General features: G+C 27.4%; 2 protein-coding genes across 3 annotated transcripts in view; both read right to left on the bottom strand.

The window, feature by feature from the left end:
• LOC129966629 (protein slit-like) overlaps positions 1 to 8,530 on the bottom strand; it is an 11,734-nt gene extending 3,204 nt beyond the window's left edge. Inside the window, exon 1 of the mRNA XM_056081130.1 lies at positions 7,806 to 8,530. Within this exon, the coding sequence (XP_055937105.1) occupies positions 7,806 to 8,491 (686 nt within the window). The 5' untranslated portion in view covers positions 8,492 to 8,530. The remainder of the gene's footprint in view (positions 1 to 7,805) is intronic.
• Positions 8,531 to 66,644: 58,114 nt separating this feature from the next.
• Positions 66,645 to 398,992, bottom strand: LOC129966988 (gamma-aminobutyric acid type B receptor subunit 2-like). 2 transcript variants are annotated; one of them, XM_056081613.1, is made up of 20 exons: positions 397,869 to 398,992; positions 261,382 to 261,519; positions 198,182 to 198,349; positions 196,990 to 197,091; positions 188,507 to 188,572; positions 182,764 to 182,955; positions 171,740 to 171,967; positions 158,094 to 158,154; positions 157,443 to 157,526; positions 156,139 to 156,292; positions 145,997 to 146,129; positions 143,705 to 143,812; positions 139,648 to 139,770; positions 120,790 to 120,900; positions 103,977 to 104,201; positions 95,537 to 95,701; positions 95,294 to 95,411; positions 86,900 to 86,987; positions 80,611 to 81,044; positions 66,645 to 68,689 (listed from the first exon to the last, which is right to left on the bottom strand). In XM_056081613.1, the coding sequence occupies exons 1-20, from the start codon at positions 398,142 to 398,144 to the stop codon at positions 68,391 to 68,393; spliced, it is 3,273 nt and encodes a 1,090-aa protein (XP_055937588.1). In that variant the 5' UTR covers positions 398,145 to 398,992; the 3' UTR covers positions 66,645 to 68,390. The 2 variants fall into 2 exon arrangements, with proteins under 2 accessions (XP_055937588.1, XP_055937587.1); XM_056081612.1 differs by having other exon boundaries at positions 103,968 to 104,201.
• Positions 398,993 to 528,066: the final 129,074 nt, after the last annotated feature.

Below are 528,066 nucleotides of genomic sequence, written 5' to 3' on the forward strand. Positions count from 1 at the left end.
TAAACAGTTCTCTGAAAACACACAAATATCTCCGACAGATTTGATAGAAATTTACTGTCAAATACACCGATATTCAAAGCTGAAAGAAACTGAGAAATGTAATTGGAAATTCAAATGATGTTTGCCGAAGGTTCTTTAATATCAGTTGCCAAGAAGGAATTTATCAAGAAATATTTCGAATATTTCTTTCAATGATTTTTTTCAACTTGTCGTGTTTATTGCAGTATAAATTTTTTAGTTCATAGAAACGAAAAAAAAAAAAAAAAAACTAACAGGATGCTCATTTCCATTTTCTAGACTTGGTGCAAAGATCATGTCTACTATTCATAAGAAGGTTATTAAATATATTTATTTAAACAGTTTTCAGTAATATATTTCTAAAATTTAAAATGTGAATCTGATCAGCAAGAGGTTTTCATCAATATTACATTTTTTTTTAAAACGGGAAATAAAAAATGTAATCAGTTAAGAGAAAAATCCATATACACGTTCTTAGGGGTAGTTGCTTCTGCAAAAAGTCAAGGTATAGTTTTTTTTTGGTGATCCATTTTTTTAAATTCAGTAATCACATTATGAATAATTTTATTTTGATTAGAATTGAATTAATTTTCATATAAACCTACATATGATTTGCAAAAATTTATATTCATAAAATAACAGCATGTTCCTGCTTGCACAAGTTTGCAGTTGTGAAAAATTAAATAGTTATTAGTAGCTATTCTTTAATCTTTGTTTCGTTCGTTTTATCCGAAAATTCTTATGATTAATTAAAAATTATTTCTTAACTTGGAAATAAAAAGAAAAAAGAGCAGATTTATGTATAATTTATTAACATTCATACTGTCATTATAGTTTGAGAATATTTTATAGACATCCCGTAGAAAGTAGTCCTCTTTGGAGTTGAAGGAGCTAAACTCCACAATATTACTTTACCCATCAGGGAAGCGAGAGTTTACTGTTTTTTTTTTCACGAATTCGTAATGGCACACACACACACACTCACACACACACACACGCACACGCACACACACACGCACACGCACACGCACACACACGCACACACACACACACACACACACACACACACACACACACACACACACACACACACACACACACACACACATGTAAATATATATACAACTCATTTTGAGCAGTCGATCCCCCTTTTTGAAAGAACTTGAATTTATTTTCCCATGTATAATTTCTACACGGGGACAAAGACTAAGCATGTCTGTGAGAGATGTGTTTCCTTTAGTGCTTTATTTAAAAGATTTCTTTAATATCTCTCGATTTAGAATAGATCTGTAGATATTTTTAAAAGGAATGTTGTAGACATCTGGAATTTACATATTCCTGCCATGATAATGATAAAAGTAATGTAATAATACTGGCATCAATTGCATAATCACAGATGATGATAGGAAGAGAAACAAATCGTATTGTGGGCTTGAAAGTAAGTTTTCCATGATGCGCCACATTTTGAGTTTTGTAGATTAATGGGGCGATTAAGCTTATTTCAATGCGAATTGCATAACTGCTGATCCATTTATTACTGTAGTATAAAATGTGTAATTGCTCTATCCGTGGTAGAGAAAATTCTTATTATCATCTATAAACTTAGTTCATGGATAAAAAAATTACTTTGTGATGTAGAATTTGGGTTTTACTTTTTTTGAAGAGCAAACTGATTCCATATCTGTCTTATTCTTTATAAATTTGTTAGATCTGCAGTTGTGATCAGAAACATTTTTTTTTTAAATTTCGCCCCTCGAGCGAAGAAATGATCCTGTCACCCCCATCTTTACACAAGAAGGGGGACCAATTCACATTACTTTATCCATTAAAACATGGTTTCGGAAAAACCTTTCCGGGCCAGAGAAAACTAAGCATATCATTTCAAATATCTTGACTTGCCTACTTATTTAATTCCTTGTGGATTTTAGCTGGGGATTATTTGAAGAGCAAAAGTTTGCCAAAGTGTGATTGCAAATTTAACTCTCAAAAAAGGATATCACATTTTTTTTTCAGTTATATACTTCCATAAATTGAATACGGATGTTGAAACTGTTGTGCACTTTATAAATTCGGCTGAGTGCTTTATAGTCTGTTTGTGCACAAAGTTGATGGAAGATATGTCAAACTATATATGCAATGATATTACGCTTTAAATTGAATTAAATATAATTATTGCACATGCATTTGTGGTTTGTTTTTATTTTTTCCACATGTTGTTGGAAGATAAATCTTACACTATTTATTTAATTTCTTTTCTTTTAGATTGTACAGATGAAGCTTTTAAATACTTTCCGTGTAATATGGATAGTGTACTAACAATATAATTTGGCTAGGAAACATATGAAAGAATTAAAAAAAAAATGGACTTCTTTTCAGATTTCTTTTTTTTACATACCCCGTTCAATACCTTAAAATATTATTCATGGGGATAACTTATGTAAGAAATTTTAGTGTAGGGACGTATTTTTGTAGACAGAATTTCAAAAGTACTATCCAAGAGTTCAATATCTCATTTCCTCTCTGAAAACGCATTTTGTGGTCGTTTCACAGTATCCCTAACAGAAAATATTAGTTAGCATTTTCTGTCACATAAAAATTTCACGAGATTTAAAATTACAAATTATCTAATGTTTGTACATTTTTACTAATTTTAAATTTCTAATTTTGTGTAAAAGTAAATGAGATTTCAATTGTTTACCTTTTCTCCTTTAGAGCTTGAAATTTAAAATTTTGCAACTAGCATTTTCTTGTTGATAGTATTCAATGTTTATATTTTAGAAGCTTAATTATTCGATTGAAATAAAAATAAAAGATTAATTTTATTTTCTTAAGAGTCTGCTAAAAGGAAACAGCTTTGAGGTCAGAGCCCAATAACTTATTTCGAAACCTTTGACGACATACAAAAAAAAATTACAATTTAAGAACTGTTTTAAATTATAGAAAAAAAATTATATTTTATGCTGTTGTTGTGGCAAATAAATTCATAGCCATATAATCTTAACATTCATATTAAGTAATATTGTTTTGACATAAATGTATTTTACACATGAAAATTCCTTTCATCTGCCACTAAAAGTGATTTAGTTATGAAGCTTCGAATATCATTATTTAAAACATATTCGATCTTTCTAACAAAATAAATGTGTTTTGCTATTTACGCTAAATTTTTTTAATGATATCAATGCATATTTAAACTATTTTTATTGAAAATATTACACAAATTATTTCATAATTCCCATTATGCAATAAATTAAATCCAGTTTCGACGATTGAATTTTATTTTGATAGTTCACAAAGAGAAATAATTTATTTATTCCCAGTTCGTAATTTTAATTTTCTACTTTGTTTGTACCAATCATGATTGCAAAATCTTCTAGTAATTACTTCGTCATTCGTTAATCTTTTCATTTTTATATCCAGCGTCCAAATTTTAAAATGATTTTGAAAAAAAAAATCAATAAAACTTATAATTAGTCAATAATGCTGTTTTAAAAGATCGAGTTTCCATTCGAAAATTAATGTTAGAAATATTAATTTCGAAATAAATATCTAAATTCCATTTCATTTTATGAAGTAATGTAATAGTTCATTATATAACAAAAAGAATTTCAAATATTGACAGTACATGTTTCATTAAAATCAAGTTTCAGGTTTATTTAAATTAAATATTTTAGTAAAATGTTTGCTAACATAATAGTCTCTGTTTCTTGTAAACAAGATTGCAGTTTTATTCGATGTAAAGTAAATAAATTATTTCAGAAATCTGTTAAGAATATGGAAATTTCTATCAGTTGACAAACATCGAATCTATTTATTAGTATTAAGGGCAGGTAAAAATAAATTATTGGAATCAGTTCGATGGTTTTTATTAATAGCTTGTATATTTTCTCTCAGGTAATTTTTAATGCCATCTGGATAATTATAAATTTCAAAGATATATGAATCAAGACAAGAAAAATAAAAAAAAGCAAAAGAACTGCAAAATATGAAAAAAAGTCAGTTGTCTTTTACATAATCAATTCCAATCCTATTTACCATGAGAGCTCACTGAATCGATTTCAATAGAAAAATTCATTTATTAATATATTGTATTAGTCTTTGTATTTAAATCTATTATCGTCAATGTAATAAGACTAATGACAAATTTAGTAAAAGATGCTGCAAAAATATGATTTTATTATTTTTATAAAAAGGGGAATTACTTAATTTTTTCTTCTAACAAATTATTTTTAAATAATAATATACAAATAAACAAATTAAGTGTATACACTTTTCAAACTTTAGTACATTTAGAGGGAAATATAAATACTGAATACAGAATTTGCACGAAGTGAGTCAAATTAATTAAAATTGCATAAAAACGCTCTTGAAACTCATTTTAGAGCCAGAAAAACTATAGAATAGGAGAAAAGTGAAAATTTTAAAGAAGAAAATTTTGTTTTGACTAGCATAGTTCCAACAAATTGTTTATAGCTGCATTACTACAGAGACTCTCTTTTTCAGTTCAAAACTACCACCAGAGATGGCACTGCCTGACCAACCGCTTGAGCGCAAACTGTGGTACTCTGCTTTTATTCTGATAAACTTTCTGTTTTAAATCACTTTTCTGGCGGTAAAAAAAAATTGTGATTAAGTAATTGAATAAGAAAATACAGGTTTAAATGGGGATAAGTAGTAAGATAAATTAAACAAAATAATATTACAAATGAATTTGAAAGAAATGTTTTTAAACCCCAAATACATTTTTTATATTTTTATTTATCTACAGAGTTTGAAGAATTTGAAAGACTGAGGAATTAGAATTTCTGCATACTAATCATTATTTTTCAAGAACCTGCTTTGAGTTTCGAACCCATAATATAATGCCTAAATCAGAATTAAGCACTGGCAGACTGAAAAAAAAAATTATTAAGAGAAAATAGATATTTTTTTTAACATTTAAATACATAAAAAAATCCATAATAATTGTTACATAAATCAATCGATTTATGTAACAAAGAGGAATAATATTTTCACCATTTCAAATATTTTGACTATTTCACATTCTGAATTCTGCCCTCAGTAATGAAAAAAAAAAAAAAAAATTCTTCAGAAACGCAACATTTAAATTCTTTCATCACCAATGTATGTATGGAATCAAAGCAAATGTTGTTTTAGTTTCTTGTTGGGAAATACGAAAAGTGAATTGGAAAAGTGGAATTTAAGTAATTTTTAATAATATTAATAATTTACAGTCAAAAAGAGTTATTTATATTTCAGCAATGTTTAAATTTTCTTAAAATATTTTTATCTACTTTCGCATTTATTTTACCTCTACATTTCGCCATCTTTCAATTTCTTAGTCGTTTTTGATTTAATATCTATATATGAAATTGAAGAAAAGTTGGAAAAGAACAGAAAAGAAATTTTTAATTTAAGTTTACATAAAACCAAATATACTTCAGATTTTTCATAAAAAATCTGGAATATAAATTGCTTTATAAAGTCATTAATTATCTTTTCTAAATTAATTAATAAAGAAAAATTCCCAAGTGGCATGAATATGTACTATTGCACAAGTGTAAGATAAGTGGTTCAACATTTTCGCGATCATAGTAGAAAGTGCTGCTTGAAAATATAGAAATATTTTAAATATTTTTAATGTAATTCTCACTAGATCATATTATAGAAAATTATTCCAACTTTTGAGAGTGCTTTAAGAAAAAAAAAACATTTGCTTGTTCGAAATCAAAAATCATTAAAATGTGCTACTTTAAAAATATTTGATGTTGAGCTTGAAACAACCGCATTACTGTTTTTTAAAACAATTTTAATTGAAAGAAAATCAAAAAATAATTTTTGCAAGCTAAAATAATGTCATTTTTAATTGTAGGTTTTTGAGTTATTATTTATTGTGCCACCATGTACCGTAGTACCTAAATCTATCATAATGATTTGAATACTACTTAAAATCCTCATCCGAAATTTACATTTTATAAAAGAAAAAAAAATCTAATTCTATAGAAACACTACCTAATGTTAATCAGTTTAGAATATCTAATAATTTATAAAATCTGAAAAAGAAAATTAATGCCCTTTCCAATTATGTAGCGAGTGCATCAAAATTGAAAGATGAAAGCTGTTCTTCTTTTTGGGAAATTTTTAAAACATCCTTTAAGATTTGGTTTGCCATACATATGTTGATATTAAATGCGTTTAAATGTTGCCTTCTGAACTTTTAATTTTAAATATAAAATTAATCTATTATTGAAAGATGTGTACAAGTGAAGAGTTAATATTCATTCTTAATTAAATAACATTTGAAGTAAAACTTATATATAAAAAAAGAGATTTCTATTGATAATATATACGGATATGTCATGATATAGCTAGGATGTTTACCTTTCAGTAGTTTTTAATGGCTATAAGAATTAATGCTGCACAGGTCTAGATATTAAATTTGAACTCGTTCATCATATTTTGTTTGTAAATGTCATACAAAAATTTTAATACTTTTCTCTGTGACGCTCCCTAAGACTCCTCCTTCCAGATTACCTATGGATATAATTGTTTTATACTCAATTCTTGTTCAAAATTGGAATTTAAAATAGTCTAGGTGATAAATAAATGTCAATAATGCAAATATCTGCATGCATGAATTTACGGTCAAGAATGTTCACTTACCTCAAACATTAATAAAAATAATAGAGAATCATGTTTGAAAAAAATTGTAACTTTATAATGTCATGCTCAAAAAATATCAAATGACTTTTTTTTACCTGAAACCAAAAATTGACTTTGCACATAAGCAGTATATTTTTTGCTAAAAATATCAATCATAATTTTTAAATTCATATTTTCAACACTTCAGTCTTTAAATTTAAGGTTATTAATTTTTTTTTTAAATGTAAAATTTTGGGACCATACTTAAGATATAGGCATAAATCATTTTAATTCAAATCATTAATGAATATTCTTTTATTACCTTAGACGGATAGCGATATTTGAAGTAAATTGATTTCCCATAACACAAGACACACATATTATTAAAAATCTAAATTAACCGAAAATAACTTAAATGCTGTTGAAACACTAAAAACGCGAAATGAGAGATTTGATTACCAGATCGAAATTTATTTAGATAATTCTCTTAAGTATCTTAATATCTCAATAATAATAATTAAAATTAATATACATTCACAATTAATCATGCAAAGATCAAATCATTGAAATATTAATTAATATCCATTAATCCATTATATCTATATTAATTAGTATTTATTAATATAAATAAAATCCATAATAAAATTATTTTACGCAATACAGCATCATTATTATATGCATTTTAAGCCTAAAAATTAAATATTGTTAATGTTAATTGTTAACGATTTTGAAATATTGTTAATGAGGGATTTATTAGCGTTTCTCAGTAGCAATATTTATTGTGCAATATTGCATGACATTAAACAATATTCCCAATATTACATAATATTGCTGCATATTGATTTATATAATATAATATCTCGCATTAATGGTGAATCATTAGGTGAGTCATGTTGTACTACCTAATTTATACTCTGAAACTGATTGCAACATGAATGCATTTACAATCTGTGTACAGCCTCAAATGCATTATCTATCTATTGAATGCATTCGTGTGACTCACATCAACTTTTATTCGTCAAGCAAATCTGTGCACATCCATGATAAAGAATTTTTTTTTAGTATAAAGAATTCATAAAATTATTCGTATTATTTTTTCTTTTACTCTTACATCAGATAATTATCAAAAAAATAAATATACTTACTCTAACCGCAATTGTTCCAGTTTTGACGTCTGTGGTAAAGCATCTCGCCTAAATGTCCTTAAATTATTATACGAAATGCGTAAGGCAGTTAAATTTGTTAAAAGTTTCAAACTATTTCTTTCAATTCGCGTGATATTGCTTTCAGTGACTGTTAGCGACACCAAACTTTTGCTCCCATAGCTACTAAAATTGGAAGGGATAACGTTCTGCACTGATGTATTATAAACGAAAAGTACTTGCAAATTGGTCAAATTCGAAAACTGCTTCCACTGCACTTTTTCACTGAACGTAACATTTTCCAGAGACAAATGATGCAAGTTTACTACAGGCTGATGCAAACCGGAAGAATTGTGTATTCTCTGAAAACTGCTATTACCCACAATAAGAGTATGCAGAGAACTGTTGCTCAAGTCATTTAAGGGTAAGAATTCCAAATGCATAGAATCGAGCTCTAAAACTGCAGCATTTTCTCCAACGTTCGAAAGAACTGCTTTAAAATCAGTCATTTTGCTCATGGAGTTGCATCTTATACTATAAAAAGGGCCTTTAAAAAGGCAAGTGCAATGATTGTTAGTTACTGGGCAGCTTTCTGAAGAAGCAATACTTGCTGCAAGACTGGCCGCGGGCCATAACAAAGCTATTACAAAGGTGCTGTACGACATTGATAGGTTTCTTACTGGAGCCATTTCGGATGAAGCGAGTAATAAAAAAGGACTTTATTGATATTAAATTGGTCTTATATATGCAAGCTCTTTTGCAGGGCTCGTTACTGAATCAGCAAGTTTGGTCGCGATCGAAGCGATAAAACCCCGGGAAAAAAGCGAGATAAAAATCTTTTCCTAGCAAAGTTGTTTAACAAATCTTACTCAGCATTCAATTTGTTCTCAGGCGGAAGAGTAAACATTGCGGTTAAGATCGCATTGTTTATCGCGGTTATTTGAATAAAAGCGGTTCAAATCAGCGTGATAAAATAAAGTTTGGCTAATCAGCGTAAATTGTTTCTGGTCAGTTAGGGAGGATGAGTAAAGTGCAGGGCTTTATTTTTAGATGCTGCTGACGTTAACGATGTGATGACAGCTGCGTTCGCTGCAGGTTGTGATTATGTAATTGCATTTATGAGACAAAACTGTATCGAAGATTTTTTTGCATATGCATAGAAACAGAAATTTCTAAAATTCTAATTTTCTCATTGTTTTAAATAAACACATGTTTAGATTCAATTGAAAAAAAGCTTTAATTAGTATTGATGAAATTCATTTTGTTTTCCATTTTTTAATGTTTGAGTGTTTTACTATTATGATATTTAGAAATAATAATCTCAAACTTTGCTATTTGTATATAAATCAGAATTTATATGTATAACAGAGGTGCATTTCCATTTACACAATGCATTTTTTAAAAATATTTTATTATTTTAATAGTTCGATATTTAGAAATAATAATTACAAAATATTAAAAATTTCAAAAGCTAGATGGCCGATAAAAATTAGACAAGGAGCGCATTTAATTTTGAAATGCATCTGTTTTTGCATGTTTCATTTCTGTTTTTTCCTTAATTTTATTTCTAATTTCTTTAGCTGTAATATTTAATTTCCTTGATCAATAACTTGTAAAAATATTTATTTCATAATAACAGCTCTTAAAAGATGCTAAATTGTTGATTTTAATTCAAGAATTTTGTTTTTAGTACTAAAAAAAATCACTAAAAAGCAATATTTACAAGACTTTTTTTCTTTTTCTTTTTTTTCTTGGGAACATAAAGTAACTACGAAAATAAGTAACGAAATGTTTGTAGAGTAAGCACTCGTAAATTGTTGGAAAGAAAATAACTTTTATTTGAGTTCTTTATATGCTTTATGTTTCGATGTAGCTGTTACTGTGGTTGCTTTCTGCTTGATATAAAAATGTATAATTAATTTAAAATTTAATTAATTAATTTAATATTTAATAAAAAAACACAATTAAAACTCATTGAAAGAGGCCAATATAAAATTATATGTTTAACTAATCTGTATTATATTTTTTATTTGCAAAATCTTTATCAGAAAAACTTTTGGGTTACAGTAACCAATTTTTTCCCATCGTATATGGAATTCATTTCTCCTTTTTACATTAACGAAATTTTAGACTATTCATTTTAAATTACAAGAAGATAATTGTATTTTATTTTTAATTACTGCTCTTTATGAATAATTATTTTAATTTTCCCCTACCCGCCTTTTCTGATGTACTAAATTATAATGATATTTTATAAAGCATACATAATATAGCTTTAAAAACTATTTAACTATGTTGCATACATGTATTAAGAATATGTAACTAAAATATCGTTTTGTTAAATTACTTCCTACTATTTCTTTAATAATTAATTTTATTTCATGTCTTATGCAATTATAGTCTAGTTATCTCAGAATCTTTTTCTATAGCAAAACATAAATATATTTTTTATTTTAATTTATATTACCAGTTTTATAATAATCAGTTTTTTTAGAAAGATAGATATTGTATAAGATACTTAGTAAAATTATTATATATATATATATGCTTTTTTATTCTCTTTTTCTTTATTAAATAGAGAATTCATTTGTACATTGTTATCGCCTGTGCTTTATATTATGTTTAACAATACATTTGAGCGTGATGAAATAAATATATGATGATTTTGAAAATAATTTTTGAAACTACTTAATTTTGAAAAAAAAAAAGCATTTACTTTATTTTCACCGTAAAAGTATTTCCACTTCAACTTAATGAGTCTTTCGAAACTTCGTGATGCTGTTCTCACGCATTTCAAAATCTAATTATCGTAACTTTAAAAGTTGGACAATAATATGGTCGTTTGGATGTCAAAAATTCAATGATATTAATAAAAATAAAGAAAAAAAATCGTAAATGCTGCAGGATGTTTCTTGTGATATTTTCTGCTGTGAATTCTTCGTCGTTTACTTTCGCACTATGCCTTACATAAAAGTCGGTTATGGAATGAAAAATTTAAATTTTTATCTAAGGATTCAAATTTAATTTTTAATCTCTATTATAATCAGCTGGAGGGGTCAGCCAAAAATTTTGAAATCAAGAGGTCATTAATTGTATTCTAACAGGATTATTAGCTCCCGTTTTAATATGTTATAGTTTAAATATGCTAATTTAAAATGTTCTTAAAAAAACCACAGCTCTCACATATGCAAGAATGTGAACTATAACTGGAACTATGTTTTCCTTCAAGAATTTAGAAAGATCCATCCATCAGTTATTGCTTTATGTTTTGAATTTTCTTTTGTAAAGCATAATAAGTTTCTTTTGCAGTGTTTATAAATATATATTTTCTTAATAAAAGAAAGTGCAGTTTTTTAAAGGTCTTTTCAACTTTTCTATTGAAACGTTATAAGCAAAATATAATTTCAAAAAAAGTTATTGCTTTGGATAATATCTAGTATAATTATCAGATATAGCATCTAAATTATAGTTAGCTTAAAAATTAAACAAGTAATATTAAAAATTAACTATATAATATTTAGAAAATGTTAAAGTTTTCTTTCATAATTTACATACAAATGTATTTAACAATGTTTTTTGAGGTTTGATTTGAATGTCACTGGATAGCATGTTCGATTCCCGATTCCACCAAAATTTTTTTGTCGTGTGTGTATTTTGGCTTAGTTGAAATTGTTTATATGAGTAAAAACGTTTTACAATAATGGATTTTTAATACTTTAAAATAAGTTGCTAGCTCATTCAAACAACGAAAATTTTATAACTTGAAATAGATTCAGAACATAACACCGACAATAATATGAAAAACAAGAAATAAATGAAATAATTTTACAATAAAGTATTGCAAAATTATTGTCATACAAATTGATAGGTATGACATAGGAATAAAATAATATTATAACATGAATGATTAAAAAAAAGATTAATTAAATATATGTGAATTTTCAAACATGTTGATGGCGTATCTTTCGAAAATACTATTCTTCTATAGAGAATAGTTAAAGTATCCTTCACTTTAAAAAAAAAAAAAAGTCCGCCAATTTTATGCATTTTCCACTGACAGGGCAAATACACAAATGGTACATACCGTAGAGGAATTTAAAAAGCAAAAAGTATTGTCTAAGAGACAGTCATTATTTAAAAGATTGATGAGCCATTTTCTCTCTGAAAATTTATTAGCTTGAATTAAATACAAAGGATCAATTCAGTATTAATATTTCCCTCACTTAAAAAGTAAATCTCCCAGGCGACTAAATTCGAAACAAAATGCTGCAGCATATATTTGAAAACATTTGCTCAGTTGCGATAGAATACGTAGGAAATAATCTCGAAGAGGAGGCATAAATTTTTCTTAAGAAAGAGCCGAGATAAATCGGGTAGGAAATGGAAACCCGGCGGAAATCTTAATCTGGATCACATTTCTCAACCTGTAAAAAGAAATAAATTTCATCCACTCCATCGAACCGGAAGCTAAAAATCACAGTTTCAACATTCCTCCCACAATTTCTACCAATACCGTCATTAATCTTTTTCAAGCTGACAGAGCCTACCTACGCTCCTAAGGTAGGTATTTAGTTTTATTTATTTCCTCTCGGAAGGATTTTTTTATTATATTCGATAGATGGCGCCATAAGTTTCTCCAATGCCTGAGCTTCCAGGAAACTCCAATATCAAGAAACACTTTTTTTTTTTTTTTTTTTTTTTTTTTTTTTTTTTTTTGCGTTCCACACGATTTTTTTTTATTGAAAAGTTCTAAAAGTGTTTGATCCGTCTATCGGGTCTCTGATCTCTAACGTTAAAAGAATTGCGTCAACTGTTACGCAAGTGTTCCGTGAGAGATAAAATGAAATGTAGGACAGAGATTTTTGGATACTAACGTTCTTTCTTCTTTTTAACGAGGAGAGATATTCAGAAATGCTCTCCTTCTTGTTTTAAGGTGCTTTTTATACTTTCTTCTGAAACCGGACAACCATATATTTTATCGGAAAATTATTGTATATATCTACAGAAGCAGGTTGGTAGAAAAAAAAGTTTTGATCTGAACTATAAAAAACACACTTTACGCTATCGTTTTTCCCCTTTCAAAGCATTCGTAGATTTATTGATGTTTTCTTTAAAAAGATAAAGAAAAGAGAAAGGGAATTTTCTTTTCTAAATAACGGGAATTAAACTCGATTCATAGCTTCTGTTTTGAACTTATACGACTGAAGAGTATATGATTTCGAAGCTGTATCCTAAAAATTAGAAATTGATTTAATTTTTGTTTTAAAAAGATATTTATAAAATGATTTTTATATTAAGAAACATAAAACGGAGTTTATATAACCAAAAATTTAAATTTCTAAAAATTTTTAAGATATTTTGATATATATTTCGAAATTTGTAATATAATCTATTTCATGGGAAAACTCCTTAAGAATAAATTTGATATTACTACAAGAATTTTGTATTTCATTTGTATTTATTATGAACTGCACTAAATGTATCATCATTGATTGTATTAATTTTCGTTAACATATATTTTACTCACATATATAAAATAGCGAAATTCAGTGAATAGTTTTATGATGATGTTTCCATGTTGATGGATAAATGGCTAAATAATTAAAGGCAAATCTCAAATAAATGTGTAAATGATGTAATGCATAAGTTATCATGTGAAACATTTGTAATATCAGCGTAATTGGAAATCATTTATTTAATTGTTGATATTCGATATTTATTAAGTATTTATAAGTTTCGGTTCTCTTTCTGCGTGAGTGAAATATATTTGTTGAGCGGAGAATGAAATAAATTTCAAAAAATAAAAAAAAAGTAGAAGTTCTTATCCGCATAGTTTTCGGATAAGAAATGTAAATAAAGTAGCTGATAAAAATTGATTAGACCTCTTCAGAGAAAACATAATTGAGTTGCAGATTTTTTTCAGGTAATAAAACTTTAGAAGAATGTCACAGAATAATGGAAAAATAATTAAGCTACATGAATAAAAGGCCAAAACAAATTTTCAACAAGGCAAGTTATGAAGTGAATTTAAAGCTCATTGCCCTTTAAATATGTGGCTACGATCGGGATGAATTTTTCGAAAAACGGTTTAAAATAGTTATGTTATTGAATATTTTACAAAAAAGACTGAAAAAACAATTATGAAACTAAAATAAAGTGGCAAAGTTTTTTTTTTAAATTGGAAAGACTTTTTTGGCTAGAAAAAGTATAAAACAAAAATATATTAGTTTAGAAATTTATCAAATGACTTACTGAAATAGCTTAAGAAATACGTTATCTAGTTCCTGAATTAAACTCTGAGCTGTATTTCATTTTATTCTTTAAACATTGGTGTTCGACTTATGAATAACATGGAATTTTATTTAAAACAACTATACAGTATTTTAAAGGGATAGATTACTTATTCTCTTGTTGAGAAACTAGAGAGCATACTGAAAAAATATTATTAAAAATTTAAACAAAAAGAAAATGTACATTAGATTTTAATTTATGAAGTATTTAATGTGAAAATTTTACCAAAGATTAGAATTTGAGAAAACAGAATTTGTAAAACATCGTTAAAGCGTATATAAATGCGAATATAAAAATCAATGTGATTTCACACACACACACAAAAAGGCTTCAGAAAGACAGTCTTCTTTAAAAATATTAAATACAAAAATTCATAATTCCGCAAAAAAATCAACTTTTCAGCGTAGTTACCTACTTTAAAAAGTCCAATATTTCTTAGATTTAAGGCCCATGACTGCGAAATTTATTAATTGATTGTAAACTTTAAGATAATTGTTCACATATTTGCCTTTGGCCGTAGGGTCATAAGTGACATTTCTTACTTTTTGATTGTGTATTGATTGGAAACTGTAAATTATTGATTGGAATTTATTCAATGATCTTGAGATTTAAGATAACTGTTTACATATTTGCCTTTGGCTGGAGGGTGCTAATTGACATTTCCTACTTTTGATTGTGAATTGATTGGAAATTCTAATTCATTGATTGGAATTTATTCAGTGATGGTGAGATTTAAGATAATTGTTTACATATTTGCTTTTGCTGGAGGGCCATAATTGACATTTCTTACTTTTTTATTGGTATTGATTGGAAACGGAAAATTACTGATTGAAATAAATTCAGTGATAGAGAGATTTAAGATAATTGTTTATATATTTGCCTTTCACCAGAGGATCATAAGTGACACTTACTACCTTTTGATTGTTTATTGATTTAAAAATGCAAATTATTTATTGGAATTTATTCAATGATATTGAGATTTAAGATAATAGTTTACATATTTGTCTGTACCCGGAGGGTCATAAGTATCATTTCTTACTTTTTGATTGTGTATTCATAGGAAATTATAAATTATTGATTTGAAATTATTCAGCGATAGTGAATTTAAGATAAACTGTTTATGTATTTGCCTTTACCTGGAGGATCATGAGTGACATTTCCTGCTTTTCGAGTGATTGGAAACTGCATTTCGTTATGGAATTATAGGAATTTGAAATTGGTTAGAAATATCGTATTGAACTTAAAGTCTATATTTTTATTCATCAAAATTCACCTAACAGGATTAATTCAAATGAAAAATTTTACATTAATTAAAATTATTTTGCTATTCTGTTTACTTTTTTAATCCAGTTTTTTTTTAAAATTTTTGTTATTTGTTACCACATTTTATAAAAAAGAATTAATTGCTTTGAAAAATTCGTGTTTTGGTAGGTTTAACAGTAAAAGTATAAAAATTTATTGACATATTTTAATTTTTTGACAACTTTTTCTAAAAACAGTTTGCATCTATATGGAAACTTTATATATCTCCCCTTCTTCCAAAATTTAACCGAACTTGCATCTTCTCACACAAAAGGATTCGAAAAATTCTTCTTCAACACAGCAAAGTATACCCGCCCAATCGTCCCGAAGACATTCAAATTCAAGATTAGCTTCTCCGCTTTACGACATATCATATTCTTACCTTCATATCCCTAGTAAGTGCCTGATTCTGCCTTCACCGACTGAAGATTACGACGGCGAGCAGCCAATATCGTTTGGACTCCAAGTTCAAACAGGCATTCCTGTGTGAAACCGAGACCAGTATTTATTGATTTCTTTATCCCGCTCAACTCTAGCAATGTCATAAGCTTTTGCAGCATGCCTTCGGAGCGCACAAAAGACGCTCAAATTTTTATTCAGCGCGGTGAAATAAGAAAAGATTGTCAAAAGGCACCGACGTATGTTTCCTTTTTCGGAAGGAATAATGCGCTTGCTATAAAAAAAAGTTTAATAATTTTTTTAAAAGTAGTTTTTATCCTGTTGCGATTTTTTTCTACTTAGTATGGAAGAAGGCATTAAAGATTAAATTTAAAGATAAAGACTCAATTGTGCTTTATAATTATTTTGAGGCAAATTAAAATACTGAAATTGCCTCTGAAATATAAGGCGAATATATGAATTTTTCTAGTCATTGAATAATATTTCTAGTTAGTGAATAATATTGCGTAGTGAATCATTTTCTATTTAGTGAGAAATATTGCGTAGAACTCTAACAAAAAATTTTAGTTTTCAATGGATTTCATTTACGAGCAGTTCTTTTTTTGTAATTTCTGTTTTTATCCTCTCCTCTCATTTGCCTATATTTTTTTTTCATTTTTTAAAAATTAAAATATTGAAAAGAACAGTCTTTAAATGAAAGTTTTTATAAGTTTCCTTTAAATTTTATATATTTTCTATTTTGTAAAATAAGGTACTGACTGCCGAAAATTTTGTAAGTTTTGAAAATAAGTAACCTTTCCAGTATAAAAATTCATTGCCGAATTTTAAAGACAGAGCAACGAACAAATTGAATATGCCAAAAATTTTCAGAAAGAAATTATATTCATATTTCGGAGAATAAATTTAAAAATAATAAGATAACACAAGATAACAGGATATAAAGAATAATTGGAAACATTAAGAGCAAAGCTCATAATTGAACTTTTGATAATCGAAAAACTTGCGCTTTGGTTCATACATTTTAGAAAAAGATGATAATGCTCAATGCTATCAGACGAATTTTTATCACCTTATTTACTATTCTAAAACTAAGCCAAAACCTTGAGCTACATTGTTCTCTAGTCTCGGCATATTAACGAGCTTAGAAAATAATAATCTAGTTAATTACATAATTTTTGAGTCTGTAAAATATAATATATATTAAATAAATTTAATTTTCGCTCTTTATTTTCCCTGAAATAAATTGGTGTTCATTTCCTATTTACGCCCTGGAAAATTTCATCACGATATGAATGGGTACAGGATTTTAATGAAATTTATTTTTGGTGATTTGGGAACATTTTATTTTGTTAGAAATATTTCAATATAACGTGATAAGGTTCTATTCAACAAATTTTGCTTATTTTTATACCAAATTTGTAAATATTTAAAAAAATCTCAGAATGAGAATTGAAAGTTATAAATAAGGGAATTGAGAATTGATTGTGCATTTAAAAAAATCTCAGAATGAGAAATGAATGTTATAAATAAGGGAATTGAGAATTGATTGTTAATAATAATTTGACATCATTTGTGGAATTCAACAGGAAATATGGAAGGAAGCAACTTTATCAATGACAAGGGAGGCAAAAATTTTATACTAATGGAAAAAATTGATCTTGATTCTTTTCAACAAGGAAATAGAAGAAGTGACTTATATCAAATTATTCAAGTTTGATTTTAAGATATTCAGTATTACTCAATCGCTATTTTTTTTTAAATAGGTAATGTTTCTGGCATCAAAGTTCAATTTTAATGCCAATAAAATGAACAAATTTAGCGAGGAAGGTTTTTTTTTATAAAATGATCTTTGTATTTCAAAGAATAAATTTATAACTAATAGGATGAGTCAGGATAACTGAGAATAAGGAGCATTTGGAAATGGTAACTGTGGTCATTACTCCATAAAGTCTTGGGTAATTTGATACACACCATGATTATTAGAAATTCTCATGTAGATGAAGCTGATTAATTAATAAATTATTTTAGAAATCAAGGCATTGCAGACAGACAATTATTTTAGAAATCAGTCAGGATAACTGAGAATAAGGAACATTTGGAAATGGTGACTGTAGATTACTCCATAAAGTCTTGGGTAATTTGATACACACCATGATTATTAGAAATTCTCATGTAGATGAAGCTGATTAATTAATAAATTATTTTAGAAATCAAGACATTGCTTAATGAATCTTGAAGAACATGATTATGCACTCACAAAAATATAAATTTCTTTTCAATCCCAAAGTGAAATCCTGCAAAATTGATATTCTCGGTTACCGTATGGACTTAATATTTTAATAAAAATAATTTTTGTTTTATTACTGTTGTTTAAATTAAAAGTTTATTAAACCTTTGATTTGGACAACTTTATTCGATTATTATACAAGCTACTTTTCCCTGCTATTTTGTTGCTGTTAAATTTAACTTTACGGCTTCAATTTGTCTTTGTGATAAAAGTATTAAAACCGTTATTTTACGATTTTTTATTTAATATTATAAGGATTAAAAACCAGTAAATTTTTTGATTAAATTTTTAATATTTGTGAATATTACACATTTCTAAAACTAATTTCATGAACCTCTGAAAATTTCAACCAAGGGTTGTAATTACAGATAGAGATTTTCAAACTTCACAACTCAATATATAGTGTAATTTCGTTTCACTAAAATTAGGAATTGTTTAATTTATAAACAGAGTCATCACAAGACCGTATTTCATATCATCAGAGGTTACTACAAATATGTGAGTATAAAATTTTATAAAGTTAACACAACTAAGTAAATTGTTGCCACACTTATAATTTTGTTATTTTCTTGCGTGAATTGAAAATTAGCATGATAAAAGGAGCCCACAACTTTCCGAAGTTTGGTAATAGTAAGCATTGGAGAAATAAAATGCGACACTTATAATTTTGTTATTTTCTTGCGTGAATTGAAAAATATCACTAACGGAAAAAATAATTCATTCAATGCAAAATAATTCTAAAAAGATGAAACAAAAAATAGCCCATAGCTGTCTGCAGTTTGGTAATATTAAGCATTGGAAAAATAAAATGTTGTTGGCAGAATAATTGGGTAATTGGAAATTCCATTCAATATACAATTCTTTTGCTAAATTGCTACTGCAATCGTTATTACTTTTAAGCACTAATGTACGTTCATAAAAATCTCCAGTTTGATTAATATTTTTGTCACTCCTCGAAAATCTGACTTTTCTATTTCTTTTATTTGAAGATATTTTCCTGATTAATTAATGAATTGAATTTTTTAATTAACCAATTAAAATTGACTTTTCTTCAACACTTAAATTGGTGAAAATTGCGAAGTCAAAAATAAAATTTATAAAATGCATATACTTAATATCAAGAAAAAAATTTATTGACTTCTCTCCTCATTTGTCACATTTAATAATAAAACAAACTTTTATTTCAAAAACGTAACAAACAAGTAAAATTCTTTGAAAGAAAAATATTCCAATTTAAAATTTCAAACTTCTGTCATATATCCATATGCAAATATCTTCTTCGAGTTTAGAAAGTTCCAATTTTTTTACTTTCAGATCCGAGAACACTTGAGAGCAACTGCAATTAAAACAAGTTACTTCATCATTTTCTCAGCGATCATGAAGCCAGGGTCGACGATCCCTAAGGCCCCAATTAAGTTCAGATAGTGGTACAATAACGATTCCCGTTAATTTGTTCGACAGCTAACGATCATTCGGAGACATAGATAGCAAATACGATCCCGTTTCCCTTCAAAGGTTTTTCAAGGAAGCAGTGGTATGCATTAGTGAGTTTAAGATGATGTGGTACAAATTTAACTAAATCTTAAACAATATAATTAATAATAGAGAATTTTCATTAAAAATTGAGATTTTTTGTTCGAATTTGAGGTAAATGTTATATCTTAAATTATTAATGATGTTCATTTGTTTTAAAAATGTTTTTAAAAGGTCAATGTTAATTATTTTCCATTTCAATGAAACCATTCTAAATAATAAATTTTTCATTGACACTTTTATAAAAATGTTAACGCTTTTTCATTCATTAGTTATTATATTTGTTTTCTCTTCATTAAATTTATTGCTATAAGTTATTTCAAGACAAAGAATTAATTGATTTTTCATGAAAACGAAAACATTTCTTAATCAATATAATTGAAAAAAAAATATTTTGATGTTAATCAGTAATAAAATTCTTTTCATGTCTTTTGATAATTTCAAATATTGTTCAATTGAATAAATAATGTTCTTTTGCTGTTTATTAACTTCTAAAACCTTAGTAAACATTGTTATTTATTTGAATAAAAATTTGCAATAAGATGGAATTAACAATTCATATATCGAGATATAGCAGTTTTCACAATCTATCGAAAAGAAATTTATTCTATATATTTACAAAATTGATTTTCTGTTAAAGGAAGTCTGATACATAAAAGTTTAAATTTAATTGATTTCAAACAACAAACTATTCTTATTTAAATATAGTTTTCAAAAGATGATTCAAATCTTTTACAAAAGTGTTAGATCCAAATAGAATCCTAAAGTTCATTTTTATCATTAATATTGAATACATTTAAAGACAGATTCGATTGCATTACCAATAAATAAAAAATGTGAGTGTATAAATTTTTTAAAAATATATTCAAATACGCTATTGATTATTAATATCAAAAGAAATATTCTATAAATAATCATTAACAAAATAAATAGGACAAGTAATGAAATATAAATGAAGACAAAAGTTTTTTTTTACTAAAATTAAAACTATAAAGGATAGGGCAAAATGTTAATTAAAAAGCTTTAAATCAGAATGTATATTAGCACATATTTGACGATGTTCTGGAATTTTCAAGAAACAGAAGAATGTAAGCATTTGAAATGCATTATTTTTAATCATATAGAACCATACCAAAATTTCTTTCAATTTATTTAAATTAAAGCTAAATGCAAAACAAATTAAAGTATATCACCCATAACAAGTTATTTATATTAAGTTTCCAAAATCTTTTAGGTTGAAGGACCAGCAACATTTTGAATACTTAAAATATCTCATCTCTATATAAAAATGAAATCTGTGTCTTTTTTATATATATTTTTTCTAAACAAATTTTGATTGTTTACTTTTAATTAACACACCATTTTCTCTCTATGCAATTTTAAATGTAGAGTACCAAAAATTTCGAAATATACTTATATAAATAATTTTAAACAAATTTTATTATTTTACTTTTTTTCTAATAGACATTTGACCAAACGGTTGTACTTTCGAATTGCAATTCAAGAAAACTGATAATCAATTACAATATACTACATTTTCATACTTATCACATTTAATTCCTATTTATTAAGAACCATGTCCTGAAGCCACAAATTTAATCCGTCGAATTAACTTTCACGTCATGAGCTATCCTTTATAGAACAATGAAATTTGATAATGATAGAATGTTGCTAATAACTTAAGTAAACAGCTTAGCACTGGTTGTTCAGAATTTCGTAAATTATTCAGCATATTTCAAATAAGCTGTTTCAAAACGAAAGATCTGAAACAGTAAGTAGATTATTTAAGCGATGCTTCCTATTTCGTTTCAAGTTTTCCGCAATATGAAATTAATATTTTAAGTGAACTGTATAAAATATTTTAATTTTGGACAAAGTCCTCACTTGTCAATTGGATTTGATTCACATAAAAAGTAACTGCCATGAATGGAAATGATTAAACAATCCGGACAATTTCTTTGTGAGTAGTTTTTATGAAATGCAATTAAACTTGTATTTTTTAAATGCAATTGCATTCGTATGAACTTTTGAAAACAGAAGTTCTATACATCTTAAAGTGAAAGTGAGCGAAAGGAAAAATTATATCAGAGATTTGTTTAAAAGTTTGTATTTTAAATATTCAAAATTGGCTTCAAAAATTTCATTAGCTTTTTTTATTTTCTTGATAAGATGTATATGATATGGGTTATATTGTAATAATGTCCATAAAGTGGATATAATAAAAACTTTTAAATAAATATTTAACAGAAGTAACTATGCCTAAAATACTTTTTGAATTATATTGTGAATGATGAGACATCATCGTTTGCTCTGTTTTCTTTACAGGGTATATAAAGGATAATTGCAACTGTTAGCCTGTCACTCTAATGAAGAAAATCTTTAAAATAATAGAAAAGTAAAATTATTTGCTGAAAATATTAGTTTGTCATGTGTCAGCATGACTTTTTACCCCAAATAAATTTTTACCCCCAATACCCAATATTAGTATATTTGATAAATATTTATGACAATTTTAAATATAATTTAAAATTACTAATTACGAGATTGTAATCATTAAATCCGAGATTGTAATCATTAAATCCGAGATTGTAATCATTTATCGAGTTTTTTAAAGTCTCATGGAATTCTACATTTTCTAACAGAAATAAAATTTAGAAAAGAAAAATTATGTCCATCGTTATAGAAAAATTAATTAGAGTATATATAGAAAATTAATTAATTAGATATAGAAAAACTAATTAATTAGATATAGAAAAACTAATTAATTAGATATAGAAAAATTAATTAATCAGTTATAGAAAATGTAATTAATAAAGACCGTAAAAATCAAGTCTCTCAGAATTTTTTTTTGTTGAACATGAATATATTAAAACTTTCATTTTAATGTTCTTTACTTTGGGTTTTTAATGTGAAAAAGGAAAAGAAACTGAGTATATTGATTCTTATTACAGTAATTTTTGATTCCTTCTTTCAAAAATCGGTAAATTTATCATGGCCTTTATTAAACAGACTGCCAGTAGTTAAATTTCCTGTATTTAGCCTTGATTATTCATAAAAATATTTGAATCTTTGTGAATGATTTAATAAAATGATGAAAACCAATTCTGTCATCAAACAATAAAAAAATTCATTTATTGTAAATATTTGAGATTCAGTCGATAAAACTATATTATATCAATTAAAAGAGAGAGCTTTGAATCTACATCGAACATTAAATCTACATAAAATAAACACAGAGTAAGTGGAAGAAAAGGTAAACATGGCAATTTTCACAAAACATAATACGTTATTCAAACATAAAAAGATAGCAAATATTTGCATAACAATCAGAATGCGCAAGACAAACAATTATAATTTTTTTCATCAATATTCAAACAGAAAGATTTGCTGAAATGCAGGAAGCGGAATTAATAAAAAATCCCTATGCCAGTATACAATTTTAGGGCGGTAAAAAAACCGGATTAAATACAAAATATAAATAAATAAAAGAACCTTTTGTGTAATAGTGTGAAAATGTATTAATAACCAACAATGTGCTGACAAAATGAAACCTTCACTAACTGTTCACTACAGTCTCGCAGATGAAAAATTACTTCATTTTATTTCTCGTAGAAGGATATTTACATCACGAAATAGGCTTTGTGGTGTTATATAATTGCTTGAAAATCGATCGACTTTTAATTGTTCTTGGTAAATGCAATTACTCCCTCGGGTTATTCTTCCCTAAGGAGAACAGTCATTTAGTTTTAGAAAAACGAAGCAGGGGAGAAAAAAAAAGGGGGAAAATTTTCCGAAGCTAGATGGCTCATGGCTCCATTGTTAGCTCGCTCCGAAGCGTGAAATGGCATAACAGAAAATTTGCATTGGAATGGGATTTGGTGTTTGAATTGTGCCAAAAGAGAAATTTGCGAAACAAAAATAAAAACATGTTCGATGAACCGTTCAGACATTTTTTTTCCTGGAAAAAAAGTTCTTAAGCAAAAAGTGAAAGAAGAGAGAAAGAGAGTGAGAGAAAAAAAAGATGCTAAGTTACCTAGTACGAAAATAGAATATAAAAAGGAACTCTAAAAGCTCATTTGTGCAAATGCTGATCCTCAAAGTCGCACATTCAGGAAATAGGCTGGAATTCTAAAAAGAGAATTCCGTATTGTTTTGTTTATTTGGACCTAAATAACGGTAGAAATCTCGTTTTTCTTCTGACGCTGTTTGTGCCAACAGTGAAATAAAGGATGAATTAAAATGCATTATTCATAAGAACTTGGAAACTAACTATTTATATTATCTCATTTATACATATTACATTTCAAACTATATAAAAAGAATTATTTGTTAATAAGATTATTTTTTTATTTTAATTGTAAAAAAAAAGAAAGACGTTATTGATTTTTTTGAGAAGAATAACAATTTCAATTTTGTTTCATATAACGGAATAGCATTATATGAGGGTGGTTCAATAAAGAAAGATTAATTTTTTTAAAAGTAATTTTAAAAACATCAATAAAGATTAAATATGCATTAGATGCGTAGTAAGATAAGTGAAGAACAGATGACACAAAATTCACAGTTTTGAAGTCATTAATGTGAATTTGGCATTCGGCGATGTATGCGTTATTTAATTTATGATTACGCCAAAAATGGACGTGACACTCGACAGACTTATTGAAATTTTAACAGCTTATGGGTTTTACAAGAAACGTATGGGGCTTAAATATTCCTTCCTACAGCACAATTAAATTTTTTTAAAACAATTTTTAGAAGAAAAATCTATTCCAAAGGATGAGGTGCCCATTGCTCTAGTGACTGCTCTAACGAAGTAAAACGAATAGCGAATCCTTGAATAACGTCGAATCACAGCAAGAGATTTCCTAGAAAGACTGAAAATTTCATTCAGAGCAAATTACACGCTTTTTACAAAAATTCGAAGCGAGTTGCGAAACTTATAAGGATTATCTGTAAACATATCAATGTCACATTTATTCTCCACATTTCTTGTAGACCTGAATTAGCCTCATGCGATATTTTGTTTCTCGAATTTGGAAAAAGAGTACCGAGGTAGGCATTTTTCAATATCAGACCCAATGGTAAAATATGTAGTGGCGATTTTAAAGGGTCTACAAAACAACAACAATTTCCAGCATGCATTTGAAGATAAAAGATGGAATAAATGCGCATGGAAAAAGGATGGAATAAGTGTTTTACATATAATGGAGAATAATTTCAAAAATCCCAAAAAATTTAAGGCATAAGAAAGAAACTGTATTTTCTCAATATTGAATATTCTTAGAGAAACTGGATATTCTTGTTCTCAATTTTTATCTATTTGATCTTATTTCGTTTTTATTGACTTTATTATTTTTTTTTATTTTTGATTATACATTATTTTTTTTTAATTGACTTTATTATTTTTTTTTATTTTTGATTATACATTATTTTTAACTATATGTATTATTTTTTTTAATTGACTACACATTATTTTTAATTATATATATTGTGATATCTATGCATAATCATGCTTATGTGTTGGTATAGTATTTGTTTGTGTTTTTCTTTTTGACCCTTGTTACCTGTTTGAATTTTTATTTATATAAGGTTCAGATCTTTAAAACTCTTTGTTCTTTGCTGTTCCTTTTTTATGTGTGTTTTAATTTGCTTTGTGGTTTGTGTTCCATGTGTGTTTTTGATTAATGCTCTTTCTAAATGAAGTCAATCTCAGTGGTGTGCTTATTTTAAATAAATAAATGAATGTGTATAACAATAATAATATTTTTATTAATTAATGATCATTCTTTATTGGACATTTTATTTACTGACCATATTAAAAGTTAAAACAATTGGATTGATTTTATTCCTAATTTAAAGCATTATTATTTTATCCGATTAGGGTATTAATTTCGATACACATACAACATATAGTTTATTTAAGTTTGTTGAGTAAAATATATATCCTTTTTTTATTCTACAGGAGAACTAATTTAGAATATATTCAAAACTTTAAACCTTAGTTAGTTAGAAAGATGAGCATATAAAAATGAATTCATTGCATATTTTATCCAGTATCTCAGAATTTAATTGTTCTTAATACATATAAACTGCTCATCTTTGATGGAATCAAGGCACGAAACTTCAACCTTCCAGTCTCAAAGTCAGGACTACCAACAGGCTATTATAGTCCTTGAAAATATTGACCCTACTTGATTTCAACAATAATTGAAAAGCCAGTTTCTTATGAAATAATTGAATAAACCATAAGTTCAATCAAAATTTCAGTTTACTTTCGTTATAAGATTTCGTGGAACACCTTAAGATTACTGAAAATAGAGTTAAAATTTCTAGCTTATTTGGGCTATTAAATCTTGGAATATAATTTTATTTTATATTTGTGTAAAATTCATAAAGAAGATACGTCCAATGTTTTCTTTCTGGGTTATTTAGATGCTCTTCTACGTAAGGGGTATAATGAATTCTATATCACCATACTATTAAGAACGTATTTTCATGAGAAATTACCACTGCTTTAATTATCTTGTAAAACCTTTATTCGTTGTTCAATTGCATCGCCACAGTATTTTTTTCATTTTGGAGGAAAAATATGATTCTATGGGCAAAACTTTAAGTAATTCCATGGAAGATTCAATAATTTACAAATTCTGCTTCTTTTATCCTGCTTCTTACAAATTCTGCTTCTTTTCTGAAATCTGCATTCTAAAAATTGATTTTGAAATTCATATTCATTCTTTTTTGTTACGCATCAAAGAATAATCCTGCTTTTGTACTTGGTGAACGTTATATTTAAGTAATAGCATAGACTTCACTTACTTCTGCAACATCCTCTTTCGCAGAAAGAGTGGCAATTTGTAATTGTTGATCAATATAAGCATTTTCATATCCCCCAAAGAAGCCAGAATTCTTTTACAATTTAGAGGCTTCTCATTTTCATGTTTGAAGTGCGTCCCTGTGCTTGATGGTTCAGTTTATCTTATGATCTAAAGTTAAATTCGTAAATTATATTTAAAATTCAGTGTAATCTCAGTTTCTCTCAAGGTTTGCTCAAAAAGAATTTCTTGATATTGAAAAATGCTTTTTTAACTACATTATTCTTGTAAATTTTAATAACAAAAATTAATATAATTGGTGTAGCAAACTTGTTATTCTAATTTATTTTCATATTTTTATTAAATATGTAAAATCATTCTTGCAATTGAAAAAAAAGAAACAATTTCTTACTTAAAAGACATTATTTAAAAAATTAGCCTTATGAACTTATTAATATTCTCATTATATTGCTTAAAACCCTCTGATATCAAATTGCTTGAAAAAATGCAAGAAAGTAATTTCGCCTCATTTCATTGCAGTAGAAGTTATTTCTGAAAAAGGATTGAAATATAATTGTGTCGAAAAATGTTGAGAAAATAACTTTATATAACTTTCATATAAAATTGTAGTAGTATATATTTCTAAAGAATAGATACGAATGTCTAAGCTTCTGTGCTGACTGGCGCTCATCTGTAATAAAAGTTGACAAGACAACGAGCTACAAGTGTTCCATGGACTTTGGTGGGCTCAGTCCTGTAATTGGTTGGATCACCGGAGCAGTCTACCATTGAGATCTCGTTGATGAAAAATGACGTAGCCGGTCAGACACTTTGCCCGTGTCTTACGTGGTTAATCTCAATGATGATGGGAAAAGAATAGGGTGAAGAGGTGAACAGTACTTTATTTATTAAATAAATAGTTCTGATCCGGGAGACAGCAACTTGTTAAAAGTTTTTTTCCATATCCGAGGAAGAAGGTGTGCATTCTTCAGTGTAACATATAATGAATGATGGGAAAGTACAGATCATTTATTAATAAAAGCAAACAAGAAGAAGAATGTGCAGTCAGTGATGTCAGAATAACAATTTAAATTGTGATTAAGGGTATAACTTTAGTTGATTATAGAACAATGTAACAAATAAAGTAAAAATTAACTATATTTGTTATTGAAACAAATACATCCATAAGAAAATAATAATATGTAATTTTTACATTCCCTTGACAATTCTTTATGGAAAAAAATATGAAATTTGCATTCTATGTAATGGAATATAATTCTTTTTAGAAAGAACTGGAAATGACTGCGAAAAATATTGTCAAATAATATTTCTAATGTAAAAAAATATTTTTATAAAAATTTGCAACATTTAATATTCTGCAGCTAAACAAATTAGTAAATGCTAATTATTGTTAGCAAAAATATAAATAAAGTTATGAACCAAATAGATTTTGAATGTTTAAAATGTAATTTTAACATTGATTACTTCTCAAATGTTTTAAAATTATCTCAAAATAATTATTTTAGTTAGTTGGCTTCATGTTCTGAATACTCTTCTTTCTCTCTCACTAATTTTTTTTGCAAAATACTTCATGTTACGTGTTTCTTCTGAAGGGCATTTGAAGACAATAAGGCAATCAAGGATTCTTTTCATATTATTTATCATTTTACAGTTTAACGAGAAAAATTTCCGCGCTTACAGCTATTTTTAAAATATATACAGTTGAGAACGTAAGTTATGTTATATCCGGTTTGGAGTATTCATATACTTATTCAAACATTTTTCTCCTGCTAGTGCTATGTGTAAGTATGGAGAAGTAAGTAATTATTTCCATCTTTCTCCTCCATTTTAACAACATTCAAGAATCAATAGAGAAAACATATACAGTTGAGAACGTTACTTGTGTTATATCCAGTTTGGCATATTCATATACTTATTCAAGCATTATTCTTCCGCTAGTGCTATGTGTAAGTATGGAGAAGTAAGTGATTGTTTCCATCTTTGTCCTCCATTTTAATAACATTCAAGAATCAATAGAAAGAAAAAGAGGATAAAAGTAAAGACAAATAGTGAACTTCCTGACAGATAGATTCTTTAGAGAAACATCATTCAAAGAATCTATCTGTTTCAATAGATAGATTCAATTTTCAATTAAGAGCATACATTATCTTAAACAAAGCTGAACTTTTCAAATGAATGAATAACTTCGAAGCCTATTTTTTAATACTCTTTGTTTCTTTTAAACTACATTAGTCCTCCATTTATCCTTTTCTTCTAATGTGTTTTTCATTGCTCGAATGCCTTAATGAGAACTTTAATGGAGATTCCAGTAATTTTAATTGCTCTTTTCTATTAAGTCCTCAAGGTCAAATATTTAATTATAATGTATGGTATGACTTTAATACAAATTTGAGCATTGAAGCCTTCATCCAGCAATTCTTCTTAAGATTTGATACGATTCATGTTATGTTCAATAATCAAGACACGAGGTGCAAATTTTGCAGCAATGAAATTTGTCTGTAAATGATCCAGACAAAATGCGTAAAATGTAATTTCATTGTTATGTTAGTCTTCAAAATAATCTTTGTTTGCATGATAAAAGAAAAAATCTTTATTTACGGATCTTCCTTTGCATAGACGAATAGATCTTTTATTGCACCGTCGGATACATTTACTAAAATTTATAAAAAATACTTTTATGCAAATTTTAAAAATTATTTTTATATTTGAAATTAAAATTCATTGGTATTTCAAATGATTTTGAATTTATGGCAACTTATCACCAGTTTTCAAATTGCTTAAAAATTTGCTTTACTACAGTATTCAAACATTTTGTACTGATATTGAATAATATTAATCAGATAGTTTGTGGTGAATTTATAAATAATCTATAATAATATATATAATCTCTTTTTGAATTTAGTAATAAAAGGTAAAGCTGAGAATTGAACTGAAACAAATTTGTTACTCCTTTCTTTGTTTTTTATTATTAACTATAGATCACTTGCAAAACATTTTCTTCCCTTTTTGCCATAGTAATGAAGCTTTATATTGATATTTTATAGATAGAAGTAAGCACGAATTTAGACATCTATCCAAATTTCATAATTATCCGTTGAAGTGTGTAATAATGGATAAATGTTTGGAATAAATTGTTTCTTAATTTTGATGAAAAATCAACATATTGTCAATTATTTAAGGTGCCATATTTTCCTTGTTTTCTGTCATAAATCTGGATATAGTAACACCCACAATGTTCTGATTTTTGTTTTAGCTTGCGGTGGATTTTTGTTCGAATTTTGAAACAACAATTTTAATGCAATTAATACAATATTTTTTTGTATTATAAATATTTAATGCTTGAAAATCTGAAATGTGAAATAGGAATATAAGATTATGGTTAGTTTTTATAATAGGATGATACTTTTGAAGAATTCCGTAATTTTTTAATGCGTGAATTTTTATTTTTAATAAATAAAATTCTAAATCAACCAGAAAATATATTTAGGTAATGGAAAAAATACAAAAAACCCCACATCAGAATTGTTTTTTTAATTTTCGAATCATTACCATGAATAATCAGCCTATTGAGTTCGGTTAATCTGGTAAATTTGGAACTGTCAATATTTTTTCGCTATTAATATGTACCAGAAACAACATTCCATAAATTTACCTACTCCATCAGAATATTATTATTATCAGTTTAATAAAAAATGTGTAATAAATCAAGCATGTGTTTATCAAAATTCTTCCAGCGGTTTAAAATAATAAGCAATAAAAAAAGTTAAACATCAAATTAAAATTTTTGTTTCTTATTTTGCCTGCCATCAATTTTCTTTTCAACGTTGAAACCAAAATTTTTCAATCAACACTTTCCATTTTCCCTAAATAACTTTTTTTTATCAAACTGTTGTAATATTTTAAATTCCTTTCAACGTCAAAAATGAGAACAAACATTTCTCGCCTCCAAGAATGCAGATTTCCCTCGCAGCGCTGAACAAATCAATTTTCTACTACAAACAATCAAGGGGGAAATTCACTGCCTTCGCTGTACCAATGTTTGTTCATAATGAAGGCATAAACCTGCATGCAATCCTTTGTTTCTCGTGCGGTGTATAATGGAAGTGAAAAACTTTGTTTTATATAAACTTAATTTCCTTTCTATTATTCCTTTATCTTGAAACAAAGCTTCCCTTTTTTAATTTGATACCTTCTATTTCCGTAAGGGATGCTTTGAAGGATGTTAATTATCAAGCAAAAATGTTACCTGAGAAAGTAATCTAATATTTTTGAATTAGAGTTTGGATTTATTAGACATTAGGTGATATTTATTTACGCAGTAACTAAAGGATATCTAAGATGAGGAAAAGGAAAAAAGAAAATGTTATTAAAAAAACTTGTTTGATAAAGATTATATTTGTTCATCCGAATTATAAAAAAACTGTGCGAAGCTAAAAGGATAAAGATATGAAATAAATCATTAGTTTTCTGTATATATGAAAAGATAAACAGGAATCCATAGCTTTTAAAAAGTATTATATGGACAAATTTTAATACTACCAATATATATTAGCACTAAATATAATATTAATTTAATCGTTTAAGAATGCATTCAGATGTAAAAAGAATGTTTTACCGATAAATTGCACCTTAGTGGTAATATGTCGCTGAATGTTGTACAGTTTTAAAGAAGGATCCATTCCTTAAATGATTCCTTAAATGATACACATTCCGATTTAGAACTTATGTATTATTAATCGCATATAAGAGTGATTTGATTCAACAGTAGTCATAAAGATGGTTTTAATACACCCAGAAATAATAGGAAAATCATAAATATTAATTTTTTTGTCTCCTTATTCGATATTTTTATTTTATTTTAGCAAATGACTAATGAGCTATCGAATCTACCGACGACAGCTGTCACAAAGCAATTGAATAGCAATCAATAACAGAGAACTTTTAGAAATGTTTGGCATAAAATTTTCTAAACTATTTATGGTAATTAATTTGCTAAATTCGATTATTTCAAATGCTTGTATCGTTATTCTCTTTTATTAATTTTAATTTTATTTTTAAATATAACTTGATTTAATTCCGTCACTCTTAAATTACTATCATCATTTTGGATATGATTTTGATAGCGAATAGATACAATTTAAAAACATTGTTGTGAAAAGGAGATTCGGAAGGAAAAAGAGGAAACTGTCTTTTTCCTCTTTTCAAATAAGTAGAAGGTACTTTTCGCCAATTATGCTTTAACATTTTCTAATCTTTCTTGTCCAGATGAAAGATAAATAATTTCTTCTTGGGGAGAATAGAAATTCGGCAGTTATAAGATCACGTGATTAGATATTTACGGAACAGAAAGAAAAAAAAAACCCGGCTGCATCATCTACTTTGCGTGCAAAACGTAAATTTCTCTAAGAATTGGTACTTTCTCAGTAACTTCAGAAACAAAATTATATTTTTATATCAATTTATACTACTATGTAGAGATTAAACACAATGTATTATTATGCATTATTATTTCCTTGATTGGAAAGAAAAATAATGTAAATTCAGAATTTTGAATGAACTATTTATTTTACATGCCATCGAATGCAACGTTAATGTAGCACTTCAAGTTCAAGGAGATTTGAATATTTGGCTGAAAAGGTTTCGAGCTTGATTTAGTTATCTTCGTATTAGATATCCGAAAAGAAATTCCATGCTGTTGATAGGAAAAGTAAAATTTATACTATATACAACGGTAATCATACCGAAATGAAGTCAAAATTTGATATTAAATGCTAGGTATGTCCAATCTTTGAAAACAATTCTGTAGAAGATAGAACATTCTTGAAGCAAATATGCCACTGTTAAAAAAATATTCTACGACCATGCTTGATTTATACGTAAAAAGTTTACTAGCTGGAGAGCACTGTTGTCGAAAGATACAATCGAATTAAAAATGTGATCTAAATTTGGAGAGAACCAGAGTGAAAGACTGTATAGTCGGAAACAGTTTCAGGTGATGTATATCAAAGATGAGAGCTCCAAAAAGAAACCAAAGTCTGCGTATATTTCTACTATTCATGCAATGCGATCTTTACCAAGGAGGAGAGCCTTCTCCATCAAGCATGTAAAGAGATTGCATTCCGCATGAAACGTGTAAGGAAATTGCACAGGTAAGGAATTGCATTCCGCATGAAACATATAAGGAAATTGCACAGATAAGGACATTGCATTTAGTATGAAATGTGTAAAGATACTCCAGAGGAGAGGGCGTTGCATTCCGAATGAAACGTATAATGAAACTGCAAAGGCAAGGAGATTGCATTTCGCAGGAAATTGCACAAATATTTAAATATCAAAGAAAATGTTTTGGTCGTATATGCATAATCTCAAGAAGAAATAGAAACTTCATAAATACGCCGATATATTATATAAGCCGATAAAAAAATCAGTAAATGATCTGCACTTTGTTCGTCATTAAGATGAAGAGCTAATTGCTCATTTAGGAATCAGATATTGACAGTGACGAAACATGGATGGTATACAATGGCAGCAAAAGAAACAATCATTTGAGCTAGAGAAATTAACTACAAAACAAATTCTGGGATCTGTTGGCAACTAAAAATTTACCAACAGATTATCTGTACCTGGAGATTATTTATATTATTTTCAAATAATGCAAAAATATTGTTTGAGCAACAGAGAATGGAATTATTGATTTGAATAATCTGAAAGTTTTGTGATAAAGACATTTTGATTATTTTTTTTTATAAAAGTGTAATTGAAATTTTAAATACACTTCTGTAGTTATCTTTTGTTATTCAAGGAATACCTATAACAGTGGGCTGAAGAGCAGTGTTTTTTTTTATCATACTCGTCTCATCACTCAATTTAAAGATAAAATTCAACAATAAATATTGTCAAATTTAACTTTTTTTATTATTTAATAGAAAGAAGTTAAAACTGAAAATTCATTACAGATAATGTTTTCAAAATTATCCAAATACAGAAAGGAACGAGCTGTAATTTTAAATACTCTATAAAATTGAATTGAATTGATCTAGTGATATAAAATGGAAATCTAGTGCAAAATGCTTATCTTTCTACCTGGATTGTCATCGATTCCAGGATGAATTCCAAAGCTGATGATATGTTGGTGTTTCCGCAGGCTGATACTTGTTAACGTAGTCTTGTGGTTGTATTGGCTCAAAAGCTTATTGGTCTTCTTAAATCTGTAGTGAAAGCTGATAAGCCAGTTAACAGCTACGCTATACGAGCAATTGCTTTTGTATCGTGGTCATGTTACTGGGCTGTGAACCGCAACCCAGGTTCTATCCTAGCTCATTCCAATCCGTATCCAATTTTAACAAGAAAGAGGTAAGATTTAAAGGCAGATGATAAAAAATAGCTTTATTAAGATATGAAAGCAAATGAATATAGAATATCAAAATAGAAGGAAATGAATATCAAAATGCAAAGAATCGAAAATCAAAATTTAAAAATTTCTGTATCTAAAAGGAAAGCAAGGATGATGAAATAGAAGTACAATGCGTGAACAATGATGTAAAAACATTGAATACAAAGAGAAAAGTAAGGTGAAACTCGCTAAAAACAAATCTAAAAGCGAATGGCTTTTAAAAAGTTAAAAATAGTTGGATGGCATTTGTCAAAACCTCCATACAAAGTTAATGACGGTGAATGAAAGAAACGAATCAGATGAGATTTAAAAGAAGGACGTTGAACGAAAATATTGTTACAAACCTGCAATTCTGCTTCCCAGCATAGTTGGTTCCATCATCAGAAAGATTGTTTTACAGTCATCTGTATTGGACGGCGTCTGGGTGTCGCGTCGGAGGTCCCCGAGCTTGGCGACAAACTTGGCGACCATTTGGCGACTTGGCGACGACTTTGGCTCCAAAATAGATTATACCCGAAACATCGAGAATTTTCCCGACCAATCCATTAGGAGCCGAGATACGCTTCGAACGTCCCTGATTGGTTGAAAGGCTTCTAGCCCCGCCTCCTGAGACCTATAAAAGGAGGCAGCCGCGACTGCCAGTATATATGATCGGAATCGACGAAGAAGGGTAGTCGGAATCGACGGTGAAGAACTGGTCCTCCAGGGATTAGCGGAGCAGCGAGAACAGCTTAGTTCAGCTAGTACTGAACTAAGCTGTGCGCTACTGTCTGCGGTAGAGTCTTGTTGTGTGCTGCTGTTTGCACGTCTAGCGGCTGAAGATAATTGTGTTCGTCTGTGCTGTATATAGTTGTCGTCTTTGTGCTGTCCTGTGTGTCTTCATGTAAATAAACGTCGTTGTTTTATTTTCTACTGCTGATTGAGCGTTCTCCACACCATATAACTCCCACTATCCAAACGAACCCCGGAAATTTCGTAACAATATGAAGCACAGTAAAATTCACGTGACATAGGTATACATGTGATTTATTAGTTTTCATGCTAATTTTATGCCAAATTTTGGTTTTCTACTATTATATGAAAATATTGTTATTTTTAATGTAATCCTCATCACCTGAGTTCTGTTCAAAATTGCTATAGTGAGTCGTCTGCTCGCATTTAATCAGAAATTTAATTAAATTGAATGAAGTTTGGCGACATACTTATGATTTAAGACATTTAGATAAACCATGTTAACATTATTCTATTCGTTATTTATAATTCCTTGTATAAAATCAAAATTTCTAAAATTGCCAGGTTTTGATTATAGGCTATATTTGATAACATCATAACCTCAGTTTTCTGCTAACTATTTGGAAATGGTAGAATATAAAAATTAATAAAATAAAAAATGATTAAATAGAAAATTTTGCGTCGGAACTATTAAATATAGTTTATGATATCAGTTTTAGAAAATGAGTTCAGAGATGAATAGCTGTCTACCTGTAGATGTTATCAATTAAATATTTTGACAAGAAATTATTGATCCGCAAAATGCAATATGTTAAAATAGGTAGACAATATTGTTATACACCAGTCTGCAAAATTTAAGCGACGAACCAATTTTTTATCATGCGGCTATGAAACTGTAGACAAGTGGTGTTACAATCATTAGAATAAAATGATAACTCAGCAAAAGAAATGATAAAGTGGTTCATACCCAAATATCATACATTAACGTTACAGGTAACGCAAAGAAACACAAAACGGTTTGAGACAGCTTGCAGAGTGCAAGAAAATTTAAAAAGAAGAAGGAAAGTCGCAATTTTAGACACTTCAATTGCCGCATATAAAAGTGATAGCGTTAGTTCAAAATGAAGACAAGAAACCATTAAGATACTTTCACATGATGTGTAAAGATTGAAAGGCAAGAAGGGCATAAGTTGAAAAGTGTTGCCGATAAATTTCTTATCGACAAAAGTGTCGTTTCAAACGCTCGGTGCCATTTGAGTAAAAATATAACTATAAAAACAGGTGGTGGTAGATGGTGAAGTGAAATTATACGTCGAACGGATTGATCAGTGTTGTCTCTTCATTTAAATCAGATTGAACATATTTAGAATGTTTTAGAGATTTATCTGCAGCACGATTGTATCCTTCTAAGATCACCAGACACCTCATACAAATGTTCATTGAGAAATGCGCACTCCTATCTCAAAAAAAAAAAAAAAAAAAAAATATTGAATATTATTAGTTTTAGTATGAACAGAGAACGTCACGCAGCCATTGCAGTTAAGAAAGGCCGTGTCCTTACTAAGAGACATCTATTCTATTATTTACACATCTATTCCATCTAGTTATTCTCTTTTTCTTCAGAACATTATTTTTTATCACCTCCATTCTGGCAATAAAAGTCTTCTGATTCGTTCACTAACATATGCGTGCTGTTAAGTTTTTCCTACTAACTTTTTTTTTTCGTCTTTTAAGTATTACATTATGCTTCCGCAGTATCAATCTCACTTGTTTAAGTTTACATTAGCAAAATTACAGTAAAATCAGAATAATTGCTTAAGATTTGCATACTAGTATATCATTAAGAGGAAACTTGTTTGGTTACAATTCGTGGTATTAATTGTGTTGAAAAAGTTTAAAAATAAAATTAGATGATTTCGCTTAGATTGGACTGTTTAAATAAACGGCCAATTATTTCTTATAAGAGAAATATCCCGAAAAGTAGTTTTAATGACGAAAGTTTCTCATAAATTGGAAGTGGAATAAACTAAAGCAGAAAAAAATAATAAATGATATTAAAAATATTTAATGTTGGTTCATAAAGTACATAAACTAAAGATCTATGTTTCTCTTTCATATGAGAGGAAGAAAGAAAGAATAAAGAAAGTTACAATGACACATCATACTTGCATTCACACAATGTATATTGACTTGGAATTTTAGAATACGAACTACTTTCCTTTTGATTGTTCTGAAAAAAAATTGATAGATTCATTAGAAACATTTGTTTCCCTGATGGGATAATCTTTATTGCAATATTTTGGAATTTAAAGTGTTTATTGTTTTGAAGATGAATAATTAATAAAAAATCCTAATACGTTTATTATTTAAATTACTTATTATTGTTGTGAAATAAAATGCTTTAGTTGATCGAAATTGGCCAATATTATATTATATTTAAAAATACAGAGTTGCTGTAGGAAAATCGTACATTTTGAAATGTTCATTTCAAATTAAAAATGAAAATTCATTCATTTTAAAATTTAAATATTCAAAAGCATTTCATATACAAATGTGAGTAATAAATAAAAATAACTACAGACGCACTAAGTTTATATTTGCATGAACCATCTTAATTCTATGAGAAGACATGAATTTTTCCAGCTACTTGAATATATTTCAGTTATGGCTGTTTCCGCAAATGGCTAATAATTCTAAGAATTTTTTTTCTTCCAGCAAGACGAACGCTCTCTCATTGGATCATTGAAGGACGTCATGACCTGAATGATGATCTTCCGTATCGTTGGATTGAGCGTGTTAGTGAAGAAAATATCGTTTTGTTCCCTTGGCCCTCCAGATCGTCTAATTTTACGCCTCGTGATTTCTTTCTTGGGCGCACAGATCTTTCTTATGTACTTCCACTAACAAAAACATAAGATGAAATCTGAGAACGAATCGATATTGTAATAATAACCAGTTACTTAATAACGCTATACTCAACAATCACCTGGGCATGTGTCGCATAACTCAGGAGATTCACATAGAATATATTCAGACTATATAGAAAGAGAGTTTGCAATTATTTTCATTTGACATTCATATTTGACATACATGTAATATTCTTGAACATATAATGTTTTGAAAATAAATTAATCTTTTACAGTAGCCTGCTATTTTTCGGTGAGACTCACTTAAAAAAAGAAAAAAATATTTTGAAAATGAATGATAGGGAAATTCAATTTGGAAATTTCTAAATTTCGCAAATCATCTAATTAACGCAATTTTAATAGTAGTTTTTTAAAGTGTGAAGCGGAATAATCTATTTATTAATCATACAAAATTTGGAGCTACATAAGTGCATTTGAGGTTGTTAGAAATCTTGAATTACACAGAACCGAATTCTCCTGGTTAGATACAAGATTATTTTAAATATTTTATGTTTCCTTTTTTGCTTGTAGCTTGCTTGATTTAGTACTCTCTTACTGATGTAATGAGATGTGTTTTGAAAGTTATTTATTTAATATTTTAACGTAACATTTAAAAGTAAGATTCGCATTGTGCAAAAGAACGGCATGGAAAGAATTCGTAAGATCCCAGAATAATTTCTTCAGATTTAAACTCAAAAATATTTCAGACGCATGCATTTTTAATACCCATCCAGTGAAGTTACCGGATGAAAACAAGAAAAATAATATTGTAACAAGTGAAAATACGTAATGAAATTTCTGGAATTTCCTGTGTCTTAGTCTCCTGAGTTTCAGAGTTTGAAACAGCATATTTGCATACAAAGGAATGTTTCATCTCAGAAGTAGCTTAGCACGCAAGGCTTCCTCAAAGAGAATGTATTAACAAGTTTTCTCCAACTTCCTCTGTTGAGTTCTGCCTGTGCATAACAAAGTGTATTTAACCTATGCATATCTAATATTATGCCACTAAAAGAAACAAATGCCATTAATCAAGTAAAATCAGTTTTTTTCCCTCTTCTAACACTCAAATATCGATTTATATATTTAAGCTAAAACATTATTTTAATGATACTTTAAAAGAGGAATATTATGGTATAAAGGACTTGTTTCTTAAATATACATCCATTGTCCCTTTTCAATAATTGATAATTTCTATCATCATGTCATCTATTTAAGTATTTTCTTCTTTTTATTAACTATACACAAAAGGTATATTTTGTATTTAGCTTCGTGATATGAGTTGGAAATTGCGTTTTTTTAGAAACTTTTTTTGATGAAATATGTCAAAATTTTTGCAACTACAATTTTGCCTAGCAACTCAGTATATCGTCAGTGTATCAGTGTTTCTTCATACTTAAACTAGAAAATTATATTAATGATACTTTAGAAGAGGTGTATTAAAGTGAAAAGAAACAAATTCTTAAATTTCCATCTATAGTTCCTTCTTAATAATTGATAATTTCTATCATTGTGTCATCTTTTTAAGTGTATTTTGTATTTAGCTTTATAATATGAGAAGAAATTTGAGTTTTTATCTTGAATTCATTTTTGATGAAACGTGTCAAAATTCTTGAAATTGCAATTTTAACAGCAAGTCAGGGTATCGACAGTATATTAGTGTTCCTTAATAACTTAAAGTAGGATATTACTTTAATTATGATGTTATAAAAGAAGTCTATTAAAGTGAAAAAGAACTGTTTAAATATCTATCCATTATATCTCAATAATTGATAATTTCTATAAGCGTGTCTTTTTAAGAGTTTTTTTTCTTTGCTAAGTATACACAAAAGGTGTATTTTGCATTTAGCTTTGTTATATGATAAAAAATTGAGTTGTTATTAAAATTTTTTAATGAAATTCAAAAGTTTTGCAATTGCAATTTTACAAGCAAGTCAGTAATATCGACAGTGTATAATGTTTCTTAATAATTTAAACTAGAGCATTAATAATATTTTAAAAGAGGTATTTTAAACTGAAAAGGAACTCTTAACTACCCACCAACTATTCTTTTCAATAAATGATAATTTCTTTCAACATGTCTTTTAAAGATTTTTCTTTGTAAATATACACAAAAGTTGCATTTTTTGTTAGTTTTATGAGATGAGAAGAAAATTGAACTTTTATTTTGATTTTTTTTTCTTTGATGAACTGGATTAGCAGTTTTGCAACTACAGTTTTACTAGTAAGTCAATGTTCCGATTCTTTTATACAATTTGTCAATTGTTCAGCATTTATGTGCGTAATTGATTTGAATTCACTGTTCATTCCCGAAAAGGTAACTCCGCTGGAACTCCTGTACTTACTCTAGTATAGGTTCCTTACTCTTGTATTGATTTGATTGAACGCGTTAATTTAACATTAGATTGAACGCATTCATTTAACTTTACTTACCTATTACGACTATGTCTACTAATCTTCTAACTCGGTATTGATGCTTTACGTTCGTTAGTGCACAAGTTGCAATCTGCTTGTGTGTTGTAATTGAATTACTTTCTCAATTGACTTGAGTACTGATCTGCTTTATACAATTTCCTTGGGCAACAAAATTATGAGACATGTATTTGGCCGTCCAAGACATTTACTAACAAATAAATATAACTTGTGAGAATTTATTAAGTATATGAATGTGCTGTGATATTAATTTAAAGAGAGGTTTGATATAGAAAAGCATTCCAACAACAACAGAAAAGTAAATTTTCAGTTCTTAATAATTCAGTAGGACAAAAACTAATTTTTTTTTCATAAATGATTCTTTAAGTTTCATTATAAAACTCATGAATGCTTTATATGATAACTATTGCAATCGCAGGAATTCTTAGAGCCGACAACGTTAAGCCAGACTTCAAAAAAAGGATAGATGAGTTTAAAATCCAATTAAACAAATTGTTTGATGTCAGTACATGTAAGTATGTAATGGATATTTATTACCGTTGTAAAAAGATTCCAGCATAGCGTATAGTTACTGTTTGTGTGATAAACTTAACAAGATTCTCGTCATTGAGAAAAGATTTATCTATCTGTAAAGGAAGTAGGGTTTAGGATAAATTCGTAGAGTTGCGGGAAAAAAAGGAGCCAACTTGCTTTATTCTGGCATCGTTCATCCTACAATCACAGAAAAAGTATCATTTGGAATGAATTAAGATGTAGATATTTTTTAACTAAACAATTTTAGATGATTAAACTAAACAATTTTAAATTATTAAGATATTTTTAACTAAACAATTTTAGGCATGTATATATATTGAAATAAGAACAAATTTTAAAATTTCCAATAGCTACACTAGTTTTTCGCATCAAATTGTAAAAATACATCAAAAGTTAATCCATCAAACCGAGTATCAATTATCTAAGTCTATCAATTTTGAAGTTGTGAGTTAAGAAAATTTTCACTTCCTAATTTTAAAATAAAATTTTGAACTCTTATTCATATCTTAAAAAATAACATAAACTCTTTTTTTATGAAAATATAAGGTATTCTACACATTTTACACACATATTTATTAAAAAGTAATTTCTATTAAGTGAAAAAAATTTAAATAAAAACTCACCTAAGTTTGGACATAATTCGAAGAATAAGACATGGTGCTTTCAAATTTTCAGTTCATTTTTAATATTTTTGTTGCTACATTTAGTTTACTGTATTGTCTCTGAAATGATGCATTTTGTGGCATATTCACACATTTCAATATGTCGATAGTTTTTTATTTAGCATTTAAATTATCATTTTCCACAATAATTTAATTTCCCCATTTTGAAATAATGTATTTAGTATTAATTTTTTGGATGCAGTATTTAATTTAAATTTATTTCTTGTAAACGAAGAATTTCAAATAATATCTGTCATTCACAGAATGTTAATTAATATTTGAATTTATCACTATTTTTGTCACTATAAAATTATGCATTTGTTTTTTTAATATTTAAATGGTTTGAAATGGGTCAATCGAATAAAACCGAAAGACAATTAATTTCAGGTTTTTACGAATTAAATAATTGGTTTTATATCCTTTGAAAAGAATTTCAAACTTTTAATTGCTGATGCAAAATTTGACATTATACTTTTCGATCATAATGGTGCTTACGTTTTTGAGAAATTTTAAGGAATATATATTCTCATAATTATATATGTTCTTCTAATTCTGCTACCTTTCAAATTCATATTCTCATAAGTAGCAGCAGAATATGTAATGAATAATAGTTAAAAAATTTGTTACAATATTGAAAATTAAAAGTGTCTAATTTCGTATATTTTATATAATGAAATCTTTTGCAATCAAAAAGCATTTATTTATAAATAGTTCGAAATCATCAGTAGAGAAAACCTTCGAAGATAATTGATTTGCATTTGTCAGTGAATGAAACGCATTACTCTTTTTGTGTATTTGTAAAATAGAGTGGTGTATCATTCAGGTCTATATATGAGTAGTAAGCAGTGAAGATAGGAATGATATATACTATTAAAAATGCAAAAAATAAAAACAAAAAGAATAAAAACAATCAGTTAAATTTTTGTTCTATAAATCGACAAGATAATAAATTAACATTATAATAAAAAACACATTTAATTTTCTTTCTTTAGCTCAAATAACAAAATTTTCCAGTTGTTTCCTCGCATCTTTCAGACGCTTTTAAAGTACCAGAAAAATAAAAATAAAAATACTATTATGGACTTCCAAAGAATAACTAAATCTTACACATTTAAATATAGAAATTACCCCTTAACAGAAAATGCCAAATATCTTCCGATGTAAGCATGGTAATCCAAAATTTGTATTCCAGGTAATTCTTCAGAGGAAATCTATTCATGACATCAAAAATGAGTGTTGCCATAAAAATTTCAAAGTTTATACAATTTTAAATATGTAGAAATCCCCTATGAAAATTTTAAGCATACTATCTTTTAGTATTTGTTGCTACCTTGAAAATGGTATTTTTAGTTTCCACACAGGAGGATTGAAAGCAAAATAAAGCTGGATGGCCCCTTTTTTTCCTAGATTGAAAAAAGAGAAAAGAAACCGTAAGAGAGAAATTTCTAAATCCATTCTAAGAATGAATTTGCATTTTTAGCTGAAGTGCAGCCAAGATGCCCAACCAATACAGGCACCGATGGAGAATAAAAGACAATTTACGCTGAGAAAAGTTTCCATGGCCAATGACGATAACGATAAAACCTACAGCATTAAATATTTACCATTGATGCAGCATTAAATATTAATCGCTTTAAATATTAATCGTTTGCATTTCACTGTTTTATCGTGCACATGCTTCTAGAGTATTGGATGCACTTTTGAGACATTGGCTTAGGAACTAAAACAGATGTTTACAGAGTTGCTGATAGATATAAATTTAGAATTTAAAGGAGCTGCAATTGAAATGATTTACCAAATAGCAATAATAGGATTTCAAACCATTGTATGGTATTTATTTTGATTGAAGAACAGATCACACAGTTACAGACATGACTTGATTAAAACAGTTTCATTGAACAATGTAGGAGAGGCATTGTCCAATCTATCAAACAGCCTGATTCAATTTATATTTATCAAATGTGTTTAAATAAATAAGCAAAGATTTCATTGTTCTCGATATCACTAATATTAGTGCTGCGAAGAAAATGATGCTCTTCATCAACTGGAAACATAATGCTGGACAGTCGCTGCAATGAATCATTTGTTTACTTGTTTCATTGAATTATCTTTCCATCACCTTTTGCAACAATTGTTTCTATACTATTTTTGCACTTACTGGATATTATCACAGATATATGAATTATTACTAAGGATAGATTTTCAACCAATAGATTATACAATTTCAGTAGAGGACTTAAAATGTTTGAAAAAAGGTTAAATATATGTCAAGTAAATAAACTGAATTATGTCCAAATAACTTGCGAAAATCATGAGCCTGACAGCAAGAATTGATGATGAAGTTATTTGAAATCCTTCAATGTTAATTTAAGAATCGTTACCGTGTATTCAAACTTGTTAGTAGAGAAAGAAGTCGCAGTAGTAGAGATTTGGGAAAAAGCTGGTTCCTGCATTACTAGGAATGAATGAATATCTGTAAGCATGATTTACGAAATGGGCTATATTTTTAGAAAAGAGATAAAACGTGTTGTAAATAACTGATCACTTGATAAATTTCAATTGTTTTCAAGTAAATGGCATACTTAGTTTCAACTTAGTAAATATTAAAACAAAGGAAAGAATTTTTTTTTTGAATGTAACAGTAAATCTTCCGTAGAGTAGTAAATCTGCTGTAGAAATCCCTAGGATACTTTTTAAATATTAATTCAATCAGATTACTTGAAGGCCATTATTAAGTTTATTCAGTAAATACATTTTCTTATTAAATAAATTTATTATTAAAAGACTGTGGAAAAACCATCTGAATCTGTAGGAAAGTGGAGAAGACGTTTCTTTCCTATTGAAAACCCTTAAAGTGATTTTTTCCGATTCCGAACAAAATAGATATTATTTGAAATACACCTAGTATTACTACATTTCAGTGAATCTAGAATTACTATTTAATTTCTGGAAGAAAATATACGTTTAATAAGATCTTAATTTTTAAAGAAAATACAAGGAAGTCATTCGATATCTATATTAATCAAGATTATTATTGAAATAATTCTTCCAACAAAGTAATATACACTTGATTCTGAAAACTCCAGTTAGCAAGTAATTATAAAAGACAGATTAGATTTTCTAATGAAAATCTTCATGGTGACTTTTAGATTCAAAACAAATCAAATATAATTTGAAATCATTCTGAAAGGAACACCCAACTATACAAATAAGTTATTAAATCTACTTATTAACTCCTTTCTGAGAGCACTAATGCGAAAACACGAAGAGATGAAGAGGATATATTTCTGAAAGCTAATTTACTCGTATGAGCTTAGGTTGCATTCGGAAGTTATAAAAGTAATATGTTAGTATTGCGAACAAATTAGGTTTCAAAACTAATGTTGCGTTTCTCAAGATGAATGCGCCTTCCGATTTCATTTAAAAGTTAGGAAATATTCGATATGAGTTCATAGCAGATTTTCTTAAGATAAAATTAGATTTTAATAAATTCAAAACTTTTGAAAATTCTTTCGGAAGTTTTTGAAAGTTTCGAAAGTTTAAAAAAAATGTTTCTTACAACCTTTGTCTTGGATCTATATAGAATATTTGAAATATGAAATATGCGCTTTAGTGACATTCATACGCAATTTTTATCATAATTGTACTTTTGTATTTTTTATCTTATTTCATAGGATGTTTATTTAAGATTTGTTGTTTAAAATACTTTAATATCCGATGGCACACATGAAAATAATGAAACGGAGGAGTTAGAACTAATATTTATAAAGAATAAATATTTTGAACATTTAAAAAAAGTTAACTAATTGAATGAAACCAATTTTTGTCTCCATGTTACCAGTAACGAGTGCCACATAAATTTAAATTTGCAATCCAATGCATAAATTGCAATTTTTTCTTCTCTGAAATAATTCTTTATTTTTTGTGATATAATTTTTTTAGAAAAACAACTCCAATTCTTGAATCATAATTTTAGCCAAACTTTTAGGCTTTTATTTTATTATTATTTCTAACATTTTATCTTATTAATATAATTTAACTTTCTATTTATATTAATATTATTCGGAAACGTTAGAATTTTTCAAGTTAGTGTTTCTTAAATTTCAAATAAGTTTTCTTTTTCTTTGATACCTTAGGAAGTTAGTCGCTTTTAAATAAAAAGTTAATGTTGATTAATAGTTAAATATTTTTTATTTAACTGCCGTATTTTGCAAAGTGTTAATTTGCTGCCATGTCTTTTATTTTTTCTTATTTATAATGCCAAAAAACAACAATGTCAAACTATGTATCCCCAGGAATTTTCTGTTTTTGGAAACAAGCAAAATATTTTTAATTTCAATTCTAGAGTGAATATTTTCTTTAAATAGTAAAGTGATGAGATAGCAAAAACTTTGAACAAAACAATGACATTAAATGGCTGGCATCTGTGCTTGCGCAAGGTTATTAAGAATACAGTGAAGCCAATTTTGTAAACTGATTTCATTATCATTGCTGAATCTGCGCAAATGAAACCAGGAAGTTATGTTTTCTTACTCGAGATTGACTTTTGAATTAATTATTCAAAGTGTGGGAAGGAGTTTTGTTTATAAACTATTTTTATTTATTGGAGAAGCCTGTTTATTGAATTAGTAGTGATAAAAACATTTAGATTTCTATAACAAATTTTCTACTTATCTTTGAGCGGGAGATGTCCAAAAATTTACTTATAAACTCATGCTGAAAAATATAAATCAAATAAAAAATGCAGTTCTGAGTGTGATGAAAATAATACTATAGTAGTACAGATTAAAAATAACAGGAGTTAAAGAAAAGTTAACAGTATTTCGATAATGAAATTTGATTTTGTATACAAATCATACTTAGCTTTCAAAACTAAAACTAAAACTAAAAAAAAAAAAAAAAAAAAAAAACATAAACAACTTTAACAATTTATTTTTGCTGTGAACTCGAAAATTAATTATTAATACACTTGCCGATATATCATTGATATTTTGGAATTTCTTCAAAATTTTAAAAAATGTGAATACACATTGAATACGTAAAAGTTTAGAAAATTTGAATAAAAAGTATTGAAAATTTTAATAAGCTTTAATTATTTTATCGTTCTTTTGTTAAATATTTGCCTCTTTTACATTATAAAAGATAAGACATTAAATAAAATTAAAAGTTAAATTGCATTATTCACATATTTCTAGGAAGGTAAAGAAATGAGCCGTTCTAAATTATAGCTATGAAATTTTCTATTTCATTAATAGTTGCTATGGTTATAAGTTGTAGTGTTTTAAACTCTTAATTCACTATTTAAGGTAAAAAAATAATAAATATTTATTTAATTTCTTAATATTAATATATTTTGATCAAATACTTCATGTTATTTTATAAAATAATATTTTTTTAAATACAAAAAAAAAATGGATAAAAGGAAAATATTTTTATTTTAAACGGTTAATGATGGTTATTAGGTAATTTTTCTTACGTCAATCACCGTCACCTAACTCTAAACTTTCCGTTCAGACCACATTAATCACTAATGACTGACGCTATACTTTCATTTCGTACTTCGTTAGTCACTTGTGATTAACGTTATACTTTTCATACAAATAATATCTGTCACTGTTGACTATCAATATAATTTTCATTCAAACTGCGTTCATTGTTGATAGTGATATACATTACCTGGCTATAAAATTATATTCTGCTTATAAATAGTAATATGGCGATCACAAAATAATGCACCTAAATGCTTGCAGTCTTATCTCAAATGGTCTTTACAATTTTATGCTGTCAAATCGAATATCGCGGACCGTACGGAATAGATGCTAAAATAGGTATGGGCTTAAGATATAAAATGACTTGATTTGACAATTTGCACGAAGGTAAGATATAAAATTAGTTCTTTAACTCTAAAATTTAAAATTTTAAAAGTTCAGCTGAAATGATTTATATCAGACTTAAATTTTAGAAACTTATTATCACAGTCAAATTTTAGACATTCCACATTCTGTGATGTATTTATTAGCTGTATCTTCAACGATTATATATTACCCTATCTCTTGAAAATGAATAAATCTACGTATACGTATATATTTTCCGTTTCTTAATAAAGATATACTGAAAAAATATTCTAAAATCAATGTTGTTGCAAAAAAAGAGCATCAAATAAAATCTGCTTTTTCAAACAATCTGCAAATATGGAGATTGGATAAAATGTTTTCCAAATAAAGTTGGATGCTAAAATGCAGTGAATCAATATCCGAAGCAAACAGAAATATCCCAAATTGAAGAAAAATATGTTTTCTGTTTTTCCTGTGCATGGCTGAAATATTCATTCGTACATGAATGAATTGCAGGTAATCATCACCGAAAAAGAAATCTTTGTGACTTAATGTATTTTCAATTTTCGCAAACTTGAATGTAAAAGCGATTTTAATGTAATTGAATTCTTAAAACTTTTACTTCTACATCAGATTTTGTCGACCAAAGAAATCAATGTTTTGTGACCTAAAATAGATGCTGAGAAGCATTTCTCATGTAAAGCTTTAAATCTTGTTTTTCTCCTGATTTTATTTCTAAAACGTGACTTATATCTGTCGGAATGATGTATAGTTTCCATAAAGTTAAGTTAAACGAAGACAGATGATAGTAAAATAGTTATTTCTGTTTTTTTAAGTCATAAAATCCACATAGATAGAAAAAATGAGAAATAAAATTGCATATTATAAAGAAATATACAGTATACTTCATTTATATATGTTGCTATACAGTAAAAATGGGAAGAAAATGAAAAAAGTGTCAAGAAAAGGAATGATAGTTATCATTTATAAAATTTATTTTCGTGTAAAAATAAAGTTCATGCATATCTGAGCAACAAAAAGCAATTACTGTTAATTTATTGTTTTTTAGTTTGTAATGAAAGAATTAATTTATGAGACAAGAAGAAAACAAATTGATATTTGGGTTAAATTTTCTTTGAAATTTTCTCAGATTATGAATTAAAACGATTTCACTTCTGCATAATTAATCCTATACTTAGAAGGACGAATTTCCACTTAGATTCCATTTAGAAAGCATTTTTCGTAACAATTTCTATTATCCGATTAGAAGAAGAGCACCTGAGACATTTTTATTTTTCTACCCTAAGGCGTACATTCATTTCTTCATTTCGATTATTAACTTGTCAGTTATAAATGCTTAAAAATGTCATCAGCTTCAGATATGTCTTAATCATATTTCATCACCAGCATCAAAACTTTTTTTTTATAGTGATAGAAGATTGTTTCTATCGGATTATTTTCTGCTGCAATCTAATTTAAAGAAAAGTAATTTCACGCCAATTTGAGTAATATGCTATTGATATGTCTGAAAAAAAGCAATATATATACACATTATTTTTTTAATTTTTATTATTAGGTCCTTAATACTATGTATAATAGAAATACTTCTTTTTCACAATTTGTTTCATTCACATTATCTGGAACTTTATTTTTAAGTGGAAAATTGTGTTTGGTTGTAAAGATATTTCCTATAAATAGTTTAATCCAACTAAAAGCACTTTTAAAACTTTCAACCAAGTAATTGCATTTGAATTAAATTTTTTTTGTGTGATTTAAATGCTCAAGTAAATTCAAATTTAAGAATAAAAGCAATGGTTTTAGAGCAGTATAGATGGTCAGACTCTATAAAAAATAAAGTTTAGAGAAAATATTTTTGATAAAATAATTAAGAGATTAAAAGGTAACAGTAAAAGTAAAGGTAAAGAGATGAAAAGGTAACTTGTTCCTGATCAGACAATTTACTAGATATGGTAATTATAAAATATAACAGATTTTTTTTTTTGGTAAGACTGGGAAGTTTTATTGTGGAACAGCAATAGCAGATGCTAAACATATTCTTTTGGAGTGTAGAATACGGAAACATGAAAGAGAAAAAGTTAATTGAAGGTAGATTGGAAGACTCCATTCTTAGACAAGGAATATTCTTAACAAATTTTTAATTTCAGAATTTTGGAGTGTGTGATATATTAACATATACTTTTTATTCAATTTACATATACTTTCTTAACTATTGTACATTATTATTTCCGTCTGAATTATTGTTTTTTTACATTAGTAATATATATTAATTTTTGTTGTTAGTTTAGTTATAAAAAAGTTCAGTTTTAGGGGCTACATTGGGACAGAACCCGTAATTTTGAACCGAACTTAGATGACAAGAACGGCACCAGAGCTGGCATCCCCCTCTCCAATCTCCCACACCCCAAAAGCGGGGGGCGTTTGACCCCGACGGATATAACATACACTAGGCCAACTTACATGACAGTCTTCAACCTGAACTCCTTCGGTTTCAGGCTCAAGACCGTCGTGTAAGCAATGAAGTGGCGAGGCTTAAAAAAATAAATAAAGACCACATTGGGACAATTGAATTCTGATTATATACAGTTTTTATTGATGTCATTTTAATTTAATAACGGCATATTTTGTGTGTATTATTTTTAGCTCAAAAGTTAAGATCTCTGGTGTTCGAACGTTGCCAAATGTAGCAGCAAAACATTGCTAAAATTTAAAAGGAATAAATTATTTTTACTCTGATTTAAAATGTGTCTCTTGATTTTCATTAGCATTTTTTATTAATTACCGAAAAAGTAATTATAATTATCAGTTATTATATTCAAATCTTTATTCCGTTAAAATGAGAAAATAAATCAGTTTTAATAACTACTGACGATATAAAATTTAATTAATAATTATCAACTTGAATATCCTTTAAATATCATTTTTGTTTTGTTGTGACCTATGGCATTTTAGAAGTACGCTGACAGTTATCTGTCAGCGATTTAAGCTGAGTGAGCGTCTCTTGTTTTATTCAGTATCTACAACTAGGGCCAAGAGTACGACTTAGCTACTTAATGCGTCACATTCGTTTGCACAACTCCTTTTTACAGAGGGGCACATTCACACACACCACAGATAGAACACAGAAGAGGAACAACCATGCCCGAACCGGGACTCGAGCCTGTGACGCTCAGATCACGGAGAAGACTTAAATATCATTAAATACCAAAAAGTCTATAAGAACATATTTATGAGGTAGCATAATAATGTAATTATTTATAAGAAGTTCTGGAACTAAATTATTAAAATATCTGCTCAACAAGATATAGTGAAATTTCATGAACATAGTATTTAGATTCTAGAGTTTCAATTTATGAAAGGAAACTTTATCAATTAATTGCAATATGGTGCTGTACATGCAGTTTACCATAGTCAATTAGCAAAGAATTACAAATTCGTCATTTCTATTGCAAATTTTATATTTTCATTGTGTTTAATGCGGTTAGAGGACTTTGTATCATTTATTCTCAAGAGAATAAAATTTGCATAAGGGCAACTGCATTTTAAAACGCACAAGTTGATACCATTACAAAATATTTTACAAATGTTTTTTATCTTGCGTCATCTGCAAGAGTCACATAGGGGATTTTGATACTCTAATTATCTTGACGGTTACCCATGTAAATTGGCAAGAGCAAAAAAAAAAAAAAAAAAAAAAATCAACCTGCATCTGTTGCATTCTCGTATAGAATGCAATTTTGGAAGTAACTGAGAGTCCAATTCATTAAAAATTAATTATAGTGCCAAGATATACATGACTAACCAACCTTGTGTGCAGTGTCTTATTAGTGGCAAATTGCTTTTCTTTTGCATAAATCGCAATTGCATGGTTGAAATAATGTATTAAATTTAACTAGACTTGGTTATAGAGGTCATTTTACTGTGGGGATCCACGCATCTAATATTATTATATGGTTATCCTGTAAGCAATGATGAATCGTATTAAAGCGATTTCAAACTAAAAAGTAAGCAACAATTTAGAAGCTTTGGTTCTAATTCTTTTTTTTTAAATAGACTAGTTTTCTCAGTCTGAATCTGACACTCTTACGTATATTCGATAGAGAAGAATGTTTTCCAGATAAAAAGAATATGACAATACATTCATCACTTCTTCGAAATGTAATATTTTAATTGAAATAAAATATCTTTTCTAAAATTAAGAATTACTTTATGTGTGATTTTTTTTCTTTTTATCTAATTGTTACTAATATGTTTTCAAAGCATAAAATGCATAAATAAATAAAAAAAAGTAGTAAATTTTATCAAATATGTCATTTTATGATTCAGAATACAAAATTCTTTTATTAGCAAAAGCAATTTTTATTTTCTATCATTTAAAGTATTCAAAAATTTTATTCGGAAGTATTTTCAATTTTTAACATATGATATTTTTCAATTAAATGTGTTTTAATATTTTTAGCTGAAACAAAATTGGAAAATGCTTTGTAGTTGTCAACAAATAAACAAAAGAAATCAGTTTGAAACAATTATTCTACACATTTGAATGAAGTTATTTAAATCTAGAAGGGTTCTGTTAACAATTTGTTTGAATGGCGTTGAAAAAGTATTTCTTATATATGTTACGAAAATAAAATACAAAGGTTTTCAGAACTCCAAGTAAAATCTCGATTCACAACTAAGAATCCCTATATTAGAATATATTCGAATTCGAAAAGTTTTAGTGTATTAAGAAAAATAATAGAAAAAATATTCATATAATAATAAATTTTATATTTATTAAAAATGTTTAATTTCCACCAATTTTGATTATAAATTCGCTTTGTTATAACATTAAATTGAATTAATAGTGATGATATACACGGATGAATGCTTAAATAATCGCTTGAGATATCATATATAGATAAAATCTTTAAAATATCTGAGTTTCAAGAATTCAGATACAATTTGAGATAAAATTGTAATAAAGGGTAAAATACTTCAATTGACAATTGCAATCGTATTTTGCATAATCTTATTAATATTTAAAATAACGTTACGTATTTTGAGATACAGCAGTTATACAGAATTCTTTATTAAATAATGCCTACTCATTGTCATCTAATTTTCTTAAAATCGCCGCTTTCTGGAGATGAGACCTTCATTATTTACGTCATGCACCTTCATCTTGAGAGTCGAAGGCATTCTTTAATTTAATGCATTATCCCTGTAACTCATTCGTTATGTAATATGAGCGTTTCGACAGCGTCGCAGCTTTCGGAACTTGGCGACATTTAAATCCCTGAAGGGAAAGTTACGCCAAGCAGTGTCAAATGCCCATGTTCTCATAGGAATTCGAAGGGAACCTGAGCATTAACTACATTCTTGACTCTCGCATTTGGCCGTCACTTTGGAAAATTGAATCTTTAATCATTTGTTTCTGTTAAAACACGCTTCTGCCACAATTCTTGGCAGGAGAAATTCCTTTCCAGAAGCTCTAGTGGTTTCCGCAAACATGCGTACGGCCTTTAATCAAGCAGAAAGTGCAATTTTCATAGTTACTGAACCAATACGGAAATATTTTGGGAAAGAAAATTCTTTATAGTTGTTGGTTCCAAGAGAATAGTAACTTTTGTTGATATAGAAACCAGCTATTCTGTACTATATAAGATAATTTGGATTGGTTAGAAATATGATAAAATGGTTTACTTTCTTTGAGTTATCATTAACTCCTTGGCAGTCTGCATAGTTTGTGTTACTTAATTTTATTTCTAACAGCCGTATTATGACTACTACAGTGTTATTTCCTGTTATGAGTTTAAAATAGTTGTTTTATTTTATTAATGTAATATGAAGGGTCTCGAATTCCAAGATGAGGCATTTTTGGTGAGGATAGCCATTAATTATTAATAAATATCAATTCATTGTAAAAACAGCTGAAATTCAGAAGGAGTTCTTTTAAAGTTGCAGAATAAAGATAAGTATAATTTGAAAAAGAAAATATAGAATAACTTCTTCTTGGGGCCCTTACTAATTTTGCTCATGTGATTTGCTTGGTGCGGAAAACCCTATCATGTAAAACTGTTGAAGATTTAGCTAGATTCGGTATAATTATTTCTCATGATAAAACTTGCTACTTTCAAGGATCAATGAAACGGTTTTAGAAAATAACTGCATTTTTTTTTACTAATCTCTTATTTTCTCTAATTTCTAAGCCATCATAAAATTCAGTAAAATATACTGTAGTCGGAGGTAACACAAGTTTATAGTAAGTGAGAGATATAATTTCTATCATACTCAAATTAATGATTTTGAATATGAACCATATGTAATATTTGATGCTCAGTATTTGCTCAGTGATATTTTTAGGACAATTTAAATTGTCCTTTTTCTAATTAAATTTGAATAATTTAATTATTAGATGAAATAATAACAATAAATACTGTTTGTGTTTGATGTAGAAAATTTTTAACAAACTACAATGCATCAATTATTAATTAATTTTAATTAAAATTATAAGTTTCTAACTAAACATTAGTGAAAATCTTTCTAATATTCCTAACACTTATTTCAAAAGATTATTTTAAATTCTGCTGAGGAATAAAATCAGATCATGAAACTGTAAATTAAAATAAGTGCACATGCTGAAATGTTACTTAGATTTATTTCCATAAAAGACTAATAAATATTTTTCCCAATTTTGTATATCATCCCGTTTTTTTATTTTTTTTATTTAAAAACAAATTTCAAGAAAATTTTAGCAGAAGAAAAAGATTTAAAACCTTCCCTAACCTCTTGTAGAAACTTAAAAAGTTCTATAATTTGAGAGATACCTTTATCGTTTCACAAACTAGGGAGCGGAACAAATGCACTTTGCTGCTACGCATGCGCAGCAGCAGAAATCGATACTGTTTGGAAGTTTTCTCTCTACGAAGAGAGATATACAGTTTTTAGTTTCCTTTTCTCTGAATATTTCAAACTTCAAATGAAGATTATTGGATTATAAATGGTGAAAAAATGTAAGAAAAAATAAATATATTAATGATTAATAGCAAATTAATATGAATCAATTCTTAATTTTTGGGCTGGGAAATTTTGGGATGATGATATTCTGCATTACCTATGCCCCATGTATTTAATGATCATGTTTTTCTTTAAAAATAATTATACTTATAAGCCATATATATATATCAGTAATTCATATCCCTAAGATCCATAAGAATATTTTTATCATACTTTGGATTGAAACTTCATTAAACGATTAATCTGGTAAGAAGATTAAATCATATAAGAATGGAAATATATTTTCTTTATATCATACAATTTTATGGAAGTCTTTTCATAACTTTCTTGATCATAAACATAATCCACGGAGAAAACTTACAGCAACATTAATCAGCGAAATAGATCGTCGAAGACTCCTACCTATTATAAATTCGTACTGTCTCTTGCTTTAATCTCAAAAGTATTAATCTGGGTTTTTATATAATATCTTTCATATGTTTTTAAAACATAATTTCTAAAATAAAATTAAGCCTGTAAAAAGTCTTAAAATAATTTCAATAGTCTATCCTACTATCTATACTTCTATCTTTCCATCTATTTTGTCTATTTTTGATAATAGTAAATTGTCATGTTTCTTAGAAGTTAGTTATACAATTTGTACCTTATAGATATTATTTCAAAATTGCCAAAACTTACTTTAAATGCAAACGCATTCGAAAATTCGAAATATTAACTAGTTTATAATATATATATATATATATATATATATATATATATATATATATATATATATATATATATATATATATATATATATATATATATATATATATATATATATATATATATATATATATATATATATATATATATATATATATATATATATATATATATATATATATATATATATATATATATATTATTATTATTATTTTTGAAGCATTATTTTTTTTGAAGCAGAATGCAATTGCCACAAGCAGTGAAGAGATTCGATTTATTCTTTCCTGGGACGGCTTAATGATTTAATTACAAAAAAGGCGCGGACACTCTGCGCGCTCAAAGGCAGGAGTGGGGAAGAAGCGACAAATAAATTATCCCTCGTCTTATTTAACATGAGATGTTGATAGGGAAAATATTTTTTTACAGTGCAAATATATTATTTAGATTCTAATAGGGATTTCTGACTCATGTGAATCAAAAGTAAGGGAAACACAGGGATCTTTTTTAAAAGAATGTGCTTACTGGACATTTTTCTATCCCTTCACGCTGAGCGTGTGAAAGTGTTGGCGTTTAGCCGATTCAGCAGTTTTATAAAGCTTCTCTTGAATTAATTATGTAGAGTAAGTGGAATTGGATCAGGAAATAAGAGAATATTTTTGAATGAAATTACTATAGGCTAAATTAAGATAAAGCTTCGGAAATTAATTTGGTTTAAATCTATATTTTAGAATATCATTGCATATGGGCTCATTAGATCACATTTCCCGACATGAGTTTAATATTCTGAAGTTATATTAAAGAAATAAAATTTCTTTCTAACCAACCGTTTGAAAATTAAAGAATTGAAATTTCCTGAGAGCTACTTGAAACAAATAAACCGAAACTAATGTCTTAATTATAATGCATAATTTCGAACCAATGTTGAATTTTGAAATTCCGGGAGGGCTATTTTTTTAGAGAATTTGTCATTTTGAAAAAAAAAAAAAAGATTACACGTAGAGTAGATTACACGTCCTATTCGACACAAACTTCTTTAAACATCTTCTCCATACCAATGGATAGACATTCGATTCTAATGAATTTATCATCAACAGGTTATCTGTGGAATCGAATATCAAATGCATATCTCTAACTATTCCAAGCGGATACCGTAATTAAGGAGTTTACAATTATAGAATGCATCAAATTATACTTTTATTTATGTATCTGTTTTACAAGGCAAAATCACAATGGTACTCATTTTTATTCACTTTCATTTAGTATCGTGGTGATTTGGTGATAGAATCTTCTTGGGATGGAGAATCCAGAGTTTGAATGATTCATAGAAAGATCAAACGAAGAAAACCATGTACATGAAATTGATGTATATCGAGCTTGCTGATTCATGATAAAAGTACTTATACGATGAGATATGAAATTTCGGCGAATAGATTAATGGCGTTATAAGTTTGACAAGAATCACTTATGAGGTTCAACACAAAGTGGATTTCTTATGGCTTCGATAAGGCGTGTTAACCTAAGAAAAGCGACTTTTTGTTCAAAATATACATAATGGGGAAAATAAATGGAGAAAAACTCGTTATTGAACGGACTGTAGAAGAAAGCACCCAATCTGGACAATAAACAGAAGATTAACTTGACATTCCGAGTGCTCTGAACATAGGAATTGCATTCCTTTCCCATTATTGATCTTTTCTTCTCTTAAGTGCTGTAATGACAGAATGAGTAACTTGCACGTAGCCTTTTTCAAGCTGCTATTCTTAGAGCAAAAAAGTGCTTGCACCCTAGGGAATGCTCATTCCAATGAAGGGCTCTCATTCCAATGAATAGTTCAATTTCTTTCTTTATTTCAGCAACTTAAGCAACTAAGTTTCAGAGAAAGTATGTTAAAGAATTTCTTTTCAAGCGGAGATCTTACATTTGTCGAGGGAAATTAAAGAAATTCTCATTCTGGGATTTATAAAAGGCGATAAATTTGAACTAAAATAGTAAGAGCTTAAATAAGGTATATAAATCTTTGATTCCTAATTTAGCATTTAAATGAAAAATAATTTCTTCCACTTTAAAATTTTTTTAGGGAGTTGATTTAATGCAAATAATTTAGTCTGGAAATCTCAGTAAAACACAGTTTATTTGACATTTTTTAAAATATTAATTCCAATAAATTGTTTAATATTTAGTATTAATGATAATATAATTAAGAAACTATTTTATTTGAAAAATTATTTTATTAATATGGTGCCGGAAATTAATATAATTGTTAAACATGTCAAAAACAATCAGTATAATAATTAAACGTGACGGAAATAATCTGTTTAAAATTTCAACATTAGTTTAATCATTCGATTAAATTGAAAGCATTATTTATCTAAAGAAATTAATTCAAAAATCAAATAATAAATTATATTTTTTTGTTCACAAATGACTCCAGATTAAAACGATCCTTATATAGAAGCTATATATTTACTTATAATTTTTAAGCCTTTCATTACCTTCTTTATATTTTCTCTTTAACCATAATATGGACGTATACTAAATATAGTATTTTTTAATTTATAAAGATTCAAGCATACCTAATCAAGCGTGATTGAATAAAGATATAAAAGGAAAAAATTGAGGGAAAAAAACATTTGAAAATTTTATGACTCACATTAAAAAATCGTATGATTTTGCTTTAAAATTTTGAAATAGCCTTTTAAACATATGAAATATCAAATTCACTTTTTAATTTTGATATTGAAACAAATTTTCTTTTAGGATTTACCATTTTGCAGTCAGAATACTGTGCATTGTGGATTTTTTCAGAGGGTGAAATTACTTCTAATATTCATGCACAGTTAAGAGCCCTTTAAAATATTGCATGAGTTTTACTCCTCTTTCTGCTGTATCTTTAACAACACAGAGATAGATAAATAAGAATAGAGCCTATCAAATATATTAAATAGGTATTCAGAATCCTAATGTCGATGTCCAATTTCTTTGTTAAATGAAAATCTTTCTGAGAAAATGAAGTCTCCTTTTGTCTTTACTGAAAATAGTGAACTTATTATTTGATGCTTCACCGAAATACTGAATGATTTAAATTTTCACATCAAACAAACTTGTTGAATATTTACTGCCATTTTTAATTTAAAAAAATGATATGTAATGAAAATATTCTAAATAAATAAAATAGAGAGCATCAAAATCAAAAATTTTCCAAAGAAAAAGATACTAAGTTAGGATGAATAATGGACTTTCAGCAATACATTTTCCCGTTTCAAATTCTCTAATACGTTTCTTGGATAAAAACTTGATCAAAAATTGTTAAAATGCTTAATGTTTCACTTAAGTATCAAAGAGGATCGCAAAATATCTTGAACGACATTGATGATTGATACCTATTTATGTTTCAATTTTAATTTTTTTAGAAATATTAATCATTTTTCTATTTTTAAATCATTGAAAAACTGTAAATCATTAAATGAGCTCTCAAACCCTTTTTGACCTTACGCTGATAAAAGTAAAAGGCAACTATTATACAAATCAATCCTTTCAGACAGATTTTTGATGGCAATTGGGGTATAAATAAAACAATTAATAAACTAAATTTCTTTTGTTATCTATTGAAAATGTTTGCCAGTTACTTGTGGGCCTGATTTTAATAAAGAAATATGGGTTTTTTCTAAACTAGAATTGAACCTAGAACCCTTTTCTAACAAAGAATTGAACCTAAAACCCTTTTCTAATCTACAATTTTAAAAATTAGCATCATATGGATTTCTAGTTATTTAAGATAATTGATATTCTAAATATACTTCAGAGCACTAATTCGTACATGTAGTGCCGATATGGAAAATTCATCATCTCTGGATATATATTTACTAATCGTGAAATTTAATCACACTCTTCATACGATCAGTGTTCTAACTAGTTGTGTTAAAATAGAAAATCTTATCTTCCTATACTTAATCTTTTAAGGCACTCAGTGCAGCCATAGTTTGTCCCTTAATGCAGAATTTTTTTTATTCTGACAGGCTGAGGAATTTTTTTTGCCTTAATAGATAAAATGATTCCAAATTTAACATAAAAATCAATTTATTAACCCAATGAAAGGGTAAAAAAGATTATTAATTTTCCTTTAAATAATATTTAATCTTAATAGAATCTATCTTACCAAATTCTTGCAGAAATGTTTGGCTCATATTTTGATAGATTGCCAGTTTATCTATGTTTTGGCTTAAAACGTGAGCTTGACTTTGAGAACGAATGCTGTACTTCGCTGCTTAACGGTTTCATTACAAACCCGCCCCAACCAGTTTTGAAATTCTACATTGGCTTGTCAGCTTCTGTTCCAAACGATGGTTGCTAGATGTAAAGCAATAGTATCCTTGGTTAACTCTTTTTACATTATACACCCCTTTTATACAACATAAACCAACCCACCAGTGTAGAATTTGCATAGCAGGTTAGACCAGGCTGATAGTGAATGGGCTAATGTGACATTAATTGAGTACAAACTTTAATTTTGGAACGAAAAACATTTGTTCCCATTTACATTTTCTCACCCGTAACTTACTTATTTACACATATATATTTTCCTGAAGAAATGTCTGGGTAATGTTCGATGAGTCTTTCAATTTCTTTTGGATTATAATTGACACTTTCCCCTGTGATTTCATGTTTCATAACTCTCAACAATATCGTTTCGTCTTTACATTTTGCTAGTTGCTTCATTCGTTTAAACCATCTTCTTCACTCCGATTCAACTGATGAATATTTTCAGACTTTTAGTAATTTTCAAAGCAGTAGTATGAGCAATCGCAAATAGTTTATTATACCTGATAAAATATTCATGTTTTATGCTTGTGCGAATCTACAATAGGCACTTTCTTTGAAGATTGCACTTATAACAGTATATCGTCATAACTTTCTTATAGCATGTGGTATCGCTCTTGTGTGAACTCTTGCTGTTTTCCAGAAAAACAGACATTTGTACGTTGAAATAACTTAACCTATCGTAAATTCTAAAATATCACCGATTGCTGGTTGAACTGAAGTTTATTTCGCAATTTGATAACATTCGTCGACAATTAAATAAACATTTCGCTGTAATGGACAAGCCCGCTGTTACGAAGACAGCGATTTAAGCCGGTGGGGGAGTGTCTCTTGTTTTTTAGTAGAGCTAACTAGGGCCGAGAGTACGACTTTGATACTCACGTATCACTCATTCGCTTTCACAATCCCTTTTTACAGGAGGGCCCATTCACACATCCCACAGATAGAACAACGAAAGAACTACCATGCCCGAACCGGGAATCGAATCCAGGAAGCCCAGATCACGGGGAAGACGCACCACCCCTATACCAGGACGCCAGCACTACATTTCTAGCAGGATCAGGCATGGGATCACAACCTTTGCTTTAAACGAAAGTGGTCACTAATTGCTTCATGTAATAAAAGAGAATTACTGAAGATTGTTGTGTAAGCTGAAATTACATCTTTAATAACTTCCCTTTCGACCTTAAGACCTCTGTTCTGTTGTTACATATTATGTTGAGAAATATGCGATTTGATGTGGTTAACATTTAAGAAAGAAAGGTCTTTCCTCATCCTCAAATGACTGGAATTGTTATTATTAGGGGTTTAATATATGTAACATAAGACAACATGTAGGTAGATGTTGAAAAAGGAGTCTGTTATTGCATATATCAACTGACATGACTCCAAAAAGAATGAAATGGAAACTTTATATGGAATTCAGTATCAAAAGTAACAAGATATATAGAATGATTATACATTTTTTGATGATATATGATTTTCTAACTAGCGTACCGTTCCAGGAAAATCGAAAAAATCTTACATGGACATACAGTATGGAATGCGTTCAAGATAAATGTGTAAAAATTGTGCAGGTCTCACAATTACTATAGCAGAGATTATAACTTTTCATTCTTTTTCACAGAGTTAAGATTCCTTTAATAATAAAATTGATTTAGAACAATTAGCGTTGGGACGACGCTAGATAGAGACAAAAAAAATCTAAAATCGGAACTGTGGCATTCATTAGAAAACTAATTAATTTTCCATTGGCATCAAAGTTCTGTATCGTGTCTTCTGTTTCGAACTTAACTTATTGAATCTCTTCCTTGATATTAGAGAAAGATGGATATACGGTATACAGATTTCTAAAACTGACGAAAGACATTGTCACATTTGACATAAGATCCCTACGCGTGAAAAATGTATGGGGAATTTAAAAAAGGCATTGTATCTTGCCCTTTGGCTTATATAACCTGCCTCACAAACTGAAGTAGCGCAATGAAACTGTAAAACTTTATTATTTGAATGGACAAAATGCTACAGAATCATTGCCTGCATACCGTAGAGCTATTCTCTGATATCAGCCATCTACATTAGAGGCCATGATATACCTCTGGATCCATGGGCCTGAGTTCGTGGTCTTACAGATGGATCGATGTGCGCAGAAAAGGATATAATCAATCCTTCCATGGGGACCCTTGCTCCCCTCCACCATACAGAGGTCTTCCCCCGAACAACTTCATTGATTTTTACCACAGGTTACTTATAGGACCACGTTTAATGCAATCTTCACGAGATTTGACGTACAATTTGAAGACACTTGTTGGACATGTGATAGGTTCTGACTTTACGGCCTTCATTTTTCCTGAGTTTGTTTCAGAAATGCACCATATGGTAGGCGAAAGTCGTGCGTATACGCAAGCGGAGTTTCACGAATGATGGTGTGATGAATTCTATTATTTGCAAAATTTTACATTCTGTTTTACCCATTGTTCTATATTGGTTTATACCTGCTTACATTCTACAAGCCGATGATCACTAGCTACAAGTGAAACTGCTTTGAACTTAATGAATACCGCTAATAACAGTTGGCCTTTAAGCAATATAAGAACAGTAGATGCTCTTTTTATTCACTTCAAGATGGCATTGACTAGTAATGCTAATTGTATGAACTGCTTACACTGTTTACATGTAATTGTATTTTCGTTATATGAAGAAAAATAGGACTTTATGTTACGAATTAACAAGTGGATTCATTCGCACACCTTTATTATTTCAAGAGATTACCATCCAAACACCACGACCGTGTACTGTATCTAGTGTTCTACATGAATTAGTGCCAACCAGTTACGCCATTCCCGATTTCCTGTTATGAAATATTCTACCTGACTTCCATTTGGATACACGATGCACCTTCTCTACATCTTTTCCTTCAAAATCTCTATATCTCTGAACCTTGGTCATAATATTATCTCCCTTGATATTTTGATGATAGTGTTTCATGTTCCTGGATTTCTCACTCAATGCATTATTCGCTTGCGGATATATGAAATCCAAAGTACACTCGTTATGTCAATACCTCCTGAGTACAGTTGGCCACAGCACTGAGTCTTTGCATCACAATTAGTTGAAATTTCTTGGCAAGTGAATTGTTCAAATACTGATTGTTTCCAATCAATGCATTAATACCTGTCATCACAAAAATCAATGTTATTCTACCTGATTCTATTTGTATACATACTTCCCTACATCTTTTCCTTCAAATTCTCTATATCGTTGCACCCTGGTCATAGTATTATTTACCTTGATCTTTTGATGATTTATTTCATGTTCCTGGATTTCTAATGTCTTCGATCTCCCTCCAATGCATTAATCGTTTACAGATACATGAAATCCAAAGTATACACGTTATGTCAATCCCTCCTGAGTACAGATGGCCACAGCACTGAGTTTTTACATCACAATTAGATGGACATTCATGGCGAGTGAGTTGCACAGATATTGATTATTTCCAATCAGTGCATTAATACCTGTCATCACAAAAATCAATCAAAGGGAAATAAAATCCAATTATTAAGGACATCAAAAAAGAGAACCGTGTCCTTCTATATTTTGGAGTTTTTGAGCAAGTTCACGAAGCACGTCTGATTTTTAAATATATATCATCCTTATTCTGATCATGTGTGAGGGCGAGACTTCGAGAATTCTGGAAGCATAAAAAACATTATATTTCCTATTGTTTCTTTTTGTTTCGTCTCTACTAAACGCCTCCGCTTTGCGTAATAAAGTTCACCTCCAATTTTTTAACTAATCATATGCCCCTGTAAAAAAACAAGTATTCTCAGTTAAAAATTTTGAAACCGTATAACTATAACCGTAACTGGTAGAGAAGGATTTTGTATCTCTTGTCAGTTTTGAGCATGTACTATATTGTGCACTCACTCAAATATTATTCCTTTCCCTCTAATGATATGGTTACTAGAAGATGACACATTATAAAATTTTTTTCAATATCTCCTTGTGTACCTTATTTCAGACTCCTTTCATTAGAATTTATTTATTTTGTAATTACTCATTCATTAGTTTATTTTTCCTCCTTAAGTTATCTCAAGTGACCAGTAAACTCTAGTGACTCTTGTGACTGCAAGTATATTTTATTCCATATGTTTCAATCAAGTCAATAACTTACTCAAATGCATATTTCTGTTTTGTTGTGTCAACTGATATTTCTATCAATAATTTTGTAAAAAAATTGCTGATATTTATATGAATTAAATTATAGTCAATAATTTAAAGCTGTTTGACAGCAAATGAAACAGCAAATTATCAAATAATCATTAGTGATGAAATCATAAGATCTAGCTCATATATCGTTTAAAAATATTTCAATTAATTTAAGATTTCAACTTTTATACTTTTCTTACTGAAATTCGATGAAAAATATAGATAGTAATATTTTATTAGCATTGTATCTATTTTTTTTTATAAATTCATCATCCTGACACATAAAATTAAATACAACTTTTTGTATTTAAATTATTATTGTATTAATTTATTACATGTAAGGTTATCTATTAATGTGGAGTTAGTCCATTATTCTAATAAAAAGAAATGTACTTTGGAAATACGAATTCTGTCATGTCAAATTAACAGCTTCCTAAGCAAATCATTAACATATTTCCTTTAAAAATTATAAGCATTTTAATGCATTGGAAATAATATCTAGATTGTTTATATAAAAAATTCGAGGAAAGAACATGTGGAATTTATTCGAAAATCATTAGGTATATGAAATATATAACATATAATTTGAATAATATAAATGCCTAATATATATATTAATTATAGATATGCTCATAAAAGTCCATCTATCAACAAAACTTATTTATCTCATGAAAAAATTCTTTTAAAAGATTTTTCATTATTAAAACTTAACTATTATAAAATATGTAAATATCTTATAATGTATTTTGCTTTAAATGTAAAATTATTTTGTAACTTAATAAATCTAAGCTTTCTGTTTCGAGAAACTATCTAAGCCGAAGGAGGACAAAAATCAGTGCACAGTTATTTCTAGATTTGATTGTAAGACATTAATTTTCCTTGAGTTCTATTTTAATCAATAAAGTTTATGAATGTATTTGATTGCCAGAATAAATTATTATATATATATAAAATGAAAAAATGCATAATGTTCTTTTTGAAATAAAATGTGTACAATTCAAGGAAAAAATAAAAAAAAAAAAATGAAATCTAAGATCGCAAATTTCAAGTTATCATGTGAGAACATTACTAATTTTAAATAATCATTTGTCTTAGTTAATTTAAGTCATTAAACAGTTTAAACCGATTTGAAACAATCACGAGACTTCTCTATCCTCTCTCTCTCTCTCTCTCTCTCTCTCTCTCTCTCTCTATATATATATATATATATATATATATATATATATATATAATTTTTTTAAACTTTCATTTTCAATTTTTCTAGCTGTTAAACAAAGCTATGGAGCTCGACCGATTTTGAGATGAAAAAATCGATATTTTCTAAATATCGACGCATGCGTAATCTGATAGTCTCGTGATTGTTTCAAACCGATGTAAACTGGTTAATGAATTGATTAAATGAATTCGTAAGAATTCAGAGAATTAATAATTTGGAAATCAAGTTGTAACTTTGGTAAGCGATAAATCGTCGAATGTGACAACCTTCTGCATTATTTTCTAATAACCCTAAAAGCGAAAAATTGATGCCTCAAAAGCGATAAATCGCCAATTTGTTGCCTACGCATTTTGAAGCTTCAAAACCTCAAACCAAAACAACATCATGTCATATGATAATATTTCATAGATAATTTTACTATATTATAGAAGGTTTTGTGGCTTTTAATTTATGATCTAAATATAAATGTTGTGCAAAAAAAAGTCTCTTAAAAAATGTTGAATTTGTTGTAAAACACATTCATATTTTCAACAGAAACAGATTATTATTAAATTGATTTTATTAATCCACTATTGAAAAAGATAATATATTCAATACATTTCACTTTGTTGAACAATACTGATTTCACTGTGTGCGAACAATATTCAATGAAACACTTTACTAATGTTTTCTTTAAATTTTGAAACATATAAATTTTGAATTGAAGATTAACATTTTTCATATTTTCATGGCTAAAAAAGAAATCCATGCAAAGCAGTGGAAACTTCATTAAGTTTGATAAAGAATGAGTGTAATACACCAAAAATGTATGCAAGTATACAAGGAAAAGCCAGAAACAACAGGAAAAGTAACTCTTAGTGCCATTCTCTACATATCATAAATAAACATGCGAAGTATATAAATTTGATTGTATTAAAACCGCGTTTATATTAAAACTGGAACAAGAAAGAAACATCAACGGGTATTAGTTCTTAATATTATTTTCAGCAAAAATATATTGTGGATTCTTCTATTAAGATTTATGATGTAATATGATTTTTTATGCGATTTTCAATATATGATATTTTTAAACCAGTTTTAATTATTAAAAATTATTTTTGTAGAAAGCGGTTACGATATTGAAATTTTTTTTTAACATTTAAGCATAATGAACCCACATTTCCGAACAACTTTTACCTGGTAGCCAACAGAAAAATGCGTTCAAAAAGAAATTAGAAACCTTTGATGACATTCATTTACAAGTTAGAAGATAATTTTCTTTTTAAATTATTATATGAATACCTATAATTATGAACAGCAGAATAAAATTTGGGATGACAGTAATAATTTAATAATTTTAAATAAAAAATTAATAATAAAAAGGATAATTAATAATAAAAAAGTAATTTAATAATAAAAAAAGAAATACCAGAAAATTTATTTTAAACAGTTCATATTTCTTAAAAAAATTTAAGTGAAGAAAAGTATGAATTTGCATCACTATTTTAAATTAAGAGTTTTAAGCGTCGGCTTAGTTTTACTTAAAAGGATTCGATCATTATAACTGTACCTATTAACATTTTGAAATTAAATTACATATGCAAGTAATCTAAAAATTGGAGAATTTTAATTCTAAAGATAGTAAAAATAAAATTCCATAAAATTATTAATACGAACAATTTCCAATATTAGATACTTTGATGAATGAACTAATAATGTTAATTAATTAATAAGTGTAATAATAATTACTGCTCATTTCAGTGTAGTTTTTAGCGAAATATTAGTGTATAAAAATCATTCTGTGCTGTGAAGTAGTCTTTTTCTCTTTTATTTTAATTGACCCTTGGATATAACTGACTTTTGATATACTTATTATTTCATTGAAAAGAAACTCCAATTATAATGTCTTTAATAATTTTACTTCGTAAACTTTAAGTAGTGATTTAAAATTTAAAGATTGAAGAATTAATTTATTTTCTGAAAAATTGACAAATACATTTTTTTTAAGTTAGCAGAATTGGATTTTAAAGCATATTGCATTTCATAGAATACTACATTGAACGCTATTTTGTTCAAAACATGAAAAATAAAAAATAAACTTATAACTTGTTCTGCATTATAAATAGCATTCATTTCCAGAATTACAATAAAAATAAATGAGAAACATACAATGAATAACGATTATTGAGTTTATTACAGAATAAAGAATAAAATTGAAATATTGAAAAAAAAATTATATTTGAAGTTGTAATAAAGCCATCAATTGATTAAAGAAGCATTACATTATTATAATTTCCATCATGAATTAAAATAGACAGAAATAGCAAGAGACTTAAAATATGATATAATATATTAGCATATCTTTCTGTGCTCTGATGTAGAATCACAAGAGTTGCATCTTAATTAATATTGCAGCCTTTAATGTTTTATTACTGAATTTTAAGTAAGAAAATAAAAAATGGCAGAAATTGAACAATAATTTATATAGCTATGAATGGGAAGCAGTTGCATTTTGCATGCATAAATTTCAACTTTGAATGCTCAATTATAAGAATTTTTGCGAAGTAAGATATATTTTAATGATGATTGGTTTTCACGACAAGAATAACTCTAAAATATTTTTAGAGAAAAAATTAAGTTAAATTGCAGAAACTTGGGATAATATCTGATACAAACTCTTGCAAAAGGATAAAAATAAATTACTTTTATTATTTATTTCGGTGGTCTCGATTTTTGTTACATCTCTTTAAAAATTATTCTACTGTCTACCTTTATAAAATGATGAGTAATATCTGTTATACTTTACTTTAGAATTCAGGAATCTCTACAGGAATTTTAAAGAATAAAAAGAGATGTTGAAAATATGTGAATTAACTAATATTCCTTCCTTTTCTTTTATTATGAGCTAAATGCTTGGGTTACTTCATTGGTTAAATATTTTTAATTACCCTATCAACCATATAATACTTTTTCAGAAATATATAATAAATCATATTTTACTTTATCATGAATCAACTTTGTATTTTATGAAGAATTATATTGTTCTGTAAAATAATTACACATTAAAGTCCCTTATCAAAGGCTACATATTTCCTTTCTCTATCCAAAAGAAATTAAAATACAGTATTCATAAAATGGAAAAATTTGGCAGTTGGATTGCAGTAGGGAAATAAGTTATCATTCATGAACTGATCAAGGCAAATATTCCTTCTGATAGTTATTTTACTGTTGGCATCCACAACATACTGCTGGCATATCCACAGCATTTGAAGGTATTGTTTTCTTGAACCAATGCATTTTCGTGTTGTTGCTGTAAATGTTATTTTTTCAACCAAAAGTAACAAAATACCCTTGATTTGAAGGAATTTCAAATCCCAGCTATTTCTTATTTCAAAACCAGCATCAGTTTTTAAATTTTTCACCAGTTATTAGTTGCAATTTTAAAGGTGTTGTTTAAATTTTGATTCTTTCTGAAAATAATTCCAAAGGTGCAGACAGAAACACATACTCAAATTACCATAAGACATCCAGAAAGTCCACAATGAGTTCATGCACGGAATATTGACGCCCAATCTTTTAAGTTAATGAATTTATGAGTAGATACTTTCCACTTCGGCCTCTATGCACCAAGTCCACTCCACCAATTAGCTCTGAACCAGGCTGTCAAGTCCAAGATTAACGATTGTACTTTCTTTGCAATTCGAAAAATAATCATCCCAAAACTCATTGGGAAATAAAATATGCTTGGAAATTTACCTTTGTGCCTTATTTAGAACTTCCGAAAAGACGTTTACTGTACTCTGATTGAACTTCTCCATCCCGTGTTCTGATTCTTCAATTTTTCTATTTCCATCCCGATTTCTTTACTTTGATTGAACTTCAATAATGTCCTTCTGTTCATAATTCTTGAAATTCGGCAAGAATATGTATTCCGGGTCCTGGTTCTGAGTGTGGAACAAGGTGCTAGAGTCATTAAACCGGAGAATATTAAATACACAAGAAAAGCTTTTCATAAATATTCCACAATATCACACTTGACTGAAGGATAAGAGCTGTACAAAGGAGTAGATTCGTCATCGTTGGGCGATTTCCTATTGTTCATGATGTGGCTGATGTACGGAAACAGGGGCAATAACCCCGGGTCGGTCCTTCGATTGTGTATCACTGACACCTGTCCAACACCTTGAGGCCCAGCAGTTCCATAACTCGTCCGTCTGCCGGCATCTCTCAGCGCACCTAGACTCTTAGCTCTTCTTCTGACATCCGCCCTAATAGAACCTGGCCGTATAGCATTGTTATCACTATCGGCTGCAATAGAAAAAAGAGAATTAAACAGACACAAGAAATGGAACACGTAAATTACGAAAAATGGTATTATATATCCTATCATTACACTATAAAATCTATTAATTCAGAAAATATTTAGTAATTTTATTGTTATTAAGGAATGAAATATGAGCTTGTTTTTATTTAATAATTTATTTCATAGAAAAGAAGCTTTTATGCCATTACTCCTGCAAGTAGCTAATTATTCACAACGAAATGTTTCTAAGTGCAGTCTTATTTTTAATCGGATCTTTTCTTGGAAAAAAAAATGTTACAATATTCTATAACATGTTAAAATTATTCCTAAGAATTGTCTCATGTGTTCATTTCTCAGGTGGAACATGTTTTTAGTTACTTTCGTCACTGAAAAGATCAATCGGTTTTCCTCAGATGCTTCGGTCACCAATAGAGTCTGCATTTGTAATGTTTGTCGTAAGAAATTAATGATAGCCTACCAATGTTCTTTAATGAAAATAGCTGAAACAAACAATATGAAATAGATTGAAAGAACTAATTGTCGGTATGAGAAAAAAAAACCTTGAAAGAAACAGCTCCAAAGGGATAAACTAACTCCATCGATTGGAAAGTTAGTAAAAAGTAACATAATTATTTATATATAATATATTAAGCTACATAATCCCATGTAATGCAGATCTGCTTGCTTAAATTCGAAACATTTTAAATTAAATTTGGAAATATATATATTGTTGGAATTATATATTACTCTTTTTTTTCTTTTTTCTTTTTTTGAAAAAAAAAAAACCCTCTATAAGGTAGATGGTTGGAATTTAGTATTTCCTCTTTGCATTTAAATTGAACAAATGCACAATATTTGATTTGGTTTATTATTATTTCAATAATTCAGTTTAAGTGAAGTTGCAAATTTTCAAGTCACAAACTCGGTTTCTATTATATTATTCATGTGCAAAAGCAAAGAAAATAGTTTCTAATATTTTATTGTACAATTTTGGCATCACGTTCATTGGAAATATGACATATAATTTTTCATTATTGCATTTATTGCCTTCCTACGGTCACTCACATGAAAGCAAAATATTGTAAAACTTTATAATCGCTATCTTTGATTATTTAGTTGAGCTATGTTCCACCTAATTTTTTACCTTTTATTTTGAAATAAAGGAATTTTAACTGAATGTTACTTATTTGCTACATTTGAAATCTCAGAGAAAGATAGACAGTTATAAAACTGAACTAACTACACATAATAAATACAAAAAATATAATCTTTTTCTTGAAAGCACTGATAGTAAAAGAAAATAATAAAATTTGTTGATGCAATTAAATGTGATACTAGAATTGAGTAGAATAAATAATTTGTTAAAAATAATAAGAAGAACCTTCAAAAGCAGTAATTTTAAATAAACATTCAAGCAATGGAGATGCAATAGTCTAACTACCGGTAAATAAGTATAACTAATTAAATGAAAGCGATATAAAACTAACTTTCCCAATAACATTCCAATGGAAGTGATAGTTCTAATGTAAATTTGGCATATATAGCATAAACATTTCAAGGCCAAAAAAATAAAAAAAAAGGCCTATAACTATTATATATTGAACACATGATTGATTTGAAAATTTTTCAAAACATATGAACCTTTTTAAGAATTACTCAAAATTAGATAATATGGTTGAAAAATTTTAACTGCATTGGTTAGGAATTTGCTCACATTTTTAAACATATTATATGAATTTGCCATTTTTTATAGTTGTGTCGATAACAAATGAAGTTTATTACAAATGAAATGCTCTACAGATGTCTAATTTTCTTTCTCTTACACAACACACAAAATTCATACAATTTATGCCAATTAAGTACCTGTGCTATTCAGTCTTTTTAATAAAACTAAGAAACCCTATCCGTGACAATAATTATGTTAATTACAATTAATATTTGAAAAATTTTACGATAATTTGATATAAAAAGACAGTTTTGAAAGACAGCGAATGACAATCATGTTCTCTAGACAGTCTATTATTATAAAAATTGTCATGCTCTGTATTCATGATGAGATGATAATTTTACATACAATAACATTAAGTAAGAAAACAAATTTGCCTTGCGGATCCATCAAATGAAACAAAAAAAAAATAATGTTTGAAATGCCAAATATATTCATGAATATCTTATCATAATAATAAATCAACTTCATTGTCTGAGTTAGACAATTTTTTTTTAATTCTTGCAACGAATAATCACGTTATGGATCTTGATAATCCGTAATTAACTTTCTATTGTTCATCTTCTGTTGCTGCACTTTTATTTCTAAAGAAAGATTTATTTGGGAGAATTCAGTACTATTAGATGTGTTTTCAAGTATAATTATGTCTTTCATTAAGCAAATAATTAATCATAAAAATATTCTGCCTCTTGCAAATCCGTATTTGTTAAAATTTTAACGTCGAGAAATAGAAGATTTAATTATTGTCATGTTTCAAAATTTTTAAAAATGGATTTCTTGCGAAGGTACATTTTTGATAAAGAATACTTATTTAGAATATTTAGAAATTTAATGCTCCATTGAGAAGTGCTAATTATAAGAATCTTGAAGTTCAAAATAGAAAAAATGTATTTCGATTTTTATGCTTGATTTTTTCAGCAAAATATACAAAGCAATTTATCAAAATTTAGCATTGCATCAAAAAAGTTTATACATTGCACCTTTTGGTGTCTTTATATTTGACAAGATGATCTGAAAATAAATCGTTTTATTTCTACAATGTTTCATGCAATTCACATTCATTCCTAGTAATAAAGAAAGTTCTATTGTCTTTCCTTGTACTGCCTTTCTTTACAGTATAATATATATTGCAGTAGGTAAAAAGCAGAAATTTTAATAATAAACCTTCGACAGCGATCTCTTCGAAACTTTTCTACATAAACAAACATTTCTAATTTTTTTTTCCTAACAAAGGTATAATCTCTAGATTCCGACATAAAAAAAAAATTAAATAGTTGCTTTGGTAACACCTTACAAATCATTTGCGAATAATAACTACGAAATATTGATCTTTGGCACGAATCTAACTTTTTTACTAAATCTCTTTACTAAATGTATTTTGGTTTATTTAACGATCAAATTAACCCCCCGGGGGGCACCTCGAATTGAGGATGAGATGCTTCCGGCATGGTGGTTAGATCTCGCCACCCTGGAGGGTTCACTAATAGGTGGGGGATCTGACTCCTCCCATCGATGACGAGACGTACTGCCTTAGGGGAGGGTTGTACCGTGACCGCCGACGGCCCTTAGGACTCAGCCATAGTTCCCGCCAATGTTGCTGTTGCGGCGGTCCGGTCATTCAGTTTTTATGGTTTAAATCTGTGTGCCTTCGTGGCGGGTCGGAGAGTTAGATGGTTGACTTACCGATCAAATTTGGCAGAAATTTAACACAGAGATACAGTTCTAATCACAAGTTAACATAAGGAATTTCATTGATTTGATTCATTCCGTTTATGAGTTATTGAGTTTACATCCACACGAATGTACAGAATGGCAGTCAACTATTTGATCGATTTGGTTTGAAATTTGATAAAAATATTTTAGATGTTCAATCTATGTCTATCTCATAAAATCTCTCTTCATATTTCTTATTCTTGACCACTTCTTTCTAAATCTCATCATATTTTTTTCAAACTTCACTACATGTATTACGGATTTTCTAGAATTTCGGAAAGTTACATGAAGTTTTTTGAGCTTTTCCCCAAAACTTATATAGATTATAAGGCTATATGCTTTTACTATGAAATATATTATTTGAACGACTTTCTAGTTTAAGGTTTTAGTTACTAACTAAAAAAGAAATTTTTATTTAAAATTTGGGTTTTGCTATATTTTTCGCTTTCTGTCAATTTCTGAACTGACTCTTCCTTTGAAGAATCTCGATTAATAGGTTAAAGGATACGAAGCTCAAAGAGAAATAGTGATTGTTTAATTCAACAATTCAACTCAGTTCATAAATTTTACTTTAAACTGCATCGATATGTATATTTAACTCATTTTTACTATTTTAAACCTTTATTAAAGCTGATGCTAATAATAAAATTTCGGAAATGTTAAATAAAATAAGAGAAAAGATCTTCTAGATAATGGGATAAAAATGTGCAAGATTCATGTGGAAATTAAGTTCCAAAATATAATAACTTCTGTACCCTAAATATATCTTTAATATGCTTTTGTGGTATCGAATCTGTAATGTCTAAAGAATATGTCATAATAGAAAATGCTCCTATGATGAAAAGCTGTCACATGCAAATTTTGAGCTAAATATCAGTAAGGTGCCGAATTTGTACTGGAATTCTCTAATTCTCTTTTTTGTGCATAAGGAAAATAAGATCATGGGAATACATTGGTAAATTTGTGAGATTTACGGCAATACATTTATGAGATTGGTAATGAATTAGAGACAGATTCTATAGTTCAATTCAAAAAGAACGGACGTGAATGATAAATGAGAAGCAGCCGGCCATCTGTTATGAATGATGAATTGGTTCGTAAAGTTGCCATAAAAAATCACGCGAATTGACGGTTAGGAATCTCTAATCCCTTATTATGTATCCTGAAGTTTCACACACCTTACCGTGTAAAATTATTACTGAAAACTTGGGTTACTGGGAATTGTGTATGCTTATAGAAGAATATAAAAGTAAAGATCTTGAACCCGTTTTCATTTTTTTAAGACAATACAACGCCGAGAAGAAAATGTATTGAACTATATTACCGATGAGGCTTGAATTTTCTATATCATGACGTCAATTAAAAATCAATCAATGGAATGGAAGCATTCCATGTTACCAACCAGTGGAAATTCAGATTCACAGTTTCGACACTTAAAATAATGGGCAATATTTTCTGGGAAAGAAAAGGTGTTGGTAGATTTCATGCTACCTCCCCCTCAAGACCTTTACTTATGCTGCAACCTCAAAAGACTGCAAAGTGCCTTACAGAACAAGAGATAATGTTTGATGAAGTCATTTTATTGAAAGAAAAAGCTAGATCACATTTCACGTTTGGACAGCAACTCATCTAGTAAATTTGATTTGGAACATACAAATCATTTGCCAAACAGATCTGATATAGCACCAAAAGACTTTCAACTCTTCTTGAACTCGAAGCGATTTTTAAATGAGCAGTCTTTTGATCACGATAAAGAAATAAGTACCTCTGTGTCTGAGCTTCGTTCGATATTTTTCAACCCCTTTTTTGCAAAATGGTGACTCGTTAAAAGTATTGCAAAATCGAAATGAATTTCAAACGCGGTATCGAAGATGAGAGAAATTCACGAGAGTCCGAAGCCCTAACCACTACTCCATCCCCTAAACGCTTTTGTAGATCATGTATAGCCAAATGTCCTGCTACTATAAAATTTAATTAAAATACGAGTGGTTTTTTTTTTGCATAAAATCGTTTTCTTTCAGGAAAGACACCTGTATAGATAAACTTATAAAGCAAAATCTTACCTAAACATAAAATTTGATCCAAATCGTAAAAGCCGTTTCCCAGCCGTATTATACATATTTATGTATATACAATTTATTTAAATGTCCGTTTAAAGCTATAAGATAGAATCCGTAATATTCGGACTAAATTCACATCTGGTGATCTACTTTGATGCCGGCATGCAAATCCTTATTTATCAATATATCAATAAATTCCTTAATGTGTTAAGTGATTAAATAGACAAAGGGTAACGTAAAATTTATAAATCGTTATTAGATATGCATTTATAACATGTATGTTTCTGTTTTCTTTAACAAAATAAACAAGCCTACTTTTCGAAAAAAATTTGTAGCTTTCTGAAGGATGCTCTAAAAACATGAACATGATTTCAAAGTTATGAGCAATTTTCGGAGATTATCGTTTAATACTATTTTTCATTTTATTTATAAATATTAAAATGTAATATTTATGAATAACTGAAGAAATCATGCGTTGAACTTGTTATAACCGATTTCCAACTCGAAATCTTTCCACTTTAAAACGAAAAAGAAAATATGCAGTGAAATTTAACAGAATTCTCCAGGGAAAGGTTTTTTTTATTGATCTCATGCAAAAAAATTATTGTTATATAATTTTTTTAAATATATAATTAGTATACATTCTCATTTAGTCTTATAATATAAGCTTCACAAAGTCACGTATTTAAAGTAGAAAACATGTTGCTGTGATCATATTTCTTTTATTTTAATTATTTAGTCATTTATGCATATATTTTGAATAATCTTTTCCTTCCTTTTCCATAGTATTAAAAGAAGGAATCAACTCAAAATTTTTATCCCTACTTGAAATGCATTTACACTTCTTTTCTCTGAAAGGCATAAGCCTCCAAGTAAATTACTAACATAAAACTTCTTAATGGCTGGGGTGCTTATTTTCTTGAATGGAAATGTTGGCTTCAAGAAGTGTATTAAGTTGCATTCATTCAGTTTCTCATTCAGTCAGTATCCATTCATTCAAACCTCCAGGTTCATTATCAAGATTTTACGTTCATTACATTGCCAGAAAAAAAAGAAGAGATACTGAGACAGGAAAGAGGCCTGACAATTAGTGTAGTGATAATCATCTCGCTTTTAGAACTTTGTTTTGTAGTTAGTTCTTGTTGTAATTGGATGCAAGGCCAATCTGTGCTACGAGGAGTTCAAATATAAAAGTTAAACAAGTTTTTGATACTACTTGTTGGAAATTTGAAGTATCTTTGAAAATGTATCAAGTGTCTTACTTTAAAGAGTTTTTGATTTATTTCCTTTGTATAATTGGTTAGGATTTTAGTTTTTAAATGCGATTTTTTCCTCATATAAATGACAAGCTCTAGGCTATTTTGGATCTTTTGTCATTTGTATTCTATTTTGGATTTTTTAAATTTTGAATCATAATCAAATGATGAGGTGCCGATAAGACGAAATTTAGCAAAAAATTTCACACCACTCCAATGAAAGAATAGTAGATAATTAGCTGAATATAAATATGCATGCTCAGATGAAAAATGATCTTTGAAGAAATCGTGCATTGAACTTGTGACACACGATTTCCAATCCATCACTTTAAAGCGAAAAAGGAAATAGGTAGTGAAATTTTTAAAGCGAATTCCACATGAATATATTTTTGGTTGATATCATGAAAAAAATTATCCAAGAAAAATGAGTAAAGATTGTTTTGCGACATAAATAATGGCATCCATTACGTAGATTGAAAATGCTGTAAAGAAAATAAAACAAGTAATATAAAAAAAAATTAAGTCAGTTCCTTCTTTCGCAAGAATTTAAATCGCATTCTTCACCTTCAAGTGAAAAATACTGAAATCCTTGCATTTTACCGATTGAGCTACTGCCTGTTGATTTCAATTTTCGATACAAACTGCTAAAGTCTATTTAAAGGATTAAAAATTAATTAAATTGAATAACTAATGAATCAATATTTGAAAAAAACTGTATTAACATCAAATGTCATCCACTTAAAGTTTCAAAAATGTATTTGAACTTGAGTGGATGAATAAAAAGTATTTTATTAATGATTGAATATATATATATATAGAATGTGAACTAATAGTAGGAACTGAAAAATGTTTATGTAATTCTGCGATAAAAAAAGACTACTTTCAATTTCCACACTTATTTGAACATATTCTAGTTATTTTATTTGGCTGGAAATATTTGTAATTTGCTTGTAATGTGAAAATTGTCTCATTTAGCAGAATTAATTTTGGTCAGATTTCAGTTTTAATTGGTTAATAATACAACAAATTCTTCATAAATAAAAATTTTTTAATGAAAAACCATGAAATCTCTAAATTAATAATGAAAATTTACATTTTATTTTAAATAAACAACAACAAAAATTAATTAATACTTGTTATTTGCTTGTAATGTGATAATTGCCTTCATTTAGCAGAATTAACTTTGGTCACATTTCAGTTTTAATTGGTTAATGATACAACAAATTCTTCATAAATAAATTTTTTTAATGAACTAAAACCATGAAATCTCTAAATTAATAATGGCAATTTAAATTTTATTTTAAATAAACAACAAAAAAATTAATTAATAAATAAATTTCATAAATTTATTTGTTTTTTTTTTTGGAAGAAGGAAAAGAAGATCAAAAATTTATTTGCTTAGCAATGGCAAGTATAATGCATTTAATAAAAAACATTGATTAGATACGCAAGGCAGTTTGTGCTCCATAACGAATATGATACAAGAAATACACCACCAAATAAATGGCTTAAATAAAGTTATAATAAAACGTGTACCATTAGATTTAAATGAGTTTAAAAAAGAAAGTGCTGAATAATTTTTGATGCGAATTATATGTAACAAATTAAAATAGGAATTGGCTTACTTTTCACTTGCTCAGATTTTATTTTCTTATTGTATAGGTGTAGAAAATTAAAAAAAATAATAGTAAAAATTAATAATAATCAGAATAACTCTTTTAAATATTAATATCTGATTCTATATTTTCAAACAACCCCATAAGTAAGATAAATCATTTAGAAGAAATTTTATATATTCTGAAAAAAAAAAAAAGAAAAAAGAAAGATAATGATTTGTTCTTCCTTTTTGCCATAGTTAGTATGAAAAAGATTGAAAATATTTCTCTGAATTTCTTATCAAAACCCAATTTTTCAATTTACCTATTTAACATCCACAGAATTTTAGTTGTGATTAATAATTTCATATAGTTAAAGTAAATTTGCATTTACTAAGATTTTATTGCTTAAAATTAAGTATTATTTCGTAAGACACCAAATGAAACTATGAAAATATAATAGATGATTACAATCGGATGAAAAATATATGTGTGTGAATTTTCTCTCTCCTACGAATAAATAAAATATGAAAGGCAAAAATTATATTGTAGGGGCATTTCATCATACGTGTCACAAATTTTCATATCCTTTTATTTATAATTTAAAATTATGTCATATATAAAATAGTTTCTGGTATATTTTGATTAACATTCTTCAAAATTTATTTTTCTTAATAAAGAGAAAGCGAAAAAAAAATTTGAAAAGCATAAAAACAATTCTATAAATCTCGTAAGAAATTTAATAATATTTAAAAAGAAAAATAAAAAAGATGCGTATTTAGTTTCATTAACTATGAAAAAACATAAAATTTCTCAGTAACTACTAATAATTAAAAACGTAAATTAAGCAAACTGCTTATTTCATCATATCGTATTTTTAGGTTTGTAATTTAATATTATGTTATGTATAAAATATTTTCTTGTACATTTTGATTATAATTCTTCAAAATTTAAAACGATATGATAATAAAGAGAATACGAAAATAATGTAGGAAGAGTATTAAAGCAATTCTTGTAGGAAAATTAATAATATTTAAAAAAGAACTTATAGAAGATGCGCATTTAATTTCATTAAATATGAAAATACATAAAATTTCTCAGTTATTACTAATTATTAAAAATGATAATCTAAACAAACTGCTTATTTCATCATAAGTGTAACAAATTATCGTATTTTTTTATTTATAATTTAAAATGATGTTACATATAAAATAATTTCTTGTACATTTAGATTGTAATTCTTCAAAATTTATTCTTATTAATAAAAAGAATACGAAAATAATGTAGGAAAACTATTAAATCAATTCTTTAAAACTTATAAGAAATTTAATAATACTTAAAAAGAAAAAACAAAGGAGATGCTTATTTAATTTCATTAAATATGAAAATACATTAAATTTCTCAGTTACTATTAATTATTAAAAATAATAATCTAAGCAAACTGCTTATTGAAGGGTTACTTTTCCTACATGATAAGACTGAATAAGTAAGCTTATAAAGGACAAATATTGTCTTAGAGATTTTTCCTCAGCCTCCGTCAACTCATCTAATAAAATTAAGTTACAAAGTAAAGCGCTTTAGCAAACTATTCACTTTAGCGACTTATCTTTATGAAACATCTTCTGATTAATAGAATTCTTGAGGTGGTTGTAGATTTATTTTACTCCCTTAATTAAATTTTGTTGATGAAATTCCAGAAAGGAATTCGTTGAATATCAGCTCCTTTAGCATTTTGAAAATAAGAATGGCTTGAGCATACTTAATTATAATGATCGAAAAATAACTTTGATTTTTAATTTAAATCTTTATTATAATGGATAGCAATTTAATGGAACCATCTCAAATTATTAAATGGTTTTAATGAGAGGCATAAGGAGATGAATCAAACCATTTTCACTTCAAAATTGGGCCGTCAAAGGATTTTCAAGCGATTACCAGAAACTTGAGGGTTTGAATGTTACATCATTAAAACTTTAATACATTTCGAAAATCGGTTTACTGAGTATTTACTAAAATAATATTCTTTTCTTTGCTGCTTGATTAATTTTCCTGTAACACAAAATGGTCTCTAAAGATTCATAGAATAAGTAAAGAAACAAACAAACTTATAGATCATAAAATTGAGGAATATTGGAACAATAAATCATAAAAATATAATAAAAAATTTGCCTTATTTTTATAAATCTGAAAAATCTCAAATTGAACTAAAGTTGGATTTTTAATGGAATTTGGAAAATAATATGAATAAATGGAAATAAATTCTTTAAATCATAAAATCAAAATTCGAAAAGAACATCGAATTATAAGTCTTATTTTAATTATTTCTCTTAATCTGCAGGAAATTCAGTAAAAGTCATTTCAGTTCAAGGGGTTTTCTCTGTAAATTAGTAAAAATTCTATCTTAACTAACCTTTAAATTGATGTATCCGGATTTTACAATAAAAAAAATTGCCAAATTGGCTCTAAAATATATTAATACTGTTTCCATCTTGGCATCAATATCAACGCAACGTTTTAACAAGAAAAGAAATGTCGAAATAATATACAATGTTTGAAGATATAAATTTTTCGAATGATAAATTCGAAAATAAATATGTTAAAATTTGCTTACTGAAAGCTATAAGGCATTAGTTCTTGAAACTCATTTATTTGTGAATTATGTAAACACCATGGAAATCGAAGCCTGGCATTCCTAACTACGCATCTTTGAAAAAATGAACGAAGGTGAATCTGAAAGCTGTTGTCGCTTTTGATTTCTGTGATTCCATGCTGGACTTTTTAAAGCTAAGCATATTTTAATTTTACTTTTATTGAGTGTTTATTAATTCTATTAAGTATTCATTGGTTTTAAAAATATGCATATTTTTCTACAATAGATGAATGGAAATTTAACTTCCGTATTTCTGTATACTAAAAATTTTATCTACTAATTTTTCACCTGAATCTTCTTTACATAGGGGCTTGACTGTGTTTCTAAATCTTTGAATACTCCTAGAATATATCGAGATAAGAAGGAATTTCATCTAAAACCGCCTTTCAAGTTAAATTTTTATCTATTTATTTCTCCAGGATTATTTTTTCGTAAAGTTTGACTGTGCTTAAAAATCTTTGTATCCCTCTAGAGTATATGAAGATAAAAAGAAAAAAAAACACATCTAAAATTGCCTTTCTAGTTCCATTCTTATTCCCATTTTCCATACTGCTTGAAAATTTTGTAAATTCTTATGGATAATTAAAACTTTATATGCTATAATTTTGTTATTCACGGGTAATACATATATTGAGTATTTAAAAAGTTCTTTTTCGAGATGGTATAAATAATGTATTACATAATAAGATGTCACAATCCCTGTGAAGTAGATTTGGTCCCTAATCAATTTATAGAATAGTTTAAATTATCTATTCTGTGTAATGGCAAAGTTATCATGAATGATGGGATAAAGAAATGGTAATGGAAGGCGCCACGGATTTTATATTTGAGCCTTTACAGAGTTAAAACGCCTTCCAGTTTCTACCCAGAACGGGATTTCATTTTACTGTAAATTAAAGATTAATAGATCTGAAATGGACTCGCACCTTCAGAATATGTTCCCATTTCGAACTTGTCTGTGTCCTCTTCTGCACTGGAGGACAGACCATTCATCAAACTGCGTTTCCTCTGAGTATTCTGAATGGCTTTTGCATATGACGTATCATCCGATTCTTGGTACTCGGGTTGGGTCCGAGCACTTGGACTCTTTCCAGAGCCTTCACTAGAGTCTGAATCGACGAACTTGACCGCTTGACCTGTTTCGTCCATGAGGGAGAGCGGCTGTAATTGTCTGTAGCGCACGCTGGAAGTGGATGGGGAAGGTTTGGGCTCCTCTACTCGAGGCACTGAGGGGAACTGAAATGAGGTACCTTCATCTGTGGGAGGGGGAGAACTCATCTGAACTGAAGATTCGTCGGTTCGCACGTAGCTGCTCTCTCTCTCAGACATGGTGGAGATCCGTACAGAAATCTCGGACATTCTAGAAAAGAAAAGGATTTGGTTACCAAGGCAATGAATTAACTCAAAATAAAGTTTTTATATAAACCGGGATTTTACACACCATTCAAACCTCGTAGACTCTTGTTTTGAAGTTGAAGTATTATATACTTAACGATACTATATTCTACCCTTGTGACATATCCTAATATATTTAATGATAATATCTAAAGAAGCTAGAAACGAACTATGTATTGACTCATCTATGCTTCAATTTCATCTATCTTTTAAAATTCCACATTAATCCCGAACGAACTATGTATTGACTCATCTATGCTTCGATTTCCTCTATCTTTTAAAATTCCACATTAATCCCGAACATGTTCTATTTAGACAGTGTTGCAACAGATAGAAATTTTTAATTCACGTGATATAAGGGTTGCAAGATTCACAGCATCGGACACGAAACGTTGCATTATCTTACGTTAGAAATGATGATTTATCACGAAAAGCAGATACAAGACACTCGTCTTGCATCTGCTGCATACATTAGCCTCGCTTAAAATCTAAATACATTTGAAAAATAATAACACTCCTAATTTTTTCTAATGTTCTAATTCTACTTGTATATAAAATATTTGCTATTATCTTTTTCAGTTTGCGATAAGCATTTTTAATAAGGCATCAAACATTTTTTTTATGTTTATTTAATTTCTTAGTGGAATACTCAGATGTAGTAATTCAAGTGTTTTCTTTATTTCTTGGCAGTCTGCATTTTCTACATTCAGTTTTTCAATCTACAATTTAGTCCTAAATTAGTTTCATATAATTTATGTATGCTACAGGTTTGTAAATTCTGTTGAAATAGAAAATAATTTCATATCTTTTACGAAAGTGCGATTCGATTAATAGTATTGCATAATATGTGTCAGTAAAGCTTTCGGTATCTAAAAGAAATGTGTGAATAAATCATTTTCGAACAGCCTGCAGACTCACAGGTCATTGGAAAATCAAAACTTTGACCTGAAGCTTTGATTCCAGACAAAGAAGTAAAAGAAGTGCCATAAAAATCAAAAATAGTAGTTCACAATGCTACCGTTCGATATTTCATCTTTTTCCAACGAATTTTTGAGCAGCAATGGCCAGAAGCATGCAAATGGAATTTTCTTACATTCCTTTGAAAGAAAATATGTAATAAACCTGCCCCAAAAAATATTTTTATGGCTTTAAGGAAATTAGAATTGAAAATTCAATGTTAATTCTATATAAAAATGATGGAAAAATAATATTTTTAATTGTTAATACTTTATTGGAAAATATTCGTTAAATTATTGAATTCAGAAAAATGAAATAAACCCTATTTACAACTTTTAATAACAATTTATTTGGAAATTGCAATCAATAATTTAAATGTTCATTGAAGTTTTAAACTTAACTTCCATTTATAAGTAATTTTTTTTTTTTTTTTTTTTTTTTTTTTTTTTTTTTTTTTACCATTTTTGATGCCAGATTTATTTATCGATTTTTCTTTTGCTTTCCAAAAATCCAAAATATACGCAACAATAATTTGCGAATGGTAAACAAAATGTACAAAATAATTTAAAAAAAGGAAGTATTCCTAATTTTTGATGCGGTAAAATCTTGGCTATTTAATTTTCATCATTAGTTTTATATCACATTTCATTCATAATTGTTTCAGCATTATAATGACACAAATGCCAGAAAGATAAGAAAATGCTCAGTGTAAGGTAGAGTTTTTATCAATTGAAACTGAGAGTGGTTTATTTCCATATTTTTTTTATTTTTCAAATTTATTTTAATTGAAACTTTACTTTTCAGGAAACAATGTAATACGTGTTTATATATATATATTATAACGTATATATAGTATATACGTTTATATACGTAATTGATAAATTTTATATATAAATGATGAAAATTTATCAAATTTTTTTACCGTCAAAATTTTTATGTCGAGAAATTTTTATCAATGATTTCATGTTAAATCAGATAGTATAAAATCCTGATTATTAATTTGTAAATAATTTATCGAATTCAGGATATAAAATAAATTTAGGGATATAAATTATTAACTTTAAATATCTGGCTTTTAAATCCGGATTTTACTAATTTTTTAAAGGTCTAAGGTTATAAAATTTCAAATTTGAATAAAATGCGATCATTCATTTGTAGTGAAATATAAAGAATGAAACATTCCTTATAGCTTTAGACGAATAAAATTTTCAAAGATAATTTCATTTGCCAACAAAGGTTTGATGGAAGATATTTAATCTATCTTTAAATCAGATATCTCAAAATATTTGAAATTTAAGATTATCGAGATAATTTGATACATTTCATTCGATACAGGAAATGTTAATCTTACTTATGACTGCAATGATTGATTGCGTAAGTCACTAACTTAACATATTTAAGACCATTAAACTGAATTAATGGTTGTGCCTTCTTGGGATAAATATCCTGAAGATGATAGGGTAAATCTAAGTATACGTTCTAAGGAATATTTCCAAGATAGTAGTGCAGTAGACTACTTGATTGATGCTTATGCATGGGATAGATCTGAGTTATTTACTGAGATCTATTATTCAGATCTTGGGAATCCAAAATCACCCGATGCCTAAATATGAAAATTAGTTGTTAGATTAAATGCAACTACATATGTTAAAGGATGATGCAAATAATTTTAACAAAGCACTCCTGTTATAGGTCTGTTTTCCAGTTATCATAAATATTGCTAGATATCCTTACCTATGAAGTAAAATGACATGAAGAATTGAAATAAATTCTTATAACAGTGTGCCTTTTAATCGAATCGTATCGCTTGTAAATTAACTTACTTATAGAATAGAAACAATGGCTATACAAGTGTAAATAAATTCTGTAAGTATTAAATTAATTAAAATCAATTTATATATATATATTTTTTATATTAAATTTTATTTAGCGTGCTGGATTTTTGATTGTTCATGTTCTCAAGCAGTTGGACTTATAGTGCGTTATAAATTCAGAAATGGTTTTTCTCTGACAAAAGAAAATAAAAAACTTCGCATTTTGTTATGATGTTAAAATATTTAATAGCCCGATCATTGCATAATTTATAAGGGGCAAATTTTAAAATAAGGCACTTTTGAGTACTAAAAGAAGTTTGATGAAAGATACTTTTATCATGATATTTTTTTATAATCTGAGTATTATTTGGACTGTTCAAGATCACGAGCCTATCACTTTTCGATAATTCTACTTAGTAAAGGGTGGTACGCCAAAAGATGTGCGGTTACTATTCTTCTGAATTCTGCGAATAATCTGAATTCACCAAAGCACTCCTTCTTTCCTTTCACCATTTTCATGACGATATTAACTCATATTGACGCATGCGCAAGGGCGACGTTTTTCGTATAGGAGAATCAATAATAAAATGCATGATGCGTTCATGTGATATAAAAATCAACCATGGCATCATCCAGGCTAAATCTTAGGTTCTAAAGCCATCAAAATTTGCTCGGAGTTAGTTCTTAAGATGTAAAGACTTATTAAGAAAAAGTTTTTTAAGGTTTGAACACAATTTTTAATTAAACATTAATCGAGATATTAACGATTTTTCTCAAGTATATCGCGACAATACTTCGGGGAACATTATGGCACAAATCAGTTTTAAGCCATTTTTAAATTGAAAAAGAAAAGCATTTGCACCACCACCAACTTTTTCCATACAATTATTTTTTTTTAAATTTCACTAATTTAAAAATAAGAGTATTCTAAATATGAAAAGCGACAATACTTTTTAACTGTCTTATATATTGATTTAAATATTGTGACGATATGAAGTAATTTTTATTACGTTGTGACTAAATGAAATAATTTTTTCTATCTACATTATCAGTGCTATAATAAAGAATAAATTATTAAAAATGATACATAATTAAAGCTTAAAACTTTAAACTCCTACTATGTACTTTACTTATAATTTCTGTCTTTTTTTTTAAATTAAAAAAAATCTAGAGCTGGAAACAAAAGTATAATAGAAATTTCGGCTGATATTTTGGCATTTTTATCAAATTTCTATTAAATTTATAAATCTATAGAATATGTACAATCTTTTTACCATATTTGTTGTGATTTTATTTCCATATCTATTTGCTTCAGACCCTCAAGTGTTTATATTTTCCACTCATCCTTATTGTTGAAAATTTCAAAACATTTACCACGCTGTCAGCATCCCTAATCTTATTTGAGCAAACAGATGATTTGATTCATTATTGTTATGATAATTTAATCTTGAGTATAAAAATGCGGCAATCAAATGACTAAATCTAAATTTTCGAATCAGAAAGTCGGAATTTGTAACTATTGCAATCTTTTCAAAATAAACTATGACTTTATGATTTGGAGTAGTTTCAACTGCGGTACTGGAGAGTTCTGGGTTCGAGTCCTGCTTTTACCAAAGATATGGTATGTACGGTTTCCGCCGGAAGGCATACGGAAAAACTTGAATGACCAAACCATCGCAACATCAACACTAGTAGGAGCTGTGGTTGAGTCCTAAGGGCCATCACCAGCCACGGTTCAACCCTCCACTAAAGAAGTACGTCCCATCATTGATGAGAGGCCCCACCCAGACTCCACCTTTTCGTGCACCCACAGGGGTGGCGAAAACCAATCACAATGTTGGAAACTTCTCATCCACAATTATGAGATACCCCTTCTTTTGGACTCATTATAAAGTAATTCTCAAAACTGCTTTATGCAAATTCAATATATGACAGTAATTTATCTTAATTGAGTTCCTTAAATTGACCAACAACCATCAACAATTTTTTTTTTAATTTCTTAAATTGCCTCATTGTTTTTTTTTCCTTCATTATTTGTCATTTATTTCTACTCGCTTTCAATTATTTTCTTTTTTGTAAAACAACCATTTGTAATGAATCCGCACTTTGCTTTTACCTTATTTATAATTAAAAAAAATTGGTTGAATAGATTTCTCCCGAAATGAATATTCTTCGCAAATAAGAAAAAGATTATTTAGATAAATCAGGAATATCCCGGAAAAATATTGCTACTCATTTTGTTGTTGAAAGTTTACTTCCAACTCGGGGGAAAAGGAAACAGCACATTTATATCGCAAGTATTGTCGTCGGAAAAACTACGGCCTGAGGACAATAGAAGATGCCTTTCCCATAGTTCTTTTAAAACACGAAAAATTTATTCAATTTATTGTTGCTGACATCAACATTTTTCTGTTGGTCTCTGTTCTCCAAAGAATAAATATATTTTTCTAACAATAATACAGATTGGTTTCGCAAAGTTTTCATTTAGGCGATTAATTCGCCGACGTCAATTTATTTTTCTATTTGATAAGTAAAACATAGGGACAAAGTTGTTGCTATACTATTTTTAACGAAGACATATTATTGCTATCGAGAGAAAAGTAGAATTTTTTGGAGGTCCCCGATGATTCTTTGCTCGACGTATAAATATGTTAGTAAATATATTTTTCAGGGTTTCTAACGATTTTGAAAGTAGATGGTTAGAATATTTTTATACAAAGCAATAATTTTGAAAAATCATTTGGTTACTTAATACGACATTTTGAAACGTATTTATTAAAAACATACTTTAAGACAATTTGAATATGTCTTTTTGACTTTTAAGGTATATGTTTAATAATTTTTAATTATTGTAGAGAAGACTTTGACGGTATTCTTTCTTAACATGCAAATAAGAGTGCCTTTATAAGAAAAAAAAATGGATTTGCTTCGCTTTCATTATTGAAATCTTTATCTTTCTACGTATTCTCTACGTTGAATATTGAATCAGTTAGTTTTATTATTGGAAAAAAGCTTGCAAAAATCAGGAAGCTATCAAGAGCTTATTTACCTTCGCTTTGGTAAGCTGATAGCTTGTGATCGAACAGGCATGGATGGCCTTCTGGTAAAAGTATCTTCTGCCGATTCTTCCTCACTCACTAAAAGAAAATAAAAAAAGTACTGGTAAGACAGTAATATAAGTAAAAGCAGATAATAGAACTTATCCAAGATATTAAATAGCTCTGTAGATGATATAACCCATAATTCGTATCGTAAGCAACAACCGAAAATATTTCAGAAATAAATAAGAAATGGCAAAAACAATCTGGTCATTTCGATAGGGGAAATCAATATGGTTCCGAGGCATAACGATTATTAGTCTTCTCCTAATGTCTCCACTTGACACCGGAGAAATGTTTTTCGTATAAATCATTTGTCAGAAGTTTCCTACTTTTCTTTCTAAAAGTATTTTCTTTTTACTTGTATAAATCTTTGTCATGATATCAGTGAGCATTAAATAGTTCCCTCCTTTCTTAGTTATCTTTTTTCTGATAGTTCATCGTTTATATTGAAATATTGTGCATTTATATTGATATTTTACTGTCTTGCTTTATTTAGAGGTCTGAAAGTTCTTTCTAGTTAAATTATTATTTCTCAGTCAGTTGGAAACTTAGAGGTGTTCTGCTTTCATTAAGCTTTTTCTTCAGAGCGAACTGTATTTGAAGGGAAAAAACTGTAGTTGCTGATAAAGTCAAAATTATTCAGAAGTAAAAATGATGATTTAATTCAGTATTTTTATCAATACTAATTCAATGAAATATATAAAACTCATTATGTATTGAATTTATTTTGTTCTTATTTAAAAATTAGTCAAGAAAACGAATGGTCAATATTTCCGTACACTTGATCCTATTTAAGAGTAAGACTCTAGTAGTTGGAAATTGTAATAGTTGCATAGAATTCAACCAGAGGAAGTGATCTTGATAATTTTTTTTGTGCATATTCCGGAGTAAAGTATTATTCCTTTCTTCTTCACCACCCCTTGCTTAAAAATATGGGATTTTGAATGTTGAAAATCACAAGAGAGTTTTATACATTATAGTAAAGTGAAGAAAGTCGAGAATGCTTTTTTTTTACGCCCATGTCTTCAACAATCCAAACAAAATTTGTCACTTAACTACAGTATTGTAATAATATTACATACAAAATTTCATTTATCCGAGTCTTCAGTTTTTGAATAATAGTGGTTATAAGTATGTGAATGTACAAAGTAACAGACGATTATTCTGTTGACGTATTTACATATCTGCGAATTAGATATTAAATTTTAATTATCGACCTTTTTACGATCTTTTTTTTTACCGTGTTCAAGTGTAATTGAACAAGTGCACTTTCCATGAATAGATCTCGTTTGAAATCTACAATTTTTGTATAAAGACAACACACCAAATTTTGAATTTTTTTGACTATTGTAATTCTTTCACTTCGTACACAATAAAGTAACAAGAACTGCTAGCGTCAATAAATATTAATATGTCTCAGTTGTATAATAAGTGTATTCTTTCTCTTTAAAAATTATTTTAATTTCATTACAAATGAATTAAAGTTTATTTACTACCGCTACCAGCTGCAATGTGGTAGTTTATAAGCACTTAACCTATGCAATTAGCTCAAAGAATTGTGGAGTTCGATTTCAACCACCAATTTATTTGACCTCTATTATGTATCTAGAAAAATGAGTTGACCTTTAAAAAATAACTAATATGCAGTTTTTGGCTTATTTATAGTTATTACTTTGGTATATATTGGCTCTTATTATTTGGCTTATCTATTGTTCAATATTGATATTTTCCGACTTAGAGTATTATGAGATAATAATAAATATTTATTATTTATTTATAATTAGAGTATTATGAGATTTATAAATAAATATTTTTAGATGGCTTTGCAATAAGTAATCATAAGGAATGAGATCAGAGCAGCACGATGTGCATTTGTAAAGAAATGCATGTGCAATTATCAATTTGTCTATAAAACGATATCTTAAAACTAGCTGAACATGTAATCCAATGAAGTAAGTACTTCATCTTCAATGTTTATTGTAAAGTGCATACGCCGCTGTTTCAATACTTAGAGTATAAACAGTGCAAACTCTTCAATTCTTGTATCTCGAATATGTTTGGTGGAAAATGTAATATGTATAATTCATGTTTCTTCTAGACTTGCCAACTATTTTCAAAGTTGCCTTTTTGCTGCTGATTGTGAAAAATGAGGAGTTGCAGGAAACAGATTTTGCATGAATAGAAATGGAAAAACTATTCGAATGAATTTAAATCCCATGGACGGAATAGTTTGCAAAATCGGCAATAATTTGTCTAGAAGGATATTATGCAAAGGGGCATCAAACAGTTTACGTTATCTTATATCTTTCTTAAATCCTTCTTAAAAATGAAAATTTTACTAAAAAAATGTGTTCTGTGTTACAATGATTGAAAATAAAATGGCAAAATGGATTTAGTTTTTCGAAAGAAAGGCGTAAAAAAATAGTATTCTATATTATTTCTTTTATAAGTTTTCATGGTGGATATTTTTTGGATTTCTTTGAATTCTTGCGCTTAAAATGAATAAAATCAATATATTTTCTTATTATTTCCTTTATTACAACCATGGTGGATGTTTTTTCATCTCTTTGAAATCTTGTACTTAAATATCAATAAAATCAACATATTTTTGATTTTTCTTTCATATACTTAAATCTTAAAAAAAGGGAATGTCCATGTCACATCAATAATATTAATCTCTTAAATGCACAATTCTATTAATGTCATATAAAAGAATTTATTCTTTTCTGTTTTGAAATGTAGCAATTTATCCCTTTTTTTAACCGGCATTCTTATGCCCTTGAGTCACTTTTTCGTGTCTTGTACTAAAGAAAACTGATAAAAAATTAGCAGAAATTTCTGAGATATTAATTTAAAAATCTGTAGAAAAAATAATCACTCGACAGAATCAAGACGCCTACGTCAATTCGATTCTTTCTGATTCAGAATGAAACGACTTCAGCTTCACATGTCTTCGAAAGCATCCATTTTTCAATGAAAGAGCTGAAAAAAGTTTTCTTAACAATACCAAATCTCTTCATTTGACGGTCCAATGGAATCGGATTACATGGCATTTGGCAGAAAAGAAAATCACCTAACATTCTACAGCATAATAAGACCATTACTGGAAGTCCAGTTCGATTTATCATTAAAAAAGAAAATATGAAAGTTGCTTTCTCAGAAATGTAGTTTGCTTCTAAAAACGTAACAGAAAAATAGAAGTTTCTTAAGATTCCGATTATTACCGAGAATATTTCACTTTTATTTTATTATATATTTTATCAAAGAGTTTCACAAGTGCAATGAAATTTCTTCAAACAAAATTGGCAAATAATGAAATAATATTCGAATTAATTTTAACTAATTTTAGTGAGACAGATTAAATATATTTAACCTGTAACGTGGGAATATCTGAAAGATGTTTATGAAATTTGAGAAAAAAATATTTTTGATATATTTAGAAATAAATATTTTCATAAATGCTCCACAATAAATAATTTATATGCGCAAAATTAATGAGGGAATAGCATTTCCTGAAAATGCTATGCGTGAAAATATTATATTAACTGTGCAAAATATCATAAGCTTTTCCCAATGGCATTCTGTCAATATTAATTTAACGAAACGTTATATAAATATGTTGATGTCGGAAATGTAAATTTTCTGAAGAAGTGGAATGAACCAATTTTTATAAAACTCTCAAAATTCTTAGGAAACGCATTTCTAATAATGTCATTTTACTGAAGATTTCTATATAAGATTATCTGATAAAATGTTTGCTTATATTCCGGTAAAAAAGCAACAATTATTGACCATGTCACTTCTCATTAAGTAATATTAAATAGAAACACTGAGTGGAAATATTCTATGTATATATAGATAGCGACATTTGAAGGTGTTATTTGGCAATAATCCAATAATCATATATCCATTTATTGAAGTAATTGATGATTCTTTTTCAATACCTAGTGCAGAAATTAAATTATAACAATTATTCGCAAAAGGGAGGTTTTTTTTTTTCTTTCATCCGAAAGGAAAATAAATATGTTCTTAATTATAAGTCTGAAATGAATCATTGATTTGTTTTGTGCTATGAGATATAAAGTCAATAAATTTGCAGTATTTTGAAAAGAAATTATTTGAATTTTATATGAGAGGAAATAAAGAAGCATTGAGATAGAGACGGAGGAATAAGAAATGCGTGATAAGTAATGTTTTAATGTTACTATTTGGAATTTGAAATGCTGTATAATTATGTCTTTAAGATTTTTTATTTTTTATTTTAAGATAACTTGTAATGGGAATTAATACAAAATTTAAAAAGAACAGGATCTTTTGTTTTTTAAAAGAAGTTTGTTAATAATTACTTATAAATTTCTGAATTCCTAAATAAAGTCTTTTAAAGACAATAAGTAATTATTTTTATTCTTTCGGATAGATTATATCTTCATTTTCAAAATCTAAACATAGTGTAAATCAGTTGCTATCATTTGACCAAACAATGTACGTCAAAAATATCGTATCTGTCAAATCTTATGTTAATTTAACTGATCCTTTAGAAATTATTCGAAGACAACATGACATCTTAATTTTAAACCTTATTCAAACGTTAAAGACGTCATTTGAGCTGGCATCTCCAATTTCCCCGAATTTACTCCTTAAAAGGACATTAGATTATGGTAATTTTAACGATCGTCATGCTCTTTGGGAATACGATTTAAAGGTTCACTAGGAACAGCGACCTATATCAAAGACCTATCGACCTATATCCATATCAAAGTCAAAGAAGCTACGGCAGACATCAGAGGCCCAGCAATTTCCAAGAATGTAAAATGTTAATAATCTCTTGGAAACTTTTTAATATGCAGAATATTTAAATGATTTAATCCTTATTTGAAGTTCTTCGAATCTAGTTAAAATCTAGTCTTTGAATTAATTCGTTGAATCTAGTTTTTAATAGGAAACAAAAAAGAAAAGTTGTCAAAATGTTTGTACCTTCGCATACAAATAGAATATCGTCATTCAGGCACAGTTTGCAAATTCTACAAACTTTTTTTTAAGAAAAACTTTTTTTAAGAAAAACTAATTATGTTACAGGTAGATTTAAATTAAAAAGCAGGAGATATTTAAATATCGCTGTAAAGGGAACTATCATGTCAGTTTCGTTTTAATTTGTTTCACATGCTCGCAAATATATGCAGTTCTTTTTGAGAAAAAAATAGCCTTGAAAGATAGAAGAGGAAATAGCGCAGAGAAGCAGACAAACAATAAATTAAATTACATATTAAGATGCAGAATCGTTAACGTTCTTTATGTATATATATATATATATATATTGAGAAATTCTGCTTTTTAAGACAGCTAAGTTCGAAACATTGCCTTTATAAAAGTAAGCCTTTAATTATCAGCCAAACCGAAATTTGCAAAGATTGAGATGGGCCGACCGAACTGCTCAAGATTTTGAAGCTGATCGCTAATTACTCGGTCATCTGAAAAGTCTTGCTTTAATAACATTTGAGCAGAAACGCTATGGGAAGAGCTAAATAATTTTTCATAAAGATTTTGATGTGAAAGAAGATTCTATGTTTAAACGAAATGACAAAATTTCGGAATGCTAATGTATATTAAGATCCTTTTCAAAACATATTATTCGGTCTGAAGCCTATTTCTTCAATGAAGTAAGGACCAATAAGAAAAGGTGAGGTGAAGCCGCACCATTCTGCCAATTTTCAAATTCGAAAATTGGCAGAGTGGTGAGGAAACAATTGGCAACATTTTGTCAACACTTCGAACTCGAAAATTGTTGAGAATTCTTGAGATTTCTGTTAGATCCTATACAATTAAGAAAGGGAGACTCATATCTCGATTATCACTAGCAGAACTACACTAACATCACAGATACGGCTCGATATATCCTCCAGGGTCATTCATCATTCACCGTCATCTGAGTAATGGACATCAAAGCAAATGTTTTTCTGTGGCTCATGATCTCCAGAAAGGTTTTTCTGCTGAATGTGAGAAATATTAAAAGAATAAAACATAAGGACATTTCTCATAATCCTCCACACGATCATATGTGGCATCTCCAATATCCGTGACGTGGGCTACTTCTACCATCTGGAATTGTTGCTCTCTGGTTCACTACTGCAATTGCAACTCCTACAACTTAGTTCCGAATAAGTTTATGGTCTCATTCGCTTTTAACTGCAAATGTAGTGATTCTTTAAAATGCAAGGTCATTTTTTACTTTCCCGTCGACGTAATATGAAGTATTGTACGAAAAATATATTTTTGGAAAATGTCCGCCAGTCTGTTTGGGGCAAAAATAATTAAAAGACACTTTTATTCAGACAGATGAAATTTGGTATATGGTATTTATAACAAATTTGTGGATTTTTATCAAATTTTGAACAAGGATGTGTGTCTGATTAGATAATTACAAATAAAAGTGATAGAGGGATACAATTCGGTGCAAAGATTTAACATCTATAGTATACATATTTGTCAAAATTTGTATTTAACCCTACAAGTGGTTGACCACATGACGATGTGTACTTTTAGAAATATGTAACAGTCTTAACTATATTAAAGATAACTATATTAACGATAACTGTCTTAAATATATTGAATTCGTTATGTGATTTCGCCAAATTATTATTTGAATCGTTTAGGAAAAACACGTTGAAAACACAAATTCAGTTGTTGGATACCATTTACTAAATACCAGGAATTAATCGCCGAAAAACTCGCCAAGGTTGACACAACAGATTTAGAAAAAAGGTAAATTCATGGCAAAGGTTGATATTTCGTAATTATTATACGCCAATGCCATGAATGTTATTTTCTAGGATAATGCCTTTATTAGAGAGTATGTGAGGAAATTTTGGGTTTCTCTATGTAATTTTACGTATCGAAATACTTTAAATGCAACAGAAGGATTTGCTGTTTTACTAATAAAACTGCTGTAAAAAACGTTAGTTGCAGGACGGAAATAAAATGAAATGATGTAAACAGCGAAACTAAGCTGCCGCATCCCTCGATGTGAAAAAAAAATGATTTCATGTGATAGCATTGGATTAATATAAATTGATTAAATCTTTTCTAATTAGATTTTTATTGCAGAATGAAGAATTTTTTGTTGTTGTTTGTAATATGACAGAGAAACAGGATTCTGCGAAAAAATGTTTTAACCAATGGCGTAGTTTCATTTTAATGAGAACTGTTCTGGCGTCTGAGGAATGTGAGTGAGTGAGTCTGGGTTGTGCAAACAAAGGAACACGTTCAGCGAATTAAAAGGATCCAAAATTTTTTTTTAAATTATGATTGCAATTAATTCAGAGAAAGGAGAGCTGCATGAATTTTTGATATGTTAAAATACATTGTAAATATGGTTATATGTTTGATTAGTGCTAATGGTAAAATTAGCAATTTGTAAAAATCATTTTAATACTTGGAATAGAGTTAATGCTTGGTATCTATTTGTTGTATAGTTTTCAAAACGTTTCTTAACATCTCATATAGATAGAGGATATTGGGCATGTTAAGAAATATGTAAATAGATTGGTACACAGCTCCATTACCTCCACTAGTTATCGAATATAAACTATATATATTTTTTCTGCACTCGAAACCTCTTATCCAGTAAAACAAGAATATGAAGTCTGGGCGTTATTGTTTAGGTGCCTTTCTCTACAAAGAAGTCTAACTACTTTTTAAAATAAAATACTATTCTTCTTTTCTCTACAGAAAAGTCTATTTAATTCGGATCGTCTTTTGTATATTTTTTCCTGTTTTTATATATTGCTATGCATTATTTGCAAACATCTACCAGGTTTAAGTTATATGTTGAATTTACTGGGTATATTAGTTTCATTATTGAAATAACTTCAACATTAAAACACACCATTAGTTTATGAAATAATAATAATCATCGACATCAATAATTAAGAATTGAAATCAGAATAATCATTGAAATAAGAATAATCATCATTAATTTATTAAATACGAACAATCCTCGATTAAAATATTTAGTTTAAGAAGTATAAATTTCAATAAAAGTTTAGAAAAAACCTTGAATGTTATAACTGAAGAAGATTTTAATTACATAATCAATTGTTCAATCACTGAGAAGAATTTTAAAATAAAAATAATTCTTATAAATCATTTTATTGCGTTAAGCCATTAAACCTATCATGCTCAAATTTTTTTTAGAAAGGCTTAAATTCCGATTTTATTTCCAAAAATAGAATTAAAACTTTTTACAATCTCAAGTGAATAAAGATGCAAAAATAGTTATCTAGGCTCTCACTGAGATAAATAATTTTGAAAAATTTAACTAAGCAATAGCAATTGATGAAACATACCTTCAAGAGAGGGCAACTCTACAATTGGAGAAGTCATATCGTATCCATGCGTTACCAGGATCATAGGTTCTTCAGCCTCTCGTAACCGAAGGTTTAGTTTCTGAAGCTCTATACTAACCTGAAAAAAATAAAAACAGGAATATCTTGAAATATAAAAATTATTTTTGATATTCAAAATAAATCTCATAAGTTTCGATAAAGAAAAATTGCCGCAAATAAATTAATTTTGAAAAGCGTACTTACATCTTCATATCGTTGTCTGAACCTTCTGTTTTCATCGACTAAAACTTGCATGCTGTATTGCATATCTTCTTCATCTGAACTCCGTCGGGATTTCTTGAGTGGCTTCAGGGTAGCTCTGACTCTTTTTTCTGAGGCCCTCGGATCGTCAGACCACAACTCCAATAACTATAAATGATGGACAGCAAATCATTTACGTAAAGGAACAGCTGTCGCTCATATCAAATACGCCTCAACGATGGAATGTCGCTTAGTTTATAAAAATATATCCGGTTTTAGCGCCAAATGCGCCAACTCCACTGCAGTGTTTATTCAGAAGTCAATTTTTCGTTTAAGGCGACAGTGGACTTTGAAATAAGCAAAAATTGAGAGAAATATGAAATTTTATTTTTATCGTTTCCTAGCCAAAATATATGTTCATAAAAATAGTGTTATATATATTGTTTAATAAAATGAATATTTCAAGGACAACTCTTTCAAATGCGCACTTTTCGAAAAAAAAGCACATTTTAATTACTTTTTCCAAAATGATATTGTAATTAAATTTAAATATATTTGAAATGTTTCAGGTGTCTTAGTTCTTGAAAAAATTAAATAGAATTGATAATAAAGATTTCGGTTAAACATTAAAAGGAATCAGGGAATACATTTTATATTTCGAGTTTTTTAGACAGTAAAAAGTTAAATTTAGTTTCGTAAAAGCATAAGATTCTTATGAAAATTAAGTATGTTGGCATAAAAATATTTCTAAAAAATTAGCACTTAATTAGAATTACAAAATCATACACAGATTTATAACAAATATATTTATATTGGGAATAAAGAAAAAATAATTGAAAAAAATTAAAAATTGAGTCTCCTAGAATACTTTGAAATTTTGAAACATTGTGTATCTTCAAATTTTTAAAAATAATATTTCGTTTAAAAAAATTTTGTAAAAAGAAATTCGACGCATTTATATTTTAAAACATATGCATACATTTTTTTATAACTCTAAATAAATAATTCGCAAAAGTGCCTACTAGAGTCCACCGTGTCCTTAAGGTGAAGGTGAACTTACACATAAGTATACAATTACAAAAATATGAAATTTCCTTTTTATTGTTTCATTATCGAGATATACGCTTGTATATAATTAAAATTTCATTATTAAATCTATTGTTAAATAAAATGAAAGGCTTAGAGGAATCTATCTATATCTAATTATATATATATTAATGTCTATTTCTCAAAACAATGTTTTAACCAGATTTATAAATTTTTAGAATATTCCATGTATCTTAAATTTTCAAAAAAATGGCATAAATTTAGTAATGAAGATTTAGGTTAAGCATTAAAAGAAAATTAGGTATGCATTTTATATTCCGAGTTCTTTTAGACGGTTAAATATATATTTTGTTTCAGAAATGCAATATTCGTAAGGAAGTTAAGTACGTATGAATTAACCCTTTTAGTGCCGAATAACGACATATCGTTGTTTCGCAACGCTAGCGAAAATTTCTAGCGACGATATATCATTACGTAGGTAAGGGCTATTTACTTTTAAAAAATATTGAAATGCAATTAACATTCATTTATTCTTCCCTTATTTCGTAATATGTTTCTTTTTGATTTTTGCAAACATTTTTATTTTGTATTTTTATGAGCTTCTTCCCAAACCCTAGACAATTTGTCAAATTCGTCCAGCACTAACAGGGTTAAAATAATTAAAAAATGAACTTCTAATTCGAGTTACAAAATCACACCCAGTTATATATTATATTTAAGTTATATTTAAAAAAATAATATGTTTTATTTTAAAGATCTAGGGTCGATGTCTTTTCTCAAAAAGTAACATCACATTCATGTGATGTTATTTTTTGAGAAAAGATAGGATAAAATGGAGAATCTATACTTAATAAGAAGTTGCAGTAACCTAAACGAATCCCGAGATGTTACTAGCAATTGAAATTTATTTTATTAATTTGTTAGAGGCTTATAATATCTTTGATTCTAGAAATGGATTTTTTCTAAAAGTGTATCAGACTTTTATCTACAACTTATAAAACGAAAAACAATATTTTTTATCACAAAAAGACATAAAGAGCTTTAAAATATTTCTGATTTGAAACTATAGTTAAATTCTTTTTACAGCTTTTAAATAATTTTGGTATTACAATTGCATTGCAATAAAATTTTAAATATACTGTTAATTTGTTTAACTTACCATTACTATAAATATCTGAAAAGCAAATTTTTGTTAGACAACACACATATACATTCATAACAGAAGAAAAGAAAATGTGAATGAAAAATTATGAGAAAGCTGTAATGTATGAGCTTGTGCAAGTGCCTTTCATCATGCCCATGCTTAACAGTGATGGAAAGGCGTGCAGATAGAGGGAAAAAAGTGCACTTGTATATTATTGTTTTTTCAATATTTTTAGTTACAATTTCGTATAAAATCATATTAAAGTCTGATTGAAAGGTGGCAATACAAGCAAAAGATTTATTTGATAAACAGTTGAATTTAATAGCAGATATGCAACTTTTGTTTCGAAAAATAAGTGAATTGTAATTCATTTATAAATTATTAGTGAAAAATCATTAGAAATATTTATATTCGGTAGCATTATCATGCCTTTTATTTACATAAGCACATAAAAAATAGATGGGATATTTATATCAAAAATGTGCGAATTAACATTTATTTACTTTCCATTTTGTCTTTGCGAGCAACACAATTCATGAAAATGATATATCATTTGCATTGATATTAAATATATAATATTCAGGATTTAAATTTATCAAAGACATAATGTTCTTTATATATTTTGAAATCTTATCTCTTATTTTTTTTTTTTTATCAAGACAATGTTTTTAGAATATTTAGCCTTAAAACTTTCTGTTGTCAGAAACAATGTGAATTGCTTTTGAATTGCAGCATGCATTCATTATATTTGCAAAATAAGTATGAAATGAAAAGAAACAATAGGTATAAAATGAACCATTATATTAAAAATAAGCCCAGCGATACCGAAGAAAAATTCGAAATGAGAAAATTAAATAGAACTAGTAATAAATAACTGATGGAAACAGAATAATTCCCTAAGTAGCAAACTAGAAAATTGAATTCCATAGACCTCCAAAATAAATCTCATAAACTGGAAAAAAAAATATAAAATATGAATTCAATTATCTTTCTGGCGGAATTTGTATTAGTCTTACTTAAAAAAATTATTTTGTGTAAAATTTTTTATTTAAAAGACATTTTTGATTCAGTATTGAAGAAATGCTTTTATTTAATTTAAAATAGGTATAATTATTTTGGATAAAAGTAAAAAGATAAAGAAAATAGATATTTGAATTGCATGAAGTATTTTATAATATTCTTTGTCATTATTACTTTACATTTTTCACCTTTATTGCAATTATTTGTACTTATTTGTGCAGTTTGCTTTTCATTCGCTGCTTTAAAATTACATTTTATCTTTTATTTACTTAACTTCATTATATTATACATATTGTGAATGTAATTTTTTCTTTAATATAGCTTGGAAAATCTTTTGTTTCCACATTGTTTGATTTAATAATTAAAAAATAATAAGGAAAAACGACAAAAGACTGTTTATTAACCAAGCACTATTTTTACAGCTATTATTAATTAAAAACATCATTCCTTTTAATTATTTTCATAAGAACTGCTATTTAATTTTTTCTTTCGTTATGCAAATAAATGTTCTTATTTTTCTTCTACAAATTCAAATTTCTCTTTTTTTCAAAAGCTACAGTTTTTCTTTTTAGAGACATAGTGAAAACAAGGAAACCATGAAAATTATTGTCATAAATATATTTTAAAAAATCCTAATCTCTTTCAAATTTTTATAACATGCACTTCTTCAGATAGAAATGTTGAAAAACCATATATGAAAAGAGAAAAACATGATTAGATGGAAATACATTAGATAAAAGAAATAATCCTCAATTATGTTTTTATGTCTTTATCAATTTTTTCGAAAGCGAAATTATTTATATAAGTTTTTGCTTTTATCAGTATTCACCAAATACTAATTAAGATTCTTCTTTTACCTGCATCTACAAACATGCATATTTCTTATTAGCATTAACAAAATTACAATAAAAATAAAGTTACTTATCAATATTTATAATTAAATGTATCCCTTTATCAATATTAACAAATTTACGATTATCAGTATAATACGTATATTTAAATGCTAATTATTAGAATTTCCTTTTTTAACATCTGTTAACATCTTTCATTTAACGTTCTATTCATATAACTTCACATTCACGTCCCCTTTTGAAATTATTCTAGCACTATTTGAAGCAGTGTAAGTCATTTTGATCAGATATCAGCTGATGTAGTGAAATAATCAGAGATCAAGTGATAATTTTTGAATCAAAACCCTCTTTGTAAACTTCCACTATAAATTTACTGGAGAAAAATTGTAGTAGGCAGATTTAATTAGCTTTAAAAAAAAGTGCATGACTAATAATTAACGTATCAGGTTTTGAGCTAAACATGCTTCAGATACGAAGCCAATAGTTTGAGACCTGGTCATCATGCCATTGGTTAACATAATTTTTGAACACAATATCATAATCTGAATGTCAGATTTCAACTTTTGGCAATATAATATTTAAAAATAACGAAACTATAATCACAGATATAGTCAACTGAATATTGATAGCTCTATAATTTTGAAATATTTTTAACATTTTAAAATAATTTTAATAATGTTATTTAATTTTTTACAATCAACTGTATTCAAATATCTAAAACGAAATGGCTTTAATCACTTGTTATCACAATATTTTTAAAACTTATTGATTTATCTTTAAAAAATGTTTTATATTTACGCTTTTATTAGTATTTTTCTTTAAGAAGCGCCAGGCCAATCCTATTAAACTAATGCTTGGCTGGAGTCCAACGATCTGGAATGGATCATTACCTATTAGCTTAGTTGAATGTTCCACGAGTACAAGTTGAAGATTCTAATCTCATAATGCAAATAGTTTCCATTTTAAACAAATCGAATTTCTAATTACGACGTGACCACTTCACATTCTGCTTCAAGCAGGGTTTAGAAATTTAGAGCATGTGTAATCGGACTCGGCGAACTTTAAGTGTTTGGATCTCGAATGATTGACTAGCCTTGTTGCACAATTGTGAACTTTAAATCAAGACCATGAAAAGTTCAAGTAACTTGCAAAGTAGACACGAAGTGAAATTAAAGACCATAAAGGATTCCAATAAAAATAAAATAGAAATTATTGACACTGGAAATGATAAAAATAGCAATTATACTAAAAATATGAAATATAGCATGAATAAACCAAATATCGCTTCAAACAAGAATTTTCGAAAAAAGGAAAGAAATCTAAAATTGTCTGATATATATCAAAAATAATAATCAGCCTTGAATATGAAATATAATCAAAATAATTAATCATTGGCTGTTTGTTAATTTACATTTGTACTTATATAGAATCTGTGAATGCGATTATGCAGATGTTATGTTAAGAGAATTGAAAAAATGAAATTACAGTTGCTTACAAGAAATGATACATGTATGAATTTCCCAAATTTTATACAAAACTGAAAATTTTTTCCATCATTAATGGTGACTCTGTATTTTTTTACATTCATTGTGAACGTCGAACTATATATTCATACCTAATACGATATTTCAGAAATATTCATTTGCTATTGTGAAAATTCTAGTTTTGTATTTATCTTACGGCATTTTGAAAATTGAAATAGGATACGTTGTTTTATAAATTACGATATAAAAACTTAGCTAACAAAAATTGCCTACTTTCAGAAACTTAGATTTAAAATAACATAATATATCATTTATTATTTTTGTAAGGATAAATGTGACATAATAGAGATATATAAGAAATGCAATTTAAACTCAGATAAATAACTTTGAATATGGTAACGATTAATATAAAGTTAAATGATAAACCAGAACATGAATTAGATTTGAACACCTTTAATCGTTATTCTGAATAAAGAAAGAGTATCTTTAAAGGATGATTTTTTTAAATATCATTGAATATTTTCCAAGATTTATCAAATGATCATAAAGTAATATACATCTGAGGTGGTTGCTCGGAACTCTCTACCTGTAGGTAGCTTGAGTTCTCACTCATTTAAATATTCTTATTATTGAAGAATCTTTAATATCTTTCTCGTTTGCTTAAGATTTACGTTTCTGAAATATGTAATATGATTTAATATGAAGATATTTTTTTTCTTGCTATTAATTATTATTCCTATTATAATTATTTTTCTTTTGTATTTTATACATTTTATTGATTCACAGGAATTATTGTTTGGAATCTTTCGATGCGTTTGTTTTCATTTATTCAAAATTCCTTAGAAAAAAATTATATCCTATATAAATGTGAATTATTCAGTAATTTTAATCTTTAAAAATCTGTTAATAAGTTTAAAATAAGTGATTTTCACCATATTTTCAAGGGCATAATTAGCATTCATTTTCTGATTGATTTTAGGCAAGAAGATTATAAATAATTATGATTGTGAAAAACCGCAAAATTTACCTTTTCTCCATCCACGAGAATGAATCTCTTAATTTGAAAATAAAATAAGTTTAGTAACAATTTACAAATAAATGAACGAAATACTGTGGTAGAATTGATGTATTGCTCGCAAAGACACTTGTTTTATGTAAATTTATAAAATTAATTTCGAAACTTCAATAGTGATTTTAAGACTTATTATAAAAAGCATGGGCAACTCCCATTTGCAAATTAGCCTCAATGCTGTGACGTTGCTAAAAATAAAGCCAGTGGCAAAGCAGAAAAACAGTTCTGCTTTGAGAGCATTTTAAAATGTTTAAAAATTAAAGTGTTTTTAAATAACTGTATTTTAGTATTAGTGTATTTGCTGTATTTATTTGTTGTCTTAATAATATAATTAAATATTCAGGAAGGAAAAATGCTTAAAACAATTCAATACTGCTTTGAATAGCAAGATTAGCTTAATGATTGAACAATAATAATAACTTCAAAATAACTTGATATATTCATTATGCATAAATTTTATCAATTATTTAAAATTGAGAACATATTTGAACAAATTTATTTCCATCTATTGTTGATAACTTGCAATTTTATTGGGGAATTTCGTAGTAAAAAAATATGCATTAATTGAGTAGTATAAAAAATAGGAAAGATCACATTATATATAATTGTTTGGTATTTAATTTTTCCTAAAATATGTTCTTTTGACTGACTATTTCTTTTTTATTTCAAAATTAATGTTGCTTTGAAAAAAGTTCTCATGATGTTGCATGGAATTAAGTTTGTTTAAGTACAAATAGGTTTAAAAATCTTATTTATGGTCCTAAATTTATAATACAGCATGTGTAATGAATAGTAATCGTCAGTAGTGCTAAATATTTGAATATTATGAAATCATTAGTGATACTAGCTTAATGACTAAAGTTGTTAGTAAAAAATTATAGAACTGTTTTAGTTGTTCATAACTACTATTTATTTGAAACTACATTCTTATTATATCCAAAGGAAATGGCCTATACCTTAATTGACACTACATTCTAGAGCACAATTTCGTGTCCTTCATAACTACTAGTTATTTGAAATTACATTCTTGTTATATTCAAAGGAAATGGTCTATACCTTAATTGACATTACATTCTAGAGCACAATTTCCTATTTAAACTTGAATTACTGGCTGTTGCAAAGCCAGGATGGACTACTTTCAAATGGTTCCATTAAAACTTTCTCCATACGGTTTTCTCTCGACTAGATATATGCATTATCATTGGGCTAAAAGACTCTTAAGTAATATCATCAATCTGAACTTCCTTGTATTAGACAATGTAGAAATTGCTTTTAATTATTCCATACAATTTCTCAGCTATATCATTATAGAGAGTTTTAAGTGCTTTCCATTATCATATTGCATTATATTTATACAGTGCTTTATATATCTATAGTTCACTATATTTCTAGTGTCGCGTATAAGTTAAAATTTGTATTAATGTTCAAATTATTTGCTTACAAGTATTGCATTTGAACAACTATTAAACTGAATGGTGTAGGAAGATTAATATATAGTATGAAGTATTCTAATTCTAATGCTTTATTCTCTATGTTATCAAAGTGAATCAGGCGGTGGGAAATACGAATAGGAAGAAATTATAAATTAAAGTTCTTCTGTTCTTTACTGGGTAATTATTCCTAGAAGCTCTTTATAATAAGAAGACATTCAACAAAGAAAACATTCTTTAAATTATTAAAAAGATATATTCTATTTTCGTATAGCTTCCTTCCTGCATATTTAGAAGAAGTAAAAATACAGAGAGAAGAAGAAGTTTTAAAATGGGATAGAGAGGCAACACGCACAATCAGATGTATGTATAGATTGGGGCCTCACCAGTCTCACCTTGGGAACGAACACCAAGCACAGGGTCGTCGTGGAGCAGAACATGATGAAGATGGAGATGATGATGAAGGCCGCGTCCTGCTGCTCTCGCAGCACAAAGGACAAGGCGGCCCCAATCACGCACATGATGACGACGTTATACACGCTCATGCCGATGTACTTGGAGTCGTTGAGGGCCGGGATGCTGACATGCCTAGTCTCCCAGGCGAGAAAGCAACCAAATGCCTGAAACAAAACAAATAAAGTATATGCAATCAATTCAGTAAAAACACAATTTGGCATAACTTAATATAGAAATTGTAACACACATTCTACAGCAGTGAGTTCTATAAGACATATAAATACATAATAACTCACTGTAAGCTTAGTGCATAAATAACAATATCTCCAGTAGTACACGTATGTTGTACAATATTATATGATATCAAATAATATTGTATAACATTGGTGAATATTGAATAATTGTACAATATTGTTGCACAATATTGTACAATATTGGGCAATAATATAATATAATATTGCACAACAGTGTAAAATTATATACTATAATATTGCGCATCATGCTGTGCTTTTGGTTTATGCTTTTGGTATATGAGCTAATTTTTTTGCACGCAATGAAAATAAAATAGTTCATATACCAAAATATATATCAAGGAAATATTTTTGAAATTTTCCAACATAATAGGGAGGATATACATTTTATTTGGAATGGAAAAACCACTCGATGAAATGTATTATCAGTGGAAGCTACAAGTTTATTTTTAAATAATTTTTCGACTTCAAAGTAAGCGAAGGTTATTTTGGATAGAGAATAATTGCTTAATACATTTAAGAAAAGTGTTTTCATATTTTTTGGGGAATGGATTAATTAAATAAAATTAATCCATTCTTTTGATATTTACAAAAAACGCTTAGGCGTAATAATATGATACAAGTTTATTTAAAAAAATAGAAAATATTTAAAATGTGCCGAACATAAGTCTTAATAACCCAAGTGCTTTCCTTCACTGTATTTTATCAGCAAATGAATAATTGACTAAAAAAAATAAAACTGAAATATAAATATAAATTCTAATAACTGAATACAGTGCAAATTGAATGGCGAATAATAAAAATTATTCTTCTAAAATTTGTGTATTTTTTTTTACGAAATGCCATGTTATCTGCTTTTTTTTAATTGCATTCAAAGATTAATATTGAAAAACATACCTATATGCAATGTTCTTTTTTATGTGAAATGTTCTTTTCATGAAAAACACTAATTAACGGAATTTATATATTTCATATAGATTTTGATTTCCCCATCCCCCCAAACAAAAAATCAAACAAAATATTTTCCTATTTTTTTTCTTCTTGCATCTTGAGTAAGATATAAAGATCTTTACTTTCTCAAAGCGGAATTCATGATTTTGAACTTTATTGCTTTTCAAGTTTGGTAAAAAAAAGGAAGAACAACAGATATTTGTTCAATAAAATGAATTTATTTTTAAAAACTAATCTTTACCACTAACAAAAGTGCTTCGCCGATTCGTTAGAAGTTATTATTCTTTTAAAGAATACCATGAAAGCGATATTACCTAGTAAAATTTTTTCGACCCACCAACTTAAAATATCTTTTAAAACCATTAAAAGAAATAATAATATTTTAAAGCAAACCAGCTGAACTAGTGTTCAACAAACAAGATGTGGAACTTTTCGCGTTGATAGTTGAGAAAACGTGATACCCGAATCGCTGGTTAAAAATATCGTTTTTCGATAATTACTTTAGTACTGGAGACAAAACTGATGAATCGATTTCTCGACGTTTAAATATCGTTTCTGTCGACACGAAAACTTTCTAGAAGTAATTTATGTCCTCTGTATCATTATTTGAAGAACAAGCAGTGCATCTATTGAGGAAAAAAACGCAATTAAAATATTCAGTAATAGACTTTATTTTTATGCTCTTTATTACTACTTTCCTCATAAGGTTAACTGTGCTTGTAACCCTTGCATGCAAAGCATACTGCTTAATGGAACGTTTTTTCCTTCTGTACCTAAAGCAATTGATTGAATAAACAATCGACTAGGTTAAGAAGCTTGCTACCGGGTTAAAAATTATTTTAAGAGTCATTTAATATTCAAAAGAGAAAGATAAGAAGTTTCAACCAATAGTTTGACTTTAAACTTACTTTTACTTTCTAAATGATAAAAGAAAAACTTGTTATAAATCAATATTTAAAAGGTATTTTAATCTTGTAATAAATAAAGACTAACTAATTGAATTTCCTTAAAGGGCGAGCATTAATTCTCAGATAAACCTAGAAGACATGCATGCACCTGAGCCCTCCTTCAAATGTATTTGCATAAAAAAAATAGCAAATATAATCAAAATGAATTTGTAAAGATTATACTTGACTAAAAAATTAATGATGGAAAATAAATTACTAACTATTAATCGAAAAAATATAAATTCGTCTCAGCAAGCTCGAATCTCTTCGAAAAGTTACAAAAGAAAGTATCTGTTACTTTTTTCTTAAACCTAACTTAACTATGAAATCCTTATTAGTTTAAATAATTACGTATTTAAAAATATGATTAGAGAATCATGAAGACGATCTTGCATATACAATGTGAATATTTTTTTTAATTAAAACTAATGAAAACAAGTTTTTTTTAGTTTAATCATTTTCTACTACTTATTATTGAGAGAACATGATCCTAAATTTCACTATAAAGTATCGTCAGTGATAAAGATTCGACCTTAATTTTTTTTCTGATTAAATTATACTTAAGATATGGGAATATAAAAATAGTGTATTGTCATCAAGAAAAGGCATACACATAGTTTCAGGCCTCTATAAAGTAAAAAAAAATATTGAGTGATATTCGGTAGTGAATTACAAAATATCATTTTTACAAAAATGTAAAGAAATGAACTGAAAATTTTTATTGTGAATTCAGCTGTTTATTTTTTCCTGAAAAGTGATAAAAAAAAAAAGAAAATCAAAATTAAATTTTCGATTTTCATTCTTTAAGAGATGTCATGCGGTGTTTTCTTAGAATTTAAAAACATATTATTATTTACTAACATATAATATGTCCCATTAACATGTTCACTTTTCAAATATAAATAGAACAGTATTTATTTCATTGAAACGCTCTTGCGATTTAACCATCAAAATGGTTCAATAAAGTTATTTAGTGTAACATTTTATACCCAATGCTCGGAAATTTTGGAATTAATTCCATATTGCAGAAACAGAATTAAAGTTTTTTTATTTAACAAATGCTAATACTTTTAGATTTTTAAAATCCCAAAATTAATTAAAAGCATTAAATTACAAAAAAGTTGAATTTTAAACCATTTTTCATAAAGGTAGCAGCATTGCAACTTTCAGTTTCATTAGACAAATACAAATTGACCTGTGTCGCATTTGGATAGTTAAGATTATTAACTAAATATTTATATTTGCATTTTTGTTTTGTCTTTACTGTACTAATTATCTATAGAGAATCTATAGATTATCTATTGTTCTATCAAATTTTTAAAATAGCATTGAATTCCGGTGATAAAAGATTGTCCTAACTTACTTTTTTTCCCCAAAAACGGTTCTGACTGAATCATTCAAAATTAGTAATAGTTGCATCGATTTATTTTGTGTGCCATGTCCAAACCCTTAAAATTAACAAGATATAATAATGGAAATATAACTATCAAATTCAGAGATGACCCTACAGTACTGCGTCATCATAAAAGCATATCAACATGTACTTATTTTCAAATGAATGAGTAACCAAAATTTTTATCCACAATTCTTATTAATAGAAAATCTTTCATGAAATGAATTCATTTGAATTAATATCATCACCCATTCCACGATCCTTCTATTCAATATTCAGTTAAAAAAAGAGAAGAAAAGAAAAAAACCCCTGTCAAAATGAATTTTTTGCTTAAATTTTCTCTTGGAAAAAATCCATTTCATTCTGGATAGTTTCTAAATGCCCTCCCTCATAAAAGATGGAGAAGCATTCAATGGAAAGCAACATGTGGCACGATCGTGTCTGTTGGAGGGGTGTTCGTGTTTAATGAGATGATGCGCCAGAAGAGCGTGAAAGCGCTTTGATAAGGACTACGTGCTTGAGTTTGAAGAGGCCTCGATACCCCAGATTCGAGAGAGGGCCTCAACCGTTCAGAGCAACTCTAATATTAGCTAGGTCACGACATGGAACAAGTGAATGTTTTGAAACTTATGCGGAACATGTGGAATCTTCGTAACAGATTCATGATGAAGAGAATTATGAATGAATTATGACCAAATAGGGTTCGTGTGTCATAAAATTGAACTAAAGCATGATTTTTACTGAATCTGCAATATTGCACCTTTGAATTATTTGGTAGTTGATTATTTTAACTGCAGATATTTTTAAGACTACATTTGCTCTATCCAAAATAAATTGAACATATTATGCAGAAACATTCAAAATTAAAAGCTGCTTATGAAGATGATGTGGGATTTTATTTCTTAATATAATATTGGGCACCTGAAGAATCACTCTATATTTTAAATTACGTCATCATTCCTATGTTTGGCATCATCTTTACAGCTGATCGATTTAACGTATAATCCTTTTTTTTACAATTTAACATTTATGAAAAGATTTGAAGCTGCTTGTAAGCTGCTGCTTCATTATCAGTTTTAATATGACTTTTTCTCATTGTACATTAAATGTCCCAAACATAGAAAAATATTTTTTAACTGAAAATAAATTTTTGATTTCCTCATTAGTAAAATAAATAACCTTTTTAATATTTATTTTGACTATTTTACTATTATTTATTTTGACTTTTTGACTTTAATTGTTTTAGCTTTAGAAATATAACATTTGTTTATAAATATAAATGAGATAAAAAAAATGGATGAGTTTAAATTAAATATTTTGTCTGAGATTTAGGTGGAATAGTTTTGAAATACGGATATCAAAAGAGAAGAAGGATACATTTGAATATGCGTCTTTGAAGATCAAAAGATGATGATTAAAAATAAAATGATTTTTGCTTATAGTATTTTAAGGGATCTCAAATAATTAAATAGCAGTTCTAGTAAATTTTAAGTTAATTACAGAAATTTGTGAAACTTATTTTCGAAGTTCTCATATAAAATTTTTTTCGAAAAAAAAAAGGGTTTTACAATGTTATTTTTTACACATATGGATATCAGATTATTTACAGATTTAAAGATAAATGCAAGATTTAAATTGTTTCATATTTCCTGATAATTAAATATCTGTTTTATAAAATCTAAATATTTCCGTGGCATATTAGCAGACATAGATTTAAAACTCCCCAAAGAAAGAAATTTCTATAAAATTAATTAAATCTAAGATATGTTTTTGTGCTTCAGGTATGCATAAAGGAAATAAAATCCATTATTGTTATCTCCCTTTGTCGTTGGATTAAGGAGAAGAGAATAAATAGAAGACCAAATACTACTTATGCTCTGAGAAAAAAAAAACAACCTTCTTTTTCAATGAAAATATGAAAATAATTTTAATAAGCGAATAAAATCTCGGTAATCCCAAGATTCTTTCAGTAATTATTCGTAATCTCAAAGAAGAAAAATAAAGTATAAATTCTTTGAAACCATTCCTGTTTATAATTAAAAAAATTCAAACATTCTATGTTTATTATCTTTACAAATAGCGAATTTGAACAAGATCGAATTTGAAGGATTTGGAAGGGAAGTCTCAGATTCAGACAATACGAGTGGGGTTCCTTTGCTAAGAAAGTAATTACACTGCGTTTCGCAATTTCTGTTTATTCTTTGAAATGAAAAATGAAATCATAAACGAAAAACTAACTTGAATAAATATGAGATTAATTCTTCACCGTATTTTCGCTTTAAACTAAAAGAAAAAACATTGTTGTTTATAACCAAGCTGTTTCAGCCGTAGATTTCATCTTGAAAATAATTAAAATTTTTAATTGATTGTATGTTTGATAAATTATTAAATGGAATATAATTTCCAAGTAATACATAGATTAATTATAAAATTAAAAAAAAATTAAAGAATAGCAAACGAAAATAGACTATTACATATAAAGAAAACCGTATTGTTTTAAATTTGTAGGTGAAATTTAGATAAATCATAAGCAAATATGTATCTTTATTGCATTTATGAATAAGTTGCTCTAGAGTAAAATATAATGATTGTTAATGAGAAAATTAAAACTGACACATACTCGAAAGCTTATTAATATTATGTATCAGCATTTCATCGTTCATCAAAACACATTAACCATTCCTTTATTTTTCCTTTTAAAGACCAGAACATTTATAATGAAATTTTGGCTTTTCTTTGTTTCAAAATGCTTTTCAATTAATCTTTAGGGAGAAATATTCCTCAGATTGTGAAATATTCTTGGCATGAAATAGTAATTTATTATTATTATTATTTTTTTATATATATATGGTTATTACTAATAATTTTTTCAACGAATATTTTTATGGGAAACGATTACTTATTCATTATCATTTCATTATTAGTTCTTAAATTTGTCTTTATCTCATTGTATTTAGCTAATGTAAAGTAAAAGATTATTAATTTTGATATTTCAAGGGGTCATGAATTCTCAGATTTTTTTTTAATTTTTAAGTATTATAGGAAAGAAAATTGTATTTTAATATGTCGCTTTATTGAGAAATTTATTTTTCTAGAATATTTTTTTTTAAATTCTCCTACTAATCTTTCAAATAAAAACAGTTTTTCCTTCAAATCTTATTTTTATTGAAATATATAAAACTGTGCATGGAAATTGTAATACATTCAAATTTAAATTTAAAACAAAAAATTAATATTATGCGTAGTAAAAATTTCACTTTTATTCTAATTATATAAAAACTAATCTACTAAATATTTATTGTATTCACAGTTTGAACACGTGCTGAACATTACACTTTCCTCTGTTTACTTTGCAATAAGAATGAATTTAATCTTTCAGTTTGAGTTTTTGTCAAGGTGACGGCAACGCACTGATACACTCTTAAGGCGCTCTTGCAGGTTAAATTTTACTTTCATTTTGTTCGAAAATGTGATTGCTGATTGAAATTGCTGGAAAATATGATTATAATATTTTTAAATAATTCATTAAAAATAAAAATTTAATTAAATTAAAACATTGGTTCCAATGAAAAAAAAATCATTTTTGAACTTTAACATGATTTAAAAAATAACAGTTTTGTGCTGTAATATTTTCGAAAGTTATTGTGGAGAAATGTCAAAATTCAGCTTATTTTTAAATTAATTAAAATTTCAAAAACAATCTTTCTAGGTATACTTTTTTATCCCCCAAAGTATATATATGCCAAGTTTTGTTGTTCTAGATCATATGGTTTGATGTGTAGAGTACTAAGATACACACACACACACGCACACACACACACACACACACACACACACACACACACACACACACACACACACACACACACACACACATTGAGAAGAAAAATTAAAGATTTGTCCTATTAAATTTATATGTCTATTATAGTTTCGTAAGACAAGATTTTATCAAATATTGATCCAAATTTTATCAAAAATCAAAATAGTTATTTTTTCTTTCGACAAGTTTCATTTCGTCTAGTTAAGTCATCAATTTGTCAAAACTATTGCATTTATCATTGAATGAATCTATTCTTAATTTAATATTATTTGAAATTGAATTAATTATTCTTTTTATTACATTTTTATTTATTCATATTTTGAGCTACGGTTATTGAATAAGAAATAAGAATACGGTTAAGGATAAGAAAAATAATGGCTAATAAAATAAAAATAATTGGAAGCCATGCTTTGTTTTATTGTTGACTATTTATTATTTCGCTGCTTTACTATTTAGATTAAACGATTATACATTTTAAATATTAGAAGAGAGTTTATTCTGAAGTGTCCCCTGCTCCAGTTTGTCTATCAGAACAGTAATAATACCTGGGTTTGAAAGTCAATCTAAGCTATGATAATATTACTACTGACGGTTTTGAAAAGTAAAGGTCCTTTTCTGAATGGTGACCACTTGAATGGAGAATACATTAACATTGTAAGTCATTATTCCAACCAATATATTATTTGTATGCAATAAATTGCTCCAACAGCTGTATAACTATCTTTTAGTTTAACACTAGAATGTCCGTCGGTGTCGATTGAACACCAGAGCCTGTTTAGTTTGTTCTCCTTTTCGCATTTTTGCATATAATTTGAAGATTTTTCATGACTTTGGATCATTCACCTGGGATTACACAGAAAAAGTTTTGTGGTTCTAGGTTAATTAGGAGAGATTTTACAACTAAATATACCTAAAACGTTCGCTGGCGTCGTTTCGACACGAAGGCAATTTATCATTATAAATAGCTGCCGTTCAACAAACTTTCCGAAAGTACTATCACACATGTGTTTGACCATGAATACAGTGTTATTGGGTTCACAGTGGAAATTAATCAATTATACTAAAATTGTTGCGTCCAAGTGTTTCGTTATATAACGTTTGCTTATCTGCTCACAAAAAAAAAATCATTCGATTTTCGAACTTTGTGCAGAGCAGACACCCTGAAATGATGGCTTGTAGAAAATGTCTAAGCCCTGATGAAATTGATTATTTGTTGCGAGAGCTTTCTGGGAATGAATCGGATGGTGGTGAGCTGTCTTGTTGTAATTTAGATTCCGACGAAGACATAAGATTGCATGATAGTAACTGCGAAGAATCTGAAGAAAGTTCAGATGAAATTGATAATATTCCAGTAATAAATGCTGAGTTTAAAGGAATTACAAATTATCTAAAATGCAGAGAGTGCGACATTCGAGTGTAATGGAAATGCAACTAAAAAAATGTGTGTTTCTTACATGAAAATGGTGTGCGGAAAATGTACAGGAAAAGTTGGGTATAACTGAATCCATTGCAAATGAGATATGTACAAATCATTATGCATAAAAACGATAAATAATGATTAAAAAACTTGCACTCACGAAAATCACGATTTTACAAATTACACTAATATTTATGAATAGTATTGTTTTATTTCATTTTACAAGATTAACCCTTAACTGGGGACGTGCGGTCTGTGAGACCGCTAGCGATGGATTTTCGGTCACCCCTATTCTATTTTTAGCTCAATTAAATGGATTGACACTGTAGCTTCCTCTTTTGTGACCTTCAATACACGTGCACTTTTTCAACCGATTTCACCGGATGCTTTTAAAAATAATTCAGTTATTTCTTTGAGCGCGCACTCTAAGACCGCACCTCCGTGTTAGTGTCTCAGTGATAAACAAGGCTTAGCAGATGGCGCTAAAACTTGGATCCCGAAATATCATCCAATTTACTGATACTATTATGAAGCAGTGCTCCAGACACTTTTAAATGAAGCAGAAAGGGATTTTAGTTATAAGGATAAGTGTACAGATGAGTTTTTCGATGAAAGTTCGCATTCAGATGATCCTGATATGTATGTTCAAACATAAATAATTTTTCTAATGATAATGTATTTTGAAAAATTTCTAAAATATATTAATATACCAAGAGATATATATACAGAATTTATAGGTTGATTCTTATACTAGTTCTTAACCTGTATGTTTAAAATGTCCTAGAAAACCTTCTATGAAAGTCACACAAGCCGATAAACAAAGGGCCAATTTTACCCATTGTCAATTATTTTTTTTTCATATATTGAATTTTAAATTATATTGACTTCGGTATACCTTCATATAATGTAAAAATAAATATGATTTAAAAAGTAAAAAGTAATATGTTTTTTCTAGAATATTATTTATTGTACCATGTGATTTGAGAAGAAAATGTATGTTCCAACGCATTTACTTTTTTCAATGATAATATATTTCGAAAAATTTCTAAAACATATCTATATATAAAGAAAAATATCTGGAAAAAATTGGCAGTTTTTCATATTAGTACATTCATTAGAAAATATAATAGAATAAATGAAATGCGGTCTCGTAGACCGCACCTCCCCAGTTAAGTTCTAAAATTTCACCTCCCCAGTTAAGAGTTAAGTAATTTGTTTTGTTATAGTTTTTTATGATAAAAACGGCATAATAAAAAAGGACAATTCTATGAAATGATTTTAAAAAGTCTTAAAACTAAACCTTACTGAACAGTAGTTCTGCAATTATTTAATTATTACAATTATTTTATAAATTTTATATCGCAGTGTCGAAACGACACCGGCGGATGTTCAAGGGTAATCGAAATTCCGGTCGTTCTAGTGTTGAACTTGAGATAATTTAATATTAGTAAACAAGTTTAGCTTATTTTATCCTTTTTTTTCATATGAAACCAAATAATTTTATATTCATTATTTAAATATACAGTAACTTTGAAAATTCCTTTAGATTTTTAAATAACGCTGTTTATAGGTTGTAGACCATAGAAGATCTAGATTTATTTCATGCTTTTAGAAGATCGCAATTAGTAAAAAAATCCCAATGGCCATGAAATGCTTCAAAAATAATTCCAACAAGTTACATTATATGTACTTCGAAATTAATTTTTTATGTTTCTAGAAAACTAATTCAAACGATTTGTATTATGTTCTCTTTCTAATGATTTTCGGATTACTTGGTAAATAAAGATGCTAAAATATTAAAAAGCTACCTATTTACCGAGAAAAATAATCATAGCATTTGTGCTCCGGAAGGTAAATATCCTATTACCGAAAGTACAAAAACGATTTCGATTTTCGGACGTAATCTTCTAAATTCAAAGAGTTATTCATTAATTACGTAGAAATTCCAAGAAAAAATATTTTTCGAAAATATTTCTGATGATTATAAAAGAACGAAGGAAATTACATTATTTCTTTCTAAGCATAGAATATGAACAAGAGGAATCTCCAAAAATTAATGGATGGACTAGCAAATTTAAACAATACAAGTGGACTTCTATTGTAAAGAAAGTAATTAGAAAAACGCTTTGCAATTTATGTATTTCTTTTGAAGTAAAAAAACAAATCATATGCAGGAAAGTAATGATTAAATAAAAATCGGATTAATTCTGTTCTGCAAATTAAAAATATGATTAGTTCTTCCCCCATATTGTTAACAATTCATCTATAAAATAAGCGAATCAGCCTTCTTACTATATTTCTTTTCTACTACTGTATTTTTTAAAATTTCAAAATCAGAAAATATTATGAAATACTATAAGAACTAATTACGAAATTGTAAACAATTACAATCTGAAGAACAGGATGTCGAAAGAGAAGTAGTAATTGAACATAAATTAATTCCATTCTGATGACAGATGACATGCAGGTATTAAAACGAAATTTTAAAAAATTAATATTTTAATTAGAAAACGAATGCATGAATAGTTATAAGTATTAACGCCACATTTATTATAATAATAATCTCATCACTTTCTTATTTTTGCTCTAAATATTCAAAACATTCTCAAATCTATGATTATTTTTTATTCAACTGAAATTAATCTCCTGAGTTAAGCCAAGCTGAAATAATCAAGCATGTGCTTTGAATAGAATAAATATTTTACTTAATCATTTTCAAAAGCTGCTTTCGGTTAGGGACTCAATTTACAAATATTTTATAAAAATTTATACGCTTCATCATTTAGTTGTTTTCCCTAGTTAGTAAAAATTCTTTGATTATTTAGTATTATAAATAGAAGCATTCAAAAATTTATTTAATATAAAAATAGAAATGAATTCCTTTGAAATATAAATGAAAATAATTTTTTCCTAGATTTAAAGCCAGGAATATTTTCTAGAGTATTTCAGCTTTAGTTGCATTTATTTTGCAAAGCACTTTTAAATTAATGTGTTTTTTTAAATCCCTCTATGGATTGATGCTATGAAATGAATGCTAAAAATCCAATTTATTTTTATTTTGTTTGAGAACATATTCAAAACTTTTAAACTGTGAACTTCTCTAATAAATCGCATAGTTATGAACAAAGGATTTTTTTCGCATAGAAAAGTGGTGACTTTCTTTTTCTTGCAAACAAATGCTATATATATGTCATTGTTTGAGATGATATAAGATCGTTTTTATAACGTTTTCTATCAGATAATGTAAGTTAGCTTTTCAAATTCATGGTAATTTTCGTTGTATTATAACATTTAGGAGTCACAAGAGTTCTTTATTTCAATTTGAGCCATGTGATACATGAGCTAAAAAATGCGTAAAAATTGAAAATTGTATCACAATTCAGATTTTTGGAAACCAAGAAAGTAAAGTAAAATTAATGAAGTAATAAGGATTGAAATAATTCCGGATGTGCATAGTTATTTTTTATTATATAATTAGAGAGAAATTAAATTAAATATAACACATACAATAACACCTTCTAGTATTTTGGTATTGAAATCACGGGGGAATCCACAAAAAAGATGTCGGCGTTTCAGTTTGAAGCGATTTTAGCTTTGAACATCTTGAGAGAGAACATCTTTTAGAGAACTTCATCCACTATTCGCTTATGGATAATCATCATGGAATTTTCAAAGACCTTCGTAATCTTGAAGCGATCTCGAATTCTGAACATTTTCGATTTTCAATATTATTTAAAAATGTAACGAAATATAAAGGAATAAATATTACGAATTTTATATAAATTCAGGCTGGTCCTTAGCAAGATCTCGAAACATTACCTGAAGGATTAATAAAACTTCTTGTGCAAACACAAAACTGAAAAGTATCCTACAAAAGACTGTATTCAACTGTAAAAGCATATAAAAATGCATCCTTACTTGTAGAACAATGGAATATGGCAAATCATTATAAGTGAATACGATTTAAAAATTATCTTCAATCAAAAGACCTTTCTCCTTCTCTTTCATAAGTGCATATCGCACCACATTAACGGCAGATCAACAAGTAATTTTTTAGAATCGCCCTAGCTATAGCATGAAAACCATTTAACATGACTCTACAGTGGATTTTAAATTACACTTCCGCCAAATATAACCATAATTAAATCAGAAAATATTGAGTAGAGAGTAACTAGCTGATCAATATGCCGATAGAAATTCTTTTATAGGCATATTGATCAGCTAGTTACAAAAAGTTAGATCAAAATATCGCTGATTAAAATGAAGCTGGATAATCACTATTTAAAGAATTTTATTCCGAAATCTATAAAAATAACTCAAAAACAAAATCGTGTATGTAAAAAGATATTCCATATGTTGGAAAACTGACGCAATTACAATCTAATACTAAAATAATTAACGTTAAAATAAATTCAGATACTGCTGGATAAAAATATCATATTCATTTGCACACGGATAGACAAAGAGTCAAAATATCTACAAATGAATTTCGTCATAAATTTTATGATTTATTTTCAAATTTGGTGTAAAGACAACTTATGAAATGTCATTCATTTTATTCCAAACGATTTTGAGTTACCATGTTCACAAACGGATCTAAATCCCAAATAATATTTTGTCATTATTAAGAAATCCTTTGAAATATAAAGAATAGCCGCAATCCCGAGGTTGACATTTTGACGATTGCACACACACACACACACGCAAGCACGCACGCACACACACACGCACGCACACACACACACACACACACACACACACACACACACACACACACACACACACACACACACACATTCCTCGAAAATACAACTGCAGTATTCTGATAATGGAATTTCTCCTATAACGCGTGAATAATCACACACTAAGAAAAAGTGAAATAAATATTCTACATCGCTTGATTTCCTTTAACGTATATAGATAAAAAGCGTATTATATGTATAAAAAAACTATAGAAAAAAATTAATTCATTTTATAAAGTAATTAGGCATTGCCGATTAAATAATGCCAATAAAAATAAATTTTATTATAAATTAGAAATAAAATAAACTATTGAAATAAATTAAATTCAAGCTCGCACCATTTTTAAAAGTTATTCAGCTCAAAATATTAAATTATTTTTAGAATAAAAAAACAATAAAAAAATGAAGAAAATTACATAGAGGAAAAAAAAGCGCTTTTTTGGATTTCGTTCACATATTATATAAAACATTTATTTAGATGTTGTTTCACTACTATAACATCTAGAATCGAAGACATTATTCGCTTAGAAATTCGATAATGCTTAATTAATCATCGAAAATAATCCACAAACTTTTCCATCAATTAATGGATAAATCGATGAAACTCGATATTCTGTCGCATTCAGTGTAATTGGTGTCTCAAAAACTGGAAGGTGCTTTACCAAAAATGATCGACATGCTTATGGAAAAATAACTTGGAAGGATAATCGAAATGAATAGACTTCAATAGTTATCAATTTTGAAGTAAATCCGTACCATTCGTAATAAAATGTAATAATAACAACGAAAAGAGATTTGATTTGAACGAAAGCCAGCTGATCAGGCCATTCAGAGAGGCTAATCTGATGATCAAATAGACAGATAATAGAAAATCTGGCTATTAACTGCCTAATAGAGGATTTTTCCTCTGTTTGCTTACTGCATGCCTTAAAGAAGTAACAGAAAATATGAAAATGCTGGTTACAATATCTTTGTTTACACACAGAGAGAGAGAAAGATCTTATATATATATATATATATAGAGAGAGAGACTAATTAGTTATAAAAACCAAGTTAAAAGAAAAACAAGAATAGAACAAAATTAAACCAAATAAAATAAGAATCCGCCATGAAAACTTTCTCAAGGGTCACCCTCAGACAGAGATTCAAAAAATAGGGTATACTGAGGATAACCCTTGAGAAAGTCTTCATGGCCGATTTTTATTTTATTTGGTTTAATTTTGATTCTATTATTATTTTCCTTTTAACTTGGTTTTTATTACTAATTAGTCTAGATTCATACGTGTTTTAGTAGTAGCTGCATTTGCGCTCTCTAAATACAGTTGTGCTTTTTCTACTTTTTAGTTTGATTCCGAAATAATTTTTAGTTTCGTTTCCGAAATAATTTAAATTGTTTCAAAAATAGGTTTAAATTTCATAATGCTTATATTTTTGATTACTATATATATATAATACTAGATCTAAAAAAATCGATTCGCACAATGCTATTTAAAACGTATTAATGTAACGATTTTTTTTTAAAACTGTCATCGAAAATTCGATTCGAATATTTTTTCCATTAATCTTAGAAGAAAAAATCTGTATTATTTTATCGTAGGAAAATCAGACGAAATCGATTCACTAAACATTAAAATTTCTTATTTCTTGAATATCAGACAAATTATATTTATTTTCCATCTAAGCCGATTGCCGTGTAAGGCATAAATAGAATCTCAAAATATTAGACACTTATATTTTGAAATTAAGTGTTCTTCGAAAAAAAATCAATCCTAATGCGCGTATTTGTTTTTGTCCATGTTTGTTTATTTGCTATATTTGGCTTTTAAAAGTAATTTCTGGTAGGTACATTCTTGAGTTTGATAAACCAGTATCATACCTTCTAAGATCCATTTTAATTTTGAAAAATCATTTATTTTCTTTTTGAACTAGGTCTCCGATTTAATACAACGGAAATAATCTGAAATGATGGGATAGATCAGATAAACAGTAGAAAAGAAATGAAGTTATAATCAGTTGAAACATATTTTTCTGGAATGGGTAGATCGAAATGTTCTATAGTTTTAAGTAGTTTTTCGAAAATTTTATTGAATTTAATCCTATTCGTTCATGTATCTACGTTTCGTGATGTATAGAACTTAATTAGTAGTTAATAGACTAATTTTAAATAAGTTTTGACTTTGAATAAGATATAATACATCTGACAGTGAATTTTGGAAGGAAAATCAGAGACAAATTAATTACTTAATATTAATTGTCTTAAATATTAATTTGTACATTAAAAAATTAAATATTTAAAAAACAATCTTTCATCAGTTCACTAAGGATGTAGAAAACACATTTTAATAAAAAAAAATTTCGAAATCAGAACAAAGTTCATAAGACACAACGAATAGAAGTGGAGAAATATGTAAAATGAATATGATTAAAATTCCATTATGCATGCAAAAGTTCTATCGATTCCTTTTGATTTTACAAATTTACTTTTACTTTAACAGTATTTTTGTTTAAAACAAATTATTTAGTAATTTTTTAATAACTAATTAAACTGCTTTTATTTCAAAGTTTTATTTTATTTTATAATATTATCATTATAATTTTTTAAACTGAAGTCAATATTTTTGAAAAATTCTTCATCAAAGTATTTCTTCTTGTTCAAAAGGAATGAATGATTCTTATTGAAAAATACAGAAACTGAAATGATTTCCAAATGAACTAGAATAGAACTAGAACTTTTTCTTGTGGATGCCTTCAGCAAAATTAAATACAAAATACATATGCGCACAAAACATTTCTAAATTTCTATCCAAAATTGGAAGGAATGAAACAAAAAGGTTTCCTTTCACATTTTTTGATGAAAAACTATTTTTTTTCCTGCTCACCTACTAGCTTATCTCCTGCATGGAAGGGAAAAGCAATATTGCATTTTTTTTTGTTTGTTTCTACGGATTTGTTTTCAGAGAAAAGAAACTGTAATCGAAGTGGAGAGGGGAACAAATTTCGCATTGTTTTAAGATTTTGAAGCTTCGCTGAACTTTGGAACTACAGAAAAAGTCCATTAGTTAAATTGCAAAACCAAATTAAGTCATAAACCATAATGTTATCATTATTTTTAGGTGCTTTAAAGTTCAATTGTGAAGGAATTTACAAATTTTAATTCATATAGAACTTAATTATTCACATTAAATAGAAAATATATCAAATAAAAAAACATTTTCAAGAAAAGTAACTTACCATTAAAAGACCTTTGTATGCATAAATAGAACCTAAAAATATTGTCATGTTGTTACTTTGGCAGAATTCTAATTCTGGAATGATTTCTATATCTTCATTTTCAGGTGATGGCTGCAAAAAAATGAAATTGCTATGTGTTAGTCTTTAGAATAGAAATATCTAAAAAAATAATATTCATTTTTTCAACCAGAAAGAAAAGGTGTCTGAATAATTTTCATATTTTACAGTATATGCATATATAGATTTAAAAATTATTTCTTCATTTTCTAATTAATTTTTATGTACTTAATCGAATGCATAGACGCGCTAGAGATGTGGACATGAATTAATGAAACGTTATATATTTCTTTCAGTTTACATATTTTTATATATTTTAAATATTTCTTTATATATTTTTCTTTTTTTGTATCTTATTTTTTTTTCTTTTATATATTTTCTTTTTTATATTTGATAAAACAAATTTCAATCTTATGTCCTATTTGTTGTGTACTGATTTTAAAGGTTCTTCGATTTAAAATTTAACTTTGAATTGCTATATTTATCTATCGAATACTTTAAACGAATCTATATACATATAGTAATAAATTCATTATTTTAAAGGTAACATCCTTAGAATAATCAAACGATATAAAATAAAATTTGAATATGAAAAATTTTAAAGTTACCTAGATAAAAAAGTTAATTTTATATTTTATCACAAACTAACATAAATTATTATCCTTGAATAACAGTTTCTAATATATTTTTACACTGGGTATTTATTAAAATATTATCATTGCATACGTAATTCATTTCATTAACAGAAACACTACAAATTTAAATAAGCTGAAATTTTGTATTCCTGCTTTAATTGATTTGTCCATTGAATTATGTCTTAATTTAGATATACTGACAATTAAGCATTTCAAATTCAAATTTTGAAAAAGTATATTGAAAATATATGTACAGTTTATTAACTATTTAAAACAGTACTTTTTAGTGATAAATATATGTACAAAATATTTAGAATACCTTACATTTTTATAACAAAAATGTTCAGAACAATAAATATATTCTCTTTCGAGATGAAAATAAAAATTCAAACTTTTATTTTAACATTACAGAAGTAAAATTTCGTTAATTCATTTGTCAACCATCATATGTCTGATAGATTGAACATCTGCAAATTAAACGAAGAATTCATTTTTTCGATTTTTTTCCAAATGTTTCTCAAAAGTATTGTTTCGTCCTTCAATCAGTTCGTCCTTGTTTTAAATATGAAAAAAAAATCTGATCTTTAAAGTTAAATGTTGAAATATTAAAGCAAAATACACTGTTATTTTATTCAGTTCAATAATATTTTTAAAATATTATTATAGATTATATTTGATGATTAATGATATTGCTAATAAATTGCTGAAAATATTATTCTTAAAAATTTTATTTAATACAGAAAGTGGGTACTCTTCGGTAAATTGTTAACTAAGCAATTTAACAGTAATAAATTTAAAGTGGAATCCATCCTATCATGTTTTAATTTATTTTGATGTATGAATTTAATTTCTCTATCATAATCCAGGAAATGATATCATAAAATTTGATTGAATCCAATGATTGGTTTATAATAATATAACGGCACTCTTTAAAAATATTTAATATTCTGTTAATCTGAGTAAAATATTTTTCAGAGAGCTTTATCTAAAGAAATATGTTATTGTAAAATACGTATTTCCCCTCAAAAAAATCCGTGGCATTGTATTATTTTCTGAGGTTTTCATTTATATTAAGGAATGAGTTTAATTTTCCCTTCGTAATCCTTGTAATGAAACCATTTTAAACGTAGAGGAGAAATAAAAAAGAGAATAAACAATGTATTCTTTAAAAAAAGACCTCAATTAGTTTTTAGCATGTATGCTCATAGAGGAAGAGAAGAATGAGGCAGCGAAAGTAAGTAGAACTTTCTCGATACATTCATTAAAAACCGAGTGTCTTAATTAGGATTTTCAACTAAGTGGAATATATAAGTTGGATTTAGTTTCCAAGACACCTTATTACTCCGAGAACTTCATTTCTCTTCTAGTTTTTTTTTCAATTTATATTTTTATTTTTATTTCTAAAGGAATATAAAAGAAAAGACGATTTTATTCTTCACGGCAGAGCAGATTTCTAAAGCTTCCTATTACAACTAGAAGTTTTCAGCTCGCATGTGTTGTTTCTTTTAACTTAAAAGATATGCATTATGAGCCTTTGATAAATAATATTTAAATTGTAATCAAATTTCTAAGAACTGTTACAAGAGTGGAGTGAAAATTAAAAATTTTAAAATTTTTTTCTTCATATATATATATATATATATATTAAAAATTATCAAAGCTATTAAAGGAAAAACTACAAACTATTACGGATTTTTATTTTTAATAAGATGAAAATATTTTTTCCGGAACAAAGGGCTTAGTTTAGTTATATTAACGTCCCGTTTTAAAGTAACACTAGGGCTATTTTGGGATGGACCTCGTAATTTTGAACAGAGGTCATATGACGAGGACGAGACTTGAGCTGGCAAACTTCTACACCACCGGGAGGACATTTGGCCCAGACGGATGTAACATGCAGACCCACTTACGCGACGTTTCTTACGGAGGGAATCAGGTCTAGAACCTGAAACCCTCCGGTTCCGAAGCCGAGATCTTCCACCAGACCATTGAGATCCCAGAAACAATATGCAACTGATTTTTAAACACAATAATTTATCATTTTTAGATTCCATCCAAGAAATTTTCTGAATTACATTTTCAGTAATTTGTATTGCTTTTTATGCATAGAAATCTGTAAAATCTTTTACACTAGAAAAATGTTTCCTTTGGAACAACATCGGAAGTTTTAAATTTCAAATTAAGATCTAATTTCTCCAAACATAAAGAAGGAAATTTAGATATTCCAAAAAAATTCAGATTGATAATGATAATATTTATATTTTATTATTTTATATACGCATTCCCTAAGGGGTAATAAACAATTAAAATAATTATTCGTATAAGATACGAAATTATTGAAAATCTTTAATTTTGACATATTTTAAGTATTATCAAAATTTAATCCAGAAAGAGAATTTATAAAAAATGGAATGATCAAATTTTAGTTTATTTAAATGCATTTAATAGTTTAATATGTAATCAAAATTTTTATTCTTTTATCATTGTTTCAAAACATAAAAGAAATTGTTTGTTAATGCAATGCTATAAGGAATTTATTTAGAAAAAGAAATTAGACAGAGCAAAAATTTGTTCGAAAAAATTCTTACTGCATAATATTTGGAAAGCAATAAAAAAACTCTTATACATATTTCTCTTTAAAAACTTATTTTCAGAAAAAATAATAGAAGGAGAAAAACAGGTAAATATAGAAATTATTAATACTGACATGTTGTTTTTTTGTTTGAATTCTTTAATAAAATCGGATTTTTATTTTGTTAAATTTACAGAAAATAAACATTTGAAGATTTCCCTTAAGACAAAAAGGACACAATTTCAAGCTTTCTTTTAAAAATAAATAAGAAATCATGAAAAAAAAACATTTTCCATCCTTGCCAATTACAAATGACTTACATAAAATGAAAGTCAAAATATTGAAGAAAAATAATCTTTCAGTTCAGACGAAATGCTTTTAGACTTATTTATCCCAAAATCACATTATTGAAATTTTATTTCTAGATTTTGAACTAAGCAATGAAATGTTTCTGGATTCGTTATATACTTGGCTCTTAAATATTTGAACTAAAAAGGCCAAATTGCAACTTGAGTGTATCCATATTTTAAAAATGGACTATTTAATTTTTTATATACATTCAATATTTATTTTCCAGAAGCTAAAAATTTTAAATCACATTGAAAAACATGAATAACTTAAATATTATATCATTGTAAATTTAGATAATGTTTCAAACTGATGATTTCACAAAATAATCAGTCAATTCAAATGATGTCACAGTCACATGCAAGCCATCTATTAACTAACTTTATGATTTCTTATATCTGTTGGGCTGTAATTTCATGTCCTTTCTAATCTTTCTATATCATCAAAAAGTTTTGAAGTGAAATTGTAAAATTATAACAAAAATCACTCCTTTAAATAATTTCCACTCTTTTAAAAAATATTATGATTTTTTAAATTGTGCAGATGTAAAACATGACTACATGAAGTTATCTGTTATGCATACCCTCTGAGAATCTAAAGCAAGAAAATAAAAATTTATTGGATGGTAACGAATTTTTTCAGAGTAATCACGTTTTCCTTCAACAATTATCGTGAAATTTTATTTTTTTTCTCAAAGAGCTTTTAAAAAATATACATTAATCCTTAGAAGTATTCAGAAAACTCATTCAAATTATCAGTAAGTTATTAAGTGATATACCCGATATTTCCAGACACTTCCTTTTTAACATAGAAACTACTTTTATATAAAATAATATAATATACGAATCCTTTGGAATGAATTAAAAATAAATTTAAAAAATTGTGATAAGTAGTTCAAATTTATAACTTTACCCATCAGAATAATTACCTTATCAAAAACATCGAATGAAACATCGAAACATCGAATGTAAACATCGAATGTTTTAAAGAATTAATAACACTTGAAAGAAAATTTGCATAAAAATGAAACTGCCTATGTTGAAAAGATTAAATTTTTAATTTTAAGATTGTGCAAATTTGTTATAATAATTTTACCCAATATTTCAGCTGAATAAAGGCAAAATTTTTGATAAATTTATTATAGCTTGAAACCACTGCTGACGTTAAATATCTGTTTTAATTACTTTACTTTTCTTCCCTTCATTTATTGCGACAAATTCCTTCTAGAAATCTATTAATAATCCCAGCGCTGTCCAATCATCTATAAGCATAAACCCTATAGAAAAGTGAATCCATCTAAGATCCACTCTCCCAACTAGATTAAACAAAGATGTGAAAACATAATCCTCCCTTGGGGCTCCAAAGCAGAAAGGAAAACATATCACCGGGGTAATGGGGCGACCTTCTCAAAAGAAGGGGCTTCGGGTAGGCGAGATCCGTCAACGGTGTTGGAAAAATGCCATTCATATGCGCATAAGTAAACGAGCAAAGGAAGATGGATTAAAGAAATCTTTCATCTAACTTCAATGGAGCTGGGCTTAGGATGCTTTGTTGACAGTTTTTGAAGACTCCTGTGAAATTTATCCTTTAATCTAACGAATTCAAATTCAGTAGGTGGATTCCTATGGTTATTTGCTTCTTTTCTGAGAAAGAAAAGAGGCGTGAGAGGTGCAGAGTGGATTTAAAGAAGGGTGTAATTATGATTAATTGTCTGTTGGCTCGTAATATAAAATGTCACATAACTAGTTAGGGAGTCGTGCGAAATGAGTTTATGTTATGTCGGGAGAGAAAAGAATTTTTAACGGCAACTAAACTGATACCTTAGTGGAGATTAGAATTCCGTAACAAGGAATTCAGGGTTCGCTCAGTTAAAAGTTTTGTGTGATTTGCGCAGTGAATTCTTTTTTTTTTTTTAGAATGCCTTTTAGTAATTCATCTAAAGAATCAATAATCAATTTGGCAATTTGTAAATGTAATACAAAATTGAAATATTTATTAATCATATGAAACTTTAATAACAATCCCGATTTGCATTTTTTTTATTAGATTGAATTTAAGATTTAATATTTTGGTTTATACTTTCAATGGCATTCTTCATGTACGTTTTGCTTATTTGACTGAATTTAAGAATCAAATTTCTGTCTCATATTTTCAATGTAAAAATTTTAATATTAAGGCTAATATTTTATTAGAAAACAGATATGTCTTTTCATTATTTTTACTCTATAAATGTAAACTATTATTAATATTTTAATATCGTATGAACAAAATTAATTCAAGTGGAATTGCAAATTGATTGAAACTTCTAATATTCTTATATATCATAATTTTTAGTAATAACTTTAAAATCAAAATTTTTAAGAAAATGTCAAATACAGAATTTTTTAATCTTCAAACATTTATCGATTGTATGATATAGACCTTAACTGTTATAATAACATTTAATGTGTGAAATCCATTAAAATTTTATCGCCGGTATTTAATCGCTAATAGGAGGCTAATAACTACATATGAAGTTTCGTATATCCTTCTTTCTAATAGTGATAGAAGAATCAAAATTTGTATTTCCAGCATTTTTTCGTGGATTTTATATGAAAAGTCAAAACGGAGTATTGATACTAGAGATTCTGAACAATTTTAAATACGTAAATACCTCTTTATGCTTTTCAGTTTTACTATTTTTTTAGTAAACATTGTTTCCTATGAATTAATAACATTTGTTTCAATATCCAATGAAGAAGGGCTGAAAAAAATTAAAGAATATCGGTTCTCCTAACGACTTCACTTTCTAAAGCGTATAAACTACTTCTAAAAGTATAAATAATGTTTTATATGAATGTTAATTGACAGAAGAATTTGTTTAAATAAAATTTCGTTACATAAAATTTGTCATTAATTTATGTTGCATAAAATCACTAATTGGATCGAATGACTTATTTTTTAATTAAATGACGTTCATTGTGTAACATCCAAGTTAAGATCTGGACTGGAAATTATTACAGAAAGCTACTGAGTAAAATTTGAAACATTCTAAAATTTATTGAAAATAAAAACACATAAGAATCTTTGAAAAATAATAGAGTCCCTGATGAATTTTGAAATGAAGTTTGTGGTAGTATATACTCAGAAAACATGTACCTCAAATCAAACTCATAAAATGTTATTGAAAATATATATTAATAAGAACGAGAATTAATATCTACTCAGAAATCTTGTGCACCAAAAATGAAAAATCGTAAAATCTTATTGCAAATACATATTAATAAGAACGAGAATTAATAACTTCTCAGAAAGTTTGTACCCCAAACATTAAAAATCTTAAAATTTTACTGTAAACACGTATTAATAAGAACGAGAATTCATATCCACTCAGAACGCCTGTACCCCAAATATCAAAAAAATCTTATTGTAAATACGTATTAATAATAATATTTATGACAATAAATGACATTCCAGTAAGAAAGAGTATGAAAATAATCCGACAAATGTCCGAATTCTCAAAATGCGATATTTATAATAAAATAGCAACATAATTATGAAACAAAAGGATACTATTCTCACTCTGAACTTAAACAAAAAAAATTCTTCCAAACATTGGATTTTCATCTCTGCAGCGAATAACGGAATTATCAAGCTAATGATTAAATAATTAAATTCCTCAGTGTCGATTCAACATTTACACAGTCTTCACCGCACAGCTTGCTCGTCTTTTAATTGATTTAATTTTCAGGAGAGAAGACATGATTTTTTTCAGTGCGCTTACGCTCTGCTTCTTATTCATGATTCATTACATGTTTATTTACTTAGCTTAATCCAGTCTTACATTGTTGGATGAATGCTTACAATATTAATGAATTTTTTTCGCAGTTTTGTCTCTTCTTCGCTTGCTCACTTGTCATCAATTTAGTATGCAATGTTTGGTTTGGTAATTATATTCCGTTAGAATGGTTAAAAAGATAATTAGAATAGTTATGAATTTAGTTAATTTGATTTACTATTTGCGAGTACACAATAACAGATTAAGTAGCACTGATTATCGCTTCTAGAAGTTTTAATCAAGAAATTTCAATCAATATGGAAGAAAATATTTTAATTACAATTAATTAAACTAGATATTTAATCCTATAATGAATTTTTTCTTGAAATGGTATTTCTAAATGAATAGTTTAATGCTTCAAAAGATAAATTTGGTCATATTCTGCCACCAATATTGTTAAAGAGAAAAAAAAAAGTTATAAAATTCCTTCAATAAATACAATCAAGTACAATCAAAATTCCTTCAAAAAATACAATCATGTACAATTAAAATTCCTTCACAAATTCAATGAATTAAATGAAAATGAAGTACAAAAGCTATATTTGGTCGTATTTTGTAAAGTATTGTTAAAGAATATATCGTTGCATTGTTAAAGAGAAAAAAATGATAAAATTCCTACATCATGTACAATCATGTACAATTAAAATTCCTTCAAGAATTAACTCAATTAAATGAAAATTAAATACAAAAATTTCATTCGGCCATATTTTGCCACACAAATAATTACAGAAAAAAAATTGATAAAATTCTTTCAAAAAATACAATAATGTACAATCAAAATTCCTTCAAGAATTAATTTTATTAAATCAAAAGGAATTACAAAAACTATGTTTGATTATATTCTAACACGCATCTAGTTGAAGGAGAAAATTGACGAAATTCCTTCAAGAAGTACAACCATGCAGACAAATAAAAATATCAAAATTCAACTTCAAATGATGGTATCAAAAGTCGATGACAGACATCATCTAGATACACACATGAAATCCAATAACAGAGTTTTATATTATTTGATCTAAAAAATAATTTACTTGAACAAAAGAAATTATATTTTTATGATAAACATTCATATAAAGTGGAATAAATTAGAAGTACAGACTCGTTCGATTTTTAAAGAAACGAACAAGAAAAAAAAAGCAGGAAATAATCCAACGGGGTTTTAGGATTAATGATTTTTCAATTAAAATCATCATATACCTTATGACTTGAAAATATAAATTCCGATTTTCGAAGAATATCAAATGTAATCATAAAAATGTACATAAGTCAAAGAAAAAAAACAGATTAATCATTTTTAATCAAGATTTTGAAATACTCTAAAAAATATGAAAATTTCTATCACTACAAAATATTATAAAATGAACTATTTTACTCTCAAAAATATTTTGTGAAACAAATAAAAATGTCATTATTAAAAATAAGATAAACCACATTCATTACAGTACGAAAGAACTTAGAGAAAAGAGACATGGTCTTTATGTTTGCAAGATAGGAAGTGCAAATTCTCTTGACTGCAACATTCATATTAACGCAGTCTGAGGGTAATTGCACAAACCTTCAACTTCAATTCCTCTGAGCTGCTATCTGCTGAACATTTTCTCTTCTTCAGAAACTTTCAACATCATTTATTTTAGTAAAATAAATGAGAAACGCAGTTCTTTCTCGAGTAGAAGAAAAAGTTCCTCTCTATTTATCCTTCGGGGAGATATATTCAGAATTATCACGCACCAAAATTGATTTTTTCGAAGGTAACATTTTATTTATCTTATGAGTGAAAAAGACCATATATTTCTTTTAGAGGTAATTACTGAAAAGTAAGAGACGAAGAAAAAGGAAAAAGTTTTATTAAAAATAAATTGTCAAAAAGTGAAAATTACTGATTATTGATCCTAAAAAAGAAAGAGGGGGTGGGGAGGTCAAGAAGCATTTCTCGCATCTATTGCAGGGGAAATATCTTGAGAAAATATTTTGAATAAAAGAAGAAATGTTGCAGTTAAATTGAAAGAAAAAAATAATGATGATGTGAAAGATGATTGCTTAAATTGGAAAGCAAGTTCTTGTGCAGATGATATTGCCTTTTATTAAGGAAATTCAATGGAGATATTTTCCTTTCAAATGAGAAGAAATTTTTCTTTCTTTCTTTTTTTTAAACTAAAGATTAGTTTTTTTTGTGATTTCTTTCACAAGTAATTACACATTAATGAAATTCATAGAAATACTGAAAAGAGTTACTTAAGTTAAAAGTTAAATTTATCCTCGAATGATTCAAATATTTTGTTTATAATGTTATTTTTTCAGACCCTTTTTAAAGTAACCATTTGGGCATTTTTTGAGCGACATTTCAATGATTCATATTTATTTCGAAATGTTCATTATCCTTTTTTGAGTTTTTGTTTATGCACTTTATAGCGCTCAAATATTTAGTTAATTAATTTTATTATTTTTATTCTGAAGCTATATGAATAAGATTCAGAAATGGAAATGAAAAAAGATATCTAATTAATTTTCTTTGTTTTAAATACTGCTTTAGTTTTACTGTAAATTACTGATTTTTACAATTTATATTTATTTTTCAATTGTTATAAGGATCTTTTCGAGCGTTTGCATAGCACATATTTACATTATATATTTATAGTTCACAAAAGAAAATAAATAGAATATGTGCAGCATTCATGATTTTTATTAGAAGCTGTAAAATTAGTTCTTGGAAAAACATTTATCTTTATTTCCTTATGTAAATATTTCCTTTCTCTAAATTTAATAATTCGTTTTTATTTTTATTTTCTCATTCAACAGAAATGCTTTGAGTTTAACTGTGCCCGTTTAATTAAGAGTATTATTTGTTTTATTTAATTAAATTGCAATTAATATAATTCAAGCCACCTAAAGAACTATGATATTGTTTTTGTAATCATACAAGAAACATCTTTATAAAATAAGGCTTTCTTTTCTAGCCACAGAATTAGACATTAAAAAAAACTCATAATTACTGGATGGAATATTTTTTGGAGGCAATAGCTATTATCGTATAAGAATTAACATTTTGCTGATCTCAGATTTCAACTTTTATGTAAAAATGTATATTTTGAAATTTGTAAAAATGTATATTTTGAAATTTGTAAAAATGTATATTTTGAAATTTGTAAATAAACAAATTTCTATCCTTTATATATCAGATGACCCATAATGGAAAATGGAATAGCGATGAATAAATTTTTGGTAGAACAGTTATATCAAAATACGTATTATCGAGTTGGTTCTCTAATAATAACTGTCCCGATTTGGAATTCAAATGATTAATCTTTCTCAATATATTAGCATTTATTTATTATAATAAATTAGAATTCCACTTTAATATTTGTACGAATTCTCTCTGCTTTAAAAATAATACAGAATCATCAAGCAACATTCATGATTTTTTATGAAAATAGATAAAGCAAAGTCATTTATAATGAATTTTTTTAATACTCAGACGCAAAACTATACTACAAATATTAAAATATTACTGCATTAATAAAATTAAAGGTAAAATATTTAAGATATCACATTAGCTGAATAGATGTTGACCAATAAAGTTAAATTTTCTGAAAAGGCATTTTAGTCTCTGAAAAATTGCTAAAATTAAATACTGAAGAGACTGATTAAGAAGTTTTTTAAATTTGATTGCATATTTTTTGCTCATAGTTAAGCTATAGTTAATGGTTAATTTGTTAATTTAGACTAGCTAATTTATAGATGATGACTATTTTTCTGTAATTCATTCTGATTGCTATGTTTCGCATATTTTGAAATTATATATTTTTTTGAAAAGAAAAGAAAATCTTAGATAATAATGGAACATTTGATAAAACATTTTTATATTAAATATAGTTACTAAATTGATAAGATTTTTGGATATATGGCGTATCTGCTTTTCATCATTCTGAAAGATTAATCTAATGATTATAGAAATATAAAGAAAAGCGCGCGAATGATTTAAAGAGAGCACACAAATCTGTGAGAGAAAAAAGTTTTAAAAATTCTTAAAACTAATAAATAATAATTTTTGACATCGTCTGCTGTCAAAATATAGTACATTTCATACTGTATAACGGTTCCGTTTAAATGAAGTTTAACAACCTAATTGCTAAATTGTATTATAGAAATAATTCTCTAAGATGAAACATTCATTTGGAGTAATATAATTTTTATTTATCAATAAGCTAGTGTTCTTTATCAGTTTTATTCGATCAGTATCTAATTTTAAAGTTTTCAAGGTCTTCTTACCTAACAAACCGTCCATGATCATAAAATAATATTCTTAATGACTTATCAAATAGAAATAAAAGCATTGTATAGAATTTTGTTTAAAAATGTGGTGACCAGCAAGAAACAGAAATCGTCTAGATAGTCCTATATTACTAAATCAATTGCGGTAGAATGGGATCAACTGGTGATTTCTTTGGGCGATTTCTGTATCAGACAGCAAGCTGTGGATCCTGAAATTCTTCAGAGCTCTGGGATTTGGCCTAGCTTAGGGATGGCATTAAATAGTTTTTCAAAATAAAGCAGATTATATATATGTTCTCGATTTCTTAAAATTGTATTCTTTCAACAGTTACTTCTAAGAAAAATTCTGGAAATGGAAAATTCTCCTAAATACAATATTTTTATTTCATATTACTTAGTAATTTTTTTTAATTTTCATCATTCTTGTAGATGTTTTAATTTAATTATTATGTTAGTAGAGTTACTAATATAGTTTGCATTCTAAATGTTATTTGCTAAAAATAGAAAGCTGCTTTTATTTTACCTGAGACGTGTAAACTCACATTTCATGGATGAATAATTTTTTTGGTATTGATGTTAGATCCCTTGAATATATTTTACACATAATAACTGACACAGTGAGTGAACCTTTTTCCCCCTAATTAATAGCGTTTTAGAATATTTTACTTTATATATTAAACTTTTGAAACAAAATTGATTACATAAACACACAATCAATTTTATTATAAATAAAAAAATAACTCATAATATTTGGATATTTTGCTAGTGTATTCATACCGACATCATTCACTACTTTAAAAAAAAATGACAGTCTCGCAGCCTCAACAACTAGACTAATTTCGGCACTTCTCAAACATAGTTAATACATTACAATGTTTCACATTCATTGTGCAAGATTATTATAGAATCACATTTTTTTTGGTTATAAAAAGATACAGCACAAATTTTTTGATTTAATTAAATACTACGTTTTTAAAGTTTAAGTAATTCCTTATGTGTGATCTTCAAGTTTGCTGATCGAATAACCGCATTTTTTATATAAAAAGAAAATCATATATAAATCGAATAGAAAATCATATATATATATATATATATATATAGATAGATAGATAGATAGATATAAAAATTCGTAGATCTATAAGTACATATACTAAATATTAATTATGACATAAATTATATGGAATTCATAGACATCATAACAGTTCTATAAATTCTTGGTTGAATCAAAATAACAACACTTTCCCAATCTTCAAATTATATAATGAAGAAAACTACACAATCTAGGGCTTGAAAATAATGTTGGAGGATTTTTTTATTCTTTATTGTCAATATTTGTTTAGACTGATCCACGTCCGTTTTGAGAAATTTAAACATTTAAATCAGTAGGACATAATGTTAAACGTCAGGATTAATCTAAACGCAGTTATAATCACAAGAATCTTCAGAAATTGAAACTGGAATAGGTCAAAGAAAGAAAAAATAAAAGTCAGTTAAAAACATCAAATATTGGCTTAGAAAAAATATAAACTTAAAAAAAAAGCATTTTGATACAAAGCATAAGATAACTTAATTCTGCTCATATATTAAGTGGTGGAATGAATTTAAAAATTAAACTATTTTTTTAATTGTGTTTGCAGAAATTCATGATATTATTTCGGAAAAAAAGTTTGTTTAATATAAATTATCTCTATTAGCACAAGATATTATGTATCACAATCCTATTGCAACACTATTGTTAGGCAATAAGTACAAACATGAATGACAAACAAATATTTTTATTCTTATGGGCTTCTTAAAACATTAAATGTATTTTAAATAAACGTAAAACCTCAACTATTTTATTAGTCAAAACGACATTAAAAACGATCACATTAAAAAATTTCAAGATAATCCAAATTCCGCGACTTTTCCCGTGTTTTCAATAGTAGAAACATGCAGTTAAAAGAACATTTCCAAATTCAAAAAGCAAGATTCCTCAAGCACCTGATTAAAAATAACTAAGGCCATTATCACTAAACCTAGAAAAAACACGGGGAATCCATCCAATAAACATAAATATTTCCTTGAGACAGTTTTATGACTTTAAAAACTGGTGCTCAATCAGGGAATAGTGCTTAGAACAAACTTAGCGTTATTTATCACATAAGCTCTGAATCTCTAGATTTTAGTTGTAAAAGATATTGTGGCTTTCAAAATTCACATTAATGTTATCACTAAGCATTATAAATTCAAGTGATAAAAGTACTTAGGTAAGCTGTAAATTATTGTTACATGAATGATTTAGTCGCTACACCATTTGGGAGAAAAAATTTCTGGACCAGTTATTCGCTACTTTTAATGACTAGTAAAAGACAAATATGTGATTTCGTAATATTTGAGACAAGAAATAATTTTTCTATTTTTTTGTGTTGTCATAAAATGAAAAAGGGCTGCAAAAATGTAGATTTAAATCATACATTTTCTGAAAATTCTTCAATTTAATTCTTTAAAATGCATCTTTTCAAGTATCTTAAAGGCATATATTTAATCTTGAGAAATATGAAGGAAGAAACTATCAGTATTATTTTAAGGAAACATCAACTTGAGTAATAAAAAGTATTTAAGTAGATTGCAAATTGTATACTAATTATTTAATCTCAAAATTATTTTCGAAAAATTATTGAGAGTTTATTGTTGTTAGTTTAGCTGCAAGTAAATATGATTAACAAATATACCATACCATTACGTGTGAGCAAAACAACGATATTTTTTAGTTAACTGGTAAAAACTATGATAAAATATATTATTCAAAAATGTAAATTTAACTCTCGTATTTTTTCTAAAAGTGCTCTTAGATTAAATTCTGTTAAACGGATTAGGTAATCCAAAAATATTATTTTATAATCCGAATGTGTATTATTAAAAATTTAAATTCATTATTATTTAAAATAATTTAAAAATTTATAAAATAAATTTCATTATAATTTTAAAATTATAATAACATTTATTTTTCAATTGATAATTTTATATAATTTTTAAAGGAAGATATATTATTGGTCTTCTTTTCTTGGTGAGATAGTAATGAAAATTGTATTAATTTTATTAGAAAGTTTTCTAATTAAATTATTTGTGCTTTTAATCTATCTAACTTTCAGATAAGGGACTTACTGTTTTACTTCCGTGGTCGACTTGAATAATATTAAACAATTTTTAAAATAAAAAAAAATGTGAATACAAATCTAGCATACTTGTGATAAGTATTTAAAAAGTCACTTTTGCATTTAATTCATTTTCTGTTTGTTGAAATAAATACTATTTCTAATAATTAAGAAGCCTGTTGTGGATTATCTTTATAGAATCGGTTTCTAAGTTCGATTAAAATTTTCTAAGCCCTACCATCATAGAATAGAAAATATTAGATTTAGTTTCACATCTAAATAATGAAAAAATTGTTGATAAAATTTCGAATGATTTATGAAAATTGAAGCAGAATTACAGATATTATCTTAATAATTTAATTAGCAATTTAAGTATCATTGCTGTAATGAAAATAAAGCACATAATGTCTATTGAATCGCACCATAATGTTGCAGAAATTTTTTAAAAGAAGTCGAATGTAATTTTCTAGGTTTGTAATTTATACATTTGCCGATTTCTTTTTATGTCTACTCATTTCGTTTGGAGTCCCATTCATTTTTGAAATCAATTTTAATTAAAATCAATTAAATTTAATGAAGTGGCAAAATGAGTTTGAAAGTTTAATAGCTTAGTGTAATTTAGTTATATTAATATACAGTTTTAAAACAACATTAGGGCTATTAAGAGACCGGTTCCATAATTTTGGGCCGCAGTTGGATCACCAGAACGACACCTGAGCTGGCATCTCTTCTCCAAACTTTCACATCATATTAGCGAGATGACATTTGATCCCGTCGGATTTAACATGCATTAGACCAGATTACACGACGGTATTTCAGTGGAATCGGGACTCGAACGAAGACGAGATCTTATTGCCAGGCCACAATGGCCTGAAGGGTGGATTGCATGTGCATCCATAACAGTAAGTTGTGAAGAAAATTGTAAAATCGCATCAGCTTTCTCCGTATACAGGAAAACATTTTCTGATGTATGTGGAGATTATTTTTAAGCCATAATTCATAATCGAAAATATAATTGCATGACTTCAATAACATAATTCCCATAGACATTTCAGACAATTGATTCTGTTTCCAAAATAAAATTCAATTTCTGCCATTTCATCTCCTAACACTAATCAACTTCAGAACTGATTTGCCGAAAATAGTTTTAAAAAAATACAAGACCTTTCAGCCCTGAAATGCTCTTTCCATTTTTACCGACTTCCTGTTCCATTTCCTTCAAAAAATAGGAGATAGAACAATAGCGGGTCCACAGAACGATCTAGATTTCTCGGGAAAACGGAAATCAAAAACTCACGGATGACTCAGAAGTCAATCGGTCAGTGGAAAACTTCGGACATAAACTTCTTCCATAACTTCATTTCGTCCACGGCGTCTACGACGGGTATCGATTGTTTTTGTCAATATAATGAAGGAGAAACGGCAAGGGGAGGAAGGAGAAGAGGTGAGACGACAGGCTGAAGAAATGAAACGCCCGGTATTTTCTGTTGGACATTCTGTTTCCGCGAAATGGGTTTATTATTTTCTGCTTTCTTTTATTGTCCTTTTTTGTGTTAGACGAATGCTGAGAAGAAATTTGGCGCTGTTTCAGAAGCCGGGTTCAATTGTTGCTTTTTATATGTATTGTTATGGAACTGTGAAACAAAGTCGAGGAATAAAGGATTTATAGAGGAAATATACGAATTCGAACTGGAAGAAAAGAAAATATGAAACATACAATGATATAAATTTTTACAAAAAGAATGTAGTTTAAATATTTGTAGATTAAAAGTAACGCACAATACAGAATTTTATTTGCTTAATCGACTCGTGAGATATTGATAAGACAGGTCAATTTTTAATAAACAAATGCGCCCAGAAATTTTTCTTTTTTTAAAAGAAGATGCTGTTTCATAAAGATTTCGTAATAACATTAATACGGTATGTTTCCAATTGAGCTCTATACAGTGGTTAAAAACCACAGAAATGCGTTTTATAACAATCATAATATTCTTATAAACATTATACCAATTGTCATTGGTAAGCTAAGATGAGAAGTTTGATCGATTTATTTGCAAAATAATGTGATTTTTGAAAAGCAGAGAATCACAGGAATGTAATTAGAAAATCCCAACAATAATATAGCACAATAATTAAAGGAAAAAAAATACTTATTGTCTTTAAAAAATTTCGTCACTAAAAGAAAAATAAGGGCAGTTAATAAGCACAATGCAGTCTCAAAATTTTTTAAATCTGATATATCTGATTTTTATTAAAACAGCAAAATAGTTTAAGTTAAAAGTATAGCCTAAATTTATCAATTTGCATTAGATTGAAAATATACCAATTTTAAATGCGTTAGCATCCTAAAATTTATTAAAAGTTTTTCATAAATAACATTTGTAAATAAGACTGGTGCTAACTACCCTTTTTGAAATTATGGGAAACATTTTGATTTGAATTAATAGCTGAAAGGCACTTCTATAACCTGATAATGCTTATAAGTCGGATACTATCTATGAACTGTGTCATTCAAGAAATATGAGATTAAATTAGTCCATAACACTTTACAAAATGCATAGTTGGTCTTGGAACTACCAAGGAACGTATCGGTCGTAAGGGCTTGACAAATTTGCTTTTAAAACTTCATTAAATTTTTAATTTAAAATTCAAAGAAAAGATTTTTTTCAACTTTGGCTGTATTGATAGACGTGAACTAACATTTAGGACTTTAAATCTGAAAACGAAAAATAACTTTTCCTTTATACCTATTCATACAATTTTTTTCTAAATGTAAGTAAACATTCAGAAATATTTATGATATATTAAAACATAGATTTCTCTTGTTTATACAGCGATTTTTTCGTTTTATTCGTTGATACCACATAAATATACTAATTTGTAAAGGAGATCGTTGCTTTAAGTAAGAATAAATTTCAAAATAATATGAATAGAAAATAATATGAAAAGATTTCATAAAATTATAAATCTAAATTTAACATTAGAAATGGATGCAAGACGATGATTGATTGAATATTGAAGAAAACGAGGAAGCGCAGAATATGGCTTATCAATAATGATCTGAAATATGACGCAATACAAAAATTCTTGTTAAAAGAATTCAATGTATAGCTATGTATTTATTTTATGGTTGTTGACATTCTAAAAATTGCAATTACTAGAATTTACATTACTAGAAACGTTTACTAGAAGTCTCTTAAAAAGGATATAGAAATTTGTAAATGTAATTAAATAATATTCCCAAGAAATATTTTCTTTGAAATCTTTTCCTAGCTATATAATAGAAGGTATTGCAAATATTCTAACAATAGATTCTCAAATCTCGTTGAAAATACGATACGCCCACCTATTTTAGACATACTCCCACATGCGGTATTTTTTCAGAAACCGGATTATAACTTTGTTCTTTTTATCTAAAGAAATTATTTTACCTAACCTTGTTACTTTATCCTGAAGCTTTAAAAATATTGCTCTAAGAAAAAAAAACTGTACCATAAGAAAATGCCTTTTAATTTTATTAAATTCTGACGTTAATATTTATTTTTGGATACACCTTTTAAAACAAGGTTTATTTTATATATTTTTTTTCCTTTTAGTTTCAGACGATTTTATTTTTTCCCTCTGAAATCAACTTCTAGAAAAATAAAATTATAAAATATCTATTTAAAATTCTGGAATGAAGTTTCAAACGACTGGTTTTTTTTCTCCTAAACATTTATACATTCAATATAAATCTAATTCGAAAACATTAATATATTTCAAGAAATACGTTGAGGTTGCAAAATATACTTCTGATTGAAATATTTGCACATAATTTTCAATATTTAAATGAAGTATACCGAAATGTTACTCAGTATTATTTTATTTAAATATTTGTAATTAGATAAATCCAAAAATTATTTTTCTTTTAAACGGCTTCATAATAAAATATGGAATTACTTAAATAGGTATAAATTATAAGACAAAATATAACAGATCAAATTATCTAATTCATAAATATAACCATATAAATAGGATTCCTACCAGTGGAGCACCTGTTGTTGTTTTTCTGTAAAATGGATCTATAATTTGCCACGTTGTGAGTATGATGACGTCGATCATGACCAGTACACCAACTACCATAAACAGCTTGTAATCTTTGATTATCTGTAAAAAACGAAAAAGGAAAGCAAACAAACGATAATTAAAGCAAAAATGTAATATTAGATAAATACATAAATTCTTATTAATCTGAAGTTAATTCTAATACTGATACTTTAAGACAGCTGAAGGTCAACAGCAACATTTCAAGAATAAAAAATCAATGCTCATCTGATACGTGGTGTGCTTTTCTATTAAGCATTTTTTCATAACAATAAATCCTCAAGATCATTAGCCTCTATCTGCTTAAAAAATCTTATATGAAGTTAATAATTTTTTTTTAGTATTTTGAATAGCTTATATTTTTAATTCTTTCTAGAAAATCTTAAAACTAGTTTTTGCAATATAAATATAACTTTCACGAAAATAATGATGGGTCTGTGAAGATTTATTTTTAATATAAACTTAAATGTTAACATGTTTATGCTTGCCTTATAGATTTTGTCTCTATGAAATTTTATCTTTTCTATTGATTGTTTAGCTGTGCCTAAGAAAATCTAATTACTTTTTTAGATGCAAATTGATCCAAAATAATAACAAATTTCTTTTTTCTTGAAAAATTGTTTTCGTTTAAGGAAGAAAAAACATGACGTTAAAAATTAAAATTATCTTTTCATGAAATACAAAGATGCTGTATCAAGAAAAGACATTCTACATCGAATTAAGTAAAAAAGAAGAAAAAGGAAATTTGCTTCAAAAAGGATGAGCCTCTATGAATTGATTTCTTTTTTCGCACAAAAATAATCTTAGATAAACTACCATTTATCCATTACTGGTAAACGAGAAAGAAAATTTATTAATGGTAGAAGTTAACGAATTAAAAAGTACCCATAATCAAAATCAATTGTCTGACCAAGGGTAGTTTTGCGGTCAAACCAAAATTTACGACTTGAACTTTCAGTTCCGTATAAAAACTTGGATCAAGAAAGCCTCGTCGGAGAAAAAAGAAAATTCCTTTACAGAAGCTGAGGGAATCAATTCCTGCTTATTGATTTCCACTTAGGCCTATGGCAGCTGAAAAAGAGCGATCCTATACATTCTTCTGCTGCAGAAAGGGAAAAAAGAGAATATTCTAAAAAAAAAAAATCTTAATATTTTTTTTTCTAACTGTAGAAAATCATAAAGAATAAATTTATTCTGCTTTTCCCCCTAAATTCAAAGAGTGTCTTTCTTTAGCCAGGTTACTCAATAAGAAAAAGACGAGGATAATGATCCGTATCCTTTGTGGACTATCCTTTCAATTGCAATCGGGTTTGGGCATCTTTTGTGCAAAGCAATAAATGTCACTTTGAACGGAGTGAAGATGCATATTTTCCTTTCGAAGCTAAACTGCTCAGTTTGTGATGCTCGAGGACAAAATTGGCCTCGTTCAGATATTTGCATCGATTGAAGAAGACATGACATTTGACTCGAAACATTTTATAAAGAGGAATTTAGTTTATTAAATGTTTTATTGGAACAACTGTAATAAAAGGAAAAGCTTTCACACATCGGAGGATAAAATTACATTTTTCACTATATATTTCTTTAGAAAATAATCGAACTTTGAGTTTTTTACATCTTTTTATTTACTTTGTACAGACCCCAACCTTTTCGTAAACAATAACTCTTCACACCTTAAAACTTCAAAAAGAATTAAAAAACAGTTATTCTAAAACAGTGCATCATAGTTTTTGAAAGGGCAGTGAAAGAAAGATTTTATTTCACTTATATTAAAATAAATAATTTTATAATCCTTGGTGTTAAATCAAAAGAGAAATACTTATGAATTATTATTTGTCATCAGTATCATAGCATTTTTCATATCTTCAGCTGGATTAATGCGTTGTATGGGATATAAATAATTTATATAAATTATTTATATCCCATGCCACATAACTGAAAAACTTTGCCTCAAATCAGTTGGTAATTTTGGTGATTACGTATTTAATTCATGCATATAAGACTATGTATTTATTTTAATTAAACTAACTCTATTAAAAATATAAGAACATATGGATGCTGAAGATGGGTTTGTTAACTCAAATATTGTTCTCCTTAATTGCCTAAGTTGCTGCCTTAATTAATGCAGGTGTACTGAAGTCTTTTTATCTATTTCCACTTCATTAACTAGAGAATAGTGAAAACTATTGCCACAAACTTGGTATTTAAGAATAGCAACTTGGTTAGGCGCTGCATGATTACATCGAAACCTGGTGGAAAATATCGGAATTAGCATTCACCGAAAATCATATAGGATTAAAAAAAAATAATAACAAGTTAGTCACAAAATTGCATAGCTTCTTCGATTAAGTTTAAAATAAACCCTTGTGCGCAGTAATGCTAAAAACCAAACGTCTCCAGAAATTCTTTCCAGAAGTATACTGCTTTTGGCACCGCAAGTCCAAATCGTCCAAAACTGAAATTAAACGGGTTTTTTTTATAGCTGAATTTAAGGAAGTGAAATGATTTTAAAGTGCCGTATTAGTCTTCCGATTATAATTTAAGATTATAATATTAGTAATAAAGCAATCTTCTTGTAACTTAAAAATAAACGCCGGACAAAAATCAAATTCACATTATTTTAACAATATATTGATTTCATTCATCAGTTCAAAATTACCTATCTAAATTATATCGTGTAACTGAAAATATCCATTCCTTGAATAGTAAACACTCAGTTCACATAAAACCTTTATTGTTAAAGACATTTTATATTACTGCCTGACATATTCAATATAACAGGCATGAAATTGCTTGAAAAAGTTTTTAAGTAAAAAAAAAATGAACAGTTTAATTTAATCGTTTGAATTTCATAAGTAAGACAAATCTGATCTTTTAAATTTCAAAATTTTAAACTTCATTAAAACTTTGCTTCTATTTCAGTATTTTTGTCAAAAATTTTAAGTATGCTTGAGATGTGACATAGAAATCTATTTAATAGTAGAGTTTGACCGAATCCTAAAGCATTTGTAAGCAATGCTTTTTAAATACCTAATTCTCAACGGAAAAGCTAAATTTATAAAAAATATTATGATGCATAAACTCTTTCTATCGTTTGAAATTCATTTTTACTTAATTTAAAAAAATCTTTATAACCTAATAGTTTTAGTATCTCATAGTTTCAAAAAAAATTGCAGATTATCCTGAATGCATTTTAAAATCATAAAATGTTGCTAAAAATTTTTAAAAAATAATTGTACTAAATTTTAAAAAAATATTGCGAGTGGCAATTTGATTATACGTTTACAATAGAGAATATGATTGCTTTCATTTTCAATAATGAATTGCCATCTCTATTTGCTATTAAAAGTAAGCTGTAAAACTTTGAATCCATATTTAAAACCTCAAATTCATGTTCACGTTAAAAACATCTTTGACAGAATAGAATAGCAATTTTATATATATATATCTCACTTTCTCACACTTGTTTCTTTTAATTCTATTCCCTAAACAAGTCTTTACCACTACCACGTTTCTGTTAGCCCATTATAAGCTTGCCTAAAAGAAGTATATTTTTGCAACTAAAAATGTAATTAATTAATTAATTACAACAGCGTTTTCTGTAAAATTGTTTTCATGCTAGTAAAATTGTTTTACTGGATTAATTTGAAGAAAATTTGTTCTGTAGGTTATTCCTACCGCAAGCAAAAGCATTTAGATTATAAATACAACAGACAAAATAATAAGAATTTTTTAAAGAAACGTTTATATTTAAAATTTTAAGATTATTAAGATTTTTAAAATTTTAAAGTTATGTAACTTTTATATTGGATATTTTAAAATAGAAAACAATACACAATAATAATAAAATAGAAAACAATACACCATAATAATAAAATAGAAAACAATACACAATAAGTAAAATAGAAAACAATACACAATAATAATAAAATAGAAAACAATACACAATAAGTAAATAGAAAACAATACACAATAAGAAAATAAAGTTTATTCTTACTTTTTTGTTGAGTTTAATGTTTGTGAAAATGGCATGTACTCTCCATGTTTTGCTAAACATGGAGCCGAATGCCAATGTAAACCCAGACATTAAAACCCACGCTCTTGCCTGTAAGAAAAAAAAAACATTTGTTAAAAAAACATATTTAAAAATACAAGTATAAGTACAATACAAGTACAATATTCTTAGTTATAATTTTCGAATTTATTTTTTTGAAAATTTCCTCAGATAGGAATTTAAAATTATTCGATTATTTTAAATATATGGAAAAATATTTCTTAGATATGAATTAATTTTTTTTTATTGTTCCATAAAAGAGCTTCTATCGTAGAGATTGATTAATCATCATGCTTTTGTGAAAAGAACTGAAAATAATAGACTGAATTTAAATCTGTTATTTTCTATTAATTATTGATTTAATTAATTTAATATTTGCTGAAAAAATTAGAAAAGTTGAATAAAAAAATATAATTTTAGGAAATATATGAAAACTGTCTAGAATAACAAAATATTATTTTAAAAAGCAATATCATCTTAATCCTCTTAATTTGTGTTTATAAGTATCTTGTATTTAAAAAAAAATGTAACTTATTTATTTAAAATAGGCGTTGTATTGCTCAAAGAGTGTAAGACGTGATGAATAAGACATGCCATTGTATCGCTCTCAGAAATGTTTGAAATAGTTTCCAAAAAGTATGTATAATTAAATGATCAAAGTAAATATGTTTGTTGATAGAAAATATATCATATCAGAAAGCAATTAATAATAATTTGCTTTAACAGACAAAGTGATATGAACTATTTAAAAATATTGATAGTTGATGAAAATAAACATCAGAGTAAATTATTTTGCTTAGCAATATAAAGAGATTTCATTATTCGTATAGCTACGAATTTGCATTAACGGTTTAAAAATCTTTTAGTAATATGCTCCTATCTCAAGAAATTCTTAATAAATAGCATTTAAATTTCAACTGGAAATGTAATCGGTTGTTTTTACTTTCAGATACAAAAATACTGTGATAATTTATTCATTTATGCGTTCTTCATAATCATATTTTATTTAATAATTTCAAAAATTAATTTAATTAAGTAATTAATTTATGTCAGAATATATTAGCTTAAAATTTTCTAACACCAACAATTATGGAACTATCGAATAAAAACTTAAAATTGGAAGATAAATTCAAGGCTTTAATAAAAAAGTAATATTAGTAAAAAATTGGAAAAAAACAATATATTCTTCATATTAAATTTCTTATTGATCTGACACTATTTCGTAAAGCAATATCTATTGGTGTCACTTGATATTATAACCCATATTTGTTACTGACTTGAATAAGCATTATATTCAATAATATTTTTACTAAAAATAATTTGATTGTATATGTATGTTTATGTTCCAATTTAATTCCAATTCTACTTAATCTTATTGTTTAATATCATTGTCAGACTGTTTGATAATGAAATATTTTTACTGAAACAACATACTTAAAAAATGATATAATTAAAAAAATTAAAAATGAAAATTAATTTAAAAGTACGACATTTGTTTTTTGGAAAAATAAAAGCTGCTCCAGTTCTCAAAGAAATACGAATGTTTATCAAAGGAAGTATAATTTAATAAACCTTCATATAGTTTGAATAAATTCTTTTATTTTAAACTAAATAAAAAAAGTAAATACAAAACTGTGCAGGGTTTTAGTTGACTCATTGAAACTTTTATCTAAAATTAAATAAAAATCTAGTTATTCTTTAAGCTCTGATTGTATTATCGAATAATTATAATTATGTTTATCTCAAAATGAAAAACATTCCCTGATTCTGACCTATATATAAATGATTTCAGTAATTTTCTTTATTAATTTCAAGTTTGAAAATAAAGGTATTAACAGATTTTCTTTTTGCGCATTAAAATTAAACAGGATTTAAATTATTTATTTCATATTTGTTTCCTCTCAAAAAATTCTTCATGACTGTTTTGGATATATTAGTATTCTATCCTTTTTCATTAAATTAAGAACTGTGTTGCCCTAAGCATGATTTTTCTATGAAATTATTTTTTTTCATCATTTTTATTAGTTAAATTTTTTATTCATTTTTGAATTTCGAAGAAAAGCAAAGAGAAAGAAACAACGATAAAAATCTTTACATTTATTTAAGAAATTTTCAGAGCTCTCATAAATGCTTACCAATGATATTGTAAATGATGTTTTCATTAATTCAATATAGGAACTAAATTAATTGTTATAACGAAAGGCATATAAGGATACATAAATGCATAATACTTACTGTACAAACATATGGGAAGTTGGTTTCACTGCTCAGACCACTGTCCATTCCAAGAAGTATGACACTAGTGTACGTCAGCATACACCCAACTACTATGATGTTATTTAAATAAGGACTTGACATTTTAATGTACCTGGAATTAAAAAAAAATATTTCGCATATTTAGATTGTGAAATGAACATCAAGAGATAATATTCAAAAATATTATTAAATTTAATGCGCTTGTCTTACTAGAACTCGTTCATTTAAAATTATTCGTTTTGTTACTTTTGACACAGTCAGTGAAAAATGAATGAAAAGTAAATTTTAAAATTATTTGAAAAATTAAATAAATCTCTTTGTGAATGGGAAAATATCAGGTTTCAATTTAATACGTAGGCTGTAAATTTCGGATCATATTTCATTAAATCGTTAAATTAATTAGATTTTTATAAAAGAGAGTTGGGATGATGTTACGCGTCTGTCTAAATCTATTTTTAACTTAAAATTAAATCTTAAATCTATTTTTAACTTAAAATTATTCGTTTTGTTACATTTGATAGAGTTAGTGAGAAATGAAAGAAAAATAGACTTCAAAATGATTTGAAAAATTAAATAAATTTCTAGTGAATGGGAAAATATCAGGTTTCAATTAATTCTTAAATATGTGGACTGGAAATTTCAGATCTTATTTCATTAAATCGTCAAATTAATTAGATTTTCATAAAAGGGCATTGAGATAATATTACGCGACTGTTAAATTTAGATAAATCTTTTTCAAACATCCTTTGAGGGAAATTTGTTTAATTTTTAGAATTGTTTTGAAATTCATTTTTCTATGGGAAAGTAAAATTAAAAATTTTAATGATCTTATATATTTTACTAAAATAAATTATTTCGAATGAAATTTTTTTGTTTCCGACGAAAAAAAAACATTTACTAATTTTGTGGATTTTTAAATGATTAATTTTGTCAAAGAGCAATATTTGAAAAGTATAAATAAGATATAAGATATTATGATATATTTAAATTAATCTTTTTATGTACAAAACACGTAGTAGAATGAAATATCTTTTAAGACGATAGAATAAATTATGGTTCACAGATAATAATTTTTATTTTACTTATGCTCTAAACTAAAACCAGAGAAAAAGTGAGATGCATTATCTGCTTTTTATGGATAATAAAAATGCCCTACCAGTTCATTTTGTTTACTTCTTCTTATGGGTTGTTTGTTCACTGTAAAAGCCATTATGATTTTATATCCCCCAAGTAGCTAATCTGTTCGCTCTATAATCACCCTGTCGATGGCTTTACTATCTTTTTTATCGCATCCTGACGGACCACAGTATTTTAATGAAAAGATCTCAGCTTCGGTGCAGTGGGCTCTGATTCTATTAAAGATTCATAGTATATGCGAGCTCGGCGCACGTTAAATCTGACGTCGTTGCCGAATGTCTTCCCACCGATGTAGTGCAGATGTTGGGAAGGAGGGGGTGATCGTTCGGATTTACACTTGTCATCTGACTAGGCTCAAAATTGCCCCTCCCAAAAGAGGCCTTGTGTTGCTTCCAAACGGTATATTAATATATCTGAACTAAACTAAACGCATTTTGACCCTCGTGATCGACACGTATATTATCAAGGACATAAATGGGAAGTGAAAAAGCGCTAATATATACATAATTCTGCAATTTTATTTTCCAACGACTTGAAAAGAAAGAAAAATAATTCTTTCAAAGCTATTAATCTTACTAAGAATCACAAATTACAGTTTGTGTTCACCCATTTCGATTAGTTGTTAAATAATTTTATTAAATATTTTTTAAATACTTTTACATAACACTGCATAATTTTTTAATAATGTGTGGCGTATTATTTTTTATGATGTATATTGCTATAGCTGATTTTATTTAGTTGTTATCTTGTTTATTAAGCTAGAAATATTCTACTTAGTTCGACGAAAAAAATGCAAGAAAATGACTTTTTTTTTCAAATTTTTAATAAACATTGTTTAAAAAGTTATTACTCCGATGGAGGAAGCTTTATGCAAAACAGGTTAGGGGAAACGTTTGCAGTCGTTGTCATGTTTTATGTCGATGTTTCCGGCTGTAATGGTGATTGTATCTTGTTGCGACGTTGAATGACTTAAAGAACTCCATAACGCTTCATGTGCGAAGCCTCACAACAGATTAGTTACGATCTGCTGTTGAACACACAGTCCATCGACTTGAAATTTTGCAGGTGAATGAGGGTGGTCACATGGAGCACTTTTCCCTGCGTCATCCTATACACGATACAACAACTGCTCCCCTTGCACATTTTCGTCCTAATCTGTTCTTGTTTCTGTAAATTGAACTTTTTTTTTCTCAAATAGCATTGCTAATAATATTGTCGTATTTTTAATAATTAATAGTATTGTCGTATTAATAGTATAATAATTAATAGTATTGTCGTATTAATAGTATAATAATTAATAGTATTGTCGTATTGTTATTTTTTCCTTATCTTTATTTAATGTGGTTCGATGAAAAGATGATTAGAAACTGCACAATAAATGTAAATATTGTTTCTGTATTCGCATTGGTTGTTTATTGTGTTAAAATTAATGTGTTTACGGAAAAGGTGCCCTCTGGTGGATATTTTAGAACTAAATTTTTTTTGGGGTGTGTGTGGAATTCCGCGAACGCATACCAAATTTTTATATACCAAATTTTGCTGCAATATGCCGTTGTAGGATGCCGTTTATAGGGAAAGTTTGATTATAACCACCCTGTATTATTATAATAAAAATACCAAATAATTCCGTTCGAAAGTTCGCAGCACGCGCACTAACTAAAGGAAAAAAAAAAAAAAAGGAAAATTATTTTTAGTTGGAATATTTAAGGATAATTTGAAGGATATTTAGAGTCTCATCAGTCTTTAAAGAATCAACAGTTGCAAAAGGAGGGAAATGAAATCAAATTTTTTCATAAGACTAAATTTTTTGCTTCATTATTTACAAACTAAACTAATTAGCGATTTTCAATTGAGGAAATGATACATTTAATGGGATAAGATAGTAAACAGTTTAATGGCTATCAAATTTTTAATGTACCTTCCTCATGCCAGGAAAAATCATTCAGATAAATAAATATGTTCATTTTCAGCATAAAGTACAATTTAGCTTATACATGCTTATACGCAAAAACATCTTGGTAGAACTTTAAAGAGAATTCATCTTTTTTTTATATATGACAGTTGGATACTGAATGGTGGAGGATACATTAAATTTTATTTCATTTCTTCCCTCATTTTCTGATCTTATGTAATATAAAATGTCTTACCCCATAAATGCATAATTTCAAAAATTATAGAAATGCTTTTATAGTTTAACTCTAAACCTGTTTACCAGTTAATTCATTTTTCATAATAAAAGAACATGTTTCCATTTTCATTATTTCTGAGCTACCGGACTTTCAAGCTTAAACTTTTTGAAATTAATTAGTTTAAGAATTGCTGAATTTAAATCTACTTTTGGCTTATCACCCACCCTGCCTACATCAGGATATAAACGCAATTTTTTGAAAATATTATTTTTTTAAATATTAATTTTATTCATTAAAGTCTTATAAAAAACGATTTTCAAATTAATTGTTTAAAACTGTGTCGTTTTACAACCGAATTTTAATTAAAAATATCATAAATCTAATTTTTAACGACAAGATAATATAAAATGATTTAATAAATTCACGAAAGACTAAGCTTCTTTGAAAATGATTCATATTCACATAGATAAAATGGAAGGATTAATATAAAATTTTCTTCTAAAAAATAAAAAAGGTTCTGCTAGTGCGAATTTTCTAATAATTCCTCTAAAATGATTTTGTTGCATCTTAAAACACTAAGTGGAGTCATTTCCTTAGTTCTTGAATATCAAAAATACAAGAACATCAACTATAACCTCGCAGAATAAAAAAAAAGAGAATAAATGAAATCTCATTAATATTTTTTAATCAAGGTTTTAAAAAGACACTTCTCTCAAAGAAGTTTCGTTACGTTTTTTTTCCGTCTTTTCGTTATAAAAAATCGGAAATTACATATTTAGATTTTGCTGAACATGAGATTTTTATCGCCTTTCGGGTATTAATTTCCTCTTTTAGTGAATAAATATTTACATTTGGGACAGCAGCGTTGGCAGTAAAAGTTCCCAGAAAGATTTATTACTGATACATGGTTTTAATTAAAATTTTCCTTATCTTGTTTTATTCTTAAAAGGATCAAATTCTAGGTGAGATGAAGAGTGGTATATTGCCTTTTTTTTGTTTCGCGCCTATATTGGCCGAATATTCAGTCGATGAATTTTTGTTGTTCTTGTCTGAAGTTTCAAATTGACAATATTTTGATTTAAAAAATTAAAATGTAGACAAATATTGATAATATATGTTTTTTTATTCTTCATTACAGTTTGATTTCATAAAACTTTGTCACAATAATGAAATTGTGTATTTAAATACAGAGGGACTCAGAAGTTGAAAATTTTTAAAGTCTAGAGGTACTGAGTAGTTCTAAAATCGGAAGAGTTGGAAACTGAAGATTTGGAAAGAGTTGCATTGAAAAAAACTGCACTGGAAAAAATCTATTAGTTTTGGCCCTGAAAACAATTTAATTAGAAGCCTAATTTATAACTTAAATTATCACTTTTTTTCTGTATCTTTCGGATTTCTATGTAGAATCTATCTCTATCTCTACATAGAATAAGACAATGGTTTTAATATTGAATTACTAGAATTAATATTGAATTACAAGAAGACAATATGTCATTATTTAATCAAGAGCAAAACTGTCAAAATGAAAATGAAAAACATATATTTAGCAGCATGAAATACCATTACAAATGGTTTAATGGAACATAAAGTGGTGTGAACAGAAATATTATTTGGTGGTTTAAATATAACATCTGGAATCAATTTACTGTTTTCATTATCAAAAGCTTCTTTTTCTTGTCAAATCTTTCTGGATAAATGACATGCTGTATTATTTATGCATTAATAATTTTTTTGAAGTTAAAGGAAGATTTGATTTATTTAAATAAAAATAATTGCAATTTTAGATATGTTAAGAGACAATTAACTTTCTTCACAATTTTTAATTGGTAGAATATATAAAAAATGTCTCTTTCAGACTAAAATTCTGAAGATCAAAAAGGTAATGGCTCCTTTCCCTTTATTTTCCGAACTAGTGAAGTAAAGTGTCTAATTTTCAATTTCACATTCCTATATTATGATTCCTTAACCTTTGCCTTTCAAACTACTAAAATATAAGTGCTTAATTTAAAATTAAACATCCCTAAATTATAATAAAGATACAATATGCAATAACAGTAAAAGCTACTAAAAAGGTTTTTTTATAAAATTCGTGTTCGTTTGAATATATCCTTCTTTCGGGCAAAAAATACGAAATCTTTTACATTGTACGTAAACCAGATTTTACGTTCAACTGATATTGAATTTGAATAGCCCCAGTCTTCCACGCTATATGATCATGATTGTTCCTTAACGCAACATTAATCTAGTAAATCAATCTTCAAAAAATTATTTTGTTATTTAATGAGACTCAAACCTATGTTAAGAGAGTTACGTAGCAAAAAATAGTAAAACTAATAATTTTTATGCTTTAGCTAAATTTTAATGAACTTTATTTATTGTTACAATGAATGTTGTTTAAATGAAACACGATGAGATAGAGCAAAAATCCTTGTAATTTTACACATTTATTTTACCAAAATTATAATAAAAATTTAAGCATTTTTCTGAGCACCAGTAAAGTGATCATCAAAGCTTCTCAACATAAAATAGTCCAACTTATACCTCTATATCTTAATAATAAAACTGATTGTTGATTTTTAATCTTTTTAAAAGAATTTCATGCAGTTTCCTCGAAGAAAAAAAAAAGATACACCGTAAATAATAGACTATTTTAATCAGGTGTTCCCTTTTGAATTATAGATTTTTGTAACGTAAATTGAATCCAAATGTTCCCATTAGTTTCTTCATTATGCTTGTTCTCATTACAGAGATATGTTGATTAACATTTGGAAACAAAATAATTAATTGTTTCTATGAAAACAAAGACCAGTTTCCTCATCCTAATCTCATAGGAATAGAATAAACCATTTCCTATTTCCTGAAGCTTTCGAATCATTGTTTTAATTAACGACCGTAGGTATCATCAAAAAACCATTAGGCAATTCTAAAACAAGCGAACAAGTTCAACAAGACTATTCGTGTAGAGATTCAATGAAAATGTAAAGTTAAATGAAATCACCAGTTAAGGTATTTAGGCAGAAAGAATATGATATCTTTTGCTCATATATTATTAATAAGAAGAAATCTGAATGCATATTTTTCAACGGCCAGATTTAACATTTTACTAATCTTTTCAAAGAGACGTATTATTCTAAAGGAATAATAATTGGTATTTTCTTTTATCTCACTTCAATAAATAATAGACCTGTTAAAACTTTTGAAGATTTCGTATTTTGTAAGATTTACTATTGTAACAACAATTTAATTATTTACTGAACCTCACTTAAATCTGATGGTTAGTATAAATCTGAATTTGATAGGAAAAAAGTTTAAAAAAATTCAGACTAACTTTTTAAAAATTTCATTTTAATAAAAGGAATTTTTGCAATGTATTTATATTTGTAATAAAAATTATATTTTCCAAAATAAAACTTTGATTAAAGATAATAATAATTTTACAAAAATTTTAAAGCGGTACAAAATCTAATTAAATTTTAAATCAAATGACTCTAAAAAGTTGAAAAAAAATTTATTTCTTACCAGGTGGATACTTTCTAACAATACATTGTTAATGAAATTCATCAAATGATCATGCTAACGAACGGACTACGGGATCAAAATCATAGCTACTAATTATGATTTATCTGCAGTACTCGGAAACATTAATATTTTCTTTGAGTACGAATGCCGAACGAAATTATCCATTTTCGTAATGGCTTTGCACAAATGTGCAGCCTTGGAAACATTAGCATTTCATTTCTTTCGAGCAATTTATTTTGTGGATAATTCTGAAACTGAAGCTAAAAGAACGAAAATGCTTTTTCTTTTGTAATCGAAAGACAAGCATTTGCTTCTTTTAATTCTTCCTCAAAATCAAGACATGCATCTATCATGCAGCTTTTCATAGATCCTCACATTCAATCGATTATAAGTTGGCCTGAGAAGTTTAAATATCACGTATATTTGAATATTTCACAACTTTTATCGTTTGCTTTAATTGTGAAATATGAAAACTTTAGAAAATTTAGAAGATTACGGCAAAATTAAATGTAAATATTTCTCCTTAAATGCATAAATTAGCAAGCAAGAAGAAGTGCTCTCCTATTCCTTAATTCATGGAGAGATAATATTTATGCTTCATTTCGATCCCTTTTAAGTTACTTATTCATATAATTCCTCATTGGCGATGAACAAAATAAGAATCATAACTAAAAATCAATATCGTAACTTATTTGGTTACCATATCTAATATAGTAATAACTATGTCCGAATTTGCGTGTTATTGCAAACTTATATTATTAACCGGGTCTTCGTGTTATGGAATGAAAAATGTTACTGATTCGATTTTAATATATTGTATTTACTATATATCGTTCTCACAAAAGAATGAAACAAAAATATGATGTTACTACTCTAAGAACTCCAGATTTTATAGAAATCAATTTTGAAGAATATATTTCTAGTTTACATTTTTTTAAATTTATATTGTTGTTCACCATTATAAAACGATTTTTCAAACTTTTTCAACCTTAACTTTGATATATAGTTTATTAGAGTATGATTTTTACGGAATAACTTTTTTCAAAGTTTTCTTGCAATTTTTGATATTTCAAGCAAATTATACAATGCGGTAATTGGAATTTTTTATATGATGGATGGAATGTAATAATGCTATCAATGAAATGTTATTTATAAAATATTTTTAAAAAATAGACCAACATTTCATTCAATTTCTCAATTTTTCGTATTAAAAAAAGGGCTTTTTTTTATCAGAATTTGAGAAACATTAATTCTGAAAGGTAAAATTCCATTACTTTTAACAGGTGGTTAAGGCATTCTCAAATTGAGTTCATTAATTGAGAAAATTCATTAAAACGAGGAACAAATCGAGCAAGTTCCAAATGAGTTTACGTCCATACATTTGCTTTCTAAAACTCTTATCAAGTAGACAGTTTTTATGGCAAAAATATGAGTAATACAACAAAATAATGCCGATTTATAAAAAAAAAATGTTTAAATTCTCAAATTTTAACGGATGAAAAAGTCTCAAAAATTTAATTAAATTAAAATTTAGGAGGAAAAGTAATTTATATTGGAAGATAAAATTTCCTAATGTATATCTCCTATTAGTATATTTATTTACTTTATACAATAGACATCGGAAAATAAAATCATATTAGAAATATTATCATATTTGTCATTAATATTGAAGATAGAGCATTCCATATTCACGCCATTTTAATCAAATAACAGTTAATTATTCTTGACTCGCTTCTTTACAGTCAATATTCCAATCGCATTAGTATTGTAATACAGCAAGGGTATAAGATGATCAGCTGCAGGTTTAGGATTTCTTACAGATCAGTTTTGTCGGGAGGGTGTGTGATTTTATTTAGTGGAATATTTTGCTTTTGCACATTATGAGCCGCTGAGGAAAACATTTTGTGGGACGAGAAATAAATCTCAAGCGCGAAAAGATCATAAACAACTGTTCTAACATTTCATCGAGGAAATTTTATGATTAATAATATGATATAACGGGTTCGAGGACTTACAAGTCAAAAGCCTTTTTAATACAAAAAAATACTGTAAAATCGAAACACACACACACACACACACACACACACACACACACACACACACACACACACACACACTTATCGACCAGCCCCTTAGGGTCACCATACTCGACCTTCAAATGCTGTTTCATTTTACTTAGAAGAATATCAGACATATTTGTCACTTACCACGATATTAAAGTCTGTTACTTGATATTTTAACTTACAGAAATTTGCATTTTTTTTTTCAAATATCTTCACTGACTGCTTTTAATCTTCACATATGTAAATTTAAATTTGTATCAGAAGATCTTAGAACTGTTTGCCCGTAACACAAATTTATAAACATTTTTTTGGAAAGTTATATATTATTAGGAGACAATTCTGATTTTATTAGAATTTATATCCAAACGAAAAAAATTGTTTCATTTAACTACTTAGAAAGATATATTAATTTTAATTTAAATATTGTCGATATTTTGATAATAGTTTTTTTCTACGATATTTTCTGATTGCTTTGCTGGGCAATAATTTCGTTCCAATTTGTTAATATTTTTCACAAATTTATTTTTCTTTAATTGCATAATAAAACCATATGTTACTCTTTCAAAATCAAGAATAAGAGTTTAGATTAAATCTGAAAATTTACAGAAAGTGTATTTCAGATAAAGGTTGAAATAAAATGAATAAGACAGACGGTAGATAAGGTTCCTGCAGAATTTAAAAAAAGAAATTCTTAAAAATTTATTGAGATAAAATTTTGTAATTTATAGAATTCTAAAAACTCATTAGATGACATAATGCATCTAGATGTTTTTCAACCTGAAACAGTTTATTTTCAGAAATATTACATTCAAGCTACTTATTTGTTGGTTTGGCTAATGGTTTTTATTACTTCAAAAGACCAATGGAATTGTATTCTTAGATTGGTTGAGCTAACTGTAATGTGGTTTTACAAATATTACAACCGGATTTTACAAATTTTACAAATATTACAATATTACAACCGTAAATAAACACTACCCTTGAAATAATAATTGAAGTGTTTAATAAAAATAAATCAATATCAACAAACCAACGCAGTTTGAATTTTTATTTAGCAAAGCAAAAATTTTCATAGTGATTTTGAAAACTATGGGATTTTTAAATCAAATGTCTAATAACTATTTTTAGAAAAAATAATGAAAATGCTGAACAAATCAAACTTTCTAATACTTTTTAGAGAGTTTTCCCTCCATTTAAAAAAGGTAAAATGCAATTATTTATGTTATTCTTGAACTTCAAACCATTATATGTTTGCAATAATAAAAGTACTTACCTTTGATTTCTATATTTAATATTAACTATTAAAAATACTGTGGCTATGATGATTCCAAAAATGGCGAACGTAACCAAAATGGAATAAACTGTAATGCTTATTCTTTTCTTTGTTATTTTCTTGTGAGTTCGATCTGCAGGAGGTCCACCGCCAGCTGTAATTTAGGAGATAAAAGAAAATTATTAGTAAGCTAATTGAATCAAAGAAATCAGAGAATGAAGGTAATTACAAAATAATTCAATAATGCCAAGAAAATTGAATAAAAGATTTTTTTTTCATTTGATTCTTTTTTATCTTATTGGAAAAGTAGTGAGTTGGGAACTCGGAAATTATGAATAATAATTAAAAAGATCAAAGCCTCTCTAAATAACAGAATTTTGCTTATTTTTTCTGACTGTACAAATGCATACAAATTTTGATTATTTAATAGAAATAGAAAATGCTTTTCAAGTGTTTTAAAATCTTCAAGTTAAGTTATTTATTATTTTGTGATGCACTTTTCTGACTTTTATGAGCAAGTCCATAGAGTCATTTTATATGCAATTTATACATAAGCGTTATTCATTTCTCGTTAATACAATTAATATCGAATTTTCTATAACAGAAATCGAAGTCAATTTGAATGTATTTAAAATGATCAATTAATGTAGTATGCATTTTATGAGATCGCATTCTCTTCTAAAAATATGGTTAGTGATACATTTATACTTAGTATATTTAGAATCAAAGAAAGAAAAAAAATCATTCTTCTCAAACGGTAAGAATAAAGGAAAAAATTACGAAATATAATTCTATGAAAATTTCTCATTGCATAATTCCACCCGTATTGCACCTGTTGCAAATATTTTACAAGTTTATTTGTGGTTTTGAAAATATTAAATTTCTGCAAAATATTATTTATCGTTTTTGAATAGTTAAAAAAATGAATTAAGTATCAATTAGAAATGAATATATTGAAATTAATACTTAAATTTTTCATGTGTGTAATTAGGGACAAAATCACAGTTTAACTTTATTTTTCATATAATTCAAGGTTTTTTATAGTTTTTATCCATAGCTAAATGCAATAGAATTTTTTTTGATTAATTGCCGTTATATATCTCGATTTTTTTTATTAAAGGTCTTAACTACATATAAAAGGAGATACAAAATAAAATTTCTATTTTCATGGCTTTATTTTTTTATAGTATTAAAGCTGAACTATGATTATGAATTTTGTATATAAATTGAATTATTGTAATTAATAGCTTCATTTCATTGGGAAATTAATATTTACAGTAATCAATATTTAAATATGAACTTACCACTCCATATGATGGGAACTCCTTTACTGAAGTCTATTTCATCAAAGATCGGATCGTATTCCCCTACTTTGACTTCAGAACCATCTAAAAATAAAATTGTGGTTTAAATTACTCAAAACGTATCTGAAGTGTTCAAAAATTATTTTATTTAATATATATACATGTATGCTAAATCTTATAAGACATTATGCATCTTTCTTTTGTTCAACTATAAAAAAGATTAATAATCATAAATAAATTGAGAAGTATGAATATTGTATAACAGAGAGAGAAATATTAAATATATTCATAGAATATAAATATAATAATTATAATTCTATTAATAAAAAATTAAAAAAAATAAATTTTAAAGAGAATATTAAAATCATATTTACAAAGAATTTAAGCATATTTTTTCATATTTCTTTATTTTTTTAAAGAAAATTTATATTAATTTAAAAAATATATTTAAAAAATGATATTTATTTTAATGCCTTTTAATTTTTAATATGAATATCAAAAAAATAAAAATTTAAAATTTAAGGACGTCTAAAAATCTTTATAAAATATTAGGAAACGTAAGAACAATTAAATTTAAACAACTAAATAATAATTAAATTCCTTTTTTATATATATATTAATTTTCATAAAACAAAACAAATAAATACTTACTTTGAAATTGCTTCAAAAGAATTTGGCTGCGTCTTTCATTCTTGATAAAATGCACCGGACCCTGTGGTAATAAAAAACACTTAGTTAAATAAAGGAAAAGTAAAAACAAAAGACATAGATTATTATTAATATTATGTCCTAAATTCATTTTATGAAAATTAATATATTAATTATAATTAATTAATATATTTTTATATGTTTTAAGAATCCAATGAAAAGTTTGTAAAACCTAAAACCATTTTAAAGAATTTCTTATAATTGAAAATCTAAATAAAAGCCTTATTAGCATCAAAGTTTCGTGAAAATGTCTGACAGAAAATCATCATTTTTAACTCAAAGCGCTTAAAAATGTTTTAAGCTTTCATCCATCTTTGCAACTTATGTGGTATTTGCATAATATGACAGTATGTATAACTAAGCAGATTTCATTTAAGTTCCAAACAATATGCTGCACTGCATTACAGAATGCTTTCTAGGGAAACTTAATTTTAATCCAGCGTTCCTATTCTCATTCCCGGAGCGTCACCATAAACAGACGGAAAAGAGTTTCATATCCAGTGGTTATTAAATGGTGGCAAGGGTTTAAGAACTTTCTGCTGTAGTAATGCGTGGAGTTGAATGCAGGGATTGTACATTGTGTTTCATGAGTAGTAAATCCACAACGATACTCTTAATAATTGGGATTATCGGTATCAAGTAAAGAAGTGAGTAAATTTTAATAAAAATATGAATGTCAATTGGAATGATCAACTATCTTTCCTTAATTTACTAGTCAAAGCTTAGATTGATGTATTCAATGATTTCTGAGGAAACTTAATTTTAATCCAGGTTTATATTTTCATTATAAACACACGGGAAAGAGTTTCATATCCAGTGGTTATTAAAAGATGGCAAGGGTTTAAGAACTTTCTGCTGTAGTAATGCGTGGAGTTGAATGCAGGGATTGTACATTGTGTTTCATGAGTAGTAAATCCACAACGATACTCTTAATAATTGGGATTATCGTTATCAAGTAAAGAAGTGAGTAAATTTTAATAAAAATATGAATGTCAATTGGAATGATCAACTATCTTTCCTTAATTTACTAGTCAAAGCTTAGATGGATGTATTCAATGATTTCTGAGGAAACTTAATTTTAATCCAGGTTTATATTTTCATTATAAACACACGGGAAAGAGTTTCATATCCAGTGGTTATTAAAAGATGGCAAGGGTTTAAGAACTTTCTGCTGTTGTAATGCGTGCAGTTGAATGCAGGGATTGTACATTGTGTTTGATGAATAGTAAATCCGGAATCATACTCTTTGTAACTGGTATTATCTTTATCAAGTAAAGAAGTAAGTAAATTTGTTAATCTGAGTAAAAATATGAATGTCAATTGGAAGGAGCAATTATCTTTCTTTAATATATTAGTCAACAATTAGATTGATGCATGCGGAATGATATCTGAAGAAATTTAATTTTAATCCAGGGTTTCTATTCTAATTATAAACAGAGGAAAAGATTTTGATATCCAGAGGTTATTAAATGGCGACAATGGTTTAAGAGCTTTCTGCTGTATTAATACTTGCATTGGAATGCAGGTATAATACATTGTGTTACGTAAGTAGTAAAATCCACAATCATACTCTTTGTAACTGGGATTATCTTTATTAAGTAAATAAATGAGTAAATTATTTCATCTGAAATAAATTATGAATGCCGAATGGAAGGATCAATTATTTTTCCTTAATTTATTAGTCAAAATTTAGCTCGATGTAAGGACTGATTTCTGAGGAAACTTAATATTAATTCAGCAATTTAACAGATGGAAAGGAGTTTCATATCCATTCGTTATTAAATGATGACAAGGGTTTAAATACTTCCTGCTGTAATAATGCAGGCAGTCGAATGCAGGGATAGTAAAGTGTATTTCGGGAGTAGTAAGTCCACAATCTCACTCTTTGTAATTTGTATTTTATTAAGTATTGAAAAAAGCAAATTAATGAAACTGAATTAAAATATGAATGCTCAATAAAAGTGTCAAACATTTTTCTTTAACTTATTCGTTAACATTTAACACTTTGTTTCTTCTGAACGCTAAAGAGTTGAAAAAAATCAAATTTTATTCTGAAGCAAAATATTTTTCAAATAATTTGAACCAAAGCTTTAACTTATTAGAATAATATCATAGATCACGAGAATTTGTCGTTAGTTAAATAAGCAAATTCTAGATAAAATGTTGAATAAAAACGTTTCTAGTGCTTAGTGTATAAGTTTGCTGAAATTTAGTGTCAGAAAATTTGACAAACACACTCAATAATTTTCAAAATTTTAGCTAAAAATGCATAAAAAAATGTATCTAATACCTAATTAACTGAAACTCTAATATAACACAACTTCAGTTAAAGACCTTCCAATGAGCGCAAATTTGGTACGGGCTATCATATACAAAAAGCAACAAAATTTCATTCTTTTTAATTGGTTCTTAGCAATGGGCTCAATCATGAAACGTCACAGTCAGGAGGAAAATGTCACAGTGGATTTTATCTTAGCAATGGCGTTATACCTTCTCACTTACGCATTTTATTTGAAATTGGCATGGTTTCTGCAAATACATATGAGTGATAGCATATTCATTATTATTATCTAAACAATGTAGTTTTCTCTTAGAGAATGTGTGAAAATTCTTTTCAGTTAGTATATAAAAAAGAAATAATTTTTTTTCAATTTTTGAGAAGATTTAAATGCATTTTTTTTTTCAAAATTTCAAATTACCAAAAGGTTAATCACACACATACAGGATAAAAAGAAATCTGCACTCAACTGTTCATAGATGAAGTTAACCAAGATAATTTGGTAAAAAAAGCTAGATTTATGCATTTACCTATTGAAAGGATTTTTATTTAATATAGGAGAAAAAATTAACATGGCCGTAAGCGATAAAAAAAGGGAAGCGAAAGAAATAATTTTTTTCTCATCTGCTATCCCCTGAGATTAACATGAAAAATGACACTCATCCAAAAAAAATGAATAAAATGTTCTTGTGTAAAATTGGAAGATGCAGAGGATCTGGATACGAAGCATTTAGTATGTTACCTAGAGACCACATTGACCTTCAAGGCAATTTTTTAATTTTTTCTTCTTTTTTTGCAATTTTTATCTCTGTCTAGAAGAAAATTTATGATGCTTTTTTTTTCTTTTGCAATTTTCAATCATCTTTCTGACTAAAACGAAAAAGTTTTCTTCAGTGTGTGTTCTTAAATTAATTTAAACTTACATTTATTTTTGAAAAAAAGTCTGTTTTGTCTTATAGTGGTATTTAATAGTGATGGAATAATTATCTTTGACTTTTTTTAAAAAGAACTTATGAATTCGCTCTTAAGGCAATACATAGACTGTAAATATACATTTATGCTCTAATGCTTGTATACGAATGAGTTCGTATATCAGTAAGTTTGGTTGAGTTTTTGCAGAATTATTCAATACAAATTATTTATTCATTTTTAATTTGATGCAATTAATTAAAACAGATATAACTCCCAAATACACGATATGGAACATATTTTTTTATAAAATGTTGTCTTTAATTCAATGTATTTATTTAAAATGAAAATAAATTCCAAACATACGATATGCGACATATTTTTTCTTGTAAAATGTTGTGTCTTTAATTCTATATAATAATCTAAAATGGAAATAACCCCACAAATGCACGGTATGAGACGTATTTTTTTTTCTTGTAAAATGTGATAGAAAAATCTAATGCTAGGCTTTCCCAAATGTGTTATTTGTAAACATAATACTGCCACAGTCTTATTAATATTTGACAATTATCACTTCTTAGAAATTACGTTTTATTTCTGCTTGATGCATGCTATTTTCATTTAATTAACAGGGGATTGATTTTTGAAATTACTATAATAGATATTTTAATACATATGTGTTTATGGGATTTTATTATTTATAATATTTTGTTTTTATTTAATTATTTTATTAGTATTTTTTATTCTTTGTATATTTATTCATACAGTAAAGATTAATACTGAACATAGATGGCGCAGTATGCGCTAACCCATATGTATGTTTGGAATGTGGGGGAGGCGCACTTAAGCTTGTTTTTTTGTAAACACTTCTCTCTGAAAGTTGGTGTGAAACTGGTGCAAGCAGGCACCGCTCGCTCTTTTGTTAGCGGCAAAAAAGAAGTATTCGTTCCTTCTTTGTTAGCGGCATTTTCTACTTTAAATGTATATAGTATTATGTGTTACCTTATATATGTGTAGTCATCGTCCAAGTGTTGTTATATGTGTGTGTGTGCAAAATAAATAAGAAAAGAGACAAGAAAGCATCATTCCTTGGCTTAAATACACACACCCAGTTACAATATGATTTAAAGAATACATTTATGCAGTGCATATTTTGTAATTTTTGAGACTTAATATCACAAACTTTATACTATTTATTACGTGTTAACAAGAATAATTTTTTACATTTTAGAAGATGCCGGCAATTATTTCAACAGATATTGAATGCTTTCCGAAAATTCTGAATGTGTAAAATGCAATTAAAGTGGCAATTGCCTTTCTTTATTTAATCATAAATGATGATAATTTTCAAACTTTTAATAATGCTTCTGAATATGTACTTCCAACCAATTTCATTTGTTTTCTTATTTCTTTTTACTTTAACTAAAACTATCATTTATGATTATTCTAAAATTAAATGTGAAATTTTACCTTCATATTATAGTTGTGAAAATAAAATTATTCTGATAAATTACATAAGAAAATAAAAATGCAAAACAATTTATTTGCTAATCAATTTTATTATAACATTTTTATTTTAAAATTTTCACGACTTAAGTTAAAATTACCTTGATATCAATGGCGTGTTTGGTACATCTACAGACAAGGTTGGGACAAAGTTTTTGGTATAGAGGAATTTTATCAATCAATCTTTGCACTCTTAAATAACCTTGAAGATTCCTACAGGGTTCATCATGGCAATAAGAAAGATTTTCCAATTGAGAAAAATTCAGAAAGCTACTTCTAATTTGCAGCAACTATTAATAAATCATTTTATGACTTTAAAAGAATATTTCTTGTACAGTATAATTTATGCTTCATCATCTGTTATGAAAATGAAATTCATATTCTCTGTCATGCATGAAAAAAATCATAAACATTCAAAAGTGAACAGCACATCGATTGATGCAATTCTACACAGAGCCAGTATGCAACATTGTATATAAGGTCTCCACAAAGATAATCTGAAAATTTTATGGATAGTTCAATCATTTAGAAAACGTCTAATTTTACTATAGAATATTGAATCACTAATACAAAGTGCTACTGCTATTTGGATATCTTTGTTGAAGAATGAAGTGGCAAAAAAGAATATATTAGGAACAATGCAGACTTGTAAAATACAATTAAAAGAAATGCAAATTCTCAATAGCATCGCAAACAAATTGTAGAAATCAAAGCACTACAAGCGAAAATCTTTGGACTGAAAATCTTTTGTTGTTGAAAATTCCTCCTATTTGTCAATACAACACTCATGCTGCCCGCAACTTGAATTTATTATTATCGAACTGTGTTTTTAAGCTGTTGCGAATTTGTATTCCATTATATCTTTATTGTGAACCTCACCTGGTATACCATTTTTCTTTTAATTCACTAAGAAAGTGCACATTTTATTGACTGTTATTTAAGATTCGATTCTTTGTTCTTCTTTAAAAATAATTTGCTGTACTAAATCTAGTAATTTCTTAAAATTTCGTAATTACATTTTAGGATATCTATTGGAGGGTGGAAAATTTATTTCCCATCTTGCTACATTTTGAAAAAAAAATAAGAATAAATTTTAATGACATATTTTATTTATCTCGTTACGTACTATATTACTATTTTGAAAGTTGCATCAATATGTCTTTAAAAATTTTATTTTATTATTTATGACTTTGATTAAAGGATCAAAAAGACAAAATTCTTTTAAAAGCAAAGATAATTGTGTTAAAACGCCATTTGATCCCCTTTTCGTTAAATAAACAATAAATATCTAATTATAATTAAACCGGAATAGCCAATTACGTCAAAGACGCGTAAAACAAATCAAGATTTTGATATTTCTTGGTTAATGCTCCTCTGAGCCCTGAAGCTAGTTAAAGGTTATCTCATTGCCATTGAGGTGGATCTAATTGTTAAATTAATTCTGAAGATACATATAAAAGCCTCCATGGAATAATTAAATTATGTTAAGATGAATAACCTTGTTATTATATCAAATGAATATGAGCAAGTCTTGCTCAATTCTTCTGTGAAAGAAAGTGTTTTGTTAGGTCTTGAAATTTAATAAAGAGTGATTAATTTTACCGAACATCTGGTGATTATTTTAGGGTATTAATACCGTGTAGCCATTTATGTTACCAATTAAGTTTGTATGGAAGATGAATGAAAATGTTGTGTTTTTATCAAAGATCATTTCAAAAAGCTCAGTGACTAGATGAATAACTGATATCCACTATATATAATTATTAATAATATTATTTCTACATTAATAGTAATTTTATATAAATATTAATGTAATATAAATATTAATTTTTAAGTAAATATTAATATTATTATATAATAATGAATATTTTCAGTAAATATTAATTCTTGATTCTGAATTTAAATTTAGCCTTTATCGGTTCTAAAGAATTTTGGTTTATATTGAATATTGTGAATATGTACAATTTGTTAATTAAATTTGAAACAAAAATTGAATACTTCTTTAAAAGTGATTTTAACAAAAACTTAGCTAGAAAAGAAAAAAAAATCAAATGTAAGTACAATTTTTCATCACATAATTTAATTTTTTTCTGTTCTTTTATTTAAGAGTTGTATCAAATTTGTTTATGGTATATTTCGAAAGCATTCGGATTTCTTCACTACGAAAATAATAGACTCAGTTTTTGCTCACAATTTGCATGATTTTTAATAAATTATTTTCGTTTGCATTTTTTGTCTTATACATGGAATGGAACTGTATTTCAACTGTATAGATCATCCACCTAGCAATTTTGTAATTGCAATTTTTTGGAAAAATTTAAACAGATTTTAAATAATTTTAATTACTTTTACTTAGCATTTACTAAGCCATTTCTATGAACACAATGTCAGTATGAATTTCATCGGTTTCAAAACAACAATCGAATTTTAACTACGTATTTTAACTATTTGTCTATAAAAGTTTAATCTTTACTCTTTATCAAACATTGAGATAAATTTGTAAACAAAAAAATCAAAAATAATAAAGCGTTACAAATTGAATAAACTATTATGATTCAAAAATAAAACTTCAACCCTGAGAATGATTCAAGATTAAAATCTTATCACAGATGAAATATATTATATCCAATATTTTTTACAAATAAAGAAAATTAATATTTTCCATTACATTTTTAATATTGATAGTTGAGTGAGATTTACTATCGCAGTGATTTGCATTATTTTTCCCTGAGAAAATATACAAATATCGGAATGGGAACTAAATTTCACAATCATGTAACCAAAAAAATGCCAAAGTTAGGGTGCAGTTAATGTAAATAAATCTAGGCATACTAATTACAACAGAACGAGAGTTAATTATGATTATCTTTTCTTTTACTTAATTACAGATGCCTATGGGATTGTCCACAAGTAATTAGTCAACCAATGTTATTTGCAGTAAAATTGTTTTCATATACACTCTGTTGCTTCTTTAAATGTAGTTACAAACTTTTTCCAACAAACATAATTTTCCTTTTAATTTCTTCTTGATGAACATAATCATTCACATTTCTCCTGCAAAAAGACTTTTCAAAGTTTCAAAGAAATCTAGGAGTAGAGGTAATTGCTCCTTTCGGTTACCGCAACACATGCTAGGCGAACTCTTCGGACCACTTTTTCGACTTGGGTCAGCTTTTCTTCTTATCTGCGTCTCATTTCTGCCTTTTTAATCTCCTATAGTTTTTTTTTAAATCAACAGTGAATGTCCATCTTAGCATTCGACGTCAGTTTACGTTCTTACTCTTCTACAGTTTCTCAGTGTTTTTGATCTGTCTGTCCAAATTTAACTTTTCACTTGAATAATCATGGATACTTTAGAGTCGTTCTTCATGATTATCTTACTTTTATGCATTGAGACACAGGATGAAATGACGAAAGATCACAGAGGGTAGTTTATCTAATTAGATATATATATTTAATATTTTCCAATTGCTTTTAAGATATGGTTCTGTATCCTAAACAGTAACTGCATTGCTCTTTTTAGGACACATACTTCTTGTGAGAAATGATATACTGAAAATAAAGCATGATATTTTAAATATGTACATCATTACTAATAAATTGTCTTTTGCTGCTACTTTATCTCTAAGCCTTTATTTTTTCTTCTTAGAAACCTCTACTTAGTTCTGTCAGGTCATTGTAAGTTTCGTTGAAATATTTTCAAGGATCAAGCATTGATTAAAAGCAGAAATTTTATAGCGACATTTTTTGCGAGCATCAAAAGTTTGTTTTTAAAGAACAAGAATGGAAATTGCGTCTGCCACTCAGGAGAGAGAGAGAGAGAATTTCATTGCATTTGACGTATTTTATTTTATCTTTTGAACAATTTTCACATCCCGCAAATTTAAAATAATATACGACTTTGAAAAAAACTGTCTATAAATAAGTCGTGAAGGGTCAGTTATTGAATTCATTGATGTTCCTTGCAATATTAGTTAAAATAATGTAAATACTTTTTATTTAAATCAGATGCATAAATTTTTGACTTTTGTTTTGAAAAATTAATCTATATGTCATGATTCATTATATACTTTAAGAAATATTTTCTATGATTGTTAACATCATACATTTTATAATGACTTCTTCTTCTAGGAGTCATTATTAAGTGAATATCAACTTGTAATTTTCTACTGAGTTAGTTGCTTCAACGAAAAGATCATTCTAATGATTTTATGAGAATATAAAGCGTTGCTAACTCCAGTAAATATCAATAACAACGATCACAAATATATATATAAAAAAAGCAGTCAATTTTTACTGGATTACAGGATGAGGATATACTTACTTGGGGTTTTGTTGGTATCAAAATTTTGTAAGAAAAATTTATTTTATTTAAGGACCAATTTTATTCCAATAAAACAACTGGTATAAATAAAGTTCCACCGACAAAGTTTTCTGGATCAGAAATGATTGAATAAGATATAAAATTATAGATATGAAAACTGAATATTTTACAATTATCTGATGTGCTTGTGCTATTTTTCAATATCTAGAATATATATAGGAAACATAAAATATTTTCTTAGATTTCTTAGATTCTTTTAAAGAGTGTACTTTACTTTTCATTGATTTTGTTAAAAAATGTTATCGCATTTTTAATGCTTCTGTAAGTTTTAATTATTTCTCAAACTCTAAGTCAACTAGAAGTCTTGGTTTAAAACTAGTTTAAGAATGAAATGGTTTTCTTAATTTTCCTAGAAATATATTTAATTATATTTCGCTGAATAGTAAATAAAGATCAAAATAAAAAATACATTGAAAAGAAAATCATTAAAAAATATTTAATGAAGCTGAGGTAAAAAATGTTTCAAGGACATTTTTAATAAAGTTGGAGTTCAACTCATCCGTGAATTTCGGTGGTCTGTACTTTTCTTAGCAACAAGGCTAGAAAATTACTAAAAAGAAACGAAGCAGTATTTTCACTTAATTGGAATTTGAAATCGCTCACGAAGAAATGATTACTAGACCACTGGAAATACTTTAAAATGTTCTTTGCCTTCCGTTTATTAAATTAAAGAATTCTTTCACTTTTTGGGATACTGGTGATGAAGCGAAAAAACGAAAACGGTCGCGAACAATACTCAATTTTCGGTACTTTCATTCGTATTGTATTTTTATTTATCTCACTTTAAAAGAAAAAAAAAATAACCGAATAGTGTGCCAATAATTCAAAAAATATTTTTTTCTTCTCTTTTTTTCTTTTTACATTTTTATCTTCTTTTGAGATAAAAAAAAAAAAACTTTGGCAACTTTTAGAAAATCAATAGAAATGTAGAATAAAAATGGAACGGAAGGTTTCCAAGAATTGTATAACCATCATAAATTTATAAATGTTAAAACGAATGAAAGGTTCGAAAGTTTCGATTAAATTTAGTTAATGATTGTGTTGAAATTTTATAAGTATTACTGCAATTGATTGTTAAGAAATATTTTTATTGACAGAAGAATACAAATCGAATAATAAAAGTTTCACACGTTTTGTAACAAAATTAATATGCTTAACTTTTTTCTCTTATCTCTATCCCCCAAAAATATAACGCAAGCGATTTTTTTCCTAACATGTGTTTAAATATCTTAATCTTCACAAATAATTTTTATTATAACAATTTTTGCCTTTAATATATTTTGTAATAGTTAATGTATATTAATTATTAAAATTATAAATTAACTACTGAACCTTTTTTGTAAAAAGTGTTAAAAGACGATATATTAATTTTCATAAAGAAATTAAACAAAATTCAGTTAGATATAGTGTGAATTGTTTCTCCAATAACTATCTACATTAAAGTTGGATAAAATAAAATGATAAATTGGTGTTTGGAACTTTCTTGTAAATATTTATTTGGGGAGCTACATACTATTTAGTTCCTGTAATTTCGATATATAACATCGGGGAAAAAATAATGATTTCAATCAATAAATCTAATTGCAATATAGTATTTTACTTACTCAAAATAAGAAGCTGAAAGAAGTACCCAAATCTTAATTTTCACTAGAAATTTTATCTTTCCATTTTCGATTCTGATTGATCAATGTGTGCACTAATTTATGACGCACAATCGCCTGCAATCTACCATATACATGGATTATCGCGCATGCCCTCGCTTTGAATTATATTTTCAACAAATACTATCATAAAAATTTTTAGACGAACATAATTTATAGGTCACTTTTCACTTTCCTAGGATCGCAATACCAGTTCTTTTTCTTACATATGATTTGAAATTTCACAATGAAGGATTTGAATGAAATTTACAATGAAAGATTGCACAACATTGCCTCTCCACAAATAAAAGTAGGAGGGCTGCATTCTACGGTAGATCATGGATTATAATGGGACAATTTTTTAGAAGATTCGAGGAGTTGATTCGCTGAACAATATTTATGAACAGTTTTTTAATAAAATTTTTGATTGAAATCGTGTATTTATCGAGGGTTTTATAATTAAAGTATAGGTTAAAAAAATATTTTTATCCTTGAGCTGAATTTCCTCATGCTATTCAATGATCATTTAACATATATCAGAAATTGAAATATTTCAAAATGTTTTTTAAAAAAAATCTTACCTATAAGAATTTAAAAGTAATTTTATATTTCTTTTGAATCCAATCAATTTTGACTCTGCTGTCATTAATTTGCAAATAATATGCAGCCTCCAGGTTTCTACTGTACTTTCCCTATATTTATATTTTAACTCTTTTCTATTTTCCTTTTTTCAAAAGTGATGATTTATGATAATACAATGGAATAAATTCATACAGTCGCAGTATGTTTGCAAATATAGTCGAGAAAATATAGTAACTAATAACAAGATGTCTGAAGCTGTGATATAACCTAATATCTGGTTTCATCCTTCGGAAGAGCAGTATATTGCACAACTGAAATTCATCTGTAAACCTACATGATATCCATTAGTTCGATTTCTGTATTTAAAACTGAAAACAAACTATACAAATAAGCACCTATTGTCTAAAATCTCGAGAAACCAACCAATCATATTTCACACAGATGGCCTTGATCATTTATTTTCATTAATTCCTCCGATTTCAAATGTTTTAACAGTATAACGTAGTCCTGAATGAAGACATTGAAATTATCGTATTAGAATTATAAGCAAAAATTACTTTTCTATATGAAATCATGAGTTACTCTTCCTCATTCTGATGAATTCCTTTTGCATTTACCAAAGTTTCAATGTCTTGTCTAAATAAACTGATACAATGATTTGAATAAAAATTAGTTAATGAAATTTCTAATTTTTATAAAAAAAAACTCCATTATTATAAATATTCAACTTTCAATACATATTGGAATAATATTTTTATATTTTAGATATCATCACAGACACGCATACTACGTGGTATACCATATATCGTGGTATACAATAAGTGAAATTGAAATAAGATTAAGTGGGAAAAAATTAAGTGGAAACGCCTACTACGTGGTATACCATAAGTGGAATTTATATTTTAGATATCATCACATACAAGCATACAACGTGGTATATACCATATATCGTGGTATACCTCAAGTGCAATTGAAATAAGATTAAGTGGTATACTACATGTTATACCATATACCGTGGTGGTGGAATAATAAGCCAATACCAATAAGTAATAACAATCAGTTCAATTGAAATCTCATATATGTAGTTTTGAGTAAAAGAAAAGCTTTGCCCTCATTCTAAATAAATGTAGAATTTATTTTCCATGGGAGGGCTATCAAATGTCTGGATAACTTTTTAGTCATATGAGCATATATTTATATGCAAAATATTAATTATGCTTTAGTGGGTAATTAAAAAATAGAAGCCGGAAAATCGAAATTAAATATTTAATAATTTATTCAGAAAATCAATATAACTTGATTCCTAAGTCCTTTCTTCATCGCAAATTTTCAATTTTCACTTTTCCTTCACTAAAGGAATAGCGTTTGAGTTTCGTCATAATTTAATGCCATTCTGCGCTGAGAGAAGATAGAAAGATACAACAAAGTTGAATCTCGAAAGCAGACTTGACATAGAAATAACAAATTTTATGATTAATCGGGCTTGGAATTCGTTTTTTTTCGGTTGTCAAGTAAAAAGTTAATGTTTGGTAAAATTGTTCCTTAACACAGAATATCTTGGCTGAAATCGCCCCCTATCTCTGTCATGTTTTTGAAATCAATGGTTATTATACAAACTTTACAACTAGGTAACTGAGTGTTTTTAAATTCAGAGAGAAATCTTCTTTCAATTTTCATTCCGTTGTAGTTAAATCACAATATTTTCAGCTACCATACATCGAAATATTGATATTATAAGGAATAAGTGAACAAATAGCGGCATTATCTTAAACAAGTTGTGTTGACTTAATGGCTTTGCCTTTTATTGAAGCAGTCCAGTTGGTTGGAGACTGATTGCACCCTGATTCCGCATTTATGCCAGTCTAATGCATATTAAATAAATCTAAGTGAAATACTTTTGAGTTTGATTTTTTTCTAGAAGGTGATTTCTGGTGGTGTGTCTTAAGGATGGCCGTTTTTGAAAATTAGTACGATCATTCAAAAACAAACTTAACATAATTTTCAATGCAAATCTATTTTTCTCAATCAGCCAATTCAATTATATCAATGCCCCGTTTTAAAACAACACAATGACTATTTAGGGGACTGGTAATCTTGAACTTGAAAAGGTTGAGGTCTGAAACATTCGGCTTCCAATGCTGAGACCTTCATTACCATCAGGCATCTGCAGCCCATCATCAATCAGCCACAATTTAGTTTAATGTGTTTGTTTTAATCTATATTACTGCAAAGCGGAAATAACAATGGATTTAAAACCAACTTCTACAAAAGTAATTGGTAATGTACGTACCGTTACTCCGGTGAAAGATGTTTCGTTAAAGGCATCCCTAAATAATTGACCCCAAAACGGGTCTCTGTATTGGAATTCCTTCAGGTTCTTTCCTTTGGTCTTCAGTTTTTGTGCTACGCTTTGTATGGCGAGCGCAATTGCCCAGATGCCGTCGTACGCGTACCCGTGGAAACGACTGTATTCGCTTTCTCTTCTCTTGTCGTACTGCCCTGCATACTCAGCAGGTGTCTGCAAAGAAAACATAAAAAAAAAAATTACAACTTATCGTCATTTCTATGCTTGAAAGAGATACAATAATTCATAGACATTTTTTTTTAAATTAACAGTTAACTATTTTATAAACATATCAACAAATTAGATCACATCTTTGTGATAGGATATAGCTAAAATATAATCTATTATTCTAGTTTTAATTGTGTATTATTCTAAATGGAAAAAATATGGCATTTATATGGAAAAAATATGCGTAATGAGATTTGTTTTATTATAATGATTCAATTGTATTCAGTAAATCGATATTGTATTGGAAAATTATGACGTAATTAAAGATTTCATTTATTGCTATGCTAATGAAAATGAAGTGTAATAGGAATTATGTTGCAAAAAGTTAAAAAAAAAACAATGTTTTCGTCGCTTTATGCAGCTTTATTAGATATATCTTAGTCATAGAAAAAAAAATTAGTTTAAATTCTCCACATTTATTTGCCAATGCGCTATTGGAAAATCATATATTAACATGTGATAATGATGTTTAAATCAGAAGAAAATTATATGTTTTATTATTAAGTGATTTTCAAGGAATTGATGAGTTAAAATTTAGCAGCAATAATTACTAAAAATTTTAAAAGATAAAATTAAAAATAAATTGGACGAAACAGTGAAGTTTTTAATGATAAGAGAAACCTACCAACAGAAAGATTTAAATCATAAGTATTTCAAATCGAAAATTGACTGTTTTAAATTTTACAGAATTTTTAAAAAAAATTCAAGAAATAAATAAAGTTTAATAATATTCCAGGTTATAACTATATAAATCAGATAAAATTCGTTTCTTGTTTTTGTGAAAATATACAGCAGAATACGAAACAGAAAGACTAAAACAAATGTTTAAAAGACAATTTTATATCTAAAATTATGTATTACATATAATTATTCGATGAAATAACATTTTACAAAAAAGTAATTTTCTGAAAATACAGATACCCATTAGCTTCGAATGCATTATGTAAAGGGGAACATTATTCAGAATAGAAGAAAAAGAAATAAAAAAAAGAAATATAACAAAACACATGCACAAGCCGGAAAAGGAAACGGACTTTCCGTATTTACCTCCCATATTTATTTTTCCACCTTCTTCACAAAGGATTGAGTTTGAATAAGTTTGAAAGTGAAATTTAAATAAAAAATAAACTGTAACTGTGCCTTTGGGAACTAAACTAAACCAAACTAAATGTCCTTTTTATGGTAGTCGTTTCGCCATGATACTGCTTTAAAAAAACTGTATTTTTATTTGCATTTTGAAGGCGATTTTCTTATTTTTTCAATTATATTTTAGAATAAACTAATTATTTCCTCATAAATATAAAAACGCCATTTTCAGAAGGCCACAAATTTATGAGTTTGGTTCAATTATATTTCATAGTATCCGATTCAAAGCAATATAAGAGTTAGCAACAGATCTCGTAATTTTGAATTGAAATCAAATGATGAGGATGATATCGTTGAAATAGATTGATGCGACTCCTAAAGATCCTTGATTTCTTGATGCTTGAAATAGACTGAGCAAAGTTCTTATAGACACAGAGTCTTCGATAGATTCAAATTTTAGAATTTTATTATCTTTAGTCTCGAAACCCAGATTGCTAGAAGACAATCACACTCCAAAGACAGATGTCGAAAATAATTTCTCAAAAATAAGTAATCTAACTTTAATTTTGTTCACCTTTATAAGGTAGGTTCTAAAAATGTACTGAAGTGGCGCATTTCTCTTGCATCAAACGCACATCAGTTGTTTGCAATTATTATTTTGATTTTCCACACTGAAATTAAAATATATAATGCGGCATATGGCAATCTATTTTTATCGATTTCGTTTCCTGAAACCATGCTCATCTTTAAAATAGGACTGTAAACTGTTAAGTGAAAAACTGAAGTGGCGCATTTCGCTTGCCATCAAACGCACATCAATTGTTTGCAATTAGTATTTTGATTTTCAACACTGAAATTAAAATATATAATGCGACATATGGCAATCTATTTTTATCTATTTCGTTCTCTGAAACCATGCTCATCTTTAAAATAGGATTGAAAACTCTCATTCATTGTCATATAGTGTCTTGATAATTTGCAATCAAATATTTTATGATCTATATGATCTGCTTTATTAAATGAAAATGTGATCACAGAAAGAAAATTCACTAAAATCATGCGATTTAAAACACAACATTCATCTGAGAAGTCATCAACTTTAAGCATTTTATTAATTCTTCATTAAATTGTAATCATACCCATGACTCAGTTTGCCCAAGAATGGTTCTTGCACCATGAAAAAACCAAACCATAGAAAAAAAAGAAGTCACTGAGGATACAAGAATAAGAAGCTGCTGAAATGAACATGCGATTTCTCGCTGTTATTTTCTTTCAATGGAAATGAGGAAGCAATTGAACAGATTTTGTGCCAATTTCATTTATATTATTTCGAATATATAAGATATTAGCACTGGAATGAGCTTGTGAAATACACAGTTCTTATCTTATTTCATGATTAAAGTACCCCGAATATTGAATTAGAATTATGTGGGTTGCATTCTCATAGTGAGCTGCCACGGCATTTTAGTTTCCCCTAATGCATTTTTCGTTATACCATTCTCTAGAATATCGGTAAAGAATGGGACCTTAATATGAACAAAGCAAACTTTTTATATCAATCCTAGACCTGCAAAGCGCATTTCACTAAATAATGGAAAACCAGAGGAAATGGCTCCTCAGAACTATCTCCATTCTATGTAACAAAAGATATTATCCTAAAGAATAAATTTCGTGGTATTCGCATACAGTAGTCACGAGATATTAACATTTGGGTGAATTTAGAATTTTTATTGTATCAATCAAATGATTCTTGGAGAGTTTCTTTCATTTAATTCCTGGCATGAGGTAAATAGTATACAAAAATTAAATTTGCGTTTTAGACATGTTTTAGCTATTCGATTGAAACCAAAATTTGACACGGAATTACAATTGTTAGAAAATCACATGCCAAATTTGATAGTTTAAGTCTTTTTTTCTGAACTATCAGTTTTGCATGTTTTTGAAAGTGCCGATCCGCATACTGTGAACCTTTTGTTGAATTTGCACAAAATTTGCAAAATGGCAACATTATAGATATTAAACGTGTGTACCGAATTTTATCCATTTAGCACTCTTAGTTTTGTAGTTATCGCATTAATTTATATTCAAACATTCGGACAGACAGACTTCCACTGAATGACTTACTCAAAACTGGATAGAAATCAAATTTGGTAGTATGCGAAATTTCATCTGTTTAGCGCAAAGCGTTTTTGTGTTATCCTGTGCTCCGGTGCATATAACTCTAAGTTATCTAAACAGTTGGATGAGCATAAGATAAAAGTAAAAAAAAAATGAAAAAAATGTTTAAAAAAAGAAAGAGACGACAAACCATCCAGGGATCACCAGAGAGAATCTCATCGGTGTCAAATCCTACACGACTGTATTCAATTTTTGGTGAAATAGTAACTAAATAGAGGGGACAAGAATATCTAAACAAATGGTGACTATGGGGTGAACTTACAGGGAAATGAAATTACTAACTGAAAAAGAAAAAAAATTATAAATTACATTGTGAACATCTGTATGACAAGTATAAACAGACATTGTAGAGTCAGAAATCTGTAGCGTCTATCTGTATATCTTTCTCACAGATAGACAGACGGACAAGCAGACATAATGTCAAAAATTTGTTTTCCGAGCTCAAGGTGTTCTGAAACGTGGAAATTCAACAAAAATTCGAGCTCGAATTGCTTGAAGATTACAATACTTACTTTATACTTCGTATACTAGGAAATAAAAATACCTACGAATTCATGTATGAAAGAGTACGCTTATCTAAAAATTGAAAGAAATAGTTAAAAGAAAACAAAGTATCGGAATACTAAAGCCAAGTGAACATTCCTCGTGCATTTGCATTAAAAGCACGCTAAGGCCCAAAAAAAGAGCAATCTCTGGTTATTGAACTAAATCAAATTTATTTAAATACATTCTGCAGCAATTTGGAGTTTCTGACGTTACAAGCAATAAGAGAAACTTTATTCCATCCCAGACGGATTTATGTTTGGAAGAAAACCAATAAGATACTCCCTTCCCTTCACCTTTATTCACTTTATTCCGGAATCAGATTTATGCTACGTTTGCCCTTCCTTTTTTTTTCAACCGTAAAAAATATTTCACCAAATCTTATTACATTGGGAAGCATTATATTCGCTTCCAAAGAGCGGAACGCATAAATCTGTTGTGTTCCAAACCAGCCCTGCAAACGTTTATCACATTTTCACTCCACTGGTACACGGTTACCAATACGGATATCTATTTTTCATAAACCTATTATGCATCCTACATTGTCTAGGGTAATGCTAAAAAGAAGTATTTTTTCTAGTTCTTTGTAGAAAATAGTTCCATTTTTCGCTGCTAACTTTGATGAAATTTCACTCACAGATAAATTATCACGACATATTGTTATGACAGTTCGCTGTTTCCATCGTTGGAATGAGCAAAAATTGCGACTGAATTATTTATGGGGAAAAGGTTTATTGGTGACGTCTGCTGGGGATGCTTTTTTTACTTGTTGTACTCCTCGCTTAAAATGATGATCTCAATTTATTTTGGCTAGTACTTTAACAGGTTGTGGGAATTTGGATTTATATTTTAAAATTTCCTGTGGCTGGAATTGTATCAAATCTCAGAATTCTTAAATTTATATGCAGGGAATTTGAGCTTTAGCCGTTTCACTATTAATTCATTATTTAGTAATTTATGATATTTTTTAAAAGAAAGCAAATATAAGGGACTTAATTACTGTTTAAATAATTAGTTAACGTTTTTATCATAAGTGATAAGAAATTGTTTAGAGGAAAACTAAAATTGCATTAAGATATTTTACCAAAAATGTTATCATCTCTACAAGCATTTAGTACTAAACATTTACTAAACCAGATTAAATAAAAAGAGTTGCATGTAATTTTTAAGAATTCTTAGCACAGAACATAATCTTTAAAGATTATTTAACCAAAAATGGGTTGAAAGTATTATAAAATAATTAAATATTATTGCCGCACAAATCAGAATAACTAGCAGTCGTCGTGGCTTAATTGGAAGAGCATCTCATTTCTGATTGGTTCGAATTCGAGCCATGATATTTTATCCAAAGATTAGAATTCTCTTGTTTAAAATGTTATCTATTGTTTATCTAAGCTATCGAAGGTTCTATATCTTTCTTAAAAATACAAATTGTTTATTCTCTAACATTCTATATATGTATAAAAACTGAACTCCATCAGTGATGAGTAAATTCTAATCTTATTCTGTTGATTCTAATTGTCTTTTAAACTAATGATTTAGTTCTTTGCATCTTCAGGGCTTTAATAAAAGATCAAAAAAGTATATTCAGAACTAAATTGCTGAAAGTATCTAAAAATCTCACTATTTATTAGCAAAATGGGTACTTCTAAAATATAAATTAAAATTATTAATTTAAATTTTAAACCTGTTTCTACTTAATACATCATAAAAATTTTTCATTTTTTAAAAATATTTAATGATAAATCTTATAGAAATCTCATTTGTGAAAATTCAGTAGAAAAATCTAAATAGATCACAAAATCATAATATCTTCGTGTTGTACAAAAATTCATACAACTTTAAGATATCATATTAAGTAGATTTACTCATTTTTTACACTTACGGAAAATAATACTTTTTATATTTGATAATGCATGAGCATTCAAAGTCAAAATTCACTATTGCATTTTTAGATGAATGATAGATCCCAATACTCTAGAGACATCCCCCAAGAAAAAAATTCAGTGGTGAAAACAGTCATGAAAATTCTTTCATAGATGGAAATAAATATACGAATATTCTGAAAGTTTTTTTCTCTTTTGTGACCTAAATATTTGACCCTAAATAAAGCGAAAGAAAGTATCCAATTCTGGTGCCCTACTCGATTACGTGCTAACCTTTTCTTCGCTTAGAGCATTGTTTCTTCTCAGAAACGATAAATGAGCTCATAATGCGAACGTGATATTTTCCAATTCTTATTAGTAAATGAATGTCTTGAATGTCATACGAAGAGCGTAACCATCAGGTCTGTATTAATTCTTTGAAAATATGAAATCTGAACTTAACCCCTCTTTGCATGATTGTTTCTTTTGTGTGTGTGTGAAATAAATCAGCGTGATATAATTTATGCTCTTGATTAAAGAAAAAATGTTAAAAAAATCCTAGTACAAATATATAACATAAAAAAATTTTAAAAAAGTATTATGGAATCCATTGTCACGCAAATTTACATGTTAAGCTCGGTACAAAATCTTCAGCGTCCCTCTCTTCTTAACTTCTCCACTCATTATCGCTTTTATTAGCAAAAAAAAAGAAAAGAATCTCAGATTAGTTATAAAAAATAGTCAAGAAATTGCACGTTTTTTCCAACCACAACAAACACAAGAATGACAAATTCAAATCCGCTATAGTGATTGTGACATTGGAATTTTTGCTTTACGCCTGCGTTCTTTATTACGAAAAAGTTGCCAGCAATAACCAATTTCCAGTATTCCTGTTTAGAATACAATTTTTTGTTCACTTAAGGTTATGATGGAAATTTCCATAACCACGCAAAGAAGGGTTAAATTATTTTGTACAAAAATTCAGGTATTAGATTAAAATCCGGAATACTTTTCAAACTGTACTTTACAACGTAATTTGAGAGATAAATATTTTCTTGAATATTTTACATTCCATTAAAAATATATTCCAGAGGACATGTAGCCGTTTTTAAAATGTAACAAATTTCATATTTTCATTTACAGCAGTAGTAAGCATTTAAGTTATTAATTAAATTTTTAATGATGCAGCATCGTTAATGATGTCATCGTTTTACATATACAGCTAACTGGATGAATATCTAAGTTCATTTTGCAAATTGTGATACAACTTATTTTTTCAAGGATATATCAAGAAACAGTTCAACAGAAAAAACAAGGCGAAAATTCCCTCACAGAACAAAAGTAATAAATGGAAAAACATTGTGAGTGTTTTTTCTTTTGTGTGACCTAGATTACTCGACCTCAAATAAAACAAAAGAAAGTAAGAGATTCTGGTGACACAATCGATTATGTGCTAGGCTTTTCTTTGCTTAGCGGATTGTATCTTTTCAGAAATGTTGAATGCGCTGTTAATAAGAACGTGATTATTTTCAGCGACAGATTGTATGATTTTTGGCATCACTATACTTTATTTTATCTCGCTGCTTACTCTTGGAAATGTATCATTTGACTGATCATTGCTCTAAGCAATGATCTGAATAGTTGAACATCTGTACCGGAAATTGCAGAATTCTTTTAAATTTGTTCTTTATTTGCATATAAAATTTAAAACAAAAATCCATAATTTACTGTCTCAGAAGTAAGTGTTCTAGTATGAAAAAAAGACTCCGTGAAGGAATACAAATTATGTTACAACTATAACCTACAGGTTCTGCAAATTTCTCATGCTCTGGTTATTGGAATAAAATATGTACATTTAAGTTAAAAATCATTTTATTAATACAAAGCACAGCACAGAGACACACCAACTCATGAAAGGAACACGACCAGAATTATGTAGTAGGTTCTTTAACATTCGATCATATTGAAGAAGTAAGTGATGTGCGCTAGGATAGAACCTGGGACCTTGTGGTTAGTAGTCCAGTAACTAAACCATTATACCTAAACGATCGTTCGGGCAGAAAGGTTGTTAACTCGCTTATATGCTATTCACCACAATATGCTAAAACTCTGACATCATACAGTGATGTAATGAAAGACCTATCAGAGATCGCCTCATCACAACTCTTCAAGTTCCCTCTTACGAACGGCTGTGATGTCACAGTTGCTACCAAGAACAAATTCGTGAATGAGGAATAATGCAATGGCGTCGCAACAAATTATTTCAATGATTTAGTTCTCATGACAAGGTGACATATGAAAATTTTTATATTTCTTCTCCGATCACAGTCTTATATCTAGGGCGAGTTCGGAGACAGGTTAATCAGATCAAGTTCAATAGAAATTGCATCAAATGAAATTTCTTATCTCCGCGAATTCATGGGATTTAGGAAAAATACATAATTATTCAAATCAGGAATTATCATCTCATCCTACCCAAATTTTTTTGAAATGAAAGCTTTTTAATAGCCGGAAATACTTTAAAATCAGGAGCTAAAAAAATAGGGTTTAAACCCTAATTTTGATCGCTTTTTAGACAATAGTAAAAATAATTTATCGTAAAGCTCTCATCAGTCGAAAATTCATTCATTATCATAGATCCACCTCTTATTAATGAGCGGAATAAAGGTGGACAGGGTTTGAATTTTCTTTTTCTTATATCTCTGAACAAATGAAATTAAGTTCGTTACATTCCTGTTGAGAGCAATATTTTTCTTACTGAACAAATAAACCTTTAAGATATTCTGAAGCACATTAAAGTATTTCTGTGTTTCTCTATTTAATTCTGTTTTTGTTAGAGTTACTGACACAATGGTTGATTTAAACTGTCAAGGTTAAAAGAAACTTTTACATAACCAGGAAATTCCTTGAAAAATTGCATTTCTGAATTTATAAAGCTATATATATATATATATATATATATATATATATATATATAAACTGAAATCCATTCTTTGTTTTTCATGCTACTTGTTGTTCTAAAGTTTCCTTAATCGGCAATAGTTTTATATTAAAGTTAACTGATTTCCCAAATAAAATGATTTATTTAAAAGAAACTTCTATATAATAAGGAAATTCATAGAAAAAGCTGAATTCCTATCTATCCTTATCTCTATTCTTTACTGCAGAAAATTAAATACAAAAATCTGAAAGCCGATCTCTGTCTTTCATGTTATCTTGTTGTTTCAAAATTTCATTACATTATGTTAAAGTTAACTTATTATTCAGTTTAACATTATAATGTTAAAGTTAACTGAATTCCTACATATAAATGGTTTATTTTCTGCATCTATATTCAATTATATTTCATAAGATCTTTTTTATTGGTTTTTAAAGGATAGGTAATACATATATTTTCATAATATATATAGCAAACTCTTTTTATCTTTTATACATGTATGTGAAAGGCTTTGAATTATTATCGTATTTAGCTTAAATATAAGCTCAATTATAATTATTTATTTTTTACAAACATTTATACTTTACAAATATTTTCCCTGATACGTTAACTGTAAAAACTCATTTGACACAACTTTAAAAGATCAAATGACTTATTCCGATTTCAGTCTTGATACTTAGGAAATCCTCTATTTTATGTTAATCCCCTACTTCAGTGCTAATCTTCTGTTTTTATGTTAATCTCCTGGTTCACTTTTAAACTTCTTTTTCATATTACATAAAAACTTAATAGTAATGTTCATTATGCTTGCTTTAAAATGTGATGCTCACAGAGTATTACAAAAAGACTTCAGGAAAAAAAGTCAACAATATATTTTTCTCTAAAAGGAAAAAAATCCTCTATGCGCTATTTTTTCCGTGTATCCTTTAAATTACTCGACCTCAGACAAAACTAAAGAGACTTCAGTGACACACTCGATTTCTTATTGACCTTCTGTTTGCTCAGTGAATTTTCGTTCTTTAGGAAACTGTGAATGAATTATTAAGGAGTTTAATTGTTTACTGTGAGAAATTGTCTGAGTATCCACCAATTTTCTTCATTCTACTGTTAATTTTTAGGACAACGCATTTCCCAATTCACATATTATTTGTCTGTGAACAGCTTTTTCTTTGCATATTGGTTTAATGAATGTGACCAACACATAATTTTTGACTTGAATAACAGCATCATCAGAGTCTAAATGTAGGATCGTTAACAAAGTCAGGAAGATAAATTTAATTATATTTATTGAAAGGATAGTTATAAATTCGGCAGCTTACATTAAAACTTACGCGGGAACAGAAGACATTCATCCTTGATCTTAAAAGGACAAATTCACATTTATATTTAACGTAATATCGATGTGTCGAGTGGATAAATAACTTATATGAATTTAGTAATTTCTAAATGTTCTGGTTTTATCAGATTGTATATTTCTTAATAAAACAGCTCTCTTTCATAATATTTATTTCCATTGTGACACCAGAGTATCAAATATATGTACATATAAATAAGCACATAAAGAAACGCTATTTAGCTGGAGTCCTGGGGTAGCACGTCTTCCCCGTGAACTGGGCGTCCTGGTTCGGGAATTGTTGTTCTTTACCCTGTGTTATATCTGTGAGGTGTGTAAAAGAACCCCCCTGTAAAAAGGAGCAGTGCAAGCGAGCATGTGAGTGTTATCTTCATATAAGCTAGAAGTCAGACTTCTGCCCTTGGTTGCTCAGGGGATCTTTACCCTCAGAAACTTTTGCTCCGAACTCGGCTTAAATCGTTGTCTTCGTCAGTGGGCTTGTCTATGTCAAGTGATAAATAACAATAACAGTAATTTCTAAGTGCTCTAGTTCTATCGAATTACAGATTTCTTAGAAAAACCGTTCTCTTCCATAATGTGTATCTCTATTGTGACACCAGAGCACCAAATATATGCTATAAAGTACATAAACAAATACGGCGTAGCTATTTTTTTTCCCTTCTCACATATTTCAGTATTAGTAATACAGAAAAATGTTTTGATCACAAGAAATTAGTTGTTCATCATCTCACGATTCGCTTGAAAAAAAAAAGTGTAGCAAAAAATGTAGAAAACTCACCAGTCCTGAGACTGTGATGTTCTCCGAACTGCTGAGAGGCAGAACATCTGTCGCGATGTGGCCTTCCATCGCCTGCGTAAGCTCCCACGGGGTGCAAGAACTGTTCTGATCTCTCACCTCCCACCACCGCTCCTGGTACATCCCTACAATTATCCATTGGTACTTTCGGCCGTACATTTTCAGCCTATAGGCCTGCAAAGAAGAGAAACAAATTATGTAAATGAAACAACTATTCTTCAAATATAGAAATAGCAAATTCAGAAAATGCCCTTTTACGTTTCTGTTTACATGATTATGTTCATTTTTACTTGTTTTATGGTTTTAATAACGGAATGTTGTCGTAAATATTTATCTCATACTCTTTTGTCTAAAACCTGGATATGAATTCTCAAAAAGAAAAAATTAAGTCGGATGTTCGTTTTTTAGGGGTCGTATACAAATTAACAAAGAAAGTAATGATTGAATAAATAAATAATAATTTTGCTATTTATTGGTTCAAAAGTATTAAAAATTTGTAGAAATAATAACTTAAAGGAAATATTACATAAAGGAAAGATTACTTAAAGGAAAGATTACATAAGTTTTTTTGCAAGTTCATTGACTGTGCTATTTTAAAGTTATATTCTGTAATTCATGATCTAAAATTTCGAAGTATTTTTCAGGAAGCATAGATTTTAAAATTTGTATTTAAAACTAAAGATATAAAGCGTATTTAATTCCTTAGGGTGCATTCCTGAGTCGCGTCATCTGCACCGAAGCTGTAAACGTTTGCATTTTAATTTGTGATTGACCCTTCACCAACTTTGTTTTAATATATCTTTGGGAGTTTTCATGATAAAATTCTGAAATTTTTTACAAGATTTTATTAAAAGATGGGGCACATTTTACTCATTGGGGAATTTTTTTGTTCCAGGTCCGTATAAAAATTTAAATTTGGTATTTTTTTAACTTTAATCCCCTGAAAATTTTAATTGATTTTATAACATTGTGCATTTTTCACGCAACTTTGTAATTTACAGTATATGTCTATAATCAATATTTAAGGAATAAAAGCTCGGTCAAGGTTTTTAAGACTTGCATATAGGAATGTTTCAAATAATTCTTCTTTTTATTTAATTTCTGATTCAATTTTCAAAAAAAATGTATATTTTCATGCTTCTGATGCCAATCTAATTTCTTTAGGAAATATAATTGTAGAAATATTTCTTCACAAAAAAAAAAAAAAAGAAAGAAAAGAAAACATTCGTTACGGATTTCTGTTCAAGATATTTTAGAAATATTATTTCTGGCTGTACTGATATGCTTACCATCATTTTTTATACACCATTTAACTCACACGCACAATAATTTGATGTTTAAATAGTTAGGATAAATAATGAAACATTTCTAAGAAAATGCTTCAGAAAAATTTTCTACATCTTAATAATGATCTGAATTGAAATGAAAAATATTAAAAAAAATTATGCCTGCATCTAAAACTTGTATACTTAACAAATACACTTAAAGTAAATGCATACTTTCTTTGTATGATATTTAAATAGAACAAGAAATTGTAGAACAAGAAATGAGATATTCTACTGATATTATTAAATTAATATTTTACATTCATTTTAATTTTAGATTTAAAATACAAACTTTTACTAAAAATAAATATCTATTTTATTTTAGGTGGAAGGGTTAGACATTTAGGAACAGATAATGATATAGGAATATAATCACGCTCACGAAAAAAGAACATTCTACTTCTCTGAAAACGATTCAATGCAAACGTGCATTTTAAGTAAAGTTAATCTGCGTTTTTCGACGTTAAAATCCGATAAAAGTTCCAGTTAATGAAGATAATGATGTCGGATTGTAAATTACGCTTAATATTCGATATCGATTTAACCATTTTAAAGTTAAAAAAAGTTATAAAAATCCCATTCATTACTCATATTGGACGCAGAAATCTCCGAAATGACGACTCCACATTTTGCAAATGAAAGAACGTAATCCTTTGTTTTAATCTTTGTTTTCTCATTAATGTCATTGGTGCGAAACCTACTTGTCTGAACGTAATGAAGTATTAATCCATATCGCTTTAAGCTTGAATAAATTTAAAAATTCCTCCGAGTAATGAGACTAAGAGCTTTTGGAATATTTTTTATAATAATGTCCTTAGTGCTTTTCTGACAATAAGATTAATTTTTTTCTGCAATTAAATGTGATTGGTAAAATCATGACAAAATGTATTTAAAAACTGAAATACTTGTTATTTATAATGAACTTTAAATATTCATGATTTAATAGGGTTTAATTCAGATTTAAAAATGATGTTATATAATAATGGTTATGAAATCTTTTATTTAATTCTGCTTAGTTTTTTTTTTTAATATTTCTGGGAATATATTGCGATAGCTAGATTTAACATCTTTTTACAAGTTTCGCATTACGAATAAATGACGTAAAGTTTGGCAAATAATTAACTATTATCAGACAAAAAGAATATTATTTTAAAGATTTTTCATTGAAAATTTTCTGCTTATTTGCATATTGTTTAAAAGTAACTACTGATTAAACTCATTCTTTCATATCTTATTTCCAATTATGTTAATTTACCTTTTTATTTACGTTCATTTGCGGGGTTGTGTCATCATTAAAGAAAATGGAATACAGAAAAAAATCCAATGTTTGTGTTTGGCATTAAATTTTTACTTAGAGATAAGATTATGATTGTATTAGAATAAACGACTTTTATTTTGTCATTTGTAAAGAAAAATTTCACCAAAATTTATTTGATGCCTTTCGCTTGGTGAATGTTGCTTTGTGAATACTATGAATGTTGCATTATATATGCAGTTAATTGATTTGCTTTGAGATCCGTTGAATTAAAAAAACCAAAGATGGAATAATGGTAACGGTGCAATGTAATAAATGTATTGCAACAAAATTAATATGCTAATCTTTATAATATCATATTGATCAATAATAAATTATCGATTATTTTTTCCACTCTTCGTTTTGCTCTATGAAAACTAAGAAATCTCAGTTAATATAGAAATACTTCTTGAAAACTGTTCATTACAAATAAGCTGTTTTACATAATCATAAACAGTTATAACTTTGAGATCAAAATAATAGTTACAGGCCGTTGTAAGAAAAATAATGATTTTGATTAAAATAAAAAACATATGGAAGTCAATAATTTTAAATAAATTGCTGACATCACATACATTATGCGAAACGAAATTAAGCAAAATACCAGAGATGCGTAATTAATTTATCAAGTTTTACGAAATATAAAAAAAAGCAAAATTTTAACAAAAGTTTCGACATAATTTTAATCAACGCATTTATTTTATTAAGGAAATCCAAAAAATATTCGAAAGGTAATTTCCAAAGGCCATTGAAATTTCACATATATTATAAGAAACGTATTGGCATTATTACTATTGCAATAAATCGAATCATAAATGTTTGAAAAAGAAGCACGATCACCAATTAGAGCAATTTGGGTCATAGAACCACAAACGAATACCACAAATTTGTGTAGACAGCCAATTGATTACTTCGATCAATATATTAGAATTGCAAAATAAAAAGACGGCAGAGACATCTTTCATGCACTGCATTTTCTATAGTAACTGTCACCACTGATATCGATTCACGTGCGTTTCATTCAGTGGCCTGCGGGGTGAATAGCTCGCCTGCCAAATGGACAAAAGATATGGTGCAATGTGTTTGTGGCAGCCGAGCACTTGAGCTTGATATTTAATTCAAATGCATTTGTGCTAAAGTATGGATAATGCCAGTGCTGCTACTCAGACTCATATGTTGATTATTAAGGGGAGGCGAAAACGTTGGTTGTCTAGGCTTCTTAATTAATTCAGAATTCTTTAACCCTTTAGAATTCGAGACACAAATTTCCATATTAAATGATATATATCTCTGTGTGTGATTACTTCTTTCAATTTTGTTTGAATGCAATGTCGTCTGGAATTATAAATAATCTAGATAGAAATTCTTTTAATTCTTCATTTTATAAGAATTCCCTGTTATTTCAACATCAGTCGCTTGACGATTCGTGCATTGAATTGTATCATTTTTAATATCCTATACCAGAAGTTTAATATCATTAACAAAAATTTATCACTTATTGAAGAAAATAATTCCCGAAATTAAGAGGGACTGACAAATATCTTAAATATTCTAGGGATATACAACAATCTTTAGGTGAACCAAAATTTATTTCAATTTTTTATTATACAGGATACGTAATAGAATCCCTTAACCAAGGTACCAGCGCCTTAGCTAAATTTAGCTAACATAAAATTTGTTTTTAGCTAAATTAGGTTCGTTTAAAAATTAAAATTAAATCCTCTATAAACGCTATACTCATGTACCAAATTTGTAGGTAATTCACAAACACCCCGGTTGTTCTATTCATTTTTCAGTTCAAAAAGATAAGATATTCTCAAGACAAAAATTTCCACCTAATTATATAATAGAGGGGGAAAACGGAAGAACGAAAGAGGTGTAGATTAAAAAAAAATTTCTATAACATGAAAGAATTAATATTTAAATTAGCAATAATTCTAATTAATTAAATTTGTTTTTTTAATACCCAATAATTAAGACTCAACTGGGGGCCACTCAGAAATGAGAATGAGAAACTTCCGGTGTGGTGGTTGGTTCTCGCTACTCGGATGGGCACAGAAATGATGGGGGCTGGTTAAATCCTATCGATGAATGGGCGTACTTCTCACGGTAGGAGTTGTTCCGTGGTTAGTGATGGCCATTGGGACGCAATAATAGTTCCCGTTTGTGTTGTTTTCGCGGTGGTCCGGTCATTCAGGTTTTCCATGTGGCTTAGGGAAGGTTGGAGTTGTCAATTTATGATACTGAATAAATAACATTAATTCCATATATGTTCTGATGCTCTTTCGCATCAGAACATATATGGTTTATTGATTAATTTCTAATGAAAGAGAGCTAGAATAGATAATTAAACAGGCTAAATATGTTGTATATTATATCTTTAAACGAACTGAAAAGGACTGAGTAGTTTATTTACATTAGTACCAATTTCGGATTTGACCCTATAATTCATAAACGGGATCAGATAAAAATACGAACCTAGGTCGGTATATATCTCTTTTAAACTTAGAATCTCACCAATAAAAAAAGCGTATGATCTTCAAATTTCCATTTAGCATACACCGAGATTGATTGCGTATACGAAGAATTTATAGTAGAATAAGGTTTTGAAACTAAATCTTGAAGCAGGTCAGCAGATCTCGGATCCGGATGCTTCCATCCGGATCCGAGATCTGCTAACCTGCTTCTCAATCTAACTTTTTATATTGAAAGCTGGGTAGATTTCAAAAATCCTGATTTAAAATTTCTTCACTAAAACTTATTTGCGCCAAATAGCAAAGAAATGGGATTAACATTTTTTTTAATTGTTAAAGCATAACTTTTATACCTTTCGTTCACTAATTAATTCAAATTTCCCACAACATAAAACAAAATAGTGCAAAAGTATTACTTAAGTTAAGCCTGTGAATGTTATAATGAAAAGATAAGTAACAAAAGTAATATATGATAACCAGAACAAATAAAGCAGTTATTTTAGTACTATAATATTTTACCAAATAAACTAATAAGTGTGTGTGCTACCTTAGTTGAATTGAGACGAATTTCAATAAGGTTCACTAACGTAAGATATTCAAAATACACTAGAAAATTTAATAAAGTTACTTACCTCGCAAAAAATTCTCCTTGCCCATTCTTCATCGAAGTTTCCTAATATTATTCTAACATCTTTATTCTAGAAAAAAAGGAGAATACACGGTATAAGCAGAGGAACTATTATTGGCACAAAAACAGCAAGAACTTCAAAATTAAGTTACCGTAATTAAAATTTGAAGAATTGAGACTTTCGAATTCTAATTTGTCTTAATATCTTAAGCTGCATCTATTAAATTAGTTATTCAGGTTCACTTAAAAAAGGAGCTAGGTTGTTTCCCAGTGATTTTTTTTTTCTGATTTTTAATGAAAAATTGTCACATAATATTCATAAAATTAATTCTAGTTTTATTTGTTAGTAATTTCAAATTCCGATAATTTTTCCTTTCTTTTTTTGTCTTGAATTCATTTAGAACCCAAACTCATTAATTCTTAACCAATTAAAGATATTTCGAAGAGATTCTGAAAAAAAACTCATTAAAATTCAGCAAAAGTTTGAATGGTGGTAAATTATGGATTAAATTAGTTTTTGCTTTCGTACATATATCGAAGCTTTTTAACCACCTGAGGATATATTTAATTTACCTGCAGCTATTATTTTGAAATATCTTTCTAAAACCAACCTTTTTTTATTAAAATGATTTCATATAAAGTAGGTTTTTTTCATAATTAATTTTTCAATATATTTAGTCACTATTTTATTCAAATTTTGGAAAACTAATTTTTTTACAGAAAAGTTGCATAAATGTTAAGATATTTCTATAGCAAAATTGCATGGAAAAGAATAACGGTTACCATTTTTTTTTAGAAATCTTTTTAAAAAATAAATTATGGAAGAATATCAATATTTCGTACATCAAACATTTCGAAAGCATTTTAAGGTATTGAAAATAGTTTTTTTTAGAATTGAATTTATTAATCTCTGCACATGGCAATTTAATTCTCCGTGCTCTTGATGATGATGCTTTATTTTGTTTTGAAGAATTTAAAATTTAGAAACTCAAAATAATTAATTTTTATTCTTAAAGAAAAATGCAATACTTTTATTCTAAGTATTACATTATTGCCATTACAACAGCTGCGTATATTACAGTGCACTCTCGAATGTCTGGCCTAATGTGGCGGAAGGGCAGATTGGATAACACGAACGCCGGATAGACCAGAATTCTACTAATTCTTTGCCCACCAGTACTAGAAAACAAAAGTTTTCATACCAAAACTCACTGTTATAATTCGTATTTTCTCATTTCTTATTGAGTACTAAGCCTTCCATTTATTTCAAGTCACGTAGAATGTGAACGCGGCCTGGTGAATCTTAGAAGCAACCTAAGCTTGTGATTATTGGTTGCATTGCTGCAAGCCAAAATGGTGACGAATCCTTAAGAATTTGTGGATATTGTACGTACTGTTCAGCTATAATCAGGAAGAGCAGCAATATTTGAGCTCCGTTACACACTGATGAAACAATGAACAACAATCAGAACGCTGCTCTTTTTCTTTCATAATTTATATTTTGCACGCGACACGTAGGAGAATCATAGCAGACGGCCACTTCCAAAGATTGAAAATTGAAGCATCGAAAGATATCTGATTATCGTTTTGTTAAGGCCTTCTATTATGATCCGTTTCCGTGACCACTGAAAGCGCATTGAAATGACAATTACCGTTATATTAACAATGTAAAGACGTAATTATTAAAAAGTGCTACAGGTTAACAATATTTTTCTTCTCTGCATCATAGTGTAGACAGTCAAAATGTATAAGAGCATTATTCGGTTTTCTGAATTTAATTGTTACATAATAAACCTATAAATACTGTTGCTGTTGAAGTGTATTGTCTAAAAGTGTATGAAATATTTTTTTAAAGAAAGAATCTATTTACATATTTAAATTTATACAAATTCAATTTTTTCAGATAGCAACAGCCAGTTTCAAATACTAATCCAAATTATACAGATTAATTTAGCTTGAAACAGCATTTTGAAATTTTGAGTAATCATTTTATGAATTATAAACAATTGAAGTTTTAAAATTTTAATATTAAAAGAAAATCCTTGTTTTTACAGTTTATTAATGGATAAAATGAGTCTTTGGCAGTACGTTTTATTTTGAATTAAATTACACAATAAACAGTACAAAAGTTATACATTTTCACAAATATAAAAAAAAAATATTTTATAATATTTTAGTACTTTATAGACTAAAGTTCTTATAAAATATTAATTCATTTTAAATTTTTATAAAAACTCACAAAATTGTTTTAATTTATCGACCTAAAGCTTCATCATTCCAAATTTCATGCGTTTCTGTTAAAAATATTTTGAGATGCGTAGCAATAACCAAACGTTTTCGGAATAACATGATTTTCCCTTTCTTCTGTAGGCGCATTTTAATTTTTCAAAAGGATTCTCTGGTAGAAATGAAAAGGAATCTCTAAAATTAACCGAAAACAAAGTATATATAAGTATATATTTCAACATTATTTTCAAGTAAGATAATTGGCTATTTTATTTCTTTTTAAAATAGTTCGAAGGTGAGATGCATGTGCAAATTCTTTACTTACATTTCAAGCTGGTAAGAAAAATATTTTATGTAATATCGCAAATTGAGACTGAAATTATCTGCCGTTGCTTATCACAAAATTTTATCAAAACGATTGAATAGCAAATAAAAATAAGTGTCTACTTTTTAAAATTATTAAAAAAAATTAAACAAATTATTACTATTTTGATAAAAGAGTGAATGTTCAAATAATAAGAATACAAATATTTCATTTATTCATCATAATTTACTGCTTAGATCCTCACAATAAATAAAAACTGCTTTAAAGTTTTTTTTACTGTAAATTGGTATTTTTTCCCACAATAAAATAAGTTACCAGCAGTTTTTATCTCTCCTAAGTCCGTGTATAATTCGAGTGCAAATTATTATTAAATGTAAACATTTCCTTCTTTCGTCTTTCCTCTTCATCGCTATTTTGACTACATAAACAAATCCAGCGAATATATGCGGAGGGCTTTTGAATTAGAGAATGAACAGTACTTCTATATCGAAAAGCTTGAACATTTTCTTCAATTTCATTTTTGTGGAATCCGGGCAATAAAAAGTATTCTGAAATTTTTTGGCGCTCTGTATTTTCTTATCTTAAGAAATTCAACATTTTCGCTCATCATCTCCGTGCAATCATATGGCATTACTAAAATTTAAACGTTCATGCTTGAGAAACATTTACCGGTAATTCAGCAATAGAAGTAAATCAAAATTGATATATTGCAAAATTCAGTTGGATTTTTATGCAGCATTATGTAGCAGAAATAACAATAGAACTTAATAACATCAGATGAAAGCAGAAGTATTTTCATCGGCAAGAACATTTCTATTCCGAATCAATATCATTAATTTTCTTCGTCATAAACACTCTCATTTTAGCAATTAGGCAAATTCGCAGCTCCTATAAAACCAAATAATGTACAGAAATAAGAAAATATTTACTCTTGGACCTTTGGTTAATTATGCTCTCTGCTAATGAACTGCACAAAATAAAGAAATAAACCGACGGTCGTATTCCAATTTGGTAACTCGCTTTCAGCTAGCTACTTAACCTCACTCCTGGCTGGGTCCTCACTTTTGTTGCCTAATTGCATGGACAATACCTTTCTTTCTCAGCCTCGACCTTATTTCCAGCCATATAATCCGAAACTTCATTGATTTTTACCTAACAGTTAGTCCCTTGAGGGTTTGAGGATTGATTGCCATTGCTGATCATTATCCAGTCACTTGCCGTCTTTATGGCCAATTTAGAGACTATCTGAACGAAAACTTCGTTTATGATGATGTGTTGCATTTAGGAAGATTTTGAACCTTGAGCTTCAGTAACAAAAAAGTATTAAAGATGTTTGTTATCTTGTATGGATAGTTCTTTATTTAAAAATGTTATAACTGTAACGCACACACACACACACACACACACACAGACACACACACACACACACACACACACACACACACACATATATATATATATATATATATATATATATATATATATATATATATACATGCAATAGGAAAACATCAGCAAAAATCATATTGCAATCAGAAGTTATGTCAGTTTAATTGCAATCAAAATGAAGTACTTCTATAATAATCCTATACTGATAAAATAGTTACGTAATTGAATATCTATTTTAACATTATGATGTCTACAAAATCCTTATATAAAAATATAAAAAAAAGTGATGTTGAAGGGTTTATAAGCATGACTTTAATTTCACTGTTTTCTAAAATTATACACAACATTTTTAAAAATGTTGTTGTGATCTTATAGGAATGAGCTAATATCATTAAAATTTTCTTCCTTAAGGTTTGATGTTAAATGCTGTTGAAATTCATAAAACTTATTTATTAATTTGTAGATCAAGTGTTTGGTTATTCCTTTTTTTCTGGGATAATTACTGTCAATATAAAACCTCACAAACTAAATCACTCGACTAGCAACAATTTGTATAGAAGGGGTGAATATAGGTGACGACTTTCTTAGTTTAAACTCTCCTGGTTTACTTTCAACTTTAGTAATAATATAGTTAGTTAATCTTAGGTCAATTCTATTTTTATATTCGGTTTGAAGTACGATAGCTACGTATAGTTGGTTTCAAAAAATCACTTAAAACGTATTTTATCAAGGTAGAATAAAAAAAAGTAAAATCATTGGGTATTTTTGGGTATTTGGGAAAAATCTTAAAACTTAATTCTATGCGAAAGTTAACAGATTGCAAAAAAATGATGTAAAGCAATAAAATTATGGAAATTGATTTTATGAAAAAACTCTAATAATATGGACATGACAAAGAGTGTTGATTGCAGGAGATTTAGATAGAAATAATACATTAATTCAAATCACTCAACATAGATATCGTCTTTTATAACGAAATCATGTTAAAAAGCATACATGAAAGAGCTATTGGCAATACTGCTATTCATTTTTATTGTACTATTAAATTTAAATGTTACAGATTTTTTTTGAAGTATTCATTTCAGGAAATAAATCATAAGTTTAAGCAAATGGAGTTTGTTGTATTAGAATTTTATTTTCCTCATTTTTCATAAATTGTTCTAAAATAAGAAAACCGATTTTCAACAATAATCCTCTATACAAATTAAAAGAAACCTGTTTAGATTGTACTTTATAATTATCTGGAGTTCCGGACTGAATAAAAGCTGTATAATGAATACGGTTATCGCGAATATTTGTTTAAACCTCATTTCTTTTTAACGAGAAAATGTTCTTTATCCTTATAATACTGATTTTTCAGTTCAAAACTTTTATAAGATTTTTACATCTCATTAGTTGATCTATCTAGAAATACAAAAAAATGTTCAACTTCAGTTATGAAATACACACACACACACACACACACAAACACAAATATATATATATATATATATATATATATATATATATATATATATATATATATATATATATATATATATATATATATATATATATATATATATATATATATATAATTAGATAAATGTATCGAAAGTATCAAAATTCAATATTTAAAAAAATAATCTTTTTTAAAAAAAATTTGATATAAAATGGTATGTATGATGTAACTACACATTTATTAGGGTATTCAATTATTATTATTACATTTTAATTAATTAAAAATGCGACAAAAGTTTTGAAAACCTATTGGAAATCGGTGTTTTATTCCAAAGAAATAAGATACTAAATTTGTAAACTGAAGTTTAAACAATCTGCCACATAAAGCACTTTGAATTATTTTTGCACATTTTATGACTGTTATAAAAATTAAAAATATTACGTCAGCAAAGTCAGTAATCATCCCAATATGGTTGCGTATAATGCTATAGGAATGACTGATGAATTGACTGTCAAAACGGAAATTAATTTAGTACTCTTTTTATAAAATGGATTAGAGATTTCTTTGATATGAGATCGATAAATAGAATACATGAAATAAGAAATTGTTATTTAGTTGCATTTCGAAGAAGCGCACAACAAAAATCATCTCAGCGAACATTTATTTAATAAAAGATTTAGAATATTTGAATTTTTTTTAAATCAAAAAAGGACTTTGAGATGATTTGCATCATTGAGTTATTTTTTTCTAAGTATTTTTTATAAGTAAAAGAATATTTCTTCATCTGAAGAAGTCTCTAGAGAGTCAGACATTTAATAATTTTGATTATTTATTTTTGGCAAAAAAACTTTATTATTTGAGTATTTTATTTCTGATGATGCTTCATTTTTTCATGACAAGCCATCACAAATCTAAAAAATTTATATCTTGCTTATATTTATTTTTCAAACAAGCGTTGAGCGAAATTGTATTTTCAGAATTGTAAATTAGATTTACGTATGAATGATATATTAACTGCATGGATTTTTTTGATTTCACTTCATTTATTTCTGACTATATAAAGGGATGAAAACAACATTTGCCATATTTTTGCTTTTATTTATCAATGCACCAAGTAAAAAATATTTGAGCCAATGAAAGATATTAAGAATTGAATTTCATGCGCATTTTTGTTCATTTCAAATTTAATATTAGAAATACATCAGATGCTAAATTTTAACTGTAAATTATATTAGTAAAAATACAAAAACTCAAACATATTCAGATTCCGTATGTAATCATGCAAATTTTGGAATTAAATAACTAATACTAGTTTGTTAAACATGTAACACGAACATAGAAATCAATTTGCATCCATGTACTGCGAACCCCAATTTTCGGCACTGTGAAATAATTGGGAGAAAAAATAAGATATCAAAAATATGAAATTAAAAAAATAACAGTGATAGTAGCAGTGAATAACAAGTGACCTTCATGTATCTTTTCGCAACTGAAGATGGTAATTGTTGGCAATTAAAATAGGAATATGCATACCATTTTCATTACATTTAATTTTAAAACAAAAAGCATATACTCAATGTGATTCATTTGCGTTTTTTTTTGTTTCATTAGTATTATGTTTACTATTTTCTGTGATCATGTATTTTAATTTTAATTTAATAAATCGTCTTTTTTCATATCTGAAGTTTTTTTTTTAATGTAATGTCTGGGTTTTATATATTTATCCTGAATTTCCACATATCCGAATCAAACCGACTTCTCTTGTTTCGAATAATTTGACTTTTTTTAGATATCATATATCTTTAGCATAAAACGATGGAAATAAAATAACTTAATTTCTCACAATTCGTGTGACATCGTAGTCCAAGTATGCAAGTATTTCGTCTTTTTAAGTCATACAAAATTTATTTTAGGAAGATATCACGATTTCGCTGTTTTATCAGAAAATGAGAATGAAACCTGATCTAGCAACCCTCTTCAAACGTCCAGGCCACATTAACAGGATGGCGTTTCACGCACGGCAAATTTATTGTTTAATGCAATGCAATTATGAATCAGTATAAATAACATGTTAAAAGCATCACTAATTTGGATTAGAATGATGCAGATTTCTCGGAATTTCAGTTACGGGTAAGAAACAAAATCTCAAATTATAGTAATGAAAGTTTAATGATGATTCCTACGTCATCCTTTGTTAATATGACATTTCACTGTTAAACTCAATGAATTGCCGCATTTTTATATTGTAGAATGTGTGAAAGATTCACCAATAATAATAGCCTATTATTTTTATTATTTCATTCCTCAGGTGCCTTTTATTAATTTGCTTCCTTTCCTTAAGATAAAATGCCATCTTCAAATTTGACTCCATATTTCAAATTTGGAAACATTGTGAAGTTACTTTTTTATTTTTAAATTTAAATCCCCTGATAATTTTATAATTTTTACTTTTACTGACATAAAAGTTAAAATTATATTGAAGTTTTAAATTGAATATGTGTTGAGATATTGAAGTTTTAAATTGAATATGTGTTGAGATATTATTCTATATTAACAATTTACTTCGTTTTTAAAATTTCAAACTAAATTTAACTACGGTATCATTTATCATACCAGGCTTGATCAGCTTTTTTAAAAAAATAAGTGAGAAAAGTTATAAGCATATATAACCATTTCGTTTCTATTCTCCTTATTTGTACATAAATTTTAAATATAATCCAAAACTGAGTTTATAATATTTTCTGAGAATTAAACTATTTTGAATGATTTTAGTTTTGGTTTAGAAAGAATTTTCAAATGGACTGTTAAAATCCAACTTGAATTTTGAACAGATTCAAATTTTCTTCTTACTTATCCAAATATGTACGTTTCTATGCACAATTAATGCAAGATCAGGTGCTTTAATTGTGCAAATAATTAAAATTTTGCCATCAAAGTGGATGAAAAAATAAGTAATAATTAAATAGTAATAATGTAAGTTCAAATAAGTATATTTTTTTTGAATAATTTTTTTTTCCATTAAGCTATTTATATTCCGGAAATGATCTAATCAATTTTTTGAAATTGACATTAGAAAAAATTCAATTAGACAGTATTTTTTACTTACTTTCAATTTTATAAGTTCATACTGTAGTTCTTCTACAAGGCCTTGCGTTTCTGCTATCATTATTTGAGCGCTATCCAAATCTGTCAGTAGCTTACTATGTGGCTGTAAAGAGAGAAGAGTTTCAGTCAGAAATTACCAAGCAAAAATAACCTCAGATAAAATCTGTGTAATAACATGGATTTTGTATAATAAAATACAAAAGATAATTAATGAAATCTGATTTTATTAGACGAATTTATTGATTGCATGGAATTAACTTAATTTTAACTCGCTACAATATTTTTACGCATTTCCGTCATTTTAGAATTTTTCAAACATTTTTTAAGGCGTACGTATACACTTGAAGATTTTTTTTTAAATTTTAACTTTAAAAATCCAATTTTTTCACAGTAGATCATTAATATATGTGTAAGCCCGTTTCAGTGAGAAAAATCATATTACACAAATTATTAATTAATTAATTAATATTTAATGAGCTAATTAGCATATTTTTTGAACATGATATCTTAAATTCTAATTTGTACAAACACACAATTCTAATTGGAAATTATGCCTAATATTTGTCTTCATGTTGTTTGCCTCAATCAAGTTATAAAAATATATAATTTTTTTTTACAATTTTTTCATCAACGATGAATAGAAAAAACGAGATTTTTTCTGTCATTTTAACTTTTAAACAGCTATTAAAAATTTATTTCTATAAATATAACTTTGATTGAGGCACAAAACATCCACTGTTTCATGCAGATTATTTTGATATATGAATAATTGTATTTGGTTAATTTCTTATTGAGTAATGATTTTTTGAATGAAGCAACATAGTGGAAAAATATCATTCTTCATAAAATGAGTATAAATAAATTATTTAATACAACATTTTCCTTCACAGGTAAGTAATCCATCCGTTATTTTATTTATCAAGATAATATTTTTGGTAATATTGGTTCGCAAAGTAGCTAACAAATTGCTCTAACAATTTCAAAAATATTTCTTATCCTTTTTATTCAGTTTTTATATATAATATCACTGGTGCGCTACAAATATCTCATGATATTTCTGCGCTAATAAGGACTGGTGATCCACAAATTATTTTTCCAGTGAAATGAAATTATTAAAAAATATCCAACTAATGTCAAAATGTGGTGTAACGTTGGGTTATTTTGTTTGAATGGAATGCATACAATGCACTTACCAAGTCGTAACGAGGTGAGTTCTGATAGAGTGTCCCAACCCTGGTCCAATTATAATACTTTAGGAGAGCCACTCTTGCGGGGTTGAAAGCAGTTTCGCTAGGCACAGCACGAAAGAAATTGGGATAATTTTCTTTAGTGTACATCGGATGGGTATCGGCGTAGGTTATCTGAAAAGAAAAAGAAAGTCATTTTAACTATTAAATATATTCTTTTTTGTCACATCTATTTTTTAATAAGTAAAACTTAAATACATGATTTAAGTCCTTAAAAAAGCTACATAAATATTATTGCTATCCAATCGATGAATCTTAATTCAATAAAAATGATGAAATAAAATATTTTTAACTTGCGTCTTAAAGGATAATATCCTTATTCTAATTAATTTATTTGGATAAGTATATCAATTAATGGACAATTTAGAGACAGCTATATAATATATCAAAAATTCTAAATCAGATATTAAAACGTATTTAACAGAAATGTAAGTGTTCGATGACTAAATTTAATTCGAAAAAATTAATAACTAAAATAAACCAAATAATTCGAAATTATGGTGATATTTGAAATAACTGATAATGGTATTTTTCCACTAAATTCCTCGGGGCCAAATTAGTACTTTGGTCCAATGCATTTCAAATTAAAAGATGCGATTTACTACCATCCAGACTGAAGTATCCATTTAGAGAGAGGCTATTTAAATTATTTTCTGAGAGATGGTACTGCTACGAGTTCTTACATGTAAAATTGTCTAATAGATAAAATGTAATTATCCAGATAGAAGGCCGCATTTTGTATAAGGGGCATAAAATATGTGTTATTTAAAATATGTATTACTAAATTATGTGTCTGCTTATTATGTTATTTAAAATTTCTTATTATTTAAACATTTCTAATGTGTTCCAATTACAAATGTATGATAATTTTATTAGCTGACATAAGCAATTGATTAATATTTTATTAGAGCAATTAAAATTTTTAAAAAATATGTTTTTTAATTATGACATGTAAGAAAAAATTATTAAAAATTGCTATTTGTTTTTTCTAGGGTCCTAAGAGGTTAAATCTGAAGCTTATAATTTGTATTCATTATAGTTTTGTATGCCAAACTTTTCCGATAGACATTTATGAAATTTTTCTTGAAATGCATTATTTCATGTAAAATTACATTCCAGATATAAGTAAAATGATACTTACTACTGGTTTTAAAATATTAAAAGAAGTATTCATAAAGAAGCAAATACCTAATTGTTTCGCAAAATTATTTCTTGAACAGTTTACAGACATAGAAAATTAATTAATTAAATCAATAAATGTTATATATATTAATTGCTTTCTTACTCAGTTGTATTTCGTAAGAATTGAATTTGGCTCTTTAAATGTTTTCAGTTGTAAATGGGAATTCCTGAGAATTAATTTAGAAAGACTTTTCAATACAAAACGCTTGAAAGAAATTTATGTTAATAACTATGAGTAGAAATTAAGAATTCCTTAACATTATGTATACTTATTCGTTACCAATTTAAATCATTTTCAGATAGAAATACACTTTATACTGTGTTTGGATTTAAAAAGTATAAAGCATTTAGATTAAGACTTGAGAACAAATAGAAAACTTTTTTAATTTACTTTAACTGAATTTTTATCTATAAAAATAAGATAATTATGTCTAACAATAAGTCTGAAACTAAGGAAGAATTTTGTGTAAAATATAAATCTTCATTTGACTAGAATGTTATAGAAAATTTAATTAGCTAAAATTAGTTATCTAAAAATTAATTAGTTATCAATTATTAGTTATCTTAAAAATTGAATTATTCAATTTTCTCGTCTGTATTATGAACACTTTGCGTTTATGCTTATTACTATCCCTGAAAATAGTTGTATTTACTGTATTCTTATTTCAGAAACTAATGAATAGAAATATAAAATACTTTGGCATCTTTTGAGATTTTATAATTATCGTTTTATTACCTATTAATGGCTGTGCTATGCAAAAAAAATCTGTAAAAATAACTTTGAAATCTTCCTGACAAATTGAACAAAATTTACTTGACAATTCGCAAATTGACTATGTACTCTTATTTAAGTAAAATTTTTATTTTAAGGTAAATTTTTACGTACATTAAAAAAATTGTTAACGTAAAAATTTTGTAATGTGAATTTTAAAAACAAAAATGAAACTATTTTTGCAAAAAATATTTATTTTCCTGTTGATCTAAAAATAAAACTCTTTTAGCTTTCAGGTTTTATATCCTTCGATCTCTAATAAGAATATTTCAATTACCAAAAATCAAATTTTATCACATAATTTTCATCATCTAATCTTGTGTAATAAATATCAAGAAGTAATTTTGAAATAAAAATTCCTAATCAAATTAATAACAAAGAAGCGAGTAGTAAATTTATGTACATGAAAATCATAACCATAGCTTTTTATTCTTCGTGAATATCTTTACAACGTTAACCGCTGACGTCAAAAATAATGAAAGAAACGTGTAACGACTTTATATTTTCCAACAAACAAAGACTTAAATCCTTTTGTCTTTCAGCTTTATATCCCCCCATCCACTTTCAACAATAGGGCTTCAAATATCAATGTATGGCAACTTTTCATCCCTCTCTCCTATCATTCATCAAGTCCATCGAGGTAACCGTCTTGATATCCAAACACATTTCATAATAGAATGCCTCAACACCCAGAAGGGCTGGAGTCGATCTCATTAGTTGTATAGCAGGAAGGAACCTGACATGCCTTGTCCTTAATTTATCTTCATCAGACAGTCTGGGGAAATGTACCACTGTAGCTTTGCCACTCCTCAGCGAGACGCCAATGAAAGATACTGCTGCTGCGAGATCTGAGAGATTTTCTCGTAATTTGAAAATTCCCCAATCCTCCCATCTCCTCAACTGGAGGAGGTATCTTCTCCACGTTCTCCAACCACCCTTTGGGAATGCATTGGGGGGTTGAGGGGTGGGAAGAGTGGGAGTTTGCTTTGAAGAGATGCTGCTGCTTTCTCTAGGTTGTTTCTTAGAGAATGTCTTAAAGGTCGCTTCTGCACAAAAGGGAACGGTATCGATCTAGACCTCCAAGTCTTCTGGAAAGATGCACCAAATTCATCTGGAGTTCTCGTCTTTTGAAGCAGTTTCGAATGGATCAGTAACGCGCGGAAAAATTCCTTATGTGTTTGGGAAGAGGAAGATGGAATTTTGAGAACTGTAGCAATAAATCGAATCATGTAGGGATTTGTGTTTTGTACAATTTCTTCTGAGAAACTTTAGAGACAATATTTCTTTGTGTTGGCTCATGAAACTTCAATTTTTCATTAGTTAAGACAGAAAATGAAGAATAAATAAAAAGTTTCCCAATATATAATATTGTGAAATTCTCCGTCAAAATGGATAATTTAGACGTTTCACTAAAAAAGGAATATAGGCTTAAAAGACTTTACAAAAATATAAAATAAAGCCATAATAAATGCAAAACTGTTAATTGTATTAGAAAGAATTACAAATTCTTGCTCCGAATCATATCCAGTCATTCATTCATAAAGGGACTGTTAATAAAAAATTGTTCTGTTCTCCGTTGTTTGTATTAGATAATTTTTACATTTATAAAGTGATGCAAAAATAGTTTTTGCATGGTAATGTTTTATGGCAATTATCGCGGGAAAAAAGACCAAAATTTCGTTTATTTTTTTATTAAAATTCTAACTAAAATTTCAGGAAACTCGCTCCAAAGAGGACGCTCCCATCCTCCAAAGTAAATATGTATAGAATTTGGTAGTGGTCTTTAATCTCTAAGTCAAAGCTTTTGGACAAATGGGAGCTCTAGGTAAAATGGTCTAATTTGTAGAGTGCCTCAATATATATGCATTCATCTTGGTTCTCGATTAGTTTTTTTCGAAGATATTTATTTAAAATAATTTGATCCTTACATGTATTATTAATATTGTTACGGATTTCCCTCTATCATTATCAATCCAAAGGATTCGTTTACTTGTGTGTATTTAGTGGTTGTGTATGATATGAAGATAGCACAACACAATGATCAGTCCTTTCAGTAGACGAACACACAACACGTTTATTGACACTACGACACACAGGACAGCACAAAGACGCCAACTATATACAGCATAGAGAAGGCAATTACCTTCAGCCGAGACGTGCACACAGCAGCACACAACAAGACTCTACTGCAGACAGTAGCGCACAGCTTAGTTCAGGACTAGCTTGATACCATCGCTGCTCTGCTAATCTCTGAAAGACCCATTTTTTACAATCGATTCCGACTACAACCCCGGCAGCTGCAGATTGCCTCCTTTTATAGGTCTCAGTGGGCGGGGCTAAAACCTCTCAACCAATCAGGAACTTTCGAGGCGTATCTCAGTTCCTAATGGACGGATCGGGAAAATTCTCGATGTTTCGGGTATAATCTATTTTGGGGCCAAAGTCGCCAAGTCGCCAAATGGTCGCCAAGTTTGTCGCCACGCTTGGGATCTCCGACGCTACACCCGGACTCCGTCCAATACAGATGACTGTAAAACACTCTTTCTGATGATGGAACCAACTATGCTGGGAAGCAGCATCACAGATTCTTAACAATATAAAACGAAAAACATAATAAATACTCAACAATATTTATTATTTTTATGAATTGCCATGGCGAATATAGGGGTATTCACCAATGTTTGACTTCACTAAATCTGGCTATTTAACATTTCAAAAGTAGCGTTTAGTATTCTTTATAGAATTACTTACATTTATTTTCCTAGCACGAATTTCTATTAATAGCCTATCAAATTAACCCATTTGTCACAGTAGAGTTCATATATTTAATAAACAAAATTATGAAACAAATAAAATTAAACATTTCGTCTAATTCAATGTCGGTTCATATACTGTGTATTCTTTTCCATTGACTTTATTGAATTCCATGCATTGAATATTCCATGCATTATTTAACAATTAATACTAGAACTTCGGATAATTTTCACAATATAAGTTTGCTAAATAATTTGGATTTTTCTTCATAAATTATTCATTGTTTGATTGTGACATTGGCAATCTGATCATGAGATACAACTAATATAGTTGATTCGGATGTTGGATATGTGTTTTGCGGAATAATTTCTTTCTGAAAAATTAAAAATGCGTTTCATATTCAAGCAGTAGTGAAAAGGCTTAAAAAATACAGGAAGAATTTAATCTATCCGGTTTCGTTTTGTACTTTTTACCTTTTTTTTTATTTATACTAAAAAATAGATGGAGGGAAATATTTTCTATAATGATATATTAATGAAAATAAAGATTAAAAATGACGGAAAATACTTTTTTATACTTTTTTTTCTATTAAATAGAAAAAAAATCGTTATGAAATTTTAATGGAATAATTAATACATAGATTGATTGACTAATCCAAATATATTACTAAATACAATTTTTTTTATATTGTTTACATTCATTTACAGAAATTCGCATGGATATTTAAAAAAAAAAAAAAATTGACGACGATGATTCAGAATATACTTATAATATTATTCTGAAACTATAAATAATAATACTTTAACGGAGACAAATAAGGTAAAATATCTTTTTCACAATTTCACATACGCAAGAAATAACCATTTTAGTAAAATTGCAGTAAGAATATTTTGTTTTATTTAGCTTCATGTTGCAATATCTTAAAAGCAACAGAACCTTATTTGTCTGTGTTTCCTCATTCCTATTTCATCCTACTCAGTTTTGTAGGAATTCATGTTCTCTCAATTTATTCTCTTGCCAAATATTTACATTCACAGAATGATGCCAAGAACCTTATTTCTAAAACTGTCTACACACGAATAACTTGGTAAATATATTCATATATTTTTATAGTATACTCATGCTAAAATTTCCAGGGAGCAAATACTTTTAAAAATTTAGAAGAAAAATAGATTTTATATACAAAAGATTATGTGAAATTCCATGAATGTTTTTGATTATCAAAAATATAATACTTCTTTCATAGTGGGATGAAACTTTTAATTTTGGGAAAATATTTGGTGATAATATATAAATGAATATGAAAGAAGAAATATATATATATGAATATTATGTTATCATTATGTTTGTTATTTACCATAACAAAAAGAATAAAAGAGAATATTGATGTTTGGCTTACAAAAGTCCTTGTCGTAATATTAGATATTTTAGGTAAATCACAAACATATCTTAGGAATCACACCAAGAAATAGATGTTACAAACTAATGATAAATAAAATACCTCAAAACTTATAAATTTTGGTGAAGTCCCGTAAACTGAACAAATAGATTTCGCCAATTTCATCAGCAATTAATTTCGCCACATTGCAAGTCTTTCAATTAGAATATTTTATCATTATTATGCAATGACGCTTTCTTTGATGAGATGTATTTTATCAAAGTTCGTTGGCATGGCTACACCATAGACAAAGTAGCCGAAATCGACTAGAACTGTTTTGAATAATTTAGTCTTTCCAGTTAAATTTGATGAGTTGCATATTATTACAGTAAAACTATAATAGAAACGTATTACAATAAGTTAAAATTGTACAGTAATGATGGAAATATTGATTGTTTAAATATACTTTAAATTGGCGAAAATGTCAGACTGGCAACGAAAATAAGCGAAACCTGTACAGTTGTTTAAGTTGAAAACTGAGAAAGTTTTATTTTGCAGTATGCCTAGAAATGAAAAGAATTGAGTGGCCCTTAATGGCATACTTTGGACTCATGATCTTTCGTATAAAATAAAACTTTTGAAAAAATCAGTCCAGTAATTGGTCTGAAGAATTGAGAAGCAAGATTGAGAATATACAGTGAAGTTTCTTCGGATTTCACATTAAAAAGGATATGTATGGAAAGTAGGTGACCTTTAATGATATATATATATATATATATATATATATATATATATATATATATATATATATATATATATATATATATATATAGTGGGAGTTATATGGTGTAGAGAACGCTCAATCACCAGGCGGCAGTAGAAAATAAAACAACGACGTTTATTTACACGAAGACACTCAGGACAGCACAAAGACGACAACTATATACAGCACAGAAGACGATTATCTTCAGCCGAGACGTGCAGCATACAACCGTATACACAGCAGCTCTACTCCGTCGCTGCTCCGCTAGTCCCTGGAAGACGATTTCTTCACCTTCGCTTCCGACTATTCTTCGACTCCACTGGTCCACGACTCGACTCACCACTCCTCTCTCCGATCAGGTTCACGACTCTATTCACCACGACGACTCTGGTTCACTCTACTCTGCTCTGCTCTGTCGCTTCCGACTTCTCCTCAATTCACCGCTGCTCGGCAGCTGCGTCTGCTTCCTTTTATATGTCTCAGGAGGCAGGGTTAGAAGCCTCTCAGCCAATCAGGAACGTTCGAAGCGTAACTCCGTTCCTACTGGACGGATCGGGAAAATGTTTCGGGTATAATCTATTTTGGCATCAAAGTCGCCAAATTCTTCGCCAAGTCACCAAATGGTCGCCAGGTTTGTCGCCAAGCTCTGGGACCTCCTATGGAACCGACTATGCTGGGAAGCCGCCTCACAGATTCGTAACAATATATATATATATATATGCAGAGAAAGAGAGAGATAGTTCCTAAGGTTTTATGTGAAATCAAACCACTGAAATTTTTTTCGGTTTTATTTATTTATTTATTTTTGTTGTTGTTGTTGTTAGCGAAATCTACCAACAGAATACTACACAAAGAATGTATTATGAAGTTTTGTTTTTCGAATATGGAGGTTGGAGGTGGACTGGCGGCCATTGATAGCAAGTCTAGAGCTCTTCAGTTTTAAAAGGAAACCTAACTTATCGAAATCGGTTCAGTCGTTTTTGAAGGGTAATTCTGTCGCAAGATTTCACATAGAAAATATATTATGAATTTGTATTTTTCAAATTTTTCCGAAAAGTCTGATTGAAGGAGAGCAGAACTTCGTGACATATTCAGAGATCTTAAGCGTTAATATGGACCCTAAACTATCAAAATCGGTCCAGTAGTTGCAGTTGGCGAAATACGTCTGAAGATTACTCTATTAAATGTTAAAAAGTTGTGTTTTATTGCTTTCCATTTAAAATGGTAAGAAGTGCAGGTGATAATTGATGGCATATTTAGCGTTTTTAACTTTCCATATGAAACAAAAATTGGCAAAATCGATCCTGTAGTTGGGGTAGGTTGACTGGTTTATTGGTTTGTCTTATTATTAAAAGAGTCGAATTCTATTCTAAAAAGCATATATATATATTAAATATATGCTAAAATATTTTACACATTTGTTAAACAAATTTAGATGAAATGAATGTTCATTGAAAAAGTAAAGCTTTTTCATATGAAGTTATTAAATATTGATTTTGTATCGTTTGACGTTCATACTTCTTGCATTCATCTCCAATATCGAAATAAAAAATATTAAAGAAAATGTGCCAAATCACAATTTATTTATTGTTCAAGGAGTTTGGTGAAGCATTTTGCCATTGTGTTGAATCATTCATACGATTTATTTTCATTCCTATTTATGCGATTTTATTTTTAAAACTTAAGATGAATTGAAAGGAGGTTATTTATATGTTATATATTTTGACCATTCAAAACTGTTGGAATATATGTATTGTGCAGAAAATTTCAAAAAGTAAACAGAAACAGTGTTGGGAATCATTCACTATAATGGTCCACATACTCTCACTCTGCGACTTTATCCTGGAAACTTAAGGATAGATTCTTAAATTAAGAAGGATTCCTTCTTAAACTTATTTCATGGTTGCAATTTAGATGATATTTTTTCCAAGCAAATTGTTACTGCCTTTGGTGCATTTAATACAAAGATTGACATAAATATATAATTTTGTTGGTAAAATCATATTCTAAATTTCTCTCACTCAACTTGTTAATCATCTTGAAGTTTTCACATTCACATATGCATGAATAGACAGACCAAACGAGCAATGAACAGGCAAACAGTTTTATTCATAAATTTGATTTAGAATTATAATTAGCTTTAGAGAGCATTAAAAAAGCAACGATAAGAAAGCTTTATGTTTCGATTATGTGTTTCTGTACTCGTACATGATTGGCTTAATACCTGGACGGCAATGTCTTTCAAAAGTTTTTAGCAGTCAATAATTGTGATGTAAAAACATGCATAAATTTAGTCAATATACAAAGCTCAATGTTTAAACTTTATATGCTGCGATTTTGTGTTTTTATGCTTTTACTCTATTGGGTAGTTTCCTACAGACGTATTTCTGTCAAAATATTTTAATAGTCTATAATTTGGTGTTAAGAATAAAATAGAGATAAACAAACCTAAATTTAAAGAAACTTTTGAAATTAGGAAAATAAATCGGCTACAATGATGAAAGACTGAAGAAATTGCACTTAATCTGCATGTATCTAGTGTAAGATGAAACAAAATATTTGTTTCAAGAAATAACAAAATATCTGTAAAAACAGAGAATTAATTCGAATCGAATTTTTTCCAATCGGTAATAATAATAAAAGCAAAAGAGACAATTTTAACAGACAATTATTTTAAAGACAATTTATCAAACCTAAAAAAATAAATTATTAATAAAAATGAAACCAATAAATACACATTTTTATATTTACCTCTACATAACAATTAATATTATAAGTGGAAAAAATATTAATTGACCTGATAAAAGTAATATCTTTAGAAAAATCAACTTAGCTATGAATGTTGTGTTAATATTACAAAAGGAAAAAAAAAATCCACTACTTTTTGAAAGATACATTTTTAACCCTCCACAAATTAAATGTTCCAAATATAGACACTGATGCAAACTGTCATGAAAAATTTAGAAATAAAACACATGACAGAATTCATGATGAACTGTTTCCTTCTCAACGGGAAAGTTAGAAAATAATACGGACAGGTAGTTTATCATTTGAGCTTAAAACATTATCTGCAGAAAGCAGGAAGCTATTTTCAGTTAAGTCTGGCTGATTGCTTCGAGGCAGATAAGATAATGAATAAAGTAAAAATTTTTCGATGGAGTTAATTATATCCACATTCTTCTAGACTAAAATGCAATTTTCTAGAACTTAGCATGACATGTTTCGTGAGAATTAATCATTTTCACTGGCATTTTTTAAAGTCGGGGGTGTGTGTTGTATCACTTCAACAAAAGAAAACGCTGAACAATATTTATACAATGTAAAATTCCAGAGTATACCGAGGATGAATTCTTGATTCCCCATACTCAGGTTTTTTGATACTCATTTATTGAAACATATTAAAGAATTCAATAATGATGATCATACATAATGCGAAATGTTTAATAAGTTTATTTTTAATTTCAATAAAAATATCAGGAATCATCAACGCGCAATAAATTGATCTTTCGAACTGACATTTTTTTTATGTCAGTCATGAATATTTTACAGCGAGAAAAAGAATTTTTGTTAAGATATAGTTTGTAAACCAGTATATAGAAAAAATTGTTATTTATTTCTAGTTTTTTTTTATTTACTATAATCCTAAAAATAAGACTACTTTTTCATTCTGAAAACTTAAAAATTCCTTCAAGAATTTCGAAGATACTTCACAACAAATTAATGTACCTAATTTTATTTGTAAATATTAATTATTACTTGCTTAATTAATTTTCCAAGTCAAATTCATCAAAGATGTGAAAAGGAAGATAAGAATCAAGTTTTATATTAGATCAAATACAAGTAGATGTTTTAATAATTATTAAAATTTTAATAATCATACAAATTAAAAAAATATTATGTTTTAATACAATATATAATTATATGATACATATAAATAATAATAATATGTAAATAACTTACTTTGCCTAATTTTACAATTTAATTTATTTTCATTGAAAAAGATTTCTTGGTATTAATTCGTAAATGATTATAATATTTAATAGAAACATAAAGAAAAAAAAAGATTTGGGAGAGTGAAAAAAAAGAAAAAAAAAATCTAAAACACTTATATTTTTATAGTTTTTATGAATTCTAAATATTATTTTCTAACTAGCATTTAGCCATAATGTTCCTAACCATAAATTAAACGTAACATTTCCATGATTTGAAACCAGAATGTAAATCGGTATGAGTTAAAATAGATAGTTATTATATTTCAAATGCTTTATAACATGATGGAGAATTACATGCTAAATTTTATTTTCAAATGGTATGCTGAAACTGGCATGATTCCACAATTTGCATAAGTACTCTACATACTGTTTACTCTACATTGATGTTTAAATAATATTCAAATTTCTATTAATATTTAATAATATTTAAATGATGTAATAAATAACTTCGGGCTACCAAATTTGGCATACAGTTAATTCTTGTTTAGTATACTTTCTCAGTATTTTTTAAAATTCTAAGATGTATTTAATTTAAAAACTAAAATACATTTTGAAATTGCTTTCAAACATTTTAAAGTGTTTTATTATTTTATTATAAAGTATTTTATTAAAGTGTTTTATTATTTTATTATAAAGTATTTTATTAAAGTGTTTTATTATTTTATTATAAAGTATTTTATTAAAGTGTTTTATTATTTTATTACAAAAATCATTTTTAAAACCAGAAATATTTAAAACATTAAAAAGCAAATTCTATCTCTCCATAAATATCACATTTATTGTGGTAAAAGTTTTTAAAAAGTTATTATAAAAATATTTTACAATTTTTTTCTTTAATATTTTATTTGTAACCTTTACATAAACATTCGTTCCGATGATTTTAAATATATTTCTCGTATATTTTATCATTGACAGAATTAGAAGCAATTTCTAAAACGATTTTAAAGCAGAGGAAAGAAGCCAAAATATTATAATGTTACAATATTTTAAACTAAAAGGTTGAATCTCCTTTATAACTTTCTTCTAATAGAAATAAAAATGTTTGCCTTGCATACTGATATGAAGAAAAAGTAACAGTTGATGTTTATAATATTATCAATAAAATCCCCATAGGTAAAATAAACAATATTTTTATGATGATCTTGTTGAACGGCTTATGAAATATATTTAGTAATGCAGTTTCAGTTGTAACTTCAACCATCTGCAGAAAAACAATAAATTCCTCATATTCGAAAGATATCACGTCCGTAGATCGTGAAAGCGAACGAAGTAAAATTCACGGCATTCTTGAATTTTCTCATTTTTACTGCTGCATATGACATATAGGTGCATTGGAAAGCTTCACGGCTCAGAGAAACATCAAAACTCAACGACTGCCCATTTCCAAAGCTGTAAAATCATATTTTTAGGAATAATATAATTCTCCTGTGGTCATAAAATATATGTTCCATTTGAAGAATTGCAATAAATATAGCTGAGAAACTTCATGGGCTCCCTCAGTAGGAAAGCTAATTTATCAAATTTGTTTATTCATCTTTGAATTTATAGATAATTTGTTCATGAATGATGGTTTTATTGATGCTTAAATTTGAAAATAACTGTACATTAAGCGACTGGCTGAAGTTTTAGGAAAGATGTAGAATTAATGTCAGCCATTAAATTTTCATTCAGCTATGACTAAATTTATCATTTTAAATGCTTATTTGTTTAGTAAAAATTAGTTTCTTGTTTTCTGCAACGAGCTCATAATGCTGTCAATATGAATTTAATTTAATTTCTAATGCATATCTTTATTTTGTATTGTATCTGAAATGTTTATTTGAATAAAGTAATAATTGAAGCATTATTTACTAAACATTGAAAAAAAATAATTTATTTATTTAGATTTCGAAACAAATAATAGATAATTTATTGATATTTCCTCCAAAGCTTTCTTATTAAGTGGATTTAATTTTAAATTGGAATCTTCATTTCAATAGCTTCAGTAATACTTAAAAGAATTGCGAAAACAATGAGAACTATGTCTTTCGCTACATAATTTTAAAAAGGCTTATTCTTCTGTTACAATGTCAGTTTTATTAATACAAATTAAATGCATGCGATTTAATTTCCAAATTGCTACTTTCATATGAATTTCAATTTCTTCAGCAAGTTCAAGGTTAATGATACGAATTTCCATTTTCTGATTAATGTTTGTTAATTTTAAGTGTTAAGTCTTAAAAAAATTCGCTACTAATGTTATATTTTTAATTCATGTATAAACTATTTTAAGAAGTAAATTTAATAATTGGACATAGACTGGAAAAGCTAATAAGAAAGTTTTCATTTTCATGCATATCTCATATTTACCACACTATATTTAGAATATTCTAAGTATTATTTCTGATATTTTATTTTTAAGATTTGGAGAAGGCTTATTTATTCAATATCTCAATAAATAAATAAAAACTCAATAAGTAAATAGATTTTCTTTCAAGACACATAATATATTTGGTAGTAATAAAATAAATTTTAAGATTTATATTTCATATATTTATTTATTTGCATTTTTTAATAATGTTTTCTGATCTGAATTACACAAAAAGGAGATTTTCGAAATATTAAAAGGAAAAAAAAATATTAAATATATTTAAAATATTAAAAGATAAATTATTGTATTCGTCTCAAAAATTTGGCCTTAAGCATTTGAAAATCCTCCATATTTCATATGTATTTTTAGATTCATGCTTATCAGCTTATATAAGAACACGATAACTATAATAAAACATAATGATTACAGGCATAAATTTCTTTATGTATCTTCTTCAACAAACTATAACGTTATGCTAAATTCCTATCAAAATTTGTTAATAGGAAATCTGTCTTTCAGTCACCAACACCCATGTGAAAACTATAATTCAGCCAATTATTGATGGATGAACTCGAGCATATATTTTTGCCATTAGAAATGTGAATCTAAATCGAATTTTGGATCAATATGACGGGAGAGTTAATAGATTCTCAATTTCCATATTAGAATTTGAGAATGCAGTGACTCAAAATGCGACGACTCAGACAAATGATATTTTATCTGTGATCAAGTCGTCATCATGGTAATTTGAGATTGAATCTTTGGGAAAAAAAAACACTCAAATATAAACATTTCCCCCATCGTCTTTTTTGCTATGAAGGTAGAACACACCGTAGTAAAATAAATATATTTTGAAATTCGATCATAAAAATCATTACAGCTATTTTATTCTATTTCATGACTATTTATGAATTTTGATTTTTAAAATCCCTCAAACCTATGCTAAAAATTGTATTTGCTAAAATGAAGGCACATTTCTAGCACGCAAGCAGTAGATGAATCAAATGTCAATACATAATCTTTAAACATGAAAGAAAACTCTATCTTACTGGGAAAATTAAACGAAGAAAGCGTCCACACGCCTAAAAAATTATAGGCATGAAATTATCATCATTATATTTCACAAATATTTCTCTAGAAAACCCAAAATAATTTTTTTATAAACATTTATGATATCATCAAATTAGAATCAAATGATATCATCAAATTAGAATCAAATGATATCATCAAATTAGAATCAAATGATATCATCAAATTAGAATCAAATGATATCATCAAATTAGAATCAAATGATATCATCAAATTAGAATCATATGATATCATCAAATTAGAATCATATGATATCATCAAATTAGAATCAAATGATATCATCAAATTAGAATCATATGATATCATCAAATTAGAATCAAATAATATCAGCAAATTAGAATCAAATGATATCATCAAATTTGAAAAGTAAAATATATTTTATCTTCTCATATTATTATCGATGTGAAAAAAACAGTAATAAAATATCCAAAAAACCGAAATATCGAAATAAAAAAAAAAAAAAAAACTCTACAAATTTGTTTGAAAAATGTTACTACAAATTTATACTAACATCTCTACTTGCCATGCATTCATAAGTTATATTATTTCAGAAACAATTTTAACGATGCCATCATAAATCAAGAAAAAAAAATATCTATAAGATGAGAAAGTTTGTACCAAAATTGCCTTTTTATCTTTCTCCGGATATCAAAATTTATGAGCATTAATCACATTAATATTCAACAGCTGGAATCTGGCATCATCTTATATATTTTTAATCTAAAAATTTCCGCGTGAAATCTCAGGAAATGATTCAACTTGAAAGTCTTGATCACCGCAATCTATGAGGCTGCTGATGGTGGTTTCGCGTGCCAGAGTACGATTTCCTAAAGTGTGACCGCATGTTTATATTCGTGTAAAAATAAACCACATAATGTTATCGGTGCTCGATAAACTTTGTACTCGCAACTGACTTTTGACTTAAATTGGAATGAAGTCGAGAAGGCATATCGCCTGGGTTTCTAGAATGATTTCTTTCTTTTTTTTTTCTATAATGTTTCTAAAATGTCTAAAGTATTTGAATATAAGTGAATAAAAATATAATATTGTTTATTATTTAAATACTATCCAGGAGAATATAAACTAAATTTCTTGACGTTTATTGAACATAACTTGAATCTTTAGTGCTGTAATTTTCTTTACGATGTTATACATATATATATATATATATATATATATATATATATATATATATATATATATATATATATATATATATATATATATATATATATATATATATATATATATATATATATATATATGTAACATTATTTGTTGTGAAGCATGATGCCGTTTGAAGACAATGAAGATACTTTTAATTTTGTGACGTCGTTTTATTTCATTATGAAGAAGCAAGCATATGTACAAGCGACGAGCACACAGAACGACACAGAAATTTTTTTTTTCAATAAACAAATCGAGCTCCATCATAGAGATTAAATATGTCTAATAAGCAAGCATTGCTTATCTGTCATTTGAAGAAGCATAGTTTTCTATAACTACATACAAATCTTAACAAATTGCATTCATTGAAAAATATTCATTATGTTAATTGAAAATTTATAATGTTTTCCAGTTTGAATGAAAATCCATTACATTTATTTTTAAAACTACATCTAATGCTCGGTAACATACTCCACTAGTCCCATTCCACCCGAAAAGAGAAGAAATATGAAAAGAATGATCTGCAAGGGTCTGCAAGGGTGATTTTACAACAACATTCTAACTGTAACTTTTCATATCTATATATTAACAGTAACCGATAATTTGTATCTGAGCATATTATGTTAGAACTAATATTGGTAACAATACTATTGGTACATAATAGAGAATTGCAAAGAGTAGCTGCAGTTTGTAACAAATATAATAGTTTTCTTCAAATAGAGCTGAAACAGTAGGAATTAAAGGTTGATATTCAGGCTAGTGCTGAAGCTTTGATTTAAAGTTTTAAAACTTATGTTTTCTGAAATAGACAAAATATGTTTATTATAATTTTCTTGATGACTTCAATAAATGATTAATTACTAATCTTTACCCCACAATGGATATCAAATTGTGAAGAATGATTTCATTTTCATCATTCAAAAGACTGGAAAGAAAAAATATGCAAGTTATATATTAAAAATATGTTTATCTGTTTATAATCTTATATTGAAAGATTTATTGATAACTACTATGATGCTGTTTGATTCATATCAGTGTAGTTTATAATTGACCAGTGATTGATTTCATTGTTTCGAATTTAATATTGATGGCTTCAGTCAACTTTTTAAACCTCTTCAACGTCCAGACTTTCAATCCAAGGTAGGTGGGTAGCTGATAGTTTAGGAAATACAAAATGAATATTTTTTGTTTGGAATATTTTAGCTATTTATTAAAAGAAATTCGAGCGGAACTGACGCAATTAAAGCTTTGATGTCATTTTATGGTAATTTATCAAATAACATAAGGAATAAGCATAGTGGATGCGAGTATAAAGCTGTGATACTTTTAATAATTTATGAATATTAATTTTTCATCCATTAAAAGGACCAAAAGCACTATCAGTTTAAGTGGAGCATTAATTTTTTGCCTTTCACTAATTATAAAAAGGTGTATTATTACTTGTATTAATGATGTTTATTTAAAGATTTCTAAAGAAGTAGATATCCGGAAAACCATCTGTCTTTACATTACAAAATAAATTGAATGCATGATTATTAGATATTTTTTTATTATTATAAACTGGTCACCTTCAAATAAAATGTAATATTTTTATGAGCTTCCATGATAAAAATAAATTAGGTCAGTATTTTTATTTTGAATGGATTTACAGATTCGAACCTAGGATTTGAATCTCATCAGTGGTTATACAACAACATTATAACTGTAACTTTTCATATCTATGTATTAAAAGAAACCGAGAGTTTGAATATGAGCATAATAATAAATAATATTGGTAACAATAATATTGGTACATAATAGAGATGATATTGGTCTATATGGAATAAAAGTGTTTGTTTTAGTTCTAAAATGGTTCGCCTTTAATCATCTCATACAACACAATTTAAATAAAAAGAACTGTTTCCAAAGTGAATTTAATCCAGTAAGCTATCAAATTAAAGTAATGGTGCAAGATGAGATTCGAGTATCTAGTAAAATAATAAAAAAGTAATTCTAAACCTTTTATATTATTTGAAACTTCTAAATCTATGCAAATAAAAATAATAGGTGCAAAATTTAGGTATTAAAATAAACGACATTTTTTTCTGATCTATTGGAATTCAAAGTGGAAAAAATCCTTTCATGCAATTCAATAAAATTTGCTTTTGTCCAATGCAATTTTATTTTAAATAAAGCTCCTTTTGGCGCCATGGGAAAAAAAACAGTGCAAATATTTATTGCCAAATAAAAAAAAATATATATGAAACACTTTTTTTCCAATTGTCAAAAATTCTTAACACAAAATATATTAGATTATGTTTCAAAACTGCCATTTTATAACCATAAAACAAGTGCCCTTAAACTCGAAGAAATTGTCCAAAAAGTTACAGTTAAATTTTTATTGCCTTTCTGTATGTATGCATTGCCATTTCAACAACAGTTATTTTATATGTCATGGACATATACATAAGAATGGCAGTGGAAGCATGATATCCATCGCTGCAATGCCGTGAAAAAGACTATTCTGCTAAGAAAGGACACTTATGAGGCTTATTTATAGCTGTTATATGGACCTTTAAACTTAGAGCAGTGTTAGATGTACCATGAGTATCATCCTTGTTTGATGGGCAAAAGAATAATATCTTTCAAAGTTTTTATGTACCGTTTCTGTTTTTCCTTGACTTCAATGGGAACGTCTTGGAAGTAGAATTATTTGGAGGTTTCGCGGTAAAGTTTATCACTCTCAGACATATGTGAATGAAATTTTGCGTGAAATGAGTAGAATTTTAGTATGAAAATAATGGTGCATGCACTTAAACAATTAATGCTACTTTTCAAATTTTTTTAGGCAAATAAATTTAAATAACAGATTTAAAAATATTTTTATAAAGAGTTTTACAGTTAGGATTATTTTGCCATGTATAAAATAAAATTTAATTTTATGTGAATATAATATGTCTTTAAAACAATACATTTCAAAAACTTAGATTGTTTCAAGAAATTAGAAATGGAACATGCAGAATCGTGGCGAGCAAATTTGCTTCAAAAATAATTGAAATATTACCTTTTAAATTCCATTAATAAAACTGTCAGATTTTAAAAATATTTGAATCGTAAGAATATTAAATAATAAGATTTTATTGTCTGTTCTATCTGCTTCCTTAAAAAAATGATGCATGAAGGATGAATTAATTTTTCTTTCCACATTTAAGAGTATTTTTTCTCGGTAGAGAAACTCGTCGTTTATTTAAGTAATTAATGTTTACTGAAGGAAATAAAAAAGAATTTAAAAAGCATGTCTAATACAAAGAAATGAAAAAAAAAATGATTGAGAAATACAACGAAAAATATTGTTTATCTCCGTTATTAACTATTTACATTGCCATTCAAACATGTGCTATTAACATTTTTTTATTTCTGAGATCTATTATATTAATGAAACTTAATAATTCTTATTCAAAGTATATGAATTTTATCAAATTTTCTTGTAACATTTTGAGTAAGTTAGACATAATTTGTCTCAAAATATTAGGCTTATTTTTTTAATCTTTTTTTTTATTTGAAGACGTTAAAATTAATTTGAAAAGTTAATATGTCCGTCAATTTCATTAAAAAAATATTGTAATCTGGAATGCTACTTTGATTTGCCAGTGCATCATTAACTTTCTATTTTTACACAGTTCCTATCTTGTTTTGGAAAAAAATTTGGACAAAGGACAACTTGCAAATTCCATGAATTCCTGCCAAATATGCTTATTTTAATCCATTTGCATTAAAATTACTTTTGCAAATTACAATGACATTACTTTTCGTTATATACCTCATTATTTGCACATAGTAGGAAATCACAATGAAATATATAGTCATAAAAATAAATTAACGAAATGCGCGTTCTATTCTAATAATCACACAAACTACAATAGCTCGATTAAGAAATTAAAAATTATTTGAACATTTATTGATATTATTTAAATTATTATAATGCTATTAAATTATATTTCAGAATATACAATAAGTTGTCAATTACGTTTAATGGTAACTTAATTATAACAAAATAAGAATCAGAAAAATTTCAAAGGTATTGTGATCATGATTAACGTGATAAATATTAATTAATTTCGATTTTTTACTATAGCGCCATCTGGTGATAAGTCAGAGCAAAAATAATTTCAAGATTGCATTATATCTATAATAATGAATTACATATTAAACTATAGTTTACTTTTTGCCATGCTTATCTTGTCACGATCTTGACATGATTGCATCTTTCATTTTGATGCACAATGTGCGTTAATTTAAAGGCAAACAAAATCTCTCTTTTAGACACCATAATTTATTTTCCAAGGCAGTATTCTAACCAGAATATATGAAAGATAATAAATCATCAAAAATTTCCGTTTTCAAATCATAGTTGATAATTTATAAAAAGCAGAATAGGAGCAGAAGAAGGGATTACAGAAATATATTAAATGTTATATCAGCAACGAGACTAAAAAGACTTTAGGTAATCCTTGATCATTAGTTATGAACAGAAAATCATATAACATTTACAGTGGAATTTTCGTAATGTAAAGCAAACGCAAAAAGTCAACATTCCTATAATAAATAAAAATAAAATAGGTAAAAGGCTTGTCTCTTGCCACGCGCGTAAAAATAATTTTAGCGTTAGCTATTTTACTTAGTTTTTCGTTACAAAAATATCTAAAATTATCTCAAAAATAAATTTCTTATAAAAAAAATACAGAATTAAGAACGGTAGAAGAGCAGTAAAAAAGGGAACTAAAGAAAACTAATAGATGATATATCAAAAATGATATTCAAAAGTCTTTAGACCATTCTAGAGCATTAGTGATGGACAGAGAATCATGTAACATTTAAACTAGAATTTCGGCAATGTAAATAAATAATGATATAACAATTAAAACGAAAACCGTTAAAAAGCTTGTAACTTGTAAAGCATGTAAAAATAATTTTACACGAATATATTTCACATAGTCTTTTCATCTCCAAAATTATCTAACGTTATCTCATGAAAATAAGTCTCATCTGAACTGATACAAAATTATTTGTATCGAATTATAAATTACCTGTTTTGCAATAAATAAACATTATCGTGAGTATTCAAGATATAAAAAAAATATACAGATAATAAACGTTAAGTTTAACAGGTACATCAGGAAATCAGCTAAAGCAACAATTTCTTCAGGAATGTCGATGCTTTCACATCACTTTCTTTTACTGGTTGTGTCATTAGAGGCGCATATTTATGCCCCCTAATATTTCAAAGCGACACGCATCGACGCATACGTCACTTTGGCAGACAGCACTATATATCTTTGGCTATCTGGAAGGCCAACAAGGAGAACAAATGGGAAGCTTATCTGATAGTTCTTCCATTTACGGTGAGATGAAATGGGATTTACGGAAGCAGAAATGAAGTCATTGACGGTTAGAGAAGCCAAGAGACTTCCGCAGATGATGCTTTAGGTAGTCATAATCAAATATACAGATAAAAGAAGGAAATATGATAGTCATTGATAAAACTAAGCATGATTTATTTTGATTCTCTTTTATTTCAGTTTACTGACATCAATTAATAATGAAATCAAAGAAAAATTCTTCTAATATTGAATGCATTGAATTATAAAGGTATGACTTTAAACTCATCTGAAAACGAGGCAATCTAATTTCCGTCATGAAATGAAGTATTATGTTTTGATTTAAGGGTATTTGTAGCTGAATATAAAAGTATGTACTATGATTGCATATTATTAAGAATGCTATTTCAAGGCCATGCAATAATATGATTACATGCTATAATTTGCAACATTATATATATATATATATATATATATATATATATATATATATATATATATATATATATATATATATATTAATATCTAATTTAATCCGAATTAATTTCCTAAATTTTTGAATAATTCAACCCATGTCATTCTAAAATGTTCTCTTATTTCCTGATCTCATTTCACTTTTATTTCAACTGAAATTGTATAAAAATTACTGCGCCATCAGTTGCCCTTTCCAAGGTGAACACGAGCATTCAATTGACACGTGGCCGGAAATACCATATTGTGTAAGACAAGTGATCATTTGTTTTGTCCCTTCATTACTTCTGCTTTTGTTCAGCGCTATTGTGGACGGGTTCTGTCGGCGCCTGCTTGCAAATAAATTTCTTTCCCGGGATGGATTAAAAAAATGAATATAAAAAGTCTCTTCAATGTTTTCGAACCTGCAATATGCGCTTCACTTTAATATATATATATAAAATATACATTAATATATATATATAAAATATGCATTTATATATATATATATATATATGAAATCATCTAGCATATGCTTTGGTATCAGTAAATTTGACATGCTGATCTATTTTTATTTATATGGAATTATACAAGTTAAAACTTATTTCATGAACAGTAAGAACTGACTACTTAAACTAAAATTACAGCAAAAATTAATTTTCTTCATGTCTAATCCTTACCATGACGAAGATGAATCCTCGCTGTACCCTAAGGCAATTAAAAGAATTCCTGAACATGAAGTTAATATACGTATATATGAACCAGAAATGAACGAAGAAACATTTTTAAAAGAGAGGTAAGCATTTTAATTAAATTAAACGCAAAAAACTTAAAGGCAACTCGAAAAATCAAAATTAATTTGCATTTGAATGAGGCAACAGCATTCTTTCAACAATTACTTTCTTTCTCTATACGTCTTCTTCGTCGTCGTCCTTACTTTATTTTTTTTGTTGCCAAAATGACTCTTTCACGTTTCCTTATCAAGCAAGTTTGTCGAAGAATTTCCATTGATTCCATAAACTAGAAGCTGCAGGAAATTCGATTTCGGCTGAGAAGCCGCTGTCCGGCTTTTGAATGAGTTAGGTAAATTCCTCGCGGGAATTTCCTTCATTAGGCGAGGGAATGCGCGGAATCTTCCCTTACCCTCCAAGAATAGGGAGAGCCCGACTCTCAGTTGTTTTAAGAAGGTGATTCTTGGGGGAAACAAGAATACTCTTATTCATCACAGAGATGTACTGCAGCGTATTTACTTGGTGAAGTCGCAATTTATTCCAACTTTTTGTTTATTGAGCTTCAATGAAGTAGCTTGTGGAGACATATTAATATAAATAAAAACGTGTTTTTTGCTGCAACGCAGTTTACAATGAAAATGTACCAGCTCGCAACTTAAACCGCGAGTCATATTAATGAAAGGATCACCGCAACACCATCTCAGTGGTTACTATTTGAATTGAATAGTTTAACTATCTTTTTCCACTATCTCTATTTTTTTCGATAATTTTAGAATTATTTTGTTCATACCGTCTTTCTTATTGATTTTATTCTCATTTTTAAACTAAATTAAATTTTTTTCACGAATATTTATATATCCATATATCGAGATCGATGGCATATTTGATAATTATTGAAATAGCTCGTTTCAAAATGACAATCGTCAATAATAATTTTTTGTTTGTTAGTTAATATGTATCAAATACATATAAATCTTGTGAGCACAGAAAATGAATACAGTTGGCTCGCAGATCGCATGATTAATCTGCTGACACGAGCTCGCAGCTTAAACCGCGATTCATTTTGATGGAAGGATCACCGCAACACCATCTCAGTTGTTACTATTTGAATTGAATAGTTTAACTACTTTTTCCACTATCTCTATTTCTTTCGATAATTTTAGAATTATTTTGTTCATACCGTCTTTTTTATTAATTTTATTCTTATTTTTAAATTAAATTAAATTTTTTTCACGAATATTTATATATCCATATATCGAGATCGATGGCACATTTGATAATTATTGAAATAGCTCGTTTCAAAATGACAATCGTCAATAATAATTTTTTGTTTGTTAGTTAATATGTATCAAATACATATAAATCTTGTGAGCACAGAAAATGAATACAGTTGGCTCGCAGATCGCATGATTAATCTGCTGACACGAGCTCGCAGCTTAAACCGCGATTCATTTTGATGGAAGGATCACCGCAACACCATCTCAGTTGTTACTATTTGAATTGAATAGTTTAACTACTTTTTCCACTATCTCTATTTCTTTCGATAATTTTAGAATTATTTTGTTCATACAGTCTTTCTTATTGATTTTATTCTCATTTTTAAACTAAATTAATTTTTTTCACTAATATTTATATATCCATATATCGAGATCGATGGCACATTTGATAATTATTGAAATAGCTCGTTTCAAAATGACAATCGTCAATAATAATTAGCCATTAATAATGTTCATATATACTTGCACATATTTTATGAACCAATTTCCTAAATTTTCCTGTTTATCTAAAATTGGATACAATTGTTTAAGAATTATCATATTACACTTGCGCATATGTATTTGTTGTTGAAGGAGTTTCCCCTCGATGCACAGAATGCCTAATAACAGCTCAGAACATTCTTATAGAGTGTCCGCGTTTCAGTTCTAACGAATTTCATGTTTTCATTCTTCTCACATTATTTAAAAAGACATCCTTCGTAAAGTGCCACATCCTCATCTTTTTACCTTGTCAAAAATTATTGGTTTCTTCTATCTTATATGATATTGCTCATTTTTTAATGTTTCGTAATCAATATAACAGTTTTTTAAACAGATCAGCAAATAGAATATTTGTAACATTGAACATAATTTTTAATTAACCTTTTAAAATATGACCATACGCCTTTTTATGAACCACCTTTGCATATACCTTATGGTTGAGGCTGCATAATCAGAAACGTTATTTAGCGCCAATAAATTGCATTGAACCCATTTCCAAATTTCGCAATATTTTTTTATTTATTTATTAGGTATTTATTGATAATTATTTTAGAAATGACAATAGAAAAATTATTCGCTGCTATTTCGCTGTTGTACGACATTACTATAAATCCTACATTATAGAATAAATAACCAGTTTATTATAGGCTATTGATATTTTTGTTAGTATAATATAAAACTATTCTACTATAGTATACAATTATTGAAGTTGTGCCGACAATCCATCAAGATTGACAAAAAAATAATACACAATTTGTGAGGTTTTATACCCTAATCCCACATCTTTTTACAATACTATCAAAACAAATTCTTAACTTTTAAAGCCTTCAATCACCAGATCTGTCTCCTCATCTTAGATGACACAACATCGTGTAACTCTTATCGCATCGTTTGCAGAACAAATGACAAGTTCTTCCATTACACAAGCAGTGGGAAGAAGAAGCAAAGAGAAACGCAACTAAACACGCCTTGGGAAGTGAAGCGTACTCTACAGACAACCTTAGTGGCTTGTAGAAAAGCGCCGAAGCGTTTTCTCTAGAGCTAGCCTCCGGCAGAGCTAGCCCCTCCAAACAGCAGCACTTTCACTAGGGTAAGAAGAATTCCGCATGGTATTGATCCTGAAGAGGTTTCTCTTCAGTAGAAAGTTTCTCAGACCGGACGGATGTTTTCCGGAGTTTCACTTTTCCAAGCTGCTAAACAGAATTCTACGGTCGAAGATGGTGAACGAGAGATTACCTTGTTTTTGAAAGATGGGAATCTCACAGTAATCTTGTTACCACATAAATAATGTATGTTCATATATTATATACATACTGCTAAAAGAATTCCATATATGTGAGATACATTTTCTGTATACAATATAGCTAAATTTCTCGGTACAATTTTATTTATATGTATATTTTTTTTTCATTTTTTTTTATTTTAGATTTAATCTATCTATTTTGAAATAATTTATTAAAAATGACTTCCTCATTATTGAATTGCTTATGGCTAATTAATGGTATTGACAATAATAAAATGTTTATGGCTAAACATTATGGCAGTGCTGAAATATTTATGGCAAATCATTGGCAATGGCAGTACTGACATATTTATGGCAAATCAATGACAATGACAGTACTGAAATATTTATGGCTAATCAATGGCAATGGCAGTACTGAAATATTTATAGCAAATCAGATAGATTAAACGAATTCCGTTTATGGGTATACATTCAGCAAAGAAGTTCCCTAGATTAGGTCTCGCCCGACCGTGTTTTAGAATAAATAATAATGCGAGCTTTACACTTTTTTACAAAAAGCATATGTACCAACTTATTCCGTAGGAGATACGAATCAACATTGAAAATGATAGGACCATAATTACTACATCATGAGAGAAAACGAGAACTGGTTTACATTCCGGCGTATTTTACACCTGTCGATTATAGTACATCCTAGTAGATGAAAGAAAAGTTAAATAAAGGAAGCATTGTATCAAACATGGGCTGATAATTTTATGATGTAAATAAAAGCAATGATTTATGTATTTGCTTTATATTCATCATTTCTTGTGATGGTTAAGCTTTTTGCTTTTGCTTAGAGTTTGGTCAAACTGTTGTTCAACAATACTAATGGATTTTCTCACCCTTTGTGTAGCTAAACTTTGATAAATTGAATTAGCCTAGCGATAATTATTATTTCTTATTATGTTGTTTCATTCCGTTGGTCATGGCTAGATTGGTTGCTAAAGAAGAATCTAGAAAGACGATAAATTTTATTTTTCCGTTAACTAAATAAAAAAAGGGAGGAATGCATTTAAATATTTAAGTCTTCAAAATAATCATTATAAAAGAATATATAAAGTCTTGTTTTACCTTAATATCTATGTCAATTTTCAATAAAAATAAAAACGAATGTTTTCGTACTTGTATGCGTGTTGGTACTCTGCAGGACAGGCCGTTTGTCCTCTAACTTCCATATATGGCACATATACTTCGAAAGTGTAAAAATACACCCTGAGAGGGATTTTTTAAAATTTCAGTTAGTAAAAAATTGACTAAAAATTAAATTAAAATATTAGTTTTGGGATATTTTAGCGATAGCCTCCAAAAGTATTATAGCACAAAATTGAATTCTACATCATTTTAAAACTCAATAAATAGCCTTATTAAAAATACCAGTTTTCGCAACATATTTTTTACTATTTTTAATTAGTTTTAGAAAGATATTTTACAACTCTATATCTATTTGTTAAAACTTAAATCCTTTTCATTGTAGTTACTAATATTTCTGCCATATCCTTTCCATTGCTGATTATCAAGGTACGAAGAATCTATTTTTTTCATATTGAGAAAGTTTTATAAGGCAAACTTTTGATATAATTTTTAATATTTGCTTCACTTATAATTAAGATTTTGCTTCAAAGTCAAACAACGAAATACATTTAAAAGCAAATTTACTTTCTTCAGATATAATTGGATAAGTAAAATACAGACAAAAGTTTTGAAAGATGTATAGAAAAAGGAACTGAAGGGATTTAAACGTCTAAAACAGTATGTCTATCAAAATTTGAACTACAAGTACCTTTCAGAGAAAGCCTTTAAAACTAAGTTTCCCAAAATATTTAATGGGAATTTTTAGCGACCATTAATTCCCGATGAATCAAGTGGTTGCCAAAAATAGTTAATTAAATAATTAAAATAAATAAGTAAGCGTCATCATTTCGTAAATTCTATCCTGAAATAAAATTATTTATTGAAATTTTATGTCCAAAATAGGGCAACGTATTATTATAAGGCTGTATAAAACAATGAATATGATATTGCTAAAAATGAATATAATTTTGCTGCTTAAAATGTGAGGTTTTATAATGAACGATAAAATTTCCATCTCTGCTTTCTGGAAACGAAAAGAACAGGAATGGACATTGATACTTAAAAAGTAGAAAGCCTGGTATTCAATTAAATTTCTTAAAACATAATTTTCTGTAATTATGTTGTTATAAAATATTTTGAGTCTGAATTAATAAAGAAAGTTTCAAGAACCTCATAAGAAACTATAAGATATTATTAAAAATCAAAATTAATCTTGGTTTTATATTCTTTCGCTTAAGTACTATGTTGAACTTTCAATATTTTTTTACGCTTTTTAAGTCTATTAATTTATTTTTATTTGCAAATACTCGTTTTCTCAACAAATTCAATTTTTTTCAAGAAATCATGAATACAAATAGCGCTTCATTGAATTAAATTAATCTAATCGCAGTGTTGTTATTTGAAGAAAAGTATTGTTATAAAGTATTAGAAAAACGAATTATTTTCGAGTAGTGTTTTGTTGAGATACCGTTTCATGAAAATAGATTCAGATAGAAAATTCAAAAACATATTTCCATCCCTGAAGTTTAGTCGAAGAAAAATAACGTTGAATAAATCGTTTTCGAATCAGGTAAACACGGTGTGCTTGACCGGAGGAAAGCCGATTCTAGTTTCATGAAAAAAAATTTCGAAATGTGAAATTTCCAATTCTAATATCATTTTCATTTTAGATTCCTCACATCAGACCGTTCTGATTTTAAATATATATATATATATATTCTTTCTTACTCAGTTCCGTAGGACGGTATGGATATCATATGCAAGTTTTGTTTATGGTTAGAAAAAAGTTCGAGATTTCGAATAATTCAATTTAAAGTTTTGTTACGAACTGTGCAGAGTATTTACTTGGAGTAGGCAAGTAAATATGAAGATTTGATTTTCAGTTCCCAATTTTGTATTTCGAATTCCCTTATCAAAATTATTTTAAGTGTAAATGTAAATAATTGTTTTTAGGTCTGATATTACGCACAGTTAGTAAACTGTTTTGACAAAATAAGAGGAATGAAATCATCTACAAGATAAACAAAATGTATCAGAATCATTAGCATCAAGAATAAATCAAAGATATTATTACATTCTGATTATCAAAATAGAGAAAATTTAGATGTCCAAGTTGAAATTTCGATACTGAAAATAAAGGAATTTAGCTAATTCATAAATTTTATATTTAGCTTCTCAACGTTTTTTCCAAGGCAGTCGGTCAAACTTTGGCTTTAGATGATGTACAGTTATTTGCTTTTTCTTCCAAAGTTTGGCGAAATGTATTTAACTTTGCTCAAGATACATGAGCATATTGCTGAAAGCCCAAAATACCTCGCCAGCATATTGGGTTTTTTAAGGTAAATTCTATTTATTGTGACATTATTTTAAATTTGGGTTTCAAATGCTATGCTGGAAGTAAAACGTATTATTAAAGTGTGCTTCCCATTGCTCTTAGATTGCCCACTGTTGCTCTTCTCTCATAATGTTTTCTTTTTCTTTTTTCTTAGCAAATTCTACTTGAGTCTATTAGGTCATTAAGTTTTTCTTAACGATTCCTTTTCCGTAATCATTGAAATATGCATTTGTGCAACAATGGTACAATTAAAATGTATTATATTATATTTAGAAAATGCTTCGATCATTATTACTTGTTATTGCTGATTCTACTTTGTGGTCCCGATTCTTTTTTTTTTTCTTTTGAAATCTCTCTTTGATCCGGCAGGCCAAAAAAAGTTTATTATTAAACCGCCTTTGGCGATCAGCGCCACCTTGAGAGTCACTTTGAATCACTCGTTTATGTGATAATTTGCGCAAAACGGAGCATCTCATAGCGCAGATTGTCGTTGTTGTAGAAGACTTCAAATGCATACATGAAATCTTCGAGAGAATTTTTGTGGTTGTGTAAATTGTGCAATAACGTCAACGGCTGCCACTTTGTAGCTCTTATAATAATTAATTAAATAAATATATTTGGTTATTATCGCACTTTTTGTTGTTTCAAAATGAAGTTTAAACATTCATGAGTATTTCGCAAGTTTCACCTTCTTTTTTTGTCTCTTTCTGAATGTTTTGACTCACATCTTGCTTCTGGTACCGCCCTAAATGAGATGCATGCATATAATATTGGATGTCTGGATCCTGCACTAAATTTTAATTATGCAGCTTATCTCAATTTTTTGAGATATCTTGTTCAAATACACAAAATCTGCTGTTGAAAATATCGCCCAATAGCTCAAACAGAGATCTACAGTTCAAAATCAGACAGCTAATATAAATAGCATTTAATTACTTCTATAGGTGGCGTCATTGCATAGGGGTAGCGCATCTTCTCCGTGGTCTAGGCATCCCTGGTTAGAATCCCGGTTTGGGAATGGTTGTTCTTCATCTGTGTCCTATCTGGGAGTTGTGTGAATGTGCCCCCCTGTAAAAAGGGGTTGTGCAAGCGAATGTGTGAGTTTCATCTTCATATGAGCTAGAAGTCAGACTTCTGCCCTCGGGTGCTCATGGGTCTTTACCCTCAGAAGCTACTGCCCCCTTTCCGTGGTAACGCGGACACGACACCATTATCATTACCTCTATATATTTTTGTTTATTATATTTCGTTTAAGTGATTATAAATCTAACATTTTAAAACTGAAACTTTATATCTATGTTGTGTTTTTGAGTTACCGCGTTCACATACAAAAGAACTTATTCAATTAATGAATTTTCTGCAGGTCTAAAGTGTAAAGATTTATTGAATTATCGAGCTCGAATTATTTGATTATTACTTACTATAGATTTACTTCATAAAATTCAAACTTATTTATTGTATTCTTCTTATCTGAAACTGCAAATCTAAATTCTATTGCAGTCGCAACAGTTAATTACATTCTTTCATTTATTCTGAGAAGATATATTTTAATTACAGCCGCCTCTAATGTTGTAAAGCCTACTACATATATTCAGTATTGTTTGATGCATCTTTAATCAATATTCTGAATCAAGAAAGAGAATATAATATTGATGACAATGATTGTGAAAACTTCTGACATTTAAAATTCAGAGGTATCAGATGTCCAACATCAAGTCTCATTAAGTCTCTTATAAGAAAATCAATTTCTAAATAATTAGATGCACCTTAATGAGGGTTTTGCTAATTATGCTTAAGAGAAGGTAATTAGACGCTTTTGGGTTTTTTCGGCTTTAGGTTATTAAGCATAATTATATTTCAAAGCATATTTAAGTGACTAACTACATTTGTAGTAAATTTCTCGGGAAGCTGGGCAACTCAAGTATAATGAACAACTGAAGAGGAAATTAATTTGTAGAATAAATTTTAAATTATTTCTAGTGTTTTCCCCCCTATTTAGCAAATTTAATAATGATCGAGTTAGATAGATGCTGCTTGGATGTGATGGTAAATGGGGTGATGTAATGGTACATGAAATACTTGAAATCTCAAATGGAAGTCTGTAATACAATTTAATGATGTAGCCAAAATTTTCCAAGAAATGTGACGCTGAAGAAATTGGTGATTTTTTTTTTCATGAAAACAGGTTTTTTTAATGGCCTTGATAAATTCTACTATTTGAATTTTTTTTGAAAATAGTTAATATGTTACAAAATATAGAATTATATATGCACTATCAAACTAATGCTAATCAACACTGGCGGCCAGCGTGTTCACCACTTGTTCTATTCATTGTACGCATGAACTGCTGTAACGGAATCAAGTCAGGTCTCATATCGATTCGCGATGGATTCCAACTTTATAATGGTGTTGCTTATTTCACTTTTTATATCATGTTAGCTAAATGAAAACGTACTAATAAAAAGAACTAAAAATTTCAGCAACTGTATTCCTTCAATTTCCAGAAATATTTTTTAATATAATTAATGTCTTTAACGAGTTTATTCTTTTGTTTCCAAAAAATGATCAAATAACCAATATTTCTCGCATTATGTTTTCACCAAAAAACATAAAAACATAAGCAAATTCTTCTTGCGATAGTTTTAAACAAATGGTGAAAGCATATAATTGAATATCTGTACTAGCAATAAAGAAGATTTGAATTTTTTTTGCAGGAGTAAAAATAGTTTTTTTTTTTTTTTCAAATTTTGTATTAAGAATTTAAAGAAAAATATTGAAAGTAGGGAAAATTTGAGAAGCATCTAAATTGTTATAATTGGAAAAATAATATTTTGATTTTTAAGGCACAGTAAAAATGAGTTTTGTGTAATAGCATCTTCGAATATTAAAATCATCAAAATTATATTTAATATTTAATTAACAGATATTTCGAACAATCGGTGAGACCTATATATTACATCGAATTAAATGTGTTCCAAATTTAATAAATCTTGATCAAATAGTTTCCCCTATCTATTCCGCTGACATGTATACATTATAATTAGAAATTATAAGAAATGTACTGGCACTTACGATACTCGGACTAGTTGACTAACCAACTTTAACAGCGTTATAAATTTTTGATGAAAAGGAAAACGTCTTCTTCTTTCTTCAGAATAACCGTAAAATATTTAGGTAACATTTAAATTAGTTGTATAATTTTAGTCCAATATATGGTAATGTAATCTCATCCTAAACATATTTCAGGGGCAAATGATTATAATCCGTATTCTATGTGGAGGGTGAGGGACAGAAAAAAACTCTAGCAGTTAATCCAAGATCAATAAGAAATAAGTTACTATAGTCCACAAAAGCTAAAAATGACAGTATGTTTGCCCAATGGTGCACTTCTCTTTGAAAAATTTAAAAAGAAATAGTACGCTATAAGTCTACTATGAGTTATAAAAATTATAACACATTATTATATTTAATTAATAATAATATTGTTAATACAGTATTGGTAACAGCCACGAAATATTTTTTGGTGACACATACATTCATTATCTTTTAAATTCTAAGTAAATTAATCCATGAACAAATTATTCATTTCTGAAAATATAAAAATAAATTATTATTATTGTGAATATAAGTACATCAAAAAATGTATGTAGATAAAATACAAAAAGATTTCAAAACTCGATCAAATCCGGAAATCAGTTATAATTGTTCTTGTTTACAAAGTGATAAGTCAAAAAAGTTAAATATATCAAATTAAATAAATATGTTCAAAAATAAAAAATAAAAATCTTCAAATATTTAATAAATGAATTCAGTTCGAACATTTTTTACGAAGTGAAATTTTTTCCTCTAAATTAATTTATTTTCTTACAAATAATATTAAATTGATTTTTCATATCTTCAAGAAAATATGAAAAGAACTTTGAAATATTCTTTTGAGGTGAAAAACTTTTGAAATGTAAAACACTTAAAAATGGAACTTGAAAATATGCTTTTTGAAATGGGAGAACTTTGAAAATGTGCTTTCAGTAACCGAAATGAAATTGATTTACTTGACACCACAATCATATGATAAATGAAATTTCACATGTATTTTACCAACCAAACTGCACTTTGTCTTATGTTAAATTATGGCATCATATAACTCTCTCTGCTTATTCATAATAAAATTAGCATAATTATTTCATATAATTAGCATAATTAAATTATCCCAAAACGTTTTATATATATATATATTACATCAGCATAAATTGTCTCCATAAACTATACATTTGACATGATACATTCCCCAACAAAAAGAGAACAAATTGTCTGTTATACTTTGAAAAAAATTGCAATTATTTTGCTGTTTCATTTATAATTAGTCTAGCTCATTTTTTTTTTTTTACTTAGAATATTTTTAGTGGCAAAGTTTTTTTAAAATTAATTTCAAAGATGCGTTATTCAAGAACTCCATGTTTCAAATTAATTACACTCGCTTTGTAAACACACGATTTAAAAATACAGGTAATATTATCAATCTGCTTAAAAGAAAATAAATGCTTTTCAGTTACTTTCAGATTAACTAAATATATTGCTTAAAGTGAAGATAATACTTTTTTTTTCAATCGTGTAACTCGCTTGAGGAATATTGCATTACTTAAGGTTGTCATTGCAAGCAAAACATTGGATTGAATAATTTTTTAAAAAGTAATTAGACATTTTTTTTTCTTTGCAAACAATTTATTTTATAAGCTGAAGGATTTAAACATGCTTCGTTAAGACTTAGATTTTTGAAATAGAAATTTTTTTGCAACGAAGATGAAAGATTTTTTCCTCTTAAAGTAACAAATTGTTGCTGACAATGTTCTCTGACAATGCATGCTTGAATTAATTTTATTTAAGAGACTAAGATAGGAAAGACCTCTGGTGTGTGAAGAATGTAGAAAAAAGAGCTGTTAAAACTACATGTGCACTTTAAATATAGTTTTTTTTATATAGAGAAAACTCTTTAATTTTAAGATGAAAGCTTTGTAAACAGATTTAAACTTCATCAACCGAAGCCTCCCCCGTCCCTCTCTAGAATATCAGATGTCGACGAAGATACAGTAGAAATATTTTTTTTAATCCAATTTCTTTGGAAGACTCATTTCATCATTTTCTTCTTCAATATTCTTTCTTTGTAATCTGTGTGGGATTAAGACAGGCAAAATTCAGAAGGTTATGAAATCATAGTTTAATTAAAAATTTTATATTGCTACATCGTTTATTAGAAATTAGTTTTATGGGTTTAAAAAAACTTTTTTTTAAAACATTGCTGTTCAAAATTTCCTTTATTTTTATAGTGGATTTAAAATTTTGTATAAGCCGTGGGGAAATTTCTGACAATTTCTTTTATATTCATTATTGGGGATATAAATTCTTAACATATCAAAATATATTTTGATATTATTTATTTGAATATTTAATGCATTCCTTTCATTGAGAAAATGATAAATTTTTTCATAGATTAAACGCATGTCAATCGGAAATGACATAATTTTTTGAATATAAATTGAGATACTCTCGTTTTAATAATAGAACATTTCCTTAATCCAAAGGCAAGAATTGTCTTCATTGACCTAAATTTAAATGTAGATATAAAAATATTTTTTTAATCTTTATATCTATATTTAAAGATATAAAAATACGTAATTTCTCTAGAATATATTTACCTGTCCAATTCACGGAAGCACTCATTCAGAGCAATAAAAGTAAATTTTAAAATAAAAAATAAAAACTGTAGGAAACACAATATAACATTGTATGCTAGAAATATAGTGATGGAATAATATAAGACAAATACATTTTCTGTATTTGTAAATAAAAAATATTGTAATATTTTATGCCTGCTATAAATTGAAATTTGAATAACTGAATTCATATAAGTATGTCTAAATCAATCAAATTTCAAATATTTTTCTTTTATGTTATATAATTAATAACAAATATAATAATAACAAATATATATAATAATAATAATAATAATAATATAATAATAATAATAATATATAATAATAATAACAATATATAACATATAACAATATATATAATAAATATATAATAATAACAAATATTTTATGCCTTCTATAAATTGAAATTTGAATAATTGAATTCATATAAGTATGTCTAATTCAATCAAATTTCAAATATTTTGAAGAAAAATTGATATGAAGAACAAGAGCCATAATTTAGATAATCAGTGAATAAAGCGATAATCTATAAATAAGGTAGCATTTTTTTAAATAAATGAAATAATACAATTTAATGTCATTACTATAAAAATATACTATTGAATAATAACTCACAATATTGCTGACTTTCTATTAGCAAATTTCTATTGCTATCAAAATTTGTGTGGAATATATATATATATATTTATCATTATAAGTTTTTCAGTTTTCACATATTCAATTTTAGAAAAGGTTATCAAATTCTACTAATAAAATGCATAATTGCCATAATTTTTTTAAAAAGTGCTAATGATCTAATACGTTATTCTTTGGGAAAATAAGCACGCATAAGCCTTATAAACAGTTCTAAACCGCCATCCTCTGATATAGTAATCATAAGCTATACCTTATAAATATGCCATAAGACTTATAAACAGGTACAGATGTGATCAATGAAAACGTGTTAAGATCGGTTTTGCAATATTTAACACACGAAGCTGACGCAAATTATTAAAGGCCGACGAAATATAAATATGTAGATGAAATCATCCAAATTTATTACAAACGTATAAAAATCATAAAATCAAAACTTATAAAAATAGAACTTATAATTTCAATTAAACTATTTTATTTGCTCCGTTTACGAATATAATGTCACTTTCATAAAAATGCAACCGCGAATTTTTATCGGCTATTACTGTTTCTTCCAATTTTTATCCTTGCATTAAAAATGTTACTTAAAAAGATTTAAATCATGATGTTAAATAATTCTTAAATTATTATAGTAATCTACAGTTAACATAAATACTGAAGGAATTATATTTTGTTCTTTAAGGATATAAAAGTATTTTACTAATTTCACGAATTATAATCTTGCAACAGATAATGATTCATGAATATGAGATATAATTATGAATAATTAATTTTATAATATGAAAAATAATGATTACTGTGTACAGATTGTATGAACTAAAAAGCAAAGTTAACAAAAACAATAAACTGATTGCTGTTTTAAAAATCAGTTGTATGAACTCACCCTTCTAAAACAAATATTTTGCTTTGATAATTTACGTAGTTCAATTAAAGTATATTTGGAGGTAAAAATTTAAGAAAGACTTCAGCTTTCAGCAACTGTTCAGCTTTTTGGAGATTTATGATACAATGAAAAAGGACTATAACAAATACAATGGTACGAAATTAAAACAAGTATAATGTAGCGGTTTATGACTGAATGATACAGTGAAAGAAATTCATAAACAAATTATACAAATTGCAATATTGATTAAATGTATTGGAATATTGATTGAAAGCAATCGAAAAACTGATACATATTCAGGAGACAGCAGTCATTCATTTGTAGTAATGGGTGTGGCTTTTGGTAATTGGCTGTCCTACTGAATGAGGGCGTTCAGCGATTTTTCTATTTTAAACATGACTAGCATGTCGGATGAACAAAGTCGTGTCTGCGGTTATGAGCAAGAAGTCTTTAATATCTAAAAGAGCCCCTTCCAGACAGAAATTCCTGTGCCTGGTTGATGAAAGGGACAAAGGACCGCCTTTTTCATGTCCAGCCTCGTTAGCCAATGACACCCGTTGACAAGAAAATGATTTCATCGCCTGTCTGAAGCTGATGGCGGCAGAATGCTGTTTTGCAGAAAAGAATGCGACAAAAACGAGGATTAGAAATAAAACAAAGTCTGTCCTGACTCTGATGCGGAACTTATTTTTAACAAAGTGATGTAAGAAATCAAACTGGACTACTCTTATATTTTTTTTAATTTAATTTTTGTGTAATTTCCGTTAAACTTATGTTATTGCAAAAATATTTATTGTAAATGTGCTCACAAAATAAATAATATTCTAAATGTTCAAACATCATTTTAAATTTAAAGATTCTAATTGATTAAAAGTCATAGATTACTAAAAGAAATTAAAAAGCAATTGAACGCTTTTTAACAAGGTATCACGAAAAGAGGAAATAAATTTTCGTTTTCGAGATAACAATTGAACAAACAATATTGAAAATGCAGTAATATTACTCCTTGTCTGTACTTTTTGTTTCTTGCTGAAAAAGAATATAACAAGAAAAAAAAATGCTAATAAAACAGAATTAAAATTTTGTTGGATGATAAATTTGTATTTTTCAAAGTGATATAAAGAAACAAACCTGCTTTTTATTACAATATTTTTTCAATTAGAGCACAATTTTTTAAAATTTATAGCATGGAAAATTTTTTCATTATGACATTGTAAGAGGAAATTAACTCTTAATATAGAATTTTTTAAGATTGTCATACAGATTATTATATTTATAATGACCCAAAAATATTTAATCCTGAAAGATGGAAATATGATTTCATTGCGCTCATAACATTTCTAGATGTAGGATACCGCCTTGGGAAAGAAAGTTTGAATAAACATAGATATTGTATTGAAGCAAAACATGGTTGCCAAGTTTATAGTAATTTCAATTCATGATCGAAAGACATTTTATTTTGATGTTATTTATCAACAAATATGCACATATTTTCATATAAAAAGGAATTTATAGAGATGGATCTGGATAAATTAATGTAACAAAAAGAAGAAATTGTATCTTTACAAAGTTTAGAGTTCTGTTAAGATTAAGAGTATTGTTTAATATAAAAGGATGCAAACAGACTAAAACATCTTTTCTTCTTTTGTAAATGGGCTTTGTGCTTTTCTGACAAAAAAAAAGATTTCAAAAATAGGCAAATAATGTTTGATAAAAAAAAATTAAAAATGGATAAGATTTCCATGTAAGATAAAATTTCAAATTTAAAAGATATCATACTTTTCTTGATCACTGTCGAATTAATTTTATCTAGAATTTTAACAGCATAATGCATCGCAAAATGGAGATATTAGAATGAACATAAATATAAAATTAAAAAAAACTGATGAAACATGGTGTAAAGAAATATTATTTAATTATTTTTGAAATACGATTTCGAATAGAAACAGTTTTGTTAATAAGTGCAGAAGGGATATAATAAAGTAATTAAACAAAGCATACATTTTATAAGTGCGAAGCATACATTTTAAAACGCGTTATTTAGAATGATTGTAAGATAACTATGTCGAATAAATTTTATTAGCTGATATTTAGACTTTTTATACATTCATTAAAAAAGACTTCTTAATGAATGAAAATACTCTGTATTAATGTCGGTGAAGTTAAGTGTGTAGTTGAAAACAAGGCCTAACTAATATATTTTCAGTGGAAAGATGTAGGGAAAAAATGGAATGATCTTCTAAGAGACTGCCTATAAACTTTAACAAAATTAATAAATGGTGTTTAATGAAATTTTCTAATGAACGATACCATAAAGCGAGTAGAGGGAACAGTGTTTGAAAGAAAAAAAACACTTCACGTTTAATGATATTTACTAAATACGGAATCGATCTAAGATATTCAAAACACCCATAGTTAAAAAGTAAGGGATATTATTAAGAATTTAATGATCATAAATGTCACGAGATAAATAAAAATCTTGAAAAATAAAAATGTTTGAAGATTATAGAAATCCTTGTATTAAAAAGAACTAAGATCCTTTAATACGATTACTGCTATTTCAAACGTTATGTGAAGAAATCTGCTTTATAAGTTGTTTTTTTTAAAAAGGAACTTAAAGAAAGCTTTTATATATTTGGTTTATAAATAGATAGTAATTAACATATTGCAATACTTCTAGGACTTTGAATTTTAGCCAACGTGCTTTGAAATTTCAGAGCGCCTGTAACATCATCCCTTTAAAAATATTTGAATTCCATTTTTTTTTTTCAAATAAAGTTTATATTTCGGTTTAGAACTAGAAAACATTGTGAATATAAATGGGTGCTAGTCTCTGAAATGTCATAGACGTAATAATATTCATTTAAGCATTATTATATTCCATTCATTAAAAAATAATACTACTTTTTATAAATTAATTAACATTTAGAAATATTTAATTTCAATTAAACTGACTAAAACATTATGCTTTATTTGAGACTGATAAAACTTTATATTTTATCTTTATAAAATTCTAAAGAATTTCAAATGGTAATTATCATCAATAAAATATTTCATTTTTTTTATTCCAACTTAATTCTTATTTTTAACAGAAATTTCTGTTTATAATTTTCAAAAAAGATTAAACATTTGATTGTATAAAACTATTGTATAAAAACGCACAAAAGAAAAATTCTATTTATCAGAAAAAAAGATTTTATTAATTTCTTTATTCAGAAATAATTCCTTTATTTTTTACAAATATGTAATGAGGGAATGTATTATTTGTGCTGAGTTTATGCCGAATGTTTTACCTTTACAGAATATTTCTAAAATTTTTAATCAATATTTTGAAAACTAATTAATTTCTTGAATAAATTGTATTTTTTATAATTGGAAAATAATCGTTTTCATGCCTTTCTAAATATTATGGTCAGGTAATTAAATGGAAAGCTTGAAAATAATTTAAAATAAAATAATTGCGATGAAATTTTATTGAAAGACCTTCTCGAAAACAGTCAAATAAATAAAATTGTAATTTCGACATTTGTAATAATAAAGAAATGCAAAAATTGCTTAATAAATGTGCTTTTTTCTAATACATTAAATTATTAATCATCATATTTTTTAACATAAAAATGCTAATATTTTTCTTTTATAAATTATTTAAAACACAAATTGCATCATGCAATGAATTGCAAATCAATGTTTTTAAAATCATTGAATAAATGTCCATTAATTTTTATGAATTAAACGATTTTTTTCAGAAAAAAATTGAAATAGTAAGAAATACTTTTATACAGTTTATCGAAAGAAAAACAATTTTTGTTATCAAGACTTTTTTAAAAAAAGAAATTACATCATTCAGGAGGATAATAAACACTCTGATTTTTAAAATTTATAAATTATATTTCAGTTATACGTGCAACTTATATCTTGACATTCAAACACCATTAACGAAAATAATTTGTTTTTGTGGATTTCAAGCAATTATGATATACTTTCCAGAATTTACTTTAAAAAGTGATATTATTATTATTTTATAAAACTAATACCTTTCATTGGAAAAAAAAAATGTCAGCCTTTTATTTAATATTTAAAATTCCCAATAAATTAAACAATTGGTTTTAAAAAAAGACAAAATTTAGAGATATATTTTGCCTTAATATTAATTATAATTTTATAATAAGGCAATTAAGTTCTCTTTGTAGAAACTCAGAACAAGTATATACAGTTTAGGAACTGCATTGAAATAGATTTAGGCAAAATAATTTTTCAGAAATCCTATAAACAAAGAAAGATTGGAAGAGATAGTTTGATGCAAGAAAATTTCCACTAGATTGCGGTTTCTTTTCTACGCTTTTAGGAATTATATAAAATGTAATTCCCTAATTTAATTCCTAAATTCATGGCAAATAATATTTCTGAAATAACATCACAACGCATAATAAAGTAAAGTGGGATTAAATCATTATGACTTCAAAGAAGTGAAAATGATAATACTTGCGATATGCTTACTGATAATACTTGTGACATACTTAATGTACTTGTGGCATGCCTTAAATCAACTCTTTAATGAAATGTGTATGCTATTCTACTTAAGAACTTATTCAGCTTTTTAATTGAAGTAAAATAAATGGAAATAAATCCATTTTAATGATTTATGAAACCTCAAAAATTCTTTTTGAAATAAATTAATGTAATGGCACATTCTTTATCAAAATAAAAAAAAGTATCTTGGACATAATATATATTTTAAGTGGATTTTGAGAACTTAACTTCAGATTCCATCTTGTATAAAAATCTGTAGATACTATCATATATTTGATTTATTACTTCTTCTTAGAAGTTGAAATTTTTATGTGCGGAAGATAATATTCATAGAGTTCAGTTCTTTCAAATGGATGTATTCTTACCCAATAGATTTTTGAGCCATTTTCTTCGACTTACAGCCAAAATGTCAGGAAGACAAATTCATGGAATTCCATTTACAGTCTCCAAAGGACACGAAGAAAAAAAATCGAACGTATATCTCAAAAGAATCATTTATCTCTGAACCGTACATTTGTGTGATAGTTTGGTAGGGAATTTGAGAAGAAAGGAACGTTTTTGTTTAGGTTCATTCTTTTTTTGTAATTTTTCTTTCCTTTGAAGCAGTCTGCGAATATTACACTTGGTTACCTTTGAAAGCACTGGATTTTTTTGTGTCTTCGTTTCAACAAGTCAGCACAACAATAATTTATGTAACTTTTTAAAAAGTGAGAGTTAGTAATTGTTAGATACTCTTCTTTCATGTTGCAGATATGACTTCAAAGAGGCTAGAATTTTTAGTATTCAAGTTTTTGTAAAGAATTTGAAAGTTTTCATTGTATTTTAGAGTCGATATTCATGAAATATAATTATAAAATTTTTCTTAAAATGTTATTAACTTTTTAAATATTTGAATTATGCTATTCTAACCATAGATTTTAAATATATTTAATATATTCTAATAAGATATATTTATAATATATTTATGATATTCTAATAAGATATATTTATAATATATTTATGATATTCTAATAAGATATATTTATAATATATTTATGATATTCTAAAGACGTATTTTCTTGAACTTGAATTTTGGATTTGCAAAACGCATTATATTCTTGATAAATTATTTATATGGTGCAGAAATTAAAAATACACAAAATAGCTTAGAAAAAATAAAAATAAATTCAATGACAGAAAAGAAAAAAAAACAGACAGAAAAGAATGTTGCGCTAAAAATTAAGTATCAGTTTTATTCTTTCAATGCACATCTACAAGTATATACAAAAGAAATATTTTAAATAATTTAAATTACATGTTTTAAACAGTGGGATGTGTGACAAATCTGCATAAATTATTTAATTTAAAAAAATAAAACCAAAATGTATTAATGCAAGAATCACATTCGCTGAAACATTACTTTTCATTATTTATAATTTTATTTATTGTCGTGTAGTGATATATAAATAATATTATCCAAACAATATATACAAATCCATAATAATGTTACATGCCTGGATTTTTAAAATAATAATAAACAGCATATTTTTCTATTTAATAATATATCAGCTAAATTGCATCCACGAAAACTATTTTAGTACTGACACTGCCTAATTTGTTGACATTACTTAACATATAAAAATATTCATTTCATTAAATAGAATGTCACTGCATCTAGAAAATTAAAAACTGTGGAAGGATAGTTGCCGATTTATAGATCTCTCAGTCTACGTGATCAGTGTTACAGAATAACAGAATTTTTAAACATATTGTATAAACAGAAGAATTAAGAATATGAAAGTCATTAAATTAATGAATTTTAAGCCAAAGAATAGCCGATTCTCCTTATATTTAACACGAAATTGCATTAATTTTCCTTAAATCATGAAAATATAATTAACTTGGTATTATTTTATAAGATGATAATATTATCCCAATTTGCATTCAATTCACATGTTTACGGGCAAAACAAGGTAGTTAATTATTATACAAATTAATAAAAATGATGTCACTTTGCATTAAAATGCCATTTGCATGCATTTACTGGAATTAAGTTGTTTACGAAAACTGAGAACGAGAAATATTCTTTGTTTACGTTCGCTAAATTCCTTGTGTTGTGTAATCCAGAAAATATTTTAATTTGATGCAACACGCTTGCACACCAAAAGTAAAATTAATTGATGCCTATAATTAAAATATCTGAACATTATCAGAGCGCTTGATAATTCAGTTTTCTATCTATTTATTTCTCTTTTTTCGGAAAATGTGTAACTATATAGCCTTAATTTCTATATCTTCTTTATTTTCAATATTTAAATGTTTTTGCTTCCTACTGTAATACCATGTTCTTTTTTTTTTTTTTTTTTTTTTTTTGTCTTACGAAGTAGGCTCAGAATGCTAAAACTGACAATTTTTGCCTAAATATAAAATTTACTATTTGAAAAATATATCGACAGAAAATCTTTTATTAATTCACTTTAGTTTATTTTGTTTTACAAATTCTATTCGATTCTTTGATTATTTTCCCATTTATTTAGTTGTGCTTTATATATATCCTTTTTTACTATGTTACTCACTTTAACTGTATTTCCTTTAAGCTACAATCTAATGGCATCCAAATTTCAAAATACTCATCGGTCAGAAATTAGAGTAAATTTTAATTGCAAGTGAATAAATGTTTTGGAATCTCAAAAATTTACTTCTTGTATTTTCTGTCGTCATTTTTGCATGGTATGTGATTCATGTGAATAAATGTTTTTTTTTCTTTTGGAAGAATAAATATCTCAAATAAAATTTACATTTCTTTGAAATTATATATTATAATATTTCATCGTACAGTTCATGAGTATTTTTGAAACGCATATCAATAAATTTGCTTGATTTTCTTCCCTTTCAACGTAAAATTCTTATGAGTTTTGGCATTTTGTTACAATAAGAGTCATAAATACACAATTTTAAAACAATGCCTTTGTTTTCCGCTGATAATAACCATTCTCCACTGCACTAGGTTAGTTAGTCAGTTGATGATGATCCACAAATAACTTCTACCGTCAAATATAATGTCAAATAATGGCAATCACTGTAAATAATGGATTGCTCTTAAGATCCCGGAAAGGAAATCACTATTTTAATAATAGATGCTAGCTTCAGATGAATGTTGTCAACTTCCATTTTTAAAACCATTTCAACCTTAATGGCCTGCTGTTATGACAGTAATTTAAGGTCTTTGAACAGAATCGATAACAGTTTCATCCACCAAAATGGCAGCACTTATTTTCGAGTTTTTGAGTACGTTCAAAATTGTTGAGAGAGCATTTACTCAGTTTTATGTTCGTGTTAGAAAAAAAAACCATAACAAAAGATATTATTTAGCTTTATATAGCCATGTTTTAATATTTGTGGTTATAGTTTAAAATAAGTGCTAATTTAAAGGCAAAAGTTTCAAAAAACGAAATTTCTTAACGACAAATTTATTCAGAAATACAAATTATTATGTATAAGTATTATATTTCTAAGGTTAAGGAACATCAGAATATTTAAAATATATTTTTTTTGCACATAAACCTTTACTAATTATCGAATAATTCAATTCAAAAATTCAATATTTCTAAGGAATTCATAACTATATTGATATTGAAAAAAGTTGGCTCCTAATTTTTCGTTTTCGGAGGAAGAAAATTTTTGGTTTAGGATTATTTGATGCATATAACAAAATGTACTTATAAATAATATTTTGATTTTATGGAAAAATGCCCAAAATGCCAAATATCATGACACATTTTTCTTTCATCTCGGGTTAGCTTGATTTAAATGTGAAATTCGAATTTATTTCTGGTCTCTTGAATTGAATAATTGAATTGAATTGAAATATCTTTTATATGTATTGCGTTTGACTTGATTACACCGTTTCGTTTTAGCTGATTATATTAATTGTATTTTAATTTGATAGAAATCAAAACTAAAAACTGTTTTGTTCCTTAATACTTTTACATTCTGTTTGCTTTTTCTGCTTAAATCAGTCGATTGAAAATGCAATAAAAATATTTAATCTTTCTGCTTAAATCAGTCGATTGAAAATGCAATAAAAATATTTTATCTTTCAAAAATCTTTAAAGTAAAAATTTGATATTTTAAAGTGTTATTGCGGAATTGTTGTAATTGAAAATCTGATAAATTTATTCAAATAATTTACAGCTTATTAAAATCATAATTTTTGCTCTTATTTTTTTATTTCTTATCATTTTAATTTAAAAAATATCTTGCAGTTTGAGTGTCTGTTTTTTTATAAAATATTAAGCAGAAAAATAAACACTCACTTTTCATTTCATTTTAAAATTTTTTTCGCTCATAATTAGGTCAAGAATTTCTGAACGAACATTTAATTTCAATCAAATAAAATAAAATAAAACATTTTTCTGAAATTTCAGGCTTCAGACAGGTTTAATTTCAATTTATTAATATTCACAAAAAACGTAGAATATCATATGACACATGAAAATAAATATAATTAAGCAATCAATATAACATTATACATTTATAACTAAAACAACTCATTACTTGTTATTTTTATTAATATTTTTTTATTTCAAAATGTTCCCACAATGTACATCGATAATTGTAGAGATTCTTATTATATATCTCTATATTTTTTACAAGCAAAACTATCCTTCCAATTCAACTGACCTCTTGGTCAGATCCTACTCCTAAACAATATGGTTCTGAAGAGTTTTCCAACGAACGAAACCTAACAACTGTGATTTTCATTCACGTCACGGTTCTGAGAGACCCCTGTCTCACCGATCTGAGCTTCTAAGAGAATAGTGATGAAGCGATGCATCACCATTACTAAGGACCAGAAGTCCAGAAAAGCTGATGACGGGGGCAAGAAATATGGGGCCACTAAATCATGCCCCTTTGCCCAGCACAAGGAGAAGATAAAGTTGCTGCAGTTAGAAATGGAGTCAGTTAGCTTCACGAAAGAAAGAAAAGAAGCTGGGTATTTTGAAGATGACAAATTCTTCAGAAATCTGTTATTGGAGGAACATATGCTTTAGTTTGCTTAGATTTATTAGGGTAGGCATTAAAAGAAAGAAATATCTTTTCTGTCACCTTTTTTTGAAAAAAAAATATTTGAAATGTATTTTGAACTATGTATTGTAATAAAATAAATGCAAAGCTTCGTTTTATTAATATTTAATAATGTATAAAAATATTATTCCTACTGTATATTGTAATTATGAAATCTAATGTCTTTATGTCTTATTTAATTTTTTTTATTTTTAAATTTTAACCACATTTATAGTCGTTTAGTATATGTTAAATTCACGAACGAAATGGACATAACAGTTACCTAATCCCTTTGTCTTGTTAATTTAAATCCAATTCTATCGTAAATTTTTTACATAAGAAAAGTTAAGGAAATTGTCTTAAGATTTTTTTTTTAATTATTTAAGTATGTAGCAATTTTTATAACATCTTATCACAATTGACAACCTTTTGTTTACTAATCTTCAATTTGTATTTTCTGTATACAAGGTAAATGTTTCTAATGCTCAATAACAACTAATTTTTCTAGCTTTCACGATCGTAAGATATTTTTATTACCTTGATGCATAAAGCGCATTCTTTCTGTATATGAATTTACAAAATTACAACTACAATTTCAAATGTTTTTTTCTGTGAACAAAGTAAATATTTCTAATGCTCAGAAAAAACTAGTTTTTCTAGCTTTCAAAATCGTAAGATTTATTTTATTATCTTGGAGCATAAAGAGCATTCTTTCTGTATATGAATTTATAAAATCATGAGGCAGATTTTAGAATCCTCTTGAATTATCACAGTTCAGGCTCAAACTCATATACGAGCGACGAAATCGTATATTTTTAAATTTCTGCTGAAAATAACAATAGTCTTCCTGGAATTTCATTTTGAAATCTAGTGGGTCTAGATGAAAATTCGTCGCATATTATCTTTAATGGAGACAAACGCACATGCAATATTTTTATATATATTTTCCAATACAGTACTTCTGCATTGACGGCTCATGCATCGCACCAACAAGCTCATCCACTTCAGTCAACTCTCTCCTCTTGTTAACATTCGATCCCCAAACAATACTGTCTGTGGAGTCACTTGCGACGAAGCGAAGCAGTCTCGTCCTAACGACTATGATTTCCATTCATGTCACGGCTCTCCAAGACCCTGTCTAGTTGCTCTCCACCCCTAAGAGAATGGTGATGAAGTGATGCATCACCATTACTAAAGGACCACGAGTCCAGAAAAGCTGATGACGGGGGCACGAAAAACGGAGTCACTAAATCATGCCCATCGTCCAATACGAGCTTAGGGATGTACTATATAACAGTTACGGTTAGGATTGGAATCAATTCTTCACAAAGAAGGAGAGGAAGATGGAGATTTTGAGGATACTCAGTTGCTACGTATATTATTCAAGAACTCAATATTTAACTTTGTTTTAAGATTTCCGGGCCTCTATAAGAAAAATGGATATGACTCTCACTGATGTTATTATGACTGAGATTTTAAATGTATAGTGGGTTTTACAGTTAAATGAGGTTTTACAGAGAAGTGAAAAGAAATTTCATTTTAGAATTCAGTGAATTTCGATAAATCACTTAAAGTGATACACTGTAAAGACCAGTAAAAGTGACGCACTAAGAATTGTATCATTTTTACATTCAATTATATGTATTCAAACAGTTGGTTCTGAATGTTTTTGAATTTAAAAAAGATTAATAATTATTAAATTTTTTTAAGCTCATACTTGAATGTATTTTGAATGCTGCTTGGTTTACATATGTATAAAAATCAATATAAAATTACTCTTTGGAAACAGAATTCCAAAAGAATCTTTTGAACTCTGTTTTTGAATGTTAACATTATCAATTTGTTGTGATACTAATAGAAAAAATAAAACATCTCTGTCATGAAATGAATTGACTGAAAAAAATACGAAATGAACTGTTTTTGAAAATATATATCATAACAAGAATGACTAATTTACATATTCCACTTGCGATTGCATAATCTATTTAATATTAAAATCAGTTTTTACTGATCAATCATTTATTAAAAATTATTTTAGGACACAATATTTACATTCTATTTTATATATTACTAACTGTTTTTAAATCTTTTATTTAACATAATAAAATCTTCTTACAAACAAGCAAGCACTCAATTTACTAATGCCTAGGCATATGGTGTATAGAATCGCTGCATAATTATTACTAATTTGGAGAAAATTATTCCATGAAATTTATAACCACAATATAAATACGCATCCATATTCCTAAAATTTATTTTTAGTATTTTATATATAAAGTGAGAGAGAAAGAGAGTGCCCTTAGAAAGTGAAGCAAATGTTTATTCAATTAAATACTTTAAGAATACACTAAAAATTTTAATTGCAGTTACAAAACTTTATTACACTGCTAAAAATTATTGGAAACTGCATGAAAATTATTTGGCGTCTGTGTATATTTATGAAAAAAGTTAAAAACATTAAATTTTTTTGTATCCCCTATACTGTAACAATATTAATTAGCAAAATATTTCATTTATATTCATATAAGCATGCAGATTCTATCTTTTTTATCTACAAACTTGTAAATATATTTTCTTCTATTTTTTATATCACAAATGTAGATGGAAACATGTATTTAAGAATTTCAAAGTTATGTATTAATGAGATACTCTCATATACAAAGTTTCTCATAGTATATCATTCAATTATCATGAACTGGAATAAATATGCTTATCACGCATACGGGTATTCACTTCGATTGATCAATAGTTGCAGTTTCGAATTTAATAAGAATGGAAGAGATAGTAAAAAAAAAATCTTTACTTATCATTTCTCCAAGGAGTATTGCATTTCATACAAGAAAATAAAATTCTTGCTAAGATTTCTGTGCTTGATATTTAACTTTCCTATGAAGTTATCCAGTAACGAGGGAGGTTTCGAAATGTTATTGACATAAGTGTATATAATTATAATGCAGCTGCATATATATAGGCACATGCGCCTACAGTAAGAGTCAAAAGAAAATAAGGATAAATGCACATTCGTATTGAATGAAGCATATCCTTAACTTCTAGGCTCCTTATTTTTTCATACAAATTTTTATTTGGTAATGCAATATTTTCTGTTACAATATTTTTCTTTGCATCATGAAGGAATTGAAAGAGTTCCTCAAATATTAAAGCGTACACAATGGAATTTTGTCTTGTATCTCTAAACGTATGTTTCAAGTAATTTGTTTAATTAAAAAAATATATTTTACCATTATTGTGGCCGAAATCTATAATTCATTATCCATACCTGATTTTTTATTGTCTGTGAAAGCTTTATAAAACTATAAAGGATTTCTTAGATCCGTCAGAAATCAAGAATACTTTTAAATCAGGCTGGATTCTTTCGATTTATAACAAATTTACTCATTTATAATTATACAATTCAAAATGTTAGCACATTTTAGAAATTTCAGATATGCAAAGCATTCGAACATTTTTCGAAATCAAATAACATTGAAAAGACGAACCTTACAGCAACAACATAAAATTTATATTTTGAATAACTAAACAATTAAACTACATAATTTTGAATGAAAATTATAAATGTCGGAAGACGTTAATGCATTTCAAATAGCAGAATGAGTAAAATAATAATAATAAAAAACATTATCGCTATTTTTCGAATTACCATCTAAAAATGTCTTGGCAGATTATCTTTCTAATTATCCTTTATTATCATCAATAAATGACTTGTAAACCAAGCATTCCAAAAAAAAAAAAAAACCTTCAGAATAATTACTTTAAGTTTTACGACACTTTCAGCAAATGTCCGACAATCTAGAACACGTCCGTCAGATATCTGTCTTCTCAAAAGAAATAACAGCACACAACCGCCACCCCCCTGACCACATTCGAAATAATCATTACATCAATCCCGTTTTTCCGAAGAGAGGATGCTCGAATGAAGAAGAGCAAAAACAGAAAATTTCGAACGAACGCTGTGAAACAGAACGCATCAAGATCGATCTTTTGGAGGAAGTTGATGGCCACTGTCCACTTTATTGATGGTCGATTGGATAAATTATAGGGTCGAGGGCAAGTGAAAGAGGTCCTGGGCAAAAACGCTCGCGGATTGGTTGGTGGCCATCGACCTTACAAGAGGCAGATGTAAAGCAAATTGAATTTAGGAGGTGTATTTCATGTCATGGTCTAAGACACTGTGAAATATTGTAGTCGAAAAGTCACTTTTTTGAGCATTTATTTACTCTGGAGTTGAGTTTCAAATACGTGGAGTGGTGACGGTCTCTTAAAGTAAAACGGTTAATGATTAATATAAATATTTGTCTAAAATATATTAATTTTGTCAATATATCAAGAAATCCTTAATATTATTAGACATTAAGAAATTTTAGAAAACTTTTAAATTTTTCAAAAATAGTACAATTTTTTTATCAAAAATCTGGAGAAATCTGTAAGAATTGTAAAACAATGAATCGTAAAGTTGTGGGCTGATAGATATAATTTAAATCGATTAGAAGAATAGGTTTTTATCATACTTATAACATATATTTAAATTTTAAGTAATCTATACTTATAATAAAGCTCAATGTGTGTGTGTGTGTGTGTGTGTGTGTGTTGGCGCTCTACAGACCAGACCGTTTGACATACAGCTACCAAATTTGGTACATGTATACCTTGGAGGTTGGGAATGTGCACCTGGGGTTCCCTTTTTCGAATTTGTAATTAGAATTTTAATTATTAATTAAAAACTAACTTTCCCGCCAAAAAAATCTTCCATTTTCCCCACCGCCAACTTTTTCGCCAAAAAATTCTTCCATTTTCCCCACCGCCAAACGAGAAAAGCTTCAGTTTTTTTTTTCTCCCAACAGTAATGAGGCTAGGGTTAAAATTTTTCGGCAGATTATTTCAATTGGTTCTGTTTATTTTCTTAATGTTTGATGCATTTAAAATTAAACATTGTTAATGAATCGATCTTTCAGATTCATTCTGAAGTACTTTTGAATTAAAATAAAACAGAATAAAGGAAATGAAAAATTTCTAATCCGCATAGCGTTACCCCAACTGGCGTAGAAAAAATCACGTATTTGCGTTACGTAACCGGCGAAGAAAATTCGCGCATGCGCATTCTGTTCTGATTGTTGCCATGACAACGTTATCAATGGATGATTTAAATTATTTTTGGGTTAGTTGCATGCTTTTGTAAGTAAATTGTATTTATGTTAGTTATATATTTTTTGCATATGCTTATAGTTTTAAGTACATCGTTTTTTAAGTAGTTTTTTTAAAACCTGTTTTCAACCGTTTATTTTAAACGATTCGTTTTATTTTCTTAGTGTTTGATGCATTTAAATTTAAACATTGTTAATGAATCGATCTGCTCATAATGAATCTAAGAAAATTTTGTTGACCAACTCTTGAGATATTACATAAATTAAAAAAGATATTCTTTAGTGCCCATAAAGTTTAAACGCTGAGTGACTCTATTTTCAGTAATCAGATTATAAAAAAATGCTTTGTTTCAGTAAAAAATATTATTATACTAATTGAAGATTAATTCTTTCCACTTTAATTTAAAGCATAAATTCTACGGGTGCTAACAGAAAATGAGAGAGATACATATTACGTTATGACTGAAGGCCTTTATAATATTATGAATGAATTATATGATAATCAAAATTTGAAGTTTTAAAATATTTTGATGAAGAAGCTATTAAAGTAGAAATTGCATAAAGTATTTAATTATTAAAATTTTAAAGAACATTAAGATTGGCGAACCGGCTGGTCGCCAAAGGCGGCTAGTATTTAATAATTTCCTTCTCATGATACTTTTTTTAACTTGGTGTTTTATTCTTTATACATGGTTGGTATCCTTTTTTAGTGAATAATATTTTTACAATTATGTTTTAAACTACAGAAGTTTGATTAAAAAATGCTTTTCTAACTTTTAGTAAGTTAATAAGAAGATACTTCATCTTTTAGCTTAATTATTATTAAAATATTTTACTTTTTAGCCCTTAGTGTTAAAAAATTAATTATTATAAATATTATAGAGTACTATAGTCATTTATTATAATTATTTTGTCTCTTATAATAAAATTTCGTTCAAAATATTATAACTCTCTTTCATCAAAAAGTCATTGAAAAATTTAATGCCGAATTAAATCACTGTAAGCACAAGGAATACGAAAATAAATTAAATATTTAAAAGTGCGAGAAATATTTTTTCTCGTTTTTTAAATATGGAGAAATATAATTTATATATATTCATTTAGTAATACTAAGCCAAATAAAAATGTTAAAGAATATTTTTTCGCAGTTAATTTTTTTCTCATACATAAATGATATGTGTGGAGATTAAATAAGTGATTAGTTATGAATGAATTTTCTCTAAAGATGTTACATAATTTTTACATTTTCTTTTGAATGAAGTTGTTATGAATATATTTATTCTTCACCATTTCAAAACAATATATATTTGAAATTTAATTCTAATGTTATTCTTATTTTTATATTCAGTTCATAATATGAAATATATTATGAATATTTAACAGGTAAGTATCATTTGATATCAAAATTCTGAGATTTTAATATAATAATTTCTGATCAGTAATTTTTAAGACACCTTTTAGTAGCCACAAACCTGAAAACCGCATAAACTTATAAATGGAATTTGAAGATTAACAACATTTTAGACGTAGACTTCTGACGTTTATAATAAAATTCAGCACATCAATTGTTGAAAATTTCCATCAAATTAGAGGGAACAATTCATTGGAACAAATCATCAATATTTTAGAACGAAATTATATTAGTTATTACCAGAAAGAGACTATTAACGTTAAAGTATTCGATTAATCTTTCGGAATATAACTGTATGAAATTGTTATGAAGCGATTTATTAACATTTGCTCTATTTCAGAAGAAACGACAAAATATAAATAATAAAATTTCAAGAAAAACATTTACAATTTATATGAAGCGTAAAGTTTTTGAATAATAAGTCACTGGTGAATATAAACAAATCATGCCAAAGATTAAATATATATTCGTCAAGGAAAAAAAAAGGAAGAAAGAGAGAAAAAAAAAACGGTAATGGCTAACAAGATGATAGAATTTTATTCAAAAGGCTGACAAAAAAGTTTAAAGACAATTTTAGTTTTAAAACACATATTTTAGAAAAGAAGAATAGTTAAAAAAACGAGTTTTGAAATCATTAAAATCTGTGTTTAATTGCCACAATAAAATTGGAATTAACTTAAAATTTACAAGGCACCAAACTAAATTGCATTATGATTGTTTGTGTAATAAGTATTAACAATATCCTTGAATAGAAGTTTCAATTTACCTAAGACACTTCATAAAAAAAGATGGTTGAAGAATAAAAGTAAGAATTTAATCTGAAAAGAAATTAAAATTCGGAAAATAATTAAACTTTATCTAAAGGAAACTCGCCTGTAATGCCAAAAATTCAATTTCGTCTTGTCTTAGCAAAGACTGATAGTTCATTAAAACGACGAAAAATGCCTCAGTGTAGTGGATAACAGGTAGCTTTATTTAGAAAGCATGTTAAATAATTTTATATGTGGTTATTATCAACACATTTTATAAAAATTCACACTTTTGATTTACAATATACTTTTAGAAAAATTTATAGGGAGAAAATTTATATAGAGAAACATTTATAAGGATAATATGTTCACAAATCGAATGAAATAATATTAAGCGATTTCAGATATGGGGGGGGAGAAGAAATATTTAAAATAAACTGAAATTTTTGATAATTTTAAAGGTGGATTAATTCATTCAAATTAAAACTAGAGAGGAAAAATTAACTTTTTTCCCCGAAATTTATGGTTAATTTCATGAACTGCTATTTTTTTAATTTAAGTATTCTCCTAGCATAAAAGCATTATCCTAGATATTTTTATGAATTAAAAATCAACACTTTTCGAATTTGAATTGTAATGATTCAATTTGATTTCCTCATCTTAGAAAATCCGTTACGTTCTCTTTCTCATTCTGTGAAAGATTTTTTTTTGATATTCGAGTGTGAATATATATATATATATATATATATATATATATATATATACACACAGGCTTTGAAAAGATTAAACATTACCCAGATTTCTAAGGATACTTACTATACAGGGCATCAAAAGTCAAATCGTCAAAGTACGATATTAATTTCCAATACAAAAAATATATAAATAAATAAAAATACGCTTACTGAAAAGAAAATGAGTTTATGTTCGATTCGGAATTCATTCAACATGATAATAATATGTTTACCGAAAACATTTCCATTTCTGTTACTTGGTTTGCCTATTTAAAGGAAACCAATAATGCACAAAGTGTCGTCAAAAACTTCACATCTTATACCTTCATACTTCTATTTCTGTGTGCCACTTATTTCATCTGATACATTAGAATAACTTCACACTAATTTAAAAGCTGCATCTTTATTTCTATTAAATAAAAATTTTGACTGTTGAATGATCAAATACTTCCCGAAAATTCTCGGCGGCATGGAATAATTTTTTTGAAGCTCCACAGATTTGATATACAACAACCCATAACAGAAAATAAATTTACAAAGGGGAAAAAGAAAATACAAACGAAAATACGAAATTTGCATTAATCCAAGACAATGTCCTAGCACCCTCTTTATATATTTATTGCCTTTTTTAAAGTGAAAATGTACTTATATTTATTTACATGCTATTATATTTATATTCACTTAATGGTTCCACTTAGATTATATTAGACTTGTAGATTGATCACATAAAATTTTAGGTTTTCTGTTATTTAAAAAGAATCGCAATTACCATTTTGAGAATTAGAATTGTGACGTTTTAGTTGAGCCAATGTAAATAAAAATTCTTGTAATACTTCTGAATTTTAAATATTTTTTTTTCTATTTATAAAGTCAATTAAGAATTATAAATAATAATTTTAAATTATAAATAATGAGTTCATTGAATCGATGCCCGCGTGACAAAAAAAAAAATCATCTAAATTAAACTGTGATCCTCAACAGTGCTTCCCTTTTATCCAGAAAATAAAACTCTTGCAACTCTGCCACTGTTATTTAATGCAATCTTTTTCAAAAATTGAAGGAATTGCAAAGTAAATTCTTACTGAATTCATTTAAAATTTAAATAACTTGTATTTTTCTACTGTACAATTTTGGAGAAAACTTCTAAGAATATATTCAAATTATTAATTAATTCTTATGCATATGAAATCTGAAGGTGTCGAAACAAATAATCATTGCTAATTTTAGCTTCCATTAGTGCTAGAAATTAATCTCGCTTGAATAACAAGATATTCATCTTGGAAGTACTTTTATTTATATTAGAAGAAAGAATAAAAATAATGTCAGCTCCCGCTGTCAAGTAAGTTGAAGGAAATATAAAGTCGAAAACTATTTATCAGCATTTAAGTAGAGCTGACTGCCGGAATTAATGAAAGCGAGAATGCTATGTGACATGTTTCCATTAAAACGCGAGGCGTCTTTTGATAGGTCTTATTTCTGCAATAGAGTGTATGTGGGCTATTTTGCATTAATGGATTTGTTAAATATTCACTTTCTTGGAGCATATTTGTGCTTTTATTGCTCAGTCTGTGATGTAGTGTCGAAAGCATTAATTTTGTCAAAAACTGTTAGGTTAGAAACATCTTATTTCTAGTGACAGACAGCTGTTAGACAAGAAAATTGAATTCAGTATAAAAAGTAAAACATGTATTGACAGAAAAATCATTAAACTAACAGAAACGTTTTATATGTGTTGACGTAAATGAATATGGAGAATATATCACTCTCCTACTTTCATGTATAGAAAAGTATCATTAATAAACATGTAGAATAAATAGTTTCTTTTTGTTAAAGTGTTACATGTCGTAAGCCACAAGAATTAATATGCGTGCCAAGATAGAATTCAATAAAAAATCCTAAATACTTTTAAATATCTACGAATCTGTATCCAATATCTATGAATTTTAAACATTTATTCTTCAATTGTAAAGTTATAATAATCGATAATGTACTTAATAATTTTTATTCCATTTCAATTCTGGAAATTATTATTATGATATAAAATAGAATCGAAACTGATGGGTAATCGAATCTAGGCATTTGGCGATAAATTGCGTTTGGCATTCAGCGACTGATAATTAGATATTAAGGGTTTATATTACATTTTGAGAAAAAGAAAACGACACCGAAGTGTCAGTATTATACACCGAAGTCCAGAAGCTTAAATGGCATTTCTTAAGATTTCCTACCCATCTCAAATCATGCTATTGTTACCATAAGGAAAAATAAAGATATTATAAATTTCAAATCGAAAGTATTTTTACTAAATGGATGCCTGAAGAGAGGAATTAAATCAATTATCAATCAGATCTTAAGTTTGGAAATTCTGACTATAAATTGCTTATTTTTTGGGGGTTCCTCCTGGCTGCCAGATAGTAATCAACTAAAACATTTTTAGATATTTTAAAAGGTTTCTGAAAAATATGGATTAATGATGTTTTGGCTTCCACTATCTATCAATAGGGAGTGGCAATTGCAATTGTGATCCTTCAGAACTCAGCTTACAAATTCGCTAGATTTTCCGTTATATCTTTAAATGGTTAACAATAATGATTATACAATAAATTATGCAATATATAAATTGTTTGAAATAAAATGTTGGCTTCACGATTTTTATATAGAAAAATTTGTCAAAATAGAAATATTTGTCAAAAGTCTCTAAACAAATCCAACGATGCAATGAAAATTATTCGTAAGAATTCTAGAGAATGATTATGAAACATTGGGGAAATAAAATTATATATACAAAAATAAGCATGTGTATATATGAGTATATATAAATATAAAATTTGATATCCTATCTGCATTGTTCGGGTTTCACTATCTTGGATATAAAAATGTAATAAATACATGTATATAAAGTGAATATAAAATATCAGAATATAAAATCTTATATATTAATAAAATAGCCTGAGATCTAAGATATATATGTACCTAATTTGATAACTACAACAATGCTTATAATAGCCAATGCGATTGCTTTGAGAAAAATTAAATATATATCAGAAAAGTCTCGCTAAAACACCCTGGACCAGTCTGAAATGGCTGAAAATAGATGCGAAATGAATAGTTATTTTAAGTGGAAAATTATGAAATACAAAGCATTGAAGATTAATACGATTATTATTATTTGATTAAAAATTTAATTCTTTTTGAATAATATTTAAATATTTATAAATCATTTACTAAACTGTATATGATTTTCTTACAAATAAAACAATCTTCTACTGTTTATAACTGAAGTTTTCAAATAAGACAAAAAAAGTGAAAATCTCGTTTCATTATATTAAATATTACTGAAGCATACGTGGTTTTAGGCATAAAATACAGAATCACTTTGGTAAATTTTTACATTTCTGATCAGGAAAGAAAAACAATAAGTACAGATAACTAACAAAGCTAAAAATATTTTTTTTTTCAAATTAGCTTTATTTGCTACATTTTTCTTGACTAAAAAAAATTAACCTAAATATTTCGTGAAAAATCAGAACTATCTTATTTTTATAATAATTAAATTTACAATGTATTTCATGACTGTCATCAGCAAATACCATTTAAAGAAATTGAAGGAAATAATTATTTTCAAAATTTAAATTTTATTTTGCACTCCAAATTATTAACTGCTCAACTTTAACCTTTAAAATCAACATTTTACTTACTTATTTGTATAAGTTGCCCCAAAAGTTAAAGGATTTACTGGTACTACTGTAATTGTAAATCATTATAATTTCGGTTCTGTTCAAATTAAATCACATGCCACTAAATGCCATTAGTTTCATCATCCCATGTGAATTAACTTTTTATTTTAAGAAGAGTAATAAACTATAAGCAAGGTCAAAGAAAACGACAAATCTTGTCATTCAATTATTTATAAAAAAGAAAAAAACTACTCTTCTTCGCCACGAAATGGATATTATTAAGAGGCAGCTGATCGATATTTTAGTATTGTAGTTCAAAGACTAAACCTACCTCCTTTGATTTGAGAAAAAAGAAATGATTGTTATTTATAGAATTTCCCAGCTACATTATTGATACTTTTTGGTATTAATTTGGTTTTTATGCATGCTTATATTCAAAATTCTAAATGCTGCATGTAAAACGGAATCGGAAAAAGTGTGCTTATATTAATTAATAATTCTTTCGGAATAAAAATAACAATTAAAGAGGAAATAATTCCAATTTTCAAGTTCTCCTCTTAAAACACTAATCTTCAGTGAAAGAATTCTGTAATCCTCTTTATGAAATGGCTAATCTGTGTTCATCTCTTTCAGCACCTGAGGCTTTATATTTAATGTGTGTTAAGTACATCATACATGGCAGCTGTAAATTAGAAAAAAATTATACTTTAATTCAATTTTCTAAATGTTCGACATTTTAAAATATCTTTTACAAGACGACCTTTCTTGCTGGAAATTTCTGAAAAGAGATTACGATCGTTCTACTTTTAGCATCCTTGGATATCGGCGTCGCAGAAATTGTGATCTTGTTAAGTTTAAAGCTCAAAAACATTTTCATTTACTTCTAAAGCTAGTAGTTACGCTATGAAGAATAACACGCCTCATGGGATTCCTTCCATAATCCTCTAAAATATAAGCTTCTTATCTTTTGTAAAGCTCATCTTGAAGATTATGAAATTCGATGACAGATGTTCTCTTGCTAGATCTATAATAAAGTAACTAATAGTTATTGAGCTATTGGTCTTTGTATAAATATAGAAAAATTCTCAAAATTGTTTTGTTCTTGCATAATGGTCATAGTGATAAAGGGAGTGATCTTCTCGCATATTCTCTTATAAAGTTGTTATATGCCTTGCTTGGCATTGGCATTCAATAGTTACGAAATACAAATCTTTGGCGCGAATTTGGTATTTTAAAAATTAATCTAACGTGCAATCCTTAAAAAGTTCTTTTTTTTTTTTTGCGATTAATTCCTGTCACGTGGTTAATAGTATCCGAAAATCGAATTTGTGTTTTCAGACGCATTTTCCTCAATCGATTGGAACAAAAATTTGACACAAAGCTATTCATGTAGTGACAAAATTACATACCAAATTTGATATATTAAAAGTGTTACATTTCTCTGTTTTCATGTGTATATGTTTTTAAAAGTACAGGCAATCAGGCTGTCAATCCCTTGTTGGATTTGCCTCAAAATTTGACAGTTGTCTGCACCACAAATGTTAATTCTCTATACCGAATTTCATTTATCTAGTTCTCTCCACTTCGTAGCTATCGTATTAACTTATTTTCGAATAGTAAGGACAGATAGATTTCCTTTGGATAGAATTTGTTCAAATTTTGTTAGAATTCCATAAATTTGGTGCAAAGACAGTATACCTAATTTCACCCTTCAAGTTCAAAGTGTTTTTGAATTATCTTTGTCACAGTCTAACAGACAGTCTGGTATCTTTCAAAGAAATATTTTTTGGATTCTGGTCTAAAGCGTGGGGATCCGATAAGTGCGAATTTTTTGGCAACTACTGTACTTTCTCTATACCACGTATGCAAGAAAGTAAAAAGGGCTGAAATACGCTAAGAAATTTGCATCTTAAAATTTTTAAATAAGTGTAATTGAATGTAACAACATATTCCTCCCACTAACTTTAAATTAGAAATCGACCCATTTGACGTTCGTTAAAATATCGCCATTTTTAAAAAATAGAAATTCATTTTTTTAACCGATAAACCAGATATATTTAGATTGCTCACAAGACCAAGTAATAATTTAAATAAAACTGGTTTTTATCCAGATAAAATACCCTTATTACTTGTCCATAGGGAATATTTAAAGTTAAAATACGGCTAATGAGATTAGATATGCTTCATTATCTACCAATTAAGCATACTTACTCTAAAATATGCAAATAATGCGAGTTTACGCATGAAACGTCCCTTTAAATTTCTGTAGAATTTTAGTATTCCTAATGAACGAAAGATGCAGCAGATTGCTTCTGTATTTTGTTATTCAAATTTTTTTTAAAACGTATACAGACAGCAAAATTAAGCATTCTACTTCTTCACATATGGTAAAAGTTATTATATGTGATACAATCATGCATTAATTAAAAAGTAAAATTACTGTTATATTTTCAGAATAATAATTAAACTAGAATTTCAGAATAAACTAATTTAATTAAAAGCATGGATTTATGTGTAAATACGTAGTAAATATAATACTTGAAAATTGTTGGAATCTCGAATCTTAGTGAAACAATTGCATTCCATGTTTGTGAATTGAGTAATTTTATTTAAGGTTTACAAACGAGTCAAGCAGTCTTAAAAATAAGCTTTTGTAATTTTATTTCGCAATTTTCCAACTTTGCTTTCGCCGTTTTTCGTTAAAAGTCTGCAGTTGTAAGTGTTTTTAAAAACATGCAAATCAAAATTGTAGCAACTGTCACATATTTGGCATCTGTCAATATAACGACAGCACTACATCAGTGAATTTGTGTTCGCATCATAAATTTATTTGTGATCATAGATGTCAGTTTTCGAGTAAAATTTTTATCATTTCTTAGAAGTTTCGTATTTTATGCTTCTATTTGAAGAAAACCGTGATGTGCATCAAATGCTCGTAAATGCTTACGGTGAGTTTGTTCTTAGTGACAGAACAGTTCGAGAATAATTTCAACGCTTCAGATCGAATGTTGTGCTCTGCATTTGGTGGGTCTAACTTGGTATGACATATTATATGAACATATGAACTGTTAATACCTATGAAACCGTCGCAGGGAGTCGCTGACGAACACAGCATATGTGTTTGACCAAAAATTGAAGGAGAAACGGTCACAATACCAAGAGAGACACGAGATAATTGCCCTCCAGCATGACAAGGTTAGCCAAATGTCTCAAGATTGGTAAAGACGTACTGGAAGATCTTACTCCACCCCAGTACTCTATAGACAGTTTTCTTTTGGACAATTAACTATTTCGCTCGATAACCGACGACCTTATGGTCAGAATTTTCGCTCTTATAAAAAACATCAAAATGGATAGATTCGTGAATCACCTCAAACGACGCAGAGGTTTTTCAAGATAGGAACCGACAAATACCATAAAGATGTAAAAAGGAGTTGCTAGTGATTGATGGACAGTACTTTGAATCATTAATATGTTATTACATTTTAAAAATAAGCCCTCAAATTAAAAAAAATAACTGAAGTAAAGTTATAATCGTATATATTTTTATCTAATAGTATATATTTTTAAAATTCTCTAATGTGTTTTGTATCATTCTAAATGAAAAAAAGTAAGATGCTCCACTTTAATACATTATAAATTATTATAAAGCTAAAATTTTGAAATAGAATAGTTTATGAAAACTCTCAATACACAGTACTTTGCTACGTGTAGTAAATATGATAGTTAACATTAATGGAATCTCTACTTTTATTCATATATAATACGGTCAAAGGGATTAATAGGTTATTGTAAATAATAAGCTCTATTAGCATCAATAAAAACCGATCACTGTGATAAATGAATTGGCCACTTTGATCGGTAATTATTAAAACTATTAATAAATACCGATTAATTACATTAACAGTAACACATATATTGCTTAGAATCTTAATTTTACAAATCAAAGGATGTTCACAGCCGTTTTGATGAATACAGTATAATTTTATAAATTTAATAATTAATTGATATTTTTTTTCATTTTTTAAAATTTTAAATACTTTTTGCATTATTTTGGTAAGCAAAATGCATTAGAAATTTAGTTAATTGAATCATGCATTATTTATTTTTTGGTGGCTAAATGGAGTAGCCATTTATATTCTTTTACGATAAATAACTCGATTTTGAAAATTATTTTTTTTACAAATTGGAGTTACGGAAAACTCATCATGAAATTTATCTCAGGAAATGAATATTCCTTACAGTTGCATATATATAAATAATAATTTACATCTAGAGTGCATTTTCTCATCCATGATTTTCTTCTTTTATAAAATATAAATTGATTTATAGTCTTAATATAAAACTTTTAACTCAATCTTTAAGCATTATTGTAATCATCGAATATTAATCACTTTTCAAAAGGTTCTAGGGATTAAATCATGAAGTCTCAATTTCTTCTAACACACTCCAAAGAAATACAGATTTGAACGTAGTATATGTCTGAGTGGAATCAGTTCTTCTGAGAATGGAATGACATGCATAAATCACAGCTTTCTTTTGAGCCATGAAGAGAAAAAATTGAAAATCACCCTACTGGCGCATACACTTATATGTAAAATTATTTTTATAAAATTTACATACAGGGCGTATTTCCAGGGTATCTTTCAATAGATAATTTGTTCCCAAAGTACATATTAGTAAAAAAAAAAACAAAAAACAATCAAGTATATTATTATATTCGTTAAAAAGTTTTCAGTTTTTTTAAAAAACTATTTGCTTTTTAAACTTTAATTAAATAATTATTTTTGTTATTTTATTCCTTATTAATAGTGATAAATGTAAATATAAGTTTTTGGAAACCATATTTTTGAGATTGCTTATTTTGTAAACACCATATAATTTGACAGAAATTAATATTAATGTTAATAATCATGCAGATAAATCTGATTAATTACAGTTTTATTTTTTTTTCTTGCAGTCATGAATAAATAATGAAGAAATATATTGGACAATCTCGCTGATCATAACGTATGTGTAGATAATAATGTAATCCAATTAGCGCCATCACAAAACTGTCTCGCATAATTTTCTTTTAATAATTTTCTAATAATAAATCAATAAAGGATTTCTAATCTAATAACAATTTTTTCGCATTATACTCCATCCTCCTGCCTTACCGCTCAGAAAAGATAATTTGGGTCATGTCTTGAAAGCTGTGAGTTCATAGATTTCTACTTTCAGTGTTTGAACGCTTCTTGTTTTAAAGTGTAGTGAAGAAAGCTGACAATGTATTCTGAGCATCTTTTTTGGTACTATTCCTTTAGCCGGGTGAGAGCGAAAAATCGCCAAATAATGTAGAATTCCGCCAAATTCCTTATGCCAAATTCGTGTTTGGTTTACAATCCGTTAGCCGGGCGCAAGCAAAAAATCGCCAAATAAAGTAGAATTCCGCCAAATTTCTTATGACAAATTCGCGTGTGGTTCACATTTGGCGACATTTGCGCGTGGCTAACGGAAAATTACCTCTTTTTTTAAACCGATGTAAACCAAAATTTGACTCAGAACTACATTTTTGATCAAATAATTACTGACTATCAAATTCATTTGTCTAAGTTTTTGAGTTATTTCAGATATAGTGTTTACGTGCAAGCTGAAGCCCATATAGACACAACACTTTGTCAATTTTGGCATAAAATATGATGCGAATCAATAATATATGTTATAACTTTTAACTAAATTTTATTTATCTAGTTCTTTACGTTTTATTGTCATTTGTATTTTACGTTTTTTGTGTTCATTTGTATTCGGACATCCAAATAAGTATATTCAGAGCTTTCTGAATATATTTCGCTTATAAACGACAGAAATCTACAAATTGGGAATGAAGATCACATACCAAATTTCATCATTATAGCTTAAAGCGTCTTTGAGCTATCCCGCTTATTAACAAAGACATTTGTAACAAAATGTTTATGAGAGTCAAAAAGGACTGAAATGTGAAATTTTGTAAAAATCTCGATTTCTAACATTTTGATGGATATAATACTTTCTTTATGTATACTCACTACAAAAAAGCCAATATATAGACTGTATGTGAGCAGATTTAATCATAATAAGACTTCTTTAAGTAGGAATCTACCTTATATTTCTTAAGTATGACGAACATGATTACTTATTGAATCAAAATTGCTTGATTTAACTCACCTGAGCTAACTGGAAGAACTGTGAGGACTTGGCAATAGGATCCGTAACTCCTGTACATGCTGCACCAAAAAGGATTAATTTGTGAGGCTTTTGGTGAAGCATATCGAAAAATGCTTTCATTCCTACAGCTGCATCGCACTAGAAAGATAAAAAGGATAATATTAGTTAGTATGCCAATATTTAACCAAACCATATAAATAAATTTGATAGGATTAAATATAAATAAATAATATCAATCATATAAATATTTAGACAAAATTAATTGTATTATAATTAAATAAATATCCAAACGAAGTACATAGATTTCGCTAAATTAATGCATATTCTCGATTACAAAAGAAAGTACTTGAATTTTTGTGATGGAAATAACTCAAGGCAGAATTTGGCGCCTCTAAAATGATGGCATCATTCAAAAAATACAAAATTCTATTAGATTGAATGCAATTATTTTAACACGATCAATCCTCAAAAAATTAGTGTAAGGACAGAAAGCAAATATATATATTTATCCCCTAAAAGGATTACAATCTTATAAAAAAAGCTTTAGAAAATATTCTTCACGAATTAGATCTAATATCCAATCGTCTTTTAAAGGAAATACATCAGATATGTCAGGAAAGTTTAAGTTAAAATTTTTAAATATCAATCAAAGTTATCAACATATTTGTTAATGAATCAATCAGAATTATTAATGTTAATCAAACATAAAATGCATAATTTCCGCTTGTAATGTTTATAAAGACGCATTTATATTGAGATATAAGATGCATCTCTTAACTTGCTTGTTTAACATATGTAAAAAATAATATTATATTTATTTGATGTTTCACTATACCAGAGTCTTATGTGCTAGAGTATTAAAATTTTAAAGGCTTTTATTCTTGATGATAAGCAATGTTTTAAAATTTTCCAAAATAAATTATACCTTAATCATTTATTAATTATACATTAATCATTTATTAAATTCATTTTGACTATTCATTAGCAGCTTTATCTCATAATGAGTTTACGAAATAAGATTTAATATTTAAAGATACAATAATACAACACAGAGTTCTGTTACATAATATACTAAAGAAATATAAGAGATTTTAAAAAAATTTATTATAATGAATATTCTAAAATAAAGAAAGAAAAAGATAAAGCAAATTTTTAGTTTACAAAAGTGAATTTCGTGTATTAAAATTGAGAATATGCATTACATTTTTAAGACTAAAATTGTAACGCACAATCCTAAGAAAATTCGCTTTTAAGTACCTGGAAATGCGGAAATCTCCGAGTTGCGACAAATTCCCTACTCTTCAAATACCAAAATGACATCCCATGTTTTTAAGGGATTATTTTACATAGATAGATTCACTTAATTGATGACTGTTAAGAAAATGTATCTTTGGATATCCTTGATAGTTCTTAGAAAATCTCCTTGTACTCGAAAGCTATCTTGATGAGAATCTCTAATGAGCAAATCACACGTTGCATGTATTCAAATCAATCACTCTTAATAAAAGGAGAAGAAAATTTCATTATGGCCAGGCATCTTTGGTACACAAATTAATTTCGTTGAATAGACGTTTAAGATCCTTCAGTAGTGATAGTGTAAAAACAATCGAAACAGTTAGATCTCTGTATTATTGTATAAAATATTATTTTAAGATCAACTGATTCTCTCACTTGTGATCTAAGTTGGTCAAAGTTGATTACTTAGAAAGTTGATTTATCTAATTGTGGGCTTCTTTCATAGTGGAGTAACTATTTTATAGGGAGGGGAGGGGGTATTTTTTTATAGTGGATTAACAATTTAAGGATAAATTTAAGACCTATAAGAATTACTTAATAAAGAAAACATATTTTTTATTAACCAAATTGGCTTCTCGAAGTAGCTGCCTTAAATGTTACATCACATTAAATTAGGATAAGATCAGAAAACAAATAACGTTCATATTCACTTAGTAATTAAAATAATACGTTTCATGAAAAAGAAAGTGTATAGAGTTAGATTTAGCTTTTTTTTTTAAATGAAATGTTTATGTAGCTCCTTATCCCGGAAAAAAATAAATAATGAAAGAAACCCAAAAGGAGAAAGTAAAAAAAAGGAATGAAATGAAAACAATAATTATGACTTGGATATGCATAAGAAAAACGCAGATATTGACTGTTTAATATTAATGTTTATTATTGATTAAAAGACTATTCCATTTTAAAACAAATTGCATCAAGAGCGAAATTGTTACAAACAAAAACTAAAATATGTGTAAAATGTAATGTAAAAAATCTAAAATCAAAATGTTAAAAACCCAAATTTTGGAAGATTTCCAAAGAAACGTTTCACATTATCGGATCAATGCTCAGGTAGTTTCCTTTTTATGTGCTTTATTAAATTACTTACACGACTGAAAACATTTTTTACGGTTGATATATTTAAAAGTTTTGAGCAACTTTCAATAGTATTTGAATTTTTGAAAAATTTCAATCAAATCCTTTTCAAAAGAACAAGATGGTGCAATGAATTATCCTACTAAAAACAAATTAACCTAGTCATTATTTTTTCAATCAAACTGTTATTTTTACAGAGAAACAAAAAGTATTTTGAATATTTATATTTGCAATTTTTTAATGGGCATCGAATTTAAAGGTTAAAACAGAGTTTCATTAACTTTTGACGATAGTGATGTCAAATGCATATAAATAGAATAATTAAATTCAATACAATGAGTTTCGTAAAAAATGACAGATTTTGTTTCATTTTTCATATTTATAGAATAAAATATAACTTATTTATAAATTTATTCTTCAATATTTTCTAATTTTTAAAGTTTGTCTTCAATTAATTGTTCAGCAACATTTTCTATAACACATTAACAAATAATCTTACACAAATATAAATTAAATAATTTCATATTAATTTATAGATCTGTAAATCTATGTTATAACCTATAACTGCGTAGATTAGATTGTAAAATATCTCAAAGCGTCTCTTTCTTAAGGACAGGAATTGCCATGCTTATTATATTACTACTTTTAATATGAAAAAAAAAGCCTTATGATTTTGATGCTGACATGTAAGATTTTCAGATATTCAAGACCTAAGTTATCATAATTTTCATAAATATAATTTGAAGCGTGTTCTATTAGGCCTAAGTATTCAGTTGCGATTGCAATAATCGTTCTAAGAACAACTCAGTTTGGAATCTATAGAAAATCGGCAGAATGTAGACCTTGTCATCTCCTATTCAGTAGGTAGTACTTCAAGTATCATAAATAAATTTGACTCAATTAAATAAGTAATGAATTATTAAAAAAAGCTTACGAAATACATTGACCCCCAAATGATACATCAACAAAATTTTTGATAATGGGCTGAATGAAGAAACAAAGATGTATAATGAACCTGTTAAAGGTGAGAGTTATGGATAAAAGATACTATATAGTTACTATAAATAGTATTCTATAGTTACTATATAGTTACGATACATTACTATAAGTTAAGAAAATTTAAGAAATTGTTTTTATTTAATTAAAAACAAGCTGATTTATTTTCTATTTTCATATTATGTTCCAATGCTTTTGGTATTTCTGAAGCAGAGGCCAAACAATCCATTAGAAAATTATTTTACAGATGTATGAAAATCAGATTAGATCCGTGTGTCTGTTTAAAAAAAAGTCAGTTTATGTTTTCTTGCAATCTTTCATTAGTGAAATAGTTTTATCATCGCATATAAAATAATATAACTCAACGACAACAGAGAGGATATTTTTTATCTATCTCACAATGAATAATTAAAATTTATAAGAAAGTGATACTACATAATGTGTAACACAGATAGGTAACTTGGACATAAGTGACCTTAACAAACTGTAATTTTCACCATATTGCACAAAATTCTATATATCTCTTGATTAGAAAGTTGATATGAAAATTTAAAAGAATAGGAGATGAAACTTTATTCATTTTAGGGTTGAGCATTTGTGCCTTCCTTCAGTAGACGAAAACATGAAATGGCACGGCACTTCCATCGTCACAAAAATAAAATGACCAAGAAAAGTATTTGATGTTACACTTTCATCAGAAACATTCGTCTGAGACAGAAACCATGACATAATTTAATCCGAGTTTCTAAAGGAAAGGATATTGAGAGACTTTGAACTAACTTGGTACTTACGTTAAAGAATCTGTAACATGATTTAATTGCTTTCAAACTATTAAGGATTTCCCTAAACTAAATAAAATTACGTTAAACAATATCCCTCACCGTCAGAGCCGGGCAAATCAAACATCTCTAACTATATCCTATAGATTTACCTTTACCTTCACTAATCAGAATTTAGTAGATTCCAGGAAACAAGGGATTTCAATTCATTAAACTAATTCATAATGCACCTTTTAGGCCTTCAGCAGGGGACCTTGGATGTAAATCAGCCTTCTATGGAACAAGTGGAAGGAAACGTGTTAATCTGGGATTGGAGGAAGCTCCATCTACTGCCGTAACAAATCAGTGTCTGACTCCCTCTGAGCTCGAATCCATCCTGGGCGGGAGATTAAATTAAGCTAAAACAAATCGTTAATACACCCTCATTCTCTCATATGAAATGCATCAAAGGTTGCTAGAGGAAAACGACTGTTTTATTATGTGTTCCACGCAAAGCGCCTTTGTAAAAGTCGATTAATCTCTGCTTACATAATGTTTGTAGCTTAATTGGAAATCTTAAAATAGTGGCTTGTTTTAGCAATTGAAATTGCATTTGAATTCGAAAGCTGCTGTGATCTTAGATGTAAAGTTGTTTGGAAGATTTAGGTGTTCTTGAATTAGGGGATTAATTAAGTGAGTTGTTAAAGCTTTCTTTATAAACACATGAAGTATTATAAATGTTTGTTACTGTTTCATGTGCATTTTTGAATGGTTTAAATGAATGCATATAAGCCAAATTTAATCAAATAAATAGATAAACTTGCGAACTCGGAGAATAAAATATATCAAAATCAGATATTTGAATAATTTATAGACAAATATGATTTTATTTCAAATTTTTCTACTTAATGAATGGGCTTTACAATATTATAAGCCACTGATTCAAAAAAGTTTATCAAATAAGTTAATAAAAATATTGTAAGACTTTAATTACTCTACCATTATTGTTTTCAATGAAATTAAGTAAAAACACACAAAAAAGAAACATTTCATGAAAATGTAGTATATAAACTTAACTTGTAAAAAATAATAAAAAAGGCATTTCAAATTAGAAAATTATGCAAATAATCTGAAAAATACATTTCAGAAACTGCTTATTCTTGTTTTTATGCACAGATGAAAGTTATTTAAACAATTTCAATGGTTTTTATAGCTGATAATTTAATAATATAGATAGCTGATAATTTAATAATATAAATAGTTGGTAATTTCTCATGCTGCAGTTTTCGTGCTTTCTTTGCAATTTTTTTCCTGTTTTTAATTTAAATCTAGTAATAATGATTATTTCATCGCATTTTAACTGATTCAGTGCTACCCTAAATTGTTTTAAGGTTGAAAATAATAAAAATAAATTACAAATTCATTCACAGCTTAAAAAAAATACTGAGGAAATTATACATATATGCAACAATTTAATCATCTAAAATAGTTCTGAAACAGATTATGTTGTTAATAAAGTATGGAATTTCAATCTCAGAATAATTAGAGAATTTTTAAAATGCTTTCGTTTCAAAGCGAAACATAGATTACGTTTTTCATTTTATTCCTAGCAGATTTTTTTACTTGTAGCTCTTAAATTTATATTGTGAAGTACATTTTTCTTAAGGGTAAAATAGAAACTCTGAGATTCAAGTAAAGATGATACTTGCAAATTACTTACATATAGTTTATATAGAGATAATATTTCTCTTATTGAAAGCATTTCAACATTCAAACTATTTTATATCTAAGAATGAGAGGTTATAAATATGTTTTTATACATATGTTTAAATCACTTTGGATTGTTACACAGTGCCATATGTGTCTCCTTCTAATTGTTATTCACCGATAATAAAATATTTAAAACATTACCAAAAACATCATGTAATAGAAACTGAATAAATACCAAACATTTTGAAAAAAATAAGAAAAATACATTTAGAAATAGTATGAAAAGAAGTCGATACTTTGGATCAATTTGGATAATCATCCATTTAAAATGATATAAAAACTTTCTAAATCCCGAAATTCATCTTCCATTGCGTAAAATATTTTAAGCGTCGTGCAGTTTTTTCTACTAAATGAGTGATTTTATGTATTTTAAATACAATAGAAAGACCATAGTTTATGTAGTTGAATTTTAAATTAATATCAACAGCTTATACGTTTTAATCAAAATTCCAAGGTAAATACTGATAAGAAATGATATTAATTCCATGAAAAATTATTATATTACTTACTTTATATTAATTAATTTCATCATGACAGTCATATGATCCTAACAAAATTATTAAAGAATGAAAATTTCAAAATATTTATAATAATTACTTTTACAAAAATATGGAATAATAATTTGTTTAGTTAAATTTAATCTGAAAGAATAAATAACAAAAATTTGCAAAATTTACTTTTATTCTCCCTTTGTAAATTTTTCTTCTTTAAAAGTAATTAATAAAAGATGAAAAAAATCTAGAGAAGATTGATATAGTATTAATGTTCCTTCATTTTAGTATTCAAAATATTATTATTCACAGTATGGAGAAAAAGGAAAACTGCAAACAGTCAAGCTATCATATTAATAGTTTTTGAAATGTAATCAATGCTCCCATTTTTACGATAAATGAGAACCTATTACTTAGAAACCAATTAATGAAAATACCATTAATCAAGTATTATAATCTGTATGTTACAGATTGTAAATATGAAATCACGTTCGAAAACATTATTGAAAGATATTTTTAAAGTGCAATTTGATTTTTTTATAAAGACACCATATTTTTATGTTTATTCTTTTTGGTTTATTCCAAGTTATGAAAATTGCGGATTTTAAAATGGCATTTTTCATGAAAATTGAAAATATATTTTAGAAATTCAAAAGAAAAACATGAAAAAAGACCTTTAACTGATTATTATTACCGTGACTTTAATGACGAAATTTAGGAATTTTCAAAAAAAAAAAAATCTTTTTTTTTAACTTTTAACTTTTTGAATAGACTTTTATAAAGAAGAAGAAAAATCTATGCTTAAAAAGATTTTCAATAAAAAGTTTGTACTTCGACCGAAGGAGTGAAATAAAATAAAATATGCTTCATTAATAACTCTTAGAGTTTTGAATGAATGTCATGAAAGAATGATGAAAATTTAATTTTAAAAAACAAAACAATTAAATTATCCACTCTTATAAAAGCATACAATTTAAAAGAAACTATCCATTTCGCTTTCGCTTTTATAAGGAAGCAAATCATAACAAAACGTTTTTATTGACGATTATGCTTGTCATCTTTTGCAAAGATGTGTTTTTACAATTTATACCGTCTCGTGAAGAAAATATTCGAATTAAATTTGTATGAAAAGTAAAAGCAGATCAATAACAGCATTCATTATTATTATTTTTTGTTTTTCTTATACATTTATCACAAATACCTGATTATCTTTCAGCTAACCAAGTTCTTCATCTATACAATGTTATATTATTACATATACATATTACATATTATATATAATACAATATATATTAATGAAAGAGGTTTTTAAATATATTTTTATTAGTGTGCTCAACCGTAAAAGTTTTGTTTATTAATTATGTTCCATTTTTTATTTATTGTCCACCTTTAATTCATTGTAATAAATATTAAAGAATAATAGGAAGTATATTTTTTTCAAACCCAAGTAATTCTTCTAGTACATAATTAAAATATAATTACGTTAACTTTTTATTAAGCTTTGAAAATACTAAAATAGTGACTTTTTATGAAAACTGTGCATGTTTGCCAAATATTAAACAAAATTCCATCATTAAACAACATTCCATTTTACAAAATTCCATCATTAAACATCTTCATGAAACAAGACAAGTTTTTAGAAAATATGATTTGATTTGCACGCTCTCGCCTCATATAAGAAATGTGTGGAAATTTTATTTTTAATGAAATGATGTTTTGCATAATGCAGAAAAATCATCATCCATCAATGGCATTTATCAATTTCGGAATTAATATCCACTTACGCTGTTTATCGACATCATATAATATCATAAATTTATTCAACAACATTTTATGTTGAATACTTAATTCATCACAACAAACATTTCTTCGAAATTATTGTTTATGAATACAAAATAAGATATGCATTCTTCTAAAATATTCTTAATGTAACATGGAATATAAAACATCATCCTTACAACATCCTTAATATTACATCAAATTGATTTGATCAAACATTACGAAATATATATCCTTTCATTAAACATAGACATGACGTTCAGTATTTTTTGATATCACATAATCTAGAAGAATTACTGTGCAATATCTCAAGCAACACTAATAATATCCTTTGTGCAACATCTTATGCAACACAAATAATATTCTTTGTATAACATCTTATTCAACACAAATAATATTTTTTTGTACATATATTATCGGAAATCGAAATAATATTTAGATAGGAGGGAAAGTAATTGCGAACTATTCTAGAGGCATTTACGAAAGAACAAGTTTTCTCGAATATACTTTTCAAATTTAAGCAGCAACAACAAAATAATGATATACGAGATTTTATATTACCTCGGGCTGCATAGAAAATATTTTTCGCACAGAATCAAATTGGAAATTGATTTAAAATAAAGTTTCGTCGACTTATTTTTACTCTCGATGAAGAGAAAACTTTTCACTTTCTATTAATTTATTTTTTTAATTAAGAAAATAAACACTAAGCAAGTATAGATAAATGGTTCAGTTTAAAAGCTACAGTTATACGGCAGTTTTAAAAGAATTCTTCAGAAGATGGATTTCAAACGAACAATTTTTAGTAATAATTTAGAAATACAGACAAGTTTCAAGGAAATGTTTTCCTTCAGTTGATCTTACAGTGCCACGATTCGCAATTTTCGAGCAATATAATTAACATTATTTATTCAGAGAACAGCAGCCTCGTGATAGCAAAAGTGCATTTTAAACCTCAAAGTTACATTCAGAAGATTACTTCAATATTTTTAATACACAATCAGTTTTCTCTTTTAAATTAACAAACACTAAAATCCCTATTAACGCTTATTATACATAGGTCGGGAATTAAAATTTTCATTAGTCCATAAACCAATTAAATTTGTTCTACAATGTTTAACTTAATTTGAATACCTCAAAGACAACACTTTTAAGTAATCATAAACGCTTCATTACAATCTTGAGCGGAGAAAATTGAAAAACCACAAATTTCATATAAGCCTCAGGTTTGATATACGCCTGGATAGATTTTCTGATTAAATGCTTTTAAACAGAAATTCTGTTATCCCTTTATCGATGAAATTCTCTTGATAGTCATTTATTTTAACCATAAATATAAACGATTGTTGAGTAGTTATCACGTGATAAGTTCCTTTACTTCGATCCAAACGCCGTCTTATCTCAGATAGTACATAATTGAATTAATCTACATAAAATGGGATGATGCACGGAAAGTGTACAAGCGGCGGAAGGCCACGAGTTCTAATCAAAGACTTAATTAAAGGAATAACGTTTCTTAATTAGAATCTGGATTCTATCAATAAAGCCATAAAAAGCAATTCAGCGGAGGTAAGATTACCTCCTAGCATCGCTGGCTGAAAAGGATTGGGGGTATTGTGTGATTAAAATATCCTCAGGTTTATTTAAAAAGTGAAATAAGCTGCTTCGAGATATTCCTCCTGATTGAAACTGCAGATAAATTTTTAAAAAAATAATTCAATAAGATACTAAGCAGTAAATATAATTTAGTTCTAAAGAGGTGAAGACGTTTACGCGATCTGTAGCAAAATTAATGAAAATAATTATAAAAGTGAAGTACTTTAGTAAATTTGAAAAATATTCTCAATTTAAATAATTATTAATATTAATTTGAATTCTCATTTCATCATAATTATTAATTAATTAAAAACACATAAACATACATTATTAATTTAAATACTCATGTCATTATCACTATTAATAATTTGAAAACTCATGTCATTATCACTATTAATAATTTAAAAACTCATGTCATTATCACTATTAATAATTTAAAAACTCATGTCATTATCACTATTAATAATTTAAATATTCGTAAACACTCATTATTAATTTAAATGTTCAATATTAAATATATCCAATCAAAATTTTATTTCAAATTGTGAAGTGTCGGTATGTGGGGGTTTGAAATAATGCTCTTTCTAGGTTAAATTATTGATTAATCATTAAAAAAATAAATGAGATTGCATGTATTATTTAATATATATTTATTTTTTAAAATTTTCAACAAATTTGTATGAGGATTAAAATAGATTTAAATTAATTGTGTATTGCATTATTTCTTTTATTAAATGCATTTTATTATCTTGTTAGTGAGAAAAACAATATTTCTGTATATAGATTTAAAAGGGTGAGATTTACCAGAAAATATTTTTAAAAATTGAATTTTAAATTAATATTTGGGTGGATCCTAGCACAGCCCGCCTCTTGGCGTATTTTTGAATTCTCGCCAAACAAGTGGCTATAACGTCGTCAATGTGGCAACCTAGACGGATTTTTTTTATTTATTTTTATTTTATTTTATTTTTTATTATATTATATTTTATTTATTTATTTTTATTTTATTTTATTTTTTATTATATTATATTTTATTTATTTATTTTTATTTTATTTTATTTTTATTATATTATATTTTATTTATTTATTTTTATTTTATTTTATTTTTTATTATATTATATTTTATTTATTTATTTTTTTATTATCATTATTTATTTATTTATTACTTTATTTTTTTATTATTTATCTATTATATTTATTTTTTATTATATTTATTTTATTTTATTTATTATTATTTCTGGCCTTCAAGTATCTTTTTTAAATGAATAATAATAATAACAACAAATATTCAATTAGTAATCAACTTGGCGAGATTTCAAATAAGTCGCCAAGAGGTGGGCCCATCTAGGATTTTACCTCAATATTTAATTGAGATTAGTTAATTAATCATTAACTGCAATATTAAACCAAACGAATGGTGATACGCCTTAATGTTTGAGCTTCTGTATATGATACGTTTATTGGTAAACTTGTTGATCTTTTAAAATAATTTACATGAAATCTTTAGCATATTAGTCGAGTGGTCGCTTTTATTTATGATCTCAAGCTCATCTTTATTCTTAGCATTATTGAATATGAAGTCTAATAATTTCTGTGAATAGTACTTTGAATATTTCTTTTCGTTTTGACAAGCTTTATTATCGCAGTCAAATTTTGAAAAATAATAATAAAAAAGAAACATTGCAAATTGTGAAAATAATATTGAACAACAAAGAAAGACGTATAGAATTTTAAAATATAAGAAATAAAAAAAATCAAGATATTTGCTTTTAAATTTAAATTTATCTTGAATCGTCAGATTAATCAATACGATGATATATTTAATTATAACAAATGAATTCAAAAACATTAACACTGATCCCATATAACATTTTTTTCATGTAAATATACTTCAATAACGGGTTCAGAATTGATTATTGAAATACAAATGATTCTCATTTTGTGCTGAGATCTTAGCAATTATTAATTAGATTATTAGAGAATATAATAATTTTCGGGGTAATATATTTATTATTAATTTCTATTACAGGATGCTATTTTTCTCAAAGAGTGCTTGAAAAATTCAACTTTATTTAAAGATAGCCTCTACCGAAAGGACTATTCAGAAATTCGTGTGAAGTATTATAGTGATTATAACATCAAAATCTCTTAAAGTGCACTAGAAAAGTTTTACCATTTTAATTTCAAAAAAAAATATCCTTGCCATTAAATGCTTAAGTGCCATTAAAAATCTAACTTAAAAAATCTAATTTGCATTTCAGAATAAAAGAAACACCAAAATTGGAATTGGAAAGGTATTTTTAAAACATATTTTATTTTCTGCATTAAGCAGTTTTGGCTAGTAATATTTTAAATATTTTTATCTGAATATGTCTTAATATCTCAAATCTAATGAGCCCGATTCATTGATATTTTAAACATTTGCTATTCAGTAATATTTGATGTTTCATCGCGCAGTTAATGCATTTGTAATCCTTTATGAATTGACGAATTCGCGTGGACATCGTTAATCACTTCCTTAATTGCTTCGATATCGGGAGAGAGGCGAAGATCAGTCGACTAATTAACTTGTCTTCAGATGATGATGGAAAGCACGTCACCGGAGGAATTGAACCCGCGAAGATCGATGCATGCCCTACAAAGATAAGCTTCGAACAGGCGTCAAGTATTAAAGAATTCACAAATGGACTAAGGCATTCTGCTTCAGTGCCTGGTCTACATAGGTGTGAGAAAGAAGAAAGCAATTGGAAATTCAATTTTCAGAATATGTTACAAATTTGACTTATAGAGAGATAAATGCATAACTATTTTTATATTGATCAAATTAGCAATTTCTTTGGGATAATATGCTTTATTTAATAAAAAAATGTTGAAATAATATTCAAACAAATGAATACATCTATAAAACAATACGTATAAATATTTATGTTTAGATGAGCCGGCGTCCTCGCATAGGGGTAGCGCATCTTCCCCGTCATCTGGGCGTCCCGGTTTGGGCATGGTTGTTCTTCCTTTTTGTCTGTGAGATGTGTGAATGTGCCCTCCAGTAAAAAGTGGTTGTGCAAGCGAATGAGTGATGCATGAGTAGTCAAGTCGTACTCTTGACCCAAGTTGGCTCTACGATAAAAAGAAGAGGTGCTCCGCTCCCCCTTAGGCTTAAATCAGCTGTCTTTGAACAGCGGGTTTGTCCGTGGCAAGTGCCATAAGAAACAACAACATATTTAGATGAAACCAGGGTTTGCTATAAAAAGGTACATTCTTACGCACGTGGAGGTTGATTTGCCGTGGTATAGGCATTTGTATCGTGGTTTCTTGCAATGCTAATCACATCCTAGAAAGGAAGCATCACTGGGGGAAAACATAAAGAAGCTTTAACTGAACAGGTTTATCCTATTGTGAAAATTTTGTTTTTTGCATGAGATGGGATGTTCCAGGAAGATAATATTTCTATTCGGGCAGATGAGCTTGTAACATCAAGGTTTGACGAACACAATGACGAAGTGAAATATCAGCCTCGACGTGCATAGTCCCCCAGCCACAATATTACGGCGTAATTTAGCGCATTCAATCCAGAATCTATAGCCACCACTAGCATCTTTCAAGGAGCTTTTAAAATATCTCCATGAAAAATGTCACAATATTTCTCTAAAAACTATTCAACATTCTTTTGATTCGAATCCCTGGAGAATCCAAGTTGTATTACACACAAAGGATGACCGCATACCTTATTAATGAAGATTCTTATATTTGTTTGTGGTGCTTTATTTATATTCATAACCATTTTTAATAGAATGCTGCAAAATGAATACCCACCCTCCCCAGTTTTTTCACTCATATCATGGCAATGGATCATAGGTTATAATTTTACTTTTTCGCCTTCACTTTTCACCAATGACACACAAAATGCTGATGGCATCCAGGACCTCGCATTATATCCCCTTCCCTCCAAATCTTATGTGAATTTAAAAAGTGGCAAAAGCGAACTGTGTATTTTGTCTTCATGACACCACTTTGACATTGGCTTGAGATTATATAAATCTCTTTTACATCTCAGTCGTTGCGCTACTGTCTCATAGTTGAAGAACAAAAATCCCCAAGCAGCAAGAGAAGTCGCTAAACGATTGGCCAAGCATCGCAGCCATCTGATATACGCCGCCCGTATTTTGCCAATGTCACCTTTGCATTGGCGCGACATCGGATTTTGACCATATTTTTTTCTGTCGCCTCTGAAGATCGCTTTTTCATCGGGGCGAACTCCTACGGCGACTTAGTGAAAAAGACCGGCTCAAAGCAATCGGCCCATAGTCGCCTCGATGTCGGGAAAGTTGCTTTTCCTAGGTGGCGCTATGCGAACATATTTTAGAAATTTCCCATGAATCACCTGGCGTGTATTGGATTTTGAAATTCAACCAGCAACGCATGCTGTCATTTCAAGAAACTTGGTAAGTGTAAAGTTTTTATTATTATATATTTGTAAATAATATATTATTTATTCTAAATAGTGAATAAAAAAGATTATTTTTGTTGAAGCCGTTCGAACTCGTTGCTTAACATGGAGTTGCACGTGATATTATTAGCGTTAGGCGTAAGCTACGATTATCATTTCTTTTCTTGTTTGTATTCTTTTCAAGTGATTTTATTTCCTATCTTTTTTTGTGTGTGTGTGTCTGTTCATAAATTATTGCAGATATTTTTCCATTTCATTTACAATGCCTTTCCTTTTGTTAACAACAATTTCTAATGAAAAAAGTTTAAAAAAAATATTAAATTACGTTCTTATGTTTTGGTTTTGCAATAACATTTGTGTTATTATTTTTATTTCGACATAAAGCTAAAAAAATAGATTAGCAGAATATATTTATTGTAAATTTCAAAAAAAAAAAAAATCTTTAAAACTTGCAATTATGTAGTTATATTTGAATACTCTTATGTGAATAGTTTATAATTATTTCACCTTTCATAAAATAGTAACATAAATTTTACACCCATTAGTTTATATTATTCTTCTCTATTGTCCTAAACATTATTATAATATTTGCCTATATAGTTTTATCAGATTGAAAACATTATCAAGCTTATGAAGTTCTATATATCTATTTTACTCCTTAATTACATATCTCCAATTGTCAACAAATATTTTATTTGTACTTTTAAAAGAAGTGAAAGCTCAATCATTATTCTAATTAAGGAATATGTTTTTTAGGTTCATCAAATCTGCAAAAAGAAGAGTGAACTTGAAGAAAAGTATATGTATAATTCTTTATATGTATTACCAGCAAAATATGAAATCCAGTATTCTATAGAATGGCCAAGCATTGTATATAATGCCTAAAACAAGCCAGTAATGTATGAAACAATTTGTATTTCATACATTTTCTAAGCATTCTATAGAATGCCAAATGACAACCTGGCAAAGTATGAAATACATCTCTCATTCAATGAAATAAAAATTTTGTGCAACCTTTGTTTCAAAACTGAAAATGCAATTAAAGATAAAATAAATTTTAAAATTGATCTATAAATATAAACAAAAAAAAATTTCTCACTATTTTTTTGGAAACTACAGTGCAAGTTTCTATTCCTGACTTCAAGAAAGAGCAAAATATTGGAAGTTATAATTAATGTGACGGAGTATGGTTTCTACCTACTTGGAACATCAGAAGGAAATTTAAAACAATTATATGTCCCAATTCACTTTATATCATAAGAACTTGTTTAGAATTGAAGATATTCCAAATCAGAAAATTTCTCTCTGGTCAGTTGCAATTACTCAGAGCAGTGGAAGCAATCAAGGATTTATCAGATGTATGTGTTTAAGTGCCAAAATATGTAATGTCTTTTCGTGAAAAATGTAGTAAAACTTCAAAATGTTGCAATGTGACAGGCTTGAATGACAAGTAGGTAAATTTTAATTTCTGATTTTTTTATCTGAAATTTTATTTGCCTTAATTAGAAAGGCATAAATTTTGTTTTGTACAAATTTTATTTTTCTATATAATTTGAATAAATTTTTTTAATGGCAACCTCATTATTTTTTCAGACTGACAATTCAAGTGATTTTAATTCTATTTAGCTTAGTTAATTTTCCTTTTCATTTACAATTTTTCTATGAAAGAAGTTTAATAAAGTATTAAATAACATTTTTATATTTTGGTATTGAAATAACATTTGTGTAATTATTTTTATTTTGACATGAGGCTAAAAAAAAGTTTAGCAGAATGTATTTATTTTAAACTTAAAAAAAAAAAACAACTTTAAAACTTGAGATTATGCAGGCACTTTTGAGTTCTCTTATATGAATAGTTTCAAAGTATTTCGCATTTCATATAACAGTAACATAAATTTTACTCCCATTAGTTTGAGTTTTTTTTTTCTTTATTATCCTAAACATTATTATAAAGTTTGCTTACACAGTCCAGTATCAGAACAAAAATATTATGCTTATGAAGTTCTATAAGACTTTTGCTTGTTAATTACTCATCTCCACTTGTCAACAAATGTTTTATTTGTACTTTTAAATGAAGCGAAATCTCAATTACTATTATAATTGTTTTCTAGGTTCAGCAAAAAGGAAAAATGAAATGTATAAATAAATGTATAATTTTTTATATGTAGCTGAAGATTCAGTTATACATATATAGAATATTTATATAAATGTGTGTGGATTTTTAGAAATTTCAAACTCTTCAAGTATTACATAATAAATAAAGTTTAAATAAATTTTTTATAAATTACTTTGTGTCAATATTATTTATTCTTCTAAATTATAAGTCATAGTTTCAGGATTTTGCTTGGGTGTATAAGTCATTACAGAAAATTCAGTAAAAAATTTCAAGTAAATTATTATTTTACTTTGTATTTCTAAAATATTATTTAATGAAGGTCTTTGTAAATAAATTGTTTTGCATAGTTGTTTTTCTTTTCTCCTAAAAATAAAGAGGGGAAAATAATAATTAAAAAATATTTGTCTAAAGAAATTTTGTATAATTGAAAGTAGTGTTTACATTTTTAGGTATGGAGTTTTTGTAAAATATTCAGAGTTAATCATAGATCAAATTTGGTTCTTGTGCCATGAAACAAAACCAAACTAATCATAGATTTTTAAAAAAATTAGAAATTTGAAGTAAATTGTTAATTTGTGCTTGTAAAATGTTATCAATTGGACATTAGCTAACACTAACATTTGTAATAAGGTATAAAATTTCTACGCCATAAAGTAACTTTGTAAGTTAATAATAATAAAGTAACTTTGTAAGTTAATAATAATAAAGTAACTTTGTAAGTTAATAATAAGATTTCGTATAAGTGAAAGAAGTGTTGTATTTTTGTGCATGGAATTTTTGTGAAACATATTTTTCAAATATTCAGAGTTAATCATAGATCAAATTTGGTTATTTTGCCACAAATCTAAACCTCACAAAACATAAATTATGAAAATATTAGAAATTTGAAGTAAGTTATTAAATAAGAAGTAAGTTTGTGCTTGTAAATTGTTGTTTACTGAATATTAGCTAACACTAACATTTATAATGAGTTTTAAAATTAATGCAATATGAAGTAACTCTGTAAATTAATAGTAAATAAAATTTCCTATAATGGGAAGAAGTGTTCCATGTTTGGGTATGAAATTTTTGTGAAATATTCAGTGTTAATCATTAATTAAATTTGATTCTTGTGCTACAAAACCAAACAACTAAATATAGATCAAGAAAATATTAGAAATTTGAAGTAAATTATTAATTTGTGCATGTAAAATGTTGTATGTTGGACATCAACCGACACTAACATTTATAATGTGTAAAATTTCTACAACTTGAAGAAACTTTACATGTTAATAGTAAATATAAGGAATTTTGTAGAATTGAAAGAAGTGCTGCATTTTTGTGTATGGAATTTTTGAGAAATATTCAGTGTTAATCAAAGATCAAATTTAATTCTTGTGCCATAAAACCAAACTAATCATAGATAATAAAAAAAATATTAGAAATTTGAAGTAAATTATTATTTTGTGCTTGTAAAATGTTATCTATTGGACATTAGCTAACACTAAAATTTATAATGAGGTATAAAATTTCTTCATGAAGTAATTTTGTAAAATCAATAGTAAATGGAATCAGTAAAATTGAAAGAAGCGTTACATTTTTGTATATGGAATTTTTATGAAACATATTTTTGAAATATTCGGGGTTTAACATTGATCAAATTTTGTTATTTTGCTACGAATCTAAACCTCACTAAACATAAATTATGAAAATATTAGAAATTTGAAGTAACTTATTAATTTGTGCTTGTAAAATATTTTCTATTGAAGAAACATATAATAGGAATTATATAATTTAGTGTTTGAAACTATTTTTAACCAATGCATTAAATTTTAGGGTGTTAAAATAGGAATTTGTGTTTTATTCATTATTCTTTAGGAATTATTTGTTTATTGCTCACATTAAGCAATATAAAAGTGTGTATAGTAAAAAAAAATATATATATATATATATATTTTAATAGGAATTATATATTTTTCTGTTTCGAATTTTTATAAAATAGCTTTTAAAAACAAATGATATAGGCAATATATATAATACATCTACTTTTAAATTTCTAATATCAGTTAAAATCATACTGATTAATTATATAATTGAAACTATGATTATGTTAACATTTCTTCCCATGCATTAAACAATGAAAATAAATAGGAAATATCAATGAAGGAAATAAATCTTATATGTAGATAGATGTTCAGGGGATCAAATTTAAAATTATTTCAGATAATTTTAACATTTGTTTATTTTTTTTAAAGAACAGTAAAAAAATGTCATTTAAACATTTTATAGGGTAAAATTGTGGTAAAATCTATGCTATAATAATAGTTAAAAAAAAGTTGGAAGAATTGTTAGAATGACATTTTCCATGAATTTTTATCGAAAACAAGTATTTTATGGAATTTTAAATTTATCAAAATAAATAACAAACACTATTATTAATAGGTAAAAAAGAAAAGTAAACTATTCAAAATATCTCGTATTTTCAGGCTTTTGACAAAATTTTGAAAGTATGATAGTTTTAAATATTATGACACTAGTTTCTAGAGTTTGAGAAAATTGAATAACCATTAAACTAATATTTCAATTTGACACCAGCAAGTGTTCAGAAATAAATTGCCTATTGATTGGCATTTGGTTGCCCATTGCTAAAATACATGGGGAAATGATTGGTATTGGGTCGCCCATTGCTAAAACACATGGGGAAATGATTGGTATTGGGTCGCCGATTGTTAAAACACATCGGGAAATGATTGGTATTGGGTCGCCGATTGTTAAAACACATCGGGAAATGATTGGTATTGGGTCGCCGATTGTTAAAACACATCGGGAAATGATTGGTATTGGGTCGCCCATTGATAAAACAGGTCGCGAAATGCTTGGTATAACGTCGCCCGTGATAATAACAAGTCTTCAAAGGATCGGCAAATTCGTCGAAAACAAATCGGGGCGACCATCGCGCAGCGAACCGCCGGGGGACATGACCAATTTCGGGGCGAGATCGCCACCGATCTCGCCCCAATCTCGCTCGTTCCGTGGGGCGATGCTTGGCCAATGGTTGGCCAATGATCTTTTGCTGCTTGGGTCGGAACGTGGATATTGTGGGTTTTTTGTTGCATAAATATTAATGTTTTTTTAATAGTATATCGGCATGCTTTTGCTTCTCATCAGCAGTATTTTCACTGCATTTAGGTTGCCTATTGAAGGTTTTGTTGTAGTCTTTGAAATTCTATTCAAATGCATTTCAAGAGTGGGTTCTAGGAGGACAGCTCATCATCTCATAATGGAATTATTTCAGATATTAAATTTTAACAGGAGACCACAACTCTGGTGAGTTTGTTTATATAGGCTTCAGTCAGGTGGGATCGCAGCAACTACAAACGATTAAAATGCAAAATTCTTTATATCTTAATGCTTGATTAATATAAGCATTATAATATAATAATAATCATAGTGTATTATAATCAATATCATATTATTAATTAATAATATAATATAATATGTGTCATATTTTTTTTAATCGATTCGTTTAGTAATGACTTCCCATTTTACCCAAATTACCAGTATAATTTTCAATCATTTTGACGTATCTTAAATATCTTCTCTGTTTGGGCTCATATGTTTCATATAAATCCCATACTGTTTCAATATAAGTCATAAAATTGTAGCATATTTATATATCTCGTTTTGAGTAATTTTGGCAGTAATAGCATTAAAAATTTTATAACAGACCTATTTTTTTATACAATCCCTTGTTTAGGACCAAAAATCTGAAATCGAAATCTGTTCTTAAAAACTGCATAAAAATAATAATTAAAAAAAAACGAATGTGACACAAAGATTTCAATATGGTTCAACTTACATTGGAAAGATAATCTGATCCGTTCTAAGACTTTCTATTTGATATAAAGTAAATTTTTATTATATCATTTCGAAAGGGAACAATTTTCCATAAGCGAAATATGCATCTTTTATTTTGAAAACAAAACTTTTGAACGACACAAGTCTTGCTGGATTGAGTTTTTTATTAATTTATTTCAAATTTATCTTCATTTATTAATTTTAATCTTTTTCAAATTTAAAGCTAAGGTAAAATATTTAAAATTTCTTTTTTTTTGTTATATTATTCAGTTGAGAGTAAATTATATGCAAATCTATATGAGTAAAGAGAAGAAAGTGAAATATCTGTAAATTAAACAAGACATGATATCACAATCTCATGTCGTACATTTACATTTGATTTTAGAGGGATTATAAGTAAAACTAATCATTCTTATATTACTATTTAGTTCAGAACTAACATAATGCTAGCATTTGTAATAAAATAATGTGTACCAGAATCATAAAAAGTCGCTCACACAGTCTCTGTGTATAGGAAAAGTCTATACAATATATTAATACTTTTATTGAGCTTAAATAATGAAAGTGAAATGTAAATATTTTAACTTGAAATTTCTTCTATATATATATATATATAAATAAATCTCCCCAATAAAATTACCTTGTAATTTTAATTCAAAATGACTGTTTAAATTATTCAGATAAAAAAGTGTGACTAATTTCCCAAGGTTAGGAAAAAAAATTAAGAATTCACTAATGGAATTGTTCAGTAACTAAATAAAATGCTGTATATAGAAGCTATAAACTTTTAGTGGACGTTTTTCAGAACGCTTTAATTTAATCTCTATATAAATACATGTATCGGAAGCATTAGATTTATGTCGGAAGGCATCATTGTGGATGGTAAAGGAACTCTTATCCTTAAAAAAGTAATGTAAGGAGAACAATACTGTATCTTCTGGCACTATTTTTTTAAAAATAATTCCAATATTAAAACTATTGAAAATAATTATTTTCTGCAATTTATAACTCCTATCCTTTCTTCAATTATCACATGAGTCAGTTTTCCTAAATTCTAAAAGATAAATTTTTCAGAATTATCTCCATGAAAAAAATAATGGTGTATTCCATCATTTTATATAAAAAAAAATATTTATATTTTTACTAGACAAAAATAAATAAGAACTACAGTACGATGTTATTACAGTTTTTTTCATTGTTATGGAAATACCTTTAAGATCAGTTTTCAGGTTTAGACAGCTTTTGAACTAATTATATAAAAAATTAAATATATTGCAAATGTTATTTACTATGGAGATTTTTTTTGAAATAATTAATTTGATTTTTATTGATGAATTTTGACAATATTCTTTTGGCTTATAATGATATTCTAAACCGCACTTTGTCACCATAGCTTTTGAACTTTTACCAATATGAAAGAAAGAATTTAGAAATTGGTAACAGAGTTCTGTTCATAAAGATAATAATAATGAATAATTGAATGATTTTAAAACTAATCCATATAAGGTTTCTAAATACCATAATTGAAATCACTTTCTTGAACTGGAGAGATATGAGACAAAATCTCAGCCATTTAGACGAGAATCTGAGGTTGAAACAATGGCACAGTCATAAATTTACCGACCTTGAAATGCGGTAAAAATGCTTCCGTTTTTCCCAATCTTATTTATTTTAAGTCGCTTACATTTCAGCTGTAAAGAACCTCACTATCGGTAAACTGATTGATGTAACAAAGCATCAAATACTTTAAAAGGATTTGGAATTCGACATAATCCTATCTCTAGCTGAATGGGAACGATTCGCTTTATGTGCACTTCCATTTTCCATTTCCTTGCATTTCCGTTTTCAATGCGATGGCTTTCATAGATACTTTTTCTCTTCTGTTCCTGCCATTATTTTATTTACTTATTTTATCATCTTATTCCTATTTTTCAGATATTTTCTTTGGCTTTGATTCCTCTATTTTGATGCATAGAGCACAAAAAGGAATTTTATCTGTGTTCGGACTGAAAAAAGGAATACGGTGTTTTCCCCTGAAAGTATAAAAAAAAGCAACGAAAGCAGGGAACGGAAAAAAAAGGAAACTATTTATATTCCTTGAATTCATGATATAATGATACTTTATGCTGAAAAATCAAATTTTTTATCTTGCAATGCATGAATAGTGGTTTGAAATAATTTTTGACGGGAAAAGAGCTGAAAATTTTATTTTATAATATCTCATACTAATGTATTCAGAAACATAGCTGACGTTAAGCACACACAAAAACTACTAAATAGAATATTTTAGCGGGGAACTTTTTTATTATTACTCTGAAAAATATTTAGAGGTTTTAAAAATTGTTTCTATTTCAAATGCATAATGATACTTAGATAAATACATTTATCACTGTTTTTACAAAAACAGCTACTTACCTTATACTTTCACAATCACTTAATTTTATAACCGCATCAGCAAAAGCTGTTTTATTTCTGTATAAAAAAATGAATTCTGTTTTTTTTTCTGAATTCGATAAATATTGAATGAATTGAGATTTGAATGATGATGTTTTTGAAAGTGTTTCAAATTTTCGTTTCTCTTTATGAAATAATCTACCTTTCAACAGCAATATTTGACATATAAAATAAATTTAGTTTATATGACTCTTGAGGAATAATGCTGAATATGTAAAAACCCAAAGCAGATTGAATAATTAAATCACAATAAAATATTTCTAATTTAAAACAATATAAGACGAAAATTAGTTTTCTCTGCATATTTCGTGCAAACATTTTAAATTATATCTGATATTTTAAAATTTTATTAATACATTTTAAAATGTTTGTAAAAAAGAAGTAATTAGTTTATTTAAAAAATTTCAAACACTATGTATTTTATATTATAATGTGTACTTTATTTAAAAATATATCTGATGTTATGCAAAATGAAATACGTTTTTTTTTGGAGGGAGGGACTTTTGTACCCATAGCATGACTTGTTTTGAACGAAGATACGAAATTTCTTCGGAATTTCAATATTCGGATACTACTCTATTCTGGTTTGCAAAATCCAATTATTACTTCGTATTTCCACTTTCATTTAGTGCTATGTTTGAAAATACAATTTCAGAACTTATCTTTTTGCATTTGATTAAATTATTTTATATAGCATTATTTTAAAAATATTTCCTCTATAAATTACGGCATGCATGATAGAAATCTGCCTTTCTGAAATTGCATAGATAAAAAAAATGATAATTTTATGCGTTCGTAAAAAGTAAAACTTTTTCTGACCTAAGGCTTAGTAATATTATGATGCAAAGTAGTTTAAGAGTTTATTCTTAGCTATATTTGAGAAAAAAAATCCGAACAAAAAAAAAATGAGACATACATTGAAGCAGTGATTCCCATTATTAAATTTATTAACGTAAACTGAATTAGGGATCTTAATTTCCTCTCCTTCCTTTATTATGGAAGGTTACCTAATAAGAAATTGTAACAAACTAATATATTTTGTACCGAAACCTATCTCTTTAAGACATTTTGATGTTTAATATAGTGATCTTAAATAAGGAATATTTCTGAAACACGGAATAATCGAAAGTATATTGATAATTATCTTTCAATTGTTGGAAGAGTTGCTGACATTAATAAGAATAAACTATGGAAATTCAAAGTTTCCAACTTTTAAGAAGAAAAGAAGCAGATACAAAAGGTTTGCAAAACTTAAACTTTTGATGCCCGAAATAAATTCCCAAATTAAAGTAATATAGCACACTTTTCAAAAATAACTTACTTAGAATCCCTTACAAAAGACACCGTCTTACGGGGGGGGTGGGCACCTCGTAATTGAAGATGAGAAGCTTCAGGCATGGTGGTTGGTTCTCGCCACCCTGATGGGTGATGGCACTTAGGACTCAACCACAGTTTCCACCAGTGTTGAGATTGCCGTGTTTAGGTCATTCATATTTTTTCGTGTGCCTTCCGGTGGGTCGGAGCAGCCAGTTTGTGGTTTCCAAACGGCACCTTTGCTTTATAGTGCAATTTATGAATTTTTTTTTCATCGTATGCTATATTAGTTTATGCAAAATTAATTGGAATTGCCTCAATATTTCAAAAGTACAAGGATCAATTATCTGTTTTTTTCCCGTTAGTTTTAATCTATTTCTTTCTACTATTTCGGCTACAATCTTTATAATATGTTTCGAAATCCATTGATCAGTAAATCCAGCGACTGCTGTTAGATATATATTTTACAATACAATTAATACAGTTGGCTAAGTTGGCTATTTATATAAGTTACTTAAAATAATGAAAAATATGGTTTAAAATCAGAAACCTTATATAAATAAAATAATATTGATAATTATCTGATATGAAATATATCATATATAATAAAAATCCTTGAATAATATCATTGTGGCTATGTATATAGGTTTGTATGTATAAACATAACCTCACCATTTTCTTCTAAAGAAATTAATCATATTATAACAACATATGCGCCTTAAATATTTAAAATAAAATTAATACTGTCATCTTTTTCACGTGCAAAAGTTAATTAAATATTTCATTCATAAGAAATTAACTTTTTTCCACAATAATTTAGGAAAACATTATACTACAACATATATTTTAAAACCACTTTAAAATTAAGATAAATTGTACTAATTTCACTTCCATGAAATTTTTCTGCCAATTTTCGTTACATTTTCAAAATTTATCATTTTTCGATTTCTAAAATCCATCTGTCTAAATTGATAATTTCGCCTTATTTAAAAAGCGTTTCAGACATTAATCAAGTATTATTTATTAAAACATTGTATATAAAAGGAGTTATTTTTATAGGAAGAAGGTTATAGGATACATATTAAAGATTAATTACATGTAAATATTTTAATTCCCGATATATTAGCTAATAAAAAATAACTAATTCTTTTATAAATGTAAGTTGTTTCTCGTCACGCATATATATGGAATGAAATTTTATTGGGAAACTGTCGTGAATTATTTATGATAATAATTTATTATCTCTTGAAATATTTTTCTATTACTTTCCCTACTATAAGAATTAATAGCATATTTAAAAGTAAATTAAATTTAATTTTTTGCCTCTAAATTTGCCCAATAGTTGCCTCCTAATTTTAAATTTTGTTTGAAAGTTTATTTATAACCATAATTATAAGAAATTAATAATTACTTCAGAACAAAATAAAAATAATTTAAATAATATCAAAATAATTTCTTTTTTTTATTGAAATGATATTCCGTGCATTTTGATAATATATATAAAAATTAAATATGTAACTACGATTATTTAATAATCAATTTAGAATTTTTATTTATAGTAACTCTAACTAAATTGTACTGAATGTTGATTGAACACTGAACAAATTTCAGTTGTTGATTGTACATGAACCGAATCACAATTTCGTTTAATAAAAGGAAACATCTATATGCATTCCAATTTCATTTTGGCGTTTTAATTCATATAATTCTTTAACTTTTATTCATAATTCAAACATAACCTGTCAATTCATGAGAAAGTAAATAATCATTTGAATTATTCATTTATAGATATTTGAAATTTTAATTAAAATTCTATCCCTCGGATTTTAGCAGTGCTAAATGCTGTTCACAGTTAAGTGAATATTGTATACATAAACACAATTCATAACTAATGAAGCAATTTCCAATCAGTTCTTATCATCATCATTTGTTTAAAATATTTTCAGCAGATTTTGATAGTTATAAAATGCTTAACTTATGTTTTTCACTTTAAAGCAATTTTATTTATTGGTTCATAAATATTAATATATAGCATTACAAAATAATGATAAGACTTTTTAATACCTAAAATAGCATTTTCTAAGATATTAGCAAATTATTATTATTTCGGCAATAGAAAATAAAAAGAGTTTCTTTTTTATACGAATGAAAATGATGAATTTTTAAATAACAAAGAACATTAAAATTTTTGTTATACAAATTATTATTTACAATTTCATTTAAACAAGTAACGACAGAATTTCACTCAATAATTGAATTCAATATTAATAAATTTTGCAGTATGCGAATCTGTACATGACATGAGAATTTTTCATTTTTTACTAAATTTTTTATACGTGTTAATAACAGTAAATTATATTAACTATATTTCTGCAACCTTCAACATATGTTTTACAATTTTATATATTCCAAAATAAAATTTCTTACAAGAGAAAAATCATGCACCAAACTACCTTGGAAAAAGAATTTTTCTTTAAACTTATTTTCTTTTTCATTCTACCAGACATAAACTAAATGATGCGCAAAAACTAAAGTCCTGTGCCTTGTCCCAAATTTGTTCACAAAGAACTCGTGTTAAAGTCGTTTCATCTCGTTGCCACAAACAGTAGCTAAGTGTATTAGTTTTATGTTTCCACCTCTTCATCACATGCTTTACTTTTTCTACACCATCAGCAATTTACTGCGTCTTTTTTGATGTTCCTCGAAAGCGGTCTTACAGATTAATGTTCATTTTCGCCAGAAGCTAGAAAATAAAAAATCAAATTTCCGTCTGAGAAGAGGATGTTAAGCGCAAGAATTTTGTAAATTAAAGTAGATTTGGTCTCTGCTTCTTGTACCACGACTTCTTTTCGGTTTTGCAAATGTTTCATCGTAGTTTGAAAAGTAAAAGAACGAAGAAGAATATGAAATTTCAGAAAATGCAATAGAAATGGAATCTTTAAGTTATTATGTAAAATTTTTTGGGGGAAACATGGGAAATATAAGCTAATTCGTTGCTGCTTTTGAGCTGAAATTTGTAATTATATTTGAATGAAAATTTCTTGACGACTAAATGTTTCAACGAATATTTCGTTTGAAACTAAGAATTTCATTTCAATTTAATTTTCGCTGTGTAAAACTGAACTTCATTTTTAATTCTTTTCGTACATTTTCATAAAATAGCATGAACTACTTTATGAAGTAAATAAAAGAGTGATTTTTTTTCTATTTAGCATATATTTGGATGAATTCAACAATGAAATGAATGGAATTCAAACTATGTTTAATGGCACAAATTCAAAATATTTATAAATCTTAGCATATCATTCGTTAAAACCTTAGACGCGTCAGGTAGTTTTTGAATACGTTTTGGTTAAAGTATAGCATATTTATAATATAAAAATAATCATTACCTAATTTTACTTTCATAATTCATCTTTTCTTAAATTTATGAATTCATAAATATTTAGAAAACATTTTAAAAATATATTTGGACAAGAAAGAGCGAATACCTAAAACATTTCAATTTCAAAACATATTCAATGAAATCTATTATATAACATGACGACAAATTTGCTTGTGGACATATTTAAGTTATATTTATATGCTATGAATGACATCTGGACAAACATATAATATGCTTTCATATTTTAAGTTCTTGTAAACATTTGCATAGTTGCATAATGTTTGTTGTACTAATGAAAAACAATAATTTTACAATTTCTAACTGTTTATTGTATGAGCATATTATTTTTAACTTTATATGTGAAAGTGTACTGTTATTAAATTGAATAATTAGTATTTGCTGATTTTCGCGCTTTTATTTTACCCTTACTTAGAAGATTTTCCAGTAGATCCGAACCATATATACATTTGATAAAATTTCATTTAAAAACGGTCAAATGAATAAATGTTTTTATCCCCATTTTGTAAACAAAGTTCAATAACCTTTTATATGAGAAATAAAAAAAATTATTTTTTATGTGTTATTCTTTAAAAACGTTTATACACGAATGAGACTTTGAACATCAGTGATTTGATCAGTGACTTTTATCTTTTTCCTCAAATAACAACGCGACCTAAGTATAGTAAAGTAATTTTATACACATTATATGCATTAGGACTTACTGCGACTTGTTGTCTTCTTGTAACTAATGATTCTTTACTCTTTTTGGCGGGTTTTTTCGATATTTTAAATTATTAATTCCTATTGGAAATATTTAGAATGGAATTGGAAACTCTGAAAAAAATTCTAAACAGGTGTCTTATAATATATTGTAAATAACCTTCTCATGTCACAAGGAAAAAAAACAAAAACAAGATAATAATTAATTAATAGACGGAATTATTTTAATAGATGTCGTGGGGCTCAACATTAATATTTATATTTTCTATTTATTAATTTTATATATTTTCTATTTTTTTTTAATTTTATATATTTTGAGATTTATTAATTTTATATATTTTCTATTTTTTAATTTTATATATTTTTAGATTTATTAATTTTATATCCGTTTCTATTTATAGAAAATAATTCCACTGCTCTACTTTATAATTTTAAAGAATATCTTGGCATGATAAAATAATTATTTATTCTTAATTCTTATTTAAGCCGCCTTTTATATTAAAAAAATATAAATTTCTATTTTTAAGACAAATCTATAAATGAAGTATGAGAGAAAAGCAGGAAACACCTGCAGTCTGTGTACCGCCTTTGATCATGAATTATTAATTAATCAGAATAGAAATTTGTGTTGATTATCGGAAAAAAAATTAGTTATAAATATGTATACATTAGCTAACATATCTGTAAAAAATAAACATAGGGATTCTTCTATTTTTTTTGATAATCTTTTATTCTAACACACAAAACACCAATTCTTAATTAGTATCGAAAATTAAGGGAAGAATGTCTAAATTGATTTAAATCAATATTGTTTAAGTCATGAAAGCGTCCCAAGGCTGATGCAAACGATCTGTAACCTTTTAAGCAAAGGAAAAGGGTACTTAAATCTAAAGAAGGGAGCTCCTTCATGGAATTTCTTCCTGGAGTTCTGGTTCCTTAATGGAAATTCCTTGGAAGGAGTCATCTGTTAATGAAATTAATCTGCAACAGGAAAACGTCTGGGAAACTGTATATCTTAAAAGGATCTTGCAATGTCACATATCCAATGAGAGTGCAAACTCTTACATTTAGAAGCAGATGCTTTAAGAAGAGGCAGAATTTACTGTCAAAAGAGCCAGATAAGTTAGTTGAATAGACACAAATACTCTAATAAGCCTGAGGATAAACCAAAAATAGCGTAAGTTAGGCATAGAATGCTGTAAAATACTGAAATTAATCTCTTGTATATTTAAATATGTAGATACCTGAGGATATGTATCAAGAATCTAAAGAAACATTTAAAGGACGCCAGTCATAGAAAAAATCATATTTACAACAGAGCATGGAAAATGTTCGCAAGAGGTTCGCAAATGGCAATCATTTACTATATAACTAAGTAAATATAAATAAATAAAACGAACATTCACTAAGTATAGACGTAAAAATATTTAGTGAAGCAATTTGAGCAGTTCGTCGTACAGTGTGTTTAGATCATCTATACGTAGTTTTTTATTTGTTCATTAAATGATAACAGCATTCTTTATTTGGCAATATTGAATCTATGTGATCGACTATCTGCTTGGAAATAAAATATCTTCATACGAAACTTATTTCACTATGTTTTTATAAATCAATATTGAAAATTGAAGTTTATATTAAACAGTTTTATAGCAAAAATTAAATGCTCGGTTTAATATAAAATTAATTAAATATGAAAATTAGAACTACAAATTAGCTTCTAAACAAATAAAAAAATAACTATTTTTAAAATAACCTTTATGGTAATAAACGGTACAAGACAATAACGACAAATACTGCTTTCAATCCAATAACAATATTGAAGTGAAATTATTTTTAAAAAATTTCATTACGGATAAGATTTAATAAATAATTTATTTCTAAGCAAATAAGTGTTTTGTGAAGCTGAAAAGTAATTTTATTGTTATTGATTGCGATAAGAAAAAATAAACTGTATTTCTTGCAAAAGATTACTTCCATATGAAATGAAATTCGTAATTTATTCGCAATTATTTCCTTAGGCGAATTGAAGAACTAGACGGCACATGTTATTAAGTATATATAGGAGAAAGATAAATTATTTATTAGGTTGAATCTAATTTCATTATGATTTAATGAAATATTCAAATTCCATTTCATTCCTCAAACACAATTTCTTCTGGGATTTCTTTGGGATAACATATCTTTCTCAAAATATATTGCTAACGCTACAGAATCAATAGCAAATATGAAAAAAAGTAATCTGGAAAGCCGTGGAATAATTATTGACTTTCTTTCGTAATATAATCAAATCAAGAAAAAGAAGTTGAATGGTATATCAAAGAAATGAAATATCAATTTCGGAACAAAGATACTTCTCTCATTTGCACATAAATTGCACAGCTACTGACAGAATTTCGGACTATTTGCCCAAAATGTCTTCAGTCCAATGTGTATTAAATATTCTAAGAATCGCTGTCCTCTCAGCTGGATTTAATTAGTTGTGTTGCTGCTGTTACGATTTCTCCCAACAAATTGAATAGATAAAGGAAATATCTTCCTGTGCAATCTGTTTTGAACCTTGATATTTCCTTTTTCGATCCATGGATTTTCGTTTGGATTTAATCGAATTAATTTGTTTTGAAAGAATGAAAGTTCCCTTTATTTAGCAAGGGTTTTCGTAAGTATTTCTGTAGATGATTTTTGTTTTGTTAAAATAGTTTTTTGAGAAGACTTTGTTATTCCGAATATAATATATCTAATGATTTATTCTCGGACACTATGAGTTTAAATCATACCTGATTTACACATTGTTAAATCATACAATAATTTCAAACAATGAAAAACATTTGCGATGATTGAGTTATTTAAAAGAATATTTTTTAAAATCTAAAATAATGATGTAACATCATATTTTTAAAGAGAAAGATATATATATTTGTGATAAAAAATACTATAAATAGAAATTAATAACAAATTTATTCTTCCAGATGCATGAACTCTAATATAAATAATCGTAGAAGAGAATGCTTGAATATATATAGATTTAACAATGAAGACAATACGGTTAAGAATAGTTTTTGAGAAAAGGTTTGAAGAGGTGTTTTTTCTCCTATAGATGTGACGGGCTTAAAGAAGTTAAATGGTAAGGTACATCAGCATCATTGCGCGGAATTATATGATTTGTTGCATTCCTGGTGTTTTTATACGCATGATTGTTATCATTTTCTTATTCTATAAAGGTAATTCCTTTAGTATTTACTTTTAGAAGCTTCCATCAAAGTTCCATAGTTGTCATTTTATTCGAATAATAAGTTTTTAGGAATAACTTCTTCGTTTCAAATCCAAGAGTTTCAGAGACAGAACAGTTAAATACTTGTGTGGTGGAATGAAGATCACTATGATCCTTGCAGTGGAAGCAACAAGACGTATGTTTTCAGGAACATATTTTAATGATCACATTTCACACAAAACAAACATAAACCAAAAAGACAAAACAAGACATTAACGTGCGCACACCTTAACAGAACAGCATCTCATCTCATTATAATTACAATCGCAGTGCACCATGGGATGTATATCTAATTAGGTATCGCTATCTATTATCTAAAAGAGAAGATAGGGTAATGCAACTGCTACACAAGCATATTATTAAGTGTCATTCTAATTTTCCATTATTTAGCAGGCATTGATTCAGTTTTGGCCTTACATAAAATACAAAAATCTATTAAATATGACCTATCATTTAATTAACAAAATTAAATCCAGTATTGAATACAAATATATGAAATATTTAATATATTTTTATATCTCATATGTGATAAAAAGCGGAAATTCTCGTTGAGAAATATCTCAATTTTAATTTCCAAATTACTTTTCTATCAATGTTATTTTGTAATCAAAACGTAAATATGACTGATTGAAATTCTGAACCTTATATTTCAATTTATACTATATTGTTTTTTATTTTACAAAAAAAAAAAAAATTGTTAACTGTTGATGAATATAGGAATTACAGGAGAAAAAATTATTTTGCGTTTAACTATTAATTATTTAGTTAGTTATTAATATTAATTTTAATAAAATTTCTTTTACGAATATCATTTGCTTGAAATACAAAGTACATTCAGTAAAAATATTATATATATATATCAATTAATAATTAATACAAGAGCAGAGATGGTAATATAAATACTTAAAACTGGCTAGTGTCATAATGAAACTTTAATCATTTGAAGCTTGTATTAAAGATTAATTTTTTTAAACTGTAAATAAATTAATAATATTATTAGAGTTTATATGACAAAAATACAATATTTATTAATAAATATATTATATTTATATTTATGCTACTGATACGAAAGTAATTTTCTGTATCTTGTTGTCAATCGCGTTTAGAAAAACACAGATTTCATTTATTTTATGTTCAAAAGAATTTGGTTAACGGAAGTTATTTTTTCTGTCGTGAGCTTCGTTTTACATGCACACAGGCAGTCGATTAAAGAACGATGCCATTTATTTCTTAACTCCATTACACAAACCCAAGCCATGCATCACAATGCTCGGTTCTTTTAGAACTTCTTCAATATATCTCACGTTTCCTTACTCTTTTTGTTTTATCACTTTCCTCAACAATTCCTTCACTGTACAATAATTTTTCTTGCCGGGACATTTAATCGATAAAATTACATTCGATAAACTAAGCCGCTCACCTTATACGAAAAATCTGGAGCAAATCCTTATTTGAAAATTCCTGCGTAGTAAAAATGATGCGTTCATAAAATGAAAATAGGTTGTTAATTATATCGAGAAAGTTTCAAATTTGGGCCACCGGTAATTATTGCTTTTCGGGATAATTATTGCTCTCCTTGGAACATCAATCTCAGTAAATGGGGCATAAACTAAATATTATGAGAAATTCTTTTATGTCTGAGAAAATGTTATCAATTATAAGATTACTTTTTTTCTCTTATAACCTAGAATTTTAGTTCTCTGTTTGAGAAAGGTTACGGTGGAGCTGTGAAATAATGGAGATAAAGTTATCTTCTTAGAAACAGTCTTTGTCTGAATAATAATATAATCAAGTTCTTTTGACAAATTATTCTTTTTTTTTTGGAAAAATTTGTTCATTTAGGCGATTACTTTTTTTTCTCCTTATGATTTATTACTTTGTTCATCTCCGCAGATATTCGTAATTAGTAGACTATTGTTTCAGGAATTTGTAACTAGTTTCGAAAATCTATTTATATATAGTACCTAAGTTCAAGAAATTAGTCTTAATTAACTAATTTCTTGAAATTTTTTCCTATATTTTTTTAGATTAAATTGTTCATCCCATTTACATCTTATGAACTTTCTATAACGACAATAATTATTCATTGTCTAAAATCAGGACTAAGAGGACTTGAATTCGATTATAATTTTGTACATCCTGAATAAAATGCAAAAGAATCATTTTCTTATAACTCATGTTGCCTATTATTGATGGAATGATCCAAATATATAATGAAATTCATTTTCCTCACAGATCTGTAATTTTAAAATTCGTTTGAAATCTAATTTCCCTTTTCTTAATCTCCCGGGGGGCACCTCGAAATGAGGATGAGATGCTTCCGGCATGGTGGTTGGATCACACCACCCTGGAGGGTACACAAATAGGTGGGTGATCAGACTCCTCCCATCGATGACGGGGAGCACTTCCTTCGGGGAGGGTTGTACCGTGGTCAGTGATAGCCCTTAGGACTCAACCACAGTTCCCTCCAGTGTTGCTGTTGCGGCGGTCCGGTTATTCGGCCTTATTGATTTAATCCATGTGCCTTCGTGGCGGGTTGGAGATTCAGTTGGTTGACTTCTCCCTTTTCAAGGAACACAGCATTATCAAGTCACTTATCAAGATGGCTGACCAAATAAAGAGTACTCTAAAAATGTTATAGGTAGCCAACTTGATTTTCGTATTTGGCAACTTATTATTATTTGTAACCTTAGCGAAGTGAAAGGACATTATAAACTAGATTTCTCTGTATGATGTGCATCCTTTTCTTTGATTCTCATCAAATGATCAAGTAATTTTTTTTGGCAACGGTTGCACAAGTAATCAGAAAGTTGATGCTAAATGAAAATAGTAATTTATTTTACAATTTAATAATGTATGTCAAGGTCATCTACATTCCCAAGTTCATTGAAAAGAGGACAGAAAAAGATGTCGCCATAAATCTTAGAAAAACGTTTGCTTTTATTATTAATATTATTTTTACTTATCGTTTGCAAATATGTATGGAATAAATCTGTGCATATCAAAAGTTAATATTGAATTATTGAATGCTAATATTCATATAAATGAAGACTGTTATTATTGTAATCTCTTAAATTTAACACAATGCGCATTTTCTTTTAACCATCTGTTTGGCGACCCTTCATAAAAATATGCATAATTGAACCATTCATTATTTGAAATTATGTGCCGAAAGTACTAGACTTGTTTAAACTCAGTCAAACATATGATTAATAGAAAAAATCCATGCACTAAAATACTTAAATATAAATTAAGAAGTATTAAATTTCATGTTATCATTTATGTGAAAAAGAAATTTGGTAAATGAAATTAAATTTGAAATATGTTCACATTTCAGTAGATTTTGTAGCAGCCAAATAAATATATATCACGTAAGAGATTATTGTAATATTTATAACTGTTATAATTTTTTTTAAATTATTATTAAATATAGATGTAGATTTTATTAAATGGTATAATTAGAACTGTTTATACCTATGAGTGCTGCAAAACGGCAAAATGAAATGATTGGGAAGCTTTTCCTTTTAATTTTTAATTATGATTTTACTATCAGGGTTAAAGCATATTTTTATATACTTACGAGATTAGCCATATAAAAAAATGTGAATCTTATGACATGTTCTAATTAGTTATTTTTATTCATGTTGATTATTCATAAATAAAAAAAATGGTGCATTCATAAAGTGAAAAAAGAAATAAGAAATATTATACCTATATAGGTAGCAGAAATATATTTTATTTAAATTTGAAAGATGTTAAGTATTTAACTTTTTATGAATATTCTTTTACAAAGTATTATCAATTTTATTGTAAACATAATACTTTAAAATGTAAAATAGCTTTCACAGTGCATATAATCTTAAAAGTGCAATGAAATCTTTTAAAACTCATTAATATTAATTAATAATGAACTGCTGAAGAATTATACAAATACAATCAGTAGAATGTGTAATACAATATTTCGTAGTTTGAAATATTTCAATAGTAATGATGCAGCTCATACTCTTTAGAATATTTTTGGCCATAAAGTGAGATAAACCCTAAATTTTGATGAGTCTGAGAATACTCTATAATTTTAAATAATTACTTGATAAATGTTGAAAGACTGCTTATGTTTCAGAAAATAGATTTTTTGTAACTTGACTGAAAGTAATGGTTTTAATATGGATGAATTTGATTACTTCTAATTTATGAAGCTTATTATAGAAATCTTTTAATATATTAATTTATGGCATATTAGTTCATCCTAAATACTTCAAGACAAGTACAACCTTCCGATCAAATTTTCAGAGAAATCATTGCAGAACATAACAATTTCAACATTAATTTAAATTACATATGTCGATGCCTAGCATGAAATATTTTATTCATATAAATGATATTCACTCATAGTTAATACATAACATTTTTCTCATAAAGAACTTTATAAAGTCTATTGTTAAAGATCAGATTTTGGAAATGAATTTCTGAAATAGATTGCCTTTTAATGCTGGGGCTTAACTCATTAAATATCCTAAGAAGTATTGAGACGATCACCAAAAGAGAAACATTTAGATTATTTTCTAAATTTAGATAAAACATATTTTTTTAGGTCTAAATTATATATTTTTAATTTTATTTAAAGAAAAACATTAAGTATATGTGCTGTGGCGGCTCGTTCGTTAGGTTCCATTCTTCATTTTCAAAAATTGATTCTTTTTTCCTAGCATTTTTTTTATCTATACACTTAGAGTCTTCGAAGTCCTTTCCAAAAATTTATCATTCTGAGAGTTGGATGATTAACAGAAATGAGAAAAATAATAAATGCACAAAAATAAGCTTGAAAATGAAACAGCAAACGAGAGAAACTCAGGTCCGAATGATTTGTCTTGCAGTACATGAAAGTTCACTACACATAAAACTGGTTGGCTGATTTGAAGTGGAAAAAACAGACATTTTTCACTTAGAAATCAGAGACGCTGGAGCCGCAATTAGAGAAGACCTGGCTTGGAGTACTGATAGTTTAGTTTCCACTTCCATCCGAAATATTTCTGCCTTTCTTTTTCATTTTTTTTTCGAATTTTTTCTACCAGTTTCTTTGGATCTTTATGAGTTTCTGTTTCGATTCTTGTTGTCTTTACTAAAATCCATATTATTTTAATATTAGATTAATCTTCGGAAAAAGATGCGTGAATCGTTTTCTAAAACATTATGCAGATAAAAAAATCTTTATCAAAACACAATAATCAATAATTATTACACATAAAAATGATGAAAGCTAAAGATCATTTATTGCACATCTTATTTGGGGGGGGGCATTCCTTTTTGGAAGGAGGAGTATAATCGTTTGACTGGGGAAAGATGGTGTTGTGAATGGAAAAAGAAGTTCTGATACTTTTATCAGTCGAAATATCACTTCAAAATGGGCATAATTTTTGATTGACAAAACTACAAGGGATTTATATCGTATGATACTTAATATGTTTGATATGGTGCAAACTTCATAAGTGAAGATGAAATTAAAACTCATAGGCTACTTATAGATAAAATATAATTTCTAAAATTAAATTTCTTGAAAAATATTTTTGTAATACTATTCATTTCTTAGCTGAAGATTATCTTCTGATCATCATAATGAATTACAAAAGAAGCAACGACTGGTATTACCACAATGAATTACCTGGATGATTTTGTTGTAATTACCCTTATGGTTACTATCCTTTTACCAATTATTTAATACCACTACTCTGGAAACGTATTAAACGCTCAATTTGTACTGAGCTTTCATTTGGAATTTTTGGAATTTGAAAAAATTAGAATTCGGTACTTTCTGCTATTCTCCTTCAATTATCAACAAAAGAAAGACAGCTTTCGACAGTTCATGTGAAAAAGTATATCACTATTAACATAAATATGCTTGGGTGCATGTTTACTAATGTATTTATATGCGCTTAGACAGATATAATTTAAAAAAAAAACATTTGAATGAAGCATGTTTGGAATGAAAAGATTTATCAAATTCTATAGGCTCAATTTCAGGAAAGTCATAATATTTTTTTCTACGTTTACTATACAAGAAATTGAAAAGAACATATATCAGGTTACAATTTTTAATATTAAGCTCTCTTAATGACTCTAACTGAAAGTCAATTTTCATACTTCTAACTTAATTATAACTTCTTCTTTATGGATATTGATGTTATTTCAAAACTGCATATTATGCACATTAATTTCGCAAGAAAATTATTTTCGAATTAATTATATGAACCACCTTCAGTTTTAGAAAATTTTCATGCAACTATTTCTATAAATCAGAGCAAAATTAATTTTTGCCATAAAGAGTATCATTAAAACCATGTATTCAGGGCATATATCAAAAATGCAGCCCCAGTTAATTGACCCAGTGTTTCAGTCTAGCGAAATTCAGAATCATTAAACACGATTAAATTCTTTTACTCGAAAAGTTCTGATAATGAAGAAATTACGAAATATTTGCAACATCCTTTTTTTGTCCCCGAAATTCTCAAGACACTTCTTAAAACTTTGATAACAATAGATAATAAAGACTTCTTCTAATCTCTGAAGAGAAAGTATATCAGCAACAGAATCAACCTATCCGAACCACAAAGCGAAACGCTTATTGATTATGCTATTAAAAGAGGACCACATGTAGCGAGGTAATTTGGAGACCCCTGCAAATGCACATCCAAAATTAGAGATAATGATTCTCTAGAGAGTTGGAAGCTTTGTGTCATTCGAGATAAGGCAAGGTAGAGGGAACGATTAAAATTTTATTGACAAAGAATGAGAAAATAAATGATTAATGACACACAAGGGTAACGTCAGATTTTTGATGTTGTAATTAATTTGGATTATTCGACAAGAACATGAATTACAGGCCCTGAAATTAGCTGAGATTCAATTGAAGGAAATGGGTCGATGATGTGTTACTATTTTTTTTTGTCTTGCATTGTTGTTTATAATAGAGTTTCAAACAAAGATTACTGAATAATTTATAAATAGTACTAAAATAAACATACAAAAAAGAAAATATAATAATTTTTATTTAACCAAAGGAGGAAAAGACATAATCGTTAGTGAATCTTTTTGGGAGTTACCGTTTGAAGTTTTTAAATAGTTTTAATTAAGTATTTATCTATATAATCTTTATATATTATTTAGTGCCTGGATGATTATTGATTGTCTTTCATGATTATTAAGGAAAGTGTTAATTTTCAATAATGATTAAGATCCCGAAATTTGTTAAAATTGTTTTTCCCAAAATTTGTTGATGAGTCTAGAATAACCTATCAAGATGTACAAGAGAGAAGTTTATTTTAATGCTGTCTTTTTTTATGACTGTGTCAAGAATAGTTAACTAAATTTAGCTAATGAGATCAAAATACAATCATACAATTTAAAATTAGCAATTTCCTTATTAGTACAACAGCATTGAATCAAGAATCATGATATGTGATTTCTTTGTCAGATTTAACTTATTTTTCTATTTGGAAATATATGCCTATTTGAAATGGTTTATTAATTAGCTATTCCGCTAAGATTAGAGTGGATTTCATAATATTAATTGCTTTTCCTATATTTCGCTTGGCTATTTTATAGCAGAAAATAAAACTCTATGATTTATTTACCTATCATAAACCATAAATTACCACAATTGTCGATAATTTAATTCGAAATTGTCGGAAAGATTGTGAGAAATGATGGTATTCTATAATGAAGCCAATTTAATTTAGAAACAAGTTCTCACGTTTGAAATACAGATTGTCTTAAAAATTAGACATTCATAATTCTAACTTTAAAGATACAACTCGCAACATTGAAGATCATAGTAATCATATTGGATATTCGGTTTCTCTCCAAGATATCTCGTTAGTGTAAAGGAAGTAAGTGTCTTTTCCGCACGAACGCTTTCTACGTTGCCATTTCCCATCCCTATCACACACGAATGTGTTACCGGTAGTTGGTAGAAACAGCTTTGATTTTCGCATTATTATTACCAAGTATTCAATACACAAAGGGTAGAATACCAAAATGAAATGCAATGAAACTTCTACTCAACGATGAATATTATCTGTATCCATATCTTGCTACATACAAGAATTTACTATAGGAATGTAACTATTTTTTTAATCAGCTGAAATCAATCATGCATCTGAATGCTACCCAAAATAATGAAAATCAAATTTACACTGTGATTTATTTTGAAAATTCATGCTTAGTAGTGATACTAAATAATCAATATTAATTATAGATAATCACCGTATTAATAAAATTTATCATATATATATATATATATATATATATATATATATATATATATATATGTATATATTGAATCTGTATTGTTTATTTGCAATATTATAGGAAAATTGTTCGAATTGAGTATCATTTTATATGGAATCCATATTGATAAAATATTCTTTTATCAATATGGATTAATTAATTAAATTTATTATTTTAATTTATCTATTTTTGCAACGTATTATATAGAAGGTTTACTGCTAAAATATCTTACTAAATGAAGATAGTCTCTATATTTAGACCATGAGAATTTATAGTTTTTACATCATTGATATGTTTTATTTGAAATATGTGAAACTCGAAGGATTTCAATAACATTGAATCAATGTCTTTAAAATGAATCTATATACAAAATAATGAATCCAAACTAAAACTGTAAGTTTTATACTAAGTACTTAATTGCTTAATTGAATTCTAAAAGTTATATATCTTCTATTAATAAGAATAAGCGCATGTGTGTGTGTGTGTGTCAAACAGTTTGACTTAGTGCTGCCAGATTTTATGCATATAGATTTGTAAGGATGAGAAGATTACATTTGGAAGGATAAATAAAGAAGGATACATTTCGGAGCGATTTTTTTTAATTAATTAAAAGTTAAGTTGTATTTTGACTTTTCCACGAGATAACTTCCGAATATATTATTGCAAAAATCTAAATTTTAAATCATTTCAAAATTTTTTTAAAAATGTCTATTTTAATGTTGTAATTCCTCAATCGGTCAAATTGTTCCTCAATTCCGATAATTTAAAAAAAAAATATTTTGTGCCTAATTTATAACAACAAATTGTATTGTTGCCATGACGACCAAACTGTTTTCATTATTTCAATATATATTCGATCACATGATTATTTTTCATTACCCAAACCTAGACAGAATTTTGTTTAATAAGTGTATAGATTACAAAACGAATAAAAAAGGGATGTTACATCATCGTAAAATTCGGAAGGTAGATGAGCTGCAGATTTACGTTTTAGTAGCACCATGGTCTAAGGAACTTATCAGAAAGATTCTTGCGCATACTGAATAGAAGATATGTAAGACAATTAAAATAACACGTCTTTAATATTTGACAATTTGACAGAATCATAGGCATCCGCACGATTTAACTAAAATTAAATATAGCTAGTATCCTCCAAGAAGCAGCTTGTAGTCAAAGGCGACTAGCATTTAATAACATATCTTACTTTATCTTCATTAACCCTATAAGCAAATTGCGAGTAGAACATTTCAAAAGTTGGGTGCTTCTTATAATGATATCATTATTTTCAAGGTGTATTTAAATTCAACGCAAGATCTTGGGTGCAATAAATAAATCAACACCCCATTTGGAACAGGCATTACCAAACACAGACACAGTTAAAGAGTTCGAAACTAATTTCATTCACAGGCACGTTACGTGAAATAATCGATTCTCATTTCTGAAACGAAGGGAGGGCGTTTCCAATTTCGTTCGGATTAATCCTAGGAAATGTGACATGACGAAAATCTGAATAAGATTAAAGGCGATTTTCTTTCTTTCTTCTTTTTTTTACTTTTCACTGAAAGCCAATATTGGATGGTCCTTCTAAACCTGATGAGTTAGGCTTTTAACTATGATTAAATGTCTTCCACAATTCTTGAAGATCTAAAATTGGCTTGTATTTTTTTATATCAATACCGCTTTCATCTTTCCACCTGTAACGAAGAATTATTATGATTCCAAAAACTGAAGCTTGACGTGAGCGAGATTGAGAATCATACGATTTATTATTCATTTTTCATAGATTAATTCGAAATGTTCTTTTACCGACAATTTTTAGGATAATTCTTGAATGCTTTTATGAAATATTAAATATGATATTAGAATAATTGACTATGGAAATCTAAAATTATCCCATTATTATTAGAAAATTTGCCATATTTTTTTTTTCTTTTAGTAACATATTTCACAGCAATATAATGAAAATTCATATCTTGCTTTCTTCAAATTGCTCATTACTTTTTGCGAAACTTCTCAAAACTTTAAACTTAAGTTATTTAACACTATGATTCTTGGATTAATATCTGATAAAAGATTTAGTTGATCTCTTATTATTATTATGTAATCTATCGAAATTGTACATCTGCCAATTATACATCTGAGAATACTTATTTACTCCTAAAATTCAAATAATTTAATTCAAGTTTTAAAAACTAATATATTTTTTTTCTTTTAAAAGCTAAAAATTATTGATTTCGCATTTTATTTCTATAATTTTAATCTTAAAAAGTGATTTGAGCTTTTGTTGTTGCCGTTGATGCTTAGCAATTTCTTGTTAAATCTAATTCAAGTGCATTTTCTAATATTTACTCACTGTAATCTTTATAGTTTCATTTTATAATAGAATTTCACCTAAAACCTTTTAGCAAAATTTGCAATATTAACATAAATTAAATAAATTAAGATAAATTCTATTGCATTATGGGAACAAACTTTCAAGTCAGTTATCAAAATATTTCAGTGCTTAGCTTTTCCATCGCTAAATTCATTCCAATTAAATTAACAGATAAAAAGGGTGGAAACTAAACAATAAATTTTTCTAAAAGCTAAGTCTTTTTAGATATTATAGGAAATATTTGATATTTATAATTTTACTTTTTATTTTGGAAATGTTTCGAAAATAATTTGTTTGATAGATTTAAGTGTTAATGTATGATACTATCAAAAATTGTTGTTTTCATTTCGTCATTGGCATATTTAAATGCATAATAATATTTTTAGTCGATATAAATTTTAATCTGTATGAAAAGTAATTATTATGCATATAGTATTTTAGAGAAAATAGTCAAAATGTCGAATAAAGTATTTAAAAAGATTTGACAAACCGTCGAAAATATCACATTTTTCACTAAGTTTTTAGATTAGTAGTGGGTTAGAGTTTTATTGTTAATACGTTTATAATCAAATTTTTAAAAATTAACATCTGAAATACGCATTCCTATTTGTTATTAAGCACATTTAAAATAACTTGAGAAATCAAGTATTCTAAAAGCTTAATAATGAGCTTATTCAAAGAATTAGTACTTTTTAATAATTTTTTATAATGTACATGTCAAATGGGATGTTTTTGATAAGGATAGAAATGAAATAGAAATGCAATATTTATACGATTTAAAGGTCAAGGCATATAAATGTTGTCTGTGATATAGAAAATCATGCCTTATAGGTATTGAATGCATTTTTATTTTTGAGTTTTAGGTTATTCAAATAAATATCTGAAAGGAATCTCCTTGTACCTGTTGAATTCGATACCTGAACATTTTCATTTAAACGATTTAGAAGATCAAAACAAATATCCACCAACAATAAGGGTATCATCTGTAATATGGTAAAGCATAGAGAAACCTACAAAATTGTCATGTTCTAAAACCATTTCATTGATACTTGCCTAGCTTGGTTAAGCAGGTATGTTCCAAAAGGCACAATTATATTAACTTATTTACTAGTAGTTCTAAGATGTAGGTTTTATCGGATCAAAAGACATTGTTGCTAACTTAGAATGCAAAGAGGAATCAGTTGGAAATGAAATGATAGGAGCTAGGCTTCCTCATGAAGGGAATACCGGTTTACAGTTGATTACAATAATTGACGCCTTATCATTTGGGAAGGAATCCTTATCATTTGGGAAGGAATACTTAAAGGAATCCTAAATGCGTACGAGAAAGTGCCAAAGTTATAGAAGATAATAGTTGGATCAGTATCTTAATGAAGATTCTGGTCTAACACATGCTTAGAAATGTATCTTTAAATGCCAGCTATCTTTAAAGGCAAACCAGTGATGAGTTTGTTAGATTCTGTTAACATCATACTCGATTAATATAAGATTTATCGACGATCGAATCACACAAATTATTGATTAACGGTTTCTTGCCCATATTTTGTTACCAGTTAATTAGATGAATTATTTTTTGTCTATATTCCTCCTTAACCGGTTCTAAACTGGAGAGAAATATTATAGAGAAGTGAGACACCATACATAAATTTCATTATTATTCAGCTACATTTCATACCTGACAAGTATTTAATATTATTATCCGTTAAAGAAAATTGCGTGATCCGTCAAAAGGCTTTCAAGAAATTAATTTTTTATCTTTTCTTCCAAATGCATGAAGAGTTACACATTTTTCAATTTTTAGTAAATATATATATATATATTCTATACTTTGTAGAATATTTTGACTTCCCTTTTAATTCTTTTATTTTTTTTATTCTTTCGTAGTCGATCATATTATTAATGAAATATATATTTACATAATTTCTATTCAATTTCATTTTTATTCAAAACATGAATTTTCCATTATTTATCTTAAGTAGTATTTTTCAGACATTGTTTGAATTAATATGCATAATATATTATTAATAAGATATAAAATATATTTCTACTGATTTTTTCAAAATTGAGCTTTAAGTTTTCAAGTTTTTTATATATTGTAAACATCTATTATAATTCAGTAATTGAAATGAATTAATGAAAGTCACGACATTTATAATTTCCTCTTTTTTCCAGCGAATACTAAAGAGTAATAGTTGTTTTTATGCGTTTAACAAAGAGACGAAATGAATATGGTACAAATACTAACTCCTTTTTTACAGGAATGATATCATAGGCTGTATAATAAATGAATTATAAACCCTTTATGAAAAAAAAAATTATCTCCCTAGGGGAAACGTCTGTGAAGAAACTTAATTCTCGGCAAGTTTATTAATTATTTCTTAGAAGAAAAGAGTCGAAAGAAGAAAAACACTTTGTAAATAATAAGGGAAATGAAATATGATTTAGAAACCCAAAAGTGTGGAAAAAATGTCATTATTTAATTCTCGATACACAGTTTAAATTATTTCGATTAATTAGAAATTCGAATCATGAAATTAATATTTAAATAAATGAAAGAAAATCAATTATGAATTTCCCAGAACAATGCATCAATTTAGAATTGTAATTATTGTTTATATGCTCTATGAATAGTTTTAATGCAACTGAATTAATTATGATACTTTAAAAAAATTGCTTTTATTAAGGCTGCCAAGATATTCTTTCTTCTTAATTCATCAGATAGCCTTTATTTTGGCATTATGAAGCAAGGCCAAATTTTGTTAAAAAATAAAAGTTTGATAATAATTAAAATTTTTCATATAAAATCGCTTACAGAATAAAAAATGATGATTTTTACAATGACAAGTAAGACCAATAAAAATATTAATCCCTAATCTATGGTACCAATAGTATTTTTGTTGCAAATGTATGATAGATATATCTTTACAAAGAAATATTTTGCAGAAGCTAAGAACAAAATGATTGAACTGTCAAAAATAGGTTACTTTTTATTTATTTATTAATATATTAAGTATATGATTCCCAAAGAATTTTTCATCCTTATATTTCTCACTCCTTTTTTTAAATTTAATTTTAAATTAAAAGTTCCCCAAGATTGAAATTGTATAGATTTCCTTGTTTATTAAAGGAAAAAATAAATGTAGCAGAATTTTCAACTATCCAAATTTATGCATGTTAACATTTTATTCGTAAAATAATATCCATAGACATATATTTTGAATTTATTTTATCTATTACTTTACAAATATAAAATGTGCTGGATAATTTATCGAATGACGAAATAAAAAGCATAATTTCCTTTCAGAATTCTAATTATGGTAAACTTCTGAAAATATTCATTTTATGATATTTCTTTTTTTAAATCGCATTTTAAATGGATGGTTTATACAAAGCGTTATTTCATATTAGAATAGCAATTTCATTATGAAATTATTCTATCGTTTGAGATGATATTGGTTCGTATAAAGTATTTTAATAAGCTTTAAACAAGAAAAATTAAAAATTTTAATTTTTGAATAAAATAACTTTTGATAAAAATTTTCTTAGAAATTATTAAAACTGAAATCGAAAATTCTAAGATGACTAGGAAATTCTAGGATTTTATTATTGAAAAGCACTATTTAAAGTGTATGAATTATTTGATATCATATGGGCTAAACCCCGTTTGTAAGTAATGTACGTATACGTATTCAAACATCGCAATCACAAATATTGAATGGCTATATATAAATGATACAAAACAGGCCAAATTAAATTACAAGCATTCCCATCATTTTCATTGAATTGATCGAAGGAAATGTTATTTTGCTAATTAGAAATCTGACTGCTTTTCCAGGTAATTCTGAAATTCGAATGGTTACAATTATAAGCAATTTTCATCTGGAAGAATTCCTAGAATAACACTGGAAGATTCAAAATCCATTTATTTGCTGGATCATTTGTCATGTATGTTTTGGAAGAAGCATACCAAAGGCAAACATAATTTTCTCTCTGTATTATCAAGGGAATAACAACTCCAATGGTTGTTTTTGATTTATTGTCGATTGCAAATGTTTGACGATCGTGCAATGAACAATTATAGATATTTATTTTGTGAATTGTTTCAGAATTTTGAAATGTTTCTTCCCACAAAATATAATTACAAATGAAAGATTTTGGAAGCCTCTTGATAGCATTGAGAATGAATTAATAAAATGAATCTATTTTCTGAATCAGGAAGATGCATTTTAATAATTATAATTTCAATGCACAAATCTTATAAATAAAAATGTTCTAATTTTTGGAATCAATAAAGAGTTTGCTTTTAATTGAAGTCTTAATAAAATTGTTTGGTTTAGATTTTGTTTAATAATGTTTGGATTTAAAACGTCAATGTTGGTATGTTAACTACATTAGTAACTGCCATTGATTCGAAGTTTTACTGAAGATGTAAACTTTTATATACTGTTCACTTACTTTTCACTAGTTTCATTTGCTATATTTAGGTTATTCTTTTCAGGCTTAATGAGGTAATTTATATTTATTTACTTACTTATAACCCCTTGTTCCTTTTAAAATCCTTCAAAAATACATTGAAATGTTTTGCTTATTAACTTAAAATCCATAGCTTAGAAGAACGATTATGTCCTATAGAAATTCCAAAACTTTGCTTGTTGTCTTCGCAATAGATGTACCGAAACAGTCTCAAACGTAAAGAATGTAGATTCAGGGGAGCAGATAATTTATTTATCAAGAATTAAGCAAAAGAGCAGGTATAAAGATAAAATGTTGACTAAATATTTATTGGAGTACAAATTTACAAAAGAAGTACAATTGCAGGAATAACAGAATTAAAAACCGTATGTAATAGGATAGTATATCGAACACCCTATCGAAATCAAACCTTTGGTAAACTAATTATTCGAAGAATTTGCCTTCTGAAGTTCTATACGCTTCGTATACTGTTAATCATGAAACTGTGACAGTGTTCTACTGTAAGCTCGCAATTTGTCAAACATTTGTCGCAGAAAGTATCTATTGTATCATTTTTTAAGCTTAATTTATTGACAAAAACTTTCCTTCTGGATGTCATTTTCTTTTGCGTTTAAGACGACTTTGAATCGCAAAAACGTCTTTTTTCTGTATGCCTGACAAACTTATATAGTCCCTATATGAGATGTGAGGGTATCTCTGTATAAATTAACTTTTTTTTTGTGGTGTGACTATTTTTAAGCCAAACTTCTGCGCAGTAGCTTCTGAGGGTAAAGACCCCTATGCACCCAATGGCAGAAGTCTGACTTATAGCTCATATGAAGTTAGCACACACACATTGGCTTGCCGAACCCCTTTTCACAGGGGGGCTCATTCCCCCACCTCACAGAGAGAACACTAGGAAGAGAACAATCACGCCCGAACCAGGACTCGAACCCGGAACGCCTAGATCACGTATTAGACGCGCTACCCCTAGGCCAGGACGTCGGCGTATAAGTTAATGGATTATTTTAATACTCAATTTAGGATAAAGCGCTGTCATTACTAAAGCTTCAGAAATGTTCTGACATCCTTCATTGATGATTTAGAAGTTAGACTCTTTCTTGAAAAATATTCAAATTCAAATATTTTTTTGTTATTCGGAGAACTTAATAAAAATATATTGAATTAGAGTATAATATGTATTAAAATGTGTTATATAATGTGTTTCTCATGCACATGCACATTACACATCCAGTCTTAATATTCGCAATTTCATAATAATTTATCAATTAAACTGTATGCTCTGGAAACATATACTATATGAATTCCATCAACAATTTATGCTTAAATATGAAGTTATAGTAATGACTAGTTTTCAATCATTTATTCTAAATGTTTGGATCCATCTGCGCTAAAATACAAATATATCACCATTCTCATTGATAATTAGTTAAGCGAAGAATTCCGTTTTGCTTATTCGATATCATACTTTTGTTTCAAGCAATTTGAAATTCCGAATACTACAATTATAACCGTTGAAGAATTCATGGAATAATATTAAAATTTTCAAGAAATGTTTATTTATCAAATCATTTACTATGTAGTATTTTAGTGTAGACTTAATAAATACAAATACAACTTCTCTACTATGTCATCTGATAAATTCTAACTCAGATGAATATTTCTGATTTACTATGGATTTTAAGTATTCAAAAATCATTTAATTGTCCATTATATTTATTTACTCACTGAATCCATTCATCGCATTTCAAGATTTGTAGACAAAAATATAATTGAATTATTTTAGAAGCATATTTATAAACATTACACTGCAACATGTTATAGTAAATCTCTAAATCAAGACTAAATTTTTGCGAAATCTAGAAAAAAAAAATATTTCACTGATTATACACACATTGCAGATTAGAGGTTATTATTATCTTTTGAACATATTTCCTGTATTCTGGGGCTTTCAGACATTCATTTAATTTAATCTGTTGTTATTGTCCTTAAAATGACAAGTAGAGTTTGACGAAATTTACTAGATAATAAGATAATAACTTCTGTTATAATTCTGCCTTTATTTCGGAAATCCCGTATACATTAATGAAGAGCTTCAAAAGCCTTTTGTTTGGCATAATTCTCACATTTTAAACGGAAAATATATAAATTTGTATAGCGAATTCCCATAAGCCATACAAATTTGTCAGATCGAATTAAGTTCAGATGTAATTATAATACTGAATACATAGTACAAAATGCAGATAAAGCTTCAACAGATATTCTGTTTCTATATTGTGAATAAATATATTCTATTTCCACGTTATGATTAGGTGTTCTGTCTCCAAGTTGTGAATAGATATTCTTTTTCCCACATACGTGAATAATGAACTAATGGTGTCTTGCTATGATACATACGGCAAATAATCACTTATTTTCACTCCCTCTTTTGAATCTCCGTAATGAAAATGTATTTTACGATAATGTTTGTCAAAATATTTTATAGATTAAGAGCCTTTAATTTAAAACAAATGATAAGATTTGGAAGCTCTATCATGTATTGTTTAGCTCAATGTAGTTCTTATTACAATTGATGTAGCTTATGAGATATGCATATTTGCATATTTTGAAGTTAAATTAAAGAAAAATCGCTCGCAGTTGTGTTTCGAAAAACAGAACTGAAGAGATCAGCCTGAATGTAACAATCAAATGAAGATTAAATATATATCGGTATACCGATTTCTTCTGCTGGTGAATGTCACAATCAGAATACTGTACTCATAAGTTTCTTTATCTTAAACATATTCATTAGCCATGCCATGGATTAGCACACTAGACCTCTAGTAGATATATTTTAATGTTTCTGAAAAACCTGATACTTAGAAATTTTGGTGTGTCATGAAGAATCAAGAATAACAAGCATTGAAAAACTTATCTTCTTTAATGATGTTCATTAGAATCAAGAATAACAAGCATTGCAAAACTTATCTTCTTTAATGATGTTCATTACTGTATTAATATTCAACAATACTCGTCCTTAATTAATACTGTGTATACAGACATATGTAGACAGAAAGAAAAAGTAATTATTGGTAAATATTACTGTTATTTTGTGTTTCATTTCGGCTGGAATAATAATTTTTTTCCTTTGTGTTCGAAACACATTGTTTCAGAAGTAGGAATTAATATGAATAGCTGAGCTTTATGGCATTGAATGTGAATAAAAAAGAACGAAACATAATTAGAATTTCCAAGGGCAAATAATATAGACTACAATTCTCATTTTCGAATTATTTGTAAAACAGGAGAAGAATTTTCCATTTTATAGTAGAAAATACGATTTAAACTTATTCTGTATGTTAAGACGAACCATATAAGATACGCACGCTAAAAACATTATAGTGCAGCTTATAAGCTAGTTAACAAAGTCTCTGCACGAGCAATTGCTTTTGTATTGTGGTCATGTTACTGGACTGCGAATCACAAGGTACCAGGTTCTATCCTCGCACATCGCAAACTCGCCACAACTTAAAAGAACAAAGCAGGATTGGGATCTCCAAGGGCAAATGATATAGACTTCTCCTCTTCAAATTATTTATACAACACAGAAAGAATTCTCCATTTCTCACAGGAAATATGGTCTAGTTTAATCTATACATTACGGGAATATTTATCTAGACATACTAAATTGCAAATCTGCATCAACCGGTTAAAGGATGAATTATTCTACATTTTTTTTTCTCAATATGGATTCGGAGCTAAAGCAAGCTTCGAAATTCCTTCATTCTATGCAAACCGCGTTATCCATTAAATTCTTCTGAAAGATGAAAGGATGAAATATCGTTCTCCGAAAATATGAAATACCGTTTCGAATTGTATCTGCTCGGAGAGATGGTGAAAATATGTCACATGTCCTATGATTCATTGATTCGATTGTGCCAGATTCAGTCTTGGAATGATAAATTCGAATTATTTAGCGATACTTTTAAGAATACTTGAAGCTTTTATGGTTCATGTAAGGGTATTGCACATATTTAGGTATGTGATGCGCCAGCCAAACATTGCATAGAAGTGTTTCATATTTTCATCATTTATATGTTTCCGTTTGATAGTATGGTTTGAAAATAAAACATTTTAATCGTTCACTAAGTAGAAAACTCGTAAGTTCTGGTTCTCATTTAATAAAATATTTTGTGTTAGTAGCAAATATTGTTTCAATTACCTTTGAAAATCTTGGTTTAAATATATTTGGTATAGATACTAGATGGTATATCCACACTTTTATAATTCACTCTCATAATATAATTAATAAAAACGATTTTTAATAATTAATGAATGACTTATGCAAAAAAATTTATTTTCATTGTAGTCATTAAATATTAATTCAACTTCATAATTATCATGGACTTAGTATTAAATAAAATTTTCATAAATTTAGTACTAGGTAGCGCCACTCAAATGGAATAAAAATTTAATGAAAATTACTCACTGATATTTACTACAAGACTCATTTCCATTAATGTTCTGAGGAGAAGAGAGAGAGAGAGTCTGCATTCTGTCTTCAGCCATTTGTCCTCATCTCTTGGTTAGATATATGGATGCACTTAAAAAGAATTACCCTACCCTTTCATTAGCCTCCTGAACAATTCAAAATGTATCATGTAGATAAAAAAGTTCTAATGCAGTTTTTATTTACTAAATTTATACTTCATAAAATTAAATTTAAAGTTGATTACTTATAAAAAGACTGGCCCTAATTTCCTTAAAAAGATATTATAGTTCTCTTGAGATAAATGCTTCAGTAACTTTTTATGATTTCCGACCAAATCCATAAATAGTAATTGAATTTAGGAATGAAGCCAATGGTGTTCCCTTTTTCCTATAACCCTCTTACTATTTAAAATAGAAAAATGATTCAAATTAAGTTAATATTAGCATATATCTTAGCCCTTTAAAAGCTAAGAGTTGATAGACCATATTCCACAGAACACCACAACAAGCATTTTTTTACTGCTCGTATTACTTCCTAGTATCTGTATTATTTAACTGTTCTTGAATAAGGATTACATGCTGTTTATCCAGCATTTTATCTATGAGAGAAAGTAATCTGTTTTTATCTAACCACTATATATATATATATAACCAATCTTAAGTAAGAAAAAGTTTGAAAACGAAACTAAAATGAAAACGAAACAAAACAGTTTCGAAATCGCAACTAAAATTTATAACCTATTTAAACTAAAACCAAAAAAGAACTTCATAGTATTTAGAGAGCGCAATTGCAGCTACTTCTAAAACACAGATGAATTGATACAAAAGTATTAGAATCAAGTTAATAGGAAAAACAAAAAATCAAATAAAAATTAAACCAAAAAAATTATAAAAAATATAAAAAAAGAATCCGGCCTGAAGACTTTTTCAAGGGTCACCCTCAGGCAGGGATTCAAAGAAAGGGATTTTTTCTGTGAGGAAATACACGAGTCACGAGGGGTCTTTCTTACTTTTTCTTACTTTTCGGGTCACGAGGAATCATTATTAGACAATGTCTGTATTTCCTCACAGAAAAAATCCCTTTCTTTGAATCCCTGCCTGAGGGTGACCCTTGAAAAAGTCTTCAGGCCGGATTCTTTTTTTATATTTTTTATAATTTTTTTGGTTTAATTTTTATTTGATTTTTTGTTTTTCCTATTAACTTGATTCTAATACTTTTGTATATATATATATATATATATATATATATATATATATATATATATATATATATAATACTTTTATGCAATAAACAACAATAAAATTGCAGAATTGTGTTATTAAAATATATAATAACAGAGAAATACTATAATTTTCCCGTGATTAGTATGTTACGACGTATTATGTTGCTTTTATTCATTTAACCGAGCATATTGCTCACATGCCGCACATATAACCAGTTAAGAGCAGCGGTACATTGCGAAGTATCACATTTTACCACCAGCGGTTCAATGTTTTCAGTTATTTGGAGCGAAACGTAATCGTAAATGGTGAATGTTGAGGGTGAAATGTAGCGTGCTTTCCACAACTTCTCGTTGCACAGTAATGAAATTTATGAAGAAATGGGGACCACATTACACAGCAATATCATCAGCTAGGTGCAACGGAAGTTGCAAAGCTGCAGAGTATGACGGTGGTAAACTTTTAATACAATCTTCACTCAGCTCTCTAACATAGAATAATATGACTTGAAGAGGAAATGAAGTATGTGATTTTAAAACTATTACACGTTATTCAGCTGTAGTAAATTTCGATTTATAGAATGTTTAATAAGTGGTATTATATTTATCATTAAACACAGTTAAATAATTTTGATTAGAGACAGAATAAATTATATATATTTGATATTTTAGGACAGATTTAAATTACAACGTTAATAATGAAGAAGAGCTGCACGTTTGAAATCAAAATCATTTGTTTTCCATAAACTATTTCTATCTGTTTTGTATCTTTTATTTGAAATTGTATCAATTTCATGATACATGATTTGTCATTTAGTGAAGAATACGTTTTTTTTAAATATGTATCTCTAAAAGGAATTGTTTTAAATTATAAATATATGGCGATTTTTTATGAACCTTGAATGGGAAAAAGAAGCGCCTATACGAACAGATGAGCAAAACCGTCATTAGCCCCTCAAAAAAACTCCTTTTAGCAAATAACAATATGTGTTTAAGGTAACTGTTGAATAAATGAAATATTAAATATGTGTAATTAAAGATACAGAAAAGAAAGGTAATAGTCTGTCAAAAAATCATAACACTAAAAAAAATGCATCCATATTTTTTTTCCGAATTAATTTGGTTAATTCCTTAAGCTTAACGTATCATGATTTGTTAAAATTTTAAATAAAAATCTTAGTTATATATCTAATATTTTTTTCAGAATTATTTTTGATTAATAATTTGAGTCGTCCTAGATTATATAAAGCAAATTTAAAATTCAATGCAAGGAAGAAGTGTCACATTAGATTACACTCCAAGAAAATGAAACCAATGATTGGTAATTTGTTTCTCAACAAATATAATTGAAGTGAATAGCAGAGTGGATAGCCTTTCTCTTAGAGTAGTAGCCGTCTTTATTGCCAAAGGTGATCTCACTTCATACAAATAATAGATACATATGAAGGATAAAAAAAAGCATAAATATATCCAGGGGCTTTTAACTATATTGTAAATCAAGTTACATGATGAAAGTCTAATATATGCGGAAAAATAATGAATAATATATTTTTGTTATTTATGAAGCTTAACTTTCAGTAATTCATACTAATTATTTATTTTATGTTTATAATTATTCTTAGAATTAGATTCGATTCGGTAAGATTCAAGTTTAAAGACTAAACATTCCTGGAAAATCTCCCAACTTTTGATTTCTCTCAGAGAGCAAGTGAAATTTGGTTCAACCCAATGCCTACATGTTTCAGATTCAAAATGATATTCTTCTAGAATTTATATAAGTTTTTCTATTTATCTGGATTTCAAATTATGAAAATAAAAAAAAAATTGTATGTATTGAGCATACGCAGTTTAAATTTGATTAGTAAAAATGCTTAAATTTTTTTGAATATTTACCGACTTTACACTTAAAGTATTATATACATTTTAAATTGTAATAGGATACTTTAAGGATACATTGTTTTACACCAGAAATATTTACATAATTTTCTTGAAAATTTTGCATTTTATAAACACAAAACATACTGGAAAAAAATCTGAGATTTTTTCAAACAAAAAGTATATTTTTCTGAATATGAGTGAATTTTAGGAAAATGCAAATTAGTCCAACATTTCAAACTATGTGCTTTCTATATAAAGGAGTATTCCAAAATACATTTCTTATTTCTCAATTTCAGATCGATCTCCTAAATACTACTGTCGTTACTGAATCTTCATGGTAAATCATTAATTCAGATAAATTTTTATATAATGAAAGTTCAAAGACAGTTCGTCCAGTCTTTCTGTAAAAATTCAAAAAGTACGTAAACGTGTATTGTTCGAATTGAGGCCGAAATTTAGTTTCACTACATCTTAGTGATAAAAAATTAAATACTTCCTATTCGCCCCTTTTTTTCTCCTCTCCTATTTTCGTGGCATTCTTACAAATTTAATACCCATTTATGTAATGTCATTAATATGAAAAATGCATAGGCTCATTTTGAAAAGAAACATGTCTTTAACCCCCCAAAAAGAGAGAAAATTGACGGAGGACATTTCTAAATTTAAAATGTTAACGCCATAATTTTTGCTACTTAAGTCATAAAAAATTTATTAAATAAAAATGCGGATAAAAAACACTGGCTTTTCACATTTAATAAGATAATTTAAAGAAGAAAAGAAAAAAAAAGTTTTAGAAATAATGGGTCGCTAACTGAGTTGATAGTGACATAATGAGATTAAAACGAAAGATGATTTCCTTTTATCTTTTTGTTTTACACATTTGATTTTTATTGGAACAGTTATGGTGACACATTTCTTTGGAATAAGTTCAACATCTGAATACTTAATCTAATTAAGCATGTTATAGCTTTTTGCTTCAACCACAAATTTCATATTTTGCTTAATTTTTTCTCATAAAGAAATTTTTCCATTGTTTCAAAACTATTACTTAATTAATGCATAAAATCGTTTGGAGATGTTTGTTTTCGCCTACAAACGTAATCGTTCTTGAAATTTTCTTCACATTTTGAAACTGTAAAATAAATTGTATTTTTCCGTTTTGTTTAAACTGTGTTTGACGATTTTTATTCAAATTAAATATAAAGAAGAAAATATTATTTTTTTTATATAAATCTTCGCTTCTGTTTGGAATAAACTGGTTTTGCATATAATTTATTAAGACATTAATATTATCTATGCATATACTTTAGTTTATAAATGAATTATTTAATAATTCACCTTATTTCATATTTTATTTGCATTTTATATATATAATTCCCTTTTAAAAATTAATTATTTAAATTTTAATATAATATATTGAACATGTTCATCAGGTGACACATCAGCCGCTTATTACTAATTATTTTATAGAAAAACAAGAATTCATCAAGTTGAACTTTCGATGTATCAAATGAGCAATGATGCGACGAAACACTGGAAAAAAAAATGAAGATGAAGATGTAAAAAGTAAGGTTTCTTACATGAGCAGTCTTGCAGCTGCTTTTGAAAGATCAGCGGCCTGGAAGTAATGGCCTTGTTTCGAAGCGCATCTTTCTTCCAGACTTCAAAACCAGCTTATATCCAGTTATAAAAGGTAGAGTTAAGATTTTTAATAAAAGCCATGGAAATTTTTCAATACAGAAAGTGTGCTTAGGTTTAATTATGTTTTTTTTTTATCTGTACAGGTCAAACAGAAATGCAATGATGAAATGCTTTAATATGTACTAATAGTGATTTTTTTTTATTTAATTGCGAAGATAAAATAAATAAAAAAGAAAAACAGTAAATTGAAACCTTTGAACTATTTGCAAAATTATGGAAGATATTAGTCAATTTAATTTTCATTATTCATTCAATGCGCAATATATATATATATATATATATATATATATATATATATATATATATATATATATATATATATATATATATATATATATATATATATATATATATATATATATATATATATATATATTATTACATTTTAGTGTAAAGTATTATGGAACTACTTGCAAAATTATAGAGAATATTTATGATAATTTATTCATTATTAACAACTGAATACACATTAAAGGACATAAAATCAAATTTTAAAATGATATTATCAAATCCTAGCATAAATTGTTTTTAGTGCTAGGTTTTATTTTTGAAAACAAAAATTATATACATGTATTATAAATGAAAAGATAAATAATGAAAGTACAAAAAAATTATGCTAAGTGACTGAAAAACGCAACAATTTTATTCAGTAATTGTGTACTTCAAAATAAAGTTTATTAATAAATCCGCAAGAAATAATTAAAAAGTGCAATGTATACCCATTTTATAAGTACATTTTTTATTTGATAGACAAAGACATAAGTATTTTTAAATTTAATTATTTTCCATTATATAGTCTTTTATTTATAATTCTTTATTTTTAATATTACAGAAACAAAAAATAAGTTTTATTGAAATTCAGCTACAGATGGTGCATTTCGTAAGGAACTACAGTTTAATTAATTCAATAAATTAAATGACAGTTAAAGTCATAAAAAAATAAAATAGTGTATTTTTTTTAAAAAAAATTAAATGCTTAAGTAATTTTAAAGCTAGCGCATAAATGGAGAAACTATTTTAAATTGAATTTTTTAAAGTTTGGAACAATTTTTGTTAAATAAAAAAGTATTTCAGAATAATAAAGTAAAAATAATTAATGTTTTCGATAAGTTATCTGCGGAAGGTAATATGATAGTAAAACAACGTTAAATAAACGAAAATCAATTATAAATAATAGGTTTCAAACAAAAATATTAGTGAAGTTATTTTAATGAAATAATTTATTTTGAAATATAATTATTATATGGATCAGAAACTTATTACAATCAATGATGATAAAGGAAAAGCATTATATTTCAGCGTGTTTAAAAATTAAAGATAGTATTTATATAAAAGTGATTTTCTTAATTTCTTTTTGTTTATTCTATTATTTATATAACAGCATAGATATGCTAGAAACGTAAATAATCATCTCATAAAATTATATAGTATAGAGTTTTATTTTACGTTTCATAGATATGATGCATATTACCTTTTATGAATATGTCTGTTGTTTGAAAAATAGAGCTTACTGCACTATATTTGTGTGTATATAACTTAAGAAATAGGACATTGTTTTTATTTATGCATAATATAACGAAGTGTAACAAACGAATAACATTATTTGCTATTTTGGATTTTTAAAAAAGGTGGGGATGGCATCTATTTTGGCATGAATAAAAAGATATAATATTTGACTAATATTTGAAACTCATATATCTGACTCTCACGGTCTTATAATTTTAGTTTTTAGGTGATTAAATTCCCTCACATTCATAAACAAATTGCAAAATACTTTTTGGTGAAAGGAGGAGTATTGTGGTTTCAATTAAACTAGTGTCAAAAAGACATATGAAATGTTTCTTGTTCCTAATTAAATAATTTATATTTTTTCAAACCCTCATTGATCTTCTCTTCAAAAGAATCGTAAGTATTTTAAATGTTGACAGAAAAAAATATAAATATATAAGGAATCAGGGCGAATTCAAATACATAGAATAATACTATTGATAAATCACGATTATATTTACAATTAACACAACTACATATTTAAGATAAAAAAACCCCTTTGCCTTTGTAATTAATGGAAAAGCATGGAGAGTTTCATGTAAAGTTTATGGATAACAATGTTTGAACAAAATATTAAAATAATTGAAATCGAAAGGTCAGAAGAAAATTATAACAAAAATGTTTATATAATACATATGTTGTTATCCTATAATTGTAGATTGTCTTAATAAGCTTAATAATACTATAACTAAAAGCTAAAGACTGTCTCTATAAAGCTTCTAAAGAAGCTAATGCAGAAATTCTTAAAATTACGTAAGCAAAATCAAGCAAATAATAATAATAATAATTTTAACTTCCGAAATCAAAACGTTTTGAGATATTTCTATAAATCAATAACAATAGAAAGGTTTAATTATCTTTCCTCGATGAATAATTTTTATTTCGAGAGTTTTATAATTTTGAAGTGTTCATTACCTTTGATTTTTTACCGTCTAGTGACAATGCATAGTATGAATGATATTTGTTTAAAGCACTCTTGAATAAGTCATTTGATAGTCTTATATACTTTTTGTTTTAAAATCGTTTAATACAAGGATACTCTAAACATTATTTTTTCCTAAATAATTTTAAAAGATAGGCTATTCATCGCATATCTTCAGTTTTCTAATGAATGTGCTAATAATAAGTTCTATTTTTCTTTTCACACATAAAAGTGGGGGAATAATTCTTCTATGCAAAGGGTAATTATCAAAGAAATAATATAAAACAAAAAATATCTAATAATACTTCAGAACTGTAATATTCTTCTTTAGCCACTTGACTCTTTATCACAAATAAATATTTGCATTGGAAATGAGTACTTTTAAAAGATTAAAGGTTCCCTTCAAAGCATTTTTTCACATTACTTGCATCATTAAGATGCTTTACTGTCTCAAGTATGTTACGTAATCTTTAAATCTCCTTTTCACTTGGAATTGCTCTCAAAGAATATTCTACTTTTATAAAATGATTTTCTCCATTATCATGAAAACAATACAATTTATATAAAAAAAAGATATACATTTTCGTTTTAAAAATAGTTTGAAAAATAAAAATTAAGGACCACGTTCACTAATGGATGGACGGAATTTAGGTTATGTAAATTACAACTTTTGAAAAATACATTTTAAAAATAAAAGATTCGATTCTAGAAGTGGTGTTTAGCATTTTGTTTCAGATTGTCATTATAAGTCATAGCGTAATTCGTATTTAATTGTATTAATTGTATAGTAAAAAAAAAAAATCCTTTGAAGATGTCAAATAATTTTTAAATCTTATATTTATTTATGAAAACGGAATAAAGTAATCAATACTTTTGCTATAAAGAAAATTGTAAATAATTCAAATGATGTAAGAGATTTTTAAATTAATTTTATTAATAAAATTTTCAAATAACTCTCGCAAAGATAATAAAACCTTACTTTACATTATTAAAATGATTGTAAATGTAGTTGCCTAAATATTACTATTTTTAATGCTGACCTAATATATCAATATCAAATTGCTCAAACGACAAAGTTATAAATTACAAAATCAAACTTTCAATAGAAAATTTATAAACCGTTGAAATGTGGCATATACTTTAAAGGAGTAGATTTTAAACGAAGTTGAAATTTTTTTTTTTTTATATTGTTTGAACCAGTAAATATATTGCTCAAAATATTATCAAACGTAAGTTTTATACTTTTTCCTAGTTATATTATTCATATTTAGCAAAATGATCTCGAGACACGTTATATTGGATATTCAAACGCTTAGCAATTCTGCCATCAAAATTATCCGAATTATGAAGCATTATCTTTGAATAATGAGCGGATATCTTGAAATAGCAATATCCGTTAATTGGCAGCAATAATGATTGAAAAAAAGCAAAGCTTCATAATTTAGTCTTTCTAGCGTTTGGTCCCAAATTAATAAAGCCTAATTTGCTAAAATTATTTATCCACCAACATTATCTTATTAAAACGTTTAATATACGAGATGTTCAGCTGTATAAATTTTAGAAATATATTCCCATAAAACAGATTAGGAAGAGATATGCATGTGATATTAATATATTTTCATTTTTAATAGATTAAGACTCAGTTACTGACTCATGATTATTGTGTAAATGGACACTCTTAATAATGTTTTAAATATATCTTTTTGTCGATAATAAATGTAAAACTTTAGAAGATATTTTATCATTTCATTCAATATCTAAAGATTTTCAATGTAAATTTATTTACTATTCTATTAAGGAAAAAAAAGAAGAAGGAAACAATAAAAAAATAGGAATTGTATTTTTTAATAACTTTATAGCAGACTTTATAGTAAGATAATATGATTTTTGGTATTTAATTCTTCGGAATGTTTTGTTCCCATTTTTTCCTTATATATTTTACAACTCCTTGCAATTATATAGGATTTTGAATACCACATTATTTTTAGTACTGTAGTACTAGTTTTAATTCATATAAAACTAGTATAGCTTATTGTACATATACATGGTGTCCCAAAAAATGTATACACACTTTAAATAATTGTAAATTTGGGGTTTATTATAATTCGAGTAATTTTCAACATGTAAAAGATTCTACAAATATCATTCTATTGTCTTGTTATCGCATGTTCACAAACTGATGTCCGTTCTGCTCCAGACACTGCTGACAACGCGAAGCGATGGAATAGCACACATGATGGAACAATTGAACAATTCCATTGGGATATTCGTACATTCATGTTCAATGGTTGCCCTCAAATGAACAACTATTGCAGGTTTATGGACGTCCTGAACAGTTCCATCAGCTTCAAACTTATCTCTAATTCGAGCGATGGTAACTTGTGTAGGTGGTTCTTTGTTAAACTCCCTCTTAAATTGTCTTTGCACTTCTACTGCATTTTCAAACTTCCAGTAGCATTTTAGAATAAATTTCCTTTCTTCAAATTCAAGTCTGTCTGCCATGACTTGGTTCAATGGGTTCAGTTTGTAAAGAAAGAAGAAATAACTTAGTTATCAGCTGCTAAAATGTGTATACATTTTTTGGGACACCCTGAATTTATATAATATTCATTAAATTATAATAAGTTTGTTCAGAGAATAAATTTTAGGAATTTATATAACATTAAATAGTCTGGATGCAAGATAAATTTCAATTAATTAAAATTGTATATTCAACCTTTCTTTGTATTTCAACCTGTATATGGAACCTTTTAACTTCCCCCTAAAAAATCTACTCCTTATATTCCTTTGAAATATTATAACCTAAAAGTTATTTTTTTAAAAGAAGCAATATTTAAATTTTTCTGCTGCTATATTTAATTTTCCTTCAATAAAATACTATCCCATACTATCTTGTTCACTCTATTTAATGAATGAATGAATTCATTCGCACAAAGCTCAAGCCTGCTTTAAAATTAGAAATTCCAATTATGAACTTGTTATACTAAGAATATAAGCCAAGAGTTTAAATGGATATTTCCGAAATCAATAGGCAGACTAAACGAATGTCATGATATCTGGCTCTTAAAATGGCGTAAATGTCCTCACAAAATTCCGTGCTTTCTTGAATGACCTTGGAGAGTTTCGTGACTTCGAATTGCATCATTAAATTGCTATCATAACCATGAAGCTCTTCTAGCGTGAGTAATCAAGACTGGATACTCTCTTGTGAGAATGGCTCCATCTTCCCTAGTTATTACTTAGTCTTCTCGAATTTTCTGAATCTAATTATTTTCGAATTTAATAAGTTCACTTCCTTAAGAACTTTTTTCATTTTTCGCATTAAAGATTTTAATTAAGAAACTGAAACAGTCTGCTGAGAATTAATTTTTGTTAGGATAGTATAATTATTAATTTTCGAACCCGTTATGAATCCGTTTAAGTTGTTAAGATAATAACAATAATCTTGAACCAAATTTATTAAGCATTTTCTACGCAGTCAGAATGAAATAAATTTAAACGTAAACAATGTTTTATATTTTGAAATATTTTCTATCTTAATAAAGCTCTTTTGATTATTTCTTGAAACATTCATTTCGTATTTGGTATTTTTTCGGCTTTAATTAGAGTGCTTCTTCCTGTACTGAAATTAAAGTGTTCTGCAAGAAAGTAGAAATGATTTGAAAAGCAAGGCATGAAGCCAAGAAAAATCTCATAAACAAAAAAGGATGTCAGTTCAAGAATTTCCATTTTAGATCATTTAGATGCAGTTACTCTGTCACCCGTATAAAGAATTATATTCCAAAATAGTTATGGCTTAAAGATTTGCAGTAATAAGTTACCTAAATCATTCTATTTCAAAATAGATACGGCTTGATATTTTGCAGTAATAAGTTAATGAATCATTCCATTGATGTAATTCAGAAGTTGCCAGATAATTTATTTTTTCAAAACTTTGTTACGATAGTAAAGTCAATTTCGACTGAATACTAAGCACTTTCCTGTAAGTCAAGAATTTTATTTAAAATGATTTATGATGTGACGACGTGCAAAAGGAATTATTGAAACACTATCCGTTTATATAATTTGAATTTTGATAGGCACATAGTTTCTTAAATGATTTTCAATGTTGTAGAATCAAATCATACGCTTGTATATTTGTAAAATTGATAGCTAATTTAATTTTCGATTCCACTTCTTTTTTAGGAGATATAAAAAGTGTGACGTCATTATAGTACGTACTTGCTGTTTATTTTGATCCAAGAAATTGTATGATTTATTTAATTCCCCCCCCCATGATAGAGGATTTTCTATTTCCCTAATTGGCAATATTTCAATTCCTGATTCATCTCGCGTGCATATCAAAAATAAATCATTTGGAACTCTGTGTAATTCAATAAAAGTATTCTTACATTAATTCCATGATTTTTTTTTTCATATTTTATCTGTAAATAAATTGCTATTATTATTTCTTATGTCAATTTCAACGAAATGTTTTCGTATATTATTAAGATTTATTTATTTTCACAAAAACTATTCGATGATAAGATCGATTATTTCAGATAAGATATTGTAACTGCACATGAATTAATTATATTATATTTTTACGAATTTCTTCAGATATAAAACATTTTACAAACTTTATAATTTTGATTTAAAAAAACCATGACAATATTAGCTGATTTCCTAAAATGTCTTGAAAATTAAATTGTCATAGACATATTTAAAAAAATATAGATTTAATGGTAATAAAAGTAAATAAGTCTGCATTAATATTTACGTAACTTCATTTTTTATCATCTAATCATTCACATAATAACTATAAATATATTTTTAAGCTTTTACTTATAGAAAATATCAAGTTGCTTCCCAGATGTTGAACGTATGCCAGACTTTACGTTTTCATTTAATTCATTTTAAAACTGTGGCATAAAGCCAAAAATCCCCAAGAAAAGAAAAACTCACCATTTCAATATAAAAAAAACGTCCAAGATAGAAGTGATTAACGTATTATTTTTCTTTATTTGTGGACTAGCTTTAAAACTCGCAAACAAAAAAATTATTTCAATAAAACAGTGTTTTATTTAATAAGACAATGTTGTATTTGGAATAAATTCAAAATTGAATACAGTGTTAAAATTAAAGATGTGACTTAAATGCATCTATTATTTAAAATAATTTCGGTACTTAAATGTACTATTTCGCATTTATTTTATTATTTTAACAATATATTAAAATTTTAATTACTTATTAAAAGTTACAAGGACTAAGCTGCACCCATCTTTGCTAAAACTACTGAAGTACAACAGCATGATGAACATTAAGATCTGTTCCCAATCGATATTTCGTTGATAAAATTTATAGGGATAGAGCATAAGCAGAATTATTCCTCTGTCAGCTTCTTTTTATTAAATAAAACTAAGAAGGCAATTAAAATAGAAACATGCCTCTTACAATTTCTAAATCAGACGATTTTCTTTCCTTTCATTGAGCTTTTAAACGAATCGTTCGACTTTTTTGCCTTTTTCGCTTTAGAAAATTTTAGATTGCGATGTTTTTCCAAATATAAAAAGAAGACGAAAACGGAGATTTTAATAAATTTATTTTTGAATGACTTTTTTTAAACTTACAATGCCTCATCACCAAATATTACTAGATAGATCTTAGTTTAAATATCTATATAAACATAATGCATGAAATATTACATCTATCCCAGACAATATAAAGATAATATTTATAAAATGTATTTGAATAATTTTTTACAAATTCAGCACATTCTGAAGAATAAACTTCGAAGCAAAATTTATTAAACATCATCAGTACAATCAGAATAAAAAAAAATTTTTAGCAAATGTCGACATAAACAACTTGTTATTTTTTAAAATCTTTGCCACCTTAGTAAAGCGCATTTGACTACTTCGTACAATTTCTACATTACATTTGTTTTATATTTTTCTTTAATTAAATATAGAGTGCTTCTTCATATTTGGTAATTGTAGTGATTTAAAAGTAATTAGAAGTGCTTTAAAAGGCAAGATAAACAGGCAGACAAAATCACGTAAACATTCAAAGTTGTTATTTTGATAATTACTGTTTTTGATCATTTAGTTGTATTTCATGCCACTGTAGTATATTTCATCTGTATCAAGAATTTAATTTTAAACTATATATGTTAGGACGCTTTACTATAGTACGTTTCCTTCGTTAATTCCGTTTCTTGCGTTTACATTAATATTATTTTGTTTTTTCCGTTTCTTGCGTTTACATTAATATTATTTTGTTTTTTCCGTTTCTTGCGTTTACATTAATATTATTTTGTTTTTTCCGTTTCTTGCGTTTACATTAATATTATTTTGTTTTTTCCGTTTCTTAAATTAATTTCAGTATTCTTAGTTAACAGAAACTTCCATGAAAAATATCATATTTGAAATATTTATATGAAGAGCATTTCTGTTGAAATGTAGAAATGATTAACGAGTGGTTTCATAAAGACTTAATTTTGTATTTGACGTTTGCAGTTGTGTTATGTGTGTAATTATGCGCATTTTACAGAAAAAAGTAAACAATATAATAAAAAAATAAAGAAACCTTCGAAAAATACACATAAAATAAAGTTGTATAACATGAAAAACAATTAACATATTTTTTGTGTAAATAATTTTTTCTTTTAAAATTTATAGAAGTAATTTATTTTGTTTTAATAACAAAGAAAGATGTAGTTTGTATTCGAATGTGTAGTTTTTCTTCTTTTTGTTATTTAAGCATAAACGATTTCTTGCATGATAAATTCAATTACAATATTTATATATCTATATGTTATAAGTGTATTGGAAATACAATGGAATCCAGCACATTGATTCCGAATTTTGAAATATTATTTTCGAGCCAAGAGCTGTTTTCACTTTGTTTAAGATATACATTTTTAAAGAAAAATGTATGTAATTTTCTTGGCAAACTCAGTAATTTTTATTGAAAATAAAATATGGAACGACGCAAAGCAGAAAGTAAATAACGACATAAAAATAAAAATAAAGACATAAAACTGAAAAAAAGAATCGCGTTTCTTTTAAAATCAGAATGGATCAAGCAAATTTTAACAACTGTTTAAAAGAATGCAATTATTTTCAAAAACATTTGCTTTCCATATTTGTAAATTATGATGATTTTCTCAGTTTAACGAAAATTGTTAGATGGTCCCTATTAATTCTCGAACTGCGAACCTGTTTTATTTTATTCTATTTTCAAGTTCATAAGTGTATTCATATTTATATGCATATATTCTTTATATTTTCCATATAATAAGTATATTTTTGGATTTTAGTATTTTTATCAAATGAAAACAATGTTTTTTCACTTTAAATAAAACTTTTTAAGCTTTAAAACTAAATATAATCGGATTAATAAAAGTTCGATTCTCAAGAAGTTTATAAAAATTTGTGGTATATCTTATATATTATAAAAAATAATACAATTCTTCAACCATCTACTTTATTATTACAGTTCATATACTTTAAACAGAAAAAAAATAAAAGTGACAAGCAATATAAGAGTCAAAAATAATCATATAGAAATATGAACAATACGTTATAATATTAAAAAAACCTGAAAGTTATCTAATAATATTTGAAGAATTTTTACAAAATAAAAGGAAAGAGAGTCACAAATGTGACCTCACATCTCGAGTAAAGTTGATCGAGTAGAATTTTTCAATTTCTACTCTTTTTGCTTCCAAAATCACCACGGTTAAGTCCTCAAATGTTTATCTTAACCTAAGACGTTGAATAAAATCCTATAAAGAGATCGATTAAATTTAATAACAAATCAGTTGATAATATGATAAAATATAAAATTTCATTAAACACTTTTAAGAAGCTGATCTATCCCTTATCCTTTGAAGCAAAAAGCAAATTGCCAAAACTATCGCGACAAAGGCTATGGATATTAATTTTTTTCCCCTAAGAACTGTTATTGTTCCAAATCTAAATCATAGGCATTATAGAAAGCTTAAATTCTTTTTTGCTGCACCAAAAATGTCCCTAATTTACGGCTCTTAAACTCAAGCGTCTACTTTTTTGTGCCTCCTTCTTTACGTTATTAAGTTTCCAGAAATTCTTTGGAAAAACTACGCATAATGACTTCGGTTTTTTTTTCTCATTTTTACTTTAGTAAATGTGATTTTAAATATATCATTATCTTCTGACTATTTTTAACGTAAAATATTCTTTTAAGTGGCACAGAAGATATTTTTTTTAATATTCTTAAATTTTAAGAGGAACTTTTCTTTTGAACACTAGAATATAAAATTGAACCTTAAGGCTTTTTTTGAGGAATTTTTAGTAAATACACTTTATGCCAAAAGGTTTTATAGGCAGTATAATGATCATGAAGTAAAATCAGTTCAATAATCTATTCTGGATAGTTCCAACAAAAAGCGTTCAAAATTATATTTGTTTTGAGGAACATCTGTCAATTGATATAACTATAGAAAAAAGTAATTAAAAACTATAGAAAAGAGTTAACTGTGAGAATTTCAGAAAAAAAAATTTAGCTCCCACTATGTAAAAAATGTATCTTAATTGACGAATTGTAACATAATCGATGTGAAACATTATGGTCTAATTATACCATTAGATAACAATTTAAGGATACATTAAAAGAGAAACCATTACAATAATTGAGAACATCTAAAAATGTCCAGATATAAATTTTTATTGGAAAGGAAGAATGAATATTTCCTCATCCCAATTTAAAGAACATTTGGCCTGAATAACAGAACTACACATTCTCGCTTTAGATGAAAAAATAATATTTGCCTTATTAGAGACTCAAATAAGTAAAGTAAATACCTATTTCTTAAATCGATTATTTTTCAACATCATTTTATCTACCACTTCGTGAATTTTTCAAACAATAATTTTTAACTACACCATTTTAATACTTCGACACGTAAGCACATAAATTTTTCTATAAAATGTACAAAACAAATTACATATGTAAATTGAAAAAATAAAAATGTACCACGAAATTTCCAGTATTTATCATTATAACATTGGCATCAATATATATCTTTTAATTTCAATAAATTCACAAAATCATCTAATTTTGAACCATAATTATTTGTCCAATAGTACAATCTGGATAATACGAAATATTCAAATTTTTGTTATCTCACTACAATGTAAAATATTTGGCACACAAACATACAATAACAATTACTTGACTTATATACAATGCTAAAATTTAATAACAACAATTAAGAAATTTGATGGGACAGTTTCATAATTTCAAAATTTTAGTAAAAATAAATGGTTTACACTTCGTAAATAATGCCAACAATTCAGATTTATGTTATTCAGTAAATCTCACGGCAGTGCACTATGATGAGAAATGTGAATAACTTTTTTGTGCCGAGTTTTTATTGTAATAATCAGATCGCTTCCCAATATAGTATAGTAATGATGTGGGTTTGAGTTACCTCCGAATGATGCTTGACCTCACCGTCAAGAAAAAGGCTAGATTGTGAAAGGTAATGACCGTTATGATTCCTCTCTCTTCCATTATTGTTACAAGAGCGGCCATTGGATTACCCAGATGATCAACTGGTCGAAAAAACCTTTTCTTTGTGATTACAAGTGTCTTTGTAGTCTACTAGAGTTAGATTATTTAAGCATAGAACACTTTCTTAATTGGTACTATTTTCATGTTATATGAAAACTGTTATGGATTTTAATTCATCATTTTAAATCCTGTGCTTTACCGTAATATGTGATTATCTTGCAATGTCCTATCTTAGGTGTTAAAAATTTGTAAATTAATGGTTTTTTTCCTCTAAAGAACTGCAGTTTGGGACATTCAGTTGTATTTTAAATTCAAACGAATCATGCTCCCAGCGCCTTATGTGATTTGGAAGTTTGTTGAGAAAGCAAGGGCTATTGCATGGTATATACCGATTTAAATGCTTGAAGTATTTTCATGCTTTTGTTTCTTGTACCTATCAAATATTTTTTCTATACTCAGTTGTTTAGGAATTCATTACCCACTGTGAATTTCTGCAGCTAGTACTGTTTCTATGATTTCCTGATAAGTACTGTACTTAAACTAGTACTGTACTTTCCTGATAAGATAAATCTGATTTTACGGACAAAATTCATTGAGTGCGTAAGAATCCAAAGGACCACATACGTCATAGAAGTGAAACCACTTCAAGACGACTTGTTGAGTCGTATGCAAATAGTGACAGATGAGAACAATAACTCAACAATTTATTAAAGCGTGTAGAACCACATTATTCTTCAACCACCTGTCTTCTTTTTCATTCCATTAGAGGTATTTAATAGTGAAGCATTTTTATGAAATTGTAATAAGGTTTAGGCATCACTCATCATTTGATAACCGATCAAAATTATGACAACTTTTATGTGTATTTGAAAACAAGAAAATATTACTGAATCAATTTAACCCTTAACTGGGGAGGTGAAATTTTAGGACTTAGCTGGGAGAGTGCGGTCTGCGAGACCACATTTTATTTACACTCAAATTAAATTTTCTAATGAATATATAAGTATAAAAAACTACCAATATATTTTTCAAATATTTTTCTTGATATATAGATATGTTTTAGAAATTTTTCCAAAATATATTTTCATTGAAAAAAAGTAAATGCGTTGGAACATATATTTTCTTCTCAAATTACATGTTACAATAAATAATATTCTTGAAAAAACATATTAATTTTTACTTTTTAAATCATACTGATTTTTACAGTATATGAAGGTATATATAAGACAATATAACGTAAAATTCAACAATTACATGAAATATAAAAAAAAATGACATTTGGTAAAATTGGCTCTTTTTTTATCGGCTTGTGTGACTTTCATGCCACGGTTTTCTAGGGCATTTTAAACATACAGGTTAAGAACTAGTATAAAAATTTATATATATATCTTGGTATATTAATATATTTTATAAATTTTTCCAAATACATTATCACTAGAAAAATGAATTATGTTTGAACATACATATCAGAATCAGTTGAATGCGAACTTTGATCGAAAAACTCATCTGTACAATTATCCTTATCACTAAAATCACTTTCTGCTTCATTTAAAAGTGTCTGGAGCTCTGCTTCATAATAGGATCAGTAAATTGGATGATATTCCGGGGCCCAAGTTTTAGAGCCATCTGCTAAGCCTTATTTATCATTGGGACACTAACAACAGGGAGGTGCGGTCTTAGAGACTGCTCTCAAAGAAATAACTGAATTATTTTAAAAAGCATCTGCTGAAATCGGTTGAAAAAGTGCGAGTGTATTGAAGGTCGCAAAACAAGAAGCTACAGGGTCAATCCATTCAAATGAGCTAAAAATGGAACAGGAATTACCGACCGTACGTCTCCAGTTAAGGGTTAAAGGACTTAAGATGATAGATTCAACATGCGAGTAGATTCACATATGCAGAAATAAAGAGAAATGGAAGTCTTATTCAGGATTATCTGCATTATCTAAATGCCTGTTTCTATATCATTCATATAACAATATCTATAAATAGAATAGTTAAAAAATAGTTTTAAATAAATACTAAAATGTCTTGTTTTTTAGTTAATATTATTCTGTAATTCCAAAATATTTATATTAAGAAAAAGTTGTTTCTGCTGGATATTAGAGAAAAAAAATCTAAACTTTTAAAAATTAACTATTGCTTCATAAGAATCTTTTTTCAACCAGTTATAAACGGTTCATTGTATTTAAAAAGTAATGTTAAGTGCAGGTTCCAATAATGAAAACTAAATAAACTTTGTACAATATTTGCCTTTTATAGTTACTGATATCTCCCAGTTAAGTAGCAATGAACTTAGAGGTAATGCTAATAACGGCTTTCAAATTAAAGTAAAGAGAATCAACAATTACTTTTAGTAATATGTCAATTCTAATAAACATTTCCCGCTTCAAAGTTTCGAATATTTATGCAGGTAGTTTTAAAGTGCTCTTCTGTTTTGGATTCACGGTAAAAGCTTATCATCTTGCCTTTGACAAGTCTTCAATAGTTTCATCCTTTTATTCAAACTTCCTATCAGCTTTATTGCATTTACTTTTCCGAAGGCCTCTAAAACTTAGAGACGAAATACCGTTTTAAGTGCTTTTAAAAATCGATACTGTGGATTTCATCTATCAATAACACATGTTTGTCTTATAAATGACTGTTTTAACGGTTTGCTTTTAAACGTATCATCAATCTTCTGTCGCTGCTTTGCTACTTTTCAAAGAATGAAAAGAAATATATTTAGTATTTATTAAATTTATATGAGGTCTTCGCAGCCAATTTATAAAAATGTAACATTAGAAGATGATAACGGTAAGAGTTTCATGCTGTATATCGTGCTTTTTTGATAATATTCAGTATCCTAATGTATCATAACTTTCAAGAATTGATACTTCATTCGAAAATTTCACATTAAGATATAACGACGATTATTTTGTATGCTTGAAGAACATACTATGTTTGTATATCAAATTTTCATCACTCTTAGAATAAGTTTAAAAATGTAATCACCTTGAATTGATTAACACATTGTCCATTTTGGTTGATTGATTGGGTTTTACTAGCGAAAGAGACATGTTTGGTCATTATTCTACAATCTTATGGTGAACTAACAAGATCATGGTTTAAAACGTATGGTAAAGTAATATAAAAGGTCCATTTTGGAAGACATTAATGTGAACAGATATATAGGTTATCATATGTTAGATACTTTTTGATTAAGAATTGTCCCCATTTAATCTTGTATAGAAATATGTATATTGCAAAAATTTCTTGCTGAACATCATTTCAATGCAAAGATTAACACGTTAAGATACATTTTTCCATCATTCCAAATCTTCTCATACAAGAGATGCAGATGGTTTCAAAGTCTAAAGTTAAATTTTCGCGATAAAACTTTCTCAAAAGATTTCGCCACATGTTTTGTAACTTATTCATAGATCAATAAATTGATTGGTATCTAATCTTATTTTTCTCAACTTAAAAAAATGTGTATTATTATCGAAACTTTTCGAATATTTATATAATCTATTCATTTATCAGGAAGCTTATTTTCTGATAAAATAAATCGATTATATAAGTATTGAAAGATTATAAGAAGTAAATAGATTATATAAATATCTGAAGATTAAGGATGTCCGATATATTTATAAGTACTTTTTAATTCATTTTAATTAAAGATTTAGTAGTATATAATTAAGTTAGAGTCAATGGCATAATTAATATTTATCATTAGTTAAAAGTTGAACATAAAATTGTCTTAATAAAGCAATTTGTAATCTAATATCTTTTGATGAACTGCTGTTTCAATATTACAAATTGTGCAAATTTATATAAAATTTGAAGAAACATTTCCAATCCCTTGCATAAGGAGTTTTTTCTAATGTATTCCTTAATATTGAAAAAAATAAAGCTGTATATTAAAATATCAATTTTGAATTTGATACTGAGTTTAGAACATTGTTTCTTTTCAATTTTAAATTCAGAATTCTTCATCATTCGACTTATAAATTTAATTTTTATTATTAGAATGTTTTACTGCTCAATATCGCCAGGGAAGTCGTTTTTTAATTATAGAAATATAAGACTTTATTTAATAGAAATTAATTTTTAAATTATAAAATAAAAATCAATTTGTATTTTCATCTGCCTTTACTGTCTGTTGTGTCGTCCTTGTAAATACCGCCATGAAAAGAGGTTATATTAAGAAGATTTAAATGTGACTGACGCGCACTTTATAGTACCATCAAATATAAAGGACAGAAACATGGAAAGAGTAATGAGAAACATTTAAGATATAGAAACATTTGCGAACAATTGTTACAGTATCGTATAAAATACTTTCCCTCATTAAAAACTTACTTTAGATTGTGCACGTCAAGCTCATTTAGGAAAATAAAGAAATAAAAATTGCAGTTTGCGCAAAGAATGTTTTGCAGTGAAAGGCAATTCCTGGACGAAGTTCAATAAACCCGACGGTCGCCAATTCTATGGGACCTCATCACCACGCCCAGAAGCAAGTGACAATACATTGCCTCAACCACTGCAGGAAATGATCTGGAAAGTAAGACTTGGGTTGAACTAAGGACCTATTTAATCTCTCCAACCCCTTCAAGGCTATTTAACCATTATTTGACGGAAAGAGTGGTCATTGAAAAAGATTTCTTCGAAACATTAGAAATCTCAGTTGATTAAGAATTTCGATTCTGAGTGGACTCTATTTTTCTGGGGCGCAGAGAAAAGGAACTGCAAAGTTCGTCAAATGATTCTGATTTTACTTACAGGAAGTCTTAGTTAGCAGGAAATAATCCTGGAGCAACAATGCTGTACCATTCAATAAGGGATGCATTTTACTATTTTGTATAATTAATTTTCATTTTGATAGGAAGTTTTGCTATTTGAAAAATACTGGAAACAGTGTATAATATTGTGAGAAATTTCAACATGCAATTGATTGTTGCATATGTTCTTGATGAAACAATTATGCAAAGCCTTTATATTTTATGTATATAATATAACTTAATTTTGATATTTTTCATTTGGATTAAATGTCTGTTAGATCTGGATATGCTAATTTATTTCAGATTATATTAAAGCTTTATTTCAAGGAGATTTTAGTGTCTTGCATATATTAAAAATTTTATTCTAAAGAAATGTAGAAGGTTTTTTGCATAATTTCTAGTGGTTTGCTCCTTTAATTTTATTTCAATTATTTCCTACTATAAATACATAGAATAAGGTTTTAAAGTTGTTGCTCAATACTGGCAATATTATATATCACAATTTTGTAGATCATATTACACAAAATCATAAGAATATTGAAAGACTTTCAGTTCTAATTGAGTTAATCTCTGTTTATACCGCCTCGTTTTATGGTAACGGGGTGACAAGCTGCAATTAAATAAAAGCTCTTACTGAGTATGATTTTTTTAATTATTCCACCAGAAAAATGTACCAGATGCTGTCGCAGTATAGTTAAGCCGACATTTTTTTTCTATTCCTATATTAATTTTCTGTTACTATTATATTTTTTGTACTTTACCTGTATTTGTTTGATAAAGTTCAGATTATCGCAATTTAAGATTGAAAGAGGGGGCTGACTGCAGTAGTTCCAAAAAATGAAATACCAGTATGATCTGTTTTTGTAGCTAATCTTTTTTTACAACTTTAAATAGAAAAGTTTCTTAAAACCATTTCATTTTAATTGTCTGGTATGCGTTCTATTAATTGCGAACATAATCCCTTCTAATAGACATCAGTTACATGAAGTTATTTAAACATAATTGTTCAGAGAATACATCTTTTAACGTTCGTGTTATTGTAGCTTCACATTTTTTATTCGCTTTGTAAATTAAACAATTTTCAAATAGAATTCTTCTTCCTGTGTTTTCAACAAGGGAAGAAAACAGCGCTATTAAATACTTGATAAAACAAAGCGAATCTTTTGGATCTCAGAAATACACTCTGTCGTTTGAAATAAGGCAAAAAATTTTTTTTTGTTAAAATTTTGAATATTAATATTATTCAAGGCTGTTTATCCAAAGACATTACATTAGTATTATTAAAAAGATGTTTTTCTTTCATTTTAAAAAGATGCAAGAATCATTTTTGTGCTGTATTATTTTCGGAAATTATGTAGGAAAAATAATAAATTTTAATTAATATTTAATTAATTAGAATTTTAATGAACCATAATTGAAAACAAATATTTAAAGTACCACTCCCCACAGTAAATATAGGTCAAGTGTGGTGACTTTAAGTCGAAATTTCTGACTTTTAAAGCGCCATCATTTCTATTATTTATTAATAGAGATTAAATATTTTTTTCATAGTTAGCAAAGAATATTATTTTTTAGAAAAAAAACTACCTTAAAATATATGTTTCAATGTCCAAATTCATTTAGCCCCCATGTGCATTTAAACTCTTAATGAAATTTGGAAACTCAATGGGATAAACTATCAATAATCAATATCGAATTTTCGAATAATTTTCATTATTTTTTCATGCTTGATAAATTCATGAAAAAATAATGAAATTCATTCAAAATTTTTATCCAAAACTTATTCGAAAGCTTAAACAATGTTATTCAAAAGTGTGTTTATTTCTCCTGTTCTATATAGTTCATGCGCCAAATCGAATTAATGCCTAATATTTTCTTCCATGTCTTCAATTTAAGGGCAAGGTAACAAGGCAATTTAAGGCAAGATTTAAAAGGCAACTTTATTATCATCAGAATAGATGTTGTTCCTTTAATTTTGAAAAATATTTCAGAACCAAATAAAGACATCACGATATTAGAAAAAACACTTCATCTTCCAATCTCAGCGAAAAAAAAATGTTATTGTATAAATTGCTGCCATCAAAGAAAAGATGTACTACTATAAATCAGAAATCCTACCAATAAACTCTGTTCAGTAATGATACGAGCATTCTTAAGATATCTGTATTGATAGTTCAAGTTTTTAGATTTTATGAATTATTTCTTTGAATATGAGAGTAGGAATGTTGAGAATCCATCTCAGTACATCCTTTCATCAAAAGGTATTTATGTTACCCACAAGTAATGAAGCACCACGTTAAAAATAAATTTCTTTGTATATTTTTTCAACTTAAATTATATAATCAAACGATTTTTTTATTTTCCTCTCAAGTCTATTACTCATCATATTTACTTTTTTTTAAATTTTTATTTTCTGTATTCCCCATTTGATTTCTGATGTCATAGGTAATATAATCTCGTTCCACCACATTGAAACTTCAAAACTCAAAACATTTAATCTTCGGAAAGAAAGAAATGGCTTCAGATAGACACTAAATATATTGTGACCTCTAACGAAAAAAAAAAATATCAGCACACGGCAAAGTCAATGTTCGATACTCTAGGATCTTCCCCTGCCTTTCAGTTTGCTGAAACGAGCAGCGACATTTAAGATCTAATAGGAGTTATAAACTATCCGTCTCCATTTCCGAGCAAACGGGAGTAAAAAAAAAAAAAAAAAAAAAAAAAAAAAGGCCACTGAGGCTCATACGCCAAATAATGTCAGTGATAAAGAAAACTCGTAACCCAACTCTTTTACGCAATCTACTCTAACAAGAACTAAGTATCTTCCTTACCTAACATTACAACTCTGAGAAAAGGAACTAAAGTGAAACTTACGCTAGAAGGGGACCAAACAGAAAGCTAGACAACTGCACATTCATTGCAGTTCGAAGTGCAATTTATGTAGTGCGATCTATGTGGTGGTGGAAGACTGCTTTCTATTAGGAGTTGAAGTCAAAGTTTTGTATCCTTCAAGATTGATTTGATTGAGTCAAACGAGGAAAAAAAAGTGAACAAATTTTTAGAGTATATATATTCAAAAAAATTTTTAAAAAATGTAAAAGTCTAAAAATTTTAAAAGTCAGTTTCATGATTTGAATAGAGTGTAAAAGATTATATTGAAAATCATATTAGAAATTTAGCTAGGAAATTCAGGGTTAAGCATTTTGGGTCTAACTTCATAGAAAAATATTTTCAATAATTAGATTTAATTTCAAATGCAACATTAATTTGAAAGAAAAATAATATAAAAATGAAAAATATTGTTGTTATATTCATATAACATCGTTAAATAAGTTTCTACCAATATAGTATGTTATAATGAAAATACAAATGCAATGAGAATATATTTTACAATATCAATATATATTACAAAATAATGTATTGATTTGATTTATTACAATTGTATTGATAACTACTCGTAAAATTTGCTTCTAAATTAGTCTCGTTACATAGTTTATACTAATATAGCAATTTATAATAATAATACAAATTCAATCGAAATAGTACCTACTATATCATATGGTACTACGAATTATAATGATGTTTACCAATATTAATTTAATTTAATGCAAATGTATTAATACCTACTTGTAAAATTTGCATTTACACAATGACGAACAAAACGCATAGAAGGTTGAATAATTGAATGCTTTAAGAAATCTTTCATCTTATTCTTATTCTGTTCCAACAAGCATAATTTAAATCGTTTGATATTTTTCAATCCTTCAGTAAAAGTTTATTTTATTAATATTTCGAATTAATTAACATTTATCGCATATTAACTTTAAAAAGTAAAAAATATAAGTTATCGGATTTAGAATATTTAATCGGAATTAGTAATTCAGAATATTTTTATAATTTTCATAAGACAACATATGCTTAAAAATTTATATGAACATCATTTTTGATGTTCGGGAAATTTAGTAATTATATGAATTTATGAATTACATGAACGAGATTAAATTTATATGAATGGTTTCATTATAAATACATTTCGACAAACGCCATATTGGAATGAAATAAAAATTCTTTATACAAATATTTTATACTTAATATATAGAAAATTCCTTTGTAGGTATTTAAAATCATTTTCTCTCTTTAGTTATGCATATAATTATTATTTTATATATATAATTATTATTTTATATATATAATTATTATTTTATATATATAATTATTATTTTATGTATATAATTATAATTTATATATTTAATTTTATATATATAATTATCGGACAGCAAATTAGGGATTTAAATACACTGTTAAGTAATTTAAGCATCAATCATGGTGGAGGATTTTTTAAATATGCGTTGCCCTTTATGCTCATTAAAGGAAACGCTGTGTGTACTGTGATATCCATGCAAAGATATCGCATTAAATAGCCATTTGACTACAATTTGTTGAAATATTTATTAATGCTCTTTAATTTTCAGTTTTAAAAATATGTGTAGAATGTTTATTATATATAATATTTTGTGGCTCTTTGATTGCAAAACTCAAATTTTGAATATCGGATTTTCGCTAATATCGCCAAAAGTGCAACAATTGTCAAAACTTTTGCCTACCGTCGTTGTATTGGCATAATTTAGGAGTCTTTATTTGACGAGATGTCGCTAAAGAAGAATTCGTTTAGTGATCGTATTATGTGATTTAATCTAATAATTTTCGATAATATTTCGCATATATTTATTCCAACTATCATATCTGATTAATAGCATTCATTATAACAATATTTATGCACCATCACATAAAATAAAAAATGAAAATGGAAAATATTTTTGAATGTATTATATAATTCACTAAACTTTGAGAATTAAAAAAAAAAACTACTAATTTTCTTGAATAATTTAAGGAAATAAAAATAAAATTTCTGTTTCTAATATTTTTATTCTGTAATTATTTACAGAAAGACGGTCAAAATGCTTTTTACATTGATTTTTTTTCCTTGGGGAACTTAAAGATTTTCTACGCAGTTCTGCTGAAGCGAGGAGACAATTTTCGCTATCAAAGTCTGAAAATACTGTGTCCTTCTGTAAAAGAAATGTGGTGGGGAGTAGGAAAGGTGCCGGATTGTAACTACAAGATGATAAGTAAGAATTTATGCTGCAGACTTAAATACTGAGAATTTTATAAACAATCATGACCTTCATTGATCTTTGTATAATGTAAAACATATACAAAGATAACCTGTTTTTCACAGGAAAAATAAACAGATTTCTGTTATCAAATTAATCACATATGATTTCATATTACTTAAGTTTTTTTTTTTTTTTTTTTTTTTTTTTTTTTTTTCATGTTTGAGCAGATCAACAGTAAAATTTTGTCTTTTTTTTAGTTGATTCTAAAATCACACATAAATTGTCTTTTGAAATGTATTCATCCAGTTGATATTATTTAAAATTTCATTAGGCTTCCTTAATTTTACCTTATATTTGAGTCATAGAAGTCATTCTTACAAATATCATAATTTAAAATATAATAAATTATTGATACCGTTACTTCATATTGAAATAATTCAGTTCAATGATTTTAATTCAAAATAACAGATACAACCAAAGTAAGGCTGCTTTAAGCAATAAGCAAAGATTATATTTTATCACCTTAAACTGAGTTCTTAATCTATTACTGATAATTTTTATGGAGTTTATAAAGCAAGAACTATTATTGGTCGTGGTGTGCCAATATTCCATTTTATGAGACAAACCTTCTGGTCTTTCCAAAAATGCATGAAAATTATTTTTACCTAATTTAAATTCTAATTACATTATTTGTAGCAAATGCTTTAATTTCTTTGTCTTTCTTTCTTTTATAAATATATTCATTTTAAAAAAAATGTTTTTATTTTCATTAGCATACGATATAATTGCCGTGAATAAAATTCTTAGACTAGTGTTTTATGGGATATGATTTTGCTAATATTCTTTAAGTCACAATCCTCGGAAAAAAAAAAAAAAATGTAAATTTTATTGTTTTTTTATGCGTCGACAAGATTTTGAAATTAAAAAAAATGTAAATTTTATTTTTGATGCATTGATATTTTATTTGATATTACGAAGAAGAAGAAAAAATACAAAAGCGCAAATTTACTTAATTCCAGTCCTCAAAAAATCTTACCAGATTCTTAAAAAAATTCATATTTCATATTACCGAACCTTATGAAATAGTAAGTTCTGCAGCTTTTGAAAAAATACTGCCATTCTTTCTGCAGCATTTCAAATAAAAGAAATGCGAATTTTAGTGTAGATAAATTTTTAATTTGTTATAAATAATTTACATTTGATTACTTGCATTTCGTACACAAGATTTCTTTAAAGCATGTTTTTTTTTTCTTTTCAAGCTAGTACAAAAGTGTAGGGAAAATACTACATATTATTTTAAATATATTTATTCACCATTGTTTGCCTTTAACGAGTTATTAATAATCATAATGAAATCTTGATAAATAGAAAATCATATGGCAAATATATAAAACTTCTAGATTGATTGCCTCTCTTTTATCTAAACACCCCAACAATACTTAATCTTAATTAATGTGTTTCTTTCTGAACCAGCAGCATATGGGTACAGCACAAAGCAATATTCGATTAAGAAGTTTTTCAAATATTTATTTTCCTCGCAATCATTTCTTTATATAAACTCCTAATAAGTTTTACCGTAAGGCAACAAGAAACAAAATCACTTCAGGAAACTAGTATTAGAAGTGCATTACATTACATAATTATTGTTAATCATTCTGAATTTTAATTAAATAAGAAAGCATTTATTTTTCTAGCATTTTGAAGACTATATCTTTTTCACCAGCATATATAAAAGTATCTTTCTTAGAAATAATTTTTGGCTAGAGTGAATATTAATTTAGTTTCCCGTCTTCTGTTTCCCTCAAGAGAATAGTTCTTCAAAAGGCCATTAATTATGTTTTGGGTTTGAGTATGATAAAACCAGATGATTCTAGGCTATTGTTTTTCTACTTCTTGTAAAATACTATATTTTTAAAACATATTTCCTCGCTTCCGTTCAATTTCATAGAACTCTCATATAAATAGTATTGAATTACTGAGAATGCCAAATAATATATTCTAACGTAAACTATAAAAACAATAATTGTGATAGATTTCACTTTTTTTAATTGCATTTTGCAAATGCATCAGCTCAAATTTAATATTTTAATAATTAATTTTAATGCTCTACATGCCATAAATCTCTACATTTTTAATATTGTGCAGAAAACGAAACTATTCATAATCCAAATGTTAAATCCATTCAGTCTACATATAGCAATTTTAGAAGAAGTAAAAATTAAATAAAAAAGAAAGCAAGAAAACAGGAATTACAACATTTTTCAAAATAAAGCCCTTACACTTAACATTCTTCATCAACTTATTACTCAGAGCGAAAAAAATTTAAGTGAGGAAATTGTAGGTATTTAAATAAATAAAAAAAATCTTCAATGTTAGCTGACGAAAGTTTAGTTGTATTTATTACACTAGAAATAAATACAAAAAGTTTGAATTTCAATCTTTTTTTTTAAATTAGTGACATTTTTGAAATTTTACTACATAACACATTACACACAAAATGATTTCTAATACAAATTCTCGTTTTTTTTTTGTTTTTTTTTTGAAAAAAAGTAAAGAAAAACCAAGGTTTTCTAAATATGTCTATAAGTATTCTTCTATAAATTCGCATAAAAAAACTATTTTTAATGTCGTGTTCTACTATTTCAGTCGGTTTTATAATTATTTTCATTTGAAAAGAGAAAAATTAAAAATAAATCATCAACATTTTTTCTTAATTACTATGCTTAAGCTCATTTTCTCATGGCAGAAATCATGCAGAGATACACACATAGAATCTTCTGTTTTTTATGTTTTTCTTGAACCAGTCACCACAGAAAATGTTTTTAAAAACAATTCTCACCGCATTTTATATCAAAATCTAAAGTTATATTATCATTTGGAATGGCAGAAAAGTTTTAGAATATCATAACCACTTGGAATCAAAGAAATTTTAGAATATATAGAATTTAAGTTTTTATCTTCCTGCGAATTTATCAGTTAAAAAAGAGGTACTTATTGCCATTTATCGTTGGCCCTATTTCTTTGACAATTTCAATTTATTTTCAAGAAACAAATGCAGATATTGATTTGAGATTTTTTATCACGCGTTCCTTTCTATATAATGTTTAGTTAAATGACATTGTTGAAGTATTATGCAAATTAAAAATATTCTTCTTCCAGTGACATCATCCAGCTAAATATTAAAAAAAATACCCCTCATATAGTAACATTTAATAGCTTATTTTATAAAGTTTTCTGTGACTGTACATTTGTTGTATAAACTTTTCTCCCAATTTTAATAGAATTTCAGTTAAACATGAAAAACATCAATTTAACTTTCACTCATCTTCTCCCCCTTAATATAATTAAATTTTTATTTTTCAAAATATTAGTTCTTAATAAACTAGTGTTTAAAAATTCATTCCTTTATAATTTGCGTGACTTTAAAATTTTTACACTCAAAATGCAAGGGCTGATGAACTCACACCATAGAAACTTAAAACATTATAATTCTCTTATGTTTCAGACTAGGAACTAATTTTTTTTTAAATTATATATCATCCAAGTTTTGCTCTTCTATGGTTATTAATTTCGTTTGAAGGTTTTCTTATGAGATAACAACTACACGATATTCCCGATTCCTAACAATTCGGTAACTGTTTCCATACATGCTTATTTTATGCATACATATCTTTTAGCAATTATCAATATAAAATTCCCAAACTGTGAATTTTTTCCCAAAACTCAAAATCCAAGAGCTGCGACAACATCTAGTCAACTGTCCAAAAAAATCTTCTAATACAAAAGACCGATCTCAGCGGGAAGTCGACTCCAGCTTTTCGGTCCGCGCCGTTTTCCCGATGCGGAAACGTCTCTCCTCTGCCATTCCTGGAAGCAAAGGAGTCTGTTTTGCTGAACTTCCTCTAATTTAAGAGTGACTTAATAAGTCCATGGGGAGTGATGAAAGTGACTGCATGTCGTTGGTCACCGCGGGGAGAGGAATACTTCAGTGACAGAATTCGGCTTATTTCGCCATCGCCATGCCTTTTTCTTGTTTGCTTCGATGCTTCTGAGCAATCAAAAGGAAGTGCTCTCGTTCTTTTGGATATTTGATAAGATTTGCAGTTGTGTTACTTTTCTCACTAAGTGGCATAATTTGATGATGATAAAAATGCATTTAGTTGTGCGTCCTGTTTTTAAATATTGTGTGTATAATTTTATTTATATACAAGCCGCCTTGGGCGAGCAGCTGGCTGGCAAGGAATATTAGTTGTACTTAATTGTAATTGAATCTCCTAAGTAAGTTTAATCTTCTCTAGGATTTTCTCAAAACATATTTTAAGCATCAATTTAGGATAGACATAATCGTGTTATTTTAATAGTTTAATAGCTAATTTAGTTCTGTTATGCAATTGAATTCTTTTTCAAAAGAATCAATTCCAAAATCTTTCTACATAATTCACATTTCGTTCTGTGCGCCTTTCGCTAGTCGCATTTGGCTATTTGGTTCGCATGAATGACTGTTGCCAAAAATTTTAATTGACTATTTTGCTAATCTTGGAGTTACTAGCTCTTTTAGCAAAACATTTTCAAAGTTCACATTTTAATAAGCTTATACTATTTTAGAAGATATATACAGCGTGTTCATTGGATTATTCATTTACTAATTTTTTGGCATATGTTTTTGTACATCCAATTACATCAAATGAAAAATTAGCAATGCTAAAAAATGATCACTCGATAAATTTTTTTCATTATCACTTAATTCTAAAACTAAATCCTAATTAAAAGCCCAACATTTTTTTTTTGAAAAATACAGAATTTTATGCTGATATTTTGTTATGCTAAAACCTACTCAGCATGGAAAATAAATTGAATCTTTAATAAACTATTTGAAAAAACAATGATAAAATACTAGTTAAACTATGTAAAGATGTAAAGTAATGAAAAATATTATTGAGTTGATTTTTTACAAATTATTAAAAGCAGATTAATTTTTTTAAATGCTTAGTAAAAACAGAAAAATAGGGGGAAAAAAGTGTTGGGAAAATATAATTCAATGTAATTTAATTGACATAAAGATACTTTTCATTGCATTTTTTAAAAGTCATGGTTTGAAATACAAAACATTTTCTTAGCTTATAATTAAAATTGTGATTTCAAAAAGTAAAATTTCACAAAATTGCTCGAAGTTGTACCTTCCCACTTTCCAATACACATATTTTCCAAGTTTAATAGTTCAAGTAGGATCAAACGATCTAGTTAATAACGAGCCAACAGACACACATTTTCATTTTAATTATGAGTAGAGTTGTATTAATTTTTTAACTAATCTAAATTCATATTCATATTAATATTCATTAATTTATATTCATATTCATTCATTCATTGGGAGAATAAAAATTTCATTCAAGCATTCTTTTGCTGTTTAAAAAAAAACAAAAAAAACTTAGGGGTATTTCTGTTCTTTAAAGATTTTATTTAATACAATTTCACATTTTTTTTCATCTTGCTCTCTTATACAGAATCTACCTCTAATTATTTTTATACATTCAAGAATTTACACGCGCACTAGATTAAATGGATTTTTTTTAATTAATACTTTGATATGTATTTTTTTCCAGCTCGTTAAGAGATTGATTTTATTTTAATGCGTTATATATCACATTTTTTTAAAAGAAAATATGCTGTTAGTAACACCAATAAAATAATGTAACTATCAATTTTAATGCATGAATTTAGACATATCAGCAGAAATTGGCGTTCATCTTTATAAAGAAACATTCTAATGATTTACTATTGAAATTACACCTCTTATTCATAATAAAACTTATTCGTAAATGCTGTATTTAGAGAAAAAAGAATTTAGGATTAAAAAAAATCCTTATTTGATAAATTTTAAAACATATATAATTTAAAACTCATTTATTTATCATAAAAATGTTAGATAGATAAAATATTTTTAGTAATTTACTCATACATTACTGACTTAAAATTGTTTACATACAATTTTATGTGTCTTACATTAAATTGATATAATCATATTGTTTTCATCATATGAGTGGTTATTTTACCACACGTTTTCTTTTGCAATCTCAGAAAAAAATTTATAACGAATTAGTTTTCTTATTCACAAAATACTGATGTAATTTTTTTTATTAACATGAATAAGGTTTTGATTTATACTTTATTCCATTCTAGCATTTAGAAATAAAGAAATACTATTTTAAAAAATTGCTTTTTACTAAGAAAATACTAAAAATTGTATTCGCACTACTTTTTCTAAACAAATATTAAAACTCAAGTTTAAAACATACCTAAGCAATTTGTTTTATTAAAAGAGTCTGTTATTTTTCAATTTTAAATGTTTTATGTTTTTAATATATATTTGAATATTTTTGAAGTTAAACGATTTTTCGTAATGACTTTAGATCGAAACATTTACATGTAATCACTTCTTGAGTATAATGTCCTTGCTAACTACGTATTTTTAATCAATAAATTTTCGAATATTAAAACAAGTTTAAAACATATTTAAGCAATTTGTTTTATTAAAAAGAGTCTATTATTTTTCCCAATTTTAAATGTTTTATGTTTTTAATATATATTTGAATATTTTTGAAGTTCAAGATTTTTCGTAATGACCTTAGATCTAAACATTTGCATATAATAACTTCTTGAGTATAATGTCCTTGCTAACTGTGTTTTTTAAATCAATAAATTCTCGTTATTGTTTATAAGAATTATATATTATTGTTTATAAGAATTTTACTGATTATAATTGTAACAGGCTTATTTGCAACTTTTTTTTCTAATTTTCACCAGTTACTTAAAATATTTTAATTACACTTTACAAAAATACTTATATATATTTACGAAATGATATTTAAAAATCTGATTTAAATTTTAATAAATTTCCAAAATTTTTTCTTAATTTAAAACAATTAAATTCATTCTAATTTTTTTTTCTTTTTTCCCGATCCAATTCCGCTTTTCATATATAATTAATTTTACACGCATTCTATAAAACTGCTGACTTCAGTATTTTCTCACGTATTTCTATCCCTAATGAATTAACAACATTCTTTAAAAGATACCTAAGATTCTCTTTCCTAAGACTATACGGGTGGGAGAAATTCCTTTCAAAAACTCATTGTAAAATCACTGAAGGGAAAAATGTCTGTCTCTTTTACTGTTGTGTCGTGATGTAGATTAGCGTATCCTTTTACTGCGTTTTATATGTACAAATTATGCCTCATAAAATAAAACAAATCAAAATGAAATTTCATTTTATTATTAATTTATTTATTAATTTGAGATTATTTCATATTATTATTAAGATTATTTCAAAATGATTTAACGTTTACTTTGCATAATTGTATGTAATAATTCACATTTATTAATACTGCATGAATGTTTCTATTTTCATTTCTGACTCAGCAAACCTTATAAGTATCCAGATAATCTCTAACATTAGTGTCTCCGAATATTTTGTCTTCCGCCGCGTTAGGTGCTATTTGCACATGCTTTCGGTCCATCTGTGGTTCTCCCGAAGTATTAAAACCACCACAATTTATACCACAGCTACTGAATATATCAAGGGATGATCTCTGCTTTCCCATTCCGTGCTTCGGCAGATGATTAAAGCTCACAAATCCATTACCCAGGAACAGGTGTTGAAGATAACTGTGGGGACTTCCTGCGGAAAGCATTATGCAGATGTGGCTTTCTCATTGGAGAGCCATTGGTGGTGATTTGATGGCGGCACAGATAGCAGCGCAAGCCCCAGTAAACAATGCTTAACCTCCAATAAGCATTGCAATCGGTAGTTAGAAAGAGAAATTGAATTTCACTGTCAAAGAAAATGAAATGATGGAGTAGCTGTTGATAATGGTTGTCAAAATCTGTTTTGGGATTATTAATGGGTCACCAGGGTGCATGATACTACATTCCGAATATTATCTATACTAATATATATATTATTATATATATATAACTGCTTATTTCAATATTTAGTATAGAAATATAATTTCGATGAGGTCATATTTGTATGATGAAGGGTTGACGTAATAAGGAATAAATGAAAAATAATATGTGTGTTCATAATAAATATCATATTCATGGGAAATTAATAAATAATATTTTTGGCAAAATTTTATTTCCAGAAGTTTGATTAAACATTTAAAATGAAATAATAATCAAAATATATGCAAATTTTTATTATATAATAATCAAAATATTTATATAATTGAACAATCAGTGAATGGAAATTAAAAAGCATAATACACTTATAATTTATTAGCTATTAAATATGATTAATCAATGTTTTTGGAAATAATAGGCAAGAACGAAAAAATTTAAGCTTGTTTCATTAATTAAATTTGATAATTTACTAGTTTTTATATATTCTTATAATCTATTTTATATATATACAATAATAATACTATCTTTAATATATTCTTATAATCTATAATATAATTTTATATATTCTTATAATCTATAATATAATTTTATATATTCTTATAATCTATAATATAATTTTATATATTCTTATATTTTTTTTTCAAATATTCGTAGCTTGATCTAGTATGTGCTTTTAATTTTTACATTTTTCTCGCTGTTGCCTTATTTACTTTATGCATAGCATAGTTTGTATCTAAGATTGGCTCTTGCACCAATAAAAAATTATTAAAGCATTGTTTAAATTTAAATTTTCAATACAGCGTTAGATGCAAGACACAAAGGTACTGTTAAAATATTTCAACGTTTATTTTCAGATATACACTTTTATAAAAATAATTTTACATGTTTAATTTATTATTAATATTTTAAAAATGAATTCAAACCCTGCTGATTTACTTATACTCTTATACTGAATTTTTACAGGAAAATTTGTATAACTACTTTTATATTTTCTTTTATTTGAGACTCCCGTCGTTTTTTAAAAATTAGTTTCTGAACAATCATAAACCTTACTAGCGCATTTATTCATGCACTTTTTTTATTAAATAGTTTTAAGATTTTTCACCCTTTTGTAATTAATACTTAACAATTAATTACCCTGACTCCTAAACCTTGTTTCTGAAAAGCATGAATTTAAAAACGAGCTGAAATTACCAAATATAGAAACATCAGAGATTATACATTTCAGGTATTTAATATTCTATAATAACATCAGATATTTGATATTCTATGCAATGATATTTTAAATATTTATCATTAATATTTATTTTCGATTAATTTGATTTATTCGGAAGCTGTACATCAAAATTTCGCATTCTTCTTAATTGATTGAAATTTCACAAATAGCATTCTTAAATGCACATTCATGGCATCCAACGCATATATGTGCATAATTTGGAAGCAGTAGGTCAAATGGTCTTTTTTACGGAGTTTGCCAACATAGACACATCAAATTCCGTTCTTGAAATAATGCTGAACTATTCTGCTAAAAAAATAGGCTTTGGGAAATATTTTCAGTAATAATTTATTTCACGGAAAAATGTTCTGGCTCTCATAAAAAATTCAGAGCTATTTACATTCTTAATTGGCAAGAATAACAGGGTTGATAGGTTTCGTACAAAAAAAAAAAAATGCTCTAATCTCATGCGGTTTAATACGAGGCGTGGTTGTAAATGGAAGCGACGTGACAAAACTAAAAATAAGAATTTGAGCATCTAGAATTATTTGCACGCCACGAGAAACATATTACCGATGATACTCACAAAAAAAGTAGCTGAAAAAGAGCGATTTCTTTTTCAAAATACTTATATAAATGTTTTTAAGGATCTATTGAAAGAAAAATAACTGAATATTGAAGAAAAATGAAGAACATTTAAAAAATTTAATTCAATATTTCTCAAATCATAACAAAAGCAAGAGTAACACAAATTCTTGAATTTGTTATGTCATATTTAAAAAAAAGCTACGTATCTTTGAGCAAGACAAGCAGCTAAACATAGTTTATGTATTTTAACATTTCACAATCAATTTATATTAATATTTCACAATCAAGGGAATAATTATTTTGAAAATGCACTCTTTACCCTTCATTTCTTGTAATTCAGTTTCACACTAAATGTTTAAGGAAAAATAAAAATAATTATATATATTTAGACAAATAATTAAGAAAAATATAATAAAGATGCGTTAAAATATTAAAAAATAATTTTTAATAAATAATCATATGTTTTTCTTGTGATTAAATAGAGTATAGTATTTTTAATGACAGTAAGAATTTAAACACTAGGACAATCATGGTTTTTTATAAGATTGATTTAAAATTTTTAATTAATTTTTTGTGAATATATGTAAAATAATTTACACAAATAAGAAATCGGACAATCAATATTATCATAGCATCTGTTAAACACCCTTTACCATATATTAGCAAACTTATTTTTCTTCCTATTAGGTTTTCCAGGAAACAATATTATAAATTCTTAATTATATCAAGTTATGCATAAAACATTAATAGAAACCAACATAAATAGTGGTTAGTAATATAAGTATAAATGCATAATGCCAGATATTTCAATTTTCCTTATTTGATTATCTTATAAAATGGCATTTTGCAGCTACTTTAATACGAAATGAAATCATGATAAAAAATAAAATTACATTGTGAAATATTTCTTAAAATATTACATTTTAGATAGAATGAGAAAAATCTAAAAATACCGCTACTAAAAAGTAAATGGATTTATCTTAAATCATCAAACGAAACACATGAAAGTACTTTCAACGGGCGCTTTAAAAATTACCCATTTATAGACACATTTTATTTTTGTTAAACATTATAAATATATAAGAAATATTGAGAAAATATTTTTTCGACAATGAACAGACGTTTCCAATTTAAACAGTAGAATAACATTAAGCGAAAAATTAATTTATTTAAAATAATTAATAATTGAAGGCCACATACTATGAATAAAAATTATATGGATAATAGAAGAGTGCAAATTCATTTTTATCATACAAAAATAGTTTCATGCAGATAATATTGTATGGATACAAATGTTACGCAAAAAATCCCATTATTTTCAATAGGACTTCATAATATACTCAATAATATTTTTAAAATCTCTGTTTGAAAAATAAGAAACGATACAGAATTTCTAATTTCAATTCGGGTCCAAATAAAAGTATAAATTTATATATAGTGTTACATCGAAATTGATTGCAAATGATTGATTGCAATATTTCATTGAACGCGGAAAGATTTTTCTTTTAATAATGGTATTAAAAATAATAAAGAATAAAATGTAATACATTTATTAAAAATTATTGTTAAAATAGTGATTTCGTTTTGTATATGAAATTTAATTTAAGAATCTTAAATTTTAGGCCGTAATGGTGCTAAGGCTGAGATAAAAATGTTTGAAAAAAATGTTGATTATGAAATTGGAAAATCATCTACTGAGCACTTTAAGTCTCTAGGAAATTACATGTGTCTTTACTTTTTAGTTTTCCGTCCTTTTTTAAGCTACTAGGTTCTCAAAATTAGTAATTTCTTAACCCCATTAAACAGAAGATTTTACATAAATGTATAAATTTATGTAAAATCTCCTCCACAATATGTAAATTCTCCTTTTACATATTGTGAATATGTAAAATCTCCTATCCGCCTTATGTAAAATCTCCTCCACAATAAATATATGGAGGAAAATTGTCTGTAAAATTATTCGAGACCATTGAATTAATTATGGAAGAAGAAAATTCTAATTATTTAGAGTTAAAATTGCTGAAATAAAACAAAACAAAAATTATGAATCAGTTTTCTAACATATCTCGTAGGTTATCTGTTCTATTTGTAATGGCATTGTTAAAGAGAATATTAAGATGAATAAGAATAATTTTAAATTCATAATAAATAGCACATATACATTTTTAATTTTTGCAAAAAGATTATTTAATTTTTAAAAAAACTTAATGGAAAACTAAGCCTTTCAATGAGATAAATACATAACTGCTTTTAAAAATATATACACATTTTCTTCTTAGGATATAATTTGAAGGAACAAAAACAACAATAATTACATGAAAGTAAAAATTTAGAAGGAAATAATAATAAAAAAATCATTATTATTTTACATTGCCACTTCAAAATGATGGAATATTCTGAAATCCCCTTCCTCCTGATTCTTTATTCTAAAAAAAGTATAAGATTAAGCATTGTAATGAGAATTCTAGGAATTACACATTGTAATGAAATGTGCAATGATAAAACCAAAATAAAAATGATCAGCAACTTATATATCACTTGGTAAAACTCACAGAAGCTTAAATCCAAAATTCATCATATTAAAAAAAATGTCGAAACTCATTTATTTTTCATATGACATTCCGGGTTTCCCATCTAAAGGTAATGAACTAAAAAAAACGTTCAAATGTCAACAAAAATGATTCATTAAATTGCCTAAACTTAAAAATCGATTTTTTAGTAGATTTTTTCCCTCTGATTCTTAAATCATTATGAAAAGATGAATAAGAAAGATTTAATCACATGCATACAAAATTAAAATGTGATGATTTAATATTCTGTATTTAATTAGCAGTTACAATAAATGCTTAAATATCCTTTATGTAATTATTAGGTTATAGATTTGCATATGGAAAAATACATCAACACAGTAAGCTATATCTATAAAATTCTGCATATTTTAAAAATATAAGCATTTTTTGAGAATATATTTAATATCTCTATTCATTCAAAACTTCCAAAGAAACAGGCATTTTATTATTGTAACAATAATTGTTGAAATAACGAATGACATTTCTAAGCAACCTGTGTTCAGTGGTGGCGGGCTGTACGCAAGAAGAAGAAGGCATTTCTAAGCAGACAAAATAAGTCAATCTCATTCGTCATTTTAAGCACTCATATCTTAAGACTGTAGTTTAAGCGTGATATTTTCTCGTCATAACTTCAACTTAAACTAATACTCAGTTTTTTCCTTAACTGCATTAGAGAGCCAAAAAGAGTTCTTTTTAAGAAAATATTCGTGTTTTCCTTCATAACTTTGATGACGATGCACTCACCTTATATGGGGGCTTATTCTCAAGGAAAATTGATTTAGGGCTTCAGAAGAAGTTGCGTGAAACGCAATCAAGATCCCATCAAAATATGTGAAAGAAACTTCAGATATTTCAGGTCAGACTTAAAAGTTCAGAAGAAATATGAAAGTTATCTCTCTAAGCTAGAAGGCTATATCATAATGATAGAAATAGCATTTAAAAGCATTCGATTTCTATAATTACATTCCAAATAAATAATGATATAATAAAAGCATAGTTTATAGAAAAAAATATCAAAACTCTGTGAAACATTTCAGGTATTCGTCTTCATTAAAATCCATTTTTGACCGAAAATCACATTTATTAATGTTTTATCTAAATGCCTGATCTTTTATTTTCTCATAGCCATATTTTTACTTTATGTCTGGAATAATTAGGAGCAAAATTGAAGACATTTTAATAGAGTTTAGTTTTATTTAGTTATATTCACGTCCTGTTGTAAAGCAACACTAGGGCTATTTTGGGACGGACCTGGTAATTTTGAACGGCGGTCAGATGATGAGGACACCACCTGAGCTGGTACCCCACTCTCCACACCACACCAGTAGGAGGACATTTGGCCGGACGGATTTAACGAGCAGCAGACCCCTTTACACGACGGTTCTTCGGTGGAATCGGGTCTCGAACCTGAAACCCTACGGCTCACTATTTTAATAGAGATAATTGCTGAAAATGTAACTTTAAATGATACTATAAATAAGTTTTTTTATTTTATTCAGATTGCTTTAAATTATTTTTTTCTCATTTATTTCTTTCATCATATAATAGATATTATTTTAGAATGTTATTAGTATAAATTTCTTTATTTTTGATGTTATTGCTGCTGATTACTCTTGTAGATTATTGTGAATCATTAAAACAATTTATTGTCCAACGATGATGTAATTTTTCACAATAAGCGAATAAAAAACATTAAAATCGTACTTATGACAAATATTATTTTATGAAAGTGCCTGCCGTTTATTTAGTATGTATTTTCAAGCCGAATTATTGAATAAATATTGAAAATACCCTTGTTAACTGTCTAGCAGATAGTTATTAGTAACTTTAGAATTAAAAAAACGACAGGGAAAAATGTTTCGAAACAGAAAATAGAAGACAATGAATTAAACTAAGATAAGAAAGTATAGTCTACAAATTTAAGAAGTTTTGAAAAAAATTAATTTTTTAAATGAAAATTTAAAAAATAATATCGTTTTGCTCGAAATGTGTTTTATTTTTCTCCTTCAAAAGCTTTCTTTTTTGAACAGGAATACTAAACTGCTATTAAAAATTTCAGCTAAAAATTCGGTATGTATTTAAATTATAATACAGTTTAGAGAATGAATTAAAATATAAGTCCAATGTCTTCTTTTAAACTTTTATAAAAGATCAAAATTCCAAAAAAATAGATAATTATATTTTTATTGTGTGTGTGTGTGATTTTTTTTCAAAAATTACAAAATAAATTACTATAAAATGTTTTTGTATTATATAAAGTTTCTGCATAAATAATATTTGGAAATAGAAAAATATTGCTTCAAATACCATGATTTTAAAAAAAGAAACCTTAAATTATTCGAATATTTCAAATCAAGTAGTTTTTACTCATCGAAATAATTTTTCTTCTCTATGGTTAAAAATATATTAGCGACAAAGCATGCATCCGAGGAAAAATATTTTATTTAGTTTATTAAAATAGAAATGCAGTGATGAAAATACGAGTTGAACATTTGAGTTCTTACGATTTGAAGTAATTTGTAATTAATTACTTACTAATTATTCATTTACGAATTGTTATTTTTTTTTTGTTTTTTTAATAGAAAATTAATGTGATTTTCATTTTAAATATTTCGTCTCTACATGTAGGGAATTTGATAAGTAAATTTGTGATTACAATTGTAATTCTGTGTGAAATTTTCATTTCAATCGGTTACAGAAATCTCGTCAAAGACACGAATTCGATTTTCGGATGTTATTAAAAGCATGCCAAGGTTTAATCTCCAAAACAATCACCAAGTACCAGATTATAAATTAATTAAAATATTAAATCAACTCCAAAAAATATTTCTAGCTATTTTCCACTATCCCTATGCATTTACGGCTTTACTCATAATCCACAACTTTATAGAAATAAGTAAAGGAATAACACCTTTATCAGAAGTATGCAAGAAAGTTTTTAGGAGACCATTCCCTCTTAAATATTAAAGATAAGCATTTGAGCGGTATCTGAAAACATTTTCGTTATACTTGATTTTTTGAGTTACCGCTGAAGGCCCTGAATTTGGAAACATTACCTCAAAAATTCATTTACCATGTTCTCTTCTAAAAAAAATATACTATCTGAAGCATGTGATAGATCATTTTTATTCAAAACAGAAGTTTGCTGTAATTCTTGTAAAATATCAGGGTATAAGTATTTATTTGCTGTGACAGATAGTAACAATAATATCAAATGCAACAATAAATATATATTTTATTAAATAAAATTGCCAAATTTATAAACTTTTTCTATTGCCCTCAAAGTATCATTTAATCGGCATATTAAGTCCAATGTCCAACACTGTTGCACGCATGATTTTTTTTTCAAATTCCTAATGTAAGTAACTCTGGAAATCTGGAAATACAGATGTATTCACCTGAACATTTGTTAAATGTTTTGGCTTGGAATCGTTTCAATACTGTGGGAAATTGTGTCTTTCCACTGTCTTGGAACCTTGTCATAATTTAATTTTCCATTATTCCCCTAAGAATAGAATTCATACAAAACTAACAGATGTAATAATAATGCATGAAAAATAATTAGGAAGTAGTGCAATTGCCATCAAAATTCAAAAGAAACGAAAAAAAAAATTATTCCTAACCTAAACATATATGCAGAAATCGTTTCTAATTATGTTTTGATGGAAAAAAAATTGCTGTTTTTAAAAATGCTTTATACAGAGAAATTTGCTGTTTCCAAAATAATATCAAACAAATGAAATAGTTTCAGTAATAACAATTATACTATATTTATTTAATAGTTTAATGGAATAACTTTAGTATATAAATGCATTAACAATTATAGAACTTACGATGTGAGACATGAACAACAATAGACATTTATTAATAAAACGCAAGTGTTTTTGATTAAAAAATGCAAGCTCTCACAAATCCATGAAAACAGTTAATTACATGAAAGAAAAGATTTTACTAAAAAGTAGGATGCTTGTTTAATTTATCAGCCGACAGATAAAAATAATCTTAATGCTTTAGTTTGAATAAAAGCAAAAGCATTATACAGGTAAAATGTATTTTCGTAGACATAATTTTTAGCAACTCTCACCTTAACCAGAATATTCTTGGCAATCTAATAGATAAGGTGTTTTTCTTTCACAAATATTATTATTTAGTTATACTTACCATTTTTTATTTCATTCTTTGAGATATCATTTCTGTATTTGTCAGTTTACAGATACATTATAGATTCATTATTTTTTCATTCTGTCAACCCAAATCAGAATTTCTAGCATCAGTTTTCTGAAGTGAGAGCAGGAAGATGGCAGTCCTGTGCTGGACACCGTGTGACGTATTTAGCGGCGTCTAAGTTAATCTTCAAGCCCAATTGACCCACATGACCATTGGGCTTGGAGATTAACTTAGAGTCTGCTAAATGGGAACTTTTCTTCGAAGTTTCCTCAGCTCGTCCATTGACATCAGAAATAAGGCCTTAACCGTTGATTTTCACTGGGCTTCAGATGGTCGCTCATAGCTGAAAATCTGAAACATCTATGTATCTTGCAAAGTGATCGAAAATTCCAGCCTAGTCAATTTCAGTTTGATTTCTAATTGGACTAGAATAATTTTATCAAGCAACTGTAGTGGTTACATAAATCTACTATTTTATTTTTTCAAACAACAGATGGCGTTACCTTATTAACATCGAGTTATATTTCCCATTATTAGTTTGTATTTCCAGTTTCATATTTTCGTGCTCGAGTTTGTTTTATCTTGTGCAATGTGAAACTTAGAAAATAATTAAATAACTGTTGCTGGAATTCAACTATTATTTCATCTACATCAAAATGAAGTTATAAAGAGTCTCACTCATCTACAACTAACTAAAATCGAAAAATCTATTATCCTAATGTGCAAGATTATTTAGATTAAAATTTATCATTATTTTCGTGTAGTCACGATTAGAATAATTAAATTTATCAGTGAAAAGAGAGATTTTTTCTTGTCTCTCTAGCTCTCAACAACGAATGTCATACTCACAAAGACTAAGAGGAAGAAAAAGCACCACAGTTTCTCCACATACATTTGCATTCATAAATATCTATTAAACATAATTTTTCTTTGTTACATTAACCAAATTATTTTCCATTTATTTTTAACTGCATCCAAATTATGCCATGATAACAAGTAAACATGGAATTCATGAGATTTTTCATACATTTTATGTTTTTGCATATTATTATTCTAAAAATTTTTTTCTTTAATTTTTCAAAACTGAGAATAATTGTAAACTTTTTTCATTTTATTATTATTTCACATATGTTTGCAAATTTTGTTCATACTTATTTTTGTTTTAATATTAATATTTTGGTATTTAATAAAATTCCCGTAACCTGCCCATCAAACCGTTTAGTGACCAGAATAGTTACGGATATGGAAGTATGAGATGGCGTTTTATTCTGCAATTGATGTTCCGCATTAAAACGCAATAATGCTTTCCCTGACGCAATAATGGTAATATGCGTTTCATAGAAATTGTAAATTAAAAAAAAATTCAAATATTAAATAACTATTTTTTTTCAAATCATTCATTTACAGATATATATATATATATATATATATATATATATATATATATATATATATATATATATATATATATATATATATATATATATATATATATATATATATATATATATATATATATATATATATATATATATATATATATATATATATATATTTCTATTTAATCCCTAATTTATACTATATATAATAAAGCATTGGAGATTACTGGTGTGTAAATAAAATTGCAAGTAAAGTTTCGTTACTTGGAGTGGTCTTTTATTTAGAAGTGAAGGAAAACAAAATAGTCAGCAATTTTTGACAGTTCTCAGTTGAATAAATCTATTTACACAATAATACATGGATGAGAGCTTTTCTTGCAATTAAAACTTTGCTTAATGTCGGAAGAAACACTTTTAGTATTTGTTTGAAACATGATAAATTATTGAAGTTTCTTTGCATTTGATAAAAATAAAAGCAGTTTTATTAAACTTAATATTGCTACATTTCTTATAAATAACTTATTTAAATATTAGTTTTCTAGCATATAATCAAGTACATAAACAATTATGTGTGAATTCATATATATTAATATAACTCTGAATATAATAAAATAATTATAAAAGAAATGTTTTATATGAGGTTTCAGTTTAAGAATTTTGACTAAATAGAAAAAGCTGGAATCCTTTTCTAAATATTCCAGTATAATTTAAATATGGCATTCTAATTATTTTTTTTCGATGATAATTCATACAATTGAGATGCAGATTCAGATTAATAAACTTCCGAATCTTATATTCTAAATGCTTTGGCATTTTTAATACAAATATGACAATATACAGTTTTGTAAGGAATTTGAAAATTTTATTCATTTTTTGCATGTAAATAAGTATTTAAAGGAATAAGGATTTGAGAATTGGGATAACTTCGATCACCTTGCACTTGAAACCATTATGACATATAAACAGTTTTAAAAGTCACATGAAATAACCTAAAGCATCTAATTTAATATTGTGACTTTATAATGCACTAATTTGACATAAAATAAATATTGTTTTATAATATGTAATTACAGGTTCACATTTTAAGGAGTTAGAAGAACATCTTTACTGAAGGAATAAAACATGATGAGGGAATAGAACAGAGGGAAGGGATTCCAAAATAACAATTTTGTAATAAATTCTAAAATTATTTTGGAAAAAATATTGAAAAACTCTTACACTATACTTCTAATAATGCAATCATAGTGTTATGTGTCATCCGCATTACGACAGAATAAAACGTGTTGCAGTTATTTTTGTGTAGTTTCTCCTTAACAAACTGCATAAATATAACCGCAATTTATATAGAGTATTGAAATATAAGAAAATAGTACTAGATTTCAGGATGCACTGTTATTTGAAACTGATATCAAGATTTTGTGTGACATTATTGATAAAAATAGATATCCTATGGGAAACTGATACCCAGATTGTATATGACATTCTCGATGAAAATGCATATCATATTGAAATCTCTTAACGATGCTTTCTTGCCAATAAATCCATATAACAGAATATTATTATAAAATTAATGTTATTTCGATGATTAAAGCGTATTATTCTAAACTGAAATGATAAATAAGGAAATGCGCTATAATTTTATGAATCAGTTACATAGTTTGAAAATGCATCACAAATGATTAATTTTGTAATACTTACTTTTTCAAAGCAGTTTTAAAATTGTGTGGGTTTTCAAAGAGTTTTAAAATTAATATATGCTTGAAGACTAGTGTTTTGAGTGACAAAACCTAGCATCATACCCATTACTTCTAAAATTTTTGAATAAATGTGAGATATTTAGTCTAAAAACAACCCATATTTCGCAATGCAATAACAGTTCATATCTACGACCACATAAAAAAGAAAAAAAATATTTCGTATCTCAAAAGCAATTGTAGGAAAGAAAGATTGAAAACTTAAAATATGAGGAGAATTTATTCTTTTTTGAATTTTATTTCCCACTCTGGCATTGCAAAAGGAAGAATAAATAAAAGTTGAACATGCGATGCAAAAATTTCAAAAGAAATGGCTCGCGAATATAAAAAAGGCTTAGGTGGGGGAACTTGAATGTTTATCAACACTGGCTCGCTATTTTTTTGTCCTTCCATCCCTTCTTTTTTCATAATTCATATTTCGGATGGGAGAAACTGAAATGTATGATTGAGGAAAGCATTTTCTTGAAGGCAAGATATTTCAGATTTCCAAAGAAGATGAGGAGAGTCAGTATTCTTAGTAATCTGTGATTATTTTCAAGGCTTTTATAAAGAACAAATAACTTCAGCTTAACAAAGACAAACTTTAAGTATTATAAATATAAATCCTTTTTACTTCAGTCTGAGATATCTATATTCTAGGAATAAAAATAATGATTGGAAACATACTTGTAGTGATATTCATAATATCTTTTATACAAAAATAATTTCTTGCTTTATTAAAATGCTAAAAGTTATAGACTAAAGCAATACAGACATTATAAACAACTGAATTTTATTCAATAAATCAATTTTATTCAAAAGACAACAATGTTATTCAAAAACAATTTTATTCAAAAAATCCATAAATTGAATTGCTAATAATTATTCAGTTTACATAATTATCAATATTAAATTATATCATTTTAAATAAAAATTCGATAATATATATATTTTTTTTATAATTTTATCCCCGCTGTGTATGAAAATAACTCATTCAATTATTAGTTAAGACTATTCGAGATTTAACTTTTTTGCTGGCCCTTAACATTACTGGAAAAAAAATAAAAAAAATAGTTAAAACAATAAAAAACTGTTTGTTTAAAATATTTTTTTTTTCATATATTTCAACAATCTTTGGCAACCAAGCAATTGCTGAAAGCTTAATAATCTGCATATCAGCTTTCAAATGACAATGAGTTTTTTATTGTCTTAAAAAGTTCTCCACATTTTTGTATTGAGTAACCATGGTTTTATCATTTCAAAACACATCAAATAATTAATAATGTAGAATTTTATAGTAATGGATTTATCAAAAACAAAATATAAAATACATCTAAGAAGCAAAAAAAAAAATATTCTATATTTTTGCCAGTCAATATCCAAATATAATTCTATTAAATAGATTTTACGTATTCTTTTCGAAGTAAAATTGATGGGGAAATTTTTAAAATACTTATTTATACATGAAATAAATGATACTTCCAATAAATTGATAAAATTATTAATAAATACATGGATCAAATGACAAAAATATGTTAATTTAATTAAATATTTTAAGTAAATATTTATCAATAAAAGTATCTAATCTAGTAGATTGCCAAGAATATCTCGCTGCACTGTTTGCTATCCATACGTTGATCGCATATATTATTATTTTTTTTATATAATTTCAAATGGATATTTTGTAAACAACTTTTTATGAAGATCTTATTCTAGCTCATGAGATATAGTTTTCCCTAATTATATGTTCCTAAATTGTCTTTCACGCCTACGAAAATATATTCAATGTTAAAGAGTATTTGTCATTATCTATAATAATGACAAATCATATGTAAAATCTCAATTCAATATTCAATATTTGTTAAATTCAGTATTCAATATTTGTTAAATTTAGTATTCAATATTTGCCATATTTATTATTGAATATTTGTTAATATTCAATATGTGTTTGTCGGTATTCATTCAATATTAATTTCACAAATATTAAAAATTGAATCATGTCATTATCATAGATGACAAATCATATATAAAAATTGAAACTTGACTTTTTATTCAATCAGAAATCCTTATACAAAAATTCAAGTTACCAGTGCAAACAGCTTATAAATGTAGAATTCATTATGCATTACTAGATAGAATAAAATGAGTATGGATTTCTTCTTAAGCTTTCTGCAATCTCAAATCCGATTTGGGGTAAAAAGGTTTAATTCAGATCGCATCAAATCTATATTAATCTTGGTTAATCAGTATACAGGTCCAATTAATTGAGGTGGGTCGTTGTCTGGCTTATACGGTTTTAGCATATAGAGATACATAATGATTTTAAAACGGTTTCCAGGTAATTCATTTCCGTTCAAAATTACTTTAGATTCAACTTAAATGCAGATTGTTTTTACAAAGTTGGATTGCAGATTTTTTATTGAGAAATCCATTGGGAACAATTCTAAAGAAATGGACAGAAAATACTTTATATCTCTCTGCTTCGAAACATTATATATATATATATATATATATATATATATATATATATATATATATATATATATATAATGTTTACAAAACATTATAACAAACAAAACTCTAACTCTTACAAATATAACTCTAACTCTAAACAAAATAAGGTGTAATATGTTTGCATTTTTCTAAGTTTTAGGAGATTTACTTTGAGGATTAGAAAAAATAATTTCCATTTGTCACATATTCTTTTTGTATTCGGTATTAAATTGTATTTCCCAATTTTTGACCACAATAAACGTAAGCGCACAGTATGGAGAAAGAAATGAATCCGAGCTAATTGGTATAATTATCAGAAATACTTTCTGTTACTATCAACAAATGTGTTATTTTATTCGAAAAATAAGTCGAATTCAACAAGAATATATCAAAAAAGGGCTTGGTGTTTTAACCCTTCTTTGTATAATTTTTTCTTTTTTTTTTCTTTTTTTTTTTGAGAAATAAATAAGGGTGATACAATTTAGGCTCTAAATTAAAGGGAAAATGTTTAACAAATCTTAGTATAAGTATATAATATAAAATAATTAAAAAATAGTACGATGGAAATATCCATCATGCAAATTTGCATGTTAAGCTCAGTACCGAATCTTCAATGTCCCTCATTTCTAAATTTATGTACTCATTATCGCTTGTATTAGCAAAAAAAAAAAAAAAAAAAAAATCTCAGATTAGTTATAAAAAATATTCAAGAGATCGCACGTTTCTTAAAACCACAACTAGCAACTCAACGACAAGTTCAAACCGCTATAATGATTGTGATTGTCTTGTTTTTCTTTTCTTTTTTTTTTCTTTCTTTTTTTTTTTTTTTTTTTTTTACAGATACGTTGTTTATTACGCATTAGTTGTGAAAAAGATTTGCCAGCAACAACCAATTTATAGTGCACCTTTTGTGAGTACAATTTTTTGTTCACTAAATGTTATAATGGAAATTTCCATCATCATGCAAAGAAGGTTAATCCTGTTTATGAATGATGGATATAAGTATATTGCCGTTAATGCTGGACGTCTTACGCTTGTGAGTAATTTAAATGCTTAGCAAATAATCGGTTTACTAATGTATGATAATCGATTCTACTCAAAAGGTGAGCAAAATAAACATGAAAAAAAAATTTTTTTTTGCATTTCTACCCCTCTATTCTACTTCTGGTTAATAATGATGGATTATTTCCTTGCATTGCCTGCTGTTTTATTCAGTAAAACTTTTTCCCAACGGTTTTAAAAACCGGGAGCTTTATAAAAACGTAATGACTTCCTTTTCCTGTAACTATTTATATCTCGACACGTTTCTTGATAGAAATAAATACTTTCTTCATGTTGTTGAAAAAATGTGTTACTATGTATAAACTTCGAAATAAGTTCAATTCTTTTATTATGTGATATTCCACTCGAAAAAATTCGCAGCAGGGTCTTTAAATAAGTAATGGCATATTTTATAAGTATAAGTAATGGCATATTTTATATTATAAATTTTATGACATTTTCATTATTATATCGCTTTTTGAAGTTTCTAAAATACATGACTCTCATGTGTTTATTTTCAACATCGTTACCTAATTTGAAATGTTTTAGCTGTAGTCCTATACCGTTTATCTAATATAAAAAGAGGTATTACTGAATTACTGTAATTTTACCATTTTTTTACTTTAATTTCTTATTACTTATTAAATATGAATTTATTTCCAAAGTGTATGCCATATTTTTTTTTAATATTGCTAAATGTATATCTCATGGCAATAACTAAAAACAGATTTAATAGTTATTTAAATACTAATTTAAAAATAATTTAACTAATTTACTAATAAAACTAAAACCAAACTCATTTATCGTTTGAATTTTTAAATGTAATGAGCCACAACTTTTGATTCAACAGGAAAATATTTATGTTTTACTTCCAAACAAGATTTATTTTAACAGTTGTTTTTTTGTCCAACTGTAAATAATTTAAGCATGATTTTTACTCGAAAAAAGCAGCATATTAATTTAGACTAGATAGGTTTATTAATATTAATGCTCCATTTCGAAGAAATAAAGGACTTATTTTAAGATGTATTTAGCAGTTTTAAACATTATCCAGATGACGAGAAAAACACATGAACTGGCAAACTCCTTTCAAACTTCAACACCACATCAACTGGGGAGGCCAGCATGGTGAAGATCCACATAATTATTTTCATTATTCTCTTATCATTGAGAAAGAAAAATCTGTGGTATCTTTTTGACTGGTAATGATGTAATTCATCCTTCTCTTTTTATTATTATTCTCTAATAATATTCTCTAATATTATTCTCTAATAATTCTAATAATAATATAATATTCTCTAATATTATTCTCTAAAAATACTACTAATAATATAATATTCTCTAATATTATTCCCTAATAATTCTAATAATAATATTACATTCTCTAATATTATTCTCTAATAATTCTAATGATAATAATATAATATTCTCTAATATTATTCCCTAATAATTCTAATAATAATATTATATTCTCTAATATTATTCCCTAATAATTCTAATAATAATGTAATATTCTCTAATATTATTCCCTAATAATTCTAATAATAATATAATATTCTCTAATATTATTCCTTAATAATTCTAATAATAATATAATATTCTAATATTATTTTCTAATATTTATATTCTCTTATTGCTCTAATATTCGCATTATACAAAAAAGGGAATATGTGATTAGATTATTGATAAGAAAAATTATATTTTATAAGCTATAGAATTTCTGTACGAGACCTGTGCAAGTAAAGAAACCACTTTAATATCTATAGAATTGGGGGGAAAAACAGAGATGTGGCGTTATATTTATTATACATATTTAGTTTTTATGTGTCTTTTTTTGTAAAAATAATGGTTTGTAATAGATTTTTTTATTCACTTCCTACTGTTTAAGATATTTGAAATATTTTATACCTACGCAATCTGGATAATACATTGCTGTAACATTTCCAGAACTTAATTATTAATAAATCTATTAATTTCCTTTAATTATTTTTATTGCAAATTAAAGACATTGACTAGTTGTTAGAAAATAGTTTCATGATTTTCTGTTATTAATAACAATGAATAAAAAAATTCAGAATTTAAGATTGGAAAATGATTCAGATAAAGAAGTTCTGCTCTTTAGTACATTATTCAATAGTATGATTTTAAAATGTATTATCAATATCTTTTTTATTTTTATATTCATTTTTTTTCTTTGCTTCTATTTTCAATTGTTTGTTAAAACTGTGAAACAATCTATACTGTTTAATTAATATTTTTTTCTAACATATAGTAAGCATAACAAATTATATAAAAAGAAAGTATTTTACCCTTCAAACTCCTTTATCTGAAAAACCGATATTACCCTCAGATTCTGCCAAACTAGGCTTTAAATCCAATTTATTGCAATGAATAAGTAACTATCACCATTAAACGGTGTTACTAACAATTGTAGGAGTTTTGGAAGTGTTTCAGCTCTTGTTCCACCAAAGACAGCTATGATGCCATAATTGACAAATTCGATACTTGTAGCTTTTATTCTGTTTTAATAGACAAGATTACAGATACACGTATCTGTTCCTTTATACATTTTCTGGACTGCGAGAGGAAACAACGAGCGAGAAACTACTTCCCATTAAACAGATTTAAATTAAACACACTGTTTCCCTGTCTAAGTAAGTCAACAGTTTCCTCGTTCATAAGTTGAACGAGAAATATGCTGCAGGCTCTAATGAAATTAGCTTTTATTACGGATGCGAAAGGAAGCTGGTTTGTGAAAAGACGATGGAGTTTGCACACAGCAGATGCATGTTTGGAGAATGTTAATCATGAATTGAGCGGAAAAGCTGGGCAGCTGAAATAAATCATGGTTTAAACAACGACGGATATCTTGGTAAATAAGTAATCCTTTCAAGAAATGATTTCCGTTTATTTTAACCATTGCCATTAAATTATTTAAATATACATTGGGACTTAGCGCGCGTGAAAGGGGGAGAGGAGAGAAAATTGCAAATGAAATTTGAGATTTAAGCAAATAAAAATATGCATTTGATACTAAGAAAAAAATAAATTTCAATCTATTTAATTAGAAACTTTTGAAAAGTTTAAGAGGCATTTATACACATTGCACATAATGGGACACATAATGGGAGTAACAAACTTCCATGAAAGGAGTTGAAACTTGCCTGTACCACTCTAGATACATGCTTATAAGATAATAAGACCACTTGGAGTAGTCATCCATTAAACCTTCTCGCATATTTTCTAATAAAAGTGAATTTATGTTTTAGACATATTTTTCTCAACCGATCGATTGAAAAAATTTTTGACATAGGACTACTATAATTGCAATCACAAAACCATATACTAAATTTGATATTTGATTGAGTTGAAATGATGATGTACCACGAGAAATACATACTTATAACATAATAAGTCCAGTTGAAGTAGTCATGCATAATTTTTTAGCATATTTTCTAATAAAAGTGAAATTATGTTTTAGACACATTTTACCCAACCGATCAATTGGAACAAAAATTTGGCACAGAACTACTATACCACATTTGATATTTTGAGAAATGAGTTGAAATGATGTTGTAGCACGGAAAATACTTGCTTATTACATAATAAGATGATTTGGAGTAGTCACCCATAAAACTTTCTCGCATACTTTCTAATAGAAATGAACTTATGTTTTAGACACATTTTCCCCAACCGATCAATTGAAACAAAAATTTGGCACAGATCTACAAGCAATCACAAAATCATATACCAAATTTGATATTTGATTGAGTTGAAATGATACTGTACCACGAAAAATATATAGTTATAACATAATGAGTCCAGTTGGAGTAGTCACACAAATTTTTTTTAATCATATTTTGTAATAAATGTGAAATTATGTTTTAGAAACATTTTCTCCAACCGATCGATTGGAACAAAAATTTGGCACAGTACTACAATTGCAGTCACAAAATGATATACCAGATTCGATACTACTATACAACTAATTTCTTAGTTGAAATGGTGTTGTACCACGGAAAATACACCCTTATAACAAGATAAGATCATTTGGAGTAGTCACCCATAAAACTTTCTAGCATTCTTTCTAATAAAAGTGAACTTATGTTTTAGACAGTTTTCCCCAAACGATCAATTGAAACAAAAATTTGGCACATAACTAAAATTCATACTCCAAAATCATATACCAAATCTGTTATTTTGTGATAGGAGTTGAAATGATGTACCAAGGAAATATATGCTTATACTATAATAAGTCCAGTTGGAGTAGTCACACATAAAACTTTCTCGCATATTTTCTAATAAAAGTGAATTTAAGTTTTAGATATATTTCCCCCAACCAATCGATTGAAACAAAAATTTGGCACAGAAGTACAATTCCAGTCACAAAATCATATGCCAAATTAGATATGTTGAGATAGGTATTGAAATGATGCTGTACCACCAAAAATACATACTTATAGCATAATAAATTTAGCTGGAGTAGTACCCATAAAACTTTCTCGCATATTTTCTAATAAATGTGACTTTTTGTTTCAGGCATATTTCTCCCAACGGATCGAAACCAAAATTTGGCACAAAACCAAAATTGCAGTCACAAAATCATACATCAATTTGATATTTTTAAATCGTTGTGTTTTTGAGTTATGCGCTTACATGCTTCTGAAGTTACAGACCTATAGATAGTCTACACTCTTTGAATTTGACTCAAAATTTGATAAATGTCTACAATGTAGATGTTAAATCTGTGTACCGAATTTTTTTCTCCATCTAATTCTATCCTAAAGGTCTTCTAAACTGTCCATTTCCCACGAACTAACTTATTTTAATTCATCATAATATTGGAATAAAACATATGCAATAAATATATTGCACCAATTATTAGTTGTAAATTGGTTTTATAAATCAATATACAAAAAATGTAAGCGTTGCAATTCGTAATAAAGACATTTTTAAAAGAATGTTGAATTAAAACATCACAAATAAAGTATAATTTTTATTGATAATAAATTCTTTCACTGCAATTATAAGGCCTTAAATTTCCTATTTGCTGTAGTCCACAATTGAAAATTGACTGTTTTGTGAATTGCGCTTCCATTCATGATATGATCATAAATGTTTAATGTGTGTTTTGACTATAAATGTCTAATATGCTTTTTTATTAAACATATTTCTTTCAAAAATATCAAAATGTTTCCAAGAAATAATGAAATTGCTATTCATCAAATTAAAACATTTTTACATCTATTTGAAATTTATGCATTAAGCTAATTATTTTTTAAAAAATATTATTTTAATATTTTTAAAGAATGGGTGATAATTTTGTCAAGAAATTACTCAAGAAACAGCAATCATACGCTCTGTATGATAATGGAATAATAATTATTTTCTTCCATTTTCTCTATTTTTTATCTCTTTTTGTTCTTAAAAATGTAATTTATTATTTATAAAAAAGTTATTTTATTATTAATTTAGGTTTGAATGAATTTTTTGCATTTGAACTAAAAAACTTTCCTCAACGAGTTTTATACTTAAAGGAAGCAAAATATATTTTAATGCAATAATGAGTGCAATAATTATGAGAAGTAAGTTTGTTGAAAACCTTAAGGGTTTTTATATTTCTATTTAGTATGGATTTATGAAGCACTGCCAATTATTTCTCCTGTAGTCAAGAAATTATTAATTCATAAGAATCCACAACCACCACTTCTTAAATATAAAAAAAATAATTAAAAAAATATTCTGGAATAATTTCTTTCATTTCCAAAACTGAAGTTTTAATAAGACTAATTAAAATAGGTTTATTTTACATCTGTTTTGAAGCTTCAATGAATCCTTACAAAAAATGGAGAAAATGTTGTAAATTCATTAAAAAAAATTAAAAACATTTTTGTAGACATACAATAAATAAGTAAAGTAATATTTTTTACAATGAAAATGAATTTTGATAAAATATTATTTATGAAACAATGAAATATTTTTAATAGTTAAATTCATTGTTTAAAAATGTCCCAAATAAATGGAGTATTTTTTAGTTAATATTGTAAAACTTTATTCAAATATTAAATATGCTACTGCAGAATCTGATACATTTTTCTAAACAAAAATCCAAATTCAATTATATGTTTGTAAATTTTAGATTTTTGCAAAACTCTTATCAAAATATATTTTATTTATATTAGCAGAATGTTTAGTAAAATATGTGCATATTAATAATCAAAGACTTTTTGGTAACTTGTTAAAATAATCCATTATTTTAGATTACGTTAAGAGACAAATACTTTTATAAATGCATTACTTTTTATTAATATGATGCTTAAAGAATCTCAAAATCATAACTTATAGTTTTTATATAAGTTGAACATAATTATTTTAATAAATAAAATTTCCAGGAAATTCCTGTCCTTTATTATTATCTTTAAAACTTATATAAATAAAAAAAATCATTTTTATTGACTAAATCTATGTTAAACATGCATTGAAAGCCTGTGTTCTACATTTAAGGTCAATTATGCGGAATTATAATTTTCAGAATTTGTTTTTCAGATAATATTTTTTGAATATAATATTTAGGTACGCATCACTTCATCTAGTGGCCATCTATATATTTAAGATGTAGAAGTTTGGAGAATGGAGTGCTAGTTTGAGCACCAAACTAGGACTAAGAGTTATTCAACGCTCCTAAATAGCTTTTGTCTAATGAGCAACAGATTCTCCACAAGAAATAAAATCCTATTCAAGCTTAGAATCGCTCTTTCATTGTCGAATGTAAAGAATCCGGATTGTCCCTTAACTATTTGGCATTGGATAGAGCCAATTCAGATATGGTAGTATATTTTTCATCAACATTGATAGTTATTATTTGCTGGCATTATAAAAAAGTGCATAAAATTAAAAGTAAGTTTCATAGAAAACAGGATATAATTTTAAAAAATAAAGTAAAAAAATGCATTTTTTAATGTCGGCATTAAATAATATTTCTCTTTATATCTTCAACACTTAAGAATCAGCAATAGAACCAAATCAGCAGTTTATCAATTTAATCCTGGAGTACAACAGTTATTTCAAATTCAAATATGTCGATGTTCGTAGGTAAGATTAGATTTGGAACTCAAGCCAAAAAATGCACAATGCAAAAGAATTTTATTAACTTGAAAAAACCAGTTTAAGAATAGAGTAGTTCTTCCTGAAAAATCTAACTTGTAAGAGAAAAACCGATAAGACATGCACTGTATTACATATCCTACCTTGTATATGCAAAATCTCGGGCCATATACAAGCAAGCGGATCCTGATGCATATACAGTCTCAAAAGAGATTCGTACTTTTTTAACAGGATTTTTCCGCAGCGGTATGAGATTAGAGAGGGGGAAAATTCCTACCTAGCTTCTCATGCCGAAACTACAAACTTCTATTCGGAGTCACTTACATCAAAAATTGAATTTTTAGACTGAAAAGTCGGGATTTCTCCCTTATAAGGCTTAAAATAGATTTCATTCAAGAACCGCCTCTCAAAGAATTGCTATCCATCCTTCCTTGGAATCCAAGTCTCATGGTAATTCGATTTTGAAATAATTTTTATTTTTGTGCCGACCGTATAAACAAGAATTTCAGATTGTAGTGCAAATTCCTAAAAATTCTGGAGTTTTTGCTGACATTAGAATTTTTACCTTAAGAATACCGTAAGAGACCGTATAAACAAGAATTTCAGATTGTAGTGTAAATTCCTAAAAATTCTGGAGTTTTTGCTGACATTAGAATTTTTACCTTAAGAATCCATTCTATTTATGAAAGATTAAAGAAAAGAATGATCTTGTCAAGAAGCAAACGCATCAAACCTAAAATGGTAAGTATATATTGATGAATTTCTACTACTTCTTTAAAAGTTCTTTTTTAAAAAAGGGCCAATAAATACTAATTTATAAAGACAAGAAAAACATGGTAGGTTATATTTCAGCAACATTATTTCCTGAATTTTTTTAACAGCTAAACAGCTATTCTGTTTTTTTTTGTTTCATGTGACACTTGTCATTGAACAAGCCCGCTGTTACGAAGACAGCGATTTTAAGCCGGTACGGGATAGTCTCCTGTTTTTATAGTAGCACCAACTAGGGCCAAGAGAACAGCTTTGCTACACACCCGTTACAATCCTTTTTTACGGGACGGACTTATTTCACTCATCCACAGATCTTAATTTAGACCTGAATAAGAGAACGATCACCCCTGATCCAGTACCCCCAGTGGTATTACTCTCGACATGGAGGACTTTGTGACCATGACAGATTTACACGCGCGTCAGCCACCAAGCACGCGGCCGGCGGAATTCGAACGCGCCTAACAACTTCTTTTTTCTGTATGGAAATATCTACATTTGTAATAAAATTGATCCAAATGCAATGAATCCCCTTTAGTAGATTTTGAAATTTATATGATCTCGCAGAAATTAAAATAGATAGTTTTTTTCATAAACTTACTTATTTTTTAGATTTCACTGCAACCTTTGTATGCTAAAAGCATCAAAAGTCTGGTGATATCTGCAATGTAAACGAACATAGATTCCGATAATATAGAAAATCTGGTTTTAGGACTTGTTATATTTATTTTACCGACAAAATATGAAATCCAGCCTTCTATAAAATGCCTAAGAATTGTATATAATGTCTAAAACTGGCCGGCAATGTATAAAACGATTCATATTTCGCACCTTTCATAGGCATTCTATAGAATGACAATTGAGATTTAGTAATTGAGGTAAAGTACGAAATCATATCCGATTCGTTTCGAATATTACGAAATATTCGAAATTTCCCACTGCTTCTTTGGGAACTATTGTACGAATACCTATTCCTGACGTCAACAAGAGGAGATACGATTAGCACAATATATTGTCAGTTGTAATGAGTGTGACAGAGGATGATTTCTACCATCTTGGAACTTCTGAAGGAATTTTAAAACAAGTATATGAAAATTTTGTTTCCTTTAATAAAAAAAGGCATACATTTTGTTCCGTACAACTTTACGTATTTTGAATAAATTTTTAATGGCACTTGCCTTATTTTTTCAGAATAACATTTGTATTTTTGAGGAATGCACATCATTTATATAATCTGCACTTTTTTCATACTTTGCCTAAGAAGCATTTATCATCCTATAGAATGTCTAGGTATTATATACATCGCCTACGAAAAATATGTAATTTGCCTAAAAATTTAATTTGCCATACTTTGCTTAAAAACTTCCTGCATTATAAATAATGCCGGCGCTTCATACTTTGCCGATAACATTTAAAATAAAACTGTTTTCCTCAGCATTTTATTTTATATATTCTAAATATAAACTTATATCTACTAAACTTTTAATTGCAATCAACCGTCTAAGAATTTGAGTGGAAATGACAGAAAGTATTTCTAAATAAAAAAAATGGAGCAACTAAAATTATTTCCAGTATTTTATCGTTTTGACTCTGGCATTTTATGTTGCATCTTTCATTTTATCATTTAGATCATAAATCTGACAATCCAAATATATTGAATCGACCTTTTGAACATATATTTGAAAGAGAAGAAAAACTTATCTGAAAAAAAAAGCATGGTTCTTGCTTAATGTCCCATAAGTAAATTCCCTAACGTTTATATGCAACTAAACGCTGATGTATTTTCACTCCCAATATCCCTGCTACAATTTAAAAAATCTTGCTCAAACAATATAAAATTACCAAAGAAAAAAATTCCAACACAGCTTCTGAAACTGAAATTGCTATTTTATTCGGAATCACTTACATCAAAAATTGAATTTGCAGACTGAAAAGACGAGGTCTCTCTTTCTTTTAAGGCCTAACATAAATTTCATTCAGATTTTGTTACTCGAAGTACAGAAACCCATGCTTTCTCAGAATCGCATCCTTATGTTACTTTTCTTTTATGGTCCTTTTTATTATTTGTTGCTCGGCATAAATCAGAAATGTTAAACAGGTCCCTAAAAATAGCTAGGATTCGAGTGGTTACTGAAAGTCAGGTATTGTTATACATGTCCCTGAAAAATAGCTAGAATTTTAAAATAAGGAATGCATTTTGTATGAAATTTCAGTGCTAAAAAATGCTTTAACATTCTAGCAATGGGACTACTTTTTTATATTTTTTGGGAATCATAGGTGTAAAATTTTGTTATTGTTTTTCTTGTAAAATCATGATGAAGATTTTTCCTAGAATGTTCATGTTTTTGTTCTTCGCTATCACCTGATTAATAATTTCTATAAAAATCATTATTATATGCTTTTCATCGTGCATTGAAATGAAGATTTCTTAACTTTAATAATTTTATTGCTTAGTCTTTAATTTATATTTTATAATCATAAATATTATTTAATAATTTTTTTCTTGCATCATCAGTTACCAGGTTTTAATTTTATTATCTATCCAATGATAATTGTGTTCTAAATATATTTATTATCGATGAGAACTTCCAATTTTGCAAAATTTTAAAGCTCTTGCACAGCAAGAAGCGAGTCACAACTTTCTGTCTTAACAGCTGTGAAACGGTTCCTGCACCGCGTCCTGTCCTAGGGGTCGCGCTTCTTCCCAGTGATCTAGAGTCCCGGGTTCGAGTCCTGGTTAGGGCGTGGTTGTTAAAAGGGGTTGTGCAAGCGAGTTTGTGTATATGCCATCTACATATGCCATATGAGCTAGAAGTCAGACTTCTGCCCTCGGGTGCTCAGGGGTCTTTACCTTCAGAAGCTACTGCGCAAAAACTTGGCTTAAAATAGTGACACAACAAACGTTCCTACAAAATATTTTCTCTACAAATTTTAAAATGTCGACAGTTATTCTTCCTTGATATGCCATAATTATTCCTTTTTATTCATGTACTTTGTTATCATGGGTGAATATGATATTGGAAATTGGCTAGACCATGAGATTGTCCATGGGATTAAAGACCATGAGATTGGAGTAGGAATTTCCCAATTATATTTTAAAATCTAATTTTCAGTAATCAAAATTTGTATTGTAAAATAAAATTTGTTCTTAAATAATAATTTTAAATTCATGATTCTAAAATTATTCATTTTTTTCAGCATTTCTCCAACTGCAGTATTTTTTCTTAGCAAAAAATTCATTAATTTTTAAATGTCCGTATTAAGATATTATTTACAACTCAAATAAGACATTCCCTTTCTTAAAAGAAAGAAATCCCCAATACTAGTAATGAGATCTTTGACCATTTAATGCGTTTTGCACGTACATTATTATTATTAGAAGCTGAAATGCATATAAACCTAATGCGTTATTCTTCACCAATTTTTTTGTCAGAGTAAACTTGTATTGCATCAATTTCTAATTCCAAACCTTAAAAAAAAGGCTTAATTGATTAAGTATTTATTAGTTATTCAAGCTAATTTGCAAATCAGTAATCAAATATGTCGAATTATTCTTTAGACATACATTTAAAGGTTAAAAATAGTATTCCCTGGATTGAAAAAAAAAATCCAATACAAATAAGAATTATATGCACCAGAAATAAGAAAACCTAACGTTCTTCAAACTAAAGAACATTATCTTCTTGCCAAGACAAGTAAATCATCACAAATTATGATGTTTAGAAATTTACTAAAAAATTTCATATAATATTTGATTGATTAGTTGCTGTCATCTTACAAAAAATGTATCACCTTAACAAATCTATCAACTATCCTTATATTAAGAAGATAATGTAACTGTCAAGTCAGAAACTATCAAACAATTATAAATTAATAAATGTTTAAACATAATCCTTACTAACTAATGAAACAAAATATCTATTTTTTTTTTATCATTATGAACTTATTTTGCATGTGCCATTTTTTAAATTACTTCATTTAATGTTCGTTGCATGTTAATTCTAATGTCTTTGCGAGGACACATTTTGTATAAGGGCAAACATTATTATTCTTTGATACTGGTCATCCTGCATTCGAGAAAATTTATGAAAAGTCCTTATCTGTTATTCTAAAAAATGCTGGCAGCAAGAATGTGTTGCTTAACCCTTTAAAGGGCCCTTTTTTTTCTAATCATATTATGTTAAAATATTTTTAGGCTTGAAATTATAATAAGAAAAGGGATTCATTTAGCATATTAGATAAATTTAATTTGATTAATTAATTAATTTGGCTAATTAATAATTAAGTAACAAATCAAGACACATCATTTTGTCTGAGATAAAGAACTGAAGCCTCTAAGTTTCTGATTTACTAAAACAATTTGTCAGAACTAATGCCAACCTACATAATTTCATACAAAGATTGAAAAATTTGTTGGGAAGCATACTTCTCACGGCCCTAGAAAGGGTTAACTTGGCAATTGTAGTTTTTTTCTTGACAGATATCTAGAATCCTATTAAGAATTGCTTTGAAGAATTTGATTGCTACATGCTGACGTCAATAACTTTCCTCTGATTAGTCATGATGGCTTATGTGGTACAAAATGAATTGAATGTTGATGAATGATCAATAGATCGACTTACAAAATTTCCCTTCTCTAAATATTACTAGTATAGGTCTACAAGGTATTTTGCATTACTTTTAGATCGACCTATGCCTGAAGAGTTTCGCCCCAAATTCCAATTCATGAAATAAACAACGGGTGAAAAAATCTAGAAATTTAAAGAAAAATCTGGAGAAACAAATATAGAAGAGTTCTCCTTTTTGGAAATCATACTAGAAACGGAAACAAACTTGATAAGGTATGATCAATATATAGAATCTCTGTGCTAGAAATGAAATTTCCAGACATATGTAAACAATAGAAACATGAAGCAGTTTCAACTCCACAGATTCCTATTTTTTTAACATGATTCTATTGAAGTAGTGTAAGATTACCAAAGGAGAAAACTCTCTCTCCCCCAGCAGCCCCAATCTAAACTGCAAACCTTTGTAAATCAAAAATTGAATTTTCAGACTGAAGAGTCAGGATATTTCTTCCTTATAAGTTTTAAAATAGATTTCATTCAGAGCTTGCTTCTAGAAGAATGATAATCAGCTTTTACATAGAGTGCAATCCGCATGGTTGCTTTTCTTTAAAATAGATTTTTAAATTTGTTTTCGTTGAAAAATCAAGAAATTTCAATTTCTAGTATACGTGGTTGAAAATCTGCAATATATGTTAACACTGAAATTCTGATGTAGTCATTCCACATCATATATGTGAAATTTCCATATTACAAGGAATAAAGAAGCAATAAAACTAAAATTGTGGAAAACTGCATTTTTTGTCCGTGACTCATGCTCAAAAATTTTTTTTTAATGTTAATTGGATTTCTTTTATGATATTTGATTCAAAATATTTTATATTCTTCCATATTCTATCTGTTATTCAATCATTTTAATTAATTGTCCTATATTGGAACTTCAAGTATTTTTTTTTAATTTCATGCCAAGAACATTCTGCCCTTTCCTACTTAAAATGGTCATTTCCTTTTTTCAATCTAAAAAAAAAAATGTTAAAATTAAATAATGAAGAAAGACAAATTGATTTTATGTAAGAGGGTCCTTTTTCAAGCTCCGATTGTGTACAAGAAATTAAAAAGAAATCCAGGTTAAAAAACAAAATTAATTTATTATCAAGAATTACTTTAAATATAGCTGTTTTTCAGTCTAATTTATTATCCTTTACTTATGACCCTTTATTTATTATCATTTACTTATGACGAATTCATTCCAGAATGTAGTAATTCAGACTCTTTAATTCAATTATTTTTTCAAATGTCGAGCCTCAGCTGTATATTATTATATTAATTATAAAAATATACCCTATTTTAGTAGAGAAATTATTTTTTTAACGACAAAGATATAATAATTTTATTAAATACAGAACTTTATTTAACTATAACTCAGTGATAGTTTGGAAGGATTCTTTTTATAAATATTTTTTTTAACTAATCATGTTTCGAGATTAGTAGACTTGCAGTAGGGTAACACTTTTTTCTTTTACTCGAATTAAAAAAAAAATCTCTGATAAATAAATAATTAACATGGTGAATAATTTACAGGTTTAATCCTAATATATTTAAAGATTCCATAATTTTATATTTTTCACATCGTTTTAATATTTGTAAAGATGGAATATTGAACTTGAATTTTACTTTATAATGCTATTAAAATCCACAAGAGTTTGATGTTTTCCATTTCAGGGCAATATTTTAATTTCTTCAGAACTTAGCAACCAAATAATAGCTAATTTGTTAAAAAATTTTATTCAATGCCAACTCACCATCTTGTAATTGTTGTTTCAGAAATATTAATAATAAGTTTCTGTAATAATTATAATATTAAAATATCTTATATAATGGTTACCTGTGCCATCCAGATTAATGCTATAAAAATATTAGATTTATATAAAAAAATCACAGATACTAACTATAGAATTCTAAACCCCGTTCTTGAATGTAATAAAATGTAAAATAAATAAGTAAAACAAAACAAAAAAAACCTGTTAAATCGAACAATATATAAGCGTCATGAACTTTATACGTTATTTGATATAATAAGAAAATTATGCCAAAATTTATTTTTTTAAAAATGAAATTCATAAACATCTATTAAATGTTAAATTATATTATAAAAGTCGTTAACATTCTAAATGATTTAATGTATTTATATGAACGATCTATACTTCAACAAGGCTACCTTTATAAAATATCCTTCTTTTTCGCATGTAGTACAGAAGTAAAATATTATATTTAGCAATATTTTTTATTAGCTTTAAATGACATTATTTGAAATTACGAATAAACATAAAATAAGCTATTCAAAAGTGAATGTCAAAATTATTTATTACGTTCTTCTCTTTGGTATAACGATAAAATGGCACTTGTTGATATTTACGGTCTCCGCATTAAATTTCTAAAGTGAAACCATAATGGAACTATTTTGGCCTCTTTATGTAAAATGAATCTTCGCTGAATCTGAAAATCACCATGAAATCCGGGTGTTTTAAATATTAATAAATATTGTATAAACTATAATTCCACTTCTTCACAACGATAAATTCAATTATATCAATATTCTCAATCAAAATTTAAAAAAAGTATAAAGAAATCAATAGAGGTATATTAGAAAGGTATAATAAATCCAAAACATATTCCGGATATGTTGTAGAATCTTCAATCCTTTCTACCATTTTAACATACCACACTTACTTGCTGGATATTGAAAAACATGCATTTTGACAGTGATATATGAACTGCGAAAAATGTGCACTGACATACTTTAAAGGGAAGCGTCTCCTGCATCAAGAAGCAACGGGGAGTTGAATATCTATGATGCACCGCAACAGAGGCGGAAAATGTCTGGAATGCCAATTATGCCCTCCCCTCCACTTCTGATAAGGAAGATAAAAGACACAATTGTAATATCAAAAAGAATTACTGCTGTTCGGAGTCAGTTCTGTAACTATTTCATCTTATGTAGTTTCATTTAAAAAAGGGAAAGCAATGTTTTTATATTCCAAGTGTAAGCATAGGTAAACTTTACAAAAAAATATATTGAGGTGTGGAAAATTTAAAAGAATGAAAATTTTATGACACTTGTATGTAAAATTAGAATCGGAGGATCAAACACTTGATGGATTTGGTCCCAAGTGATATCTGCCGTAGATGCAAAATTTGCGTACCAAATTTCATGCACCTAATCCTTTTCATTTTTTAGTTCTATTATAAACGGTTATTAGGGCAGGCAATGAATCAAACTTTCTTTGAATGGATGTCGTCCAAAATTTGAAAGAATTTTACAAACTTGGTGTAAAAAATGCATGTATAAGAATATATAGGCTTTACACAAAAAAAGTTTTATGGGCGGAAAATTTCAAAGAATGAAAATTTTATGTATCAAAACTACAAATTAAATTTCATTTATTGCGTCTCTCAACTATCATAGTCACGTATATGCAAAAGTAGAGTCATGCGATCAAACACTTGGTGGATTTAGTTCCAAATAAGATCTGAAATTTAGATGCTAACTGTACTTGTCAAATTTCATCTACCAAATTCTTTTCGTTTTATAATAATAGTGTTAGCTGCTATTAGGATAGCCAACCAAACAGACTTTCTTTGAATGGATGTTATTCAAAAATTAAAAGAACTCTGTAAATCTGGTATAAAAATATATTAAAATTCAAAACAGACACAAAAATAGAACTATAGACAGACAGACAGTCCAAAATGGATTCTTTTGGACTGAGGAAATTAATTTTACTATAAAGAATATATATCGAAATTCAAAGCAGCTACACAAATAGAACAAAGGACAGACATAATTCCGTTTTTTTTCTGATAAGTTAAAATTCTTAAATATGTCGATTTCGAATTTTCTGTCGATTAAAATATTTTCACTTTGTTTATTTCATATACGAGAAAATAAAAATTCTATAAAATACGCTGCATTGATAGCGATATAATTTAAAATGCTGCTTCTTTGCATTCATATTAAGATTCATTGCTTGGGTTTCACTGAAATTCCAAGCAAATGTATGCCATTCTTATTCCAAGCAACATGGGCATTTAAGATGCAGACAAGCTTTGATGCTATGCGTGCCATCCACCTCTTCGGCTAATCTTTAATTTTCATCCGACCCCCTCTGCCTGAGATAAGAGAAATCGAAACCGCTCACCGAGATGTTGAGGTATAACTGCTCCTCATAGCGTGAAATATCTCCTTCTGACAGATATCCACCATTCTAAGAAGGAGACGGTCTAAACTTCAACGGGGAGACTCGAAATGGCAGTAACGATGGCAATAAATACGCGCACCCGATCTGCAGTCGCTGGAACCTTAACGGGAAAGTGTACCGGTTTATAGTTTTCCATCTTTCGCTGCCCCCCTCTAACTTTTATTATTTTTGCAATTGAAGAAAGTTGAGATCTTCATTTTGGATGTGATGGACATTTAGACTTGCAGACGCCGTCGTGCAACAGGCGGGTAATGTCTGGTTTTTATAGCCCCTTCCTTTTCCTTTGCCTTTCAGTTGCATAGACATAAATGTCTTCTTCTTAGCATTTGGAAACATGAAAAGTAGGAAGTTTTGTGTTACAAAAAAAAAATAAATAAAATAAAGCTAAATAGTTTTTGGATATGATTTTAAATATCATTTAAATACTTCCTGTATGGGTTTGATTATGTTCCCATAAGTACCGTTACCCAAAATTAAAGTATTGTAGATTTAATTTTATCCTTTTCAAAAAATGTCCTGAAAAAGGGAAAAAATTATTCCAAAGTGAACTAGCAAAACTGTACAATATTGCCTTAATCAGCTTCAAAACAATAAATGTAAAAAAAAAATGCAAATCAGAGCAATCAATAATTATAATAATAACAATTATTATTATATATATATATATATATATATATATATATATATATATATATATATATATATATATATATATATATATATATATATATATATATATATATATATATATATATATATATATATATATATATATACACTCTTTAAAAGACGAACAAAAAAATGGCGATCGAATGCAAGCAAAATTTAGAAGATAGGTGAACCGCATTTGTTTTTTTTAATAGCACTAGTACCATTGGACGGATTTAACTCTTAAGGTACGTATACAGAAAGAATATGAAAATGAAATGAAGTAAATTAAAATGATATTATTTTGATATCTGATCGTCTATGTCAGAGACTTGAAGTGTAAGCATTTGGAAACATGAAAAGTAGGAAGTTTTGTGTTACAAAAAAAAAATAAAATAAAGCTAAATAGTTTTTGAATATGATTTTAAATATCATTTAAATACTTCCTGTATGGGTTTGATTATGTTCCCATAAGCACCGTTACCCAAAATTAAAGTATTGTAGATTTAATTTTATCTTTTTCAAAAAATGTCCCGAAAAAGGGAAAAAATTATTCCAAAGTGAACTAGCAAAACTGTACAATATTGCCTTAATCAGCTTCAAAACGATAAATGTAAAAAAAAATAATACAAATCAGAGCATTCAATAATTATAATAATAACAATTATATATATATATATATATATATATATATATATATATATATATATATATATATATATATATATATATATATATATATATATATATATATATATATATATATATATATATATATATATATATATATATATATATATATATATATATATATATATATATATATATATATATATATATATATATACACACTCTTTAAAAGACGAACAAAAAATGGCGATCGAATGCAAGCAAAATTTAGAAGATAGGTGAACCGCATTTGTTATTTTTAATAGCACCAGTACCATTGGAAGGATTTAACTCTTAAGGAAATGAAAGAATATGAAAATGAAATGAAGTAAATTAAAATGATATTATTTTGATATCTGATCGTCTATGTCAGAGACTTGAATAAACGACATGATTTTAAACCTAAATTATTTATCAGAAATTAAATTTAATCTGTGTCTCCACTGAACCAACTGGTCTCCAAAGTCGATTAATGCTTATGTAAGTTCTTTCATCTTCATGGAAAGAAATTTGCATAGAGCTGCCCTTTATTTATTTTTATGTAATTGCCACAATTGATTCGTCAGTTTTCTGTATCTATTCTTGAATTTAAAACTTCAATTGATGAATTCTTATCATACTTATGAAATCTAAAAATTTACTTCGATATTTAGTATTTACAGACATTATATGCATTGGTTTTCAAGATCAGCATTTACTGTGTTTCTAATAGTCATATTACTTTTAAGAAATAGCGAATGTTAAATATTATCAAAAATGATGATCTTGAAGTCGTTTTTCTATTGGATTACATGTAAATATTTATTCCCATGGCACAAATCTATACTTATAATAAAGCTCAATGTGTGTGTGTGTGTGTTGGCGCTCTACAGGCCAGACCGTTTGACATACAGCTACCAAATTTGGTACATGTATACCTTGGAGGTTGGGAATGTGCACCTGGGGTGTCTTTTTTCGAATTTTTAATTAGAATTTTAATTATTAATTAAAAACTAACTTTCCCGCCAAAAAAATCTTCCATTTTCCCCACCGCCAACTTTTTCGCCAAAAAAATCTTCCATTATCCCCAGCGCCAAACGAGAAAGGCTTCAGTTTTTTTTTTTCTCCCAACAGTAATGAGGCTAGGGTTAAAATTTTTCGGCGGATTATTTCAATCGGTTCTGTTTATTTTCTTAATGTTTGATGCATTTAAAATTAAACATTGTTAATGAATCAATCTTTCAGATTCATTCTGAAGTACTTTTGAATTAAAATAAAAGAGAATAAAGGAAATTAAAAAATTTTAATCCGCATAGCGTTACCCCAACTGGCGTAGAAAAAATCACGTATTTGCGTTACGTAACCGGCGAAGAAAATTCACGCATGCGCATTCTGTTCTGATTGTTGCCATGACAACGTTATCAATGGTTGATTTAAATTATTTTTGGGTTAGTTGCATGCTTTTGTAAGTAAATTGTATTTATGTTAGTTATATATTTTTTGTATATGCTTACAGTTTTAAGTACATCGTTTTTTAAGTAGTTTTTTTAAAACCTGTTTTCAACCGTTTATTTTAAACGATTCGTTTTATTTTCTTAGTGTTTGATGCATTTAAATTTAAACATTGTTAATGAATCGATCTGCTCATAATGAATCTAAAAAAAATTTTGTTGACCAACTCTTGAGATATTACATAAATTAAAAAAGATATTCTTTAGTGTCCATAAAGTTTAAACGCTGAGTGACTCTATTTTCACTAATCAGATTACAAAAAAATGCTTTGTTTCAGTAAAAAATATTATTATATTAATGGAAGATAAATTCTTTCCACTTTAATTTAAAGCATAAATTCTACCGTTTTCAACCGTTTATTTTAAACGATTCGTTTTATTTTCTTAGTGTTTGATGCATTTAAATTTAAACATTGTTAATGAATCGATCTGCTCATAATGAATCTAAGAAAATTTTGTTGACCAACTCTTGAGATATTACATAAATTAAAAAAGATATTCTTTAGTGTCCATAAAGTTTAAACGCTGAGTGACTCTATTTTCAGTAATCAGATTACAAAAAAATGCTTTGTTTCAGTAAAAAATATTATTATATTAATGGAAGATAAATTCTTTCCACTTTAATTTAAAGCATAAATTCTACGGGTACTAACAGAAAATGAGAGAGATACATATTACGTTATGACTGAAGGCCTTTATAATATTATGAATGAATTATATGATAATCAAAATTTGAAGTTTTAAAATATTTTGATGAAGAAGCTATTAAAGTAGAAATTGCATAAAATATTTAATTATTAAAATTTTAACGAACATTAAGATTGGCGAACCGGCTGGTCGCCAAAGGCGGCTAGTAATTAAATATGATAGCTCAAAAGTTGTTTTCGTTTCGGAACAGTTACGGGTGAATCCGGAATTTATAAATAAGTATTTATTACAAAATAGTCGGGTATTTTTAACACAACAGCTGATACTTAAAAAGTGTATTTTACCCAGGAATTGGATACGAAAAAAATGAACCAGATGAAATGTACAGTTTTTGTAATAGCATATATCAGAGTGAAACAAATGATGATATTACAAACCTTACATTGCATCAATAGCATGACTTCAAAAACCTAAATGTTGAAAAGACTTGCTGGCTTACGTAACAAACCTTTCATATGTGTTTACGGCTATTTTATATAAGATTATTATAGAAATATATGGAACGCTCAGTAAATACTTAAATGAATGGATAAGCTGATAACATACAAATTTTACTGTGATTAGCCTTCGCTAAATCCATAGCAAAGGATGTAATTATTTTATATTTTACTAAAAAGTGTCTTCCAAAAATATGAATGCAAGTGTATCCCTTATACAATCTTGAATTCCAGTCTGTAATGGAATTAATTCTACTTTCTTGATTACAGAATAATACTTTATTTTATGTGCCAAAACTGCAGTGTTTGGCTCAATAGCAGAAGGAAATATACTTTTTAAATATGAATATCCACTCGAATTGTTGAAAAGCATAATCAATTATTCAGTAAAGATGCATTAACAGACAACCCAAAAGACACACATTTCCTCTTAAAACCCGAAATTCTGTCTGCTTTACTCAAACTTTACAGAATTTGGTAAAGTAAATACATCAGTGAAAAGAGAATGGAAAAGATATGAAAATTTACAGAAGAACAAATGGAAAACTTATGAAAATTCAATGCGAAGGAACTTAATGACGGCAAAGAAGATAAATGCACTTCAAATTACCTGTTTTAGTTATTCAAAACGATACGAGGACGTTTTCTATTAGGGTAATTCAAAATGAAATATTCATCTATTAGTATAAACGGTGTTCTAGGTTTGGTCTTTTTTCGCATTAAGGTAATGAATTAAAAAAATCTTGTGCATTAAATAGCGAATCTTTTCAAGTTTACTTTCGTTTCCATTTATTTCAAAGTAGATGGAAGTTTTAATATAGCTAATTCAGGTTACTAAAATGGTTTTTTAAAATAAGTTTTTTGATCATTTTTTTTGTATCAAACCATTTCTGATTATTAATGTTTTCTAATACATAATATATCCATCAATCCAATATTAAGATGAAAAGCACTCAAAATTCCAAGCAAAATATTAATAATAAATACAGCTTTTCTTATATTGAAATATATTTCTTACCCTTTGAATGCTTTCAAATATTAGTTTTTGAAATAAACAACAATACAATTTGGTTGTATTTAAGCAAGGGCTACTTTGAACCGTTGTCTATGCCAGTATTCTCTACGTCCGAAATTATGTGCAGACCGCTTGTATGAGGAGAATATTTGGTGAAATCAACTCTCTGGATTGGCTGAAGGGTCAGATGGACCCCCTCCCTTGGTTTCAGAATCAAAGATATAAGTTATGATAAAGTGTATATGGATGGCATTGTCTTCTGTGTCTGTCTAATTCAGCTTTACTAATGTTCTATTTTGAACTATATTAATCTATTTTGGTGAAATCGGCTGTCTGGATTAACTGAAGGTCAGATGGACCCGCCCCTCAGGTGACAGAATCAAAGATATAAGTCCCGATAAAGCGTATATGGATGGCATTGTCTTCTATGTCTGTCTAATTTAACTTAATTAATGTTATATTTTGGACTATATTTATATGTTATGATCTATTTTCACAAAAGCTGATTGGGAAGAATCTTTCTGATAAATAATCTAATAACGATATCAGAGCTTGAACTGGTTTCTCATGTTAAAAAATTAAACATTTACACCTTAATGATAATGTTTGACATATGGAAGTATATATTAATGTGGAGACACATACAATAATTATAATCAGAAATTTACAAGCAAGTATGCGCATCTGGATTTAATTTTTTTTTTAAATATAAGCATATGATAAGTTTGCATTAATTTTATAATCCAATTTTGCAATTGCATCCTATTTTAGGGTAGCATGAAGGGTCACAATTTTGAGCATCTATTAAATGCCAAGGACAAAATCCCTGAATTAAGAAATCTCTCTCTAAAGAATCTCCTGCCGTATCAGAGGGAATATTCTTGACCTTCGATCAAACCCCCGGGGGGCACCTCGAAATGAGGGTGAGATGCTTCCGGCATGGTGGTTGGATCTCACACCCTGGAGAGTACACAAATAGGTGGGGGATCTGGCTCCTCCCATCGATGACGGGACGTACTTCCTTCGGAAAGGGTTGTACCGTGGTCGGTGATGACCTTCAGGACTCAACCACATTTCCCGCCATTGTTGCTGTTGCAGCGGTCCAGTCATTCAGTTTTATGGTTTAAATCCGTGTGCCTTCGTGGCGGGTCGGAGAGTCAGATGGTTGACTTGACCTTCGATCAACGTGCAGCAGATCTACATATATAACATATCATTGGTAATCAGAATTTGCCTTGCAGCTATGCCACAGCGACTCTTAATACATGTTGTTATGCATTTGCAATACTTATCCCAGGCACAATTGGTCTCCTAGTATGAAAGACATTTTTACAGATAGCTCTAAAGACTGCTGAATGGAGGCCATGTCATTGATTCCTAAGATTTGAGGCAAACTTGGTAATATTTAACCCTCTCGCTGCGAATCCAGCGATTTCCATGGTCATGTAGAAATTGCAAAATTTGTCCGTGATTTCTCTGGGATTAATTTTCCCTCCTATTTAGCAGTGAAACCCGCTCTTTTCTCGTTCATGGTCTCATGTCGGCTTTTCTGGTTTCATTCAGATCTGGTTTAACAGATGACGTTAGTTGTCCATGGTTCTGAGAAATATACAAGCATGTTTTGCAGCATTTTGAGGGTTCTTTTCAAAGCTCAAAGATGTCTAGCAGAAAACGTTTCGCAATATTTAAACACATTTTGATAAAAGAATTACTCAGCCAGAGGCGAACAAAATCAGAAGCAATTGAAATTGCTAAAATTTTGAAGATACATCGATTAGGGGTGAAGATATGTTATCCTTCTAGACTATTCGAGGTTCTGTTGTGAAGGCTATAAAACCCCGAGAGTTTGAGAGTCAGTTAGTAGTAGTAGACGAAATGAAAGACTTGAAGACTAAGTCAGATTAGATAGTTGAGTAGATACCAGTTCTCTCTGAGCGCTTTGTGCTATTACGATTGCTGTTTACTGCAAGTGGTGTTTTTCGTACGCTTCGTATGTGTTTTGCTGCCTGTATACCACGTTCTCATGCAATATAAAACGTATTTTTTCGTTATACGCCTGTTGCATAGTTTCAATATACAAACCAATGAAGAACTTTATATTTTTCTCTAACAGAATTATATCACTTTATCGAAAGCTAAAACTGCCTCAAAGAAGTTTCCATATATCTCGCTTTAACCAACTCTTGAAAGATATTTTTTATCTATCGCAATAAATCATCTCCAAGTCTCTAAAAAAAGATAAAAGAGAAATTTAAAGATCTAGTTTATTTTAAGTTAGCTGGGAAATAGAAAAAAAAATGTTAGGAGCTGGAGAATTGAACTATGCTTTCAATCCCATAAAATTTCCTGACTTGAAACAACCAGTTTCTATTCGGATAAAACGTTATTTCACTTTCTTTTAACTTCAAGGTTCTTTTCTGATTTCCAATTTTTCTTTCCCTTTATTTTCTTTTAAAAAGTTGGTGAAAATCTTTTCAAGGAGGAATCTAAAAGGTAAATATAAAATTGCATTTTTTCTTCATTGTGAACTTGAAAGATGATGAATACATTAGTTCCATTTAAGTTGTCTTCATATAAAATGAATAACAAAAAAAAAGTAATAAGCAATGCGATGAAAGAATGAGTTTTAATTAGCTGATGGTCTGACCCATTCTTTCAAAAAAAATACAAAGGAGTTTCTCTAACAATTTATAATTAACATCCTAAACCTTGTTTTATTTTTATTCTTTTATGAACATTTAGATTTAGTAATGAGGTATTTAAAGTTAGGGTAATTTCATCGATTTTTTTTGAAAAACTATTAGAAAAAGAATATTAAAATTATTCGTATGACACGCAAGACGTATGTGAAATTAACATATTCTCGTAATTATGATTTGCCCATAAATAGCAAACAGAACGGGTGTATTTTTGAGTTAATGAGTTTGTTTTCGACTTAATTATTTTCATTATTAAAATTTTAGATTTCTCTTTCTCATATTTTCGATCATTATGAAGTATGTTTTAGGAATAAATTAAGTCCAAAGAAATTTTTGGATTAAACTTTGGATATATACTTGGAAATATATATATATATATATATATATATATATATATATATATATATATATATATTTCTTAATCAAGATAATACGAACTAGAAAAAAAGATAATAATACTTTTGGTATCATTTTTATCAATAATCTGCGATACAAATAAATTAATTACATATTTTGTTATTCATATACAATATACATAGTCAATCATAAAAAGTATCTACATAGTTCAGAATATGGCATGACTTATCAAAGAACTAAGTTTGGTTTGAGGTTTTAGTTTAATTAGTCATATTAATGTCCTGTTTTGAAAGCAATACTAAATCGTAATTTTGAAACTTGTTCAGATGATAAGAACAGCACTTGAACCGGCACCCCCTTCCCATCCAGACTTAAGAACCATAACATAGGGAGGACATTTGGGCAACGACGTCAGATTTTACGTGATCCAGGCTCGTATACATAAAGAGCTTTAGTGCAATCGGGTTTCAAACCTGAAGACATCTGGCTACAAGACCCTTCCATTAGTCTACCACAATCCATTTTGAGTTTGCCATATGATAATTACAGTACACTCCCCATTATCCGCGGAATTGGGTGGCGCGGCAGCCGCTTATAACAAAAATCGCGGATAATCCGAAAAAAGCTAAAAACGGGTATAGCAAAAGAGAAAACAGTCATTCCAACTTTGAAAAATCATTTTATGTACAATAAAGGGCAAAATAAACAGCAGGAAATGTTTAACTAACGCTTAATATTTTAGTATATCACTCAAAGCTAACCTAAAATGCATTTTGTTAATGAAAACAGAAAAGTGCTTTGTACTTACGAGAGGCGTCAAGGATACACAGAAAAATTAATACATATGTACTGTTTTAATATTGTAATGTATTATGTAATTACAAAAGCATAACTGTAAAACTACACCTTTTTGAAGAAATCAGTCATTTGTGTTTGCTTCTTGCTTTGGAAGCATTTTTTCTTTGCTTGGAAGCAAAAAAAAAAAAAAAAAAAATTAGTGCGGCAGTCGCGGATATAAAAATACTTGCCGGCGTTCCACCTAGGGGTAACGCGTCTTCTCCGTGATCAGGTGCAGGGAAGTTTGTTCTTCCCCCTGTCTTCTAACTGAGAGGTGTGTGAAAGAGCCCACCCCTTCTGTAAAAAGGAGGTATCATTTTCATATGAGCTGGAAGACAGACTTCTGCCCTTGGGTGCTCAGGGACCTTTACCCTTAGACGCTACTGCACAAACTCAGCATAAATCGCTAACTTCGTCAGCGGGTTTGTCTATGACAAGTGCGTAAGTAACAACAACATAAAATATTGTTTGCTTCCTAGGCTACTTTACCATTGTTTTTTAATTAATCAGCCATGCATTTATTATATTTTTACAAATTTTTTAGTTTGAAATAAATTATGCTATTCAAGTGCTTAAAAATATTTCTTTCAAATACAGTTTCAATTAACATTTACCTCCTTACATACTTTCATTTAAATATAGTTATTTTTAGGTAACGAGTAGAGCTCAAAGGATATAATACTTCTGATGAATATTATAGTGTTTTCTAAAAATTTCAAACATTTGTTAAAACTTTTCATGAACTGACGAATATTTCTCTTTTTCTCCATTTAATCTTCAGCCATTGAGTGTTAAGAGAAAACAATTCCAATCAGATATTATTTTTCATACGTTCATATCAGAAAATTTAATTAAAAAAACAACTTTTTGTCCTGATGACAGTTTTGTTAGCCATTTTCGTAGCATGTACCATTTTTCCAAAAGTAAACGCATAATTTTTCATCATTTAAAATATATTTCTTCATAATTATGATACATCTAAGTAAAACTAATTTCCGCATCCGATAGATCCTTCATCAATTGCCAGTGCTTGATTAGCTGTTTTCTAATATCTATACAGATAAAAATGAATCAGATGACACCAGAAAAGCAACAACATGAATATAATTTCTAAATCACTTTGAACCATTTAATCAGTTAAAAATAGAATTATCACTCCCACGGGAAAGATTTAATTCGAGCTGCAAAATCTCACGGAGAAATTTCTGCTTCGCAAGTAATCGAATATACTAAGACAGAATTCGTATCTCTTCCTGGTTAAAGCAACTTGATTCCCAGAAATCAGGTTTAGTAGGATTACAGGACGAATCAGTCCTGTAATCCTGATTAAACGAAAGACTGTTCGCTTTAACACAGATGGAAGTCTCGATTCTTGTTGGGCACAAATTACGCATTTACGAAGCAGATCATCTTAGTTTTAATTTTCTGCGATTTCGTGACCATCTCAAAAATAGGAAATTGCAGGTCTTAGTAGAATTCTAAACGAAATTGCTCCTTTTCTATTTAAGTGATGTAGCAATTCCATTTAAGTATGTAAAATATCGTTGTGTGTTAGATTTTATGAGAATCTTGAAATAAATGTGTGTATTATATCCTACCCTAGATAATTTTATGTATAGGAAATCTAAATAAATTGGCTATTTTAAAATCTACTGCTATAAAATGTGTGTGTTTGATTCAAAGTAGCGATTTGCATATACAGGATGATTCAAAATTCATTAGATAAACTATAAGAATATGTCAAGAATACCGAAATAATCTGTCATCTAGAACAGAGGGTTGCAAATTTGGTCAGTAGAAGATGGCAGCTTTTGAGGGGGCGAGACACTTTAACTAATAAATTAACCTTCCAGTTGCGCATGCCGCAATTTCCGCGAGATTGGCAATCAGTCAATTTTCTGTTGCATCCCCCGCTTTTCGCAATTTAGAGTGTTTATTTTTCCGATTAAAGATTTTTATTGTATTAATTTATTATCGAGTAACATATAGTATCAGTTCACTTTCTTTGAAAAATATTTTAACTTATTTGCAAGCATCGCATCTAAATAGTGACTAGGCCGGCGTCCTGGCCTAGGGGTATCGCGTCTTTCCCGTGATCTGGACGTCACGGTTCGAGTCCTGGTTCGGGCATAGTTGTTCTCTACCCTGTGTTCAATATGTGAGATGCGTGAATTAACCCCTCACCCCACTGTAAAAAGGGGTTTGTGCAAGAGAGTGTGTGCATGTGCCATCTGCATATGAGCTAGAAGTCTGCATATGAGACTTCTGCCCTCAGGTGCTCAGGGGTCTTTACCCTAAGAATCTACTGTGCAAAAAACTTGGCTTAAAATAGTCACACGACCAAAAAAGAAAAAAAAAACAGAATCACGCAGCCAGAGGGTAAATCAAAAATTAGAATATATTAAGTATCATATGCTCAACATGTTTAACGAAAAACAATATAAAATTGCGTGAGTTTAAACCCTTGATATCCACGTTCAGCTAAGATTCCCGTAATAAAGAGTGTTATGAGAAAGTGGGGATTTCATTTTAAAAGTCAATCATAACAAATCATGTAGAATTGTTCAGAGAACGATACCGTATTTGACAATACTCACCTAACATTAGTGATTTACTTGAAATTTCCTTACTCATTCTCTAAAAATTCACACTTTCACCCTGAGATTGAATAATAATAATTGAAGAAAGTTACGAATCTCTTGAGACGTGGATATGAAGGATGTATTTAAGAGATGATCCCCAGAATGATGTATGAATTTTAAGTAAACATAATTGTTGGTTTAGTATCTTAATAGAAAACGTGTTTCAAGAAAACAATTTTCTAATTTTTTTAATTCTTGTATATCTATATTGTTATAGATTCTTTGATGAATTACTTTGAATAACTCATGAATGAAATGAAATTGAGCACATGAGGAAGAACAAAACTTATCTTTAATTTGAATGAAACCTGTCCTTGTAAGCTCTATATAAAAGAAAAAAATAAACCTTGAACTACAAAAACCTGGTATATATTTACATTAACTATATAAAACTGGTTTATATCTGTTCGAAAAGCAATTTATTCCAGTCCAGTCATTCTTGGTTTTTTTTCTCTTTCGCTGAAGGTGTGCAAAGAATAATGCTGAAAATAGGAAATACAGTTATTTTTTTTTTCCTTTTTGTTTAGTTTATCTATTTCTTTCTTAACGAAATTCCTTTGTTGGGCTGCCATGTTGAAATCTTTCAAAAATCTCTGTGGTCTTAGAAGTCACTTCAGTCAACACAGACAAGTTTGTGTCCACGCTTCCCTTCCGTCTCTCTCTGTCTGGAACTTTATTCTGCCTCAAGAGTTTTCTTTTATGAAATGTTTTCTCAAATAAAGTTTCTTAAAAGAAGTTCACTATTTCCGTTTTTTATTTCCTCGATGTGTCGTAATTTTGATTTTCATTCTCCCATGTGAAGGTATTTTTCATTCTTCCATTGGCGTCTTTGCATTAAGTTTGGTTTAAAGCTCTTAGTGTAATTAAAGTGTCGAAAGTTTAATGAAATTAAGAAAAACAGACAAAAAGTGTATAATGGCTCAGATTAGTTCATTTTCCGCACGTAAGGAAAAAATACGTTCGAAATTTCAAAACAAGCACACCTTCCTTTTGTATATAATGTATTTGTATGAGTAGTTTAATTACATTTATTGACAGACCTCATAACTTTGAACAGTTATAGGATAACAAGGACGATGCCTGAGATCGCAATCCGTCTCTCTAAGCTTCTACCTCACACCAAAAGGCGGGAATTTGATCCACAATTTAGATTTAAGGTGAATTGTAGCTGTTTATGGTGGCGGTTTTTTGGTGCAAATGGGTATCAGACTTTAAAATATCTAGTCTTGAAGTTGAAACTTTACAACCAGGCCATGATAAAATTAAAAAAATAGATATGTGCATTTAATTTCTGATTTGAAAGGAAATTTGAAAAGAAACTTTGTGATTTCGAAATTTTTTATCATGCAAGGTTTACTCCTATAATCATATTTGCAATATCAAACATTTCAATGATCAGTAGAAACTATCTAAAAATTCCATCTTCCGCTGAATAATATATTATAATCTGATGTAATTAACTATTCCTGTGTTGAACTAGTAAAGATAAAATTTCAACCAATAAAAATAAATAAATAAAAGCTACATAAAATGTTTAACTTTTCTGAATAACCATAGGTATATAATTTAAAAGCTTTAACAGTGATATGAAAACATTATAAAATAAGCTCGAAAAACGTTAAAAATATTGAGTTAAGAATAAAATTGTTATTTCAGTATAAAAAAACTGTTGGATAAGAAGATATGTTGACTTTACTATTTAAACACTATTCTATAGTGTTTTTAGTCAGTTCTTGTAATTTAGAACTTCCTCAGTCTTCCATACTCTCAACTTCTACGTAATATGAATTAGAGAAAGTCTCATATTGACTCTTTTAATGTACATCAAGTACTCGGATCTCACAGTGTTCTTTCTCATAGAAATGGACCTTGAACTCACAGCCCTTCTAGCACAGAAGATAACATTCTGTCAACAAATGAATATTGGTCCTATAAAAAAATTGTTATAATTTCAAACGATGAAGGTCTGAAATTATCTGTAAATAAGAAATATGAGACAGAGTAGAATTTTCAGAAGTTACATTCGAAAATCTCCCAAATGAGAAAGATAATGTTAATATATTTTAATTTTAGACAAATTGTAGAAACCTTAAAACATTTGATATTTTCAAAACATCTACTATTGCAAGAGCTATGCATGTAAAAGGGTATTATATTTTTGTTTTTAAATTAAGTAGTTATAATTTTCAATGAAAATTTCTTTGAAGAATATAATTTCAACAATAAATTATAAACAGATATAACCATTTCATCTCTAAGATGAATCGTAAAACATGGGTCATAGTTTTCTAAATTTTATCGCAAAGAATGTGATTTGGCCAAAAAGGAATTCGATAAAAGTTTCACAGCATCATTTTCTTCTAAATTATTAATAATTTTTAAAATGTGCCTCATGAAAATAATTTAGATCAAAAACAATCCAAAAAAATATATAGAAATTATTTATTTATTACTTGATATCCATTTATTCTTTATTGAATAATGCGTGATTAATCGTTTTATTCATGATTGTTGACTCGAAAAGGGTTTTCAGCAAACCATACATATATGCTTTTCAAATGATCGCGCCGGAGGTCCACATATTTTTTTAACTTAAATATGTCTGTCATCAGAACTCAATTTTTATATTTTGCTGTTGTTTCTTTGAGTTCATGCTTTATGTATAACATTCTTAGGTGCTTCTCTCCACCAACATGCAGCTTTTTGGGGCTGCTGTGAATTGTGCGCATTTGTCCACTGAGAGGATTACGCACAAATACTTTTACAACTACTTACACATTTTTGCGCTTAAATATGTCATATTAGCATAAATTTATATTTATAATTTTTTTTGTTGTGCTTATTATGTGTTCTGAAGTTTCGATTGCTTTACACCGTTCAAATGACTATTTTGTGATTGCATGTTCAATATTAGAATATTTAAAATAGCTATATACTTTTTAACTGAAGAAATACGAAGATTTAATTTTATATAAGTCAAAGACTGACTCTCCGACCCTCCCGAATGCACACAGAAAAAAACCTAAATGACCGGATCGCCGCTATAGCAACACTGGCAGGAACTATGGTTGAGTCTTAAGGGCGATCACCGACCTCGGTACAATCTTTTCCTAAATCCGTGTTCCAACGACGACATGTGGCCTTACAAACGATGCACGATCCCCCCCTTGACCCCCTTTTCTTGGGGTTTTTTGGGGTGCTTTGGTGTTTGTTTAGTATACCAAAAAACCGCAAGAGAGGCATTGAGAGAAAGCGTGCCTCGTCTGTAAGGTCACAGGTGGTTGGAACACGGTTTAAGGAAGTACGCCCCGTCATCAATGGGGTTAGCCAAAACAACACCTGTACCCACAGGGGTGTCGAGAACCAACCACCATGCCAGAAGCTTCTCATCTTTAATTACGAGGTGCCTCCTGGGGAATATTAATTGATTTTATGTAATAAGCCTTTACTGATAATTACATTTATATTAACTATCCGTATTCGTGTGTAAATATATTTGATATTTCGAATATAGTTTTTTTAAGGCGATGAAGTAAATTAAATTTTTAAATTCACAAAAAGGGACATTTAAGAAGTTTGCTAAATAAAATGAAATATATACCTAAAAGAATTATAAACACTACTTTTCATTTCCTTTCTTTATACGTTTCTGAATATGCAACAGAAAATTATGTATTCTGAGAATAGATAAACTATGGCAAATCTGTATATTTAATTTGAAGCAACATAGAACATTGGAACAAATCAGCTTGTTTTTGAAAATAATTAATATCGGCTTCTTTCTTGTGATTTCCGTTTAATAATTATGCATTGTATGCAAATAATCTAATAAAAGTGTTAACTCATATTGTTTTATTATTATGCAAAATTTTTCCGGAGACTGATTTGAATTCATAAGAAATTTCATCTGATATAAGATGAATTTTTATTAAAAATCTGTGATATGTGAAATGATCTGCATATAAGAATATGTAAATATATTTTATAGCAGAAAAAAAGCAGGCGAAGGTCCAGCAAATTAATACCCATTAAATTCGTCTAGGAAGTGCAATAAAAATTATATGCGTATCTGGAGTGCAAAAAATAATTATTTATCGTTCTTCTTCTCTCTGTGTCAATGTCATTCAAGACGATTAAATGGAAATTCTTTTTTAAAAAATTCTCTTTTTTTCTTTTCTTTTTCGCCAGCAGCTGTCCCGATGCCTCTGGATGAAATCCAAGAACACATTCAGCATACAGAAGCATCAAAATTTAGCTCTAGAAAAGTTTATGGCAGTCTCCTTTTGTCATTTATCGGGCCTGAAATGATGTCGTATCTTTGTTTCTGCGACGATAATAAGAGACGTTACAATTTTACTACCCAGTTGGGGTTGCCTCTTAACGTAGGAAATGCCTCATTAAGCTTGGCTTAACCAGTAGATATGAGAAAGTTATGCTTCTAGAATTTGTTCAGTGCATTTTTTTTCTCGTTTGTTTCTATCGGTAAAATCAAAAGTTTTCTTGGTATATATTTTTAAGTCATTAAGACGGTTTGGGGCTTATTATCTTTTAAATAGCATCTTTTATCAGCAAAATCACCTTTAAGTTTTTCTAACTCTCAATTTAGATAAGTGATTTCGTATACTTATTAGAAAGAAAATTACAATTTAAATTTAAGAAAAGATCTGAGCAATTTCGAAAGCTACTTTGGCAAATCTTAGAGTAACCTAATATGATAATATCATCAATAATGAATTTATAATACCACAATAAATAGTAATTATCTCAAAATGCGATACTATGAAAACTGATAATTATAATAAAATAAATATATATAAAGCCATCTTTATGATAAAAAATGTACATGTTTGAAATTATCTGTAAATAATTATCCTTAACAATAAATAATGTTCATGCAATTATTTTCCTTTCATATATGTAAAGCTATCTTTATGATAAAAAATGTACATGTTTGAAATTATATGTAAATAATTATCCTTAACTATAAATAATGTTCATGCAATTATTTTCCTTGAACAGTTTGATATTTTGAGCATGTTTTTATTTTAAATTTCATTTTTCAAAGATATTCGCATAATTATACAAAAATTATTTACCTTTAAAGGAATTAATTTATTTTAAATTCCCTAACTTAATATCTTATCTCATAACTAATTAAGAGATTATTGTGATTAATTAATAGTTTTTAAAATATGCATATATAATTTGTGCAAAATAGCATTATTGCCCAGCGTATAAATTTTAATAATGAGATGTTATAATTTATATTTCATTATTAATGAAGCTCTTTGAAAAATTAAACGTGCGTAATTTTTGCTTTCCAAAATTGCAAAGGAGCCTTATTTGAGTTGATTTATTTGTTTAGAAGATATAAAAAACTCTTGTTTAGTTCTAAAATAATTATTAATCATTGCAAAACCATAGTTAATTAATCTTTGTACACCAGAAAATATGACACACTAAATAAATTGATTATTTTTACTGTTATTTTTGTTTTTCTCGTCATTTATATATATATATATATAAATTATTTTTACATTTTTTTTTTTACTTTTTTTAATTATCTAAACAGTTTTCCCCTTTTCAAAACTATAATGCTACAAAATTTGTGATCAATGAAATTGGAGCGTAAGATAACAACAATACATTGAAACAAAGGTAAATTTAACAAAAAAATAATACAAACTAATTTCTAGAGTGAAATATTTTATGATAATCTCTTTTAGAAAAATATTATGAATCTACAAATTATTTGTAAATAACTTATTTAAGTGTATCAAAATGGATATGCGAAAATTTCCTTAAATAATAAAATAAAAAATACATTTCATTACACCTACGCTTAATAGTCTTATTATAGACACCTACGACTATTGAAACACTGAAGACGTAGGCGGGTGATTTACCTTGGAAGTAGCTTGTATAATTAAACAACTGCATGTAAAATATATAAAATTTAATTTTTAACAAATAAATGTGATTGTTTCCAGATTAAATCTTTTTATTTAGAATGATATAAAATTTAAAGAATAAAAAAAAAAAATGTTGGTCTGATTGCTCATATTTATCTGCTCTATCATGAATAAGAAACATTATCTGAGCAGTGAATTGGGATTATTGGGAGATTTTTCTTCAAATTTTAGTTTAAAATACAATTTACCCGAACTAGAGATCAAACTTAGTTAGTCCTCAGAAAAATTCACTTTCGAGGAAACTTTTTCAATACAACAGATTTTGACATCTGTTAATTTATTATTAATTTATGAGTTATTGTTCACATTATATTAATTTATGTATTATTGTTCACATTATATTAATTTATGTATTATTGTTCACATTATATTAATTTATTCTTTATGAATTATTGTTCACATTATATTAATTATTATTAATTTGTGAGTAATTGTTCACATTATATTAATTATTATTAATTTATGAGTTATTGTTCACATTATATTATTTATTATTAATTTATAAATCATTGAGAGAAAAATTTTAAACAGAAACCATAATTTCCTATTGTTAATTTTATTATATCTTTATCTTCAACTACACCTGACGTCCGATACATTTTTCTAAAAATTATGAGAAAACTTTTTCAAATTTATGTTTGAAACCCAATATAGATTGTATATTCCATTCAAGAGCCAATTCTAAGCATTCTAAATTCATGCAGTTTTAAATGCATTAATTTGCCTATCCTTTCAGCTGCAACTTTATTGATCTTATCATAATTAGTGGAGAAAATAAATGAAACAAAACTGAGAGAAACAGAAAATTCGTTAAATATATTGATTCATAAATTTCTAATTAAATAGATACTATGCAGAAAAGAATAATAAATATGATTTGGATTTATTAAGAATCGGTTGATCATTTTAATCGTAATACTGCTACTGTCCACACTCGGACCATGTAAAAAATTACTAAATAAAGAATTAAATAAAATTATTATTTTTCAACAAATAGAATTTTTTATTGATTCCTATATACTTCATGATACCCTTTCTGTGAGAATAAGGAAATTAAATAGATTTTTTGCAGAATGAATTATTTATTACAATAGTAATATTTCTATTGACCATTCTAAATTAGGAAGAAGTTACAAAAAATAAAAATAAGTAAAAATTAATAAGATATTTGAAAATCAATGTACATTAATTACATGGAAAATCTTTCCGAGTAAACTGTTGATGAATATGATAACACTTTCATAGTTTATTCAGGTAAATTATTGTTGAAAATCATGTTGGATTTAACTTTCATTTTAGTTCTAAAATTGACATTTTTCATCACGAAAAAGATTATAAACAGGTATATATGGAAATAAAATAAAATAATTTCAAATATATTTATTATTAATTATCTATTTAAAGAAAAGAGAGTAACATAGATAAGTGTAACGAGTTTTTTAATTGTGGACCATACATTTCAAAAGAAATAAAAAATGTCTTAATTCAAAAGAAATAAAATTTGTCCATTTTGATTTGTAAAGAGAATTATCAAATTTGAGAGAAACTGATTCAAAATATTTTTAAGCAATATATTTATTATTTAACTTTTAAGCAAATTTAAAGCAAAGAAACAGAGAGCATGCATGCCACTTACCATAGTGTCGTAGAACTGGACGACCAGTCTATAGTCTTTTAAAATGAGCGGGCTGCTGTTGATGTGCCTTGCTGCCAATTTAATGGCGGGAACTACACCTCTTCCGATGGAACCCTGGGAAATGTTTCGAGAGAGGGGGAGGAATGCTCCTATGTGAATATTCGTCTGTGAGGTAAATGTGGTGCTGCATGAGAGATGGGTCACATAGAGAGATAGAATGCAAAAGTATAAGACCGACTTTGGGAAACCGGAAATTCGTGACCGTCCTGTCAGCATGGCAGCACAGGGTTGAACGCTAAGTAGACGATGCTTGCCAAACACTCTCTGTATGGAATTTCGGTGTAGAACACGCTTGAATGTGTTGGAATGTTCTGTAGTTCTACTGGTTAAAATATTACTTCTTTTAAATGCTGCTTGATAAAATCGGTTAGTTGTCTTCCACTTGAACTCTTTTGGAAATATTCAACTAATATAGATCTCAGTACAGGATATGATTCTTATATCTGAATTGAAATAGAGTATAATTTAAAACGTATCTACAGCTCCGAAGAGAAATGAAAAACTAGTTTAGATTGATAAACAGTGAAATACAATAAAATCTGATTTTTTAGAAGATATACTATGAAATGTTTTTGGTTCCGGGAAATCATTAAGAACGTTCATTTCTCAACAATTAGAACATCTTTTTATATTTTGTGATCTTATCATGCATTTGATGTTAATAGAATTGATTCCTTCACATTATTAAAAGTGAAACATTTTAGCACCGTATAAATGGCGCCCAAGTGCAACACTCATTCAAGTTTCTGTGCTTCAAGAAAAGATAAGATAACAGAAATAACTTCGATAGTACAAAACAGTGTAAAGGTTCTTGGAACACATGATGATGGTTTGGCAAAAATTCAGATAGCATATAATGCAGTCACTAAACAAATAAGTCTGTACAATTTAAAAAGTCTATAGCTGCTTGCAAAACTTATGAAAATGTGCAAAAACACATAGCTACTTTAAAAGTTACTATAACTTTCTACCAGCTGCATCTAGTCTTCTAAATTATATCGATAGCGTACTTCATAAATCTACTCAAATAATTCTCCTCGGAAAATAACATTAATATAATCAAAGTAATAAAAAATTACAAACTTTGAAATAAATGTTCATTTAATCTCTAATCACTTTCCATAAATCATTGGCTATTGAAAAGATGATAGCAAATCATTAAGATTGAAATTAAACTATAAAACGATATTAAAATTTTAATTATCATTGTTCTTTACTACTTTCCTCTGAATTTAAAAAGCTGAAAACGGTACTTAAACAAACTTCACTTTTAATTAAAGAAGAAATCATTTTAATATCACCCATGTTAAATTTGAAACAAATTATCAATCCAATTTTTAAAAATAAAATTAGAACCCAAATTTAAGTACTTTGTAAGAACAAATTCTTCATACAAGAAGAAATCTAATTTTTGACAAAAGCATCAAATTCTTTTTATCGAACTTTTAAAAAAGTATACAGCATCAAACTTTATCTTCAATCAGCGTTGATTATCTTATAATATTTCAAAGCTCTGGAATTTCCAAAAATTACGAGATTTCGCTCTTAACTGCATACCTTCAACTGAAACCAGGGATTAAAAAAAAGTCACGTCCTATAGCGGTCAAACATAACAATGTCTTCCCTAAACACCAGAAGATTGCTTCCAAACTTACAGCAAAGAGTTCTGAAACCAATACAGGACCTTTTTCCGAATAGGACCACAAAGAATTAGAAGAGGCGAACTGTCCAGGACTTTCCTTGCCTCGCCTGGTACGTGGCTTCACTGCTGAAAAGTTTCCCACTCTCTGCCAGCAAGGCTCTACCTGAAAATGCACAGCCCGTCACCGCTAGGGGGCGCGGACAGCATTGCCCGGGCAGCATTTGCCGTAATAATGTCGATTATTACTTTTCTCAGATTTTGCATGTAATTTCGCTGTCATTTTCTTTCTTCTTTTCTCTTTTTTTCATCTCCTATCCCATTCGCTTTTGCTTCTGTTTAAATGAAACTTTTTGGATAGATTGCAAAATTATCGAGATCCGAACTTTTTTTATTTGTTTCTTTCTAGTTTCAAGTAATAAGTTTTCTCCTTCCAGGATTTCTACTTAGCTAAAAAAAAAAGGAAAGTAGTAATCATTAATATTACATATTTTTACTGATAGTACACATGCAATGTTTTTCTTTTACCAAAATTACTTGCAGTATGCAACTGATATTGTGCTTTGCAACATTTTTCCCAGATACATGAAAATAATGTCATTTATCTTTGGAATTTCTTAAAGAATTTAACATGGTCATTGAAAAAAAATTATTTGAATTCCACATTTAGATAAAAATGGCACTAATTAACTTTGCATTATTTTATATGTGATATTAATGTTATGTTTTTTTTAAAAAAAAAACTATTTGTTCTTAGCCACATAATAGTATTGTAACATTATTTTTTTTGAAATTATTTTTGGAATTTTACAGATTTATAAGAATAATGTTGGCTGCTAGTAACTACTGATTTTTTTAAAAATCTTCATGTTAATTTTAGCATCTTTCATGTTAATTTTTTTTTAATTTTTATGTTGGTTTTGTAACGACCAATGTAGTTTTATAACTGCAAATGGAATTTGTAGCTATCATGTGATTAGTATCAAACCCATGTTATCAGAGAAATTTTGAATATTAAAATTAAAAACTTCTATAATCAAGTCTTCAAGTTTCTACATTATTTTTTTCATGTAATTTTCATGTGAAGGAAAAGATATATCCTTCCGACACAATATGTATGTGAAAATAAAAGTTACAGTTATTGTATTATTAAAAAAATATTTACTTTGGATTTTAGGGATAAACATTTATACTCTTGTGAATGCAAAATAGGAATATAAATTTAATAAAATAATTCTAATTACGTCTTTAGCATTAGCTGTAAAGTATATTTATTTGAAAGACTTTATGCTTTTAAAGTTTAGTTTGTAATTCATCATTATAGGCCGGAATCTTGGAATAAGTTTGTTCTTGATTCATTACCATGGGACACGCTTTGTGAAAAATTAAAATAAAATAAAATTAAATAATTAAGTGATAATTAAATCCAGAGAAACCAGAAATGCGTATTGTTTTCAAAAATATATAAGTGTTGAGAGTTGCGAAATTTTAGTGCTAACTCAGAATGTCAGGTAACAAAAATTAATTTCATCTTAACAAAAACAAAGAAAATTGAGAAAAGTGTATAAAGAAAAGAGCAACCGTATTTTTTTTTCTTAGTGGAAGAATTTGAACATTTATAGATTTTTGAATTGAGAACAGATTATCTTTAGAATTATAGTGATAATTCGAGTTACCAAATAATACATAAAAAATTATCAAATTTGAATGGATGCGAAATATGGATTAATTTTTCATGCGCATGATTTTTAATGGAAGTTAAATATGCATTGACTATTTTTTTTTTTAGTTTTAATACATTTATTTTTTAATGGATGAGAAATATGCATATTTTTTTTGTGAACAGTAAAATTCAATGCATTGATTTTTTTAAAAATAAATGCGAAATATGCTTTGAAATTTTTTTAGTCCTTTCTTAAGCTGAAAATAATATATCACACGAATAAGTTTAACCATGTTAAAATAGTTATTTGAAACAATTCCGTTTATATATTGAGGTAGCTGTAAATAATCAAGTGGATATTTATTAACTACTAAATTATACTCTGAATTGTCTTGCTTTCATAAATGCATTACTCCTTTCGAAGGTAATGATTCATTATAGAAATACCGATGAAATATTTTGTTGTTTAAGCTAAATTATTCACAAAGTTTTTTTTTTAAATATGTTTTTGAAATGTGTTAAATGTATTTTGATCATTCTCATTCATCTTTACAATATGGAAATTCATGTGGATTAGATAATTTTATCAAGATAAATTGTTTTCAAATACCATTAAATAAAAATTAGATACACAATTTGAAAGATGGTTTAAAACGTTATAATAAAGAATTTTCAAAGTGAAAACAATAGAAATAAAATTTAATTACTGTAGTATTTTCATTAAAATAAAAGTACCAGAATCCTCCTAAAGTACATTGACTTTTATTCCTTTTTTATATTCTTCAATTTGTAAATTTTCCAAATTTTTTACAATTTATACATTAATATGTTTGTACTTAAAGTTAATTTAATTTTGCAGAATATTTATAAAATTTCTGTAAAGGATTTTGAGGGTATTACAGATTTGATGAATCGATATATTAAATTAGCATAATAATTTGAATCTAATCATGTTCCTTATATTAAAATTGCGAGCGCAAAAAATAAATCCGAAGAAATAATTTATTATTTATTATTAAAATAATTTGTTATTTAAATAAAAATTAAACAAAAATATCTTTGTTTAAGTAAAACATTTTAAGTATATTCATAAAAATTTATTTTAGTACCAAGATTTAAATGAAAAAAGCCATAATAATAACTTGGAAAGGACTAAATTCTATTATATTAAAAATTCAATCTTAGGGAAAATTTTAGTAAAAAATAGGAAAAAAATAGAAAGAAATCTCAAGAAACATAGAGAAAATTTCAGGGAGAAATAGAGGATATTTTAGGAAAAAAAACTGGAATAAATAGTGAAAATTTTATGGAAAAATAGGAAATTTTTTAGGGTAAAATAGGATAAATGTTAGGGAAAATAGGGAGAAATCTTAAGAAACATAGGAAAAATTTTAGGGAAAAATAGGGGAAATTTTAAGGAAAAAAAATAGTGAAAATTTTAGGGAAAAATTCAAGGGGGAAATCCCTATTTTAATTCTTTTTTTTCCCAAAAACATCTTTATACATGACATACTCTAAAATAACTAAAACGTTTTAGTAAAAGATATTATCCATTGTGTAAAATGAAATAAGTTCATTAAAAGATTTTTAAAAGGTTGGAATATATTGGTAAGATAAAAATAATTCTATTTGAATTATTTTTATGTTGCAATTTCTTTGAGCATTCAAAATTTTAAAGGGAAAGAGCTCTCATTCTACGTAATTTCACTCATGGGAAATCACCAATTCTTCTTTTGTTAAATAATAAAGGTCGAGAACTGATGCCATCTTTTAAAAAAATTCCAATTCAATAATGAATATTTTTACAAATGTGGTGATGAAATTGGCATTGTTAAAAATTATATGGTGTTAGAATCATACATGTGCATTAAGCTGTAATTTTTTCATTATAAAATTATTAAAAAAAGTAGAGAAAATATGATAAGTATCATTAAGTATTAGTCATATCATGAAGATAATTACGATTTTTTTGCTGATAACAAAACAGAAAAGCAGTATTGATTATGCTTCATATACGAATGATAGTTTATGAGGGAGCATCAAAATAAAGGGAAAAATTTTTTTAAACTATTACTGAACATTTGAATTCAATTATAAAATATTCAAGCAATAAAAAAATTATAATGAAAATTATAATTTATTTAAAAAATAAATATTTTTGAATCATCATTGCATTTTCAGATTTCTGGCGCAAATATTCTGCAACATTTAAATTTTTTTTTGTTTATTTTGGATATAATTTTTATAAATAATTTTTCTAGAAAACTCAGTAATTGGTGTACATCTCTAAGTGTTATTTGGTGCAAATTTCAATTGTTTTAAAATTTGTGTATTCAGGTGGATATTGAAATAAAACCTAAAAATAATCCAATCCATGATAAGAGGTTTAATTCATTTCAAAAAAATTATGAATCAAAATTGCAGATCTATTCAAATTTAATTTTCCATTAATAATTTCTATATTCCTTAAAACAATTTACTCATTTTGAAATTTCAAATGCAAATCCATTGAGTAGAAGAATTTTTACTGGACATTCTGATACAAATTGCAAATTGGATTCTAAATACTTCAGATAATACTATAAAATAATGCTCCAGCTATAAATTGCAATAATTCCTGACATTAAGTTGAAAACAATTTTCTGAATTAAAAACTCTTTATAAAGCTACATTTTATTTATTAAAAGGAAACTGAAAAAATAATTTAAAAAAAACATAAGGTGATTAAAATTGACATATTTCTCATATTTTATCGTCATTTACTTTTAACTTTTACAACTTTACACACATTTCCTCGCAAATGTGTTTCATAATTTAGTTATCCATTTCATTATCAGATTTATTTCATTTTTTCCCTTGTGGGTATTTATATTTCCTAATATTAACAATTTATCAAAATTAATGTCTTCTTATATTTTTTTATTATAGATTAATGGACCATTATCGCTTTTTAAACGTATACAGATCGAGTAACAAAATATTAACTATTTATTCTCATGTGTCTAAAGCAAAGTGGGAAATTAATCGCCTTATGGAATATGTAGAAATCCGCCATGCTTTTTAACTCTATCAGCAGCAAATTTTAAGCTATATTTCTCGCTTATCATTTTAAAACCATATGAGGAGAAAATATCATGCATAATATATTCTCCCAATATTATAAATGACCCTGCTATTTATTGTTACAGCGTTACCATAAGAGAATAATATAATAATGTATCTTTTCTTGAAAGAGTTTATTATAATTAACAAATAATTTTACATCCATTGAAGTATTATAAAAAAAATTGTTCAATTTTTTAATGTTGTCATACTATTTTGTTTAGTAAAAAAGGAGGGCAAAAGAATGTTTTGAAGTATATAGATGCTAAGAATAAGATTCCAAGAATTTTCGAGATGCATGTAAAAATTTTCAGTAACTTCTCCCACTTTTGAAACAAGAAACGAGATCGTTTGTTAATTTACTGGGAGTGGGGTGGTGGTGGAATAATTGTTAGTTACAGAAATGTGCGAAATTAACTTAAATAAAACCATATGATTATTTCTTTTAAATTTGTTTAACAACTATTTTAATGGATGCCGAAGGGAGGTCCAGTCATTGAATCGTTATGCCTTGGTGATAAGGCTACAGTTTCTGATAAAAATGTCTTTTCTTGAATAAACAAAAATGTTGAAAAAGTGCAGAGATTAAAGCATGGATTTTAAATGAGTGATTGATGAAGAAATAACCACTTAAGGAGCTAGATATTTGGCATACAAACACTGCAATGGCGATGACTATTTTCATATCCAGATAAAAGCATAGTAATTTGAGACACCAGGAGAACTTTGCTTTCAACTATTCGAGACTGTACATTCGCAAAACCCATCCAATTTAATATAAATTCAAATAGTTCGAAGATAATGTTAATGGTTTTTCTTGTATCTTTTAAAATTATATGGAATATGTATTTTGATTGAACAATATATCACGCGACAGAAAATTTTGCAATCTTTTTCGTCTTAGAAGTTTACTGATTTTCTTTTTTTATTCAACTTAGGTAAAATTAATTGTTTTGCATAAATCCTTATTTTTAAAATGGATTACTAGAAGAAATTAATAAAAAGAGAAATTTCATTGATAAATTATTTCGCAGTTTCCTTACTATAGTTTTCAGTTTACACTTGAATCAAGTTATTAAAATTTTACACACATTCCGATACACTCAGACGTTACAATTGATGGGACACATGAGAACGTAAGTTCACATTGCACCTAATTGTATATTAACTAACATAATTCTGAAATTTTCGTTTTTGTCCTAAAACATACTCACTAGAATACAAAATTAAACTGAGGTAGCTGACATAAGAATGTTAATTGTATTTGAAATTCTATAGTTCGAACTTTTAAAGGAAAGAGATTGAATGATGTGATTTTTTTTATTAATTGGAAATACATTATTATTTCGAACTTATTTATCAGAGTATTTTCAATTTATGAAGAAAATCTCAAATTAAATAATTTGTTTATGAGCACAAACAAATTGCGTTTTCGGCAACCATTATGAATATTAATGGAAATATACTCGCGTTGAAAATTTCTCAGGTTTAGGGGTAACTAGCTGGAATTTCCCGAGCAGAAACTGATAATATATTTCAGTTTATGTTTATTTTTAAAAAATCAAAGTAATAGTCTATACCGGTCACTACAATTGCATTTTAAATGACATTATTTTAATCCTACATAATCATTGTCAGTTTAAGTTACTCAGTTACTCTCACGGAAATAAAATAAAAGTAATGTAGGAAAAAGTAACTTAAAAGAATAACTTAGTAAAGAGTAATTGATTTAAAAATCATTAAAGTGACTGTAGCATGATATTTTTACATTAAAAAACTTCAGCCATATTTCAATTTTGTACTCTATTAATAATAAATAACATGATCCATTCATATCACTTATACGTTTAGGAAATTCTTCTTGAAAATTGATTGATTGATTTTGTCTTTGGAACAAACAAGATCATTCACCTCTATGTGTATGGCTCTCTAATAATGTACTCAATTGTTTATCCTTTATTTTTATAAATTTTTCATCAATTTAACATTATCTTAACAGTTTGTTTAGTCATTTATAAATTATTATTATCTTCTCCTATCTGATTTCACGTTAATTACAAGACGAATCAACAATCCAATGAAAAATTGTCCATTATTTATACGAAAAATGCATTTTCTCCTATCATTATAAACTATTTATAGACTGTCTTGAAGAATTCAAGTACCTTAGAGAATACATAGTTCAGCAGCGTTCCTCTATAAACCCAGTGTTATCTCAATTTGTAAAACATGCCCCCCTCCCCTTTTCCATCCCGGACTTTATCGCAGACCATAAATGTCACTTTGCCACAGACCACTTCCCGAATCAAGCGGAACAAGGAAGCAGCAAACGGCGAAGCAAACTGAATGTGATACCATGATGAGTTGGAATTCTCAGTGATGCGTAAGGATTATGGTAAGGACTGATGGAATGGCAATTTCCATTCTCATCCACCAAAACTTGATCATTGGTGGGGGGTTCAGAACGGCAGCAGCAGCCCTTTGTTTTGTTATATCTAGGCTCCAGGGTCTTGCCATGAATAATGCATCATTATTTTCTTCCGTGTGATAGTTTTGGGCAATTTTTCTTCCACCTTCTTCGGGAAGGCGTTCGGCAGTGACACTTATGCTAATGACCTTGATTTGCTTTTCTGCTAGGTGTTAGAAGGCGCATCGGTTCGTTTCTGAGATGCTGGTGCGTGAAAAAACGTGTTGCTATCTTGTTTCGCCAGAAGTGATGGCAGGTGGGTCGTAAGAGAACACGCTCAACTATTTCTTCCCCTTTTTCGTCATTTTCTTTTTATTTCTTTTCATATTTTTATAGAAGAGATGATTCGGGAAGAATATTTTATTCTTTTTCTATATTCGTACATAAATTGCTTTCCTTCAAGAGTAAACAATGTATCTATCAATAACGTTTAAATCTAATTTTGTCGATGGATGATTAAATATTAAACTGAAAGAATGCTTTTTTTTTGTAGAAAATCTATCTAATTACATATTATTTTTTATATAATAATTTTTGGCAATCTTTCTCCAATTTCTGTTGAGCATAATCAGCACACAAACAATTAAAAATCAATTGCTTTTAAATTAGATGTTAAGATGCCTTTTGACTCACTGCTAGTGCATAAGATATGTTATAATCCTGTTTCGTTGCAATAAATTCCCAGTGGAGCCCATGTCCAGCATTTCTCTTCTTACTTTATTCTTTTTTTATGCTTTAGAATAGATTTGATTCTAGAACAGTTCTTTCTCCTTGTGTATAAATATTTGTTCGTTTTCATGAAAAAGAAAATTCTTTCAAATTTGTTGACTTATAGGGTTTGAGTTTAATAATATTATTCGTCTTGAGAAGCCTGCTTGTAGTTTTTCGGCCTCTGATCAGAAGGGTTTTAAATCAAAAACTTTATTTCCATCGATTGTGCATGGGTTCGATATCCTTTATTTCTGCTGCTAAAGATTGAATGTTTTCTCATGGATATGGCATTGCTGTTTAGAATGTGGCATGAATGCTCATGTTTCATCTTCTACATCTAATCTCAAAATTTCTTCACCATTAAAATCTTTCATCATTTAAAAATATTTTATCTTTCACCATCATCTTTCACCATTTAAAAATATTTTAATATATAACTTCAAAATGCTATTTCCATATGACGAAAAAAAATCAATAATTTTAATAAGTGGTTTATTAATAAAGTGCTTTAAGATAATCATCCAACAGCTGAGACAGTTTTTTTAATATTTAGATTTATTGATTTATTGGTGGGCGAGCAAACCTAATCATTAATAAATAGAAAAGGTCCTTTCGCGAATAAAATTAAGGATTATTGTTAGCATTTCTTTCAGGGTAATTTTATTTTGTATCGGTGTTGCATTTTTTCCCCTGTTAATGGATCAATATATGTTTAAATCTGTTTTTTGATTAATTTTGATTTAATTATTCATGAAATTGTTGATAGAAAAGATTCCTTTGCAATGAAATAAAATTTATAATGTTATTATATATTACAACTAAAGCATTTTACAAATAAGAGGTTTCGTTTAATTTCTTAAGTTCTCTAAGATTTTCTACTACATCTTCTGTTAGCTGATCAGCTAGGTGGCATTTTGTTAGCTTGCAAATTTAATTGAAATGTTGTTAACAAAATAGCAGTCTAGATGGGTACATCTTCCCGATTTTAAAATACCCTTGATTAAATGATACACTTCAGAAACATAGACAAATTTTAACCCTCAACACCCGCCATTGTTTATAAAGAAAGCAACGATCTATGGAAATAACATTAAGATATTTATTGTTCAAAAGCATTGCATTACACTGAAGAAAAGAAAAATAATTAAAGTGTTTATATATTAACAATTTTAATATAAGTGCTACTCAGTACTCATTCGGTAAGTTTAATTTAAAATATTTGATTGAATATTTTTATTGGAAAATTGTTACACTGTGAATTTTGAAGTTTCTATTAGCTATATTACTTTTATCAAACATTCAGAATTGCTGAACTCTAACATACAAATCGGAAAATAGTTTTCAACTTAGAGACATTGCAGTTTCATATACAACTTTCAAAGAGCACAAATTAGTCAATATGCACAGTATTAATCAGTATTCATTCATAATTTATTAACTTATGTTTAATGCTCGGTATGAAGGTACTAATTTTAGAGTTATATTAATTGAGAAATATAGAAAGACTTTGCATGTTAGGGAGAGAATAAAACCAGAAACATTATTTAACAGTTACATAATATCAATAACAAATGTATTAATCATAAGTTTTCACTTAACTATTAGTTCAAATATCATTTTACTGATCACTTAGCTACTATGTATCAATGGGTAAGTGTGGCTACTGCCTTCAGTAGTGTTTTACCACTTTAAATGTTCCGAAATTTAATCACATGATCAGTCATCCAAATAGATGTTTAAAAATTTTGGGAGCAAAAGGTGTTTTCTATTTTTATTGCAATGCATTATTTTTTAATACAGCTAATTACTATACAAAACAGATGGCAATTGTACGTTTTTAAATATTTGTTTATTTCACAGTCCAATGGGAAAAAATATTATATTGAAATAGCTTCTCGGAATAAAAAATAATATTTTCCTTTTACCGAAATTAACTTTTTTTTGTTAATAATTAAATATTTAAATGTAAAGTTTTATGTTGCTGATTATTCTTTGTATTAAGGAAGCACAGTACATTCACAACATCATTTTTTTTTAATTTACACAAAACTGTGCACGAATTACAAGATATATTTAATACTTATTTTAATATAAAAGTTTTACTAATATATGTGCTGAAAAATAAGAGAATTTAGCAACGCCTTATTTTAACTTTAGCATCTAAAAGAATTAAACAAGTGAATGCTTATTGCATGCACAATTTTATTAAATACATAATGATGCAGTTGTACACAAAATGTGAAAAATGTATGTTTTTTTAAAAAAAGCCCTCGCGTTTTAAAAACATGAAGGTGAAGAAAAACAGAACATATAGAAAAAGATTAAATTATAGAACTATATAATTTCAAACATATATACAAAATTTAAAATAACTATCTTAAATACAAAATATTTTATAAATATTTAACTACTCATTATTGCAGTAAAAAGATACTTGATGGAGATATTTAGCTATATGGAACCGACAAAATATCTAGATTTTTTAAATAATTAACATACTTGGTAATGTTGGTAATTAAACTTAATTACTTGATAATTAAAATTTATTCAACACATGATTCAAAAGTATCCAGGTTTTTATGTTAGTCCTCCTTTTTTAAAAATATAGTATATAATGAATATACTTGACAGGTATAAGTGAGAGGCCGGCTCATTCCTAAATTTCACTTTGCGAAATAAATTTTAAAAATAAAATCCCCCCCCCCCAAATAGAATCCTGATAAAAACACTAGGTGAAGGTTTGAGTTTAATTTATTCCTTTTGTTCTGCAAGAGTTCGAGCTCCAGATGGATATGATTAGCGAAAATGATTTCTGGCCCCCATAGCATTTTTCATTGTTTCCCAAGTGTGTTTCTGACAGGTTTTGAAAACGCCCCATCTTATGAAAATTTGGTTTAAATAGGAATCACCTTTTATTCCTTTTGGATTCACTTTATTAAAAAAAATTCTCAGTTATTTCTCGTTTGGAATAGATATTCCATTTCTCTTAGAACAGTCATTTCCCTTTCCTTAAAGAATTTTTTTATTACTGTTATATCTCGGGTGTCACTGTTGCATATTTTTCTTAATGTTTGTTTATGTATAAATATTCGTTTCGTGAAGTACCAATCCCTTCCTTTATTTTATAGCTTTTTTTGCTAGTTTATCGGCTCTCTCATTCACTTGATGGACTTACAACCAGCGTATATTTATCTCTTTATTTATTATTTTCTTTTTCATGTTATTGAGCCTCTTTCTGTCTTCATCGAGGTAATCCAGAGTCCTCAATGTAGATTTAGACTCTCATGCGTTTAATATGTTTTCATGTTCAATAATCTAGATTATTGATCAATTCATGGCAAAAACCGTAACTATTGCATTTCGGTAAGAAAATCAGTGATTCCCATGTCCATTGTTATAATACACAAAAATCCATCAATCGGTGCCAACAGTTTTTGTCGCATCAGAATACATGATTTTGTTTTCTGCAAAGATATTACCAGTTATAAAATTGCAAGATAACCTCAGCTAACTGCATGAAATTTCTTATCCCTAAATTTTACATTAAATTCAAAGTTGGTCGAGATCTTCAATATTTCATTGATTCACTTGATGCATTTCATTTTACTGTCTTTTTACCATTAGTATCTGTGTTTTGATATCGGATGGAAGGCAGTCACATTAAACCTGCTAATCCTCGTTCGAGACTATACAGTATGATTTTCAAAAGTGGAAGTAGATATCTGTGAATTTGAAAAGAATTTTTCAATTTTGGCATTATCATGAATCCAGATTTTAGCAAGATGAAGAACAATTATTTCAACAGTTGTTAAATATTTTTTTATTTACAATTTACTCTCCTAAACCCCAAGTAATCTTTTGACTTTCTTCTTGCTTTTTATTTAACATAAAAGCGAAATTCAACTTCTGCTGTAAACTGATCTGTGATATTTCAGTTCTTTTGTACTACATCCAATTCGTACACTTACTTTCAGAAAGAGTGCCAGAAAATAAAAATATATTCATTATATCCAATCATTGTTTACTATATTCTATCACATCTGAATTTGTTAATGCCAAATTTCAAATCATATTTTTCCCCATTCTTTAATATTTCAGTGAAATTCTACTCATTTTCATAAACTTGCATCAGGAATAAGAAATATGAAATCATTCTCAAATATCTAGATAAAAATGTATTATTTGGGTCGTGTTGATTTAATACTAAATTCGCAAAAAGGACCATATTATTTGTCTTCATCTGGAACCCTGAGAAATTTCAAAGATGTATGTAAAGTACCCCGTTGATATTATTTCGAATTTTTACTACCTGCAGTTACCCTCAACTATTTTGCTCAGTTTTAATCTGATATTTATTAATTTCAATTCACTTAGTCACCATATGTTTATTTTCTTTGCCAGTCATTGATATATTTTTATTTTCTTGACCAGCCAGTCATTGATATATTTTTGCCATTTCCCTTTTCAATGTTAAATCAATCTAAATGTTATTATATTACAGGATTATATTATATATTCTATGTGCATTTTGTGTACAAATTGTGAGAGTTTTATACCTTTTCCGTCAATTTTTCTGAGGCTCTAAGAAAAACTTTTAGCATTAAAATCTCTTATTATACAGAGTATCTTTTCTTTGTTTTTCTTTCTGTCAAAATAATAATGACTTCATCAAAATGGAATGTAATATTCCTATAGTAATAATTTTGGATTCGCTCTCTTTTTTTATAGCAATTATGTCACTTTCTTCGAGAACATTAAAGATTATTATAGTTCGTCTCATAAAAATCATGAAGCATTTAGTTGACAACCAACAATGATACGATTCTGGCTTAATTATCAAGAATAGGTCTATCATTATGATAAGAACGTCACATATTAATATTATTTGTAACTAATCAAAAATGTTTTAAATTTTTTAACATTATTTTTAAAAATCGTAATTTTGTTTAACCTATCCATTAATCAAAATAGAATTTTATCCAAACAATCGATTTCCCGTTTAAAAAGGCTGAAATCAAGGTATTTATAATCGTATTTGGTATAAAATCATGTTTAAAATGCATCATTGTTCTATCCTGGTATCCAGAATATTCTTTGTTTTTTGTAATGACCTTTTTGTAATTACTACAATTTATCAGAATCGAAAAAAACAAAACAAAGACGCTGTAGGAGCAACAAGACGCTATGGGTGACCTATCTGATTCAGATCAATAATTATAAGAGAAAATTAACCAGTGTAACATTAAAATGGTGGATCTTTTTCCATATACAATTTCCTTTTAGAAATGCCATCCGTTGAAAAGACGTTGAAATGACGTCATAGATGCCGTCATATCAACGTAATTGAATTAAAATTTTATTAAGAATAGTAATTTATATTCTACAGCATTCTTTGAAACTATTTTTCACGGTAGAATTTTTTATATGGCTAAATGAACAGACAGCAAGAAAAAAATGGCAAAATATCATGATTCATTATTTAATTTCGCTTTGAGAAATTAATTATTATACTTACTAAATTAGTTTATTAATTACTTAATTTTACTAATCAGTAATCATTTTACAAAAAAAAAATATAGAAGAGAAAAAGTTAAAATTCTTTAAAAATCCCATTCATAATTTTTTCTTACGTTTCACCATTAAGAAATTGGCATTTCATTGAATTAATACATTACTTAATCTAATGAAAATAAATTAATTATGACTTTATCTTATAATGCGCAATGAAAGAACGGTGTTTTTTTTTTAAAAAAAATAATGAACGATTTTTCTTCCTATCTGATTTATATAAATATGAATAAATATCACGATACCTCTTGAAATTGTAAAAAATAAATAGTTAGCATTTTAAAAATGGTGCTTGATTAGTTAATCTATTTTTAATTATTCTTTATATAATAAGCATCATGTAAAGAAACATAATTTTGTATATCAATAAAAAATAATAATGTACTGAGCATATGCTTATAAAATGTCTTTAAGAGATAAAATATAACAAAATGAATTGATTATTAAAGAATTAATGACATTAAATATAGTAGTGTTAGAAAAGTTGCATATTTATTATCTCATAAAAAAGTTTGATGCATCATTTTTTATATTGAATCAGACACTATATAAAAAAAATAAATTGTTCTTATGACAGATACAGTTTTTTTTAATTCTTCTTTAACATTTGGAGATAAAAATCATATTTCCAATAAAATATAATTTTATTGGGAATTATAAGTTTAATCACTATTTCAATATTACCGCAATGATATATTTAATAAATATATAATTGCAGTGGTATATAAATATAAAAGTATATATTAAAAAATATATATACTTTTTAAACATTTTGAGATGAAAATAATATTTCCAAAAAAATATAATTTTGTTGGGAATTATAAGTTTAATCATTATTTCAATATTACCGCAATGATATATTTAAAATATATATATAGTATATAAATATAAAAAAATATATACTTTTAAAACATTTTGAGATAAAAATAACATTTCCAATAAAATATAATTTTATTGGGAATTATAAGTTTAATCACTATTTCAATATTACTGCAATGATATATTTAAAAAATATATATAGTATATGAATATAAAAGTATATATTAAAAAATACATACATTTTAAACATTTTGAGATAAAAATCATATTCCCAATAAAATATAATTTTATTCCGAATTATAAGTTTAATCACTATTTCAATATTACCACAATAATATATTTAAAAAATATATATATAGTATATAAATATAAAAGTATATATTAAAAAATACATATTTTTTAAACATTTTGAGATAAAAATCATATTTCCAATAAAATATAATTTTATTGGAAATTATAAGTTTAATCACTATTTTGATATTACCGCAATGATATATTTAAAAAATATATATAGTAAATCAATTATTGAACATTCAAATATGACATAATAATTTCACAAAGTGATTGAAAATATACAATGACACACGTTTCATTTCCATTGAGTTATGTCTACTTCATTTTGGAACATATTCACGTTTCTTGAAGAAGTACTAGTCACAGTGGCCTGCCAGTGACTTTATTGCATACAATCAAACAAAAATTTTATGTTCCTACCACATGCATAGAATTATGCTCCTCGTGCATGGACAATAGTTATAAAAATGGTATGTGTAAAAATTATATGTAATAAGTCTATAATGCGGATATACATTTCAGACACTTTTATTGATTGACTAAAGTCGAAATCGGAATCACTGCTGTTATCAGAATATTATATACTAAATTTCAATTTTTTTAAAGACATTTATTTTATGAATTATTGCATTGCTTTTCCTTGCGTATGTGCAAACCGACAGATGACCAACTTCAAAATTTAATATTTACCTTTTAGATGCGAATTCCGTATCCTAAATATTACCTTTCTAGCTCTCTGTATTCTGTAGTTATTAAGTTCGCTTGTACTTGAACAGAAATATAAACAGGGTTTGTCAGAATGAATTTTATTCAAAATTTGGAAGAAGTCTAAAAACTCATTCCAAAGCCCACATAATAAATTTCTTTCGTCTAGGTAAAATCATTTCTGAACTATAGAGTTGACAGACAGACTGACGAACTTGATATCAAAAGTGTGTTTTTTAATTTGAAGGAGATCTGAAATATGAAGATTCGTGAAAGTCTCAAGCTCGAATTTTTTGACACTTACAATGTTTTTTATATACTTAATACACGAGAAAGTAAAAATTATTGGATGTCTGAGTACCACAAAATGATGATACATACAGTTTAATATGATACATACAGCAACTAGATTGCGGTTACATAAAAGTAATGACTTTCATTAAATTTGGTTATAGCAATATGAAAAACTCTAAAACAGCTAAATAGCAATCAGAAAGTATAGTTGTTATCAATTTTTTTATTAATTAATTTTGTTAATTATCAATTTTTGAAGAAAAATTTGTCGAATGTTTGACTAAATTTATCACTTGCCTTTTGGTTATTAAATATCCGAAAAAAATTTTCATTGAAGATGTTCTTATTATATGGCAATTGAACTATTTCTGTAAAAAATATGTCATTGCGTTTCAAATTTGTCATAAAATCATGAATTTGAAAATGAAAAGATATTAACGTTGTATTGCGACTAATAGAATAAATACACCTAAGTATAAAACTTAGAGGTTTTGTATTTAACTTCTCGACTAAACTTCATAACCAACGACATTTCCATTATAAATTATGCTCTAAGAAATTAGATTAAATTAATTAAAAAATTAAATGGTCAAACTACTTTAATATATTTATTAATATCAAATATATAATACTATTAAATTATGTAATATTTATATTTTAGAACTTAAAACCAGATAAAAAGAAATGAAATGTTCCTTTTAAAAGTTCTATTTTCTTTCGAACCTGCCATGCAGAAAATAATATCGCAGCCATTGCCATAAATAATTCTGTATTTTTTAATATGTTGCAAGCAAGGAAATAAACAAATTTTTTCCAACAAATAATTATTCCAACAAATAACAATTCCAACAAATAATTATCCCAACAAATAACAATTCCAACAAATAATTATTACCCCCAAATTATTACTAAATCAATATACAAAAGATAAATAAAAATACGCAACGATTAAGGAGGAACAAAAAAAGCGAACCTAAATAAATTACACTGAATCGCTTGGTAAGCGTCATGAGTACTAATAATTTTTTTATCCTATTTTATTTTCAGCCATAATTTTAGTAAATTAAAATTCTACATTCAGCTTAAAATATTAGATACCAAACAACATTTTTCTTAAATTAAAAAAAATGCTAAATAGCATTTAGTATTTAGTTGAAATAAAAACTATTTCATAAATAATTAATGAGATGTTCAAAAGAATTACATTAACCATTATCTTCAGTACATGCTTCTTTTTTTCTGAATATTAATACTAATTTATTTATACATTCGTACATATATTTTTCTTCTATATTTATTTCACACGTTATTAAATTCTTTTAAATTTATATCATTAAATTAAATTATTCTAATTCCTTTAAATTTATATCATTGTTTCTTTGTACAGAAGTTTGATAAATTTTTGCTTTCTAATTTTAAAATTTGCTTGCGTGAGAAACGTTAAGAGATAAAGACCGAGATGTCTATAAACCGAAGTTGAATTTTTGTAAAGAAAATTAGCATGCTTTTGCAAGTATATGATTTTGAATATTTTATTGTTTCAAAAAATATAGCTTTATTATTTTTTTTATAATTATATTTTTCAATAAACTTTGCTAGTACAAATCTTTAAATATCTTCAAAACCCTTTACCACAATAATTATCGGGGTTTTTTTCTATAATTAGGTATGGCTTTCGATTAATTATGGCTCAGTTTATCTGCATGATATTTATTTTATATGTGAGATGATTCCCTACAATAAAAATGAGTATTCATTGCTTCAGGCTATCAGATATAATAAGTGTTATTCTGAACATAGTAACAATATTTTTAACTGATAAATTCTTGCAAATGCTTATTAAAACAGAAATTTACAAATATTTTATGGCTTGTATAAGTTAGCTTGAAAAATTATTTGTATATTAGTGATTATTTACTTTTCAGAACTCATATGTTAAAAATATCATCGAATGAAAATTTCAGAAGTCGAATCAAAAACCATTTTGCAAAATTAAACCTCAAGAATCATTTTGACTAGATATTGGATTGAGTTCATAAATTTTTGAGGTTGTAGCGAAAATCTTCAAATAAACGTGTATTGGAGTACTTAAAAGATTGGAATCATTTTGTCGCCGGACATATATGATTCGTTTTATCGTAGATAAATATCAGTATTGTTCTAATTGAGGCTTAAAGGCTCTTGAATTTTTTGAAGAAATTTCTACACAGTTTCTAAATTAAGTCACACATTTTAAAATTTGTTAGAATTGTAAATATTTTATAGATTTTTGAACATCGAAGCAATTTTTAATACATATATATACGAACAATTACAGGAACAAGTTTATAATTACTTTTTGCATTAATCTCTTGACATATTTTATATGACAATCGTACTTATTCGAAAAATATTCAGCAATGCAATATTATTACTGCGAATCTATAATTTTACTTTCTTGCTCAGTAAGTTTCATGAATTTGAATGAGAAATTTCATGAAAGAGAATTTATTGGATGCTTAAATAGCAGCTTTCTTCTATTCAGCTTATATCTGCCTAAAAATCAAATATGCTTTCAACTAGATGAGTAAAATTTGGTACATGGACTTACGACTTAATTTGTGGATTTCTATAAATTTTTAACGAAATCAACCCCCAGGAAATCTGTCTATCCTGCTGCTAGATTACAAGTGAACTCTATCACTCCAAGAATGAAGATTTAGTAACTAAAATATCTAAAAATACGAATCAAATGAAAATTTGATCCTTATAAAATTTTGAACCAAATTTATCAAACATGTCGTCTGTCTATCGATTCATCATTTCCGATGTATGTAATCACAATAAATTATAAATAGAATGTTTGAAATCAATGAAATTTGGTACATGATCTTGTGACTACGAATATAGTTTGGCTGGATTTTGTTGGTACAATTCATTCAAAATACATATTCACGCAAATAGGTGCACGTACATAGTCAAGCAAATAGTTGCAAAATACCACGCAAGTTATTTACAGCCTTACCAAAGTCCATAATTATATGTGGAGGGAGGGGGAATAGAACCTTAATGAAGAATATTCCAGAAAATTTTCAGGAAATCTCTCCCACTAGTTTAGTATAATATTTATTACTGGGAATACACTCCTTCAGTGTTCTTCCAGAAATAAAGCGATATTTTAGAAAGTTACACTGTTTTATAGCCACTTGTTCTTATCTTATTCGTTTTCTTCATTCTGTTGACCTTTTGAAATTAAAGGCCTATATTTTTATTAAATCTAATGCTGATAACCTTATTTAATATATGACCAAACGTAAATAAAACCTTTTAAAAGGATTTATTTATAGTTTCTAACGTTTGTTATTTCTATTGTTCCCAATTTATTGTTTTTTTTTCCCTACCTTCTTTTACCTGGTCTCACAGAGAATTTATTTAGATATAAATCCTACTTGGGGAATTTCCTTTACAAACGCCAGATGTGTCGGGGATAAAGGATGGACTGACAACAGCTTGTTTACTTTAAAAATAAACGAGTTTTTCCTTCCAAACCATAAGAACACATGAAAAAATTAAATCGAGTTTTGTAACAATAAATAGCTTGTAAATAAAAAAAACTATAATCAAATCAATAAATTGAGATAAATATTGTCTTTTGTAATTCATAGAAAGTCGCTGAAATCAATGATCCATTCATAAATTTTTTATTGGATTAAAGAAAAACTTGATAAACTGATTTGTATATAATTTTGAATGTAAGCCAAATCATTTCAGCAAATTCTCCATTCACATTACTAAATACTAGAACAAGATTCTAATTTATTTAGTTAATTTTTCATGTGGAAATAGCATTTCGTTATTTTTGATGAAGTCTTTTGGGGCAATTAAATTGAAATAAAATATATTGAAAAACAGTATCATTTAGAATCTGAAATAAATTCTTTTAATAATGTGAATATTTTTCAAAAACTCATAATAAGTATCCATTGCAAATTTATTTTTAATGAAAAAATACATTAAGAACATTTCAATCGAATAAAATTTAATATTATTATAGTAAAGTCAATATAATTTAGATTTAATATAAATAATTTATTATACTCAATAATAGTAAGTGAATTCATTTTGTTGCACAGTCACACATATGATTTTTCTGTAAAATACGGAGTGAATATAAATAAAATAAATCTGATAAAACAATACTTCGAATAATCCAATTATGAACACTATTTTAATAATTCTTGAAGAATAGTATTTCATGCAGTTTGAGTCAATAAATGCTGTGATGAATTATGAAATTAATATTTCTAAATAGATTTTTCGTTCTATGAGTCATATTTAATAAAATATTCTCTTCATTTTAAATAAAAAAAAGAGGTCGACGTTATTGCGATAAAAAATGGATCGAGTCACGCAAATTTGAATATTACTATTTTATAAAACCTCGTTATTTTAGACCACTCCAGCGATCGTCTAAAATAAGAAATGACACTTAGCACCTGAAGTTACTTCAAAATTAATTAGTCTAAAATTATGAAACTTTTAATTTTACTAAAATAGTGATATTCAAACCTTCATAACTCGGTTAGATTTGATCGCAGAAGAGGAAAACGTTTTTGTTGTTAAAAAGTTATAGTATCAAAATTATTACACTGTATACGATTGCTTATGGCCAAAGAACATTATAAAATTTAGAATTTATAGATTTTTCGAACATAATTTAGTTACTAAAAGAAGATAAAATATTTTTATTCAAGTCATTAAATCCTTTGAAAGTAATACTGAATTCTAAAGTGCATCAGAGTAATTTCTATTGAATAATTCTTTTAAGTGTTACATAAACTACAAAAAATATTTTGAAATGCTCATAAGACATCAATGATGAACAATTTTGATTTATATACTCATATACGTAAACAATATGATTGGTTTCAGCAAACACGTATTTATGTTAAGTGAAATGTAATCGTTTTTGCTTCAATTTAAAGTCCAAATACTATGAAAGCTAACAGAAAATTAGAGAGATATATATTACTATGAAGAGAAAGGTGTAAGATTTTTAAAATAGTATAAGTTATATGTTTTTTAAAATATGAAGCTTAAAAATATTTTGCTGAAATTGTTGTTACGAATTTTAGGTAAGGTACATAAAACATTTCATTAAAAATTTTAGCCACTATAAATCCCAACGAAGCAACAGGTTGCCAAGGCGGCTAGTGTTTAATAAATTAAAAGGACAATCCAAAATTAGATAAAGAAATGTATAGTCCTATCAATCCAAACCTCAACTACCATAATTGAGGGCGGCCAGTTTAGGATTAGTAAGGGCATTAGACATGGCACAGATTGCAAGTCAAATTTTCCTGGTTTCGAATCTGAATATTAACCCTTTGCACTAGGAGAAGTAATTTGATGCATGATTATTCATCTAAAAAAAAGACTCATTTATTGCTCCAAAAAATAAATATATATATTATTGATTTAAGTTGAATTCTCCTGTTCAATTAATTTGCATCTTCTTACTACTCTGCAGATATTTTTAATATCAAAATTAATTAAATAAATAAATAAAACGGCAAAACGAAGAACAGTTTTGAATGGTAAGTGAGAGTCACCATCCGAGTGCAAAGGGTTAAAATGGTCTAAAAGCACATTTAGGTTAAAAGATTATGAAGACATGCGCTAAAAGTTATATTTTTTCTATACCTTAATAGCTAATTATAGTTAATTTTATAATATTTATAGCATTAGGCATTCATTAATATCTGGAAAACTATATTATACAATATCGAAACCCAATATTGAGCAATATAATAAAAACATTTTACACTGCCTCAATATAGTAAGAAACATAGTATCATTTTCCCAAATTTTACGATATCATATTATATTGTGTGTTACAATCACCCACAAAATAACACACATTCAGATTTCTTCAAGATTCGAAAAATGACGATATCGATAAATGTATCGATACGAAACGATGACATTTTTAGAATTCTTCTAGTTATTGCATAAAGTAGATTTCGTTACCATATAGTCATTTATATATGAAAACAGGAGAAAAAAAATTCAAAATTCTAAGTAATTACATTTTATTCTAAAGTGGGGTGACACTTTTTATTCTTACTCAGAACAGCACCGTTCATGAACTATTTTGTTCTCGAACGCAGTTCATAAATTATTCCTTTTATGTAATTACATATTTTATCATTAAATTAACTAATCAGTATGTTCTGTTTCGTAATAGTATTGAAAGCTTCTTTTTGAAATCGTACGATCGATTGAAATGAATGAATTCATTGAGTGTAACTAAAATCAATGAATGAATACATCATAGGAGGCTTATTCTGAAGCAAAACCGATATTTCTGAGGAACAACCTGGCTTCCGATTGAAGATAATTACAGAATACCACTGATGTTTCCCTAAAGTGCACTGCATAAATCAAGTAAATTGCTTTAATAACTTCGCTCACATTGCGAAAACAGATAACTGTGTATTATACGCTTTAAATACTAATAATCGTGATGAAGTTTCTAGCTGCAATTGATTTTAAGCAGAACTAATAGAATCCTCATTCTAAAATATTTAAAAAAAATTATAAATCGCCCTATAAGAATAAACTGAAAAATAATTTATTTTCTACATAAATTAGTTAGTATTGTTACGAAATTTCCGGGTTCGTTTGGATAGTGAATATTATATGGTGTGGAGAACGCTCAATCAGCAGGCGGCAGTAGAAGAAAAACAACGACGTTTATCACAAGACTCACAGGACAGCACAAAGACGACAACTATATACAGCACAGACAATACAATTATTTTCAGCCGAGACGTGCACACAACAAGACTCTACTGCAGACAGTAGCGCACAGCTTAGTTCAGCACTAGCTTGACTCCGTCGCTGCTCTGCTAATCTCTAGGAGACTCGTTCTTCCCCGTCGATTTTGACTACTACTACTATTCCGGCAGCTTCAGACGGCCTCCTTTTATAGGTCTCAGGAGGCGGGGCTATAAAAGGAATAATCTCAAAAAATCAGGAACTTTCGAGGCGTATCTCGGTTCCTACTGGACAAATCGGGAAAATTCGGACATAATCTATTTTGGCACCAAAGTCGCCAAATTCGTCGCCAAGTGGCCAAATGGTCGCCAAGCTCTGGGACCTCTGACGCGACACCCGGACTCCGTCCAAACAGATGACTGTAAAACAGTTTTTCTGATGATGGAACCAACTATGTTGGGAAGCAGCATTACAGATTCGTAACAATATTAATATTCCAATGTATTAAATGGTGAACACATAATTTACAAGTTCAGTGAAAGCTGATAATGGCACTCACAAGTTTTATTATCAGTTCTCACAAGAAATGAATATTTTCTTCGCACCAGTTCACAATTTATATACTTGAAAAGAAATAAAAGATATTCTGAGCTGAATCTAGTGAATGAGGAGCATACTGCACCAAAGCAAAATCCAATTTATTTTTATTTGGTGTCTTTTGAAGTCGATTTGCTAGGCAATGCAGGAGCTTGGTGAAAGGTTTTCAGATCTAAATTTTTAATCATTTTCTTATTCGAAGCATTGCTGCATATTGCCCTTTATATAATAAGAAAACTCCATCTTTTTGTTTTGGCAAATTAAAAGAAAATAAATAAATAGTTTAAATCGAATATTTCTTTCTTTTAATAAACTTATAAATATTTTATATGTATCTATTGTATTAAAGATTAAAATACTTGTTTGTTTTAAGAAAATTCTTCATTATAAGTTTATGAAAGTAAATTCATATATAACTTTTAGGTATTTATTCAGCGACGAACAAACACTAATTGATTTAAATATTAGAAAGACTCCTTTTTCCAATTTATTTTTTTATACTCTAATTTATGTAATATGCCTTTAATCCTGAACTTTTGATCAAACTATATAAATGGCTATAAGCCACTTAAAAATCCAACAATACTTTTCAATTTTTTTTTTTTTTTTTACTTGCAGTAAGATTTTTAACTGCAACCCAATTCATATCAATATTAATAACTTTTACCAATTTCGGATTAAATATAAAATTGTGGTTTATATAATGCTTTAAGCATTAAAGTAAATCAAATACTGAAAACTATTTCAAAATTATGAAAAATATTGTAGTTTATTTAAATATCATTTTGTGGGAAACGTTTTATAAAAAGCATTTTTTTTTAAAATTTACTTTCAATATAAATGTCCACTGATATTTAGAACAATAATAAAATATATATTTTACATTCGCACCAATTTTATATAAAAGTTTTTCCCTTTCAATTCCAATTTATTTTTTAAAATTTTTTCCTTTTTAGATACATAAAATTCTTTTAATTTATTTGCAGTAGAATGTTCTAACAAAAGAAAATTCTTCTCATTTTGATAAGAATAAATCAATGATAAATTACTTAAGATAAATATATTTAACATAAACTGCACAGTATTTTTATATTAATAAGAGATAATAATTATTTATGATAATATGATATAATAAATAAACATTCAAAATTTAAAAGTAACTGTATTCAAACCTTTCGACTTTTTCATATCATTTTTTCTCCTGATATTCGCTTTACATTTCATAAAACAATATAATTTACAAGCTGCAGAAAAAAATAATTTCTTTAAGGTAATAAGAAACGAAATATTTTTCCCCATTAAAAAAAAATAAGAGCTATAGAAATTTCTTGAAGAAAACAATGTTTGCATCGCTTTAAATAATTGAAAAAAGTTGCCTTTGTAATGATGTCATTTTTATTTTTAACCGCTTTGCTTTTCGTATTCAATCGCTAAAATATAATTATAAACTCATTTATGTATGCATGCATAATGTATTTATTTATATTTAAATCTGAAAAAAATAAGCAGCTAAATAAAATAAGCAAAAAAAAAAAACTAAAATATATTTTAATTTCATATAAATTACAACGCATATACAGAAATAAATTTTAAAACTACACATACATTTTCATTCTTTGCAAATATAATAAATAAAACTAGCATTGGGAATTGAATCTCCCGGCTGTTTCGGAAATTTGAATTCAACTTTCAATCTAAAATTTACAAATTTAACATTGTATATATGCCTAGAAACTTGGTTTGAAGCATCTCGCTTACATCCATATTGACAGTAAGACAAACACAAAGATTTCAGTGTGAAAATGTTATTTCAGAAATCGAATGACTGAATTGTCGACGTTTAGTAGTCTCAAATTTTTCACTGCTGCTAAAATGTTGAAGTTCATCAACATATATAGATAAAATATTTTCAAAATTGTAATATGTTTCCTCTATTGTCCACGTGCGGTATAATGCAAAATTGCGAATGCTGTGCAAAATTTATAAACACATGGTTGCAATGCAATGGTTCAAATCGTTCAAAATATATAGTGCAAGAGATTAAATCAAAGAACTTTTCCATTCGTCGATAAAATTATTTGACCTTTGTGTTATATTTCAATTCTTATTATGCCTTATTTTATTATTTTTTATTTATTTTCACGAAACCGAAATTATTTAATATTGTAAATAATTTTTCAAGCATTTTTCCTTATTCTTAGATATATTCGCAGATATATGTCAATTGATTACAATAAATATTTTATAATAGAAGTGATGAATTGTTAGGTGGCATTTGTACGTTTTATAAATGAAATTTTCTTTTAATAATTTTAATACATTTTGAACAACACAACTATAAAATCCAGTGACCCAGAAAATTTAAATAGATCATTTGATCCTGAAAGTTATTCAAAATCCAATAATATTTATTCAAATATTAAAGGATCCAAATATGATCAATGGCTTACAGAAGCCCATTAAGATTTTATTTAATTTTTGATGTTATTACTTATAGAAATTTACAAGACGACTGACGAACTGCCAGCGATTTAAGTCTAGTGTGTAGTAGCTTCTGAGGGCAAAGGCCCCTGAGTGCCCGAGGGCAGAAGTCTGACTTCTATCTCATATGAAGATGGCACACACATTCGCTTGCGTAACCCCTTTTTATAGTTGGACTCTTTAACGCACCTCACAGATAGAACACAAGGTAAAGAGTAACTATGCCCGATTCAGGACTCGAACCCGTAACGCCAAGATCACGGGGAAGACGCTTTACTCCTAGGGCAGGTCGCAGGCTAGCTCTTCGTTTGTATAGAATTACTTTCTGTTCAAGCATTTAACAAAACAAAATCGATTTATTAATTTAATCTTAAATCCTAATATTCTGCCTTCAGTTTTTGTTGCATCTCCACAATAAGAAATATAATTTGTTTAACTTCACCAAAAATCCTCCGTTTTTAAATTTTAGCTCGAAAATAACATTGAATTACAACGAAATGTAAGGATCTCACATCAAAAGTTATTTAACTGATTTGCGTTTCTATATTTAGGGTTTGTATTCACACAAATAAAAAATATATAAAATTTTTGAAATTAATAAAAAAAAATCATTTAAATTATGTATGTAAGTTTTGGATTATAAAATTAATAACAGTTTGAAACATTGAATTTAAAAAAAATTAAATATATTTCATTTATTACTGCAGAACTATCGAAACAAAGCAACGTAGACATATCAAGGTACTATTTTTGGGTACATAATTCAAAATCAATATCGTGGAGTATTTTTTATTTGGAGTAACTGTTTAAAATATATAAATAAATACAGGCATTTATTCTTAAAATTTTATATAGTTTCGAATGCAGATAACAGTTTGTGATAAAGGACCCCTTTAGAAAAGAATGTAATCAGTTAAATTCTAACATGACAGAAAAAATAATTTCAAAGTGGCAAATGTAAAATTGTGAGACTGTAAATCTTAGCTTTTTTTCCTAGAACTATAGCAGAAAATGCAAGATCATATATGAACTCTTAGAGATTAGTTTTTGCCAAACACAGTATAAAGACCCAAAATATTCATAAATTAAATATCTGAAATGTATTTTAAGTACAAAAAACACAATATTTTGAAGCTTATTTTAATTTTGCATGTGAATTACAAACAAATAGGAGAAAGATAAATATTTTCCTTCATTTTCAAACTAAGCCTTTCTGTATTATGTGATGTCTGGAGCATTTTAATTAAAACAAACCATCTTTTTTACTTTTTTTTTTTTTTTTTTCATTTCTCTTGGCGTTTGATGTAGTAGTATATAATCACTCACGTGAAGAATGTAAAGATTGTGCAAATATTTGAGAATCACTTTCAATATTATTTAAAACATAGACGCAGCACACATTTTTTATGAAATATTTTTCATATTGATATTTTATGTCCCAGAACTTCAAAGCAAAATTTTGGAACTTCATCGAAATAAGAACCAAAGATAACTAACTGCTTGAAAATATCTTCAGAAGATTTAAATACAAATAGGCAGAAGATATTTCAAAAGATAAAAAAAAATAGCTATCTTCTTGCAAATTATGTGAAAGCAGACCCTTTCTTAAATAGATTCCACCAATGGTTATTTGCAGGTTATTCATACTTATCATAATTTGCAATCATTTAAATTAATAATTAGAAATTGTAATAATAATTTAATAATTGGAAACATTTAAATTAATAATTGAAACCAGTGTTGTATGAAGCAAATATTTATTAATTTAAATTGGTTTGCACCATTATTGTTATTATGTAAATGCATGAGACGCCAAATGTTTAAAATGTTTTAAATTACTGTATATTTGGTATATCTTGTAAATTGATTCCATTTTTGAGGTAATCTATAAAATATATTCCGCTTTTCCTTGAAGTATAACTAAAAATCAAAAATCGATTTCAAACTAATATAGGAAATCATTTAATTCTATAAACGATTAAGTTTGCTTTTATTCTTTAATTGATTTGAATTTATTGTAAAAAATATGAGAAAGTAATTCAAAATTTATCCGAATTCAAAAAATAAAAAGTCGCTTTTCGAATAAATACAATAAGATTTTAACTCGACAAAGTATATTATATATCTTAAAGTAGAAATTATAACTATCGTTTGATAGCTATTTATTAACAATTTTTTGTCAGTATTGTCAGATTTTTTTAAAGCTTTACAACCATTGTTTAGTTTCTTCTAGAATTTGTTTTTAAATTTCTCAGAAATTCCAATTTCTAAAGAGATTTAAAATAGGAGATGTTTAAATCTTCTGTTACAAACTTTATGAAAAACATCCAAAAGTCATTTCTTAGATATTTCTGCAATCTATGAGAATACTCATAGATTTTTTTTAAAAGATGGCAAATGGCTCTTAAAATAATATATGGTGTACAAAAGTAAACATCTCTGCTGGTTGAAAAAATGATATTAGATATTCAGGGCAAATAAAATTGCGAATAGTATATTGTATCAAAAAATAAAATATTTCAGTACTGGATTCAAAGAAATATTTTTAAAAATTAGAGGAATGACTTTCAAGTTATTGTAGAAATGAATTATCAAGGCAGCAAGGCAGGACAAAGCAAAGAAAATGTTGTTCCATTGTAAGAAATTAGCTTTAGATAGTATTTTGTCAGGAAAACATAGAATTTAATGGAAAATATGATATTATTTGGAATGAATTTTACATCCAGGATTTTAGAACCAAAAAAGAAAGTGTTTTTATAAGTAGCAAAGTGGAGATTTGGAATGGACTCGAAGCAGTTTTTAATTAAATGGCGAAATATTCTTAACTGATTGCAAAATAATATTGAATTCTATCAGCAAATGTTAACAGTTCATTCTAAACTAGAGCATGTTTTACTGAAGATCCCGATAATACTTTCGAATAAGAGGATAATCGAGCCATGCATTAAATTCGACGAAAATATCATTTGACCAGAATAGTATTGATGTCACTTATTCCAGAACATGAACACTTGTTTGAAATGCGAATCCAATATTATCAAAGCTAATAATTTAAGATATTAATTCAAAGATGCTTATTATTCTAATATTTTAGATAAAAATCAATACTATTATTTAAAAATCAAATTTTTTAGTCATTGGATCAGGAGATTTGCAAAACATTTGAAAATGAGATTTTTGAATCATAAAAATATCAGATTTTTGGAGTGGCAATTAAAAAGCAAACTTTTAATATTATATATAGGCATGTAATTATTTTTTTAATTTATTTTTAAAGCATTTTAATATCTATAATTATGAGATATATTATTTTATTTTCAATTAAATACCTAATATATAATTGATTTTAGAGCACATAAACATTCACTATTGCATTTATAATCATACAGATGCTTTACTATATATATTTATTTCTTTGTAGGAATTTATGTTTGTTTCAGTATTTTTAGCGTATTGTATATATATGATGGTTAAGTCATCATAATTTGAGATATATAGCTTTCAGAATTAAATTTCAGAATTGATTTCCTTTGAATTTGATCACATTTGCTTTGGAGAATAAGAAAAATTTCTTAACAATTAAATGAATAGTTTATATTTTTATATATTAAAGATTGCAGTGAATTTAATTATATGCCATATCACATGTGGTGGATAACGGTTTTGCGGTTGGATTACAAGTGAATTGCGATATTAAAACGTGTTAATATACAATGAAATGAAAGTTGGAAACAATAACAGGATTTTGAAGTCTTGCAATATCAACATTTATATAATGTTTTATATAAAATTAAAAGTATTATATGAATATAATAGTTTTATTAATGAATTAAATGAAATGTATCTGAATTTTGGTATTATACCAAGTTCCATTATTAAATATCGCAACTCCTACATCAAATTTCGTATTTCGAAAACCAAGCGCATTGTATACGTTATTTCAGGAGATCTGTTGGATATATCATATTTTGTGATAACGTATAGCAATATTATAACATATACATCATTTTGAGGCATATAAAAAATATACCACAGTTTTTTTATTGTAAATTTTAAAAAAAATAACAGTTGCGGTGTATTTATGTTATTTGTCATTGAAGTGTTCGCAAATTAGTAGCCAACAGCTGAATTAATATTTGATAATAATAATCTTTATTATGTTTATTGGTTTTTAAGCTGTGCTTCAAATATTACTCATAAGCACTGAGGTATTTAACATACATTTTAGTAAATGTATTTTCATAATAGACTAAAAATTAATTTTTCTTACAGAAAAAATAAAACTATTTTTAACCTGAGTAAAGCTAGATGCATTGACTAGTATGATATTCATGCTTTGTTTATTTTTACCTTAACGTTATGTAATGGTATCAATAATCCTTATAAAAATCCTGAAAGCTAAATTGACTTCAAAACAAAAAGGTTAAATGAATTTTCTAAAGGTACACACTTTTTAATAAAAGGTCCGAAGAAAGCAAAACGAAAGTAAGAAAAGAAAACTCTGAAAATTTATTGCGGTGTGACCGTTAGCCTGAAATATGTGGATCGATGGAAATTAATTTTCCTTACATTCTTCACTACTAGGAGTATGTCGTAAATATTGCTTCTTTTCCTAAGTATCTGAATTATAAAATATTGCTTTAAGATTTTTTTTTAAACCCCTTCAGTAAAGACTTTTATTTGAAAAACTGTGAAGCATGTATTTAATATTGCTGTAAAAATTAATGGGGAAAGGCGGTTTAATGAGGGAAACGTTAATGAATTACAAAAGCAAAATTAGCCACTATAATGCTAGTATAAATGCTTAATTTTGTGAAAGAAATTGTATTTAAACATATTGCAAAATCTTTATTAATTTATCATTTTTAGTTTACATTTAAGCAGTTATCTATTCCTTAAACAATTATTGAGAAAAAGGAAACAATTTGTCGTTATTTTTGTGACTCATACCTGAATTTGTTAGTATCTTAGTCTTTACGGAGTTTGTTAGTGATCTTAGCGGTATAGTAATGGCTCAGGTTGGGGTCTGCAACGCACCTTCTATATGAGGGATAAAGTCTAGTGATTGCCTTTAATATTTCTGTTGTTGTTTCTTATGGCACTTACTGTTACGAAGACAGCGATTTAAGCCGGTGGGAGAGCGTCTCTTGTTTTTTTAATAGCGCCAACTAGGGCCAAAATTACGACTTTGCTACTCACACATCACTCATTCGCTTTCACAACCCCTTTATACAGGAGGCCACATTCACACATCTCACAGATAGAACAACGGAAGAACAGCCATGCCCAAACCGGGACTCGAACCCAGGATCACGGGGAAGACGCGCTACCCCTATGCCAGGACGCCGGCTTTAAGATTCCTTTCCTCATTTATTGTGTTATTGCAGCTACAACTACCTTTTAATTTTCCCTGGATGTTAGATAATTCTAAGACTTCAGTAATTATTTTCAAACTTGCATACTTAATTTTCTAAGTTGGATCCTGTCTATAAAATACGTAATATTGATAAATGAAATCGTTCAGCATCGGAGTTTTAGGCAATATTTAACAAAATAATTTGTTTCAAAACTTTTGAAAGATTAAAAAAAATGTTGCTGAGTTATAAAATTAAAAATTAAGAACACTATGATAAAATTTAATAATGGTAATATTAACTTCAAGTAAATACTATATTACAGAATCAAACTGTAATGTTCATAATTTTACCAACTATAAATGATACCGTTCTTCATTATTTTAAAAGTCAAACATCTTCTTAACTCCTTCAAAGCTGGTAAAAAAGGAATTCAAAAGTGGTATTAAAATTATGCATTAAAAAAGCACCTACTTACCTACTACCTGCAAGCACACATTTACCTTTATTATAGTGAACTAAAAAAAAGTCGACATTTCTAGTAACAAATATCAGCATTTGAAAAAAGCTCAGTAAAAAAATATGTGTATTGACAATGAAATTGATGGGAATTTCTTTATAATACTAAATGAATTATTGGAAAATGCAACTAAAATTATATATATATTTTTTAAAATTAGAATAATAATAGCACAGAATTTATAGGAGAATCATTAAAATGACCGATTTTCTCATCATCTAAAATTTAATTTTAAATGATGACAAAATAGTCTTTTGGCTTTAATACTGTATTTTTTAAAATTATCTTGAAAAAAATTGCAAATATCGTCCACTTTTTAAAAAGATAATTTTTTTTTATAAAATTTAAGAAGTGAATATTATTCTTCTCTACAATTTATCGTAGCTAAATATAATAGTTCTAGATCTGGATCTTTTTGAGTTTCAAAATAGACATCTGTATTTATTAATTATGAAAATGATGGGATCTAACAAGACAGCATTATACATTAAAAGAAAAACATCACGTCCTATTTATAATTGTTCTAAAAGAGAATGTCTGCATACGCATCTTCGTTGCTTTAAAGAATCGTTAGTTTAAGTAATAATAATTATTATTAGTTACTTTTAGATATTAATTATTATTTACACCAGGCAATTAGTGACAATCTCAAAATTTTCGTAACTTAAATTATCAATTGCAAATGTAGAATTTTATCATCTTCTTAAGCTACCCGATTAATCAATAGAAAATATTTTCAATCTGCTTAATCATTAAAGCTGTAATTTTAATTACTGATTCCTTCCAATTAGTCATCATAGCTACTCTACAACTTACGCCAACACAATCCTCGATGCACAGAGAGTTATTATGTAAAACCACCTGGACTGAAGTACTCAGGGGAATATGTTACAGGAAAAATTTTATTGGGCCATTTCTGTTTGAGAATTACTTGATTTGAGCTTGAAGTTTCAAGAGATTTTTCAGTTTGAAAAAGGATTTTGTGTACGGACTAAAGTACCTGCATGTTACTCTTGTCATTTGAGGGTCTATCTTGATAGAACTCTAATAAGCAAATGACTTAGACAAAGAGGTAACAATAATCTCCACAACATTCGTCTCATTTCATATATGCGGATTACGTTTTGCAAGGAAAATTGAAACATAATATCTGAAGGATCTCTAAAACTAACTAGTTGATAATATATATTGAAAGATAATGAATCCAAATCCTAATTGGCATTCTTAATAATGTTGCAATTTCATTGGCCCTTTTATTTGGCAACATTCATTTAACAATTTAGCTACATGTATTTTTCAAGTGTTACTTCTAATATTTTAATTTCCATGCTTCTATAAATATTCCTCAGTAAAATTTTTATACACGATATTGATTGTTTATATATATTAAATTAATGTCTGATCTTTAATTCTAATTCTTGATATCTAATCTAATTTAGATCTAATTCTTGATCTTTAAAATTTTTGTTTTAAGTGAATATTTGAAACATCGCCCACTATAAGTAATGATTAAATCAAACGTGTTATTTCTAATCCAATTAAATTTTAATAAAAATTAACAAAATGGGAAAGCACAATAGAAATTTTATTGGTTCATGTTGAATTGACTTCATAAAGTAAGCTTCTAAGTTCAACCCGGATTGGTTCCCAAAGGTGTCCTAATGGTAGGACACCGTTAGATAAGACAGGTAATAACGTCGTCAGACTAATAGACGGGTAGCAATGGTTTGACTGAATAGCTTTAGCCTGTTTAGAAGAATATAAACTTATACATTTTAAACATAATATAAGCTGTCAAAAATTATGATGGTTTTGTTATGTCTGAAATGCTCTCCTTTCTTACTTTTGTCATGTAACAAATCCGGGTGCAAACATAGAGGTACGTCTTGAATTGACGATTCAGCAACTCAAACCAATAAATAGGGTAAGTATTTTTTTTTCCATGGAAAAGCCTATTTCATTTGTATTATTTATTCTGTGGTTTGGGATTTAAAGTTTCTAAATTAATACACCCACAATTTAGATAATATGATTAATATAAAATTATACTACAGTAAAACTTTTAAAATTACTGTCTAAAGCAAGCCGCATTCGCCGATTGAAAGCAAACACAATGACAGCGCATCAATCTATTTCTCTCGTGAAACTGCAGTATCACCAAATGACTGAAAAACCTTTTGTGCCTCCAACAAAAATTTGAAAATCACCGTAACGTAGCGACGGATTCCGATCCCTTTAAAAGCCAACAGTCATTGTAAAAAGTGAAGCGTTTCCGCCGCCCCATTATTTTTGCCGGGGCTCAATATCAAGCCTCGCTTCAAAAACGCGATCGATGGAACGTAATAACCGAAAAGCACCCCTTGAAACTTTTGACACACGGGTTCACCCAAGAGTGAAATAACGCAGCATTTGTCTCTCGTAATGAGGAATCTATAGTGCTTTCTGTAAATCTTTTAGTTTTAGAACGACGATTGATTTATTTTTGTTCTGTTCCAATTCGATGGGAGTTGAAGAGCAAAAATACGTGACTCTCCTGCAAAAACGAATGTAGAATTATTTTTGTATGAAAAACGTATCTTGTTCTTCTTTTCTGTTTTAACGTTTGCTGGAGGTTCGTGTTTCAAGGAAATTGGAAAAACACGAGACGGGACAATGTGCATTTGCAAATCAGATCTGGATATGCAATATGAATTGGAAAAGAACTAATCTTTAAAAGATTCGTGAGTCTGGAATACTTTGCTTCCGAATACTATGCTGAATTTGGAACCACTGTGTTCTGTGAAGATTCCTTTATATTTAAAAATTAACTATCGTGCGTAACGGAAAAGAAGTTTGAATTGTATGCAGATTCTTGCAAAAGAATACAAAGAATTTTGAATTCAGAAGAATGGGGGTACGACTGATAACCAAAACGGGAATATTTCACGATATTGAAAAATCAGAAGGAATGAAATAGAAATTTAGAATTTGTTTGGTCGGAGCATTTTCAATTTGAATTCGCATCGATTCATAAGAAAATCAAAAATAACGTATTATATGTTTAAGAACACGATTCAAGAATGAGTGCTATACAACCATCAGTATGTAAATTACATTTAATGTACATTTCAAAAACACTTCTGCATGTGATAACGATAGTGATTTCCATGAAATTTTAATCAATATATACTAGCTGAATATTTTTAATAGTAACTTATTTTAATATAAATAAAATACTTTGTGTCTATATGTTCCATATCTCCTTTCCAACAACCAGATCGATTTCATCCAGACGTTGCAAACTTAATCTTTAAAAACTGGATAAAGAATAACTTTTCACAATAAAAAAAAAAAATATTAAATATTCAATTAATTAGAATTTAACCACATTTTTCCCGTTTTACTGCAATAACGTCGAAGCAAATATTGTTATACGAAATATTTTTATATCCTCTTAAAATTAAAACTTTAGTCATTCCAGTAATATTAATTCCAATTTTGTACAATATTTTCTAAATTATTATAAATTAAAAAAATATAAACGTATTAAAATTGATGTTTGTTTTGAACCACTCTTTGAGTGAGTCTTTTCTAAATTTCTGTTCCATTTTTTGTTAAAGCATATTTTTGAAATGATTTTATTTCTTATAATGTAGTGATTCAAAATCGCCTAAAAGCAGGCATAAAATGTAATAATGGAATTGCAATGGCATAACTGTAATGATGGAAATATAGGAAAAGTAAAGCCATTGAGAGCCAATGAAACAATTATATACCGAAGCAACTACTTCGGGCTATGAGGAATTATCCCAAACTTCCTTTTTTGTTCACAGAAGCTTCAAAAAAAATTACTCAGAAGAAATTTACTGCATTATAAAATTTGACTTATTGAACTACGCCATTCTCTTCCACTATTTATTTTTATTTTCTCTTTTATATAAACATATATCTGTGGACGACGCTTGTTTCTGCATTTTAAAGTAGTGATTAAATGATTTTCAAAAGAAAACATAAAATGAAATTCAAGCAAAAGCACGGAAAAAAATTGTCATGAACAAATGAAATATTTTTTATTGACGAACAAGAACACATAGAAAGAGCTGTTGCCATAGTACATGAGCAAGATTCTAAGAAAAGACTTTGGAAGCTGATAAGATTTTTACCAAGAAAAACAACCTTACCGATTTATTGTATTTTTGAATTTTTATTAATGAAAAATGAAGTATTTGATTAATTGTTTCTCAAAATGTTCTTTAAACCTTTCTTATACTTCAGGATAATAAAATATAAAATATTTCAAACTTACGTAGAAAATCAGTTTTCTGCGAGCTTTTAAAATCGTCTGCTTCAAGTAATATTTTATTTTTAATAGAAATGATAGTCATTGCAGCTATATATGTATGTATCATCCATATCTACTCCTATACGACTGAATCGATTACTATCAACGTTTGTACATTTATTCATTAAGACAGGAGAAAGGATATTGTCAACATTTCAAGGTGTAAAATCTAATTAAATATTCATTTAATTTGATTGAATTTCTACCATTTTCCTGCGTTAAAATTAGAGCAAATTAACCTGCACTCATCTATATGTTCTCTTTTTCCTTAATATTGAAATTTAAATCTCATGTATGATTTAGAATACTAAACATAAAAACCTTAAACACTTACGAATTTTTTAAATAAAAAAGTTAATTAGAATATAGAACATTAAATTTTCGAACAAGGAATTACACAACTAGTTTAAAATTATAAAAATTTCCTAAAAACTATTATAGTGTATAAAATGTAGTATATTGTATTAAAATATTATAGTAATACTAGTTTTTCTCTATAATACTAGTTATGTCACATCTATCAATGTATATATCCACCAAGTGCCTTTTTATATTATTTCCTTAACGTAGATTGGAAGTTTTTTTATATGAGATGAAAATATCGGTTTATTTTCCTTGGAATTATTCATTAATTCAGAAAGATTTCCAATTATAAATTTCCTTAATTAATTGCTATTAATTTTATCGCTCAGTTAAGCTAGATTTTCTGTCATCTTTTACTGTACGAATGAAATGTGCGAATCAATGTGATTCGAAAATTCTATATTGACTTCAGGAATCTATATTCGTTCAGCTTTGATAAAGATATTATATTTCGAGATAAATAAGGAATGTTTCAATAGAATAAACGTGATATAATTGAAAATTAATACAATAAATATATAACTTATGCATCTAAAAAATATATTCAGTAAATGCAATATAAAAAACACATTTTTTAAAACTTATCTCTTTTATACTATTTATTTGGGAAAACTACATTATATGCAGCTTGCAGATATGTTTATTTAATTCTTCAACAATTTAAATAATTTATCGTCATTGTTTGCACACAGACAGAAAATTCCATGCTTATTTGTCAGTTACAAATTAATAGTGGGTGATAAAACTTTTTTCCTTCAACAATATAATCTAAATACTGTTACGAAATTTCCGGGTTCGTTTGGATAGTGGGAGTTATATGGTGTGAAGAACGCTCAATCACCAGGCGGCAGTAGAAAATAAAACAACGACGTTTATTTACACGAAGACACACAGGACAGCACAAAGACGACAACTATATACAGCACAGAAGGCAATTATCATCAGCCGAGACGTGCAGCATACAACAGATTCTACTGCAGACAGTAGCACACAATTTAGTTCAGCACTAGCTTCACTCCGTCGCTGCTCCGCTTATCTCTGGAAGGCCAGTTCTTCACTGTCGGTTCCGACTACGACTCCGATCTGGTTCACCACGACGACTACACTTTCGCTACCGACTACTCTTCGACTCCACTGGTTCGCAACTACTCTCTCCGATCTGGGTCACAATTGCTCAGCAGCTGCGGGCCACTCCTTTTATAGGTCTCAGGAGGCGGGGCTAGAAACCTCTCAACCAATCAGGAACGCTCGAGGCGTAACTCGGTTCCTACTGGACGGGTCGGGAAAATTCTCGATGTTTCAGGTATAATCTATTGTGAGCCAAATTCGCCAAATTCGTCGCCAAGTCGCCAAATAGTCGCCAAGTTTGTCGCCAAGCTCTGGGACCTCCCATGGAACCAACTATGATGGAAAGCCGCATCACAGATTCGTAACAATACTATAGTCCCATATTCATCATATATAGGGAAATATTGCTTCATATAATTATTATATGTGCCTAATTCTTTTAAAAGCAGTCAGTTAACACTTTCTGTCATTATTTTTCAGCTCCTTTACTGCTGCTGTAATCTAATATGATATTTGAATTTTAGTATAGTTGTTATCAAATAGATCAAGATATAATGCTTTCATAAATGTGACATAGTGTTTCGAATGCAACATATAGCAATTATATAATTTGTAAAACAAAAACGTAATCTATGCAACGCTTCATTTATCATCTAATCAAGAAATTAATTGATAGTACTTAAAGGTAGCAATGGCTTATGTGAGCAGAAGTTTTAGGAAGTGAAGTCATCATATGCTCCATGGCACCTTCTAAGTTTATATGCAAGATTATATACGACTCGATTATCGTATTTTTTTTTTTTTTTTTTGGAAGAGTCACCAACTGCTCTTTTCTAATATAAATATGTATCTTAAAACCTGATGAAGTTTTATTATTGCATAAATGATTTATTTTAGATGATTTATTTGACATATTTATATTGTCTGCTGGCTACAAAAGGAACTAAAAGTTTGTCTGTTGCGACATACATTGATGCTGATAGAAATAAGGTTTGACTGAATTTCTAGACATTTTTCCCAAATTCCACGAATAAGAAGTCTATTTGTCAGAGTTTTTAGATAGCAAAATGATTTATTATCAAAGCGAATACCTTTTTATTATTATTTCTAGAAGAGTTAATAATATACATTGCAAGATTTTAAGTACAATTGAGAGAGAAAATAATATCGAGCGATATTAACCCAAACAATATATTAACACTATTTGAAAAATACTGAATGTATTTATTAAAATAGTCAATTAGTGTATTAATTTGCATAAAATTCTTAAATATATGATTATAACTAAGAACCAATAAATACAAAAAGCAGATGCTATTTTGTAATGAGAAACTAATTCCAAAGACTGGCATTGTATGAGCTTACAATTGTATTTACACGGATCTAGTACTTAATTACTTTTTGAAAAGAAAATAAATTCACCTATAAAATAATATTTAGTTTCAACTGAGGAATTGTAGCAACGTATAAATAACATAACATATATAAACAACATATTGTCTGCTTACAATGCAATAATAAATGAGAGAATGAAAGATGATTTTTTTCCAAAAAACTTTATGTTTTAACGTTAAGATATTTTCTAAAAATGTACTTCCTTATACGATTTAATTAAATGGATTTTGGAGTAATTATTATGAGGTTTCTTGAAATTTATAGAAATATAATGAGCACAAGAAGTATTATTTTCACTTTAAAATTTGAAAAAAATAATGCAGAAATTTTGCTTTAAGTGGGAAGTTACTTGAAAAAGTGAAGAAAATATGACTAACATATAATAAAAACCGTATTAATATTGCAATGAATTTAAATTAAGATTTAAATTCATTGCAATCTTGCATTGAAATGTCGATTTATAATACTCTCTCCGTAAACCATTATCAAGCAACAAATAAACCAAGCAATTCATTGCAATTTCTAGAAAGAATTTCATAACCGACTATATCACAAAACCTATACAAGAAGTAATCGTTGTGAGAAAGAATTTTAGTCTTATTCCTTACTGTCATCTGTTGTCATCTGGAAAAATGAAGGTCATAGAAAGGACTCGCTTTATACACAGTGAACTGTACATTCGTAGAAATGAGACAAAGTATGAAAGAGAATAGTGGATTCTTTTTCTATATCGATAGAGACAATGAAGATTTACAAAATTTTATGAATAAATTGAAATTTTACAGAATAAAAGTTTGATATTTTCAGAGTAACTTTTATGCACGGTTTATAGATGATTTCGTTCTTTGAATATTTTGTAAAGTGTTTTGCAATTTTTTTAATCAAAAAAGCAATATTAATATAAAAGGGTCTGAAACTGAAATGGACTGAATGGATCTGTTGTTTATACGAACGAAACAAGAATTATGCATTATTTTTATTAATATAAAATAGTGCAATAAAAATAAGGAATTTCTCATCATTTTTTGAAGGCATATAGAATGACTAAAAGAATTACCATAACAACTATATGGCGTCGATAAACAAGTAGCCTATAGTTTTGATAATAAATATTATATTTGAATGAAGCATATGCATTAGTCACTACATATTTCATATATATGCATTAGTCACTACATATTTCATATATATGCATTAGTTACTACATATTTCATATATATGCATTAGTCACTACATATTTCATATATATGCATTAGTTACTACATATTTCATATATATGCATTAGTCACTACATATTTCATATATATGCATTAGTCACTTCATATTTCATATATATGCATTAGTCACTACATATTTCATATGTATGCATTAGTCACTACATATTTCAAATATTTTTTTTAGAGATGAATAAAAACACCATTCTTTACATCATTATACATTTAGAGAAACATAATCAAACACGTTTAATTAATTCAATTTTAAATACATCTATTAATTTTAAAAAAATGGTAAAAAGGTTTGAGTTTTGAAAGTTTTCTCTTCTTTATATACATATATATATATATTTGCGCATATGTTAATGAAACCAATTGAAATATATTATTTTACAAATTACAAAACAATACATTTCTCAGATAGCATCGAATGTTGCATAATATTGTGTGATATTATATAATATATAATGATGCATATAAAAAATACTCATACAATATTATACAATATATCTTTATACAAGGGTTATTAGGCTAAATGATAGATTTTTATTAATTAATTAAAATAATTTGTAATCAGCATTATGTTAGTTCCAACTTTTTGCAGAAAATTATTTTAAAAACTTTGTTATTAATGTAAATTTAGAAGGAAATCATTTATATTTTCATAAAATTGTGCAGAGGATAAATCATTTAAAAAATGAATTGATTAAAAAAATTCCATGAGTTTACCTTTAAAAATAAATTTTATAAAATGTAATATAATAAGATTTTTACTGAATAAAATTTTTAATATTACGTTTTTTTTTGTTTTTTTTTTAAATTCACTCATAACCTTCTTTGCGTTGATCTGTTTTATCTAGAGAGAAAAACGTTAAAAAGTAAATTTAGTTTTCAGTTTTTCAGTCTATTTTAATTTTTTTTTCTCATTTTTGACTAAAAGGAGTAAAGTTTCGTAATTATATAATATTCTGATGAAATCACGAGTACATAAAAAAAGCCCAAACAAAAAAATTCAATTTATACATGTTACTTATAAAAAGTGATGCAATTTGGATGGAAAAATAATATTAGCTTTGTGAAACATTATATCGTTTTTTTTTCTACCTGAATATATAACTACTACATTTTTATGTAATATGTTTTAGTAGAGAAATAATATATAAAGAGCTTTAAAAAGTGTATAGTAAAAATGCTTCTATAAAGTTAAAAAAAAACATGAAAATTAATCTTTTTATCTGTTATACTACTATACTATCATCTAATCCAAATTTTTGAATTTCGCTTATACATTTTTTTTAAATTTTAGAATAAAACAACATGCTTTAGTGCGCCAAGAATCATAAATAATTTTACTAAAACAAAAAAAAATTAAGCTAAAAGCTGTATATATTTGTATTAAGTAAGAAAAAAAAAACGATTCTTTATACATCACATTTTAAATGAACCCATGAGAAGAAAAAAGATTTTTTCCTTTTAAATCTTTAAGATTACACGCACTAGATGAAGTCCCATGTTTTTAGAAGCTATATTAGGAGCGAAGACTTGACACAAAGGAGTTGAACTTTTAATATATTCTGCTGAATACTTCATGAAAAGCCTTATACTCATATTTTTAGCTTTTTATTTGTGAACCAACCACGTGAACCAGGACGAAAATAAAATGTTTATACTCGCTTATTCTCATCTTTTTTTTTTTTTTTTTTTTTTTTTTTTTTTTTTTGCTTTTGCTTTTGCTTTTAATATTACAACACATAAGACGACTTCTTGTTTGAAATTAGTTGAAATGCTATGTTATAAATAAATAAGAGAATAATATATATAAGCTTGTGATGAAAAGCATATCTGATATATTGTTACTTCTTTCTCTTAAATATATCATTCTAAAGAAATTTCAGACTTTATTTAAGACTTATGGAAAAAAGAATTTTGGAATAGTGAAATATATTTTATTCGTGAATTTTCCATAATGGGTGTAGTGATGTGGCCCCTAAAATATTTTTTTGGCAAATGATGTGAAAATACTGTAAGAATCCACAATTTAATTTCAGAATGACCACATTTTAAATATCTCTGGATGCGACAAAAATATTCTTCTGATTACGCTGTTTCGCCTGTAAACATGTGTAAATGGCTGGCAGTATGATGCATCAGAATTTTCTTGCTCTCTCTGGACATCAAAAGCTTAGAACTCCGTACGTATCCGACTACGTTGAAAACACTGGTTATCGACCACATTGGCGAATTCTTTTTTTATTGCTATTTCTTGAAGTTCAGGCTTTCCTCTTTCCAAAATAGTATTTTCTAGGAAAAGGAAGCTCTGGCCAATCATCCAGGAGAATATTAAAGAATAATTTTAGCTAAAAAATTATTTACCTTCAATTTTTCAAACTTTAATTTTCATAAAAATTATTCACCGTTAACATGATATCTCTAAAACTAAAAGAGGTATTTACATAAAAATTTCAGCTTGTGTTTTAAATACTGTTTGTAATGAAATGAACGAAAAATTTTATTGTTGGTGAAATACTTTTTCATTTATAGGTGTTTTTAGAAAAATTAAGTTGTAAATTTATGGAAAAAATGTTTATATACGTATATTTTTACCCATAATTTCTTTGCATCTCAAAATGTTTCTTAGATTTTGGTTCATTTCATTCATCATTATATTGTATAACTTGTGTACAAAGAAAAATAAGATTGCTGCATTGCAATTTTGTGTAGAGTGTTAACCGTTTTGGTTAAAATTCATTAAAATTTACTACAAATTTTCCTATTTCTCAAAATATATTATATTTCCAAATAATTTTTTTTTGTATTTATAGTGTTTATAACTGACAATACATCTAAAAACTATGAATAGATTTTTAAAAATCCATAAATAGTTTTTAAAAAATCCAATTGTTCAAAAATATTCCTTCGAACGTAGTCGGTTACCTTAACTTTCAACTTTTGGAATTATGGACATTAGGATTTCCTTACCCTAGCAAAATTAATCTAAGTAAATTGAAATACTATAAAGATTATTTTACCTCTTTGTCCCATTGTAGTTCTGTAGATTTAATTGCTAAATTTATCGGTAAAGATGGAACTTACAAGTAGTCACTTTTTTCGTACAATTTTATGGTTCAGCGTGTGGTTTTACGATTGCCAGAAGTATTTTTTTAAAACTCTCTTTGCTTTAATATGTCATTATTGACTCAGGTATAAAATTCTTCATAAATTAATTTTATTTGGGTGAAATTATAGTTTTAAAAGCAAAATAATATAATTGATTGTAATGATGCTATTCTGTGTTTCTTCTTTTTGTAAATTTGAATTGTTACTTAACGTATAGTTTAGCAATATACCAAATTTATAGTCGTCATTCTAACAACGAACAATAAGATTCTGCATAAAATTATGCTTTTCAAAACATATTATATTCAAGCAAAAAAATAGATAATGAGCAACGTATTTCATCAACATTCAGTCCGACAAACAATGATAAATGCAGCCATAAAGACTTTAAAAAAATATTTTTAGAGGTTCTCTGCATTAAGCTCAGAACAAAAGCCGTAGTTTGAATATCCCAAAAAGCAATCAATGGAATGAAAGAAACAAGCCACTGTTTAATCCCTCGTAATTTCCGCTATTATTATTCTATTCACAGAGGGAATGTCACAGTGACTGTATTTCGAAGGCAAAGTAATTTATATTCCTTTAAACGTCGAATAGCATTACCATTAAGCCATTTCGATTCCCAAAGCTTGAATGAATGCCAACTTAACATGAGAATTCTGTGTCCACTCGCTTAATATATAATAAATATTCACAACACAATCTTGGAGATTTTTTTAAACGATATTTAAACCGTTTGTTGAGTGCACATATTGAATCATAAGGTTAAATTATCATTTATATAAATTAGAAGAATTTAATGCATACTAAAGTTGTTTCAGCAAATGTCACATTTTCCATAGGGAACGATAAAATAAGCCTTAATTTGCTGCATGTGTGAATATTATATTAAGCAACATACTGAAAGAAGGGAGTAATTAGGAGATGATTAAATCGGTTTGTTATTATAAGAGACTCTGATCAATAAAATGACGTAAAGAATAAAAATAACATTATAAGCCTTACGGCACACAACATTGCATTAAGATATCACAAAATAATTAGCTTAACTAGATATTCGAATGATCAAAATGAATTTTAAATGATTGCAGAAATTGAAGAAGATAAATTTAAAATCCAAAATAACTGATTATTGTAATTGCAAGGAATATTTTAATACTTCCTTAATTGGAAATTGAAGATGCTAACTCAAAGATATTAGTTTCGCTTACATGACTATCTATAGGTACAGAAGAGCCATTTCAGTGTTCATCTCGAAATTTGGAATTCTGTGAGATAGCAACGATACGTTTTATAGAGTAGAGCTTCCCCTCAGAATTTCCGTACCACTTGAATGAAAAGTTAAGTTTGAATTCCTTCCAGTGAAGACGATCTTGTCTTGTGCACGCATGCGTAAGAGAATGCAATCGGAGTTTGGTACAGCAGCATTTAAATGCTTGCCTACTAGGGTATTTGTAGAAAATGTAATATATCAAGAAACCACAGAATATATAACACGTTTTGAAAACAAAAAAGGTGCTTATTCTTTCAGTTTATTATTTTATATATTCATTACATTCTTTCCTCTTGCAATATTAGTAAATGAGTTTCAACAAGTTCTCTTTCATTTTTGATGATCCAACATTTCATCCCATAAAACAAATTTCAATGAAATCATTTATTTATTTGTTTGCTGGAAACCAGGTATTCTGGCCTATCTTCAAGCAGCTTTTATCTTATTTAATAGCAAATCATTAACGATTACCATAAATTTATTTCTTTTGCTGACAAAGGCTCAAGGCTAAAAACTTTTAGTCTAATTTTAAATCTAACAAGTTCCTAGAGCGACGTGGGAATTTTCAAGAGTATTTGAATTGTTCTGTTTGGTACTTGCTGATATGTGCTTCTACTCTAGTTATGAAGTCTTAGATGAGAAGCCTTTAGAATTAGAATGGATTATTATTATTCTGAAAGATTAAAAAAAAACTTTCCATAATGGCTGATTTAAAAAAAAAATTCAAAATGAACCAAAATTTAGTTGATTCATATTTCTTCGGCTTGTTAGTTGCTTCATGTTTGTTTTGAAAATTGCCATGCCTCAGTATCTTGTTTTAAATACCGAATAATGATTCTTCTTTTCTTTTTCAATCAAATTTTTCAACTGTCTTCAAACCTATTATTAACATGTAAATGACGTAATTTCTGAAATTCCATAAACTATAATTAATGATTCATTTCCGAAGCATCATATGCCTTCAGTAGTGACGACTGCAAATACTAGCATCTTTCTTTATGTATTGATCATAAAATAGTTTCTTCACCTTCTCAAACCTCCCGAATTTCAGTAATCTTAAGATTTCGAACATGTGAAACCAAAAAGAAAAAAAGAAGTTTAAAAAAAAAGAAAATGATGATAATCGTGAACTTAAATTTGTCACTAAAATTTTCTCTAACAAAACTAAAATCACTAATTACAATCAATACACAAACTGTAAGTGAAGAGCGAGAGTACTAAAATGAAATTTTATCTTCAGACAGTTCCTTGTGGAGTTGTAATGATATCATTGAATATAATATATATGAAGGAAAAAAAAAATGGTCTAAAACTTATTTCAACTGAAATTATTCCTAATAATCGACATAAAAAAGTCCAATGTCAAGGAGAAATGTAGTTTTCGTAGCATTCTGAACTCCACCATTTGCTCCAAAACACTATTTAAAAAATAATTTACTTTTCCAAAAGTTTTCAGAAAGATAGTTTGACTTTGCTTGTTTTTTAATGTTTTTTTTTTTATTTTGATCCATTATTTGATTCATTTATTATTAAGTTTTATTTATGCTTGTATCGTTACATTTTTTTTAAAAAATTTGCTCTTACTTTCAACATTCCTGTATTTAGATGTTGACAAATTTCAAAATCTTCTCTAACCCCATACATCATGTACCTCTACTCTTATAATCATATTTTTTATGATATCAATTGTTTGACGCTTTTAGTCAAATCTGGCTTTTACGCCATTAAACCTTGCATTCATTCACAAACAAACAATCTTGCATCTTTTATTCTTAATACGCATATATGCTTGTATTTTCTCCACTTGAAGCTTCCTCTATTAAATGGCCAGTGATTTATAAAACTAACCTAGCGTATTATTTGATGGTATATAAGCAATCTTTCTGATAGGATCTCAAAAATAAACAATATCACATCCTCAGCTTCTAGCATGATTTTATATCTTTAATTCGTAAGTTTGTTTCAGTTCTTCATGCTTGTGTAATAACAGCACATTATGGATAAATGATCCTTAAATAAAAGAAATAGAAATTTCAATTTTTTCGCAAACGGTGAAAAGAATGTTTGCTGAGAGAAGAAATCTGAAGGAATAAAAAGATTTTAGATATATATTAAAAAAATTATTTTCAAAGAAAAACGTATAAAAAAGGAATCGTTAACGTAAAATTATAACAAATAAGTAATATAGATAAAGGATATTATGAATTTAAATATACGAAATTTAATGAACTTATTTATTGTAAAATCAAGATGGTAACAATAATATAATTCTTCCAAAATATGTTTAGTTTGCTATTTTTTGTACTTCTTAAAACAATTCTAAATCTCTCTTTATCAAATAAAAGAAATTCAAATATCAGACTGATGTAGAAGTTCTTTATCAATATTTCTGCTCATACGGCACATATGTGTACATCCGGCGATCTGCCATAGGGGTAGCGCTTCATCCCCGTGATCTGGGTGTCCTAGGTTCGAGTCCAGGTTCTGGCATGGTTGTTCTTAGTCTGTGTTCTATCTGTGAGAAGTGTGACTATGCCCCTCTGTAAAAAGGTGTTGTGCAAGCGACTGTGATATGTGAGTAGCTAAGACGTATTGTGGGAGCTACTAAAACAAGAGAATCTCCCTTGGCTGAAAATAGCTGACTCAGTCAGCGAGTTTGTCCACGGCTAGTGCCATTATGAACAACAAAATGTATACAAATCTTTTAAATCAGCTCAAAATTTATCCTAATCATAAACATACTTTTCTTGTCTTTTCACAATTACAAAAGATTAAAAATTATAGAAATTTTCTATTGTTTTCTTTGCATTTTCAAAGATCAATTTTCTAAAAAAATATCTGAAACCTCTTTATTTTTCTTGGTTTTGTTTTAAATACAATTCCGATGGGCATGTTTTTTCATTATTAATATTATACATTTATTTAAGTTTTAAAAATAATACAATGATGAAAATCTATAAAATATTGCATATTGCATGCATTTTCTTTTATTAATTGTTATATTTTGCATTCACTTTTTAGAAAAAAATATATTTAATATAGTTAAATTTATTTTCGATTCTGATAGCCATGAACATATGTTATAAAAGTTATTCTGGTGCTGAATTAACAGAATGTTCGTTTTAGAATGGATTGTATTCTACTTAGAAGTTTATTATTCTTTTTGAGAAGATTTTTTTTTGTTGGAAAGCTTTTAATTTAAAAACTAGAATACATCTGAATGTTTATACATTTTGAATTGTGCATTTGTTTAAGAATAGAATTTATAGAATTGAATATTATATTTTAATATTGAAAATAAAATGAAAGATACGTACGAGTTTGGTTTTGATTTTTTAGGAAACAACGTTTTCTACTGTACGTTAAATTAATTCTAAACACGGAATATTAGAACTTAGTTGTTATTTATTTGAAAAGATTTTAAGATAATTTGAATTTTATTTAGTGTTTTATTGCTATTAGATAATCATTTACAAAGTATTTTTGCATATATATGATTTCACGTCTCGAAAAGAAAAATAATGTCGACATAGGCATTAATTTAAAAGGCATAATATCGAAATTTACGTTGGCACATATTTTGTTCCAATGATGAAAACATTTATAACTCAACGGCAGGTAAGCCTCAACTCAGTGACGTTATATTATAAACTAAAACTTTAATTTGTTCTCTTTATTTCTCTTCTAACCAAATGAAATGCCATATTTAGAATTCAAAAAGTAACGAATTTTAGTTCAATTATTCATTAAAACCTGAATTGATTACTTATTATTGGGAAAAAGGTTTGCGAACTTCTCCAAATTTGCTAAATACTATTTTAAAGAATTTTCTATGGTTCCAATTAAAAATGATTACCGATACAGTTTTAATAGTTGCACATTAATTAGTAGAAATTTACAAGGCATGTTTTATCCTATTTAGAAAATTAATCTGGTAGACGTATAATCTTATTTCCTTCTGCTTTAAATATCGTTTTGTTAATAATAATTTCATTTTTACACAGCGTCATTTCCTTCACAATAAGATAATTTGATTCGTTTGTCAAAACAGTAATTCCATTTTAGTTGTTAATTCCTTTTCCTGGAACTAATGAATGAATTTCGAATGTTTATATTCATTATTGTTGTTGATACTGAGTTATCGAATACGTATATGAAATGAACAGGCATCAATTGCTAAATAATCTCAGAACTTATAAGGCTTAGCAGAAACAAACTTTGCTTCTGAAATGACTTCATCTCGCCAATAATATAATTTAAAAATATCTGGAATAAATTACTGAACTGTTTATTTTATCTGAACATTAATGACATTGTATCTGGAAATATATAGAGTGCATTTTATTCCATTTACCCTACATTTATTCTAAATTTTACAATAATTATTTCCCTACTCTTATTCCTCAAAAATGATCTTTTAAACTAAAACAAAGCAATGATTTTTCAAATGATTTGAGTCATGTTGAAATTTAAAAAACGAAATCAAAAGGCTTTTATAAGCTTTATATCACTATGCTAAAAAGTTTAATAAAGAAATTTGCTTATTAAATTTTAGACTAGAATAAAGAATAAAATTGCAATTGAAGAATTAATATTTCAATTATTAAATTTTAATAAGGAATAAAGTAAATAATCTGTTATTGAGATTATTTTTTTCTGTTTTATAACCATTAATATACAAGTTTATGCTGCTTCTTTAATATAAATATAAATATTTATTCAGTACTTGGCAAATTTTTATCAACTAAATCTCCATTAAAAATGACTATCTTGTAACAAATTTATTAAAACTGTTCATAATGTTTCCAGAATTTCATTTTCGTTAGTGCAAATCTTGCTGTTAACACTTATCTATTGGATACTACAAATTTGTGTTTGTTAAATCTATAAAACCTCTAGCAGTTGCATGTTGAGTAATATTATTGTATGGAGATGAGACAGACGTATTCTCATATGTGCAAATCCATTTCCTATGACTTATAAGATGGTATTAAAAAGAAACAGCCATTACTTTAATTAGTTTTGCCAGCGTATCAGCTCGCTTCTAATGCAGAAAATGCAGATTTCATAAAAAGGTTATTCTCTAAGAAAAAAAGATGCATAGTTGTATATAAATGATAACCTATATTTACAATAACAAACATACAATGGGAATAAATAAATTAATCTTTAATAGAAAGTAAATAGGGTGTGAATTCAATTCATTTTATATTTTGAGAAATTTATTTTTCTGCAATAATATTTGATTGTTTTCAAATTAGTTTTTCAAACCTATCCTTGGAAAACAAAATAGACTGATGAAATGTTTTCTACTGATAACTTTCTTATTTATTTTAAAATTTATTAACTATTTAAAATATTTTATATAAAACGCAATAAAAAAATATTAAAATATTTCATATAAAACGGAATGAAAAAATATTAAAATATTTCATATAAAACGCAATGAAAAAATATTAAAATATCTCATATAAAACGAAATGAAAAAATATCGAAATATTTCATATAAAACGCAATGAAAAAATATTAAAATATTTCATATAAAACGCAATGAAAAAATATTAAAATATTTCATATAAGAACGCAATGAAAAAATAATTAGTTGGAAATTTTGTTCATTTCATTCTTATTAGTCATTATCCACTTTGTAACGTTGGTTCCATCACATTTAGCCAAAAACAAATTTCAGTGCTTTTCTATACTCTTTAAAATTAATTTTTAATATTTTAAAATTTTATTTAAAAAATGTTTATTGCAATTTAGTTTAAAAAAATTGCTAAAATAAATCATTGCTAATATAAGCTAACGAAAGTTAAAATGAAAAATCGTCACAGAAAATATTTATAAAGTAACAAAAAAATTTTTCTTTTTTTTAAACATTATATATTACCAAACGATATGATGAAATTGAGTTTAAAATATCATATTTATTTAAAATTACAAAATGATAAAATATCTCAAATGCATGTTTGAAAATAATGATCAAAATTTTAATAATTATCTTCCGTCGCTTATATTCTTTGTTATAGTTCCAATGGTAGCTCGTTGTGGGAAAAGTACGAAATTATAAATTACTGTTCTAAAAAATTCTGGATCAGTGATAATGTGGATCATAATGATAATCTATATCACAATGATAATCTGGATATAAATACATGAAATTTAATAGCATTTTAAGTAAGTACTGTATTATGTATTTCATATTCATTTAACTTATTATGCAGAATTTCCATTCAATTTATAAATCTACTAAATGTCTACACGTTATAATTTTTACAAAACGAACTACAAAATAAGCCAGGAATTTTATTAATAACAGTCATACATTGAAATAACTAATTTAAAAAAACGAAAACTTATAATGAACGAATAATAACGAAACATAGTAGTTCTGCTTAACAATTGTGCAATATTTAACTAAAATATTCCTCATTCTTATCTTTCTAATACGTAAATATAAAAAAACAACATATTAAAGATATAATTGCATATAAGATATGAAACAACAAGAAATAAATGAAGTTGGGGATTTTCAGAAGATAAATAATAATATAAGCAACAATATTAACGAAGACATATAATGAAGCGTTTTTAATTAAATTCATCCATTAGATAAAAAAAATCAGCATAAAGATAAAATTCAAGAAAATATTATTATGCAAATGGATGCAATGGAAATGTTTGTATTTTAAAATGAAAAAAAAAAAAAAAGCATTTTCACATCATACCTTTTTTAACCACTTTTTCCAATTGATTTGAACTTTTTTATCATTATTTTTAGTTTTGTTTAGTTATATTAACGTCCCGTTTGAAGCAACACTAGGGTTATTTTGGGACAGGTCCTCGTAATTTTGAACTGCGGTCAGATGACGAGGACGACACCTAAGCTGGCACCTCCCTCTCCATACCACACCACACCAGCGGGAGGATATTTGGTCAGGACCCCTTTACACGACGGTTCTTCGGTGGAATTGGGTCTCGAACTTGAAACCCTCCGGTTCCGAAGGCGAGAACTTACCACCAGGCCACCGCGGCCCTCTTTTTATCATAATATAATCAGGTTAAATTTAATGCATACAATACAAAGCAAATTGTAAAATATAATCAATTAGCAGATGAACTATAAATAATATTTCAGCAGAAACAAGATAATTTAGAAGAAAACTGTTGAGTTACGTTTTACAAAAGATTTTCGAAATGTAAAATTCAAATATAATAATTTGCTGTCACAATATTGATCTATATTTAAAATATTGCAACGTAATTAAAAGATGAACTATATTTCTATTGAACACATTATAAAATTTAAAATAAATTGTTGGTATCCGTATAATGAAGAGTGTAGAAATTCCTCCAAGATCCTTACAAATTCGAAGCAATCAATAAAATCAATGAAATGCGTTTCTTTAAACTATACATTTTTAAAGAAAGCCGCTACAAATTCAATTAATGATTAACTAATAAAAAATAGGGTGATTTGTAAGTGGGGAACTAAAAACTGTTCTTAATCATTTGTTACATCATTAATTTAATAGATGTTGAGAACAGATGCTGCTTTCAACCTATTAAATGCATAAGGGGGGAAATGCTAGTCGGGGGGGGGCGGGTTGAAAGCTTTCGGAAATCACTTAATTGAATTCAGGGAATGAAATTAAGATTATTTTTGTATTTTAATGAGCTGTCAATGATACACCATTTTTTGTGATAATGCAGTTTGTTTAAAATTGGATTTTCTCATACCTGAGAATCGTTAGACAACTTATATTAATTTTCAAATGCATTTTTTTCTCTTCCATTTGAAAACTTGAAATATAAAAATAGCTTTTTTAAATTGGAAAATATATCGCACGCTGTAATTTATTAAAGATTTATTCTTTCTGATGAATTAAAATTGAAAAATAAAGTATTTGAAACTTTCGAAAGCTGAAATAATTAATATTCTGTTTAAACGTACATTATTGAATAATATCTTGAAAAAAAATGCCTAAAATTCCGTATTGAGAATTTTATTAAAATAAGCATTTTTACTTTGATTCACACCGTTTTAAGATTTACGATTTATATAAATGAGGATATCGGTTAATTTTTGTTTATTTTAATATGGTTATTTGAAGGAAATTTATAATTAAGTTTTTTTCTAATAGACAAGATTAGAATTAATTATTTTATTTTTTCAGTAATAATGTTACTTTGTATGATTTCTGTATAATTAAGAGAAGGCATTTGGAAAATAATTTACATTTATTAGTAATATCATTTTTAATAATTAAAATTTTACTATAAAACAAACCGCCTTTGGCAGGTTCTCAAAGAATATCGACCGAGAAGAATTTTAATTAATTCCTTTATGCATGACTTTGTGTTAAAAATTTTCTAGAAAAATATTTTTAATTGGAAACTTTGATGCAAAATTAACTTAACATAATTTTATATAATATCATTATATTATTAGTTTTACTTCATGGTTCTCTTTTATTGATTTCATCTAACATTTGAGGTTAAGTGAAAAATTAAGATTCGATTAATTAAATAAAGTCTTTCTGAACTGAATTATGTTAATATATATATATATATATTCCCTCAAGATCGAAGTTGTGTATGTACTTAAGAAGGGGTTTTAAAAAAAATTGGCTTCTGTTTAATGATTAAACGAAAATAGTTCGTTGTATTACACAAGCCAAAACGTGAGGCATATAGAGTAAAAACATAATTCGATAATAAATTAAATATTTCAAATACAAATGGAGGTACAAAATTTAAAAAATAAATCAAGCATGGAGAAACAAGGCATTTTCTAGAGGAATGTGGGTCACTAAAACATAGGCAGGAAGGATACCATTTGTCAATGTATTGAGATACATCAGATAAAAAGTACAACATAGGTCCCATAAATTACTATTTTACAATAATACAAATCTCTATTGTATAAATAACAAGTTATGTTACATATTTAAAGCAGAATGACAAATATGATAGTGGCAAGAAATGAGCAATATTAAGAGCAAACTTTTGGATTTCTCAATTGAAAGTTTAAAAGGCTTGAAGCTCGAAGCATATTGTTATTCTTGTTTTTGTGTTGCTTGGATTTTGTATATTTGTATTAATCTGAATATATGTTAAGAAACAATTTTATAATATATGATTTTTTCTAATTCAGTTTATTGATACAAATATTTGTGTAGAAATCCACATTTTGGGTTTCCAGCCACATGTTTTAATGCAAATTTTTCTTTCCAGTATTTCATAAGGTTTGTAGTTTCTGTTTTAGAGATATTTTGCATTTAGGTAAGAAGTTTCAAAGTTTAAAAATGAGCAAAAACATTTTTGTATCACTACTTACTTCTGAAGCTATATTTTAATTGTTATTACCAAACGATATAATGGCTATCAAAATAATTCTTTTAAACATGCTTTAAAAATAAATATGTTATATCAAAACAACAATGAAAAGGAATTCAATATATAAAATATCTATATCAAAAAATATGCATAGCAATATTAAAAACTATCTAAATTCCATTAGATTGCTGTAAAAATAATTCAAGCTTGAACTGAATTTTTAATAATTAATTATAATTTGGTATGAATAATAATTTGAAAACATTCAGCATCATATTTAAATTACTGAATACGAAATAATGAATTTTCATTTATTATTATTCAAAATATTGAATCATATACAGAAGACTAAAAAGAAAAAATATTTTATTCTTATAAATAATTCTGAAATAATTCTTTCTTTTAGAACGTTATTAAAGATTATTTTGATAAAATAGTTTTTTACAATTTATTAATATCTTTATCAGATATCAGTAAAAACAAAAAAAAAGTGGAATAACTTTTTTTTAATAATTCTTTTGTATAATCAATCAATTTTAATTGTATTTATTATTTTTATTTCTAATTTAAAGCAAAATCAAAATAAAAACTACAAAAATTTCTTCAGAACAGTGCAAATATGATTTTAAAAAGCTATTTTTTTATGTTGTTATCTTTTTGTTTGTCTAACTTCTATTGAAAATATTCACTTCCCTTGCAGTAGTTATGGAAATTAATACTACATTTTCAAGTGGAACCAAAAGATTAAAAAAATTACTTTAGTTTCGTAATAAAATGGGGCGAAATTTTCAAACCTCATTTTAATACTCTCAAAGACTAAAGCTTTGTGAAATAGTTTGCATTTGCACATGATTCTAGCTGCAATATGGTAATCAGATATTTTTCTAGAATAATATAAAAAATATTGAAAGCTCCATGGCAATATGAAGAGGTTTTAGTATTGCAAAAATAAAAGATATTATATGAAGCATTCAAAAATATTTATAAATCATATTATTTAAATTAACTTGAAATTGTTTTTTCGAAGTTTAAAATAATTTTTGTATTGTTTAATTGTGAAAGAAGCCGGAAACACTTCTGTCGATTAATAAAATTTTACTGAAAACGACTGCAGTTTTTTTTTTCTTTCTTTTTCGAATTTGATGTTAATCCTAACACAGTAAAGAAATAAACTATTTTTAAATATTAAAAAATGACAAATTATGATAAAAAAAATACTTTGCTCGCATTTATTTGTAACATAGCAATTATGGATTTAGGCGATTCCTTCTTCATAATTTATTGCAGAATATGCTTTATAGTCAATAATTAAAACTGAAAATGAAGCATGCATTTGAAAATTGTCAGAACTCGTAATATCACATAAAACTATATATTAGAGTTTCAGTCGAAACATTTATGAAATTTATTCTGAAAGTATTTACTAGTTAAATCAAGCTATTAATATTTAGCACATTTATAACATGTTTGAAAATGTAAATGTAATATATTCAAGAAATGTTCGTTTAAAAAAAAAACTTTATTAGATTTTGTTTCTATTCCAACGAAACAAAACTGTTTTTCGTGAACCATGTTTATCTTTGCATAAACGTGGTACAATACTATATTTTTGTAAAAAAACGGATATGTTTTCCTCTATTGCTTGAAAAGTGATGCCATTTATCTATTAGTGTTAGGAATTTCTAGCGCTTCAAGTTTTCTGCTAGACACAAATTCTTCCTAACAACTACAAGAATCTTTCAGCAACTTCCAATATACAATCATCGTAAATTTTAGAGTTATTAATAACTCCTTATCATAAATATAAATCATTTCCAAGTCTATAACATGTTCAGGAACTTAAGCTGAGCATAAAGATTTTCAGCCGATGTAATAATACGCGAATAGTTCCCATCCTGATACCACGACGCTGCGGTCAACCGCCAAGAGCAAAATGCGCTTTCGTCTACACCAGAGGTATAACCTGATCTTTGCAATAAACGCTCCATAACTCTGCTGTAGTCTTGCTCCAAGTATCATTTTGAGTAAAATTGATGAGAGACCCGTTCGATGTGTAATTAAATTGCAAAGCCTTCCCAGAAGGAGAGGCGACGAACATAATTGAATAGTCGTGATGAACTATATCATTCATATTGACAGCTTGACAACCGCAGCTGGCTTGGCTCAGCTCGTAAAATTCCCTATTTCTCTCGAATTCGAAAGCTTTCGAGGGTTGTGTACTGTGGTCACTTGCATATTGAAGGTGGAGTTATAGTTTCCGTCAGAAATGTATTTCGATTTTGAATGAAAGGTATCGAGTAGAATAGTATATTTAACAATGATTTGAACAATGTTTCTTTGTAATGGGAATGATCCAACTATATATGTGTGTGTGTGTGTGTGCGCGAGCGCGCATATATATATATATATATATATATATATATATATATAAACAAAGAGATATAAATATATATTAATAAAACGATTACCTTATAACATAATTATGAATATATATCTAAAATATGTTGAAATGCAATTTTAGACAACGCTTAAAATATCCATAAAATACATTACATGAACATTTCGAAAAATGAAGTTTATAAAGGTCATATATTTTTCTACAATCCTAAATAACCCAATACACCCTTCAAAATTTCTATGATGCTTTTTACAATATAATATAATAATAAAAGCTTTGAATGATATCGTAAACATGATCAAAAACATATTTTTACTGTTTATAATACATTTAACTATATTCTCCTTTTAAAAGCACATTTTACTTGTAAGAGCATCTATGCATGCGGCTTCAAGTAATGAATATATAATAAAAGAAGTTCATCCCTCAGGTTCATAAAGTATTCGTATCTTTTTTAAAGGTTTCATAGAAAACTGCCTTTGAACACCACTACTTTATACTTTATAATAATCAAGCAATAAAACAAGAGATATACATGGTGTTCATTAATTATTGTCGGAGTTTCCGTACTTCATAACTTTCGAATAAAAAATATTACGCAAAACCCGATTACGTATTCGTAAATTACAACTCAAAGAATTTTATTAATGATATTAAAGTGTAAAGCTTGCACAATTTGCACTTTGTAGGTATTCAGCTGAAGGCGATTATTTGAGTTGTACTTTACGAATACATAATTCCTTGAGTTGTAATTTACGTATTCATAATTCTTTGAGTTGTAATTTACGAATATATAATTCTTTGAGTTGTAATTTACGTATTCATAATTCTTTGAGTTGTAATTTAGGTATTCATAATTCTTTGAGTTGTAATTTACGAATACATAATCGCCTTCAACTGAATGCCTACAAAGTGCAAATTGTGCAAGCTTTGCACTTTAATATCATTAATAAAATTCTTTGAGTAGTATTTTACGAATACGTAATAGGTTTTTGCGTAATAATTTTTATTCGAAAGTTATGAGGTACGGAAAACCCGACAATAATTAATGAACACCCTGTATATTTTTTTATAAAGTGAGTTACATACTGGACAAAATATAATGGCATTCGGTGCACGTTTTTAAGGTGCATAAAAAAAATTATTCACAAATTTGTAGAGTAGATTAGGTATACAGAATCAAATAATTTTTTCTATAAAACTTGATATCGCATATCCAAAGATAACTATTTCAGAGGACTTCGTCAGAGAGTTAACTAAAAGAAAGGATATTATGCTAAATAAAATTTATACCTATGCTACCTATGGAAAGTCCATTGAAAACCTAAGTACTCAAAGGTTTGCTAAAATTGTATCCTGTTTGAGATTGTTTCTATCATTCTGTGCACGACTTGTTACGAATCATGCAACTGCGATATTGCATTGTTCCACTTTTTTTTGGAACAAATTGAATATTAGTTATTTAAACCAATAAAAGGTGAGGATAACCTTTATAAGATTCTATCAATATTATAAATAAATTTTCAATTGTTGTACACTTTTATTTGTTTTCATGATTCCAAGGATTGAATTTTTAAGACTAAACACTTAATTAAAACTTTTCAAACCACTTCCTTATGGATTAAAGTTTCGAAATTTTGTAAACGTTTTTGTTACAGAGGACAATAAAATGTTAATGTTTAATAATTTAAGTTCTAAATAATCAGTTCAGTTAAATTGAGTTTACAATGGAAATGCAATCTAGAATTCATTCCGAAAACTATAAATTTGAGAGTATTATAAACATGCTAAAATGTCCGGTATTTCTGACAGAGTTTCATTAGTAACAATTATGGTTTGACATTCATAATTTTGATACAAAAATTAAATTGAAAAAATAAAAGTATTTAAAAGTTATAATAATTTTAAAGAATCATTCTTAGAATAAGAATATTATTAATGAAATTAGAATATTTAAAATTCTAGTACAATATTAAATATGTATATTATGTTCAAGTTGCAATAATTTAACGATTAATTTTTTATGACTATTTTGAATATAGATAAAAACTTGGGGAAAATACAACGATTTAATATAATGATTTGAATACGGCGTTGCAGCGCCAATGTGAGCGCAAACCATATAAGGTATAAGAATTCTATGTCTTTTTTTAAAGCTGCAACAAATATCAGATGAAGATAATGATTAAAATATAGAAAATGAAGAATGTGAAAAAATTAGCCTTTTTTCTGAATATTAGAAAGTAAATAAATTAAATCATAATATTCTGACTCACAGAAAAAAAATAGAAGCAATCACAATGAATAAATAATATTAGTCATAAAAATATCAAAATTCATAGTAGATAGAGAACTAAATTGTATTTTAAATATGATTTCCGTGTACAATTTACATGAAGTTTTTCTAAATGTATATCACATTTTACGTTTTTTTTTTTTTAATTTTAAAATTCCTTTTTTGTAAATGTGTATCACAATTTACGATTTTTATTTTCACCTTCCGTTTTTGTAAATGTGTATCACATTTTACGATTTTCATTTTCACCTTCAGTTTTTGTAAATGTGTATCACATTTTGTGATTTTTATTTTAACCTTCAATTTTTGTATATGTGTATCACATTTTACAATTTTTATTTTAAAGATTTCGACAAAAAAAAAAAAAAAAAAAAAAAAAATCTTTTCCTTTTTGATGATAAAATAGATTTTTATTTTTTCTAAATTTTTGGTTCTATCTACTAATATAATTAGAATAGGTATTTTATGAAGCTTATTTAATTAATAATTCTCTTATAATTGCACAACAGTTTTAGAAAAGTTTTGTTACCATTATGTTACAGGCTCATATTTTTCTTGGAATATTCACTTATGGCATTCGACATATTTAATTGCACTGAGCAGTTTATAGAATCACTTCGTTTTACAATAAAATCTCTTACTTTCAGGAAAAACACAGCTGTAAACCCACTTCTTCGTCTCTCTAAATCTGTTTTGAAACACTGAAAATGCTGATAAATTCTTTTCTTCCCTTTACTCCACAGCAGTGTCACAGTGACATGAAAAGGCCATTCGGTCCATCGAAGTTTTGAAAACTGCTGTTTATATCGAGACATCTATCATCCGCTGTCCACGATATATCCCCGTAGGGCAAGTGAGCTACTCAGTTTTTCCCCCCCTATTTTCTCCATATTGTTCTGGGACCTTTGGATATCCGTTACTGCCAGCAAAACTACATGTCACCATGTTTTGGTGAGATTTTCAAGACAAGATGACTTTTCTTAGACAGCAAGAAAATTCCTCTATTGCTTTTTTATATGTATATTCCTCTGAAATAATCTCATATTATTATATTTTTACAAATGACTCTTATTTACTTCGATGTTTCTTGTTTGTAAATATCGAATTTGTAATCTGTATTTTAATCACTTCTTAATGTCTTAGTTCATTTTGTAATGTAAAGGTGAGTGCTCTCTATAATAATACAGTAGTTTATTTATGCGGGAACTTATTACGAAATAATCCATTAATTCATAGAATTTTAGATTTTTTTATATATATGATGTCACCAAGTAGGAAATTCACAGAAAAAATTGATTTCTATATATTATAATGAATTACGAATTAAATGCTAGAGTAAAGAAAAACAGTTAAAATAAAAAATTAATCTTTGAAAACTGATATTTTTATTAAAATGTTTTATTTAGTGTAGATATCATTATTTATTGTATAAACGATGGAGCATAATACAGATAAGATAAATATTCTCCATTTCGAATTTTATTTAAATTTAATTATAGATTACTTTGTTTCAAAATACTTCCTAGTTTTTAATGCCAACTTTTGGAACTTATTTATTTCTTAAAATAAAAAGAAGGTGTTAAGAAAACTTACTTACTCAAAAAGTTAATTATATTCAATATAGTTATAATACTCAAAAAGAAATTGTGAGTATTATTAACTTAATTCTTTTTTGTAAATTTGATAAAAAAAACATAATGAACAAGTAACTTATTTCATATCACCTTTCCTTGGAATGGCTTCATATTAAACAGTAAATATTCTCTAGGAGATTATAAATTTTTGGGTAAACATTTATTTTTTTCTTACAAAATGTTTGATGTGCAAACAGCCTCAAATTTTATATTGATGGACATTCGAATTGTATTAGTTTTTCTACCAACTTTTATCCTAAATCATTAACAAAGTTTATATAATTTAAAAAATTAGCAATGCAATTTAATTTAATTCTTTTTTAATATGAATGGTTTATTCTATCACTCTAAATATTACTATGAAATATAAAAAATATATAAAATATACTGAGATATTAATAATCGCTAGATGTTATTAATCAAGCATAGTTTGTAGTATTTTTTAAAAAATGAATGATATATAAGATATACATTTTGTTTATTTTGCATGAAAAAAATATAATTACATTTATATATTTTTCAGAAAAGTCTTTCATTATTTGCTATTTGATGAATTAGAAAGAAAACGAATATGAGAAACTTTATGGTAAAAATCAAAGAATATCTTTTTAAAATGTATTAAACAAACATGAATGTGAAAGAAAAAAAATATTTAACATTAAATTTGTTACTTCTTTCAAGAATAAAGATATATCAAATTTATACTGATTACGTAAGAAAAGAAAAATCGTGTCTTCAATTTCATAGATATTTGCTAAAATAACTTATGCCTTCTCATTTTATTATAAAAATTTTTTCTTCATCTACAAAAAATTCTATTTACTTACTCAATTTTGAATGATATTGTTGTATTAAAATATAGTTTTTTTTTTAAATCTATGAACATAGTTACATATAGGAACTTTGATTGATTATGGAAAAATAATACTATTCTTTTTTTTGAATATTAATAATTTCATATTTGTCTAATTTATTTATATTACAATTATTAATTGAATAAATATTCCATTCCTTCATTTTTTCTGCTAATTTAATGTACTATCCTGTAAGGAATAGAACACGTGTACTCAATTATAGATAGATATATTGGTGCATATGATTCAGTACATCTGTTCTGCAGGTTTGAGGAAAATAACAATTTCCCTGGCTTCAAATTCTTCTCTTTACTTGCAATTATATTCTCCGATGAAATTATCGTACAGAAATTTTGACTCCAATGATTTACTGATCAGGACAAGCCAGACTACTTCTCAATAGTTTCCTTGGCAACTGATGAGCTAAACAATCCATACACATTCCTCAATGACAAGGAGAAAGAATAATTACAAAAATTGCTTCGGCATGCATACAAAGACAGTTCAAATTAGAAAGTTTTCCAAATCAATTCAGGATGGTGCAGATTTTTCCCTTTCATAGTTGTGAACTACTTTAGTGTATCTTGCACCATTAAATTTATTGAATTATATATATATATATATATATATATATATATATATATATATATATATATATATATATATATATATATATATATATATATATATATATATATAAAGCATTCAATATTTAAGAACCATAGAATAAACCACACATTTTCTTTCCTAAAAACCGGCATTCTCTTAAATTAAAATTTCAAATTTCATAAACGTTAACAGAATCAACTATAAGAATTTATATTTCTTCCACGATCAAATATTTTCTGCCAAGTTCTAATGCGGATTTTAACTGTATATTACTTAATGGCAGACAATTCTTATTATTTTATAGTAGGAGCTTGTTCGTCCTAACAATTTAGGTTTTGCTTATAACTTGAAGAAAGATTTTTCTTCTGTGTAAAAAGTCAGATTTTTGAAGAAATATATTATATTTGCAAACTTCAGAAACCATTTTTCTGTATTTTCCAATTTACGCATTATAATTTGGGAATTAAAATGTCATGTATATAACATGAAAGCAGTCACTGCACCTTTACCTATTAGGTTTCAGTTTATAAAATTTTCATAGTCGTCTCATGTGACTTATATCACAAACACTTTCTGAATTACGAATCACTGATCCGAGATCTATGACGTTATGATATATTTGAGATCAGAATGCCATAGCTTAAAGAAAGAAGGGAGAAAATGAGATAATATTGATTCTGGAGCTATAAAATAAGGCATCAAACCGAAGGGGAAAAGAAAATCGTAAATAGGAAATCATGTGATAATTTAATGTTAAATTTATTTAGATTCATCATTCGATATCTTTCAAGAGATCGGAAAAATAAATCTTCAAATATGATAAAAGATAGAATACTAAACAAAATATTTTCTAAGAAAAAGGAATGTTTGAATGAGTTAATGAAGGAAGAACCTACCCAGTGCTGAATAAGAAAGTTGTTCGAAGTATGGTTTATAAGCTTGAGGTGGCAATATTAAAATACCATCTTTTAAGTAGAATGAGGCAAAAAACAGCTGGTGAAAAATAGTTGAGACTGTTTATTATGATATAAAAATGTTTAATAGAAACCCATAAAAGACAAGTTTGGTAAGAGTAATAGTTTTCAAACTTCCCAGTTTTTAAAATTTCTTAAATATCTCGACGTTTCCTATTTGAGATTAGTTATGTATCTTCTTTATCATGTATATGAAGACGAAACAGAATTATCAACAGTATTGATAACATTATCATCTGAGCTCTTAGACTGTCTTGTAACTTTGATCACTTTGCATGCTTAAAATTTACGCTAGCTTTAATTTACCTTCCTTGTATTTCTATTTATCAATAATGAGATCTAAAATTGAACATATGTTAGAAAAAAATAGGATACTTTTAACTAGAACAAAAAAATGTTAATTTTTAATCGCACAATTACTTTTAGGTAAGCGTTCATGGTTCTTCTTCGATGAGATTGGAGTTCGAAATCGGGAATTTGCAGCCATGATGCAAGGCTTGTCCTTCAGAGTACCTTAAGTCCATGAAGACTCATGGCAAGGAATGTTATTAGTCTTTTCCCTTTAACTAAAGTTTATGTGCATGTGAGGAGATAATAATCTTGTCTTTCTTGCCTGAAAGCAGAATTATTCGAGTGTTAAAATTTTCTAAATGCCTTTATCATTTATCTTAACAGATGTTATTGTTTCAGGAATGTTGTTTAAATATGTGAAATAAAATTATTTAAAATTCCCTTTTCCTAATCTAAAACTCCTCTATAAGTGAAGAGGCAGAAATCTTATATTTCTTGTCTGAAAGTAGAATTATCCATTTGTTTGAATTTTCTGAATAACATGATATTTTTCCCTGACAAATGTTATTAAAAGCTGCGAAATAAAATATTTTAATTTCTTTTTTTTATTATCTAAAATTCCTCTATTAATGAAGAGACAGTAATTTGCCTTTCTTATGTGAAAGCAGAATTATTCCTATGTCTGAGGTTTTGGAATACCAACATGTTTTCATCTAATCTAATGTTATCATTCCTGGTACGGGAACATTGTTGTCCATAATAATGATGGATGGTTCTTAGAACGAGACCACTCAATCCAACATATTAAGACAAAACAACTAAGGTCTAATAACTTCAATCGCTTCTCCTTCTATGCAGTACGCATTCCTGCTTATAATATAATGCACTTATTTTGAACTGAATGTGCTGCAGATCAGGTAAATTCAAGCTCCATCAGACTGGTTTCCTTGGAAACGCGATATCTCAAACAATCCATAGATACTTCTGAATGATCCGAAGAATATCTAATTATAGAAACAGCATCGCTGTTCTCATGAAAGATATTTCAAAACAGATGAGCTCTTAAATGATTTTGATTACAATTAAAAGACATTTAATCTCTATTACTGGCACTGACTTTGCTATTTAAAGAGAATTAAAAAAATTTGGTTGTAATACAATTTTTTTTTGTCTAAAAGATTTTGATCCTTCTTATAGTTAACAAGACAAATTGAAGAAATGCATTCCTCTGATATTGCGTTTGAAGGGAAATTATTTCTTTTAATGGAATTTTATTTTTTTATTATGGAATAAGATTGTTAATACAAATGATTTTTATCGATCATGAATTATTACTTGTCATTTATCAATCATCAGAAATTGAGCCGACAAGAAGACAAGGAAGTTAAAATGAAAGATATGCATTTATTTTAATTAATGCGCATTATTTAGTATGAAGTTCAAACATTAATTTTTGTTATTTTCTATATAATTTCTTATATCTTCTTCATTAAAAAAATTAATAATAAAACCTATTCGAAAATCACTTTTCCTGTTGACACTTGCTGGGATTCACTAAAATACGTCACAGACCCATTATTTCCACTTTAATTTAAAATTAAATTTTACGTGCATTATAGAAAATTAGAGAGAGATGCACAATACTATGAACAGAGCGGTTTAAGGCCTACATAAGTGAATAATAAGTGATCCGAAGTAAATAATATGACTATCAAATTTGAAGCTTAAAAATATTTTGCTGAATTTGCTGAAAAACCTATAAGAACAAATAACACAAAATATTAATTGCACATTTTAGCGAGCATTAATACTTTTGAACCGTCTGATTGCCAAAGGCGGCTAATATATATATATATGTGTGTGTGTGTGTGTGTGTGTGTGTAATGATATTTTAATTCTAATTTCAATTTAATTAATTTCCAAGATTTTATCTTAATTTAGCCCATAGTAACTTCATTCTAAAATATTCTCTTATTTCGTGATCCAATTCCACTTTCGGTTTAATTAATCCCTTTGTAAAAATAATGCGCCATCAAGAACTACGTTTCAAATGAGAGTGATACTTCGGTACCCTTGAACAGGTGTCAAAGGTCATTCCGTCGGCGCGTGGCCGGAGATCCTATGTTATATAAGGCAAGTCATCATCTGTTAGTCCCTTTTATCCCTTTTCTTACTTCTGTGTCTGCCGCGCTGCGTTTTCTTGTATAAAATCATGCCTGCCACTCGGAATAGAATAAAACGTTATTAAAAATACCAAGTCTCTTCACTGTTTCGAACCTGCATTCTACTTCAATCAAAATATGTTACATATTATTTAATTGACAGGATTCGACGAAATTCATTATATATATATATATATATATATATATATATATATATATATATATATATATATATATATATATATATATATTTTAAAATTTTGCATAAATAATAATTCACTTATAAAATAGAAAAATTGAAAAAAATTAATATATATATATAAATGATCGATCTACCGGATGAGTGAGTCTAAAACTACAACCTAATAATCAGGTGATAAAACATTAAAAATAAATTATAATTTTTTAAAGGCAAAGTTCTAATTTCCAATATTTATTTTTGGTTGTTAGATGAATATCTACACATCTACATGCTATGAATACGATCAGTTTTCTTCTTAATCTGAAACTATCGTCCAGAAATGGGTTCCAATCATTGTTCTCCAATTTCTTGATTCTGAATAGTGTCTATTTCTCAATGGTTGAATGGTATTGATGGTAATCATAAAAACAAAATTCAGCCACCAGTTCTTTTGGTTCAAATAATGTAACAAAGGTCACAACTTCAAATTCTTCATTTTGCATATGAATATATCCTTCAATAAAATGTTAGTGTAACATTAAGCCTAATGTCTTGGATATCAAAACAATCCAAATAATTTCTGACTGATTGCATTGGGAACGCTATGAGAAAACAATTTATAGATATTTCTCATTGCCACAAGAAATGTGCTTCGATGTGAACTCTAAGAATAATAGGAAAATCAAATGATGAATAGTATTTTAAGAAGCTTATATTCCCTACGTGCAACATAACTACCATCTGTAGCCATGGTGGCTTCTGTATCTTAAATAGGTCAGAAAAATCCACAGTTTTTGCAATTTAACATATAATTTTATGATTTAAAAATACTCTACAATGAATAAAATTTTTAAAATTCACTTTCTCTTTAGCCATAAGTCGTTTTTCAGAAAATATAAAACCTTTGATAGCTTTAATTATACATTTTATTACATTTATGATTTCATTTCACATTTGAATTTTTATCTCTTCGACTTTATCTTTCATCTTTATGATTTTTATCTTTGAAAGGCAATTCTGGAAAAGCGAATAAACGAAAACAGGAAACGTAAAACAAATAAGAATCACAAGTTGAGTTCAATTTCTCAGATATCAAAAATGACTTGTCCAGTATCAACCTGTAGTGACTTAACATTTTTCTCCGGCATATTTTAAAATTTTTTTTAAATAAAATTTTTTGTGTTGCCCTTTGCAGCAATATGGAATGATTATAGTATTAAATGATTACCATGTTATCGAAGTGTCTCATTTTTAAATCGAGTTTTATATCATCTATTTGAAATATAACGATTTTTATATTAATTTTTTATAATTTTTAGATATAAATTGGCCATTGTTACAGATACATCATCAAATATCAGTAATACATCCAATAATCTAAATACTGTAGATGGAACTTACCAGATATTTATTTATCGAATGAAGAGATTTTGTATAAAAACGATCCAGAACAAAATTTTTATTGATCTAAATAAATATATTTGTTCTCACTAAATTGTTAAATTTAATATAAATAAATATATTTTGTCTTAATTAGGTTAATCTGATATTATTAGGACAATTTAAAACTTTAAATCTGTCATCATCATTTTTTTAAATGTCGTTGCATCAGCATTGTTCACTTTTATGGCAATTGTTGTATTCATTTTCATATTCTCTTCCAAGCAAATTTTAATTCTAGCTAAAAGCTGTACACTTATCTAGGTACAACAATTCACAATATTCCTGTTTCTGATAAGTTATTTTATTTAAGTTAAGCGGGTTTAAGTTTTAAAAGTTTATTTTATTGAAGTTAAGAGAGTTCATAACGAACAGTAAACAAGTGGAAAAACAGCCTATGAAAAACTTCTCAATAATCCCTTTCTAGTATATTAAAAACATAAAATACATTTCAGGTTTATTTTAATTTCAAAGATATTTAACTTTTATGTATAAATATTTATACTTAAAAGTATAAAATTTAAAAATATAGTTTTAAATTTCAAACAACAGTTTCATCTAAAGTATTTTTACATCAAATTGAAATATTGCAATAATAAAAGAAGTACGTAACATATGAAAAATTACACAAAATTCTTGAATAAAGCTCTGCTTTTTCTCCAAATGCAAACTGGAACTATTAATATTGAAAACTATTCGCTCATACAAAACAATAAAATGAAATTTACATAATAGTTTTACCATGAAATAGAAATTTTTCGAAAACATTATTCCCATTCTATATTCTAATTTTACTTTTAAAAAAAGGCATCTTACATAAATAATGTCTTGAATAAGATTTTATTCTCCGTTTAAAAAGGTAAATGTTTTTAGAGCCTCTTCTCATTTTTTATGCTTGTTTTTATAGAAAATGAACGTAAAATTGTTCACTGTTTTATCTGTCGGATTTAAAGAAACAATCTTTTCTGCGCAAAGAACAAAGAAACGGGAATTTATGACTCGAAAATAAAATGCAGATGGAGTCTAACAACATTGTGTTTTAACAGTTGAGTCGTAAAGTAGTGAAATATTGCGATGTAAAATTCTTAGTTTGAACAGAAACTGAGATTTTAGGGCCGCTTCTGAAATTATATTTTGAAAATGTGGATAAGATAGAATTTTACACTGGATTTCCCTAATTTAAAGATAAGCCTGTTGAGAAAAAATTAAAAGTAAGTTCACTTCATAAATAAATGTAGTATAATCATAAAATAATTCTGAATTTTTATAAAACTATTTTAAATATTACGACTTCAAAAAATGCAAATTTTTTTAAACATTTGATCGATTGTTTTAATTCTATAAGTAGCAATTCTATAAGTGGCTAAAAATCATATTCTGTTTTAAATTATGAGGTTTTATTTTTACTGATGTAAGAAGGTTGATTTTTTATAAAGAGAAAACGATAAATCACAGTATGGAAATATTTTGCATGTTTTATTAAATATAGTGTACTAAAATCTCTTAATTTCCTTCCATATTTTTATACAGAATGTTTTATAGTTATTTCATAAAATACAAAATATTGTTATTAGCTTTACTAAAAAGCGTGAAAGCGAATAAATAGAAGAAAGAATAAGAAATGTAATTGATAAATTATTAATAATTTCAACTATAACTACTAACGAATAGGAGCATAGCGTTAGTGACTAGTGCTAATATGTAATATATTATACTTCGCATTCAGTCTAAATCAACATTTCGGCAAAGATCACATACCAGCATGTACGCATAATTATTTTGTCATCCCTTTGTAGTATCAATTTCAAAAATTCTTTGATTTCCATACGGCACCCTAAAACTGCTATCCCCCACCCCCTCTTTTAAGCCTCTTACTCTTTGATCTTCACGACATGATGAGAACTAGGATAAAAAATAGTCTATCATGATAACACAAAAGTATCTTCTGAAAATATGAAGCCAGATTGAGAAAGCCGAAATGAGTACATTTTGTAGTGAATCAAGTTGTTTTCTGTTTGTTTCCTGCATTATATATCTTTTGAATTACACCTCACTCTTGCATAATTTAATATTTCCCTGAAAAAATTATTCAGACTTTTAAAAAATAATTGAAATGAAAAGAGTATTTTAACAAACGTTTATTAATGTATTAACAAACATTTTTTTTTCTTATTTCTATTTCCTGTTCTTGAAATTTATTATTATCAAACTTAGTATCAGATTACGCCTCGGGAGCAAAAAATTATTAAGAAAGTACATTTAATAAATAATTGCTGATATTTAAGTTCAGAAAATATTTTAATACTATATATCCATTCAGAATGCGCAAATGTATGATTAAAATTTAATATATCAGATATTAAGGAAAAGCTAAACAAGAAAATCATTTTTTACAACCTTGAAATGTGTCAAGTTAAATAAAAACATTTAAAAGTCTATATATATTACCATTACAAAAATATTCCAATTCTGGAAATACTATATCCTTTTTAATTTTGGGTAGATTCTGTCACACATCATCTTATAAAATGTGGATTTTAAATTAAAAATTAAAATTTGATTCGTCGTTTTCATGGAAATCGTTGAAAATATATAGATTTTCATTCCTCAGATAAAAATTTGCTTTTTAATTCGTGCCCCCATTATCTAGCAGTCAACTTACAAGAAATAATTTAATATTCTGATGATGATTAAGTGTGTGCCAAAGCTAGACTTATACAGGTAAAAAACTCATAATTAAAATAAAAAAATAGAATTTAAATATCTGCCAAAGGGGTAGCCATTAAAAAACTACTTTCATGCGTATGTGTACTGGATGCAAATGAAGCTAAAGGCAGCTAACAGAAATAGAAAAAGCTAGTCAAAAAATAAAAGGCATAAAAAGAAATCGAAGAGAAGGTCTAAATGGCTCAGGCAGAGGAGCCTTTATAATATCCCACAGTAACAGTATCATTGAAAAATAATTAGTATATAATGAAATATACCAAAGATAGGCTTTTTAAACTTAGAAAAGAGAAGAATAATTGAAAAATAAAAAAATAATTTTAAAGAAAAGAGAAAAATAAAATGATTTAGTAAGAATTGCGATGAGCGAGGATAGAACCTGAGACCTTGTGGTTTGCAGCCGAGTAACATGACCACGATACAAAAGCAATTGCTCGGGTAGCGTAGCTGTTAACTGGCTTATAAGCGTTTCACCACAGAATGAATTAAACGTTTGAGAGATACATCACATTTATAAAGTTTCGTGAGCTTATAACACCTTTACTGGTGTAGTATGTGCACGCCGCAAAAATAAGGATTTTAAAATATAATTTTAGTTTTATTAATGAACTTTTAAAAATCGCTTTATTAATATAGATTCATCATTGTGCTTCAAAAACATAAATTAGGAGTGTAGGAAATGTATTTTTAAATTATCAAATGCAATGCTTTCAGAATGCATTTCACATTCTCTGTCTCTGAGAATAATTAGTTTCTGTTTTATTTAACTGGACTTATTCTGAAACTAGATCTTATGAGAATATCAAAATTTAAAAGCATTCTTATTTAATAAATTGCTGATATAGAATTCTTCTGAAATGTTCGCACTTGAAATTTTAAATACTTTTCATAATACTTGACAATTTAATTGAATAAAAATGATTTAAGAAAGCATATAAGCTTTCTGAAATAGACCGATATGCTTTATATCTAAGATAGAACTTGCTGTCTATCTTTGATACTAAATTATTCGTCTCATATTGATAAATACCAATATTTCTTTTGAAGTCAAATTGTTTCAATTTTTTTGCATAAATAAGGAAAATTTAAAAGCTAAATATTTAGAAGGAACCGCTGTATTCAAATAATGTAGGGAAATTTTGAATAAAAACCTTTAACTTTAGTGAACTCCATATTTTTTATTCCATAAACAATATCAGATTGCATAAAAATAATTGAAATCAATCTACCTTTGATTGAAATTCTTGTTTAAGGAATTATTCTCAATAATAAAAAAGAATTTCGTGTTTGTTGACACATTGCGAATTCGTATCATCATTTCCAAAATACCATGCACAGCCAAGAAATGTACTTTTATCCAAAAAAAAAACCCTAAAGAAAAGTATATCTATTTAAATTTATAATATATGTAATGTAAAAGTGGTTCAAAAAATTGTGCACTATAATAAAATATCAGTAAAAAAAAATTGGTAATTGATATTTCAATTTAAAATTATCATGTACAATTCTATTTTTGCAAAAAAATATATAATTAAATTTTTATTAAATTTTTGAGAAATTCTCAAAGTTTCATTAGATATGTTAAAATGATATATATTGAAAGAAATTTCTTAGAAAATCGAAATAAAAGTTTCCTTTCCCTTTTCTAGTAAAAATCACCTTTAGCAAAGCAACAATGGTACAAAAATGATGTTATACAGCATATTTTATCTAATTTTGTATCAGTCAGATTTGTTTATCTTTTTTTGTTTATCTTATTTATTAGGAATTTATTCTGTAAACAGCATATTCTAGATTCTAAGAAATGCAATCTTCTGGTCGTGGTTTTTGGAGTTACATAGAATTTCTATTTATGATTGCTAAAAATGGACTTTTAGAAACCAGAGAACTGTACATCTCAGATAGCTGAAAGTAATGGGATTATTTTTCTTCAAGAATTTGAAGACGAATGCCTATTTTTGATTCAAAATACCTAGTATCAAGTGAATATATAATAAAAGGAGCATAGCTACTTTGTCATCAGTGGGGTGAAATTTATTAAAAAATTCATAAGCGTAGGAGTTAATGTATAATGAGAATAACATATTATTTAGAAAAAAAATCGAGTGTAAGTGAGTAGAGAAATAATTTTAATTAAAAAGAGAATAGATATTTTTATTAAAGTTGTTTCAGATTATTAATAAAATATTATTATGAATGATATAATTAAAATATTATTGAATTATGAAAATAAAAGTTTTCAAAGTAGAGTAATTAAACTTTTAATTTCTTTAGAAATCGTAAGATAGATGGAAAAAAATATTGATAGCATTCCTAGGTCAGTAACATGTGAAATTAACTATACTGAAATGGCAGTATATTTACAAAGTTAAAATACCAAAACTATGCATAATGTATTTCTTTGCGAATTAACAAAATATTAAGCAATGGAAGAATTATTTTCCATTTCTTTCGTATGGTATAATTTCTTTAAACTACATACGCATACGGCCCATTTTGAATTATATTTTAAATTAAAAATGGCCTTATATATAAAGGATAACTCAAAATTAATGCAAAATTTCAATTTGCCACTATTCGTGCAGTTAAGTGTTAACAAAACTATTAAAAAAACATTTGACATCTGATAGCTTAGGGTTAGTAAAAGTGGAGCATTACAAAATAGAACAACGTGTTTTCCTTGTTGAACAATATTTCAAAAATAATGAAAATCTGGTTGCCACAGTTCAAAAATTTGAAAATCCCCCCCCCAAATCATGTGATTTATCACCACTGGATTTCTTTTTATGAGGTTATTTGAAGTCAAAGGTATATGACAACACAACCCCAAGTGCGTGTGCATTAAAGGAGGAAATCCAACGATGCATCAACGAAATTCAACCATATTTATGCAAAATGGCCAAAGAAAATTTTGGCAAAAGAGTGTGTATGTGCAAGCAAAGCCATTGGCCCTATGTGTTATTCCATACATAACCTTATCCTATGCACTTTTCAAAGAATATATATTTATCCTATGTACGATTCAATAAAAATATAACAATCTAAAGAATAAAAAAAACTGTGTTTTTTGTTTAATTCAAATCTTGCCTTAACACGTTGTTCTATCGTGTAACACTCCATTTTTACTAATCCAAACCACCAGCTGCCAAACTGATTTTTTAATAGGGTTGCCAACACTTTATTGCATAAATAGTGGCAAATAAAATCTTGCGTTAATTTTGAGGCTCGCTGTATTTATATATAGTTTGCATTTCTTGTGTATTGAATCTAGTATGCATGTCTGACTAATTCCTGATAATTTTTTTATCGAAAATTTGTCTTGTATATCTATAATATATCTTAGAGTATTTAAGATAGCCCTAAGATATAAATTACATGCAGCCCATAAATAAACACTGAAAGTGTTCTTTAGCTCAAAGACTAATAATAATTAACATTAAATTATCCAACTGTTACACTAATTAAGATTTGCTATTTAAAAGTGTTTGATGAAAAATATAAAAAATATGAAACAATTTTCTTCTAAGTATCAAAGATTCATCAACTTTAAGACAATCTGCTGTATAAAAGAAAAAAAAAAAGAAAGGAAAATGTTTCTAAAAATGTTTTCCTCTTTTCTTTCAAGAATGAGGCAAATTTCAAAAGTTATAGTACAAAAATAAAACTTAAAAGTTGTATATGATAAAAAAAAATGTGACAAAAAGTTATTATTTCGTGGATATATTTGGAAGAAAAAAAACATTATAAAAAGGAAAACAATGTTCTTATTAATATTTGCCATAGTTGGAGCTGTTTTTGTCTTTTACTACGTTTCGGATTCTGCCAAATCAATAAAAAGTACTTTTTCTCGGACCAAATAACTCTTCTTCATTATTATTATTTTCTTTCATTTGTTTGCTCCAAAAAAAACTCATTGTTATTCCAAAATAAGAAAATTACTGAAAAAAAAGTTCACGAAGTGGTGTTTTATGCCCAATCATTTATGTTTCTTTGCAGTCATAGGAATTATTTATTGAATATTTTATTATAGCTTTCCAGGATTCTTGTTTATCTTCTTGACAACAGCAAAAAAGAAGAAATACTAAAAAAAAATATTTTCCATTAGGAGAAAATGAAATAAAAGATGGGCTACATTTGGCCTGCTAGATCCATTATTCTGCTTATAACAATACATTTTTGTAGTTATATTTGTTTATATGCTGCGAGATACTTTTTGCTGGAAAATATCACATTTTGCCGCAGTATTTAATCATTTTCATATATTACTTTTTTTATTAAAAAGTTAATATCGGATTAATCTTTTTAGTTTTTAATTTTCAGCTTTGTACAAATGAAATCTTTATGAAACCTGATTTAAATTTTAAATTTTTGTAAAGAAACAGAAAAATTCTTTATTTTTTTTTGTCAAGTCACAGCTTTTTTTATCTACTTTAATAAAGAATAAACTATAAAATTAAAACTATATTTTAAACTTGGGATTATAAAATATGACCTAATGGGAAATTATACTAGGATAATTAGATGAAATCAATTTAGTAAGGGAAGTTAAATCTTAATCGATTATTGGAACACCATTTGAACTATAAGTGTGGCTTCCCGACCACCCGAAATCATGCTAATGATACTTCTACTGCTTCATATCCATATTTGCACATTTGACGAAACAAGTAAATATACACGAATGAAAATTGAATAATATATATATCGTGCAAACAATTAATTATTACCTTCTACCTATTATTTATACTAAGCCTAATTTTCAGATAAACTCTTACGATATTTTCTAAAAGATAGACAATTTCTAAAATTAAATACATGAGTTTTAATAAGAAATGGGCTCTCCCCAGCTGCAGATCCATTGTCGACATTAATTTCTCATACTTTCAATTAAATTGCCCTAACCATAAATTTCAAAAAATGTAATCTACATACGTTTCACTGCAATGACTTTTCCTCCCTAAGCAAAGGACGTCAATGTGACCACACAAAGGGATTTCAGCCTAAACCACCCTTCCGCTATAATTAGATTATTTTTGATTGCAAAATTGAAGATATCTAGTGTCTTAACCCAGAATCCTTCTTCAGAACAAGGCATTTTATAGATAGCATAAAGGTTTGCCTAATTAACGTGCTGTTTTATCCAACATAAACGACACATTACTGCCATTGACTGAGAGGGAAACATATATATGATCTTCTTGCATGCAATTCTGGATGGTGAAGGTACATTTGCACCAATGCACACAATGGACATTCTCCTTTTTATGCAGTGAAATTATCTAAAACGGGCTAAGAGAAAGCAATGTCTTTTCCCTTCTTTAAATTGGAAGTTCTAAGAAAGGATTTATAATAAAGTATCTAACTATAACAGTATTACTCGATGTTGAATTTTGCAAGGACATTATAAAGGGTCTACCTATAACAATTATTCTCGAAGCTTAATTTTCTGATTGAAACCTATTCGGTCTTTGGGCCAGACTATTAAGTATATTAAATATTCTATCAGTATCAGCTTGAGTAAATCCTATTTTCATTAGCTCGATAGCTGGTCAGCTCAACGAATTTGACAAATGGCATCTCTAAGATATCAATAGAGTAACCTCACAGATAAAATTGGAGAATGGGAAGTATTAATAGACATCTTTCACAAATTACGAAAAAAAGTTTCTCTTAATATTAAAAAATATAAATTTTCTTACTAAAATAAATGGTAAATATATTTTTTCATTTAATAATGTATTAATGTAACAGAATATGCTTCACGTAAATCATATATGTTGTTACCTTCATACTTTAATGATGAGTTTCAGAAACTAGATTTTTAACGGTCAATGTAATTATATTTAACAAGATGGAAAAATATGCAATATAAAATAAAATATCGAATAAGAAAATTGTGTTTTTATAAATTACAAAAAGCATTTCCTTATAGTTCGAAATAAAAATATATAATAAAGGAATATAGAATAGGAAATACATTTTTGTGAAAAAATTTACAAAGTACAAAAAATTTGTAATTTAATTTTTAATGAAAAATAAGACTTCTGAGAAATTACATTTATTACTTTTCTTCTTTGATGTTTCTTTTTTTTTTTTTTTTGAAAGTCTCTAAATTTTTTTCCTTTTTTTTTTTGGAAAATATTCCCGTAATATATGATAACTTTGAATTCATATAGTAATTCAAGCAAAATACTTCTTTTTAATATTACATTTACATTTCGATTATTTCCATGAAAATATAACACATTTTTTACTCGCCATTGATATATTACCAACTGTGATTTACTTAATGAATTATAATCAAGTATATATTCGTGAAAATTTATAAAGGATATAAATGATATTCCATTAAACCTCACCTAATTATTCCTGAATATCCTGTACTACATAATGCGGTTTACACTGAGAAATAATATAAAATGAAAGATAACTTTGAGAAATAAATTTATCCTATCCTTCAATCATCCACCATTTTTGAATAAATACCAATAACATTTTAACGGATTATTAAAAATGCATTTCTAATATTTTAGTTATATAAATATTTAAAATTACTCAAACTGAATACTAGCTTAAACAGACAAAATTACTTAATCGTAATCTAAATCAAATAAAAGAGTGTAAAAAAAACCACGCAATTTTAGGTGTTATTTTACACCTTAGGTTTGAAGTTTATTTTGGTTTGACTACAAATTCTGAGTGAAATGTCATTTAACTTGTGACTATCATATCAATCGAATCAAATTGTATGGTATTTTTGATAAAAATGATTTTCTTGGGCCATGTTATCCGCTTTAAATCATATGTATCTGTTTTAAATTAAAATTTGGCATTTTTATACAAATTATAAACATTTATTACTTTCTTGTACCATTTACAACTGGTCGTAACATTTATGAAAGTAACAACTGATAGTAACATCATACTGAACAAGGACGATTTTGCGTAGTAGATCTTTATAACAACATTTTTGCTTCACTAACTTTCTCATTTTTTGAAATCCATGCTCTGTATTTGGTATTCTTTGACGCCAAATAAATGAATTGGACAACAATTCCATACAAACTTTTTACATTTCAGCACATTTTTATTTAACCTGTTTTGTTTTGTGATTTTTGACATGTTACATTTTTTTACATTTAACTTTGCACTTATTTTTTGGAATCTCGAAACTTGTATTTGTGATTGAGTATTATATTTGAATATTTTTACATATCAATTAGCATTTTCAAGCAGTTAATTTCAATTGGTTTTTCATTTCAAAAATGTAATTTGTCATCTGCTGAATGAATGAATTTGAAAAAAGGACCGACTGCGAGATTCAATCATATTTAATATTAAAGTATGTAAAATATCTATGACTAAAAGGTAAATAGATAAGAGAAGAATTCTATAGTTTTTGAAACGACTTGTATTAAATTCCTAGATTAATGGTCATTTCTTTTAACGAAATGAGGAAAATTGAAGGAAAACCGGGAAAATGTGAAGTGCTGAAAAAATGAAAGATTTTGAGTCAATATGAGATATTTAGGCTTCTAGTTCACGTGAAGTTGCGATCAGGCCGATAATGTTTATACTAATAATGATAAAGACTGAATAATAGTATAACCAAGTTAATTTTTTTTTTGTTCATTTACATAGTTTGGAATTCAGTGCTGAATAAAAGAAATTAATACTTATCTTCTTATAATTTATATACGTTAATAAAGATGAAGTTATTGTAGTTAGTAAAATGTATACTAAGTGTATTTATATAGTTTATAAATATTCTTCTAAATAATCAACAATGTTAGACATAATGAAGATTTATGAGGCTGATGTTTAAACAGCACCATTTAACATCATTGCTGAATTGTGGTTTTCATTAGCGTTGTATATATATATATATATATATATATATATATATATATATATATATATATATATATATATATATATATATATATATATATATATATATATATATATATATATATATATATATATATATATATATATATATATACATCACAATTTTTATCTCATTCCAAAATGCAAGTGAGGAAGTTGAAAAGAAAAGATTTTTTTAACCTTTATTGGGAGATTCGTTTCTGATGCCGTAAGTAAAAAAATATTTTTACGTGCCGACCGACAAAATATTATTTTTTCAACAAAAAAAATCTTTTTAATTAATTGAAAATGAAATATAAGTTGATTTGTTTATCATTACAGTTGTCATCTGTGAATAACAATTGCAATTCCTTTCCAATTTTTCAGAGCAAAATTGTTGGTTTATAGTGAATTCAAAAGGATAAGTAACTCCATTTTGCCCCCATCTGCCCTGTAATAAAATGAAATAATCAAAGTCATAAGAAAAACTATTCCTAAGTATTCACTACATATAAGTAGATCTTAAAATTGTTATATAAATATCAATTTACAAACAATATTTTTATTAAAGCTTATACGATTTTGTTTGGCAATCTTTTTCTAAATAAAATGAATTTTTGATTTTCTGTATTCAAATAAAAGTATATTTTTAAAAACTTGGCATTTCTATTATTTTTCTCATATTAAATTTCTGAATACTGATGTCTTGGTTCAAGTATTATTTCTGCTATATGAAAGGAAGCGAAATTATTTTTCTATAGTTTTAATATAAAGTTCTTAATTATAAACTCTACGTTAAAACATTCATATAAAAAAAATGAAAAACATAAAATGTACTGAAGTTGAAGTAAATGACATACATCTGCCTTTTCAATATATTAAAAAGATTTATTTAAGGATTATATATTGAATAAGGGTTAACATTTCTGATACGCAGAACTTACCATTTCAAGACATATAAAATGAAACAAGTTAGCAATTTAAATGCGTCATTTAAAATATTTTGTTAATATCTTACACACTTTTTGTTGATATCTTACACGAAAAAAAAAGAAAATACTGTTAAGAAGTTTCAAATAAATGGAACTTAGTTGTAATCGATTTTTCTTATCAATGCGTCTTCTGTTTATGCATCGTAAACCCTCGATGAAATTTGTAAAAGTAATTGGTGTGAAACATCTTTAGGTTTGTATTTTTTATCCTTATTTCAAGGCTGCTAAGCAGTTTCCATAATAAAAAAAGCAACTCATTTCTATGCAAATTAGATAACACTTTTTGGCAATTTCGAATTCAACATGGGTAAACAAGACTACTACTTCCGTTCTTTCCTCACGAAATGCATGTTTAAATAACTGTGAAATTATATAATTGTGTAACACATAAAAATGAATAATAGAAAACATGTTTCACTTTGCCTGAAATATTCAAATTTAATGGGTTTGAAGTCACTTTTATTCACATTGATTTTTCTAGAAAGAAGTTGGTTTTTAAATATTTCTAAAGAGGTAAATTCATCTTTATGTGGTATTCATCAATTTTACTTCATAATCCATTGAAAATAATGAAAGAATATAACGAGCAATTAAACTTGACCGAAATTTGATTTTGCAATATTTTAAAATTAAAAATATATGTCGTTTTAGAAATATGAAATTTCATTTCAAATAACTTTTATCCTATTTCAATAAATTAAAAAAATATTTTTATATACTTTTCAACTTTTATTTAAAACTTTTAAATGCATACGTACTAGATAAAATTTGTTATAATGGTCAAGTTACTGATGCAGCAATTAACATAATTAACAATAAATAAAAAAAATAAAAAATACCATTTAAAAAACAGAAGAAAAAACACTGAAGCGTTATCAAGGTAATATTTTTTACTTTCTTTGGTATTTATACGCATTTAAGCATCCGCAAAAATATTTATCAAATTTAATTTATTTTACATCACATCCATGTTAACTAAATGATAAGTTCAGCTTTGAAAATTAATTTTTTTTTCCTCAAAATGTGTTTTTTGTTTTAAAAAAATTAATTTTGCTATATATAATGACGTTTACAATTTCGAACTAAACATTTTAATTGGATTTTTAGTTTTTTTTAATAAGTTTTCGATGCCATGCACAAGATCTTAATTTCCTTTTATGAGTTAGTTATCAGAACTTTAACTTTCAATTACTAGACTACGAAAAGGCCATTTCTTTAATTCATAAAAATGCAATAATTAAGCTTTGCCTATTTCGGGTACTACTCGTTATTGTGATCAAAAGAGTCTTTACAGATTAAAGCACGCAGTTGTTCAAATAAATCCTTTCATGTTGAAAACTAGTCGGTTAACTTCTGACGAATTGCAAAGTTAAAGTTGCAAAGTTGCGTGAGTTGTTTCAAACCTGCGATTAATATTCCGTCGTTAATCCAAGAATAATAAGTGATTATTATTCTATCCTAAAGGATGTTCCCTTTTTGTGAAATGTCATGCGAAAATGCAGAATATATTTAAAATTTTTGGAATAATAGGATAGAGCAAGTAATGATTATATTTCAAAAAGGAAATAATTTTACATAAATATCTGTAATTAAGTTTGATTATTTACAATTAGTTAAGTATTTAATAAACTATTAAAGATGCAAAAAGAGTTTTAAAAACTGCATAATTTATTTATTTGTTTAAATCTACTAATGTTGCAAAAAAAGAAAAAAATTCGAGTCTTTCTTTGTTCAAGTAATTTTGTGAAAGAATTCGGAAAACACATGCTTTAATGTAATTATACAAATAATATTATTAACCATCATTATTGGAAAATTTTATAGTTCAGATTGTATAGGAAATGAAATTTATATGCCAGCACTATGTGCTAACTTAATCTGTAAAAAGTCAATCGTCATATTTCTTCAAATCATAATCCTTGATTTTTTGATGTACCAAAAGCAGAAATGTGTGTAAAATATTATTATATCAAATCTTAATCAGGAACGCTTTTTTACATATTTGTTCAATTTTTGTAAACAAAAAGCAAAAAATCATGTATATGTTACTGACAATGTGAATAATAGGTTATTATTAATACAAACCGGTCATTATTAATAATAGCGAGGCCGGTTAGCATTAATAATGACTACATGATAGTATTAATAATAACCGATTATTTAGCACCAAAAAAATTATACAAATGTCATGAATATTTCAATGTGGAATATTTATTTTCCGATAAAGCATATTAACATTCTATTTCAGATTTTGAAACAAAACCAGGGTTCAGTAGTTATAAAAGAAATCCTAAGTTCATTTTGTGGCATTAAAAATATTTTAAGTTTTTTTGTCAACAGCTAATGTGTTGAACTCTTTTCCTTCCATTTTATTTTAAACGAGTTTTAATTTTTTTTACTTTCTTGAAAGTATCCAGCACATTTAAAAAAATGTATTTTTATTTCAATTATACATCAAAAAATTATTTTTTACGATTTTTAAATCCTAATATAAATATATTGATGTATGCTGTTTCCTTGTAAAAGGCAATAATCAACTGGCCGTTATTCGTTGGGTGTCAGATTTACTCATTAAGTTAATTTCTTAAAAGTATTTTCGGTCTTATAATTAAAGTTTATTTTGTTGTTCTTCTAAATTATTGAAGAAAGTAGAGTAAAATAATATCGAAAAGAAAGTTCTGAAACTATCAAAATAGTTATCAGAAAGTGTGGAATAGTAAATACAATATGGCAAAATAGCAAATCTTACTTTATTAGGAAAATATAATTATTGCATTCGTAAAGATGATTTAAGAATATTTAATCCTTCAAGTATTCTGGAAAGATATAAGTAGATTAATAAGTGAAAACTAAGATCAATTACAAATACTATAAATCCTTGAAGCCATAATCATCGGCTTTTATGATTATGGCTTCATGGTTTCACTATTATACCCTTCATAACTAATTGGATTTTCTACTCCTTTTAGGCACATAAAAAAACAGTTTATTACTATCAGAGGAAACAAAAAATAATAAATCAATGAAGTAAAATGGAATGTATTAGAGAATTCATACATTTAATATATATATATATATATATATATATATATATATATATATATGTGTGTGTGTGTGTGTGTGTGTGTGTGTGTGTGTGTGTGTGTGTGCGTGCGTGTGCGTGTGTGTGTGTGTGCGTGTACATTATACATAATATAAATTATACATATAAATTATATATAAATGCATACATAAATCTACATTTAGAGCTTAAAAATATTTTTCTGTACACTAAGAACGTTACATAAAATGTATAATTACAAATTTTAGCGGCCTTTAATCCTTCCTAGCTGATTGGGCTGCAATTTTCACCTATCATAAAGAGGAACAATTTTTTATTTGTGTTGGTGGTCTACAAGATAGATCGCTTCATAAAGACTTACCTATTTACAACAAATAGCGATTTTTTGACATCTAAATTCGCGTTTTAATTAATTACAAATAATTTAAAATATTACTGTACGAAAGTACAGTTTAAAGAAAGAATTATCTTCCGATTTTTAATCAATTAAAAAAATATTTTAAGCATTTTTTCATGCAATATAATTTACAAAAAAATCAAATAAAGTTTTTTTTTTTTTTTTTTTTTTTTTACATGAGAACGTTAGGCTTGCTAGAAAAAATTACTTTTATCAAAGTGTTGCATGATTCTGACAAAAGCTCTAATTAAATGACTAAGTTAATTCTCGCTGCAATATAAACCTAAAGAAGTGTAATTTTGAATTTGTGTTTAAATGAAATAAGAGAAATTGGAAATTTGGCATAAATGCAACAAAGATGTTTGATAGATCTGCATTATTTAATTCAAGCCTTTCTTAATATAACATTAAAGGGGGCTCGATAGTAAGTTTTGAACCATTAGTAATAGGCATACACATTGAAATAATTAGATTTTATGTAGTTTGAATCAATAAAATATTTGATGAATAACGAATTTTACATTCTTAACTCGTTGAGGACAGCATTCGCCCTTCAAGGTCAACGATATTGTATATGTAATGAGCCTTTCTCACTCCAGGAGCCCATGATCATGTATATGTGATTTCAATTTAGACCGTTTCATTTAAATTTTTAAATGGCACTAGATGGCGGTTGAAATTAGTTATAATTTCGAATAATGTATCACAGAACATTGACCTTCAATATGCTCATTCGTTTCAGAGTTGTAGATTTTTATTTGATCCGGGTATTTGAATATATAAACAATTACACTTTTTCGGCTCCCTCGAGAGGATTGGACTTTTAAAGGACCTTGACGGATTGTGCTCTGGGTTTACGTTTATATTTTGACTAAGTTGGAAATGAGACTATTAATTGGCATGTGGTTATAGAATTATCGTTTGCATTTGGGGTTTGCTAGATAGGCCTTTTTTTTGTATATTTTGGGTCAGTTTTATTTTAATCACAATGTCGAAAATAGCAAAATATTTAAGTGAGAGTGAGATTTCTAAATTGATGAAATTGAATCAGATAGTGAAACAGAAAAAAGTGATTTTTAGAATATACGAAGTAGTGAATCCTCCTTTTCAGATGACCCTGAAATAATTTATTATGGGGATAACCGTATGGATAATTTAAAGACGCATGAAAGTAGTGCTATCCCTGGAGTTTTCTGGAAATAGTGGTATCTATATATATAGTCCAGAGACAGTTGAAGAAGAATTGGATTCATTAAATTTGTTTTTCACGGATGAAATTATAGATATTATAATTGATGAAACAGGTAGACAATCCTTTACGATTAACTGGACATCATTTTCCAAAATTATATGTAGATACGAATAGTAAAAAGTCAAGAAGACTGTGTGTAGTATACAAAAAAAAGTTCTTTTAAAAAAAGAAAAAAAACGTAAGTTATCTTATTGTAAATGCAAAACTTTCAGAATAGGCCTCTGTTTCGAAAAATGTTTTGAAATGTATCATAAACTTTAAATATTGTAGATATAATTAAGTAATTTTTTATATTAAGTTTTCTAATATTTTCCATGTTTTGAATATTATTACGCAAATATATAACTTTTTCTGAAAGTATATATTACATACAACTTTATTTATTAAAATGTTACTCTAATAAAAATGTTTCTTTATTTCATTTCATTTTCTTTAAATTTCGCAATTCTTTTTTTAAATATCGCTACAATTTTATTACAATATATTCAGATACTATCAATGATAATAAACTGTAAATTTCCTTATATTTAACTGCAGTAATGATTTTATATGAATTTTTAAATAAAATTATGCTTACCGGAAAAATTTGCCCGAGCCTGTGGTTGCGTACACTTTCGGAGCGGGCGGCCTGGGAGAGTGGTTCTTTCACCTGTCGCCGATCCTGAAGGGGTTAAGATCACATTTCATCTTATGAGTTATGTTTAGTAAAATATTCTTGAAACACTAACGTTTAAAAAATAATAAGCACATTCTATTGAAAAAAAAAAATTAATGAGTTATGAAAATTTAAAAATGACTATCTAATCAATTAGCAATCGAAGCTTAACCAAGGCTGACTGGTCTAAAATCATGAAATTGTTGATTATCTTAAAGTAGTTGCATTCCAAACTTCCTAACTCGGTCAGATGAGGTCACAAAAATTTTTTATTCGAAAGTTTGAGTGTCAAAAATAATTCAACGAATATATTTTTCGTTATTTAAATCCTTTTGAATGTAAAATTAAAAACTGAATTTTATGAAGTCAGAAAAACTTTTACTCAATAATTCTTTGACATGTTGCTTAAATTATAAAAAACACACACACACACACACACACATATATATATATATATATATATATATATATATATATATATATATTTTAGTCGATAAAAGTCGCCAATTCTGAAAGATTCTGTTTTCGTGCCCCTATATTTTTTTAAATGTTTCGTTTCAACAAAGAGATTTTTGTATTAGCTGGAGTTAAATTACTTCCACTTCAAATTAAAGTTCAAATTTTAGGAACATTGACAAAAACACTTAGAGAAATCCAAAGTAAAATGAGCATAGCGGTGTAAGAATTCGAAAAAAGTATGAATTATATACTATCAGAACTTGAAGCTTGAATATATTTTCCTGAACAAGCTATTAAGACAAAGTTACATAAAATATTGAACTGAAAATTTTAGAGAACATTATTCTATGTTACATTATATATATGATGTTTGTGTGTGTGTGTATATATATATATGTGCGTATATATATTGTTACGAAATTTCCGCGGGGTTCGTTTGGATAGTGGGAGTTATATGGTGCGGAGTACACTCAATCAGCAGGCGGTAGTAGAAAATAAAACAACGACGTTTATTTACACGAAGACACACAGGACAGCAAAAGACGACAACTATATACAGCATAGAAGACGATTATCTTCAGCAGAGACTTGCAGCATACAACAGCATACAAAACGGCATAAACAACAGCATGCAACAGACTCTACTGCAGACAGTAGCACACAGCTTAGTTCAGCATAGCTTCACTCCGTCGCTGCTCCGCTTAGCTCTGTAAGGCCAGTTCTTTACTGTCGATCCGGACTACGGCGACTCCACTGGTCCCCGACTCTCTCTGGAAGACTCCTTCTTCCCCGTCGATCCCGACGACTTCTCTACTACTACTCAATTCACGACGACTCCCCGGCAGCTGCAACTCCTTTTATAGGTCTCAGGAGGCGGGGCTAGAAGCCTCTCAACCAATCAGGAATGTTCGCGGTGTAACTCGGTTCCTACTGGACGGATCGGGAAAATTCTCGATGGTTCGGGTATAATCTATTTTGGCGCCAAAGTCGCTGAATTCGTCTCCAAGTGGCCAAATGGTCGGCAAGTTTGTCGCCAAGCTCTGGGACCTCCTATGGAACCAACTATGCTGGGAAGCCGCATCACAGATTCGTAACAATATATATGCGTGTGTGTGTGTATACATATGTGTGTGTGTGTATATATATATATATATATATATATGTGTGTGTGTGTGTGTGTGTGTGTGTGTGTGTGTGTGTGTGTGTGTGTGTGTGTGTATACATATATATGTGTGTGGGCGTGCGTCTCTCTCTGTGTGTGTGTGTGCATAGATAGATAGATAGATAGATAAAAACATAAAATGCGGACCTTCGGTAGTGGTGATAGTGGCTCGGTTCGGTAGTTCGGCGTTCGTTGTGGGAAACATAATTTGATTTCCCACAATGGACAAGGAAAAATTACTACCGAAGATTGTGCTTTACAAAACGCATCCCTAAGATTTTTTTTACTGAATAAAATCTACGAGCTAGTATAGCTGCTCACTTGCAAGCAGACGTAAATAATTTTAATTGGATTTCAGCAGAGAAATGCCTTTCCTAAAGAATTTCAGTCGAAAAACGTGTTTGGCTTAATGATCTGTTATTAAAACTACCACTCAATTGTGGTCAATCACAAAAGAGAAAAGAGATGGAGAGAAAAATACATTTCCATCAGCTTCAGACTTAAAACCTTTTATTTGCATTAAAAGCCCCTTTACTTTCCTGCACCGCCACACCAAATATCATTTTGAGTGAAAAGGATGAGAAACTCGTTTAATGTAATTAAATTTGAAAGCTTTTCCAGAAGGAGAGAAGAGGCGACGATCATAACTGATCAGCAATGATAACTACATCATACAATTGATAACTACACTGAAAATACGATAACCACTGATGGTTTGAATGAACTCGTAAAACTATCTCCTTGAATCAAATTTCGATACTTCTGAGTGGTCTGGTTTCTGAGTATTCGAATATTATCGATGGCATAGTATTGTCTCGGTCCAAACTTTAATTTCATTTTCAATTAATGAGATTAATGGCAATTGAATATTTCGAAGTAACGAGAAATGCATGAAACATAGCATTGTAAAGATAGTAAAGGATTTCGTCTGAGAATATAATCTGAGTTTTGCATATGGCATATGTGCATATGTTACATTTCATGCAAAATGTCCAATACATTCAATAATTATGATTGAATTCCATTCTATACATAAATATACCGTTTGTTAAATACCAATGGTCCCTACTTGCTCTTACTTTGCAGGAAATAAATCAATAAATGTAATACGATTTATAATAATCTTGACATTTCCAGCATCTATTTCCATTGACAAAAATTACACAAATTAAAACCGTTTGAACCGTTCAGACTGTGAGAATAAATGTATTTTTTTTAAACTCGTACTCATACTGAGTAAGATATTTTTCCTGAGAGAAAAACATTTAAAAATATCCCCTCTTGCCGAAATGTCATAGTATAATAATTTTGATTATAATTTTTGGTTTTACTTGACCATCATTATATTATTTTTAAAAAAAATAACGATAGCATGTATGTGAAGTTGCGTTTAATTCCATCATAGCACGAGTGTGTATGAATGAAAAAGAAAAAAAAAAACCCAAAATTGCAAAGTATTCATTTAAAATATGCTTTAAATGTTTTTTCTTAGTTTTTGAAAATATGGAAAACATTTTTAGGAATAAAATTGATATTTATGTAAGAATCTTTTTTGTTAAGTTTTTAAGCTTTATCACTATTGCACGTGAAATAGGCTTTATCACTATTGCACGTGAAATAATTTAAAGGGATGTAAAAAGGAAATTCCGTGCAAAAATATAAAAAAGTGATGTTTTGAGCCTAAGATGGTGTTTAACAGTTGAAAATGTTATTAGCAAAAACCTTACATTTATGTTTGATGAATTCTTGATCAAACATAATTTGCTTGTTGTTTACTGATATATTATCATTATTTATTTTAATGATAGATCAAACTATAGCTTATCTTTAGAGTAGATATAGGCTAGAATTCTAATATTTCTTTTATGTTAAAATATCCAATAACTTCTAAGCAAATGCAACTGTTTCTTAATATCAGTCAGTTAACTTTGCATCGAAATATTTCATATTTGTTTTTGAATGAATAGATCTCGTATGAAACTACAACATGTTCGTAAATGAATATCTCATCTTTGCAGGACTCATAAAAGAAAGCAGTACAATGTATATCATTGTTGATAATCGGAAATTATAAGTAACAGCTGAAATTTTTAAAAATCTTTCAGCAATGAAGAATTTTATTGTGAACTACTTCAGAAATACCAAAGATATTGAGGATATATGATAATTCCTTCTAAACCTTTTTTGCCTGAAATTTGAAAGTTTACAGATACTCACGTATGCCGATAGTCAATTTTTATTCCGGGGATGAAACAAAGGGTGTGTGTTCCATCGCTCCCAACTGCCTTCCATGAACTGCCTTCCTGCCAACATGCCTTCCAAATCTTACAGCTTTGATAATGTTCATGTTTTTATAGGAACTCACTTTGAATACTTACATCTTTCTTGAATTTATTCTTCCAACTGTTATTATTAATTTCTGAGGAACAACAAGGTTCTAATTTGTTTGTTTCCTTTTAATATCCCAAATGAGTTGTGATAATTATTTATAAACATTATGTTTGTCTCATTTCTTCAAAATATAACACAATTATTGTTTACAGCAATAACAATTTGTTAGAAATTCCTTTAAATTCAGCATTATAACTCTGTTTTTAAACATTTCAGCTAATTCCTACATTAACTATTTCCATATATATATATTTTTAATGTAAAATAATTTCAATTTTACAATGCATTTTTTGTATTCTAAGAATATTAAGAATTCTAAGAATGTTAATTATTAATTAGTTAATCATGAGAGTCATTAATTAGTATAAAAGCAAATTTTCATTTTTGATTTCCGAGCATTGACTTATCTTACTATATTTATTCTGAAGGTAAGAAGAAACATTTAAAAAAATTTTCAAATGGAAATACTCTCTTTTTTTTCTTTTCTTTTTTGAAATTTTCATTTTCATTTCACATTAAAATTTAAAAGTAAATAATGTAGAAATAATTTAATCATATCATCATTATAATTGCACATTTCTTTATGTTTCAAATAAATTTTTAGTAAGACATGGTTCATTCAAAACTTCAGATTAAAATTTAATTAATCATAACTATTTGGAAGTGTTTTTTTAAAAATTCAGAAATGCATTATATAAATAAACATGCCGGAGTCCTGGCATAGGGGTAGCGCCGTAACCTGGGCGTCCTGGGTTCGAGTCCCGATTCGGGCATGGTTGTTCTTCATATATTCAAATTGTGAATGTGTCCCCCTATAAAAAGGGGTTGTGCAAGCGAATGTGATGCGTGAGTAGCTAAGACATGCTCTTGGCCTTAGTTGGCACTACTAAAACAAAAGACGTACCTTGGCTTGAAATCGCTGACATCGTCAGCGAACTTGTCCATGCAAGCGCCATTATAAACAACAACAATAAATAACTATGAAAAGAATAGGCATGAATAGCTTGAAATCCTTAGTGTCATTAAGAAATATCTATTAATTGATTCCCATTCTTGAAAAACATCATAAAACTATGAAATAAGGTAACATTCTGTTTTAAAAAAATGAGCAATTTAATCCTGTCGAATCCATCCAACCTAATCCCCATTGCTCATAGAAAATTTGAAAATTCATTTCTTTTTACAAATAAACCCGGATTTGGTATTTTTGAAAATAACAGAAGTAGAAATGCACCTTTACCATTTCTCTTCATCATCTTGAAACCAGAGAAAAACGCTGATAAATTCAGTTTTTCCTTTCCACTTGGGGACCATTCCAGATCACCGTCGCAGAGGCGAGAAGGGGGAAATTCGATCTGCTGAAATTTTGGAAACAGCCTTTTCTACCATAACATCTATCATCCGCTGTTCACGATTTAACTCTAAAAAGAAAGGGGACTTCTCTGGGTGTTTTTCTATTTTCTGTCTGTTGTCCTGGGACCGCTGGATCTTTTTTACTGCTAACAAAACTGCACGTTATCTCTTTTCGGAGAGATTTCCACTGTGAGGATGAAGTCACTTTGAGAATATGAAAGTACTGCTTAGCTTGCCATTTTGAAATCTTGGCTTTAGCCTCGCATCTCGAAATTGTGTTTCTTTCTGCATGCGAAGATCATTGTTTGTTGCAATGGCAAAAACAATTTTAAAATCTTTTCTGTTAGATTCTTTTGAATTGTTACTTTTATAATTTCTTATAACATGACCTTTGACTTCTTATAATTACTTCTGAAAAATCACAAATAATCTCATTATTTATTTACACCTTTAGGAGCTGGAAGACAAAGACTAACTTGGCAGGGTTTTTTTAAATCGTGTTTTTTCAGAGAAAATATTTAGATACGAATCACATTCTGATTACATATGAATATTTTTCAATCTTACCTGCATATGAACTTGTCATTTAAATAAAAAAAAATCATGAATGCGTTTGGTTTAACATGTTATTCGAAACAATCTGGTATATTACAGTAATCATTTCACAGTTAATTTATCATTACTTATGTTTTTTGAACTTATATTCAGTTTTACCATGGTGAAATAGGGGCAGAGATGGCGGTAAATGACATTGTCAGCATGAGAGCAGATAGAAAAAGGCTTTATTATTTAGTTATAAAATATGTTTTTTATACACACACACACACACACACACACACACACACACACACACACACACACACACACACACACATATATATATATATATTGTTACGAAATTTCCGGGGTTCGTTTGGATAGTGGGAGTTATATGGTGTGGAGAACACTCAGTCAGCAGACGGCAGTAGAAAAAAAAACAACGACGTTTATTTACACGAAGACAGGACAAGACAGCATACAGAGACAATTATCTTCAGCCGAGACGTGCAGACAACAGCACACAAGACTCTACTGCAGACAGTAGCGCACAGCTTAATTCAGCGCTCACTTGACTCCGTCGCTGCTCCGCTGATCTCTGAAAGGCCAGTTCTTTATCTTCGATTCCGACTACTCTGCCTCGGCAGCTGAAGACCGCCTTCTTTTATAGGTCTCAGGAGGCGGGGCTAGGAGCCTCTCAACCAATCAGGAACGATCGAGGCGTATCTCGGTTCCTAATGGACGGATCGGGAAATTTCTCGATGTTTCGGGTATAATCTATTTTGGCACCAAAGGCGCCAAATTCGTCGCCAAGTTCTGGGACCTCCTACGCGACACCCAGACACCATCTAATACAGATGATTGTAAAGCATTCTTTCTGATGATGGAACCAACTATGCTGCGAAGCAGAGTATTACAGATTCGTAACTATATATATATATATATATATATATATATATATATATATATAATATATATATATATATATATATATATATATATAATATATATAATATATATATATATATATATATATATATATATATATATATATATATATATATATATATATATATATATATAATATATATATATATATATATATAATATATATATATATATATATATATATATATATATAATATATATATAATATATATATATATATATATATATATATATATATATATATATATATATATATATATATATATATATATATAGACCATATATATATATATTTATGGTAGACCCTTTACAGCCATTTTCTGCTTTGTTTTTTATTGAATTGTCTCCTGATAACAAACAAAACTTTCGAACTGAAGATGTAGTCACTGAACCACCCACTTGTCTTACAATATCAGCATAGGAAAGATCACATTTGTGTAACGCAATAATTTTATCTCTCTTTCTAGGTGTCAAAATATATTTTTTTATTTGATGTCATTGCTTTTTGACTAAATATTAGAAATATTTACGAAAATTACAACTATATATTAAAATGCTTAACAAAATTTCTAACTTGAAATATGCCCACAAAAAGTATATACATATTTTTTTGTTTTAAGTACTCTCGACAATTTTAGTCTTTAAATTATAATTCTTAAATATAAATATTATAAAATATAGAAAAATATTTTTTGTCTATTTCACTGACAGGTGTGACTCCTAATATGAAATGAAATATCCAAAACCTATATTCTTAAATAAAATATAAAAATGTAGTAAGAAATATCATGCATGTCAGGAAGGAAGTGAGCAGTCTATTTCAGAATTCTATTTTTATATATATGAGACAGCCAGAAGTATTACCATGGAAACCGCAGGCAGATATATTTTGGCACGAAACGGTCTTTGTAACAAAACCTATGAATATTCATTAAGAATTGAACATTTCTTTCAGTATATTCTCAAATCATATTGGTCTCAGGTTGGCGGAATAATTAAAGCTCTTTTTTAAACTAATTACTCTATAAAATTTTGAGCAGATTATTTTTTTTCAATATTTTAATTCACCTATTTTAAAATTTAATGAATAAATTACAAATATAGCAATCAATTCATTTGTCAATAAGAAGCATTGACAAAAGAATGGATTTTTTTACATTTTAATTATTTGTTTCACGTATAATTAGGTATTAAAAGTATAAAATTATGAATTTAAAACTGAAATATATATATAGTTTTTAAGAAATCTTAAAAATTCTTAATCTTTAAATAAAGTTGTAAATAACCTTACAAATTCTTAAGTTTCTGCATTTTTGTTCTATAAAATCCTCTAAAATGTCTAAACCTAAATATATCTATATTCATAAAATAAAATCTAAAAGCGTCAAAGAAAAATATTAGGATCGTTTAATCAAAATAACAGCAGAAAAGTCACAAGTGTCTTATAAATAATAAATTGTTAAAAAAATATTTTTTCGATGTAAACTAGTTTTATATTATTTCGATTCCCGGTCATCTTAATTTATTTTATATAAGTCCATATACTTCCTTTCAAAGCACGATTTTCTAAAGATACAAAATGAATAAAATCTATCTCAATTTTGTTATCACAAGATAAAAATTATGGAGCATCGATTTTTCTTGGCTTACATTCCCCAAAACATTTCGCTACTTGTTTTCAAATGAAATATTATGGCAAATAACTTGTTGAACATTTTTAAAAAATATCTACAATTTTTTGTAATGTTTCCATAAAGCGGGAAAATTATATGCATTTTTCCAAGAAGATTCAAGACTAGAAAACATTTATGCAATTTTCTTATTTTCATTCCAGACTCATGTTTTGTTATAATAAGAATAGATAATCACTGCAGTGTCTACATATTCCGCAATATAATCTAAATGGTATCCTGTGAGGAATGGAGTCCGTGGTCTCCAAATGATGGATGGTCCTCAGATCCAAATCACTCGACCCTCCAGTTCTTCAGATTCGGGGAAAATAACAAGGACTTCAACTTCGAGTTCTCTTTGCATGCAATTATATCCACCGATAAAATTATCGTGCGCTCTCTTTAAGTGGAAGGGCTTGCAGATCAGGCCAATTCAGGCCCCTTCAGATTGGTTTCCTTGGAAACGCGATGGCGCAAACAATCTATAGATATTCCCCACCGGCACGGAGAACAGCTAATTACAGAAGCTGCATCGGCACTCTGGTGAAAGACATTTCAAAGCAGAGAAACTCTCGAATCAGTTCTAAAAGTGTTTAACAGAATTTTGTCGACTTTCTTATATAAACATCTGCTTTGTTGTTAAAGGATTTAGCAGAAAATTTCATTTATGAATGAAAAGTCACCTTGAACCACCAAGGTGAAAGAATCTATAAAAAAAGGAGATTAACTCCCCCCCTTTCATTTAAAAAAATAGTTATACGTAATTTACTGCTATACAATAAAGATGTTTAACTATCAAAATGGAATTAAAAAATATTCTGTTAATTTCTAATATTAAATAAATGTCTTGAAAAATTGTTTGAACTTCTTTTTAAAAGTTGATGTAACATTTGAAAAATTCAACTTGCTCGATTAAGAATGCTATTCATTGAAATCAACGTTTTGCGCATTTTGTTTTTATGCAGATACTTATGAAATTAAAATTAAACTTATAATGCTCAAGAAATTTTCCTGCAAATGTATTTCACATAGCAACTAATAATATTCTCAATACAATTTGAATATGAATTAAAATTTTTAAATTAAGATAAATATTTGATCTTTTGTCTTACATATACATATGCATATAATACCATAAAAGGTATAAAAATAAAGTATTACAGTTAAAATACCCTAATGCTTTTTCTGGAATGAAATAAAAGAATAAAAATATTATTGCATTTTGTGAATAAACTATTCCCTTATATTTGTTTGGCATTTGATTCATATATATATATATATATATATATATATATATATATATATATATATATATATATATATATATATATATATATATATATCACCACGAGCCAAACTCGGATACTAAATTTTAACTACAACGAATTAATAAAACGCGAAACGTTTTTTTTAACAGCGAACTTATTGTACAGCCAAAACAAAACCAAATAGCGTCAATTCTTACATTATCATTACAAATTTAGACATAAAAGTAAATTCGTGAAAGAGAGTCCGTAAGCCAACCTCTGACATCTCATAATTAAACACCAAATGATTACAACCCTGATTAAAAACTACTATCAATTTTATGGTTAATGTTGAAGTTGTTTAAGGGAATTTTCCAATTGCATTATTTCTATTTATTGTGGAAGTAAACATTAATTTAACTAAAATGTCGAGGCAAAGGGGAAAATCGAGCATTGAGTTAAAACAATAAGTTATTAAGCAGGCTTAAGATGAAAAGTCTGTGCCTGAAATATCAGATTTTATCGACAGAAGTTATCCAACATCATTAAACGCTACAAAACCAATAATCAGGTGGAAAATATGCCCACGACAACCCAAAATAGGATTTTTACCGAAGCAGATGAGCTATATTTAATAAGAAAAGTGAAAGCAAATTCGTTCTATAGTATACCAAAACTAGTTATTATCGTTGAATAGGAATTAAGGAAAAAAAAGTCAGCCCATCAACAATGTGGATTGTGCTCCATAAGAATGATCTCACTGTAAGAAAAGAAAGATAAAGGCCTTTCATAAATAAGCGAAATTAGATCGTTCGCAAAACAAGGACTTAAATTCTCAATGATCGAAAACAAAACAAGATTTATTTCTTTATTTATTTATTTTGAAATATGCCTTATTTACTAATGAGAGCTAATTCGACATTTTTTTTATCCGATGGCAAGTCTAACATCTGGAGAAAATCGAATAAACAATTTAGCACAAAATAATTTGAAAGAAACAGTGAAGCATGGCGGCGGATCAGTAATGGTCTGGGACTCGTTTTGAGCTGCTGGATTAGAATACCTGGACTTCATTGATAGAAGTATGAATTAGACTATATACCTATATATTTACAGAATACATACTATATATTTTGAAGAAAAATTTGCCACAATGTGTGCAGGAACTTTCTCTTGGCTACAACTGGCGATTTATATCAGGATAATAATCCGAAACATAAAGCTTATCGAGTGCGTTCCTGACTCCTATATAAATATCCTAACGTCATGGACACTCCACCCTAAACCGCGGTGTGATCGAAAATTTACTGGAATATCTTAAGTAAAAAAGTCCTGGAACTCGCCGTTTCCAATAAACATGAATTCAAACGAGTATTATTAAAGGAACGGAAAACTGGCTTTTGTGAAAAATTAACGCAATCTATTCCTAAACGTCTTAAAATGGCTGAAAAAAAAGACTTGAATACGGAATACTAATTCATTTGAAGTATTAACTAATTTTCAAAATCTTCTTATCCTTCTGAGTTTGGATTGTGCAATACTTTCTGTTTTCGTTTTGTTTGTTGTCCTAATTTCTGGTTAAATTAGTTAAATTTATAATTTTTGTTATTTTTCTTATAGCTGCAATAAGTATACAACCGAAAATCCAATTAACTATGTTTCTTATTATTTTTTGTTTCAAAATTTTGACTGTATTTGTATTTTTCTTTGATGCCCGAGTTCATAATCCTTATATTTCATGGCATCGTTTGACTGCATTTAGGGACTGATCCTTTGTGGAAGTTTTAAAATGAGTGGTCTACAAATTCTTTGTTTCAGTTCTTTTAGATAACTTTAAACTAATAAAAAAATCTCAAAAGATATGAAATAGAAATTTCTAAAATAATAATGATAGCATAGATCAAAATTGTACTTTATTTCTGTATTTCAATTTTTTTTTCAATTTGAATTTTCAAAAAATTATTAAAAATTGAAGAAAAGTTTGCAAAAAAAAAAATATGCTTGAATGAAAACTGAATTTTTAAATGCAAGTCAAATATTATGTTTTCATAAATTAGATATGAATAATTTTTAGAGGGGCCCTCCTAATTTATAGAAATATTATTTCAGAGAATATCATGAAAAAATTATTATATTTCTTGCTCGGGTTTATTTACAAAAATCATTAAATTATTCAGAAAATATTATACAAAATACAAAAAAAATGATAATATATCTAAATTATTCAGAAAATATTATTCAAAATACAAAAATTGATAATATATTTAAATTATTCAGAAAATATTATACAAGAAAAAAAAACAATAATATATATAATTTATTCAGAAAATATTATACAAGATACAAAAAAAAAAACCGATAATATATATAAGTTATTCAGAAAATATTGTACAAAATATAGAAATTGATAATATATATAGATTATTCAGAAAATATTATTCAAAATACAATAAAATACAAAAATTGATATAACTTTAAAATGTTTGAATTATTCATTATTTTTTCATTTTATAATTTCATTATTTATCAAAAATTTATTATCATGTATATCTTAATTATCATTGTAACTAAGGGAACAAATAGTTACGTACACATAGATTCTGTTAGAAGAATTAAATTGGAGTGTATATAACCACCCATAAAATGGCTAAAGTATTTAATATTGTATTACAAAAAAATTAAAATAATTCTTTTCTAGATCATTTTCTGATTTTTTTTCTGAGATAACTTCTTTTTAAAAATAATTAAATATTCTTAGAAATTTTGTTTCACTAGAATATTTGTAGTCATTCCCACTAAAATGAGATTTCTTAGAATATCTGAGTAAAGTCTAATTTTAACCTCACCATTGAAAATACTCAAACAAAATTTTCCAAATATATTGAAATGAAATCATTACCCAGCAAAGTACATTTTTTGAGAGTTTAATTTATTCTGTCAACAGCAATTCAAGAATTCTGCGAAAATGTATTCCACTTTTTCGTTATGAAGAACTTCTGAAAGTTCGTGATTAAAAGCTATTTTACAGAAACCTGAGAAATATGTTCCTTAAAGTATTAGGCGAAAAAGGAAGGATGCTTCCTCTGAAAGAGGTTCTTTATGGAAATGAAATAAAAATGAATATTTGAATCAAATGTAGCGCCCGAATAAATTAGAAATAGGATTCATAAGTATTCTTTTAATACTAACCATAAGTTTATAAATTTGAAAATTTTTGGAAGCATATAGTTTATTTTTATACTATAAAAATCATAGATAGTTGGGTAGATAAAGAAGTATTTTTCACACACTTATGGCGTACTAAAGCTAAAGTATGGAAAAGTAACGCTATCTTCGAAATTATTGATACTGCATCAATTCGCACTGTTTAATATTTCCGAGGATAATTCTGGTTATTTTAAAAATATAATTTAGTTTCCAATATTATTATATGATATTCTATAAAATGAAGATTCGTATTTAGTTTGAACTCTGCAGCATATTAAGAGCAATTACAAAATTCGTAATAAATATGGATATGATTTCCTATATCACTTTCTTACGTTGCATCTCATTTCATTGATAAATAATAAATATAAAATAAAGTCAATGTTAAGCAAAAACAATTGTGTTTTGATGCAAATTAATAATTAAAAGAAATGGTGCACAGTCCATTGCAGCTTGGTAATGATAAATATTAAGAAAATAGTAATTGATTAGGTGAAGTATTAGTCCATTGGTTTTGTGAGAATTTCATTCAATATTATGATCCATTCTTCTTTACTTTCACGATACGATTGTGTGTGTTAAAAAAAGTTTTGCGATTATACTTTGCACCACTTTTCCACTCAGGCAAAAAGCAGTTCGTCATCTCACAATTATATCCCACGCAGGTCTTCAGTCTTACAAATATATAGGCATTCTATAACCCTATGTATGGGAGGGAGAGTGATGGCTATGCAGCTTGTCTACGTCAGTTGATTAATTTTCGAAACAGCAACATATGGTCATGCGTTATCGTGATGCAACTTTGATATCCGTTATGTATAACTCTAGCTTCTTCTTTGTTCGTAAGATAGGTTACAGTTTGTCAATAGGCAAGTAGTTCTATTCTTTGGAAATTGTATTCTATGCTCTAGAAAATATACGAAATTCAGAGCATTATGTTCTCAAAAGAATGGGGCTTCAATATGTTGGTCAAGTTACCACATATTTCGATCCAGATTGTGAATATCTGTTTTTATAAGTTCTTTAAATAATTTCATAATTTCTTAGAAAATGCTGGAATTGTCTAATATATTTAAATGAGGTAATTAAAAACTAATATTTCTTACTAAAAAACCTTTTTCTAGTGCTTAACATTAATTAGTAAAAATTAAATATGCGTTATTTGTTTCACCAAAATTTTATAATATTCAATAGCTGGATTCAGAAAAATGTTATAATACAATGTTATGAAAACTATTAATTTAATAGTAAATGCAATAACATATAATAGCTGTTTATTAGGAAGCACATGAAACATGTTTATATACTGTTTTATCCGCTGATAATACACTTAATTTCATTACAGGTAAATATAGATTTTTTTAATTAATGATAGACATTTCTTTTTATTAATTATCCAAGAAATGTTAGTTAAAGAAATTAAAGAAAATTTAAAAAAAAAGTTCCCGTATAAATTGATTTTTCAAAAATAAAAAGGGAAAGAGGAAGAGAACTATTTTGGAATGACAATCTCAAAAGAATCTTAAGAAGTCAATAAATTGAATAAAATACTTCTAACGTAAATACAGTAATTCAATACTTTATTTATAATACTTATGTGCCTTAAGTCCTCCTAATGAATGTTTCTGAAATCGCCTTAAAATAATATATCACATTTCATCTGCCTATATAGTGCATTTGATGTTTTAGATAGGAATTCACAAAAACGTTTTCTCTTTTTTTTTTTTTTTTGCATTACTAACCATTAGGCGATCTGAGATTCGTAAACAACAATAGCAAAAATAAAACATTTAAATAAAATAAAATCTGAGAATGACTTTTCCCTGTTATTTTTCATACATTATCAGGAAATAAATATTTATTGGTTATAAAAGAACTGATATATGAGCATATTTTATTTTAAGTTCTTGAAGATGATGCGCTATTTATTACTTCAGAGGAAAAGCATTATTTCTAGTCATAATTAAACTTGGTGCGAAATGTTAGAACCATATTCAAGCACTTTTAATAAATAAGTATAAGTAATTAATGATTTAACTAATTAATATATTATAATTTCAATTCATTAATTTCATTCATTAATATTAATAGCATATTAAATATTTTATATTTTATTATATTTATTGTAAAAATTATAAGGTAAAATACTTATTAAATAAATTAAATATTATATTTTAATAATGCACAAATTATGATTGCTATCTTGTATTATCAAATCATTTGTGTTAAATGGTTGAATAGTTATTATAAGTAAATCGTGAATGATTATTTCACAAAATATGTATGGCATTAAATATATTAATGGTTACAAATAATGAATCCAACTTCTTAATGGAAATTGGATTCAGTGTAAGTCAGTGTAATATTTTAACTATTTGTATTTTAAGTATTGCAACAGGATTAAAACTGTAAATCGTTCCTCAAACTAGCGAGTTAAATACACGGAACAAACGCCACTTGTAGGTTCTAATATAGGCATTAATCAATGCACGTTAGAGAAAATATGTAATTAAATTATAATTTTTCTTACTATAAACATAATTGTCTAAATACCATGGTTATTTTTCACCACAATCCTAATCACGTGTTTTCAAATAATTATCTCTGACATTAAATTTTTATTAATTGGATGAGATCTATGCTAATGCGTTATATATGCAAAAAAAAGCATAACAATTCTTAGACCATAAACAGTAATACAAAATTAAATATGTTTAACTAATCACATACTGGTATTGAAATTGATAGTTGCATGACAAATAATAAAATACAGAATGGAGAATAATTTAAAAGAATAAAAACTTTTTTTTCATTTTTAAAAATTTTATTTGGATGATAACTGGTCAAAGAATTTAGCAATTCTATTTTTGGGAGCGGATTTTTTAAATTTACTGCCAGAACTCGAAAGAAAAAAAAAGAAAGAAAGAAAATCCAGCGAAATGGAAAGTGTTAATTTAATTATTATCGTTATTAACACCGATAATACAAAGTCCTCGAACTCTTCTACAAAAAAAATCTGCTGAAGATTAAGATGAATTTTAACAATATGCTATAAAAAAAAAGAAACGGAAATGGTTAAAAAAGTATTTAATTTAAGTTTTGTTTTAACTTTCCTTCTGAGACGATCAATTCTAAAGTTATCGTCCAAAAAAGAGCTAAAAGTCATAGAAAATAAAAAGACTGAAGAATAAGTTATTAACTAAGGAAATATTCTAAGAAAGAAATTTTCTTTTGAAAAAATAAAGTAATTTCATATAAATATTTGTCATTAGCTTTCAATGCTTTTGCTGTTTACCATGTTCCGGATTCTCCGGAATCAATGGTTCTTCCTCAGATTTAACAACCACTTTTTTCATTATATATTTTGTTTTCTTTTTTCATTTGTTAGTTTTCTTCTATAAATCTCATTTTTATTTTAAAAGCAATTACTGTAAAAACCCTGGAAGTTGTGTCTCATGTCCAATCGTTTATGCTTCTTTCCTAATTATAAATACTGTTTATTGAATATTTTTTACAGATATCTCGACTGCTTGTTTCCCTTTTTATCTAGAAAAAATTACTGAGTAATATCTCTCATGTGGTGAAATGGATATAAAGAATTGACTTCTTTTTTTAAGGGGTGCAGAGCCCTTGAATCAACTTATAAAAAGAGTTTGTTTGGAAGATGTGATTTTTTTTTGTTGGAATTTAGTATAAAATATATTGATGTTGCCAATACAATTCCTTAATGTTCTTATTAAAAGCATTTGTTTAAGGATTGACTTTGCAATATTTTTTTAAGGTTAATCACTTATTCCTACATCCCATGCCCAAAGTAATAAAGAACGATTCAATTTCAAATAATATCTTCCTTAAAAATCCAAAATCCTCTATAAGGATTTTGTAAATACACAGAGTTTTTATTCAAATTATTCTTCGTAACTCTTATTGACACCAATAATTTTATCAGATATTTATTTTTTATTCAGATTCTTCTGAAGCTTCCATACATGAGAATGGATGGAAGCTTCACAATCGTAATCTAGTTTGTCTTACATGATATTCAATTTTCGCTTGTCATTCATGATGGTGTGATCATTCAAGTCTGCCAAACATTAATAAACGAGAAGTATTCTTCATAACTCATTATTGACGCCAATTATTATAGAAGATGTTGATTGTCATTGAAATTCTTGGAGGACATGAGACACACATAATCGGGTATGCTGTACATGATATTCACTTTCATGATGCCATTCCTGTCAGTGCGATCATTTAAGATACATCAATAAATGGGACAGAATGGCTTCTTGTAGGAAAACTGCTTCTTTGAAATCACTTGTCTTGGATGAACGATGTATACTTTTCCCTATAGTCTGTACAAATGATGCACCATGAGTTTTTCTTTTAACATTACGAGATGGTAAATCCGATTTATAAATAATTCATTTCCATTACCAAGCTGAAAACCTTCTTTAGATCATTTTACTTTCCTACACGCATTACGTAGTCTGGATTGATTATTATTGAGAATGAATACAAATTACAAAGCTGATACTATAGTGAATGAATGACAAATCTTTTTTTCATTCAATCATTTGAAAACAAATTGAAGAAATTCGTGTTTCCATCCCAAAAGCATCATTTTTAACAGAGAAAACTGATCTGCTTTGAAAATACACAATCTAAAATTGTTTTTGGATAGAAAAATTCGAATATTTTCTAACTAAGGAAAAGCCGGTGAGAGAAAAAATAATAGATAAATCTTATTCGTTATTTATTTGGACAAAGGATATAATTCTTAAACAGTAACTTGATGTTTCTATTCTCCTGAAATTAATAAAAACACCTTCTTGGTCAATTAATCACATTACCGGTAATTAGGGATTGCAATACCGGTATACCGAGATACCGAATACCAGTATTTTGAGCCATTTGTACAATTTTGTAATACCGGTATTCACAAGTTTAAATACCGGTTTTTCGGTATTTACTAGAAATTTTTAAAATTGTCTCCACTATATGTTCAAGTACCGCGAACACAGCAAAATAATATACGTTTTTGTTTTTATTTCACCCAAACGGGAGAAATTAATTAGCTAATTATTAACTTAATTAACTACTTAAATCTAAGTTAACAAAATATGGATTATCCCTGAAAGAAAATATTGTATCCATAAGGAATGATGGAGCAAGAATTATAAAAAAAAGTCGGAAAGTTGATTGGTGCAAATTAGCAGTTGTGCTATGTACATGGAATTCAATTAGGAGTAATAGATGTATTATATCAAAAATAAATAAATAAATAAAGAACAGAAGAATCCAAATACTGTGGATATAGAAACTTCGGATTCCAACTTTGAAATGAGTAAGAGTGAGAGTGATATTGACAATGAAGATAATGACAATGTAATTGTTGAAGAAGATATTGCTAATGAGGATGAAATATTAACCTATCAAAAATTGCTTCCTATAATTTATAAAGTTCGAAAAATTGTTAAGATATTCAAACGTTCCCCTATAAAAAGGATATATTACTTAAATATATACTAACTAAAAATAAAACAGAATATATGTTAATATTAGATTCTAAAACTCGTTGCAACAGTTTACTCCTAATGATGGAACGATTTTTGAAACTGAGAAATCCAATCCAAAAAGCAATAATCGACATAAACCTGTAAATTAATTTTTTATATAGTGAATTCGACTTAATATCCAGAACTATATCAGCTCTACTTCCAATAAAACTGACTATTGAGGCATTATGTTGGAGAGATTCTGATTTATTAACAGCTAATGCAACAATAAATTTCATGTTGCAGTCACTGAAAGAACAGCACATATCACTGTCTGAAGAATTATATATTGCATTGAAAAATCGCACAGAAGAAAGGCATACCGAAATAGAAAATGTCTTACGGTGTTTACATAATTATAATTATTTTAAAAATGAAAAAGAAGAAAAGAGACTAACCAATTCAAATCTATATCAAGTTTATAGTAAATTTTCTTGAAATTTTTTTACCCACAAACCTATCCACATTCAGAAGAATTCGGTACAGTTATCGGAAATTATCATGGCACAAATGTCGATAGTGAAAAGGAATTGTCTCTTGAAAAAAATTAGAATTAGCGATAAATAAAAAATATCCACAAACCAAAATACAATACCGAAATCAGCTATATCCAAAACCATCCGACGAGAAATCGATTTATTTGAAGATGAGGGATTTAGAGGTAAATACTTGGAAAAAGTATATCGCGCATTGCTAACAGTACCACCAACCAACGTAGATGCCGAAAGAGCGTTTCCGACAGCTGGTAATTTTTACACAAAATTATTTTTCAGGCTTAATGACAGTACAATTGATTGCATTATGCTTTTTAAGATCACATTTCAAAAATATGTAATAGTACCACAGACTGAATAGTGATATTTACACTTTTTTTGTGATTTAAATAAATAAGATGGGTTTTTTTTTACTTTTTTGTGATTATATACTGTTATAATTTATAAGTTACAAATTATTTTTTGTGATATTTACACTCTCTAACAAAACTGGCAAATAAAACAAAGAAAGAACTGTGTTTTCTTTCTTTTTCTAAAATTTCTAATACCGGTATTAAAACCGGTATCCTGTTATTAAGATTTAAAAAATACCGAATACCGGTATCCCTACCGGTAGTATATGCATCATAAAACTCCTGCCAGAACACCTGATCTATAAAATTGTTCGAGCTGTTTTATTTTTTTTTAATTTGTATAAAATTGAAGAATACAAATGATTGTGTTCCCTCCTTTTCATGCAAAATGAATGAATCCTCATTAAAAAATAATAAGAAGGAGATATTTTAGAGAGCATTAAGAAAATGCAAAATGCGAAAGGCAAATCTTAAATAATCTAAAACACTATGTATGAAACAAAACTGATACTGTTAACAACTTTGCAAGCAATAGAAACTTAAATGTATGTTGTAATTTATTTCTCTTATCAGTGTCTGTCACGCTTTTACAACGAAGAAGCTCAATAAAATACATCAAATTAATTAGTGTGGAACAAAGCTAACTTTGTATTATTCATCCTTTCTTCAAGGACATGGAATGAACTTCCGCATTAAAAAAAAAAGGAGGAACTCATTTCTATGCAAATTAGATAATACTTCTCAGTGTTTTCGAAAGCAATATGGGTAAGCAAGACCATTTTCTGGGGAAAAAAGACTCCGTCCAACCCAAATGCGTGTTTAAGTGACTGTGAGATTAAATAATTACATAGCTTAACGTAATGAATAATGGAAGTCATGTTTCATTTTGTCCGAAAAAAATCGCAATTTGAACTTGGCTAGCTTAGCTGGATTGTGTTCACATTGATTCTAGAAGGGAGGATCGATTTTCAGCCACTGAAAACGTCGTTTTCTTACATTCCTTAAAGAAAATATTCAGTATAATTGTAATCAAATTTACCCTTAAATGCACAGCGATGTATATCTGCATCATATTTTTTTTAAATCACACATCTGTATGTTGCAACCTTTGCATAGTGACTTTTTAATTTTAACTTTACTAAACTATTTTATCATTTCTGAATGCAACTAGACTTTTTGACACTTGATTTCTTTATATGTGACAATTTTCATTGTTGGCACGCTATCTGAGTACAATTTCATTTCGGCTGATGTTACGAATTACAATTACTTATATTAAAAGTAATTAAAACATACAGAAAAATTATTTTTAGAGAGAAAGAAGGAAAGAGTAACGAATAATATTAATATTTGCATATTCTGCTAAATGTATGTTAGGGAAGTGTAACTGTTTTTTGTGATGTAAAAAATTCATCAATATACAAATTAGTTCTACATAAGTTCACTAAACATAAAAGGTAATCTCATCCTTTGACGTCTAGGAATCACGAAAAGACGACGTTGATCATTGGATTATATTTTATAACAGACTGAGGCGTAAAATTCCACTATGTAAGGGTACCATAGAGTTGTCATGTTAAAAATGAAATGCTCCTTTATGTTTAAATGCTTAAAATAATTGTTTTATGAATTTGCATAAAACACACACAGTTGTCATGTAACACACACAGTCATAAAACACACACACAGTTGTCATGTAACACACAGAGTCAAAAAACACACACAGTTGTCATGTAACACACACAGTTTCACAGTTGTCATTTAATAAATGAAATGCTCCTTTATGTCTAAATGCTTAAAATAATTGTTTTATGAATTTTCATATTCTGTAATGTAATGAGAAGTGTTATTTATGTTTGAAATATTATACTGTATGCAATAGATTTGTAGAATTCAAGAAATGATTGTAGGAATTGTCAATATAAGAAATGATTGTAGGACTTCTCAATATAAGAAATGATTAAGTAGAAATACATCAACATATTTTTTTAAATTAATAAATCATTTGTGCTTTTTTTTTTGTATTCACTCACTATTTTTTTTTTTTTTTTTTGTATTTTGTATTCACTTATTCACTACGATTAGCATATAGATACGTTTTGCTAGAAAATTGATGAACTGCAATATTATTTTCAGGCTATATAAACAATTCAAAACGCAATGAACTGATTCTATATTCTATGATATCAAATGTTTATTTTAAATCGACTGTTCTAACATTTAACAGAAATATAACTTCCTCATTCTAAAAATAGAGTTCCTCTGCTTTATCTTTTAACATGGATAGGTTAAATATTATCTGTAAATTTCGAGTTCCAAAGACCTTCCTAACGGTTCTATTGAGTAGATCAATAAACTTAGAAAACCCAAATCTGTGCTGTCACATGCTTTCTATTTAAGTAGCAAGTGCGTATTAAATAAGAAATTTTGAAGGGTTTGATAAACAAAAAATTATTAATAATTGCTATATTGTAAAGATTTGCCCGAGAAACTGCGAATTATATTATTATATAAAACAAATCAATCACAATTTATTTTTTTTGAACTTTAAATTTTTTTAAATATTACTTAAAAATTTTAATTCCACTAAATTTTATTTTTGATAAAATTTCCCAAATTAGATTTAAGTCCACTTTTTTAAGCAACAATTCCTTTTACGCAAACTTTAGTAACGAAGTTTCAGTTTAGCTTTAGTTATATTAACGTCCTTTTTTTTAAAGCAATACCAGGACTATTTGGGAACGAAACTCGTAATTTTGAACTGCGGTCAGATGACAAGGATGGCACCTGAGCAGGCATCCCCTCTCCAATCCTCCGCACCACACCACCGGGAGGACGTTTGAATCGGCCGGATTTAAAGTGTCCCTAAAGCGCTTACACCCCGTTCTTCTCTGGAATCGGGTCTCGAAGCACTCCAATGCCAAAGCCTTACTACCGTGGCCTTATATATATATATATATATATATATATATATATATATATATATATATATATATATATATATATATATATATATATATATATATATATATATATATATTTGCTCTTTTAATATCAGCATACTTTCTGCTTTGGCATTTTTCTGTAGAATGAGAAATGGATAGCTGATGGCCAGGTGAAAGCAAAATAAAATGATCAATTTTAAAATATTAGAAGCCACGGTTCTATTTTTTTTTTCAAAACTGTTAGCATTCTTTTCATTTATAAAAAAATAATAAACAAACTACTTCAGCCGGAGTTATAATATAAAACATGTGTTCTTTCATTATTTTCATTAGGATAATGTTAAACAAACAAATGATCTTTATAGTGTGTAATGTATAATTTAATATCGGTATTCATTCTAAATATCCATTGAACTTTATTACCTTTTTTTTTAATATATTATAAAGCAGATAGTATATGTGTTCTTGCTCAATCTGGATTTATCTCGAGACTCAATTAAAATAAAATATTAGATGACGCTTCATAGAGAAATTTTATTATTTCAATGCACTGTAATATTGTATCAAATCTCTAATATTTCCAATGCATAATTATGAAAAAGTTGAAATATATATCGTTTAGATCTGATTAATTACTTTTTTGAAATTAGTTCAGATTTGTAAGAATTTATTGCATTTCATTAAATTAATTGTTTTTTGAGGATTTAAATTTCTTTTGTTCTTTGTAAATTAAAAAAAAATCAATGAACCTGATCTCCAATAATCCCTTTTTCTCAGCTTTAATTAGATAAATATAGAATCTAAATTTAAGTAAGATTACAAAACTGTTTGGAGAAATATGTGGAATATATGTTATTTTTTGCTCAGTTATTATGAACTAAACTTCTAGATAACACAATACTTGCCATAACAAAATGTATTCAATGTAAGCACTGTCTGGGAAAATACACTCAGATACATGGAAAGACAAAATTCCAGACAGTCTATCTAAAAGTTTCACCCAAAAGAAAAGATACACGTGTCATTGAAGTGCATTTTTGGGGTCATACACCAATCATAAGGACACTACCGCTATGTAAAAATAATAATTTTGTTATTTTATATAAAGTACAGGTGATTATCAAAATAATGGAAACACCTTAGATTTATTAAGAATCCTTTATTAGTATAGTATAGGACCGCCTTTGGCATGTAATACAGCTTGGATTCGCTTAGAAATCGATTCATACAAGTGTTGAATAATGTTTAGAGGAATATTGTACCATTCATTCTGGATATATTGTGAAATTTCTGGAAGAGATGATGGTGGAGGATATCGATTCCATATTGAACGGTCTAAAATAGAGCATAACGGTTCAATTATATTGAGATGAGGTGACTGTGCTGGCCAAGGCAGATGCTTAACTTCATCCTCGTGTTCATCAAACCATGATTGGACAAGTCTTGCTGCATGGATAGGTGCATTATCATCCTGGAAAATTCTATATCTTGCAGGAAACAAAGATTGCATCGTAGGATGGACATGGTCACGATCATACACTTGTGCAGGTGTTCTCCAAATGTGCACCCTTCCTGTTGTAGGGAAAAGTGTGAACCATGATTCTTCAGACCCTATTACTTTCTTCCACTTATCAATCGACCATGTTTTGTGAGTGTGACATTATTGTAGGCGACGTTTACTATTAATATCCGTGATAAGTGACTTGGTGTGTGATAAGTGCTCTGCCATAAATGTTCTGTTTATGAAGGTGCCTTCTAACTGTAATCACTAATACTGGAGAATTCAGATGGGCATTGGGCTTTGCGGTCACTTTGGCTACAGTTGTTCGCTTTTTAGATATTACAATCCACTTCAATATTGTCGGTCTCTTTCACAGAGCTTCTCTTTCCACTCACTATTTTTCTCTGTGTGTATGCCGTCAAAACTTTAGACACCGTACCTCTAGAAACGCCTAAAAGTTGGGATGTTTCGGTCACACTTGGTCCAGCTAGACCAGCTTTGGCTTCCTTAAAAATCTAATAGGTCCGACATTTTACGCTTTTGAAAAAAAATCCAAGGATTACAGAACTTTAAAAAGCTAACACATGCTACCAGAATATATACATTGTTATTTATAAAAGAACTGGTGACTATTGTTATATTTTAATACTTAAGAAGCGCATTCAAAAATGTCACTTTTATTCACAGGTTTTTCCATTATTTTGATAACCGTCTGTATGTTGAAATGTATACCGTAATTTAAAAGCTATTATTGCGACATGTAATAATCTTGTTTGTTTTAAAGATGGCCACTTCATAAAGCAATATATTTAAATTTTAAATGCAAACTTCAAGGATGCTCTATCAATTAATTACCCGGAATACCTCTATTTGGTAATGTAACTCCTGCTCAACCTTCATTAGCATATGTGTTATCCAACGATAGTAATAGTATCGGTGAATCGAGCTTTCAAATGAATGACACGGGTGTATTTGTACAAGGATGCACTAATCTGTAGATGGAGTAGCTGTTCGCTTGAGAGAACTTTAACATTTACAACACGATATCTGGATCCCTTGGTATGATTTCCTTTTGTGAGTGGTTTGTAGAAGATAGCGTGTTATGATATTCAGTATCCATTACTGATTTGGGAGCTCATGAGCTCATATTCTAGTTACTATCCTTAATATAGACAGTCAATTTCTACAGAAAATTTGAGAAGAATTGCAGAATTATATATATTGAAATTTGCAGAATTATATAATTATATATATAATTCATCCAACATATTTTGGATGAAGCAGAGTGCAGATTTGAAGAGGGTATTTTTAATTCTCTTTAATATCCATCTTGGGAAATCCTGGGAAAGCAATTTATTTACAAGCAGACGCAGACCGGCAGAAAAGCAGAAGTCAGAAAGAAGCAAAAGAGACGAAGCAAATGATCACTAGCCTTATATAACAGGGGATTTCCGCCACACACCGATTGAATACATGTTTTGACCTCTGATAAGGGCAAATAAAGTATCACTTTCATTTGATACGTAGTACTGATGGCGCATTAGTTTTGCAGAGGAATTAACTAAACTGAAAGTGGAATTGGATCACGAAATAAAAGAATATTTTAGAATGAAGTTACGATGGGTTAAATTAAGATAAAGTTTTGAAAATTAATTAAATTGAAATTAGAATTAAAATTTCATTACATAGATACCTTGTAACAGAAGGAGTTTTCTAAGAACAACTCTAAATTTTGAATATAAAACTTGAGTACATTATCTCTCGATAAACATGCATCTTTTGAATAAATCGAACAACTTGTTATCCAGAAACACATTATATATGGTATTGTAAAATATTCAACTTCAGTATTTTAACTTAACGACAGTTCCCCCTACAATCTTTACTCGTGTTTTTATTTTTAGCTCTCTAGTGAAGGCAACTTGAAAATATTATATCTAACCAATGAAAAAAATGTTGCTTAAAATAATTGTTTGTTCTTTTACTTTCTGGAAAAATAATCTATTGAAAATGCATAATTCAATTATAAATTTTTTCGATTTTCATTTATGTGGACATGTTGCAAGCATTTGAATGATTTTGAAATAAAAGTCGTCTGTTGTTTCTTTAAATTCTATTTTTTATTGCTGTGTTTTACACATTTTGTATTCATTAACAGAATGCAAGCATTAACACGATCGCGTGGATAATACTTTTTTGGTTGCTACAAGATTTTTCTAATTTTCATTCATTTGACATCAAATATATTGTGTGATTTGGTTAAATTGAATTTTATCAATTTGTAACTTATTTTCGTATTATTCATACAAGAGAGACTCGGCTCACATATATTTTTTATTTACTTCAGCGAAAACACCTGCAAAATTTCAAGCCGATTGACAGTGTCGTAACTAACAGCAGATCGTAACTGATCAGTTGCGATTCTCCGAGCATAAAGCGTTTATGGAGTTCTTTAAGTCATTCAACGTCGTAACAAGATACCTTCAACATTACAACCGGAAACATCGACATAAACATGACAAAGACTGCAAACGTTTCTTACCCTAACCTGTATCGCATAAAGTTTCCTCTTCGCAAATATGCAAATCTCGACATGTTTCCCTAGAACTGATAGTGTTTTCCGATTTTATATTTTATTACTCATAATTCTTGTTTAGGATGTTAATATTGTTTCTGTATTACGTTTTGGCCGTTAATTGTGTTAAAATTAATATTTTTCCGGAAAAGGCGACCTCTGGTGGACATTTTGGAACAAAAAATTTGTTTTTGAAATTTCGTGAGAGCATTTCGTGTATAGTCTTTTTATAGTAAATTTCGTTGCAATCCGTCCCCCCTTTTGCGTTATATGGTGCTCTTTATCAGGGAAGTTTAATTATAATAACCCTGTCCCTCGGAATTATATTTCTCAGGAAGAAGAAAGTTTTCTTTCCTTGAATTAGAAGCAATAGCGGAAGTTAGGACGCCTTTCATTTTCCAAAGTTGAAAATTGTTTCGGTTTTTTCTTTCCGTGTGTCATGTATCTGAAAACATTTAAAACAAGATTGATTATAGATATCAGTGACACAATTCTTCATAGTCTCCCACAACTAGAAATTCCGTTTTTTAAAAATTATTTTTTTATTTGACCATAATCGTTCATAAATTTTAAATATATTAATATATAATGAGTTCAAAAAGTATTCATATACTATACGAAATGATCTAAATAAAATATTTCTCTATCCGTTACTAAAAATAAGTATTTCAGACAAAGAATATTTTGGACAATATCAGTAACTATTTCTTAATAAGACCACATTGATGAAGATTAATAATTAAGCTTTCGTAGGCTTAAAAAATCTGCAAGTATTAATAAACTTTTTGAAATTTTACTCAATTAATAAGCATTAGGATATTCTACAATAACCATGGCACTTTTCAAAATATCAATATAGAATGCAATAGTCTCAATATTATTTGTCTGGATCAAGGCTCCTCTATTCTTCCATCGTGGTTTCTGTTAATTGGTTTTAAGTATTATTTCTTTATCTGGATCAAGGCTCCTCTATTCTTCCATCATGGAAATGAGAATGAGATGCTTCCGGCATGGTGGTTGGACCTCGCCACCCTGGAGGGTACACTAATAGGTGGGGGATCTGGCTCCTTCCATCGATGACGGGACGTACTTCCTTCGGGGAGGGTTGTATTGTGGCCGGTGACGGCCCTTAGGACTCAACCACAGTTCCCGCCAATGTTGCTGTTGCTGCGGTCCGGTCATTCAGTTTTATGGTTTAAATCCGTGTGCCTTCGGGCGGGATGGAAGAATAGTTAGATGGTTGACTATTCTTCCATCATGGATTCTGTTAGTTGATGTTAAGTATTATTTCTTTGTCTTCATATTTGAACTTTCAGTTTTTCTTCTAAATATCTATTTTCCTCTACATTTTCTCTGAATTCTGGAGTACCTGTATATATCCTCATAAGATTTGCTTGAAACAATAAATAAAATTTTGAGCAAAAAATTGATTTTTTAAGGGTGATATTTTATTTATTGGAAATTTTATATAAATGTGAATAGAATAAAAAATGAATTGCGCTTTTGAAAAAAAACTAAAGCACTTTAAATTTTTAAAAATTAATTTCATGAAATTCTGCAAATTTTTGAGTACTTTTGTAATTACTTCAGAACAATTCGCGTTAATTTGACTTGCATATCCTTTAGGAATTGAAATTTGGATTAAACATACTAAAACTCTTTTAATGTTCAACTGTGATGAAAAATGTTAAGGAGGAAAGTATAATTATATTTATAACTAGGATATATTTCATTTTTTGCAATATTGCTGCAATTTCATTGCAAGGAATTCCACTTCTGCGAATTTTGTATCCCCTATATTTCTTTTGACTTTCAGCAATTTATAACTAGTAATAATAAATAAATTCTATTACAAAGATCAATATTCTAGTTTTAGTAAGAAAATAGTTAAATTATTTCAAATAAAATTTTAATCTAATAATATGCGGCAATCAATGAATATTATTAAATTGTGTATCTTGCGAATAACTTTAGAATAATATTTGCTGACTAGCAGCCTTTGGCGAAATAAAAGAGCTAAAGAAAACACTATTTCGGAGTTAATTTCCAACGAAAATAAATTTTTAATCTTAATTTTGACATTGGGTAACGCATAGAATTGAATATTTAAATGGATGAACTGGAATTTAGTCATAGTATTAAAAACACAGTTCTCGGAAATCGGCTGATGAGTGTTAGATATGGCATTCTTGACTGCCTAGGTTTTTAGTGTTTTGTTTCAAATAATGTAAATATGAATGGAGGAATTAAAAATGAAATATTTTACTTTATTTAAAAAAATCACTGGTTAAACCACAATTTGAAAGCCGCATAAGTCAATAGAATTTAAATTTAACTTCAATTGATCAATATATCAAGAATGTTACACATTAAATATTAAATTAGATTTTTAAAGTATTAAAAACATAACAAACACATTGTACATAAATGAAACTTATTTCAATTAGAAGGTAACATTTTGAGTTTTAAGATGATACAAAAACATTTTTTGTGAGATGATAATTGTGAAAGATATGGTCAATAATTTCCGTAGGTAAGTCATAGCAATAGGATTCGTCAAATTATCCATTTGACGAATCCTTTCTTTAGCACTCGATTAGACATTCAGTTACACTCTTATTCCTCTCAAACAGTGGAACTTTGAGGCACGTGAGAAGCCATCTTTACAGCATTTTAATAGTATTTCATAATTACATTGATTTGTTGAATTAAATAATAAATAATAGAATATAGAATATATCTTTCAAAGAAATAGACTCTCGTATAACAACATCATTAGGTAATAAGTAAAAAGAGCGATTTCTGTGCCATGTACGATCTCATTTTATATATAGAAATAAATAACCTGTGTTTCAAATTTTTAGACATGCCTTTATAAATAAAACTCGCCTTAGAAGATGACAGGTTGAACAGTAAACAATTTTCGATTATGCCTGGTCCTAATAAAAACCTAGAATATAAAACCTTTCATCTAGAATATAAAATATAGTTTAAGAAACGCATTAAGAATTACATTTTTCTTAAATTACTAAGATGTATTAGTAAGATAAGGAATATAATACTTCTATTCTAACTGTTTCTTATTTTTTAAACCTTTAATTAGCTTTATGTAAAAACAGTCATAAAATGATTTTTTTTCTTAAACTCCTTATCAGATGGTATTACGTGACACTGAAATTTAAGCAAACTGATAGATGAACTCGTAATTAAATTCTAAAAAAATGAAGATGTGAAAGCAATAGAGGATATAAATTTATATGTATACAACTGTACACTATAGTGTATATAGTTTCAGAAGTTTACCACATCAAGAAGCAAGTGAAAATTTGATTACTAATAAAGCTATTTCATTATTAACTTCTTCGAGAATTCTATTAGAGAAATATGCAATGTTTATCGAATCCATGATTTAAAAAAATAAATAATTTCTAGATTTAAACAAAAAAATGTTATTAGTATTTAAATAATTTATATAAAACACTTAAACTGTGTTATTTAAGATTGCTATATGGCGAAAAAATTATTTTCTTAATGACCATAAAAATTCTCGAAATTTACTTTAAACTGAATTTTCATTCATCATTTATAGGAATATGGAATTAAAACTTAAAAAAAAAATCTCTTTTTATTTTTAATTCGAATACTTTAAATTCATTTCTTTAGTTTTTTTTTATTGATTTATTTATTTCATCATGGTGATGAAAGAAACAAATATCTGATCTCTTAAAACATAACATGTTTTTGTAAGCAAATAAAGCTGAAAAGCAGTGAAAAATAACGATGAAAGCTAAACGTGACTAATTTGAAAACGTGAAGAATAAGAAACGTGACTAATTTGAAGTCGCTTCAAAAACTCGATTTATCCAAAAATTTGAATTAAGAAGAAACTTCTACAAATACTTCAAAAGAAGAATGAAGAATATTAAATTGAAATTAGCAATTCGTTAACATTCATAAAATTTATATCTTTAGTAAATTGTACATAATAAATAAATATTAAAAAATTATAACATTATAAAAAAAACATTTATTCATCAATACTTTGAATTTGTAATAATAATTATTATAATAAACTCATTTAAAATATTTAAAAATTCAGAATTTTTCCAATACTGGTAAGCACATAGAATAGCAATCAAAATCGCGCTTGCGTACTGTTACATTTAACTGAGAAAAACTGCTCAGTTCCTTTTTAAAATTATAATTCCTTTATCTTGTATTTAAGTTAAACAAAATAAACTCGTCTTATAAACAATAAGAATAATGATACATTATACTCCTAATTTATCATTAAATAATGATTCATTTTATTCCTAATTTATCATTATTCAATTCCCTAAAATATTACGCTGGCGAATAAAAATTAAAATCTTTATATTTGCCAAATTTATTATATTAATAAGATTCAACTCATGTTTTAGAAGTAGATTTAGTGTGTAAGTCTTTATACACTTCGAAGAATTCTATTTTCATTCTAAATTTCCTTTCTGAACAGAAACAGGAATATTGTAAAAAATTTGGTAATTGTTTGAAATATTTATCCAAAGAAATCTTCCGAAATGTATTCCCCGGCTATAAAATTATTAGAATCCGTCTGATTCTGATTATTTTTCCATGTAATTCGGAAGTATTATTAAATTACATCGTTTGCTTATCTAAAGAAAGTAGCTCTCTTTACTCTGAGACAGCTTGGGCCTCCAATATTTGCGGCTGCGAGAAAAAGAAAAGCGCTTGCTAATGTAGAAAATTGCTAACATTCCAAGTGCCGTTTTTTCAAATAAATAAACAAAATTGTATTACAAACTTATTACTTATATTACACTTACTTATATTACTTATTACTTACTTATATTACAAACGCACACCCTCATTTGTACTAGACTTGGTCATATTTACCAATCAGATTTTATTTCCTGGTTATTGAGGCTTGCCGCAAATGGACATTCCCTATATGTACAAAGTGGAGGTCCTTTTAAGATATGGCTCTTTTTTTCTGTAACTGCATTTCATTGTTTTAAAGCCAATGGCTATTAAAAAATAAACCATATAAGTTCAACAAAAAATGAAAAAAATAATTAATTAAAAAAACGTGAAAAATTCTAAAGTGACTCTTTTTTCTGCAACTGTATTTTATTTTTAAAAAATGGCTGTATAAAATGGACCACAAAAATTCAACAAGAAACTAAAAAAAATTAAAAATCCTAAAATATTAAAAAAAATAAACCGAAACTTTATTTTGATTCGCTCGAGTGCATTTATTGTAGCAATTTCTGTAGGAAACAATCTGTCCAATTAATTAAAGCCGACTCTTTTTAAAAAAAAGTCCAATTACAAGTTAAAATTTACAATTTATTTTCTTTTTAAAGCAATTTCAGATTCATGATCTAATCATTTTTTTAGGGGGGGGGGGTAACCAATTTTCGCCATGATGTTTTGGCAAGGGCTCTATCATTTGATTTTCTCATGTCAGTGGTGTAATGATCTAAAATTAATAATTTAATTAATTTATTTATCATGTTAATTCATAGAAAAAATTTTATATTAAAAAAGTATTTTTAGAATCAATGAAAAAATTATGAAAATGTATGTAAACAGAATTAATGATTCAGTAAAATTTATACTTGGATAAATTTGGGTAGTTTGAATAAAATCGATGCATCTTTTGTAGTTAGTTTGCTCGATATGGAAATATTTTCATCAATGCAACCATGTCTATTTTTAATATATCGATCCTCCAATCTGGTATTCTATGCTCATTATAAGTGCAAGGAATTAAAACCTGAATTCACTAGTCTCTCTCATTTGTTGTGATCAAAAGTGTCTTTTCAGTTCGAAGCAGACAGCTGTTTGAATAAATCCTTTAGGGTTTAAAACTAGTTGCTTAACATTTGATGAATTGCGAATTTAAGCTCTCGTGAGTCCTTTCAAAGCTGCGATTAATATTCTGCTAATCCAAGAATAATAAGTGATTATTATTCTGTTGAAGAGGACGTTTCGATATTGCGAAATGTCAAGCGGATATGCAGGGTGTTAGAAATTTTCAGGATATAAGGCGTCAGGGTTTATAGTGTTATTCTATGAGGAAAAGATAAATGAACCCTTTTAATGAAATTGAATTAAAGCTCATTATCTTCAGAGAAGTATCAGTAGAAATAAAAAGTATTCGATCAGTGAAAGAACTAATCTATTATAAATGTGCGAAATTTATTAGATTGACCATGTAAAGGGTCCTTTGGAATGTGTGTTCGAACTCCGCCGACCAAAGTATCTCCGTGTATATGGTGTCTGGTGCACGTATAAATCTGTCGTAGCCACGAAGTCCTCAAAGTCGAGACAGTATCACTGAGGGAACTGGTAAATAGGTGATCGTTCTCTGATTCAGGTTACGATTATTGAAATATATGAATGATGTCCTCCCTGTGAAAAGGACATGTGACACATTAAGTATCTAAGACGTACTCCTGGCCCTAGATGGCGCTACTGAAACAACGCTTAAACTCAGAGAGACGCTTAAACTCAGCTTAAAATCACTGACTTCGTCAGCGGACTTGTCTATGGCAAGTGCCATAAACAAAGACAAGCTATTTTAATATATTATAGAATTGCTTATAGGTAGAGAAAAAAAAACTAACTCCTTTAAAATGAACATTCATTTCCGTTTCTCCCATGCTATTTATTAGGCAGAATGATCATAAAAAATGACGTAGCGAATATAATTTGGTACAAAGATTGATTAAAATTTCATTTAATGAAGAATGTGTTGGCTATTGTAATATTATCAATTTTCACAGTCACTTCCAAAAAAAAAGGATACTTGAAATGGAATCGAGAATAGAATCTGTTATATGCATTGATTTTTTTTCCGTCTTAGAATCTATTTAAAAAAAATTAATCTAAAGCATTCTTGAAAGACATGTTTTGATTTCCGTCAGTGATTAACGAATTTCTTAATCCTACCTTCCATTTGCAAAAATGCAATGTTCTCCCTGTAAAAAAGCATTGTGAAAATCATGCTGATCTAAAAATTGTTGGTTATTCTTATATATCTTAAAAATTATTTGATAGAAATGGATAATATTTGGAATAGAGATGTTTCATGTTTTGCTCCTTCAAATTCATCATATTGTTTTTCGAAATTTCTATTCAATAATTTCAACTTTTAAATTTAAAACATAAGATACACTTTCATACTTTTAAAAACACATAAATTTTTCCTGCTTATTGAGAATTTTAACATAATTAAGAAATGTCAAAGTTTTATTGTACAATATTTAAAAATATATTGCAAAAAAAAGCGTAAGCCTCATTTAACATTAAAAATTCAAATTTTCAATTACTTTTAACTCATTAATCATTTACTCAAAATTATAAAATGTGCTATGTATGTGAGCTATTTTAATTTGTAAAATTCAGATATGTATTCAATATTATATTTGATAAAATAATTCTGTTTTTTGTAAATTTAAATATGAAGATGACCCCTGACAAGCAGAAATATTTCATATACTTATAGTGAAAATATTTACACAGCGAAAAGAATTTACAGTTTTATTCTGAGAAAGTAGTTTAAGAATTAAACACGGATGCCCGATTACTTTAACGGCAAATTACTTGCCTACAAATTAAACACTTTTATTTCTATTCTGAAGATTAAATGCATGTTTAAGAGTAAAGACATATTTAATCTTTACTCTTAAAGAGCGAAATTACTTACTTAAGTAACTACTCATGTTTTACATTCTTGTGTGCTATATATTGTAAAAGAGAAAATATATATTGTGACTGTCAAAAAAATCGAAATCGAGATTCATGAATCGTTCCGTCTCAGACCTCTTTGAACCCTGTCTCTATATCTATTTATATGTCTGTGAAAACGATGATAATGATAATAAATAATGATATTTATGACTGAACTACAATTCCTTTACCTTCGCATAATCTTCAGTACGTTCAGGGATTAAAAATATTTTTTAATACAACGTAAAAAAGTGGGGCATTTTAGGATTAACGCTTTCACTGAGGACTTTGATAGATAGAAGACTATTTTCGATTTTAATTTCATCGTAAATAAAATCTTCCGTGCAAATAATTAATAATAAAGTCAATTTTGCGCCTTTAAGTTCGTCAAATGTCTCTAACACTTTTTAGTAGAATGCAATGCTAAAAAAAGTATTTAATTTTCAGTTCATATTATTAATATTTTTACTCTACTTGTGAATAAAAGAATCTGAAATAAATAGTTTATAGGGTACTGATATTAAATTTATAAACCGTAGTAAAGAAAATTTTTAAAAAACGAAATGATACAGGCTAAAAAAATATTTGTTGGATTTTGCACTAACTATTGAAATTATTTCAATCTCTCCTAGTTTTCAATAAAACATATAAAATTGACTTCTACGCTTGCTACCTATAATAAATCCTTTGTATTGCCTTTCAACATTCTTTTATATTTTCAAATAAAGCTTTCGTTTATAAAGTACTACTTCACGAATTATTTGACCTTTGTTTTTATCTACCGAAAATAAAAATTCAAAATAAATTTATGTTGAAGTTCAAGAATGTAAGCGTTTTCGAAATATGTTTATTCATTCCCTTTACAGCCAATATATAATGAGATACCCGAAAATGCCTTATTTTTCATTTACTATTACTAAGAACAAAGTTATAAGGAAAACAGGAAGTGAACAATTGAACAGGAAGTGAAAAATTTGGCACTATTTTTTGGCAATTTAGAAACTTAAAATAGTCTAATAATTTTTTGAGAAGTGTTGTTCTTATCCTCAACGAATATGAAATTCATAAACATAAATGTTTTTATATATTTGTTATCTTTTTGTTTCAGGTGTCTTTTTTTATTTGATTTTGAAACAGAGAAGCAATATGTCGCTGAAATAGATAATATCTCCTTTCCTGCTGTATAGCTATTAAAATTTTTAATATTAAAAAATGCAAATTGTTAAATGTTGTCATGTAGAAACAAGCATAATAATGGATTGTTTATAAATCGCTTTTTTAGAAAATTCAGCTATAGTAATTTAAGAATAAAAGAGAGAAATTAAATATCAATGATAAATAAAATAAATATAATTTTTTTAGAATTATTCAGGAAATGTGGGATGATAGAAGAATCTTCAGGCATACAATCAACTTTGAAATGTCAGGAAATTCTGGACTGATAGGAAATACATTTCTCTAAATACAATGTTACTGTGTTATCAATGTTACCGAGAAAACAAATGATAAAATTTTCATTGTAAATCATCCTATTTACTTTCTTATTAATGGAAAAAACATAATTATAAAAAATTTAATACTGAATACATTTAAAAAATAATATCGCAAGATATTAGTGAACTTACAAGCAATGTAAAAATGTTCTTTTTCTCCAATACCTTTTTTGACAGACATATGAAAAGGAAAGGATAGTAGTAAGGATATATTTCCTAAAATTATTTTACTTTTCAGTTTTTCTATATTTTAAACCTCAAAATCTTTGAAACGTGAATGTTATATATTTTTATAGACATAAAAAAGTAATATTCAGAATAGAGCTACAATCCTGAAAATTTCCAATGATATTTTCATGTGATGAAAAAAAAGGTGCTTTTTCGAAAGACATAAATTAACATAATAAATAAAGTAAGAGACAGAATTGAGAGTCAGTTCTGTAAATTTTCAGTGGTATCTTCATGTGATAAAGAATGCCTTTTCGAAAGACGTAAAGAAATACAATAAAAGAAGTAAGAGACAGAATTGAGATTAAATCCTGTAAATTGTCATCGATATTTTCATGTAATGTAAAAATGTTCTTCTTTGAAAGACATAAATCAACACAATAAATTTATTTTTAATAGACAGACAGACTTTTTTGAAAGATATATGGAAAGGATACTATTTCCTAATTTTTTTTTTACTTTTCCTAAATTATAAACCTCAAAATATTTGTAACTGGGAATGTTACATCATTTTAAATATAAACATAAAAGAAGTAATACAGATTTGAGATAAAATCCTGTAAATTTCCAATGATATTTTCATGTGATAAAAAGTGCCTTTTCGAGTGACATAAACCAAAACAATATATAAAGTAAGAGACAGAATTGCGATTCAATCCTGTAAATTTTCAGAAATGTCTTCATGTGATAACGAATGCCATTTCGAAATACATAAATCAACATAATAAAAGAAATAAGAGACAGAACTGAGACTCAGTACTGTAAATTTCTAGTCACCTTCAAGTGATAAAGAGTGCATTTTCGAAAGACTTAAAGAAATACAATAAAAGAAGTAAGAGGTAGAATTGGGAATCAAACCTGTAAATTTTCATCGATATCTTCATGTAATAAAAAAGTTCTTCTTCGAAAGACATAAATCAACACAATAAATTGATTTTTAATCGGTGATAAATCACTTTTATACTAAGGAACAATTTTAAAATTTTAAAAAAGAAACAAAACAAGAAAAGCAAAACTTGTCCTAGTAATTTTTGAATGAATTGTCATTTATAATTCAACAAGCTATTTGCAACGCCTGTTCTTCAAAATAATTTAAACTCAAAATTATCTCCTATTGTCTCTTAAACACTTATTGTTGAAATACACTTTCAGCTACAAAAAGATTTTATCTCTGAAAATAGAATTTATTGAAAAATCTAAAATCTCACCTTAAAGAAAAAAAACCTCACTTCTGTTTCAAACAACATAACATATTGATAGATTACTTGTTGCCACAATGATTATTTTTCATTTTCTAGACTCAGACTGAACCAATATTTGACATACGTCTGGAGAAATTCGTCTTCATTTCACGTTTGAGACCACTGAGACAAAAGTTTTCTCCAGAATGAGAGATATGTCTTTTCAATTTTATTTGACATAAAAATTGAGATGTTCGATTGAAAAACTTGATATTTATATGCTTTGTTTTCAAAGTAAACAGCTCCGAAAGAAAATGATTAAATGTTGTTCTTTTCCTATTTAATGAAAAATGAATTAAATTGTTTGATATTTGGTTACAATTGGGTTGTTTTTGGGTACTGAAAAAAATACATTGATTTTGTTGTTAACTTTTGAAATCAACCTGCTTGATTTTGAAAAATTTGAAAGCAATCACGAAAATTTATTTTTCACCTTTTCAGAGAAATGTCTTAGAAACAAAAGTTACTTGAGAAGTTTAACAATCCTGATATATTTTCAATTCGGAACATTTCTTATATGTATTTGTAAAAATGTATTTCCATGAAAAAGAATTCATAGCTCTAAATAAAGGATTAGACAAGTATAAATAAAGGGAAAGAAACCGAATAACATCATAAATATAATATTTCTCAAAAAAAATTTTTTTTATTTATTTATTTGTTTATTTATTTATTTTTCGTTTTCGAAATTTTATTTCCGTTGTCAACATTTTCGATTCATAGGGAAACAATTATTTTCTAACGGAGCAAAGTTCGTTCAGAAAATCTTTGAATTTATAAAGTTCTCTCAGAATTTCCTAACCAAAGTTAATCATGACTTTGAAGCACATTTGACTCATGAAGCACATATCTATATTATATAGATTTGATCACTCTTTAAATTTAATTAATTAATAATAATCCAAAACTATATATATATATATATATATATATATATATATATATATATATATATATATATATACATATATATATATATATATATGTGTGTGTGTGTGTGTGTGTGTGTGTGTGTGTGTGTGTGTGTGTGTGTGTGTGTGTGTGTGTGTGTAATTTTTGAAAGCAGAAGGCAGAAAGATATGTTGAACTTCGTTTCATTTTCACCCCGGGAGGCACAATCAGCACGGACAAGGACGTCCCTTCACAGCGTGGCTCAAAAGCAGAAGGTAAAAGAGGGAGACATTAATTTCAACAGTGCTTATATCTAATGAAATTTTGATAGGGATTTTTCTCACAGGTTAACACAGGGACCTTTTAAAAGAATGCGCTAGCTGGACAGTTTTTTTTATCACTTCACTCGGAGTGTGGAAACTTGTCGGCTTTTAGCCGTTTCAGCAATTTTAGAACTCGTATTGAATTAATTAAATGGGAAAAGTGGAATGGAATCAGGAAATAAGATAATATTTTAGAATGAAGTTGATAAGGGCTAAATTAAACTGAAAGTTAGGAAATCAATTAAGTTTAAATTAGATTTTAGAATATCATTACACGCATACATATATAATTGTTACAGATATAATCAAATTATCTTATAACAAGTTATTTCATACAAAAATGTATTTAACCAGCGATTCATTGCAAAAAATACTCAATTTTTTTTCATTGTAATATAATTACTTTGTATAATTACTTACATTGTATAATTACTTTACATTAATCATTTAAAAATGATTGATCTAATCATTTTAATATTGTAAGTAATAATATTGTGTTGCTTATAGTAATAACTGCAGGAGAACACTTATAGAAGTATATTTAAACTTATATAAATTCTTCTGAGATATTAATTTACTACTTTGTATTTAAATATGTGTGTAAATCATTACTTATTTATATAAAGAGTTAGGTACTTAAATATGAATAACAAGACAAAACGTAATCATATCCTATGAGAAAAATGAATATTATAATAATATCAGAATACAAAAAAAGCATTTTTTTTTACTCAGTTATATTATATTCTAAATTTTTAAACAATAAAATTATAATATTTTAAATTATAAGACGGAAAACGACGAATATTTACTTGAAACTTATAATTTTTAAACTTTATAAAACTTGAAACGAAAATTCAGAATTCCAAAAGCTGTTCGAATTCTCATACAAATGCTGATAAGCAAATTCATGACATAAAAATATGAGAAAAATAATACAGTGATATACAGCGAAAATAATACAGTTTCTTCAAATATAACAATATGTATATTAATGCATAGAACCTAGGATCATGCTGTGATACATGCTTGCCTTGAAAATGAATTTCGAAATGTATCCAATGCTCCAAACAAATTGTAAAATATTGTTACCAAACAAAACATTGTTTAAATGTTATTTTTATTTAAATATGCAATGAATTCATTTAAAGTTATTTATTGAATCCAATGAATCTATTATTTTTTAATCAAATTTCAATTTTATGTAAGAAGCACAAACTGATAGTATGGAACAAATAAATAAAAAAAATCACACATTTTTATAATTAAATTATGAAATATATTAAAAGATAAAAATAATTATTATACAAATTTAAAAAGGGAACAAAGGAACAATACAGCATGATATTAATTTTAATATTACTTTAATAATATAACACAATACGAGTTCTTTTATAGTCCTATTTTTAATTCAAAAAATTCTTTAATTTTTTGTAATACAATTTCTTTTATGGTTTTTGGACTGCCAAAAACATTTTTACTTGCAAATTTAATTCGAAGAATTTACATGCTCAAACACTGAAATTTTCTTTTCAAATATGAAGTAGTTTCAGCGCAACCAAAGGAAATATTAATTATCCAAGTTTTTAATGTAGCTGAAACTTTTAAGATAGAGAAGCTTTTTGTAGTATTTATTTCTTTACGAAATAATATTGTTGCTTTAATTTAACTTCTTTTTTTAATTTCAAAGCACTTTTTTTAGATTAATTTTTTCACTTTTCAAGTATTTTAAAAGAAATCTTGAGAAAAGAATTTGTAATTTGCTTTGATTTTAACTATAAATAAAATTCTAGATTGAAAACTCTTTTCGGAACTCTTATTTTATAATAATGGAAGACATATTTTATTCGCCTGACTGACGAAACAAATTCCTTGTTAAAAGTAATGGCCAAAAATAAACTTTCTTTTTTTCTTTATGCTTTGATTTCAAAACAGAAAGTATCTCAACTATGACAAAGTACTGGGACAATTCCTCAGGCTTTAGAAAGCACGTGAATGAACGCGATCATAAAACCGAAAGTAAAGAGTAAAAACACTTTATGTCGTGTTTCCTTGCTCGAGAGAAAAAAAAAGAAAGTTTTCTTTAATATTTCAAGGAACCGAAACACGCCGGTTCTGTAAAACAACCTTAAACTTTACAGTGACTCCTTTATCAGAACTCACGATAACATTCTTCTATTATTTTTAGCAACTCTCGCTTCCTTGACATTTATTTCAGCAATTTCTAAAATGAAACGTGATTTTTAACGTTCTTTTGATCTGGTCTTCTTGAGATGGGAGTTTTTCCTACTCAAAAGATTAGTCACAAATTCAGAATTCGAAGCAATAACCATTTTAAACTTCGAGATTACACCATGTATACTTAATAATTTGCACAAGCTTTATGCTTTGCTATTTTCTTACTTTCAAAATTATTTATTTAATATTTACATTTCAATTCCGTTAAATGACGTTATTTCAAATAGTATAAGTGTTTATAGAATAAATATTATTATTAAAAGTATAAGTGTTTATAGAATAATTAAATGTAAATAATTTGACACATATGCATGATACAAAAAAGTATTTAAGATAGGTGACTAAGGGGGAAAAATCAATTTTCTTTGGAGATATAACTTTTTTTTATTCTACATTCATAAGCTTCAAACAGACTTTAAAAAACAGACTTTTGCTTCTGCGTTCCTCTTTCGGGATTGATTTTTATATTTGCATGTTATTTTATGCCACTAAGCACTATTTTCTCAGATTTCTAAGTTTAGGGAGAATTTTTCATGGCTTAAATCCTCATAAATTGAAATCTAATGCACATTTTTTAAAAATAAAATTCAGAAAAATAGTTTTTCAATACATTCTGCAGTTCCTAAACCAAAGAATAAGCAATGCGTTTATTTAAAAATATTCTAAAGTTGTTTCGAGTTGTCTTTTAAGTTGTTTGTTCTTGTTGTAAAGCTTTTATGAAAACAAATTTAAAATTCCATATTATTTATCAGTCTAGCTCTAATGTTTAAAGATAGGAAAGAAATACAGATAAAGTTTTTTAGGATCTAAGAAATGTATTTCTTAAGCTATCTGCAAGAATTAGAAGAAGAAAAAATCAATCGATAATTTTCTAAATTGAATTCTAAATCATTTGCTTTTATTTTGTGTTGCTACTGTTTCTGTAATTAAGATCTAATATTTAAAAATTATACAAAAAAGACGAGTAAATAGCCATAAAAGAAAGACTATAGGTGAAAAAGTGATTAAATCTAGTGTAATTTACAGTAGAACGTAGTCTTTTATTTACAGCAAGACAAAAAGCCGCCTTCAAAAAGCTCAAAAGCCCACTATTTGTGGATGATATACTTAAAGCGTTATATACAATACTGTTCACGAGCATTGGCCATGAAATATTTTGTGAACGTATGAGGCCCATATGTTTGTTTTTTTTTAAATCTAAATGCAAATTTTATCCTTCATAACTGCAGGCATGGACTAAACTAATCTCTTACTTTAACCATCCAGCTTCATTTCATTCATCTGAAGTCACCAGATTTTGACTTTAGAAGACTATTATGATTTTTGACCATTTGATGATGTTCTTATTTCGACAAGATGAGCCATCTACAAGGTATTCTATGGTCAATGTCCGTTACTAATATTCATTTACTTTTGCGAAAAATAAATGTGAACACCATGTCCTGTGAATTTACCAGATTTGATAGCATTTTGTCCAGTATCTTTCTTGTTATGGCCATTTAAAAGTGGAATTATACAACGCTCTATTTAATCTAATTAACGATAGTAAAAGTGTTTGAATAATAAGCTAAAACTCTCAATTTCCATTGTGAAATTTTAAGCTTCAGTTGTAATTTGAATAAAAGAAATAGTGATTCTATCAGATAAGTCTAAGATAAAAGTATTCTTCAAGTTATCCTAAAACTAGGAAAGAACCCTTTAACACAATTTATATATTGACTCATACTAAATTAATCACTAGGCGTTTGATCATACATTTACCATTAGTTGTACCATTTTTTTATCTACAACATTATAATCTATAGTAATCAACATATCTAAAAATGAAAATAAAGATAGATTGATATAAAAGAATCTTGAATGTGGCAGATTTGGCTATTTATGATAAAGTGAGACCATCAGCTATAAAATTTTAATTACCCAACAAATTATTCAAATTATCTCAGTTATTAAATAAATTAAGATATTTAGATTAATAAAAATGGAATTATATCTCTTCTTCTTCTCCTTCAAGAACACAACAACCCTTTGCAAAACTTGGCTATCTCAAATACGCGCACTTTCCAGCACTTTCTATCACCCGCAACTCCCGTCCAGTTCTTAATCCTCAGATCTCTTCCCTCGGGGGGGGGGGGAGGGGGCACCTCGAAATGAGGATGAGATGCTTCCGGCATGGTGGTTGGATCTCGCCACCCTGGAGGGTACACAAATAGGTGAGGGATCTGACTCCTCCCATCAATGACGGGACGTACTTCCTTCGGGAAGGATTGTACCGTGGCCGGTGATGGCCCTCAGGACTCAACCACAGTTCCCGCCAGCTTTGCTGTTGCTGCGGTCCGGTCATGAAGCCTTATGGTTTAAATCCGTGTGCATTCGTGGCCGGTCTTAGAGTCAGTTGGTTGACTTCCCCATCATCCAGCCATCTAGTTGGTCCTGTGGCCCGAGATCCCATACGATTTTTAAAAGCGGATATTTTGAGGGCTCTGTTTTCTTCAGATATAGCCGATTCATCTTACGTGTTATCTGTAGAGTTTATATAATTCAAAATTGAATCTAGTTTGCCAACATCCTCTCTCTAGTACTGGGCCAAAGATAGTTCTAAGGATCTTTCTCTCGAACATTTTCAGAGAACACGGAATTTACAAGTTAAGAATCCAACTTTCACTTGCATAGAGCAGAATAGGCACAATAAGAGTCTTATAAATTCTAAGTTTAATTTTTCGACTGATTAAATTGTATCTTAGTTGCTTTTTCAGTTCAAAGAAACATTTATTAGCCATTTTTATTCTGTTATCAATTTCTGCTCTGAGTTTATTACATCGTATCTATTATTAAGATGAAATCCTATTATCTAATAAATTAATGCCCAAAAAGTCTGATTTATAGTATCCAAATATATCTCGACAATCTATGGTCATTTGACTGTATATCTGTGATAACGGGTATGAGCGTGCAAACTTCCGATCTTAAAGGTGAGTTGCTATCATGCAACTATTACAATAGTCTTTGAGTGAGAAGGTTTATTTTCCTTTAGATACACAGCTTGGAATTTTTCTTTAGACAAAAGCTTGGAATTTATCATGAATTTCAAATATTATTGGAGATTAGTCGAGTTGAAGAATACTTCTAGATTTTATCATAAACTTAAAAACTTATTTAAAACATTCGGATAGTTCGATTTAATAAAATATTCCGTTCTTGTTTATCTAAAGTAACACCCCAACTCTTGATATTCCAGAACAGTCCTTGTTTATATTTTTCGAGAAAAAGGAACTAAAGGCACAACAATTGTAATAATACAGAAAATGATAAAAACGAACGATGAAGTAGTGGCATTTTTAACTAAAAGCAATATATTCACTAATTTCGGTAAATTTCATCCAAAATAAAATTTTAAAAATTTATATTACACTTCTCATTCACATAGTCAAAATTGATTATTATTATTATTTCAGGCAAAATCACTGACAACAGAATTTTTATTCAGCGTCTTTTTGCATACCTTTATGTTCTATTACTTAATGCCTTTTTAAAGTTTTTTTAATTGGTAATCACTCTATTTTCAAAACTACCAATTGTTTAAATAACACACCAGTTTGCTCTTTTTTTATATAATGGAAAGAAAAAATATCGTTCTTCTTAATGGAAGTTGAACAGAAAAAAACATGCTTGTTCTAGCTACTTCAATCTGTCAATAAAGTGCGATTGTAAAATCTTTCAATAATGTTGTGTAGTGTCTCTGCAATAACGTAGTAAGTATTATCACTGACTCTCCGACCCACCCGAAGGCACACGGAAAATAAAATACTGAATGACCAGAAAGCGGCAACAGCAACACGGGCGGGAACTGTGGTTGAGTTCTAAAGGCCATCACCGGCTATGGTACAACCTTTCCCGTAGGAAGTACGTCCCGTCATCGATGGGAGGAGCTAGACCCCCCGCCTCTTTGGGTACCCTCCAGGCTGGCGATATCCAACCACCGTGCCTGAAGCATCTCATCCCCATTTCGTGGTGACTCCCCGGGGGATGCAATAACATAATAATGAAAATGTAGTAATGTATTAGTGAACTTAAATATGAACAAAACATGCGGTTGGAAAGTTTATTTGTACTTAATTGATTTTCTTTACAAATTCCATTATAAGTGTTTTTTCTTTTATCTTGACCTCAATGCAAAAAGCGATTTGTTTGTTATGGACTTTCAGAAATTGGACTTGCTTCACACTTTTTTCCACATTGCAAATACTGTAGTTTTCAGGCTCCGGGAAATCTAATAAATTGAATAAAATATGTTCCGTTTTGTTCATGATTTGGGATCGAATGGTGGAGGCTGTGGTGCACGGAGATTTATAAATGTTCAATAAAAAAAATGGCGGAGGCTTCGTTAAAGTAGTAGGATATGTGAAATACTGAATCATGCCCCACTTTCTTTCCAAATTCGAATTCTGCTGACAAGAAAAGGAACTTCTACTGATTCTTCTAAACAGTGCTGCTGTAAGAGAATTTAGATCAATTCTAAAATTGTCCAAATTGTGGAAATTATGCTAATGATACTTGGTTACCGAGTGGAGATTCTCCATGAAATGGTTGTAGCGACGTAGTTGCCGGCGTCCTGGCCTAGGCATAGCGCATCTTCCCCATGATCTGGACGTCCTGGGTTCGAGTTTTGGTACGGGCATGGGTTTTCTTTAGCTCGTATTATATCTGTGATATGTGTGAAAGAGTCTCCCTATAA

Source organism: Argiope bruennichi, chromosome 4 (genome assembly GCF_947563725.1).
Source record: "Argiope bruennichi chromosome 4, qqArgBrue1.1, whole genome shotgun sequence".
Classification (NCBI taxonomy): domain Eukaryota; kingdom Metazoa; phylum Arthropoda; class Arachnida; order Araneae; family Araneidae; genus Argiope; species Argiope bruennichi.

Coding starts and splice junctions, on each gene's coding strand:
- LOC129966988 (XM_056081612.1), bottom strand. CDS start 398,144: ATGCTGACAGGACGGTCACGAATTTCCGGTTTCCCAAAGTCGGTCTTA. Junction 120,901..139,647: donor CAACAACAGGTGCTCCACTG/GTAGGAATCCTA, acceptor ATTTTTTTGCAG/CCATCACCTGAAAATGAAGA. Junction 95,702..103,967: donor TCGTTCCCAAGGTGAGACTG/GTGAGGCCCCAA, acceptor CATCATTTATAG/TTATTGGAGTTGTGGTCTGA.